This window comes from Rhinatrema bivittatum, chromosome 3 (genome assembly GCF_901001135.1).
Source record: "Rhinatrema bivittatum chromosome 3, aRhiBiv1.1, whole genome shotgun sequence".
Taxonomy (NCBI): Eukaryota; Metazoa; Chordata; class Amphibia; order Gymnophiona; family Rhinatrematidae; genus Rhinatrema; species Rhinatrema bivittatum.
This window is the reverse complement of record NC_042617.1, coordinates 99,794,978-100,340,400: the sequence shown is the minus strand read 5'-3', so window position 1 is coordinate 100,340,400 and position 545,423 is coordinate 99,794,978. Positions and strand designations below refer to the sequence as shown.

The window sequence follows — 545,423 nt, the reverse complement described above, 5'->3', positions numbered from 1 at the left end:
CTCACCATGGAGCAATACAGAGGCATGACATCCAACGTTTTATTTGCCATTCCCTTCTTAATTCCTAATGTTCTGTTTGCTTTTTTGGATCACCACAGCGCACACTGAGCCAATGAATTCAATGTATTCAGTGGGTTGAAGATATGAGGCAGCACGATTATACCAAAGAGAGATGTCTGTAGTGCTACTAATAGTATGTAGCACTGTGCAAATGTACAAGAGTCTGCTCTTTTGAACTGACAGTCCATTTAAGATAAATGTACAGGACATTAGGAAATTCATTCAAAAAAATGTTTAAAAGCAACAAGAAAACCGGGGGTTAAGATTTAAAAGCTGCCTCAAAAAGATGTTTTTAGACGGGATTTGAATAAAGCCAAAGGGATCATGACATGAGTTGGGAAGTCTATTCTAAGTGTTCAGTGTAGCAATGTAGAAAGGGTGAGTTGGCAGTGGAGGAGAAAGGGCATAGCTGAGTGACTTGCCCAGTGAGCAGAGTTAGACATGAAGAGGTAATGGGGCTACAGAATGAATGTACTTAGGGATGAGTTTTAACTGTATGTGGAAGCAGATGGGAAGCCAATGAAGTTAGTTGAGAAAAAGGGGTTATATAGGCATAATGACAATGATGAAAGATAAGCCATTCAGCTGAATTTTGAATAGATTGCAGTGGGGCACGGGACCATAGCACTCCCTCACTAAAAAAAAATTATTTTTTTTAACAATCATGATCAGCTGCTTTCCCCATCACTCCCCTGAGAACAATATTGTAAACACATAATTGTATATCACATTTTTAAATGTTAAACTTTTAAATGATCTATGACCTACATTGCAATGGAGCTGTCATCAGGTAATCAAACAGGGCAGTTTCTCCTATCTCTGGGGGTGGGGGAACTGCTCTATTGGTTTGGTCCTAACAGGTATTATATAACTTTCTCTGCACTTATCTCCCGGACATTCCTACTTATAAAGCAGGAGCCATCACTGCAAATGTTTTGCACCATTGTGACAAGATGCTGTGTGTACGTCAGTAGCTTCTCTAGACCAGTGGTTCTCAACCTTTTTCGCATCGTGACACCTGACAGACCACACTCACATGTGTGACACTGCTCATTACAATTCACGGTGGAAATAAAAAAAAAAAAAAAATAATAATAATAATGGTCCGGTATTATTTTTAAGAATGACACAAGGAAAAGATATGTATTCTCTCTGAACAGAAATCGCATAAATAATAAACATCCCACACCAAAACAGCACCAATTTCTAGTATTCAAACAGCAAACACCTTACCTAGGAAAAAGGCAACACTGAAAATATTACACCAGGCCTTAAGCCACCAGTACACCTCCTATTAGGAAAACGGAACAAGTCAGGCTACTAAAGAGCCCTACACAGAAACTGCACGCCAGCAGAAAACTTCACCTGAATCACATGTGCTGACCCTCACAAAGAATAGAGAGACCATAAAGCAGAACTAGAAGCCTGCAGACAAAAACTGAATTGGAAACGGCAACAAGCCAGAGTTTCTGTATGCAGTGAAGCAAAGGAAAAAAAGAAGCATCACCAGTCCTTATAAAACAAATCAAGAAATATAAAATCAGTAGCAGTAAAACCATATTAACAAAAAGAACAGATTATTCAAAATAGCTGATGAATGGAATATCCAATAATTAAAAACTAATATAAAAAATTTCTAGATACCAATAAAATATTTCAAAATAGCAGACCCAAAGGCCCAATAATGAAAAGTAATAAGGATACAAAAAATGTTTTGCTCTGCATACCTGGGAACGATTGATATCCAGGTGCCCTGAGATTGTTTTGAATTAGCAGGAGGGATTTGCTTGCAACTTTCTCCTCCCTCTCTCACACTGGCTCTCAATCGCTCACATATACACATGCTTTTTCTCTCTCATTTATATAGGCTCTTAATTACACATTTACACACATTCTGTCTCTTTTCACACTTACACACAGGCTTTCAATCACACACATACATGCTGTCTTTTTCTCACACACAGGCTCTCAATCACATATATAGGCTCTCAATGATTCACATACATTGTCTCACTTGCACGCACACACAATCTCAAACACATATGCATGCTTATTCACTCTCTCCCCCCTCCCCCGAACTAGTGGCAGTAGTAGCCTTCTCCACTTCCAACCCTAAAGGCAGCAACAACCTCCTTCATTTTCAGCCCTCACAGAGAAAGGAGTCCCATCGGCCGCGGGGGTTGATGTCATTCCTCGTTTTATTCTGAGCCGTGCTGCGCATTCTTCAGGCCGTGCCTCTCTTCTTTTCTTCGGGCCGATGCTGCCCATGGTCTCTTCTTCCTGTGCATGCACCTGCTGTTCACCACTTCCTCTTCTGGGGCGCAGGAAGAAGAGAGCATGCCTGTGCCGCTGACTCCATCTGTTCTCCCCGTTCCGCCCAGGCTTATCAGCATTTTAAGCTCAGGCGGAGGACCTACTTCGCTTGGGTAGGGGGGAGCAGCTGGGTCAGCGGGGGACCAGGAAATGTGGTGACACACCTGCGTGTTCTTGGCGACACACTGGTTGAGAACTGCTGCTCTAGATAGAAGGGTTTTCTATGCAAGAAATAAACCCCTGGCTAGTTACAACTACCCTTAAAGTTAATTGATAGTATCATTCAATCAGTTCTTTAATACGGGAGTGAAGTGTGGGATCTAAACAGAATGGATGGAACCTCTATCAACCAAGCATCTCAGGTTCTGTAAACATATCTTGCATCTACTGCAATTTCCCCAACAATGATTGCAAAGCAGAACTAGAATTCCTGGCAAAATTTTCAAGCTGCTTATGGTATTGGGAATCTCAGGAGATGGAGCGGCTGTGCTGCTTGTTCTTGCACCAAGGCTTCAGGGCCTTACTTGAGGTACTTTCCGAGGTAGTCCTGTCTTACATGCATGAGTCTGAAATATCTGCAGAGACATCCTGCTGTAATTAAGGTAATTTGGGGCATTGTATTCTAGACCCAGGCAGAGGGTGGGTGTCCATGGTGGACATCCAGTGTGCCCATAGCCTTGAACCCTCAACCTTTTGAGGGGTAGGAGAAGGGGTAGAACTTAAGTTCTTTTGAGGAGCTGTCAAGGCAGTGGTGAGAATTTGCAAACTCAAGCAACAAGTTTAAATATAGAAAATTTGAGCAAGGTAACCCATCAGTGTGGTAGCTTAGATGAAGAAAGACTGAGGGGCTTACAAGGCAGCAATTGTGCATGGAAACTCCTAGCATGCTCAGATTTCTGAGAGCTGGGTCCACATCAATAACATTGGATGACCTCACTCATTATGGTTGTTTTCTGCAAAGACCATCAGGAAGGCAGTCCTCAGGCATGGGTTACATTATCCAATGGAGTCCAGCATGGAAAACTTATGGCAAAGTTTCTAGAACGTTGACTGAGCCTCTCTCAGCATGCTCAAGATGCTGCCATACCACAAATTCATGTGGGGTCCCTTCAGTATCTTCCGCGGAGCGTCAGGTCTCGCATACAAGTCTTTGTGGTTAAAAAAAAAAAAAATTGCCTCTTTCAAAAGTTTTTTATTTTTTTGTGTTTTCCTAACTCCTGTTCATCAAGAGCCCCTTCAGTGTCTTCCTCTTATCTTCAATAGGCTTTTTCAGCAGTTTGGGTAAGTTTATCTTTGTTTTAGTATCGGGCAGCAGTGCAGTCTGTGCCCACCGGCCATTGACTGCTGCCACCATCTGTTTTGATTTTGCATCCCTTTTATTTCATGATGCCAGGTAAATGATGCCCCAAGTGTATGAGGACTCTGTCCATCATGGATCCCCATGTTAGATATGTCCCCTGTCTTGAGGCATTGCATAACATCTAGGGTTGCAGCAGATGCACCAAGGATGTCTGGCCTGATGTATGAAGATGGAGTGACTCTGAATCAGGGAAGTCTGCACTATCGACACTGAAGGATCTCAGAGCCGCACAGATAAACATTGAGCCCTTGACGTTGGCGGGGCTGTCATTTCTGTCAATGCTGAAAGTGGATAGAGGCACCAGAGAGAGGCATTCACCTGGCTCCTTTGGGTCAAGACTAAGTTCATTGTCATTGGCCTGGGCACCAGGGAGAGACTGATCCAAGCATCAACCAAAGAAGCATCAGTCCCCATGTCTGCATGGGGATGCACCAACATATACTGTGATGCCCCCAAAGCGACTCCATGGGGAGGACAGCTAATCCTCCATAATGCCCAGGGGTTCTCCATGGTCTCCATTTGGTCCAGATGTCAGCCATTGATGATACTCTTGATTCCAAAGAGGATTTGATCATACCTCCTTGCTCCCAGTCAGTCTTGGCATTGATGATGCTTGAGGAGTACGTGCAGGTGGCCATGGAGCGGGAGGTGCAGTGTCTCAGGGTCAGGCACTAATGGCATCAGGCTCAACACTGACTTACCTCAAGCCTCTGCTCGACTCTCTACATGCGCTCATCAGTGGCACCACCAGGCAATATGGTGGTCATCCCCAATTCAACGGAAGGAAAAGCTTCCCCAGAAATGGGGGGTGGTCTCTGGGCCAACATGGCTGGTTCCATCAGTTCCTATATCACCAACTGGGGGCTGAGCACCACAGAGCCCATTGCCTGTACAAGACAGTAATGACTATACCCCTTATGACCCCTGGGGGGATGACAGCAGATGCTTCTGACACTGAGGCATTAGATGGTCTCTCCTTGGACCCATCTCCTCCAGCTAATAGAAGGAAGTCTCTGCTGGAAGACATCTCCTTCACAGGGTTTGTTTGGTGATGGCTGAAACCATCCCCTTTCAGAGATGGAGGATACCTGATGCAAGATACTGGATATCTTCTAGTATGTGGAGCCTCCTAAGGAGATCCTGGGAGTCCACTAGATCCTTGAGGAGCTGCTGAGGAGATTGTGGGAACGCCCCTTCATGATGCCTCCTGTTAACAAGAAAGTGGAAGCAGCTTATCTCAAACAAAAAGCACTCAGATTTGAAAAGTGTCAGCTACCACACCAATCTGTAATCATTGAATCTGCTCTAGAAGGTCAAGTGCATTCATCCCCATTCCTTTGCTCCCCCAGGGAAGGATCAGAGGGCCATGGATCTCTTGGGGGAGAGGTCTTTCAAGGAGCTATGTTTATTGCCTGCATAGTGGTCTACAAACTCTGTATGGGCCAGGATATGTGGTACATCCTGAAGCAGGTTTAGGAGGTAGCCGAGTAGCTGCCTCGACAGCAGCAGGATACGCTCCAGCCCCTGGTGCATAAGGGCCTAGAATGCAGGAAACACAGAGTCCAGTCAACCTATGATGTTTTCAAAACAGCATTGAAAGTCTCTGCAGCAGGGATCAGCACTTATAGATTTGCCTGGCTGCAGGCCTCAGACCTTCAACTGGAGGTGCAGGAACGACTTACAGACGTGCCATGCACTGGAAAGAATCTCTTTGGAGATAAGGCAAAAGATACAGTGGCCCAAATTCGGGACCAACAACTCTCCACTAGCACCTAGGACCCACCCTCCTACAGGAGACCTTTGAGGTAAGGAGAATGGAAGTCTTTCATCCACCAGAGGAAATACTACTGTCCTCCACCTCGACCCCCGTCAGCAATCACAGATCCCTTGCAGCTGCCTCAGGCAGCCAAGGGCCCCAAATGGCATCACAGTCAACTCCTAGGATGGGACTTTTACTGGATCAGGAAGAGCATAGCCAAGTCTGGCATACCCATGGCAAAGAATCTTCTGGCTTGATGGACCCTTGGTCTGACCCAGTATGGCATGTTCTTATGTTAGGTAAGCAACTCTGCTATATCCTGCTATCTACAGAGAACCCTGGCTACAGGTAATCAACTTGCTTTCCTCCTTCACTGAGCAAAATACAAAGATATCAGAGATGCACATCCCTGAAACTGATGGATTTCAATCACTAATCTTAAATTTTATCAATCTGGACATTTTCATTTTCTAATAGTGGTGTTCCAGTCTCTTTTGCTGCTTGGTGTCTCTTCTCCTTTTACAATGTTTCCCATCCATTTGCATTTCTTCTTCCTTCCTGTCTTCAAGTCCTCTGTTGCATCTGTCTTTGATATTGATAATGCCATACTGGGTCAGACTAAGGGTCCATCAAGCCCAGTGGCCAATCAAGCAAAAGAACCTGGCAAGTTCCCAAAAACTAAGTCTATCCCATGTTACTGTTGCTAGTAATAGCAGTGGCTATTTTCTAAGTCAACTTAATTAATAGCAGGTAATGGACTTCTCCTCCAAGAACTTATCCAATCCTTTTTTAAACACAGCTACACTATGACATTTTCCGTTTTATTCACCATTTCTTTTCTAATAATTCCCAATATTGTTTGCTTTTTTGACTGCCGCAGCACACTGAGTCGACAATTTCAATGTGTTATCACTATGACGCCTAGATCTCTTAAAAGACAGGAAACAGAGAGAGTAGGATTAAATGGACAATTTTCTCAATGGAGGGGGGAGGGCAGTGGAGTGCCTCAGGGCTCTTTACTAGGATCGGTGCTTTTCAATATATTTATAAATGATCTGGATAGGAATATGAGGAGTGAGTTGCAGATGATACAAAATTATTCAGAGTAGTTAAATCACAAGCAGATTGTGATAAATTGCAGGAGGACCTTGTGAGGCTGGAAAATTGGACATCCAAATGGCAGATGAAATTTAATGTGGATAAGTGCAAGGTGATGCATACAGGGAAAAATAATCCATGCTATAGTTACATGATGTTAGCTCCTAATATGGAACCTATCACCCAGGAAAGAGATCTAAGCATCATAGTGGATAATACATTGAAATTGTCAGCTCAGTGTGCTGTGGCAGACAAAAAAAGCAAACAGAATGTTAGGAATTATTAGAAAGGGAATGGTGAATAAAACGGAAAATGTCATAATGCCTCTGTATCGCTCCATGGTGAGACTGCACCTTGAGTACTGTGTACGATTCTGATCGCCGTATCTCAAAAAAGATATAGTTAAGATGGAGAAGGTGCAGAGAAGGGCAACCAAAATGATAAAGGGGATGGAACAGCTCCCCTATGAGGAAAGACTAAAGAGGTTTAGGGCTGTTCAGCTTGGAGAAGAGATGACTGAGGGGGGATATGATAGAGGTGTTTAAAATCATGAGAGGTCTAGAACAGGTAAATATGAATCGGTTATTTACTCTTTCAGATAATAGAAGGACTACGGGGCACTCCATGAAGTTAGTATGTAGCACATTTAAAACTAATCGGAGAAAATTCTTTTTCACTCAACGCACAATTAAACTCTAGAATTTGTTGCTAGGGATGTGGTTAGTGCAGTTAGTGTAGCTGTGTTTTAAAAAAGGTTTGAATAAGTTCTTGGAGGAGAAGTCCATTACCTGCTATTAAGTTCACTTAGAGAATAGCCACTGCCATTAGCAATGGTAACATGGAATAGACTTAGTTTTTGGGTACTTGCCAAATTCTTATGGCCTGGATTGGCCACTGTTGGAAACAGGATGTTGGGCTTGATGTACTCTTGGTCTGACCCAGTATTGCAATTTCTTATGTTCTTATGATGCATACAGTGATCTCCTAGCAGAGGAAGTAAAGACAAAAGTGATAATGGAATTTAGGAAGGCAGGAGTAAACACAGAAGATCTCTAATTTTGAAGAAATGAGGAGAACATAAAAAATCAGCTGTGGTTTATGCATGGAATTGCCCCAGGAATGAAATTGGGCTGTTGCCAGGAACGGACGGAAGCATTTACTGGTGGAGAAGTTTAGATGCAACACTGGCTCTGGTTTTATCCCACATGATGGCCAAAGCACATAACTCTGAGCAGGCAGTAGAATAGGAAATGAAAAAGACGGCAGCTTTTGACTTAGTGGTTACCTTCAGCTCCTCAGTATCATGCCAATTGTCTGTCTTCAGTAAAGGCAGACTCTGCAACAGGAGAATCTAGTTCCTCTGTGCTAGCCCTGCCCATCACCTGATATATTTCATGAGACACAGGTTTCTCATTTTAGCCCAACAAAATAAAATGTAACTAAGTTTGAATGTTTTGTTTTATTTTATTTTTTTACTGATAAAGACTAAGGGGTAGATTTTAAAAAGCATTTACTCGAGCAAAACTGGTTTTTGCTCGAGTAAATACACTTTACTCAAGTAAGTGGGCTTTTCAAAATTGCTACAATATATGCCATTGAATTGTCCATAGGATTTACTCAAGTAAGTGCACTTTACTCGAGTAAATAGCATTTGAAAATTGCTACGATAGTATGTCACATTTACATGTGTAACTCCTTTGAAAATGACCCCCATAGTGCTTAATTTCTAATCTATGTTTGCTTCATGACTCATCTGAGGGCTAGCCAAAATCATTGGACCCATCACACCTCAAACTACAGTATTGGAAATTACAGTTTAACTTCCCCCGGGACCACTACTTTAGCTTTTAGAAATACAAATGCCCTGACTGTCTAAGAAAACCAGAACACATGTATGCTCAAAGTTTTTAAACAATTGCATCAATTGTATTGTAGCTTTCCTATGTTTTTAGTTTTCTTAAACTGGTGATCCCTTGTGACCATCAGAGCCATTGAGTTCTAATCCATGGGTTCATCAACTCTAAATGAAACTAGATATCTCAAAAGGGAAATACAATTAGGAGACAACTTACTCTAGGGGATATGGCAAGCCACACAATGAAATTGGCCATTTCAATTATGGCAAGCCACACAATATTTCTGTAAGGATATTATATACTTGGTTAAGATGTATGTGTGTAGCTTAGCTTAAAGCTTGTGAGAACATCATAAAAGCAGCTCTTATTTGAGAAACAAACTGAAAATTGTATTGTACTGGCATGCATTTTAACTTTTTAAAGTTTATATAGATATAATTGCTATAAGTTAAGTGTATTTTGTATTGTACAAAATGCACATGGTTAAAACGGCCTTTTTCTAAAGGGCATTCAATTTCTGTTTCATCACGAAGAGTTTAAGTGATTTGGTCAAGGTCACAAAGTAAGGGGTGGTTAGGAGAACTGAACCAGGCTTTCCATATTTATAGCTGTGTTCTAGCCACTGTGTTACACTAGCAGCTCATGCAGGAATACCACAGGGTGGAGATCTGGCAGCCCAAGCTGCTTCTGTCACAGGGTATGTTTGTGGTAGCATTTTAAATAGAGAGATTCTAATTTTTTTTTCAATTGGGAACATGAGAATTTTATGGTCATAAGTGCCTACAAGTCTGGGAAGATGCATAAGAAAATGTGGTATGGGAAGTCTTCCATTGCTAATGTATGTTTATTTTTCATTAACCATGATTCATTTGAGAACTGGAAAGGAAACCCACTAGAGGAAGATAATGTAGACAAAATTTACAAAAACAATGAATTTTATTTCTCATCCAGAAATAAAATCTCTGTAAGTGGTTGAAATTTTCCAATCCTATTCCATGCATGTTTTTGTCTTGAACTAAAAAGTGTAATGACAGTGCACTTAGCTTTGGTTGTACTGTCCTTTAGTCTCTAGCAGGGTAAGGGGCGGAGAAAAAGTATAACAAATTTGATAAACCTCCCAGCTACCCAGGTCAGCTGTCTTCTAAACTCTAACACAGGAGTTAGACTTTTAAATTGTGTTACTTTAGCACTTGCCATGTCTAGCTCATTTAAAAAAGTCATTTAAGGTACTTTGAAATGGTTTAAATGTATAGCCATACTCTGATCTATAAGAAGTTTGAAAAATTATTATTTTTTGAGTGCTCTCCTTCAGAAGTCTAAACTTGTAGGTGACTGTATTCCTCTCCTCTGAGGCTTGGAAACTTGGCCCTATACATGGAGCTGCTCTATTAAAAAATAATAAAAAGAAAGAAAAAAAGTCAGCTTTTTAAAGGACATGAACAAGCACACTAGAGGCGCATGTAATAAAATGTGTTATTTTTATGCTGTAGGGGGTAAAAACACACTACGTACAGAGACAAATACACCTTAAGTAGGGCATCTGCAACTTTAATGACTGTGTAGTCAAATTTGCAGCTAGACAGCCCACTACCTATGCATTATGTATTCCCATGAAGTAATTTCTATAGAAAAAAGCATCGCCTCCACTGAGGCCCCGGGTATAGGAGATTGCAACAGAAAGGTGCATTGAGAAGAGTTTGGGCCGTATATTACTGGAGGTCAAGAAGCAGCAGAAGTACACAAAAAAGTAGGCAATAAAGACAAAGTGGTGGAGACCTTTAGGAAGGTAAAAGAGTAATAGATGGAAGTGGGGGAGAAAATGGATGGGTGTGTTTCATGTTGTATAGTAGTACAGAGGGGCTAGGGTCTCTCAGAATCTATCCCTTGAGGCTTGGTCCATTTTGCACCTGGGTGGGTTAGTGTTGTCCCATCTAATATAGGAACAGGAATTATACAGCAAGCACTGTACATAGAGTTATATTTGTACATAGATATATTTCTAGACCACTTTTCCAATTTTAGCTTAAGGTGGCTTTCAATTTTTTTTTTTTCAGGTTCATTACATTTAAAAATTCCACTATGGACAAATTCACAATGTGGCTTGCTCTCATTCTGACTGAGTGATGAATTATTGTAATTTAAGTTCTACCGAATCATTCTCAAATGTATAAACTGCACTACAGGTAGTATACTTTGAATCCAGAGAAGCAAACCAAACACCAACACAGAAGGTTCATCTAAGGGAGACATCTAACAAAATCAATGTCCCAGATTGATTCTGATAGGGAAATGACATTTTGCAACCTTTTATGTAGGGACAGATTATAGCTATGAAGAAGATGGTGAATTAACTTAATGACGGTATAGAAGAGTTAATAAATAAATAAATAAATAAACAAACAAACACATAAATAAATAAATAAATGTAATGAAATATGAGACTGCCTTGGGTGATGTCTCTTTTGGCAATTTTGGCCCATATCTACCTGATAGAACTGAGGTTCTTTGTGGAGAGTTAGGCAATTATTGAAGGGACAGTCCCACTACATTCCCCTTTCTAAATTTCTAGTTCTCCTTTTAAACAACTATTTCATTTTCACCTACTTTTCTTTTGTATACAAATGAGATATAATTTGTATTTAGCTAAAACTGCTTAAGTACTTTGCAAGCAGGAATGACAACTCTACAGTGTAGGACAACTGTAAGTGATAGAGAGACAAGGGTCCTGGATAGAGGAGATTACAGTCTTTTACTGGCAACACCAGTTTGCATGCAAAACACACACCTAGACACTACTAAAGTGACCAAAAAGCAGGAAGAGTGTCAAACTATTTTGTTTAGTAGATAAAAGCAATTCTAGACAATTAAATATGTTCTTTCTACTGGAGATGGCTTTGCTCAAATAGTTGGCCATGGTCTTCCATCTTTAGGTGGAAAGACTTGTCTGGCAGCATAGATTTCATTTTATTTTTGTATTGTTTAAATTTAGCAGATCAGCTAGAGAAGCAAGGGTGTGCACAGAAACAGCCGACAGCATCTACAGAAAACCAAGCTCATTTACCCTGCCCATTTTCCCAAACTACTCCAGTACCACAGATTCTGTGGATCTATAGCTTTTCCACTGCTATGTGTCCTTTGTGCTTGTAGCATGCTGTATGGATTTCCAATCCCATTTTTGTTCCACTACAAGGCTTTTTCAGGCATCCATCACCCTTTCTGAGAACAAGCACTTCCTTTTGAGCCTTTTGCTTTTCAGGCTACCATTTCCTCAGCCTATCATGACTTTTTACGCTAGAATTTCCTTTTCACTGAAAAGCGTTTGCCTCTTGTGCATTATTTATACCAGTGCTTCTCAACCCAGTCCTCGGGGCACACCTAGCCAGTTAGGTTTTCAGGATATCCACAATGAATATGCATGAGATAGATTTGCACACAATGAAAGCAGTGCATGCAAAGCTATCTCATGCATATTCATTGTGAAAATCCTGAAAACCTGACTGTGTGTGTGCTTTGGCAGTCAAAAAAGCAAACAGAATGTTAGGAATTATTAGGAAAGGAATGGTGAATAAAACGGAAAATGTCATAATGCCTCTGTATTGCTCAATGGTGAGACGCGCACCTTGAATTACTGTGTACAATTCTGGTTGCCGCATCTCAAAAAAGATATAATTGCGATGGAGAAAGTACAGAGAAGGGCAACCAAAATAATAAAGGGGATGGAACAGCTCCCCTATGAAGAAAGACTGAAGAGGTAGGACTGCTCAGCTTAGAGAAGAGATGGCTGAGGGGGGATAAAACATAAGAAATTGCCATGATGGACAGACCAAGGGTCCATCAAGCCCAGCATCCTGTTTCCAACAGAGGCCAAAAACCAGGCCACAAGACCTGGCAATTACCCAAACACTTAAGAAGAACCCATGCCTACTGATTGCAATTAATAGCAGTGGCTATTCCCTAAGTATAATTGATTAATAGCCATTAATGGACTTCTCCTCCAAGAACTTATCCAAACCTTTTTTGAACCCAGCTACACTAACTGCTAACTAACTACCTTCTCTGGCAACAAATTCCAGAGCTTTATTGTGCGTTGAGTGAAAAAGAATTTTCTCCGATTAGTCTTAAATGTGTTACTTGCTACCTTCATGGATATGCCCCCTAGTCCTTCTATTATTCGAAAGTGTAAATAATCGAGTCACATCTACTCGTTCAAGACCTCTCATGATCTAAACACCTCTATCATATCCCCCCTCAGCCGTCTCTTCTCCAAGCTGAACAGCCCTAACCTCTTCAGGCCTTTCCTTCATAGGGGAGCTGTTCCATCCCCTTTATCATTTTGGTTGCCCCTTCTCTGTACCTTCTCCATCGCAACTATATCTTTTTTGAGATTGCGGCGACCAGAATTGTACACAGTATTCAGGTGCGGTCTCACCATGAGCGATACAGAGGCATTATGACATTTTCCGTTCTATTAACCATTCCCTTCCTAATAATTCCTAACATTCTATTTCCTTTTTTGACTGCTGCAGCACACTGAGCCGACGATTTTAAAGTATTATCCACTATGATGCCTAGATCTTTTTCCTGGGTGGTAGCTCCTAACATGGAACCTAACATCGTGTAACTACAGCAAGGGTTACTTTTCCCTATGTGCATCACCTTGCACTTGTCCACATTAAATTTTCATCTGCCATTTGGATGCCCAATCTTCCAGTCTTGCAAGGTCCTCCTGTAATGTATCACAGTCTGCCTGTGATTTAACTACTCTGAATAATTTGTATCATCCGCAAATTTGATAACCTCACTCGTCGTATTCCTTTCCAGATCATTTATATATATATATATATATATTGAAAAGCACCGGTCCCAATACAGATCCCTGAGGTACTCCACTGTTTACCCTTTTCCACTGAGAATATTGACCATTTAATCCTACTCTCTGTTTCCTGTCTTTTAACCAGTTTGTAATCCACGAAAGGACATCGCCTCCTATCCCATGACTTTTTAGTTTTCGTAGAAGCCTCTCATGAGGGACTTTGTCAAACACCTTCTGAAAATCCAAATACACTACATCTACCGGTTCACCTTTATCCACATGTTTATTAACCCCTTCAAAAAAATGAAGAAGATTTGTTAGGCAAGACTTCCCTTGGGTAAATCCATGTTGACTGTGTCCCATTAAATCATGTCTTTCTATATGCTCTACAATTTTGATCTTGAGAATAGTTTCCACTATTTTTCCCGGCACTGAAGTCAGGCTCACTGGTCTATAATTACCCGGATCGCCCCGGAGCCTTTTTTAAATATTGGGGTTACATTGGCCACCCTCCAGTCTTCAGGTACAATGGATGATTTTAATGATAGGTTACAAATTTTTAACTAATAGATCAGAAATTTCATTTTTTTAGTTCCTTCAGAACCCTAGGATGCATACCATCCGGTCCAGGTGATTTGCTACTCTTTAGTTTGTCAATCTGGCCTACTACATCTTCCAGGTTCACAGGTGATTTCGTTCAGTTCGTCTGAGTCCTCACCCCTGAAAACCATCTCCGGAACTGGTATCTCCCCCAACATCCTCATTAGTAAACACGGAGGCAAAGAATTCATTTAGTCTTTCTGCAATGGCCTTATCTTCCCTAAGAGCCCCTTTAAACCCCTCTGTCATCTAATGGTCCAACCGACTCCCTCACAGGTTTCTTGCTTTGGATATATTTAAAAAAGTTTTTATTATGAGTTTTTGCCTCTATGGCCAACTTCATTTCAAATTCTCTCTTCGCCTGTCTTATCAAAGTTTTACACTTACCTTGACAATGCTTATGTTTTATCCTATTTTCTTCAGATGGATCCTTCTTCCAATTTTTGAAGGATGTTTTTTTGGCTAAAATAGCCTCTTTCACCTCACCTTTTAACCACGACGGTAATCATTTTGCCTTCCTTCCACCTTTCTTAATGCGCGGAATACATATGGATTGCGCCTCTAGGATGGTATTTTTAAACAATGTCCAAACCTGTTGAACACTTTTAACCTTTGCAGCTGCACCCTTTCAGTTTTTTTCTAACTATTTTCCTCATTTTATCAAAGTTCCCTTTTTAAAATTTAGTTGTTAGAGCTGCAGATTTACTTATTGTCCCCGTTCCAGTTATTAGTTTAAATTTGATCATGTTATGATCACTGTTGCCAAGTGGCCCCACCACCGTTACTTCTTTCACCAAATCTTGCGTTCCACTAAGAGTTAAATCTAAAATAGCTCCCTCTCTTGTAGGTTCCTGAACCAATTGCTCCATGAAGCAGTCATTTATTACATCCAGGAACTTTATGTCTCTAGCAAGTCCTGATGTTACATTTACCCAGTCAATATTGGGGTAATTGAAATCTCCCATTATTATTGCACTGCCAAATTGGTTTGCTTCCCTGATTTCTCTTAGCATTTCATCATCTGTCTGACCATTTTGTCCAGGTGGACGGTAGTATACTCCTATCACTATACTCTTACCCAACACACATGGGATTTCTACCCATATAGATTCTACTGAGCATTTACTCTCTTGTATGATCTTTATCCTGTTGGACTCTATACCCTCCCGGACATAAAGTGCCACACCCCCACCAAGTTGATCCTCCCTATCATTGCGATATAATTTGTACCCTGATATAGCTCTGTTCCATTGGTTATCCTCCTTCCACCAAGTCTCTGTGATGCCAATTATGTCAATCTCATCATTTGCTGCTATACACTCTAACTCTCCCATCTTACTACTTAGTCATCAGAGGTCTAGAATGGGTAAATGTGAATCAGGTATTTACTCTTTTGGATAATAGAAGTACTAGGGGGCACTCCATGAAGTTAGAATGTAACACATTTAAAACTAATCAGAGAAAGTTGTTTTTCACTCAATGTACAATTAAATTCTGGAATTTGTTGCCAGGGGATGTGGTTAGTGCAGTTAGTGTAGCTGGGTTTAAAAAAGCTGTGGATAAGTTCTTGGAGGAGAAATCCATTACCTGCTATTAATCAAGTTGACTTAGAAAATAGCCACTGCTATTAGCATCAGTAGCATGGGATAGACTTAGTTTTTGAGTACTTGCCAGGTACTTATAGCCTGGATTGTCCACTGTTGGAAACAGGATGCTGGGCTTGATGAACCCTTGGTCTGACCCAGTATGGCATGTTCTTATGTTCTTCTTATGTTCTTAGAGATTGGTCAAATCTGGAAGTCAGGTTGCCTAAGAACAAATGTTATTTAGATGAGTACCCTGATCATGAGGTGATGCATCTATGGTTATCATACATGTTGACTTTTGGGGGGGGGGTCATGAAATAATTGACCACATAGAAGATTCAACAGCTTTGCCCACCATATTAGAGAACATATAAAATCTTCTGAGATTTGTTTCCTTCGGTATAACGGATGAAGGTGCTGTTTCCATTAAAATTTGAGGAGCCACTGTGCTTGTCTCATGAGTAACCTTGCAAATGGTGTAACATGGAGTGTGCCTGCCATGTGTCTTAGCATTTGCACAAAGAATCTCACTGTCACTGTTGGATGACTTGAAACAGTATGAACTATCTTGATCAAGTTGTTCATTCATTGGCAGGGTAGAAAAACTTTTCCTAGACTGGAGTTCAATCAGGCTCTTATAAACTCTGGGCAATGAATGGGATTAATGAAATATTTCTCCAGATGGACTATGAACCCTAGTAGCCTTAAAATTGAGAACAAAGAGCATATTGTTCTTGAATTGAGAGAAAGATCTGCTTGATACTAGCCAATCATCTAAATAAGGAAACACTAGCATGCTGTTCTACCTGAGATACACTGTCACCACTGCTAGGCACTTGGGGGTAGATTTCAGAGCCCTGCTCGCCTAAATCCGCCCAAAACCGGGCGGATTTAGGCGAGCAGGGCCCTGCGCGCCGGGAAGCCTATTTTACATAGGCCTCCCGGCGCGCGCAGAGCCCGGGACTCGCGTAAGTCCCGGGGTTCTCGGAGGGGGGGCGTGTCGGCAGCGTTTTGGGGGCGGGTACGGGGGCGTGGCTACGGCCCGGGGGCGTGGGCCGCGCCCTCCGTACCCGCCCCCAGGTCGCGGCCCGGCGCGCAGCAGGCCCGCTGGCGCGCGGGGATTTACGTCTCCCTCCGGGAGGCGTTAAATCCCCCGACAAAGGTAAGGGGGGGGTGTAGACAGGGCCGGGTGGGTGGGTTAGGTAGGGGAAGGGAGGGTAAGGTGAGGGGAGGGCAAAGGAAAGTTCCCTCCAAGGCCGCTCCGATTTCGGAGCGGCCTTGGAGGGAACGGGGGGAGGCAGCGCGGCTCGGCACGCGCAGGCTATACAAAATCGATAGCCTTGCGCGCGCCGATCCAGGATTTTAGTGGATACGCGCGGCTCCGCGCGTATCTACTAAAATCCAGCGTACTTTTGCTTGAGTCTGATGCGCAAGCAAAAGTAGGCTGATCGCGCTTCTTTTAAAATCTACCCTTTGGTGAATACTTTGGGAGCTACTGCTAGGAGGAAAGAACTCAATATTGAAAATGCTGATTGCCTAGAGCAAATTGAAGGAACATCCTGTGAGATAGGGATATAATAAGTATCTATGAGGGCCTCATGTTAGCCTTATTCTAGATGAGGGAGATAAGTACCCAAGGAATTAATTTTGAACCTTTCTCTATTGAGATTGGTGCTTAACTTTGTGATCCAGAATTGGATGAAGTCCGTTCCTCCCGGTCTGGCTATCAGATATCACTATCCCTTGATACCCCCTTAGTCCCTTCCACCTTGAGGGTCTGGATTGGATGCCTGAACACTATTTAGCCCAGCCATTTTAAGACAATTTTGGATCAGTTTGAGGAAGTAATTGAAGTGTAAAGATGTATATTTTCACACTCTAGTGAGGCCTCCCAGCTTCACTCAAATGGAGTTTCTGTTAGAAGATACAACTTATTGTGTACTCCTATCAGAGGGTCCTTTTTCCTGCTAATTTACAGAAAGATATATTTTTTAAGCCTGCTACCCTTTTGGGGCAAAATGGCTCTCTACAGGTGACCAAAGACCCTGTGAGCCCATTCTAAACCCTAGGTGGGCAAGCCCTGTGATGCGATGAGAGAGTGAGGGCAGAAGATGTATCCAATTTAACTTTTGAAGTATTTCCTAGACTTGAGAAGAGTGGGGAGGTTTTTTTGGGATTGCAATGCTGAGAAATAGCCTGATCTCACTGACTTATCCCCAAGAGAAGTTCCCCAGAAACATCAGTGAATAAAGGCTGAAAGAAAACCACTAAGGAAGAAAGAAAATGAGCAGGAGACCCCAATCAGATCCCCACATATGAAGGGACCAGGACAGGCTGCGGTGTCCAAGGAGAAGATGACCAAAGGTAGGATTTTTACAGTAAAGTTGGGGACCCCTCTACTAGGATCCCCCCTCACAGCTGCTGGGTATGCTGTGTGCAATAAAAACCCACCATGGGGTTACCTAGATGCTTGGAAAAAGGACACCTACCTACCTAGACCCACACCTATGCCAATATTCAGATGTAACTTCAATGGTATGGATGGATGGACTTTAATTTATCATTATAAAACAGTAAACTTTTATTTAATACACAGAGCCTTTCTGTCTATCATTATAGCCTCTCACCTCATGGGAAGCATCTACAGTATACAGACACTGGGACCCTTTTAACATCATCTGGGCCACAACCAATAGCTTATCCCATAAAAAGAATCCCCTCCCCCCAAGGATTGAGTGACCACGTGAGGGATGGAATATGCTAGCTGGAATAGCTCCTGAAAATACATATTAGTTGTGTGCCCTGAAGGGAGTTACTACTTCCAAAAAGGGGTTACAGCTGGAATAAAACCCTTTGTCTCTTTGCGATTGCAGGACATGTTCCATTACTCAAGTTTGTAGCAAGGACTTTTTATCTCTTTCACTAGAATGGATAGCAGATCGTTGGGTTGGAATAAAGGATGAGGCTTTGTGAATGAAGAATGACCTTGAAAACTGAGATGATAACCTCTCCTGATAAGAACATAAGAAGTTACCATACTGGGACAGAACGAGGGTCCATCAAGCCCAACATCCTGTTTCAATCAGTGGCCAGTCCAGGTTACAAGTACCTGGCAACTACCCAAACATTAAATAGATCCCATGCTACTAACACCAGTACTAGCAGTATCTATTCCCTAAGCCAACTTGATTAATAGAAGTTTATGGGCTTCTCCAGGAATTATCCAAACTTTTTTAAACCCAGCAACACTAACTTCCCTAACCACATCCTCCAGCAATGAATTCCAGAGTTTAATTGTGTGTTGAGTGAAAAATAATTTTCTCCAATTTGTTTTAAATGTGCTACCACCTAGAAGATGTGGTAGGCCTGATTGACAAACTGAAGAGTAGTAAATCACCTGGACCGGATGGTATACCACCCCAGAGTTCTGAAGGAACTAAAAATGAAATTTCAGACCTATTAGTAAAAATTTGTAACTTATTAATTAAAAATCATCCATTGTCCCTGAAGACTGGAGGATAGCAAATGTAACCCCAATATTTAAAAAGGGCTTCCAGGGGCGCTCCGGGAAACTACAGACCGGTTAGCCTGACCTTCAGTGCCAGGAAAAATAGTGGAAAGTATTCTAAACATCCAAAATACACAGAACATATAGAAAGATATGGTTTAATGGAACAAAGTCAGCAGCTGGCTTTACCCAAGGCAAGTCTGCCCTCACAAATCTGCTTCACTTTTTTTGAAGGAGTTAATAAACATGTGGATAAAGGTGAACCGGTTAGATTATCGTATACTGGATTTTCAGAAGAGGCGTTTGACCAAAGTTCCTCATGAGAGGCTTCTAGGAAAAGTAAAAAGTCATGGGATAGGTGGTGATGTCCTTTCGTGGATTGCAAACTGGCTAAAAGACAGGAAACAGAGAGTAGGATTTAAATGGGCAATTTTCTCAGTGGAAGGGTAAGTGGACAGTGGAGTGCCTCAGGGATCTGTATTGGGACCCTTATTGTTCAATATATTTATAAATTGATCTGGAAAGAAATACGACGAGTGAGATAAATATAAATTTCAGATGACCACAAAATTGTTCAGAGTAGTTAAATCACAAGCAGATTGTGATAAATTGCAGGAAGACCTTGTGAGACTGGAAAATTGGGCATCCAAATGGCAGATGAAATTTAATGTGGATAAGTGCAAGGTGATGCATATAGGGAAAAATAACCCATGCTATAATTACACGATGTTGGGTTCCATATTAGGTGCTACAACCCAAGAAAGAGATCTAGGTGTCATAGTGGATAACACATTGAAATTGTCAGTTCAGTGTGCTGCGGCAGTCAAAAAAGCAAAAGAATGTTGGGAATTATTAGAAAAGGAATGATGAATAAAACGGAAAATGTCATATATGCCTCCTGTACTCGCTCCATGGTGAGCACCGCACCTGCATACTGTGTACAATTCTGGTCGCCGCATCTCAAAAAAGATACTAATTGCGATGGAGAAGGTACAGAGAAGGGCTACTTCAAAATGATAAGGGGAATGGAACTAACTCCCCCTATGAGGAAAGACTAAAGAGGGTTAGGACTTTTTCAGCCTTGGAGAAGAGACGACTGAGGGGGGCATAGGTGATAGAGGTTTTTTAAATCATGAGAGGTCTAGAACGGGTAGATGTGAATCGGTTATTTTACTCTTTCAGATAGTAGAAAGACTAGGGGACACTCCATGAAGTTAGCATGGGGCACATTTTAAAACTAATCAGAGAAAGTTCTTTTTTTACTCAACGCACAATTAAACTCTGGAATTTGTTGCACAGAGAATGTGGTTTCGTGCAGTTAGTATAGCTGTGTTAAAAAGGATTGGATAAGTTTCTTGGAGGAGAAGTCCATTACCTGCTATTAAGTTCACTTAGAGAATAGCCACTGCCATTACGCAATGGTTACATGAAATAGACTTAGTTTTGGGTACTTGCCAGGTTCTTATGGCCTGGATGGCCACTGTTGGAAACAGGATGTGGGCTTGATGGACCCTTGGTCTGACCCAGTATGGCATTTTCTTATGTTCTTATGTTCTTACCTTGCTACACTTCATGGAGTCAAATGCCTTCTGAAAATACAAATATACCCCATCTACTGGTTCACTTTTATCCACGTTTCTTCAACCCTTTAGAAAAATATAGATTTGTGACCAAGACTTCCCTTTGGTACATCCATGCTGGCTGTGTCCCATTAAACCATGTCTATCTACCATATATGTTCTGTTATTTTATTCTTTATATAATTTCCACTGATGTTTCCTGGCAATTGAAGTCAGTCTTACTGATCTATAATTTCCCGGATCATTGCTGGAGTCCTTTTTAAATATTGGGCCACCTTCCAGTCTTTAGGTACAACAAATGATTTTAATGATAGGTTATAAATTACTTGTAATAGTCTGAAATTTTATTTTTTAGTTCTTTCAGAACCCTGGGAAGTATAGGCATATGGTCCAGGTGATTTGTCTACTCTTCAATTTTGTCAATCTGGCCTACTATATCTTCCAGGTTCATCGTGATTTGGTTCAGTTCATCCGAATTATCACCCTTGAAAACCATCTCCCCCAATATCCCTCATCAGTAAACACTGAACGCAAAGAATTCATTTATTCTTTCTGCAATGGCCCATATCTTCCATAAGTGCCTTTTTAGCCCCTCGTTCATATAACGGTCCAACCAACTCCCTCGCAGGCTTCGTACTTTGGATATATTTGAAACATTTTTATTATGAGTTTTTGCCTCTGTGGTCAACTTCTTTTCAAGTTCTTTGTCTTATCAATGTTTTACATTTAAACTTGCCAATGCTTATGCTTTTTCCTATCTTCTTCAGATGGATCCTTCTTCCAATTTTTGAAGGAAGATCTTTTGGCTAAAATACAAATAGCAGCTTTCACCTCACCTTTTAACCATACTGGCAATGTTTGGCCTTCCTTCCACCTTTCTCACTGAGTGTAATACATCTGGATTGCACTTCTAAGATGATATTTTTTTTAACAATGTCCATGCTTGTTGTGCACTCTTAACCTTTGTAACTGCAGCTTTCAGTTTTTTTCTATTTTTCTCATGCTATCAAAGTTTTTCCTTTTGAAGTTTAGTGCTAGAGCTGTAGATTTACTTATTATATCCCTTCCAGTACATTAATTCAATTCAATCATGTTATGATCACTATTGCCAAGCGGCTCCACCACCATTAGCTCTCTCACCAAATCCTGCACTCCATTAAGAATTAGATCTAAATTAGCTCCCTCTCTCTTTGGTTCCTGAACAATTGCTCCCATAAAGCTATCATTTATTCCATCCAGGAACTTTGTCTCTCTAGCATGTCCCTGATGTTAACATTTACCCAGTCAATAGTGGTGGTAATTGAAATCTCCTATTACTACACTACCAATTTGGTTAGCTTCCCTAATTTCTCTTAGCATTTCATGATCTGTCTTATTTGGCCAGGTGGACAGTAGTATACTCCTATCACTATACTTTTCTCATACACACATAGGATTTCTATCCATAAAGATTTCTATTGTGCAATTTAGTCTCTTGCAGGATCTTTATCCTGTTGGACTTTATGCTATCCTGGACATAAAGCTCATTCCCCACCCCCACCCCAAGTTGCTCCTTCTTATCATTGCAATATAATTTCTAACCCCTGGTGTAGCACTTCTCCCATTTGGTTATCTCCTTCCACCATGTCTCTGATATGCCAATTAAGTCTATCTCATTATTTAGTGCTATACACCCTAACTCTGCCATCTTAAACTTTTGGCATTGGAATATAGACATTTCAAAGTGTGATTTTTATTTGTATTAACAACCTGCTTTCCAGTTGACAGGGACTAATTTAGAATCTTTTAGCTCAGGTGATTCTTTACTTTTAGTAACATGGACTATTTTGCTTTTATTTGAACCTTCCTGTTGGTACGCCCTAACCCTCCTACTTCATTAGTATCCATTGAAGATACCTCCCTCTGAATCACGCACTGCTGAGCGAAAGCCGGCTTTCCCCTTTGTTCTAAGAACATTATAACATAAGATATGCCATACTGGGTGAGACCAAGGATCCTTCCATCCCAATATGCCGTTTCCAACAGTGGCCAATCCAAGTCACAATTATCTGGCAAGTACCCAAAGATTAGATAAATCACAAGCTACTATTGCTTATTAATTATTGTCATAGCATTTTATGGATTTTATCCTCTAGAACTTATTCAAACCTTTTTTAAACCCAGTTACACTAACTGCTGTAACCACATCCTCTGGCAATGAATTCCAGAATTCATTGCCAGAGGATGTGGCAATGAATTTTCTTTGATTTGTTTTAAATTAGCTACTTGCTAATTAATGGAGTGCCCCCTAATCCTTCTATTATCAGAGAGAGGAAATAACCAATTTACATTAACTTATTCAAGATCTTTCATGATTTTGTAGACTTCTATCATATCCCCCCTCAGTCATCTCTTCTCCAAACTGAACAGCCCTAGCTTCTTTAGCCTTTCCTCATAGGGCAGCCGTTCCATGTCCCTTATTTTGGTCACCCTTCTCTGTACTTTGTCCAGTGCAGCTATATCCTTTTTGAGATATGGTGACCAGAACTGCACACAGTATTCAAGGTGCAGTCTTACCATGGAGCGATTACAGAGGCATTATGGCATCCTCCGATTTATTTTCCATTCCTTTCCTAATAATGCCTAACATTCTGTTTGCTTTTTTGATTGCCACAGCACACTGGGCCAACGATTTCAGAGTATTATCCATTATGATGCCTAGATCAAGTTTAAAAGCTGCTGTCTTTTTTAAAGTTTAGTGCCAGCAGCCTGGTTCCACCTGTCCCTTCGGAAAAGACTGCCCTTTCTCCAAAAGTTCCCCAGTTCCTTACAAAACTGAATCCCTTTTCCTTGCACGATTGTCTCATCCATGCATTGAGACTCCAGAGCTCTGCCTGACTCTGGAGTGTGGAACAGGGAGCATTTTAAATAATGCTACCCTGGAGGTTGTGGATTTCAGCTTTCTACCTAAAATTCTAAATTTAGCTTCCAGTCTTTTAACCAGTTTGCAATCCACGAAAGGACATCACCTCCTATTCCATTACTTTTTAGTTTTCTTAGATGCCTCTCATGAGGGACTCTTTCAAATGCGTTCTGAAAATCCAAATACGCTACATCTACTGGTTCATCTTTATCCACATTTATTAACCCCTTCAAAAAAATGTAGCAGATTTGTGAGGCAAGACTGCCCTTGAGTAAATACATGTTGGCTGTGTCCCATTAAACCATGTCTTTCTATATGTTCTGTGATTTTGTTCTTTAGAATAGTTTTCACTATTTTTACGGCACTGAAGTCAGGCTCACTGATCTATAGTTTCCCAGATCACCCCTGGAGCCCTTTTTAAATATCAGGGTTACATTAGCCACCCTCCAGTCTTCAGGTATAATGGACAATTTTAATTGTAGATTACAAATTTTTACTAATGGGTCTGAAATTTAATTTTTGAGTTCTTTCAGAACCCTGGGGTTTATACCATCTGGTCGAGGTGATTTTCTACTCTTCAGTTTGTCAACCTGGCCTACTACATCTTCCAGGTTCACCATGATTTGGTTCAGTTCATCCGAATTATCACCTTTGAAAACTATCTCCGGAACCAGTATCTCTCCAACATTCTCACTAATAAACATAGAAGCAAAGAATTCATTCTTTCCATGATGCTTTATCTTCCCTTTGTGCCCCTTTAACCCCTTGATCATCTAATAGTCCAACCGTCTCCCTCGCAGGTTTCCTGCTTCTGATATATTTAACATAGCTTTTATTATGCTTTTTTGCCTCTATGGCCAACTTCATTTCAAATTCTCCCTTTGCTTAGAACCCATTGGTTTGATGTGATGAAAGACCATTGGGGAAATAAAAACTGAAGCCTTCCTTTTACTGGAAGGGAGTGAAAAAACTGGTAGCCAAAAACCTTAAGTGGGCTTTTAAGGTAACTGGTGAATTGGCTTTTGCTGAGATCTGTCCCTGTTTTGAAACAGAGACTGTTGAGATTGATGCTGAACTCAGTATTGTTGTGGATATGTTTTCCATTTATTGTATGGGTAAGGATAGTATTTTCTTTTCCTGTAAGAATTGTGAGGCCTCCTAAAGGAGTACTACTGGTAGCTCTTTTGAGATGGCTGTTTTGCAGTTCCTGATGTTAATACACTATATTGCTGTCTGTACCTCATATTTCTCTCTCTCTCTCTCTCTCTGCTTTTAGATATTGAGATTGCATATTAATTTGCTGTAGGTTAATTGTTTCAAGACAAAAAAACAACAAAACAAAATTCCTCTTGAGATACTCCTGTCTCTATAATCACTCTACACTTTAATCTCTATCTTTAACTACATATAGCTGTTATTAAAAATCACTGTTTGTCTAGATATAAACATTGGGGCCAAAGATTGATGTGGAGTGAATTTTAAAGCAAAACTGAAAGCATTACTGAAACAGCCTTGCTCTAACCAGCTTGGGCAGCAGACTCACAGAACCAGTAGGGGGCAATTAGATCATTTGAGGGCTGTGCTCAGCCAGAACACAGGAAATACTAAAGCTTCTTGTGTCCAGCTAAGTAAAAAAGTTTAACATAGTAAGCCAATCTGGGGGAGACTATTGTCAAATGCAATAGCAGATACAGGGTCCTGAGAGCAACCTTGACCAAGGGTAACTGTTTAACTCCCCCCTACCCTTCCCCACTACCCACCCACCCCTGGGGTATTGTTTCTGATATAATCTGCTTGTATACATAATTTGTCACCTTTATAGGCTGGTTATTTGGTGATTCCTTAAGTGTTATCCATCAAATTTACAAAAATGAGGACTATCCAATGCAATTGCTGTGGAGCCTTTATATTAAGGGTAATAATATGGAAACTTAAGGCTTGCCCCATTTGTTTAGAACTCTCTACCTTGGAAAAGGAACTGGCTGAAGTTAAAGCTGAATTAGCTTCAATAAAGAAAGTCCCAGACACTTTACATTATTCAGGAATTAATTTCCCATTACCATAGAATAACCAAAAGTCAAGGAAAAAGATTTACTGTGGGCTCAGGAAGGATAAGACCTGTGACCCACAGACACCTGTTATTGACAGCTGTGCAGCCCATAACTCTAACCCCCCCCCCCCCCCACACACACACACACACACTCACACAGGGCATTAAGGAACACAAAAAACAGTATTACAGTGGGCTCTGGAAGAATTAGACCTGTGATCCAGAGACACACACTGTATCAAGTGCAACAAGTACAAAATGCCTTCTCTGTATTAAATACTGAAGAAGTTCTTGAGAAAAAGATTGAAGTGTTATCTGAAAAGAGAGAAGAAACCCAATGCATACAGAAATTCCAGATCAGAAACCAAAGAAAAAAGCTCACTGTGATGGATGACTCTGTCATCAGAGGTACTAATCTTTCCCTTGCACAAATGCAAAGGGAAAAGTGGATAACAAACTCAACTAAAGAGGTCACAAAAGGAGTCCAGGAACAGCAGTAAACTGAACGAAGAAAGTTGGAAAGCTATGAGCAAAAATGCTCGTAGTTTGGGCAATAAAATCCCAGATCTGCAAGTCCTAATGGTGGAGGCAGACCTTGGACGATATTGCTGTCACAGAAACGTGGTTACGGAATCTCATTACTGGTATACGGCAATACCAGGCTATAGCTTGTTAAGGAAGGACAGAGAGGATAGGAAAGCGGGAGGAGTGGCTCAAAGATGGGGCATCCATTTTATTGGAGTGGTATACAGGCCTCCAAACCAAAAGGAAGAGCTGGACAGAGATCTGGTTGAAGACATCCAAAAGATAGGAAAGAAGGGAGAAGTGGTGATCATTGGAGACTTTAATATGCCAGATGTAGATTTGGAGAGTCCCATCTGCAGAATCTAATAATAGTAGAGAAATAGTAGATGCCCAGCAAGTATCTTTGTTCAAACAAATGGTAATGGAACCCATGAGAGAAGGAGCTATACTCGACTTAGTGCTCACTAATAGAGATAATGTCTCTGATGTCCAGGTGGGCGCCCACCTCAGCACCAGTGATCATCAAACGGTATGGTTTAATATCACAAAAATGATACGGAAAAGAAGCACAAAGACCCAAGTTTTTCAGTTCAAAAACACGGACTTTGATGAAATGGGGAAGTACCTGGAGGAACAACTAAAAGACTGGGAGAACGAGAGAGATGTGGATCAACAGTGGACCAATCTAAAAGGAGCAGTTACCAATAGGGATGTGAATTGGGCTTCGGACGATTGAAAATATCGTACGATATTTTCAAAATTGTCAGAAATAGGGGGCTCCCCCAAAACGATAGGAAAACCCCACAAAATTGTTCGTGGGGCTTCTCTTATCGTTTTGGGGAGGGTGGGAAAAATGGCACACAAAAATAACCCCTAAACCCACCCCGGCCCTTTAAAACTAATCCCCTAGCTTCCCCCACCCTCCCGACCCCCCCCCAAAACTTTTTACAGGTACCTGGTGGTCCAGCGGGGGTCCCGCTTTAAAAATGGCGCGGGCCAGCCAGTGCTCCTACCATGTGACAGGGGCCGGCCAATGGCACAGATACATGTCACATGGTAAGGGCAAAGGCTATCGGTGCCATTTTTATTAGTGGCAGCCGACGGCCCGAGAGTGGGAGATTGCTCCCGGGACCCCCACTGGACCACCAGGTACCTGTAAAAAGTTTTTTGGGGGGTTGGGAGGGTGGGGGAAGCTAAGGGATTAGTTTTAAAGGGTCAGGGTGGGTTTTTTGTTTATCGGCTCGGGCACAGCCGATAAACAAAACCGCGATCGGGCCGGACGAAAAAAAACCCACGATGTGAATCGGAACCGGAATCAGAACCGATTCCAGTTTCGATTCACATCTCTAGTTACCAAGGCAACTAATCTATATGTTAGAAAAGTAAAGAAAAGCAAAAGAAAAATGAAACCTATCTGGTTCTCAAAGGAGGTGGCTGACAAAATAAAGGCTAAAAGAACAGCACTCAAGAAATATAAAAGATCCCAAAGGGAGGAGCACAAAGAAGAATATCTGGTAGAACTGAGGGAGACGAAGAAATTAATCAAGACAGCAAAAAGTCAAGCAGAAGAGAGGATTGCCAAGGAGGTAAAGAGAGGTGACAAAACATTTTTCAGATATATCAGTGAAAAGAGAAAAGTTCAAAGTGGTATAGTGAAATTGAAAGGTGGAAAGGATCAATGTGTGGAGAGAGAGACGAAGAAATGGCAGAAATATTAAACGAATACTTTAGTTCTGTGTTCACTAAAGAGGACCCTGGAGAAGGACCATCGCTAGTTAACAAGAAACTGGAGGGGAGTGGAGTAGATGTAACTCCATTTACAGTAGAGAATGTATGGGAAGAGCTGGGGAAACTGAAAGTGGACAAAGCCATGGGGCCTGCTAAGGTTCATCCCAGGATACTGAGGGAGCTCAGAGATGTGCTGGCGGGTCCGCTGTGTGACCTGTTCAATAGATCCCTAGAAAAGGGAGTGGAGCCGAGTGATTGGAGAAGAGCGGTGGTAGTCCCGCTTCACAAGAGTGGGAACAGAGAAGAGGCTGGTAACTACAGACCAGTTAGCCTCATTTGGTGGTGGGAAAAGTTAATTTAAGTTATTATTATTTATTTTTTCCAAGTTCAATTTACCTTGTTCATTGTAAGACATTATTCTATGTACTGTCAATTCAATTGTTGTAATGTAAACCAAAATGATTAGTAACTCTGTTACCAGAACTTCGGTATATAAAACTGTTAAATAAAAATAAAATAAATAAAAGTAATGGAGTCACTGTTAAAAGAGAGAATAGTGAACTATCTACAGTCGGGAGAATTGCTGGACCAGAGGCAGCATGGATTCACCAGGGGAAGATCCTGTCAGACAAATCTGATTGACTTTTTTGACTAGGTAACCAAGGAATTGGATCAAGGAAGAGCACTCTATGTCATCTACTTGGATTTCAGCAAAGCTTTTGATACGGTCCCGCACAGGAGACTGGTGAATAAAATGAGAAGCTTAGGAGTGAGTGCCAAGGTGGTGGCCTGGATTGCAAACTGGTTGACGGACAGAAGACAATGTTTGATGGTAAATGGAACTCTCGCTGAAGAGAGAGCGGTTTTAAGTGGTGTACCGCAAGGATCAGTGTTGGGGCCGGTCCTGTTCAATATCTTTGTGAGCGACATTGCGAACGGGATAGAAGGTAAGGTTTGTCTTTTTGCGGATGACACTAAGATCTGCAACAGAGTGGATACGCCGGAAGGAGTGGAGAGAATGAGATGGGATTTAAGGAAGCTGGAAGAGTGGTCAAAGATATGGCAGCTGAGATTCAATGCCAAGAAGTGCAGTCATGCATATGGGGAGTGGAAATCTGAATGAATTGTATTCGATGGGGGGAGAAAGGCTGATGTGCACGGAGCAGGAGAGAGACATTGGGGTAATGGTGTCTAATGATCTGAAGTCGGCGAAACAATGTGACAAGGCGATAGCTAAAGCCAGAAGAATGCTGGGCTGCATAGAGAGAGGAATATCGAGTAAGAAAAGGGAAGTTATTATCCCTTTGTACAGATCCTTGGTGAGGCCTCACCTGGAATACTGTATTCAGTTCTGGAGACTGTATCTCCAAAGAGACAGAGACAAGATGGAGGCAGTCCAGAGAAGGGCAACCAAAAAGGTGGAGGGTCTTCATCAAATGACTTATGAGGAGAGACTGAAGAATCTAAATATGTACACCCTGGAGGAAAGGAGGAGCAGAGGTAATATGATACAGACTTTCAGTACTTAAAAGGTTTTAATGATCCAAAGACAACGACAAACCTTTTCCATCAGAAAAAATCAACAGAACCAGAGGTCATGATTTGAAGCTCCAGGGAGGAAGACTCAGAACCAATGTCAGGAAGTATTTCTTCACGGAGAGGGTGGTGGCTGCCTAGAATGCCCTTCCGGAGGAAGTGGTGAAGACCAGAACTGTGAAGGACTTCAAAGGGGTGTGGGATAAACACTATGGATCCATAAAATCTAGAGGACGTGAATGAAGAGGGGATGGGCTTGCGGGAATGACGGCTACTACCTGGAGATAATACCCTTATTCAATAAACATACACATGGTTAATGCGACTCCAACATTGCTCTAAGACTCCAACATTGCTTTAAGCTTCAACGGCAAGAGGAAATGTGGAAAAAAGGATTTGCATTCACAAAAAAGCGGGGAGTAGCTTGCTTGTTACGGCAGTTACTCCCCCAAACCAAATAAGCCTGATACTTCACTTTCAATGCATATCCAGCATAGTTCTCTGCTTCAACGGCAGGGGAGAAAGACTGATACTTCACGCATATCCAGCATAGTTCTCTGCTTCAACGGCAGGGGAGAAAGTCTGCTACTTCACTTTCAATGCATATCCAGCATAACCGTCTGCTTCAACGGCAGGGGGAATGAAGAAAAGTGGATCTATATACAGACAACAACCAACAAGGACTGAATTACATAGTCTGGGTAAACAAATAAGCATGGGTGTAGCTTGCTTACTGCGTCGGTTACTACCCCTAACTAATTAAGCTAGATATTTCACTTAGATGCAGTTCCAACACTGCTCTCTACATTAATGGTGGGGGTGGAAGGGAAATAGAACCAAAAGGTTACTAAGAACCAAGAGAAACAGATAAGTATGAGAAAAAAAAAAGTGCGAAACTTGCTGGGCAGACTAGATGGGCCGTTTGGTCTTCTTCTGCCGTCATTTCTATGTTTCTATGTTAATGTCTGCAAAGCTCCTTAATAATATTTAATGCATCTTATACTTTCTTACCAAAAAGATTGTATCCTGTACAAAGAATATCTGCTATTTTGTCATGAAAATCTTTAAACAGATCAGAAGTCTTTAGCCACACAAGTCTTCTAGTGACTGGCTATTCCTGAAGATCTGAAAAAGATATCATAAGTGTCATAAACAGGTTTAGCTATATGCTTTGCACATTCATCAGCTTCATTCAAAAAGAGTTGTGAACTTGTTTCAATCTTCTTGCTGTAAGGAGTTGTACTCTCAACTGGAGCGTGGCTCTCTGAAATTGCATCTTTCCAAACTCTTTTAGTGGTAGAGCTGAGGAAAAAGCTTTTGATTTTTTAGCTTTCTTCATTGCTGACTCGAACACAAAGGAATCATGAGGAAGTTGAACTTTTGACTGACCTGAACATTGTTGAACCCTATATTTAATATCAATATTTTTTTGCCATTGGAAGTATTGATAAGGGGGGTTTTCCAGATTCTGAAGGTCCTGTAATGCCTATGAACAGTAACTTTTTTATATGCTTTGGTGGTTGAATGAGTTTCAACACACCTTGTAAATCTTCCAAATGTTGAATACACTCTTCCAGCTGAAAAGGGATATTTTATTTGACATTTTTTGTAGAAAGGTGGGATAGGTAATTTCTTCAGGAGTATTGCTCAATTGAAGCTCTGCAGAAGGATCCACTAGTAATTCCCTTACTGAGTAAAGTAAGTCTGAAAAATCAGAGTAGTTTGAATTCTCAGTGGTAACACTTGAACTCCCCGTTCATGCTCAAAATGACCTTTTAGCCTTTATGAGCTGTTGGATGATGTCATCCAGTTGTTTGGCTGCTTTGTTCATGCTTGTCCATGGACTATCTCATCCTGTGAATGCTACTAGTATTTTTACACTGCAGTGATTTGAAGCTATGTTGTTAGACAAATCTACTTGCATCCCAAAAGCATTCACCACAGTGTAATAATTATAGCAGGTGTGCCATTCCACATAAATTACAAGGGGGTGGTAACTTTTAAACAGCCGCACAGGCGCACATGTACGTACATATGCCGGCTTGCACCAATAGATGTGGCCCTTTTATAGCATACACGTGTATATGTGTGTGTTATAAAAGCTGCAGTATATACATGTACATGTGTACGCAATTTTATATGGATGCACGCACGAGCATGCAAATGCTGCCTGTACTGTGTAATTCAGGGGATTTTGTTAGGCATGTGCGCCAACACAAACACCCGTTTTCCCAGTTCATTTTCAGTTCACTCCAGTAAAGGATAGGACTTCCTAACCCCCTTAGATAGCCTCCCTTTTATCCTATTAGCCCTGACATTTCAAATCCTGACTAGCCCTAATTTTTTTATTTTAAAATTTACACGCCATCCATAGCAGAAGTAAAGTTTTGCAGTAGGGGATCCAGGTGCACGTAAATACTTACACATACATTTCAAGTGACCTCCTCAGAATGCCCATGTCCCATCCATGCTCCGCCTAGACCACACCCCTGACCCTTTTAAACTTTTATATTTGTGCGCGTACCAGGAGATATACTTTTTAAAATCTGCGCAGCATATGCTGGCCCAAGACACGTGCATATCTCCTGGCTTTGGCGCACATAGGGCTTTTAAAATTCATCTGTAAGGGAGAAGAACTGAAACAATTCTTAGGAAATGACACTGCAGCAATTCTATGGTCCTGACTGTAAGCAGAGGAATTGTAACACACTAAATAAATTATAGTCACATTCTGCTAGTAGTGGAATTTAACTAATGATTGCAGATGTTTGATTTGATTAAGTTCCCTGCTGTCTCTGTGCTCATACATGTTTGTGCAGATGTGAAGCTCATCTCTGGTATGCACATCTATCCTTCTAGAGTTCAGAACAATAAATAACATATGCTCAGACCAAAGGTCCATCAAACCCAGTATCCAATTTAGATCACAATTACCCATTAGGATCCTGAAGAATAGGTCCAATCATCCTTGCTCATAACCAATCTACATGACTAAAAGTGGTTTATGGATCTTTTCTTCAGGAATTTGTCTAGACCGTTTTAAAACCCAGCTATGCTAACTGCTTTCATCAGAGGCAAGCTGCTTCTATCTCAGTTTCTGGAGTAACTGGCCTAAAGCAGGATAGGCAAAAGGGGTATCAACTAAGCAATATATAGGCACTAATTTACTAACACATAGAGGAAGATTGGGAGTCGAGCCATAATGAATTGGGTCTATAGTTGGCTATATGTGAATACAAAACAGGGCTGTTTGTGGAAAGTGCAGGGAGTCAGAATATAGATATCAATATCTCCCACTAGTTGTGTTTGCACCCAACAGAACAATGATATTTACAGTAATTGTTAGGATCAGGCCTGGTCCCAGTGCATAAGCTTGACACCGGGGCCCAGCCCTGAGGCCTTGTACCTTTGCAGAGGACTGGTCCCAGCACCAAGGCCCGGCTCTGAGGCTGGTCCAGAGGTCTAGACTCAGCACTGCAGTCTTCTTCCCTGTGCCCCAGTACTTGAAAAATGATGCCATCTACCTGGAGGATGGCACCGGCGTGATATCGCTTTGGTGCCCTCCACCAGTGCAACTGCTGCCTGTGAGGAAGTATACAGAAAACTCCTTCGGGCTACCTTAAAGGACCGGGTACAGCTGTCTCACCCAGTCTTTCTTAAAGCTGAGACCCGCAGGCAATATTGGGTAAAGGGAGGAGCCCTTCATCAGAGTATAAGACCTCAGGGCCTAGAAGGGTTAGATGGGCCCCAGGGAAGAAAGAGAGTCTCACAGTATGAGAAGACCTGCTACATATGTGGTTGAGACTAATATTTTTAAAACCTGCTAGCTTTAAGTTGGGAACTTGCTCAAGTTAAGGTGAGCTGCCTTCAAGTGATTATTTAGCTTTATAGTTTCCTTTATTGAGTTGTGAGCTGCCTAAGGTGTTTGTTTTGCTGAGCACTGCCCTTTAGTGTGTTTTTCATTATAAATAAATTGCACTTAAGGAACAGCCAGACTGCACTTCGTTCTTCCTCTTGCTAACGCCTTGAGTTACCACAGTACCATGTTGATGTGTGTCCCTTGCCCCGCTCTAGAGAAAGGTGCCAAAATGACATTACTCTGGTGCCATCCTCTGGTAGACAGCCTTATTTTTCAAGAGCCCGGATATGGGGAACATGGTTGAAGACCTGGGCCTAGGCAGTCAGCACTGGGACCAGGCAGGAACTGGCCTATTTTATTTATTATTCAATTTATATGCTGCCTACACCAAGGCTCTAGGCAGTTTACAATAAAATATATATAATATAATCAAAACATAAAACTTACAATGTCAAACAGCAAAAACTGACTCAGATATTCATCTATCTAAATACCTGCATCATTCAATAAAAGAACACCACACCTTCAGACAAAAGCCAGTACAACCAAACCGTTTTAACAAGTTTTTGAATGTCTTCGTAGAATCTGTCAGTCTTACTTCCTGCCTCAAGGGTTCCATAACTTTTCGGGTTTCACCAAAAAGTCATATTCGCGTGTAACAGCTAGTCTAGCATGGCAAACTGATGGTACATCTAAAAATGCTCTCTGTGATTAGCAAATAATTCTTGTAGAGTTATAAATATGCAACATTGTATTTGCGACCATGAGCCTGGGTCTCGGCCCAAAACTAGCCTCAAAGTCAGGTCTGGCCTAAACCTCAGCACCAAGGACCAGGCTTCAGTGTTGTGGCTCTACTCCTCAAGAAGGGAGGAGTTAGCAATCTGTTAAGCTCTACTCCTCAAGAGGAGAGGAGTTAGCGATCAGTTATGAATCGGCTCCTGTGGAAGGAGGAGTTTGCAAACTGATATGCTCAGCTCCTGTAGAGGGAGTAGTTAACAATCCATTAAGGTATAGACTGCGGAGTTGCAATCTGTTCTGAATCTGTTGCTGAAGACTCCTGATGGAGAAGGAGTAGCAATCTGTTACCAGCGGAGTGCTTGGAGAGGGCACTCAGCTGTAGAGGAATGTAGATAGGTGGATCCTTGGGCCGATGGCAGATGACTGCGCCCCCAGGAGGATATCCTGAGAGGGACCACCGGCTAGGCTTGAGTACGGAGACAGACACAGATAGTTCTTTTATTAGACAGATTAGTAGAACCACCAGATGTGGCAGTAGTGAGCTGATATGCCCAGCAGGGCTGAAGTCCCTCAGGTACTGGAACAGTGATCCCAGAGTTGCTGAGCTGTAGAGAAACTATAGTTAGTGAGTAGACAGTGTATGCTGTGTTCATAGCCAGAACTGGATGACAAAACTCACATAAGGTCTTAAAGAAGCTCAGTAGCTGGAAAGGGTTAGGCCCTCGAGGAGCGAGAACCTGTTTCCAGGGAAAGCTCTGAGAGAGCGATGGTAACTCACAAATGTCTGTATCTGCAATAGCTTCCAGGCAGTAAAGAATCTTCAGAGTGTTCAGGAACATAGGCCCTCGAGGAGCGAGTACCAGTTCCTATCTGCAATCTGAAATAAAGAAAAGAGAGCGAGGCCCCAAGGAGCGGGTACCCCTGGTAAGTCCGAGGAGGCAGAGTAGCTTGGGAGTAAAGCTGAAGCAATCCCCTTGCTAACTTGATTCATTAACGAATACTGAGACCTTTTATATTGGAAGCGGATGACGTCATCTCAGGGGAACGCCCCTGAGGTTCGCCCCTTGCTGATGTCAGGGCCCAGCCTCGGCCTAGGCACTAGAATCAGACCTCAGGGGTAGGCCAAGTATTTTTTGTAGAAGGATATTTTTGATTTGTTCTATTTGGAATGAACTGATTAAGGACCTCATTTGTTGCACATCCCTATTATTTGTCTAATCTCTGGATTAAATTGCAAGCTCTACGGAGAAATAACTGCTTCTTATGTATATCTATACAGTGCTCCGTAGGTCAAGTAGGAAAAAATGGTCATTGACAATGCCCTTTAAAAAAATTATTGAAAAGTAGATTATTGCATTGATCATAAATAATTTGATTTTATATTCATTTATGTGATCTCAAAACAATACAATTGCAATTTTTCAAATGTATGCAAACCTGTACTATGTTATAGATCAAGCAATAAAGGCCAACAAACAAAAAATGTAAATTGATTACTATGTTCTTAAACTATTAAAAGGGTGTTTATTTATCCAGTAATTAATTGTGATTTTAATTTGGGAATCTACATAAGAATTCATTACAGCTGGCACCAGAGGAATAGCATCTTCTATGTCAGTACATAAAGCACTAAATCCTCTCTTCCATGCGCCCATGGTGGGTAAGGGTGGTGGGTGGGGGGCCCCTAGTCATGCCACGTTGAGAGAGTTCATAAATAGATGATGTGTGACAGGTAGTTTTAGAAAGTACAGAGAAAAGACATTAAAATGAATTTAATTAGTTATCAGACTGAAGCCAGCACATACTTGATACTTGTGTAGAACTTATAACCTTTTCTATGTAAACACAAGAGTATTACAACCCTGGAATACATTACTAACCATATAAATGGAAGTCATTTAAGAGCAATCCAGTCAAACACAGACAATCAATGATTACTATAATCCCACCCACCCAGAATTGGCCTAAAATTTCCTTAAAGAGACTGGTTGCTTGGAAGCTGTGACAAATATTGGCAGAATGTGATGCGTGAAATGAAAAAACTAGCAACTTGAGAGTTAATGGGATAAATTTCCAAAGGCTTAGAGGGTGAATTTTTAAAGAGTTATGCATATAAAAATTAGCACATGTGAGCATAAGTAGCCTCTACTTACGTTCATGCTATTTTATCATCAAACATGTATGCATATTTTGGCTTTTGCATGGACATATGCACACATAAAAGGGTGCAGTCTAGGGGCGTTCCAGAGCATATTTACACATGCAAGTCACAATTTTAAAAGACACAAATATAGATTTGTCAACTTGTTTAATGTTTTGCTTTTACTGTTTTCATTGTATTTTCCATGGTAGTATTGCTTTTTTTTTTTTTTTTTTAAGAGAAAGGATGATGCTTTTGTTTTATGTTTTTACAGTTTTATGCAATGAGCTGTATTTTATAGTTTTATGATGTTAATAAGGAATTTTTAGGTTTTTCCTTTTATGAATGTTTTAGATTTGAATTAAGATTATTTTTAGGTTAAATGTGATGTATTTTACTTTGTTGTGAACCGTTACAATGGACCCCTTAGTGACGGTATATTAAAACCTAATAAATAAAATATTTGCATAATTTTACCCAACTAATTATCTTGCGTGATAATAAATGTGTTTCTTTTGTATCACTGGTCAGGTGGGAGGTCTGGGGAGTGCAGGTTGAAGAACCAGGAGTGTCTCAATGACCTGGAGGAAGATTGGGCAAACTGGTGGAATAATTGGTAAAACTGATACGTACATGTTTTAAAATAAATCAATTTACATAAGTCCTATTTTATTTTCACTTGCAAATATATCTGTGCATATTTAAAAATAGGTAGGAAAAGTATGTGCTTTCAATGCTTTGAATGCATTCATGTGTAAGTTTACATGTGTGCATATATTGCAGGATACAGATACGTGTATTTTATTAATAGGCGCGGGTTATAAAATACTATTGTAAATCTGTGTGTGGCCATATACAGTATGGGGTAGATTTTAAAAGATTTACGCGTCTAGGTGGCCTTACGTGCGCCGGGCCTTTTTTCATCTTTCCCTTTGGGAAAGAGGCGGGGTGTGGCTAGAGACACCTGGGCACAGCGCCTATTTGCCGCTGTGCCGGGGGGATCTCATTCCGGCAGGGTGCTGGTGCGCATAACCTGCGCCTTCCCTGAAGCAGGCACAAAAGGTAAAATAAAGATTTTGGGGGGAGCTAGGTTAGGGCAAGGGAGGTTAGTGTAGGGGGTTGGGAAATTCCCTCCCAGTCCGCTCTGAAATTTTGTGTGCAGTAGTTGCTATTTTGTAAGAGATATACATGTATATACAATATTGTCAAACTTATTCCTACACTTTTACACCTAGTTGACTAATGCAAGTGAAATAAGACTAGTCAGTCTGCAATTCTTGGATGGGAGGTCTGGATGAACTGGTGGGGGTTCGGGGAGAGCTGAATAAGGAGTGGGTGAATTGCTAGAGGTATCAGTGAACCGGTGATTCTAAATATTTGCCAAATATTTTCAAAATGGTAGACACACTTAGGGCCTTATTTTCTAAGGCTATCGCACGCTTGCGCTACCAGCGCAAGCGTGCGATAGCTAGAAAGCTTAGCACAGGCCTGCGCTAGCTACATCGGGGCGGAGTCAGCCCCGGAAGAGGAGGAGTTGGGGCGTCACCGGGGCCAACTTCGCGAAGATGGCGCCGACAGCAAAAAGGTAAGGAGCCTTTTCGCTGCCTATTTCACGCCGAATAACTACACATTTTATGGTGTAGTTATTCGGCGCATCGGTGGCAACCATCGCACTGCGGCAGTGCGATCGCTGCCGGCTAGTGCAGGACCGCCCCCCGCTTCTCCCCCCCGTTAGCACCGGGATTCACTAAGCCTTGCGGCATTAGTGAATCCAGGCCATAGTTTATAAAATACCTGCCTCCGCAGGTAATTCTGGGTGTTTATTCACACAGAGGCAGGCGTAAATAAGAAAATAAAGGTGTGTGGGGGGGGGGGGGGATTTAGGTAGGGCTGGGGGGCGGGGGCGGGGAAACGGAAGGAAAGTTCCCTCCGAGGCCGCTCCAATTTCGGAGCGGCCTCGGAGGGAATGGGGAAAGCCATCGGGGCTCCCCTAGGGCTCGGCGTGCACTAGGTAAACAAGTGTGCACCCCCTTGCGTGCGCCGACCCCGGATTTTATAACATGCGCGCGGCTGCACGTACATGTTATAAAATCGGGCGTAGATTTGTGCATGCCGGGTTGCACGCAGAAATCTACGCCCTTGCATATCTCTTAAAATCCGGCCCATAGTGTCATGATCATTTTGCACATAAGATGTGCCTGTTTATAAAACGAGTAGAGAAAGTAACATTTTTTTGCATTGGAAATATTCATATGTACTGAAACACGTGCGTGTACTTTCAGCACAAAAAATGTGCAATATTTTATAAGTTGTGCAATTCCCATTGCAGTTTATAAAATACTAGCATAATATCTACGTGTCTACTTTCCATGTACATATGTTCTGCAGACATGTCTGAAAGTTAGGCTTCCTGCCCTCAGCTTTATTGGAAAGTGCACCTCTGCTGCTCACCTCAAGTGGAGGAAGAACCACTTGTATCCGAGGATCCAGTGAGAAGAAAATAGGCCGTTCTGTAAGTTCCAGCTCTCCCGTGGCCCTTATGATGCAGCCAGCAATACCTGCTGGATTCAAAAACTGCTGGAGTGACAGTAGAATCTACAAGTTAGCCAGCAGACTCAGGGCCAGTGAAAGCACTAGGGGGCCACTTAGAGCGCCGCTATTTGGGAGGGTGGTGTCAGCCGGTGCTGTTGTACTGGTGCCTTGCAGTGAAGAGGGCCCATTCACAAGCATTGATTTTAATAAATTCCTAAGATGAGACAGAAACAAGAGCCAAAGCAGTCGGATCCAGTGTGGGACAACCGGCAAGCAGAAGCAGCAGCGCTCCACATTATTTTAGCCATAGAAGTGGAGGCCACGGGGACTCAGGTCATGCACAGCAGTACTGTTGATGCCCGTGGCTCCCTTCTTCTTTTATGCATGCATTTCCTGTTTAAAGAAAGAAGCGTGTGGATAGGAGGAGGAGGTGGGCAGGGTTGGCGAGATCTGCAGTACAGCGCATGTCCTGAGTCCCTACAGTCTCTTTTACTGCTTATACAAGAAAGAGGTGAGGGGAGGCTGAGAAATAAGGGAAGGAGAGTGATAGAAAACCAGAAAGGATATATGGTAAAGTGAAGAACAGACATAATAAGAGTGGGGTCGAGATAGAAGAGGAGAAGGAGCCACCTGGCAGGAGACTCAGGCCAGCAATCTGGCATTTTTAAACCATGTCTCCTACCACAAGTCCCTCTCCCTCTGTGCTGGTAAAATAACTGATATTACCCCCCTCCCCCCCCAGGGCAGCAAGGGCGAGTTAAAAGTGCCAAACTATGCAGTAGGGAGGGAGAGACCGAGATAGGTTCCCAGGAGCCAGGAAAAGCAACTTTTAAACTAGGGAAAGAGAGTAAGGATTTACGGATTAGGTCAGAAGGATTGAGTGAGGCTCGGGACAGCAGCCACTTGAGGAAGAGGGATGAATGGAAAATCAGGAGAGCAAGACTGCAGGGATTGGTAGGAGGGGAACAGCAGAAACCCAGGGACTAGATCAGTGGTATGAGTGGGACTGGGTTGTACAGGGTCTTGGGGATGGAGGAAAAGAGTAGGTTTTCATGAATTGATAGTAGGAGAAAAGTAAGGACTCAGGGACTAGGTTGGGGTATGAACAGGGACTGGACATTTGAGTGTGGATTTGGGAGATTGGGAGGTAGAGCAGAGTTGGAGATTGAGTGGAAAGTTGGGATTCTTGGGAGGGGAATGGAGAGAGTTCATCAGTTGGGTGGGGATATGAGCAGGGAATTAAAGCCAGGCTTGGGGATGTGAGGTGTGTGTGTGTGGTTGGGGGGGGGGGGGGGGGGGGGGGGGGGGAGAGATGTAGGACGGTAAGGGTAGGGATGGGCTAGTGAAGGAAGGAGATGGAGAGGCTGGGGAGGTGGTGAGAGTGGGGAACACTGAAGGAGGATGAGTGAGATGTGGGAGCACTGGGACAGGATGAATAAGTAGAGTAGCAGAAGGGGCATGCAGACAGGTAGCTAGGAGGTGCCAGGGCACCACCAGCCTGCTGCTGGAACTTCTTCCGCTGTAATGATAGTGGCAGAAGTAAACTTTGGTGTGATCTTTTCCATACCGTGTCATTAGAGGGATGCCCCAATCTGATTGCAACACCAGAAAAAAAACAACCTCTCTCTAGGGCACTGTTTAGCCCTAGGGGAGCATAATTATGGCTAGGGGGCAGCACTGGGGAAGAGAGATGAGAATGAAAGTGGACTGAAAGTAGACAAAGCCATGGGGCTTGATAAGGTTCATCCCAGGATACTGAGGAAGCTCAGAGATGTGCTGGAGGGTCCGCTGCACGACCAGTTCAATAGATCCCTAGAAACAGGAGTGGTGCCGAGTGATTGGAGAAGAGAGGTGGTGGTCCCGCTTCACAAGAGTGGGAGCAGAGAAGAGGCTGGAAACTACAGGCCGGTTAGCCTCACCTTGGTGGTGGGAAAAGTCATGGAGTCATTGCTGAAAGAAAGAATAGTGAACTATCTACAGTCAGAAGAATTGCTGGACCAGAGGCAGCATAAAATCACCAGGGGAAGGTCCTGTCAGACAAATCTGATTGACGTTTTTGATTGGGTGACTAGGGAATTGGATCGAGGAAGAGCGCTTGATGTCATCTACTTGGATTTCAGCAAAGCTTTTGATACGGTCCCACAGGAAGCTTGTGAATAAAATGATAAGCTTAGGAGTGAGTGCCAAGGTGGTGGCCTGGATTGCAAACTGGTTAACGGACAGAAGACAATGTGTGATGGTAAATGGAACTTACTCTGAAGAGAGAGCGGTGTTGGGACCGGTCCTGTTCAATATCTTTGTGAGTGACATTGCAGACGGGATAGAAGGTAAGGTTTGTCTTTTTGCGATGATACTTAAGATCTGCAGAGTGGACTTGCTGGAAGGAGTGGAGGGAATGAGATTGGATTTAAGGAAGCTGGAAGAGTGGTCAAAGATATGGCAGCTGAGATTCAATGCCAAGAAGTGCAGAGTCATGCATATGGGGTGTGGAAATGCGAAAGAACTGTATTTGATAGGGGGTGAAGGGCTGATGTGCACGGAGCAGGAGAGAGACCTTGGGGTGATAGTGTCTAATGATCTGAAGTCGGCGAAACAATGTTACAAGGCGATAGCTAAAGCCAGAAGAATGCTGGGCTGCATAGAGAGAGTAATATCTAGTAAGAGAAAGGAAGTGATGATCCCCTTGTACAGGGTCTTGGTGAGGCCTCACCTGGAGTACTATGTTCAGTTCTGGAGACCATATCTCCAAAGGGATGGAGGCGGTCCAGAGTAGGGCAACCAAAAAGGTGGAGGGTCTACATAAAATGACTTATGAGGAGAGATTGAAGAACCTAAATATGTATACCCTGGAGGAGAGGAGGAGCAGGGGTGATATGATACAGACTTTCAGATACTTGAAAGGTTTTAATGATCCATGGTCAACAACAAACCTTTTCCGTTGGAAAAAAATCAGTTGAACTAGGGGTCACAATTTGAAACTCCAGGGAGGAAGACTTAGAACCAACGACAGGAAGTATTTCTTCACGGAGAGGGTGGTGGATGTCTGGAATGCCCTTCCGGAGGAAGTGTGAAGACTAAAACTGTGAAGAAATTCAAAGGGGCATGGGATAAACACTGTGGATCCATATAGGCTAGAGAATGGGAATGAAGAGAAGAGCCAATGGTGATGGCTACTACCTGATGAATACTACCCTTACTCAATAAGCCTTCACAAAGGGGCGTGGGATAAACACTGTGGATCCATAAAGTCAAGAGGCCGCCAATGAAGAGTGGGTGACTCGCCAGAATGACAGCTACTGCCTGGAGACAATACCCTTATTCAATAAACATACACATGCTTACTGTGACTCCAACATCGCTCTAAGCTTCAACAGCAAGAGGAAATGTGGAAAAATGGATTTACACTCACAAAGAGGGGAGTAGCTGGCTTGTTACGGCGGTTACTACCTCAAACCAAATAAGCCTGATACTTCACCTTCAATGCATATACAGCATAGTTCTCTGCTTCAACGACAGGGGAGAAGAAAAAAGGGTTCGCACTCACAAAGCGGGGAGTAGCTGGCTTGTTACGGCGGTTACTACCCCAACCAAATGTGTCTGATACTTCACTTTCGATGCATATCCAGCATGGCTCTCTGCTTCAACGGCATGGGAGAAGACTGATACATCACGCATTTCCAGCATAGCTCCCTGCTTCAACAGCAGGGGAGAAGAAAAACAACCAATAAGGACTGTATAACATAGTCTAGGTAAAACAAATAAGCATGGGTGTAGCTTGCTTATTGCGGCGGTTACTACCCCTACTACCCCTAACTAATCAAGCTAGATATTTCAATGGTGGGGGAGGAAGGTAAATAGAACCAAGAGCTAAGAGAAACAGATAAGTATGAGAGAAAAAATGTGTGAAGCTTGCTGGGCAGACTGGATGGGCCGTTTGGTCTTCTTCTGCCGTCATTTCTATGTTTCTATGGTAAATGCAAACTCCAACATTGCTCTCTGTATCAACGGCATATTATTATACTGTATAACAACATATTATTATACTTCACTACAATTCATATTTGGTCAATCTTTCCTACCCATCTATATTTTATAATTTTATACATATTTATTAATTGATACAGTTGGCTAAAATGTTAATATTCTTTCTTTAATTTCCTCCCCTTTCAGATCCTAGTTATTTTTCCTTGTTTTTTGTAACTTCCTCACATCCTAAATATTGTTACAATGTTTTTATTTGTTAAGTTTCTTATTATATTTGATGTCGAATTGGGAAATGTTTCTACCATGTTACTCTCTGCAGTTATTCACATTGTTAATTGTAAACCGGGTTGATGTGATTCATATCATGAAACTCGGTATAATAAAAATAATAAATAAATAAATAAATAAACGGCAAGGGGAAATGTGGAAAAGAGGATTTGCATTCAGACAACAACTAACAAGGACTGAACTACACAGTCTGGGTAAACAAATAAGCATGGGTATAGCTTGCTTACTGCGGCGGTTACTACCCTAAAATAATTAAGCCTGATACTTCACTTTGAATGCATATAGCTCTCTGTATCAACGGCAAGGGGAAATGTGGAAAAGAGGATTTACATTTAGACAACATCCAACAAGACATTGATCTGTGCAGTCTGGGTAAACAAGCATCGAGGTAACTTGCTTGATGCAGCAGTTACTACCCTTAACCATTAAGCCTTATGATTTACCTTTGATGCAACTCCATTACTCTCTGCATCAAGACAGGGGGTGACATGAAATTCGAATCAGTTACCAACAGGGCCTGAACTTGGTGGTCGGTGAAACAGATAAGTATGGGAATATAAGTGTGGGAGCTTGCTGGGCAGACTGGATGGGCTGTTTGGTCTTTTTCTGCCGTCATTTCTATGTTTTTATGAGAAGGAAAAATAGGATGATTGGAAGGGGACTGTAAGGGAGGACTGTTTCATTAAGACAGTGGTTCTCAACCCTGTCCTGGGGACCCCCCCAGCCAGTCGGGTTTTCAGGATATCCACAATGAATATGCATGAGAGAAAATTTGCATACACTGCCTCCATAACATGCACATTTCTCTCATGCATATTCATTGTGGATATCCTGAAAACCCGACTGGCTGGGGGGGGGGGGGGTCCCCAGGACAGGGTTGAGAACCACTGCATTAAGAGGAGAAGACAGAAAGTAGAGGGTTTAGATGTAGTTGAGAACCAGAAAGACAAGCATGAGATTGACAGAGAGAAAATGAGAAGAGGGAAGAAAAATGTGATGGAGACAGGGAGATGGAGATTAGAAACTGAGGGGGCAGGTAGAAGAGTATGAGTTGAAGACAAAATATGAACAAGATGGGACAAAGTGAACATGGACAGCAGAAAAACAGAGGTGGTGAAGAGCAAAATGAATAATGAGATGAGAGCAAAAATGTTGGCAAGAGAGGTGGAAAGGGAAGGAGGGATGGAAAAATGAGAAAAATAAAATATCCAGGAAAAGGATTCAGAAGCCAGAAAGAGGAAAAGTTGATAAACCTTATGATGAAAAAAATCCCTTGGATAACAAAGGTAGAAAATGCATGAGACATCTCTGAATACAATGGAGGTAGTGTATGGAAATCTCTCATGCATAATCATTTTGGATATTCTGAAAACCAGCAGGGAGTCCTTGTGGACAAGTTAGGTAACTAGTTGGCTACTATTTGGCATGGTTTACATGCAAAAGGGGAAGAAAACTATGCTACTGGCTCAATGATGTTTAAGAACAATTAAGAGTATAGTGAAAGAAGGTAATAAACATTTCAGTAAAACATTAACAGGTTAATTTTCAACAGAGTTACTTATGGAAATATAACATACTATTGTAGCAATTTTCAAAAGCCATTTATCCTCGCACTTAACGTGGGTAAAACCAATTGATGTTTCACTGGCAAATACTGTAGCAATATTCAAAGTCTACTTACATGGGTAAGTGCATTTACACATGTAAAATCCAGTTTTAAGCATGCAAATGCTTTTGAAAACTAGGCCTTTATTTTGTATTTTATGAAAATTTACTGAAGCTATATATAGATGGTGATGAGCATAGATCCATTTCTTAGTTTTTCACCCTAATTTTGTTTGTACTTCAGCAACTAATCATGCTGCACTTTCTTCTTCCATCTGCAGATACCATCTCCCATTTGTCTAAATTATTTGAAAATAGGAGTGGTAGTTTCTTTTCTTTCTCCTGCTTACAGAAGCTTTGTATCTATTTTTCGGGCCAATATATTATACAATATATACATTAATGCAGTCAACACATGTTAACTGTGCTGTTAACAAGTATAATCTAGCTTACGTTAGTGTAAACACAATCTACGCTAATGAGATGATGAGAAGCAAAAGTATTGTAAACCCTCACCTTTGGGAGAGCCACATAAATAACTCCACTTCTCAACTGTGTGTAACATGGCCACACAACTAAAGGATCTCCTAGGGGTTGGGGAGGAAAGGCTAGAGCAGAAAATAATAAAAAACAAAACAAAACATGCAATGTATTACTATTGCAAGCAAAATGAGTGCATGCACATTTAACTAATGCATTTGGATTTTTATCCTCTGTAGAGTATGGAGGCAAAGAACACACTTGAGGCAGCTCTCATGGCATCCAGGTCAAAAGGACTTGAGCACAGTGTAGCACTCTCTTTTATTGTACATTCATACAAAGGCAGATGATGTGTCATTACATGATTGGCTACTTTCCCATAGCAACAGACGAGTCCCTACACTATTGGCTTTGGCTCAGGGGGTGTGCACAGATCATATCATTGGCTGCTGAAATCTACACCTCCTGACTTTGTCCTGCCTCTGATTAGGGAACACCCAGCCCCTCCCCCAGGAATTCAGGGCCAACAGGTATCCTTTCCCAGGCAGAGACTTAAGCACAAGTGATGCTTTTATTCAGGCAAATGTCAGGGAGAAGGGAAGTTAATGTTTAAACCCTGAAATGGCTTGCTGGCAAGCGCATATTTCCCACATCTCACCCTTTCTGTTTTTGTTTAGGAAGCTCAATAAAGCTTTAAACCCTTACTGAAAACTGTTATGTCTTGGTATGGGCTGGAAATAGGGGAAGAGGGATATGAAGAGAAGAAAGCTTATTCGACGTGGTGTGCCAGCTGCCGATGAGCTCCTGAATCTCCATATCACCCAGAGCAGGTGCAGGTGGTGTGCCAACTCTGCAGGGCTCAAGATTCCCTATTAAGCAGCATACAAGACATCTTTATATCTGGGCTGAGAGCAAGGTTTCAGTATGGATATGAGGTTGGGTATGCACTGAATACAGCAGCACAGGCAAATAATTAAGACAAATGCAGTAATTATAATAGAAATCACCCTTTTGAGACCAGAAATATCAGGGAGTCAGGACCATAGCCAGTCCCATGGAGAAGTTGGTATTCTGCCTGAAAGTGGTGCATCAGCAACCATGGTTTCTATCTGCTCTATGGTATGTGTGAGGTTTGCTTTATAGTCTGATATGTACACACAGCAATGAGATCCAATTAATGCACAAACACCACCCTTTAAGGCTAAAAATGGTTTCTAAGGTATAGCTGTTCTGTAATGCTACTTCTCTAATCTGAGAGACTTTTGTTGTAAGTAGTTTTAATGCATGGACTGTCTGATTAAATATGGCAGTCGTCCAGTTAGCTAGGATGTGTAAGTCCCTGTAATTCATAGCTGTTCCCATTGGGGGAAACAGGCTTCTAGCTATCTGAGTTTCTGTAAACTTTTCTATGGGATTATTTATTGCCTCCCTTTTGTTACGGAGCCTTGCTTTGGGTAAATTTTTGACTGCATAGTAAGAGGGGAGGATGTAGCCTAAAGTGCATCTGTCTTTCCATCTTGGGGAAATGTACATATATGCTCTACGCCCACATAACATCCATATGTTTCCTAACAGATTAGTGGACATGTCATTGGTTATCATTTGGGCTATATAACTACAAAAGGTAAATCCTTCATCCCCTCTATACTTTCTGTACCTGCTTGGGTCTCCCACTGCACATCCTAAAATCTGCCAATTGCATACATATGTGGTATAATAATGTAAGTGTTCAGTGATTAATACAAATGTTCGGTTACAATATGGATATTTCCCACCCGAAGCCCCTCCCCATCCCCGGTATTATAGTCCTAACAAAGAGCGGCAGTCTCTTGAATACGGCTGCTGATGGGTATTATGGTGTTACCAACTGGAGAGTTAAGGGGATAACCTCTCTGTAAAGGATAATTAGTCCATACTGTAAGGTTAAATGGTACAGCATGCATCAGTCGTTCTCCACAGGCTTGGGTTGGCATGTGTGTGCAGATCTAAGTCTGTTCGATTCAACAGGTGTGAAAAGTTCTGTCAGAGTCCTTGTTCTGAAATCGCCATAGCTGGAGAAATAAGGCAAAGGATGAGGATGCAGAACACAATTGTTAATGAGTTGGCATTCAGGCAAGAAAAAGCGGCTAATAAGTTCTCTGGAGTTTTCTCAAGGCCTTGCTGTTCTAAGAGTTGTGCAGATTGGTTGGATAGGGCCTTGATCTGTCCCCAGGTCATGTGGTGCTGCTTTTTGCAAGGAGTCCGATCTCTGTCCTTCTGAGGGCTGTGGAGACTCATGGAGAAGTTTGGGATCGGGTCCTGTAGACCTGGACACCTTTCCATCTTTCCACGGCTTGATATACCTGTGGAAGCAAGCAGAGAAACATATCCTCGTCCCTTTGATAAGGGGACGGGACCGTACCAGACATTAAATATTCTATACAAAACTGATGGCTGTGGGTGACTAACCCTAGTCCCATAATGATTACTCATGGCTGTGGTCTGATTTGAACCTGATATGTTTAGATGATTCAAAGTGAACAATACTTTGTTCAGCCAGTCCTGCTTAGTGGGAAGTCCAATGGCATTCCCCCCTTTTTGTTTGTGTTTGTCAAGAGCTGTCTTAAGGGTAAGATTGGCTCTCTCCACAATGGCTTGCCCTGTGGAATTGTAGGGAATGCCAAATATGTGTCTAATGTTCCATTGTTGGCAAAATTCAGCAAAGGAATGGCTGCTATAAGCAGGGCCATTATCCGTTTTCAGGACAGAGGGTAACCCCATTATAGAAAAAGTTTTTATACAGTGATTGATAACATGCTTGGTAGCTTCTCCTTTTTGGGGCGTGGCCCACAGAAAATGTGAGAAGGTATCAATGGTTACATGCAAAAACTTCCAGGGGGCAAAGGAGGGATATTGGGTAACATCCATCTGCCAGATTTCGTTGGCGTGTAAGCCTCGTGGGTTAACGCCCATGGAAGGGGCAGAGGTGACTTGTGAACACTGGGGGCATTGCTGTACAATAGCTCGGGCTTGCTCTAGTGGGATATCAAATTGTTTCGCGATAGACTTAGCATTTTGATGAAACATGGAGTGACTATTCCAGGGAGTGACGCTAAGCACTGCCTGTTTTGTGGCCGCATCTGCGACTGCATTGCCCTCAGAAATCCATCCAGGGAAAGGCTGGTGGCTTCTGATATGGGCAATGTAGAGTTGGTGTGTGCGGTGTTGGAGGACTGACTGCAGGGTAAGAAAAAGGGATAGCAGATTCTCATCTAATGAAGGGGTTACATACGCTCCTGGAAGAGAAGAAACAATGTTACAAACATACTGGCTATCAGAAATAATATTTAAATCAGCATTCATGAAACATTGCAAGGCGAGAATGACTGCAGCTAGTTCTGCTCTCTGCGCTGACCGCGGAGGTGGTGTAATTTTTGTCACCCATTTTCCTTGCACTTGCCAGGCGACCGCTCCCCATTTCGGACTACCATCGGTGAAAACCGTCTGTGCCTGGGGAAGAGGGGTAGGCGATAGTCCTGGATAGACTGAGAGTGGGACCTGATTAAATGCAAGGATACGAGGATCTGATGGTATGTGATAGGAAATCTTACCCACATATTCTGCCAGCGCAGCCTGCAGTACTGATGATTGACATAACATTCTTTCCCAGTCCCTAAGAGGTAAAGGCACTATGATATTTGCTACATCAAGTCCTAGCAAAACTCTGCTACGTTCTCGTCCTTTAAAAATTAGTTCTGCATGCATAAGCGGTAACATGCTAATTGTATGCGAAGGAGAGTGTGGCAAGTATAACCATTCAATGATTAACGTCTTGTTCCCTGTCTGCTTCTCGACTAGTTGTGTTAAGGTTGCTGTAGGCTGTTTCGCGGTCGGAATCAGGATTAAAGTGAAGGGAACATTGTCAGCGCATCTCCATGTAGACACCCACCCCAACACACCTTCTTGTGAAACCCTACTTCTCACCCTCAAAGCCCTGGGCTTTAGACAGCTAATCTCCGAGCCCACACACAAAGCTGGCCACACCCTCGACCTCCTCTTTGTAAACACATGCATTACAGTACCCCAAACACCCACCACCACCCCCGTCCCCTGGTCAGACCATTTTCTCATCAATGCACACCTCACCATCAACACTGATACTCCAATCGCAAGCTCACATAAAAAAACAATTTCCCTCCGTAAACAATGCTCCTTGGATGAACTCTCCATAGCATTCAGCAAAGTAAGTGAAAACCTCGACTTAACCAACCCAGACACTGCTCTTCTATCTTGGAATAAGTCCATATCCAACATAGCCAATGATCTTTGCCCCATCATCCATAAAACTATAACCCCCACACGTACTGTGAGAAAGCCATGGTACACCGCTGAACTAAGAAAACTAAAACAGGACCTCAGAACCAAAGAACGTACCTGGCGTAAACAGCCTACACCCACACACAAAATGGCCTACAAACACACACTGCATTCATACCGACAAGCAACCATCCACGCCAAACGCGACTTCTACGCAGCAAAAATCCACAGTTATAAATTCAACCCAAACGCCTTATTTTGTCTTGTCACGGAACTCACAAAGTCCCCCTTTCCCTCCTCACAAGAATTAAACAGCATAGAGAAATGCGAGAATCTAGCCGATTACTTCCAAAATAAAATCTCCAAAATTCTAACACGCCTACCCCCTAACCCCGCACCCACAGACCCACTACCGATGGACAACAACACTAACCTCACCTCCCTTGACACTACCTCTGTCATGGAAGTGGAATCCATACTAAAAAAGATGCGACCATCCACGCATAGCGCAGACACCATCCCATCAAAAATCCTACTCTCCATTCCCTCTGCCATTGCAAAACCTATAACAGATATCATAAACTGCTCCATCATTTCCGGGAAAGTCCCCGACCCACTTAAACTCGCCATCGTGAAGCCACTACTAAAGAAACCTACCCTTGACCACAATGACCCTGCAAATTACAGACCCATCTCTAATCTGCCCTTCATATCTAAAATCATGGAGAAAGTGGTTAACACGCAACTCTCCGATTTCCTAGAAGAAAACAATATCCTACACCCCACCCAACATGGTTTTCGTAAAGACCGCAGCACCGAAAAACTCCTACTCGCATTAACGGACACCATTCTCAAAGGCATGGACCACGGCCAATCATATCTACTCGCCCTTCTCGATATCTCAGCCGCATTCGATACCGTGAATCATCAAATCCTGTTATCACGATTAGCAGAGATAGGCATCGCAAACACAGCCTTATCCTGGTTCTCCTCATACCTAGACCACCGCAAATACTTAGTCAAGCTTGACAATTTTGAATCCACACACATTCCCCTCACACAAGGGGTACCCCAAGGCTCCTCTCTATCCTCCACCCTCTTCAATATATACTTACTCCTTCTCTGCCACCTCCTCTCTAAACTTGGACTAAAATTCTTCCTGTACGCTGACGTACAAATACTTATTCCAATTCAAAAATCCATCAGCGAAACCCTACAATACTGGGAAACATGCTTGACATCCATTAATTCTCTCCTCTCCAATCTCCATCTCGCACTTAACACCTCGAAAACCGAAATCCTCATCCTAGCTAACCAACCCCTCAACTCAATCCACCAAATGATCCTCAATGCCTCACAATCTCACACACTACCGCCTAGTGTCAGAGACTTAGGAGTAACCCTTGACAATCAACTCTGCTTCAAATCTCACATTAAATCCCTTCTAAAAGGGGGCTTCTACAAACTACAAATCCTCAAAAAACTGAAGCCCCTTCTCCACGCCCATGACTTCTGCACGGTTATGCAAACCACCATACTTACCAAACTCGACTATTGCAACTCCCTCCTCTTAGGACTCCCATCCTCTACCATGAAACCACTCCAAATCCTCCAAAATGCCATGGCAAGAATTTTAACAAACACTAGAAAAACTGACCACATCACTCCCATACTCCAAGACCTCCATTGGCTCCCCATCACCTTCCGTTCCCAATATAAAACACTTACCATTCTCCACAACACGCTACACAGCAACAATTCACCCTGGCTTGAAGACATGCCACAATTCCGTCAAGCTAACCGTCCCACTAGAAACTCCCTTGCGGGTACTCTCCAAACCCCCTCACTTAAAATTGGGCACCTCACCGCCACTAGGAATAGAGCCTTCTCCATTGCGGGCCCCACCCTCTGGAACTCCCTACCCGTCAATCTCCGCTTAGAACCGTCCCTGAGCCATTTCAAAAAAGGAATCAAGACATGGCTCTTTAAACAAGCATACCCTAATTCCACCCAATCCTAACAGATTTTTCCCTGATTCACCTCAATCCCACCCTACCCTATATCCTCTTACCTTATTCTCTTCAACCCTCCCCACCCCCCCTGCCCCCTCCCCCCCCAACCATCACTGTATATCAAGTACACATGCCATGTTGCACTGTAAATAAGTTCCATATGCTAAATGTATCAAATGCACATGCCATGTAACATTGTATATTAGTTCTTTTGCATATCTAATCCGAATCGAATGCAAATAGTTGTATCGCTGCCTTTTAACTTTACTCTCTTACACTTGTATATTCACCCAGTTACCCCCTACCCTGTTCTTTGTAATTTCCTTTCCTTCTCAGTTTTTTGTAAACCGACATGATGTGTCCTACGAATGCCGGTATAAAAAAGTTTTTAAATAAAATAAAATAAAAATAAAATCTGTCTACCCATATAAGTTTCAGTGCCTCATTGACCTGTTGGAAAATCTGTTTCTGCTGAGGAGTTAGCATGATCAATTCTGATGGATTTGTCTTATTCCTTAAAGCATCAAATAAAGGGCTGAGCATATGGGTAGGCAGACCCACATAGGGCCGCAGCCAATTGATGGATCCCAGTATTTGCTGTAATTGTACATATGTAAAAGCATCACTCATTTCTAGCTGTGGGATTTGAGGGCTTGAGTAAGTCTGCAGCATCTTATGACCTAAATATAAAAATGGTTCATGTTTTTGCACCTTTTCAGGGGCAATATTCAACCCGGATTTGGCTAGTTCCGAGGATAAATGGAGCAGCCAGTCATCTGGGATTTGAGGTGCAGCCACTAAGATATCATCCATATAATGATATATCAATGCATGTGGGAAACGCTTCCGAAACCCTTGCAGTGCTTTATCCACAAAGTGTTGGCATAATGTGGGGCTGTTCAACATTCCTTGTGGTAGAACAGTCCACTGATAACGTTTAGTAGGTCTCTGATTATTTAAAACAGGGACCGTAAAGGCAAAGAATTGTTTATCCCTTTCACACAGTGGGATTGTGAAAAAGCAGTCTTTCAGATCTACTATTAAAATTTGATAATCTCTAGGAATCATGTTTGGGTTTGGGGTGCCGCACTGAAGCGGACCCATAGGTTGCAGAATAGCATTAATGGCTCGAAGATCGTGGAGGAGTCTCCACTTTCCCGATTTCTTTTTTATAACAAAAACAGGTGTATTAAATGGACTAACAGTGGGTTCAATATGACCAGCAACTAATTGATCATTTACCAACTCATTGAGAGCCTGAAGTTTATCGTTAGGCAGGGGCCACTGCTCTACCCAGATGGGGGTGGTGGATTTCCAAGCTAAGGGGAGAGCAGTGGGCTTACTGTGAGACATGCTTAATCTTCTATTACTAGCCGGGCTTGAAACTGACTCATCAAATCTCGTCCCCAAAGGTTAATATGTATGGGGAGAATTACAGGTTTTAATTTTGCTGTGCTTGAGCCAGAGGGATTTGTCACAGTCAGCCAGCGAGCACTGCGGCGAGCCGGCTGCCGTCCCCCTACCCCCCACTCCGAGGGGGAGTCTACTGTTGGCCAGTCAGTGGGCCAGTTATCAGCGGTTATGACTGAGACATCGGCTCCTGAGTCTAAAATGCCTTCAAAGGGCTTACCGTCTAGCAAGTAGGTTCTCTTCGGTTTCTCTTTTTTGATTGCCTGAGTCACTGCTAGGATACTAGGGTGCAGTGCCGGGGCTCGGGTAAATCCGAAGCCGCTGGAGCCTCTGGCAGTCTGCTGTTCTCCTACGGGCAAGACACATGGAACCATGACTAGCTGTGCCCAGGAGTCCCCTTTGTGCAATGTGAGGGAGGATTTTGTTTCAAATTGAATCATAAGAGTACCCTCATAATCAGAATCCACTACTCCTGGGATAACAAAGATCCCTGCTTTACTTGCAGAGGATCGAGGTAGAATTAACCCGATGGTTTGTTCAGGCAAAGGGCCTGTAAGCTGAGAGGGCATCAGAGTGACCTGCCCCGGGAATGCTACAAATTTGGTGTCTTGATTAACAAGATCTATGCCAGCGCTGCCGACTGTTGCTGCTGCGGCTGGCTGTACTCGAATCATGGGGGTGGCAACAATTGGGCTGGGGCTTGTTGCTGGCCCGGAAACTAGTTTCCCTGACCAGTACTTCGACATTGATTAGCCCAATGGAACCCTTTTTTACATTTGGGGCATACCGTTTTTGGTCGTGATCTGGGGTCCCCTGCAGAGTCGGTTCTCTTATACGCTCCGCCACCTGGGGCTCGACACTGTTGCTTAAAGTGGCCAGGTTTCTTACAATTAAAGCATGTACCTTTGGGTTGGCCTTTCTGCAGGGCGAAAGCGAGGGCATCCATTTGAAAAGCATGGGTACCTACATCTGCACATGCTTTAAGCATGTCTGCTAGGGTGTAATCAGGCCTGTCAACTATGGGTTGTAAAACCTTACGGCAGTCGGCATTTGCATTTTCAAAAGCTAACTTTGTTATGAGTTCCACACTTGCTTCTGTATTGTCTACCTGTCGCCGAATGGCTTCCTGCAAGCGATCAATAAATTGTGTATAGGGCTCTGTGGCTGCCTGGCGGGTCATTGTGAATGACTTTGTAACCTTCCCTGAATCGGGGACCTTTTTAAAGGCTTTATTCACGCAGCGGACTAACGCTGGATAAGCGACCGCTGGTATGCCAATTGCTTGTTGTTCCATGGTAGCAAATTGACCTGACCCATATAGCTGTTCTGGGAGGTAGGCGCCACCCGAATTGGCTCCCGCTATTAATGCTTCCCTTTGGTATTCAGATTCCCATACTACATACTGGGCTGGGGTGAGGAGCATGCGGGATAAATCCTTCCAATCTTGGGGAACTAATTTGTAGCCATTAGACAAACCCTCTAACAAACCTCGGGTGTAAGAGGAATGGAAACCTGTCTCCTTAATGCTTGTACGGAGTTCTCTGAGGATACTATAGGGAAGGGGGGTCCAATTATATTCTGTCCCGCCTTGATCATTGATCCTTTCTGTAATGGGAAAGGCTTGAAGCCCTTCTAATAATTCTTCTCCTGTAAGATTCCCTTTCTCTTGTTCCTGCTGAAACCCCATGCGGACCACCCCTCCCATGCCAGGTTATAGCTTAATTGTGCCCAAGAGCTGGTTTTCTAAAGAGGGCGGAGATGTGTGAATGGCTTGTGCTTTGGGTGTAGGTATGGGGAGCTGAGGATACAAAGAATTTGCTGGCTCTGAGGGATTTTGAAGATAAGGTGGGGGAAGGGTAGGTGAATGGAGTGTATTGCCTGCCTTTTTACTGTCTGCTTCTAAAGGCACATGGGTTGAAGATTGTTGGAGACTTTTAATCCCCATGTGCTCAATGGCTTCTGTACATTTTTGCCATAACAATAACTGCCTGATTGGGGACCTTGGAGCAGTATGAAGGCAATTGCCTATGGACACCCAGTCCTGTATATTTAAAGTTCCTGTATCTGAATACCAAGGGCAGCGGCAAGCTATTTCACTTATTAATTTTTCTAAATCCCCTAATCTGACTTGTGCTATTTCCCCCCTGGTAACGAAATAATGATTCTTGATGATTTTCTGCAGCTCCTTGGCATGTAGCCTCTGCTGCATGGATAAATCACTTCCCATTGCTCACGAGTGTGGGGAACAAACTTGCTAAAAAATACTTAAATATACTAAAAAGTACTTTAATATACTTACGATTAGCAGATCTGTTGAACGATGCGCATCTAAGCTATGTCCAGCCGAATGAGCAGAGAGTATCACAGTCAGGGTCACCACATGTAGAGTATGGAGGCAAAGAACACACTTGAGGCAGCTCTCATGGCATCCAGGTCAAAAGGACTTGAGCTCAGTGTAGCACTCTCTTTTATTGTACATTCATACAAAGGCAGATGATGTGTCATTACATGATTGGCTACTTTCCCATAGCAACAGACGAGTCCCTACACTATTGGCTTTGGCTTAGGGGGTGTGCACGGATCATATCATTGGCTGCTGAAATCTACACCTCCTGACTTTGTCCTGCCTCTGATTAGGGAACACCCAGCCCCTCCCCCAGGAATTCAGGGCCAACAGGTATCCTTTCCCAGGCAGAGACTTAAGCACAAGTGATGCTTTTATTCAGGCAAATGTCAGGGAGAAGGGAAGTTAATGTTTAAACCCTGAAATGGCTTGCTGGCAAGCGCATATTTCCCACATCCTCAAAGCTAAATTTTAAAAGGAACGTGCACAAGGACGCGCCAATTTTATAACATGCGTACATCACCGTGTGCAGGTTATAAAATATGATTCTTGCGCACACATTCATGGCTGATTTTAATACTGGCACGCACATGTGTGGGCGGGTGTTGTGTCACGCAAGGCAATGAGGGGATTTGAAAAAAATGTGCGCCATGATCCAAGTAGGCCTTTGCCAGTTCCCTCCCAGTCCGCTCCAATTAAGGAGCGGACTGGGAGGGAACTTCCCTATCCCTCTAACTACCCTTCCTACCTTTTCCCCTCTCCTCCCCGATCCCTATCCCATACCTAGCTAGCCTAAATTTTTTTTGTTTTATAACTTACTGCTGCTTCTGAGCTGAAGTAACTTCCATGTGCTGGCCGGCTGCCAGCGAGCTTCCCCGGGACAGGGCCTAATGGCTGCTGTCCCAGTCGATCCCGCCCCTCCCCATCCAGACTCTGCCCCACTCTTTTTGGATGGCCCACCCCTTCTACGCGTACTGGGAGATACTCACATGGTTGGGCCATTTCTAAAATGCACTTGGCGCACGCATAGCCTGGCCATGCGCGTATCTCCTGAATTTTACCAGCATGGCTTTTTGAAAATTCAGCTATACAGGAAACAGAAGCGCATGGCATTATAGTAAAAGAAAATTTTATTAGCATTGGAAAATTAATAAAATTAGCTTTTTGTAAGTTATAAACAGAAAACCACTACCCTATTCTATATCTCAGTTCAATTCAAGAAAAATTTCAAAATTCCCATCTAAATTATGGTCAGAATATTAACAAATTCTCAGTTTAATCTCACATGATGGTTGAATGCTTTATGCAAATTTCTTTGCAATTCAGATGAGTGATGAAGGCAATGCAGATGCTTGGGGGTCCAGTGCTCCACATACATACCCGATCAACTTGCTTCATGGGATGAATGTCCAAAATCTCTCAAAAAAGAAATTATTTCTTCTCTATTCTAAATAAAAATGCAGCAAATATTCCAAAACTTCCTTCTCACTTAGGGTGTCATTCATCAAATCACTTTAGGGCATTATTGCAGGTGTTAGGACTCTTAACACCTGCGATAATGCCATAACACATGAGATAAATATTGCATCACGAAATGTGTATACAAATTTGAAAAATGTATTCAAGTGGGAGGAGTTTGGGTGGAGTAAATGGAAATGAAGGCTATTTAATGTTGCGATGTGAAAATATCATGGGTGTGATAAATTTAACGCGTGTTGTGGTAAAATAGCTATGTGAAGCGATATCAGGAAAATTACCCTAACCAGGCCCTTTTTTTTTTTTTTTTTAATCGCGAGCACTATTCTTATTGTATTTATAGCAAAATGATGAATCTAGGCCTTAGTTAGAATAATTCTAATATTGTGCACTGTTCATCTAGCTTGAAATAAAACCAAAATCAGTAAATATCTAAAAAAACAATTGACCTTCCTTTCCCTCACTAAAAAATTACAAACCTCTCTCTGTCTTAGTACTACTGGATAAGTACTTTTCTTCAGATAATGACCGCAAGAAAACTTCCATCTACCTGAAACTACTTTTTCTTCTTTTATAAGCAAAGCAGCCAGCTGGAAGCTGCAATTAAAGCCTAATTTTATGGCTATATCCCTCTTTCTTCCTTTCTCTCCTTTAAACAAAAGCATTGTTACTCTGGGCAGATATCACACACCCAAGCTCTGATTCAAAAGCCTACAATGTGTCAGTTCAAATATAAATTGTATTTTCATTGAAAATTAATTATAATAAATTCTAATAGCCCTCCTTTCCCATAATGTCCACTTGGTGTCAGTGTAGTTTAACAAACCTTATAGCACTGGTTTCCAGCCAAAGAGGCTCCCTTGCTGACATTGGAAGGTGTTAATGACCCTTCTTTTGAATATCACAGGAACATTTGCTGTTCTATCCTGGCATTTCTGTCTTCAAAAGGGAAGTGACTAGGTGCTATTTCCTTTTTAATTTAATTTACCCTAGCCAGACAGAGAAAAGAACAATTTAATAAGCCACTAACTTACATTATGCTAAATAGCTCATTATGTATCCCGTTAACTTTTAAAGTACTCTCCTGCAATGTAGAACATCAACTCCTTTGTTAGATAATGTAAGAAAGGAAAGACTTGCTTATTATAAGAAAGGGATCAAATCAAGATTGGTCCTCCCACACTCAAGTTAGCATCAGGGTGGATGTTCTTCAGGTATTATAGGCTTGGGGAGCACATATCTTCAAGTGAATACTGATGTGGCCAGAAGCAGCTGCTGATGCTGAGCCAGAAGAGGCAGCAGACAGTAATGTTGATAAGACCAGTAGGGATATCTGTGGACGTACAGATGTTTATACGTGAAGGAGTATCTCAAAGTAGGGAGGTTCTTAGGAGCTGTCAAGAGAAAGAGAGAGAGAGAGAGAGAGAGAGATTGTACTGCTACATTTTTATCTTTTATCTAAACAACTGTTTGTCTGAGCTTCTCCCTGAATAGATTCTCTCCTAAACAAGGAAGGTCTGCCAACGTCTCATGGACATCCTTATGTATGCTGCTCACTCTAAGCAAGCCCAGATTGAAGCTGATGAAGCATATGAAATGGAATCAAATGCCTCTTGTACAGATTGGAGATGGTGATGGATGCCCTATTCCACATCCAAAAGCGGCTGTCTTCTCTTGCCTCATAAAAAACATTAGGTAATAACTACCTCCAACCACAGGTTGTAGAAAAGGCTTTAGTTTCTGAATGCAGTCATGGAGTTATTCTACTATGTAGAATTGGTGTATGTTGATGTTGAGCAGTAAGCATGGCACTTTGAAAGACTTTCTTACCAAAATTGTCAAGTAGTCTATGGTCTTTTCCAGGAGGTGTGAGTGAATTCTTGTCTTTTTTGTTTTCTTTATACCAATTTCAACCACAATAGATTGGTATGGTAGTTGAACAAAACCAAATCCCAGAGACTTCCCATAATCCTTTTGTCTTTGTTATGGTTATTTCTATGTTCTATTTTTGTGCATGTTAAAAATTGTACATTGTCTAGTCCACTGTGTATAGGCAATTTATAAATCTTTATAAAACATAAACATAGAACATTTTCATTTGTAGTAAGTTGAAGATGTTGTGGACTGGAAGAGCTGCTGGCTCTGATGGGGTATCCAGAATTTGAAGAAGGCCAAGGAGCTCTGAGCAGGGTTCTTTGTCTTTATGGACATGTATGCCAAGTGTAGCTGCTATCTTTTCCACAAATTTTGAATGCTAGGTCTTCTGGGGGCAAGGTGTATTCGGAGGATCCGGAAGTGGGTCAGAAGGTAAACCTGTAAAGTCTTCTTCTGAGCCTAATGGTATGGGCTCACTTATCCAGAACTCCAATGATGAGGGCGGAAAAATGGGAAGTTTTTCTGGTTGCCCCTGAGGAGAAATGCCCTTGTCAACCACCACTGACTGACTAGACTCCGCTGCAAGAGATTGAGATGATGAACAACCCCAAATTATGGGTTCTGATGATGTGCTCAGACAGATAGGTGAGACTTGTACTCTGGTCTGAGAAATAGCCACAGTAATGATGGAGAAGAGAGGCTGGAAAGTTCCTTCCATCTTTTTGATCAAAGAGGTTAAGAAACCTCACCAACCCCACAATCTGGTCAAGTGACTGTCCTCTGGCCTGATGTGGGCAGTGGGACTTCCTTTTTGGAGACCAGGATAGATTCATGCATCTGCAAAGGAGGTTTGTTGGAAGCAAGTGGAACTATGGAATGTACCAGATCTAGCATTTCCAAGTGAAGATCCTTGTTATCAAAGGTGACAGCAGCAACATGACTCCTTCTGCCGCTGATCTATGATGGGCTGCATACAATTATGATGGTACAGCAGCCTTCGGAGCAACATACTAGGATTGATGTGTCAATAGCTTCGAAGGAGTGGAATGTCTGGATGCTTTAAAAGAACATGGCTTTGATTGCATCGATGGATCTTTAGTGAGTTGCATAGAGGATGCCAGTCCAAATCGAGTGCTGCACCAGTACCAGCATCGACTGAATCGAGCCTGCACAGAGTTCTTGCACTGTGCATCACAGAACTGGATGCACTGTATCTTCATTTTGTGTGGAGGCCTCAAGATGCATTGTCGAAGCATGGGCTTCAGTGCACCATGCATCGAATACATCAGTGCGATGTGTGTTGAGAGCATTGCTGCAGCTTGTGTTGAGCACTTCAATGAGATGTGAATTGGGTGTGTCAACGAGTGTTCCGATACTTTACATGTTGGGTGCACTGATGCACCTTGCGGAGATGAGGGTCACTTTTGGTGCCAATATGCCATGCTTCGAGTGTTTTTGCTTCTTTAACGCAGACGCTCATGGTTCGGAGTGATGCCATCTTTTCATTGATGCAGGGTGGTTTACATGGTTCAATGTATTTATTGACTTTTTTAAGTTAATGTTCTGATTCATTCTCTGTCACACTGTTATGAATTTAAATGTAACTGGTTTGTTATAATGTAAACCGGAGTGAAGGCTATGTCAGCTGTACCTCGGTATATAAACAAATGCTAAATAAATAAAATAAATACATTAGTTGACCCTGTGGCTTCGGCTTGAGCATCTGATTTCCTCTCATCCTATCAGAAAACACATCTTTCCTGTACTTAAGCAACTTCAGTGGCTTCCTGTAAATTACCGGATATAGTTCAAAGTCATCACTTTGGTTTTCAAAGCTCTTCACGCTAAGAGTCCAGGATAATAAACTAGCACAGTATCTTCCCCATCACCCATTAAGATCTACAGTAAAGAGACTGCTAGTAGACCCATTTTACATTTACATTTATTAATATTTGTTAATCACTTAACAATAAAAAGGATTAAGCAATATACAATAAAAACATAAAATCAAAAACTAAAATCATACAAAATTAAAACAGTAATATAATACATTACAAGCATTCTGGCACAAGAAAGTACTGTATGTAGATGTCTGGAAGAAATTTTGTCTATGAATGTATAAAATTAAGGAATGTGTCACATATATGCCAGCTTAAATAAAAAGGTTTTTAAAAGTCTTCTGAAGAATTTTAGATAATCACATATTCATAGTTCTAATGAAAAAGAGTTCCAGAGCACCAGGGCTGCAACGGAAAAGGCACACTCTCGGGTGATATGAAGATGTGCTGTTTTTTACGATGGAATGTCTAAAAGACCTCTTTGAAAGGAGCGCAAATGTCTGGATGGTTGGTACATTTTTAAGAGAGCGTTAGACCAATAGTTGTTAATCAGTTTGAATGTTATCATATCTATCCATTCATTGATTGAAAGCCAATGTAAATCAATCAGGATTGGAGTGATGTGGTCGTAATGCTTAATGCCTGCAATTAAGCGAGCAGAAGAGTTAATAAGCATTTGTAATGGTTGCAATGTGGAGCTGGGATGGACTGGGTAGAGGCTATTGCAGTAATCAATAATTGGAAAGATAGAAGCTTGTACTACAGTGCAAAAATCTGAAACATGTAACAACTTTTTAAGACCAGATAGGACACACAATTTGAGAAAACCCTGTCTGACTACCATTTTGATATGTGGATGGAAAGATAGGGTACTGCTAGTAAGCCTTCAAGAAGCCGATACAATATCGGGCATTAAGCTCAGCACGCTGCTAAACGCGCAGTTGGACATGCATTTTGGAAGCACTAGACATACACCCAATGCAATATTGGGATTACAGTGTCCAAAATGTGCGTCCAAACTGGCGCGTAGCTAATAGCGCTCATCACATGCAAATGCCATGTTAATGAGGCTATTAACTAGTATCCCCAATCTAAAAAAAAAAGCGTGTGCCTGACATGCACATTTTAATGCTCAAAATTAACGCCATCCCAGAGCTGGTGTTAAGTTTTGAGGCACCCCAAGCCATGCTCAGAAGAGCAAAAAATAGTTTTTTGTGGTTCCTCCTACTAAGCAGGAGGAACTACAGAAAGCTGTAACAAAAAACAACAAAAAAACCAAACAAAAAAAAAACTTGACAGCGGTCAGATTAGGAAAAGGGAAGCTAAATTTACAAGCATCCATTTTTCTAACCCGTGGCTGTACATGGGTTAAGAAAATGGATGCTCAGAAAATTGAGCATATGTTTTTCTTACCTGCGCCCAGTCACTTCTCCTGGGCGTTCGAATGTATGGATGTGCTAGGGATGCGCAAATTATCCATTGCGCATCCCTTTTAGTGTGCCAGTTCATTAGAATATTAGATCAATCGTTCAAGAGAGGGGATGTGCGCGGATTCAAAAACCATGTGTCCAGGTTGGACGCACATTTTTTGTGCACATGAGATTGCATCAGCCCTCAAGACTTAACTTGATTCTTAACTGAAAAGGACAAATTTTCTAGGTAAACAAGATTGCCTGGAAAGGTAATAAAAGGACTGTGAATAGAAAGGAACTCTGTTTTGGGCATGTTCAAAGAAAGGGGGTCATTTATCAAAGTGCTATATGGCGTTTTCACATGCGTTAAGGCGTTTTCGCATGCAAAAAACGCCTTTAACGCAGGCGAAAACACCTTTAAAACATGCAAAAACACCATAACGCATAGTGTGATGCATTCTGGCCAAGTGGGCTGGCTTCATAATTTGCGAAGCCATATTGCACGGCTTTAATGCGTATTTTAACTACACCTTTTTCATTTGCATAAAGCCATGCGATAGGGCTTTATTGCGCTTTGCGATGTTTTCGCAAATGCCATTTTTAGTAGTTTTAAGCTCCTGGGGAGCCAGCCTAGCTATCAGGGCCCTCCTATAACCATTGGGGGGAGGGAGAGAGAGAGAGAGAGAGAGAGCACCTAGCCATAATGCCCTCATACTAGGTAGGTATTTATACCTCTATATTACCCAGGTAGAGAGTCCATCAAGCTAGCTTGAGAGAACATTGCACAAATCTCATCTTTGTGTGAGGTCATAAAATCTTCCCAAGAGAGCACTGTTCTGTTCTGAATGACAAAGTGGCCCCTAACCCCTACACTAATACCTAAACCTCACCTCGAGTGACTAGGTAGGCCTCATATAGAGGTATAAATACCTACCTAGTATGAGGGCATTATGGCTAGGCTCTCTCTCTCTCTCTCTCGCCCCCCCCCCCCCAGTGATAGCTAGGCTGGCTCAGGAGCTTAAAATGGTCCCCCCAGTGGTTGTATGTTGGAAATACAAAAATTCTGGCACTTATCGCAAAGTGCAAAAAAGTTATTGCAGTTTGCACTAATACCTATGTGAAGATAGTGCACTTTGCGATAAACTGCTTATTACCATAAAACATGCCCCTTTTCCTATCACATGCGGTATTTAGTGCATTTTAATAAATCCAGGCCAAAGTTTGTTATGTTGCAGTAAATATTCAGGTGTTCAATTGTGTTTTGCCAAGAGGAACGTAAGCGAAGAATAAAATGGATATCATCGGCATAAATTTTGTAGCAATCAGTTAAACTAGCAAGGATTTTACAAACTGGAGCCAAGCAGATGTTGAATAAAACGGATGAGTGGGAAGAACCCTGTGGTACAACTGTTCTGATAGAAGAAACAGATGAGATTTCATTCTTAATTTTAATGTAATATGATTGGTTCTCTTTCTATCTCACAAATCATTTGATACCTCCAGCCAAACAGATTTCCTGAAGGCAAAAAAGGAGTATATCATGATCAACCATGTCAAATGCAGATGAGATGTCGAGGGAATCGAGTAAATATCGATGGCCACTTTCTATTCCTTGCTTCAATGTGTCAGAGAGAACAAAGAAGATTCGGTATTCATGGCACGCCTAAAGCCATATTGATGTGGATCAAGTGACTCATGATTTTCTAGATGATCAGTCAGTTTTAAAACTGCAGTCTCAAGGACTTTTGCTAAGAAAGGCAATGTATAGGCAAATAATTGTTTTGGTTGGAACTGTCTAAATTGCTCTTTTTAAAGAGAGGATGAAATGTGGCTCTTTTAAAACAGTCAGGAACCAAACCTTCTTCCAGAGATAGGTTGATGATATGAGTGAGGGTGGGAGATAGTAAATCTCTGGAAACCTTAAATAAGGCAATTGAGTAACTGCTGGAGGGGGCACATGGCATCATTCAAGTTGGCAGTAATTTGACTTTCACTAAAGGAGACATGGTAAAAGGAATCCCATAACTGTAGCGTGGAAGAGATGGAATTAGTGTACCAATGTTAGAGAATAATAGAGAAATTAAGACAATTTTTCAGCTTTTAAGTTGAAAGAATAAGAAATGACTCCACAGAAGGAAGATCAGCAGAGGATGATTTAATGGATGTGCAATTTTCTTAGCTAAAGAAAATAGAGCCTTAGGATTTTAGCCAATGTCGCGTATCTATTTAGAGTAAAAATCCTTTTTTGCTTCAGTGGTTTGGGATTAATAGGAGTTTAGTAAAGCTTTAAAGATGCCGATTCTAATGTGCGATACTTTTGCCATTTGCGTTCGCATTTTCTGAGATTGACAGACCAATTTAAGAGCAGGCTGGTGGTCTGATTTTTCTCATGCTGATGGACTCTAGTGGAGCTATTTTGTCTGAACTTAAGGTGGAATCCCACTCAGAAACAGATGCTGAGGTATTAAAGTCTTGCTATTTGCACACCATTTGTGCCAGGTCCTTTTCTAATGCAGACCCCACTGAGGAATGCTCTACCTGTGTCTTTCAAACATTGCTGATTACCATACATTCAGAAAGCAGCTGAAAGTCCATTACTTCCAACTGGCTTTCACTTAAACTTTTGCCTACTCCCTGTGACTAATTTCTTACTGCTGGTTTTGTATATTTTGCCGAATCCTCCTGTTTGTTTGTTTTTTTAAATAACACATCTTTATTAAGTTTTCTACAGTTTACAATCTCAAACCACAGTTCCATGTTGCAATAATAAACTAGGAACCTTTTCCCCAACCCTCATAAACCCCCCTATATGAACCTTTCACTGATGAAGCCTTATTAGACACATCAAGTTCTAAATTTCAATGGAAAGAACATAAGGACAAGGTATGTCTCGTCGAACCCTCCTGTTTTTACTCATTGCAAGATGTTTGTTGCTATATTTTATTGCCTATTAATATATTTTATCACTTTGTCTTGTTAAACTGTTGTTGTTTTTGTGTATTGCTTGCTTTTATTTTGACAATGTAAACTACCCAACACGGAACTCTGAAATCGGTGGTATATAAGAATTTTTAAAATAAATAAATGATAGGAGCGAAGGAACATTCATTCACAGGCATAGCAGTTCTTTTGGTCATGTTCTGGGCCAAGGCACTGATAGGACAGCTCATGGCTGTCCATGAGTGACATTACCTTATCACAGATGCAGTTTTTGAAACCACTCGTTTTCTATTTTTTCTTTTGGATTGACATATTTATTTATTTATTTATTTATTTATTTATTTAAAGTTTTTCTATACCGGCATTCGCGATGGGTATCGCATCATGTCGGTTTACAATTAACAAGTGAAGAGGTAACAAGAGGTCATAAATAACAATAAATAACAATAAATAACAATAAATAACATAAATTATAAAGGTAGTAGTAATAGTAAACAATATACAAGTGAAAGTTAAGAGTTGCAGTTACAATAAAACAAGGGAGTAATATAACTTGGAACAGAGAAAAGAAGCAGGGGTTTTAAACTAGATACATATGATACATATATGCCTATCTATGCATTTGGGGTGATAACGAATTGCCCTAATGCTGTGGAGTTAATTGTTATATTAAGGTAAAGTCAGAGTGACTAGTCAAAGACTGATTAAAGTTCAGTTTAGGTCAGGAAATGCTTTCATAAAAAGCCACGTTTTGAGTCTTTTCCTGAATGTGGGGAGGCAGGGTTCCTGTCGCAAATCTGGTGGGATGGAGTTCCACAGTGTTGGTCCTGCGGTGGAAAAAGCCCTGTCTCTGGTTGTTATGTGTCGCATGGTTTTGGAATGTGGTACTTGTAAGGATTCTTTGTAGGACTCTCTGATTGGTCTATTGGAAGTAAATTTTTTGAGAGGAATTTGAAGGTTGAGCTGAGAGTGTTGATGTATGGTTTTGTAAATAATGGTTATGGACTTATATATAATTCTGTAGTGAATTGGCAGCCAATGTAAGTCTTTGAGAATTGGTGATATGTGGTCTCTTCTCCGAGTGTTTGTTAATATTCTTGCAGCCGTGTTTTGAACCATCTGAAGGGGTTTAGTGTGAGAAGAGGGAAGACCTAATAGTAAAGAGTTGCAGTAATCTAGTTTAGCGAATATTATTGATTGGAGAATTGATCTGTAGTCTTGAAAGTGAAACAGTGGTCTTATTCTTTTTAAGACTTGAAGTTTATAGAAGCAGTCCTTAGTAGTTTGATTTATGAATGATTTAAGGTTTAGTTTATTATCGAAGATAGCTCCTAGGTTTCTTACTTGTGGGGTTTGTAAATTGGGTGGTAGATTTGTGTCTGTGTTACTGTTTTCGGTGGAAATTAGGAGGAGTTCGCTTTTTGAAGAGTTTAGTATTAGATTTAGGTTGGATAGGAGTCCGTCAATTTTTTGAAGACAAGATTCCCAGAATTCAAGAGTTTTAGTATAGGATTCTTTGATGGGGATGACTATCTGGACGTCATCTGCATATAGATAGTGTTTAAGGTTTAACTTGTTTAGAAGTTGGCAAAGAGGGAGCAGGTAGATATTAAAGAGTGTTGGGGAGAGTGAGGAGCCCTGTGGAACTCCTGAGGAGGAAGAGTAGTGCTGAGATTCTTTGTTGTGTAGTTTAACTTTGTATTTTCTGTTCCCTAAGAACGATTTGAACCACGATAGAGCTGTTCCTGTTATTCCAATATTTGCTAATTGAATTAGTAAGATGGAGTGGTTAACCGTATCAAAGGCAGCTGAGAGGTCCAGGAGGATTAGCAGGTAAGCTTGACCTTTATCCAGGCCCATGATAAGGTAGTCAGTCAGGGAAATTAGTAGTGATTCTGTACTTAAAGATTTCCTGAAACCATATTGGGTCGGGAACAGAATTTTATGTTCTTCGAGGTAGTCTGAAAGTCTGGAATTAACCAATTTTTCCATTACCTTGGCTTTGAACGGGAGATTTGATATAGGACGGAAATTGGTAGGATCATTGGGGTTTAAGTTTGGTTTTTTTAAGAGCGGTTTGATGGATGCAATTTTCAGGTTGTCAGGATAAATTCCTTGTGCTAGTGAACAGTTAATGATGTCTGTCAGAGCGTTAGAGATGGTGTCTGGTATTAGCAGGAGAAGTTTGGAAGGGATGTGGTCTGAAGGGTGTGATGAGGGTTTCATTTTCTTCAATGCAGAGAGTATCTCTGATATAGAGAATAGTTCGAAGGATTGTAGAGAAGTGTCTTTGTTGTGGTGGAAATATAGGTTTGATGGATCTGAAGTGTTGGGTCTCAGCTGTGTTATCAGGTTGGAGATTTTGTTGCTAAAGAAGAGGGCCAATTCCTCAGCTTTTTCTTGTGCCAGGTTTGCTGGGATGTCAGGAGTAATGGTTTGTGTTAAGTTAGATACATAGGAAAATAGGGCTTTGGAATCGAAGATAATGTGGTGGATCTTTTGTGCAAAGAAGTCCCTTTTAGTTTTTAATGTGGCGTTTTTGTATTGGTGTAGTGCGAGTTTGTAAGCGGAGAGGGAAGTCGGTGTTGGTGATTTCCGCCATTTGCTTTCCTTCTGTCGGAGGGAGTGTTTGCGTTTTTGAAGTTCTTCGTTAAACCAAGGTTGTTTTTTGGAAGTGTTCTGCTTGAGTTTTTTTGTTGCCAGTGGACAGAGTTTGTTTGCTGCTGTTTCTGTTATCTTGTTCCAAGAGTGAAGGGCTGAGTTGGCTGAGGTGATGTCTATGAGTGGGAGTTCTGGGACCAGATGATTGTGTAATTCCTCTGATGTGCAGGATTTCCTGTATATAAATTCTGGAAGTGGGACACATTTTTTGCTTGATTGTTCCACCGAAAAGGCAGAAGATATTAAAGTATGGTCTGACCAGGGGACTGGTTTGCATGTGGGTGGCGTTGAGTGTGATATGCTTGAGTTAACAAATATAAGGTCCAGGGTGTGGCCTGCTCTATGGGTCGGTTTGTTTATGATTTGTTTGAAGCCTAAAGCCGACATGGCGGTTAGGAAAGCTTCGCAATTAGTTGAGCGAATGGGGTCGTCGACGTGTAGGTTAAAATTGCCCAGTATTATGGTAGGGCGATCTAGATTTAAGTGAGTTGCTATTAATTCTAGTATGGGTGATGCATTGGATTCCAGCAGGCCTGGGGGGGCGTAGATTAGAATAATTTGCAGATGGTCTGATTTGAATAGGCCTGTTTCGATTTTTGAGGGTGAACTAATTGGGAATGGAGTAATTTTAACTCTTTTTTGGCTGCTAGGAGGATACCTCCTCCCCTTTTTTTCTTTCTGGGAATGGAGAAAATATCGTAACTTTGAATTGGAAGTTGGTTTATTAGTGCTGTGTCCGTTTGTTTAAGCCATGTTTCCGTGATAGCGCAGAGGTCAGGATTGTTGTCCAGGAGAATGTCATTAAGAATTAGTGTTTTCTTAGAGAGAGATTGAGCGTTGAATAGTATCAGAGAGAAAAGAGCTAAGCCTAAAGTTTGGGTAAATGGGGAAATCATGATGGGGATAAGGGATTTGTAAGTAGGTGGGCGTGAGATCAAGGAATGTTTTCCTGTGGGATAGGTCCTGTGATGGAGGATTGGAATTGGGAAGCCCATGGGTTTGAGAGCTGTTAGTATATTAGAATTGGTTTAATAGTAGAGAGGGATTTGATGAGTGGCTGCTGGATGAAGAATGGGATGAGTGGTTGCTGGATGCGTGGCTGCTGGATGAGTGGCTGCTGGATGAAGAATTGGATGAGAGTCTGCTGGATGAAGAATTGGATGAGTGGCTGCTGGATGAAGAATTGGATGGGAGTCTGCTGGATGAAGAACTGGATGAGTGGCTGCTGGAAGAAGAATTGGATGGGAGTCTGCTGGAAGAAGAATTGGATGAGTGGCTGCTGGATGAAGAATTGGATGGGAGTCTGCTGGAAGAAGAATTGGATGGGAGTCTGCTGGAAGAAGAATTGGATGAGAGTCTGCTGGATGAAGAATTGGATGAGAGTCTGCTGGATGAAGAATTGGATGAGTGGTTGCTGGATGCGTGGCTGCTGGATGAGTGGCTGCTGGATGAAGAATTGGATGAGAGTCTGCTGGATGAAGAATTGGATGAGAGTCTGCTGGATGAAGAATTGGATGAGTGGCTGCTGGATGAAGGATTGGATGGGAGTCTGCTGGATGAAGAATTGGATGAGAGTCTGCTGGATGAAGAATTGGATGAGAGTCTGCTGGATGAAGAATTGGATGGGAGTCTGCTGGGTGAAGAATTGGATGGGAGTCTGCTGGGTGAAGAATTGGATGGGAGTCTGCTGGAAGAAGAATTGGATGAGAGTCTGCTGGATGAAGAATTGGATGAGTGGCTGCTGGATGAAGGATTGGATGGGAGTCTGCTGGATGAAGAATTGGATGGGAGTCTGCTGGAAGAAGAATTGGATGAGTGGCTGCTGGATGAAGAATTGGATGAGTGGTTGCTAGATGCTGATAGGATGCGTGCTGGAGGCTGAAGTGCAGAATGCTAGATCAGGATACCAGAGATTGCTAGGGTTAAGAGTGCAATATGCTTGGTACTCTAATAAGTAGGCTGTGGTGTGTCCATTGCCTTTGGAGGTGTTTTCTTGACTGTATAGTATTCTAAAAGGATCCAGAGGTAGTGGTGGTAAATAGTCCCTGATTGGAAGGTAAACGAGTAAACGGTCCTGGCTCTGGGACGCTCCAAGGGGCGCGCTAAGGGGCAGGCCCCTTAGAACGCGCTCCTTCGGACGCGCAACGCCCGGCGTGCGACGCCGGAGGTAGTCGCCGCAATTTAAAGTCCTGTTTGCCGCCCTCTAATTGGCCTAGTGCCTCTCAGGGGGCGCGGCTGACTCACCGTGTGCGCGCTGCTCTAAGGTCGATGCGGGTTCCTTTCGGGTGTTTTGTTTAGGTTTTCTTTTTCTATTATCTTTGTTGCCTCCTCTGCACGGCTCGTGGAGTAAGCGAGCGGGCTCTAGCCCCGATTGGGCCTAGGGAGCCCCGACAGAGGAGGATGTGCGAGGGGGACGGTGCTGGAGTCCGGCGGAGGTAAGAGGGCCGCCGGAGGGAGTCGCCGCAATTTAAAGTCCTGTTTGCCGCCCTCTAATTGGCCTAGTGCCTCTCAGGAGGCGCGGCTGACTCACCGTGTGCGCGCTGCTCTAAGGTCGATGCGGGTTCCTTTCGGGTGTTTTGTTTAGGTTTTCTTTTTCTATTATCTTTGTTGCCTCCTCTGCACGGCTCGTGGAGTAAGCGAGCGGGCTCTAGCCCCGATTGGGCCTAGGGAGCCCCGACAGAGGAGGATGTGCGAGGGGGACGGTGCTGGAGTCCGGCGGAGGTATTGAGGAGGAAAGGCTTCTGAGGGAAGTTCTTCCTCTCTTTTTTTTTTTTTAGTAGCAGCACTGAAAACTGCTGTTGTGGGTGCTGCAGAATCAGCGCGGAAACTATAAAAGGTAAATACGGAGGTAGAAAATACAATTTTTTAGAGAAAAAATATACAGAGTGGGGCAGATTTTAAAAAAGTACGCCCATGCGTACTTTTGTTCGCGCGACCGGCGCAAACAAGAGTACGCCGGATTTTGATAGAAACGCGCGTATCTTTTAAAATCCGGGGTTGGCACACGCAAGGCTGTGCAAAATCGGCAGCCTGTGTGCGCCAAGCCGCGCAGCCTGCCTCCGTTCCCTCCGAGGCCGCTCCAAAATCGGAGCGGCCTCAGAGGGAACTTTCCTTCCACCCCCCACCCGTACCTTCCCCTCCCTAACCCACCCCCCCAGCCCTATCTAAACCCCTCTCTACCTTTGTTTGAAAAGTTACGCCTACCCAAGGCAGGCGTAACTCGCACGTGCTGGTGGGCTGCTGGTGCGCCATCACCCGACCCGAGGGCTGGTCCGGATGCCTCGGCCATGCCCCCGAAATGCCCCCGGGCCGGCGCCACGCCCCCGACACGCCCCTGAACATCGCACCGCCCCCCCCAACACGCCCCCCTAGCAAAGCCCCAGGACTTACACGCATTCCGAGGCTTGCGGGCGCCGCCGAGCCTATTCAACATAGACTCAGCGCACGCAGGGGGAGCTTGGGGCAGGTTTTCGGGGGGTTCGCGCGTACCCCTTTGAAAATCTGCCCCAGTGAGTATATATCCATGTTCTGCTTGGAGAAAAAATGACTGAGATGGCTCACAAGGTAATGCCTCGTAGCTCTACTAGCTAGGATAGAGTCCTTTCAGGGCCACCAGAGGATGTCACCTACACATGTGATGTCTAATTCAGCCTGCTTATTGACAGAAAAAAAGCAATTTCAGTATTCTCTTTTGTAATTTCAAACTTCCCTCCAAATATCTACATACATTCTGTCACAAAAATGGCTGCTACACAGCCCTCCTGCCAGCAGGGCCCATCACTGGGCTACTCTAAGATCCACTCTTGTCTTCATTTCTGGCTCTACCCACAGTGCTCAACTCTTTGTCCCAAGGTGAACCTGTAATCCTCAAAATGCTGCTCCCAATGGATTCCTCCTCTGATCCAGGTACCAGAGTACTACCTTGCTCCAATCCAGATGTACGAAACTCCCATGCCATGTGGGAACCGGGAGGAGGAGGAGTTCCTAAAAGGTGGATACTGTCACAAATCTGGCTGCTAGACAGTCCCCACCCACTGCCAGCAAAGGCCTTCACTGGGCTATACTCAGACCCACCTTAGCTACCACCTTGAAGGCTGCATGAGGCAGCAAGGCCAGCCCTATAAGAACCTCCCTCACATTATAATTCCTCCTGTTCCCTATGGGTCTCCCTGAAGCCTTCTTGTGTCCTGTCTAGGTCTCCTGGTGGCCTAGCTCACCTGTGTATTCCTTGGCATGCACTCTGTTTCTGTCTTGCCCTCTCTCTTTATTCTTTCCTTGTCTGCCCTGTCTTGCCAGTGCACTTCTTGTTCTTGACCAGGGGCACCGCCCTCCAGAAGATCTGCCAGCCACCAGCACCGGAGGGTTCAACCTGAACCCTCCGATGGCTGGGAAGGTGGCTGGTCAGGCAGAAGGATCTATGTTGGTCTTCCCTGCTCCAGCAGAAGACTGCACACCTTAACTGCCTGCTCTTGATTCTTGCTCTCCCCCTGCTTGGGGGCATCCCTAAATCAGCCAGCTTGGCCATGACACATTCAAACATACCTATATAGAGATACAAATATATATATATAAAAAATAAATAAATATATATATGTATGTATGTACACACACACACACCTTAAAGAATTACAGGCATCCTCATTCATCAACATTTCTGATATCATTAAGGTTGTAATTTTCAAAATGATTTACGTGCTTAAAACTGGGTTTTACATGCATAAGTGGGCTTTTGAAAATTGCTACTATATATTGTGTTGAATTGTCAATAGGTTTTACACAAGTAGGTGCACTTTAAGAACGTAAATGGACTTTTAAAAATTACTATAATATATGTTGTTATGCACAGAAATTCCTTTGAAAATTGCCCCCTAAGAGAATTTACTCTTTAAACCAGCCTCCATAAAGAATCATTTAGTACACATGCACATTAAACTAAGCCTATGGAATGGAATTACCGAAATTTAACTGCTGGAGCTCATGCCACCATTTCATTGCACTTAAAAGGGGCACTTTATTCATTCTTTTCTTTTGTAAAGCAAACATCTTCCATACACAATGTTAATTCGCATAGTTTCAATTTTTCATATGTACTTTTTGTAGTTGACCATGGATTTCTAATTGAAGCAGCAAGATCAAAAACTACCTGAATAGAATTTCATATGAATGTGGTAGACGGTTCATTTTTGCAGCTTTCAATAAAAGGTTCTGTTTAAGTGACAATATCAGCACTGAATAGGAGCCTATAAACCTAACACAGGAACATTATAAATTGAAAATAAACAAATGAATGCATCCAAGGATAACTCATTCACAACTAGCCACAAGACAGAAAACTTTTTTTTAAATTAGGGGTTAGTATCACCTTTATGTGACATTCAAAACAGACCAAACTACAGCTTTATCTTTCTTCTTTGCTACAGTCCCATTTACTTTGTTGTGTTTTATTTCTTTCACTGTCAAAAGAGCCTCAACAAAGAGAAAAAAAAAACATTACAAAGAGACCAATAATTTAAAGTATATAATTTATATTTTGGGATCTTTCAAGCAGAAGTCAACCCCAGTAAGGAATAATTTAAAAATAGAACAGAATCGTACACATAAGGAAGAGAACTAGGGCTTGAAAGCACTAGTCGAATGGAGTTTAGTATCTTAAAAACATTCTGGATGCAACCAACTTTATGAACTTTGCAGAGTTAGAGAAAAAAAAAACGCATAAGGCAAGGGAGGCAAAAAATATACCGGCAAAAGAAACTATGAAGGCTTTTTTATATATATATATATATATATATACACCAATGTGCAGAGCTTCCTGTAAAAATAAATGCCTTTTGACATTTTATATCAAAGAGATCCTTGTGAAAGACAAAACCTGCTCAAAAGCTTTTAAACTAGGTGGATTATGTTATGTTGTAGGACCAGTGATCAAGAGCTTCATGCTCTGACACATCTAGAGAGCATGCTATCAGATTTAGCAAAAGTTATGACATTTAAGTTGCTTTTTATTTTTATTTACATAAAGCATATGACCCATAAAAGATACTTTATTAAACAAAAATGAAAATGATACAAATTATGATTAATATGTATTTCTAAAATACAGCAAATAATTATTACAATATAATGGAAAATAAATCACATTTAGCTATAAATTTTAAATTAAATTGCAATCTAAATTCATTTAATCAGAAAATAAAATCTCTTGTAAATCAGTTTATAGGGGTGTAGACTAGTTTGTGTCAAAATGCAATAAATCCTGCTAAATCTGGAATTTTTAAGGGAAATGCCTACTCTCTTGCTGCAAACTTGATCTCTACACACACACACACACACACACACACACAGACTCTCATATATATATAAAACCAGAACAGTTTTGAATTACTTTTCATCATCACAAGATGGCAGCCATCAGACACTTGAGAAAGCTTCCCAAGACTCATCAACAGTGAGTGGGGTATTTATTAGACTGTTGGTTTGGCTTGCATACCTTCCAAAATATAATTTTTTCCAGATTGTTCCACTAAGTTATTGTTCACTGTGCAGCATCCTTAATTTTGTGTCACTGGTACATATCAAGTGCTGCCTGGCTGATATGGTAAGGAGTCAAATGAGTAAAATAAGCCTTAAAGAAATCTACTCACTGACCTCAGAAGTTGTGAAGGAAGTCCATTAAAGCCTTCCTGAGAGTATATTGTACAGGACCTACTTTCATAAACAGAACAAAAATTATAGTTTACATGACAGTTGATTGACTAAGGGATTGTTGTTAATCCTTGGCCATATATAATATATTGATATGCACATAAACTTATTCAACTGTTATTACTGAAATTATACACATATGATCAACTTACAAATTTTAATTCAGACACTGATCTGCTTTTTTGTCCTTCAAAAGCAAAACCCTCTTTCCTAAAAAATGCACCCAAACATTAAAATAGTTTATCACATACATGCATACTGTTTGATTTTCTCTCTAGGACTTCTTAAATCTCTGCAGTTTTAGTCTTCTTGGTTGATTTTCTATTCCTTTCTTGCTTTCTTGGAATAGTTCTTCCAAAGGACTATGGTTAATTTTTAAATGAGAGGATGTAGGAATTAAGGGTAATTCTTGAGTGTCTGTGGCTGGCTTGTTTTGGTTTGTGTGCTCCATGGTATTTTTCATAAGAACAGGTCTTAAGGGGATTGAATTCAAAGTAAGCAATTCTTCATTGGATGAGGCTTCAACCAAAACATTAGATGACATGGGATTCAGCAGTGACTTCTCAGTAGCTGGCATTAAAGAACTGGCATTTCTCTCTTTCATTACCATCTCCCAAGGGATAAATATATTCTTTCCAAAAGATGCTTTCTTGCAAAAGTCTTGCTTTTCCTCAGAGTAATGTCTGTTTTGTTTTTGTTGCATTATAGTTGATCCTTGACTTTGTTTTGGGTCTGGCGGTGCTGACTCACAGCTCCAAGAACTGTTCCTGTCTAAGAGTTCTGCCTCTAACCGCTCCACAAAATGAGGATTTTGCTGGCTGCTAGCATCATCTGGCTGTCTCTGATTAACATAATTTTCCATTTCTGAACCAGGAGGCTCCAAGTTGCTCTCAGCTGTATTTTTGTAATCATTTATTGGCTGTCCTGCATGCCTACATTTTGTTTCAGATTGTGAATTGGAAGAAGTTAGATGTTCACACTTCCTGTACTCAGTCTCGTAGTCCTCTGCTCCTAGAGTTTTTTTCATGGTTGTTGTGCTGATCTTTTTAATGCTGTCGATAAAAAAAATATATATAAAAAGTTAAAGCTGATTTTCATTTCAGTGTACTACTCTGCAACTTCAGAAAGACTGCTAGGATATTATCAAAGTCTATCCGTTTGAATTTCCACTGCACTAGGGGAATCCTTTATATTAATGACTCACTTGTGAGGGAGTTCAAGTTTTCTTCCAACTAGCTGAGCCAGATTCATTACAGATCTTAAGGGTCAACAGTGTATTACAGTATCAAATTCCAAGACCAGCTGAATAAAAACTCAGAACACTGTACATAACAAAGCAGATTCTATTTCTCTAGGTTCAACATGTTTTTTTTGTTGTTTTAATTTCTCCCAGGACATCTAATGATATTAAATTGTTATTTAGCTGATATTAAAACTGCTTATCAGGCATACTGGTAGAATTAAGGTAAGAATATATTCTCCAGAAAGAAATTGAAAAAAAAAAGTATTAAGAAGATGATGAAGTCATCGGCAGTCTACCACAGTGTCAGTTTCTAAATAGAATATATGATAAAAATGTAAAACAGAAAGGCGGTAAAGTTAACTACACATAGAGATAAAAAAGCTATATCAGTATAGCTTAAACCACAAAAATAAACCAGCTGAGGTGGGTCTTCCTTATGTTGGGTTAGGATACTGCGGAGGCAAAGTCATCAGTAAGGATGACACCTGGTGTCCAAATTTAGAGCCCATGATAGAGGGTTTCAAAGGAGCCCTAGTGTATGATTCCTGGTTTCAGGCTGCTAGGAACAGTAGGAGGGAAGGTCTGCTAAAATAAAGGGAAAATTCTTGCAGATCATAGTACCACAATCCAGGCACTGGTTCTGATTGAGCTGTAAGAAAAAGGAGAAAGAAGGAACTACTGGATCAGAAAAAACCTAACAATCTCCTCCCCCCATATTACTACAGGCTCACAAATGGGAAAAAAAACCTTCAGATATTTCTAATTACCCAGATTAGTTTGGTCTAGGACACAAAATACATTTTTACCTTTCTTCGCTGCCTAAAAATAAGAGCTTCTGGTAGACTGAACATTGACTGGCAAGGTAATAGCCTGTCTAGAGGAGTGGCTTGCCTCAGATTGGTAAAGCAATAAGTGACAAAAGGCCATGTCCAAAAAGGAGTTTGTCTAGTTTATGTGCTTATGGAAATAAGGTCCTAAAAGTCCTGCCAAGAGGGGATTATTACTATAAGGCCCTTTGTCTTATTTGAGACATATCTAGTCTATTACAGTCCTGGTCTCCCTCTGGATTTAAGCTTTTTGAATTCTGCCAGAGGCAGATGGAAGACCCCTAGAGGAAAATTAGGGGACTCTCTCCGTAGAGTGGAATGAATGAATTAAGAGAGCTTTCCACTAGACTTATGCCTATAAAGTTTAGAATCCCTGACTACTGAATTATGTATTGATCTCACAGAAGTCCTAGATCACCAAGATACATTGGAATAAGCATTCTTGATCTGCCAGTGATCATGCTTTCGTTGGGAGAGGAGTGAGAAACCACAAATACCTATTGAGCTAGAAATACATGAAAAGTATTCAATATAAGAAGGAACTCAAACTAATTCCGTACAGTTGTACTCAAATCAAAATATTCAACTGTGGATGGAGTGAGTTTATTGGTTAATTCACAGGTTTATAGACACATCACTTTCAATGGAGTCACTAACCCGCTATTTCTACATTCTCCTTTTTCCATCTCTGATGCAACGGTAAATTACACCCTTTTCTATTAGAAAAAGTCCGGTGTTCAACTATCTATGCCCTTGTAATATCTTGGGTAGACTACAAAAACACATTTTGGGGTGGTTTATCTTTTTAAAGTTAGACTCCAAAAGATTCAGAATACCGAAGCGTTCTTAATTGCTGGTGATGGTTTAAGAGATCATATTAGACCAACATTGGAAAAAAAAACCTCCCTTGGCTTCCAATTTGTTTCAGGACCCAATTAAAATTGCTTTATTGACAGTGAAAGCTATGAATAATCTGGTACCCTGTTATCTGAAGGAGAGGCTAATGAGGTCTATTCTGAATGGGGCAGTTAGGTCAGCTGATGAAGGCTCCCTTTCCTCCAGGTAAAATTAGAGAGTACATGGAACCGATCGCTCTCGTATGCTGCCACATTTTGTGGAACTTACTACCTAAAGAAGCACATTTTAAAGCAAATTAATATTTGACAGTAAAACAGTTTATTTATATTTATTGCTTTTTCTTAAAGCTCAGGGTGATTTACATAATAAATAAATTACAGCAAATTAAAAATTTTTAAAACAATCCTAACAGCCACAAGCTTTTTAATCTGCTGTTGCACAACTTTATGTACCATCCCCTTAACCCCAGTACATCTCATCATGCTTGGTTTAATCCTAGAAATCTACTAAGATATAGCATCAATCACATATCTATTGTATAAAATCCAGTATACCACCCTTCCAATAACTCCTTATTCTCCACTTGTCAACTAACCCATCATAATTCAAGAATAAAACTTCATAAACAGCCAGGCTTTAACACACTGCCTGAATGATAAATAATTCTGTGGTGATTATAGATCATCAGGAAGGGTGTTCCACAGTTTAGGAGCAATGGCAGAAAAAGCATTCTCCTAAATGTGTTAAAACTGTTTTTAATAATTAATATGGGCTATTCTCATGCTTTGCTGGGCTTGAGTTTGACGTTATCGCTGTTCTAAGATTTGCTCCTTATAGAATATTATTTGTTTAAACTATGCTAAAAGTAAGTTTTTATGTGACTATTTATTAGATTATAAGTTTTAGATTATTTATTGGGAAACTGGTAGTTATATTTTTATTATTTTCATTATTATTTTATTTCCATGTTTTATAGCTATTTTATGTATTTATTATGCTGTGAACCACTTTGAGCTAATATTGGAAAGGTGGTGCAGAAGTTTGAGGAATAAACAATAAATGAAACAGTTTTCCTTGCTTGTATGGACCCAGAGGTGTAACCAGTGGATGAGATTGTAATACGTTTTTGCCCTTCTTAATACAGAAGTATAGAAGGAAAGGACTGAACTGTGTTGATAAATTCCAACCAACTTCTTTTGGATGAATGTAAATTGGCTGCTTATTCTTTTGTAAATAATTGCAAATTATTTCTAAATAAAAGAAAATGTCTTTGGGAATATCAAGCACTTGAGTGGCATTTATTTATGGGAAACAAGGACAAATAAATTATTCACCCTACTGGATGGTGTTGAAGATTATTTTCCCGCCCTTTGTCATTCTAAGATTGAACATAAGATTTGCAATTCAGGGTCAGACCAAAGGTCTATCAAGCCCAATATCCCTCTTCCAACAGTAGCCAATTCAGATCACACGTACCTGGCAGGATCCCAAAAGGCCAATAGATTCCATGCTGCGTATCCCAGGATAAGCAGTGGCTTTCCCAAAGTCAACTTCAATAATGTTTTATGGATGTTTTCTCCAGGAAATTGTCCAAATCTTTTTTAAATTAGCTACATTAACAGCTATTATCACATCTCCTGGCAACAAATTCCAGAGCTTAACTATGTATTAAGTAAAAATTATTTTCTATTTGTTTTAATTGTACTACCTAGTAACTTCATTATGTGTTCCCTAGCCTTTGTACGTTTTGAAAGAGAAAATAACCAATTTGCGCTTACCTGCTCCATGCCACTCATTATTTTATAGACCTCTATCATGTCTCCCCCTCAGCAGTCTCTTCTCCAAGCTGGAGTCCTAAACTCTTTAGCTTTTCCTCATAAAGGGAAATATTCCATTCCCTTTATCATTTTGGTTGCTTTTCTTTGTACCTTTTCTAATTCTACTATATGTTTTTTGAGATGCGGTGACCAGAACTGTACACAATACTCAAAGTGCAGTTGCAATAGGGGCTTCCTCCCTAACTTCTCCTAGGTAGTTTGGTTCACAGATGGAATGATTAGAAGGCCACCACCTTCATAGGGAGGCTTTTCCATGCATCCACTCCTCTCTCTCTGTGTTGCGGCCCCGGTCGCGGCACTTGCGACCGGGACCTTACCTCGATCTTCCGGGTTTCGGACTCGCTGCAGGGGTCCGCCGGCTCCCGGGCCTGTTCTTTGGCGGCACTTCCGCGGGGGCGATGCTGCCGGGACGCCCCAGCCAGCTGCCCTCCTCCTAGGCGCGAGCGCAAAGAGCCTGAACTTGCAAGCCCTTTCCCGCCACTCAATACTCCGCCCACCTCAGTGACATCAGACGCCGGTGGGTATGTAAGGCCGGCGCCTGCCTCGGTTAGATGCCTTGCAACGAGGTTACCTTGGGGTTCCTAGTTGCTGTGTGCCTCGGAGTTTGCTAACGTCTGTTGGTATCTCGCTTCAGTTCCAGCCTTGTTCCTGCTTCTGTGCCTTGCTTCAGTTCCAGCCTGGTTCCTGCCTCAGTATCCTGCTTCCGTTCCAGCCTGGTGCTAGCCTTGGTACCTTGCTTCGGTACCAGCCAGGTACCTGTCTCAGTATTCTGCTTCAGTTCCAGCCTGGTGTCTGCCTTGATCCCGGATCATCATCTCTGCGTCCCCGCTCGCCTAAGGCCCAGCGGCCGGGCTCCTACGGGCTCCTCCCGGGGGAGTCTTGCCTTCCAGGATGAAGACATCTTCACTGATCTCCTAAGTCCCAGCGGCCGGACTCCTACGGGCTCCTCCCGGGGGAGTCTTGCCTTCCAGGATGAAGACATCTTCACTGATCTCCTAAGTCCCAGCAGCCCGACTCCCACGGGCCCCTCCTGGGGAGTACGGGTTTCCAGGGTGAAGGCCTACTCCTTCACCTGGTCCAGTGTCTGCCTCCTGGCCTGCACCTCTCTCCACGGAGACAGTGGTCCACCTTTTCCAGTCTCCGCCAGGCCGGCCCAAGAGTCCACTACACACTCACAACACTCTGTAAAGAAATATGTCCTTAGATTACTCCTTAGTCTATCCTCTTTCACCCCCATCCCATGACCCCAAGTTCTAGAGCCTCCTTTCCATTAAAAGAGGCTCACCTCTTGTGCATGGAAACCTTGAAGCTATTTAAATGTCTTCTTCATATCTCCCCTATCCTGCCTTTCCTCTAGGGTATACATATTTAGATCTTTAAGTCTAACCCCACATGCTTTAGACTAAAGACCACTGACCATTTTAGTAGCCACTCTCTGGGTCAACTCCAACCAGTTTATATTCTTTTGAAGGTATGGTTTCCAAAACTGTATAGCAGTATTACAAATAAGGTCTCACCAGCTCCTTATACAGGGGCATTATCATCTGCTTTTTTCTGCTGACCATTTCTCTCCCTGTGCACCCAAGCATCTTTCTGGCTTCTGCTGTCATCTTGTCTACCTGTTTGGCCATCTTAAGATCATTAGATATGATAAACTCCAGGTCTCACTGTTGTATGCTTAGAAGAATTTCACCCCTATAGGAGAATCACTATATTCTTAGGGATAATGAGCTCCAAGAACTCAATCACTTGTGACGTACTTCCTGCTTTCCAAATCAAAAGGGATGGCTTTCTCAATCTTTTGACAGATGAAGAGATGTATGCATCTCAGAAGGATAACATTTATCCTTTTCTTACAAGAAGGATCTGATAGAACACTTATCACAGAATTTCTACTGGAACACTGAAGACAATTCCCATCAGATGAAGAGTTCCTATGAAGCTATGAGTCTAAAATACAGATAGGCATACAGTTAAGACACAGTGGGCTAGGAGATGAACTAAACTAGCATGAAAGCATAGAAACAACCTCTTCAAACTCAAGGATATTTAAGGTCATTTTATCTTTGAATCTAGCGCAAATCAAGATAAGCTGGTACAGATTTACTCTTGTTTGAAAACATCAACAGAACAATTTTCAACATAGTTCCCTTCAAAGTAAGAATCATATAGGCAATATTTAGATGCAACTGCAAGTGGGTGCTCTCACTGATGTTGATGTAAACATACTCAATATATTCAAAGTGGGTATCTGGAATAGCACCTGAAGAAAGATGCCTGGTGCAGCTTGTGAGCACAAATCACACAGTTCAGCCTTCCATCCCCCTTAATTTTATAAGTTGTATTGAATATCCCTGCAATAACAGCTTGAAAAGCTTTACAGCAGGGGTCATGCAATTTTTAAAAGATGGGTCACTTCTCTAGCATTTCAAATCACCTAGAGGGCCCATGGTGAAGGGAAGGAGAGAGCTCTTCTGAGTTGTCTGCTGAGAAAGGTTTGAGGGGAGAACCATGTCTGGCCTTTTTGTTGATTTGAAATAGTGGAGAAATGAGGCAGAAAGGGGTAGAGCTCCCACAGGTGTGGCAAATAGAGTGTCAGTAATAATATTTCTAGATTTCTCTAAAGTTGGCAATCCTGCCACACTCCCAGTAATTGCCCCTTGCCTCCCCCAATATCTGCCTGCCTAGGGGAGTAGGAGGTAGGAAGGGTGGATGAATGGTGGAATGGGGTATTTGTGTGTGTTGTACTCTCTCACTCACACCTCCCTCTCTTATCCCTTTTCCCCACCTTTCCTCCCCCTCTCTTGCACATGCCAGATTCATGGGATCAGCAAAACAATACTTTCTGGAGACCCTAATCCAGGCAGAGACTCTTGGACTTGGTATCTGGCTTGTGATAATAAAGATTTTGGCATTCTATGCCTCCAAAGCCTGTATTCCTTAGTGGATGATATCCATGTGACCTCTCTCCCAGCTCACAAGAGATGGTGGCACAGAAACCACAATTCTTATCTGGCTTATCTGGGTAAAATTCTTATCTGGCTTTTCCTGGCAGCCCTGCAGAACCCAGTGCCTTCCTCCCCATGGCCTATTCACTCTCTACATTGCTGAAAGCTCCTTATGGCTGTGCTGCAGCCTTTCTGCCTGTCTTCGGCCAAAGTGGCTCCCCCTGTATTAGCAGCACTAATGCCAGCAATGCATAACACAGCCAATTAGTAGTGGTCTTGCACCATTATAGTCTGCTCATGTTGCTCTGATGTGCTGCCACTTTCACTTCTGTCTTCAAGTATCTGAGCTAGCGGTAACAGCGGAATATGCTCCCACTCCCACTGCCACAACTGCAGGACAGATTAAGCTTCTTCTGTCATCATTGCTTTGGGCCAGATTATGCTCCTGCTATCACTGCTGGGAGCCATATGAAATTAAGGCAAGGGCTGCATCTGGTCCTTAGGCCATAGTTTGGGGACCCTTGTTTTACAGTTTCGTCCTGTGGATCCATGGAGATTCTTACAGAGGGGATGTTTGAAACTGCTAGGAGTCCAAGGCAGTTTGAGATTAACTACAGAGAATGGGGATTCTCCCAGTGTGGAACATCCCAATCACACCTAAGCCTTCTGAACTATGCGTTGAACGTTCCAAGTACATATGCATCAGGGCCTCAGGTGGTATTTTAAATTCTTTAGCCTTAACTTATAAATCAAATCCTTTAAACCTTTTCAAACTGACAGCTTTTTAGAAGAGGCCAATTCCTTGCTCCTGTTTCCAAATTTTCATTAAAACAGCTGAGATTTGCTTTTATAGAGCTTGGTTGCCATTGGATTTCTTCATAGACCCTGGGGGTCTTTTCAGCATGTTTCCGAGCTAACGTAGAACAGGATTTAGACTTCTCAGCCAGATAGGCAAAGAATTTTTCTTGTTGGGACCTGACAGTTTAAGGTGACATCCTCCATTAAGTCTTCATTAGTATGTATCATGACCTGCTCCCAAACACTGACAACAGATTGTGTGACAATCAGCAAGACATTGTGTATCTATACCAGGAGAATGTGAATCCACTAACCTGATTCTATATCTGCAAAAACAACAGATGCAAGGGTTTTGCATTTAAAATACATTTTAAATAAGCAAGATGATGGAAACGAAACTAAAAGGCAAGTTTGCTTACAGGGTTCTCCGTAGACAGCAGGATGAATTAGCCATAATATGTGGGTGACATCATCCAATGGTGCCAAACATTCCCGGTGGGTATTAAGCATGGCTAATTCATCCTGCTGTCTACGGAGAACCACATTTATGTAAGCAAACTTGCTTTCTCTATCAACAAGCAGGGCTAAATTAGCCATGGTATATGGGGAGTCCCAAGCTGAGGGATGCGTGGAGGAACACTTACTGAAAAAGCAACCCAGACCCCTTGTGGAGAGAGGATTACTAGTTACTAGTTAAACAGGCTGTGCAAAACTGCTTGCCCAAAACTACTTCTTGTCAGATTATCTATACAGTAATGGATTGTGAATGTATGAACTGATGACCAAGTTGTAGCTTTGCAGATGTCTTCAATGGACACAATTCTTAGAAAAGCCACTGAGGTAGCCATGGTTCTTACTTGATGAGCCTTGACAGAGTCTGTGATCTGGATGCCAGCTACAGCATATCAATGTGTGATACAGTGTTATGGGGTAGACAGGAAGGGCTTGGATTTCCTCCAGCAGGAGTAGGGCCAGACTCAGGGGCAGGGACTATCTGGGCCTTCTGCCTCTACCAGCCACTTCTCCTGCAGGTTGAGCTGGAACAAAGTACAGGCTGGGAGCTGGATACAGGCAGGGCTGGAGACAAGGACTGGAAACAAGGGCAGGCTGAGCCAGAAAACAAGGGCAAGGCCAGGACTAGACAAGGAATGGAGAAGGTCAGAAAAAGACAAGGACTGGAAAAGGACAGGACTAGACAAGGCAACAATAAACAAGAAAGCCCAAACAGGGCACAAGGCTGGCTAAGTGAACCTAGTAGGGCCGCAAGGCAGATTAGGGAAGCCCAAGAGACAACCAAGCATGGCAGGAAGGCCTGAAAGGCTGCAGAGCAAGACCAGAAGGCCTGGAAGGGTACAGAGCAAGGCCGGCAGGCCAGAATGCCACAGAGCAAGGCAAGAGGCCAAGGTAGGCTGCAAGACAGGCCAGAAAGCAGAGGTAGGCCGTAAGGCAAGTCAGAATAGCAAGGCAATGATGGCCAGGTCAAGGAGCCAAGGTCAAAATGAAGAGGCACCGAGGGAATGGACAGGCTGGGTTAAGTAGACCTGGATTTGCCACTCCATGGGATCAGCAATAGGGTGGCTAGAGCAGCTGTGAGCAAGGCTTGCTGATAACCTCTGCTGGTGGGGGGAGGGGCTGTGTAGCAGACCAAATCACAGCCAGTTGGACAATGTGCACTTGGCAATGCTATTCCAAGTCTGTTAGGATTGTATGAGATGAACAGCTGAAAAGCCCAACGAAGCGGTTGTCCTCTTTAGATAATAGGCCAAAGCACTTTTATAATCCAGTGAATGGAGTGCCTTCTCCCTCTTATATACATGAGGCCTTGGAAAGAATGTGGGTAACACAATGGCTTCATTTAGATGACAGGCCAAAACTACTTTTGGTAGAAACTTGGGATGAAAACTGCAGGTACAGAGAGTAATGAACTAATGCTTGCAGTTCGCTGACTCTTCTAGTTGACATGATAGTTACTAGGGACACCACTTTCCACATAAGAAACTTTAAAGAAGCTGACTAATGGTTCATAAAGTGGCTTTATTAATTGTGTCAAAGAAATTGAGATCCCAGGGCACCAGTGACCGAAGATGACATATGCCAAAATACCTCTCATGAACTTTCAACACTAGAGGATGTATGGGGATCAGTTTGTCATGCACTTGAATATGGTAAACTGCATTGACATAGAAATGCATCTTGACTGATGATGCACTGAGACCTGTTTTTTTTTTTTTTTTTTTAACAGCTTTCAAATGATTCGTAAGTTGGCCCCTTTTTTGGCTAAGTCAGACTTGAAAATGTTGTGTAGTGTCTTCATTTTATCTTGAACTTATTATTGCAATTCTATGTATATAGAAAGTAACTTGAAACAAATTCAATTATTACAAAATACAGCGGCAGGAACTATATTTGGCACTTCAAATTTGATAATGTATTACCTTTACTTTGAGAACGACATTGGTTGCCACTTCATTGTCTGATAATTTTTAAGTAACTATGTCTAAAGTTTAAAGCCTTACCTAGGGAAAGCTGAACTATTTTGCAAACCTTTTAATGCCCTATAAGCCAAACAAAACTTTAAGATCATCATAAAAGGAAGTACTGAGCTTACTCTCACCAACAGAAATTATTTTGGAGAGGATAAAAGAAGGTATTTTCCAGTATCACTCCCTCCTCTAGTATAGAACTCTCTGCTGCTTTAATTTTGCACAGGGTAGTTTTTGAAATTTAAGAAGATGATCAAAACTTGGCTGTATAAACAGGTTTATGATTAAAGATTTGAATGTTTCTGTTTTTAGATTTACTTTGCAGGAATTTTATAATTTTGATGTTTTATTACTGTATGTCAGTGGTTCTCAACCGGTGTGTCGCCAAGAACACGCAGGTGTCGCCACACTTCCCGGTCCCCCGCTGACCCAGCTGCTCCCCGGTCCTCCTCCGCCCGGGCTTAAAATGCTGTCAGCCCGGATGGAACGCGGCAGGACAGCTGGAGTCGGCGGTATCGGCATGGTCTCTTCTTCCCGCCCCCCCCACCCCCCCACTGCCCGGAAGAGGAAGTGGTGAGCATCAGGTGCGTGCGCGGGAAGAAGAGATCATGCTAGTGTGGTCAGAATCGGCCCGAAGAACAGAACTGTCACCTGAAAAAACAAGGAGAGAGAGAGGCCCCCGAGGAGCGGGTACCTCTGGTAAGTCCGAGGAGGCAGAGTAGCTTAGGTAGTGAAACCCTTGCTAACTCGATGTGTTAGCAAATTCCAAGACCTTAAATATCCGTCGCCAGTGACGTCATCTTCGGGGGATGGCCCCGAGTTTCGTGCCAATGCCGGTACTTCAATCGGGGCCGCGCGTGCCCCTAGGTCTCCAGGAAACATGGTGGATGCAGCGTCGAGTCGGTCCGGGAACGCCCGAGGGCAAGTGGCAGGAGAACGCCGTGGCAGCCAATCTTTCCACAGATGGAGAGGGAGGCGCCAGAGGTAAGGAGGGCGGAGAGAGGGTGTTGGGCACTGACTGACACAACAGATACTCACAGGATGCAACAAGGGCTGAAGCAACTGATCTCACTTAATGCAGACACACCACTGGAGAATCATCACATTGAGGCATGCCATATGCCACAAGATAACCGGGTGTTCTCGGGCCAGGACTTGATCCCGCTTGTAGTATGTTCTGGATTAAAGGGTCAAAGGCAGAACAGCCACTCTGATGGGAGAAACATTTTCTCCTCCATGGAATCTATTCATGCCCTGATGAACTTGATTCTTTGGATAGGAACAAGGTTCAACTTGAAGAAATTGATTATGAATTCTAATGACTGAAGGAGCTGGATCATCTTTTTTAGGGAGTCCACCAGAAGGACCCATCACTAGCCAGTTGTTCAGGTAAGGAAAGAGACAAATTCTCTGGGAACAAAAATGTGTCGCCATTATTGCTAGGCATTTCATGAAGATCCTCAGGGCTGCTGAAAGCCCAAAAGGGATGACGTCGTATTGGTAGTGAGAGAAATCCATAAACAAAACAAATATTTTCAAGGAGAGTGATGGATGGGTGTATGTGTTTACTCATACTTCAGATCCAAGTTGCACATCCAGTCTCCCGCTTGAATGAAGGGCAGGATGTGTTTCAATCCCGGGCCGAGGGGTTTCCCGGCCGGGATCTCCTACCAGGCCAGACAGGTCCCTTGACGGGCGGCCGCGGAATTGCGCGGGCTGCGGCGCGTCTCTCCCCACATCCGAAAAGCAGTGTCGGGGAGAGCGCGGCAGGACCTGCCCCCTTAAAGGGGCCGAGGCGGGAAAGTCGGGTCGGCCCCGGAGGTGACGTCAGACGCCTGGGGAGATTTAAACCTCTCCCCGGGAAAGCTCTCTGCCTTTGCAACAAGGTTTTCCTGGTGCTGTTAGTGTTCTGTTTTGTCTTCGCCTACCTTGACCCTTCCTGGATTTGCCTTGCCTGCCGCCTGCCCTGACCTTTGCCTGGAACTGGACTTTGCTTTGCCTGCTGCCTGCTCGGACCTTTGCCTGGAACTGGACTTTGCCTTGCCTGCCCTGACCTTTGCCTGGAACTGGACTTTGCTTTGCCTGCCGCCTGCCCTGACCTTTGCCTGGAACTGGACTTTGCTTTGCCTGCCGCCTGCCCTGACCTTTGCCTGGAACTGGATTTTGCTTGCTTGCCGCCTGCCCTGACCTTTGCCTGGAACTGGACTTTGCTTTGCCTGCCCTGCCGCTTGCCTGGAATTGGACTTTGCCTTGTCTGCCGCCCGCCTCGACCTTGCCTGGAACTGGACTTTGTCTTGCCTGGCGCCTGTATTGAGTTACTGCTCCACCTCCCGGAAGGGAATTCATCTGGACATCTCCCCGGTGAGTACCCTCCGGACCAAGGATCCACAACTGATTGGGTTTGGAACAGAATGTGAAGGTAGCTCATTTTGGAGTTATTCCAAAACAGGCTGTTGTTCAGTCTTCTTAAATCCAGGCTAAAGCTCAAGTCCCATGATTTCTTAGGGATAAGGAAGTTATTGGAGTAGAACCCTTTGCTAAGTTCTTTGAGAGCAACTGTGAAGCAACTCTACCCCGATAAGGAACTAGGTCGATTGAGATGGATCCGGACTGAAGGCTAAATATTGGTGCGATGCTGAGGGATGGGAGAAGTGCAATTTTGAGGACTCATCAGTCCTTGGTAATCTTCTGTTTGTCTGAAATTAGGCGTCTCACATTTTTTTCCTGCAGGGCCTCCCTGAATATGGAATGCTCTCCCATATTCTTTGTGGGCGATTGAAGATATAGCAGTGCTTACCTGTAACAGGTGTTCTCCGAGGACAGCAGGATGTCAATCCTCATACATGGGTGATATCTGAGGAGCTCAGCATGGGAAACTTATGTCAAAGTTCCTAGAACTTTAACTGAGCTTCGTTGAGCATGCCAACAGTATGCATTATACCATGTGTTCTCTTGAGGTCCCTTCAGTCTAATAATTTAGCTAAAGAAAATCCATAAAGTTGAGATCCCACTCCATGGGAAGGTGTGCAGGTCTGATGAGGACTAAAATCCTATTGTCCTCGGAGAATACCTATTACAGGTAAGCAATTCTGCTTTCTCCAAGGACGAACAGGATGGCAGTCCTCTCACATGGGTGAAACCCAAGCTATAGGGGGCCCCCAACAAAAAAGAGGGACAACAAAAGCAGTGCCAACAGGCACAACACAGCAATATTCTTTGTTGTAACAGGCCTTTTTTTATTTGTACATACCCTAAGGGGGGCAGCCTGGCACAAACACAATGGACCCTAGGTGGGAACAAAGTTGGGATCCACACCTTAAACAAGTTCCAGAGTACAGACTGGCCAAACCTGCTGTTGTTTTGGCCATTCTTGTCCAAATAGTAGTGTGATGTGAATGAATGGAGAGAACTCATCGCAGCCTTGCAGATCTCCATGGGGACTGATCGCAGGTGAGCCATCAATGCTGCTATGGCTCGGACAAGGTGAGCCTTGACATGGCTCACAAGAGTCAAGCCCACCCAGGTGTAACAAAAGGAGATGCAATCAGCTAGCCAACTGGAGAGTGTCTAACAATGATGATCCCCAGCTTGTTCTAATCAAATGAAACAAAAAACTAGGCGGGCTTTCTATGGTTTTCTGTCTGATCCAGACAGTAGGACAAGGCTCTTTTACAGTCCAAACTGTGCAGTGCTTGTTCAACTTAGTGAGACTGAGGCCTGGGGAAAAATGTTGGAAGGCCAGTTGACTGGTTAAGATGAAATTCTGATACCACCTTAGGCAGAGCACCCTATCATGAAAAAACAGTGAAAGGTGAATAAGTCACCATAAGGCCTGAAGCTCACTGCCCCCCTGCGTTGAAATAGCCACCACCAAACATACAACCTTCCAGGTCAGGTACTTTAGGTCACAGGAGCACAGTGGCTCAAAGGGAGCTTTTATCAGCTAGGACAAAATCATGCTGAGGTCCCATGATACAACCAGAGGTCTGATGGAAGGCTTCAAATGAAGCAGATCCTGCATAACTAAAAACTGGACAGAAATGGGCTTAACTTCTACAAGGTGATGATATGCACCAATTACATTAAGATGCACTCTAACCAAGTTGGTCGTAAGACCAGCTTCAGAAAGATGTAGAAGGTAGTCAAGTAGTTTTTGTGCGGTGCAAGAGAAGGGATCTAGGGCCTTACACTCACACCACAGAGCAAACCTCCTCCACTTCAGTTCATAGGACTTTCTAGTGGAATGCTTTCTGGAAGCCAAAAGGACATGAAACACATCCTCGAAAAGGCCAAGCAGTTGCAGAATCATTCTTTCAATATCTAAGTGGTGACCGGAGGTTGGGATGGCACATCCTGCCATGAGCCTGAGTGACTAGATCTAGAAAGGCCCCAGTCTAACTGGCTCCTGAATGGACATCTCCTGTAGGAGTGGAAACCAAACTAATGGAGGGGCTATGAGGAACATTGGTAACAAAGTTTTCGTTACCAATGGAACTGGAGGATACACAATAAAGGGTGAAAGCATCCAAGGCTAGCTTGAACAGAGGATCTTGTTCCCTCAGGAGGGCTTCCTCTCCTGAGGAGGCTGGGATAACCATTAAGTCGGTAGCTGTTGCTGCTTCCAATGCCCTTCTGAGCGATTGCGAGCTAACAGGCACAGACACCGATGCCAGTAACAGCAAAGCACCAACGAGCACATGTAGGGAATCTAGCAGTTGCTTGAAAATAGACGGTGTTGCACTCAGTGTCTTCGATGGTCCAACATCGAGACAATGTAGTGCACGTCTCTCCAATTCTTCCTTGAAGATCACAGATGTCAACACTAACTGGGAGGCAAGAGAGGTGACCACATTTTCTTTGGAACAGAGGAGGATCAGTGACACTAGGACCGGTGGAGACCATAGCGAATCCACAGGAGTTTTTGAGGATGAGCTCTTCTCACTACAGAGTCACTTTGGGGTGGTTCTCTGCATCTGCTGTGCTTAACATCATGCATTAATGTGGACCAATTGCTTCTTTGGCTTCCCTTGATGCTTGGCATGGATCTTTCCCAGTGCCAAGGTCAAAGAGGATGAATCCTAGGCCTTCTTTGACTGGGAGGAGCTGGGCGATGGCCTCTCTCTCTGGATTCCCTGCTGGCCATCAACACTGAGGGAGCCAATGGCTTCCTCTCTGATGCTGATGACACCACTTCCATTGGAGTGGCTCCATGGTCCTTCAATATTGATACCTTCCAATGCCAATGGATCTGTCCTTCGGTGCCCTAATAGACATTCCATCAAATCCATGTGGGTTTGTTGTCCTTTGGGGGTCATTTCTGTGCATTTGCGGCAAACCTGGACATCATGTGATGTCCCCAAGTACAGGACACATCTATCACGGGGATCCATGATATAGTCCTTGTGCACTGGGGGAACCGCTGGTACCCTGAAAACATGGCTTTGCGAAACAAAAGGGAAGCCAAATCAAAATCAATGGTGACATACCACCACCCAGAAGAGAACTGACTATGAAAAGAAAGTTAAAGAAACACTTGAAAAGCCTACCTAGATACACTACCAGTGTATCTAGGTAGTGTATCGCAACTACTGGGCTCTCTGAGTAAAAAGAAAGACTGAAGGTACCTTGTGTGGACGCATAATGTAATGCATGCCATGGCCATGCTCAGTGAAGTTCAAAGTTCTAGAAACTTTGACGTTTTCCATGCTGGGCTCCATTGGATGATGTCACCCATGTGTGAGCTGATATCCTGCTCGTCCTCAGAGAATATTACATTTCTTAAGCAAAAGGCTATTCTTTTCTATGAGACTTCTGGATGACTTTACTGGATTTAGTGCTGGGGTGGTTACTGATCAAGATAAGGTAATGTGGTCTTTTGTTTATTTTACTGTTGAAATATGTGTATTGTATTTTATGATTTGAAATTCGCCTAGCACAATTTTATTGATATAAGTAGGCGCTAAATATTTTTAATAAATAAATAAATAGGAAAAGATAAAACCTTCTCTCTACTGGAGGAGTTGCTACCTGGGGATTGAGTTCTGTTAAAAACAGGTTTAGGTTGAGTCTGAGACATTTTAAGCTCACATCTCTCCCACTGACGTCTGTGTACCAGAAGTTGCTGTTGAGATAGTGCAGGTGGAGCACAATACTGCTGAAACTGGCAGAAAAGGCTTATCTAGAAGAAGGCACATTTAAAAGTGAAATAAGAAAGCCTAGAAGAAGATGTTTTTTCAGGTCGTGTCAAAGAAGATTGAGCTGCAGCATGCTACTCCTTAATTTGGGCAACTGTTTCCTTCACCTTGTTTCCAAAGAGATTGTGCCTCAAACAAGGTACATTGGTCAATTTATGAACATCTTCTTGCAAGCTGCTGATTGTCCACCAAGCCATTCGACATACTCCAGCGGCCACTGCAGAAGATCTTCTATAGTATCAAATGATTCATACACCACATGGAGGAGATGATGTTCATATGCCTCTGTGTCCAGATAGTTTTCCTGCTCTCCTTCAAGTGACTCTACCAGTATTTACAATTTATCAGTACAACAGTATAAATATTAAGGCTGTAGAATTGGTGGGCTGCGATGCGGGTGTTGATTATCTGAAAAACCTTTTTCCCAAAACTAACAATCTAAGGTCCTTTCCCAGCAGGGTGTTAGAGAACATTTGAGTCTTGTTGTCCCATTTTTTTATTTATCAAGATTTATAAATTTAATACAAGAAACCTTTGCACAGAAATCCAAGAGATTTACATTAATATTGTTTCATAGTTACATGATTTCTCTTTGATTTACAAGACACAAAAATTAGAAACCTAAACATATCAAGAATCTCTTCTTACGTAGGAAAAAGAGAGGAAAAGAAAATTAAGGAAAACATAAGAAAACAGTTATTTCTTTATCATACGGCTGCTTAACTTCAGGTATTACTAATTATGAAGTACAGGTTATTGCGCCCGAGCCTCAAGAAAGGCCTGTAGTTGTTCTGGGCTGAAGAATATATATATATTCCCAGAGAGTTTTATAATGCATTTACAGGGGTACCGCAAAACATAAGTACCCCCTAATGCTAAAACCTCTGAGCGCATAGCTATGAATCTCTTCCTGTGCTGTTGCGTGGATTTTGTTAAGTCGGGAAAAATCCTAACCTGACCTCCCAAGAATAATACATTCATATTCTTAAAATAATTCTTCATAATTAAACCAAGATCATTTTCTGAAAAAAAGTTACAAATAAAGCAGACCTCTCAATTATTTCAACCCCTGAAGATTCCAGGAAATTAGACAGATAAGACATATCTATCCCTATATTAGGCAATATGGGAGTGCTTCTTTGAGGTAGGAAGAATATTTTTTTAATGAAGGAACTTTATCTGGGGGCAATTTTAGGATCTCTACAACATAAGTTTTAAAAGTCTGAAAAGGTAACTCTCCCATCACCTTTGGGAAGTTGAGGAGTCTTAGGTTTAAGTGCCTTAAATAGTTTTCAACCGACTCAAGCCTTCTTAATGACGAAAGTCTCTCATTGACAGAAACAGCACTCAAATCTTGTAATTTTTTTTACCTCTTCAGTTACCTTCTTCATAGCGTTTGTTTGATCCATTTTCTCTTGGTAATGATCAAGTTCAAATTTATCCATTCTTTTTGTTACCGCCTCCTGTCTGTAGGCCTGTTCGTCGAGTTTCATCGCATTTCCTGCAACCAGGTCCCATAGGGCCTCAAGGGTTACAACCGCTGGTTTCACAATTCTCTGCGGGGTAAATGAGCCAAACCCTTGCTCTTCGGCATTTCTGCCTCTCGATGTTACATAAGTCTGAGTCCCTCTTCCTCCACAACGCTCTCCAGGGTCTCAGCAGGAGCTTGGGTTGCTCCTCCCTCTGTTCCATTGCCAGCGGCGCCTCCCATCTGAGCATACCCGATGTCTTCCCCAATTGGCGTCTCAGCCACCGTGACCTCGGACAGTGGAGAAGCCTGCAGCGGTGTTCTGGGGTCCGGAGGCGTCAGTGATAGTTACCCTGTTGAGTAAAGGGCTCCTTTCCCTTTCTCTCCTGTGGGGCTGGACGTCCTCAAGCCTGAAATCTGGGTCACATACTGAAATATTAAACGTTGCCCCTCAGGATTCTCCGGTATAGGAAGAAAGACTCGGATCTTTCCTTTTCTTTTGTGGGACACTTTAGAAATCCGGTAGAAAAAGCGATTAGAAGAGGCACAGAAAATGGAGCAAGTCAACATGCGACCTCTCCGGCAGCCATCTTCTTGTTATCCCATTTTAATACTAATTCTACTACTGATGTGGTAGCTGTACCCCTCCAAACCCTGGGGGGGGGGGGGGGTTGTTGCATTCTATATTTCAGATCCCGTTTCCCAGCTACTGGAGGTCAGGAAGCTGGACTCTCCTACATTCTTGTTTGTAAATGCTGTAGCACAGAATCAACTGGGATCTCTGCAGGCTCAGATGGAATTTCCAGAATTCAGAGACAGCTGAAGACCTTGGTGAAGGGATCCTTGTCCTTACAGATGTTGATTTCCATCATCTTGCCCAGCTTTTCCAAGAATCTGAAGTATGAGATGTATTCTGGTAGTGAAGAATGTTCTGGCAGATCAGGTAGGGGAGTTAGAGGGAATCCCCTATAGAACCTTCCTTGGAACCAAGAGATGACACTAACCCATGTCCCTAGAGACGATGAAGGCAACTGGGGTGCAGTCATCAGTCATCTCAGAAGGGAATATTACTGGGACATGGTCTAGATGGTGGTGTCCCATGCTGCTTCCTCAGACTAGCTAGATTCCTCCATACAGAAGGATGGTTAAGGGCTAAATCCCTCCATTGGGATCTCTGTTGGGAGCTCGCAAGGTGTGGAGATGAAAGGATCCCCTCCCTTTTAAAGGAACAAATCCACCACTCTGGATAGAAGAGGTAGCTGCCAGTAAGGCAAATAAAATCTTCAATTCCTCTACCTGGTCTATGGGCTGTGTCATCTTCTAACCAGGAATTGGTGGAAGAGTCATCCTCCTGAGAAGTCTCTAATGGACTCCAGGAGGGAGCCATTTTCTGGGTCAGCTGCTTTGGCAGACAAATGGAAACCAGAGGCACAATGGAGAATATCGGATCCGGCATCTTGAAACCAAGTCCTTGATCGGAGATAATGACATCAACAGGGAGGGAGGAAAGTGCAATTAATCAACCTCAGAGCCCCTCATTGCCTGTTCTTGTCTGGAGTCAGGGGCACAAGAAACATTGATGTTTCTGATGCTAGATGTGTTAATGGAGTGAATAGCTGCGTCAGCTGAACTGAGGCCCAATGCATCGAAGGGGCTGTAGGTGCGGAGGCCCAGTGCATTGATAACACCAATGGCAGATGCTTCAATGGTGCTGGAGTTCAATGCATCAACCCAAGCATGCCCAAAAGTCTGCCACAGTGATGCTCTCTACCACCTCTGCTATTAGGAATTTTCAGACATTGCCATTTTCAACTTTGCTTCTTACAAAATCAGTACTTAACAGAAGGCCTGGGTATTGGCTTATGTCTTATCACCAAGTTTTATAATCCCTATAGCTAACAAGGTTAGTGAGGTTGTTGTTTAAAAAAAAAACAAAACAAAAACCTCCCCATGCTCATTGAAATCTGGATTTTAACCATGATTCCTTCATGCAGATCACCCCAGACTTCTTAGAAACCTGATGCTGTTGAACTACTCTGTTTCAGGTCGATACAGTAAAGTGTGCTCCGTCGGAGCGCACTGTCAGCCTGCTCTGGACGCGTGTTTTCCCTTACCCCTTATTCAGTAAGGGGAGGAAAACACGCGGCCCACCCGCGGCACCTAATAGCGCCCTCAACATGCAAATGCATGTTGATGGCCCTAATAGGTATGCGCGCGGGATCCAGTAAGTAAAATGTGCAGCCAAGCCGCACATTTTACTCTAAGAAATTAGCGCCGACCCAAAGGTCGGCGCTAATTTCTTCCGGCGCCAGGAAAGTGCACAGAAAAGCAGTAAAAACTGCTTTTCTGTGCACCCTCCGACTTAATATCATAGCGATATTAAGTCGGAGGTCCCCAAAAGTAAAAAAAAGGAAAAAAAAAAATAATAAAAAATTTGAATTCGGCCCGCGGCTGTCGGGCCGAAAACCGGATGCTCAATTTTGCCGGCGTCCGGTTTCCGAGCCCGTGGCTGTCAGCGGGCTCGAGAACCGACGCCGGCAAAATTGAGCGTCGGCTGTCAAACCCGCTGACAGCCGCCGCTCCTGACAAAAAGGAGGCGCTAGGGACGCGCTAGTGTCCCTAGCGCCTCCTTTTCCCCGTTTTTCCCGCGTTACCTCATTTAAATACTGAATCGCCCGCACCGGCGAAGGGCTGGTGCGCTCGCCGGGAGAGCGGGCGTTCGTCCGCTCTCCCGCGGTCTTACAGTATCGACCTGTTTATGGGTACATCTGCACAATGTAGGTTAACCTGATATTTTCTTATTGCCAGATGCAATAATACAACGGCTATAGGCTAAGAAGGAAGCTGCCAATTCATGCAAGTAACCCCAGTGCCTTCTTGGAAGCACAAAACAGTCATAACACTACTGTTTTGGGCAGAACAGCTGTTCCATGCAGTTACCCCAGTGATTCTTTACTGTCCTCTTGTCTCCAGTCATCCTTTATGTTTATCCTATTAATTTTTTTAAATTCAGTTACTGTTTTATCTTCCCTATCATCTCTTGGAGAGTATTACAGGAATTCACTACTCTTTCCATGAAAAAATATTTCCTAACATTGTTCTGAGGTCTTCCTCATTTCTATAAATTTCCTTTCCATTTAAAAAGATTTGCTTCTTGTGCATTAATGCCTTTCAGGCATTTGAATTTCAATCATATCCCTCATCTCTCTTCTTCTTTAGAGTATACCTATTTAGGTCCTTCAGTCTCATCCCATACTACTTGGTGCAGTCCTCATACCAGTTGGGCTGTCTATCTCTACCCTTTCTGAGAAAGGGATACAGAACTGAACACATTACTATGTTTGACCTCACCAAAGACCCATATAGAGGCCTGTATACCTCCTTTTCTCTACTGGTTATGCCTCTCACGCCAGAATCTCTCTGGCTGTGGTCACCGACATGATCAAAAAGAAAAACTTAAATTACAAAAATGTTTATAATACAAAAAATTGATTTAAACTAGAATGGAGATAATGATGAATAAAGCTGGATATGTGGCAAGGCATTCCTTCCACAAGCATCAAAAATTAAATAAAGACTGCGGGCTCCAACTGTTTTAAAGCAACAAAGCGGCATGTGAAGCCTGGAAAAATTCTAGAATTTGGAAGATGGTTTCCTCCAATTGAGCATGTAACAGGTCAAAAGACTCATCAAGTGTGAAATTTAGAGATGCTTATCTTTGAAAAAATATATATTTTGGGAGAGACATCAAGTAAGGGAAAAACAAGATTCCACATAGATACACCATTAGAATCATACTTGTGCAATATAGCCTATATATTTAGATATATCTAATGTATATATACACACACACACATATATATATATATTTACACACATATACACACACACATATATAATGGCAATACTTTTAGTACTTCTCACAATGCTTTGAAAACAAAGTAACACACGAAGTATGGTACAGTCAAATTTATTTCACCAGGCATTATTATGATCTTAATGTGACCACTTTCAATAGGTAAGTTTGCGTAATAGAGATAATGACAATAACAACTTAGGTCTGGCACAAGTATGCAGCTTTTAACACCTTTGACAAGTGAAACTTTGTCAAAAAGCATTGGTCAGATTGTAATGTACATATGATTACTGGGTATCTTATCATCCCTATTTCTTGCAGTAATATGCAAGATTGTGCAATAGAGAACATTGACTCAGCAATTAAAAACCAGGATAAAAAATAAATAAAAACCCCAAAGGGTTGACATACAGTTCTTTTAAGATGACCTGCTTCCGTTGTGTATATTGCCCATTTTTTGCAGCTCCAGTAAAATATTCTGATGTCCCGCTGAAAGATTTTTCCTGCTACTCAAAATGAAAATATTGTATTGAAATGTGACCAATGAAACTGCATTTATCAAAATGAAAACTTCAGCTCCTAATATTATTGCTGTGTTTTACCCTTCACAGAGTGCAACAAATGGTTCAGTAGAAAATTAGTTTTGTTTTATATCTGGGTCTCTTCTTTCAGGCTTTAATGCATATAATTCATATGTTAACATATACCACAAACAAAGAAGAATGCAATGTAAAGAATATAAATTCCAAACCATTTGAGGGAACTATTGGCACATATCTGACATGTCTGTGGTTTAAACTATGACAAATGCCAGGAATCTCTGCAGCAGACAGCGGCATGTTTGTCAGTTTTTTTTTTCTAAAGAGACTTAGTGGCGCAGTGGTCTTCACCCTTATTCTCTGAAGAATTCCCATTTTCTGTACTTACATGAAAACACCAAATATTACTTTATAGAAGAAAGGGTTAAAACTTTTAACATTAACATTTTGATGATCAGGGTTTGTGGTGTTGGCAAAACGTCCTATATGGACCACAGGGGAGTTTTTTCTGGTCTAAACTAATAGCAAACAGTTCTATGGAGCTTTTGTATGATAATACAGAATTGTAGAAAACGGATAAAAAAAAAAAGGAAATGCTTTTCTCTTCAAGATGTTTCCATTATATTTTACAATCCTACATACACACACTCACTGGCTGGTTTCAATAGCAAGAGGCAGATCTAATGATGCTGTAAACTCATTTGTATAGACTGTGTCTCCTTAGCAGTACTTTAGTTTGTTGCTCTGTTAGCACTACAATATATCTACCTGTATCTTGCTATCTACCTGTATGCAGATCTAGCACATTTCACATAGATTAACAAGGTTGCAGAGGACAGTTGATCTATCAAATTACTCTCCAGGATGCATTATAAATGGCAATCTGACTGGTTGTACCAGATCACGTTTGGTCTCTCATACAAATAAACTGTACAAATGAGTTACAAGTCAAATCTTTCCTAAAATTATACAAATATAATTTTGTTAAAGTTTATCTCAGAAAATTAAAAGGAGAGAACCAAGTAGGGAGAAGAAACTGAACCAAAATTAGTCTTGGATGGGAGAATAAAAGGGAATACTTAAAGCAGTCAGTTTAAAATATTTAAGAAATAAAATTGGCATAAAAGTTCAATTTGTGACCTGCACTATGAAGAACAAAGGAGGAGTACGACAAAACATCTCACAACATTTTCAGAAAGGCCACTGGGAAAGCAGGGAGGGAGACAGAAGAGAAATTAAGTAAGATGCACCAGATTTTATTACTTTTTATTTATTTAATAAACTTGTATTCGCTGAACTGCAATTCTCAGCAGATTACACCATTACAAACATTATAAACAAAGGACTGACAACAAAACATCAACATAGTTACATACAAGGAAAATCAACAATACATCAATTAAATTCAGCAAAACACATCAGTAAAACAGAAATGGCAACAGCAGATAAACAGGTTATTTGATAAATGCTATGGAAGACAAATGCATTTTCAATAGTTTCCTAAAATGAAGTAGTTCAGTTTTGGCCCTAATTGCATCTGGCAAGTCATTCCACAGGCTAGGGGTAGCTACGGTGAACATTCTGTTATGAGATGTAGAAAGTTTAATTAATTTATGAGATGGTGTCTTTAGGAGATTTCGGGAAGCAGAGTGCAGCGCCAGCCCTGGGTGATACTTCTGGATAGAAGACACCATGCCTTATGGTGCAAGGTTATGCAGAGATTTAAAAATCAAGCACAACACCTTGAACTGGATAAGGCTGGCCACAGGGAGTCAGTATAAACTGGCCAAAACATGATCACAGATGGGGGTACCAGTTACCAGACTTGTGAATGAATTTTGAATTGTAAGGATTTAATAGAAGACAAGGGTAAGCCTAGGTACAGTGAGTTGCAGTAGTCTAATTGTGAAAGAATAAGAGCAACTTGAGCAACAGTTCGAAAATTACCAGAGTGGAGGAAAGGCTTCACACACACCAAAGTATGTGCATTTTGAAGGAGGAAGTTTTTTTTTCTTTTTTTATATTAAGGAAGTTTTAATTAAAGAATTAATATGTTGGCAGAGGTGAGAGAAGAATCAACAGATTCTGAGCATGTAAGTAGATAGGAATAATCTGACCTTCAAAACTAAAGACGAAGGAAAGGCTTCCATCTCAGTCCTGCCCATCAGAAGGATCTCATTCTTCTTGACATTCAGGGCTAACCTGTTCAAAGCATGTCAGTTATTAATCTTAGACATACAATCTGAAAGCTTAAAGGTTGCAGTAGGAGTAGATGTAATAGGGAAGTAGAATTATATGCCATCAGCATACACACAAAATACTTCAAGCTTCCTGAGAACAGCACAGAGCGGTGACAAATACATGTTGAAAAGTACAGCAGACAAAGATGAGCCTTAAGGTACATACATGGATAAATCATGTAAATCAGAGGTAGCACTGCAGGACATGAAAAGAGCAAGTAGGAAGATAATGATGAGAACACAGATGAAGTGATACTTAAGAATTCCAACTATCGTAAAAGAATAGCATAATCCACCATGTCGAATGCAATAGAAACATCCAAGAGCACCAGTAGAAATTTGGTACCAGAGTCGAAACCTCTAATACTATCACTAAAAGACAGAAGAAGATTCTTTGTATTATGGTAGGCCCTGAACCCAAATTGTCATGTGTCAAGAAACTTATGCTCCTCAATGTAATCCTGAAGTTGGTTCAGGACTATTTTTTCCATAATCTTAGCAAGATTTGGGAAAACTAGAGATAGGACGATAATTGGGTAGGTCTGCTGGGTTTAAAGATTAGTTCTTTAATACTGGGCAGACCATAGAAAATTTTAAAGCAGAAGGAACATAACCATCATTAAAGGAAATAAAATTGTCCTGTTCCAAACGTTTACATACCCTTAGTTCTTAATATTGTGTATTGCCCCCTTTTGCATCAATGAGACTTTAGTCTTTTGTGAGAGTTATGAATGAGGCCTTTTATTTTATGTGGTAAAGCTGTCCATTCCTCTTGGCAAAAAGCCTCCAGATCCTGTAAATTATTTGGCTATCATGAACTGCATGTTTGAGTTCACCCCAGAGTGGCTCGATGTTTAGGTCAAGAGACCGTGGTGGCACTGCAGAACCTTCACTTTCATCTGCTGCAGCCGCTGAAGGGTCGACTTGGCCTTATGTTTCAGATCATTGTCAAATTGGAAAGTCCAAGTGTGCCCCATGCACAGCTTCCTGGATGATTAATGCAAATTCTCCTCCAATATTTTCTGATATGATGCTGCATTCATCCTGCCATCAATTTTGACTAAATTCCCTGTCCTGCCATAGTTCACCCCCCCCAAAAAAAACAAAAAAAAAACCCAGCAGAGATCTACCTCCATGCTTCACAGTAGGGATGGTGTGCTTCTCTTCATAACGTTTATGGTTGTGATCATAAAATTCAATTTTGGTCTCATTACTTCAATTATTGTCCCAGAAGTTTAGAGGCTTCCCTAGGTACTGTTTGTCATATTATAAGCAGGCTGTTTTGTGGATTTGGTGCAGTAATGGCTTTTTTTCTGGCAACTCTACCATGTAGCCCATTTTTGTTCAAGTATCTCCTTATTGTGCGTGCTGAAATACCCACACCACTTTGTTTCAGTAGAAGTTGCTTGTAGGTTATCTTTGAATCTCGACAAATTTTCCTGGCAGTTGTATCTGAAATCTTTCTTGATTTACCTGATCGTGGCTTGTTATTAACAAAACCCATAATTTTCACTTCTTGATCATAATTTGAACAGTACTAATTGGCAATTTCAAATCTTTGGATATCTTTTTCCAGATTTATAAAGTTGAACTTCTGGTGCTTGCAGATCCTTTGACAGGTCTTTTGCTTTCCCCATGCTTTAGTAAACACCAAAGTCAGTGCAGCCCTGGATGAAATGCACAAGGGTTTTCTCATGAGCTAAGAAACTCATTGACTATTTATACACAGACACTAATTACAATCAAACAAGGCACAGGTGTGGATACCTACCCTTCAGTGCCATCTCAACCTGTGTGTGTCAACTTGAGTGTATATTATCAACCTAAACATTAAAGAGTATACAAACTTTTGAACAGGACCATTTATTTTCCTTTATTGCTATGGTTTGTTTAATTATTGTGTTGTTCTATGATGCATAATAGTTTTAATTTGAAACATTAAAAATAACAGATGTGTTTTGTCTGATCAGTCATGTTTTCTTAAAATGCTACACATCTCACAAATTCTGTCAGGGGTATGTAAAACTTATGAGCACAACTGTATATATTTAAAAATAAATTATATCTATCTATATCTATAGTCACAGTTCAGTCTGTCATAATGCCCATAGGTCTGTAAACTTCTTCAAAACACAGCAGTCCTTGAAAAGAAAAAAAAAAAGAAAAAAATACTTCCAACCTAGTGAGGCACAATCTTTTTCATACATAGGTGTCCTTGTCTAAAATAATTTGAGGCACAGTGCCCTGGACAGACAAAGATCAAGTCAAATGCTGCTGTTTCAATGCACAAAGCTTCAGGCCAGCTCACTAATTAAAAAAAAGTATACAACAGTGTCTCATGATCAATCCAACAGTCCCTCTCGCATGGCTGCTTAAGACAGCTCTAGAATCAGTTTATTCAAACGTATAGCATTGTTATTAAACATCATTTTCCACAAAATGCAGTTGACTTTTCCCTTTAAACCTTTGACTTTTAGGGAAAAACAACCAATTGTAGCCATAACAGAAATACAGTCTACTCCTCCCCACAGCTGCTTAATGCTGAAAGATGAAACAGGGAAAAACCCTCTTTAGACAAACTTTGAGAAAATAAGTCTTATCTGGAGCAGGGTCTTTTTTTTATTTTCTCCTCAGCTCAAAAAGCTTCTCTCCCTCTATTTGGCAACTCTCCTCTAGAGTATCTGCAACCTCTACAGCTTCATTCTCCATGGTCTCTATGCTTGGTTCTCCTCCTCCTTTGACCATTGCTCTCCTAATTGGTGTTGCTGAAAACCAGCAGCGATGAAAGTGAGGAAGCGGCAATGATGGCGATCGAGGAGGAGGGCTGAGTCTCGGATCCCAGCTCACTGGCGGATGATGAGATGCCGACCCGAGCCAAAATGAAGAATTGGTTCGTGGACATCAAGAAAGATATGCTGGTTTACAAAAGAGAAATTATGACCTCAATTGCGGAATTAAAGGATGAAATTGCGGATCATGGGCGGTGGATCTTTGAGGTTGAGGCCCGCGTCGACGCACATGGGGAGGACTTAAAATTGGTTCGTGATGAACACTCCCCTTTCCTTGCTGAAACTGAGCAGTTATCGGAAAAAGTAGAGGACCTGGAAAACTGCTCACGCCGGCAGAATCTTAGATTCCGTGGTATCCCAGGGTCTGCTGAACATCTGACCTGTTCGGAGGTGGTCATTCAGATAAGTAATATGTTACTGCAGGCTGATACGGCGTCGGGAGACCCCACAAATCCACTGACCATAAAAATTGATCGTGCACATCGTACCCTGGGTACTGGTCAGAGCAATAAACCAAGGGATATAACTGCATGCTTTCACGATTTTCATATTAAGGATCGAATTGCTTCAGTTGCTAAAAAGCAAGCAAAATGGAGTTGGAACGGCCTTGATATTATGATATTCACAGATCTCTCACCTATGACAATACGCAAATGCCAGGAGATGAGGAGTATCACTGAGATCCTTCACAAGGACAATATATGCTACAGGTGGCTTTTCCCGTTTGGGTTGAGCTTCACTGTGAAAGGAGTTACACATAGCGTAAAAACATTGCAGGATGCGTCAACAGCACTCAAGGAAGCCGGTCTCATGGGTCTAGAAATACCACCAGCTATCACTAAAACGCCATATCGGACGGAGGACACACGCAGATGGCAATGAGTGGCCAAAGGAGGCCATAGATTACAGCGCAATCCAGATCCCGAGGAATCATCCAGGGCCCAAACATGAGCCCCGGTGGACTGTTCTTGTTCTAGCTAGTTATTCAGGAAGTAAAGGATAAACTTTTTCTTACTTCATCCTATCTAAGTTTAGATATCTTATGGATAACTCTGAGGCGGTGCGATACCAAGTGCCTTGCTGGACTTTAGATCGCCATTGAGGGTGCCAAATGTTTATACATTTTACAGTAGTTTTGGAGATTTATTATTATTGAGAAAATGTTTGAGTTTATATTCTACGTATTAAAAACAGAGAAATAAAATAAAAAATAAGACTGCTTGATAAATAAGTTTTTAGACCTCTTTAAAAGCTTTCCTCCTGATGTAATTCCTGTGGCAACGAGTTCCAAAAGAGGGGCCTGCAATTGAGAAGGCACATTCCCGAGTATGTGTAAGAATGAAAGAGCATGTGTGAGGGTAAAAGTGTGTGTGAGGGTAAAAGAGTGTGTTTAGAGTGTGTACACTTAGAGAGAGAGAAGAAAGTATTTGCAAACATCCCACTCCCCTCAACTAATCCACAACAATATCAGGGTGATTGGAAAACAACATTTCCCAGGTATGGAAAACAGAGAACTTTTTAAAACATCATTAGTTTTAATTATTGGGTGGTAATTTGATGTGTCTATTATTTTGAAATTCTTTGGGGGAAATTTTTGAAACTTTTTATGAGTTTTTAATTATTGGATATCCTATTCCTCAGCAGTTTTGAAATATTTATTCTTTTTATTAGTATGGTTTTACTATTATTATTGTTTTATAAGAACATGCCATACTGGGTTAGACCAAGGGTCCATCAAGCCCAGCATCCTGTTTCCAACAGTGGCCAATCCAGGCCATAAGAACCTGGCAAGTATCCAAAAACTAAGTCTATTCCATTTTACCATTGCTAGTAATAGCAGTGGCTATTTTCTAAGTCAACTTAATTAATAGCAGGTAAAGGACTTCTCCTCCAAGAACTTATCCAATCCTTTTTAAACACAGCTACACTAACTGAACTAACCACATCTTCTGGCAACAAATTCCAGAATTTAATTGTGTGTTGAGTGACAAAAGAACTTTCTCCGATTAGTTTTTAAATGTGCCACATGCTACCTTCATGGAGTGCCCCCTAGTCTATTATCTGAAAGAGTAAATAACCGATTCACATCTACCCGTTCTAGATCTCTTATGATTTTAAACACCTCTATCATATCCCCCCTCAACCGTCTCTTCTCCAAGCTGAAATGTCCTAACCTCTTTAGTCTTTCCTCATAGGGGAGCTGTTCCATTCCCCTTATTATTTTAGTCGCTCTTACTGTACCTTCTCCATTGCAATTATATCTTTTTTGAGATGCGGCGACCAGAATTGTACACAGTATTCAAGGTGGGGTCTCACCATGGAGCGATACAGAGGCATTATGACATTTTCCGTTTTATTCACCATTCCCTTTCTAATAATTCCCAACATTCTGTTTGCTTTTTTGACTGCCGCAGCACACTGAACCGACGATTTCAATGTGTTATCCACTATGACGCTTAGATCTCTTTCTTGGGTTGTAGCACCTAATATGGAACCCAACATTGTGTAATTATAGCATGGGTTATTTTTCCCTATATGCATCACCTTGCACTTATCCACATTAAATTTCGTCTGCCATTTTGATGCCCAATTTTCCAGTCTCACAAGGTCTTCCTGCATTTTATCACAATCTGCTTGTGATTTAACTACTCTGAACAATTTTGTATCATCTGCAAATTTGATTACCTCACTCGTCGTATTTCTTTCCAGATCATTTATAAATATATTGAAAAGTAAGGGTCCTAAACAGATCTCTGAGGCACTCCACTGCCCACTCCCTTCCACTGAGAAAATTGTCCATTTAATCCTACTCTCTGTTTCCTGTCTTTTAGCCAGTTTGCAATCCACGAAAGGACATCGCCACCTATCCCATGACTTTTTACTTTTCCTAGAAGCCTCTCATGAGGAACTTTATCAAACGCCTTCTGAAAATCCAAGTACAATCTTGATTTTATTGTTTGATGCTTTATTGTTGAGGCTTGGTGATATTTCAGTTTTTCCATTTTGTTCTGCATACAGGGTCTGGCTTGTGGTGTCCAGTTCAGTTTGTGTCTGCACGTTTTGGGACTCAGACAAGAATCTTGTATCTGTATAAAGAACAAATTAAATGTAAAAGTCAGTGTTACCTGCCTTCACACATTTTTCCTTTGCTATAAAAGGCCTAATACCATATGGTTCCAAGGATCTTTTTTTGCAAGGTTTTCTGGTTGGCACTATAGCAGTGCATGTAAATAAAATATACATATTGCTGAAAGTGATATTTTTACCCAAGAAGAATGTACTTTGAATGTTCTTTTTCAAATAAAATCTATTGGTATAAGTGCACAATTTTTTAAAATTATGTGTGGGGAGGGCTGGGCTGGGGTGTTGGAGGAAGGCACAAGGCTGCAAGGTTTGTCTAAGGTGCTTAATACCCTTGCACTGGCCCAGCTCTAGGGTAAACATATTTAGCCCCTTAAGTCTTATTTCACAAGCCTTTTGTTGCAGAATTTGCACCATCTTGGTAATTCTTTGGACTGCTTGGTGTCAAATTGGGTCCCCAGGTACTTTAAGGACTGGGAGGGCTTGAGGCTGCTCTTTTCCATGTTCACGACCCAACCGAGTTCCTGTAGGAGGAACCTGATCCTGCTGGTCACCTGGAAGCTCTCTTCCACTGACCGCCAGGCTCAGTGGTCCAAGTCAGGATGCACCAGGATCCCTTCTTTCCTCAGTGCTGCCGCCACGACCACCATAATTTTGGAGAATGTTCTGGGGCGGTTGCCAGACCGAAGGGTAACGCCTGGAACTGGTAATGGCAGCCTAGTACCACAAAGCGTACAAAACCCTGGTGGTCTTGTTGGACTGGAATATGAAGGTAGGCTTCGGAGAGGTCCAGAGAGATTAAGAACTCTCCCGGTTGCACTGCCATTATGACGGAGTGGAGAGTTTCCATGCAGAAGTGTAATATCTGGAGATGACGGTTGACGCTCTTAAGATCCAGGATGGGCTGGAATGAGCCCTCTTTCTTAGGCAAGATAAAATAGATGGAATAACGCCCCATATTTACTTGGGGTGTGGGTACCAGAGTTATAGCCCTCAGACTGAGGAGCCTTATCAGTGTGGTTTCCACTGCCAGTTTCTTCAGCTGGGAGTGTGTTATGGTTATTGATGTTTGGGTGGATCCTTGGACCCTGTGGCAGCTGACCATGCCCATGGAAGGCAGTCCCGTGAGGGACCACGGTGTCAGGCTAGTCTCTGGACACACAAACACAGATTTGAATCTTTATTTAAACAGTTTTGGAAACCACCAGAGGTGGCAGTAGTGAGTAGTAGATGTTGAGCCCAGCTGGGCGAGTATCTCACAGGACGCTGGAAAAGCGAATCCTCTGCTTGGCTGTGCTGTAGTGGAAAGAGACAGAGTTATGAGTACACAGTGAGAAACATACAGAGTCCCAGGTAGAATAGGAGAAGCTCTGAGACAGGGAGAGCAGGCCCTCGAGGAGCGAGTACCTGATCCCTTAGAGAGACCTAGTGGTATTGTACTCACACAGCGATTCCACTAGACAAGAGGTCTGGCACTGGAACAGAGGGCAGGCCCTCGAGGAGCGAGTACCTGGTTCCAGGGAAGCAGTACTGAGGAATAGATGGTAGTTGTACTCACAGATGGAAACTGTTAGTGAAGTCTTCCAAGTATTTTATTTATTTATTTATTTGGGTGTTTTTGTATACCGGGATACGTTGGGAACATCATCTCGGTTCACAGATAACTTAAAAATAGCAACAAGCTTTACAAAGAACAAGGAATAGAGTGAAGGTTAATAATAAAAGTAACAAAGAAATTCCAACAGGTAATACAACAGGTATTGTAACAAGCTATTTACAAAGTGTACATTAAAGTGAGGTCATCGTGACTGAATGGAATAGTTATCGGAATGAGTATTGCAGTGAACATATTGTTGCGAGTGAGTTAAGGAAGTTAACATTTATTTATTTTTAATTTTTATATACCGATGTTCCTGTAAAGAATACATATCGCACCGGTTTACAAGGAACTGAACAGTCGCCTCCAGGGCGGAAATACATTAAAACAGTCGTCTCAAGGCAGAATACATTAACACAAGTATACAGGAAAACTATTAAAAGAGAACTTTCATAAACTCAATTAAATGTAACCGTGAACCATAAATCAGGAACATATGTACAGAGGTAGGTTTATCGTCTGTCGCTTCACCAGATTTTAGCTCTCAGGGAAAGCTTGAGTGAATAGCCAAGTCTTTAGCTTCTTTTTGAATGTCGGAAGGCATGGTTCTTGGCGGAGGTCCGGTGGGAGCAGGTTCCAAAGATGGGGACCTGCAGTGGACAGAGCTCGTTTCCTCAATGAGGTTTTTGTTGGCTGGGTGTGAAGCATGTTCTGGTATGCACTTCTGATCGGTCTATTGGAGACGTGTTGCTGTAGTTGGAAGGATAGGTTGAGGGGGGAGATGTTGTGAAGAGCCTTGTGAATCATCATGAGGGATTTAAATGAACATGAATGTAACAGGCGGCACATGAAAATCAGGGTATTAAAGGTGGTAAAAGGGAGATTGTGCGGGGGGATTAGGTGAATGCCTGTTTAAAGAGCCAGGTCTTTAGGTTTAAGTCTTTAGGTTTAAGTCTTCCAAGTAGAAAGGGTTGTAGATGCAGGCAGCGACTCAGGGAACATGGGCCCTCAAGGAGCGAGTACCGGTTTCCTGATAGCACCTGAAAGAAGCAGAAGAGGCCCCCGAGGAGTGGGTACCCCGTTAGCAATAAGAGTTCTAGATAACGCTGGAGTGGCAGAGTAGCTTCGGTACGGAGAGCGAATCCCATCTGTAGAATTCCGGGTTGCTAACTCGATTAGCTAGCAAAAGGTGCAGGCTTAAATATCCGGGCAGCGTGACGTCATCTCAGGGGGACGCCCCTGAGGTTCGCGCCAACGAGGAAATAATGATGAGGGCGGCGCGCGTGCCCTATGATATCTTGGAGGAACATGGCGGGATGCAGCACCAAAGCTGGTCCGGGGACACCGGAGAGGTCGGCAGACAGACGTCCGAGATGAGTGGGAGGAGCCGCAAGAAGAGTGAGGTAGGCGGGGCGAAGCCGTCACAGACCGACTGTCGCAACAGAGTGGCAAGGTGATATGGTGAATCTGCCCCAAGGGATGCTGCGAAATTCCAGAGCGTAGCCTTCTTGTATGACGTCCAGTACCCATTTGTCCGACGTGATCTTGACCCACTGCTGGTAGAAGAGGGAAAGTCGACCCCCATCTCCTCTTCCCATGGATGGGTTGGCCCAACTTCATTGGGAAGCTTGGCTCGAGCCTGAGTCCGAACTTGTCCCTCTTTTGGGTTGCCGGTTCCAAAAGGACTGAGACCTCTCCGAGGGTCGAGGTGACTGGAACAACGGGTTTCTGTAGGGCTGGAAGCTCCCAGTCTCAATCCTCATGGGAGAGGGGCACTGAGACCTCTTTTTCCTGTCTTTCGGTAGTCGGGGCACTGGAGATTCGCCCCACTTACTGGCTAGCTTCTCCAACTCGCTTCCGAATAGGAGGGATCCCTGAAAGGCCATCTTTGTGAGGTTCGCCTTAGAGGTTGCATCCGCTGACCAGTTCCGCAACCATAGCTGTCTTCTGGCTGCCACCACTAAGGCTACTCCTCTGGCCGAGGTACACACTAGGTCTGAGCTTGCATCTGTCAGGAAGGCTGCAGGGGATTCAATCGCCTCTCTGGTGTGCCCTCCAGAGCTATCTGCCTCTTTCACAAAGAGCAACAGGAGCAAGCCACCAGGGCACAACAGGAAGCGATCTGCAGTGTCATAGCTGTCGCGTTGAAGGCTTGCTTAAGGATGGATTCTAACCACCTATGATGAGCATCCTTCAAAGCCGCCCCTCCCTCTACAGGGATAAATGTTTGCTTCGAGACGGCGCAGACCATGACATCCACTTCGGGGAAACACAGGTGTTCCTTGACTGCTGGGGCCAGAAAATACAAGGCTTGCAAGGCCCGACCTCCTTTACAGCTCTCCTCCGGGGCATCCCATTCCAGGTCAATCAATTCCTGGTTAGCTTCCAGCATTGGGAAATAGCAAGAAGCTTTATGAAGAGACACCAGGATGGGGTTCTTTTTTGGCTCCACCAGAGGGTCCATGCCTTTCTTCAGGGTCTGGGAGATTAGTGCCAGTAATTCATCTCTGTGGAAGAAACGAAGCATGGTCCCCTATGGTTCTAGGCCTGGAGGGATTTCCCTGTCCTCCAGTGGATCACCATCATCATCCATGGTATCTGGGTACCTGTCAGGGATACTCTTGGTAAGGCGTGGCATGTCTCGCGGCCCACAGGCAGGACTGGGAGAGCGAGGCCCCCCCGTTAAGGCTCAACACGGGCAAAGATCGGGGCTGACTGCGCCTGAACAAAAGCTAGGAGGCCCTGAAAAAATTCCAACCAAGGCCATCAGATCCATATTTGTCCCAGGGAGAACCAGGACAGGGTCCCCTGAACTACCCTCTCCCAGGGAGGACACCATCCCGGAAATGCTCAGGTCCAGGGAGTGACCGGATAAGGTCGCGGCTGACCTGTTCTTCAACTGGGCTTGGAAAAATTTTGAGAATCCAGTCCTCCCTGGTCCTCCTCACAGTGCTGACACAGGCAGGATTACAGGTCAGACTGTGCAGCTCTAATATGGCAGGCCACGCAGAGAGAGTGTCGCCTGAGCTTCTTTGCTGCCGGGGCCATAGCCTGTGTGGTTTGTGCGTTTAGCCTGTTATTGTATATTGTGCGCGCACCGACTTGCCTCGGCACGCGTATGTGTAAGCGGTCGGTTGTGCATGAAGTTATGTGTGAAGCTATATGTGTATTTACACGCACATTAGGCGCACAGAAGGCCGGCCCGCAGCACGCATACCGATGACGAAGGGGAAAATGGCGTCGCACCAAACCGTGCACAAGATGGCGCTTCCGCGAATCGCCACATGGAGAGTCGACTGAGTCGAAAACGGGGCCTAGCCCATCAGTAGGGCCACTCAACCCACTCTGAATCCTCTTCCCTCACCCGAATGGAGATCGGGAACGACGTTGCTACGGCGTATTGAGCAAGGAGACCGGAGGAAAGACTTACCGAATCCCTTCCACGTCTCTGGATCGGAGGAGTTCTTCTCTACTTAACTGGTCTCAGTGCTTACTGGCTGAGAACAGAGACTGTCTCCAGCTGCGGGAGAGAGGGCTTTGGCCTCTCACTGCTGCACTCTTGGCTTCTTCACCCGCTGCCTTTCAGCTGCTTCAGCAGCTAAGTCCATGCCAGAACCGGCTACTGGTATCTTGAAAATCGCCTCAGGAAATCTCAACTGGGGGAAGGACCCTTAGATATCACCACAGGAGAGTGGGGTTTGATCTTCTTTTAAAGCGAAGGTAAAAACGTCTTTGTTTGTTCTGCAATCCCGCTAACACCATGCTAGTGTGGGGATAGCATCCGCATATGCTACGAGACGGAGAGATACTGAAGAGCTGAGGTCACTGCAGGGGTATATCTAGGGTGACATCAGCTTTGAAACCTGACTCCGTCTCCCATCTGCTAGCAGAGGAACACATAACCCACTGGTCCTGAGTCCATCTGGCTATACGCTAGGACAGGAATGTTACCTGCTAAGCACCTGGTCATACCTTGTGCTCTCTCTGTATTGCTCAAACTATTTAATTTGAAAATGGTAATTTTATGTAATTATTTTTAGCCTAGTTTTCTACAAGGGAGCTGGCCTTATACAATATTCATGTCTGTCTCACCTTAACTTTAGAACCAATTTCACTCAAATTTGTGACACAGATAGAACAACCAGGGATTCCTGGTTCATACTTTATACAGTTGTGTGCAAAAGTTTAGGAACTCCTGGTCACACGTATGTTTCGCTAAATCTCTAAGTGAACAGAAGCTGACACAGCTCTAGATGGTATAAAGTTATTAAACAAGCATATTCCTACAATGCTGATTTTAACAGACTGAAAAAAATTAAAAGTGAATAGAGCACTTGTCCAAAAGTTTGAACACCCTACCAGTTAATCCATTACTGTTTAAAAATAGGGAGGATAACTTTCAAAACTAATCGCATGCACCCATTCACACATGTATGTACACATGTACTCTCTACAGCAGGACCAGTCCTCTGGAACAAACTACCGACTGATCTAAGACTGGAACCCTGCCTCCACACCTTCCGAAGGAAACTTAAGACGTGGCTTTTCCTCCAAGCCTTCCCTTAACTCAAATTAACTCGTCATACCCAGATCAATGAACTGAATGTCTATTACTTTCATAACATATTGTATGATAATTACCTAGTTAATCTCTTTCGCTCTTACTCCTACTTCACTTATTCCTAGCTACACTAGCTCCCAAGTTCAATACCCCTGTTTATTGTAACTTTGATTTTTCGACCTTTCTTATTTATGTTTACTTTGGTTTTTATTTTTACTTTGGTTTTCCCCTGTTCCATGTAAACCGGCCTGATATGAATCCCATTCATGAAAGGCCGGTATAGAAATATTTTAAATAAATAAATAAATAAATGTATATTAGCACACACCAAAGCTGTTACTGTTACTATGTGGAAATGATGGGGTAAATTTTAAAAGAAGTGCGCGTGGCCTACATGTGTGCGAGCGCATGTTACAAAATCGGGGGTTGGCGCACGCAAAGGGGTGCACAATTATGTATCTTGCAAGCGCCAAGTCGTGCTGCCTTCCCCCGTTCCCTCCCAGGCCGCCTCCAAAATCGGAGTGGCCTGAAAGGGACTTCCCTTCTCCCTAACCTGACCTTCCTACCCCTTCCCCTAACCTTTCCCTCCCCCTAGCCCTACTCTAACCCCCTCCAAAATTTTTTATTTACCTTTTGCGTTGTGTCTGGAGCCTCTGACCCTGCCCCCGGTCCGCCCCGCCCAACCCACATCCCGCCCCTTTTCCGCCCCCTTTAGTAAAGCCTCGGGACTTACATGCGTCCCGGGGCTTTATGCACGTTGCCGGGCCTTTTGAAAATAGGCCCGGCGTGCGTAAGCCGATTTACGCACATAACCTTTTAAAAATCCGCCCCGATATGAGCAGGTTATAAAATATGAGTACATATGCATGCACAAATGCACACATAAGTGAAAACCACAAGTGGCGCAAGTTTGGCCTTGTCCAGATACATGAAGATTTATCTGGCTTTGTAGCAGCACTTAGCTGGATAATTCCAAAAAGTGCTACTTAGACAAAGTAGTATCGTGTTTCAGATTTATCCTGCTAAGTAGCACCTGCTCCTATTTAGCCAGATACATCAGAATATAGCTGGATAAGTTCCGGATAAGTAGCGGCAAAGGTGCTAATTAGCCAGATAAGTTGGATTTTAGCCGGACAAGTGTGCACAAATGATATACCCACGTATTTATATTTCAAATTTTGAAAGGATGCATGCACAAAGGTGAATTTTAAAAGTCCAGCGCGTGCCAAGGGAATTAAAAAAGGTGCCTGAGTGCTTGTGTATCTCCCACAATGTGCACAAATTATTTTTTTGAAAAAAGGGGTGGGGCTTGGGCATGGTCTGGGTGTTCCTGGATTTCTCAATGAAACCAGTGCGTAAATCGTGCACAAGCACACGCCATGGTCTCCTGTCGTGTAACTTTACTTCTGCTATGGATGCGGGATGGAGGTTAACGGGGAAAGAGAGGCTATTAAACCTGGGGGTTTGGAAGTCCTATTCCTTCACTGGGCGAGCTGGGAATGAACTGGAAAACTGGTAATTGTGTTGGTGCGTGTTTCTGCTAAAATCCCATTTATGTGGTAGAAGCGGCATTTGTGTGCACATGCATGCGCCCACTTAAAATTGCATGCATTCAGCCTATTTTATATCATGTGCACACATATGCATATATGTTATAAAATGGACGCGTCTCTGGATGTGAGTTGGCAAATGCGCGAACATGTGCGCCCGCATGGCTGTTTCAAAGTTACCATCCCTAATTTTGCTGACATTAATCAGATGCTTTTTACTCCCAATAAGTCAGCTGTTACAGGCATAAGTAAGTAACATGCATGCGGCAATGAAATAGACTAATTGGTAAAACAGGTTATCAGCTCCGCCCAATCCATCTGAAGCTTATGAAGGCCAGCCTGAAGTCTCCCCATTTCACCCAGACTCCCTCCTTCAATCATTTTTTCACTTTTAAGATGTTTGCGATCACTTACACCAGATATTGAAGAGTAAATATACACAAGTAAAAGATTTGAGCGCATCACTTTGGCAGATTGAAAATAGCAACCTACTCGCATAAATGTCGGACCCTCCCTGGAACTCCCATTCCGCCTCTTTTTTACATGTGCATATTTGTTTGTAGACCCTGATTTATGTGTGCATGTTGTAGTTTTCAAAATAGCATGCACTCACAAATATGCTATTTTGTGCGCGCAAGTGCTAATTTTAAAGCGTGAAACATTAGAAAATTCAATTTCACCTTAAATGTTGTTGCATGCATCCACTATCCTCATTAGACCTTCAGTTAGTCAGGTAAAGGCAATTCCATTAAGAATTGTAAGTTACATGAAATAGTTGAAGTTGGGGCAAGATCTGGAAGACCAAGAAAAATCTGATAGAGCTGCCTGAAAACAGGTCAGATCTGCAAAAACAGAACCCACAGACCACTGCAAATGATCTACTAAAATGTTTAGCTGCCACTGGAGTAGTTGTCCGCAGGTCCCCAGTAATATGTTGCTTACTCAACAGTGATCTGCATGACAGCATTATCAGAAGGAAACCTCTCGCTTTGTCCTCATCATAAAAGTCATCATATAAAGAAAACAAAAAAACTTTGAAAACCTTGAATCTTTTTGGAACAAAATGCTTTGGATTGATGAAACTAAAATTGAATTGTTTGGCCACAACCACACAAAATACATTTGGAGAAAAAAGGATGAAGTATCTGAAGAAAGGAATACTTTGCTAACTGTTAAGCATGGGGGTGGACCTATTATGTGTTGGGCTTGCGTAGCTGCCATTGCCACAGTAAATACTGAGAGGATAGCAAGAAAAATGGATTCAACTAAATATCAGCATCTCTTGGAAATTAATGTCCCACATTCAGTGAAAAAAATTAAAGCTGAAAAGAGGTTGGATGTTTCAGCAAGTCAATGATCCAACACATACCTCAAAATGAACCATAAAGTATTTATAGGAAAGAAAGGTGAAGGCTTTTGAATAGCCTTCAGAGTCCACAGCTTGAATATTATTGATCAATCTAGGGGGAGATCTCAAGCATGCAGTGCATACAAGGGGGCCTAAGAATATTTCTGAGCTAGAAGAGTTCTGAAAGGAAGAGAGGGAAAAAATTCCAAAAAGAATAAAAAGATTCTTCGCTGGCTACAGGAAACGTTTGGAAGGACGTGTTATGCCTACTGAAAGCATGCACAAACTTTTGCATATGCCATATTCACCATTTTTTTAATTTGAATCTGTAAAAATCTGCAAAAAGTAGTAATTATGCTTTGAAATTTGCAGGAAGAAGTTGTGTTTTATACTCTGTACCATGCAGAGGTTATGTCAGCTTAGAGATTTATTGAAACATACAATTTGACCAGGGGTGCCCAAACCTTTGCAAACAACTGTATATGCTTTCAGTGCCCCTGATATTTTGAATCCCTTCTTTTATTTCCTAGTCCTACTGGGAAAGAGGACAATTTAGTTGAAATCTCAGTGAACTCACAGCATATTGTGATGCCATTGATCATGTTTAAATCTGCCCTGACATTGATAATGAGCATGTAGTCATGGGATACAGTAATGACTCAAGCCCTAGACAGCCTGGTCTCTATGTGTACATGTACTGTACAACTTGTAAAAAAGTGGTTTAGTTTTAGGAAGAATTAATGGAAATGAGGCATTAGGGTAGCAGAGTAAAAAGAATGTGCACAAACATAAAAGATTGCAATATGGAGAATTATATAAGCAACACACAGAGTTGTATAATCAAAAGGTTAAAGAGACAAAAATGTTTTGTTTTTCCCCAAATAATCATGCCCAAGGAGGTAATAAACCTTGACAGCTTTTCCAGATAAATGCCCAGTCTTTGCAATTTGTTGACCCCCTTGTTTTGGGCAAGCTGGGTCTCTGTTTCTGCAGATGATTTTGCAAATAATTGTATAAAAAAAAGGTCACCAGTATTAGGCACTAGTGCTTCAGTAGTGCCTGATACAGATTCAGTGGACAGTTTGGATGCCATAAATGATCTAGACTCTGAAGTAAGGATCTAGGCTGTGTATAGTCAGGTTGGTCTGAGTTTGATCTACCTTCTCAAACACTATTTAAACATAGAAACATAGAATTTTCAGCAGAAACCCCCCCCCCCCCCAAATGGTCCATCCAGTATACCCAGCAAGTTTGTTATAGTAGTAACTGCCATTCCATGCAGGTTAACCCCATGCCTTATGTTAAGGATAGCAAAACTGACAATCAAAGCCAAGCAATTGTCAAACACACAACAAAATTACTGCCAGCAACATTTTTACATGGTGAGCAGCTTTTCGGATAATTCAGACAATGCTGCTCGAACGTGATTTGCTTTTGGACTTGGCCATAGAAGTAATCCTGTGTTTTATCCCTAATGTCAGCATAGCAGTATCCCAGACTGTAAAAGTTGGGGCCCAGTGTTGGCTGTCTTCAGAATCTAATACCCCTTCCCCCACCCCCTCACCATCAAAGCAGATGGCAATTTTGCAGTTGCGTCAAAAGTATCAGGCCGATTGGTTTAAGGGCAGTAATCTCCCATGTCTTCTAGTAAGGGTACTAACTGCTGCTCTGTGCAGGTTACCTCCATGCACTGATTGCTTCTCTCTGGATAAAGCTAAGGCTTGGAGCTCTCCATCTGATGTCATGCTAGCTGTATTAAAAAGCCAAATAATTCTATCTCCATTTCTTTCTATGGTCCAGGCCTTTCTGCAGGAAGGGGATTTCCTACATAAGTTACAGGCAACTGTTACTTGTCCCACCTTGAAAAAATCTATTTCTGGATGCTAGTGCTTTAGGTAACTATAGACCTATTCCTAATCTGCCAATTTGTTGAAAAGCAGATAGAGTGGTAGCTGCTCAGATGTCAGATTTCTTTTTTTCAGGATAATTACCTGTAAGCTCCTAGCCAAACTGGTTTATACACCAATTATAGTATGGAGACAGCTCTATTGGCAGTAGTAGACTATGGATGTTTTGATAGGGGTTCTGACTAGTAATTGTAGGATTTTTTAGATCTATCAGTTTCCTTTGACAAACTAGACCATAATACTAGGGTCTCTTGGTGTTGGGGGCAAAGTATCAAGTTGGTTTACTTCTTATTTATATGGAAGATTACAGTAGATATCTTGGAGAAATGATTACATCCTGGTACAACAGTCTGGAGTTCCCCAAGCTTCAATTTTATTTCAGATTCTGTTCAGCATATATATGCAACAACTTTGTTGAATGATTGAAGAGGCAGAACTTAATTACATGATGTATTTAGACAACATCCAAATTTATTGTGAACTATGTTCTAACCAGAAAGAGAATCTAAAGAAACAATGCTGGGTTACAAAAGATTGAGAATTGGATGGAGAGTACTAAACTGTATTTCAATCATGCAAAGACCAAAATGCTGTGGCTTTGAAGGCCATGTATGGTCTTATCTAGCTTGTGAGTATATTTATATGGCTTAGCCCTGCTGTCAAGAGAAGAGGTTAAAGTTTTAGGAGTTATCCTGGATTCTCACTTGCTGTTGCACTCTCATGTCAATATTATTGTTAGTGTTTGCTTTTTTCATTTATGGAATATACCATATATACTTGTGTATAAGTTGAAAAATGTGTAGCAGTGAAGAAAACGAGAATCGGATGATGAAAAGAAGCCCTTTATTAGAAAATGCCCGCTTTGCTTTTTGGGTCCATCCCTAAGTTGAAAAATGTTACTCCTAAAACCAGTCCTTAAAATCACAGTTGACTTATCCACAGGTCAATCCACACAATACTGGTACCATAATTCAAGATACATGAGTGAATCGTTCGCAAGCTCCACTTCCTGATCCCTTAACTCACCCGTTACTATGAGGACAATGACAGTACTTGCAGTTCCACAGGCACGCCCTCCCCCCTCCCAAGCTAGGATTTGTGTACTTAAAACCACGTGGTTCAAAGCGTGCACCACTGGGACCCCGCAGGGGAGGAGGGAGGACACGCCTGAATGACTGCAAGTTCGTCATCCTCGTAGCAGCAGCGAACATTTGAGTTAAGGGATCCGGAGGAGTTGTGGGGGAGAAGCTGTCCTATTGCTACACTAGGACACTGCTGGGGAGGAGGAAGGATGTTCCTGAGTAAGATAGCAGCGGATGAGTTAAGGAATCGGAAGGGGGAAGGATTCAAACAGGAGGGGCAGCCATGGGGGAGGGAGAGAAGGAATCAAACAGAGGGGCAGTCATGGGGGAGGGAGGGAAGGATTCTGACAGTAGGGCCAGCCATGGGAGAGGGAAGGAAGGATTCAAACAGGGAGGGGGAGCCATGGGGGAGGGAAGAAAGGATTCTGACAGAAGGGACAAACATGAGGGAGGGAGGGAGAGAGAGAAGGATTCTGACAACAGGGACAGCCATTAGAATAATGTCATCTTACCCTCAGGAAAATGAGCACTGAGAAGAAAAAGAGCAATTTACACTGCATCACTGAAACTGAAGGTTATAGAATGTGCAAAGGAGGCCAATAATTGTGTAGCTGCAAGAGAATTTGACATTAGTGAAAAACTCGTCAGAGATTGGAGAAAAAATGAAGAAAAGCTGCTAGAAATGCCAAAGTCAAAGAAAGCCTTATGTTTCAAAATTGTGCCTTTTGAAGGAATGGAAAAGGATTTGAATGACTGGGTAATGGAATGCAGATAGAATGGATACTTTATGACTCACTCAAACATTAAGATTCGTGCCCTTCAAATGGCAAAAGACGAAAAATATTTAGTGACCAAAGGTCTGAAAAATTTCACAGCATCATCTGGTTGGTGTTTGCGATTCATGAACAGATATGGATTGTGCCTTCGTCAGCACACAAAGATTTCACAGAAACTGCCTAAAGAGCTTGATGAAAAGATCTGTTTGATCCATAAATTCATTATTTGGCACAGAATAAAGAATAATTTCGATATAAATAACATAGGTAATTTGGATGAACGCCGATGACATTTGATAAGCCTGGCAATCGCACTGTAGCTGGCGTTGGTGAGAAGACCATACTTGTAAAAACAACTGGCCATGAAAAGACCCATTTCACGGTGGTCCTGTCTTGTCTGGCAGATGGCACAAAACTGCGTCCAATGGTAATATTCAAGAGGAAAATGTTGCCAAAGAACCTAAAAATTCCAGCAGGCATAACTGTTCGGATTCATCCTAAAGGCTGGATGGATGAGGAGGGAACAAAATGGTGGCTGTGCAATGTGGAGGGTAGATGACCAGGCGCGGGGCTAAGAAAATGTCCATCACTATTGGTGTGGGGTATGTTCCGCACACATATATCAGAGGATGTGAAGGATGATGTAAAGAAAATGACAATCACATTAGCAGTGATTCCAGGAGGTCTGACATCAATGCTCCAGCTGTTAGATGTCTGTCTCAATAAGCCTTTCAAGGACTAATTGCGGCATATGTGGCAACAATGGATGTGTTCTGGTCAAACAAAGTTAATGAAAAGAGGGAACCTGATGAAACCAGACACTGATTTGGTAGCAAAATGGGCAAAGGATACCTGTGAGTCAATTCCAGTAGAAATGGTCAAGAAGCCATTCCTGAAATGTGGCAATAGCAATGCTATAGATGAATCAGAAGATAACGCCATCTATGAAACCAAAGATGAAACAGCATCAGATGATGATTCAACAGATGGAGACAACGAAGACAACATTTATACTGATGGCATCACCAAAGAACAGTTCCATGATTTATTCAGACATTCTGACAATGAAGAATTGGACTTGGAAGGATTTGAATAAAAGAGAAGAATTCAAACAACAGGGACAGCCATGGGGAAGGGAGGCAAGGATTCATAAGGCAGGGACATTTTCTTAAGTTTTTAAATGATAATGTTTCTTATGCAACACTTTATTCTGCTTTTAAAAAATAAATAAAAACAATTTTCTTAAGTTATCGGTTTGTTTGTTAATATGATTTCACCATTTCATTAGCCCCCTAGGTTTTACCCTCAACTTATCCATGGGTGACAGATAATTCTTGATTTTGGGGCCCAAAAAATACCTTCAACTAATATATGAGATTGACATACACAAGTATATCAATCTCTGTTCCTACTTAGAAAAGAAAGATCTAAGTACTGTAATTCATGCATTCATCTCAACTTGTTTAGATTACTGCAATTCTCTGTTGTTAGGCATACTAAAGAACAGCTGAGATGGCTCCAGTTGATACAAAATACAGCTGCTCACTGACGCAGAGACGTGATGAGCACTATTTGATTCACTCCACGTTGGACGCGCGTTGAATATGCGCTAATTCCCTTATTGCATTAGGGGATTGATTAGCGCCTATTCTACTTGTGTCCGACTGTAGGTTAACAGTGCACTCAGCTGAGCGCACTGTATTGCGTCGGCCTCCTTGTTTGTTGTTATTTATTTTCTGAAAAACAAAACAAAACCCTGGCACTGTTAAAAGAACAATAAATGTCTTGAAGAAAAAAACAGTAAAATATTTAGAAAAAATGAGAAAAAAGTGGTGTTCTTTGATTTAATTATGAAAAATTATTTATGTAATTAACTATTTTTCTTTAGGTTGGATACCTTCTCACCTGGGATCCAACCACCTGCTGCTAACTATCAGGCCATAAAAACTGCTTTTCTGTGCACCCTCTGACTTAATATCATGGCGATATTAAGTCGGAGATCCCAAAAGTTAAAAAAAAAGTTAAAAATTTAAAAAAAAAATGTTTAAATGGGCCCGCGGCTTGAAAACTGGACGCTCAATTTTGCCGGCGTCCGGTTTCCGAACCCGTGGCTGTCAGCGGGTTTGAGAACCAACGCCGGCAAAATTGAGCGTCGGCTGTCAAACTCGCTGACAGCCGCCGTTCCTGTCAAAAAAGAGGTGCTAGGGACGCGCTAGCCCCTGTGACATAGTAAGGGCAAAGGCTATCGGCGCCATTTTGAATATTGGCAGCCAGCGGCCCGAGTGCAGGAGATCACTCCCGCACCCCCGCAGGACCACCAGGGACTTTTGGCAAGTCTTGGGGGGGGGTCAGGAGGGGGGGGTTGTAGTTAATTAACTTTAAAGGGTTGGGATGAGGTTTTTTTGTTTTGTTTTCCCAACAAAGAGAACGATAAACGTTTTCTGATCCGGGGAGTGGACAGAAATGGCCCTCCCCAGACCGGAAAATGAAATGGGGACCAAAAAAATGTTATGCCCTCCCCTAATTTGCTCCATAAGACACACAGACGCCCAGGAACAGAGCCGGTTTAGCACACCATTACTATTTTTATTTTTTTTTATTTTCCTGCTCTGAATCCTAGGTGCATCTTATGGGGCGAAAAATATGGTATTTATTTTAGATAATTCACAGTGTTGGGTGGACCTGGCTAGTATAGTGTTACTTAACTAGATCTTTGAAGATATATGGTTAAGTAGCTAGTTATGATATCAATCACAAAAATAGCCCAAAAAAACCAACAGTGTATTCCAGAAACCTTTCAGTACTAAGACAAAAATACAATTGGTTTCACTGGTTTCACTTTTAGTTAACCAGCTAGTTAACCAGCCATACAAGGCCAGATAACTTTAGACCTGCTCTGATGCAGGTCTACAGTTATTCAGCTAACTTACGGGGTTATTTTCCAACCCGTGAAAGGCCATTATCGTGTGCGTTAGGGCCATATCGCACACGATAAGACCCTAATGCACGCGATAAAGACTTTATCGTGGCAGTAGCATTCAAATTAGGTGGAAGGGAGGAGTCAGGGAGGCAATTAGGGAAATAGGCTGCCGGCACCGCTGCCGGCGATAATGTTTAGAACATTATTGCCAGCAGTAGAGCGGGAAATAGCACTGGCTGCAGGCTATTGCCCGACCACCCCCTTCTTTGCCCCGCCCCTTTACCGCTGCATTCATCATAACACTAACAATAACTCTTACAATGTTATTATATATATATTTAATTATCTGATTTTCATTTTCTTTCTTACTCCAAGTTATTTATTTCCTTGTTACATGTAACTGCTTTTCTGCACTATTGTTCAAATTGTAAAGTTTATTATAATTGCACCCCTGTTTCTTGTGAACCAGCATGATGGGACTATCGTCCTGAATGTTGGTATATAAAAAACTTAAATAAATAAATAAATAAATAAATCATTCCGTAAGGAATGATGAATCCTGGTCTTAGCCGGATATATCTGGAATTTGGCTAAGTTAGCTGGATAATTAAGCCTACCTGGGAACGCCTCTTTATTATCCAGTTAAATTATTGCCAGCTAATGACTTATCCAGTTATAATTTAGCTGGATAAGTGGCTGAATATGGCACAACTTGACATTTAGATGGATAACTTGTAAATGATCAGTGACAATGGCTTTTGATTATTGACCTCTTCATTTTTTTAAAAATTGCTAAGACCTTCCTTTTTTGAGAAGTTTTTCTTCTGAATAAGTTTCTATCTTCCCAGTGTTAATATATTACATTTAAAACTTCCTTGGCCCCTGATAATTTATTGATGTTTATCTCTTCCGTATTTTAATTTTATTTAGCATGATCAGCTTTAATTCTGTTTTAGATTTTTGTGTTTTAGCATTTTAAGTAAAAAATGTCTTATTGCACTTTGCCTCATTCTTTGTAGAGTGCAAGTAATAATTTAAATAAAAATAAAAAATTGTATTAACTGTATTATATCTAGTACCAATTATATTTATTGGATTATTTGCTGTTGTAAACTGCATAGGTCTGAAATTTGTTCAAGGAAAGCAGTTTATAAATGTAACATCAATTTATCTACTCACAAGCAGGCTGATGCAATATCACGCATGTAAAAAACGTGTGCCCAAAGTGGACGCACATTTTATGAATGGCAGCACATCCATCTTTCCTGGGCGATCGATGCAATACCAAATGAGCTGCCGCACTAAAAGGGACATGCAATGGATAATTTGCGCATCCCTAGCATTCTGCTTCGGGCGCCCAAGAGAAGTGGCTGTGTGTCCACAACAACCTGGCCAGAGCTCCCTCCCTACCCCCAGGCAGGGCTGTTCCTGATTGGACCTTTTCACTGACATGTGACAGTGAATGGACTAATCAGCAGTAAGTGAAGCAGTGAAGAAGTTAATTGCCGTGTATGTGCAGGTTACCAAAATGAATGCTCAATTTATGAGCGTCTATTTTAGCCTGCAGCAGCTAATTTACTGGCACAATACACACACTTAGGGGTAGATTTTAAACGGGTGCGCACGGGCGTACATGTGTGTGTGCTACCTGGCGCGCGCACATGTACACCCGATTTTATAACTTGTGCATGCAGGCGGGCACAAGGGGGTGCACAATTGTGCACCTTGCGCGCGCCAAGCCGCACTGCCTTCCCCCATTCCCTTTCCCACCCCTTTCCCTAACCTTTCTCCCCCCAGCCCTACTCTAACCCCCCCCCAAAAGTTTTATCATACCTTTTGCACCTGCCTCCAGGCAATGGCCGCTGTGTTGGAGGCCTCTGGCCCCGCCCCAGACCGCCCCTTTTTGCAAGCCCCAGGACTTACACGCGTCGCTGAGCCTTTTTAAAATAGGTCCGGCGTGTGTAGGGCTTTTAAAATCTGGCCCTTAATGTACACGGCCTTGAGTGTGTATATTGTGGGTGTATAATGTGCACCTCAACATTTTTTTATTTTATGTCAAGACTTTTTTTTTTTTTTGCATGGTGCTGCTTTCAGTAGTTCTTCCTACTACATATCGCTATGATACTAAGTAGGAGGAACCACAGAAAAGCAGATTTTTTTGTTTTTAAGTTGAGCCCTTGATTTGCAGGAAGAATTTTCGCCTGCTCTGGGCAGGCGTAAAATTTGATGGGTTATAAAGTGCACTTTGGGCGCACAGATTTTTTTGCATCACGGGGTAATAGCTAATAACCTCATCTACATGGAATTTACATGCGATGAGCACTATTAGCTACACGTGTTTGGACGCGCTGATCCCCTTATTGCATTGGAGGTTATGAATGCAAGTCCAAAACACACGTCCAAGCACTCAACCTGTGTGCTAGGCTCAGCACACAACATTGCATCGGCCTAAAAGAGTATGTCAAATCACTCTATTCTAGTTCCTGAGCAATGATTTAGGTTTTAAAAAGAAATCAATATATCTGTGGCTTCCTGGAAATATATACAATGGTTGCTCTTATGAGAAGGTTTATATGAAGGCTACTTAGGAATCATATGATGTTGAGCAAATTTTAATGCTTCCTGGACATTTAATGTTTCCAGGACATTTGCTAAATGGTTGTTTAAATCACAATGCTTAATTGTGCTGTTTTTAAAATACATGAAATGACAATAAAGAGTTAAAGATTAAAAAAGAGAAACTAAAATGATTTATATGTGAAACACTTCTGAACATGCCCTTTAAGTACAGTAGATTTTCCCCTGGGAGCCACACCCTCGAAAGCTCAGTATTTTGAGATCAGAACAATTAACATGAGTCAATCTTTGAATGACTCTGTGGGAACTAGAGAGCCTTATGCTATTAAGGGTGATGTAAACTCCCTTAGACTGGAAAAAGTCCACAATAGAAAGCAGAAATGGTCATAAATAAAAACAATGCATACTTCATTTGCAGTTTTAAGCGATTACATTAATATTGGTGATATTTCCTTTATGTTCTTAACTTGGTATGAGCATTTATTCAGTTGTTACTTTTCATGAAACTTTATATGGTTTGTGAATACTATTCATTTCCTAAAGGAATAGAAAGATATGTATAAAGCCAAAAAAGGGTTAATTTACTGTTGTTCCAGCTATTACTCTTAAATTATTTTAGCTAGCAAAGTATTAGAGACAAAATATTTTAGTTGTCCCCCATGGAGACAGGAGAAACACACATTGACACCCTAACAGCTTAAAAAATATTGAATGACCATCAATTATGTAATTTATTCTCTCAAAGATTGAATTTTCCATTGTCTAAGAAAATGAAAAACTTTTGGGCAAATTAGTCTTGCAGGGTATGGTGATTGGGTTATTCAAAAGATTAAGACGAATCTTTCACTCTTAACTGGATATTTCAATTATTTAAAAAAGAGGGCTAACTATTTTTAATCTATAACATTTGCTAAAGGATTTAGTTTTAAAAAAACAGATTCATCACTAACTGGGCATGATGCTAGTTGAACTATAAAGCATGATATAGAATAGGTATCAATTATCCTTTCATCAGATTACATTTCACTCTCCCCCCTCCAGTTCTAAACATATTTCTAATCACATGTCAAACCATAAGAACATAAGAAATTGCCATGCTGGGTCAGACCAAGGGTCCATCAAGTCCAGTATCTTGTTTCCAACAGAGGCCAAACCAGGCCACAAGAACCTGGCAATAACTCAAACACTAAGAAGATCCCATGCTACTGATGCAATTAATAGCAGTGGCTATTCCCTAAGTACACTTGATTAATAGTTGTTAATGGACTTCTCCTCCAAGAACTTATCCAAACCTTTTTTGAACCCAGCTACACTGACTGCACTAACCACATCCTCTGGCAACAAATTCCAGAGCTTTATTGTGCATTGAGTGAAAAAGAATTTTCTCCGATTAGTCTTAAATGTGCTACTTGCTAACTTCATGGAATGCCCCCTAGTCCTTCTATTATTCGAAAGTGTAAATAACTGATTCACATGTACTCTTTCAAGACCTCTCATGATCTGAAAGACCTCTATCATATCCCCCCTCAGCCGTCTCTTCTACAAGCTGAACAGCCCTAACCTCTTCAGCCTTTTCTCATAGAGGAGCTGTTCAATCCCCTTTATCATTTTGGTTGCCCTTCTCTGTACCTTCTCCATCGCAACTATATTTTTTTTGAGATGCGGCGACCAGAATTGTACACAGTATTCAAGGTGCGGTCTCACCATGGAGCGATATAGAGACATTATGACATTTTCCGTTTTATTAACCATTCCCTTCCTAATAATTCCTAACATTCTGTTTGCTTTTTTCACTGCTGCAGCACACTGAGCCGACGATTTTAAGGTATTATCCACTATGATGCCTAGATCTTTTTCCTGGGTGGTAGCTCCTAATATGGAACCTAACATTGTGTAACTACAGCAAGGATATTTTTCCCTATATGCAACACCATGCACTTGTCCACATTAAATTTCATCTGCCATTTGGATGCCCAATCTTCCAGTCTTGCAAGGTCCTCCTGTAATGTATCACAATCCGCTTGTGATTTAACTACTCTGTATAATTTTGTATCATCCGCAAATTTGATTACCTCACTCGACGTATTCCTTTCCAGATCATTTATATAAATATTGAAAAGCACCGGTCCAAGTACAGATCCCTGAGGCACTCCACTGTTTACCCTTTTCCACAGAGAAAATTGACCATCTAATCCTACTCTCTGTTTCCTGTCTTTTAACCAGTTTGTAATCCACGAAAGGAGATCGCCTCCTATCCCATGACTTTTTAGTTTTCTTAGAAGCCTCTCAAGAGGGACTTTGTCAAACGCCTTCTGAAAATCCAAATACACGACATCTACCGGTTCACCTTTATCCACATGTTTATTAACCCTTTCAAAAAAATGAAGCAGATTTGTTAGGCAAGACTTCCCTTGGGTAAATCCATGTTGACTGTGTTCCATTAAACCAAGATCAATGCTCTACGATTTTGATCTTGAGAATAGTTTCCACTATTTTTCCCGGCACTGAAGTCAGGCTCACTGGTCTATAGTTACCTGGTTCACCCCTGGAGCCTTTTTTAAATATTGGTGTTACATTGGCCACCCTCCAGTCTTCAGGTACAATGGATGATTTTAAAGATAGGTTGCAAATGTTAACTAATAGATCAGAAATTTCATTTTTTAGTTCCTTCGGTACCCTAGGGTGCATACTATCCGGTCCAGGTGATTTGCTACTCTTTAGTTTGTCAATCTGGCCTACTACATCTTCCAAGTTCACAGTGATTTCGTTCAGTTCATCTGACTCATCACCCCTGAAAACCATCTCCGGAAATGTTATGTCCCAAAATCCTCATTAATAACACGGAAGCAAAGAATTAATTTAGTCTTTCTGCAATGGCCTTATCTTCACTAAGAGCCCCTTTAACCCTTCGGTCATCTAATGGTCCAACTGACTCCCTCACAGGTTTCTTGCTTCAGATATATTTTAAAAAGTTTTTATTATGAGTTTTTGCCTCTATGGCCAACTTCATTTCAAATTCTCTCTTCGCCTGTCTTATCAATGTTTTACACTTAACTTGACAATGCTTATATTTTATCCTATTTTCTTCAGATGGATTCTTCTTCCAATTTTTGAAGGATTTTTTTTGGCTAAAATAGCCTCTTTCACCTCACCTTTTAACAATGACAGTAATCATTTTGCATTCCTTCCACCTTTCTTAATGTGTGGAATACGTATGGACTGCACATCTAGGATTGTATTTTTAAACAATGTCCATGCCTGTTGAAAACATTTAACCTTTGCAGCTGCACCTTTCAGTTTATTTCTAACTATTTTCCTTATTTTATCAAAGTTTCCCTTTTGAAAGTTTAGTGTTTGAGCTGCAGATTTACTTATTGTCCTCCTTCCAGTTATTAGTTTAAATTTGATCATGTTATGATCACTGTTGCCAAGAGGCCTCACCAACATTATCTCTCTCACCAAATCCTGCGTTCCACTAAGAATTAAATCTAAAATAGCTCCCTCTCTTGTTGGTTCCTGAACCAATTGCTCCATGAAGCAATCTGCAGGGACATTGCTGCAACATCAAATAAAATCATAAGAACATAAGAAATTGCCATGCTGGGTCAGACCAAGGGTCCATCAAGCCCAGCAACCTGTTTCCAACAGAGGCCAAACCAGGCCACAAGAACCTGGCAATTACCCAAACACTAAGAAAATCCCATGCTACTGATGCAATTAATAGCAGTGGCTATTCCCTAAGTAAACTTGATTAATAGCCATTAATGGACTTTTCCTCCAAGAACTTATCCAAACCTTTTTTTAACCCATCTACACCAACTGCACTAACCATATCCTCTGGCAACAAATTCCAGAGCTTTATTGTGCGTTGAATGAAAAAGAATAGCCTTAAATGTGCTACTTGCTAACTTCATGGAATGCCCCCTAGTCCTTCTATATTTACCCAGTCAATATTGGGGTAATTGAAATCTCCCATTATTATTGCACTGCCAAATTGGTTAGCTTCCCTGATTTCTCTTATCATTTCATCAGTCTGACCATTTTGTTCAGGTGGACATTAGTATACTCCTATCACTATACTCTTACCCAACACACATGGGATTTCTACCCATATAGATTCTACTGAGCATTTAGTCTCTTGTATGATCTTTATCCAGTTGAACTCTATACCCTACCGGACATAAAGTGCCACCCCCCCCACCAAGTTGATTCTCCCTATCATTGCGATATAATTTGTACCCTGATATAGCACTGTCCCATTGGTTATCCTCCTTCCACCAAGTCTCTGTGATGCCAATTATGTCAATCTCATCATATGCTGCTATACACTCTAACTCTCCCATCTTACTTCTTATACTTCTGTCATTGGCATACAGACATTTCAAAGTGTGTTTTTTGTTTGTATTATCAACCTGCTTTTCAGTTGCTAGGGATAATTCGGAAATCATTAGCTTTGGTGATTTTTTACATATAGGCATATGAACTATGTTTGCTTTTGATGGAACCTCTCTTTTGGGATGCCCTAACTCTCCTGTTTCATTAGTATCCTTCAAGGATACATTTCTCCGAACCATGCACTGCTGAGTGACTGTTGGCTTTCCCCCTTGTTCTAGTTTAAAAGCTGCTCTATCTCCTTTTTGAAAGTTAGTGCCATCAGCTTGGTTCCACTCTGGTTAAGGTGGAGCCCATCCTTCCGGAAAAGTCTCCCCTTTCCCCAAAAGTTTCCCCAGTTCCTTACAAAGCTGAATCCCTCTTCCCTGCACCATCGTCTCATCCACGCATCAAAACTCTGGAGCTCTGCTTGCCTCTGGGGATCTGCACATGGAACAGGAAACATTTCAGAGAATGCCACCCTGGAGGTTATGGATTTCAGCTTCCTACCTAAAATCCTAAATTTGGCTTCCAGAGCCTCTCTCCCACATTTTCCTATGTCGTTGGTGCCTACATGTACCACGACAGCCAGCTCCTCCCCAGCACTGTCTATAATCCTATTTATTTATTTATTTATTTAACACTTTTTTATACCGACCTTCATAGTAAATAAACCATATCGGATCGGTTTACATAAAACAAGGGTATAACAGAAGCAATAAATAAAAGTAATTAACAAGAGAAGAGAATAAGATAAAGTTACATTTAACAAGGAGTAAAAACTTGGGAAGCTTAAAAGCTGGAAGGAAGTTAAATGCCAAAAAATAATTAAAGAAGCATAGTCCAAAAGGAATTTGGATTAAAGCAAGATGCTTTAATCAGTAAGTGCCAGAGTTCTTCGTTTGAATGGTTGTCAGACTTTAATCTTCTACGTCCAAGTGTGGATAAAGAAGACTAAGGGTTGTCTGGAGGATCATTGAAGGCTTGGAGGAATAGCCACGTCTTAAGTTTTTTCCTGAATGTAATGAGACAGGGTTCTAGTCGGAGGCTTGAAGGAATGTTGTTCCAAATAGATGGACCTGCTATTGAAAAAGCTCGGTCTTTGGTCGAGGAAAGGCGTGAGGCTTTAGTTGGGGGGTAGTTCAAAGTACCTTTATGATTATCTCTAATTGGCCTATTGGAGGAATGAAGTTTGAAGGGTATTTCAAGGCTGAGATGGAGTTGGTGATGGATGGTTTTATGTATTAGGGTAATTGCTTTGTAAAGGATTCTGAAATTTACAGGTAGCCAATGTAGGTTTCTGAGGATGGGTGAGATGTGATTTCCGCGGCTGGTGTTGGTCAGTAATCTCGCTGCAGCATTTTGAATCATCTGAAGCGGTTTAATGGTCGATTTGGGTAGGCCAAGGAGGAGGGCACTGCAATAGTCAATCTTGGAGAATAACAACGCCTGGAGTACTGTTCTGAAATCTTTGAAAAAAAGAAGTGGCTTGAGTCGTTTCAGAACCTGGAGTCTGTAAAAACAGTCTTTGGATGTAGTATTAACCATTTTCTTAAGGTTAGTCTATTATCGAGAATTACTCCAAGATCTCTCACCTGCTTATGAGTGATGAATGTGTTGTGAGGGAATGGTATGGGAATATTTTTTTCATTTGCTGAGATGAGGAGGAGCTCCGTCTTTGAAGAGTTAAAGACCAGATTTAATCTATTGAGGAGGTTAGTGATAGATATAAGGCAGTTATTCCAGTGGGAAAGTGCTTTTGAAATAGATTCTGTAATAGGAATAAGAATCTGTACATCGTCTGCATACAGATAATGAATTAAATTAAGGTCAGATAGCAATTGGCAAAGGGGTAGGAGGTAAATATTAAAAAGGGTTGGGGAAAGGGAAGATCCTTGTGGAACTCCTAAATTGGATTTTGTTAATGGCGATTCTTTGTTGTTGATTTTAACTTTGAAGGATCTATTGTGGAGGAAAGATTTGAACCAACTATGGGCAGATCCTGAGATACCAATGTCTGTTAGGCGATCCAGAAGAATGGAGTGGTTGACGGTGTCAAACGCCGCAGAGATGTCTAACAGGATTAATAAGAAGGAGTAGCCTTTGTCAAGACCCATTATAATATGATCTGTATGTGCATTTGCATGTAAATGCAAATGCATTTATAAATGCAAATTTATATGTAAATGTAAATGTAAATGCAAATGTAAATGTAAATGCATTTGCATGTTGATGAGTGCTATTAGTTTTGCAGGGGGTTGGACCCAAGTTTTGAATAAGGGGTTGTGGATGCTCGTCCAAAACCTGCATTCACCCAAGGGTTAAACAGTGCGCTTGGCTGAACAAAATGTACTGCATCGGCCTGTTAGTTAGCCTTTAGAACAGGATGTCTCTAACTGGACTACTGGGAACTGAATGGGGTCTCATCCTGGGCTTAGTCAAAGGAAACACAAAAATATACAAGACACTTTTTCTGTTAAGATACACTGTGAACTGACCTTTCCTAGATTTGTAGTTTGGTAAAAAACAAAACTATAACAGAATACATTATGAATGGACAAACAAAACAAGGTGCTGGAGCTTTTCCCCAAACAAGAAGTTATCAGTATCCTTCCTATCAATTAAACATTATCTATAAATAATTACACTGTGTGACAGGTAAATAGAGGGCTTGATCATGCCTAAATATCTAATGAGATGTATGAATTAGGCACTCTTTGTAAGCTTTTAATTATCACTGGGAGTAGGCAACAAGAAATGGATCCACTCTTGTGATGTGCCAGGTATTTCTTAGAAATCCGGATTGGCAATGTTGAAGATAGTAATATTAATACTAATCTGGTTAAGTTAACCAGGTAAGTTAGACCTGCCATAGAGTAGGTCTAACTTAGCCGAATAAGATTTATATGCAATGCAGCGATTTATACACGGCTATTCAACAGCATAGCTGTGCTGCTGAATATCCATGTAAGTTAGCCAGAGAAGTATTATTTGGCTAACTTACATACCCGGATATCTGTTGAATGCTAAGCCCTCAATGTTTTGCGAGGTAGCTTTTTTTTCCTGCCTTTACGTTAACACACTTTGAAGCTGGAGGCACATGAGTTTCTTTTATTTTCTTATAAGAGAAAACTTGCAGCTGAAGGTAATATGAGAAAGGCTGGTCATAAAATCAAATCCGGTGGCTCTTTGTTGAGGTTCTTGGGCAAACCCCCCCCCCCAAAAAAAAAACCACTGAAAGTCATAACTGTGAAGATTTCACTGAAAAAATCAATTAAAAAAGTTAAATACTCTGCAAGGCAGAATTTTATAGGACAAATTATATACAGTAGCCTTATTATTCCACATCTATACCTGTAAATGAGTCCACCCTTCTTTAACAAAAATAAATCCTCAGCAAAGGCATATATAGAGATCTCCATGGATTTCTACCAGAAGGACTGATCCATTTACTAGATGAGAGGAAACAGAATAGTTAGTGTGGTGTATAACTGCCCATGAGAGAGCCTGAGATGGCAAGCTTTCAGAGTATATAAACCCTTGCCACCATTTTAGGGTGTGGACTTTTGAGTTATTCTTTATAGGGGCAGCATGCTGTCCCCTTCTTTTATTGATTTTTTTTTCCACAGGGAAGGACTCTTGAGTCTCTAAAGAGGAGACCTGGATTCAGTAAAGAGGAAAGGGTGCCTCTGCCTAGCCTTAAGATGCCTTCTAGGGAACTTTTTGTTTTTAAGAGAAGGAAAATTGTCCACCCTTCCTTCTCTATTTTTGTTTTTCCTTTTCTTAAGATTTTTATTTTTTGTAACCTGAGCCCCTAGGATCCAGGATCCAGGGACTCAGGATAGTAATATCTTAGAGGAGTGAGTTTCCTCAACCAGAGACCATGGATGGACTATTGGAAGTCCTGAGGAGGAATGGATCTGGGCTCATTCCTGAGGAGGAGAATGTGAAGAAATCCTGTGGCACCCATTTACTGTATTCACAACCATCTTATTGATATAACCAGGGAAGAGAGGAGCAGGGAGGTACCATCCAGTAACAAACTAGGGAGCAAGCAGATTGACTGAACAGGACTAAAGGTATGAAAAATGGGATTTTAATTAAATCTAAATTGGTAGATAACATCCCTATCCAACAAATTTTGGGAGGAAATTCCAAAACTACCCCATTAATGGGAAGGGATTAGGATTCAGAAAGAAATGGACATTAGTAGCAGAGTAAATCAATTGGAGGCTTAAAGTCACAAATGTATTCAAGAACTTGGGTAACAATATCTTTTGAAAATGAAAAACTGTAACAAAATTTCCATCAATTACATCATTTATTGTAAAACTTAAATTGGAAAACCATCCCATGCTTACAGCGTAGTTATTGCTATAGTTCATCAATGCTGTTTACATACACTTTATAGTGGCCTTGGCGTGAAAAAACCACATAGGATCTAGAAGACTTATTTTTCTTCCTCCCCTTTCCTTGCAATGAATCCTGGACAAGAAGTTTATTTATTTTATTTATTTATTTAAAAACTTTTCTATACCGTCGTTTAGTAGTGCACCATCACAACGGTTTACATTTAGGCACGAAATAGGTTTGATAGTTTTCTAAGTTATCCAAGCGGTTAAGTTAAAAGTAATAGCATAGGAAATTTGGATATCAGAGTATGTGTTTGAGGTGTGGTTTCTGGGACCTTATTGGGGACTATCAGCCAGGGTTTACATATAAGGTAAGGATTTGAGGACTAGTTAATTGATTATAATAGGCAGACATTTAATCAACAGATTGTTGCTTTAAGATTTTTCTGTTTACCATAATCAACTGGGTGAGCTAAATGGTGCATCTGTCAATCATGAATGAAACCATTTGTTTTGCTGTGGTACAGTAATATAAAATGGTCTAGGACACAGTAAGCCCTATTCAGATTTCTGTAGTACAGGATTGTACAATTTTGCTCTGCTGGAAAAAGTTTTGCAGACAAAATTCAAATACCCACCATCCTCATCTTAGATTGGTGATAACTCCATCTACCTGTGTTGACCTTATAGGTATCCTAATGAGGCCACCTACAGTCTAATGACTAAAAGACATGTAACATAACAGTTAAAACCACCAATGTTTACTACACAATAACATGGTAGATGTTGGCAGATAAGGGACAATCTGGTGCACTCAGTCTACCCAGTCCTATGCCATTCTATCTGAGGGTATCTCCCTCGTGTCAGCCACATAAGCTTGATTGCCTTCACTATTCTAGCTGTGGCCATCACCCTTCTTTAATCTTACTTTCCACTCCGCCACCTCACTCCCCCCTACTATGCTAAGGATTTCTCCCATTTGTTAGCTGTATTTACTGCAGGAAATTGCTCTATCTCCCAAGATGGGAGTCAATACTGATGCTTTGAAACTTTTCCCTGATGTTCTGAGACAAATCTTCTGGGATCTGAGCCAGAGCTGAAAAAACTCTTCACTAAAGTTGAGCAGCAGGAACATGAATGCTCTCTTCCTGGACCTATGCTTCAATCTTGGTGCTGAGGTTGAATGAGGCTCCCTTGGTTGAGATGTATCCCAAGCGATTGGTGTAGCTCCATGCTCTTTTAACATTGATGCCTTCTTTGCCTTAGGATTGCTCCAGTTTTTTGCATCGAAGTAAAGATTTTCTGAAGTCTCAATCTTTGGAGCCACAACTTGTGATATCATGCTTTAGCCCTATGCACACTGGGCCGGATTTTAAATGCCCTGCGCGTGTAAATCCGGCTGGATTTACACGCGCCTATTTTGCATAGGCCGCCGGCATGCGCGTAAGTCCTGGGGCTTCGTAAAAGGGGCGTGTCGGGGGCGTTCCATAAATGACGCGGCATTTCGGGGGCATGACGCTGCGTTTCGGGGGTGGGCCCATGGGCATGGCGCCGGCTCGGGGGCATGGTCGAGGCCTCTGGACCAGCCCCCGGGTCAGGTGATGGCGCGCCAGCAGCCCGCTGGCGCGCACAGATTTACGTCTGCTTTCAGCAGGCGTAAATCTGCCAACAAAGGTAAGGAGGGGGTTTAGATAGGGCCGGGGGGGTGGATTAGGTAGGGGAAGGGAGGGGAAGGTGGAGGGAGGGCGAAGGAAAGTTCCCTCTGAGGCCGCTCCGAAATCGGAGCGGCCTCGGAGGGAACAGGCAGCGCGCGCCTGGCTCGGTGCACCCCCTTGCGCGCACCGACCCCGGATTTTATAAGCTACGCGCGTATCTTATAAAATTATAAAATCCACCCCACTGTGTGATGATCGGTAAGGGATATCTTGAACTTCTTGGGCTACTTGATTGTCTAATGATTATTTGTATGGTTGTAACTCGTGACTTAGTTTGTCTATCTGGTTTTCTCTCCACAGAAAGCTTGCTGATTTACAAATTTTGAAGGCTTCTTGACAAAGACTGAAAGAGCTTGTCCCTCCCAGTTTATTGATATAGAATGTTGCTACTTGGTTGTTTGAATTAAGATTAATTTGTTCTTTAGCCAGGGACTACACTTAATTCTAGATGGTTGGTATAAAGTCATTTTTCTTGAAAGCACAGGTAATAGAAATGAGCTCATCAACCTTGTTTGGAAGCATCTGTGGTTATTGTTTCTGGATTCTGAGGTTGTTGAAAGAAGTGACATCTGAGTAAGCTGGGAGGGTTTAACCACCATTTCAAAGACTGTACAAGAGTGCTGGCTATTTGTACATTGTAAGACAGCAGTTGGAGACGCTGATTCTACTGGAATTTTAGATGCCATTGAGCTGGTCTTATAGCAAGGCTTGCACATGGCAGCAATAGTCCAGTGACATGGACTATTGCAGCCATGTGCCTTAACATCTGCATAAAATGACAGACCGTAACTCTTCTTTGTTGGGAGAGTGACAGGATTTTCTTCTGAAAGCTCTTGCTCTAAAGATAAAGAAAAGCTTTGCCCTGAGATGTAACAAGATAGGGTCCTAGGAAGGCCATAACATGAGAAGGTTTTACATTGGATTTTAGCAGACTGATGATGAATCTGAGATATTGACGGATTTGTATCATATGAAGCATGGAAGAATGAGCTTGTAGATGGGTTCAGCCTGATATAAGAGTCATCTACATAGGGAAAAACAAATACATTTTGTAGACTTAGATGAGCAACTACTTTAATGCATTTTGTGAATACTCTTGGAGCAGTTGAAAGATTTAAAGGGAGAACTCAAAATTGATAATGATTATTCTGATTGGTAAAATGGAGAAATTTCTTGCAACTTTTGTTAATTGGAATGTGCATGAACTCAACTTTAAGATCTAAGGTAGCAAACCAGTCGCTGACCTCCAATTGAGGAAGGATGATACAAGAAAGATAACTTTCAAACAGCTGTGCATGCCCCCATATATACATGTATATGGGCACACAAAAATCTACTGCTGAATTTTAGAACCTGCGTGTATATGATTTACGCAGGTTATAAAATATGCATAAATATACCTGGTAACATGCGTGCATGAAAAAAAAAAAAAAAGCACAAATACATAGTGTACTTATCCAGATAAGTTCTGACCTACCTGGCTAAGTATTGTCAAAGTTGCTACTTAGCTGGATAAGTCTAAAAAGCGCTATTTATCTGGCTAAGTCAGATAGCCAGATAAGAAGCACTTTTTAGACTTATTTGGCAATCTGAATTAACCAGCTAAGTAGTATTTTAAGACAATGTATAAGTAGTGAGTTTGCTGCTACTTAGCTGGATAAGTCAGAACTTGTGTGGGCAAGTGCCACTTTCTTTAGCTGGATAAATCAGAAGTTATGCGGATAAGAAGCGCACAACTGTTATACCCAGGTATTTTTATGTCTAACTTTTACAATATATAGATAGAGATTTTACTTTCATAATTACACACAATTACCAATTTTACTAATTCATTTTTCCAGTCCATCTGCAGGTTTTCGAGATTCTTCTGGCTCTTCAGCCTCCACTCCCGTCATTTCACCCAGATTCCAACCTAGTCAGTATTTCTCTTTTAAGATCTTTACTATCACTTACTCCAGATCAGGTGTAAATATACCCGAGTAAGCTGCCTAACCTATGTGTAAACTGCTTATAAATTAGCAACTTACTAATGTAAATGTTGGTTCTGCCCTGGCCCATTCCTTTTTCACACGTGCAAACTTACTCATATACCCTTACGTGTGTATTCTGAGGTTTATAAAATAGCATATACATGAGTCTGTGTTATTTGCTGATTTTTATGGGCATAACTCTTTGAAAATTCACTTTTAAAAAAGTACATCTTGAACTTTTTTTAGATACTTGTTATGGTTTCTGGGTTCAGGATCAGACAAAGACCTCCTGTCTCTTTTGAAATTAGAAAATATTTGAGTAGTAACCTATGTTCTTTTCTGTACTGGAACATACAGGTTGCATTGGTTAAGAGTAGGCTTGATAGTTCATGCTGCAGAATGTTAATTTATTCTGCAAATAGGTAGTGCCTCCTTGGAGAATTGTTTGGACTGTGGGATTTTTAATTTAACCAATAACTGTTTTATGAACCTAGTGATTTAAAGACCATTTCAAATGAAAGAGCTGAAGTCTTCCCTACACAGAAGACTGTCTAAGTCTAACTGGAAATTTTGTCTGATGTTTAATACATTTTAGTTTGATTTGGTTTTGAAAATTTGCAAAGATTTGATTTGTGCTCCCTTTGACACGCTCCTTAGCTGCTGCTGAAGGAATGCACATCAAAAAGGGCAAGGTTGGCATCTTCTCCTTCAAAAGAAGTACTGTCTTTTGTAGTACTGAGTTGGAGGCTTTTTAAATATAAAAATGTAACAGCAGAAAAAGACTATATGGCCTATCTAGTCTGTCCATCCACACCAACTACTCAGCCATTCAAAACCTGCCATTTCCGCAGAGATCCTCTGTGATTATTCCATGATTTCTTGAGTTCGGATACTGCCTAGTTTCCACTCTCCACAGGGAGGCCATTCCATACATCCACCACCTTCATACAGTGTTAATTTTTCATTTCTGCTGACAATGTCAGGAGAGTAGCACAATGATCTTTAATCAAATCTACTGTTTCTTTCATGTTTTCTTCAAAGAAATTCTCTCCTATATATGGAACATCAGCCACTTTTTCATGGACATCATCATAAAGCACAGAGGTTCTAAGTCAAGCTAATCTTCTGAGTCACTAGGCTACTGATGAAGTCCTGGAAGAAGTGTTATAAACCTTATAGATTGATTAGATGCTTACTACATTCTTTCACCATGTGGACAACTGAATCACAACATTGATTGAAATCTGTTGGAAGTTCTTGAGTCATATCCTGCAGTTTCTGTAAGCAGGAATACACATACTGCACTATGGATAATTGATGTGCAGCTATTCTAGAATTTAATATAGCTGATTGGAAAAAGTATTTTTGTTGTGTTATCCAGTAAAGCAGGGTCTTTCACTGAAAGTAAATTTTAGATCTTTTTTTCCTTTTTCTTCTTTCAGACTGGGCATGTTGACAAAGGCATCTGCCACATTTTTGTCTGAAGTTCTTGTTGTAGTCTCCGCATTGTTGAACCTCTGCAACATGTAGCAGCATACCAAAACATTTATAAATTGAAGATGTCCTTTCTAGGTTCTGCCTCTTGGCATAGAGACAAATCAATCTCTTTGGCCATTTTTTTGTACAAAAACAGGATATACACAACAAAAACGAAACAGACCTGTCGCCTTAGGATCAAGAATTTTTATTCACACAAAGTTGCAGTAGTTAAAAGAGCCTGACTCTGGCCGAGTCGCACATTGGCTTCCTCAGGGGCTAAAACATGAGAATAAAAAGAATAAATAAAAATAAATATGAATACATGGTAGGATGCCAACAAGTGTCTGCAGGTGAATCGAGCAGCAGCTCAAGGAAAGACAGTGCCATCATTGGTGCTCCAAGAACACTGCATCTTTTCCACGACCAGCTACACGCACCTCTCCAACCTCCTCAAATATCGCCAATGCCAAGACTTGCCTAAGAGGCAGGAGAATTGGCCACGTCCTCTTCAGAACATAGAAAAAGATTGGTGACTGACACCAGGACTGGAGACCAAAGTGAACCTCCATATAACTCGGAGGATAAGCTCTCCTCACCGCAGGGTCATTTCAAGGGATTCTCGGCAGCAGCCGGACTGACACCACACTTGGCATTGTGCATCAATGGGGAATGATGCCGATGCTTCTTTCGTGCTTCTCTTGGTGCTAAAGTCAAAAAAGAGGAACCAGACCACCTTTTTCGACCAAGGTGAGCTGGGCGTTGTCCTTTCTCAGTTGTCTCTACCAGCCTTCAACCTTGAGAGAGCCAGTGGCACCCAATGACTCAAAATCCATTGGTGTGGCTCTGCGGTCCTTCACTATTGATGCCTCCCGAGGCTGATGGATCAGTCTTTCGGTGTCTGAACGGACATTCCATCACATCTAAGCAGGATGGTGTCCTTTTGTGGTCATCTGTGCACACTTGCAGCAACCCCGGATGTCATGTAATGTTCCCAAACAGATGACACATCTATCATGGGAATCCATGATTTGTATGGTCCATGCCAATACAAAATAAAAGGGATGAAAAATTGAACTCGAAGGCGGTGGGCATTGAGGGTACTGCCACCTTGGAAGAGAACAGACCATGAAAGGAAACAAAACAAATGTCAAAATCCAACCTAGAGATAGTATGGAAAGACTGCAAGACCCCACGATGAACAACAAAGTGAAAACATTCCTAAGGAAACTCAAAAATAAGAAAAAATTCTGATACGGGAGACTCAAAAACCACAACCACTGGGCTCTAAGGAAAAAGAAAAACTGAAGGGATGCATGGTATAATGAATGCCAAAGGCATGCTCAGTGAGGCTCAGTCAAAGTTCTAGAAACTCTGACATAAGTTTTCCGTGCCAGGCTCCATTGTGAGGACTGCCATCCTGCTTATCCTCAGATAAAACAATGGTTTATGAAATTCATCCACAGCTTCCTAACTGTCAGGCCGATACAGTAAAGTTTGCGGGAGAGCGGCCAGTGTCCTGTGTGCTCGATACAGTAAGATAAAATATTTAAATTAGGACCTGCGGTAAAAAGAGGCACTAGGGACAGGAGCGGCGGCTGTCAGTGGGTTTGACAGCCGACGCTCAATTTTGCCGGCGTCAGTTCTCGAGTCCGTTGACAGCTATGGGTTTGGAAACCGGATGCCGGCAAAATTGAGCGTCCGGTTTTCAAACCCGCGAGCTGATTTTAAATTATTTTTTTTTTATTTTTAACCTTTTTAACTTTTGAGACCTCCGACTTAATATTGCCATGATATTAAGTCGGAGGGTACATAGAAAAGCAGTTTTTACTGCTTTTCTGTGCACTTCCCCGGCGCCGGCAGAAATTAATGCCTACCTTTGGGTAGGCGCTAATTTCTTAAAGTAAAATGTGCAGCTTGGCTGCACATTTTACTTACTGTATCGCGCGGGAATACCTAATAGGGCCATCAACATGTATTGCATGTTGCAGGCGCTATTAGTCTTGGGGGGGGGGGTTGGACGCGCATTTTTGACACTGAATAAGGGGTAAAGCTAGCGCGTCGAAAACGTGCGTCCCAAACGCGGGTTAACAGTGTGCTCTGTCGGAGCGCACTGTACTGTATCGGCCTGCTAGGAATGTTGAAGAATAAAGAATAAAGTATAATGTTAAAAATAAAATCATAAAATTAAAACAAAATTAAAGATGTAAGCACTCATGGGTTAATACTGTATGAAGCATTTCAAAGCTTGTACCTTTATTATAAGTTTCCAAGGAACAAAATTTCAATAAAAAAAGAAAAACATCCTAGATAAAATAACCTAAATTGATCAGACTACAAAAATAGCTCTATACTCTAAATTCAAATTAAAAGCAAAACAAATGAAAATAAAACCAAAGCTGTGTAGTAACAGCAGTGTTCCTCAAGGGATCTGAGATGTTTTTCATCTATATGCGTGATTTGTAATACAGATCCACTAAGGTAGCTAAAGTGTTGTTAGGTCTGCTAATGAAGCTGCATTAAAAATGTCATGGTACTTTTCTTTCTTTTTTTTTTTTTTTTTTTTAATGTGGCTGCAAATTTCAATATGCAGATACTATGATAATGAGCTCATTACTTTTAACGTGGTATTTGCAAAGATGTGTTCAATTTACTTTGGCTATTTACTTTGGATATTCAGATTTTTCTAAACCGCCGGGGAGCATTTTTGGATACACCGTCTCAATTCAGTTGAGCCTCTGGGACTCAATGAACGCAAGACTCTCTGCAAACTAACTTTATATGTTTCATGGGTACAAATGTACCTTCAAATATGACTCGTTCCTTCTAGTTGCTTTTTTCGATCTTTTAATAATAGGTCCGCATCTTCTTATGAGTATGATTCTGTCTACCCTCGACCAGATGAGAGACTAGCTGTTACTCCTCATTCGTCAAAATGACCATATTAAAAACTTCAATTTTCGTCCCGTTGTGTATAGTTATTATAGAGGACGACGCAATTGAAGCCTACCACCCAGCGTATCTTTTTCTACTAATAGTCCTTTAAACTATAGGACGACCTGTTAGAAAGACTGAGGTTGACAATCTTGTATGCCGGAATTGCGTATTTAAACCGGAAGAGCCGCCATGTTTTTTGGATGGAATGGCGGTCAGAGATGCCGACTGCAGATAGAACGGAAGAAAATGAAATTGAACCGTGAGAAAGACATCGTTGGAGACCCTTAATTTGTCTGGACTAATTGTTGCCCCTGAAGCAGGACCAGGACAGTCCGAAACACGGCCGTGTCGGGACGCTTGAAAGATGAGTATACCTTTGGGACTTTTGTAATAGTAAATCTTTTAGAGCGATTTGAAGAGTTGAAAAGTGGTTCTCTATTTTGGAAGTTTGACTTGGTTCTAAGGTCTGTGCGACGGTGATGCACAGAATGACTATTAGCAGCGTGGGTCTTGTAACGTTTAAAAAAAAAAAAGAAGCAATATTTAAAAAAATTTACAAAAATCTCAAAAGATAGACTTCGTGATTAATAAAGTAATTTGGACCTGTACACTACAATATGAGTCTGTATGCCTAACACACTCATGTAGATCAGAGGTCCTATAAATACACAGATAATTTATTCTATTGATTTGGTTCTACATTGTGACTGTTGATAATTGATATACTAGTGGCCTTTATATAGTTTGATGTGTGTTTCACAACTTTGGAAGCTCTAGAATAAAAGTGTTTTTGGGCACATTGTGTGCAATTTACTTTAGCAACATGGCTGAGAAAAATGTAACTACAGCTTTAGAGGTTTGGTCAACTGTTAGAGCAATGGCCTAACTCCTGAGTTAACTTCTGGGAGAAATCAGTGACCTGGCTCTCTTCCCCACACCCAATTCTAGAGAACTCCAGGCTCTTCCTGTTGTCAATACTTTGAAAATTCCTTCAACTCCACCCCCCTTAACACCCTGATACTCTGCACATGCTCTTCCTCTGGAAATCCTTGATCTTCCTCCCATAGGACTGGGGAAATGGCAGGAGTAGAGCAGCCTTCCTGGTTTCTGCTGCTTCATTGGTTCGTGGCTGCCTCATAGTTCAACTTCTATATAGATTTTTACTTGGTTGCTTTCCTAATTTTCATCTTTTTCATATATTCAGCTACTGCCATTTGTAGAGTTTGCCAGGCAGATTTTGTTTTTAATGCTGCACTGTCAGCATTAAAAACAAATGCTTCATTGGTTTGTGGCCACCTCATAATTCAACCTGTATACAGATTTTCACTTTGTCACTTTTCTAATTTTCATATATTCAGTTATTGCCATTTGTAGAGTTTGCCAAGCAGATTTTGTTTTAAATGCTGCATTGTCAGCATAGTTTAACGGTTTGTCATCCTTTCACCTATTATACTTTCACTGCTTCCCAGGATAATTCCTGTTCACTTTCCTCTCCAAGCTTCCAAAAATTATAGTCAAAAAGTACTCACTAGTTTGGCAAACATGACTAATCACATCACAGTTGTGGTACTTTGTTAGCTGGATCACCTCATTTGCACAGAACCACAGCTGCTCTTCTGACACAAATGAAAACCATTTGTCTAAATCGTATTTTAGTTGCTAATTTGTGGGAATACTGACTCCATGTTCACAACTAACAATAATAATCTGTTCTTCCACTACTCCATTTTTTCTAAGAAACTTCTACTTCTTAATTTTTATAAATGTAATTGACTATACAGTAGCAGATTATCATTGGGTGAGAGATGCAGTTTTTCTCTATGCATATTTATCTCTATAACATTTTTCATTTTTCATTTATCTTTTATATTAAATATAACACCCTCAACCCCCTACAAAAATAAAAATAGAATACTTTTTCATCAATGTAAAGCCTAAGATTTAATTTTTTAATTTAAGAAACAGGAGGTATGTAAAATTATATGCCCATTTATCATAAAACATGATTGTACCATAAAATAAGCCAAGAATATTCCTAATATATCAGAATGGATAGTAATTCTAATCCAGACATACAGGCACTAATTTCTGTTTAAAGATGAGCCATTACATGGAATGCTCGCCTAAAGCCTTGGATGTAATTTAATTTGAAAAAATATATACAGAGAAGTCCTAGAGAGGTGCAAAGAACATATTACATTTCATTGTTAATTTCTAGTTCCGCCAGACCAGCAAATATCTTGTGTTAACCTGAGTGAAAGATTAAAACATTCATGTGACTGTGACTCATTGAGACTTGTAATATGATTCACTGAGTGACAACTACAGAAAACATATCTAACCACTAATTAAGGCTCTTCATTTTATTTCAGTTTTTGTTGGAATGTGTAAGTGTTAAGTACAACAAAAAATAAGGAGGTTGATATTCAGCCTCTGGGCGGCTAGTTAAGTTAGCCAGATATAGCTATCCGGCTAACTTAATGGGGATATTCAGTAGGGTGGCTGCACCGCTGAATAATCCCGTCTATCTTAAAGCTAGCCAGATAGGTATATCCGGCCAACTTTAGGACAGCCCTACAGCACAATCAGAGTTAGCCACATGAGTTAGCCGCATAAATTATGCGTGTAACTCTGGCCCACCCGGAAATGCCTCCCACCTGCCCCTGGAATGTACCAGACTTATGTGGCTAAATTCTAAGACATTATGCAGCTAGAATTTTGCCGCATATGGCTTTAAATATAGCTGGCTAGCCATGTAGATTGATAACTTTTCAGATATCCATCTAAATGGCTTTTGAATATCCACCTCAAGGGAAACAATACAGAGGCAAGACTTTCTAACAGATTTGTAGAAGGGGGTATGCAGCTTAGAGCAGTCAGAGTAGCGAAGCGAAGTCTTTGCTAACTCAAGGTGGTAGCGGAGGCGGAGGCTAGATATGCCTGGAGGTACTGATGTCATGCGGTGGGGCTGCCCCCGAGGTTCCCGCCATGATGTGTATTTGAACGTAGGAGATGTGTGCGCTCGCGTCCTAGGAGGCCACGGGAGTGAGCATGGCGGATGGGGACGCCCATGCTGGTTTGGAAATGCCGAGGCCCTCGGCACCGGAGGCAACCATCTTGCCCAAATAGAGTGAAAGGGGAGAAAAAGAGGTAAGGCAGAGCGGTAGCAGCCGTCTGTGACCGACGGATGCAACAATAGTGAACCATGATAGAACAGTACCTAGTGCAGCATGATATCATTACACTTCCAGGAGTTGTCCTGCGGCAGCAGCCGTATCGGATTCCTGAGACCAGGTGCTGGAGCATCGAGGCTGAAGTAAAGGAGATAGGCTTGGAATTATAGAGGACTCTAACAGGGACTGTTTCCTTACTATTGTACTGATGCCAAAGCCAGATGGTAGAATCAGGTTTTGCATTGACTTTAAAAAGGACTTGGTCTCGATGCATACCTGATAACTTGAGTGGACAAGCTGATTGAATGCTAGGATTGGCCCAGTTAATTTCCATTTTAGACCTCATCTCTTCCAGTTCACTAAACTCCTTTTTGGACTCCATTGGGCCCCTGCAACTTTTCAGTACATGGTTGACCACCTGTTGTGCCTGCATCAAGGTTATGCAGCCGCCTACTTGGATGACACTGTAGTGTGCAGCCCAGACTGGAGGACACATTTAGGATAACTCCAGGCAGTACTAACAAGTCTGGGGAAAGCAGGACTGACAGCCAACCTCAAGAAATGCTTGCTGGGAGAGCAAGAATTCTAGTATCTTGGATATAAGGTTGGGAACACGCAGACCCGGAAGGTCGAAGCAATCATTTGGGTGCCAGTCCTGCAAACAAAAGCAAAAGTGACTGCTTTCCTAGGCCTCTCAGGGTATAATAGAAGATTAATACCCAATTACACAGAGAAGGTGGAGCCTCTTACACGGCTAATGAAGAGAGCCCCAGAAAGGTCCAATGGTCTGCCAAAGCAGAGAAGGTTCTGAAAGAGTCGTTATGCTTTGAACTAGTCCTGATAAATCTGGACTTCACCGAACCGTTCACAGTGCAAACTGATACCTCAGAGGTAGGCTTGGTGGCAGTCTTAGTCCAAGAGAAGGATGGGCAAGAACACCCCGTGGCATATATCAGCCGGAAACGAATGCCACGGGACAGGTGTTACTCAACAATCGAGGAGGCCTTGGCAGTTAACTGGACCTTAGAGACCTTTCTATATTACCTGTTAGGACGGCAGTTCATGCTCATGACAGATCAACTGCTCATATGGATAAATAGGAACAAAGAGTGCAATGCAAGGGTGATGAGGTGGTTCCTAGCCCTATAATCCTTCAGCTATAAGATACGACATAGGGCAGGAAAGGAAAACACCAATGCATATTTCCTGTTTAGAGAGGTGTCCCTAGTGCAGGAAGGCACTCAGCCTGGTAAGGCTGAGCTGAGGGGGAGGGTATGTAAGGGAGTGTATAGGAAACTCCCTCAGAATACCTTAAGGGACTGGTTACAACTATCTGTTCCGGTCCTCCTTAAGGACCTGCTGTGCAAGGGATCCTGGGTGAAGGGTGGTTTACCTCACCAAAGTATGAGATGTCAGGGCCCAGAAGGGTTAGGGAAGCCCCAGAAAACAGATAGAAAGCTAGAATACAGACAGACAACTTGTATGTAATACTTTTGAAACTGCATTTAAGGCTGCTGAGGTAAGCAGTCTGTGTACTTTTTTTTTTTTTTATTCTGTAAATAAACGTGTGCGCGCGCATGTGTGAAATAGCCAAAATCTGCTTCTTTCCATCCTCCTGGATATTTCACAAGCTGTATCTGCTCCCAGCTCCCACAAGAACTTATCACAAATTCTGTGGAAGTAAAACTATATTATGAACATAAGAAATGCCATAGTGGGTCTGACCAAAGGTTCATCAAATTCAACACTCTTTCGATAGTGGCCATCCAGGATCCTTAAGAATCAGTTCTTTTTGCTCATAACCATGATAAGTAGTGGCTTTCCCAGGTCTACATGGTTAATAATGGTTTATGGATATTTCCTCGAGGAATTTGTATAAAGCCTTTTTAAACCCAGCTATACTAATGGCTTTCACCACATCCTCTGGCAACAAATTCCACAGTTTAAATGTACATGGAGTGAAAAAAAATATTTTTTTTAATGTGTTTTAAATGTGCTATTAGCTTCATGGAGTGCCCCGTAGTTCTAGTACTATTTGAAAGTGTAACATAGAAACATAGAAATGATGGCAGAAGAAGACCAAACGGCCCATCTAGTCTGCCCAGCAAGCTTTCACACTTTTTTTTCTCATACTTATCTGTTACTCTTGGCCCCCCATCAGCAACCCCATGGTTCCAGTTTCCCTACACCCCTGCCATCGATGTAGAGAGCAGCGCTGGAGCTGCATCCAAGCGAAGCATCCAGCTCAATTGGTCAGGGGTAGCAACTGCTGCAATAAGTTACTCCCACGCTTATTTGTTTACCCAGCCTGTGCCATTCAGTCCTTGTTGTTGTCTGAATATAATTCCTCTTTTCTTTATTCCCCCTGCCGTTGAAGCAGTGCTGGATATGTATTCCCAGTGAAGTATCAGGCTTAATTGATTCAAGGTAATAACCACCGTAAAAAGCAAGCTATTCCCATAATTATTTGTTTGCCCAGACTATGTAATTTATTCCTTGTTGATTGTTGCCTGAATATAAATCATCTTTTCCTCTTTCCTCCCTGCCGTTGAAGCAGAGAGCTATGCTGGATATGCACTGAAGTGAAGTATCAGACTTATTTGGTTTGGGGTAGTAACCGCCATAACAAGCAAGCTACTCCCTGGTTTTTTTGTGAATGCAAATCCTTTTTTTCCACATTTCCTCTTGCCGTTGAAGCATAGAGCAATGCTGGAATTGCATTAACAGTGAGTATGTTTATTGAATAAGGGTATTAATCTCCAGGTAGTAGCCGTAATTCCCGCAAACTACCCCCATGCCTCTTCTCTTCATTCACATTCTTTAGACTTTATGGATCCAAAGTATTTATCCCACGCCCCTTTGAAGTCCTTCACAGTTTTGGTCTTCACCACTTCCTCCGGAAGGGCGTTCCAGGCATCCACCACCCTCTCCTTGAAGAAATACTTCCTGACATTGGTCCTGAGTCTTCCTCCCTGGAGTTTCAAATCATGACCTATGGTTCTGCTGATTTTTTTCCAGTGGAAAAGGTTTGTCATTGTCTTTAGATCATTAAAACCTTTCAAATATCTGAAAGTCTGTATCATATCACCTCTGTTCCTCCTTTCCTCCAGGGTGTACATATTTAGATTCTTCAATCTCTCCTCGAAAGTCATTCAATGAAGACCCTCCACCTTTTTGGTCGACCTTCTCTGGACAGTTTCCATCCTGGCTCTGTCCCTTCAGAGATATGGTCTCCAGAACTGAGCACAGTACTCTAGGTGAGGCCTCACCAAGGACCTGTACAAGGGAATAATCACTTCCCTTTTCTTGCTCGATATTCCTCTCTCTATGCAGCCCAGCATCCTTCTGGCTTTAGCTATCGCCTTGTCACATTGTTTCGCCGACTTCAGATCGTTAGACACTATCACCCCAAGATTTCTCTCCTGCTCCGTGCACATCAGCCCTTCCCCCACCATCGAATACTGTTCTTTCGGATTTCCACAACCCGTATGCATGACTCTGCACTTCTTGGCATTGAATCTCAGCTGCCATATCTTCAACCACTCTTCCAGCTTCCTTAAATCCCATCTCATTCTCTCCACTCCTTCCGGCGTGTCCACTCTGTTGCAGATCTTAGTGTCATCCGCAAAAAGACAAACCTTACCTTCTATCCCGTCCGCAATGTCGCTCACAAAGATATTGAACAGGACCGGTCCCAACACCGATCCTTGTGGCACTCTACTTAACACACCGCTCTCTCTTCAGAGTAAGTTCCATTTACCATCACACATTGTCTTCTGTCCGTCAACCAGTTTGCAATCCAGGCCACCACCTTGGCACTCACTCCTAAGCTTCTCATTTTATTCACCAGCCTCCTGTACGGGACCGTATCAAAAGCTTTGCTAAAATCCAAGTAGATAACATCAAGCGCCCTTCCTTGATCCAACTCCTTAGTCACCCAATCAAAAAAGTCGATCAGATTTGTCTGACAGGACCTTCCCTTGGTGAAACCATGCTGCCTCTGGTCCATCAATTCTGCTGCTTGTAGATAGTTCACAATTCTTTCCTTCAGCAGTGACTCCAATATCTTTCCCACCACCGAGGTGAGGCTAACCGGCCTGTAGTTTCCAGCCTCTTGTCTGCTCCCGCTCTTGTGACCATTTCTTGTTTACCTGTTCCATGTCACTCAAGATTTTATGGACATTTATCATATCTCTTTACAGCTGTTTCTTCTTCAGTCTGAAAAGCTCTAACATATTTAGCCTTTCCTAATAGGGGAGCTGTTCCATCCTAGCTATCATGCTGATCACCCGTCTCTGTATGTTTTCTAGTTCTGCCATATCTTTTATGAAATGGGACGGCAAGAACTGCACACAATACTCAAGGTGCAGTCGTATCATAGATCGATACAGTTGCATTATGATATCCTCTGTTTATTTTTATTCTTTTGCTAATAATATCTAACATTCTATTTGCTTTTTTGACTATTGCCGTGCACTGGGCCAAAGATTTCAAAGTATTCTCCACAATGACTAAGACCTTTTTCCTGGGTGATGATGTCTAACATGGACCCATCATTGTGCACCTATAGTTTGTATGAATCACTCTGCACTTGTCCACATTAAATTTCATCTGCCATTTAAATGCCCAATTCCCCAGTTTCACAAAGTCTTCTTGCAATTTCTCATAATCAGCTCATGATCTAATAGTTTTGGAATAATTTTGTGTCATCTGTGAATTTGATCACCTCACTCCCTTCACTCCCTTTTCCAGATGATTAAAAAATTATTGTAAAAAAATTGCAAAAAACTTAATACTTTTTGGAAAACCTGGGATTTTTTAAGTAAAAAATCATTGAAACTGAAAATGAAGGGCTTTTCTTCCAATATATTTTTAGGACATATTGGGTAAAACCAGTATATTATGGTTTTGTGGATCTTCCCATGTTAACCATTATAGAAGCACACAGTTTTTCTCCTCCTTTCTTGTTAGCCATTAATGAACTTTTTATTGCTGACTAGCAGACATAGTAACATAGTAAATGTCAGCAGGAAAAGACCCAAGCAGTCCATCCAGTCTGTCCAGCAAGTTTTTTTTTTTTTAAGGGTAATAACTGCCGCTGTGTGTAGGTTACCCCATGCTTTTTTTACCCCAGTTAACACAGGTTACCCTTTTTCTTCATTTCCATCACAAAGCATCTTCTGTGTTTATCCCATGTCCTACTGTTCTTGTCTTCACTACATCTTCTATGAGGGTATTCCATGCATCCACCATCCTTTCTGTAAAGTGATATTTCCTGATATTGTTCCTGAGTCTACCCCCTCAGAGTTTCATATCATGACGCTAGTTCTACAACTTTCTTTCCATTTGAAAAGATTTGATTCCAGTGCATCATTAATTCCTTTCAGATATTTAAAAGTCTATTATATCTCCTCTGTCTCTTCTCTCTTCCAGGGTATATATATTCAAGTCCTTTAGTCTCATCTCATTTGGCTTTCAATGCAGATTCCACATTATTTTGGTCACCTTTCTCTGGATGTCTTCCATCCTGCCTCCAACCTTTTGCGATATGGTCTCCAGAAGTGAACACAGTACTCTAGTCGATGCTTCACCAAAGACTTGTATGAGGGCATTATCATCTCATTTGTCCTCCTGGTTATGCCTCTTTCTATGTAACCAATCATTCCTCTGGCATTAGTCACTATATTACACACTGGGGTACATTTTAAAAAACAGCGTGCACGCATACTTTTGTTCGCGCACCAGGCACACAAGGGGGTGCACATTTGTGCAACTTACGCGCGCCGAGTCCTGCGTGCGCTGCCCGTTCCCTTCCATCCCCCGCACCTTCCCCTCCCTTCCCCTATCTAAACCCCCCCTACCTTTATCGCACAAGTTACGCCTGCTCGAAGCAGGCGTAACTCGCACGCGCTGATGGCCCGCTGCCGCGCCATCACCCAACCTGGGGGCTGGTCCGGAGGCCTCGGTCATGCCCCTGGGCAGGCACCACGCCCCCCGGAATGCCCTCAACGTCGTGCCGCCCCCCGACAGGCCCCCTAGCAAAGCCCCGGGACTTATGCTCGTCCCGGGGCTTTCGCGCGCTGCTGAGCCTATGCAAAATAGGCTCGGTGCGCACAGTGGGGTTTTTTTTAAGGGTTACGCGCTTAACTTAAGCGCGTAACCCTTTTAAAATCCAGCCCACTGCTTTGTTGCCTTCAGATTGTCATACACTATCATCCTGAGGTCTATTTTCCTGTCAGTGCACATCAGTCTTTTGATCCCCTCCCCATCACATACAGCTACTTTGGATTTCTGTAATCCCAAATGCATGACTCTGCATTTCTTGGTACTGAATCCCAGCTGCCAAACCTTCAATCACTCAAGTTTTCTTAGATAGCTTCTCATTTTCTCTACTTGTTCAGGGGTGTCTACTCTGCCGCAGATATTTGTGTCATTTGCAAAAAAGGCAAACCTTTCCTTCTAACTCTTCTGCAACATCGCTCACAAAGATATTGAACAGAACTGACCTCAGAATCGATCCTTGAGGCACGCCACTTATAACGCTTCTCAGAGTAGGTTCTATTTACCACTACTCATGGTTATCTGTCAGTCAACCAATTTGTAATCTATTCCACCAGCTTATGACCCACTCCCAGGCTTTTCATTTAGGTTCATGAGCCTCCCAGTTCTAATTGTATCAAAAGCTTTGCTGAAATCCAGGTAAATCACAAGTTCTCATCCTTGATCTAATTCTTTAGTCACCCAATCAAAAAAAAAAAAAAGCAACCAGATTTGTTTGACAGGACCTTCCCTTTGATAAAATCATGTGGCCTTATATCCAGCAACCCACCAGATAGTTGACTATCCTTTCATTCAGCAGTCCTCTTCATTAATTTTTCCATGAGCCCCTTCGCTGTTATCACTTTTGAGAAGCAGGACTACAACCACTCTTCCTCAATCTTGAGTCACAACTCCGTCTTCAAGATATATTGAACAGGTCCTTCATTGAATTTGCTAGGATCTCTCTGAGCTCCCTCAGTATCCTGGGATACAACTCACCCAACCCCATGGTCTTGTTCACTTTCAATTTTGCTAGTTTAACCCAAACTTTCTCCTCTGTAAAAAGGGTGGTATCTACTCCACCTCCCTTATTACTCTTGCCAACCAGCTGCGGTCTTTCTCCAAGGTCTTCTTTAGTAAACACTGAGTTGAAGTATTTGTTTACTACTATTGCTATTTTTTCAGCTTTCTCCACTCCTTGCTCAACATCACCTTTCAATTTTACAATAACACCCCTGGCCTTTCTCCCTTCTCTATCTGAAAAATATTTAGTCACCTTGCTTTATCTCATTGGCAATTCTCTCTTCCAGATGAGAATATGCTATCCTGATCTCTTTCATCTTCCCTGTGTTCCTCTTTTTCAGTTTCTTTCTACTTTTTGAATGCTGATCTTTTAGCCTTTAGTTTTTCAGCCACCTCCCTGAAGAACCACATTTGTTCCTATTACTTTCATCTCTTCCAGTTCATCAAACTCCTTTTTGGACTCCATTGGGCCCCTGCAATTTTTTATTTAGTTTTCTTAAATAAGGATTTGTTTCTGTTATTATAGCTCCTTTGAATGTGGTCAACAGTTGTTCCACTTCACCCATCTTCTCTCAGCCTTCTAGTTCCTTTTCAAGGTACATTCCCATTTTACCAAAGTTCATATTTTTGAAATCCAAGACCTTGATCTTTGTGTGACTTCTCCATGTCTTAGCTGTTATATCAAACCATAACATCTGATGCTCGCTGGTGCTCAGATGGGCACCTACCTGGATATTAGATATATTATCTCCATTTCTGAATATCAGTTCCAGAATCATTCTTCCCCTTGTGGATCCTATCACCATTTGCCTAAGCAGAGTCCCTTGAAAAGCATTCACAATTTCTTTACTTCTTTCAGATTCTGCAAAAGGGATACCCCAATTCACATCTGGCAGATTAAAATCACTAACAAGCAACATCTTGAATTTTCTTCTCATCTTTTGGATGTCTTTGGCCAGATCTTTGTCCAGTTACTCTGAGTCAGATCCCTGTAGACCATACCAGTCTAGACAAGTAAACACTTTTATTCGCATTATTAATTTATGTCTTTGAATATTTTCTTATATCGATTGTAGTTGTCCTTACTTCCATTTATCTTCGCTTTCTCTTTTTGTCTTAGCACATGTATTTGAATGCTTTTCTTTAACTTGTATCTGGCCCCCTTTTAACAGATTTCTTGTGTTATGCCATTTGCAATGCTCTCTCTTTCTCTTGGATGTTGGATGTTCTAATTTCTATTTTTAGAGAAAGCAGTAACAGAATTAGTTTTGTGAAAAGTGGTTGAAAGTTTGTGAAAAGTGGTTGAAAGTTTTGTGAAAAGTGGTTGAAAGTTTGAAAAAAAGTGTGCCTCCTGGACCAGAGAACACACAGGTGGCTACTCACTTATTTAAAGTACTTTCTATGGCAAGGTTTTTCTTCTTCCCACTCTTTTCTGGATTGATGTTTTATTGTACCCCACTTTGAACCTTCAAGAGCACAGGTAATACATCTTTTAAAAATAACTAGCTACCAAACAATGAAATAAACGTGTTTTCTTCAGTGTTTAGACATGCATACCTGTATACCACTTTTTGTTGCCCAAGGCTTGGAATTACAGTCAGACAGACTAGCACAAACCACACATTTATCTGGAAACACGTGCAACCCTACACAGAATGAGAAAAACAAACAGATAACATATAAGCAGGTCAATCACTTCTTAAAAAGCCAGAGGTTCAAGTCTACCTGAGCCCCCTAATCATGGGAATGCTATCCTTTTTAAATCAGATTCTTCTAAGGGATGATGCACAAAAAGCCAAGGAGAAAAATGTTTTATCCTCAAGCTACATCATGACCTAGCTTCACTTAAATGATAGAGTACTTCACATCCTGGAGTACAATACAAGGTGAAATATTTTAAGTGTAACTTTAAAAATAAATCCTTTAAAATACACATTTACAAAAATGTTTAAAAATAAAGCCTTGCAAAAAAAATATTTGCAGTTGCAAAGGTCGGTCTGAAGTAGTACAACTCTCAAAGCTTTCTATAACAGAAGAGTGTCCATGTTCAATTTAAGGAAAAGGTCAGTTTTTCATGCCATCAAGCAGTTAAGACTTCTGAGAAATTTTACTTTAAGCTGATCTATGAAAAGACAATAATGGACAATTATAGTTGTGGTGTTTTTTTGGTTTTGTTTTTTTTGCTGCTGTGGCTGCACAGGATTGATATCACTATTTTAGAGAACATGTTGGCTATGGAAACGCAAGGAAAAGAAAGAACCTGGCACAATAATATTCCCTTTGTAAGGGTTTTATAGCTCTGGGTTGTGCAAAAGTTTTTCTTGCATATACTTGAACCATACATTGAGTTTATATGATGATCAACAATAACAATGTGATTCACAGTTCAACCTCTGTTGATTCACATTCTAGTGACTCAGTAAAATGTTCAGACTTATCAGAAAAGTAAAATCTGGTGCAGCCCAGCTGACTACCCTGGGGAATCAATCATGCAACACAAGACTTTCAAGAAAACTTTGATATGCAAGAGTCATGTTCAGCTAAACAATTTGCATAAGGAATGGTAATAGATACAGTTTTGCCCCTTTATCATCCTTAAAACAACAAAAAAAATAACAAAAATCTGCTCAGCCTGGAAAAACAACTGTCTAATGACTATGTACTGTACCTTGAAACTGCTCCTTCACAATGCAACGAAGGTTTACCCATCTTTTCATGAAGTAGGCAGCAATGCGAAAGTTTATTTCCTGGAAAAAAGCACAAATGTATGCATGTTAATAGAAACAGTAAGGAAAATTTCAGCTCAGACTTTTCTAAAATGTATTTTACATTATAAAGTCACAAGCTACAGACAAATTAAGGGGGTAATTTTCTATTGCTTATCACGTGCGATATCTTTCCGGGGGCAGGGTCGGGGCAGCGAGGGGAGGAGTCGGGGCGGCGAGGAGGCGGACGCTGCGATGTCTTTGCTGGCGGCGATAAGGTAAGCACCATTATCATCGCCAGTAGTGCGCCCAATAGCACCACCTTTCACGGTGGCGCTATTGGATGCGAAAGCTGGTAGCGAAAACACCGCAGTGATGCGAAGGCTGCCGGCTTTCACAGGCCCGCCTCCCCTTCGCCCCCCGCTTTCGCTGGATTCACCATTCTGCGTTAGAATGGTGAATCCAGGCCTAAGACAAAGGCAAATTCATATATCCTTGCAAAAACCTTTTAAAATCAAATCTGAATGTAATTCACTGCCGTTAACTGCATTCTGAAAGAAATATATTAAGGAAAATGCATGAGTTACTACTGGTACAAGTTTGGCATACACAGACTTTTTAACACAATCAGGCTGATGCAATACTGTGTGCTGGCTGCAGCGCATAGTTCAATGTGTGTCCATAAGCCCCCAATGAAAAACGGGGATAAGCATATACAAAATGTGAATCCAATCATGGGCATAGGTAATAGTGCTCACCACATATAAATGCATGTTGATGAAGCTATTATCTAGTCCCTTGATGCCAAAAAAAACATGTGTTCCTGTCATGCACATTTTTACTCTCCAAAATTAACGCTTGCCCAGAGCAGGCGTTAATTTTGAAGGAGCCCAAAAAGTATACAGAAAAACAGAAAATACTGCTTTTCTGTACTTCCTCTAGCTTAATATAGTGGCGATATTAAGTTGGAGGAACTAAAAAATTAGAAATGTCCAAAAAAAAAAAAAAAAAAAGGGGATGCGGCAGTCAGGTAGGAAAAGGGACACTCAATGAGCATCCATTTAAATTGAGCGTCCGTTTTCCTAACCAGTTGGCAGCTACCTCACCCGGGTGCCCGCTGCTGAAGAGGTGCTAGGGGTGTGCAATTCCCTTAGTGCCTCCTTTATACCGTGGCACCAGATTTAAATATTAAATCGGGCGCCCGGGAGAGGTGGATCAGCGTACATTAAGGGAGTGGGTGCTCAATCATAAGCGACCCTGTAACGTGCACCGATATTGCATCAGCCTGAATATCTCTTATGTTAGTCAGTTCTAAAAATTAGACATTCACATAAACAAAAGTGATGTTATTACATCATAGTATTTCCACAGTAATCTTGGTAACTGATCTATGACTAAGCAACATTTTACAAACAAGAAGATTCAAAACAGAGAATAAGTAACACATGGAACCTTCCCCACTGAAAACCTTCTTTCCCTGTTGTCAAATATTCTCTCTAGAATTAAAGGTTCCAAGAACAAAATAAAGAGACTGCTTTCAGCACTCACTTCCCTTAAAAGTTCAAACAGTAAAGAACACTTGTATAGTAATAATACTGTTTTCTTTTTAGGAATGTAAAACTTCAGTTCAGACATGGGTTCCTGATGTAGATTTTCCACTCAGAAAAGTAGGTGAGTCAGCAGCAGCTTAAATCAAGCCAGGAATTTTTCACAGCTTTCAACTCCCCACCCACCTCCAACCATACCTAACATCAATACAATACTACAAAAAGACCTTGGGAATGAAAATTGCAAGGCTGTTTATGCGGGTAGCTCGGCTATCTGAAAATTGCTCTCCTTCAATGCTGCTAAAAGTATGTTTAGTTCCCACAGTGGAGTGAATGCTCAAAGGAGTTAAATGCTTTAGGTAGCATATACACACATTAATAGTTAGTACTCCCGCACGTTATTTTATAAACATCATAAATACGCGTGCATTTCTGATTTTCCAAGCATATTTATCTGTGTAAAAAAGGGCCAGTCTAGGAGTGTTCTGGGGTGGAGCAAGAAGAAGGTGCGAAAGTTGCTATTTCATAAGAGATTTACATGAATACATTAGGCAACTTATTTGTGCAATTTTACACCTGCTAATTATCTAGCACAATTAATATCAGACTCATCTGTTGTCTGTTATAGTTGGTGGGAGGTCTGAATGAATTGGGTGGCGTTCAGGGTGAAGTATTAGGAGGATCTTGATGAACTGGAGACAGACTGTGTGAACTGGTGGAAGTATCAGCAAACTGGAGATTTCAGTTACAGGCACATGTTTTAAAATATACCGACTTCTGTGTATAAATCAGGGTTTTACATGAGCAAGTTAATTTTTTTGGCTTGTAAAATATTTGCATGTATGTTTATAAAATAAGTAGGAAAAGAATATGCTTTCAATGCATTGCAGATATTCATGCATAACCAAATATACAAGCGTATGCAGGGTGCAGGCATAAGGGTATTTTATAATCTGCATGCACCTGCTACATGCAGGTTATAAAATACTGTAGAAGATCTCCACATGGTTATATATGTGCATATATGGGGCTGCGTGGAATTATTTGAAAGTTATTCTGTCTCTGCATACTATTAGCTGCATTCTCTGGGGTGTGGGTTGGAGAGGGAAATTAACATGCAAAGATAGCATTTTCAAATCTATGCATGTTTTTTATTGAAAAAATACTTGCACAAAAGCAGGTGCAAGTGTAGTACCTGTGGCAAGATTAATAGTGAATGCATGCTTATACTTTCTTTTTGAAAACTGGTGTAAAATGTGCAGGTAAATAGTACCCGCAGACTTAGTTCTAATGTAGTCAGTTTGAAAATTACCCCTAAATTGAAACATAAGGGCAGAAAAAAAACCATACAGCCTATCTAATCTGCCCATCCACATCAACTAATTACTCCTTACAATGCTTACCACTCCCTCAGAAATCATGTGTTTATCCCATGCTTTCTTGAATCAGATAAGAGCAGTATTTAATTTACTTGATTTCTTATATACCGCACAACAGGTACCAGATCTGGCCAGAGCTGTTCACAAATACAAGATACTATTAAAAAAAAATGACAATCAATGTAGCAATCATTCCTAACCATAAAGGTTACCCCCCACTCCCCATTAAAATAAACCCCTCATAACAAATTCAGCAACAAGACCATCATGTACGCACCCCAGACTTAATCCACCCCAAAAATGACAAACAATGAGACCCTTATGATAGAAAAAGCCAGGCCTTCACCTTTTTCCTGAAGCTAAGTTTATTTGTTTGAACCCTCACCTTTAAGGGCGTCGGGTTCCACAGTTTTGGTCCACCTGAAAAAAACCACATTCTTTCCCATTTACCACCTTACAAACTTCTGTGTAGTAGGAACCAGTGCCAAAGTCGCTGTTATTCAAGAATGCATGGAATAAACATGGGTCTCCACCACCTCTATGGGAAATGCTGTTCTTTGCATCTACTATCCACCCTGTAAGAAAATATTTCCTACGATTACTTCTCAGTCTACCCCTTTCCACCCTCATCTCATGACCCCTCATTCTAGAGCTTCCTTTCTGTTGAAAAAGTTTTACCTCCTATGCATGGAAACCTTGGAGGCATTTAAACCTTTCTAACATACCTCCTCATCTCAATTTCCTCTACGGCATACATGTTCAGATCTTTAAGCCTGTCCTCAAATACTTTAGAACAAAGACCACTGATCTCTATAGTAGTCACTCTCTGGACCAGCTCCATCTGGTTTATATCCTTTTCATGATGCGGTCGCCAGAATTGTACACAGTATTCCAAACAAAGTCTCACCAGGGACCTATATGGGGCAATATTACCTCTCTTTTTCTGCTGTTCATTTCTCTCCCTTTGCATCCAAATTTTGTTATGGCTTTTTGCCTTATCCACCTTTTCAGACTCCTTAAAAAAATCTATATGATCATCCCCAGACCCTGCTCTTTTGTGCTTAGAAGAATTTCATTCCCTATACCAGGGGTGGGCAAACATTTTTGTGCTAGGGCCACATTACAAGTTATCGAGCGCACTGAGGTCCAGGTGGAAAGGCGGACTTGGAGCTCCTCAATACGACAACCAAACCCCCAGCCCGTGCAGCAGATATTTCACAATACAGCAATCTGACACACAATCATTTTTAGCCCCTTAGGAGCCCCTTCAGTCACGGATCCCAACCTCTAACAAAATCAGCAAGACCTTCAACTCAAGACTACCTAACCTTGGTCACAAATGCAGAACACAAAAAGACTCTCACCAAATAAGAATGAAAAGTCCATAACAGAAAGGTGCAGACAAAAAAAGCTGAACTGGAAACCACTAAAAGCCAGACTCAAATGCAGTACAATAATGCAAAAAACAGAAATATCCACCATTCCTCATAAAACAAAATCAAGAAATATACATTAGTTATAACAGTGAATAAACCATACTAATAAAAAGAATATTTCAAAACAGATAAAGAACAGAACATATAACTAAAAAGAATAAGGTTAAAAAAAACCCTAAATCAAACATTTCCCAAAAATCAATTAAATATTTCAAAACAGCAGTCATATCAAACAACCAATAATTAAAATAAGGATAAACATTTCCCTCTCTCCACACCTATGGAGACTTCCAGACACCTTGAGATTGGGTTAGAGGAGAGGAGATAGGGGAACACACACTTTCTCTTCTTTCTTTCATATACACATATATACTTGCACTCACAAATCCTTCTACTTTCTCTTCTCATTCCTCTCTTCCACTTCCTCCCTCCTTTCTTCTCACCTTCCAGTTATTCACCCTTTCCCTCCCCCTCAGTCACTCACTCTCCCTTTTCCCTCTGTATTCAGCCCTTACTCCCTTCTTTCAGTCACTCTGCCTCCTTCCCATTCACTCTCTTCCCTCTGATGGTAAATGGAACCTGCTCTGAAGAGAGAGTGGTGTTAAGCGGAATGCCACAAGGATCGGTGTTGGGACCGGTTCTGTTCAATATCTTTGTGAGCGACATTGCGGAAGGGACAGAAGGTAAAGTTTGTCTATTTGCAGATGATACTAAAACCTGCAACAGAGTGGACACGCCAGAAGGAGTAGTGAGAATGAGATGTGATTTAAAGAAGCTTGAACAGTGGTTGAAGATTTGGCAGCTGGGATTCAATACCAAGAAGTGCAGAGTCATGCATCTCCAGTGCAGTAATTGAAAAGAGCTGTATGTGATGGGGGGTGAAGGACTGTTGTGCACGGAACAAGAGAGGGACCTTTGGGTGATAATGTCTAGCAATCTGAAAACGGCGAAGCAATGTGTTAAGGCGATAGCTAAAGCCAGAAGAATGCTAGGCTGCATAGAGAGAGGAATAACTAGTAAGAAAGAGGAGGTGATAATCCCCTTGTACAGGTCATTGGTGAAGCCTCACCTGGAGTACTGTTATCAGTTCTGGAGACCATATCTCAAAATGGACAGAGACAGGATGAAGGCGGTCCAGAGAAGGGTGACCAAAATGGTGGGTGGTCTTCATCAAATGACTTATGAAGGTCCTAAATATGTATACCCTGGAGGAAAGGAGGTGCAGGGGAGATATGATACAGCCTTTCAGATACTTGAAAGGTTTTAATGATGCACAATCAACAACAAACTTTTTCCGTTGGAAATAAATCAGTAGAACTAGAGGTCATGAAATGAAACTCCAGGGAGGATCAACATCAGGAAATATTTCTTCACAGAGAGAGTGATGGATGCCTGGAATGCCCTTCCAGAGGATGTGGTGAAGACAAAAAAAGTGAAAGATTTCTAAGGGGCATGGGATAAACACAGTGGATCCCTAAAGGCTAGAGGATGGGAATGAAGAAATGAGTGCAAAGAGGTAACTTGCTTGCTGATGTGGTGGTTACTACCCTTAACCAATAAGCCTTCATTCTTGATGCAACTCCATTATTGCTCTTTGCTTCAATAGCAGGGGGAAAAGAGTAAAAGGAGAACTAGATTCAGACAGCAACCAACAAGGACATTGAATTTTGCTGTTTGGGAAACAAATAAGCATGGGGGGAACTTATTGATGCGGCAGTTACTACCCTTAACCAATAAGGGGCAGATTTTAAAAAGCATTTACATGCGTAAATCTGGGTTTTACGCATGTAAATGCACTTTACTCGAGTAAGTGGGCTTTTGAAAATTGCTACAATATTTGCCATTGAATCGTCCATAGGATTTATTCGCATAAGTGCACTTTACGTGAGTAAATGGCTTTTGAAAATTGCTACAATAGTAGTTACATTTATGCGCGTAACTCCTTTGAAAATTACCCCCTAAGCTTGTAACTCTTGATGCAACTCCAATATTGCTCTCTGTTTCACGGTAACCAACAAGGGCCCTGACTTTGACTGTCTGTGAAACTGATAAGTTATAGGGGTGACTTGTATGGCACGGCAGAAATTACCATAAGCTTGCTGGGCAGACTGGATGGACTGTTGGTCCTTTTCTGCCATCATTTCTATGTTTCCCACTCTCTCAGTCACTCTCCTTCCCACTCACTTTCTTCCCTCTGTCGCTTTCCCTCTTCCTCACTCCCTTCCCACACAGGCTTTCTTCCTCCCACTCACTCCTTTCCTTCCACTCACTCCCTTCCCCTCTCAGTCACACAGACCTACTCACTCCCTTCCCTCTTAGACACACACTCTCGCCCTCCCCTCATTCACTCCCTACCCTTCTCTCCCCCTCTAGGGCACGCCCACACCCTCAACCCCCTTCCCTTCCTTTCCCATCCTATATGTGAATTAACCCTTCTGCCGAGGGGTTCTTGTCTTCTTCCTGCCGGCAGGTCAGATTTGGGCCCACCACCATACAGGGCCTCTTCTTGCTGGCAGGGAGTGAAAACCTAGCCAGCATGTCATATCACAGTGCCACAGGGCCTGTTCTTGCAAGGTTGGGAACCTTGCCAGTGAGTCATGCTGTGGTGTTGATCTTCTTGCTGGCAGAGGCTGGGAACCCAGCCAGCATATCACAATTTGCCGCGATGCAGGATGGGTCCTCTTCCTACTGGCGAGGGTGGGAACCCTGCCAGCACAACATTCAACGCCCAACATTGCACAGGCCACATAATGCAAATTTTAGCTGATGATAGACTGCATTTGGCCTGCAAGCCTTGGTATGCCCACCCATGCCCTATACTGTACCTCTCCCATGATTATTTGCATCTTATATGCATAACTCCGCATTTTTTTTAGCATTAAAACCTTAGCCGCCAAACCCTAGACCACTCCTCATGTTTTCTACACCTTCCTGGCAGTCTACCCTTTTGCAGATTTTGGTATCAATGACAAAAAGACAAACCTTTCTCGACAATCCTTCTGCACTATTGCTCATAAAAAGAACTGGTTCAAGAACCAGTTCCTGCAGCACACTGCTAGTAATTGCTCCCCTCCTCGGAGTGAACTCCATTTACCATTACCCTTTGTCACCTCCCACTCAGCCCAGTTAGTCACTTTAGGGCCCATACCAAGAATAATCAATTTATTTATATCTCGCTTATTCAGAACCATGTCAAAGTCCTTACTAAAATCCAAGTATACTGCATCTTGCAGTTTCCCTGATCCAGCTCTCTGGTCATCAAATCAACTAAATTAATTGTATTCGTCTTACATGACCTACCTCTGGTAAAAACCATGCTGCCTCAGATCTTGCAATCTATTGGATTCCAGAAAGTGCACTATCCTCTGTTTTAACAGTGATTCTATTAATTTTCTCAATACAGAGTTCCCAGCTTCCTCACTACTTCCACTTTTGTGAGTAAGAGCTAAATCTGTAAAATCTCCAGACCTTCGGAACTACTCCTAACTTTAAAAATGCATTGAAAAAGGGCAGCAAGGAGAACTGCCAGATCTTCTCTAAGGCCTCTTAATACTCACTGATATATCCAATCTGGACCCAGTGTCTTATCTAATTTGAAGTCTATATTCAAAAACATTTAGCCAGATAATTTCTAGTTGGCTAGAATTTAAATGGATAAGTTAGGGGCGTTCCGGGGACTTAACTGAGAGGAGTTGAATTAGCTGGATAACTTAGCCAGCTAAGCCTGGTCAGGTCAAAGAGCTGTCAAATTTAGCTGAAATAAAGTTAGCTGGCTATATTCAATAGTAAGGTTACACCACCAAAGTTAACTGTATAAATTTATCCAGCTAACTTTGTTATCCATACAGTGACTGAATATGGACCTCTTTAAGTTTAGTTAGCTCCTCATGAGCATGCTTTTCTGAAATTCGATCAAGGTTTATCCCACTTCTAATCTTATTTGTGTTCGTTTTATGTGGGCCTACTCCTGGTCCTTCCACAATGAACACTGAACAGAAATATTTAACAATTTTTCTTTTTTCTCATCAGCCTCACCTTCACCTGAGTTTCACAATGCCATTTTTGCACTTCCTCCTATAACTAGCATAACTGAAAAAAGTCATCGCCCTCTTTTTCTTATTTGCAATTTTTTTCTTCCACTTGAATCTTTGCATTCTTGACTACTTTCCCAGCTTTTCTTACCTTTTCCAGATATTGTTGCCTATCTTCTATTTCTGCCATCTTTTGTAGTTTATAAATGCTAATCTTTTTTATTTTATCTTTTTAGTTACTTGTTTAGAAAACCATAGTGGCCTCTTTTTTCTCTTTCCTTTATTTTCATTCCTAACAAAAGGTTAGTTGCTCTTATAATGCCCCCATTCTAACAAAGTTAGTTTTCCTGAAGTCTAGAACCATCGCCTATGAATGAGTCTTCATCTCCTACACTAGTTGATGGAACAGTTCTCCTTGCAAAGAATCCAGCATCTCGCTGTTTCTAAAAGACATTACAGCTGAGATATTCCAATAAACATCCAGCAGATTGAAATCCCCTAGTAATAGTAATCCCCTCTATGAAATCTCCATCTATATTTTCTGTCTGTGATGAAGGTCTGTATATTACCCCAATATAAATAGATGTTCTATTCACTCTTTCCAGATTAACCCACAGTGCCTTCTCCTTACCTTGTAAGCCTTGCAATTCTGTTACTTTAATATTTTTCCTATATCGTGCCACAACTCCTCCCTTTTTTCCTACCTGTTCCTTCCTGAATAGATTGTAGCCTGGTATAACTATATCCCAGTCATGGTTTTCTGTATACCACATCTCTATGACAGCCACTACATCCAAATCAGCTTCTTCCAAGACTTCTTCTTGATCCAGGACTATATTTCGCATATTATGACCATTAGTATACATAGTTTTCCAGATGTTTCCCTTTTTTCCCATTTCTATACAAATATTTAATGTTTTACTTACCTTAGGGCTTTTTCATCCATCTATGATTATCCTAGTTTAAAGCAATCCTCAGCAGGTTTGCCAGTCTGATTTGGAAGATGATGCACCCCTTCTTCCACAGGTGGACTCCATCTCTACGCAGCAGTCCTTGAAACATCATGCCATTATCTAGGAAGCTGAAACACTCATTGGCACCATATATGCAGTCATTTATTAATCTCCAAGAATGCAAGCTTCCTTTCCTGGACCTTTATCCTTGATTGGGAGAATGGAGGAGAATATCACGTGTGCAATTATCTGTTTTCCCCTCTCTTCCAGAGCCATGAAGTCACTTTTGATATGATATGTGGGGTATCTTGCAGTATTCATTCATGCCAGCATGGATAAGCAGCATCGGATATTCATCAGTAGGCCTGAGGAGTTTTGGCAATCTCTCTGTAATGTCTTGAATTTTGACATCCAGCACACTTCCTGCGACAATATGTCTGGTTGTCCCTAAGAAGTGAGTCACCAACATCCACTACCTCTGCCTTCTAGTGAAGTGGTTGTTGAGCCCAGAACTTTGGGGATGGAAAGTTTCAGTTCCTTCTTATCCTGGGATGGCTTCTCTGCCTTCGCTTCCAGGGCTGCTTTACCAGTTCTTTGACTTGAGGGAAATAGCAGTTGGGATGTAGAGTTTAGTGACTGTAGTAATCTGAGTCCAGCTGTCATCTTGTGGTCCAGTTTCACCTTCCCCTCTGTTTAAGTTTTCCATCTTTGATGATAAGCATTCCATCGGATCAGTCCTCATTCTCCTGGATGCTTCTCAGTCTTGCCACTTCCTCTCTGAGTTCCACCACCTGTTTCCTGAGGGAGATTATCTGCAGACATTCTTCAAACTGAACCGATCCCTCACTGTGGCTCAGGACATCCGTCTGGACAGCAGTAAAATTAATAACAGTAGCTACAGTTTTAGCAATACAATGTTTCCTGGCCAATCTTCAGCTCTTAGAAGCTTCTGGTATCTCTTGAAGAAATGAGAAAGACCTACCAAAGACTCTACCCTTTCCTCAACTGTTCTGCAGGTAAAATTAGATAACCTGTGGAATCTAATTTCCATCTCCACACTCAGAATCTCTGCTTATAGTCTTGTTTGCTTGTTTACTTGTTGTTTAGAAGTATGAAGTATTTTATCTTGTTCTTTCAGACTACAATATGTATTTATAAATCTATGAGGTGTGTAATTTTGCGTTGCTCCCTCTAAAGACTCTTGTTGCTTAGGGTATGAAAATAAACCCCAAACATTACCACAAAGAACAAATATGATGCTAACAATCAAGCTCCCAAGAAATTTACTTACACAAAATAACCTAAATCACTTACTATCCCTCCCATTCCTGGTACAACGCAGTACTTTTTCAAGCTGATGACTAATTTAGCCTAATCTATGATCTTAATCTGTTTACCTACTACTAATTTTAATTTTGGTTATGGCTCATTTTATTTATTTATTTATTTATTTATTTAAATTCTTTTGATATATCGATGCTCAAGGCCAGGTCTTATCGTACCAGTTTACAATGAACAAGGGGGGGAAACCAGTTAACACGGAAAGCGAAAGTTACATTAAAACATTTTGTTTTTGTTACATTTTGTACTTATTTGTTCAAGGCCACTAATATATATAGTTAAATACAATTATGCAAAATCTCATTTTAGTATATAAAGTGTGTTTTGTATCTATTAAGTGTGCATTCTCTAAAGAATCTTGTTGCTTTGGCTACTAAAGATCAGACCAATTAAATATAATTACCTGAAGGATTTACTATGATATTAAGCTCCCCCTGAACTTTACTTAAGTGTTCTGTTTTTAAAAAGAACTAAATTTATTTAAATTACTTCCTTATGTTTCTCTGCCAACCAATGTCAGGTTATTCTGTGTAGTCCAATCCCCTAGAGGGTTAGTCTATAAAATTAAAATTAAAGGTAGGGGTGGGTGCCCTTTCCCTTCTAATTCCTCTCTAAACCTAAGCAGTAATAGCACCCAGCAAAACAATAAAGCAATATAAATATCCCTTTTTAAAAAATAAACAAAAGCAATGAAAAAACAAATTATCCCCTCTTCAAAATAAGGTTTCAACAGTTGAAATTCAAGCCAAAAAAAATTACCTCTGTTTGTAATTGAACTTCTCTAAGAATAGCAGATCCTTCTTAACTTGGTCAACCTTTTTTTTTTTTTCAGAATACAGGCCCTCATATAATTAGCACTAACACAGGTAATGAGCTTTATTCAACTTCCAAAATTTCAAACAAATTTCCCCTTTGAACTACTAAATCTAAAGGCATAAGAGAAACAAACCCCCGAAGGCAGCCCCTTCCCTTCTAAAAATTACTCTCTAAATCATAGCAGTAATTATACCCAGGAAAACAAAGTAATGCAAATATCCAGTTTTCAAAAATAAACAAAACAAAAGCAATGACAAAAAAAGTATCCCCCCTTCAAAATAAGATCTCAGCAGTTAAATCAAGTCAGAAATATTACCTGTTTGTAACCTAGCTTCTCCATGAAAGGCAGATCTTTCTTAGCTTGGCTGACCTACGGTAAATACAAAACTTGGGCCCTAGTTCAATTAACACTAAAACAGGTAAACAAGCTCCTTTCAACTCCTAAATCTCTCTCTTTGAACTAATCTAGAAACAGAAGAGAAAAAATGAGTCATTCAACGCTAAAAATAATGATAGTTTAACCATGCACTCAGTTTATTTGTTAAAATAATTAAGCCCCCATAATTATTTGCTACAATTTGTGCTTTTCTTCTGACATCAGAATAGTTTCACCTATTTAATTTTTTATTACACTAAGTTAAACTAGAATGTCCAAGTAACCAAAGATGACTGGAAGCAGACATGTAAAAAGTATCTATATCAGTGTCGTACCTAAAGTATTTGGCACCAGGGGCAGATTCTTCCTTTGGCACCCCTCCCCCCCATATATACATTTTAAAATGTCCTAAACATTGATAAAATATTTCAAAACATCACACAAACAACACCCAATAATTAATACTAATAAGTATTTTAAAAATTTCCCATGCTCCATATCTATCATCCTAAGATTGTCATAGACTGGGGGCACGCGTGCACAGACAATATGCTCCCTCTCTCTCTCACACACACACACATGCTTGGTGAGAGTCCGAGGGAGCATAGTGTGAGACACACACACACACACGCTTCTTCTGTGTCTCTCTCTCTCTCAAACACCCTTCCTCTGTGTGTGTCTCTCCCACACACTAACACACACGCATACAAAAACTGAACTGCAACCTACAACAAGCCAGATTCTGTATGCAGTGAAGCAATGGAAAAGCAGAACATCATTATTCCTCAAACCAATACAATCAAGAGAAAAACCATTCTAAAAAATATACATATCAAAACATCTAATGAATAGAATTACCAAACACTAATAAAATATTTCAAAACTGTAGACATTTCACATTCAATAATTAAAACTAACAAGAATAAAAAAAAAATCTCCCACTCTCCATACCTGGGAACTTTAGATTTCTAGTCAACCTGAGATTCTCGAGGATTGGAGGAAAGCGCATGAACTTTAACTCCTTTCACAGACATATATACAGGCACACATTTGCAGGCACAAACAGGCACTCATATACATAGGCAGGCACTCATATACATACACAGGCACAGACATTCTCTCTCACAGACACTCTCTCTCATAGAAACACACATAGGCACTCACAGACACACACAAGTCCACTTATACACACTCACAGACACTCTCACTCATACACATAGGCACCCTCACATACACAGGCACACACACTCACTCTTATATAAACTCACCCTCTCATACACACACACACATACAGGCACCCACTCTCACAGGGCCAGTCTCTCGCCCTCTCACACACATGTTGGACCTCTTCTTTGGCCACTGACTGCACAGCAGGGCGTCATCATCTGCCGCTGGCTGTTGGGAAACACCAGCAGCACTGCAGGGTCTCTTCATCTGCTGGCGGCACCGCAAGACCTCTTTTTCCGCCCACAGGACCTCACTTTTGCTGGCGGGGAGTGAGTACCCCACCAGCACATCACTTCTCTGCTCCGCCGCAGAGCCTTCCTATATGCTAGTGGCAATGGCACCTCTCCCTCTGTTGTCACCTGGGGCAGACCGCCCCCTCATCCCCCCTTTAGTATGCTACTGATCTACATAGAAGTTTTAGTTTTGCAGAATACGATTATAAAAATGGAGTTTTTTTTTAAATCTAACCCAGGAGTCTTTCCAGCATTATAGGGCTTTCTAATAACATACAATGGGGATAACTACATCTGCAGTCTATCTGGGCCTCCTATTTTATTGTGAATTTTGCAGCTCCCATTATTACTGGCTATGGTCCACAAGATTGGATTATTACTAGATTAAAAAATCTTCACCATCTTACTATTGTCTGGAGAATCAAATTTAAAATTGTCATGTTAGTCTACAAGGCAGTAAAAGGTGAGGGCTTTACTTATTTGAAAGAGGTCCTTGAAAGTTATACTACCTCTTTTCCATTACTGTCCTTTGGGAAAGAGCTTTTGTTTGTTCCCTTGTTAAAGATACCCCATCTAACTGAGACATGTAACTGGGCTTTCCTGCTGGCTGGCCCTGTGCTCTGGAATATACCACCATTCCAGCTTCGAGAGGACACAGATTTACTTAACTTTTTGTAAGAGGGTATAGGCCTAATTTTTTTGCTCAAGCATTTGGTTCTGAGACTTGACATGATACATAATTGTTTACTTTCAATTTTTGATGGGGTCAAATTTAGACTGCTGTCTTGTAATTGTTTAGTCTAGTATGGATTAGTTAATTTTTATTATGTATATTAGACTCTCTCTGATGTTGCTTTGTCAGTTATGATATTTTTTAGACAAAGTTTTATTGTACTCTATCCACTAAGACCAAATTATTTGGATTAGTGGAATAAAAAAATCTTTGAAATAAATTAAAATAATACTTCCTCAATTCAATCCATATGCTCAGACATTTTATCATTTTTTTTTTATCAAGACCTACACTTTGCTTAAAAAAAAAACTTTCAGTGGATGACCGTGTGACTTATGCTGTTCGCTACCTGTGGGAAATCTCTCACTTTTCTTTTGGAAGCAGATAGGCAGGAAAAGCAAGGAGAAATGGATTTTCCTTGATCATAAGGCCCCATCGATATTTTTGTTTTCTGCATAATCATGCAAAGTTGACAGCGGCATCTCCGAAGCCGGGTTTTGACTTGAACCAAGAGGGAAATGAGGTGCCATTTTTATTGTTTTTTTATTTATTGAATTTATTAATCACTTAACACAAATAAGGCCTACGTGATATGCAAATTGTAATAAAACATTCTTAATAAAAACATATATAAAACATAAGGTCTCAAGCTGCCGCATGATGTAAAAGAGTCAAAACTGCAATTCTTAATAGAATGCTTGTTTTAATAAAAAGCTTTTTAAAAGAAGTCTAAACTTCTTGATGCAATCAGAGATTCGGAGATCCATAGGTAGAGAGTTCCAGAACATGGGTGCCGCAACCGAAAAGGCAGAGTCCCTTGTTGCAGTAAAATGAGCATGTCGAGCAGAAGGCACAACGAGCAGGCCTCGTTGAGAAAATTTTAGCTGATGGGATGGCTCATTTTTTTTAACAAGGATTTGGACCATGGATAAGATCTGGAGGTTAACAGTTTAAAAATCACCATACAATTTTATTTAAAAATTGCTGTTGAATTAGTAGCCAGTTCAATTTGTCATGTACCGGAGTAATATGTTCAAATCATTTTGTTCCAGTATTCAGTCGCGCAGCAGAGTTCAATAACAATTGTAAAAGGTGTAAAGAATTTAAAGGAAGACCTAGGTAGAGACTATTACAGTAGTCAATATGAGGAAAAAGTGTCGCAATAGTATGGAAGTCATGACTATGCAAAAGATTTATTTATTTATTTATTTAATTTCTTTTCCTATACCGATGCTCAAGACTAGGTCTTATCGTACCGGTTTACAATGTAACTGAGGGGAAACCAATTAACATCAAGGTAGAAAGTAAAGTTACATTAAACAGGGAGCATAAAACCTGGGCAATGGAAGACAGTACAGAGTTTAAACTAAGAAACAATTAGAGAGAGATAAATATATAAATCAACAAAAACTGTAAGATACAAAAACATAGGTTTATCCTAGGCAGTTATTAGCCTGGTATGTCCAGAGGGAGAGGAAAGGGTGTGGTTGGGTGGGGGGAAGGGATTGGGGAGGGGTGGGGGAGTGAGAGTCAGTGATGGTTGAGGAGATCCTTCAGCGGTAGGCTTCTGCGAAAAGCCAGGTTTTCAATTTCTTTCTGAAAGTTGAATGGCATTGTTCTTGGCGTAAGTCTTGTGGAAGTGAATTCCAATGTAGTGGACCTGCTGTTGAAAGAGCTCGCTTGTGAATAGTGTTGTGGACCGATGATTTGTTGGGGGGGGCCTTGAGCGAACCTTTGTAGGCAGTTCTGATCGGTCTTGCGGAAGTATGTAATTCAAGTGGGAAGGTGAGTTGGAGAGTGGATTGCTGGTAGACTGATTTGTGGATGATGGTGAGAACCTTGAAAAGTATTCTATATTGGATGGGCAGCCAGTGTAGAATTTTTAGTATTGGTGTGATATGGTCCTTGCGACGAGTGTTTGTAAGGATCCTAGCCGCTGCGTTTTGCAGCATCTGAAGAGGTTTGGTGGACGAAGCGGGCAGACCAAGTAATAGAGCATTACAATAGTCGATCTTTGAAAACAGTATGGCTTGAAGCACCGAACGGAAATCCTTGAAGTGTAAGAGCGGTCTAAGTTGCTTCAGGACCTGTAGCTTGAAGAAGCATTCTTTGGTTGTGGCGTTAATGAATTTTTTGAAATTCATTCTAGAGTCGAGGGTGGCCCCAAGATCTCTGACCTGGTTTGCTAATGGGATGCTAGCATTATTTGCGAGGGGGTTGTTGTCACAAGGGGAGATAACCAGTAGTTCCGTTTTGTCTCAGATGTCTCAGATGTCTCAGATGTGCTAGTATTCGCTTGAAGAATACTATTTTGATTTTGGACTTAATTTGTGGATGAAAAAAGAGATGAATCAATTAAAACATCTAAACTTTTTATAGGAGTTTTAATTGAAAAACTCAAGTTATCAATCAAAATAGAATCATGCTGACAAATGGAATATGGCCTCTGAATTAATATAAACTGTTTTTGACATATTAAGAGAAAGTTTATTATGATGCAACCTCTGTTTAACAGAGAAAATGCAAATATGAAGATGTTCCAGAGTTTTGTCCCAGGTTGGATGAAGCTGGATAAAAAATTGAATGGCATCAGCATACATTTTATAACCGTCAGTAAAACTGGCAAGAAGTTTAGCAACTGGAGCTAAATAGATGTTAAATAGAATGCTGGTAAAGCAGAACCTTGTGGAATGCCAAATTTCAATGTTGGTCAGCTAGAAAAATTGTTGCAGACTTTGACTTGATGTGATCAGTTACTAAGGAATGCTGAGAACCAATTTAAAACATTTCCTGATATCGCATTCTTGAAGCCAATATCTAAGAATGCCGTGATCGACAGTATCGAAGGCTGAAGAGATATCTAAAGAAACAAGCAAAATTTGATGCCCATTACCCAAGCATCTTCTGATGGTGTCTACTAGCAATACTAAAAGAAGTTCAGTACTCATAGAGGGGCAGATTTTAAAAGCCCTGCGTGCCGGTGCGCCTATGTTGCATAGGCTGCCGGCGCGCGCAAAGCCCTGGGATGCGCGTAAGTCCCGGGGCTTTGCTTGGGGGGCGTGTCAAGGCGGCACAGCATTTGGGGACGTTTTGTGTGCGGGGCCGTGGGCGTGGTGCCGGCCCGGGGGCATGGCCGAGGCCTCCAAACGAGCCCCCGGGCCTGGGAATGGTGTACTTGCAGCCCGCCGGCAGGCGTAACTTTCTTAACAAAGGTAGGAGGGGATTTAGTTAGGGCTGGAGGGTGGGTTAGGTAGGGGAAGGGAGCCAGATTAGAGCAATTTATTAACTATAGTTGTTAATTAGGTGGTAATAGTGTCTATGATTGCTTTAAAAAGAGCAATTGGAGAATTAGTGGGGGGGGGGGGGGGGGGGGGGCGAAAAAAAAGTTCCCTCCGAGGCCGCTCCGATTTCAGAGCGGCCTCGGAGGGAACGGAGGCAGGCTGCTCGGCTCGGCGCACGCAGGTTGCACAATTGTGCACCCCCCTGCACGCGCCGTCCCTGGATTTTATAACATGCGCGCGCATGTTATAAAATTGGGCGTAGATTTGTTCACGCCGGGTTGCGCAAACAAATCTACACCCGCGCATAACTTTAAATATCTACCCCAGAATATCTAAATCTGAACTGATGGTGATGAAGTATTTCTTTTTCTTCTATCAATCTGTCAATTGCTGTAAACAGCACTTTCAATAACTTTGGAGATGAATGGTAAAGATAAAATAGGTCTATAGTTTATTGGATCAGTGCAATCTAGACCAGATTTTTTTTGTATTTAGAAGCGGTTTGACAACTGCTTTTTTTTTTTTTAATGTCAGGAACGCAGCCAGATTAGAGCAATTTATTAACTATAGTTGTTAATTAGGGGGTAATAGTGTCTATGATTGCTTTAAAAAGAGCAATTGGAGAATTAATTTAGAGGGACAAAAAACATTATTCATTGAAGAAATAATTTTGGTTATTTCAAGTTGAGCTATATCATCAAAAGATGAGCAGGTTGAACTGGGTAGAGAAGGGAGATCATTATGCCATGGAGAAACATTAGCAAAAGTCAAACTAAGATTCTCAATTTTTAGAGAAAAAAAATTTAGAGAAAAAAAAATTCAAAAAGGCTTCTGCCTTTCATAGTGCAGGTGAGATTTTTAGCTAGCTGAAATGACGACTTAAAGTTATAGCCAATATGCCTGATTTTTTCCACATAAAAATTCTTTTTGGCTTCTAGTGTTTCTAACTGGTACTTGGATAATAAAAGTCTAAATTTAGTTGCACTTATAAATGGGGGGGATTTCTGTCAAGTGCGTTCGCTTTTCCTGAGATACTTTCTGAGAAGACTCAACATAATAGTAAACAGGTCTGAGAAGGGCAATAGAATCCAGAGTTGAAGTGACACTGTCCAACAAACAATTAAGTCATCTAAGTCATCCAGTAGAGCAGAATCTAAAAATGGTTGAAAGCTTTCAATAAATTTGGAACTATCGATACATCCACGATGGATCTGTGTGTTAGTAGGTTTTGAGGCACCAAAATCTTTAGGCCAGAAGATTGAAAAACTAATTAATGAATGGTCTGACCATGGGACTTCCTTAACAGACAATGTATCAGAGCTATATTAACTGCTGGAATCATTAACAAAAATAAGTTCTAATATGTGACCCTGTCCATGAGTAGGACTTTGAACTAGATGAGTCCAGCCTACAGAAGAATGAATGTCAAGGAACAATGTATGGTAACTTGGCTGGGAAGCAGAATTAACAGGGAAGTTAAAATCACCCAATATGATCATATTATTTAAATTTGTTTTGGCTAAAAGAAGCTTTTTAAAAAAAAGGTGAAAGATTAGCTTGTAACAACTTAGGAGGGCAATAAGTAAGACAAATGGAGAAATCGGAGGTGTAGAGGATCAAATTTTCATATGGTGAATCACAACCAATATTCTCAAACTTAGGATTCCAACTCTCTTTTATAAGTTACCAATAACCCTCCCCCTCCACCCTTTTTTCTTGGTTGGGAATAGTAAAGATAATCAGGAGGACATATTTGATTGAGGGTAATGGCATCTGAGGCAAGTAGCCAACTCTCAGCCAGACAAAAAAAAAAATCCAGTTTTTCCATTTGAATTAAATAAAAAACTGAAATTTTTTCGCTTGAATGTGATCAACATAACTTTAGCATCAATAAAAGTAGGAGTTAAAAAATTAACAGAAGGTAAAATGTTAATTAAACAGGGCGGCCGACATAACATGCAATTGTTTAATGGTAACAAGATCGCCATACCTACCCTGACCTGAAATTACCGGGATAGAGATTTGTGGAATGATGGACATCCAGAGATAATTGTACAAATTCCAACGTCTAAGGCCTCGTCCATACTCGTTGCGCACTACTACTTAGCATTTCTATAGTGCTACTTGATGTATGTAGTGATGTACAAACACATAAGTGACAGTCCCTGCTCAATAGAGCTTACAATCTAATCAAGAGAAACAAAAGTCAAGAGACTTGGGGAGTTTCATTTAGTAAGACAATGGTTAAAATTAGTTAGTTAATGAGGCTGAAGGCAATCAGGCTTAAAAGCAGCCTCAGAAAGGTTAGGTTTTAGATATGGTGCAGCAAGGTAGAAAGCACAGAGTCAGAAATTAGTAGTAGAAGAGAAGGGCATAGATAGAAGTGACTTTTTTATTTATTTAGTCATTTTATATACTGTCGTTCCATATATAGATCACAATGGTTTACAAGATGAAATTTATAGTTATAAATTCAACAGACAAACAAAAACATAGTGATTGTTACTATGTTGATATTCATATGTAGGTATTAATTTTCATATATCTAAAGACGGTTTCTGGGATATATGGAATTACAACTAGTATACAAGGCAAGGTGTGGGTAATCACAAATAAAACGGTAGTTTTCACATCTTAGTCTGTGGGTTATTTGAGAATCATGCATTCTCTCATTTGATTTATTCTTCATGATGCGATTATCATTTGTCCTTCTTGTCTTTGTGGCTCTGTGTTTTTAAGTTAAATTATATGCGTTAATGAATAGCCATGCTTTTAATTCACTTTTACATTTCTTTCTTTCTGGTAAGATAAGTAGTGCTTCCGGTAGGGAATTCCAGAGCTTTGGACCCGCTATGGAGAATACTCAATCTTTTATTTGTGTCAAATGTGTGTTGCATATTTTGGGAATATTTGGTAGTCCTTTATTTTGGGATCTTAGTGTTCGTTTAGTGTTGTAGGGCTGTAATGTCACTCCTAACAGTCCAGTGTTATTGGAATGAATGATGTTGAATATTATCATTATCACTTTATAGGAGATTCTGGATTGTACTGGTAATCAATTCAGTGCCATCAGTGAGGGTGTAATGTGATCATATTTCCTAGAGTCTGTTAATAGTCTTGCTGCGGCATTCTGTAATAGTTGTAGTGGTTATAAGTGACTTGCTGGAAAACCTAGAAGTAATGAGTTACAGTAGTCAAGGTTAAAGAATATTAGAGATTGTAGTACTGTATGAAAGTCCACCAAGATTAATAGTGTTTTCAAACTTTGTAGTATACACAGCTTAGTATATCCTGTCTTAATCAATTTCCTAATGTGCATTTTCATTGTGAGATTCTCTTCTAGCTGTACACCTAAATCCCGTACTTGATTTGAGGGATTAATTTGAAAGTTGCCCAAGTCTAAGGCAGGTGGTTTAACTAATGATGAGTTTCTACTCAGCTAAATGATTTCAGTCTTTTTAGGGTTTAGTGTCAATTTAAGTTGTGAGAATTCTTGTTATATTGCTTTCATATAAGTAGATATTATTGTTGTATTTTCGAATGATCTGGAGTGGTATGTAGAACTGTAGGTCATCTGCATACAAGAAGAAATTTATTTCTAGATTTGTTAGTAATTTACACATTGGGAGCATGTAAATATTGAATAGCATTGCTGAGAGGGCTGAGCCTTGAGGGACACATATATCACATGAGAAGATGTCAGATATCTGGTTGCCCAGTTTGATTTGAAATGTTCTGTTAAACAGAAATGAGGAGAACCATTTGCTAACTGTACCATCAATCCTAATGTTTCTCAACTCATGGCATATCAGATTATGACTGACAGTGTCAAAGGCTGCTAAGTCGATTAGCACTAGACAGTAGGATTCTCATCTGCGTCAAGTCCTCGTAAAATTGAGTCCATTAATGAGAAGAGTAATGTCTCTGAGTGATGTTTCCTAAATCTGAATTGATTTGGGTGTAGGATATTATGATCTTCCAGGTGATGTTCAAGTTGGGATAACACTGCTTTCTCAAGAACTTTTGCTAGAAATGGTAAGTTAGATATTAGACGATAATTGTCCCAAATGTCTGTTCTACCACATTTATTTTTAGAAAATTGGTTTTATCACTGCTTGTTTTATGCCTTGAGGTATGATTCCTTTTGATAGTGAGTGGTTAATCAGGGATGCAATTGCTGGAGTGATAACTTAGTGTACTTGTTTTAATGAACTGGCTGGTATTGGGTCACATGGGAGAGTAGCCATTTGACAGTGAACCATTTGACAGTATCATTTGATTCTTCAGGTGCTTTTGTTGGGTAACAGATAGTGAATTGTTTTTTTTAACTTATTGATTTTGTCTAACAGTGCAAGAAGCTTTTGTGAAGTTGTAGTTCCTTGATATGTAAGATATCGGATCTTTTATTAGATATTTAACTGTCTCAGAGAGAAGTTTAGAATTAAATATATCCCCATGGATATATTTAGCACAGTAATCTTTTTTTTTTTTTTTGCTTTATTGGTTAGTGTACGGTATTTTGTGAGGCCGAATTTGATTTTACTAGGGATTCAGTTGAATGGCATTTCTGCCCTTGTTCTCTAGTTTCCAAAGGTTTTGTTTCGTATTTTTTAGTTCTTCATTGGACCAGGGTTTCTTATGTTTGTTTAAATGTAAACCGATGTGATATGTAAAATCGAACACCGATATATAAAAGTAAATAAATAAATAAATAAATAAATAAAAATGTTTGAGTTGTTCTTTTCTTTGTTAATAGTTTTTGTCTGAATAGGGCTAAGGGTTTCAGCTATGTCATTGACTATATTGACCAAGGAGTCGAAAGCTGTTGTGCTGGTAAGATTTAGTTTATGTTTCTTAGTTTCTATTGCTTCTGCTAGTACTTCTATCTCAGCCTTTTTTCTGAAGGTAAATGTATGCTTATCTATCCTATTGTGGATTTGGTTGGTGAGGGCTATTTCTGCTTTTATTAAATTAGTGATCAGACCAGGGCACTCTGGGGTGCAAGGTATGGATTAAGTAGTTATTTGTGTTAGCAAATATTAGGTCTAGAGTGTGGTCTGCTTTGTACACTGCATTCGAGACAAACTGTGACCATCCCATTGCTTCTAGAAACATTTTGCATACTAAGGTTCTTGGTATTTTGTCTACCTGTAGATTAAAGTCTCCTACAATTATTGTAGATTCTGGTGAAGGAAATACTTTGGTGAATAATTCTGTTAGTGGTGAGCAATCTTATTGTAGTGAACCTGGAGGGCAATAGACCAGTCCTATGTTTAGCTGATGAGATTTTAGTATTGCTACTTCATAGTGTGGGATAATGCCTACTTTACAAGGTATTAGTTTCAGTTCTTTTTTTTTTTTTTTACTGATTATTAATAAATCCCCACCTTTATGTTTCGGTCTAGGAATGAGAAATACCTCATAGTTTGAGTAAGAAATTTGGTTTAGGATTACATTATCTTTGTCAGTTAGTCAGATTTATGATATGCACAATAAAGTGGGCTGCAAATCTTCTAACAGGTCATTAAATCAAAGGGATTTTTTTTTTTTAGATAGATTGAACATTTAATAGTAACAGAGTAAACATTATGCAGGAGTCGATAGTGGAAGTGTTAGTACTTATCGTTGGGAAGACCAAGTTTGTTGTCCTCCTTTGCTTCATGCTTGTGGCTCTCCTTAGATCTTCATATTTGCCTCATGCTTGAATGGGTTCAGTGTGGTACAACTGGGCTATGGTTGTAAAGCTCAGTTCTGGGATTAAAGGAGTGGTTGTCAAAGTAATGTAGTAATGCACCTTCGGCGTGCACAAAGGGGCAAGCTCCTTTGTTGCGCTCCTTTGTGCACACACCAAGGGTGTGTGCCACATGGCACAAGTGCCTTTGGCGTCATCGCCATAGTCTTCAGGTGTCAGAGGGTGGGTGGTGGGTGGGAAATATGTGGTCTCCACCTCCTCGGCACCAGCTTCCCTCTCCCTGGCTTCCTGCGTCTCGCTCAGAGGGAGGGGGGAGACCTTGCACCATTGCCGCCACCACTGCTGGCCCCGGTGCTTCTGGGGAGAAGTGGAGGGAGGTCGGGTAGGCTTCACCTCATTGGCGTTACTGCCACGGGTTTCAAGTGTCAGTGAGCGGGCGATGGGCGGTCTCTGCCTTCTCAACACTGGCTTCCCGCCTCTCACTCAGAGGGAGGGGGAAGCCTTGTGCCAATGCCGCCGCCACTGCTGCTGGCCCTGGTGTTACTGGAGAGTGGTGGAGTGAGGTTGGGTGGGCCTCACCTCATCGGCATCACTGCCGTGATCTTCAGCTGTGTACAAGAAGGGGTGTAGAGAGTAGTGTTTCTCCACTGGCAAAAATCTCTAGCTCCATGGTGGAGTTTTTTTCTCCTTTATAAAACTTCTACTTCTGATATAGGGGAAGATGAAGACTCTTTCCATGTTTGTGATATGCTGAAAAGCCTGATGGGGCTGGAGTTTTCTAGCTCTATATTATTGGGCCGAGTGATATTTGGAGGAAAGTGGAGAAGCAAGTGTCTGGCACCATAATAGAGGGGAAGATTTGTAGTGTGCCCTCTTCACTCCTGAATGCAAGTGTTTTAGAAGATCATCCTCCACCACAGGAGATCCGGTTGCAAACTTTGTGCTTTGCAATTTCAAGATTGGCAGGCTTATTACTGGATAATATGAAGGCTACACGATCAGAAACTTTGATTTTAAAACTAGATTGGAAGAAGAGGAGGTATATTCTCAAGATCTTGCAACCAGGCTTTCTAGGACTGAAAGTGGCTTAGAAGGAATGGGTAAATTGTGTGAATATCTAAAGAAAGTTAAGAAAGAGATAAATTTAAGATGTCATTTGGAAAATCTAGGAAAAAAAATGAGATGTAAGAATTTGAGACTCACCAACTTTCCTAAACTGCATGCATCCTCTGAATGAGATTGATTTTATCACTTAGCAGAAGCATTGAAATTTTCTGAGAGCTCATTATCGCTTGTGTCTAAAGCTTTATATGCACCTAACTTTTCTTCTCAAGATAAGGGGGTGAATTAACTGTAGATAAAATGATAGTGCCAATAAAAAGGGGTAAAGAAGAAAATAAAATGACTTATCTGTAGGAGAGTTTTCTCTTTTTATCTCCAGATAAGACTACTTTAGTTGTAGAATTTATTTCTTTAGATAGGGATTTGGATTTAAGGTCTTTAAGCAGAAAGATGAATTTTCTTTCTTTAAAAAACAATGGGGTAGATATTCAAAAGCCATTTAGAGAGATAACAGCAAAGTTATCCATCTAAATGGCTTAGTCACATATTTATAAGTTAGGGACATTCCTAGGGTGGGAGGTAGGCATTCCAGGGAGGAGTGGTTAGCTTAACCGGCTAACTGTAGATACACCATAGGGCAGGTCTAAAGTTAGCCAGATAGACATATATGTCTAAGTTTAACTTAGCTGGGCATATTTGGCAGTGCAGCCATGCCACTGAATATCCTGGTTAAGTTAGCTTGATATGTTTATCAGCTAACTTGACTAGCCACTCAATGGCTGGATATTGACCCCAGTATTTTTCCTAATGTATCTATTCTTATGCAACTCTGTAGGAAGAAATGTCTTATTTTATGCCTCCGATGTGTAAAAAATTGGTGATATTTTTGCTTTACAATTTCCAGCTAAATTCGAGATGATATATCCAGGAAGTCCGTGTTTTATGACCCTGAACGGATAACAGCTTGTTAGATGACAGCAGTGTGATGTGAAAAGACAGAATTTAGATGAAATGGATACTTTCTCCTTCTTGGAGGATTTTGATTAGGTGTTTTGTATGCTTGCAGTTCCTCTTGAATTTTTTGTGTGTTAATTTGAAATTTACATTGTCTTATTTTTTTCTTGATTTATTCTTGAGAATATTCTCTTATTTTTTACATCATTTATGGAACCAAACTGAAGACAAAGTATTTAATTCTGGGTTCATTGTTGTTGACAATTTTTTTCCTTCAAGTTTCTGTCCTCAAGAGTTTTGTAAATTATTTTGAAATTGAATAGAAAATAAAATTCCATTATTTCCTATCTTTGGTTTGTTTCTTGATCGAATCCTTCTCCTCTTTGTTTTTAGGGGCTTGATTAGGAATGTTGTCTTTTTTTTGACCCAGTAGTTTTCTTCTCCTCCTTTGTACTTCCAGCTTAATCAGAACCATGGTCAGGATATGCAACATGAACTTTCATTTATAACTACCTGGGGATTTTTTCCACTACACCTGGCCACTAGGTGTCACCCTTAGCCAAAGACCAGGACTCCATCCCCCGCAGAGGATATGAATACAACCTCTGCAGCATTCCCAGCCCCAGCTGACCTGAAGCTCGAACTGGATACCTTCTGCATGGTACTTACCAACTGAGCCACTGGGCCAGCTCATTCTTGTCTTTTTAACATTTTTTCCCTTGTGAATGTTTGGAGACAGGGTGCTGGGCTTGATGGACCTTTGGTCTGACCCTATGACATTTCTTATGTAAAATTGCTTTTCTTGGCTTAAAGTATAAAAAATTATGCATTTAAAAAAAAGTCATAATACACAGCTTTTTAAGTCTCAGTTCTTCATTAGTATATGTTTTCTCTTCAGTTACTACTATTACAGAACCTTCTACCCAGAAACACATGACATACTGTGACTTCATCTGAAACCAACTTAAGTGTTGTCCCATTTGGCATATACCTGGAATCCTGCAGACCTGAAAGCCAAATTGCTGTCAGATGACACTGGCCTGTCTTCCCAGGACTCCTGCATAGCTATGAAAAGAATTATTACAAATCTAAGCAGAAACCATGAACTTTGGTTCCTGTGACATAATATGACATTTGTAGATAATCCAGATAGAAGTGAATATTAAGAAAATTCTTAGTAGATTGTACTGCTTTATTTACAACTGTGTAAGTGGTGTACACAGTGACATCTCTTGGGAGCAGTGAAACCACATCAGATCATTGCCAATGTCAACTGTTAGTTCAGTCATGTTAAATTGCTACAATTTTCTCCTTCCCGTCTTTCCCTTCCCACAGAAAAATATCTTTAAGAAGTGGCTCTCCATTGGGCACATTAAGAATAGGAAAGAATGTATCTCCATAGAAGAATATCTTGCTTTATTCAAGTTTTCTGTACTATAGCGCCTCTGTCCTCATGGTTACAAATAACTAATGCTAGAAAGAGAAAGAATTATTCAAGTGTCACTTCAAAATTTCTATTGGTATAATATTTCTAATTTTGAAATTGTATATACTACAATCCACATTGTAAGGGTTCCCAAGTATCCATAAACTAAAATGCTGGAAACCAAAATGGGATTGGAAGAGATTCAATTTTTGCAAACTTGTATTTTAACCTTAAATTTGAATGTGCCTCAATGAGTAATGCATTTGAAGGGAGTGGTAACATCCCCTGGTTGTTATATTTTATTGTCCCATGACACTAAAAGGAAATATCAGACACAGAGTTTTTACTGTAAAACCATCCAGTAACACTTGCTTTTCAGAGGCGTCACCGCCAAGTTGAGTTGAGCTTCCATATGCCTGCCAAAAAAAGAGTCTGTGGTAGAGTGAATAACAGTGGAAAGCCCTCTCCCACGGCTATTAGTGACCATTCATCTGGGAGCCTGGGAAAATGCCTCTGAGCTGCTGAGTTATCTAGAGTAGCCTGGCAGGTGTTTACTTCCCAGTAAAATCTGGCACCTGCTTAACTCTTCTGCTGAATCCAGTAAAGGCTTCTCCAAAACCACAAGTCATGTCCAAGAAGGCAGCCTGTCCTAAAAAATATATCTATACTAGCGGTATGTAGCCACCCTATGCAGTGGCAGAGTCAGGTTCTTCACCCTCCCTCCCCCTTCCCCTTGCTCATTTACCTCAGTCACTCATCCTCCTCCTCCTTGGTCACTCACCCCCCCCCCCTTCCCTCCCCTGTCCCCACTCCAACTCTCTCCCCTCATTCTCCCTCCCCTGACACTCACCTCCCCCCTCATTCTCCCTCCCCTCACTGTCACCTCCCCCCTGCCTACTGCCTAGCCCTCAGATCAGAAAACCTTTGTCTTTCTATTTCTGTGGGAAACCCCCACCCCCCAAAAAAACCCCCCAATCCCAACCCTGTAAATCAAATAATAACCCCCCACCCAAGACCTGGGAAATTAAAATTGTTGGTGCTTCATGTGGTCTGTCCCTGGGCGTCTGTGCGCGTTATGTAGCCAAATAGGGGAGTGCCTAACCAAATTTGCACTTCCAAATTTGTTTTGTGGTCTGGGGAGGGCTATTTTAGTGCATTCCCGAGATCGTGCAAGTTTAGTGTATGTATTTGTGTGTGAACCTCCCCCTTCCCCCAAAAAACAACCCTATGAGAAAAGTTCTCTTAAACTAACTACCCCACACTCTCCTGCCCCCCTCCCCCAGCCCTGCGAAAAACAGTAGCCCACCCCCTGCCCCCTCCAGAGTTGCTGAATGAATGAAACCTGCCCCCCCCTCGTGACCCCTCCCCAAGATGTTCGCAATAAATTCATTACCACCCCCCACCCTCCAGACCCCCCGAGACCTGCTAAAAATGTCAGTCGGTGGAGCGGGCATTCAGGAGCGGTCCGGGAGCGATGTATTGGCATTGGTCCATCAGCTGCAATCACTGAAACGGGTTCTGACGGCCCTTTGCCCTTACTATGTCAGTGGGATGGAGCAATGGCAGTGGTAGGTCCTCTGACATAGTAAGGGCAAAGTTCCGCCGGCTGCCAGTCCTGAAAATGGTGCAGAGGGGCCCTCGCCCTTACTATGTCACATGGGCTACTGCTGCCATTGGTGTCCCCAAGTGGCATAGTAAGGGAAAGGGCCGTCGGTGCCATGTTGATTGCTGGCAGCCGACGGCCATAGTGCAGGAGATGGGTCCCGGACCAGACTTGGCCCCCTGCTGGAGCCTCCCGGACTTCTGTCAGGTTTTGTGTGTGTTGTGAGGGCCTGGGAAGTAAATCAATTTGGCATGTGTGTGGGGGGTATGAGGAGGGTGGTTTTGTGTGTGTTGGGAGGCTGTGGGAAGTAAATCAATTTGGCATGTGTGAGGGGGGTGTGAGGAGGGTAGTGGGTGTATTTTATCTGTAAAGGAAATAGTTATCTTCTGGCGAAAAAAGTGTGCGAATGTGTTAAAATGGAAGTGAAACGTGGACCTGGACTGGCGAAATGATTAGTGTAGCGTGTGTTAGTGTAAGGTGTAACAGATAGCGCTTTCGTCCAGCAGATGTCGCTGTTTTCTCAAAAAAAAATTTAAACCTATTTTACCTGTCACAGGTGCAACATATCTGTAATGTAAGTACAGAAGAACCTTCCTGTATGCGAAATGAATGTTGTGTCCAAATTTGAAAGCAATCGGTTCAGTGGTTTCTGAGATTAGCGATTTTGTCCAAACTATTTAACATTTTTATTTATATAGATAAAACACTGCTACAATCTAGAATATGCTGTCCTTTTCCATAACGTTTTCCTGTAAATCTCACGACACAAACATTTCAGACATATCTACAAAGTTTTCTTTAAATAATTATAACTGCATATTTTATTTCACAAATATATATATATATATATATATATATACACACAAACACATACACATACATATAGCAAGTGTTGCTTACCTGTAACAGGTGTTCTCATAGGACAGCAGGATGTTAGTCCTCACATATGGGCGACATCACAGGATGGAGCCCTGTATGGAAAACTTTTCTGTCAAAGTTTTTACATGTCAAACTGTGAAATGAGAGGAATGGAAAGGCTCGAACGGAGAATGTATGAGACTTATAAGCATGAGATATAGGTTCCATTCCGTGACTAGTGAAAATAGAGGCGGCTTGATCAGTGGATAATCCATGGTAAGCTGATTCAGAAGAAGAGTCACATTTAAGAGGCCCTTGATGGAAGAAAGGCGTCTATGGGAACGCATTGGAAACATGCGTACAGAGTAGAATCTGTGCACCGTATGGCCTCTTAAATGTGACTCTTCTGCTGCCTCTCATAACCAGCACTCTTCTAATGTTGACCGGGACGGGGTTCACTGTTCCTCAGACCCACGTCCTGGCCGAGACCAATATGCTTCCCATACTTCTCAATCTATCACACCAGTAACCAATTTGCTTTCTCACAAGTCAGTCTCAAATCGTAGACTCACTGATGTTCTCAGGTACTGGTAGCGTCACAAAACCTTCCACACATAAATCCTACCATTCAAAATGGCATGATTTACCACATGATGCATACAAAAGGGTATTTCCCTTTTTCTTTTTCTACACCACTCTTTCTCTTGCTCCCTCGGATTCTGCTCCCCAGACATCCTCCATATAGGTACACCTCTGTTCCAATTGGTGTATCATTTGGAAGTGGGAATACCCGATTAACGGTAAACCCCTTCTGAATCAGCTTACCAGCTTACCATGGATTATCCACTGATCAAGACTTGCCAAAAGTCCAGCGGGGGTCCGGGAACGACCTCCTGCACTCGAATCGTGTTGCCGTATTCAAAATGGCCATATGGCCGGCGCCATTTTGCAAAATGGCGCTGACCATACGGCAACACGATTCGAGTGCAGGAGGTCGTTCCCGGATCCCCGTTGGACTTTTGGCAAGTCTTGTGGGGGTCAGGAGGCCCCCCCAAGCTGGCCAAAAGTCCCTGGGGGTCCAGCGGGGGTCCGGGAACGACCTCCTGCACTCGAATCGTGTTGCCGGCCATATGGCCATATTGCAAAATGGCGCCGGCCATATGGCCATATGGCCGGCGCCATTTTGCAAAATGGCGCCGGCCGTACGGCAACACAATTCGAGTGCAGGAGGTCATTCCCGGACCCCCGCTGGACCCCCAGGGACTTTTGGCCAGCTTGGGGGGGCCTCCTGACCCCCACAAGACTTGCCAAAAGTCCAGCGCGGGTCCAGGAACGACCTCCTGCACTCGAATCGTGTTGCCGTACGGCCGGCGCTATTTTGCAATACGGCAATATGGCCGGCAACACGATTTGAGTGCAGGAGGTCGTTCCCGGACCCCCGCTGGACTTTTGGCAAGTCTTGTGGGGGTCAGGAGGCCCCCCCAAGCTGGACAAAAGTCCCTGGGGGTCCAGCGGGGGTCCGGGAGCTATCTCCTACGCTCGTGACGTCGGGGGACAGGAACCAAAATGGCACCGGCGCTACCTTTGCCCTGTCATATGACAGGGCAAAGGTAGCGCCGGCGCCATTTCTATCAACGCACCCGTGGCCCGAGAGTGGAAGATCACACCGGGAACCCCTCCCACTGGACCCCAGGTAATTTAAGACATTTTGGGGGGGTTCGGGAGGGTGGGGGATTTATTTTAAAGGGTAGGGTGGGTTTTAGGGTTGTTTTAGTGTGCCGGTTTTCCCGCCCTCCCCCTTCCCCTCCCCCCCGATTTACGATTTTTGACGATAAATCGGGGGAATTCCTATTATATATCGCCTCTAACGATTTTTGACGATTTAAAATATATCAGACGATATTTTAAATTGTCAAAAAACGATTCACATCCCTAACACTTATACACCTAGGTTTTCAGCAGGTGTATAAGGTCATAGCATCAGTTGACACCAGTCCTGGTGTCTCTGCCTCTGTTTGCATATTCACTGTAATGTGCTTTCACAGGCACAATTAAAAAAGCTGTGACACCATATAAGGACTTTATATAAACATCTCTTTTTCACATAAGATGAAATAGAGCCATCTGTATGCTCAGAAGGTTCCAAAAATCTTTAGAAAGCATTCAAAACTGTAGCTCAGCAAGCTAGCTCTGCTTCTCTTCACAATTTGTTTTCATTTCCTCACAGCTGCATTTTCCCGTCACAATTACATGACCATGCTCTGAGGGAACAGGCACAAAGTCTAGCTTTCACAGATAAAAAAACTTTCAATATGAAACTTCTCAGGGAACTCTTTAACTGATACAAAGTAAAAAAAAAAAAAAAAACCAAGAAAAAAAATTTCGAGTACACCTTTGGTAACCCAAATTAGTCACAGTCTTCAAAACAAATCCCCTGCACCACACATAGCAGGTTTGTTCCTCAGAAAATGGCATAAACAAAAAAATGACCAAGCTTTTGAAGTTTAGGCATTATGTCTATTTGTAACCAGCTTATTCAACTAAATATAAGGTATTGCATATTGTGATGCAGTGCAAAACTGCCAGGGGCAGGAACAGACAAGACAACATAGGACAGCAGGTAATACCAGAGCCAGACAGCAGAGGGCGCAAGGGAGGACAAGAAAAACTACAAATCCCAGGTTCTTAGAGCCACCACCTGACCCATGGGGAGAGCCTGGAGGCGAGCAGGTGGCAGACAAGAAAATTATTCCTTACCTGCTAATTTTCGTTCCTGTAGTACATAGGATCAGTCCAGACCGTGGGTTATGTCCCCCGTCCAGCAGATGGAGTCAGAGCAAACTTCCGAGGGTGCTGACATATAAGCAGGTGCACCCTCCAGGGATCCTCAGTATCGAGAATATCAAAGCCTAGCGAAAAACAACACTAGACAGAAAGTAGGATGGATCAAGCGCCAATCAAATTGTAACCACAGAACATATAACCAATGCAACTTGCAAGGAGAACTGTGAAGAACTAGGCAACCACAACAAAACATCAGAATGCAGGAGTTGGAGGGACAGGAGATAGAACGTACACGAGCAGGCGTCTGACCATTACTGAAGAAAAAACCCCGGGTGGGCGTCTGGACTGATCCTATGTACTACAGGAACGAAAATTAGCAGGTAAGGAATAATTTTCTTTTCCCTGTACGTACTAGGATCAGTCCAGACCGTGGGATGTACCAAAGCTTCCCTAAACCGGGTGGGTCCCTGAAGACCCTGCTCAGAGGACCCTGTCCCCAAAGGAACCCGCCTCATCTACCGGCACTTGCAACCGGTAATGCTTCGAGAAGGTGTGTAGCGACTTCCATGTAGCCGCGCGACAGATTTCCTGAATTGGAACATGTTGAGACTCCGCCCGGGACGTGGCCAGGGCACGCAACGAAGGAGCCCGGACCCCCTCCGGGGGAGCCTTCCCGGCGCCTATGTAGGCCGAGGACACCGCTTCCTTGAGCCACCTTGCGATGGTAGTCCTAGACGCTTGCTGTCCCCTCTTGTTACCGGACCAAAGCACAAAGAGATGGTCGGACGTCCGGAACTCATTGGTCACTTCCAGGTAGCGCAGCAGAGAGCGCTTCACGTCGAGGCGCCGGAGGGCCTGGGGCGCATCTGCCGGGAAGGCCGGCAGTTCCACCCACTGGTTCAAGTGGAAGGAGGACACCACCTTAGGTAGGAACGAAGGAACCGTTCGAATGGAAACTCCCGAGTCCGTGAAGCGTAGGAACGGTTCCCGGCACGAGAGCGCCTGAAGCTCGGAGATGCGCCTTGCCGAGGCTATGGCAACCAGGAACACCGTCTTAAGGGTGACGTCCTTAAGGGAGGCCTGTCGCAGCGGTTCGTAGGGAGCCTTACCAAGGATCCGGAGCACCAGGTTGAGATTCCAGGAGGGATAGGGATGTCGCACTGGCGGCCGCAGGTGCTTGACTCCTTTGAGGACGCGCGAGACGTCCGGGTGAGACGAAGGATTTGGATTTCCCGTGGTACGAGCCAGGGAGGCTAGAGCAGAGACTTGCACACGCAGGGAGTTGTAGGAGAGACCCTTCTCCAAGCCCTCCTGGAGGAAGGCCAGGACCTGACGGAGCGAAGGCGCCGTCGCGGAGGCTCCATGTCCAGCACACCAGACCTCAAACACCTTCCAGACCCGTACATAGGCGACTGAAGTGGAGGTCTTACGTGCCTTGAGAAGAGTGTCTACCACGGTTACTGCGTATCCCTTGCGCAGGAGACTCTGCCTTTCAAAAGCCAGGCCGCGAGACAAAAGTGTTCCGCCTGGTCCGAAAATACCGGACCCTGATGGAGTAGCCGCGGAAGGTGTGACAATCGCAGAGGTCCGTCCACTACCAGGTTGAGCAGGTCCGCGAACCACGGGCGCCGCGGCCATTCTGGCGCCACCAGAATGACCTGCCCTGGATGATCTTCTATCCTTCGCACCACCTTGCCCACCAGAGGCCACGGCGGGAAGACGTACAGCCGAACATGAGGGGGCCAGGGTAGCACCAGGGCGTCCACTCCTTCCGCCCCGTGGTCTCTTCTCCGACTGTAGAACCGCGGGGCCTTTGCGTTGCCCGACGTTGCCATGAGGTCCATGGAGGGAGCTCCTCAGCGCCGAGTGATGAGCGACATTGCCTCGTCGGAGAGGACCCATTCCCCCGGGTCCAACGTCTGCCGACTCAGGTAGTCCGCCTGAATATTGTCCACGCCTGCGATGTGGGAGGCCGCCAGGCGGTCGAGGAACCGCTCGGCCCAGGCCATGAGACGGGCCGCTTCGAGGGCCACCCCCGGGCTCTTGGTGCCTCCCTGTCGGTTGATGTAGGCTACCGTGGTCGCATTGTCCGAGAGAACCCGGACCGCACGTTGCCGGATGAGAGGCAGGAATTGGATGAGCGCCAAACGGACTGCTCTGGTCTCCAGGCGGTTGATCGACCAGGACGCCTGTTCCTGTGTCCACTGCCCCTGAGTTGAGCTTCTGAGACACACGGCCCCCCAGCCGGTCAAACTGGCATCGGTAGTGACTACAATCCATTCCGGCGACTCCAGGGGACAGCCCTGCGCCAGGTTCCTGGGGTCTAGCCACCAACGAAGGCTGAGTCTGGCCGCCGGCGGAAGAGGTAGTATCGCCTGATAGTCCTGCGAGACCGGTTTCCACCGCGAGAGTAGCGCCATCTGTAGGGGCCTCAGGTGTGCAAAGGCCCAAGGCACCAGGTTGATTGCGAAAGCCATCGAACCCAGGATCTGCAGGTAATCCCTCGCTATTGGGACCTGGAGAGCGGCAAAATGGAGAATTTGTTCCCTCAGCGACTGGGCCTTGTCCGGCCGCAAGAAGACCTTGCCTTGAGCTGTGTCGAAGCGTGCTCCGAGAAAGTCCAGCTGCCGAGACGGAAGGAGACTGCTCTTGCCGAAGTTGACTACCCAGCCGAGAGACTGCAGAAATTCGACCACCCGGTCGACCGCCTGCTGCCCCTGAGGGAGGGACTTCGCTCGGATGAGCCAATCGTCCAGGTAAGGATGTACTAGAATGCCCTCTCGCCGGAGCGCGGCCGCCACAACCACCATGATCTTGGTGAACGTCCTGGGTGCCGTTGCCAACCCGAAGGGGAGGGCCTGAAACTGGAAGTGCTGTCCCAGAATCTTGAAGCGGAGGAGGCTGTGATGGTCCGGACGTATCGGAATGTGTAAGTAGGCCTCCGTCAGATCCAGGGAAGCTAGGTACTCCCCCGGATGAACTGCCGCTATTACCGAGCGGAGGGTTTCCATGCGAAACTGTGGTATCCAGAGGACCTTGTTGACTTCCTTGAGATCTAAAATGGGACGAAAGGATCCATCCTTCTTGGGCACCACGAAGTAGATGGAATAATGACCCGAGCCCACCTCTCCGGAGGGGACGGGTGAGATGGCTCCCAGGGCTAGGAGCCGGTCCAGGGTGCTTTGTACTCCCAGGCGCTTGTGACTTGACCCGCAGGGCGAGAAGACGAATCTGTCTTTGGGGCGATGCCGCAAATCCAAAGCGTAACCGTGCCTTAGAATATCCAGGACCCATTGATCCGTGGTGATGTTGGCCCACTCCTCGTAAAACCAGGCTAGTCGTCCTCCGATCCTCGGGAGGGGGGAGTGGGCCGGCATGACTTCATTGGTTGGACTTGCCGGAAGCTCCCTGCGCCGAAGAATCCCTTAGTGGTCTACGGCCACGAAAGGACCGGGTCCAAGACTGAGACCTGTTCGAGGGGTTTCTCGGACCCTGGGGCTTGGAGCTCCGAAATCGCCGTTGAGAGCGGGACCGATTCCTGGAGAAGGAATTGGAAGGACGATACGACCTCTGGCGGTCCTCGGGCAACCTATGTACGGAGTTTTCCCCCAGGGATTTAATGATCTGGTCAAGATCCTCGCCGAAGAGGAACCTACCCTTAAAGGGTAGAGAGCCTAGGCTGGACTTGGACGAGGCGTCCGCCGCCCAATTTCGAAGCCACAGCAGTCGCCTAGCGGAAACAGCCGAAACCATGGTCCTCGCCAGGACCCGCAGCAAGTCGTGGAGAGCATCAGCCCCGTAGGCAATGACGGCCTCCAGCCTGTCCGCTTGCGCCGCTTCCTCCGGTGGCAATTGCTGTGAAGTAAGGAGCTGCTGCACCCATCGTAGCCCCGCACGCTGGGTGAGAGAGCCACAAATAGCTGCGCGGACCCCCAGCGCCGAGACCTCGAAGATCTTCTTGAGGCAGACTTCTAACTTCCTGTCCTGGACATCGCGGAGGGCCGTTCCCCCTGTAACGGGAATCGTGGTCCTCTTGGTGACGGCAGAGACTGCCGAGTCGACCTTGGGTACTTTAAGCAGGTCCAAGAAGTCTCCGGGGAGAGGGTAGAGCTTGTCCATGGCTCTGCCCACTCTGAGCGACGCCTCCGGCGTGTCCCACTCCCGTACCAAAAGGTGTAGGAAAGACTCATGAATCGGGAACGTTCGCGCCAGGGGACGTAGGCCCGCCAGGACGGGGTCCCCTTTGGAGCTTGCTGAGGCTACGGAGGGAGCCGGAGGCCCAGGCGGCTCGACGGGCGGGTCGAGATCCAATTCTTGAAGGACGTGTGGGATGAGGTCAGACAGTTCCTCCTTCCGGAAGATCCGGAGCACCCGTGGGTCGTCACACTCCAGGTGCGCTGCCAGGAGCGAATCCTCATCCGCCGAAGCCGGGTCACCCCCAGGGTCCTGCATTGGGGCCGCTCCGCTGGGTGGAAGAGCCAGGAGCGTCTTCTGGCCGCCCCCCGAGGGCGCTGGATTGGCCCCCCCCCACCCCCACCAGCCGGGGCATCTTCGCGGGCGTGGAGTTCGCTGGCCCACCGCCTGGCGACCCCCCCCGCCGGCTGCAGGCTCTGGCGGTATGCCTGATTCATTAGGAGAACAAAATCCGCCGTAAACCCCCCTGCTGGTGGGGGGACGGCGAGAGCGAGGTCCGTGGAGGGGCCCGAAGCGATGGGGGGGGGAGGATGGCGCTCGAATCAGCCCCAAGCGCGGCGAAAAACCCTGCTGTGACTCCTCAGCCTCCGAGTCAGCAGCGCTTTCCAGTTCTAAGATGGCCGCCGCTCCCGCCAAAGAAGGGGGCGGGGCCCTTCCCCTCGAGCCGCGGCGTTCCGAGCCTGACGGCGAAAAACGCGGGGAAGCCGGACCGGACTCCCCCCCGGGGAGAGCGACTCCGGAGGAGACATCCCGCGATCCGCCCTGCCCCGGGTCGGCGCCGGGAGCCCCCTGAAATCGCTGCATGGCGTCCGGTAGGTAGAGAGAACTCCCTCAGCGACCGCCCCTGGGGCCGGATCCGGGGAAACCGCGCCGCGGGAGGAGCGGGCTCGTCCGCCCAGGCTCAACTCCGCGAACCCTCCCCTCAGGAGCAGCAGGGGAATGAGACTTCCCTGTTGCTGCGGCCCCGGGGAATGGAAACGTCGCAGGGCCGAGGGGGAGGGGTTCGAATCGCGGCGCTCCGAACAGGGGAGAGGCTGGCCCCACCAGCGTGCCCCTGAGCCGTCCGACGGCGAAGCTGCGAAAGAAAATAACAGCAGAAAAGAAAAACTTACCGCCGGAGAGAGGAGGAAAAGAGAGAAGAACAAAGGGCAGACAACAGAGAGAATAGTCCCGCTGGCAAGCTAGCCAGGGCTGTGAGACCCGGGCAGGGGCTCAGAGAGACTCCCTGAGGAGAAAAAAGTTTGTTATTATTATTATTATTTTTTTTTTTTAAACTCAATTTAGTAATTTAGAACCCCGGCCAGCTTGATCCTGTCCTGAGAAGAAAAAGATAGCAAAAATGGGGCAGAAGCCACCAACTGGGGAAGCAAAGGTTCCCCCACTCGCATCTGCTGGAGTCAGAGAGATACTGAGGATCCCTGGAGGGTGCACCTGCTTATATGTCAGCACCCTCGGAAGTTTGCTCTGACTCCATCTGCTGGACGGGGGACATAACCCACGGTCTGGACTGATCCTAGTACGTACAGGGAATTAGAGAATAAGGAGTCAGACACAGGTGAACCGATGGAGTTAGAGGAAGAGGGTGTGCCTACATGGTGGCAATGGCCAGAAAAAGCCAGCTCTGGGGAGCAGGAGGGGGAGGAGATGGAGGTAGGTTCTGGGGGAGAAGAATCCTCCAGCTCTCATATGGATACAGAGTAGCCAGAAAGGGGAGAGGCATAACTTACACCTTAAAGGAAGTTGGGGAGATGGGCTCTGAAGAGCCTGGTGTGTCTGGTATTTAAATATAGACGTCGGGGATTTGAAAGGCAACTCTGCTCAAGCACAGGTTGTAAGGGAGCCGGAGTGCATTGGGCCAGGGTCATTTGTCCAGGTTTTGAGCCACCAAGAACTGCTGGAGGCGGGGAATGGGAAGGGGTAAATGTAATAGATCCTTCTATTGCCTTATAAAATGCTTTGAAGAAACTGTCTCTCTGTGTTATCTTTGGGGATTGGGGCTGTTTCACCCTCAACTCTGTACAAGGAGAACCTGTAATCCCAGCAAACCCAGGGCCTGCTGAGACCCGAACCCGGGGAGTTACAAGCGGCTGACAGACTCCAGGGATATCAGGGACTCACGAAAGGCCTGCGCAAAAGGCAGAGGACCGGCACCCAGGGCAGCGCTGGCGGTGAGCCGTTACAATATATAACTCATGGCTTTAAACATTTTTCCTTTGTTTTCTTGTTGCCTCTTCCTGCAGCTTTCCTCAGTTTGTTGGAACTTCAGAAATTACATTTCTGCTTATCTGCTTTGTGTTCTTCAAGGTTTCATTATTCTGAATCATTTCTGTAGCTGTTTCTAATAAAAGTAACTGTTTTACAATTATTTATCATAAAATTTCTAATGAAAAAGAACCCCGAGACATGAGGGCTCTGAGACTAAGCAGCCATATCATCCTTGGCTGCTCTGCCCCCTCCCGCTATATTTTTAAAATTATGTGGGTACTTACTGATATAGAGCATTGCAGTACTCTAACATCATAACAACATATAAACATGACAGCAGAAAGACTATAATCCTATCTTGTCTGCATTCACACAACTGCTTAGCTTTACAATCTCAACCACTCCTCTCAGAGACTCACTGTGCTTATCCCATGCATTCATGAATTCAGATACTGTCCTTGTCTCTACCACCTCCACTGGTATGCTGTTCCATGCATCCCATCATCCTTTCTGTAAAGAAATACTTCTTTGGACAACTCCTCAATCTACCCCCTTTCACTCTTATGCCATGACCCTTTGTTCCGGCATCTCCTTTTCATTGAAAGAGACCCGCTTCCTGTGAGATGATACCTTGGAGGTATTTAAACATCTCTATCATAAGAACATAAGAAATTGCCATGCTGGGTCAGACCAAGGGTCCATCAAGCCCAGCATCCTGTTTCCAACAGAGGCCAAACCAGGCCACAAGAACCTGGCAAATACCCAAAATCCCCCCATGCTACTGATGCAATTAATAGCAGTGGCTATTTCCTAAGTAAACTTGATTAATAGCAGTTAATGGACTTCTCCTCCAAGAACTTATCCAAACCTTTTTTGAACCCAGCTACACTAACTGCACTAACCACATCCTCTGGCAAGAAATTCCAGAGCTTAATTGAGTGTTGAGTGAAAAAGAATTTTCTCCGATTAGTCTTAAATGTGCTACTTGCTAACTTCATGGAATGCCCCCTAGTCCTTCTGTTATCCGAAAGTGTAAATAACCGATTCACATCTACTCATTCAATACCTCTCATGATATTAAAGAGCTCTATCATATCCCCCCTCAGCCGTCTCTTCTCCAAGCTGAACAGTCCTAACCTCTTCAGCCTTTCCTCATAGTGGAGCTGTTCCATCCCCTTTATCATTTTGGTTGCCTTCTCTGTACCTTCTCCATCGCAACTATATCGTTTTTGAGATGCGGCGACTAGAACTGTACACAGTATTCAAGGTGCGGTCTCACCAAGGAGCAATACAGAGGCATTATGACATTTTCCGTTTTATTAACCATTCCCTTCCTAATAATTCCTAACATTCTGTTTGCTTTTTTGACTGCTGCAGCACACTGAGCAGATGATTTTAAAGTCTTATCTACTAAGATGCCTAGATCCTTTTCCTGGGTAGTAGCTCCCCTATCCCATTTTTCCTCTAAGGTAAGGGTAAGCAATTCTGGTTTTTGAGGACCGTCAACTGGTTAGGGTTTCAGGATATCTCTAATGAACATGCATGAAATAGATCTGCATATAACTGAGGCACATTCATTAATGATATCCTGAAAACCTGACCAATTTGTGGCCCTTGAGGACCAGAGTTGCCCACTCTTGTTCTAGGGTATATATATGTTTAGATCTGTAAGTCTATCCCCATATGCTTTATAACAAAGATCACTGATAATTTTAGTAGGCATGCTTTGGACAGACTCCATCCTGTTTATATCCTTTTGAAGATGTGGTCTCCAGAACTGTACATAGTATTCTAATGAGGTCTAACCAAGGACTTATACAGGGGCACTATCTCTTTTTATCTGCAAACCATTCCTCTCCCTATGAACTGAAGCATCTTTCTGGCTTTTGTCGGTGCCTTATCCTCCTGTTTGTCCACTTTGAGATCATCAGATACGATCACCTCCAGATCCCACTCTTGTTTCATGCATAGAAGAATTTCACCCCTTAGACTGTACCATCTTCTTGGCTTTTCCAGGCCAAATGCATGACTGTATTTCTTAATAATCAAATCTTTAACCCCTAACACAGACAAATGTTGTGAAACACTGCTTAAATTAACTCTTATTCCATAAATATATAAAGATGGACAAGTGGTAGTTTCATATATTAGCCAATCAAGGCACCAACCTGGTTGCCTGATACTTCACATATTATAATCATTAACTAACCACCAACCACCATTATTTAGGTGCAGTTTTCACATAATTCTTTTTTGTAAACTTTTTTTGTTTATATGCTGTGCTCTCCTGTGACTATTAAAATCAAATAAATACTTATTTTACAACTCTCACCTTGCTTGTCTCTTCCATTTATATCAATATTCTTTCCCCCCTTACGTCAGCCAATTTTTTTTTTCACTGTTTACTTAGCTTTTGAACTCCTGACTTGGCCAGGTTTTGGAAATCCTCCTTCATCAGGGGAACAGTCCACACAAATAATCTGAAAAAATACTGCATACATCCGGCAGCTGAAACCTTTTTCTAAAATGGTGGGAGGAAGTTGTTTCCAAACCTTTAAACTATTTATATACTAACCTGTGACTTTAAAACTACCAATGGAAACTCGAACTGACACCATCAAACTAACGATAGCCAATCGAGTTCTTCATTTAAACCCCTGTTTGTAACATGTAAATCCAGTATTGTTCATGATAATTTAATCGTGATGGATAATTTCCGCCTCTAATCGTGTGTTCAATCTGATCTATAATAGTCCATCGCAATTGACTGAAGCTGTGTTGTTTATCTCTATAGAATGAGTTACAATAGGGGCTGTTGTTGTTGTCGTATTGATACGGGACCAATAACCGATATGATGTTCCAATAACCGGACTTTAATTTGCCAGCTTTTGCGTCCCACATAAATCTTTGGACAAGGACATGTTAATACATACATCCTTAGATTCACTAGGTCTGGATCCACGCTTAACCTGGTATCCTGTCACTGGGTCGATCCACATGTCCCCTTCTATAGTATTAGCACACATACAACAGTGATCACATCTCCGATGATTACCAGAAGCTTTTACCAGTTCTACTCTCAATTGGGAATGAACGATCCGGTCACAAATGTTTGGTCCACGTGATGTAGCTATGAACGGAGACTCTTTAATGTCATGCAAGGCCAAAACATGCCAATGTTTTCTAACTGAAGTTGCTACAAATGATAAGGACTAACTTTGTTGTAAGACACACACTAGATGATTATTCTCTTTATTTGGTTGATATTGAAATAATTTACTATGGTCTGAATATTTTGCTCGTTTGTAAGCCCATACAATATCTCGTTCAGGGTTTCTCCTTCTCACTAAATCTTTCAGCCAAGAATTTATCTTGTACCTCAAATAATTCCATAGTAGAACATATGCGGTGTATTCGAAAAAATTGGCATGATGACTATATCGCAACAGATTATTTTTATCCGTGGGTTTACGGTTCACAGTAGTCATAATGCTGTGATTCTGGATGCACACAGCCACATCCAAATATGCAATAAAAAACTGATCCCATGACATGTAAATTGCAGGGGTCGATCCAATATATTTAACCATATGATAAATCTTTGTAGATCATACTTGGATGCTGTTTACATGAATATGTCGGTACCAATATGAAATGTATTGCCACCAGTCTGAAGAATATATATATTTCTGTTCAAACTAAGCCACACACAAGTTTGCAATTGACAGTGCTAATGAAAACCCCATGGCAATACCATGGGATAAGTGATAAAATGTGTCTTTTAAAAATGAAAAAATTATTCAGTAATACCAATTCAGTTAACTGTACCAAAAATAGATGAGGATACCCATTGCGAAACCGAATCATTAGTTAAATAGCTTGCTACCACATTTATGGCTTCCTGCTGAGGAATTTTGTATACAGCGACTGGAAGTCCATAGTCACCAACAATATTGAATTATCATTCAATTGTATATTCTGTAAATTATTCAAAAAAATGTATAGTGTCCTTTAAATAGGATGGAATTTTGGTCACCAACGGTTGAAGAAATGTATCCACAAATTTGCTGGTGGTTCAAATACTGAACCTTTTAATGACACTATAGGTCTGATTGGCAGAGTGTAAAGATTCTTATGAATTTTAGGCACCGAATAAATGGTAGGTGTTATCGGATATTCTGTAACTAAACGTTTTTTCTTTTACCATCAAAAATTTAGCTGATACCATCAAATTTGATGGTGAAGAGCATATGTAGGATCCTGTGACACGACACTGTAAAAATAGCAATTGTTCAAATGTTCCATCATAGCACACTCATATTTAAAACGATCTTGTAACACTATAGCTCCCTCCTTATCTGCCATTTCAATTAACAAATTATCATTAATTAATCAAGCTAAAGCTGTTCTCAACAGTTTAGACAAATTATGGTAATGAGGTGGCTCTTTCAATTCCATATTCTCTATATCTTTTAAAACAAGCTGTTTAAATATAAGAATATGGGGGTCTATTGGACCTGGTGGATTCCAGGTGGATTGAGGGTGCACGATGGAAATGTCCTGAGCTAGTGTGTTATGCTGTTGAAAAAACAGTTTAAATGCAATTTTCTCACAAAACAATGAATAGCTATTCTAGTATCAAACGGTTTGTGAAAATTAGTTGGAACAAATGAGAGTCCGTTATCCAATAATCGTATTTGAGCTGCGGTAAGGTTAATAGAGGATAAATTCACTACTGCAATTGATTCCTGTGAAGTTGTTGCCGGGGAATTCTGCCTGGTAGCTGATGTTGGTCTTGGTACGTTCTCTACTGGGATCGCCTTTGAGAACTTTGAAAACCGTGTGGTCGAATCTTGCCTTCTAAAAAATTTGGTGGCATGGACTTAACCCTCGGACTCTCCATTTTTTTCTTCCGAATCATCAGATCCACTTAAACTATCACTTGATGAAAAATTAAAACGGACGTGTTTCTGAAAATTTTCTTGTCAATTATTCTCCCTCCAAATGAATGCACGATTAGCTGTGTAATATGATTGATCACGTCTGAACGTGTTAATTTTGACATTCTTAATAGTAGTGCGGAATTGTTCTAATGTTGATTTATACTCAACTAACAACATCAAAGTCCGATGTCAATTTAGCGGACTCTAAAGTTTGCTGTATTTATTCATTTAGCTCAAGTGTATTTCTTTACCTGGTTCACAACAACATTAGATCTAAAGAAAATTTGTTGAGAATAGCTATCCACGTGCCTACAAAATCACAATCGTCGGTGAATAACATTGGTTTATTTATTTATTTAAAATCTTTTAATATACCGATACTCAAGATAAATATCTTATTGTACCGGTTTACAGCAAAACAGGGGTAACCAGTTATATAGTATAAAGAAGAAAGTTACAAAAAATAGGGTGTTGCATTCGGGACAACTAAGAGAGAGAAAGAGTTAGCTTAACATAACGCTACTATAAAGTAAATTAGATTAGGTAACCAACAATGTATACTAGTAACTATTCGAAAGACCTAGTAGGGTCTCAGTCAGAGTAGTTCTCAGGCAAAACAGTTTTTCAGGTTAGGTGGCTTCTGTAGACAGTTTTTCAGGTTAGGTGGCATCAGTCTGGGGCGGTGAAATAAAGGAGAAAGGAGAAGGGATTGGGTGGGGGGGTCAGGGAGGAGGGGAGGAGAAAGACCGCAGAATAAGAGAGGAAAATTGTGTCCGGTCCATTACTGTGAAGTGACCAATCAAGGGAAGGCTTGCATGAAAAGCCAGGTTTTCAGTTTTTTTTCTGAAGATGAAAGGGCATTGTTCCTGGCGGAGCTCTGGTGGTAAAGAGTTCTATTGAGAGGGTTCTTTCTGTATCCATAAACCCCTTTGGATAATTTGTTTGATATATTCAACAAGAATAATGCCATGTAAATCAGCTCTTATTAATTTTTTTCTTAAGACGCATATAATCATCCCAATATAGTACATCATTGGTTGAAGGAGTTTCTGAAAATAAAGACATCTCTTTTTTAATACCAGCTATTTGAGCCTCAGTATAGTTGAATATATGTTGCCACATCATTTATAGCAACTTCAATTAGAAAACAGTGGCATGTTTTGGCCTTTCATGACATCTTTAAAGAGCCTCCATTAATAGCCACATCATGGAGCCAAACATTCGTGACCGGATCGTTCATTCCCATTTTAGGTTAGAACCGGTAAAAGCTTCTGGTAACCAACAGAGATGTGATCATTGTAGTATGTGTGCTAATACTATAGAAGGGGACATGTGGATCGACATAGTGACGGGATACCAGGTTAAGAGCAGATCCAGTACTAATTGTGAATTAAGGATATGGTTTATGTATTAATATGTCCTTGTCTGAAGATTTACGTGGGACGCACTCGCTGGCAAATTAAAGTCTGTTATTGGAACATCGGGCCCGTATCAACATGGCAACAGCAGCCCCTATTGTAATTCATTATATAGATAAATAACACAACTTCAGTCAGTTGTGATGGACTATTATAGATTAGATTGATCACAATCTAGGAATTATCAGTCATGATTAAATTATCGTGAACAATATTGGATTTATACGTTACAAACAGAGGCTCCTAGGGGTTTAAATGAAGAACTGGATTGGGTATCAATTAGTTTGATGATGTCAGTTCGAGTTTCCATTGGTAGTTTTAAAGTCACAGGTTAGTATATAGTTTAAATGTTTGGAAACAGCTTCCTCTCGCCTTTTTAGAAAAAGGTTTCGGCCGCTGGATGTATGTAGTATTTCAGAATATTCGTGTGGACTGTTCCCCTGATGAAGGAGGATTTCCGAAACCTGGCCACGTCGGGAGTTCAAAAGCTAAGTAAACAGTGAATAAAATACATAGAAGAGTTTTTTTTATAGCTTCATCAGCAGGCATAAAGGGGAAAGGATATATCAAATGGAAGAGACAAGCAAGGCGAGAGTTGTAAAATAAGCATTTATTTTATTTTAATAGTCACAGGAGAGCACATATAAACAAAAAAAATGTTTACAAAAAGTTATGTGAAAACTGCACATAATAACAGTGGTTGGTTCTTAGTTAATGATTATATGTGAAATATCAGGCAACTAGTTTGGTGCCTTGATTGGCTATTATAGGAAACTACCATTTGTCCATCTTTATATATTTAAGAAATAAGGAGAGTTAATTTAAGCAGTGTTTCACAAGATTAGTCTGTGTTAAGTGTTAAAGATTTGATTATTTGGATATATTCTAAGAGTTAACCCCATGAGTGGAGATAGTCTGGTTTAGTTGACTGTATTTCTTAACATTAAACCTCAGTTGCCAGACTAGACTATTCCTCAAGCTTCACTAGATGTTTCTTTGTTTTTCACACCTTCCAAGATGTCTAACCTGTTGCATATTTTATCATCTGCAAAAAGACAAATCTTTTTAGGTAGTCCTTCCAAATTATCACTTACAAACATGTTGAAAAAAATGATAGGAGGACTAGTCTGGACATTCCACTAGTAGCGCCCCTTTCACTCTGAACACCATTTATCACCACACTTTGTTGCCTCCGACTCAACCACTATGTAACTCAGTGATCCATTTTAGGGCCCATAAACCAAGGGTACTCAGTTTATAAGTCACCCATGTGGGTCTTTCTGAAATCCAAGTACTATATACTATGTATAATGCTTTCCTCGATACAACTCTCTTGTCACTCAAAGAAATTAATCAGAGTAGTCTGAGAAGACATAACCTCTTGTAAAACCATTCTGTCTTGGGTTTTGTAATCTTTTGGATTCCAGAAACTGAACTATACTGTTTTAGCAGCGTTTCCATTAATTAATTCACTACAGAGGTCAGACTAACCATTCAGTGTGACATGAATGAAGAAATCTTCATGCAAGCTGAGTACAAGTTGGCCATGCTCAGGGATGATGAGTACAGGCCTTGAACCTAGTCATTTTATTTATGCTATTGCACTGATTTTTATATTATATGCTTGTATTTATTGATATTGTTGTAAGCTGTCCTGGATCCTTGGGGAGGAGGCTGACAAATAAAAAATGTAATGTAATGTAATCTCACAAACACAGCATGAAAGTATTTTGGACACATGCCTTATAAATGCTTATAAAGCATCTTATAGACACCTCATTCTTAGAAGTTAATTAGATTCTTGGCAAGACATTTTTCAAATATTTTTCTGGCCTTCTCCTAGAACAGGAGAAGGAAGAAAGGAATAAGACACGCTTATCCTAATGTCAAACCAGCCTGACAAAAGTGTTAAATTGCTCATTCTGCAAAAAAGTCTGCATTAGATCAAATGCTATAATTTTTCCTTTTTTGCTAGTCCCCTAGACAATTCTTCAGTAAAACGGAGACACACTCTACAACTTAATTTTTAATTTGCTTCCCTGCAATAAACTTAAACGAACAAATGAAAGTATTCTCAGATCACACAAAGTTAAAAGCTGTATGAAATACATTTTCACAATTATGGGTTGGCAAATTAACATGTTTAGGGAACCAAACTGCTAAAGGGTCAATATATTACAATTCCAGGTCACATTTCTAGTAATAATTAAGTAAAATTCCAATAAGCATTGGTCGAGAATTTGTTACTTTTGTACATTTCTAGAGTATTCTCTTGATTACAATGAAATCTCAACACTTTATCCTTAACAGTATTTAAATACAAACATATATACAAATTGTTTTGGTTCTTGGTATAAATGCAGCATATTAAAAACATATTTCAAAATACAATGAAAAGCACATGAAAATTTTCCATTCATTCTTATGAGTTGCATATTTTTTTAAGCCTTACACAGCACAGTGGGTATCTAATAGAAATAGCAGCTCTGGAAATATAAATCAATTTAATTCAGAATTAAAAGACTAAACATGTTAATGGATTTTTTTTCTCAGAAAAGACATAGGTCTGTTTTCACTTGTTAACATTTACCAATTTGTTAGCATGATACATTTATATATGCATACACACACATACAAACAGGGTTTTGAAAATTCACTTACCCAGAGTACATGATGCATTAAATCCTAGAAGAGCTTTCACATCCCTTTTTATACACATATACATAGTTGACTATCAGGCTAATTTTCAGAAGCTCACACGCGAAAACGGGGGGGGGGGGGGGGGGTTATGTGCATGGCTGTGCCTTGCGCGTGCATTTTCGGAAGGGCCCGGTCATGAACATAAATCCCGTTATGTGCTGAAGTGCCGGGCCAGTGCCATTTGACGCTGTCCTGAGGAAGTGTGAGCCAATAGTTGGCTGGCGCGCAGAGTTACTTCTGCTCCCAAGGAAGTAATTGGAGCGGACTAGGAGGGAACTGGGGAAGCCCAACTCTCTTCGCTGTGCATGGCCTTTTAAAATCCCCCCCCCCTCGCACGCAGAGGAGGCCATCCGCCCACACATGCGCACATGTGTTATAAAATAGCCCCATCCATGTGCGCACATGTCTTAAAATCGACCCCCTATATTTGTAATTTTTTAATTCTATGCAGAATATATTGCACATACTATTGACAGTCAATGAGCTGTCTCAAGATATCATTTAAAGCAGGGGTGGGCAAATGTTTTTGCACTGGAGCCACATTACAAGTAATTGGCCCTAACAGGGGCCAGGGAAGAAGGGGGACCCCCTTGGAGCTCTTCAGCATGACAATCAAACTACTAGCACTTGCTGCAGGTATTTCAGTATCTAACAGGCTTAAGCATCACCATTTTTAGCACCCGAGAAGCCCCTGCAAATCATGGATCCCAATCTCTTCCAGGGATGGTAACTTTCAAACCGGTGGGAGGGTGCACTTTGGTGTGTCATCGGCCATTTCCTACCATCAGCTTACAAATGGGCATGTTATAAAATAGCTTGAGTGTATGAATGTGTGTGCCTAATTTTAAGTAGGTGCATGCCTAGGCACGTAAATTCCTTTTCTACTGCATACGTCAGGGTATTTTTTTTTATTTATGCAATTTCAATGTTACAGACTTCAAATACATGAGTCATTAATCAATTTATAGGGTATACATAACACATAATGATAATACTTAAAGGAAAAAAGAGAAAAAAAAGGAATTCCATCCTTATAATTCAAACTACCGAATTTTTTTTTAGAAAGAATGTGGGAGATCTATTTCAGTGAGCATTCTATCACTTACAATACATTATATACTTTAACGAAGTAAAAGGAGAGGTGTTGGGTAGTTAAACTTTAATTGCTAGCTACTGCGGGATTACTAATATCTACTCAGCTCTTTGCATCCGACGGGATTCCAAAAACTTTTCCAGTTGCTCAGGTTCAAAAAAAGTATAACTAACTCCATTAATCTTCATATTACATTTGCATGGAAATCTAATCACAATTTGCGCCCCAAACGTTCTAGCTTGGTTCGCAAGAGTTAGAAATCTTTTCCGTCTCTGTTGAGTGGTTTTGGAAACATCTGGATAAGTCCAAATTTTTTGACCCAGATATAGCGAGGACCTTTTACGCAAAAATAGTTTCAATATATTATCTCTATCAGAAGAGAACATAAATTTAACCATTAGGGTACCTCTTTTCTCTATCTGGGTCTCCATCGACGCTTCTGATACATTTAAAGATCCTTCATCAGCTACATAATTATTCACATTTTCAGCTCTTGTCCCAGGTAGAAAATAAACCTTTGCTAAAGGTGGAAGTCCTTCTGTAGGCAAAAGTAAAATCTCTTGAAAGTAATTTTTAAGTTGTTCCGCAGGAGAAATCAATCTGCATTTAGGAAAATTTACAAAGTGTAGATTATTATATCTCGTTAGATTTTCATACTTCTTATCTTGTATCGCTTCACCTTTTATTAAAGCTGCTTGAACTTCCTTCAATTGGTTTATTTCTACATCAATTTTTTGAAATTTTTCAGAATATAATTTCACCTCTGGAACCATTTTACAAAATTGTGTTTGTCTCAGTTATTGCAACCGTTAGTTTCGTGATGAAATTCTGCAATGTAGTTATCTCTTGCCACACAGAGTCTAATGTTACCGTCTCAGGTTTTTCTAATAATAATAAAGAAGGAGTATGCATTACCAATTGAGGAAACTGGAAAGTTTGGCCTTCCCCGATACTTGCAGACTGGGTAGATTCGCCCGCCGGTTCCTGGATCAATTGACCATGGACCTCTTGGATCTCATCGAGTTGCCCTTCCATTCGTGGGGTGGATGTTGTTAGACCACCTTCCAAATTCGGCGCCGCGATAGTCCCTGCAGCACCCTCCTCGAAGGATCTTCCTTCCAGCGATGACTTCAGTCGAAAAAGGAGTTCTGGGTCTGCAGTTGCAGCGCTCGATGGTGGAGAGGGCATAGCTGGTGTTCCGGGACTCAGCGTAACATCTCCCATAAGCGGGGGCATTTGCTCAGAAACCCCCGCTCTCGCGGGACTCTCCGGAGCTTGAAGTCCCGACGGTGAGTAGAAGCCCGCAATCGTCGTTTGAACCAGGGCTGGTCTCTGCAGGGTCAAGGCTCCCTCTCTGATTCGCCCCTTCTGTTTGGTATGAGGGCATGGCGTTTCATGGCACCACAGTAAACGTAATAATTCTCAATAACGAAGTATTGCAGGAGCTCCTAAAGCACGTCCTCTCCTTAAGGCGCCATCTTAGATCTCCCTCGTCAGGGTATTTTAAAACTGGTATGCTTCCACACCATGATCAGTTTACCAGTTCATTCAGTGTTCAGCTAGGTCCCCCTCCCTCTGGTTTAAAGCTTGCACTCACCTCAGTTATGCTAGACCCTTTAAACCCCTCCAAAACAGTTTTTTGGGTTGGTTTTTTTTACAATTTAAACCTCCTCCATAGCAGAAGTAAACCTGGGCGCATAAGTATTTACATAACATAGAAATGACGGCAGAAGAAGACCAAAAGGCCCATCCAGTCTGCCCAGCAAGCTTTCACACTTATTTTTCTCATACTTATCTGTTACTCTGACTGCTGAGTTCAGGGCCTTTATTGGTAACTTTTTGGTTCTAATTTCCTTCCATCCCTGCCACTGATGTAGAGAGCAGTGCTGGAGCTGCATCAAAGTGAAGTATCAAGCCTAATTGGTTAGAGGTAGTAACCGCCGCAACAAGCAAGCTACTCCCACACTTATTTGTGAATGCAAATCCTTTTTTCCACATTTCCTCTTGCCGTTGAAGCATAGAGCAATGTTGGAGTCACATTAACCGTGTGTATGTTTATTGAATAAGGGTATTAATCACCAGGTAGTAGCCGTCATTCCCACAAGCCACCCCCATACCTCTTCTCTTCACATCCTCTAGACTTTATGGATTCACAGTGTTTATCCCACGCCCCTTTGAAATCCTTCACAGTTTTGGTCTTCACAACTTCCTCCGGAAGGACGTTCCAGGCATCCACCACCCTTTCCGTGAAGAAATACTTCCTGACATTGGTTCTGAGTCTTCCTCGCTGGAGTTTTAAATCGTGACCCCTGGTTCTGCTGATTTTTTTCCAACGGAAAAGGTTTGTCGTTGACTTTGGATCATTAAAACCTTTCAAGTATCTGACCCCTGCTCCTCCTTTCCTCCACGGTATACGTATTTAGATTCTTCAATCTCTCTTCATAAGTCATTCGATGAAGACCATCCATCTTTTTGGACGTCCTTCTCTGGACCCTCTCCATCCTGTCTCTGTCCCTTTGGAGATACAGTCTCCAGAACTGAGCACAGTACTTCAGGTGAGGCCTCACCAAGGACCTGAACAAGGGGATAATCACTTCCCTTTTCTTACTCGATATTCCTCTCTCTGTGCAGCCCAGCATTCTTCGGGCTTTAGCTATCGCCTTGTCACATAGTATTTATTTATTATTTTATGTATTTATGGGCTTTTAATATACCAGCGTTCATGGAGCACAATAAACTCAAGAAGGAGGACATTACAATAAACAGGGATAGGGGGAGGGAGCAGGTGAGAAAGGGAGTGGTGGGGGGGGGGGTAGGATAGACAGAGAGAAGAAGAAGAGAGAGCAGCTGATAAAGTAGAGAGGAGTAACCATAAGAGCAAAGGGAACTTATTTACAACAATATCTAACGATCTGAAGTCGGTGAAACAATTACCCCAAGGTCTCTCTCCTGCTCCGTGCACATCAGCCCTTCACCTCCCATCGAATACATTTCTTTCGGATTTCCACACCCCATTTGCATGACTCTGCACTTCTTGGCATTGAATCTCATATGCCATATCTTCGACCAGTCTTCCAGCTTCCTTAAATCCCGTCCCATTCTCTCCACTCCTTCCGGCGTGTCCACTCTGTTGCAGATCTTAGTATCATCCGCAAATAGACAAACCTTACCTTCTATCCCGTCCGTGATGTCACTCACAAAGATATTGAACAGGACCGGTCCCAACACCAATCCTTGCAGCACTCCGCTCATCACTGCTCTCTTCTGAGTAAGTTCCATTTACCATCACACATTGTCTTCTGTCCTTCAACCAGTTTGCTATCCAGGCCACCAGCTTGGCACTCACTCCCAAACTTTTTGTTTTATTCACAAACCTCCCGTGTGGGACCGTATCAAAAGCTTTGCTAAAATCCAAGTAGATGACCTTGAGCGCTCTTCCTCGATCCAATTCCTTAGTTACCCAATCAAAAAAGTCTATCAGATTCGTCTGACAGGACCTTCCCTTGGTGAAACCATGCTGCCTCTGGTCCAGCAATTCTGCTGCTTGTAGATAGTTCACTATTCTTTCCTTCAGCAGGGACTCCAATACTTTTCCCACCACCGAGGTGAAGCTAACAGGCCTATGGCTTCTAGCCTCCTCTCTGCTCCCACTCTTGTGAAGAGGGACCACCACCACTCTTCTCCAATCACTTCTCCAATCACTCGGCAGGGATCTATTGAACAGGTCACGCAGTGGAGCCGCCAGCACATCTCTGAGCTCCCTCAGTATCCTGGGATGAACCTCATCTTATTTATGTGCAGATCTCTTGGCCACGCCTCTTTTTGAGTGAGATGTGTACGCAGCAGGAGATACACGTGCATCTGGGTGGATTTTAAAATTTGGTGGGTGTAAATGAGCGCGACTTGTGCGTGCATCTCCTAATTTTGGCGTGCGCCAGGACTTTAAAATCTACTTCAAAATTAGCAAAACCTTCAACCCAACAGAAATACATTTTAAGGACAAGAGGTACAAAGCGTTCTCATGGCTAGCAGACTACTTCACCCTGGTCATAAATGCAGAATACAGATAAACCCTCACCAAATAAGAATAAAAAAACACCCATAAAGTATAAATAGAAAAGTGAAGACAACAACAACTGAACTAGAAACCACTATAAGCCAGATTCATAATACAGTGAAACAGTGCAAAAACAGAAGCATCTCGATTCCTCATAAAATATCAAGAAATATAAATCATCAGTCATAGTAGTAAACCATATTAATACAAGAATATTTCAAAACAGATGACTAAAACATCTAATAATTAAGGATAAAAAAAACCCCTTAAATTTCCCCAAAATAAATTAATAGTTCAAAACAGCAGACATAAAAAAACACCACCCAATAATTAAAACTAATAAAGATAAAACATTTCCCCTCTCCATACTTGGAAATGTTTGATTGTCAGTCACCCTGAGATTGCAGTGGATTAATGGGGGGAAGAGGGGCAGGGGAGAAGGGAACAGAAGCTTCTTCCTCTCTCTCATATATATCTACACGTTCATTCACTCACACACACTCTTTTACCCTCGTCTTCTCACTTACCTATTCTATTTCCTTCCCCTCCCCCTTCCCTGTCACTCACCTTTCAGTCATTTACTCCCTCTCATTCACCTCCTCCCCTATCCTCTGTCACTCAATCCACGCACTCTCTTCCCTTCTCTCTGTCATTCACCTCTTACTCAGTCCCCTTACTTTACCTCAGTTGCTCACCCCTCCCTCCCATTTATTCACCTCCCTTCCCTCTGTCACTCACTCCCATTACCTCCCCTTCCATTCACTCAGTCCCATTCACTCCCTTTCCTCCCCATCACTCACCCTCTCACTCAATCCCCTTTCCTCTCTCACCCCTTGTTTCCTCATTCTCAACACTTTTCCCCTCAGTTCACTCACTCACTCTCTCCCTCCCACTCATTCTCTTCCCTTTCTTCTTAGTCACTGACCACCCTCACATCCTTCCCTTTCCTCCCTCTCTCCCCCTTCCCATGCCTCACTCTTCACTCTCACCCCCTGTCATTCCCTTACTCTTACACCCTTCCCTTTCAGCTACAACCCATATTACACACCTCACCTCCCGAGGATGTCATCACTTTCTTTCTTCTACTTGCCGGCTGGGTGCCAGATGCCTGCCAGAAGATCACCATCAGCCTCACCTTGCTGGCAGGTGAGAACCCTGCCAGCTCACAACCACACTGTGTGACACGCAGGGTCTCACTGGCAGGGTTTGGGAACCCTTCCAGCGCTCCTCCACATGGGGCCACCATGCGGGGACTCAAGAGGCAAGGAGCAGAGACTCTGCCAGCATGTCATTAAGTAGGGACGTCATATGGTGGGAACACGTCATCAAAAGGGTTTTGCGCCAATGCTCCAATCTGCCAGCCAATGTACCTGCTATTGCATGTTTCAGCCCTTTGATGATGATGACAGACACTCAGGCAGACAGGTCGGAGCGTCGGCAGGCTGCAAATAATGCATTTGCAAGAGAGGCAAGCCAGAAGAAAGGTATTGCTAGGCTGGATTTGTCCTGAAGGCCGTGGTTTGTACAACTCTGATCTAAATATGATAAATGGTTTTGCATATCTTATCATAGATCAAAAATAACTTAGATTCTGAAAAATTTGAAATAAGAAAAAATATACATAGTACTAAACAGATGTCTGTGGGACACAGCTGAATATGCCCAGTCTACCTAAACTACATTTTTTGCACAACAAGAAAAAATACTGTATGCCAAAGAGAATCATATATAAATATACATAGTGGGGTCGATTTTCAAAAGTCCGCGCGGTTCTCAGCTATTTTATAACATGCGCGCCTTGGGAAAAAAAGTGGGCAGAATGATGGACTGAGTAAGGTGAAAATCAGTCACCACCTTAGGTAGGATCTTAGGATGCATACGGAACACCACCCTATCATGAAATAATTTTGTGTAGGGCGGATACGTAACCAACGCCTGAAGCTCACTAACCCTGCGCGCTGAAGTGATTGCCACCAGGAATAAAACTTTTCAGGTGAGGAACTTCAGATCGCAGGAGTGCATAGCCTCAAACGGATGGTGAACAAGCCACGCCAATACAAGGTTGAGGTCCCAAAACACAACAGGAGCCCTGCATAAAATGACCTACTATGGGCTGAACAGAGATGGGTGTTATTTTGGACACCTAGCCTATCAAGCCAGATTTGGATAGCTAAACTTGTGTTGTTAGGGTGTCCTCCAAGGAGGTTTGTGAACTGATTAATTCACTGAACAATTCAACATGTCCTATTAATTTCTATCCTAAATTATGAAAGTTATTCAGACTGAAGTTACTGATTTCCTTGCTAGGCTTATTAATACATTTGTCTGCTGGAATAATGCCTACCCCACTTAAGCTAGCTGTTGTCTAACTATACTGAAGAAACCATCTTTAGACCCCAATATTCTTTCAAACTACAACCAATTTCATTTTTGCCTTTCATGTCAAAATTAATAGAGAAGGCTGTTCTCAAAATATTATAAGAATTTCTGGATACTAGTCATGTTCTAGATAATTTTCAATTCAGATTCCAACCTGGACGCAGTACTGAGACCCTGCCGGCTCTCAAGTCTGCATGTTTTCTGTTGTAGCTTTGATGTGGGTAATAATTATATACAAGTACTTCGATAATCTCTCCTGTTTTTGACCCCATTGATATTTTTCTGGCTAGATGGGAAAGCCTGGGTATCTCAGATGCAGTTTTAAATTGGTTCACCTTGACCTTAGAAGATCGATTTCAGTGCATCAGAACTGCTTATTCCCCCCTTTGCCTTTAAAAACTGGAGTACCACAAGATTTGGCTCTTTTGACCTGCTCTTTAACATTTACATAGAAACATAGAAATGACGGCAGAAGAAGACCAATCGGCCCATCCAGTCTGCCCAGCAAGCCTCACACTTCTTTTTTTCTCATACTTATCTGTTTCTCTTGGCTCCTAGTAACCTTTGGTTCTATTTCCCTTTCACACCCACCATTAATGCAAAGAGCAGTCTTGGAGCTGCATCCAAGTGAAATATCAAGCTTGATTAGTTAGGGGTAGTAACCGCCGCAATAAGCAAGCTACACCAATGCTTATTTGTTTTACCCAGACTATGTTATTCAGCCCTTATTGGTTGTTTTTCTTCTCCCCTGCCGTTGAAGCAGAGAGCTATGCTGGATATGCGTGAAGTATTAGTTTTACTTCTCCCCTGCCGTTGAAGCAGAGAGCAATGCTGGATATGCGTGAAGTATTAGTTTTTTTTCTCCCCTGCTGTTGAAGCAGAGAGCTATGCTGGATATGTATTGAAAGTGAAGTATGCATTGAAAGCCACATTATCTATCAACAAATATTGAATAAGCCTAATAATTGGTAGTACCTATAGCTTATGAACTCTTCGTTAATTTTACATACTCTTGCCCACCCCTGGTTTTTTTGTTTGTTTTTTTTTAAAATATGGAGATGGCAGGCCTCCATCCTTCCGCTTCGTGAAAGTGGAATACCAACCACTGGCCACTGGCATCTCGCTCCGTGAATGCCTCTGTGGCTACTGCCGCTCAGATATTGGCTAATCGATGTCAGGTGTTGGCTATATGCTAATGAGTTTTTTTGTCTCTCTGTTCCACCATCCATTTCTTTTTCTGATGCCTTTAACAAAACAGTTGCCGATTGTCTTGCGGCAATCATTAGCTAGTTAAAGGATAGCAGACTGATACTAAATGTTGGCAAAACTGAAATTTTGTTTTCGTGGCATTTTGCATCAAAGGGTATCCTGGAAAGTTTTTGCTTTAATGGACACAAGGTCTCCATATCTTCACATACACGTAATCTGGTGGTTATTTTTGAACATGTTACTCATTAAGCCCCTCAAATAAAGAACATAGTTAAATCCGCTTTCTTTACATTATGGCTTTTAAGGAAACAATTTTTGCACCATCTCACAATTTCAGGACCATATTTCAGGCTTTTGTGCTTAAAACCCTAGATTACTCCAATTCTGTCTACTTGAGCCTTCCATTTTCTACCATTAGACTTTATACATTCATACCATAGCTGCAAGAATTTTGTTTGGTGCTAGACTAAGAGCACATATAATTTCTGTCTTGACTTCTTTACAATGGATCCTTATCCAGTATCGGACCATTTTAAAAATCTTTTTAATTCATAGTGCTAAGCTCTGATTTCATGAGTAATTTTGCTCTCTTTTGAAAATATATAGACCTTTTGCATTCATTGAGGTCATTAGGCCAGACGTTTTTGGATGTGCCATCTTTGAAAGCAGCTTATTTAGTGGAAAGAATCTTTTCTATAGCTGGTCCATTATTGCGTAATTCGATCCCAAAGCATCTAAAGATGGAAGTCTGTCAACCTTCAAAAAAATATCTGAAGGCTTTTCTGTTCCACCAGGCTTTTGAACTGCAGGATCAAAGTCAATAGCAGCTCAGGTTTGAGAAGTAGCTCCAGATATGATCAATTATGGTTATGTTTGTTGCTGGTGTTGCATGCAGGTCTTAACATCTGGGTATTGACACTTAATACCACCACATAAAATTTGCTAGTTCAGCAACTATTTGCTTTTTCTTCTTTTGTACTCTATATTGTCTGATTTGTTTTGATTGTACAATATGATTTTTATGAGTGTTTTATTTGTACAGACAGAACTATGGATACAGTGATTTATAAATGTTTAAATAGTTTCCCCATTGAGACAATTCTTTTTCACAAGATATCATATAAAGCATGTTATGTTTCTTTTTTGAAGCTTGGAATGAAATTATTTGACCCCTCAGTACTGTTTTATATGCTTCCTGTACAGTATTTATTGAATCTCAAGAAAATTCATTTCAGGAAAATATAACAGACTATAATTGTGTTTGTGTAATCACTTTCCTATCATTAAAATACTAAGAATGAAATCTCCACAAAAGGTGTACATGCAATTCCTTTTACCAATAGCTTTTAAAGGACAGCAATCAGGTATATATCCCTGCTTAAGTAATAGGCTTATTGTACTACTGTCAAGTTAATGTGTTCTGTAAAGCACATATACAACCTTGAGAGAGAATCACGAAAATGCGTTTATCTCTGGGTTTAGAGCACACCATACCTCATAAAATCCCAGAGAATGCATGGCATTTGCCAAAAAGGATTTTAATTGTATTTGTATTTCTGAAAACCTGTGCCTATAAAGGGAATGGGTGACCTCATTAAATTACCTAATATTCACAGACTCTTTGAAAAATTATCTGCCACTAAATTAAAAAAATATTTAATGAAATCAAAAGATAAAGGAATTGCATGTACTGTATATATATACATACAGATATATCAAAATAGTAAGGCTCTAGCATTAAAGTTACCCTTCAATAGCCAAGTACCTTCTTTCTGCATCTGATTTCACTTTCAAATATTAAATATTTATTATTTTCTGCATTAAACAGGTATCCACCCACCATAGCATTAGTAGTACAACTACAGTGAAAAGAATGGCTTATCCACTGTTACGTCCATTGGTCGCAGACAGCTGCTGTTGTGATCCCCCCTGCTGCTGCGCTACAGGAGGTCTCTTACCTTCCTCCAGAGGCCGCTCTGAAGCCAGGGCTTCGCCTACGTTCCATCCGGGACTTGCTCCAGGGCCTGAGAGGCCTAGCGGTGCCTGTGGCTTGCATGCCTCTGCGTTTGGACTTCCTGGTTTCCAGCCACGCCCGTTTCCCTAGGGGCTGGCCCGCAGCTCTCTACCCCAGTTATAGGACCAGCGGTGGGCGGTCCTGGCAAGCTCCTCCCAGGGAGTTGCCTTCTACCTCCAGTATTTAAGGACTTTCTGTTTACTTGCAAAGGGCCTGCGGATCAGGTCCTACAGTCGTCTGTAACCTTGCTGATCCAGGTCTTCCGTGATCACATTTGTTTTGATGGATCCCTGTCCAGTGTCTCTGCCTTGATGTCTGTTCCTGTCCCTGCCAGCCGTAAGGGCTTCGGATGTCAGTATCCCAGCATCGGAGTTCCTGTTCGCCTGGGTCTTCCCCGCACCCTCCTTTCCTCAGCGTGGTCCGCGACCAGCCTTCCTGGGCTGTGTAGGGAGCGTCTGGGACGGGGTGGTCCGTGACCAGTCTAGCTGTGCTGGCTGAGTAGGGCGCCCTGATGGACAGTGCCATGTTTCCGTCCAGCCTTGTCTACAGTGTCTTGCTTCAGCCCTTGCCCGGATGTCTTCGTGTCTCTGCCTTGACCTACGTCCTCGTCTGGTTCCTGAGCCTTCTGTCCTGTTGGGCCCTGGAGTGGCCAACAGGAGGGATTTGTCCCACGGGCTCTTGAGCTTCTGCCAGCCGAAGGGGCTTCGGATGTCATTATCCCAGCATCGGAGTTCCCGCTCGCCTGGACCTTTCCTTCTTGCTTCAGCCCTTGCCCTGATGTCTTCAGTGTCTTGCTTCAGCCTGTCTTGGATGTCTGCTTCAGCCCCCGTCTGACGTCTTCTGTATAAGGACTCTGTCTGCCCTCGCCTCTGTCCGGCCTGCTGCCCATTGCCGTTCCCAGCGGCGGGTCCGAAAGGGCCGGGAACAGTCGGAGGACCGTTCATTAGTCAACTTCCCCGTGTTGGCTAACATGGGCATGCAGGTCCGGCTGAGGGTCGGACTCCCTGCTTCTGTTCCTGCCTGCCTGGCTCACCATGCCTGCTCAGCTCACCTCCCACGGTGTGGCTTGGGGTTCCTCCTTGAGTCCTGCCGTGGCCCAAGGGCTCACCACCCACTTACGACGACCGCGCCCGCGCGCGCTCGTAACAGCTGCGACCACTAACGCTCACCTCTTTCTTTGCTGCTTTGATATCATTGGGGAAAGTGGCGGCCTCTGCCAGCTACCGCCAACATTCCTGGCGTTCCTGGGACAGCATGGGCGCTGCCGACCGCCATCTTGCCTTCGGGATCACTTAGGCGCGCGCACAGGCCAGTCTTAAGCACATTATGGTAGGATCCTCAGGGGCAACCACCCTCTGGATGACGTCTTCACTCTGCTATACTTAAGCTGGCTGGCCCTGCCTATTGATGAGTTAGCAAGGAGTTCCCTCATTGCTGAATCCGCTTCATTCTTACGGACTTCCTGTTCCATTCCTGCACTTCGGCGTGAGATGCTCTGGGTACCCGCTCCTCAGGGGCCCTTCCTCGTCTCTGGCTATCCGCTTCTCGGAGGGCCTTTTGCCTTGGACTGCTGTCTGTTCCCATTCCTCGGGACCTCTCCTGGAACTACCACTCTGAGTACCTTGACTCCACGGACCACTACTATATCAGCGTTATTGTGGGATCCTCTCTGGTGTACCCCCGCTGTGAGCTTTTAAATTTATTTCTGTATTTTTTTTTTTTTTTAAGAGAGAATGGTGAATTTTTGTGTAGTCTTGCTGAAGCTATCAAAGTCACAAAAAATAAGGATCAGGGTGAAATCTGATTGTATTAATAAAGATAGGCCTATAAGAATTACACACAAAGACACCTTGACCATGATTTTACAAATCATCGTTGGAATGGGGAAAAGACAAAAATACAGCAGAATTAAAGAAATGGAGCAGGAGCAGTGGATCTTGAGTGGAGGGAAAGAGAAAGTAAATAGATCTAATTAGGGTCATCATGTCAGTAAATTTACTGATATTCAGTTAAAATAAAAAATGGCATGCGTGTAAAGTCTGTAAAAATAATTTAATATCAGTAAAAACATCACGTTGCTGCCTGTCTCTCAAGGGAGGGGTGGTGCTAGATTTGGGCCTTTATCTTCAATGCCAACAGTTCAGGCTATGCAAGCCTGTAACACTCAGGAGTCACATACTACATCTTGATTGTTATGTGTCCACTTGTCTGTGCTTCTCAGGCTTTCTGTGTCGGCTGCATCTGATTGCTAGCAGGTACAGAATCATAGAAAGCAAGAGTGGATCTTTCAGCTTTCACCAGTTGAACCATAGTATAAGAGTCCAAAAGCCTTCCAGAAATTATCTGCACTTCCATGGCCAAGCTTGCGATTGATAGTTGGGTGAGTTTCAGTCCAGCAGAGAGCAGAGCTAAGCTGATAAGGAGCAGCAGGCCTACCCAACCAGGAAACTATGGTTGGGTAGGCCAACTATGCTTCTAATTCATAGACCTCATTCCATACCTTTACATGATACTATTACTATAGATGGTTTTTCTTTTTCCCTTCTTAACCCCATTAAGAGTTTGGGCGTTCTGCTCGACTCTACTTTGTCACTCAAACCTCAGATAAGATCACTCATCAGATCAGGTTTTTTTAAACTCCGTCTTTTGTTAGGTTTACGACATCTGTTGTATGATTCCGATTTTTTGATGGTTGTACGGGCCATCATATTTCCACATATTGATTATTGTAATGGCCTATACATTGGCTTACCTAAGATTGTTCTTCATTCGATCCAACTGATCCTGAATTCAGCTGCTAGAGTTGTCTCTTCTTCTAAACGCTTTGACAGGATTTCTCCTGTATTATCTAAACTTAATTGGCTACCTGTTCATGAGCATATAATATTCAAGATAGGTATGATAGTGTTTAAACTGCGTGTCTCTGAGTCAACTGTTTGGTTTAATGCGCTCTTATGAATTCATAATCCTGTCAGATCTTTAAGATCCTCACAACTAAACTTATTAGAGATCCCCTCAGTTCGACAGGCAAGACTCTTTAATACTAGGGAAACCTCTTTTTCTATAGCAGCTCCAGTTCAATGGAACCTTATCCCTTTTGAAATCCGTGCGCTGGAAGATATGAAAAAATTTAAGATGGCGTTCAAGAGTTATTTGCTTACCCGTGTAATTAATATTGTATAAATACAATATGAATGTTTCCAACATGCTAAAGTGAGCTCACGGAGTGTTTTTTGTTGAATCTCTCTGTTAGTTCCACCATAAGGTATGTCATTCAGTGAATCTTCTTGCAGGGACAAGTCTATAATGTTAGATCTGTGCAATATGATATGGTTTCTATGAAACCTGATATAAATGAGTGTATTATTTATGTTTTTGTTTTTATTATTATTATGTATGTTTTTATGTATATCGCCTAGGCCTTGCAGTGTTAGGCGATTAATAAATTTATTAAATGAATGAAAAAATGAAATGAAAGGATCTGATGCATAGCTAGGAGAAACCTGTTGCAGTAGTCCTTTGACTGAAAGAGTTTCAAAGACTTCTAATGTAGGTAGAGGGATCTCCAAGAACATAAAGGAATTAATCTTGAGTAACCCTTTCTTTGTTTAGTAGACTAAATAAATGGGTCACCCAATTCCCAGTATGCTATCAATGTCCCGGTCCTCTGATGCAGGGATTTATTGGCAAAGAGGAGGCATAGATCTTTGGGGTCATCAGTGCAATGGTGGGAATTTACAACACAGTCATTCAGTCTCATCCATGTCTCAATCACTGACCAATAGATACTCACTGTAGAGGAGTTCAGTAAGATGTTGAGAATTGGCCAAAATGCAAAAAAGCCTACCAAAAACACCACCTCAATAATCCCTTTTCTCCAGTCTAAGGGGATCTCCCTGACTATGCTCAGCCAAGCATTATATAGAGGCTGAAGCCATCCCAAAAAGGGGAAGGTAAAAAATAGAGGAAGGATAAAAATATGCATAAATCAATCACCAAAAACAGTGTCAACAAAGGTGTGTACAAAATGACAACATAAGAACATAATATAGAACATGTACTGGGTCAGACCAGTTTATAAATTCCAAGCCCAATATCCTGTTTCCAACAGTGACCAATTCAAGTCAAAAGTACCTGGCAGGATCCCAAAGCGTAGATAGATTCTATGCTGCTTATCCCAGGGATAAGCAGTGGATTTTTTCAACTTCACCTTAATAATAGCTTAGGGATTTTCCTCCAGGAACTTGTCCAAACCTTTTTTAAATGCATCTACACTAATAGCTTTCACCACATCCTCTGGCAATTAATTCTAGAGCTTAATTATGCATTGAGTAAAAAATTCTAACTTTTTGGCCAGCCGCAGCATGTCTCATGACCGGCCATATTTACCCCCAAATGCTGTCAATGCCACTGAAACGCCATGCCCCTAGGTGTCCCCATGCCAAGAAATGGAACCAGTGGTACTCAGTGATGTCACACACCTCAGTATTTAAACCTCAGCTAAGTTTCAAAGTCTTCCCTCACCAATAGGTCCACTTACCTTGCAGTGCATGTTGCTGAGGTTACCTTGCTTTGGCTTGCCTTGTTACCAACTTGCCTCGCCTTGTTTGTGTCTTGGTCCCCAGTGTCTTGCCTTTGTCTTGTCTGTACATCTCTGCCTGACTCCTAGTTCTGACTCTTGCTATGGACTCTATTACTCTTCTAGAATGCTGCTTGCCCTGACCCCAACGTGGACCTCGACCCGCTTTGCCTGGACACAGACATTGGTTATATGCTGCCTTCTCTGACTTCTGCCCAAGACTTGACTTCTTCTGACTGCTCTTTACAGGTCTCTCGCCTAAGCCCTGCTGGCCCCTGGAACTCAAGGGTTCAAACTGCGGGGAATGGAGCTGGTACAGGTGAAGCCCTAGATCCAGTCTGGTAGAGTGAATCCACATGCTGTTGGCATGGGCATAGAAGGTTCATCTACTAGGCTGCATCAATCGTGCCACAGTCCAAGGGCTCATATCTGGGGCAGAAAATATTTTCTCTTATTAGTTTTAAATGTACAACTTACTAACTTCATTGTGTGTCACCTAGTCTTTGTACTTTTTGAAAGAGTATACAACCGATTCACATTTACTAGTTCTACTCCACTCATTTTATAGACCTTCATCATATCTCTCCTCAGCTGTCTCTTCTCCAAGCTGAAGAGTCTTAACCTCTTTAGTCTTTATTCATAGGCGAATCGTTCCATCCCATTTATTTATTATTATTATTTTATTTATTGGTTTTTATATACCGCCGCTTATCAAGATATCACGTCGGTGTACAGAGAAATTATTAACATACACCTAAGCGTATGATCAAACTGGCATGTGTGATAAAAACCTTTTCGGTCGGTAACGCGCCTATGGTGGATTAATTAGCATGCGATGTGAAAAATAGTGTGGATGTGATAAATGTATCGTGCATTGCGGAAATTACCTATGCAATGCGGGAACAGGGAAATTAGCCTAACCATGCCCCCCCCCCCCTTTTTTTTTTTTTTTTTTTTTTTAATTGTGGGCGCTATTTCCGCTATATTTATAGCATTTCGATGAATCTAGGTCTAAGTTTGTACCTGAGACAATGGAGGGTGAAATGACTTGTACAGAGCATTGGCAAACTGATGAAAAGGGTTTGCAAGATGTTTGAACTGTTTTCTCTCATTTCAACAGAAAAAGGCAATCAGCAAAAATAAAATGAGTGGAGTGCTATTTACTAAGCTTTATTCTGCATAAAAGAATGGGAGAAAAGCCTTAGTGAATCAAGCCCTATATGAATACTGTACTGGTTCAGGGATATAGATATACATTTTCAATTTTCTTACCGTTATTAAATTTACAGTCCAATTGTTATTTGCAGTCAGAAAGGCTTTTTTTTTTTTCATTTAATAGAATATGCGGATTTCTTTTTTAACTTCCTGTGGATTTACCGCAAAGTGCTTGTAATCTATGGGAAAAATGCTGAAAAGCAGATTGGGGGGGGTCGAACTCAGTGGACCTCTAGTCACCTCTAATCTACCCAAATTCCCTAACCTTTTTTTTTGTATATGTGTAATGTCAATGATTGTTCCCAAGGAGACTTTGCTGCTTTTGTTTCTTACCTTTTAAAATCAAGGGACTGCACTGTGTGACTTCTTTATGTTTTGACTGGCCATGCTGTTTCCGACTTTCCAAGTATTGCTTAACTCTTGAAACAATAGTGTCTTTTAGTAACATGCAGATTTCCTGAAACAGACACAATTTACAACCATTTACATGGTGTTCATAATGCAAGGCAACAAAATTATCAAGTCTCACAAGAAATTAGGAATCAAGATATTACTGTATTTCCATCTACTTCATGCCAGATGCAAAAGGACATATTACAACTATAAACTAATATTCTAGAAGATACCCTGCAGATAGCTTTTCAATTATAGTACATTAAGAGAATCAACATACTATTGTATTTTTCCCTCTAATTTCAGAAAAAGTATTTCTAAAATAGTTTCATTAAGTGGACAAGAATGAAGTATTTCTGTCATTTTATTGCCTTTTCTTTCTTCAAAGATTTCATTGAAGCTAGTTGATATATAAAGGTAATAAAATGTTAGAGAGTCAAATTAATATTCTAATTATCTTTGACAATATCTGTGAACAAAGTAAATGAATTTGATTATGCTGGTTGCTGTGAAATAGCTAATGAAATTCTACCTGCATTTTATTTAGAAATCTACCCACTGGGGTTCATCCAAAAGGCTCAGTGGCAAAAGATCTGGGCTTCCTAGCTCAGCTTTTTATTCCTGCAACTGCTGATGCTGGGGATGCTAGAGGCTGTAATCACAGCATTATCAGCTTTTTTTGATTCTGAGATATGAAGCTCCTGCTAGAGGAATAGCTGCCTCTTAGTAAATCTAGTTATCACTATTTCAAACCTAGAAGATTGCTACTATGCTAACTAAATTTCAGGGCTCACTCCTCTATCAAGACAATTCTATTCACTAATAATTTTTAGTTCATCATGTAAAGAAAGCAGACTCGCTTACCTGTAACAGGTGTTCTCACAGGACAGCAGGATGTTAGTCCTTACATATGGGGTGATATCATCAGGATGGAGCCCAATCACGGAACAATTTTGTCAAAGTTTCTAGAACTTTGACTGGCACCTACTGGGCATGCCCAGCTATGCACTGACCCTGCATCCAGCAGGGGTCCCACTTCAGTCTCGTCTTATAGTAAAAAGCACATGCGAAAAATAAAATAAGAAAACGTAAACGAACCCAACTCCGTGGGGTGGCAGGCGGGTTTCGTGAGGACTAACATCCTGCTGTCCTGTGAGAACACCTGTTACAGGTAAGCAATTCTGCTTTCTCACAGGACAAGCAGGATGATAGTCCTCACATATGGGTGAGTACCGAGCTGAGGATGCCTGAGCAATGCACCAAATGCACCCAAAGACGTGCAACAGGCACAACAACAGGAGTGGAAATTTGGTTAGAAGGGCATCCTGAACCCTGAATGGATCGGTGGAAGGATGTTGGGTAGTTACACTGAAAACAAGTTGTGTAGAACAGACTGGCCAAAGATGGAATCTTGCCTGCCAGCCTTATCTAAGCAATAATGTGCTGTGACGGTATGGAGAGAACTCCAGGTAGCAGCCTTACAAATATCAGCAAGCGACACCGAACGTAGGTGCACTACTGATGTTGCCATGGCCCTGACAGTGTGTGCTTTTACACGGTCTTGTAGCAGAATGCCTGCGTGCTGGTAGCAAAAAGAAATGCAGTCCGCTAACCAGGAAGAGAGGGTCTGCTTTCCCACAGGATTTCCCAATTTGATGGAATCGAAAGACACAAACAACTGAGTGGATTTCCTGTGGGCCCATGTGCGGTCTAAATAGAAGGCTAGAGCACATTTGCAGTTCAAAGAATGCAGAGCTTGTTCTCATGGGTTTGCATAGGGCCTGGGAAAAAAGGTAGGTAGGATAATAGATTGGTTAATATGAAATTCCGACACTATCTTCGGTAAAAATTTAGGGTGAGTGCGGAGCACTACCCTATCATGCAGAATTTTAGTATAAGGCGGGGAGGTAACTAGAGCCTGCAACTCATTAACTCTGCAAGCGGACGTGATAGCGAGAAGGAAAACTACTTTCCACATGAGATAACGGAGATTACAGGTGTGGAGAGGCTCAAACAGAGGTTTCATGAGCTGTCCCAAAATTACATTAAGGCCCCAAGAAGGGGCCGGAGGGCGCAGTGGAGGTTTTAAGTGGAGCAAGCCTCTCATAAAGCGCGTTACTAAGGGTTGTGTCGAAACAGGAACATCCCCTACGCCCTTATGAAATACAGCTACCGTGCTGATATGCACCCTGATGGAGGAAGTCTTCAGGCCTGCCTCCGACAGGTGCCAGAGATAGTCCAGAAACTTCACTGTGGAACAAGTGAAGGGGTCTAAGGACATAGAGGTGCACCGTACTGTAAACCTTTTCCATTTGGAGCGGTAAGACCTTCTCGTGGAAGGCTTTCATGAAGCTACTAGTTCTCGGGATACCGACTCGGAAAGGTTAAGAGGTTGGAGTATTAACCTTTCAACATCCAGGCAGTCAGAGATAAAGCCTGGAGGTTGGGGTGACACAGGCGTCCATTGTTCTGAGTTATCAGAAGCGGATCCTTCCCCAGAGGAATGTGGCGGCGTACTGATAAATCCTGGAGGATTGGGAACCACACCTGGCGGGGCTATCAGAATCATTACGCCTTTGTCCTTCCGTAACTTCACGAGAGTCTTCGAAATCAGTGGAAGTGGAGGGTATACATAGAGGAGACCATTGGCCCACGATAGGGCGAAAGCATCTCTCGGGTGCAAGTGGTGGCTGCGAGTGAGGGAGCAGAAGTTTTCTACTTTGCGGTTGTGGACTGACGCAAAGAGATCTATGTAAGGGTAACCCCAATGATGGGATATTGAGTCTGCTACTGTGGGGTTGAGAGACCACTCGTGCGGAAGAAATGTGCAGCTCAACCTGTCCACCAATATATTGTCCACGCCCGGCAAATAGGTGGCTGTGAGGTACATTGAGTGGGCAAGAGCCCATGCCCATACCTGTGCAGCTTCCTGGCACAGGAGGAAGGACCATTCCACCCTGCTTGTTGATGTACCACATCGCCACCTGGTTGTCGGTTTGAATCAGGATGGCCTTGTTGGAAAGGCAGTCCTGTAGTACTCTGAGAGCATATCTGATTGCTCGAAGCTCCAGGAAATTTATCTGGTGTTTGGCTTCCTCTGGAGACCAGGATCCCTGAGTCTGCAGGTTGCCTACATGAGCACCCCACCCTAGGCTGAAGGCATCTATTGTCAAGGTAATTTGAGGTTCTATAGCCTGAAATGGAAGGCCTTGAGTCAGATTGGAGTGTGGTATCCACCAGGCCAGCGATAGTCGGAGCTGTGTGGTAACGTGAACAATGCTGGACATTGGCTGACAAGCTTGAACCCACTGGGATTTTAGGGTCCACTGCATGACTCTCTTGGCTAAGCGGGCCATTGGAGTGACATGCACTGCTGAATCCATGTGACCCAACAGTATGAGGAAGTGACGAGCAGTTGAGGATACTCGAGTCTGTAAAAGATGTGCCAGAGAGGCCAGGGTGAAAGCTCGATCCTGAGGGAGGAAGGCTTTCGCCTGTATAGTGTCTAGGTCGGCTCCTATAAAAGATAGGGTTTGGGATGGAACTATCTTGGATTTGGAATAGTTGATTAGAAATCCTAAGGACATCAGGGTATGGAGAGTGAGACGCAAGGACTCCAATGCGGCTTGCTGAGTCGGGGCACTTATCAATCAATCGTCGAGATAAGGGTAGACATGGACACCCTGACTTCTGAGGAAGGCTGCGACTACTAAGAGGCACTTGGTGAATACCTGTGGAGCATACGCCAGGCCGAATGGCAGTACACGGTACTGGAAGTGACGAGGGCTGACTAGGAATCGCAGGAATTTGCAATGAGATGGAATAATTGAGATGTGTGTGTATGTATCCTGGAGATCTAGAGAGCATAGCCAATCTCCCTTTTGCAGAAGAGGAAGTAGAGACCCCAAGGTTACCATCTTGAACTTCTCTCTTTGTAGATACTTGTTTAGGGCGCAAAAATCCAAAATGGAATGAACGCCACCTGACATTTTTGGAATGAGGAAATAACGGGAATAGAACCCCTGCCTCTGTTGGGAGAGGGGCACTGGTTCTATTGCCTGTGATTGGAGGAGGGTTGAAACCTCCTGTTCCAGAAGAAGAGAGTGGTCGGATGATCCCCACGTCAGTTGAGGTGGAGAGTCCGCCGGTACAGTCAGAGCGTTTAGGTGGTAACCCTGAGTGACCACTGCAAGTATCCACTGATCGGTAGTGATTGTGTGCCAAGTGTCGGTGAAGTGGCACAACCGACTGCCAACCGATACTGATGGAAGAAGAGGTTGGTTTATGCTCTCCAGGAAGGAGTCAAAACCCTGACGCTGGTCCTAGCTGAGGAGCAGGTTGGGTCTTCTGAGGACGGGATTGTCTGGACTGACCTTTTTGATAAGGCTTGGAGGGGCGAATCGAGAAGCCGGAGGATAATACCTTCTTGGTTTGTAGGCTGGTCACTTAATGTCTCGCTTGAAAGTCCTCTTAGAGGTGGACGAGAACTCAGCAGGCACTGAAGAAAGTTGATGCAGTGTTTCATGGTGGTCCTTGAGCTGCGCCACAGTCTCCTGAATTTTATCTCCAAAGAGATTATCTCCAGCATATGGCAGGTCAGCCAACCTGTCCTGTACCTCTGGTCTGAGGTCGGAGGATTTCAACCAGGCCCATCTTCTTGCACTAATCCCCGCTGCGGACACCCTAGAAGCAGTGTCAAATATGTCATATGCAGCGCGGACCTCATGCTTATCAGCATCCATGCCTTTCTGGGCTAGAGCATTAAGCTCATCCTGGAATTGGTCAAGCAAAGATTCAGAGAAATCCTGGATCTTCTTAAAAAGGTTCCTGTTATACTGGTAAGAAGCAATGCGAGATATTAGCATTGATCCATGGAAGACCCGTCTGCCAAATGCGTCCAGGGATTTTTGATCCTTCCCTGGAGGAATGAGGTTTGGAACATCTTGCCTTTTTCTGGGCTGATTCTACAACCACAGAGTGATGATCAAGTTGTGATTTTTGAAATCCAGGAGCTGACTGCACAAGATAGGTGGCATCTGTCTTATGGTTGACAGATGAAACTGAACCTGGGTGCTCCCAATTCCTCTTCAGCAGGTCAATTAGGATTTTATGAATAGGAATTGACGATTTCCTTAGGGGCATCAAGAAACTGGAGTACTTCCAGCATCTTGTGCCTTGAATCTTCTTCTGTCTGAAGTTGAAATGGAATTGTTTCAGACATTTCTTTAATGAAATTGATAAAGGACAGATCCTCAAGAGGAGAATGCCTTCTCTCTTCAGGAGAGGGCTCTGAAGGCAGATCATCGGTATCCTGGGAAGAATCATCAGTCCAAGGATCATAAGGTTGATCACCAGCTCTCTGAGGATCTTCAGAAGGGAGGAATGGTGTTAATCCCGAAGGACCAGGCCTAGGCACCGACGACATCGGAGGGATCGATTGAATCGGTGACACCGATGGACGAGTCGGTGCCAGGATCCCAGATGGCAGTATGGGTATCGGTGTTTCCTAGTCTTCTGATGACACAGGTATCGGCATCGAGGGAAGAAGACATACCGGTGTTCTTGGTTCCAGCGGTAGAAGGGCACTGAGCAACGAATCCAGTCTACCCAGTAGTGGTGTGAGTGCCATGGGAATCAGATCTGTGACCGGCTCGGGCACCGGCATCAATGGAGGCTGGAAGCCCTGTAGTGCTTTACCGATGGCCTCTTGGACCATCCGATCCAATTCCTCATGGAAGCCTGGGGCGTGTAACCCCGGCATCAGAGTAGGAGGCAGCACTGGCGTAGATGGAGGGCCCACCGGTGAAAGTGGAATCGCGGCTCCCTGCACCGATTAAGGTGGGGAACGCCTCGGTGACCCGGTCGCAGAGGAGGATGGGGCCTTCTCTGGACAGGATTTCTTTGTTGGTGGCTCTGTCGACGCCGATGCTAGGGGCTTGCCTGGTTCAGCGGACTAAGCCTTCCTATGTCGGTGTCAACGCTTTTCACAATGTTCTCCTCGGTCCTTTTCCTGAGGCGAGGAGGAAGAAGTCGACACCTTAGGAGTAGTCGAAGCCGGACGAACAGCACTGGTGTCTCGTTGCTGGCGAGAGGTCGATGGCACCAGCTCAGACGAACTTGAAGCAGTCGATGGAGTTGGAAGTTTAGAATGAAAAATAAACTCCATCTTCTCCAAACGAGCCTTGCAGCCCTTCGACATCATTTGGCACATTTGGTGCAAGTTAGGGTATCGTGGTCGGCCCCCAGGCACAATACACAAACTCTATGCGGGTCTGTGATGGACATTGTCAGAGGACAATTGGGGCACCGATGAAAACCCAACATCATGGCCTCGACAAAAATTTAGCCGCGGTGCGGTCGATGGCCGGTAGGCCCCGACGAGGAAACTCAACGGGAATCGACCGCAACAAGGGTAAAACCTTACCTTTCGACCACGGAGTATAGATATCGATAGGGGGACCCCATGGGGTAGAATTTTTTGAAAATGTTTGAAGAAGTTCCGTGAGGAAAATTCCTGTCAGGAATCTCAAGAGAGCTCCTTAACCTGTGTGGCTACTGCTGCACAGAAAAAAAGAGATTGAAGGGGGACCCCTGCTGGATGCAGGGTCAGTGCATTGCTGGGCATGCCCAGTAGGTGCCAGTCAAAGTTCTAAAAACTTTGACAAAATTGTTCCGTGATTGGGCTCCATCCTGATGATGTCACCCCATATGTGAGGACTACCATCCTGCTTGTCCTGTGAGAAAATGTAATACATATTTTGCTGATATTGAATCCCCTAAATGAGCATGATTCTGTTCAGACTGTCCCAGAGACAAAGAAATTGCTATATCTTTAAGAAATGAATCTCTGTCCGCTGAACAAAAAGTCTAGCTTTCAGGTGTGAAAAATTAATACAGATTGACTCACTGAAGAAGCAAGTGGTGGAACAGAGGGAGAGGAGGTGGTAAGATTTGTAAGCATCCACAGCAATGATGACTACATCAATGAAATGCTTCTTGAGGAATCTAAGATGGAAATTTCCTGCAGAAATGAAGGAGAAATTATACTGCAAGATGGCAAGTGGATCCAGACCACTCAAGTCAACCTTGTCTTCACCTGAGCTGAAGAAATAGTATGCAGCCCAGAAAATTGAAATGGAGAAACCATCCCAGGATGAAGAAGAACATGACTTGTGAGTCCTGAGCTGCAGGATCAGCAACCACTGAGGTCAATATTTAAAGGAATTTAGCATGTTAACTTACAAATTATCCAGCTAAATATCAATTTCTGGATATTAAAGGCACTTAGGATAAATTTTAGCCAGATAAGTGTTGAATCTGAGTTAGCTGAGTAAATTATCTAGCTAATTCAGATATTTGGAGTTAGCCGAATAACATGCAGGCCGATACAGAAAAATGCGCAGGAGAGCTGGCGAGCGCCCGCTCTCCCGGCGCGCGCACAGGCCACTCTCCTGGGTGTGCGATTCAGGAGGGTGGCCTATGCAAATTAGGGCCCGCGGTAAAAGGAGCGGCGGCTGTCAGTGGGTTTGACAGCCGACGCTGGTTCTCAAACCCGTTGACAGCTATGGATTCAGGAAACAGACGCCGGCATAATTGAGCGTCTGTCTTCCGACCCACGGGCTGAATTTTAATTTTTTTTTAATTTCTACTTTTTTTTTTTTTTTTTACTTTTGGGGCCTCCTACTTAATATCGCTATGATATTAAGTCAGAGGGTGTACAGAAAAGCAGTTTTTTCTGCTTTTCTGTACACTTCCCTGGCGCCAGCAGAAATTAACGCCTACCTTTGGGTAGGCGCTAATTTCTGAAAGTAAAATGTGCGGCTTGGCTGCACATAATACTTTCTGTATCGCACGGGAATTACTAATAGGGCCATCAACATGCATTTGCATGTTGCGGGCGCTATTAGTTTCGGGGGGGTTGGACGTGCATTTTCGATGCTCTATTATCCCTTACTGTATAAGGGGTAAAGTTAGCATGTCCAAACCTGGGCTAACAGTGCGCTCCACCAGAGCACACTGTACTGTATCGGCCTGTTATTCAGTTAACTTTAGACATTGACAAGAGCAGGATCTAAAGTTCTCCAGGTATGTATACCTGAACAACCTTAACTGGCTATATTCAAAGGATACAGCCAGTTAAGTGCTGATGCTATGTTTAAAAAAAAAAAAAAAAAAAAAAAGGCTGTAGCCCGGGCCTGTCAGTCTGATCCTCCCTCCACCCCAGTTAAATCCATAATGCCCCTAGCGGTCGAGCCTACTTCCCCCCAAGCCCCCACAAAAAGAGCAAAAAGGTAGCAGGCCTATAGACCCTAATACAGGTAGTTTTCAGGCAAGCCCACCTTTCCCCTTCCTTACCATCCAGTCAACCTACCCTGAATGCTCCCACACTTGGAACCCCCCAGACACCTTTCACTGTCAGTGGGAGTTGGGCACTTCTTCACAGCTCCCGCCAGCAGTAAAAAGTATCGGGGGTTCCAGGTGGGGTGGGAGGAGGTTGATCGCGGGGTATATTATGGATTTCACTGGGGAAGGGGAATGGGAAATTGGACAGCAGCCTTTTTTTTTTTTTTTTTTTTTTTTTTTAAACATGGCATTGACACTTAACTGGCTATGTCCTTTGAATATAGCCTGTTAAGGGTAAAGTTATCCGAGTATACGAGAGCTCTTTGGTTTACATTTCCTGCTGGTGGCCAACTTCTTCCTGTCTGGTCGCTCTGGATAGTCATCTCAACTTTATGGCCAGCATCCTATTAGTGGCTATCTTGTTTCTGTCTGGAACATATTCTAAGCTTCCAGTGTTCAGTTTGGTCCTATTTTCTCTTAAATTGTTTCATGTATCCAGTGTTCCTGTGGTGGTCTTACACTGCTTTTGTGTGCACCTTAGTGTCTCTAGATTTAGGTTTTATATTGCCTTAGTCTGTGTCTTGTTTTTTCTTGTTTTCCTGTCCAAGTTCTGCCAGCCACCAGTCTCTAAGGGCTTAACTCATGCAGAAAGTGGCTGATGCAGAGGCGATCCTTTTCATCTGATCTCCGACTTCACTGTTTTGAGAATAGGTCCGGTCGGCCACCAGATGTTCAAGGACCCTCTCTTCGGGTGATTAGATTATTTTATGGAAAGGTATTCTGGAAGGGGTATCATTTATTTTATTTATTTATATCCTGCCTAAACCAAGGCCCTAGGAAGTGTACAAACCTACATACACAAAACAAAAACTTTCATGAAATGAACTCAGAAAAGTCAAACAAAAGAACGCCAAAAGAATGAAATGTGTCCGTATCCTCTCACTGCCAGAATCATCAGTTTACAAAAATTCCAGCCTAAAGAAAATGTGTCTTTGCCATGAGTTTGAATGTCTTATTACAGTCTATCAGCCACAAATCCTGAGGTAAAGTGATCCAGAGAGTGGGAGCGGTGACTGAGAAGGCAAGCTCCTTTGTATCCCCAAGACTAGCATGCCAAATTGAGGGAACATCTAACAAACCTTTTTTGTGATGAATACAGTGACCTGCCAAAAAATATTCCAAGTTTCCACAGCTGAGACAATAGGAGCAGAGCCATGGTTATGGCTGTGGAGTCTCGCCGCCTATGATTGTATCCCAGAAGGGAGCAGTATAGATTTACACCATCTCTGGTGCATCTTGTCTATTGGCTTCAATAGAGGAATTCTTCGGGGAGAGGTGTGACCAGCTCAAGATCCCTTGCCACTCTCCCAAGCAGGTGTCATCATATATACAGGTATTTATTAACTCCTGCAAGGTAGAAGAGAGCTCGAACTGGGCCAGTTCATCTTTAATTTCCTCCTTTAGTCCTAATTGGAATTGGTTTCACAATGGCACATCACCCCATTCCACGTCTGCTTGAAGCTGACGAATATGGGTGGCGAAGGAATAAACAGCACACATTCCCTGCTGTATGTTTTTGGTGATGGTCAGAAAACATTTTTTGAATTCTTGGAGGAAAGACCCCTAATGAGGTGTTTTGGTCCCATTCCATCAATGTAGTAGCCCATTTCAGGGTGTCTCCAGTCAGCGTAACTACCCAACACAACTTCCTTGCACTATATGTAAAGAAATCTTAATAAAGCTGGAAGTGTAAATTACTTTTGAGAAGGAACCCGTGAACACGTCCCCTGTTCTCTTCAAAGCGCTCGGGAGGTTGAAGTTGGGGGTTGACAGTTTTTTCCCCAGGGCAGCTTTCAACAAGATGGGGGCTGTTTGCAACTGCTGATACTTTAGCTCCCATGTTTTGTCAAGCTCTGAATACTGCTCCTTGAGTGCTTGTATTTGTTGGGTTAAAAATTGTATTTTTTGGTGCTGTTTTTTAATTTTATCCTCAAGGGTATCCATAATTAGGGCAATGAAAAAAAGAAAGGCTGACTTTTTCTATGCCACTTCTACAAAATCATTTGCTTGAACCACACGAGTTACAATTCCCAGAGCTGTAACTGAGGATGTGGGCCTGTGGGCTCACCTATCTCCATTTGCAGACTACACAAAAAAAAAAAAGCAAAACAAACCCTAGTTCTGTTGGTATCTAAAAATGACCCCTCTAAACCTGTAGGTCTCAAAAACAGGCTGGCACAATCTGTCAGGGAAAAAAGGACCACAAAGTAGCTGTACTTGCACTGATTCTTTAATGCAGGAAAAAACAAAACAGATATTTCCTTATGGCTGCAGGAAGGAATAACCAAATTAGACAAGGTATAGATTTCCCTTGCCCAGAATTAACGAGGGAGAGACCCTGAACAGCTAGCAGTCCTTCTGGTGCTACATTAACTGAAAGTCCAATGCAAATCCTCAGGAGATTTTGTGCCAGCAACAGAACTTCCTTGCAAGCTATTTAAGCTCAGCTATGTAATTGGGGTTGGTTTACTCCCTTCAATAGTAGTGTGGCTGGGCCTAGCCCTGCCCACAGTACCCATGATGCTACTAAACCCTTGCTTCCCCAAATCCTCATGAGCCAGTATAGCTCCTTCAACAGGGCTCCAGATCCACATCACACAAAACCAGGGGTTCAAAACCCTGCAGTTCCTGACAGAATGGTACTAAAGGAAGATACAGATATATTAAGCATCTTAGAGACCTGATGGAAGGAGGATAATCAATGGGACACTATTACAAAATTATATTGATATGACAGGAAGCATAAAATTGGTGGAGAGATGGCACTATATATTAAGGATGGCATAGAGCCAAGCATGATATAAGATTTACAGGAAACAAACTGTACTCTGAAATCATTAAGGCGAGATTTCAAGAGTAAAAGGAAACAATATAGTAGTGGGAAATATATATTATCCCCTGCCTGGCCAACATGAGGACAAACTTTAAAATGCTAAAAGGCATTAGACTGGCTAGTAAAATGGGTAACACAATAATAATGGAATATTTCAATTACGATATTTTTCGCTCCATAAGACGCACCTGACCATAAGACGCACCAAGGATTCAGAAGGGGAAAATTAACAAAAAAAAATGGTGTGCTAACCCGGCTTTGTTCCCGGTCGTTTGTGTGTCTTATGGAGCAAATTAGGGGAGTGCATAAAATTTTTTTTGTCCCCATTTCATTTTCGGATCTGGGGAGGGCCATTTCGGTCCACTCCCCAGATCAGAAAACTTTTATCGTTCTTTTTCTGTGGGAAAAAAAACAAAACAAAAACCCCCCATCCCAACCCTTTAAATTTAATTAACTACAAACCCCCCCCCCAGACCTGCCAAAAGTCCCTGGTGGTCCGGGAGCGATCTCCTGCACATGGGCCGTCGGCTGCCAGTAATCAAAATGGCGCCAACGGCCCTTTGCCCTTACTATGTCACAGGGGCTGACCAATGGCACCGGTAGCCCCTGTGACATAGTAAGGGCAAAGGGACGTTGGCGCCATTTTGATTACTGGCAGCCGACGGCCCACGTGCAGGAGATCGCTCCTGGACCCCCAATGGACCACCAGGAAGTTTTGGCAGGTCTTGGGGTGGGGGGGGGGGGGGGGGGTCAGGAGGGTGGGGGGTTGTATTTAGTTGTTTTTTTTTTTATATTTGCTCCATAAGACGCACAGACATTTTCCCCCCACTTTTGGGGAAAAAAAAGTGCGTCTTATGGAGCAAAAAATACGGTATACAAATATTGATTTGGTACGAGTCTCATCAGGACATACGAGGGAGGTAAAGTTCCTAGATGCCATCAATGACTGCTTCATGCAGCAGTTGGTCATGGAACCAAGGGGGGGACGGACTATATTAGATCTAGTTCTGAATGGAATGCAGGACCTGGTTCAAGAGATAAAGCTGATGGATCTGCTTGGCAACAGTGATCATAGGGTATTTATGATATAATCACTGGAGGGCAAATACTAAATAAAACTACTGCAGTAGCATTTAACTATAAAAAAGGGAGACTATGACAAAATGAGGAAATTTGTTAAAAAAAAACAAAAAACACTAACAGCAATTTACAAGGATAAAAACTTGCAGGAAGCATGACATGGTTTAAAAGTACCATATTTGAGGCCCAGACAAAATGTAATCCATGCATTTTAAATGATCAAAGGAAAACCAAACAACTGCCAGTATGGTTTAAAAGTGAGGTAAAAGAGGCTATTAAAGTCAAAAAGGCATCTTTAAAAAATTGGGAAACATACCCAAATGAAGGAAATAGGGAAGAGCATAAGCATTCACAAGTTAGATGTAAAAAAGTAATTAAAGAAAGCAAAAAGAGAATTTAAAAAGCAGCGTGTCAGAGGTAAACATGACCCCTCATACCAAAGGAGAGCTGTACTGTTTCTTATCCTCCAGCAACCGAGGCTCCAGAAATTCGCCCCACTTACTGGCCAGTTTCTCCAACTCACTCCCAAACAAGAGCGAGCCTTTAAAGGGTATCTTGGTAAGATTGGCTGTGGAAGCTGTGTCAGCTGACCAATTTTGCAACCACAGTTGATGCTTGGCCGCTATCACCGAAGCCATTCCTCTGGGTGAGGTCCGGCCCAAATCACAGTCTGCGTCTGCTAAAAAGATGGTAACAGGCAACAGAACCGCTCTGGAATTCCCTCCAGACTCAAACCTCCTGAGAGAGAAGCAGACATGATCTTGCCACTAGGGGAGACAATCTGTAAATTCATCGCCACTACCTCCAAGACTTGTTTAAGAATAGCCTCAGTCTTTTTATCATGTACATCCTTCAAGGCCACTCCTCCCTCTATGGGGATATTCATCCGCTTAGACATACCAGAGCATCCACTTTGGGAAAACACAAACATTCTCTCACAGCTGGATCCAGGGGGTACAGGCCTTCCAATGTCCGACCCCCTTTAAAATTTGAATCAGTGGCATCCCATTCCAGATCAATCAATAAATTCCTGGATCGCATCTATCTCTGGGAAAAAACAAGAGGCTTTACATAAGGAAACCAAAATGGGATTCTTCCTCGGCTCTGACATAGCATCTGAACCAGGGACACCCAACTGTTTCAAGGTCTGGGAAATCAGGGCCGGCAGTTCATCTCTATGAAATAAGACATGGTTCAATACGGTTCCAGCCCTGGAGGAATTTCCCCATCTTCCAGGGAATTAGGATCAACCTCATCATCAGTGCCAACCGGATTTCTATCGGGAACACTCACAGGGAGTGAGGCAAACCCCGGCACTTAAGCAAAGGACTTGAAGAGGGAGGAGCCACCGGCTGAGAGTCCAACTGGACAGAAATGGGGATAGAGGAGGACTGTGCCTGAAGAAAGGCTTGTAAGCCTTGAAAAAAATTCTACCCAAGAAAAAGCAGCCGGATCCAGACCAAGCCCAGAAGGAACTGGAGCTGGTCCCACAGAACTTCCCTCACCAGCGGAGGAGCCAGTCAAGGGAAAACCAAGATCTGGCATCCTCCCCCGTCCCCCCCCCCCCCCAGTCAAGGCCATGACCAACCCATCATCAGAATGGGAAGAGCCAGGCTTAGCAAAGTCCAAGGAAGACAACTCTCTCTGTGCATCTGAGCAGCGCTGACACAGGTTAGAAGCCAGGTCAGGCTGAGAAGCTCTAATATGACAGGCATCACAAATAGGAAGAAGCTTAGGCTTCTTGCTTACTGGCGCTATCACTGCAGTAAACATGTGTCAGAACAGCTCGCGCTCAAAAATGAAAGGCGTCCAAAAAATACGCACTTAGAAGAAAGTGCAGCAAGGTTCATGCACAACCTGTGCGCCAAGCGCATAAAAAAGTTTGTGCGTGTAAAAGCATGTCCAAAAACTGAGCGTACAACACGAGTGCAGAGCCGACACACTGCGCACACTGACGGCTTACAGAGGGCAGCAAAATACGCACAAGAGTGTGTGAAAACAGCCGCCGAGGCCTACTACGCGGCATGCAAGGAAATAACCTAAGTGCGTGGCCTAGCCCACTGGAGGCCACTCAACCCGCCAGGCTGCCCAGTTCCCCAACCCCAATGGGAGCGGGAACAAACGTTGGCATGGCGTGCTGAGAATGGAGACCGGAGGAAATCCTGAAACTCCTCTGTCTCTGATTCGGGTAAAATGTTCTCCTTTTTTATTTGTTAAACCTTACCTGAGCTCAGTGCTTACCGGCTGAGTACAGAGATGATCTCCGGCTGCCGGGGGAGAGGGCATCTGCCATCACCTCCGTACTCGGCCTCCTGCAACTGCTGCCTTTCAGCTGAACTAGCAGATAAGTCCATGCTGAGAAACCCAGCTACCGGATCAAGGCACAACTGAGGGACCACAGAAATCGCCTCAGGAATTCTCAACTGGGGGAAGAGCCTTTAGGTATCACTGCAGGAGAGCGGGGCTCTCTTTTCCTGAATTTAGAATTTCAAATTTCTCCTTTCAAAAAGCTCAAAGCAATCCCCATAGAGAGATGCATGACCACCATCTGCTGCACTCAGAGAACACTGGTAGGCTGGGGTCACTGCAGGGCTATATATACTGTGACATCAGCTTGCTCAGTCTCCATCTGCTGGCAGGGGAGCATAAACCCACTGGTCCTGAGTCCATCTGTCTACACGCTAGGAAATGCTCTTTACTTACCTGAAAACATCTTCTGAGGACCAAAAAAAGAAATCAAGATGGCATTCATACTGCTAGTACTATGAAAGCTGCCTGAAGAAAATGGTACCTATGAGGGTACCATTTTCTTCAGGCAGCCTGAAGAAAATGGTACTACTGAAATTGAACCCATCATCAAAAAAACCAACCCAGCTTCCCACCCCGTAGACTCCATCCCCATCAAAACCCTAAAACTCATCAAAGAGATTATTGTCAAACCAACACCACAAATCATCAACCTATCTCTTGAGCAAGGAATCTTCCCAGACAAACTCAAAAACGCCATCATCAAACCAATCATCAAAAAACCGCAACTCGACAAATCAGATCCTGCAAACTACAGACCAGTCTCCAACCTCCCATTCCTAGCAAAAATCATCGAGAAAACTGTCAACAATCAACTTACAGACCACCTTGACGCCCACAATTTTCTCCACCCAACACAGCACGGCTTCAGAAAATTCTACAGCACAGAGACTCTCCTCCTCGCTCTCACAGACACCATCCTAAGAAGTCGTGACAGTGGCAAAACATTCCTCCTGATACTCCTTGATATATCAGCCGCCTTTGACACCATCAACCACAGAACACTCCTCACCAGGCTTAAAGAAATCGGTCTTCAAGACACTACACTCAATTGGTTCAAATCCTACCTCACTAACAGATCCTTCATTGTCAAGACAAACTCATCTGAATCCTCCCAAGTGCCCCTCACCCATGGCGTCCCTCAAGGTTCTTCACTATCCTCAACCCTCTTCAACATCTACCTCCTCCCACTATGCAAATACCTCTCAGATGCCAACCTCACCTACTTTGTCTATGCAGACGACATACAAATTCTACTCCCCATAACCAAGTCCATTGAACTCACCATGGAAAAATGGAACAAACTCAGTTCAAAACTATCACATCTGCTATCCCAACTATCTCTCTGCCTCAACCAAGCCAAAACAGAAATCATTCACATCCATGACGACCGTCCCTCTTCTCCTCTCGAGAGCACCCCCTCAAACAACCCAGGGAGCTCAAACAATCCTGGGATGCCAAACTTATCAAGAACCTCACTCACACCATCCACAAAAAACCTAGGAGTAACAATCGACAGCCAACTCAACTTTAAACGACACATCTCCAATACAATCAAAGATGGATTTTTCAAGCTTCAAACACTTAAAAAACTCAAACCCCTCCTCCAACAGCACGATTTCCGAACAGTACTTCAATCAATTATTTTCTCAAAACTCGACTACTGCAACTCCCTCCTCATTGGACTACCAGAAATCCACATCAAACCCCTCCAAGTCCTACAAAACGCCGCCGCCAGAATTACCACCAACCACAGAAAATCCTCCCACATCACACCCACTCTCAAAGATCTCCACTGGCTGCCCATCACACAAAGAATCCAGTATAAAACCCTCACCCTTATACACAAAAAAATAAACAACAAAATGGTCTGGCTAAACAATACTATCCAACCATACACCACACAAAGAAATCTCAGATCCTCCAACACAGGTCTCCTCTCCATCCCAAATCTCAAAAATGCTCACCTCAATACAACACGCAAACGAGCCATTTCAATAGCTGGCCCTACCCTATGGAACTCCCTCCCCACACATCTCAGAAACGAACCCTCACCACAAGTCTTTAAAAAACAGCTAAAAACATGGCTGTTCTTGAAAGCCTTCCCTCCGGATTCCCAAACTCCTCAAATGCATGTTCTTGAAAACCTTCCCACATGACTCCTAACATGCACTACCGCATAACACCCCCCCTCACAACCACCCCCTCCTTTTCCCCCCCAAACCCCCATAGCCTCTGACACCAGATCTAATCCTAACCAAGTCATACTGTATATATTGTATATAGGATATATGCTACAAATTTATACTCACATTCTTTTGTATTCATATGTTACAATGTTTTTACTGCAATAGTTTAATTGTTATCTTGTTAAATGTAAAATAGGGCAGATCCCGCCCTATTCAACCTGTTATCTGGAAACCGATGTGATATCTCGATCGAATGTCGGTATACAAAAGAAATAAATAAATAAATAAAATAAATACAGCCTGCCAGCAACAATCACCAAAGAGGCATATCAGCTGTATAGTGAGGCTCAGAACATGTGCTGCATGTTCCTTATTCCATGTTTGTGTTTTTCTCTCTCCTCCTATTTGTTAATCTTGCCCTTGAAGCTTGACTGCTGCAGTTTTTTTCTGCTAAAATAGGTAGAAAACTGACAGAGAAATAAGACAATGGGCTAGTCCTGGCAACATGCAATTCTCAGTTTTCTATTGGTACTGACTCAAAGTACAATATAAAAATTGTTTAAACCTATCTTTAGTGGCAACTCAGAAAGAGAACTCCTAAGCCAGGGTTAGAAAGTAAAAATAGAAGCACAATTTTATTCTAATCTGACTATAAATGTTCTTTTCTTATTCATTTATGAAGTTTAGTCTATTGTCTTTTGCAAGGGAATTATGTGCTTTGACAAAAAATAATTTGAAAATGTACCCTAGCACATGTTTTACTGTCAAGAGTACTGACACAAAAACACTCATTAGGTAAATGGAAACAGAACACATCACAGACTTAATAGCCCTACAGGAATTATTAGGGGGTTAGGTATAACCTATATTATTCTCAACATAATAAAAATAGGCTCTGAACAGATCAGCACAGTCCAGCACCTTCCCTGCAGCTATGTGCTTTTGAAGTTGAAATGGTTTTGTTGTACCTCCTTCTCATGGTCTGAAAACCAGCTGGTGTCCTTATTGGAGCCTTGAGGCAAAATGTGAAGATCTACCAGGACAGCAAAGTTCCCACACTGCAAAACAAGAGACAAGCTATATGTTATTGTGAGGCATATGCCCCTCAGACAAAAAGAAAGGCATCATCAGCAAGAGTCATCCAAAGCTTTTGACTCATTGCAGCATTACATCATATCATTATGTGACTTGTTGCATTCACTGAAGCTCCACGGCTGAATATTAGAACTTTGTGAAGGTGAAATATGGTATATAGAGGAAAAAAAAAGTTAAACAAGATTTTCAGTTTGCATAAGTGTAATCAACCACTATTAGTGTTAAATTCAAGTCTATTTTATATCACATGCATAACATTTTATCTAAAAAGAACTTAAACTTGTAAAATCACTAAAATACAAAATATTAGATGTATGTTTCAGAAATATAACATCACAAATTGGTATACTGTCAGTACTACTGAGAAGAAATCATGCATGACCTAATTGAAGGAGACACTGAAGTTAAGCTTCAAGATATTAACTATAAGTCATGAAACAGAATATCTCTCAAAAGAGAAGCCAGCTCCAAAGGGGTGCTCTAAGTCTTTTGATCAGGCCAAAAATACCTACAATCATATTAGTTCAACACCTATGGGAAACGAACATGTTAGGGACTTGTGTATCACAGGCATACATGGGCTGGTCTTGTGCCTCTCAGAAAGTAGGACAACTAGGAGAGAGATGCTTTCTCCTAAGCAGCTGCTGTAATAACAACTTTTCCAGGCCATTCCATAATTCTGTTTCTGCTTCAGCTGATTCAATTTTAGACTCTGCTTTAGAATTAGAAAAAAAATCCCGATTCTGTGAAGGATTTGCTAGTTCAAGGAGAGAGAGGGGACTCTTCCTCATTGCCCCTAGGCTCTTTAGATTGTGCTGCCGTGAGGAACACCACATAATTTAGCTTGTTGCCACATCATTGGGAACCTGCCGCATAATCAACATTCCTAACTGAAGCTATCCCACCCCTTAATTCAATCACTTGAAGAAAATAAGATATCTGCCTTCAGTTTGGCTATCTTTCTGTTCTTGCTGCAGCCCCTCCCCTGGCAAACAGCCTGCAAGCAACAAGGAGTTGGGGGTGTGGCAGATGGTTAGAGGCTGAGACTGGAGCAGATGAAAAAGGCACTCCTCTATCTAATTCTGCCTCTCTCCTGTTCCCACCCACCTCTTTTTCTGAAGGGAGCAGGAAAGGAGGGGTGAGCTGGAGTGGGCAGAGAACGCAGTAAGAATGTTTGATCACTCAAAAATCTTTTAAATCAAACCAAAGATGATTCTGATATAACTACTGGATGGAGTGATGCCCCTTTAACAAGAATTTCATCTTTACATATGTGGTCAATCGTACACCATTTACAAAGACCTGGGTGTGTTTTGGAAGGTTGCAACTGCTGATGTCATAGCTGACAGAAAGGACATTCATTTCAATTGCACTAACCACATCCTCTGGCAACAAATTACAGAGCTTAATTGTGCTTTGAGTGAAAAATAATTTTCTTGGACTTCCAGCGATGATATCTTCCTGAGCGGAGGTCCGCGCTCTGGGCTGCTCAGGGATCCATGAAAGTATTGCTTTTTTCACTACTTATCTGCTCAATTTTTTTTTTCTCGTTCCTGCAGACCATTGAATATTTGGACTGTGGGGTTGCTCACTATTACTGGAGGTGGTGTGCAGGATGACGAACAGGCCATGCCCGAAGACAAAATGGCGGCAGAAATGCTGTTTGCAGCCTATTCCGAGAAACACAAAGGCAGTCTCAGCTGCTTTACATGATAAACTGCAGAAATTACAATCCTCGCTGAACGAGCTAAATGAAAAATGGCCCAGTGAAAATCACAACTGTCTGCCATGGATGTTAGGGTGAGTTGCCAGGAGAAACGTCAAAATCAGGGTGAGGCTGCAATCTCGGCATTGCATGCTAAAAATCAAGACCTAGAAAAAAAGCTCGACGAGCTTGAAAATCATTCCAGGAGGAACAATGTTTGGGTCATAAGATTGCTGGAGTCTCTGCAATATGAGGCGCTACAGTGGTGGTTTGAAGATTGGCTGCCTGTAGCCCTAGGCATTTTGGATACTGGCTGCCCTATTTTGGTGGAAAGGGCCAAGCGTCTGGGACCGCCTGCAGATTCCAACCGCAGGCCCCAGCAAGCCATTGACAGATACTATGGATAAGAATAAGATCTTACTGGCCTATCGAAAAAGAAAGAGCTGCTCTATGAAGGCCAGAAAATCCTGCTGTTTCCTGATTTCTCGGCTAAGGTGCTCGATGCCCGCAAGGAAATGACACCTTACTGCACTCAACTTTTCAACAAAGGAATTAGATTTGCCCTCCAGTATCCAGCCCAGCTAGGGGTTTTTCATCATGGAGAAGCACGCATCTTCTCTACCAAGGAAGAAACATGCAGCTTCATTGAAGGGCTTTGACTGTGAAACTATGGCGGCAACTCTTATTTTCTTGGCACTTGATCATCTTTTTTAGCCAGCCTAATCTGACTGGTGGGCTGGTTTGGCCCATTCATGCATCGAGGGGGGTGGATTGTTCCAGTGTCTTCTCACAAGCTGGCACAAGCAAGCTCCACTTGTTGAAGGTATGTGCTGAAGATTGATTTGGACTGGAACTTTGGGATATAGAGCATTGCAGAATGATGTTGGATGTTGCTCAGGGATTAAATGCTTGTGTGTGGGTAGTTTTGTGTGTGGCTGAATCTTATCACATTGTTTGTTTGGTAAGTACTTTTTTGTTCCTCCTTAACATGCTGGGGGTAGCAGGGATAGAAGGCCTCTACTGGGAGCCCTCTCTGCTACTGCAAGAGATCTTTGCTGCATGGTTACTTGTTTGGGTTTTCTTCAAATGTCTAGTCTTGTGGTAGGGTCTTTAAATGTAGCGGGATTAAATTCTCCTATTAAGAGGAAAAAAATGTTGCAGGAGTTTAAAAGGAAAAAAGTGAATGTGTTTTGTTTTGGTTTTTTTTACAGGAAATCCACCTATCTGACTTAGAACACCAAAAGCTGAATGGGTAGGCCATGTTTTCTGCTCCTCTTTTTCTTCAAACCAAAGAAGGGTTGCTCTGTTAATTAGCAAACATCTTGTTTTTCACGTGGAGGGAGTAATTTCTGATCCAGGGGGCGATATGTCACTGTTCGGGAGCGTTGCAAGGGTTACAAGTTTTGCTTGTAAATGTTTGTGTGTGAAATAAATATTCCCATGCTTTTTTTTCTCAGTTGGCTTCTAAACTTGTCTCTTAGGAGGAATATGCTGTGATCATGGGGAGGTGACTTCAACATCACCGATAATCCACAGATTGAATATAAACCCCCAAGACCCTGTGAAAAAATCAGGTGGATATTGGCACTGGCTTTCTCTGTAAAGATCTACAACTAATTGATTCCTGGCGTGTTCTGCATTTGGAGGCAGCGTGTTTTACCCACTTCTCCCATTTTCATCGCCTTTACACTAGGTTGGATTACCTTTTGCTCTCAAACTATTTTCTAAGCTTGAATATAGCACCATTGACTCAATTTTGTTTTCTGACCATGATATGGGGCTATCCTTGGATATTAAGCCTTCCAGAGGGTGGAGAATGTCCCCTTGATTGTACGAGGATCAGAAGTTTGTTACTTTTCTTAAAACTAAGTGGGAGGAATATGTGGAATTTAACCACACGTCGGATACAAATGATATCACCTTCTGGAATGCTGCCAAGTCAGTCTTAAGGGGCCATATTTTGGCTTATCAGGTTTGGCAAAGAAAATCATAACCTCCTTCTTCTTACGAAGAAACTGATATTGCTCAAACGATCCCATGCTCGGACCCTAGATGACATCACTAAGAGGGAGCTTTTGGAGACAAAATGAGAGTTAAATGAAATTCTTACGATAAGGGCTCAGTAGAACCTAATGTATTACAAATTTAAGTTATATCAGTGGGATAACAAGCCTGGAAACTACTCACCAAATTGGTAAGGAGCAATAGAGGACAGCGGGGGCTGATAACTCGCTTGAATTATGCTTTTCATCATTACATGCAGATATCTGACATTTTGTCTGCCTTTGTTCAATATTATAAGCAGAACTGATCAAAATTGAGATGAAGGCAGCAGTCCAGCAGCAAGAGGGGGGCTTCCCAGTCTTTTGCATCGAGTGTCACATGTATGATTTTTTACCCACCGGTGAGAAGTTGTACATGTGCACAATATGCAAAGAGCTCCTGGCTCTCAGAGAACGAGTCCGATCTCTGGAGGCTAGAGTGGCAGACCTGGAGGAGCTGAGGGAGACAGAGAGGTATATAGATGAGACCTTCAGGGACATAGTAGTCCAGTCCCAACTTCAGACTGGCAGCCCTGGTGCTGCCTTGGAGGAAGAAGGTCTCATAATGGGAGAGCACCAACCAGATGTAGCAGGAAAGGATCCTGTAGCAAGGACCTGCTCTCTAGGTGATGCATTGTCCTTTCGCACTGAGGATATCTCCCCAAGGCCTACTGCCCAGGAGGGAAGGGTTAGGTCGGCCGTCATAGTTGGTGATTCGATTATTAGGAATGTAGATAGCTGGGTGGCTGGTGGGCGTGAGGATCGCCTGGTAACATGCCTACCTGGTGCGAAGGTGGCGGACCTCACACGTCACCTAGATAGGATTTTAGACAGTGCTGGGGAGGAACCGGCTGTCGTGGTACACGTGGGCACCAACGACATAGGAAAATGTGGGAGGGAGGTTCTGGAAGCCAAATTTAGGCTCTTAGGTAGAAAGATTAAATCCAGAACCTCCAGGGTAGCATTCTCTGAAATGCTCCCTGTTCCACGCGCAGGTCACCAGAGGCAGGCAGAGCTCCGGAGTCTCAATGCGTGGATGAGACGATGGTGCAAGGAAGAGGGATTCAGTTTTGTTAGGAACTGGGGAACCTTTTGGGGAAGGGGGAGTCTCTTCCGAAGGGATGGGCTCCACCTTAACCAGGATGGAACCAGACTGCTGGCGCTAACCCTTAAAAAGGAGATAGAGCAGCTTTTAAACTAGAACAAAGGGGAAAGCAGACAGTCGCTCAGCAGCGCATGGTTCGGAGAGATGTATCTTTAAAGGATACTAATGATGCACTAGAATTAGGGCATCCCGACAGTGAGGTTCCAATAATTAGAAAAGTAGTCCAAATGCCTGTAACTAAAAACTCACCTGAGCTAAAAAATTCTAACTTATCCCTATCAATTAAAAAGCAGAATAAAAATACAATCAAAAAACAAACTTTGAAATGTTTGTATGCTAATGCCAGAAGTCTAAGAAGTAAGATGGGAGAATTAGAATGTATAGCAGTAAATGATGACATAGACTTAATTGGCATCTCAGAGACATGGTGGAAAGAGGATAACCAATGGGACAGTGCTATACCGGGGTACAAATTATATCGCAATGACAGAGAGGAGCAGTCGGGAGGAGGTGTGGCGCTTTATGTCCGGGATGGCATAGAGTCCAACAGGATAAACATCCTGCATGAGACTAAATACAAAATTGAATCTTTATGGGTAGAAATCCCTTGTGTATCAGGGAAGACTACAGTGATAGGGGTATACTACCGTCCACCTGGTCAAGATGGTGAGATGGACAGTGAAATGCTAAGAGAAATTAGGGAAGCCAACCAAATTGGTAGTGCAGTAATAATGGGAGACTTCAATTACCCCAATATAGACTGGGTAAATGTATCATCGGGTCACGCTAGAGAGATAACGTTCCTGGATGGAATAAATGATAGCTTTATGGAGCAAATGGTTCAGGAACCGACGAGAGAGGGAGCAATTTTAGATCTAATTCTCAGTGGAGCACAGGACTTGGTGAGAGAGGTAACGGTGGTGGGGCCGCTTGGCAATAGTGATCATAATATGATCAAATTTGATTTAATGACTGGAAAAGGAACAGTGTGCAAATCCAAGGCTCTCGTGCTAAACTTTCAAAAGGGAAACTTTGATAAAATGAGAAAAATTGTTAGAAAAAAACTGAAAGGAGCAGCTACAAAAGTAAAAAATGTCCAAGAGGCGTGGTCATTGTTAAAAAATACCATTCTAGAAGCACAGTCCAGATGTATTCCACACATTAAGAAAGGTGGAAAGAAGGCAAAACGATTACCGGCATGGTTAAAAGGGGAGGTGAAAGAAGTTATTTTAGCCAAAAGATCTTCATTCAAAAATTGGAAGAAGGATCCAACAGAAGAAAATAGGATAAAGCATAAACATTGGCAAGTTAAATGTAAGACATTGATAAGACAGGCTAAGAGAGAATTTGAAAAGAAGTTGGCTGTAGAGGCAAAAACTCACAGTAAAAACTTTTTTAAATATATCCGAAGCAGAAAGCCTGTGAGGGAGTCAGTTGGACCGTTAGATGATCGAGGGGTTAAAGGGGCACTTAGAGAAGATAAGGCCATCGCGGAAAGATTAAATGATTTCTTTGCTTCTGTGTTTACTGAAGAGGATGTTGGGGAGGTACCCGTAATGGAGAAGGTTTTCATGGGTAATGATTCAGATGGACTGAATCAAATCACGGTGAACCTAGAAGATGTGGTAGGCCTGATTGACAAACTGAATAGTAGTAAATCACCTGGACCGGATGGTATACACCCCAGAGTTCTGAAGGAACTAAAAAATGAAATTTCAGACCTATTAGTAAAAATTTGTAACTTATCATTAAAATCATCCATTGTACCTGAAGACTGGAGGATAGCAAATGTAACCCCAATATTTAAAAAGGGCTCCAGGGGCGATCCGGGAAACTACAGACCGGTTAGCCTGACTTCAGTGCCAGGAAAAATAGTGGAAAGTGTTCTAAACATCAAAATCACAGAACATATAGAAAGATATGGTTTAATGGAACAAAGTCAGCATGGCTTTACCCAGGGCAAGTCTTGCCTCACAAATCTGCTTCACTTTTTTGAAGGAGTTAATAAACATGTGGATAAAGGTGAACCGGTAGATATAGTATACTTGGATTTTCAGAAGGCGTTTGACAAAGTTCCTCATGAGAGGCTTCTAGGAAAAGTAAAAAGTCATGGGATAGGTGGCGATGTCCTTTCGTGGATTGCAAACTGGCTAAAAGACAGGAAACAGAGAGTAGGATTAAATGGGCAATTTTCTCAGTGGAAGGGAGTGGACAGTGGAGTGCCTCAGGGATCTGTATTGGGACCCTTACTGTTCAATATATTTATAAATGATCTGGAAAGAAATACGACGAGTGAGATAATCAAATTTGCAGATGACACAAAATTGTGCAGAGTAGTTAAATCACAAGCAGATTGTGATAAATTGCAGGAAGACCTTGTGAGACTGGAAAATTGGGCATCCAAATGGCAGATGAAATTTAATGTGGATAAGTGCAAGGTGATGCATATAGGGAAAAATAACCCTTGCTATAATTACACGATGTTGGGTTCCATATTAGGTGCTACATCCCAAGAAAGAGATCTAGGTGTCATAGTGGATAACACATTGAAATCGTCGGTTCAGTGTGCTGCGGCAGTCAAAAAAGCAAACAGAATGTTGGGAATTATTAGAAAAGGAATGATGAATAAAACGGAAAATGTCATAATGCCTCTGTATCGCTCCATGGTGAGACCGCACCTTGAATACTGTGTACAATTCTGGTCGCCGCATCTCAAAAAAGATATAATTGCGATGGAGAAGGTACAGAGAAGGGCTACCAAAATGATAAGGGGAATGGAACAACTCCCCTATGAGGAAAGACTAAAGAGATTAGGACTTTTCAGCTTGGAGAAGAGACGACTGAGGGGGGATATGATAGAGGTGTTTAAAATCATGAGAGGTCTAGAACGGGTAGATGTGAATCGGTTATTTACTCTTTCGGATAGTAGAAGGACTAGGGGACACTCCATGAAGTTAGCATGGGGCGCATTTAAAACTAATCGGAGAAAGTTCTTTTTTACTCAACGCACAATTAAACTCTGGAATTTGTTGCCAGAGAATGTGGTTCGTGCAGGTAGTATAGCTGTGTTTAAAAAGGGATTGGATAAGTTCTTGGAGGAGAAGTCCATTACCTGCTATTAGGTTCACTTAGAGAATAGCCACTGCCATTAGCAATGGTTACATGGAATAGACTTAGTGTTTGGGTACTTGCCAGGTTCTTATGGCCTGGATTGGCCACTGTTGGAAACAGGATGCTGGGCTTGATGGACCCTTGGTCTGACCCAGTATGGCATTTTCTTATGTTCTTATGTTCTTATATGGCCTCCAGCTCCTCTATACTAGCTAGGAGTGCCTTTTTTGATGTTCTGTCTATACCAAAGTTGTCAGAGACTGTTAGGATGCAGCTTGATACTCCTGTACAGAATGGGGAGGTGCTGGCAGCAATAAAGCAATTAACATTAGCAAAATCTCCGGATCCCGATGGCCTAGGGCCAGAATTTTATAAGATATTGGGCCCTTTGGTGACCCACCCATTAATCTGTATGCTCCAAGCTGCTAAAACTAGGGATTACTTGGATGGGGAACATAATATAATGATAGTAGTCTTGCTACCCATGCCAGGCAAGATGTGGAGTTTCCAGAAAATTTATAGACTTATATTGGTCCTAAACCAAGATGTTAAACTTTTGGCGGCAGTTCTGGCAGCCTGTTTGAACCAGGTAATTCAGGAGGTGGTGCATAGGGACCAAACGGGATTTATTAAAGGGCGATTATTCAATTCTAAATTACTAAAAGTGCTTCTGGCAGTACAGACGTCCAAGGTACGAAACCCAGATGGGATTCTGGTCAGCTTGAATGCCACCAAAGCCTTTGACTGTGTGGAATAGTCTTCTCTGTTGTGGGTGCTAGGGCAGTTTGGACTTGGGGATGAGTTTGTTGGATAGGTCCAGTTGCTTTACAATCAACCCTGGGCACAAATCTTAGTCAATGGTTTTCTATCTGAGCCTTTTGTCTTGGGCCGGAGCACCAGACAGGGTTGTTCCTTGCTCTGTATCCTTTCCCTGGAGCCCGTGGCCATCAAATTGTGCACCATGGCTACCTACCAAGGCATCCGGTTTCAGCTTCAATAGTTGAAACTGGGACTGTTTGCTGATAACATGATGCTTTTCGTTGGGAACCCTGGGGTAGCATTGGAGGATATTTTGCACGCTATTGACCTGATTGGTTCATTTGTAGGCCTGAGGCTCAATTATGATAAATCTGAAGCTTTGCCTCTGGATACCTCCCTCCCTGGAAGATGGCCTGGGTCTTTCCCATGGGCTATGTCCTCTTTGCATTATTTAGCGATTCAGTTGGCAGCACAAGATGTGGCATTGTATGATTCCAATCTCACCTCTATTCTTGACAGTGTAAAGCTTTGGCTTAGTCAATGGAAAGATCTCCCCCTATCCTTTCTGGGGTGCTGTGCCTTGATCAAGATGGAAATACTCCCTAAATTCCTATACTGTTTACAAATGTTGCCCATCTGGTTAAAAGACAAGGATATTCGGGTTTTAAGTCAGCTATAGGGACTTTCATCTGGGGTGGACAGCATACCCGAATCAAGTTTGACACACTGCGTTTAGATAAGGTGCAGGGAAGCATAGTGCTACCTGACTTGCGAGTGTACAATGTTGCGTGTCTTTTGTGCCATATCCAAGATTGGGTGGCAGATCACCATAAATTTGATGTGGAAGGTTTGTTGCAGGATTGGGACACTCCATATCATCCGTTCGATCTTTTGCATATGCCTGGGTCTAGGGTGGTATCTCTTTTACGAATGCCCTTTTGGCTCCGTGCACATCGCAAGGCTTGGCGGTGGTGGCATTCCTCCATTCAGAGCAGCAGTTATATGTCCCTCTTTTTGACTCTGGTGGGCAGTGGTGAATTTTACCGTGCCAGGACAGTGGTGTTTTCAGGGAGTGGGCTGCGAAAAGCTTCCGTCTTTTATTGCAGTGGGTTGATGCAGATCCTCTAAACTTATACTCTTTTCAACAACTGCAGGCGCATTGGGAGATCCCGCATAAGCAGTTTTTTGAGTATTTGCAAGGGCAACATTACTGTCTCCATGTGTGCAGAGATGACCTGAGTTTAATATCCTTGTCTGATGCGGAAGAACAATTTTCTAGATATCATCCCGAAATTCAATAAAATTGCAATTTGGGTTAACAATTTGAAGTGTAAACTATAAAAAACCAAACCTCTATGGTGAATCCCCCTATAGACAATATAAACAAACAAACAATAGGGATTCAATATTTTATGCTGAAATCTGATGTCCAGTTCTGCTTTAAGTGGATAACAACCACTTAAAGATCTCAAGGTTAGATCTCAAGGGAAAGACATGCACCACTTTGCTCTGTTTATAGCAACCAATTTTTCTTTTTATTTTCTTATGCAAATAATTTTATAATTTTCTCCAATTACTTTTAAATGTGCTACTTGCTAACTTCATAACTGCATAAGAAAATAAAAAGAAAATTGCTTGCTATAAAAGGAGCAAAGCGGTAAATGTCTTTCTCTTGAGTTCTAACCAAAAGCGGTCATTACCCACTTAAAGCAGTACTGGACATCAGATTTCGGCATAAAACATTGAATCCCTATTGTTTGTTTGTTTGTTTATATTAACCACTAGCTGTGCCCGGCCACGCGTTGCAGTGGCAGAGTCAGGTTCTTTCCCCCCCCCCCCTCCCCCTTGCTCATATACCTGTGTCACACATCGTCTTCCTCCTTGGTCACTCACCCCCCCTTTCCTCCCCTGTCCCCACTCCAGCTCTCTCCCCTCACACTCACCCCTCCCCCTTCGGTCACTAACCCCCCCTTCACTCCCCTGTCCCCACTCCAACTCTCACCCCTCACATTCACCTCTCCCCTCTGTGTCTCTCCACTGACATTCACTGCCCCCTTCATTCACCCTCCCCTCACTGTCACCTCTCCCCGCCTACTCCCTACCCTTTTGTCAGTGACATCGCACCCTCTCTCAATCTCCTTCCCTGATTCTGATCCCCTCCGGCTCGCAATGCCCTCCCAGCTGCCCCCCCCCCCCCCCATCACTCTCCCTCTTGTGCGGTTCTGCGTGGCCCGCTCCCGAAGGCGCGAGGTCAGCGAGGATCCCTCCCTGTCGTGCACGTGAGCCATACCTCATCGCCGCCGCAGCTCCTCCCAGGTGTCGAATTTCGGCCGGCTGACACCACCACGCCCGATATTGCCGCCCGTCCGCCGCTGCTGCTCCTCCCAGCGCCATGTTGGTCCCGCTGTGCACGACGTGCACCGCTGCTGCCCCTCCCAGCACCATGTTGGTCCCGCTGTGCCCGACGTGCGCTCCCACCCGAGCATGCGCAGTATAGCAGCTTCATTTCCCAAGGTAGATAGTGTGTGTTGCATGTCTGTCCAACAGATGTCGCTGTTTTCCCCACACACATGTAAAAACATGTTTTTTTCTGTAACCGTGTGACATCTATGTAATCTAGATAGAGAAGAACCTTGCTGAAAGTGAAAGCAAGGTTGTGTCCAAATTTGAAAGCAATTGGTGCAGTAGCTGAGCCTGGTTAAGTTGAAAAAACAGAACAGAGCAGTAAAGGTAACAGTTTGTGTTTTTGTTGTTTTTTTTTTTACCCTAAATGAACAGCACCAGCAAAAAATAGTTTAAATATGCAAGCATGCCTTCCTGCCCCCTCCCCACCCCGGCGAAATAGAGCAACCCACGCAACAGCCCCCCTCTTGGGAGATGTGGAGAATCAGTGGGCCCCCCCCCTGTGAAAAACGAGCGGCAGAAAATAAGAATGGTCCCCCACCGTGCTCCTCCCCGGCTACCTGTGTAAACTGCCAGCCGGTGGCGAGGGTGTGTGCTAGGGTTTGTTCCGCCAGCTGCCATGTCGCAAAACTTCACCGGTGAAAGTGGTGCGTCAGGATTCCTGGCCTAGTAAGGGCAAATGTCTGCTGAGGATATGGCGCCGACGGGCTCTTGCCCTTACTATGTCACATGGTGTACCGACGTCATTGTTGTCTCCGTATAGCATAGTAAGGGCAAGGTCCGCCGGCGCCATTTTGGTTGCTGGTATCCGACGGCCCTACTGAATGCGATGTGTCCCGGACCATTCCTGTGGTGCCAGCAGAGAAGCACGGACTTGTTTCAGGTGTAGTGTGTGATCGGAGTGCAGTGCGTGGGTGGGTGGAAGAGGGTACTTTAATTTAAAATCGGAGGGTGTGTGAAATGCGTGGCTTCCCAATGCAGCAGCCAGGAATTCGTGTTTTGGTGTGTTTTGGGAGGGTGGGTGAAGTAAGTGACATTGGCAGGCGTGTGGGTGGGGGTGTGTGGTGTGATGAGTGTGGATTTCTGTGTGTTATGAGGGAGTGTGAATGAAAGACAATAGCCCTGTGTGGGGGTGGGGGGTGAGTGTGTGTGAAAGGTGTAAGAGGTTGCGCTTGCGCTGACAGCCACCAGATGTCGCTGTTTTGTGTAAGCAACTTTTAAACTTGTATTACCTGTCACAGGTGTGACCTATATGTAATGTAAGTGTATAAGATCCTTCTCGTATGGGAAGTGAATGTTGTGTGCAAATTTGAACGCATTCGGTTAAGTGGTTGGCGAGATTAGCGACGACGTACAAACTATTTAACATTTTTATTTATATAGATTTGAAGGCCACTTTGCCAGACCCCTCTTAACACATTTAGCTGGGAAATGGGGAGGATGATTTGGGGGTACCTGTGGACTCAGCTACTATGAAAAAAGCATTTTCCTGGGTTTGGCACTATTTATCTTTAGCAGCATTGCGGGAAATTCAGTTTAAATTATTGCACAGGATTTACATATCCAGAACTTTGGGAGTATGTATGGCATATGGGACTCTGGATAGTGTCTTAAGTGTAATGCGCAAGTCAGCACATTATGCCACTTGTTCACGGGATGCCATAAACTGCACAGTTATTGGACAGAAGTTAGGGGATACTTGGAGAGAACTCCAGGATGTGAGATTTCATGGTCTGGTCCCCTCTTCTATTTGCATTTGATGAGTGGAGGTGCTCTTTTACCTCAGGGGGTAGGAAATTCCTATGTGTGGCCGTAGTGTTGACTAAGAAACAAATTTTACTCAACTAGAAATCTGAGACTTTACCATTAGTGGGTGCCTGAAAGGTATCTATGCAAACGATGGCCCAACTGGAGTTCTTGAGACAGTGGTCTGTTCACCATCTTAAACAGCTTCTTTTGTTGCAGGGTTATTTCCTCTTATGGAACAAAATCCTTACTTTGCTTTAGGAGGTTCTAGTGATTCACTTTGAGTGTGTATGTGGTTTGGTGGGTGTGTCTGTGGCATGAGTGTGAGGAAGGGAGGGGGTAGGGAGGGTGGTACGGGAAGTTGGGAAATACATAAAAGAATCTTAGGAGAGATATTCTTAATTTTTTGCCCTTTTCTTACCAAGCCAGGCAAAAAGCAACAAATAACACTTCCTATTCTTTTCTTTTTTCTAATTTTTTTTGTACCTTGTTTCAATGTCTTTTCGAAAACAGAAGGTTAGATTGTTAGCTTTCTTCTGTTGGACCTGTGTTTCTTAGCACTGTACTAAGGTTTCTCTAAGGTTTGAATAAAAGAAAGAATTTTCTCCAATTAATTTTAAATGTGCCACATGCTAACTTCATGGAGTGTTCCCTATTCCTTTTATTATCCGAAAGAGTAAATAACCGATTCACATTTACCCGTTCTAGACCTCTCATGATTTTAAATACCTCTATCATATCCCCCTTCAGCCATCTCGTCTCTAAGGTGAATAAACCTAACTTCTTTAGCCTTTCCTCATAGGGGAGCTGTTTCATCCCCTTTGTCATTTTGGTCGCCCTTCTCTGTACCTTCTCTATCGCAACTATATATTTTTTGAGATGCAGTGACCAGAACTGTACATAGTACTCAAGGTGAAGTCTCTCCATGGAGCAATACAGAGGCATTAAGACATTTTCCGTTTTATTCACCATTCCCTTCTTAATAATTCCTAACATTCTGTTTAGCTCAGCTTTGTCTACTAACAACTCACCTTGTTTGAATCAGAAATATAGCTTTCATTTTACATTTTTTATGTTCTATCTCTTTTCATCGGACTGAGCTTACATATAAATTTATATTCAACACTGCACTGAAAATCTATAAGTGTTGAGATGGTTCACTCTTAATATACATGTAATTATATCCCAAAATTACCCTCAACATCTGCTTTAACATGATTGGGACATCCCAGCTGCAGAATCCTCTAGAAACAGGGAAATCCTGAATTCTTTACAAGTAGAATGGTTACAGCATCTGGTAAGAAAATCCACAGATAAGGAGGAGTTTGATACTGTTCTGATATGGAGATTATTTCTGATGTCAAAGTGGGTGATCACTGGATGGTTTGGTTCAGTATTGAAGCACAGGCAAAGGTAAGGGTCCCAGAATTCAGGAAAACTAATTTTGTTAAGACTGGGGAATATTTCAAGGAGTCATTTACTGGTTGGGAAAAACTAGGGGAAGTAGATGAGCAGTGGCAAAACTAAAAGGACATATTGTAAGAGCAACAAACCTTTTTGTTAGGAAAGTAAAAAAAGATAAAATGAAAACAAACAAAACCAAAAAAACCAGAAGATGCCACTATGGTTTTGTAAAGAAGTGACTTAAAAGGTAAGGGGAAAATTGGTTAACATTCATAAATTACAAGATATTTTAGAAAGAGGAAGTCAGGTAATAATATCTGGAAACGCAGTCATAAAGGAAGAAAATATAGGTAATACAATACAATAGGGGGACAATTTTGTTTCAGATATGTTAGTAAAAGAAGAATGGGCAAAAGTGGGATTGTAAGACTCAGAGGTAAAGGAGAGGAAAATGTAGAAGCGGAAAAGGAGAAAGCAGAAATCCTTACCAAATATTTCGATTCATTATTCACTAAGGAAGGGCTTGGAGTAGGACCACAGAAAACTGCCACAAATAGGAATGGAAGAGAGGTAGACCTCAAACAAATTTCAGAAGACTGTGAAGCAAAACCAAAAACAGATAAAGCAATAGGGCTAGAGGCTCCACTTCTAACAGTACTAAGGGAACTTAGAGACGATTTGGCAGCTCCACTGTTTGACTTTTCAATATTTTAGAGTCAGGAGTGATTGCAAAGGATTGGAGACAGATAGATGTGGTTCCTCTTCACAAAAGTGCCTGAATGTAAAACGCTTTGAAGTGCCAGAAAAATGGAATATAAATCAAATACATAAAATAAGTAAGAAGAACACTGGGAACAACAGGCTGGTTAGTCTGACCCCAATAGCAAGCAGATTAAATGAATGGCTGCTAAAACAAAGGATAATGCAGTTTCTGAAATCCATTGCATTACCGGATCTGAGGTAGTATGGTTTTGCCAGTGGTAGATCTTGTCAGCCAAATCTAATAAATTTATTTGAGTCAGTGACCAAAGTGTAAGATCAGGGGAGAGTGATAGATGTAGTGTTCTTGGATTTCAGCAAGGCCTTTGACACAGTTCTGCAGAGGTAACTTAAAAACAACCTTAGCGCCCTAGGTATGGGCCCTAATGTGTCTGAGTGAGTTAGAAACTGATCGAATGTTAGGCAACGTAGGGTAGTGGTAAACTAAGATCACTCAGAGGAAAAAGGTGGTGGTGGGGGGGAATCTTCTCCCAGTATCTCTGCGTAGAGAGAGTAATATCAAGACCTTTAGAAAAACCTGAAAACACATCTCTTCTGTGAAGCATTTAATGGGTTCAGGTAATTAATTATCTGTCTCATATTGCATTTTATTTATTGTTGCTATTTTATTTGCATTAGAGATGTATTTGACTGTAAGCTGCCTTGACCCTTGGATAAGGCAGAATATACATTTCTAAAATAAATAAATAAATAAAGGGTTTGTCTGGTTAGCTTTTGGCAATAGCCAGATAAACCCCAAGGTTTACTTTTTTTCCCCCCTGCTACTGGCTAAATTTTGTCTAGGTAAATCAATACCAGGACAAAATTTACTCCCCCCAAAATCAGGCAGGACTAGAGGTATTTTCTGACTATGGTTTCTCTTAGTCTGAGCAGCACTACCCAGACAAAGTTACCCAAATAACTGTTTGCAGTAAATAGCAACCCTAAAGTTACCCAGATAACTTTGTCCAGGTTAGATCAGATATTCAAAGCCTCTGTGGCTTTAGGATAAATATCCAGATAAAGTTACCCAGACAACTTTGACTGGGTAAAATGATGCATTTGGCAGCAACTTGAATCCAGCAGCATATCCATGGGTTATCCTCTTTACTGATGCTCAACAAACTTGTGCTTGCATTTGCTTGGCAGCAAAGACGACATTAACTTCCAAAGATGATTAATAAATGATACAATAATATTGTCAGACTTCATACTTCCTTCCCATTCTTGGACTTTGTCAGTGTTCTGAAAGAGGTTTTCAAGTCTCAATTTGAGCCTGACGTTTCATTTGAAGGAATATTTTTCTAATAAGAAATGTTTTCTGTATTGATGTCAGCAAATTCCTTTGAAAAGGGCTTCAGGCTTTATTTGTTGACACACCTTTTCCAAGAATTACATAGGCAGTACATTTTTTCCAAAATCAATTTTCTCATTTTTTTTTTTATGTAAGGTAGTTCAACAATTCCATGTCTGTTCAGTATTATACTTGATATACTATCTACAAAACACCATTTATTAAAATTAAAGTGCATGTTTTTAGATAACACAAACTACTGTCTTAGCAGAAAAAGCATCTGGCAATCCAACAGATGTTTTATTTACTGCAAAAAAGATTAGGATTAGGTATTAACTACATAACTGGTAGGTGATTCATTGTTTTAAAAAGTTATATTTTTGCCAGAAGTTTGCAGACAAAAACAGGTATCTAAAACCTTTAGCAAATATACCATTACTTCCCTAAAATTAACAGTTATATAAGAATTCAGATGGAAAAAATGTGTTGGCAAATCAGTATTTTTTTTTTTAATTCAAACCCACGATAATGAATATACTGCTGCAGAGTACTTTTAAAAAATTAGAGAAATACTGTTTTTCATTTTATATCTATTATTTAACAACTTTGTTATTGAGGTCTAAAATTTTGATTACAGTGGGACATTTTTCTTTGGGTAGCAGGAGGCTATTTCAGAGCTCCTAAAATACCCTGAATTGAAGTGTCTTTTCTCAAGTATTATCCCTTTTGCAAATTGGGGCCTGGATTTATCAAAATGTACTAAATATCGCATGCGATAGAAAAAGGGGTGTGTTTTATGGTAATAGGCAGTTTATTGCAATTTGCGCTAATAAATTATAATTTTTTTGCACTTTGAGATAAGTGCCAGAATTGTGGTATTTCCTACATACAACCACTGGAGGGACCATGTTTACTATCAGGGCCACTGAGGGGGGGGGGGGGGGGGGAGAGAGAGAGAGAGAGAGTGAGTGTGTGTGTGTGAGAGACTAGCCATAATGCCCTCACGCTAGATAGGTATTTATCTCTCTATGGGAGGCCCACCTAGTAACTTGAGGTGAGGTTTAAGTATTAGTGTAGGGGTTAGGGGCCACTTTGACATTCAAAGTGAGACGTACAAACAGAACAGTGCTCTCTTCTGAAGATTTGATGACCTTCGGAGTGAGGAAACTCACCCAAAGATGAGATTTGTGCAATGTTCTCTCAAACTAGCTTAATGTTACTCAGGTAGAGAGTCTCTTGAAGTAAGTGCTATTTCCTGTTACTTGCTCCCTGGAATAGCAGTATCTTTCAATTTACCTAATGATGTTTTATTCACTTTTCCTCTACTTCTCCAAACCTCTTTTAAACCCAGATATTTATTTATTTTTATTTAACTGATTCATAGCCCACGCAATCCAAAGTACTTGGCGGGTTACAATATTTATTATATATTTGTTACATTTATAATCTGCAATATCCAACATTGTTGATCTATGCAGTTTACAGTGCAAAACATACATAAACTTTTATCATACCATACATAATAATCAAATTATATAAAAACACAAATAAAAACTATTACAATATAAAACTAAAACACTTTACATAAGTAAATAAAACAAAAAAGTAAACAAATCCAGAACATAAGACATGATAGCCATAATCAAAATAATAAGCATCTGAGCGACCATAGTCACTGTGAGCCCTACTGTATATTAAAAGCAAATGCCTGCTTAAAGTAAAAAGCTTTCATTTGTTTTATGAATGTAGAGTAACATTGGATCATACAAATTTCAACAGGCAGGCCATTTCTAATTATAGGTCCTACTACATAGAATGTCCATTCCCTGGTTTCATTTAAATGTACAAGTTGGACAGATGGAACATTCATCAGATTATGTCCTGTGAATCTTAGTGCCCATTGTGACTTACAGATTTTGAGAAGTATACTAATACATAGTGGTGTACCATTGCTAAGGGCGTGATGAATTATCGAAACAATCTTGAATTATATTCTCTATTGGATAGAGAGCTAGTGCAATGAGAACAAAATAGGAGTGATATAGTCTGATATTTTAATACCTGTAATAAGTCTAGCAGCTGCATTCAGAACAGCTTATAAGCATTTTAATATGTATACTGGAAGCCAAAATCATATGACAAATGATTGAATTATACTAAGGAACTCCTTAGTAGCTAAAAAGGTTTAAGGGCACATAGTGCATGAACTTTATGAATGCACTAGATGCAACACTTTTTATCTACATAGAAACATAGAAATGACGGCAGAAGAAGACCAAATGGCCCATCCAGTCTGCCCAGCAAGCTTTCACACTCTTTTTTTCTCATACTTATCTGTTACTCTTGGCCCTTATTAGTAACTTTTAGGTTCTAGTTACCTTCCACCCCCGCCACTGATGTAGAGAGCAGTGCTGGAGCTGCATCTAAGTGAAGTATCAGGCTTAATTGATTTGGGGTAGTAATAGCCGTAACAAGCAAGCTACACGCATAATTATTTGTTTACCCAGACTATGTAATGCAGTCCTTGTTGGTTGTTGCCTGAATATAAATCCTCTTTCCCCCCTGCCATTGAAGCAGAGAGCTATGCTAGAAATGCACTGAGGGGCGGATTTTCAGAGCCCTGCTCGCGTAAATCCGCCCAAAACCGGGCGGATTTACGCGAGCAGGGCCCTGCGCGCCGGTGAGCCTATTTTACATAGGCTCACTGGCGCGCGCAGAACCCCGGGACTCGCGTAAGTCCCGGGGTTTTCGGAGTGGGCGTGTCGGGAGGCGTGTCGGGGCGGGGCCGGAGCGCGCGGCGTTGTGGGGGCGTGTCGGCAGCGTTTTGGGGGCGTGGATACGGCCCGGGGCGGTTGCGGGGGCGTGGCCGCGCCCTCCGTACCCGCCCCCAGGTCGCGGCCCGGCGCGCAGGAGTCCCGCTCGCGCGCGGGGATTTACGCCTCCCTCTGGGAGGCGTAAATCCCCCGACAAAGGTAGGATGGGGGTTTAGACAGGGGACGGGAGGGGAAGGTGAGGGGAGGGCAAAGGAAAGTTCCTTTCTAGGCCGCTCCGATTTCGGAGCGGCCTAGGAGGGAACGGGGGTAGGCTGCGCGGCTCGGCACGCGCAGGCTATACGAAATCGATAGCCTTGCGCGCGCCGATCCAGGATTTTAGCCGATACGCGCGACTACGCGCGTATCTACTAAAATCCAGCGTACTTTTGTTTGCGCCTGGAGCGCAAACAAAAGTAGGCTATTCGCGCTCGTCTGAAAATCTACCCCTGAAAGTGAAGTATCAGTCTTTCCCCCCTGCTGTTGAAGCAGAGAGCTATGCTGGATATGCATTGAAAGTGAAGTACCAGACTTATTTGGTTTGGGGGAGTAACCGCCGCAACAAGTAAGCTACTCCCCGTTTTTTTTGTGAATGCAAATCCTTTTTACCACATTTCCTCTTGCCATTGAAGCATAGAGCAATGCTGGAGTCGCATTGACAGTGAGTATGTTTACTGAGTAAGGGTATTAATCTCCAGTTAGTAGCTGTCATTCCCACAAGCCACCCCCATGCCTCTTTTCTTCATTCACATCCTCTAGACTTTATGGATCCACAGTATTTATCCCACGCCCCTTTGAAGTCCTTCACAATTTTGGTCTTCACCACTTCCTCCGGAAGGGCGTTCCAGGCATCCATCACCCTCTCCGTGAAGAAATACTTCCTGACATTGGTTCTGAGTCTTCCTCCCTGGAGTTTCAAATCGTGACCCCCTGGTTCTGCTGATTTTTTTTCCAATGGAAAAGGTTTGTCATTGTCTTTAGATCATTAAAACCTTTCAAGTATCTGAACGTCTGTATCATATTACCTCTGCTCCTCCTTTCCTCCAGGGTGTACATATTTGGATTCTTCAATCTCTCCTCATAAGTCATTCGATGAAGACCCTCCACCTTTTTGGTCACCCTTCCCTGGACCGCTTCCATCCTGTCTCTGTCCCTTCGGAGATACGGTCTCCAAAACTGAGCACAGTACTCCAGATGAGGCCTCACCAAGGATCTGTACAAGGGGATAATCACTTCCCTTTTCTTACTCGATATTCCTCTCTATGCAGCCCAGCATTCTTCTGACGTTAGCTATCGCCTTGTCACATTGTTTCGCAGACTTAAGGTAGTTAGACACTATTACCCCAAGGTCTCTCTCCTGCTCCGTGCACACTAGCCCTTCACCCCCCATCGAATATAGTTCTTTTGGATTTCCACACACCATATGCATGACTCTGCACTTCTTGGCATTGAATCTCAGCTGCCATATCTTCGACCACTCTTCCAGCTTCCTTAAATCCGTCTCATTCTCTCCACTCCTTCCGGCGTGTCCACTCTGTTGCAGATCTTAAGTTATCTTAAGTTAGATTCGAATTGTATTTCTAAAGTCCTTACTGAAGGTAAAATATTTAATGACTAATCCTCAAATTAAAAAGATATTGGAAAGTTTTCAGACAGAAAACTAAGAATTATGAAATTGGTTTCACAGATGTTAAGAGCTATCCTGCTAGTATACATCCATTCACGAATGGATCTTAAGCAACGGTCTACAAAATTTAAAGCACTGGACTTAGAAAATGCAATAGGGACAAAAACATTGTATGTCATATCTGCATAAAGTCTGTAGCCCACTCCCCAAACTGGAAAGTAGGCTACAGACTGGGCAGATATAAATGTTAAATAAAAGGGTGGAAAGTGCTGACCCTTGAGGGACTCCCATGGTTACTCTGTACCATTCTGAACTTTGGATCCCAACCTTCAATTGGTAGAAGTAATTAGTGAGAAATGATTCAAACCACCTTAATACCTTAATAAAAATGCAGCTGCACGAATTCTGACAAATACCAGGAGAAGGGACCACATAACCCCCATTCTAAAGAGCCTCCATTGGCTACCTATACACTTTAGAATAATATACAGGCCATTCTTACCACATACAAAAACATCCACCAACTGGCTCCCATTGACCTACAGATCCCTCTCCGACTACACAATTCGTCAAGACCGACAGGGGATCGCTACAGGTACCACCGTCCAAATCCACCAGACACTGCACACTAAGAGACCGGGCTTTCTCTACAGCCAGTCCACCGTTATGGAACTCCATCCCCTCAAATCTCAGAACAGAACCATGCATCTCAACTTTCAAAAAAAAGACTAAAGACCTGGATATTCACACAAGCTTTCCCGGACGCCAATTGATCGAACACCTCCAAGCCACCCCTAATCTCCAACTATACCATGGTTAACTAATCTCCAACATGGTTAACTAATCTCCAACTACACCATGGTCATCCTTATCTTCTATCGTTTACCTGTGTGAATTTAATAACCGTTCCTTTTTCTCTCTTCTCAGCCAAGTTCTTATCACCCTGTTATATGTAACTGCCTTTTCAACACCATTGTTATAGTTATGTTTACTATGCACCCCTGTTTTATGTGAACCAGCACGATGTGACTGCTGTCTCGAATGCCGGTATATAAAAATCTGAAATAAATAAATAATACACAACCTGATATCCTAATATCCTTTAAACGAGAGTAGTAATTGATGGCTTAAAGTATCAAATGTGGTCGATATGTCCAGTAAGAAAAGAATGTACTTAGTGGACATCTCGAATTCATGCCTGAACTTATCAAACGTTGTTAATAACAAAGTTTCTGTACTTTGATTAGGATAACCATGTGCGCCCCTTCGTGCAGCCTCTGAGTCTCAAGAAGAAGTAGATAATAGGAAAAAAAAAAAAAAAAAAGGTAAAAGTAAGAAGGATATTCATCTCCTGACTTCAACCTCAGCCATCCCCTCCTTCGGCTGCTAATCTCTCGACTACAAAGCAAATGCACCCGCCCTCCTTTTGACCAGGGACCCTCTCTGCGTCACATTCCTCTTTCAGATACCCATAAACAAACAAACCTCCAGCATCCATCAATAGGACTACACTCAACCTCCAGCTTCTTCACTCGGACTACACTCAACCTCCAGCTTCCTTCACTCGAACCGCACTCAATCTCTATCATCCATCACTCGGACCGCACTCAACCTCCAGCTTCTTCACTCGGACTACACTCTATCTCTATCATCCATCACTCGGACTACACTCAACCTCCAGCTTCCTTCACTCGAACCGCACTCAATCTCTACCATCCATCATTCGGACTACACTCAAACTCCAGCTTACTTCACTCGGTCCTCTCTCAACCTCAACCTCCAGCATCCATCACTCGGACCACCCTTTGTGCAGCCCCTGAGAACAGAACCTGCTTCATTGGCCACGTCATTCTCCTTTCATATCTTGTAAAGATCTCAGCGTTTCACCCTCAAAACTTTAGGTTTACATAGGCAACAAGAGTCAAGACAGCTGAGTCAACATCAACAACCAACATGCTAACTGGTTTCCCAATCCCCTTACATCACCATTTTTGCCATGGTTCATACTCCATTCCTATCATCAGGAAACAACGCAATCATCAAACTAAACCTCTACCACAACATTACAACCGTCAACAAAGGCTAATTCCAATTATGATTTCACCTATCACTCAATTCCTGGGCCTTTCTCTTCTATCCCTAACACTTTTCAACGCACAATCGCTTTCGAAAAAAACTCACATCTTAAATGATTACCTTACAGAAGTAAACCCAGATATCTGTGCAATCACAGAAACATGGCTTAAACCCACAGATATAGCTCTTTTAAACCAACTACCTACTCAACTTTACAATTTTTTCTCCATCCCTAGACTCAAAAGAAAGGGAGGAGGTCTGTTCCTAGCATCCAAGAAAGAGCTAGGTTTCACTTTACAATATTCAAACATCACATCGAACATAGAGTTTGCAGTTTTTAAATCCGAGCATCTACAAATTGGCCTAATCTACGCTCCTCCTGGAACTATAGACTCTGACCCCTCTCCGGTCATTGAACTTACCGCCAAATATTTCAACCCAGATAAACCTGCCATTTTATTGGGAGATTTCAACATACATGTCGATGCTTCACCACAAACAGCAAACTGTGTTACCCTACTTTCATCACTCAGCTATATGGGTTTCACACAAATAATAAAAAGCCCAACCCATAAAGCAGGCCACACGTTGGACCTTATTTTCATTAATCAGTGTATCTTGCCCCCTGATTCACCCTCTTGTTCTCCTGTCCCTTGGACGGACCATCAAATTATCAACACGACACTCAAGCTCTCAGGACATCTTCCCACTTCATTCCCAAAAACCACTATCCAATTTAGGAAACCCTGTTCCACAGACCTTCTTAGCAACCATCTCTCTAATGAATTATCTCAACTTGATCTCTCCAACGCTTCTACAGCCATATCTTCATGGTGCAACATCACCAATAAAATTGCAGATCTAACCTGTCCTTCAATCACCAAAGTAGTACAACCTTCGCCTGACAACAGAAAACCCTGGTTCACCACTGAATTGAAGCTGCTTAAACAAAAACTAAGAAATAAAGAACACACATGGAGAAAAAAACCCATCCCCCACAACATTAGCTGTATACAAAACCACTCTCAATGCCTACAGGATCAACATTCTTAAAACTAAGAGAGACTTTTTCTCTAAAAAAATACATCATTTCATCTTTGATTCGAAAGCACTCTTCTCCTACGTTTCTGCCCTCACTAAACCAACCCCTCCTACCATCCCAGATGATCAAGCTCTCAACAAAGCCTCCGAACTAGCTGAATACTTCAAGGAAAAAATTGATAAATTGACTGTTTCTTTCTCTTCATCTAGTTCTTCTCCATCTCCACCTAATACTCCACCAAAACTAAATACGACTCTAGAAACTTTTGAAACCACATCAGCTCTTGAGATCGAAAATATTCTCAAGAAAATGAAACCATCCTCTCATCCCTTAGACACAATTCCAAACAACCTCCTCATTGCTATAAGGAATACCATTTCAAAGCCAATTGCCGATATCATTAATTGCTCTCTTTCCCAAGGTCTAGTTCCTGACCAACTTAAACTAGCAATTCTTAAACCTCTTCTTAAAAAACCAAATCTTCCGGCCACAGATCCAGCTAACTTCCGCCCAATAGCCAATTTGCCAATGATCGCCAAAATTATGGAAAAGATAGTCAATAGACAACTATCAGAGTACCTGGAAGAAAACTACATTCTTGCACCTTCCCAGTACGGTTTTCGTAAATCGTTAAGCACTGAATCCCTACTTATCTCTCTCACCGACAATATTCTAACTAATATGGATAAAAAACAACCTCACCTCCTTATTCTTTTAGATCTCTCTGCGGCTTTTGACACTGTCAACCATTCATCTTTATTACAAGGTCTGATAGACATAGGCATTAAGGGAACAGTACTCAGCTGGTTCAAGTCCTTCCTGGTTAATAGACAATTCAAGGTAAAGATAAACAACAAAGAATCACACCCGGTCCCAGCAAATCAAGGAGTCCCTCAAGGTTCCTCCCTCTCTCCAACCCTTTTCAACATTTACCTTCTCCCTCTCTGTCGTCTTCTTAATAATCTAAACCTAACACACTACATTTACGCGGATGACATCCAAATACTCATCCCAATCTCAGAATCCCTACACAAAACCTTGATTCACTGGAATAATTGCTTGCAACTAATCAATCATCTTCTATCCAGTCTCAGCCTTATTCTCAACAACAACAAAACCGAGATCTTAATTATCAATCATGACGTTAATAACAATCTAATATACCCAGCTGTCCCACTCATTTCTACCACTCCTATAATTAATCACTCACCATATGTACGTGATCTAGGCGTCATGATAGATAATCAGCTTAACTTCAAAAAATTTATAAGCACCACCACTAAAGACTGCTTCTATAAACTTCTTGTCCTGAGAAAATTGAAACCACTTCTCCACTTCAATGATTTTCGGATGGTTCTACAAGCCATTATTCTAACAAAAATCGATTATTGCAACTCGCTCCTTTTTGGTCTCCCTACCTCATCCATCAAACCCCTCCAGATGATTCAAAACTCTGCAGCTAGAATCCTTACCAATACAAATAAAAGAGACCATATAACCCCCATACTAAAACTCCTCCACTGGCTGCCTATTAAGCAAAGGATTCTCTATAAAGTATACACAGCAATTCATAAATCTATTTACAACATATCCCCACTCCACTTAAGTACCCAACTTCGTTTTCACTCTTCATCTAGACCTATCAGAGGAGCTTATAAAGGCACACTCTATGTTCCTTCAACAATATCCTTACATCAGAAACGTACCATCTCTTTAGCAGGACCCGTCCAATGGAACATGCTCCCGCCAGACATCCGCCTTGAGATCTGCTTCGCTTCCTTCAAAAAGAAAATTAAAACCTGGCTCTTTAGCCAAGCTTTTCCAGAACTTTGATTATTTTTTACCTCCAGCTATCAAGATTTTCTCACCATCGCAATCCCTTCTGCAGATCACATTTATCTTAGACAATTACGCCTTATTTTATGATTTGGTTTCTCAAAGAGACTATACAATTTTCTCAATGTTATTTTTCGAACCTGTTTTCCATGTTTTCCAAGTTCTATAACCTTGTTATATGTACCGCCTCTTGGCGTAATTTTTATGTTTCAATGTAAACCGATGTGATCTGTATTTTAATACAGGAACACCGGTATATAAAAATCTAAAAATAAATAAATAAATAAATAAATAACATCCAAATTGGTATGGATCAAGTATATCATTCATTAAGGAAATACTCTTAGCTGCTTTGACCATATCCTCTGGTAACAGATTTCACAGTTCAATTGTGTGCCAAGTAAAAAAAATTACTTTCCATGAATCTCAAGCAGCAGATTTTAAAAAAATCATATAATGTCCCCTTGTTTTCATATTATTTGTAAGTGTAAATAACTATCCTTTAAATTCCACTTCATAATTTTATAATCTTCTATCATGTTCCCTCTCAGCTGTCTCAATTACAAGTTGAAGAGAACTAAACTGCATAGCCTCTCTGTTGCGCTGGAGGTGGACCCTTGGCCTAGTGCAGGATTGGTAGGGCCCTCCAGTCGGACCCGGAGAACATGTGCCACCAGGAGGTGGAGCACAGGAGGAGACAGAGGCTAGCTGGAGCTTCGCCAATAGCAACCCAGGATTCCCTCAGGTTGAGCCCTTGGTTACTTGGGCCGCTTGGTCTTAGGTGGGCCTCGCAGGGTCTCCTAGAGAGAAAGTTCAAGTGAGTGCCCACCACGAACAAGGGTGCGCGGTCGGTGTGCAAACAGGGAAGTCCAAAGGTCACAGGAGGCCAGAAGAGAGTGTCCGAGTGTATAGCGAGGATCAAAGCCAGAGAATCAGTCCAGAATGGTCAGCCAAAGCAGGGTCGGTAACAGAGGTCAATCCGAGCGTAGTCAGGTCAGGCAAAGGTCAAGTTCCAGGTGGCGTTCAGGCTGAGGTCAGGTCAGGCAGCAATCAAGAGTAGTCAGAGAACAGGCAAAGGTCAGTACCCTGAGATCAGTCCGAAGGGTACTACCAGGAATGGAGAGAAGAAGGAACAGGAGACGCTGGAACAGGATGAACAGGTGACGCTGGAACAAGAGACGCTGGAACAAAGGAACTGGAACAGGAGACACAGGAACAAAAACACTGGAATGAAGAAAGGCAAACTAGAGACATTGGAGTGTACGACCCGATTGCAAGGTGCCATTCAGGGGACCGGGCCTTCCCTTTTATACAGAGGGAGTGTGATGTCATCGGGGAGCACTGGGTTTGGGTTTCCCACGCTTAGCCCTTTAAGTAGAGTGACGTCGGCCGTGGGCACGCCTAGGGGCAGGGCCAAGGAACAGGAAGACGCGGAACCCCTCCGGGAGCTCCGCTGCAAGGCTGGCGCTGGAGACTGTGAGCGGTGGAGCCGCGAACTCACGGTAGTGGCAGAGGGAGTGAGCCCGGAGCTGGTAGACGGACAGGAGAGGTGAGCAGGACCGACCGCGGATCGGATGTGGCCGGGAAGCGCAACACTCTCATAGGAAAGTCATTGCATCCCCTTTATCATTTTTGTTGCCCTTCTCTAGGTTCTGCTATGTCTTTTTTGAGATGGGGCGACCAGAGCTGCACACAATACTCAAGGTGCGGTCACACCATGGATTAAATTAGAGACAATATGATATTTTCAATGTTATTCTCCATTCCTTTTAAAATCATTCCTAACATTCTATTTGCTTTTCTGACTGCTGCCAAACTCTGAGCTAACGATTTCAATGTATTGTCCACAAGAACTCTTAAATCCTTTTCCTGGATGGTGATTCCTAATACAGAACCCTGGACTGTGTACCTATATTTGGGTGTTATTTTTCCCCCATGTACATCACTGCATTTTTCCACATTAAATTTCATCTGCCATTCAGATTCCCAGTTTTCTATTTTCACAAGGTTCTTATACAGTTCCTCACAATCCACTGCTGTTGAAACAACTTAAAATAATTATGTAATCTGCAAGTTTGATGATCTCATTCATTCCCTTTTCCAGATCATTTATGAATATGTTAAATAGCACAGGTCGCAGTACCAATCCCTGTGGTGTTCCACTAATGACCACTTGTCTTTATAGGGGTTTACTGCAATTACGACAGGACACCATCCATTTAGGATCTATAAATGGGTTATGAGCTCTGTGAAATTGATGATGGTTTCCTGAATTTTGGATATTCCACTGCATTATTCACTGAGAACAGCTGGTGTCAAAACAGCTTAATTTAGATGTTATGAACCTGTTTTCTAAATTGTCAACTATATTCGTACTCAAGCACTCAACCACAGACAATTAGAAAATTTGATTGAATTGCTTAAAGATGATCTCCCTGTGGACCTTGGCTTTCACTATGCAGCATGCCTGTTATTGAGGGGTTCATTCATTTCTCTCTTTTTTTTTTTAATTGCTAGTTAATATGAAACTAGGAAGAGATGCATAAAATAATATCCTGAACTGTCAGACACATGGGGGTTCTCGGTTTGGCTTTTCTGGTAGGTGAGCCTAAGATATGTCATGCTGGGTCAGATCAAGGTCCATCAAGCCTAGCATTCTGTCTTCGACTTTGGCTAGTCTTGAGTCACAAGTATCAGACAAATCCCCCAAAATAAATCTATTTCTCATTACTTACTCCCAGAGATAGCAATGGCTTTCTTTAATCTACTTGGCTAATAATGTTTTATGGACTTCCTTCAGGAACTTGCCCAAACCTCTTTCAAATTCTGATATACTAGTTGCCTTTACTATGTCCTCTGGCAACAAATTCTACAAATTGACTGTGCACTGAATTAAAAAGTATGTTTTACGATTTGTTTTATACAGTAAATGCTAGTTAGTTTCATAGTGTCCCCTTGTTATAGTATTTTAAATACTGTCCACTATTTACCCATTCCATCCCACTCATGATTTTATAAACTTCTATCATGTCCCCTCAGCCATCTCTTTTCCAAACTGAAGAATCATAACCTGTGTAGCCTCTATTCATAGAAGAGTTATTCAATCCACTTTATCATTTTTGTTACCCTCTGGACTTTTCTGGTTCCATCCACTATGTTTCTTGAGATGAGGCAACCATAAATGCACACAATACTCAATGTGTGGTTGCATGATGGATTGATACAGAGGCAATATGATATTTTCTGTTTTATTCTCCATTTCTTTTTTGGATCATTCTGAACATTCTATTTGCTTTGTTGATCACCACCACACTTCTGAACTGAGGATTTCAATATATTGTCCACCAGGCTTTCAAAGTCCTTTTTCTGGGTGGTGATTCTTAATATGGAACCCAGCTTTGTACACTTGTAGTTGGGATTATTTTTCCCTATGGATAAACTTGGCTAAACTTAATATGACTGTTACGGTTCTGGCCGCGAGCGCTGCGACCAGTCCCTTACCTCCGAGTTCCTGGACCTGTTCCCGCTTCGCGTGGCCTAGTTTGTGGCGCCCCTGCGAGGGCCGCGCCACCGGGAAGCCTCCCAAGGATGCCCTGCTCCTAGGCGCACGCACGCGCGCCACTTGGGCACTTTTCTAGGCCGTTTCCCGCCAGTGGTGACTCCGCCCAATTCCTGACGTCAGATGCCGTGGCCTTGGTAAGCTGGCCGCGGACCCTCAGTCTTTGCCTCAGTCTTTCGGGGCACGAAGCAACGGATTCCTGTTGCTTCGTGCCCCGGAGTGAGCTGCCTTGGAACTCGCTCCGTTCCTGCCTGCTACAGTACCTGTTTGGTTCCCACTTGCCTGCTTCAGTACCTGCCTGGTTCCCACTTGCCTGCTTCAGTACCTGCCTGGTTCCTGCTTGCCTGCTACAGTTCCTGCCTGGTTCCAGTACCCGAGTCCTGCTACAGCTCCTGTCAACTTTTCTAGCCTGGTTCCAGTACCCGAGTCCTGCCACAGTTCCTGTCAACTGTTCTAGTCTGGTTCCAGTACCCGAGTCCTGCCACAGTTCCTGTCAACTGTTCTAGTCTGGTTCCAGTACCCGAGTCTTGCCACAGTTCCTGTCAACTGTTCTAGTCTGGTTCCAATACCCGAGTCCTGCTACAGTTCCTGTCAACTGTTCTAGTCTGGTTCCAGTTCCCAGTTCTGGTCATCAACTCGCCTAAGTCCCAGCGGCCGGGCTCCTACGGGCTTCTCCCGCGGGAGCACCAGCTTCCAGGGTGAAGAGCTCCTCTACGTCCTGCCTGAACATCTGCCTCCCAGCCTGTGGTGTCTCAAGAGACTTTGTACATCTTTCCCAGTCTCCTGCAGGTCGGCCCAAGGGTCCACTAAACTGAGTTTCCCTAACAATGACACACTGCAAGGGAAATCCAAGCTGTTGGCTGATTATATACAAAGTGTTTGCATTTGTAAATAAACTCCAGTTTCATAGAAAAATGCAAAACTGAAACTGCACACTTTTTTGCATGATAAAAGATCATTGAAGTAAACATGTGGCAAACATACTTCAATTAAAACACTCAGATACTCAGATCTTCTTCATGATCTTCAAGAGATTTGCTAAAAGACCTTAAGAGCTTTAGCTGAAAAAAGACCTCAGATTCTGGTTGACCCACTCACTGCTGAAGTAGACTGAAATGTGTCACTAGTGAAACAGTTTCTCATTTAGAAATCACAGAATTTTAGGAAAACATGAGATTGAAGTCTGTCCTGAAAGAGACAACTCTTCAATTTTTTAAATATTGGGCCGAAGGACAAATATATCAGGCATGTTGCCTACCAAATGGTTTTAATCTTTGGCTCAACCTATATTTGTGAGTGGTTTTTTTCTGCTCAAATATATGAAATCCAAGCACAGATCTGTTCTGACTGATGCACAGGTATGCAAATTACTGTGTCTGTGCACAACTGAATACAAGCATAACAGGATGCTGGGCTTGATGGACCCTTGGTCTGACCCAGTATGGCATGTTCATAGGTTCTTCTTCTAAAGGAAATAGAAGAAAGTAAAGAATGTCTGAAGTCTCAAGCAGTTCAAATCCTGCCTGTGCTAATGTGGTAAAGCAATTCCAATATTATCATCATCTGTAACTTTTAAGTATTACATTTTTAAAAATGCACAGTCCTTTGGTGCCATGCATTCTGGTTTCTTAGCTATGAAAGGCTGGCTATGCCAATGTAAATAGTTTAAGTAAAGTTGAGTACTAGGAAATCATTACTAATGTGAGATAAATTCTATGTTGAATGTTTCTGAAAAATAAATCAGGTCAGTTAGAACTACCAGGGACTTAAGTGATTTTCAAAAGGATCTGCGTGCATAACAGTAGCATATATGATAGCAATTTTCAAAAGTCCATTTAAGAATGTAAAACCATTTGAAACTAATTGAAATTTCAAAGGCATTAAACGTGTAAAAGTAGCAATTTTCAAAACCCCAGTTTTATGTGCGTAAATATTTTTGAAAATTATCTCCAAAGAGTCTTGGATAGTCCTAAACTAGAGCACTACACAAGGGAGCACCAAAGTAATTTCTCAATTTTAATCAATCACTTGAGGTCCAAGTCTAGAGCTGTCCAACATGCAGCTGGATAATAGGTGAATACTGGAGAGCATGTTACTTTTCAAAAGACAATGTTTCTTAGAGGTTAATAAAATTCAAATATTTTACATTCTAAATGTTTAATGGTTTGCTAATTTTACAAGTATAAGATTGTAAAAAAGGTCTTGAATCAGGTAAATGAAATGAGAACAAGCAAAGGCTGTTATTTAATAATTCCTTAATTTAATGACTTCTGAAAACATTGGAGATAGCAGAGTTGCTTACCTGTAACAGGTGTTCTCCTAGGACAGCAGGATGTTAGTCCTCACAGGTGGATGACATCATCAGATGGAGCCCAGCACGGAAAACTTCTGTCAGTTTCTAGAACTTTGATCAAGCGTACTGAGCATGCCCAGCATGCCACTATCCACGCGGGGTCCCTCTTCAGTCTCATAATATAGAATTATGAAAAAACCAAAACAAGGAGAAACCCAACTCCGCGGGGGTGGTGGGCAGGTTTCGTGAGGACTAACATCCTGCTGTCCTAGGAGAACACCAGTTACAGGTAAGCAACTCTGCTTTCTCCTAGGACAAGCAGGATGGTAAGTCTTCACAGGTAGGCAAATACTTAGCTATAGTCTGTTCTTATACAAACATCACATAAGCAGCTCTTAACTAGGTGCCAACAGTCACAACTACTAGTGCTGCTGGAACAAGGGGAGTCACCCTGAACCTGAAAAATGTGCCTGAGGCAGGAAGAATTGGGTTTAGTTACTGAAAAGATTCTGCAAGACCGACTGACCGAAATGGCTGTCACGTCGGCTTTCCCTGTCTAAGCAGTAATGTGAGGCAAAGATGTGGAGAGAACTCCATGTTGCAGCTTTGCAAATCTCATCCAGGGAGACCGCTCACAAGTGGGCCACAGAGGCCACCATGGCCTGAATGGAATTGGCTTTGACATGATGAGCTGTAGGCCCGCCTGCATACAGCAGTCAGCCAGCCAGTTGGACAGAGTCTGCTTGATCACAGAAACCCCCAATCTGCTTTTATCGAAAGAGATGAAGAGTTGCGTGGATTGTCTGTGGCCTGCAGTTCATTCCAGGTAGAAGGCTAAGGCCCTTTTGCAATCAAGGCTGTGCATAACCCATTCACACCGATGTGAATGAGGCTTAGGGAAGAAAGGGAAGTCGGACACCACCTTCGAAAGGGTGAGTATGTAGAACCACCGAATCATGGAAGAACTTCATGTAGTGTAGATATGACACCAGAGCCTGAAGTTCGATGACCCTGTGTGCTGAAGTAATCGCCACCAAGAAGAAGACCTTCAAGGTGAGGTACTTCAGGTCACAAGAGTGTAAGGGTTCAAAAGGAGCCTTCATCAGAGTGGACAAAATGACATTAAGATCCCAGGAAACCATAGGGGGCCTCAGGGGAGGTGTCAGCTGGAGCAGACCCCACATGAAACGGCCCACTAAAGGCTGTACCAAAATGGGCGCACCATCCACCTCCTGGTGGGAGGCCCCGATGGCACTAAGGTGAACCCTGACAGAGGTGATCGTCAGGCCAGCCTCTGTGAGGTGCAGGAGGTGTTCCAATAGCTTGGGAGAGAGCATGAAATGGGTTTAACCCATTGCTCCAACACTAAGTGGAAAACCTCTTCCACTTCAGGCTATAAGAATTTCTAGTGGAAGGTTTTTGGGACTCCATCAAGATCTGAGACACACCCTCCAAGAGATCTAGGGGCTGTAGGGTTACCCTTTCAACATCCAGACCGTGAGGGACAAGGCCTGGAGGTTGGGATGGTGCAGCCTGTCCCGATCCTGCGTTATTAGGTTCAGGGATATTCCCAGATGGATCGGCTCCCTCAGGGAGAGATCTTGCACGAGAGGAAACCAGATTTGACGAGACCAATAGGGTACGATGAGGATCGTGATTCCCTTGTCCTGCTGAAGTTTTAGGAGGGTCTTCAATACCAATGGAAATGGAGGATAGGCATAGAAGAGGCCCTTGACCCAGTGACAGGTGAAGGCATCCAATGTTGGTCTGCCATTCACCCTAGTGAGGGAGCAGAATCGGCCACTTTCTTGTTGTCGGCAGAAGCAAAGAGTTCTACGTCCAGGGACCCCCCAAAGATGGAAGATCTGATCCGCTACCTCCTGCTTCAGAGACCACTCTTGCAGGCGGAAAGATTGGCTCAGGTTGTCCGTCAGCATGTTCTCTTGTCCTGGCAGGTACATGGCTCGAAGAGAGATGTCCTGAGATAAGGCCACGACTATATCTGGACCGCCTCCTCACAGAGGAGGAAGGATCCCATGCCCCCCTGCTTGTTAAGATACCACATTGCTACCTGTCAGTGTGGATGAGGACCACTTTGTTGATCAGATGATCCCGAAAAGCCCAAAGGGTGTACCTGATCGCCCATAGTTCCAGGAAGTTAATCTGACAGCGTGCTTCCTGTGGTAACCAAAGACCCTGGGTGCAAATATCCCTAACATGGGCTCCCCAGCCCTAGTGGGAAGCATCTGTGGTGAGTACAACTTGAGCGGGGGAAGACTGAAATGGAACCCCCACCTCCAAGTTGGACAGAGTCATCCACTACGAGAGGGAGTTCTGAAGCAGCGGAGTGACTCAAAAGCGTACCCAAAGTCTCTAAAGTAGCTTGGTGCCACAGACTGCAGGGTCCACTGTGCTCTGCGCATTTGAGCAAAGGGAGTGACATGGATCGTCGTGGCCATATGCCCAAAGAGGCGCAATATGCTGTGTGCCATGATTTGGGGGCTTCGAGAGAATGTATCTGCAAGCGAAGCTAAGGTGAGTGCTTGATACCAGGGCAAGAATGCCCGAGCCTGAAACGTGTCGAACTTGGCTCTGATGAAGTCCAGCTGTGGTGACGGGCCAAACTAGGACTTCGGGTAGTTGATCAGAAACTCCAAGATCTCCAAGACACAAATGGTAGCAGTGCCTGCTGCTTGAAGGAGCTCTTGATGAGCCATTCGTCCAGGTAGGGAAAGATCTGTACACGCAACTGCCTCAGGTAGGCTCCCACAACTGCCAGGCACTTGGTGAAGACTCGGGGAGCAGATGCCAACCTGAAGGGCAGCACCCGGTATTGAAAATGCTTACCGGCTACCACAAACCTGAGCTACTTTCTGTGAATGCGGGAAATTTCTATGTGGCTGTATGCATCTCTTAAATCGAGGGAGCAAAGCCAATATCCGCTTTGCAGGAGAGGAATAAGGGCACCAAGAGAGACAATTTATTTTATTTATTTGTTCTTGTATACCGACATTTGAACAAGATATCACATCGGTTCACATAAAACTGAATAGCAAATAAGACATGGGCCGCTTATTTTTACAGTATAACTTGGAACATTAGAACAATTAACAAGGGACTAATTATTAGACATGTCAGGAAACTTGTTGGTTTGCATATTGGAACATAGCTTAGGAACAGAGAGCATTCATAGCTTAGGAACAATTTACAAAGAACTGGGTTTTTTTACAATTTACAAAGAACTGGATTTTACGGGGTGCAAAGGCAACTCGGAGGATTGAGGATTTAGGTATGACAGCTTGTTTGAGGATAAACTTGTACCTTGAAACATAGGATTGGCTTGTGGTGGGTGGGGTGGGGGGAGAGGGGGAAGGGAGACGGGGGAGACCAGGGGACCATAGGGGGTTATAAATGTTGCATTAGACAAGAGTCGGGCGTGAGAGAATGATTAGATTTAAGGTCGGGGGGGGGGGGGGGGGCTTTGGGCTAAGACTCTGGCAGGAAGGCTTTCAGGAATAGCCATGTTTTGAGGTGCTTTTTGAAGATTTGAACTTTTCCCGCTTGAGGAATTTGTTCAAGACCCTCAAGTCCAGGATTGGATGAAGGCCCCGTGTTCTCTTTGGGATGAAGAAATATCAGGAGTAGAAGCCGCTTCCCTACTGACTGGATGGAACGGGCTCAACTGCCCTGGCCATTAAGAGGGCAGAAAGCAGTATTGTCATGGGCATGGCGGAAAGTCTTGAGGAAACTCCTGGAAATGCAACCGTTACCCCCGCCGGACAATGGAAAGGACCCATCAGTTGGTGGTGACGGTTATCCACCAGTCCGCGAAAGATTGCAGCCATCCCCAACTGGAGGGTCTGTCTTCGCGAGCACAGATGGGTGGTTTATGCTCCCTCACAGCCAGTCAAAACCCTGTGACAGGACTAGGCTGAGGTGTTGGTTGAGGCCTAGGGGTGTGCACCTGTCTAGGGAAAGACCTCAGCCCAGGCCATTTAGACAGTACCCTACTGGCAGGAGAGTAGTACTTCCTTGGCCGGTAAAAAGGGCACCGAGGCCCCTGCCTGGAAGACTTTTTGCCCGAGGAATGTGGGTCGGAAGTGCTAGCTGAAAGGTGTTGCTGGGTTTCATGATGATCTTTCAGCTGGGCTACCGCCTCCTTAACCTTATCACCAAACCAGAGAAAAGAAGCAATTGAAGAATCGTTCAAAAATCAGGAGGATCTAGAAGTGGTTTTAGATGGCTTAAGAGTTCAATTTGAAAAACAAAGTTTGTGTAAGGGCCTTGATGTAAGCATACAAAGAGAGAGACGGGTTGATGAAAATGTTGAAATTACAAACTATTTTGGAAATGGGTATATTTTGATTTTTGAAGACAATTTGCTTGGCAGAGTTAAAAAGTTCTCTTGGATTATTAAAAAGACATTGATAATTTGGAATAAATATATGCTTTTTTTTTTTTTTTTAGCAGTAGTAATAGCATCTTGATAATTGGAAAGATAAAATCATGGCTAAAAAGTGAGGTGAAATAGGAGATTTTAGCCAAAAGATCTTGATTCAAAATTGGAAGAAGGATCCATCAGAAGAAACTAAGATAAAATATATTGTGATGAGGCTCACCTAAATAAGAAAAATCCAGACTGGATTACCCCAGGGAGAGCCAGAGGCAAATCCAGGCAGCAAAGGCCTTGAAGAGACAGAAAGGAAACTACATTTCCCAGCCTCTGACAGACCAATGGGAAAAGAGAGAGAGGGCTGGCCATTTACCGGGGGGCAAGATCCTAGGGGATTGGACACATACAGGTGAGCCCCTGATTTGGGAGGAGGAAGTACAAGAGGATGCTGGAGAATTTAAATTGGGAGTCAGCCCCACTGAAGGGGAGGAGGACATGGAGGTGGATTACCCGGAGGCATAAACCAAGGTGGAGATGGAAGTAGACTGAGGTTAGGTTACTCTGACTATTTTGGCTTTTTTTTTGTTTTGGAGGACTGGGAAGGCTGTTGCCTATAGAACAACAGCGGGGAGAAGAGGTGAGTTGTGCTAGAGCTTAAGAGGCCTGCAAAAATGTCTTAGTACAGAGTTTTTCTTTTTATTTGCCTTTTCTCCTTATAACTTGGATGGGCTTATAATTGGGTTTGTTTGTGAAAGGGTTTTATTAAAAAAGGAAAATGTGACCAGGTGCAAAACTGTGGACAGAACTACCATCCAGTAATTTAAGAAGCATTTACTGCACTGTCCTGGCATCGGCAGAAAAGGGGAAAGGCTGCCCTCAGGGGATGATTATAAGGTGAAACATTGTTCCTCAGCAAATGATGGCAAGGGGGAATATATACTAAACCAGTCTTTTGTTACTGTTTGGGGTCTTTCATTTCCCAGAGCTGAGCCCCAGGGAGACTGCTACAGGTTGAGCCCTATCGAGGTAGACTATTTACAAAGCCATGCAGTTCGCTTCTCCGCCTGGACCACAAAGTCACTGTTGGTGAAGAATCCTGCAGAGTGGAACCACTTACAAAAGTGTGGGATGACTACAGCCAAGGCCCAGATCTACTCCAGGTGACTACCTCGGGACAATATGCATTGGCAAGTTAAATGTAAGAAACTGATAAGACAGGCTAAGAGAAAATTTGAAAAGTTGGCTGTAGAGGCAAAAACTCATAATAAAAGCTTTCTTAAATATATCCGAAGCAGAAAGTCTACGAGGGAATCGGATGGCTCATTAGATGACCAAGGGGTTAAAAAGGCACTTAAGGAAGATAAGGCCATTGCAGAACGTTTAAACAACTTCTTTGTTTCTGTGTTTACTGAAGGGGATTGTTGGGAAGATACTTCCAAAGGCAATTTTCAAAGGTGACGATTCAGATGAACTGAATCAAATCACGGTGAACCTGGAAGATGTGGTAGGACAAAATGACAAACTGAATAGTAGTAAATCACCTGGAACGGATGGTATACACCCCAGGTTCTGAAAGAACTAAAAAATGAAATTTCAGAACTATTTCGATTAATTTGTAAACTATCATTAAAATCATCCGTTGAACCTAAAGACTGGAAGGTGGCCAATGTAACCCCAATATTTAAAAAGGGCTCCAGGGGTAAGCCGGGAAACTATAGACTGGTGAGCCTGACTAGAGTGCCAGGAAAAATTGTGGAAAATGTTATCTATATAAATAAAAATGTTAAATAGTTTGGACAAAATCGCTAATCTCAGAAACCACTGAACTGATTGCTTTCAAATTTCGACACAACCTTCATTTCGCATACAGGAAGGTTCTTCTGTACTTACATTACATTACACACACCTGTGACAGGTAAAATAGGTTTAAAAATTTTTTCCAGAAAACAGCGACATCTGCTGGACGATAGCGCCATCTGTTACACACGCTACACTAACACACGCTACACTAATCATTTCGCCAGTCCACACTTCACTTCCATTTTAACAGATTCGCGCACTTTTTTCGCTGGAAGATAACTATTTCCTTTACAGATAAAATACACCCACTACCCTCCTCACACCCCCCATACATATGCCAAATTGATTTACTTCCCAGGCCCTCACAACACACACAAAACCTGACAGAAGTCCAGGAGGCTCCAGCGGGGGGCCAGGACCGGTCCGGGACACATCTCCTGCACTACGGCCATCGGCTGCCAGCAATCAACATGGCACCGACGGCCCTTTCCCTTACTATGCCACTCGGGGACACCAATGGCGGCAGTAGCCCATGTGACATAGTAAGGGCGAGGGCCCCTCTGCGCTATTTTCAGGACTGGCAGCCAGCGGACCTTTGCCCTTACTATGTCAGAGGACCTACCGCTGCCATTGCTCCACCCCACTGACATAGTAAGGGCAAAGGGCCGTCGGAACCCGTTTCAGTGCTTGCAGCCGACGGACCAATGCAATACATCGCTCCCGGACCGCTCCTGAACGCCCGCTCCACCGACTGACATTTTTATCAGGTCTCGGGGGGTCTGGAGGGTGGGGGGTGGTGATGAATTTATTGCGAACATCTTGGGGAGGGGTCACGGGGGGCAGGTTTCATTCATTCAGCAACTCTGGGGGGGGGGGCAGGGGGGGCTACTGTTTTTCGCATGGCTGGGGGAGGGGGTCAGGAGAGTGTGGGGTGGTTAGTTTAAGAGAACTTTTCTCATAGGGTTGTTTTTGGGGGAAGGGGGAGCTTCACACACAAATACATACACTAAACTTGCACGATCTCGGGAACGCACCAAAATAGCCCTTCCCAGACCACAAAACAAATTTGGAAGTGCAAATTTAGTTAGGCACTCCCCTATTTGGCTACATAACGTGCACAGATGCCCAGGGACAGACCACAGGTAGCACCAACAATTTTAATTTCCCAGGTCTTGGGAGGGGGCAGGAGGGTGGGGGGTTATTATTTGATTTAAAGGGTTGGGATTGGGGAGGGGGGTTTGGGGTGGGGGTTCCCACAGAAATAGAAAGACAAAGGTTTTCTGATCTGAAGGGTAGGTAGTAGGAGAGGGGAGGTGACAGTGAGGGGAGGGAGAATGAGGGGGTAGGTGAGTGTCAGGGGAGAGAGTTGGAGTGGGGACATGGGAGGGAAGGGGGGGTGAGTGACCAAGGGGGAGGAGGATGAGTGACTGAGGTAAATGAGCAAGGGAAGGGGGAGGGAGGGTAAAGAACCTGACTCTGCCACTGCAACGCGTGGCCGGGTACCGCTAGTAAAGAATAAAATCACAAGACATTTAGATAGACGTGGTTTAATGGGACACAGCCAGCATGGATTTACCCAAGGGAATTCTTGCCTCACAAATCTCTTATATATTTTTTTGAATTGGTGAATAAACGTGAACAAAGGTGAACCAGTAGATGTGGTGTATTTGGATTTTCAGAAGGCATTCGACAAGGTTCCTCATGAGAGACTTCTAAGAAAACTAAAAAGTCATGGGATAGGAGGCAATGTCCTTTTGTGGATTGCAAACTGGTTAAAAGACAGGAAACAGAATAGGATTAAATGGTCTGTTTTCACAGTGGAAAAAGGTAAACAGTGGAGTGCCTTAAGGATCTGTTCTTGGACCGGTGCTTTTTAATATATTTATAAATGATCTGGAAAGGGGTATGACAAGTGGAGGTGATCAAATCTGCGGATGACACAAAAGTATGCAGAGTAGTTAAATCTCAAGTGGATTGTGATGAATTGCAGGAGGACCTTGTGAGACTGGAAGATTGGGCTTCCAAATTGAAGATGAAATTTAATGTGGACAATTGCAAAGTGATGCATATAGGGAAAAATAACCCTTGCTGTAGTTACACAATGTTAGGTTCTAGCTTAGGAGTTACCACCCAGGAAAGAGATCTAGGCGTCATAGTGGATAATACATTGAAATCGTCGGCTCAGTGTGCTGTGGCGGTCAAAAAAGCAAACAAAATGTTAGGAATTATCGGTTATTTACTCTCTCAGATAATACGACAATTAGGGGGCATTCCATGAAATTAGCAAGTAGCTTATTTAAAATAAATTGAAGAAAATTCTTTTTCACTCAATGCATAGTTAAGCTCTACAATTCATTGCCGGAGGATATGGTTACGTCAGTTAATGTAACTGGGTTTAAAAAAGGTTTGGATAAGTTTCTAGAGGAAAAAATCCATAAACTGCTATTAATTAATAAGCAATAGTAGTTTGAGATCTATTTAATGTTTGAGTACTTAACAGGTACTTATGACTTGGATTGGCCACTGTTGGAAACAGGATGCTGGACTTGATGAACCCTTGGTCTGACCTAGTATGGCAAATCTTATTTTCTTAGTAAGTGGATAAGTTTAACAAGGTGGGATATCAACTTCATCTCCTTTCAGACCTTCTCACATCTCTTTTCTTCTGTTGTACCAAACTATTAAACCATGGGGCAATGATATACCTCCTCCTAATGAAGGCCTTCCTTAGTGCTAAATTATCAAAGACAGTGTTCAACGAGTTGTCGCATAGGGTCAACAACTCATCAGGTAAATCACTATTTGCGGATTCCAGCATTGATATGAATTCAGAACAAAGGTCATCTGGGTTTGTGAAGCCTTGCTTCAGGGAAGTAGATTGCGACAACGGATGCAAAGAATTTTGATAAGCAGAGGTTAATGAGAAAAAGATTAGGAGATGTCTCTACTAGAGAAGTTCCATGGAGCAACCGTCTGCATTACAACTAGAAATGCAGAATTATGTACAAATACCAAATAGAGCGAATGTCCAGCTCTCTGGGTGGGGACAGAGATGATCTGTTGCCACTCATATGCTGATAATTTATCTAGTAGAGTAATAGCAGCATGAGACAAATTAGGAGCATCAATATGAAGCAGAAATATCCTAAAATAACCATCTTAGATAGAGGTTCTATTGAATGCTAATTTTGATCTATCAGAGGAGAAGAATTATAAAATAGTAAACCTGGTGTGCTATAAGTGCGAGATATTCAATCCATTTGACTTCAAAAAGAGAATCTCGCATGGGGCGGGGTAGAGATATCAACTTTGGTGAAATTCAGATGGTTCTTGAAGATTGCCAAACCTCCACCCCCACCCCCCAAACCAAGACCCATCCGGGATATGCTTAGGAAACATTTGGTGGACAGCAATGATTCAGTATAGGAATATCAATATTTTAATCATGTTTCTGTGAGACAGAAACAATCAGGTAAAGCAGTAAGTCATGAATGACTGCAGATCTCTTAGAGATAGATTGAGCATTAACAAATATTGCAGGGGCTAGAAATGATGATTGTTGCAATGATACCTTAATAAGTGCAGATCTAGAAGAAGGTGGTCAGCTATACCTAGAGATGCCCCTGGGACCATAGCATCCCTGTCCCATGATAGTAGGTATATTAACTTGGTCGAGGGTCTCGTGAGAATCGTATTCACTGGCAACAGTAAGAGCCATGTTAGAGAAAAAAAGACTAATTTGAAAAAGTATAGCGCACACAATGCACACATGATGGGGTGAACAAAGGGGCAAGCTCCTTTGTTGTGCTCCTTCATATGCATGACACAGGTATGCACGGCACCTCAGGTGTCCGCATCCTGGAATTAAAGTCTGTCACTGCTAGTGATGTCAGTCTGGGGGCAGGGCTTATCGTCAGGGTGTGGGGATTCACTAAGGCAAGGCTGGAATGTGAACCGCAGCAGTAGATGGTGTCTTGCCGATACAGGGGGCAGGAAAAGCTCAGTGAAAGACAGCAGGGCAGATGAGAGTTCCTCCAGCATCCGCACCCCAGAATTAAAGCCCGTCGCAGCTAGTGATGTCAGTCCATGGGTGGGACTTATCATCAGGGCATGGGGATTCACTGAGGCAAGGCTGGACTGGAGAGCAGCAGCAGATATCTTGCACAATTGATATCAAATAACTATTGTTTACTATTCTTTGGGTGGAAAGTCTGGGGGAGTTCAGAATGAAGAACTAGGACAGTCTTAATGCCTTGGAGGGCTGGGTGAACCGGTGAAAGTTTTAGGAAACTGGTGACTTCAATTGCGTACGCATGTTTTAAAATATGCCAACTTATGCACGTAAACCATGCTTTACGCGAGCAAGTCAGACTTTTTTCACATGGATGTTTTTAATATAAGTAGAAAAAGTACATGCTTTCAATGCATTGAAATATGTGCTTTCAGTGCATTGCAGGTATTCACACTTTAACCATACGTACGCTTATTTTATAATCACGTGTACTTCATATGAGCAGTTTATTAAATTCTATCATAGATCTCCGTGCGGCCTTAAACTTACATTTATACGGCCACACAGAGTTGTTTGAAAGTTACCCTCCCTGAATATTGCAAAGTTGTATACTTTTGAAAATCATCTTGAAATAAAAAGAACAGTTGTTAAATAATCTTTTAAATAAAATGAATGGCTGTATTCACACAAATCACCACTATGAAACCTCCTCATAAAAAAGTTTTTAAAAATGCAAAAGTAGGCTTAGTTTAAATCACATGCCAGAAAAAGCAAAGTTGTCTCCTTGAAAACACCACTCCTTACTAATGACCAAAGCAAGGGTTGTGTAAGCCAGATTTTCTATTTCTAATCAGCAAGCAAATAACTTTTGGCACATTATTAGTAAGCCTCTTTTCTTATTCTTGCTCAGCTTTTGCTCTGGTCTACATCATTCTTAGTTCCCAAGAATCTTTTCACCTCCCTTTATCTCTCTCCTGGTTTCCCACTGTCAAGTTCTGTTTTTGTAGGAAAGAAAGCTTATGGTAAAGTTGTGGGGTATTGCTCAGCACCTCTTTGCCCTCTGGCACGGCTATCAGACATTGGGGTTTTTATCTGCTCACATTAGCAGAGATCTTACAGAAAACATATCTCTTTTGTTATAATGTATGCAGTGGTCGCTAAAACAATAATCAGTAACAGATGTTTCAATGAAAGAGTATGGATATTTTAAGCAGAACTTTATAAATTCTGATGATGCCTTCACAGATTTTAAACTTTGACACTTAATTTATAACTATTAGCATGGCTGTATACATTTTCATCTTCAGTTTATTTCCAACTCTAAGTTTTCTAAACACACACCATCCATCATATTTAAGTTTCATAGTGACCTAAAAGATAATCTTGCTTCTAAATTACATTTAATTTTGTTAAGATGGTGCAAACTGAAGAGTCATCAAGATGGAATACCTTATTTGGCTTTATGATTCCACTGGGGCTGCTAACATATACAATTACTGACCACATGCAATACAGAACACTACAAAGATCTGAAAAGCTTTACTTTAAACAAGGAGAAATCCTTAAAAAAAAAAAAAAAAGTTCAACATTTCTAAGATAATGTCAGCATGCTTAAATTATTTTCCTTTTACTTCATTTAGAGCCTTACAGAAACCTAGAACAGAACAAAACAAATTTTACTTTTCATCTTTAAAAGAAAAATTATTTACAAGCTAAAGATACAGGCGCACATCTTCAATTCCTTGTTGGCTTGGCGACTCTTATAGGCAGGGTCTTTGGGACTGATGGGCGAAGCAGGCAGGCGCCTTGGCACCAGGCTGAGGGAGGGGGATGGAAGCAGGCTTGTGTGCTTCCACTCCCGACCACATCGGCGGAGGGGGCGGGAGACGACTACCCCTTCCCTCAAACAGCTTACTGCATCATTGATTGCAGCCACAAATTCGGAGGAATACCTCCTCCAACCTTGGCCACAACATGCAACCCTGGAGAAAGAAAAAAAGCCTCTTCCTACCCCCACACCATGGAGCAGTTAGAGCCCAGCATCAATCCTGCTTACAGGCCAATTTGTGTGAAGTGAATTACAGAAAAAGTTCTTCTCTATAATTATGATTAACTAAAGGTTAGTGTTACAATTTGTGTCACATAGCCCTGCACATAAGACTGTACAGCAAACTACAAAAATTCTTGTAATATTTTGCAAGTTTTTGTAAATTAAATTCTCCATTGGCTGAAAAAAATGAAAGCAATCTAAATTAAATAAATCAAATGCCTGTGAGCACAATCCAAAAAATCTTTCAGGGATGCATATCTTCAAATGTAAGAGTTCAGTGCTCCTAAAAGGATTAGTCAGTGACCCAAGTAGTCAATTTAGTTCAGGCTCTTCTGGTATAGAAAGCCTCTCTGTGTGGTACGTGAAAGATATGTGAGGACATGAAGAGGTCTGAATCGGGCCCTATTAAGTGCAAAATTAAAACTTTAAAAAAAATGGAGTCAAAAAACCAAAATGCACACAAACGTTAAAACTAAATTCCAAAAAAGCAAAACTATAAAATCGTCAGTCATTTGCAGGAAAAATGCTACATAAATGATATTACACTACATATAACTTGGTCAAGTCCTATGTAGGACCCAAGCATTCCCGACATTTGGTCTTTCTCTCTGTAACAAGCTCTCAGAGCCACTCAGAAATCTTTTCTTCTGGTTTTTACAAACACCTTAAGACATTTCTTTTCCCTGTTAATGAAATTATTTCTCAGAGGCATCTTTGCTGAAGTTATCATTGGTTTATCACTGAATTCAGGTCCTAGCTTTTTAAAATGTTTTTAATGTGTTATTTTATTGTACGCAATTTGATATAGTATATTATTGATGGAGAGACCCTTTGAAGGCTAGGGAGGAGGTTTAGAAACAAATGCTGCCTGGAGCTCGCTCTCAAATGTTTTAATGCTGGAATTCAACCTATCCTGTTCAGTTCTTTACTTATAAATCTTTGTGCTGACTTCTAGCACAACAGTAGTACTTACATTTAAGCAAATTTCAGTCATTTTAAGCAGTGCTTACTATTGACTAGAAGTATACATAGGGAGGATAACTTTGAAACATCTTCACACGTTCCCATATATGCACATAAAGGGGTCCACTGAGAATCGTGATAGAACCTGCAGAGGCCCATCTGTACAGGTTTTAAAATAAATTCATCTCCACCCCCTAAAGTACACTTAACAATGGATATGTTCTTGAAAACTTTAGTACAAGAGTGGAGAGGAGCCGCGAGCCCGCACCTTAGGAGAAGGGTGTGGCCCACACCAGAGCATCCAGGCTACAGTGGAGTAAGCCTCGGGTAGGCCCTGCTGACACTGAAGGCCTCCCAGGCTGTAGAGCAAGATCTGGACGATTACTCAGGCGAGGCCCCGGCTTCGGAGCGGCCTCCAGAGAAGGTGAGAGGCCTCCTGTGGCACAGCCATGGGAGGAATCGTAACACCAACCCCCTCATAAATGGAATGCAATCCTACAATTTATATGATGCTGCACATCACACCCCTGCATACATCAGCTGATGGCTTGTGACACTTTTTCTCTGTTCATAGAAAACACCAGTTCCAAGGAACATAAGAAGTTGGGTCAGATCAATGGTCCATCAAGCCTAGCATTGTTCCAAAAGTGGGCCAATCCAGGATACAAGAACCAGGCAAATACCCAAACATTAAAGAGATCCCACGCTACTAATCCAAGTAATAAGCAGTGGCTATTCCCTAAGTCAACTTGACTAACAGCAATTTATGGCCTTCTTCTCTAAGAACTTATTCAAACCTTTTTTAAACACAGCTAAGTTAAATGCCTTAACCACATCCTCTGGCAGTGAATTCCAGAGCTTAATTGTGCGTCAAGTGAAAAAAAAAATTGAACTGATTTGTTTTAAATGTGCTACTTGCTAACTTCATGTAGTGCCTCCTAGTCCTTTTATCTGAAAGAGTAAATAACTGAATCGCATTTACCAGTTCTAGTCCTCTCATGATTTTGTAGACCTCTATCATATCCCGCTCATATCTCTTCTCCAAGCTGTACAGCGCTAACCTCTTTAGCCATTCTTTATAAGGAAGCTGTTCCATCTCTTTTATCATTTTGATAGCCCTTCTCTGTAACTTCTCCAATGCATCTATATCTTTTTTGAGATGCAGCAACCAGAACTAAACACAATGCTCAAGGTGCGATGTCACCATGGAGCAATGCAGAGGCATTATGACATTCTCCAGTTTATTCCTTATTCTCTTCCTAATAATTCCTAATATTCTGTTTCTTTTTTGACTGCCGCAGCACACTGAGCAGACAATTTCAATCTATTGCCATTATGATGTCTAGTTCTTTTTTCTGGGTGGTAACTCCTAAATGAAACTTAACATTGTGTAACTATAGCATGGGTTATTTTTACCTAGATGCATCACCCTGCATTTGTCCATGTTAAACTTCTACCATTTGGATGCCCAGTCTTCCAGTCTTGCAAAGTCCTCTTGCAATTTATCACTATCCACTTGTGAATTAACTTCTCTGAATAATTTTATGTCATCTGCAAATTTGATCGCCTCACTGGTTGTTCCCCTTTCCAGATCATTTATAAATATATTAAAAAGCAGCAGTCCAAATACATATCCCTGATGTACTTCACTGTTTACCTCTCTCTACTGAGAAAACTGACCATTTAATCCTATTCTCTGTTTCCTATCTTTTAACCAGTTTGCAATCCACAAAAGTACATTGCCTCCTATTACATGATTTTTAAATTTTCTTACAAACCTCTCATGGGGACTTTGTCAAATGACTTATGAAAATCCAAATACACTTCATCTACCAGCTCACCTTTATCTAGATATTTTATTAATCCCTTCAAAAAAATGTAGCAGATTTGTGAGGTAAGACTTCCCTTTGGTAAATCTATGCTTGCTGTGTCCCATTAAACCATGTCTATCTATGATTTTGTTCTTTAAAATAGTTTCCACCGGTCTGTAGTCACCCGGATCACCCTGGAGCCTTTTAAAATATTGACGTTACACTGGCCACTGAAAGAGAAAGAGCAGCAGGAGGAGGAAGCAGCTCTGCTCCTGACCAGAAGCCACCATCACACCCCCCAGCGGCACAGCAGCCAGACAACCACCCCCAGCTGGCAGCCCCAGGCCGCTGAATCAGTAGCCTCCAATTCCCATCCCCATCTCTGAAGGGCCTCCAACCCTTTTCCCTTAAGAACCTCAAGATGCAGGTTCTGATGGTGGCAAACCATTACTGATGGGCGGGGGAGGGGGGATGACTTTTTGCTGGGTAGCCCCCCCCCCCCCCTTCAATCTGGCCAGCACCCTACGACTGCAAAGGCTAGCTCTGCAGCTAGAACTGCAGCTCCAATCCTGGAGGCCCAGGTTCTTTCAGCTGTGGAGGTGACAGTTAACCAGAAGATAGGAGAAGATGTCCTTGAGAAGTGCGCTTACCTCAGAATGGTGGATGTGTTGGAGTGTCTTGTGCAGGCTCAAGAGGGCCTGATAGCCACTCGAACTGGTGGGTATGAGGCTACCACCATAGCCCCCAGCTCCCTAAGTCTATGATGCCCAATCTTCCTGAGGTTCCTAGGGCTTTTTTTAATATAATTATTTCCCTAGATTTTACCACGTCTACACTCTTTTTTAAAATTAAAGTCTGTTACAAGTTTTTAAAGTTTTTGTGAAAGTTTTAAATGAGTAACCTTTTGTCTTCTTATACCTGCTGCCATCTACCGTATATCATATCTGTGTCTAGCCCCTTTCAGGACAGCCTACTGCACTCATTCTCACATCCACACACTGGCCTGCATGTAACTGGGCATGCAGCTCTTTCCTTCTAATCTCTATCCTTCACTCATATACCTTAGAGTTGCCTCATTTTAACTCTAGTTTATTTACTTCAGACTTACACACAGAGAATGTCCATGCTGCAATGGGCAGAACACTATAGAGGTTTAAGTCATCACTTAGATCTTACCTCCTCAAAGTGCCAGAGATGCAAGCATGGCCAAGCCACATATAAGGCCTATAGAAGGATACATCTTGTCTACTTCATAACTACAAAACTCACTCAATGGGAAGACAATGAGTTGACATTTAGTGTCTCTTTCACCAACAGGAAACCTTCCAGTAAAGAAGAGGTGTCATATAGATGTGCAGGTAGGAGATCTTTTCAACAGAAGCTGTCTATATCAAGTTCTAATCGTCCACCTCTATCTTCCAATAGCTGGTTATGTCAATGAAAATAATAGGGCCCAAATTCAGGCTAACCCCACAGTGAGCCTGACTTCAGTTCCAGGAAAAATCGTGGAAACTATTATAAAGAATAAAATCATGCAACATATAGAGAGACATGATTTAATGGGACACAGCCAGCATGGATTTACCCAAGGGAGGTTTTGCCTCACAAATCTGCTTCATTTTTTTGAAGGGGTTAATAAACATGTGGATAAAGTTGAAGCGGTAGATGTGGTGTATTTAACTTTTCAGATGGCATTTGACAAAGTCTCTCATGAGAGGCTTCTAAGAAAACTAAAAAGTCATGGGATAGGAGGAGATGTCCTTTTGTGGATTGCAAACTGGTTAAAAAGGAAATAGAATAGGAATATATGGCCTGTTTTCACAGTGGAGAAAGGTAAACAGTGGAGTACTTCAGGAATCTGTACTTGGACCGGTGCTTTTTAATATATTTATAAATGATCTAGAAAGAGGTATGACAAGTGAAGTGATCACATTTGCAGATGACACAAAATTATTCAGAAGTTAAATCACAAGTGGACTGTGATAAACTGCAGGACCACCTTGCGAGACTGGAAGATTGGGAAGATGAAATATAATGTGGACAAGTGCAAGGTGATGCATACAGAGAAAAATAATCTATGCTGTAGTTACACGGTGTTAGGTTTCATTTTAGGAGTTACCACCCAGGAAAAAGATCTGGGCATATTAGTTGATATTACATTGAAATAGTCAGCTTAGTGTGCTGTAGCGGTAAAAAACAAAACAAACAATGTTAGAAATTATTAGGAAGGGAATGGCAAATAAAACGGAAAATGTCATAATGCCTCTGTATTGCTCAATGGTTAGACTGCACCTTGATTAGAGTGCAATTCTGGTTGCCCCATCTCAAAAAAATATAGTTGCACTGGAGAAAGTCAGAGAAGGGCAACCAAAATGATAAAGGGGATGGAACAGCTCCCCTATGAGGAAAGGCTAAAGAGGTTAGGGCTGTTCAACTTGGAGAAGAGATGGCTAAGGGGAATATGATAGAAGTATACAAAATCATGAAAGGACTTGAATGGGTAAATATGAAACAGTTATTTACTCTTTCGGATAAAAGAAGGACTAGGGGGCATTCAAGGAAGTTAGCAAGTAGCTCATTTAAAACAAATTGAAGAAAATTCTTTTTCACTCAATGCAGAATTCATTGAATTCATTACCAGAGGATGTGGTTATGGCAGTTAGTGTAGCTGTGTTTAAATAAATTTGGATACGTTCCTGGAGGAGAAGTCCATAAACTGTTATTAATCAATCATTAAAACTGCCAGCTGTGAGCTATCAGGGACTCCTAGTTACCATTACGTAGTCTTCTCACCTAACTGCATTCTTTATAACGAAGACGAACCCACACAAAACAACCTTTCAGAGTTTGAGTTAAATCAAATGAAGTAGGAGCAGAACTGTGAGTTCCCTCCACTACTTCCCATCTAGATGTAAATTACACTAAATGGAATATGTAAAGTAGCTACAGCAAAGGAGACCATCTAGAAACAAACATGTAGATGTTTTCTAAGAGACAGGGTCCATACAGTAATGAAGGGCTTACTTCCACTGATTAAATACCAGTTCTTGAGGTGAATAAAAAAGGCTAATAAAAGATAGGAAAAGGCTTCAAATAAGTAATCAATCATCCTCACGTGCCTTGAATTCCTTACACCCAACATGAAGCGACAGTTGCTACCATAGGAAACTTGCTGGACAAACTAGATGAACCTTTTGGTCTTTTTCTGCCATCAGTACTATGCTACTATGTATGTTACCATTTAGTATATTGACCAACTCTACACACATATAAGAAAATAATATACATATATACCAGTTCTAAAAAGGCACTATACATCCGTACATAATATAAATGTATATGAGGAACAGGTCCAAGCTAGATAATGCTATTTTATAAAAGTACACATGTAAATTTTATGTGCGTAAAACCTGCCCCCTTACACCACACATATATATGTCGTCTTTATACACTAATGCAGGTATATAAGGGCAGGTTTCCTCGCCTTTCTTCTTAATTGCACAAAGCCTGCAGGAAAGGGACTCCTGCTTAGGAAGCCTAACTTCCACCCATAGGAGGTGGACCTTGCTAGGAAGATCATGAAGGTCCAGAATGGGATTCTACAGAAAGGAACAAACCTGGGAGAAAATCAGTCAAACTAAATGCCATCTTCCACAATAACAGAAGTGTGCAAGAACTCAGTCACATGAGGCAAGACCTTAAGATGCAAAGTCAAGAAGTAACAGTTCAAAATGAGGACAGAGGGGTCCGCCAGCCAGATAACCTTCACCCAAGCAAAACATGGTCCTGAGGGGATCCAAGATGGCCGTGTAGGGCAAACGCTAGACGCTGAGGGTCCAGATTGCCTGTGAAGCTTTTTCCCTTGACATTGATAATGCCTCATACCGCCAGGAAAAGACGAGCGAAGGAGAGGGCTGTTCCTGGAGCCACTCCGGATCCCGTCCAGACCGGCACAATGGACTCACACGTTACTCGAGGAGGGCTGAGATCAGCGAAGGAACCGCAGCGGAGAGGAACTTTATTGACTGAGCTAAGTTTCTCACCGGGCTCGGACATTTCATTATTGCCGATCATGAGGGAGCCGCCGGCGAACCCTGCGTCGCATAGAGACCCGGATGAGGAAGAGGGAGTCGGGCTTGCCGGAATTGCAAGCAGAAAGGACGACCTGCCAGGAAACCTGTGCCCGGGAGAGACATGCGACGCCGCCGCTAGGGAAACAGGCGGTGAGGACACCGGCAATACAACCCGAAGAGAGTTTGAGATGGCCAGACATGAAGTATCTACTCCGAGTAAGACTGTGTCTGTTTTTCAAATGTCTAAACCTGCTCAAATCACCATGGAATTCTCTTTGGGAGGCCATAGAGGGCTTGGGAAAATTCATTTCTGGACAAATAAGTTCATATGCTGTGAAATCACAGGAACAGGAGATTCGTATTCATACGCTTGAAAATTCTATGGTTGGTTTGTCAAGTCAAACTGTGGAAGTTAAGAATATTATGGAAGCGAATAAGAACCTACAAGAAGTAATAGTAAAAGATAATATGAATTTGAACATGAAATTGGAAAATCTAGAGAATATTCTTAAGGGGAAAAACTTGAGATTTGTTAATTTCCCACAATTGCCATTTGTATCTCCCAAAGAAATGTATAAACACTATATGAAAGAGGTGTTGAAAATCTCAGATAAAATATCCCACCAATTACACGGGTGTTTTATATACCATATAAAGAGAAAAAAAAAAAAGCTAAGAAGTAGCAGTTTAAAGGAAGAAACAATAAAGGAGGAAGGGGAAAAAGAAAAAATAGCAACGGAGCTAGATGTTTCAGCATTGCTAGAAATTTCAGATTCTGTACAGGCCAAACCGGCCACTATGATAGTGATGTTTATGCTCGAACCCGATAGGGATTGGGTATTGAAGTTGTATTTTAAAAACAGAATGCAGAAATTCCTTAATATGCAAATTGAAATTTTTCCAGACATTGCGAAAGAAACACAAAAGAAAAGAAGGCAATTCTTGTTGCTCAGGCCATTGGCTTTACAATTAGGAGCTTCCTTTTTGTTAAAATTCCCCTGTCGCTGTTTACTTAGTTATAGGGGTACTAAGTATCTGTTTTTTATACCATCACAATTGAAACTTTTTCTTAGTAAAAAGGAGGAGGAGCAGGAGGAAGAAAAAGGAGAGATAGTGTCTGGAATACAAACTCTCCAGTGAAGGGTTATGTATACCCCTGACAATAGTATAGAGCAGGGGTCAGGAACCTTTTTGGCTGAGAGAGCCATGAACGCCACATATTTTAAAATGTAATTCCATGAGAGCCATACAATATGTTTAAAACTAAATACAAGTAAATGTGTGCATTTTATGTAAGATCACACTTTTAAAGTACAATAAGTCTCTGAAAATATTACACCAGGCCTTAAGACACCAATACATCTCCTATTAGGAAAACGGACCAAGTCAGGCTCCTATAGAGTCCTACACAGAAATTACACGCCAGCAGAGAACCTCACCTGAATCACGTGCTGACCCTCACCTAACATAGAATAAAGAGACCAAAACGCATAACTAGAAGCATGCAGAAAAAACTGAATTGGAAACTGCAACAAGCCAGAGTCTCTGTATGCAGTGTAACAAAGGAAAAAAGAAACATCACCCATCCTTATAAAACAAATCAAGAAATATAAAATCATCAGCAGTAAAACTGTACTAACAAAAAGAACATATTTCGAAACAGCTGATGAGTGGAATATCCAATAATTAAAAACTCATATAAAAAATTTCCAGATACCAACAAAATATTTCAAAATAGCAGACAAAGACCCAGTAATGAAAAATAAGGATACAAAAAAGTTTTTGCTCTGCATACCTGGGAACGTTTGATATCCAGGTGTCCTGAGATTGTTCTGAATTAGCAGGAGGAGGGGTGGTTTGCTTGGAACTTTCTCCTCTCTCAGTCACATACCAGTGCTCTCTCTCACACTGGCTCTCAATTACACACCTATACACACATGCTCTCAGTCACTCACATATACACATGCTTTTTCTCTCTCACTTATATAGGCTCTTAATTACACATTTACACACATGCTGTCTATCTTTTCACGCTTACACACACACACAGGCTTTCAATCACATAAATACATGCTATCTTTTTCTCTCACACACAGACTCTCATTCACATGCTTACAAACATGTCCTCTCTTTCTCTCATTTACACACAGGCTCTCAATCATATACTCACATGCTCTCAATCATACACACATACTTTTTCACACAAACAGGTTTTCAATCACAAACTTACACATACAGGTTCTCAATCATACACTTACATTCCTGCTCTCTCTCTCACAGGCAGGCTCTCAATCACAGACATACTCTCTTTCACATATACAGGCTCTCAATCATTCACATACATGCAATCTCTCACTCACACACACAGGATCTCAAACACACATGCTTGCTCGCTCATTCACTCTCTCCCCCACCCCGGGAACTCGCGGCAGCAGCAGCCTCCTCCCAATGCTAACCTCCTTCATTTTCAGCCCTTGCGGAGGAGGAGTCCCATCAGCCGCGGTTGAAGCTCTTCTTCATTTTTCTCCGAGCCGCGCTGCACAGTCTTCTTTTCGTCGGACTGACGCTGACCACACTAGCGTGGTCTCTTCTTCCCGCGCACGCACCCGATGCTCACCACTTCCTCTTCCGGGCCGCGGGGGGGGGGGGGGGCAGGAAGAAGAGACCATGCCGGTGCCGCCGACTCCAGCTATTCTGCCGCGTTCCGCCCGGGCTGACGAGGAGTCCCATCGGCCACAGGGGTTGACGTTCTTCTTCATTTTTCTGCGCACCTCTCTTCTGCTCTTCGGGCCGACGATGACCACACTAGCGTGTCTCTTCTTCCTGCGCACGCACCCGATGCTCACCACTTCCTCTTCCGGGCCACTGGGGGGGGGGGGGGGGGGGGCGGGAAGAAGAGACCATGCTGGTGCCGTTGACTCCAGCTGTTCTGCCGCGTTCCGCCCGGGCTGACAGCATTTTAAGCCCGGGCGGAGGAGGACCGGGGAGCAGCTGGGTCAGCGGGGGACTGGAAAGTGTGGCGACACACTGATTTAGATTTGTCTGCGAGCCAGATGCAGCCATCAATAGAGCCATATCTGGCTCGCAAGCCATGGGTTCCCGACCCCTGGTATAGAGCCTAACTGCTAGCAGATGCATACGGTTTTCTTGTAGCTATTGTGAAAATATTTTTTTCTATATTAAATTTTGAGAATTGGATCCCCTATATTGAGGACTTATACTTGAAGTTGTAATACATATTATTTCCTAGTATTTTGGTAAGAAATGTATTACCTGTATTGTTTATGACTTCAAACATTGTGTGTCAAGTAAAAAGTATTCTTGATGTGTAATTGAATAAAGGAATACATAAAAAATTTAAAAAAAACATGGTCCTGAGCACCATATCAGAGACTGTAGTGAGAGGGGTTGGTAAGCTGAACACCTCATGCTCTCATAGGCAACAAGGTAAGCAGTAGAAAGGCATTTAATATTATTGAAAATAGTACTTATAACATTTATTTAATTTATACTCTGCTTTTTGACATTTGAAAGCAGATTACATTCAGGTACTGTAGATATTTCCCTATCCCCAAAGGGCTTACAATGTAAACCCTAGATTCATCAAAATGCTATAATATCGCATGCATAACGCACACGGTAAAATTTAGGGTAATTTTTAGAATTACTGCATCGCACGGTAACATAGCGCTTCACACAGGTAGTATCGCGTGGTGCACTAAACTTTACGCATCCCGCAGCTCATGAACTGCCCACAAAGGCTATATATGAGGGAGAGAGAGACTATTTATAAGGCCCTCATAGTAGTCAACAATTTATATCTCTATAGGAGGGCCAGCTAATAGCTTGAGGTAAGGTGTTTGTGGAGGTTTACGGTTTAGAGGCCAGTTTTACGTGCAGAGTGAGACATACGAACTGCACAGTACACCTAGATGAAGATTTGACATCATGTGGAGTGAGAAGAGTCTCACAAAGATGAGATTTCTACAATGTTCTCTCGCCCTAGCTTGATGAACTCTATAACTGGGTTAACGCCATAACACATTTTGATGAATGACCCTGTAAGTTTGTATCTGAGTCAACAGAAGGTAAAGTGACTTGCCCAAGGTCATAAAGAGTGACAGTGGGATTTGAACTATGGTTTTTAGCCCGCTGCTCTAACCATTAGGCTACTTTGTAAACTATGCACATTTACATAGTTTACATAGATAGACCGGGCCTTCAGTATTGAGCAACATTATATGGGATCTGCCAGTTTCTTGCAACCTGCATTGGCCACTGCCAGAGACAAAATGCTGGTCTCGATAGACCTTAGTTAGACCCAGCATGGCAATTCTTCTGTTCTTATCTTCTTAACATCTTGCTACAAGCCCTCCTTCTGTTCAAACTTATAGGTTTATTTTAAAAAAGGCATAAAGGTAGCATTGACACCTTAGGGATTTCTGTACTAGAAGGTTGTGCAGTAGCTGGAGGCCATAGTTTGGGGCCATACAGCTATTCTCATTGCCTGTAAGGAACGTCCAGTAGGCAAGAAGAAAGAAAAGCCAAATAGAGTTAGTGGTGATAGTTTGTATACTTTGCCTTCTTGCAATATGACTCTGAAATACCAGGACCCAGTGAGCTGGAAAACACTAGGCAGCATCCGGTAGCACTACCACCCAGTCCAGAGGCACAGAGTGAGTCAGAAGAGGAGCGGTCTGCAGAGTCTGTAACAGACCAAGATGAGTATGAGAGGGATGTGGCAAAAAATGAGAACACCCAGGCTTTGTTGCAGGACAAGCCCTTGCCAACCTATAGAGAACCACCTAGTTTTGATGTCTTAGGATGTCGATGAAGGGGAAGGCAGAGAAAGGGAAGAGGCCAGTTTTTGTCAAAAAGGTGATAAAGAGGTGCCTTATATTTTAGACAAATCACAATCTGCTGCAAAATCTGGAGTGGAAGACCTGTTCGTAGGCATAAGGTAGGACATGGAAGGCCTCAAGGAAGTAGTGCAAGAAGAGTTGTAGGATATAATATAGGAGAATTATTTATTTATTTAAAAACATTTTTATACCGGTATTAGTTGTAAAATCATATCGGTTTACATGTAACTTGTAACAATAGAGAAAATTACATTGAACAGGGTGATTGCGAACTTGGAGAGGGATGCAGAGATTAGTTATCAAACATTGGTAGAAACAATCATTGCAGTTAATATTTACAAGTTGGGGAGGCAGCTATGATCACTAGCATGTAGGGGGGGGGGGAACATTTTGGTGAGATTGAGGTTGGCACAAGGGTTACTCAGGGAAGGCTTGTTTGAAAAGCCAAGTTTTTAACTTTTTTTTTGAATTTTTGGGTGCTGGTCTCCAGTCTCCAGATATAACAAAGATGCAGGATATTGGTCGGATGCTGCGGGAAGAACTGAAGAAATATCTGGAGGTAGATATTTCAGTGGATGACTCTTTGCCAGCCACAGCTAGCACAGTATGCTCCTTGGCAGTCACTGAGCCACTGGATGCAGCTTCCCCCTGCATTTGCATCACCACCACCATGGTTTTTTCCTCTGCCAGCAATAGTTCCACCAGTCCAGTGGAAGGCTCCACCTGTTTCTCCAACATCCCCTATGATACCACCTCCCACTCTTATAGCTCCACCACCTCCAAGAATGCCTCCTTCACCAATGCATCTGTTGGGATTCGTGGGTTTAGTGGACCCTTGGCCCAAGGTGAGTGTTGTTACAGCCTGAGGGGAGGAGTCCCACAGGTCCTCACCTTCGGGAGGCACGGTCAGCAGTAGTAGGAGACACAACTGTAGTATAGCATAGTAACAGAGTCTCTGGTATGACGACGTAGGAGGTGCTCCGAGGAGCGGGGAGCACAGAGTCAGTCTTTAGTAGCAGTGATGCAGGTGGCCCCGAGGAACGGGAAAGTGCAGAGTCAGAGTTGCAGTAGTAATGGAGACTGCCCCGAGGAGCAGGAAAGCAGGAGCAAGTCACTCAAGTAGAGATGTAGACACTGTCCCAATGAGCATGGAGGCGTGAAGCAGGTTGCAGATGTAGCGACATACCCCAAGCAGCGGGGAAGAGTGGAACAAGTCTCTGACGTGGAGACATAGGCACTACCCCGAGGAGTGGGAAGTGCAAAGCAAGTTGCTGGCGTAGAGGCATAGACACTGCCCCGAAGAGCGGGGAAGTGCAGAGCCAGTTGTTAGTGTAGAGATGTAGACACTGCCCTGAGGAGCAGGGAAGTGCGGAGTAAGTAACTGGTGTAGAGATGTAAGCACATGTGTAGACACAGCCCAGAGGAGCAGGGAAGTGTGGAGCAAGAGACTCTGTAAGGTAGTTCCAGGGTGACCCCGAGGAGTGGGGAGGCCAACAGGCAGGACCTCTGGAGAGGCGCAGGAACCACCCCGAGGAGCGGGGAGGTCTGAAGATAAGTCTCCTGTGAAGCGAACACAGGCCCCCGAGGAGCGGGTACCTGGGCCAGAGTCCAGGAACCGAGGTAGAGATCCAAGCAGGAACAGACATCCGGGCAGACAGGCACAAGCACCAGTAGTGAAGGAACTCGTTGCCAAGTCGATTAGTGCAGGGCCAGGGCGGTGCTTATGAGTCCCAGCTGGTGATGTCATCAATAGGAGATGCACCTGAGGTTCCCGCCATAGCGCCCTTAAAGGTAGACTCAGTGGCGCGTGCGTGCCTAGGACAGCCCAGAAGAGGCATGGAGGTCGGCGGCAACCCAGCTGCCATGAGAAGTCCTGGGAGATAGACTGTATGCGTCGGGAGCGGCTAGCCACAGCCGCGAGACTGCTCCGGAGAGGAGAGCAGGGCAGCACATGAAGTGAGTTGGGTCGGCCGCAGCCAACGGCATAACAGCATCCGCCTCCTCTGATGACACAGGTGGAGACATTCTCTTCTGCTAATAAAGGGATGGCCTCATCATGAACACCAGTTGAAGAAGAGAGGCACACCAGTGTTGCCTGACCTTCATCCTCTGGACCCCCAACCATCAGCTCTCAGGAGCCCCTTTCATGTCTAGCGCCCTCCTGCAGCTAATACCCCTTGCCACTGCCTTCAGTGTCCAAGGCCTCCGAAAGGACTGTCTGTAGTGACTGCACACCTCTGCACAGAAGCACCAGACTTAAGCAGTCCAAGGTACCTGAGCCACCCTCAAAAGTAGAGGACAGCCCAGGAAACAATAATTGACTTGTTATGACATATTTTCCTTTTGTACATAAATGCATCTTCACCTTTGAACATGTCTATCAGACTTCTCCTTTCCTCTACAGGCTGCTGGCAAGTCTAGCAATGTATCTTCTGCAGTTCCCCTTCACTCAGGTCACTGTGACTCTTCCTCCTCCTCCTCTATCATTGGGCACTGTAAGATGATCGTCTGGGATCATCTGGGCCTGGAGATTTGTTGCTTTTCAGTTTGTCGGTTTGCATCTTTCTGGTTCACTGTGATTTTTGTGTATGTTCCTCTGAATCATCACCCTCAAAGAATGTGTCTGGCATATATGTCTCCCCGGTATCCTTCTCAGTGAAGACCAATGCAAGAGATTCACTGAGCTTTTCTGCTTTATCTTCCCTGAGTGCCCCCCCTTTTGCCATTTGGTCATCTGGCGGTCAACTGACTCCATCACAGGCTTCTTGCTTCAAATGTACTTGAAAAAGTTTTTGTTTTGGGATTTTGCCTCTCTGGCAATCCTCTTTTCAGATTCCCTTTCAACCTGTCTTGTTAATGCTTTGTATCTAGTTTGCCAGTACTTGTGCTCTTTCCTATTTTCTTCATTTAGATTCATCTTCCAGTTTTTGAGGGATGTCCTTTAGACTTTGATATCCTCGCATTTCACCATTTGACCAGGATGGCAATCAATTGGTCTTCTTTCCTGCCTTTTCAAATGCATGGAATGCATCATATCAAAAGACAAGAATAGCTTGGATCAATAATACAATAATTGGGTGCTTCATGAATGCAAGAAAATGTTGGCCTGTAGAGGATTAACCAAGCAATGATTCTCACCAGGATAAAGCATCAGTGATTTGTTTAGCAATAACCTGCAATTTGCTATTAACATATAGTCTCGTTAAACTAGTCTCATTTCAGTTATAGTTCTATAGTTGCATTTTCTAAGAACTGTGTAATGTTGGAAATATAGGAGTGAAAAGGGGCTTCCAAGTATTCAATTATTGGCTGAAGGGTAATGTTCATGAATGAAAAATGGGTGATGAGGGATTTGTATTTCTGTTCCCACTGTAAATATACCTTAATTTGGAGAAGACAAAATTATGATATACACAACAGGGATGGGGGGGACGGAGGGGGGACAAGAAGACATAAGAACAATTGCCTATATAAGATAGCTGGGGTCATGCTTAAGTAACTGTCTGGTTGAAAGTAGAATCTAAGAAGAAAGGGGTTGACATGTCAATCATTTGAACAGGAGCATGAGATAAAGGAGAAAGGATACCAGAGTAGAATTATACAAATATACTGGATGGGGGAAAAATAGGGATCATCTTTATATCCTCAGAGAGCAATTTATGATTCACAATATGATAACATGCCAAAGAGGTTGTTTTCCATGGACAGTAATGAGTACTTTCAGGGTCATGTTCTTATACTCAAATTTATAAGCTTTCCATAATGAGGGAAATCAAACAGACAGAAAGGAGGTGGGGAGCTTCACAAAGGCAGGTACTCAGTAATGATAGGCCATCTTTCTGGAGGCAGCAAACATGGCAGAATAATAATCTGTGAATAGAGTTTGTACTACAAACAAAAATAGTGGAGAACTCACACGATGACACTCAAGGATAAATCAAAAGGTGTGCATCAATTCCCTTGGATCTATTCTCCTGTGGTATGGGCATGGAGCAGGAAATCTTCAAGGACTTTTCATGGTTGGGAGAACTTCCATAAAGCTGTGGCGATTGAGGAAGCGGTTGGTCCCCGTACCCTAACACGGTCTGTGTTTTACCTTGGAGCCAACAGTGCACTCGTGGGTGGCGTTCTTATCATGTGTGCGGCGATTGTGGAGTCCATTAACAGAGAAGATACTTACAGAATCTTTTAACATTAAACATTTCCTGTTGAGGGACTTTACAGCTGCTGTGTGCATGGTGGGAGTGATGTTGCTTGTGATTGTGTTGTTTCTCCTGGCACAACCTTGGGGCAAGGCACACTATGTCGTGGGACCTACTGTGTATTTTTTTACAGTTGCTGCAACTTTATGGAAGTTTTTTTTATTTTGCTATTGGAAAGGATTTTTGCTTAGGGGTAGATTTTCAAAGGGTTACGTGCATAACCCCGGAAAACCTACCCCAAACCCCCCTGTGCGCGCCGAGCCCATCTTGCATAGGCTGCCGGCGCGCGCAAAGCCCCGGGACGTGCATAAGTCCTAATTTAAGAATATTAAATTTCCCCCAAACCCATTTACTATCGCCTAGGGAGTTATTCAGGAGTTATCTTATTAATGTATTAAAATACACAGAAGCAACTATTCCTGTAATATCGAGGATATATTATATATCTCAACCTGTGCCCCTTGAAGGAGCACAGGACCAAAATCAGGGAGATCAAGGGGAAGACACTAACTTGTCAGAATTATTAGAAAAATCATCTGATATGGAGATTAAATCAAGAGCCACTTTAATAGTCCAATTTACAGATATGTCTCAGCGAGACATAGTTCTTAGGCTGTATTTTAAATATCAGAATGTAAACTTTCATGGGCATTCCATTAGAATCTTCCCTGATATATCTTATAATACTCAGATTAGGAGAAGAGAGTTTCTGTTAATGCGGGATAAAGTCACTCAACAAGGAGCCAAGTTTATTTTACGATTCCCATGTCGTTGTATTGTATTATTTCCAAATATGAGATATGTATTCAATTTGCCAGAACAACTGCGTTCATACCTGGACTCTTAGATCCAGAAAACCTTAGGTTAAGGAGGGGAATAAATGTATATGGTTCTCTTACATTAATGTTTGAGGAAGTATTTCTATAGCAATCTGCTCTTTTCATTTTACCAGAATCTCATTATTTCTGATAAATCTATTTGGGCTATCACAGTTATATGGGCAATGATTTGTCATATATAAATGTTTGTATAATCATATCTTGTTCAATACTGTGTAAAATCCTTTTGAAAAATTGAGATGCTTAATAAAAATAAAATTAAAAAAAAAAGAGGGAGCTGACAGCTGAAAAGCATGCAGGGGACAGAGAAAAAAAAACACACTGGGCGCAGAGGGTGGGGGAGAGACAGACACTGGAAACGAGAGAGAGTTTGAGATCGCTTACAATTGCTGGAACCTTCCATCTCTCTATACTCAAAAAAAGGACTCGTCTCCCCCACCCCCACCTGAAGATATGGTTCAATCTGTTTTCTTGATCTTGGTGCATTAAAGTTTGACAACCCCTGGATTATTGCCCTCTATATATACTGATTAATTTAAATTGTTTACAAGTGGCCACGTTACTCAATGCAAGAAACCATGATATTCAAGAACATTTGGACACTAATATAAATTAAGTTTGATAACCCTGTGGAGGTCTCAGTAAGCATGTTGGAATGACAATAAAATGAAAAAAAAAAAAAAGAGTTAAATATACTGCCATATGTTTATAATTCTATAAAGACTGCCTCTGATATTTATTTTTATTTAATTAAATTTAGCACACTCCCATTTATCTGAAGACACACCAGGCAAAATACAAAGTAACCAGCAAAAAGAAGAAATGAAGATACATCATACAACACTAAAATCCACAGGAACAAAAGAGGCAGAAAACAATAATCCAACCTTACAGAAAGGTCTCAGAAAAAGTATGCTTTAACCAGTTTCCTAAAGTATAAATAGTTTATGGTCAGACAAACCTCCAGGGGCAAGCTGCTCCTGAAACAAGCAATAATGCGAGAAAAAGAATACTTCCTGGAAATATTTGTATTCCTTGTCAAGGAAATGTGCTCCCACCACTGCTAGGTACTTTGTGAAGACCTGGGGTGCTGAGGCTAGCCCGAAGGGAAGAACCCTGTACTGGAAATGCCGCTTGCTCACGACGAAGCACAGATATTTCCGATGAGGCAGAAAGATGGCTGTGTGTGCGTAGGCGTCCTGTAGGTCGAGAGAGCAGAGCCAGTCCCCTTGATGCAGAATCGGGAGTTAAGATACCCAAGGATACCATTTTGAACTGCTCTTTCCGGAGGAACTTGTTTAAGGCCTGACGAGGATGGGACAGAGGCTGCCTGTTCTCTTTGGTATGAGAAAATACCTGGAGTAGAACCCCTGGCCGCGCTGGGCCCAAGGCACCGGTTCTACGGCTCCAGACCGTAGCAGGGCTAGGAGTTCTAACCCGAGGGTCGTCGCGTGTTCCATAAGTCTCCACGCTGGAAGAGGGCAGGGAGTCTGGGGGAACATTGAGAAGGTTCAGGCAGTAATCCCAAGTTACGATGGATAGTACACATCGGTTGGGGGTGATGTGGCACGAGCGTTTTGCAAATAGGCAGAGTCGGCCCCCCCACCAATGGGTTGGAACGTGTGGGCACTAGGGATAGGCTGCTGCTCTCTCTGTGCCAGTCAAAAACCAGTTGCAGGGCTAGGTTGAGGGGCTAGCTGAGCACAAAGTACCAGTTGTGGCGAGGGTGGCCCTTTTGGGTGGTCCAAGCCGGATGAGCACGTGAGGTCGGAGGGTAATATCGCCATTGCCTGTAAAATTGCTTTCTGGAATCTCTGCGTGGCACCCTGCGGGTTATCGAGGAGAAGTCTGAGGTGGCAGTAAACAGTTGATGCAGGGTTTCATGATGATCCTTAAGCTGGGCTACTGCATCCCTGATTTTGTCCCCAAACAGGTTCCTGGCTTCAAATCCTTTTTGGAGGATGGATTACAGGCCCTCCTGGAACTGTTCTGGTAGGCCCTTGGCAAACTCTTGGACCTGTTTCCAAAGGTTCCGGTTGTTCTGGTTCATGGACAACTGGTATGCCGCTATTCGAGCGATGAGCATGGCTCCTTGGAAAACTTTCCAGCCTGGAGTTTCTAAGACCCTATGGTCCTTTCCTGGAGGGACGGAGGAGTGAGGGCGGGTTCTCTTGGCCTTTTTCTGGGCTGATTCCACTACCACTGACTGGTGAGGAAACTGGCTCTTCTGGAAGCTCAGGGCCTGTTGCACTAAATAGGTGGATCTGTCTTTCTGTTGACTAAAGCCACGGAACCCGGATGTTCCCAGAGCCGGTAAAGGAGGTCCAGGAGAACCTCATGTACCAGGACTGCCATTACCTCCTTAGGGACGTCCACAAATTGAAGGACCTCCAACATCTTGTGGCGGGCATCCTCTTTGGTTGAAAAGTTGGAAGGGAATGGTCTCTGCCATTGCCCACACAAATCTCGCAAAGGATAAGTCCTCAGGAGGCGAGCACCGTCTCTCGTCTGGCGGAGAAGCTCTGACAGAAGGTCCTCTGAGGCCTCTGAGGAATGCTCACAGGAGGCATCTCCCCATGGGTCATAAGAAGCCTCCTCCTCACCACTGAGTGGCCTGGGTCAAGGAGGGAGGTAAAAACCCAGATTTCGGAGCGCGGGCACCGATGGTCGGTGAGAGGGAACTGACAGCAGAAGCACTGGCATCGAGGGTACCGGGACCTGCAATGGATGCCAGGGGCACCAGGAGGCCCGATGGCCCGGAGGCAGGATCGGCACAGCCTGTGGAGATGGGCGAGGAGCCGCATCTTCCTCCTCAGAGGAGCCCGGGATCGGATCGAGACAGGGGGAGGCAGAAGGGCACCAGGGAGTTTGCCAATACGGGTTGCATCAGTAAGGCTCTGAGGAACACATCCAGCCTTTTCAGCAGAGGCGTCAACATGGAGGGCGCCAATTCCGAGGCCAGTATGGGGGCTGGCGTCTGTGGCTGCTGGAGACCCCAAAGGGCATTTAGCACTACATGTTGTACCATGCGGTCCAACTCTTCCTTGAATGCAGGTGCGGACACAAATATAAATTAAGTTTGATAACCCTGTGGAGGTCTCAGTAAGCATTTTGGAATGACAATAAAATAAAAAAAAAAACAGTTAAATATACTGCTATATGTTTATAATTCTATAAAGTACACACAATGGGTGATATTTACCACCCTCTCAAGACTAATGTAATTCTATAAAGACTGCCTCTGATATTTATTTTTATTTAATTAAATATAGCACACTACCATTTGTCTGAAGACACACCAGGCAAAATACAAAGTAACATCAGCAAAAAGAAGAAATGAAGATACATCATACAACACTAAAATCCACAAGAACAAGAGAGGCAGAAAACAATAATCCAACCTTACAGAAAGGTCTCAGAAAAAGTATGCTTTAACCAGTTTCTTAAAGTATAAATAGTTTATGGCCAGACAAACCTCCAGGGGCAAGCTGCTCCAGACACAAGCGACAATACAAGAAAAAGAATACTTCCTGGAAATATTTGTATTCCTTGTCAAGCAAAATACAGTGGTATAGACAACAGCACTATAGAAAGATACTAATATGGTGGAGATGAAAGGGGCAGAAATATCGAAATGTAGAAACTCAGGGGTTACGCTGCTGTTTAAGAGAGGTTTACCATGACAAAGTATCTGAATGTATGCGCTAGAGGATAGCCCTACCCAAAAACAACAATGAGAAAAACAGACTTCCATTTTAACAAAATTCTCTTGGACACAGACTGACCTAGTATGGATATATTTTCTAAAGGGATTTGTTCTTGCCAGATAAAATGTGAGTTTCAGATCCAGGAAGACTTCACCAAGATTGGAATGAGGGCTGGGAGGAAAATGTTGGCAGGACTATTGATTGATAAAGGTGAAATGTTTACAGCACTCTAGCATTTAAAGTGTATAATACAGCAGCACTGGGGCGCCTTCAGCTGCATGACTAAATGAACCTTCCCTACTTGCACATGTTTCAGAAAATGGATGATGAAATGGAATGCTTCTGTTCTAATACATCCCATCCAGAGTAGTTGTGGGGTTTGAATTTTAAAAAGTTATTTTGTAAAATAAAGCCTAAATTCAAAGTTTTCTAGGATCAAATACACTAAAATATACTTCATATTGAAGTATACCTTTCAAAAACAAGGAGATTAAAAGATGTCACAGTAGAGCTGAACAATACTACTTACAAAATGTCTGTGAATTTGACTAATAGAGCTTAAGGGCCCACAGAATTCAGGTAGCTGTAAACAACAGTGAAGACAGATACAACTGAACACATCACATAACAGCATCCTCTCTATATAGCACACGTGTGCCAGCCAAGAAAACTAACCAAGCCAAATTTTCATACCACACAGACCTGAACTTTTATATAAGAGGGAGCCAGTCCATTGTGACAAGTTCATGTATGTTTCTGCCTCCGCTCTCCCTTTTTTTTTTTTTTTTAAGTTTGGAAGAGACAATGGTGGGGCATTCAATGCTTCTCTAACTCTTCTTTTGGCCATATGAATCCTCTTCAAGTCCGCATTGCCTGCTCCATGGAGGCTGATGTGCCACATAACATTTCTGCTAATTTGTAGGTGCCTTGGGCTTGAAAAGGTTGGGAAACATTCCTTTAGAACATTTCTTTAGATCCAGAGAGTACAGCCAATCCTCTTTTTCTAGGAAAAGGATCAAAGTGCCCAGGGAAACCATCTTGAAATTTTTCTTTACCAGGAATTTGTTCAAAGTCCTTGGGCCTAGGATGGGATGGAGTCCTCTTGTTCTTATTGCAATAAGCAAGTACTTGGAATAAAAATCTTATTCTCTTTCCCTGATGGAAGAGGTCTGACTGTATTGGCCTCTACAAGAGAGTTCGTTTGGTAGCAGTTCCTGATGCTCAGAAGCAGACCAAAAGCTTCTCTGTGGGCAATTTGGTAGGTGTCTCAATAGATATAATCTGTATCAACTCTAAACTATGCTGAGAACCCAAGCATCTCTGGCCCAACAATTTACATAATAACTCTGCCTTCCCCAAACAGGAAAAGTTTTCCAGATACTGGGATCTTAACTATGCCCTCCTCAATCCATTCAAAACCCTGTCCCAAATTTTGGCTGGGATTCTTACGGTGGCATTGGGGCCCTCTGTTTTCTAGGAGAAAAGCAAAGGTCCTGCTGTTGATGAGGACAAGGAGATAGAGGATAACATCTCCTCAGTCGATAGAAATGTCTCCTCAGTGCCCCACTAATACCTCATGGATGAGAAGGGTGGGTTTGGAGTGGCAGTGGAGACTATTTGAAGCATAGCATGATAAGTTTTCATTTGAGCCACTATTTCCCAGACCTTATCTCCTAAGAGATTCTCCCCATTGAAAGGTGAGCCTGTCCTGGACATCTTGTCTGAAACCTGCAGCCATGCAAATCTGCAGGTGCTGATACCCACTACAGTAACTCTTGATGCAGTCTCAAAATCATTGAAGGTTGACTGGATAATGCACTTTCCTCGCTCCATCCCCTTGTCCACTAGTGACTCCAGGGCATCAAGCTGCTCTTGAGGGAGCTGCTCTAACAAACCCTTCATGACTTTCAGGATTTTTTTTATGTATTGGTTCATAAAGTCCTGATAGGAAGCTATGTGAGCATTAAGCATAGCTGCCCAGCAAACTCCCAATAAGGTCAAAAGTATGGGTTATCCTTTCCCAGGAGCACAGAGGTTTTTGACCTTTTGGCCTTTTTCAAAGAAGATTCAACCACAACAGACTGATGAGGCTGTTGCTGCTTCTCAAATCTGGGAGCCTTCTGGATGCAATATATGGTGCCTTCCTTCTTATTCAGTGGAGACACAGAAAGAAAATTATCCCATAAGAACATAAGAAATTGCCATGCTGGGTCAGACCAAGGGTCCATCAAGCCCAGCATCCTGTTTCCAACAGAGGCCAAGCCAGGCCACAAGAACCTGGCAATTACCCAAACACTAAGAAGATCCCATGCTACTGATGCAATTAATAGCAGTGGCTATTCCCTAAGTAAAATTGATTAATAGCCATTAATGGACTTCTCCTCCAAGAACTTATCCAAACCTTTTTTGAACCCAGCTACACTAACTGCACTAACCACATCCTCTGGCAACAAATTCCAGAGCTTTATTGTGCGTTGAGTGAAAAAGAATTTTCTCCGATCAGTCTTAAATGTGCTACTTGCTAACTTCATGGAATGCCCCCTAGTCCTTCTATTATTCGAAAGTGAAAATAACCGAGTCACATCTACTTGTTCAAGACCTCTCAAGATCTTAAAGACCTCTATCATATCCCCCCCCCCCCTCAGCCGTCTCTTCTCCAAGCTGAACAGCCCTAACCTCTTCAGCCTTTCCTCATAGGGAAGCTGTTCCATCCCCTTTATCATTTTGGTTGCCCTTCTCTGTACCTTCTCCATCGCAACTATATCTTTTTTGAGATGCGGCGACCAGAATTGTACACAGTATTCAAGGTGTGGTCTCACCATGGAGCAATATAGAGGCATTATGACATTTTCTGTTCTATTAACCATTCCCTTCCTAATAATTCCTAACATTCTATTTGCTTTTTTGACTGCTGCAGCACACTGAGCTGACGATTTTAAAGTATTATCCACTATGATGCCTAGATCTTTTTCCTGGTGGTAGCTCCTAATATGGAACCTAACATCGTGTAACTACAGCAAAGGTTATTTTTCCCTATATGCAACACCTTGCACTTGTCCACATTAAATTTCATCTGCCATTTGGATGCCCAATCTTCAAGTCTTGCAAGGTCCTCCTGCAATGTATCACAGTCTGCTTGTGATTTAACTACTCTGAATAATTTTGTATCATCTGCAAATTTGATAACCTCACTCGTTTTATTCCTTTCCAGATCATTTATATTTATATTGAAAAGCACTGGTCCAAGTACAGATTTATTTGTAAAATTTTTCTATACGGTGTTCGGAAAATCATAGGGCCGGATTTTAAAAGGGTTACACGCATAAGGTACGCCTAGATAGGGCCTGGGGGTGGGTTAGGTAGGGGAAGGGAGGAGAAGGTGCGAGGGGTGGAAGGAAAGTTCCATCCGAGGCCGCTCGCGCAGGGCTCGGCGCGCGCAAGTTGCACAAATGTGCACCCCCTTGCGCGCGCCGACCCCGGATTTTATAAGATACTCACGGCTTTAAATCCTTGCTTTCTGCATCACCTTACTGTGGCTGGCGGCAGACAATCCTGTCCCGGACACCACGACTTCTATAAGTAGAAATCCAGCGATAGCATTTTTCATCGCCTCATCGTGGCTGTCAGCAAACGGACACTACTTCTTTTGTAAACTTTATATCCACTGACCACTTTACCTAACGTTGTGTTCTTGAAGAAGGGGTTATTCACCCTGAAACCTTGCGATGTCGGATGGCAACAATCATCACTGCAAGAGGATTTAAAGATAAGTACCAAGAGCACTATATCCAAGGATTAATTTTCCTGGACTGTAATAGCACAAGATCTAATCACCTAATGATTTACAAAGCCCTTGAACTATAAGAGCTTATCCGCACGATAACCATTTTCTTTTGGTATCGTATGAAGGTTGATTAGCTTATTAATAGAGAAATTCCATCTAGCAAGTCTTATATATCTTTGATAAATTACATTCAACATATGTTTGCATGAAGAAAACAATGTGGCAAAGAAAGTGATGAAGAAATAATTAAAATTAATTGTTTTTTGAATAAAAATTACATGATATTTAAATTCTAAATTTTTTTGAAAGGTGAAATATTGTTTTTAAAGTGGATGAATGAGGTGCATTTGTGAGAGTGAGAATTTTAATGTCTAGATAGGATATAAGGTTTGTTATAATAAAAATGTATAAAGAAAAGTGATGAATCTTTAGTTTCTCTTTGTGTATAGTATATGCTACTATATTAAAGCAAGCTATTGTTCGACCACTACAGAAAGACACTGTTCTGTTGCTTTATTATCTAATTATCTTCCAATTTCTTTTTTTTTTCTTTTTATTGAATTTTTGATAATTACAAACAAAGATCACTTTTAACAGAAACTCACAAAATTTGTAAAGATTCATCAGTGCAATATACAAAATGAAATAAAAATTCCACCAACCAATGTTGTCACCAAATTTTTAGGAAATAAGGGGGTGGGGGTGGGGGGGACAAAATTAACATGAGTGAAATTACATAGGAAATTGAAATCCGGTAAGGCAAATCCTGAACTTACACCCCTCAAAAAATGTAAGCTGATCCATCTATGAGGACATTAGGAATTAGAGTCCAGGAATACCCGTAGCTGAGAAGATTCAAAGAATAAATAACTGGAATTCTGATGTCTAATCAAACATTTTCATGCAAATCTCAAATCAAATTTTGCAGATTTACTTAAAACTTCTAGCTTCATGGAGAGAAATTTCCTCCTATGTTCTTGGGTTGTCCTGGTGATATCGGGAAAGATCCATACTCCTTATCCATAAAATAAATGACGATGATTATGAAAGAAGAATTTCAACACTGAATTTCTCTCAGAAAGAAATGCAAAAGTCACAAGTAAAGTAGCTCTATCCTGAATAATCATCTCTTGAGATAATTCCAGCAACTCAGAAATATTCATAGCAGAGATAGGTTCAGAGTCCTTAGGGATTTTTCCTTCTAGTTTAGGCAAAAAGTAAGCCCTAGTTATAGCAGGAACAGCCTTCTATTGGAAATTTAAGAATCTGCACCAGATAACTCTTGAGCAAATCCTTCGGTGAAAGTAACCTTATACAAGGGAAATTTAATATTCTTAAGTTGCACTGATTCTATTTTTGTAATTCTTGTATCCAATTCGGTGACTTTAGTCTCCAGAGGCCCAACTTGATTCTCTGTAGTCAGCACACATTGATTACTTTCCACTATTACAGCAGTTAAAGAAGCAATAGCCTTCTCTAAAGAAATTAAGGTTTTCCTGACAGATTCCGGTGTTATTTCTTTAGGTTTCTCAAGAGATAACCTTAGCGATGGGCATACCTGCACGCTCACTGCTCCTCCACCCATGGGGGTGCTTCCACCTTCGTTGGTCTCTGAAAGCTTAGGGACCAAAGAGAGGCCTATGGAATCCATACTAAGCGGATTCACCAAAGAGAAGTCCAAAATCATTTCCCTTCTTGGGGCCATGAAGGTAATATAATCTCTTTGTCTCAAATCCAAATCCAAAGGAAATGGGAGTAGAGGCACACTCGGCACGCCAGGGCTCAACGATGTCGCTTCAGCCAAAAGAGGCGACACTCGCTCAACAGTCAACTCTATAGAGGCTCTCCCCTCCGACATGGCAGTTAGGGGTGCCCTAAAGAAAGTCTCGATCTGTTGTTGCTGTTGTAAGTGCTCGGAAATGGGAGAGAAGCTTGAAATCTCCCTCAATCGAGCCTTTTTCTTAGTATGAGGCATCTTAACAAGCTAAGGAAATAGAGTTGTCCCCTATCTTCCAACTTCTAATTTGTGCTCTTTGAGTAAGCTGTTGGAAAAATGGATGCCGATCTAATTAGATGTTTTTAGAAGATTTTAATATTCTAGATAAGGGTCAGTTTGGGTTTCAACATGGTACAATCACTTTTCCATAATATTCATTGTAATTTGGATTCAAGTAAATCTGGGATACTTGTACAGCTAGATGTTTCATCAGTATTTGATACACTTTGCCATCATCTACTTGTGGCAAAGTTACAGGCCACTGTTATTGAGGGGTTCGTATTAAAATGGTTTTGATTATTCCTACAAGATAGGACTCAACAAATATGTTTAGGTGGCTCTCAATCACAATGTTTTCTGAATACCTTAGGTGTTCCACAGGGTCAGCATTATCTGCCGTATTTTTCAACATATATATACTGTATATGCAACCATTAGGAACTTTGATGACATCTTTGGGGCAAATTTATAGATTATATGCTAATGATGTGAAGTTTCTTATCACTTGTAGTTTAGACGGATAGTTTCAATAGCAGACATTTGATCATTGTTTTATAATTAAGAACTGGTTAGCTGATAATCATTTAATATTGAATCATGTAAAAACAATTATTTGATTAAGGTAGGTTTGCCCTTAGCCTCAGGTACCATCTGTTGTCAGTTCCTCTTCAATACGTCTGCTAGATGAGGCCCATAATTTATTATTGATTCTAAGCTGACCTTGAAAAATCATATTTAAAATGTTGCAGACAGCATTCTATAAACTGTATTTGGCATGCCCATTAAGAAACTTTCACCAATGGATTTTCAATCAGTGGTTCAAGTAATGTTACTCAGGAGTATGGATGACTGTAATGCTTTATATTTAGGATTGCCTGGGTATTTCTTTCAAGTAGTGCAGACCGTACAAAATGAAGAAATGCAGGTAGTCTATAGTGTCCAATAGAGTCAGAATGTGAAACCTCATATGAAAGATTTTCATTGGTTTCTTTTTCACAACTTAAGGATTATACCTTAAGGGGCGGATTTTAAAACCCCTGCATGCGTAAATCCTTCCGGATTTACGTGCGCAGGGCCCTCACGCACCGGCGCGCCTATTTTGCATAGGCCGCCGGCGCGCGCAGAGCCCCGGGACGCGCGTAGGTCCTGGGGCTTCCTGTCGGGGGCGATTCGTGGGCGTGCCGGGGGCGTGTCTGGATGACGCGGCGTTTCGGGGCGGCGACGTGGGCGTGGTTTCGGCCCGGGGGCGTGGCCGCGGCCTCCGGAACAGCCCCCGGGACCGGACCACGGAGCAGGGCAGCCGGCCGACGTAGGCGTAACTTTGCCGACAAAGGTAAGGGGAGGTTTAGATAGGGCCGGGGGGGTGGGTTAGGTAGGGGAAGGGAGGGGAAGGTGGGGGGAGGGCGAAGGAAAGTTCCCTCCGAGGCCGCTCCGAAATCGGAGAGGCCTCGGAGGGAACAGGCAGCGCGCGCTGGGCTCGGCGCGCGCAGGTTGCACAAATGTGCACCCCCTTGCATGCGCCGACACCGGATTTTATAAGATACGCGCGTATCTTATAAAATCCAGCGTACTTTTGTTCGGGCCTGCTGCACGAACAAAAGTACGCGCTCGCGCAAGTATTTAAAATCTGCCCCTAAGTACATAGGGCAATTTATCAAGATTTTTATTGTTTAGCAGTAGGGTTTCATGGTATGAGTCCTCACATCCACTTGGATCACCTTCACAATATTTATTGATGGTGCCATCTTTTGGTGAGTTTAGATCCCAATCTATTAGATCCCAGGCTGTCTCAGTGATGAATCTTATTCACTGGAATGAGTTACCAACTAAGTTGTGGCAAGAGAAAGATTGTATAAAATTTCATAAGAAAAAAGTGTTTTTACTTTTGCAAGCATATTCTGAACAGCGGTACATCTTATGATGCAGTAGCTGATTCTGATTTGGAAGGTGTATTTTGTTTTAAATGTTTTTTTTTATTGTATGATGTGTGTCTGTTTTTATTATTTATGTACATTGTGCTCTGCTTGAACAATTTTGAAACTGAAAAATATAAGGAATCAATAAATCAAGAAAAAAACTGAAAAATATAGGTACAGATGAAAAAATGCCCACACAGGAACTCCAACACATGCTCAGCAGAGCAAAGGCTCAGTGAACTCAGAGAAAAGGGCTGTTTGGTGCCATCAGAAGACATCACCCGCATGTCATGTTTAATTCAACCCTGCTTGTCAACGGAGAATATAAGCTACCTTGAATTCTGAGTATGTGTGTGTACTTTTTCAGGAGCAGCTCAAAAAGGCATTAGACTTCAATTGATGTTTTCGGTTAAACATCCTAAAATTAGGCTCACAATACTAGAAAGAGTAAAGTCATTTTGACCTAGATTTAATGAATGAAGGCTACTAAATATATGTAGCTTAAAAGGGTTCCCACAAAGCGTGTAAATCAGCAAATGAGCCCAAAATAAGCATTTTAATTGGAATTAGGAGAGAACTTCCCTGCCCTGATGAAATGGTAGGCTTAACATCCAGCAGGTTAAGGTGCTTATCTGGCTGGATGCTAGAAAAAACATTTGCTGGTTCAGTGATTTTAAAAGCATGCAGTTTAGCTGCTGAACACATCCTTTTTCTGGCCATCATTAGGAGCAGTGGTGTCAGCTGATCTAACTCATTTTAACTCATTCTGTAAAATGATTATACTTGCTCCTGTATTCAATCAATAAGAATGTAAAATCATCATCTTATATCTGCCAATGACTTCCAATAATCTGCCAGTATTATCTGTCAATAATATGACTCCATTAAACCCCTTATAGAACATTTAAGGATGCACACAATGGTGAAATAACTGCTGCCCCCAATAAGTTACCCAGATCTGGGGTCCCATGTTTCAAACAAAAAACAAAATCATACAACAAAACCTAGTATAGAAATTATTCTAAGTTATGTTAATTCTTTCAAATCTTATCCATTTAAAGTTACAAGGCCAATCACATAATAGAATCTCAATTAATCTCAGGAGTAAATTAACTAGTTTCACATTTATCATCGATAGATTTAGATTTAATAATTACAGCCAAAAATATGTTGACACAGTTTGCACACCAAATTCTAACATACTGATCATGTTAAAATAGTGCAACAAGAAGCATTTTCCACTTTGTAAAATGCCAGACTGTTTACATGCTTAAGTGGCTAGAGACTTCACGGTCTGTGTGTGGTCTAACATCTCAGTACAGTACTGTAACCATGAATATAAAGAGAAGAAACATGCAACAATATAACTACTACACTTAAAATCTGAGGTCAGGTTCAGTGAAAATTAATAGGAAGATTTAAATTCCTTAAATGGAAATTTAAAAAAGATGTGTACAATACAACATTATTAAAACTATTGCTTGTAGCCAGCATTATGTTGATGGTGAAGTCCTGTCAATTATGTCCAACTTACCAAAGGCAGAAGAAAAATACAGCAGGAATTTCTGAAACTAATGTTGCGAGTAAACATCAGATACAACAACACTGAACCTGAGAATCTGTGTTTCTAAGATCAATAATGCATAACAATGACAAAAAAACATTAATAGAGAAATATTTGTAAATCTTAAGGATCATACAAAATTCTGTTTGGGGTAGGAATCATTGTGACTTTGCATTTTAGTTGCCTTACATTCTAGAATCTTTTGTGTTTTAATGGCTCAAGTTTTACACAGCTTCCTAATTTCATTTTATTTTTTGAGAGGGTGGGGGAAAATGTAGAGAACTGATAGCTGGAGAATTAAAAAAAGAAATAGCAAGTTTACCTACCGTAAACATTGTTCTCCAAAGGCAACAATGAATTAGCCATAACATTTTTTTCATTTCATTTATAGAATTTATTAATTGCTACGCACAAAAGGCCGAAGCGATGTAGAATAAAACATACATAAAAATTTAAAAATTTAAAAAAAAATAATATAGATATAGATATATAAAAAACAAGTAACAGACATGTGGATGATGTCATCTGAGGACATCAAATGGACCTCTCTCATTCTTAGCTAGTACAGCTTTTGCTCTATTCTGCATGTGCGGGAGTTGCCGCACAAACGTTGCCTCATAAGTCCCCTTAATCAATTTTAGAGCTAAGTCTAGCTAAATAGTCTACTCTCCAGTGAGAGAGGCAGTTATTTAGCATGTCATCCTGCAGTCTACAGAGAGCACTGTTTATGGTAAACAAACTTGCTTTCTCCGTTGACAGGCAGGGCTGAGGATTGCAGCAGCAAGTTTAATGAAAAAAGGCAATCCGAAACCCATACTGAAGAGTAGAATACTGGGTGAAGAGGCTACACAAAATTGCTTGTCTGAATTTACTATCACTCCTTGTGGGTTATCTAGATCAGTGGTTCTCAACCTTTTTCCAATCATGACACACCTAACAGACCACTCTCATATGTGCGACACACTGCTCATTACAATTTACGGTGGAAATAAAAAATAAAGGTCCAGTATTATTTTTATTGTTAAGAATGACACAAGGAAAAGATACATATTCTGTCTAAACAGAAATTGCATAAATGGTAAACATCCCACACCAAAACAGCACCAATTTCCAGCACTTAACAGTAACCAACTTATCTAAGAAAAGGCAACACTGAAAATATTACACCAGGCCTTAAGACACCAATACATCTCCTATTAGGAAAACGGACCAATGTCAGGCTGCTATAGAGCCCTACACAGAAACTACACGCCAGCAGAGAACCTCACCTGAATCACATGTGCTGACCCTCACCTAACAAAGAATAAAGAGACCAAAACGCATAACTAGAAGCATGCAGAAAAAACTGAATTGGAAACCGCAACAAGCCAGAGTCTCTGTATACAGTGCAACAAAGGAAAAAAAGAAACATCACCCATCCTTATAAAACAAATCAAGAAATATAAAATCAGTAGCAGTAAAACCATACTAACAAAAAGAACAGATTATTTCAAAACAGCGAGTGAATGGAATATCCAATAATTAAAAACTCATATAAAAAATTTCTAGTATAAATTTCATATAAATATTTCAAATAATATTTCTAGTATAAATTTCATATAAATATTTCAAATAAAATATTTCAAGATAGCAGACACAAAGACCCAGTAATGAAAAATAAAGATACAAAAAATGTTTTGCTCTGCATACCTGGGAACGTTTGATAGCCAGGTGCCCTGGGATTGTTTTGAATTAGCAGGAGGAGGGGTGGTTTGCTTGAAACTTTCTCCTCTATCTCTCTCTCTCACACTGGCTCACAATCGCTCACATATTACTGTAAACCGTTATGATGGCGAAACCGAATGACGGTATACAAAACATGCTAAATGGGCTCTTAATTACACATTTACACACATGCTATCTTTTCAGGCTTACACACACAGGCATTGAATCACACACATACATGCTGTCCTTTTCTCTCACACACAGACTCTCATTCACATGCTTACAAACATGCTCTCTCTTTCTCTCATTTACACACAGGCTCTCAATCACATACTCACGTGCTCCCTCACCTAAACCAGCTCTCAATCACACACATACTCTCTTTCAGATGTACAAGCTCTCAATCATTCACATACACGCTATCTCACTCTCACACACACACACACACAGGATCTCAAACACACATGCTTGCTCATTCACTCACTCTCCCCCCCCCCCCCCCCGAACTAGCAGCAGCGGCAGCAGCAGCCTCCTCCACTTCTAACCCTAAAGGCAGCAGCAACCTACTTCATTTCAGCCCTCGCAGAGCAAGGAGTCCCATTGGCCGTGGGGGCTGACGACGTTCTTCGTTTCTCTCCAAGCCGCGCTGCTCATTCCTTAGGCTGCACCCCTCTTTTCTTCGGGCCGATGCTGCCTGCACTAGCATGGTCTCTTCTTCCCGTGCACGCACCCGCTGCTCACCACTTCCTCTTCCAGGCCGGGTGGAGGACCCTATCTTGCTCCGGTAGGGGGAGCAGCTGGGTCAGCAGGGGACCGGGAAGTGTGGCGACACACCTGCGTGTGCTTGGTGACACACTGGTGTGTCGCGACATACTGGTTGAGAACCACTGATCTAGATAATAATAGGACACAAAGGTGTGCACTGATGGCCATGTTGCAACTTTGCAGAAGTCTTTACGAGATTCAGCTCACTCTGACTTGACAAGATCCAAACAAAACAGTGGAGGCCACAAACAAACAAACAAAAAAAAGAGGCACATCTTGCAGATGACTAACGGTTCTAACATGATGAGCCTTGATAGTGTCTGTAATTTGTAGTCCTACCGAATATCAGTGTGCAATGCAGTCTGCTAGCCAGTTGAATAATGTACATTTGGCCACTGATATGCCCAATCTGTTAGGATCATAAGTCAGATAGTTGCTAAGTCTGACGATGGGATTACATTCTTCTTCTGTAGTAAGTCAAAGTTCTTTTACATTGTTAGAGATGGAGGGCTTTCTCACCTTTATATACATGTGATCTCAGGAAGAGTGTAGTGTAGGTAGCATGATGGCTTCATTGATATGGAAAGCTGATACTATTTTTGGTAGAAAGTTTGGGCGGGTGCGGAGTATCACCCATTATGGAAGAATTGCATGTAAAACAGATATTGAAATAATGCCTGAAGTTCGCTTATTCTTCTGGCTGCGAAAAGGAATACTACTTTCTATGATAGAAACACATTTACTTATAAAACATTTATAGGCAGCATTATACATAATTCTAAGCAGCTTCCAGAGAAACACTCCAATGGTTTAAATGGTGGCTTCACCAGTTACGCCAGGACCGTATTTAGGTCCCATGGAACAGGTGGTTTCACAACTGGAAGTTTCTTATGCCATAAGCCTTTCATGAACATGGAAACTAATGGATGAGTGGCAATAGGCTTACCCTCGATTTGAGCATGGTAAGCTACTATAGCACAGATGTATTCATACTAATGGAGGTGCTAAATCCTGAAGTAGAGAGTGCACACACAAACAGGTGAGTAATTCTTTGCGTATGCATGCAAATCGATCCAAGGTATTGCGTTCACAACATGTGGAGAATCTTTTCCATCTAAATCCTTAGGCTCTTCTAGTGGATGGTTTCCTGGCAGATATTAGTAGGTCTTTAACTTGCTTGGATAATAATGCGGCAATCACAAAATGTTCAACATCCAAGCCATTAAGTTGACGAAGGAAAGGTTCAGATGAAATAGGCTTCCCTCTTCTTGAGTTAATAAGAATGGATCTGACCTGAGAGGGATCGGAACACTGCTGGATAGCTGTACTAGATACATGAACCAAACTTGCCTGAGTCATGAAAGAGGTATAAGGATCACATGGGCCTGGTCTTTGCGCACTTTTTGCACTGTTCTGGCTATCAGTGGAATTAGTGGAAAAGCATTCATAAGATCTGCATTCCAATCAAGCAGAAAAGGATTCTGAACCGATCTGAGTTTGCTGCGAATAGAGCAAAACTTTTCCAGTTTTCTATTTTGCTTCATTGCTGGAAGTCCCCATAGACTGAATAGTTTGTTGGTTGTTGATTGCTGAACAGACCATTCATTTGGTTGGAAAACTCTGCTAAGGCAATCTGCTAAAATGTTGGAGATCCCTGGAAGGCAGATCACTTGCAAGAGAACTTGTTTGCATGCCCATTCCCATATTTTTTTTAATCACCTCATAGTTTGTCTGGAAATACAATTTTTTAAAAGCATATTAAGTGTACCTTGCAGAAGATCGCTGTTCCTGTCCCTGTCCCATAGGACACAGGTATTTCATTTATTAGAGCAACTGTTTTCCTGAGCTTTTCCCTGAAAAAGTGATCATCCAGGCAGGGGACATCCTTTAACGTATTGTGGACATTATCGCATACACTACTGGCTCTTAACCAACCCATTCAGTGTGCTCCTATGGATGCTGTCGAGCTGTGAACATGGTATCAAATAACATGGCATATACACTCTTCTACGTCCAAGAGTGGCAAAGGGTATGCAATTCTGCTGTCATTGGGAGGAACAAAATGGTAAGCTTTGAAACACATTTTGATGAAATTATCCAATAACTTTGGGTCCTTCCCTGGCAGAGTATTCAAGTATATTCTTGCTTTCTTTGCTCTTTTAAGAGCCGATTCTACTCAATGGATTGATGGGGGTAATTGCACCATTCCAAACCAGAGGATTTTTGTATTCTATACTTAAGTTCTAGTTTCCTTGCAATTGGGGCACAGGAAATACCTTTTTCTAATATTCTGGTTTGCAATTCTGGCAGGATATCATGGATCAGGACTGCTGCCAGCATTGTCAGTGTTTCCAGAATTTGAAGAAGGCCAGAGATATTTGTGCGAGGATATTTGTCCTTATGCATATTTACTGAGTGCTTTTCCAAAACTTGGAGTAGGAAAACTAGAGTTGAGTGTTACAGAGGGTCCGGAAGGGAGTCCCATCGATCCCTCTTTAGAGCTGAGAAATATGGGAACATTGATCCAGGACCCCAGTGATGAAGAAGGTAAGTGAGTAGGGGTATAGTTCTGGTAGATATCCTGACTGGTTGAACTCCACTGCAAGCAAATGCTGCAGACAAGAACCACCTCTCAAGGGTGCTGATGGGGATGCTGGGATTCCTTCTCATAGGAGTAAATCCGATATTTTGGAAGTCCATAAACTATTAATCAAACTGACTTACGGAATAGCCACTGCTTATTAGTGGCATTAGTAGTACAGGATTTATTTACTGTTTGGGTATTTGCTGGGTACTTGTATCCTGGATTAACCCCTGCTGGAAACAGGATGCAGAGCTTGATGGACCCTCAGTCTGACCCAATATGGCAACTTATGTTCTTATGTAGACAAGCACTGAGTCAGGATGTCGAAAGAAGCCTAGAGGATTTTTTCATAAAACTGATCCCCAGCTCTAGTCCTCATAAGTCATTAAAAGGATATCCACCAGATACATTTTGTAAAATCTGTGTAGATGGTACTTCACCTATAAATTCCAATATTTTATCAAACTATGAAAAAATATACAAACTAAAATGGAACAGTTTTGTGTCCTAAGACCTTCCAATTAAATAACTTTACTAGAAAATAACTACATTTTTAGCATCTACTACTTTATTCACCTAATTTATTCTGGTGGCATGCTGTTTGGTAGAGAACGTAGACACCTACAATTCACCTACAGTATCACTAATCAGTTATTACAAGTATTGCCATCTTGGGTATTTTTCCATATTGAAATATGTTTAGAATTTTCAAAATGACCTCTTTTGACAAGGCAATTTGTAATACGTTTCATTGTATCAAAAAGGCTCTCTCTTGCTTGCCTATGATAAGATATATTGAACACAAAATTCCATGAGCCAGAATGTAGAACTTGAATATCTGCAACAGAAAAGGGGAAGGTTGTAAATTTACTTAAGGAAACTTTTTTAATACTTTTAAAAATCAAATTCTAAGTTCAAACAGCTATTTTTTTCTGTAGCAACAATAAACCAATTTCATGCCATAAAACTTCTAAAGATGCCTCTACAGTAAACAGGGCACAAAATTTCAGGTGCAACTGTACTAGCCAAAAGAAGTATATACTTGCTAGACTTTCTCTCCCTAAGATCATCATATTAGCAACAGGGCTGAAGAGGTAGGGGAGAAAATTTAGTTGGCATTTCCTAGAACTTATGATAGTCATAGGAATGGCCTGGGACCTGGATTCAAATCCTACTTCTACCACTGACACTCGTCATCACCTTGGGCAAGTCTCTCTATCTCCATTGCCTCAGATACCCACATAGATTGAGAGCTATCAGAACATAAGAATATACCATACTGGGTCAGATCAAGGGTCCATCAAGCCCAGCATCCCGTTTCCAACAGTGGCCAATCCAGGCCATAAGAACCTGGCAGGTACCCAAAAACTAAGTCTATTCCATGTTACCGTTGCTAGTAATAGCAGTGGCTATTTTCTAAGTCAACTTAATTAATAGCAGGTAATGGACTTCTCCAAGAATTTATCCAATCCTTTTTTAAACACAGCTATACTAACTACATCTTCTGGCAACAAATTCCAGAGTTTAATTGTGCGTTGAGTAAAAAAGAACTTTCTCCGATTAGTTTTAAATGTGCCACATGCTAACTTCATGGAGTGCCCCCTAGTCTTTCTATTATCCGAAAGAGTAAATAACCAATTCACATCTACCCGTTCTAGACCTCTCATGATTTTAAACACCTCTATCATATCCCCCCTCAGGCGTCTCTTCTCCAAGCTAAAAAGTCCTAACCTCTTTAGTCTTTCCTCATAGAGGAGCTGTTCCATTCCCCTTATTATTTTGGTAGCCCTTCTCTGTACCTTCGCCATCGCAATTATATCTTTTTTGAAATGCGGCGACCAGAATAGTACACAGAGATAGTACTTGCACGTAATTTGTTGTAGAACACCCTAGATTAAGGCACTGTGGGGCCCATTTTCAGCTGCTGTCCAGCCAGCAAAGTTAGCTGAATAAGCATCATTGGAGGGATATTCAGTGGCGCAGCTGCATCAATGAATATACCCAACTATCTTAGAGTTAGCCAGATATGGTTATCCAGTTAACTTTAGGACTGCACAATGGCACTACTAGAGTTAGCCGAATAAGTTTCCAGCTAAATCTGAATATCAGAGTTAACCAGATAATTTATCTGACTAACTTAATTCTGCCCTGCAACGCCCCTACACTATCCAGATAAAATTAGCCAGATAAGTGGCTGAAGAATTCAAAATACCATTGAATATGGACTCCTATATAAATAACAGAAACATAAATTAGGCACTGATACACCTTTTGTGCAGCCAGATGCCAAAAGAAAGTAAAGCGAAGGAAATAGAAGAACCCATCTTCTTTAATTTTGTTCACTTTACCTTACTGGTGGCACCTGTTGGAAAGGTATAAATAGCACCTACATGATGACTGGTCACTAACATGTGTACCAGAAAATATTAAATAACTTCCTATTCGCAAACCCTTTTTCAGCTAGTCACATTTATTTATTTATTTCCAAGCATCCGACTGGACTCAAAGTGGATTACAATAAATTTGAATAGCTTAGCAAGTCAGCATGAGAGCAGAAGCTTGAACAAGATCAACAGTACAGAATTATTTAACTTACTTTAGCATAGCAAAGTTCGAACTTTGACAGAACAGTAGCAGAACTAATACAATTCAACATACAGTATAGGTCCAAACCAGAACCAGACCAAAGAACAATATAACTATTAACCTACAGCCAAGTGGAATGGTAGTACAACATAGTTAATTAACAAAGCAGGGTCTAGAGCAGCTTTAAGTGTCCTTCTCATGAGTGGCAAGATTAAGTCAATTTAATGAGCAAACAGCCTTTCCTTTGTTTGCATGGTAAGCAAAACCCAAAAGTACCTAGTTATACCCACATTGTCCCCTGCTTTACCTTTCTCTCTCTTTGCAATCTTATTTCTGTTTCATCCCTCTGCTTTTTCTTCATTTCCCCTTTTTAGTCTCTGGCTGTCTCCCTTCCCCACATCATGTTTTGTCTCTATTTCATTTTCTCTCTTCTACATTCCTGTTTGCTATTCTCTCCCATGTGGCTCTCTGTATATTTCTCAATTATTCCTTCCTTTCTTTGCTTCCTTTCTCCTCTTTCTCCATACCCCATTTCTACCCTCTTGCCTCTTGCCTCCTTGCACTCATATCCTCCCCTCTGGCATTATTTACCACATTATGAGTTGGGTACAAGCGGGAGGTAAGAAAGCACTTTTCTCAAATTCTGCCATTCCTACCTCTGCCCACCACCTATTGGTTATTAGCACTCATGATGATAACCAATGGGCCACAGGAAGAGGTGGAAATTGGAGTGCTTGAAAGTCATATTTCCCAATTCCTGACCTCTAAGAATATTAATATTAGAGAGGCGGCACTAAGGAGTCACATGCCAGGTTGAATTTCTGGTCCCCAATACTGAGCTGGTGTCCAGAAATTTCACACCCAGAGAGCTTCATTTTGAATGATAGGGTTTTATTACATATCCTGAAATGGTAGTTTGTGGGAAGGGGAATTTCATTTTAGCTTTCATGGATTGCTTAGAAAGCACTGAAAACATTTGAATTTTAAAGAGTGCAAGTGTTATGAAGAAAAAAAAAAAGGAGTATACAAAAAAAGGATGAAGACATTCTGAATCACAAGTCCAGTCAAGTATCATTCTAGGTTTCTGGCACTGAATACTATAACCTTTTAACCTGAAGTTCAGTTTCTGCCAAGTATATAATTCAACAATAACATGTAATATTCAGCCATTATGTTGTATCAGTCTATGTGTCCAGATGATAAAAAACAGACTAGTGAGCAAGCACATCCATTTTATTATCCCAATTCCAGAAGGGAGGGAGTGTGGGCCAAGGCCTCCAACTCTCCATAAAAGCAACATTGAGTAAAAGTGCTAAACTGAAATGCACAGCAACAGGTGTATAAGTGCTACACAATAATAATAGCATTATAAACCATGCAGAGGAGGATCCACTTTAAATATTCTTATTACCTCTGAGATTTCTCACCACCACGATTCTCAGACAGCGCCCTATAAGAGATCAGCTGGGAAAGTATAAGATCAAAGCAGATTCTAGAACAAGTCAGAAAACCAGCCAGATAGGTAATTCTTTCTAACCAGCACGGAGTGAGTTATTACCCTTAACAGAAGGTATGGGGGTAACCCTAAATAACTTGGCTGTGCAGACTGGATGGATCATTTGGGTTTTTATTTGCTGTCATTTCCTATGCTACTATGTTAAATGCTACCTAATGCTCAGAGGTAATAACTTGTTCTTTTTCTTCTCAAAGGATAAAGCATAACATATACTGAAAATTATATATTTCAGTAATGCTCAAGAATTTAGCTATCATACTGAAAAAAAATGCTTAATAAAAAAAGTAGTACAAGAAGAAAGAAAGTCATTCATTACTTGTGTGTCTGCATACCATCTTGTTCCATTCCGATTACCATCTGCTCAGTTCAGTTTTTCACACATTAGAGCAGAGGTCACCAAACTTCTTCAAGGGAAGGACCACACAAAACATTTCAAACCATTAAAAAGGCTGGAGTGGTGTGCCAGCAGAGACTGATCTGGGATGGGGGTGAAGGGATATGTCTGATTTGAAATGCTGGTAAAGGGCAAAAATAGGGCTGCCAGGAGCATGGCTGACCGCATTAGTAATATTTCTAGAAGATGGCAATTTTTCAACATCCCTGGGAACCCTGTTTTCTCCATCTTCCCCCTCAGGTATAGCAGAATGTAACTCTATGTGGACCACTCTTCTCCCCTCCCTTCTTATTCACGCACCACCCTTCACTCATCCCATTCCCCTTTCCTCTCATTTATTCTCTTTCCCTCCTTCCTTCCCCTCCCTTCACTCTCCCACCTGACCCTCTCCCTTTCTTGGGGTCTTTTTAATCTTCTGCTGGTGGGGTCTGGCTTCCCCCATCAGTGGCTCTCTTCACTGGCATGGATCAGCCAGTTCTTCTCCCACTGACAGAGCCTGGCCTCCCTACCAGCAAAACTTCTAATTTGATCAGGTTAGGCTGACTTCTCCCACTGCAAAGCATGGGAAATCTCGCCAGTCTTTCTTGCCCCATGGAGAGAGAGAAGAAAAGAAATTTTCCTCTGTGGGCAGATCCTTGCTCTCAGTAAAAACTTTGCTAATGGAATCCCCAATGAGGTATGCAAAATTGACACACTCAAAACCAGGCTTATTTGTGCATGTCACCAGGCCTGTGGAATAAATGAACATTTGATTTACAGTGAGCAGGTGATTTGATGTTTTTCAGATGCCAATGAAAATTGTGACTGTTTGTGCAATAGTTATATGGTTAGCTTCTCCAAGTCGAAATGTAAGTTTGCTTTCAGAAGAGTGGCCAAAGGCTGCTTATAATTCTTATTTTCATATAATTTTAGTATAATCCATGACTGAAGGGTGATTTTCCTTTTCTTAAGTAGTTTTGGTTCTATTTCAGTTCTGAGAGAATGTTATATAGTGAATTATGGGCAGTAATGGGTTTATGTAGAAGTCCCTTACGAGTTGGGGTGGGCTGATTATATGGAACAACAATATTAACTGTTAGTTTGGAGTGCATGTATTTTCTATTTTCTTGTATCTTTAGGGACCTTCATTTAAAATTTTTGCTCCATGCCGATGAGATGGCTAATGCCTTGGATGGGGCTGGAACCAAAATGTCCAGGTAAACAAATTGTTCAGTGCCATAGGGATCTTCCACATAAATAACGTGTCCTTGACTGTTTCACATCATGTTAAAAGCCTTGGTGTCTGGTTAGATTCTAGACTCTCTTTCCAATAACAAATTAAGGCTACAATTAGATCTAGCTTCCTTAAACTGCATCTACTTTGTAGCCTAAAGCCTTTGCTTAATGCTGATTTTCATTCTGTCGTCCAAGCTTTAATTTTACCATCTCTTGACTACTGTAATGTGGTCTATTTGGATCTCCCTGATGTGGCCTTAAAAGCACTTCAGTTGTTGCAAAATGTCACTGCAATGCTTATTTTGGGCATGCACATTAGGGAGCAAATTTCACCTGCACTTTATAAACTGCACTGGCTTCTAATTCAGTGATGTATAAAGTATAACATTTCTGTTATGCTTCAGATTAACCCTTTTCCACGAGCAAACCCTCTTCTTAAGATTCACACTCCTACTTGTAATCTGTGATCACAGAATAAAGGATTGTTGGAAGTACCCTCACAAACTGTCTTGGCTTCAAAAGACTAGAAAAAGAACTTTCTCTATTTCAGTGCCACAGTTCTGGAATTCATTACCCATCCAGTTGTGGCAAAAGACGAACACTAAAAAATTCAAAGCAGAACTAATGATCTACATGTTCAACTTGGCTTTCATATGATTACAATATGGCTGCTAATATCTTAGCTGTTATGAAGAGCGGTTATTATATGAATGTTATTTTTTTATTGTAGTTTATTGTATGTCTAAATGATTATGTATGGTTTTATTGTAAATCGCCTAGAGCCTTGCGAATCAGGTAATTCATAAATTTTAATAAACTGTAAACCAGAAGGATGAAGAAATCTGCACCAGGGAATTACTTCTCGTCAACGTCAAGGACAGGTCTTCTCCAATGGAATTCCACACCTACAGCACTGGCTTCTTAGCACAGAGGAAGAGAGCCCCAAAGGAGATCCTTCACCAGTTAGGTGGTCTTCCTGGCACCTCATCTGACGCCTTCAGCTTCCGCACCTCGCTCAATCCCTGACCTGTGACAGACCCAGTGCACGGGTGGGTGTGGGAAGCCTTCCCAGCCAACTTGCAGTGATATGATAACATAGTCCTAGGATGATGGTTATTTCTTATTGCACCAGGAGTCCAAAGAAGCCTTGCTCCAAAAGTGGCGTGGCTCCGCTGCCTACTCTCACACAAAGGCTTTGCGGGCTTACTTGATTTCACTTTCTGCAGAGCTTCCATCTTCCAGATGTAGTACAGTTTCACCAGGGAGGACTACAACTACAGCAATTGGGTACATCATTGTTCAGGTCAGACAGCAATAACAAACAGAATGTGTGCCCATGATGGACATGAAATGCCCACTTTCACAGACCAAAACCTGCTGCCTGTGGGCTTTTTAGCCTTGGTTTTCTCCATCTATTTTTAGTAGAACTATTGTGAAGTTGCCAAAGCAGCATCAAAAAGAAGGATTTGAAAACTTGCAAATCAGAGACAAAAGAAACACTAGACAAAATTAAGTACCAGACCAAAAACAGAGAGATTGGGAAATACAACTATGTGGTAGCTCAGATGAAGAAAGACTTGAGGGGCTCAGAAAGCAGTGAGTGCATAGAGAATTCCCATGCTTGCTCAAAGATTTTCTGAGCTCTGAGAGGCTGGGTCCATATTGACGCCTTCAGATGACATCATTCACTAGTTACATCTGAATTATGCCTGCTTGTCAATGGAGAAACATGACTATTTTCACTTGCTATCACACTTCTAATTTTGCTTTAGAAAAGAACATTCTTCTGAAATGGCAGTAACAAAACTGGGAGATGTCTCTGCTATTTCAAAAGATCAAAAAGTTCATAACAGGAGCCATGTTTTTAGTTCTAGCTGAATTAAGCTAAATTATGTGATACTCCAAAATTAAGAACAGGTTTCATATGTATATATATATTAAATGTTCTTTATGCAGATGACAGTACTTTATTTCTTTAAAAAAAACACTGATTTGCTGGCTACATTACAATCTGAATTTAATAAAATACAAAACATTAAATGGTGGTAGATTGCAACTTAATAAGAAAACAAAAATAATATTATTTGGGAGCAGAAGCACTCTGGATGTAAGGTTGGCATCACAGTTAAAGACAGATCCCAGCATGAACCAATTATAGCTTTTAAACATCTTGATGAAAAATAAACATAACCAAACTTACAGCACCATCTTCAGAGGGATAGCCGTGTTAGTCTGGTGAAGCAAAAATGACAGGACTCGAGTGGCACCTTATAGATTAACCATTTTACAGCAACATGTAATTCAAGAGCCTACTTAAATAGTCTCTGTACTGCCTTCTGGACAAACCAAAATTGAACAGTTGGACCAGGTGATATACAGTTTGCCTTAAAACATTCAGAGGAAACTCCAATTTGTGGTCTAATACTGATTGAAAAGTCAAGGCTTCTATCAATAAATGGAAATGACTAATATCTACATTTTTTTTTCAGATGGATGGTCTTCAAACTTCACCATGGTATTAGGCGGCTTGATGTATTAGAAGAAAGACAACATCTGCTGATCATGAGGCTGCTGTAGAGTATAATACATGTTTTAAAAAGTTTGTTTGGGAGCATAGTGTAACCCCAAAGCAGATCTATAAGGCTGATAAAACTGGCCTCTTTTGGCATTGTCTGTCAACTTCTACTCTGGCTGGTACAGGAGATTTTAAATAGAACAAGAACCACCTGACTGTGCTTACATATATACTGTAAATGCAGAGGTCATACACAATCAAGATGTTAGTAGTTGGAAAATTCAGGCGAACAAGAGCATTCAAGGGTGGTGTTCATTTATCTGTTGAAATCAAGGCACAACTTAATACATGGATGGACAAAGAAATATTTTTGTATTGGTTTCACCATGCCTTCATACCAGCAATGAAAGAACATCAGATGAAACTTAAAAACAGAAGAGACAAATTATTCTGATTTTATATAACTGTCAAGCTTACCCTCCTGAATCAGAGATAGTGTCTAGAAATATTTTTACCATCTTCCTTCCTGCAAATGTAACTTCAGTCATACATTCAATGGACCAGGGAATTATCAAAAACATGAACTCCATCTACAGAAGGGATTTTTTGCGAAAGCTGCTCAACTATGTACACTATCTCAGTGCACTATCTGGGATGCAATTTTTAACATGGCATGTGCCTGGTCTGCTTTAAAATAGACAAACTTTTGAGGAAGGCTTAGAGAAAATTCATATTACACAAAATTAGACCAGTGTTGAAATTAAAGAAAAGGTTGTGAATCCAAAGAGATCCACTGTATCTCAACAAGACTGAAAAGACCACAGTGAAGAAACTGAAGAGAAGGGATGAGTGGGGGTAAGTGGTGTGTGAGAGGGGGAGGAAGTGAGGGTAAAGTAGTGTCTGGGTGCTGGAACAGAGCATTTTACAGGTTTGACCATGGAGCTAGGTGTACCTATTTTTGTTTCAGCATATTATACCATTATTGGATTTCCATAAATACTATAAAAGGCTGGAAAAAATGTAGATATAAGTTTTTCTTTCATGAAAAGCAGCAGCATGAAAAACTCAGATAACCAGCATTAATCAGCATCTCCTATTTCCTATGCATGTCAGATAATGGAGCTTTTAAAGGTCAATAGTTTCTGGTCAGGCTGAACCAGTTCTGGTTTTGCCCCATTGCATCTAGGGCATTTTTTCTTATTTAAAAAAAAAAAGGCAGGACTAAGTTTCTAGATGCAATGTGGAAAAAAAATCAGCTTCTCCCTGATGACGAAGAGCCACAGCTCTACATGTGTTTTTATACAGGATAATGAAACACACAAACAGAAAGGGAGAATCGAATGCCAGTATTCATGTAGGAAGTTGGAACTTGCAAAACAAAGCAGTTTTCTTGCACAATCTGAGTTTTGCAACATGATTAAAAATAATTCTGTTCTTTTTTTTTTTTTTTAAGAAAACTTAAAATAAAACTGATGGAAGTCAGAAGAGAGACAGTATATAGCTAAAAGGAATAAAAACAGCATTTTTTATTGCACCATTACTTTAAAATAGTTTTTATCTAGTTGAGAAATTTGCCAAATTTTACAAGACTTATTACTAAACATCAGACATCTGTGTTACGTTTTATTAAAAAAGCTTACATCTTTCTGTAGTTTGCCTACAACATATTATAACATCACAGGGATAAATATATTTGGACAGTCTCTCTCAGAAACGGCATCCTCAACTGAGTGGCTACCAACTATGCCTTTTATCATTTATTGCCAAAGAATTTTAAATTCTACAAGTTGCATGAAGTAGTGTGGTTACATTGTTAGTCCACCTGAATGCATAGAAATAAAGTTTAACAAAAAAAAAAATTAAAAGTGATACATTTTTATTGGCCTATCAATACATTTCTTGATTACTCTCTTCTTTAGGTCACAATAGAATGAGCAAAAGATCATATTACCAGAAAATGAAAGGGAATCATAAAAGGCATTGCAATTAATGAGACCTAGGTCTTTGCAGAATCCTTTTTCGTCAGTTCTAAAGAGTTTGATCATTTTAAAAGTCTTATGGTTCCTGGATTGTTTTAAATGTTTCCTTTACTTATCCTGATCATAAGGTCATTGATGCAGGGGCCTGATTTTGAAAAGTACTCCCCCATGAAGGTGTCATTTGGTTATGCCTGTACTATCTGATTCTGTTCTGTGCAAGTTCATTCTTGCATTTAACTTCTGGCCTGTATCACCAGAAATAGCATGCTTTGTCACATTTTCTGCATTGAACAACATACACTACGTTAGAGGAGGAGCGTATTTATTTATTTATAAAATTCCTATCCCGCTGATCCACAAATCTCAGCACACAATATTAGTAAAACAAATCCAAAATGAAACAAAGTGGTTGTGTAACCAAATTTAGAAGGTCTTAGACTGCAGAAAACATAGGGAAGCAAGACAGCAGCTCACTCCTCCAATGCCCCCTCCCCTCCCCCTGCACAAAAACACATGAATATCAATATGGCTTTAAAACAAGGCCGCAGTTTATTATCAAACATAACCCGAGCCCGCAACTTGTTAATACAATATACCAAAACATAATCCCCCACCACCTCCTCCGTTGTGCCCCTCTTCGCTTACCACCGCGTCCCATCTCTTCGATTCCCCCCATCTCTTACCCCGCCTCAGAACCAGCGAGGGTAAACGTGAGGCCTGAGCATTGCCCCCCCCCCCCTTGCTCTTTAGGCCTTCCCGTGTTGCAGCCCCAAACTACACGAGCATTCCCCCCCCCCCCTTCAATGTCCTTCACAATCCAATACGATACATTATAACTTAGGGCTCGGCTTTTCCGCCACAAACCAAGGTAAACTGTTTGCTTTTGTTCCCCCACTGCGGCCCCCCCTCTAAAGCAGTTGTTGCTCAAATCCTTCCTCCAGGGCATTGTTGAAAAAATCCTTACCAATGTCCGAAAGATGCACCCCATCACCCAAAAATAGCCCACCCAACACCTCCCATGACCAAGCATGCCGTACCCAAAAACCTCCCTGTTGTACCATTTCCCAATTTGTCATTTCAATTTTTTGACACCGTTTCGCCAGAAAGGCTCTGCACAGTGCTTGATCCGAATTATAATATCGGACCACCCCACTTTCGTACCCGGCATGCATATCATAACGCATGCCAAATCTTTTCGCATAATTGCCACTAATTTGCAGCAGGACACTTTACCAATGTCATTTCCCCCCAAATGTATGATCAATAGACGTGGTGCACCCCATGTCCGAACCTTCCCCTGTAGGAAAGAAAGCAACTCCTCCCACTGCATGCCCCCTTTGCCGAACCATCGCACAATCCACCGATCGGCATTCAGGTTCAAATTTTCTCCATAAGGCCTCTTTGCGGCCCTCCGTCGAGCACGGTGAACAAAAGAATGGCCCACGACTCAAGCACATTCTTGAATAGGTGCCACCCCGTCATTGTCTGCAAGGCAAAGAACTGTATTAGCTAACGGAAATGGCCCGCTGCTCGCCCCGTATCACTTTTTACTTGCGCATGTAGGAACGGAAAACCATACACTTCCAACGGCCGAGCATTTGAATTCTGCACACCGTCCACCCCAACTCGGCTGCCGTAGTCGCTGCCCCTATCCTAAATTAATGCGTCGAGTACCTCCCCGCCTCCCACCCTAACCCTTCTGCCACCCATTGTAGCACACGAGCAAACTGGAAAATGGTTAACGGAAAACCGTCCCCGTGAACTAAAAAGAAACCCCTCATTGCTGGCCGGATCCATATGAAAGCTTGCGCGCTCCGCACCAGACACACCAGCTCGTCACGCGCCCATACCAATGAAATCCAAAACCCTCTGCCTTGTTGATCCGTCTTGGATTTCCTAATGCGCACTGTGACTCGATGCTCATAAACCCAAACATCTTGAGCCCTCAAACCGGCCCCTTGACCGCTCGCCTTGGACCTGGCAACCAATTCGCTGACCCTCATGGCTCAGAAAAAAAGCGAAGGAGAAAGCCACTCAAAACAACAAAACCTTGTACCTGGACCGGCACACCTCCTCCAATTGTTCCGCTATTATCACCAAGTCCAGATTCCGTATAGGCCTCCACTTATCTCCTTACTCTGCGTACCCTCTACTCCAACCCCACAAAACTAGTCTGACTAGAAAGCTACTAATCGGGTCACCCCAAACCCTTAGTTTCTGAAAAAATCCGAAACCCGCCAATTGGCATCGAGCTGACCCTAACGAGTAACCCGCCCCTTTAGCCCACAAAATAAACTGTACCGCCTCTCCCTTGTGCACTGCCCCGCCATCCCACCCCAAAGTCTGCAAAAAACGAGACACCGCTCCTCTGCCTTGCCAGATAAGATCTCCACGTAGCCGGTGCCAGTGATTGTCGTATCAAGTCCCAGGTGTCATCCTGCCGAGCTGCCAAAGAAACTAAACATTCCATCGCATGCAGAGAAAAACCATCTCCCTAAGAAGCCTGGATACCCTTACACACTTTGTGGATTGTTTGTTAACCACCTGGCCTACCCCTAGGTTATCGTACCACCATACCACTTTTTTATTCCACAGCCCCTTCCCCCAGATCATCAGTGCTACTATTATAGGAAAAAGCTCTAGGAATGTAATATTTCGTGTCAACTCATCCTCAGCCCACCCCTCCAGCCATCTTCCTGTGCACCACCGCCCCTGGAAATATAAACCAAAACCAAATGCGTCGGCTGCGTCAGAATGCCGTTCTAAGTCCTCGTTTGAGACTTCTGCCTCCTGCATCATACAGACTCCGTTAAATGAATCTAAAAATCTTTCCCAGATTTCCAGTTTATCTTTCACAGCCTGTGTAACTTGGATGAAATGATGCCCTGCCTTTACCCCAACAGTCCTGGCTGACAGTCGACGAATAAGAAGGTGGAAGCTAGAGCTGTGAAGGTATCTGCATCAAAGAAGATGTCTGTCCAAGATGTGCTAGTTACTGAAGTGAACGAACAAGAGGTAGAAACTATTTCACTGGATACCCAAGGAATACTCTGCATTGATGTATGTGCCATACAAAATATAATATGTATAATGACATATTTTGGATTTATATTTAATTAAATTTTATACTCCACTTTTTTTCGCATTTCAAAGCTGATTACATCCATATACAATCTAAAGGTGATTTTAAGTTTAACAGAACAATTTTCAAAGGTGTTATGCACCTCCTTGAAGTGCCTACAATGGAACATACTCACCTGGCTTCTATTTATTTATTTAGGCATTTATTTATTTATTTAGGCATTTTATATGCCATCGTTCCAAATGAAGATCACAACGGTTTACAAAAGTAACATTCATACTATAGATCAACACAATAGGTATTTATATAAATCTACTTTGACGCTCTGATACATATTAACTAAAGGTTAATATGTTCTACCAGAGAACTTATGCTGGTCCGTTCCTATGGAATGAACTACCTGAGGAGCTTAGAGCTGAAAACGACCTGTTTTGCTTTAGGAAACAACTTAAAACTCATCTGTTTGCCATGGCTTTTGCCGAAAGACATTAAACTGCAGTCTAGGTCCTTCTAAGCTTAGTTACACAGTCACTTTATGTTTCATTTTGGATTTGTTTTTACTGTATTGCATGCTGAGATTTGTGGATAGACAATATAATTTTATAAATAAATAAATCTGTCAGTGAGTTTTTTTGTATACAGATATTTGAAGATGGCCATTGCTGACAGTTAACTTTTTGGATTCCACAGTTTCTATCATCAATGACCATCTACAAACATCTGTATTAGTCTAAGGTCCCACCACCTCATACAACTTCTGAAGCAGACTCCCACCATTTTAGCAACTCCTTGCTGCACAGTCTTCAATCTGCCTACATCAAAAGCAGAAACTCGATAATCCTCCAAGAGTCCCCCTCCCTCTATGATAGAGGCCCAAGAAACAGTATTTGTGCTCTCTGATAGACTACTGAGAGTCAGGCCCACCAAGATCTATATTTTAATCACAAACTTGAGTGCTTTAATTTCTCTCCTTTTTAGGCTGCCCTTTTTATTTTTTTATTCTTCTCCCCAGGCACTTATTCCCAGCTCTTGAATGCTGAACCTTCTGCCATAGAAGGTAGCCAGGCTCCAGACAGCTGCATGTTAGTTTAACTTTCTGCACGTATTACCTACAAATCAATGACCATCAGTCACAAAATCCTAAACGATGATCTTCATGGACTACAAGGCTTAAACATAACCCCCCAAAACCCACAAAGAAACCTACGCTCTAACAACACAGGATACTTAAACATCCCCACCATAAGAGACGCTCATCTTTAAACTACACAAGAAAGAGCATTTTCCATTGCTTCCCCCAAAATTTGGAACACCCTACCCAAAGACCTGAGGACCCAGCACAACCTGAAAACACTTAAGAAAGACCTAAAAACATTTTTATTCTGCAAATTCTATTCTATCAGACACCTGATCATCCCAGTTCTCAACCAAACTCGCAGACATAATCCTCTTTCTTCCTGCTCTCCTGATGTACCCCTTACCCTTCCCTTTTCACCCCTCCCTGATCTCTGACTTGTTACGTTAAGTTTTATGAAAATGTTCTCCTCACTCTACTGTTTCTCTTCTACTAAGAAAAAATGTTTATTTTTCACAAAATCTCTACTGTTCCCAACTACTATGATTATTGCATTTTATTGAATAAGTGCATATTTTGTAAACCGTTATGATGGCTCTACCGAATAATGGTATATATAATAGTCTACAAACAAATAAATACACTTTTTTTTTTTTTTTGTATTATTTTTAAGGCACTTCCTTTTTGTCACAAAATGGTATTTGCACCCAAAACTCCCTGCCATCCCCAGGGAGTTGAACCAAAATGGCTGGTTCAACCTTCCTGAAACTTCCTCACAGGCACCAGCCCTTCAAACCATTCCAGGTCTATTAGGCTTTTGACAGCCTGCTTCATTTCATTGCTGCTCCAGTTACGGTCCCTGCAGTACACAGAGAGGCAGTTTAATGGCTTTCAAAGATGCCATGCAAATCTGCCAGTCAGGTCATGTACTTCTGCTGGAATTTAAAAAAAAACAAACCACCTGAGCTGGCACATTTAAAGCAGGGCAGACATCAGATCAAGACTGCTGCACAATTATTTGGTGCCCACTGGGAACTGCTGGGGAAGATGGTGAGCCAGGTCTATAACGTCCCTGTCGCATCAAGCTAAGAAATCAAGTAACAGATTCAAGGCTAACCAGCAATTCCAAAAAGATGTTCAAAGCAGGGGGCAGCAAAAATGTTCAGGCATAAAACCAGTTTCTGAGGAGCATAGAAAAAACAAATGTCTCAACCCTCTGAGAACCCACCAGTAACCAGAAAAAAGCTGGTGCTATGTTCCTAGCCCAATGGCAAGAACTACTGCTCTCATGAGAGACTTTATTGATTTCAGTCCCAAAAGAGGAAGCAATGTGCCTCAGGTCCTGGTATGGGGAATGTAATCTGTTTAATTTCTTATATTTCTCTCATGGATACATTCCTACATTTTACTTCCTAAAATCAGACTGGATTAAGAAGAAATTATCTACCCCAGTAAACAACTGATACACTATACTTTTACTATAAAGTAGCGTGTTGCCATTTTAGTCCACATGAATATGAAGAAATAAAAGAACAAACACTTCTACTAGAAACAGGCTTACAACAGATTTTATTACACACAGAAATGCTCTTTAGGTTGAAGAGACATGATAGAGGTTTATAAAATCATGACTAGCATGGAACAAGTTGATAGGAAAAGATAATTTACCCTTTCCAGTGGTACTAGATTAGGGGACACTTACTAACTAGTAGCAGCCTTAAAATGAACTCTAGAAAGTATTTTTTTCAGTCAGCTATGAAGAATCAGATAGTGTGCTCATAGTCTTTTTAAATCCCTGCCACCATCTCTCAGCATGGATTCTTAGTTCAGTTTTTCTTGAGTTACCCTGCTTGTGGGACAGCCCTGTTGGTGCAGCCATTACTTATAATTATCTTTTCTAGGAAAATGACTCAGATTCTTGTTGACAGAGGCCTGTGTACAGAATTGGAGGCAGTGCACCTTAGTCCTATTTTTGATCCAGAGTTTTGGAGACATAGTAACATAATAATGCCAGCAGAAAAGAACCAGATGGTCCATCCAGTCTGACCAGCATGTTTCTTATGGTAATATCTGCTATTCTGTGCAGTTACCCCCAAACCTTATGATAAGGGTAGTAATATTTATAATCAAAACCAAGCAACTGTCAAACACATAAATTACTGTTAGCAACATTTTTACTGGGTGAGGAGTCTTCTTGATAAGCCTGACAATACTGCTTGACATTCTTTGCTATGGGACTTGGCCGCAGAAGCTGTCCTGTGATTTTTCCCTATGTCTGCAGGTCAGTATCCCATGTTGGTTGTAGACTGTATCCAATTTCCCTTTTTATTCCCACCACCACCACCCGCTGAATCATGGTTATGTTGCAGTTACTTCAAAAGCATCAAGGCTATTGGTTGAAGGTAGTAATCCCTGTGTCTTGTGTTAAGGACAGTAACCGAAGCACCATGCAGGTTACCTCCAAGCACCCTCTTCTTCATTTCTGACCTCTAGTCTTTAGGGATCCACAGAGTTTCTCTCATCCTGCTTGGAATTCATTGACTGCTTTTTCTTCTTCACCACCTCTTCCAAAATGGCATTCCAAGCATCCTCCATCATCTCTGTGAAGAAATATTTCCTGACATTAGTTCTCAGTCATGTCCCCTGGAGTTTCATTTCATGACCCCTAGTTCTACTGTTTCCTTTCCGACAGAAAAGGTTTGAAGTTTGTGCATCATTAAAATCTTTGAGGTATCTGAAGATCTGTATCATATCTCCCCTGAACCTTCTCCCTTCCAGGGTATAAGTATTTAGATTCTTCACCCTTTCCTCATAGGTCTTCTGATACAGACTCCACACTATTCTGGTCACCCTTCTCTGGACCACCTCCATCCTGTCTCTAACCTTTTTGAGATACAGCCTCCAGAACTGAATACAGTACTCCAGGTGAGACTTCACCAAGGACCTTAACAGCTCCTTTTTCCTGCTGGTTATTCCTCTCTCTATGCAGACCAACATTATTCTGGCTTTAGCTATCACCTATCACATTGCTTCGCAGTCTTCAGATCGCTAGATACTATTACCCCAAGGTTTCATTCCCCATTATATACAACTCTTTCAGATTACCACACCCCAGGTGCTTGACTCTGCACTTATTGGCACTGAATCCCAGCTGCCAAATCTTCAACCACTCTTCAAGCTTTCTTAAATCACTTTTCATTCTTTCTACTTCTTCAGGCGTGTTCACTCCATTGCAGATCTTAGTATCAACCGCAAACAGAGAAACCTTATCTTCTATCCCTTCTGCAATGTCACTCACAAAGAGTTTTAACAGAACCAGTCCCAAAACCAATCCCTGCGGCATTTCGCATTGTCTCAGGTACAAACTCCGACCTTTTTATTACTGGCGAAGGAAGTTTTCCCACCCTTCCTTTCTCTCTGTTTCCCTTTTGAGTAAGATTTTTCTGTGTGTTTTGTTTGTCAGAATCCCTAAGACCTAGAGACTCAGATTTTTGATTGTTCAAAGGAAGAGGTGTCTTTCACCTAGAAAGGATCAGAGGATGAAGTTGTGCCAGCGAGGATAAATGGACTCATATCCATTACCAGTGAGGAGTTGGGAAGCACTGGTCGAAAGGTTTTGAATACTGATTCAAGTGAGGAACATCTGGGCTAAGGATGTAACAGTGGCCAATCTGGTACTTATAGAGGAGTGGAGAATGGAGAAGACTGTAGGAAAGGTATGAGAACTGGGACTTTGTCATTCTGAAAATCAATTAGGATACAATGTTTTCTAACCATTACTTATGGGAATAAACGGAGGGTTAAAATGCAAATTAAGGATATGTAAGCAGTCAAATTGTTAAGAAATTGGCTTTTATATATTGGCTGGAAGAGGTCACAAATTTATTAACTTTCAACTTGCAAATAAATCAAATTTAACATCAAGAGATGTAAAGAACAATCACTGCATTTTACAACTTATCATAAAATTAAATTGGAAATCCAGCATAATTGTTGCTAGAGATGCTTGAAGATTATCGGTGCTGTTTACAAAGGGACTTGAAGAGCAGGGTAATAGCTAAACAACACAAAGGGCTTTGAAGTTAAGCTTCCCCCCCCCCCCGCCCCCACCCCACAGACAGCCCTGAATACTCAAGATTTCATTTGACCACCGAGTGAGAACTGTGCAAGTAGGGTCCAAATTGAGATATGAGCCCTTGAATCCATTATCTGGGTTTTTCCACCCAGCGTTTACACCTGCTTCTGAGAGTGAACAAGACGGAATAGACTTTCCTGTTTGGGATCTGACAGGCATTTCCAAGAGACCCAGACTGGATAGTGTCAGAGACAGGATGCTGAACTTCATGGACTATTACTCTGACCCAGCTTGGGACTTTTTATTTATTTTTTTTTTAATTTAGCCTGCTTAATCCATTGCTCTCGGTGGGGTACAACATCACACCCCCCTCCGCATGTATCTCTCCCTCCTTTCCTCCCTCCCCTGACACTCCCACCCTCCCTTCTCCCCCCCCCCCACCCTTCTCTTACCTCCCTCCAATCAACCCTGATACCTAAATTATTTTATCAACAAGTCATAATGTATATATGTTATATGCTATAATTTTATTTTTCCATGTATTTCTGTTACAATTGTTACCATGTTATAATTGTTTTCATGTTATAATGTAAAATAGGGCAGAACTCACCCTATTCTCTCAGTTACCTGGAAACCGATGTGATATCTCGATTGAATGTCGGTATATAAAAGAAATAAATAAATAAAATAAATAAATAAAATATTGATCTACAGAATGATAACCATGGGTCTAAAACAAAATTATTTACAAAAAAAAAGTAAAAAATACTAGACATTATCTCTTGAAAAAAGAAAAGAAAAATCAAGCAGTCTTCTAATTAGGTACCTTTAAATATTATAGAAATAACTATATTAAACACACCCAAAGTGATACTGATGCAAATAACACCACCAACTAAGGACATGTTTTGAATGATCTGGAAAAAAAAGTCTCGAGGGTATTTCAGCGTACATCTGAACAAATGAATATATTTTATAATAAAGCTTTGGTATATCTTAAACTGAAAACTCCTGATAAGTATAGCAAAGATGTTTCATTTTAAGATCTAAGAAAATTTGCTGAGGAACAACTAAAAGTTTTTAAAAGCTTTAAAAAATATCTTCTTTTTTTTTTAAATTAAAAGAGCTACTATTTCTTGTTTGTACTTGACAAACAAGTACACAGAAGTAGAAGCCTTCTTTTACCTGAGTTACCCTGTAACAACTGTAATAAAATAAGCACTTTATTTAACTTAGTCAAATTATGAATTCATTTGTTTTGCAATGCTTCAGAATAATTAGAAAGTACATGAGAAGCAAATGATGCCTACAAATAGATATTAACAGGATAACTCATTGAAATCCAAGGGGCGAATTAATGTTTTATTAAAATTCACAACAAAGAATCCTCCAGATACCTATCATCACAAGGAGTTCCTCAGGGTTCCTCTCTCTCACCAACACTTTTCAACTTATACCTTCTCCCGCTTTGCCAACTGCTAAACAAATTGAACCTAAAACACTTCATATTTGCCGACGACGTCCAGATTGTGATCCCCATCAAAGAATCCATCACTAAAGCGCTAGAACTTTGGGAAAATTGCTTTCAAGAAATTAACGAGCTCTTATCCAGCTTAAATCTAATCCTAAACCAATCAAAAAGTGAATTCATTCTAATCTCTCCAGATAATTGCAAAATCACTACAAACCCGCCAGCCAACTTGCAAACCTCAAAAGTAAGAGATTTAGGAGTCTCCATAGACAACAGGCTAAATTTGAAATCGTTTATCAACCAAACAACCAAAGACTGCTTCCACAAACTGCACGTATTAAAAAGAATAAAACCCCTATTTCACTTCCATGATTATAGAACAGTGCTCCAAGCAATAATATTTGCGAAAATTGATTACTGCAACTCGATCCTACTAGGCATCCCATCATCACATACTAAACCGCTCCAAATGATACAGAACACCGCAGCAAGAATTCTAACAAACAAAAGAAGAAGAGATCACATTACACCAGTCCTTAAAGACCTACACTGGTTACCAATCCACTACAGAATAATTCATAAATCCCTCACCACAATCTACAAGAATATCCATGGACTGGCTCCACTCCATCTACAAATAGCTCTTAAAAAACACTCCTCCAACAGACCCATCAGAGAAGCATATAGAGAATATCTACAGGTACCACACAACAATACCACCCAACATATAACATTGAGAGATCGGGCCTTCTCCACAGCAGGTCCCCCACTGTGGAACTCCATCCCCCTAGAACTAAGACAGGAACCATGTCTTCCAACCTTCAGGAAAAGACTGAAAACATGGCTGTTCATGAAAGCATTTCCGGACCCTTAAAGATTCACTACCATCAAATGCAGCATTACTGAACATTTCCTATTAAACTGAAACAGTCTCTATCTACCAATCATTACAATGTTTTACTTCTCGTTAAACTTTTTATCTTTCCTCTAACTCTAATCCCAGTTAGAATGACCCCCGTTTTATTGTAACTTTTTTCTTCCATGCACTTGTTTTACTTTTTAATGTATACTCTTATGTTATTAGTTATTTACGTTATAATGTATTTCTCACCCCTTGTTTTATGTAAACCGACATGATACGAACTCCGTGAATGCCGGTATAGAAAAATACAAATAAATAAAAATAAATAAAAAATTAAGCAATGGACGAAATTAACTCTTATTGCGTGAACTGGTGTCTCTCTCAAAATACAGTGTAGCGTCCTCTCTCAGTGGCCTCAAAACTATTATGATTAAAACAATTTCTTAATAACCTGGGAGAAGTCTTATTTAACAATTTTTACTATTAGAAATTTTCAGGTGAATTTTAAAAGCTTGGCACATGCCAAAACCATGAGATACACACAGAAGTTGGGCTGGTGCACACAGAGTGGATTTTAAAAAGCGCCCGCATACATGTGTATCTCCCGCTATGCACACAAAAAAAACTGTTCTCAGCTCGTTAAGGGTGGGGCATGGGCATTCCTGGATTTCACACTGAAACCAGCGTGCAAATACTTACGCTCACAAGCGCGTACAGGGGTCCCCCACCACGTAACTTTATTCTGACTGGATGGCTTGTAAGTTATAAAACAGAAACAAACAGATCAGCAGACTTTTAAAGGTCGGGACTAAAAGGGAAAAATGGAGGCTATTAAACTGGGGGGGGGGGGGGTCTGAAAGTCCTACCCCTTGCTTGTGTGAAACGGTAATGAACTGGGAAAACTGGTAATTGCGTCAGCACGCGTCTATTAAAATCCCCCCACTTACGCAGTAGAAGTGGCATTTGTGCGCGCAGGCGTGCATCCACTTAAAATTGTGCGCACAAGTGCACGTATTCAACCGATTTTATAACTCGCATCTATATACGTGCATTTATAAAATGGCCACATAAGTGCACCTGCGCACTTATTTAAAAAGTTATCGTCAATGAGAATTAAGAATGAGCTGAAATCAGAGGAATTTTAAGAGGCGTGCTGACATCTGAAATGAAACAGCAAATGTAAAGTTTTTCATTTTTGTTTTCAAAACAAAAGAAAAATGAATGAAATCTAGCTCCTTTTTAATTTTGTTTGTGCCGAGGCATTTAAAAAACACCCCAGCTGCTGTTTTTAAAAGCTCTCCCAAGCTTTCTCCCACCCCTGATCCCCATGGCCTTCCCTTATTCTCCATGAATGTAACTGGGTAACCCCCCTTCTCCTCCTGGGGGCAGGAGCAATCCCCAGTCACTCCTGCCCTGCTGGTCCCATGTCTCATAATAGTATTGGGTTTTTGAAATTTCGCTATATTAACAAATGGCACTCGTGCACTGCAAATGAAAAAAACATATATAATATATTAAGAGGCATGGGACTTTTTTTTTTTTTTATTATTTGACAGCTGAGATGCTCCATATATTTAAATATTTTAGATTAGGTTTATAGGAACTGTACAAAACTATATGTAATCTCAAAAAAGTTGGGACACTACAAGTAGAAGTTATCTATCTTCTGGTTGGTATTACTGCCATAATCTGAGCTTGGTTATTTACGTTTCTTCATTATCTAACATTTTTATTTATAAGAATATACATTCATTAATACATCAAGAAAAATGAGTAGAAATGGCATAAATCCAACAAAAAAGATCTACAACAAAGTGGACACAACTGAACAGGTAGAGAGAAAGAAGGATGATTAAAAAAAACTTGGAAAAATGATGAAAGGTTTGGCAGCTAGGTTTCAATGCCAAGAAGTGCAGAGCAATGCAATTGGGGTGCAGTTATCTTATGTGCACAAACTGCAAGAGAGACCTTGGGGTGATAGTATCTGGTGTAACATGGTGATAGCTAAAGCCAGAGGGATGCTAGGCTGCATAGAGAGAGAGGAATAACTAGCAGGAAAAAGGGGTGATAAATAATGCCCTTGTACAGGTCTTTGGAGAGGCCTCATCAGGAGTACTATGTTGAGTTCTGGCAGTTCAGAGAAGGGCAACCAAAATGGTGTGGGGGTTTGTATTGGAAGACCTATGAGGAGAGGCTGAAGGATCTAAATATGTACACCCTGGAGGAAAGGAGGTGCAGGGAAGATATAATACAGACCTTCAGATACCTGAAAAGCTTTAATGATACACAGACATCAAATCCTTTCCATTGGTAAGGAAACTGTAGAATTAGGGCATCACTATATGAAACTCCAAGGGGGACAACTAAGAACAAACATCAGAAAATGTCTTCACAGAGTGGGTGGTGGATGCCGGGAATCCTTCCCAGAAGAGGTGGTGAATTCAAGAACAAAAATGGAATTCAAAAGGGCATGGGATAAGGACTGTGGATCCCTGAAAGCTGGAAATGAAGAAATACAGTAAGCTATATTAACTTTAGGTGCAACATTCGGATGGGGGGATAACCTGCACAGAGTGGCAGATACCACACTTAACATAAGGCTTAGGGAGATCACCATAGAGGTGGAGTGTCCAAGCCCGCACATCTGAGGCCACAAATTCATGGCTAGGTTGTGGCACAGAGCAATTTATGAGACACTCTCGCATTTGCAGCCCAATTAGCCTTGATGTTTTTGAGGCAACTACAACATTGCTCTCTACTTTGACGGCAGGGGAAATTAGATTCAGATGACAGCCAATGGCTGGACCCTGACTTTTACGTTTCAGGGTACTGATGTGCAGACATTTGGGAAAAAATTATGCTGCAAATGACTGCAAAAGCAAAGCACGTTCAAGCAACATTGCTTGAATTATCAAGAAGGCTGGTCACCCTGTAAAAATGTTGCTAGCAGTAATTTTATTATGCGTTTAGACAGTTGCTTAGTTGTTACTGTAAATATTACTACCCTTAACATAACTTAACGCTTGGTGGTAACCAGCATGCAGTGGCAGTTACTACCCTTAATATAAGGCTTGGGGAAACCTGCAGTTGCTCCCCTAACAGAAAGGGGGTATCCTGCACGGAGCATCAGTTGCTGTCCTTGACGGAGGCCTTTGGGGTGGTCTGCACAGAGTGCCAGCCACCACCACGAGCAGCTTGCTGGGTAGACTGGATGGACTGTTGGTCTTCTGCCAATGGTTACTATATTACTATGATCACAAACATGTGATTAATGCCCCATCAATTCCTCAAAGTATAAGATTGAAGCCAACAAAACAGAAGGAAATAAAAACAAAAATAAACAAACAAAAGTTAGAGAATACAGTGGAGTGGAGTGGAGGAGCGGCCTAGTGGGTAGAACAGAGGGTTGAGAACCAAGGCTCAAATCCCACTTCTGCTGATGCTCCTTGTGACCTTTGGTAAGCCGCTTCACTTGCCATTAAATCAGGTGCAAACTATTTACTAAGGCTTTTCTCCCATTCTGTTGTCTATGGGAAAACACTAAATGATGCTCTTAAAATTGTAAGCCCTCTGGAGCAGGGGGGGAAAAAAAAACCTACTGCACCCGAATGCCTTGAGCTACCGGTGAAAGGAACATAAGAACATAAAAAATGTCATACTTGGTCAGACCAAGGTCCATCAAAGCCCAGCATTCTGTCTTCAACAGACAATCTGGGTCTCAAGTACCCAAATTTCCAATAGTTTATCTATTTCTTATATCACAGTCCTAGGAATAAGCGCTGGCCATCCCAAGACTATCTGCTAACAACCTTTTATGGATTTTTACTTCAGGAACTTCTCCAATCCTCTTTTGAACCCCACTATGTTAGTTGCCTTGCCCATATCCTCACAGATTCAATAGCTTGAAACATAGAAACATAGAAATGACGGCAGAAGACGACCAAACGGCCCATCCAGTCTGCCCAGCAAGCTACGCACTTTATCCTTTTTTTTTGGAGATGGCAGCCCTCCATCATTCCGCTCCGTGAAGGTGGAACACCAACCACTGGCCTCTGGCATCCCGCTCCGTGAATGCCTCTGTGGCTAGTGCCGCTCCGTGCAGTGTTTTGCTGTCTCCTCTTTATTCACGTCCTCTAGACTTGATGGATCCACAGTGTTTATCCCACGCCCCTTTGAAGTCCTTCACAGTTTTAGACTTCACCACTTCCTCCGGAAGGGCATTCCAGGCATCCACCACCCTTTCCGTGAAGAAATATTTGACCGTGCACTGAGTGAAAAAATACTTCCTACGATGTGTTTAAATCTGCCAGTTGTTAGTTTTATGGAGGGTCCCCCATCCTAGTGTTGTCTGAAAGGGTAAATAACCCCTCTCTATTTATCTGTTCCACCCCACTGATGATTTTATACATTTCAATCATATCCCTTTCTCAGTCTCTTTTTCAAGCTAAAGAGCCCTAATCTGCTTAGCCTTTCTCCATAAGGGAGCTTTTCCATCTCCTTTAGCATTTTTGTCACCCTTCTATGTACCTTTTCTAGTATGAGCTAAATGTAAGTATCAATTAAACCAGTACAAAGGCTGGGGCTGACGAGGGAGCAGAAAGCTCAGAAACAGATAGCTGCAAAGGATAAAAAAAAAGAGAGAGAGATCCTGCTAATATGAAACATCACATTCACAGGGAAATTTGAGAAAAAAAAAAGTGTGCATTAATTTGGCCCAGTTTGGGCATCTTGATTTTAAATTTAAGACCCTAACACAAAAGATATGAAAATAAATGGAACATTATATTAAAAAGTGGGGAATTATCATTGCATCAAGTGCTTCTTTAAAGTACCTTTACTAGATATTTCACTCGTGTCCAGACTTTTAGTTCCCATCCTAAGGTATAATGCACATAAATTAGTTTTTGACAATTACTATTTTTACACATGTAACTCCAGTGAAATTTCAGAGAATTTTCAAAAGGTTTTACCTATGCGGATGGGCTTTTGAACATTGCTAGGTATATGCTGCTTTTAATGTTCATACCTGCATAGAAGGTAATTTTCAAAAGGATTTACATGTGTAAAAGTAGCAAATATCCTAGCAATGTCCAAAAGTCCATTTACGTATATAAAACCTTTTGAAAATTCAGTGAAATTTCAAAAGTTACATGCGTAAAAGTAGCAGTTTTCAAAAGCAGTTTTATATTCGCAAATCCTTTTGAAAATTACCCCCCCCCCCAAGTCTCACAATGGCAGTAATGCTGGTTGTACACAAAGTATTGTAATTCCTAACATTCCTAACTACGCCTTTAAATTTCATATTCTTAAATAAATTGAAAAAAAAAATCTCTGCCTCTTCCAGAGATAAGTTTGGGGACACAGAGCTCAGTGATATTCTAGAATTGCTCAAAACGAGTAGTTTCAAACAAATACAGATAATGCACATTTGAAGACCTGTTGTCATGCCACATTACTTTAGCAGCTTTCTTAATCTTAGCTGTAATATGCCATATTTATCTTCAAGGAAGAATTCAGATTCCAGCTGAGCAGGTCATGATAGAGGTGAGACTACAGTAAGAAAGTATTTCAGAAGAAAGTCTCAAAAGAGAGAGTTATAGATAATTGCTGGTGATGACCGCCTACTAAGAAGAGAGAGAGTTTGTGGACATTTTAGATGTTTAAACAAAAACATTTTTACCCAAGTTATTGTATGACAATTTTTTTTTATCTACAAAGAGATTAGGCAAGGTTAATCATATAGTACAATATCAAAACAGAAGAGTAGCTAACAGGAGCTTAGCATGCAATTTCAGGATGTGACAACAGGTTATGACATGGAGAGTCTAAATCCAGCTGTGCACATAGACTGGGCCCAATCCACTAAGGTACCTAATGTGCCTGTAAGGTATGCTGCAGAGCTCCACAATTACTGCTACACAGGGCTCTCTGACTTTAAAAATCCCTCAGGGAAAATTAAAGGATGTTGAACCTTTTTTTTTTTTTTTTTAATTTTCCAGACTGGTACTCATTATATAAACCAGGCATATTGTTCAGCAGCAAGAAAAAAAAAAAAAAAAAAGATTTCAGTGAATATTTGATTGTCTTCGGTACACAAGAAGTGCATTGGACATCAGAGACACATATATCCAAATACATGCATCCACTAGAAGAGGGAACAGTTCAGTTATGAACAGATAAGATTATGATTTTTAGTTATCATGCATTTGGATTACCCTGCATGTTACTGTGTCTTAACATTGGCTTCTTGTAAAAGGAGGCTCCTAAGTTCCACTATTACTCCTCTTCCAAAAAATAAATAAATAAATAAAAATATTGCCCAATCGAACATCCACATGACAATTTACTTCTCAAGAGTATAACATTTCTTCAAAACAGTTCCCCAGACTGCATCAGTATGGACAGCAAACGTAAGCTCCAGTCATTCATTTTTAGAACTCACTGCTGCGGAACCAAAGGACTGCTTGAATGACAGCGCTGTCCAGACTGACAGGAAATGAGCAATTGTGGGAAGTGAAACACATTCTGTTCACACAAGACCAAGAGACCTGTGAAATTATAGTCCCTGCTTCTGTTTTCATCAGGTGACCATAAATCACATTAGTCCATAATGGCTACTCATCAGATTGCTTGTATAAAAGGAAGCAGTATCCGTATCAGAAAACAAAAATGCAATGTTTTATTTAGTGACATTTGTTCATTGAGGAAACGAGCTCATTTAAATAGTAACAGGACAGACATAAAAGTGCTGTGTCACTGTGAATGCAAAAGTGCAGTGTCATGGTGAATGCAAGATGTGCAGTGGGCATTCTGCATTTTAGCTATATAAATAGCTATTAGAATGCAGAGGGCAGAGTACATGTTAGCTATTACCCATATAAGCAAAAAGCATAAGAAAACAATGGCATATTTGAAATATACTTTTTGTGCAAATACTTAAAATTACATATTTATTTTTACATCTATCACAGATTGTCACAGCTATTAGAATGCAGAGGGCAGAGTACATGTTAGCTATCACCCATATAAGCAAAAAGCATAAGAAAACAATTGCATATTTGAAATATACATTTTGTGCAAATACTTAAAATTACATATTTATTTTTACATCTATCACAGATTGTCACAGTCCGGCTAGTTGGATAAGGGGATTTCCCCAATAGGAGCAGTACAGGACTCTGTTAGAGTCTTCTGCAGGAGTCAAGAGCAGGCAGGACAGGCTTGGATCCTCTGCCTGTCTAGCCACCTCCCAATTGGGTTGAGCCCTCATGTTCCGGTGGCCAGCAGAACTTCTCAGGCAGGTCTTCTGGAGGCAATGCACCATCGGATCAGGAACAGGGTGCTCACTGCAACAGGGAGTGCACCAGCATGACAGGGAAGCAGAGTACACACAAGACAAGGCAAGACCAGAACAGGGTGCAGGGTAAGGAGCACAAAGGAGAGCTAGGCCACTGGGAGGCCTGGACAAGATGTGAGGCAAGGGGAGGACAGAAGCAAGGCAGGAACAGGGTAGAAACATACAGGCAGGAACAGGTAAATAGGCACACTGCAAGGCAAGGCAAAATAGGAACTGGGGTGCAGACAGACAAGGACCGAAGAGTAGGAATACACAGAACGGATAGGCTAGAGCAAGGCCTAACTGGGGCAAGGCAGGGAATAGAAAAGAAGCGAGGCTATCAGGATACCTAGACACTCTAGCAAGAAGGATCACCACCGGGAACAGAAGGATCACTAGAGACCCACAGAGAACAGGACAGGAGCATAGCAAGGAACCCCTGGATAAGGGCAGTCAGTGGAGTGCCAAGAAAGGGCAAGACAACACAAGATACATGCAGGCAAGATAGGCCCAAGCAAGACATGGACAGGACTACAAGAAAAGGGCAAGGTATAGACAGGCAAACAAAAATCAATTTTTCCAACTAAGATCCTCACCAAATGTATACAATATATTTCACACACACAATTACACCCGGTGCTTATTTTTATATGGATGATTTTCTATATACCCGCTCAATAATTTCTCCTAATTTTCTTTTCCTTTCTTACTTCAAATAATTATTTAGGAGAGCAGGGGATGGTTTCATATATTATAGGCTACCATCCAGGTGCCAATGTTTTTCTTGTAATCATTAACACAACCTCCCGCCTCCAATTTTTATTCAAACTTCTATATTAAAAAGTTATTGAGCTGGGTTACAGAAAATTAACCCCTTTTTTTAGTTTTTCACTTGTGTTGTTTAATAAAATCTTCTTTTTGTGACTAGCACTTTTCTGTTATTTCCTTTTTCAGCCGTCAAAGGAAAGATTACTTTTACTTAGCTTTAAAGAATGTCTCTTATGATCCCGACATGCGCAAGTTTCGACAATTGCTGTCTGGTTCATCAATATAGATGTACTAGATGGGTGAATTTTACCACTCCCTCAATACTATAGTGAACAATACATATGTTTACAAGAGGGAGCAAATTTTTGTCACAAGAAATCTTTGATAACCAAACAAGTGTGTCGTAAAATACACTCATACACACACACACACATTTACCCATTAAAATACAAATTAAAGCATAGTTACAGAACAAACCAGAAAACCTCATATATATCACTACCAAGATGTCAAGAGGATATTTCAAATACAACGGAAAACATGTATATGTACTTCCTGTGGTTATTTGAAACCATTTACAACTCTAAATGTTCTTATACCTTCTATAAATGTTCAACCTGTTAATCTTAATTACAGCATCATATATATAAATCACTACGCCAAATACATGTAACTTCAGTGTATGCTAATACTTAAACCCTTAACGTTCTCTTCATCTGGTGTTCTTCACTAAATGCTTTGTCATCAATATATGAAGGCAATGCTGCATTAATCACACGGTATGAACCCCAACAAGAGGCCCTTGTTTCTCTGATTTCAGCTTCATCAGGGGGAAGCTGACCATCTAGGAAAACAAACCCATACATCTTTGCTTTTAACAAACGCAATACCGCGCTGAAAGACACACTGTCTAAACCGTTTAAGAAACCTTTACCTATTTAGCTTGTAAAAGACTTTTAAACGGACCTTCCGCATTATTCACAAATGACTAATTCCATGATGTTTTCCACCATCTTGACAAAGTTCTCACAGGCTGAGTCCCAACACACGTATGTCTAATTCCCAAATTGTTTCTCACGCATGAGAATAATTATGTGAATAATACGGAAGGCCCGTTGAAAAGAGTCTCTGTCTAGTTCTCGTGTGTGCAAAATGGAGAAGTAAAGAAGAGGTTAATACTGATGGAAGGTTAGCTTTGAACGTTCAGTAACCAGGGGTTTGGTTTTATCTTAAGTCTAAGGATTTTAAAATGTTTTGAAAGCTATTATTTTAGCAGGCTTTGCATACTAGGATGTGCATGTAAGAGCGATACTATTTACCTTTGCTGTATATGCATCTTGACACACAGAAATCTTAGTCTATTTCACAAAAACAAAGCATTAAAAAAAAAAAATTATGGAGAATTTTACCTATCCAAGTTTTTTCACCATTGTTAATTCAGTCATACTGAATAGCTTAGATAAAAGCTGCAACCTGATTAACTAATTGGTAACTTAGAAAATGGAGGCGAGGGCTATCATGCATCAGTAATTCCAAAAGCTTGCATCTTAAACATTCCTTATCCTACCCTACTGCTCCAACTATTTTCTTGGTTTTCTTTAACACAAGTAAAGTTAGAAATCAGGCGCAGAAATATTTCTTCCCCTGATTCTTGCCTTATGATTAATCTCTCCCAGTCATATATTCCATAAGTTTCCTTCAAAATAAGACAAATTCTAAATTTCACAAAGCAGAGTATGTCAAAGGGTTATATCACACTTGATCTAGTAAATTTTATGCTTTAGAACTGTGTTAGCCAATGATTTGCATCACTTTTTATGGAACGATTCCAGCAAGTACGGGTGGGTCAGCAATCTTCATCCTGGGTGCTTTTACAATGGGGCTCCTGTTTGTCACCAGTTATATTTAATATTTTCTTGCGCCCTCTTCGTGATCGATGACAGAGTTTTTCAGAGTTTATGTGGATAACATCCAGGTGTTATTCCCTGTTAGTACTATTGTGGATAATGTTTTGCCCGCATCTCAAACATATTGCAGGAGGGGAATATCTGGATGAGAGAATAATTTATTATTGAATGGTTCAAAGACCAAGAGTCTTTGAAACATCTGGCATTTGTTCCTGCTCCACAATTAGTATATGATGGTACAAAAATCTCTGTTACCAATTCGGTTAAGAATTTAGGGTTTCAATTTGACTTTTTTTTTTTTTTTTTATCTGAGAGCAAAAGGAAAAAACAAAGTGGTTGAGAGGGTTTCTTAAGTTGAGAAAGTTACAGAAATTAAAATATACTTAAGATAAATTCCATTTTAGATCTCTTATTCAATCTATTGTGTTAATGTTAGATTATTGTAACAGTCTATATATGTCTGCCAGACTGTCAATTAACAGCTTTACAATTGTTTTCTGTTCACTTTTATTTTTTTTAATTGAGCTTTAAATACAAAATTACTTAAGAACATAAGAACATAAGAAAATGCCATACTGGGTCAGACCAAGTGTCCATCAAGCCCAGCATCCTGTTTCCAACAGTGGCCAATCCAGGCCATAAGAACCTGGCAAGTACCCAAAAACTAAGTCTATTCCATGTAACCATTGCTAATGGCAGTGGCTATTCTCTAAGTGAACTTAATAGCAGGTAATGGACTTCTCCTCCAAGAACTTATCCAATCCTTTTTTAAACACAGCTATACTACCTGCACGAACCACATTCTCTGGCAACAAATTCCAGAGTTTAATTGTGCGTTGAGTAAAAAAGAACTTTCTCCGATTAGTTTTAAATGTGCCCCATGCTAACTTCATGGAGTGTCCCCTAGTCCTTCTACTATCCGAAAGAGTAAATAACCGATTCACATCTACCCGTTCTAGACCTCTCATGATTTTAAACACCTCTATCATATCCCCCCTCAGTCGTCTCTTCTCCAAGCTGAAAAGTCCTAATCTCTTTAGTCTTTCCTCATAGGGGAGTTGTTCCATTCCCCTTATCATTTTGGTAGCCCTTCTCTGTACCTTCTCCATCGCAATTATATCTTTTTTGAGATGCGGCGACCAGAATTGTACACAGTATTCAAGGTGCGGTCTCACCATGGAGCGATACAGAGGCATTATGACATTTTCCGTTTTATTCATCATTCCTTTTCTAATAATTCCCAACATTCTATTTGCTTTTTTGACTGCCGCAGCACACTGAACCGACGATTTCAATGTGTTATCCACTATGACACCTAGATCTCTTTCTTGGGTTGTAGCACCTAATATGGAACCCAACATCGTGTAATTATAGCATGGGTTATTTTTCCCTATATGCATCACCTTGCACTTATCCACATTAAATTTCATCTGCCATCTGGATGCCCAATTTTCCAGTCTCACAAGGTCTTCCTGCAATTTATCACAATCTGCTTGTGATTTAACTACTCTGCACAATTTTGTGTCATCTGCAAATTTGATTATCTCACTCGTCGTATTTCTTTCCAGATCATTTATAAATATATTGAACAGTAAGGGTCCCAATACAGATCCCTGAGGCACTCCACTGTCCACTCCCTTCCACTGAGAAAATTGCCCATTTAATCCTACTCTCTGTTTCCTGTCTTTTAGCCAGTTTGCAATCCACGAAAGGACATCGCCACCTATCCCATGACTTTTTACTTTTCCTAGAAGCCTCTCATGAGGAACTTTTTCAAACGCCTTCTGAAAATCCAAGTATACTATATCTACCGGTTCACCTTTATCCACATGTTTATTAACTCCTTCAAAAAAGTGAAGCAGATTTGTGAGGCAAGACTTGCCCTGGGTAAAGCCATGCTGACTTTGTTCCATTAAACCATGTCTTTCTATATGTTCTGTGATTTTGATGTTTAGAACACTTTCCACTATTTTTCCTGGCACTGAAGTCAGGCTAACCGGTCTGTAGTTTCCCGGATCGCCCCTGGAGCCCTTTTTAAATATTGGGGTTACATTTGCTATCCTCCAGTCTTCAGGTACAATGGATGATTTTAATGATAAGTTACAAATTTTTACTAATAGGTCTGAAATTTCATTTTTTAGTTCCTTCAGAACTCTGGGGTGTATACCATCCGGTCCAGGTGATTTACTACTCTTCAGTTTGTCAATCAGGCCTACCACATCTTCTAGGTTCACCGTGATTTGATTCAGTCCATCTGAATCATTACCCATGAAAACCTTCTCCATTACGGGTACCTCCCCAACATCCTCTTCAGTAAACACCGAAGCAAAGAAATCATTTAATCTTTCCGCGATGGCCTTATCTTCTCTAAGTGCCCCTTTAAACCCCTCGATCATCTAACGGTCCAACTGACTCCCTCACAGGCTTTCTGCTTCGGATATATTTAAAAAAGTTTTTACTGTGAGTTTTTGCCTCTACAGCCAACTTCTTTTCAAATTCTCTCTTAGCCTGTCTTATCAATGTCTTACATTTAACTTGCCAATGTTTATGCTTTATCCTATTTTCTTCTGTTGGATCCTTCTTCCAATTTTTGAATGAAGATCTTTTGGCTAAAATAGCTTCTTTCACCTCCCCTTTTAACCATGCCGGTAATCGTTTTGCCTTCTTTCCACCTTTCTTAATGTGTGGAATACATCTGGACTGTGCTTCTAGAATGGTATTTTTTAACAATGACCACACCTCTTGGACATTTTTTTACTTTTGTAGCTGCTCCTTTCAGTTTTTTTCTAACAATTTTTCTCATTTTATCAAAGTTTCCCTTTTGAAAGTTTAGCACGAGAGCCTTGGATTTGCACACTGTTCCTTTTCCAGTCATTAAATCAAATTTGATCATATTATGATCACTATTGCCAAGCGGCCCCACCACCGTTACCTCTCTCACCAAGTCCTGTGCTCCACTGAGAATTAGATCTAAAATTGCTCCCTCTCTCGTCGGTTCCTGAACCAATTGCTCCATAAAGCTATCATTTATTCCATCCAGGAACGTTATCTCTCTAGCGTGACCCGATGATACATTTACCCAGTCTATATTGGGGTAATTGAAGTCTCCCATTATTACTGCACTACCAATTTGGTTGGCTTCCCTAATTTCTCTTAGCATTTCACTGTCCATCTCACCATCTTGACCAGGTGGACGGTAGTATACCCCTATCACTGTAGTCTTCCCTGATACACAAGGGATTTCTACCCATAAAGATTCAATTTTGTATTTAGTCTCATGCAGGATGTTTATCCTGTTGGACTCTATGCCATCCCGGACATAAAGCGCCACACCTCCTCCCGACTGCTCCTCTCTGTCATTGCGATATAATTTGTACCCCGGTATAGCACTGTCCCATTGGTTATCCTCTTTCCACCATGTCTCTGAGATGCCAATTAAGTCTATGTCATCATTTACTGCTATACATTCTAATTCTCCCATCTTACTTCTTAGACTTCTGGCATTAGCATACAAACATTTCAAAGTTTGTTTTTTGATTGTATTTTTATTCTGCTTTTTAATTGATAGGGATAAGTTAGAATTTTTTAGCTCAGGTGAGTTTTTAGTTACAGGCATTTGGACTACTTTTCTAATTATTGGAACCTCACTGTCGGGATGCCCTAATTCTAATGCATCATTAGTATCCTTTAAAGATACATCTCTCCGAACCATGCGCTGCTGAGCGACTGTCGGCTTTCCCCTTTGTTCTAGTTTAAAAGCTGCTCTATCTCCTTTTTAAGGGTTAGCGCCAGCAGTCTGGTTCCACCCTGGTTAAGGTGGAGCCCATCCCTTCGGAAGAGACTCCCCCTTCCCCAAAAGGTTCCCCAGTTCCTAACAAAACTGAATCCCTCTTCCTTGCACCATCGTCTCATCCACGCATTGAGACTCCGGAGCTCTGCCTGCCTCTGGTGACCTGCGCGTGGAACAGGGAGCATTTCAGAGAATGGTGAAAGCAGATTCTTATCCATCACCGAGCACAATACATTTTATGCATTTATATCCAACACATGTAAAGAACATAGAACTATATCAACTCTGCATCCCTTTAATTCCATGATGCATGTAAGTCCCATCCATACAGAAGGAAGCAAGTTACAATCCAACTTAGGATCAAATATTAGGTAGATCGATTAATGCAAACTATGTGCTCTATGCAACAAAGATCGTAAATATTTGTCCCAGATTTTTAAGAATGTTCTATTTTGTTTCTTATTCAACTCCATTTTTTCAACATATTTTTCCATGATATACATGTGACAAGCAGCATTTTTAAGTTGCGTCAAAGTAGGAATTTCTTCTGTTAACCATCTTTGTAAAATTATTTTTTTTGCCAATGGAAATATCTTCCTTCCCCATAACCTAGTATACTTATCCCAAAAAGGTATAGCACTCATTATCAAAAAGTATTACTTTAGCATCTGATAATATATTTACCCCTGCTACTTTACTCACATAACTCACAACCTTGTCCCAAAAAACTCTGATCCGTGGGCATGACCAAAATTGATGACTCAAAGTGCTTAATACCACTTGACACTTTTGCAATTGTTATTAAATACAGCAGTAAACTGGTTTCAACTTTCCCTATGAGGGAACATATTTCACTAGTGCTACAGGTCCTACACTGATTGTCTGTAGAGCAAAAGATAAAATTTAACATTGCTGTATGACGAGGGGCCTACTTATTTAAAGGCTACGATTAAATGGTACTGTCCACCTCATACTTTGTGGTCAGCTACCTCTCAACTGTTAATTGTTCCCAGTGTCAGATATGTAAACTGAAAACAACTTGTACCTGGGCTTTCTTTAGAATACCGCCATCATTATGGAATCAACTCCCTTCACCTCTTAAACTGACTCAGCACTATAAATTGTTTCAGAGAAAGCAACTCTTGTTTTGTGAAGCCTTCTCAGTTTGATGAGTTTGTGAAATTGTTGGGAGTGGAGGAGTAGCCTAGTGGTTAGAGCAGGAACTTTGATCTCAAAGATTCTAGAACAGGGGTCAGGAACCTTTTTGGCTGAGAGAGCCATGAACGCCACATATTTTAAAATGTAATTCCATGAGAGCCATACAATATGTTTAAAACTAAATACAAGTAAATGTGTGCATTTTATGTAAGATCACACTTTTAAAGTACAATAAGTCTCTGAAAATATTACACCAGGCCTTAAGACACCAATAGATCTCCTATTAGGAAAACGGACCAAGTCAGGCTGCTATAGAGTCCTACACAGAAACTACACGCCAGCAGAAAACCTCACCTGAATCACGTGCTGACCCTCACCTAACATAGAATAAAGAGACCAAAACGCATAACTAGAAGCATGCAGAAAAAACTGAATTGGAAACTGCAACAAGCCAAAGTCTCTGTATGCAGTGTAACAAAGGAAAAAAGAAACATCACCCATCCTTATAAAACAAATCAAGAAATATAAAATCATCAGCAGTAAAACTGTACTAACAAAAAGAACATTTCGAAACAGCTGATGAGTGGAATATCCAATAATTAAAAACTCATAAAAAATTTCCAGATACCAACAAAATATTTCAAAATAGCAGACACAAAGACCCAGTAATGAAAAACAATAAGGATACAAAAATATTTTTGCTCTGCATATCTAGGAACATTTGATATCCAGGTGTCCTGAGATTGTTCTGAATTAGCAGGAGGGGTGGTTTGCTTGGAACTTTCTCCTCTCTCAGTCACATACCAGCGCTCTCTCTCACACTGGCTCTCAAATACACACCTATACACACATGCTCTCAGTCACTCACATATACACACTTATATAAGCTCTTAATTACACATTTACACACATGCTGTCTATCTTTTCACGCTTACACACACACACACAGGCTTTCAATCACATAAATACATGCTGTCTTTTTCTCTCACACACAGACTCTCATTCACATGCTTACAAACATGCACTCTCTCTTTCTCTCATTTACACACAGGCTCTCAATCACATACTCACATGCTCCATCACCTAAACCAGCTCTCAATCAATCACACACAGACACACATGCTCTCTCTTACTTATACACACAGGCTCTTAATCATACATATACATGATTTCACACACACACAAAGGATCTCAATCATACACACATACTCTTTCACACAAACAGGTTTTCAATCACAAACTTACACATACAGGTTCCCAATCGGAAACTTACATTCATGCTCTCTCTCTCACAGGCAGGCTCTCAATCACAGACATACTCTCTTTCACATATACAGGCTCTCAAACATTCACATACATGCAATCTCTCACTCACACACACAGGATCTCAAACACACATGCTTGCTCGCTCATTCACTCTCTCTCTCTCCCCCACCCCGGGAACTCGCAGCAGCAGCAGCCACCTCCCAATGCTAACCTCCTTCATTTTCAGCCCTCGCGGAGGAGGAGTCCCATCGGCCGCGGTTGAAACTCTTCTTTATTTTCCTCCGAGCCGCGCTGCACAGTCTTCTTTTCATCGGACCGATGCTGACCACACTAGCGTGGTCTCTTCTTCCCGCGCACGCACCAGATGCTCACCACTTCCTCTTCCGGGCCGCGGGGGGGGGGGGGGGGGGGGGCAGGAAGAAGAGAGCATGCCGGTGCCGCCGACTCCAGCTATTCTGCCGCGTTCCACCCGGGCTGACAGCATTTTAAGCCCGGGCGGAGGAGGATCAGGGAGCAGCTGGGTCAGTGGGGGACTGGAATTTGTGGCGACACACTGATTTAGTAGATTTGTCTGCGAGCCAGATGCAGCCATCAAAAGAGCCATATCTGGCTCGCGAGCCATGGGTTCCCGACCCCTATTCTAGAGCTTTCAGTATGCTCTTCTGAGCATATGCAGCTGTAGCAACCGCTCAGGCAGAGTCCCTCAGTCCATGATATAGCAGATACATGGAAAAACGAGGAAACTTCCAGGGGAGGCTGGCAGGTATTTTGAGGACTGACATTCTGCTGTCTTCGGAGAACATATGTTACAGTTAAGCAACTCTGCTCTCTGAGGATAAGCAGGATGGCAGTCCTCACACATGGATAAATCCCAAGCTAGAGGCTCCTGAAAACAAGAAAAATGGGGAAACCCTTTAGTGCAGAAGACCACTATTGCCCCTCCCCTCCCCCCCCCCCATATTTTTCTGTGAGGCAGTTGACCTATAAGGGCTCTAGGAGGGAAGAGAGTTGGGTTTTTCACCTCAAAGAGACTGGTAAGACAGACAGACACACACAGAAACTCCATTACGCAATAAGCATGTAAAGGAAGGGGCATAATGTGAGCACAGGGTGAGAAGCCCACTGAGCTACACAAAAAACAATATAGTCAGAGCTTCCAAACCGTGATCTTGGACTAGCACCAGTAGCCCTAGGACCCCTTGGGTACAGGCAAAGGTGCAAATTTCCAAGTAAAAGAGAAAAAAACCCTTGGATCAAGACCACAAAGAAGTTATGGGGTTTTTTTTTGTGTCACAAGACAATAAAAAACCAGCTGAGGCTAGAGAGCCCAGAAGAAAGAAAAAACTGTGGTTCACTATCAACTGAATAACAAGATAGACTGCACACGCAGAGTGATGCCCAATCTATGTCCAAACGGAACAGTGGGTATGGAATCCAAATGTCTGCCTAGAGAAGCAGCAGCAAGAAGCACTGGGGTCTGCAGCACTGAACTACTACAAGTACAAGATCTGATTTCCAAGGTCAGTTGGGACAAAAACCAGAGTGCCTAGGCATAAAAGGGCTCCACTAAAAGCCCCATGCCAAGACGCTGAGCAGGGCAGTGAGCTGCAAGGGAAGCCAGGTGAAAGGGAAGCACCTCAACCAGGGATCTGACCAAAGCAAGGAAAGGATTACATACCCTTCTGTGAAAGTATATGCGACAATCACTCCCTTATGCCCCTAGCTTCCTCCTGCATTATGACTGAAAAAGATGCAGACCCCGGGCTGCCAGGCTGTAGAAAAATACAGTAGGGAGACTTCCCAACTATATGAATCCCCTGCCAATCCCAGCAGGGAGTTGTCTCTGAGGCAGGCACAGTCCACAGGGTCCATATTCCCTTAGTAAACATAAGTAATGTATATTGAGAAAGTCCTAGACTCCAGGAGGGTAAGAACAACCTGAGGAAGAAGTTCATAAACCTCTCTGCTGACAGTGAAAACAGGAATAGTGCAAGAGGCAGCACCTGTGGAAGAGGATTTCCTCACCGATATGGGAACCCTGAGGGTACCAAAGGAGGAGCAGTCTGATCAACAGAGCAGAGTGCCCACCAATCGAGCATAAGCAGCAAACTTATGGCTCAAGAAAACCCATTGTTCCACCTGATAATGGTGGCACACAAGCGGAAATGTCCACATGGACAGGGACTACCTTGGTCAGCCAACAAACGCATCTACTGACAGGATCAACTCTGAAAGAGGAAATAACCTGCTTTTGTAAGATCCTCCACCCCTGACCCAAGCCATCCTACATATGGAAAGCTGTTGGAAAGCAGATATATAAGTAAAGAAATAGAAGGAGGAGAACCCTCCCTTCAGAGGCTGTGCCACCCAAACTCGACACCAATGAGTAGGAGCAGCATGAAGTGAAACTAAGCGCATTGCTCTGAACTGGTATCTGAAGACCACGTGAGAGGAATCCTCATCTGCTACTGGGGCGCAGATTTCCAGGAGAAGGAATCCCTGACTCTGCGTAGAGTGCCGATCCAGATAACTTATTCACCCGCCACAAGGCATCTCCGCTGCACAGTAGCGCAATGGTGGAGCAAGAGCTACCGAAAGACAGCCTACAGATCCCATGCGAAAACAGAGGGCAGCTGCCATTAAGAGGCTAAGCCCATCCGGAGGAAGCGGTGTGAAAAACAACCTCTTCACTAAATAGAAAACAAGGCATTGAGAAGGAACCTACTGAGAGCACCTCTCAAAAGCCAGTAGTCAGACCTCTCATTTCTGGGGCAGTAGAACAGCACTGTCCAACTGGATTGGTTTGATTCCGGAGACCCTCACACTCCCTGGACAAGAAAGGGGCACAACTGCCAATCTATAAGGTTCTGCAGGAAGTTTACCTTTCTTCTCTTTTTGATGGGCGGGAAGCATTTTCGAATTATGGACATTGTTGGAAGAAGAGAGTTATGAAGTAACTTATCTTGTATCCATGAAGACATCTGCCGAAGGAGTAGTTTTGAAATTGTTCCCCAGAAGAAGCCCACCTGGTTGAAACGAGACTCCTCGTCGGGAGTATGGGAGTATAGTTAAAACGGATTCCATTTGGTATTTGAGAATATATGGGAGTATAGAAAAACAGTTTATTGTAGTGTTTGAGAGCATATTTAAGTTGGAAAGTTTTTCCTTAAATTGGTTTTAGAGTAATATTCCCTGTTTATTCAATATGGAAGTTTTATATGGGATGGTGGTGTTGCATTGGAGGTGGACCCTTGGACTAAGGTGGAGTTGATGCTACCCAAAGGGCAAATCCTATGGGTCCCCATTGTCGGGAGGCGGAGCTGGTTGGGAGACTGAGGAGCTTCGCCAATACCAGCCCTCATTCCCCGCAGGTTGAGCCCTTGGGTGCCGGGGCCGGCTGGTCTTAGGTGGGCCTCTGTCAGATGATTCCCAGTTGGAGAAGTGGTGGGTAGCCAGGGACCCGAAGAGGTACCAGGGAGGTTGCAGCAGGTCTGGACGAGGCAGGGATCCAGAGGCTCGAGCACCAAAGAGGGCCAGGAACAAAAACAGGTGACGCCTGGGTAGTAGTAGGCTGGAGCCTGAGGAGGCCAAGTCCAGGAAGATACCAGAAGACAAATGGAGGACAGGCTGGCATCAGAGCAGGCAGTGAGTAAGAGGAACGGAGGTCAAAATAGAGCGAGGGTCGAAGCCAGAGATCAGTCCAAAGTGTAGCAAGGGTCAATGCCAAAGGTTCAGTCCAAACAAGGCTAGGAAGGAACCAGGAACAAAGTCAGGAACAAGCAACGATAACACGACAAGCGTGGAGACCTGTTGCCAAGGCAAGGAACTAGTGGCGGGCCCTGCCTTAAATAGTAAGGCCTGGTGATATCATCTGGGGCCGCGGGTTGGATTCCCGCCGCGGCCCCTTTAAAATATGGCAAGGTGCATGCGCCTAGAATGCAGAACACTGTACGGCGGCATCTCCCCGCGGCACACGTGGCGAGACCCTTCAGGAGCTGGGGAGGTCTGCAGTGGAGCCAGAGATGGCAGATGAGGCAACGGAGGCTCGGGAGTGTAGGCGGCTACCCACAGCCGCGAGGGAAGCCGGGCCAGGACCAGGAACTAGGTGCCAGAGGTGAGTAGGGCCGGTCGCGGGCCTGCCGTGGACAGGGCACGCAACAGCATTCCCCTCCCCCCCCTTAAGCCCCATCTTGGAGGCCTGGGTTTGCCGGGATGGGCACGATGGAATCGGAGGAGACCCTTATACAGAATGTTACTAGCATGCTCCCACAAGTTCTCCTCGGGACCGTAGCTGTTAGGTTTGGCATATTGTGGACTCTTGGTCGAAGTGGCGATGACTCCTCCCATGAGGAGCCCCGTGGGGAACCACAGCGATAGGCTAGACTCTAGTAAGTAGACACTGAGGAAAGAAAACTTTATTGTATTGCTGATGTAAGTTGAATCTTGCTTCAAGGAAGGAATAGTACTGTAGGCCAGCAATATCACAGTAAGCTCAGACAGACTCTATAGATGATGGTCTCACCCGGATGTAGCAAAGTTGGGTCGTGTTCCGCAGCATGGGATAAGCCGAACCTGAAGGGTGGAATAAGGAGAGCTGGAGCGTAGCAATACTCACAGAGTGGCAGTGCTGGTAACTTTTGGGTACTTGCCAGGTTCTTATGGCCTGGATTGGCCACTGTTGGAAACAGGATGCTGGGCTTGATGGACCCTTGGTCTGACCCAGTATGGCATTTTCTTATGTTCTTATTGGTAGAAGAATGGAGAGAGGGACCAGAGGTCCGAGGTGCAGGATACCCTGAGCAGGCTAGGCCTCGAGGAGTGAGTACCTAGGAGCGCCAAAGGATCCTGGAAGAAAGTAGATAGGACCCCCAAGGAGCGGGTGTCCTAGGTTAGGTAGTTGAACCCCAAAGGGCAGATAGAAGCGAGAGGTCCCCGAGGAGTGGGTACCCAGAGCTTCCGTAGGAGCAAGTTACCCTGGAGGGTAGAGGAATCCAAGCGAGCAGCTTAGAAGCGGTCAGAGTAGCAAAACCAAAGTCCTTGCTAACTTGTTGGGCTATAGCGGAGGGGAGGTTTAAATACCTGGAGGTACTGACGTCATGCGGTGGGGACGCCCCTGAGGTTCCCGCCATGACGTATTCAAAAGTGTAGGTGGCGCGCGCGCCTAGGAGGCCTCAGGAAGAAGCATGGCGGACAGGGACGCCCATGCTGTGTCGGGGACACTGAGGTTTTCGGCAATCAGCACCGGAGGCAGCCATCCTTCCCAGGGAGGAGGAAAAGGGTAGAAGAGAGGCGAGGCAGAGCGGTCGCAGCCGTCTGCGACCGACGGACGCAATAGTAGCTTTGCCAAGAGAGAAGATACTCCCAACGGCGGCCTCTTCTACGGACATCGAGAACTTCTCGCACTTGATACATGGTATCAGTCTCGGCGGCAATCTGGGAAGGCACAGGAGTTTTGCGTGAAGGCCAGAAGAGTACCACCAGTTTAAGCAGTGACACATGAAAAGAGTTGTGAATTCCTAGTCTGAGTTAGTACGTGACTGGCCCAATATGCCGGGTAACAGAAAATGGGTCAATGAATCTTGGCGCAAATCTCTGTGAAGGAAACTTGAGTCGAATATAGTGTGTGCTTAGCCAAACCTTTTCGCCTGGCTGGAATTCTAGAGCTGGATGACAATGAGCATCTGTGGATTTCTTGGCCCGAGCCACAGCCTGGCGCAGACAAAGACTGGTCTGGACCCAAAGCGCCTGGAGGGTGTCTGCCGTGGCCTGAGCTGCCGATGAAAGTACAGAGAGTAGAATCGGTAGCGGGAGCCGGAGTTGTCTGCCATATACGATGAAGAATGGTGAAATTCCAGTGGCTGCTGCAATGTGGGAGTTATGGGAAAACTCCACCCATGGAAGTAACTCCGCCCAGTTGTCCTGCTGATCATTAGAATAGGCGCGAAGGAAACTCTTGAATGAGCGGTTCATCCGCTTAGCTTGTGGGTAGTATGCTGTAGTCAGGCTGATGGTGATGCCAAATTTCTTACATAAGCGCGCGACAAACTGGGGACCTCTATCCAAGGCAATATCCGTGGGTAGGCCATGCAGACGGAAAACATGCAAGAAGAAAAGACGTGCTATCTCCGGGGACTATGGTAAGGCAGACAAGGGGATGAAATGAGCCATTTTAGAGAACTGGTCCACAATGACCCAGATGACCGTATTCCCTTTGGAAGGTGGGAGGTCCATCACAAAGTCTGTGGATAAGTGAGTCCACGGCCCTTCTGGCGCAGGTAACGGCTGAAGGAGGCCCCAGGGTCGACCTACTGGTGGCTTCTGCTGGGCACAAGTTGGACAAGAATCCACGTAGGCACAGACAGACATCAGTAGACATGGTGGGCCACCAGTAGTAGCGTTGGAGGAGAGAAAGCTCGGGCACGTCCTGGATGACCGGCTAATTTAGAGTCATGCACCCAATGCAAGACCTTCTCTTGGAGCTGGCGAGGTACTACAGTCTTCCCAGCTGGAACTGTGACAGTGGCAGGCAGACATACAGGCGGGATCGATGACATGACATGGCTCATCAGAGGTGTCATCTGGTTCAAAAGAGTAGGATAAAGTGTCCGCTCGGAGGTTCTTCTCCACCGGACGATAGTGGAGCTCGAAGTTAAACCGGGAGAAAAACAGCACCCAGCAGGCCTAGCGAGCATTGAGATGCTGGGCATGTCTAAGGTGCTTGACGTTTTTATGGTCAGTGAAGATCGAAACTTTAACTAGGCACCCTCCAACCAGGAGCACCACTCTTCGAGGGCGAGTTTAATGGCAAGCAACTCTCTATCTCCAATGCTGTAATTTTGCTCAGCAGGCGAAAACTTGCAGGAGTAGAACGAGCACGGTTGGAGGGCTCCTTGGGTTGAGTGCTGGCTCAGAACCACCCCAGCCCCTATGGCAGGGGCATCCACTTCCACAATGAAGGGGCGGCTCGGGTGCGGATGGCGTAAACAAGGGCCCAAAAGGAAGGCAGCAAGGTCTTCAGGGACCAATTCTTGGTGTCGCTGTCCATACGGGTCAAAGCCGTGAGGGGCGCTGCCAGCAGGGAGTAGTTTGCTATGAAATGACGATAATAATTAGTGAATCCTAAGAACCTTTGGAGCACCCGAAGGCCCACAGGACGGGGCCAATTTTGGAAGCCTTTTAATTTGCTAGGATCCATGGTGAAAACTCGCTGAGAGATAATGTAGCCTAGGAATGGTAAATTTGATCTTTCAAAGAGGCACTTGTCGCTTGGCGAACAAATGGTTCTCTCGTAGACATTGGAGCATCATGTGAACGTCGGCATGGTGAGTGATCAAGTCTTTAGAGAAGATGAGGATGTCATCTAAATACGCGACAACCTTCGTTTATAGGAGGTCGCGGAGAATTTAGTTTATCATGCATTGAAATACCGCAGGGGCATTACAAAGTCCGATAGGCATGACAAGGTATTCGTATTGTCCATCCCTGGTATTAAATGCCGTTTTCAAGACAACTTCAGGGCGTATGCGGACCAGATTATATGCGCCTCGCAGATCCAACTTGGTAAAAATGGTGGTGCCCTGGAGGTGATCAAACAGTTCCATGATTAACGGCAGAGGGTACTTGCCCTTGCGGGTTATAGCATTTAAGCCGCGGTAATCAATACATGGTCTTGAAGACCCATCCTTCTTCATGACGAAAATGCCCACGCCTGAGGTAGAAGGGCAGATGAAGCCCTTAGCCAGGTTCTCTTGGATATATTCAGTCATTGCTCGGGTTTCAGGCACAGATAGCGGGTAGGTTGTACCCCTAGGAGGAGTAGTGCACAGCAGCAGCTCAATGGGACAATCAAACTTGCACTTGCAAAGTGGCGGAAGGATATCTGCTTTCTGCTTAGAGAATACATCTTCAAAATCCACATATGGAGGCAGAAGGCCAGAAGCAGTCACCGCAAGGGGAATTGCAGGAGGAGGTGCCACCTTCTTGAGGCACGTCTGATGACAGGCTGGACTCCATTCGGTGAGCTATAAAGTTCCCCAGTCAAACTGGGGGGAGTGACGCTGAAGCCACGGCAATCCCAAGACCACTGGATGGATGGATTTCTCCAGAATGAAGGAGTTCAACCTCCTCCTCGTTTAAGGCTCTAATGAGGATATGGATGGGTGCAGTCACTTGGGAGATCCTTCCGGGTAGCGGTTCACCGTGAATGGAGGTGATGCGTAGTGGTATCTTGATAGTACGAGTGGAGATGCCCAGGAGGTGCACCAGGTCCTTGAGAATGAAATTCCCACCTGCTCCTGAATCGATTAGAGCCAAAACTGAGAAGGAGCAAGAGTCCCAAGTCAAGGTGACTGGCAATGACAATTGAGGGGCTGGAGAAGTAGCGCCCAAGTTCAGGACCCCAACTGAACTTAGGCCCGAGAGTTTCCCAGACGAACAAGATGGGACTGGAGGCGGTGGCCTGAAGCCCCGCAATACAGGCACAGACCCAAATGCCTCCGTCTGAGGCGTTCCTCCAGACAGGCACTCTCTGCCCAGCTACATGGGTTCTTCCGTTTTAGTAGATGGCAGAGTTCCGCCAGTAGCGGACCCTGCTGCTGGTGGAGAACGGGAACGCTCTGCAGCGGATCATCAGGGCGTCCACACTTCACGATGACGTTCCTGGAGGCAATGGTCTATGCGGCCTGCCAGATCAATAAGTTCCTCTAGGGAGGAGGGTAGCTCGCGGGCTGTGAGCTCGCTTTAAGCTGAGTTGAAAAACCATCCAAATAAATGGCTCGGAGGCAATCCTCTTGCCAAGCCAATTCTGTGGCAAGGGGCTGGAATTCGATTGTATAATCGTTGAGAGCTTGTTGACCTTGCCCTAAATGTAGGAAGCTGGAGCTAGCCACTGCCTGCCTTCCAGGATTGTCTCCAGTTGAACATTGGACTGTCACAAAACGTGATAGTTCCTGAAGGAGAGAGTCCAAACGCTCCGACAAGGGAGAAGCCCATGCCAACGCCTTGCCTTCCAGACAAGAAAGGATAAAGGTAACCTTCACTAGTTCATCCTGGAAGATAGAAGACTGCAGAGTGAACTGCATATAAAACTGGTTGATAAACCCTCTGCAGTCTGGGATCCCCATTGAAATGGGGTGGAGCGGGTAGGGCCAACAGAGCCGTAGAGGGAGAGGGCGATGGCTGAGGGCTGGCTGGTGCGGACGTCTGTGCTGTAGAGCCAGCGTGGGTATCTAGCCAGACGTGGAGGCACTCTGAGGCGGCCAGCGCCTCCAGGAATCGCTGTTCCTGGATTTTCAGGGCCAAGCCCGGAATGGCTTAGAGGGCAGAGTACTACGCCGAGTCCATGGCCTTGGCAATCTGTTGCTTTGGAGGTGGACCCTTGGCCTGAGGTGGGGTTGACTCTACCCGCAGAGCAAGCCATATGGGTCCCCACTGTCAGGAGGCGGAGCTGGTTGGGAGACGGAGGCCGACTAGAGCTTTGCCAATACCAGCCCTAGTTTCCCGCAGGTTGAGCCCTTGGGTGCCAGGGCCAGCTGGTCTTAGGTGGGTCTCGTCAGATGACTCCCAGTTGGAGAAGTGGTGGGTAGCCAGGGACCCGAAGAGGTACCAGGGAGACTGTAGCAGGTCTGGACGAGGCAGGGATCCAGAGACCCGAGCGCCAAAGAGGGCCAGGAACAAGAACATATGATGCCCGGGTAGTAGTAGGCCGGAGCCTGAGGAGGCCAAGTCCAGGAAGATACCAGGAGACAAATGGAGGAAAGGCTGGCGTCAGAGCAGGCAGTGAATAAGGTGAGGAACGGAGGTCAAATAGAGCGAGGGGCCAGAGATCAGTCCATAGCGTAGTCCAAAACATAGCATGGGTCAAAGCCAGACGTCAGTCCTGAGCGTGGTCCAAAGAACTGCAAGGGTCAAAGCCAAAGGTCAATCCAAACAAGGCTAGGAAGGGATCAGGAACGAAGTATGGAACAGGGACCAGGAATGAAGTCAGGAACAAGCAACCAGAACACGACAAGCGTGGAGACCTGTTGCCAAGGCAAGGAACTAGTGGCGGGCCCTACCTTAAATAGCAGGCCCGGTGACATCATCTTCCAGGGCCGCGGGTTGGATTCCCACCACGGCCCCTCTAAAAGACAGGAAGGCACGTGAGCGCCTAGAGGGCAGCAGGACGCTGGACGGCGGTGTCTCCCCGCGGCACACGTGGGGAGACCCGCCAGGAGCTGGGGAGGTCCACAGTGTAGCCAGAGACGGCCAAGGAGGCAACAGAGGCTCGGGAGCGTAGGCGGCTGCCCACAGCCACGAGGGAAGAAGGGCCAGGACCGGGAGCTAGGCACCGGAGGTGAGTAGGCCCAGTTGCGGGCCTGCTGCTGACAGGGCATGCAACAGGTGGTGTATGAATGAGTGTATTGGCATGTATGAATAGGGATTGAGTGGTATATAATTTATATGTGTCAATGACATGATGTGGGGAATGTGATGGGTTTTATAAATGTGTGTGTTGTAGTGCACTATAATTGATTCAAAATATTTTATGAACATTTTGTGTTTTAAAAGAAGCATAATAAAAGGATGTGAAAAAAAAAGATATTGGGGAAAAACATCATATTATATAGATTGTATGATTCCCCTGATTAATTTGGTATTACTGCATTAATTATAGTAACATAGTAAATGACAGCAGATAAAAAACCAAAATGGCCAATCCAGTCTGCCCAGCAAGGTGTTTAGGGGTATAACTGCAGCTCCATGCAGGTTACCCCAAACCTTCTTGTGCAAATATTTTCTTATGTTACTGCTGAGTAGGCCACCTTTACCTTTATTTATTTATTTATTTTTATTTATTTGTGCAATTTTTATATACCGTTGCCCAGAACAAAGAGTTCTATCTTAACGGTTTACATAATAAATTAACTTAAGACAGTTAAGAAAACAGAAATAAATACAATAAAACATCCTTTTCACGGATATGTTTGTTGTTTCTGTTCAGCCTCAGGTTTTACCCTTACTTCTTCATATCTAAGGCTCCTCTGTACTTATCCCAAGCAATCTTGAATTCTGTTATTGTTTTAGCTCCAGCCTCTCCACTAGGAAGGCTGGCATACTAGATCTATTTTATGAAGCAATATGAGCAAATGTTAACACTTTCAGATATATCTCAGTCACGCTAAAATTCAAAAATGTATTTTTAAGGCAATTTGCTTTAGCAGGGATCAGATTATGAAATCCAAGGGAATAGTCAACCAGCAGAGAGGAAATAGAGTTTAGCCTGTAAGTTGTAATCAAAGTTTTATTTGAATTTACTGCAAAATAATTAAACAAAAATAGGGACAAGAGCCTATGAAATGTTGCTACTGTAACAAAAGATGTATTGGTCTTTTAATTCCAAATAAAACAATCTGTAAAGGAGAAAAGAACAAATTCTCCAATTAAAAAGAGTACAATAGACAAACAAGATAACACTACAACTTTCTTCAGGACTTTTTTTTTTTTTAATGTTGAAAGTATTTTCATAAAATTAAAAAATTTGATACCTTGATTATTGGCTTCTTTGAAATCAATTCTTTTTCTACTTTTCATATTTTTTATTTGCTAAAGGCTGGTCAGCAAAAGTTCTTCAAGAGTCTTCTCTCTTTTTTTCCCCTAATTGTTCCCATTTTAGTTTCTTTATGATCCAGAGGTTGTTGGGTAAAAGTGATGTCACAATACTTAAAGAAGTTTGTGTACATGTGCATTCTGCAGGAAACAGGTCTAGAGATTGCAGGAAGAAGGCAGCAAATACTGCATTAGGCCACTGTCAGTGAGGAGAGCATATGAGATGGCAGAAAGAGGCCGGCTCAGATCAGTTCTGGGAACTGGAAGGATGCAAGAAATAGGGGCCGATTCAGAGGAAAATGTCAGCAGCACTTACGGAAGGCTTAAGTACTAGATCTGTTTTATGGAGCAGTAAAAGTGACATATATGGGGAAAGGACACAAGGAATGTGGCAGCCCTGTCTGCAGGCAGGTAGAGGGGACTCAAGCAGCAGTGGCTACCATATGAAACAGAAAATAATGGCACGCAAGGCATGCAAAGCTCATCTAGTCTATCCATTCCTGATGCAATCCTCCGAGTTCCTACGCCAAGAGTGGCCAACTCCAGTCCTCAAGAGCCACAAACAGGCCTAGTTTTCAGGATATCCATAATAAATATGCATGAAATAGATTTGCGTATGATGGAGGCAGTGCATACAATCTATCTCACGCATATTCACTGTGGATATCCTAAAGACCTGGCCTGTTTGTGGCTGTTGAGGACCAGAGGTGGCCACACCTCTGACCTATGCAATCTCAGTTTTTAGCCTCACTAGTTATATCCAAGGATCCGCTGTGCTTATCCCATTCTATCTTGAAGTCTGTTACTGTTTTAGCCTCCACCACCTCCACTAGGAAGTTATTCCATATATTAACCCCTCTTTCTGTAAACAAATATTTTGTTTGCTACTGCAGTATATATCCGCTTTAATTTAATATTATGACTTCTTGTTACTAGAGTATCCTTTCTACTGAAACATGCTTGTTTCTTGTGCACATGTATGCCTTTCAGATGTTTTAACATATCTGGAGTGGAGGAAGTGAAGTATGGTGTCAGCAGAATAAGGTAGAGCAAGGGAACTTAAGTGATGGGTGGCTCGAGAATGAGAAATTGCTGAAGTGGTAGCAGGAAAAAATGACAGAGGGGATGGGGTAGGAAAGGGCTCAGAGAATGAACTGGACATGCAAGGTGGGGATGGAAGAGCAGTGGCTGGAAACAGCATCAGTTCCAGCAATGTTTAATATAATTTGAAACACTTATGATTTGCCTAGCTATAAAATCTAAGCACGTTACAATAAAACACCCATAAAATAACATATTGGGTTATTGCATGGGTATTGCAATTCTGAGACTGCAAAGGAAACAGCACGCTGATGTCACTGTCAGGAAAAGAGGTGGTAAAGCAAGATGGCTGCAAGTGTGCAGATACTGAAGCTCAGAAAAAAGTAGCTTAAAAGAATTGAAAAATCTACCAGCAGAAATAAGATCCCAGTTTGCACATTCCACAAAAGGTAATGGGTATGAGTAAAATGTATGCACTCAAAGAATGAAAGCGTTAATAGTGCTGTCTTAATCGGGTTCTGCCATGCAGTATACCTTTTTTTTTTTGTATGCTGTAATCATCATCTTCAGGTGCTGCCTTTAATACAAAGCCAAGCCTGAGTGCTGCTTTCCTTTTCGTTTCAACCACTTTTCCACAGCTTGCCACCCTACTTTTTATTTTTATTTTTTTTTATTATTTTTATATTAAACCTTAGCAGTTTTCTCCTTCTGTTAGACTTGCTGCTCACTTGTAACCAGAGCTGCAAACTGGCACCATAAGTCTTCATTTGCTACTACCCCAGAATTTTCCCCTGTGGTTTGTTTATTAATCCCCTCCCAAAGTACTTCTAAGTCCAGTTATTCAGCAGTAGTCCTTAGCTGTGGACCATGTACTGGAACTCCTTCCAGAAACCTGCCATCATGGGCCCTTAATCCAGCCATTAGGTACTGCCATTGCATGAAGACTGCGGCTTCCTTCCTTCCGGGCTCTGTGAACTCTGCCTCTGCAGCAAACCCAGACCCCCTTCTGCATGGCAGTGCACAGCCACTGAGGCACCAGGCCAGTCCTTGAACATTTATCAGCCCAGAAAGCAGTACAACCCAAGTCCTTGTGCCATTAGTGAAGGATTTTATGCATATTAAAATTTCCTATGAGAATAATATAGTAAGAAGCACTCAAACAAGAGTACTATAATTTGACTAAGTATCTGTCTAGTTCTTGTGAAAAAAAAAAAAAAGACAAGTTTCTATACCAACCTATTTTATTCCCATCTGCTTTCAAGAATACTACACAGCAAAGGTTTAAAGAAAATATTCAAATGTAGATCAACCGCTCCCTCTACTGAAAATATTAGATCATGACAGTCTGATACGGAAATGTTCCACGTTAAAATTCTCTAAAATAAATTGAATACATACTTTATTTCTAATGGAGTAAACAGAGCTTAGCACGTAAATTATTTTTACAAACTAATTTTGAAGGTGCAAAGATAATTAAGTATACTTTTTTTTTTTAAATTTCTCAATGTGACTAGTTATTTCTGGTAGAGAAATATTTGTCAATACAATTCATTTAAAAGACTGTGGGGGCAGGAAGGACAGAGCATTACCATAATGTATCTAATTTCCATATTGAGCACAGTCTGCACTGCTGTTTTGTTTGTAACGTACAAACAAATATTTCTATGCCTGCATACTAAGCAAGCTTCCAGCTGTGCTTCTCTATCCATTCTAGGCACTGCCTTCGTGTTTTACAATAAAAGTAGATTTTTTTTTTTTTTTTTACTATGATGCCATCCATTTTACAGCACTGCAGGAACATTTCAATAAGGTGCACATCCCCCTTTCAAGGGCTTTACAAATTAAACTGGATCTAAGCAGTCCCATGTAGTAGACTTAACGCATTTGGTTTTCTCCTATTGCATGCGTGGTAGACATCTGGAACAAACGTCTAGCGGAGGAGGCAGGAGACCAAACCAGTGGCTAAATTCAAGCAGTCTTAGGACAGACACAAAGAGGCAAATGGGCAGGGCAAGATAGGGGTAAAAAAAAGCTGATGGAAGTATGGTTTGTAGTAGCACAACAGGAAGTTACAAATGTCAGAGCGAGTAGAGCAAAATGGTCCCTATCTGCTCACATCTTCTATGTTTCTAAACCTAGATGGATTTTTTTTTATTTCATTGCAGAAATCTATTAGAAGAGTTCTGCCCCCTTACTCCAAAGTCATGAGCAGTGATCCCAAAATACTAATGCAGAAAATGATGGAAATGCCACCATTTTCTGAATTTTCACTTTTCTTGCTTTTAAAAATACTTTGTTGCTACAATTTTGACCCTTGAGGCTACCTGACCCCTGAATTTGAATAGGCGATTTGGGAAATTTTGTATATGAGGTTCCTGGAGTCGGGGCAAAAAAAATAAAAAAAAAGTACACCTATGATGGGAAATGGGGATGCTGGGTGTAGCACAGAAGTTGAAGGAGGCAAGACTAGAGAAACAATGAAAAAGGAAACGGAATAGGAATGGCAAAACAAAACTGACGTTTCTCTGCAAGTTTCCCCACTTATTTTAACATTACAACCTTTTCTTTTTTACATATAAAAGACATTTTAAACCAGACTACCTAGAGCCATCCAAAACTACTCCATACTAAACTGAATTGTTACAAGTGTTTAGTGAATCTGGCCAAAACTATATCAAATTTTGGTGCATTTTTCTGTTCTTCATTGGGGCAGCAGATGTTAATACCATTAATTCTTGTAAGTTTAGGTTCAGATCGCTACATTGAACAAAAACTGTTCTTGCTCATCTGTTCAATCCTCTTCATTCATCTGCTGCTTCTTATTTAGTACTACAGTAAATGGCAGCAAATCGACTGGTTCATCCAGTCTGCCCAGATGTCTTCAGTTTTCCACTACATGGATTGAGAAGCATATAGTTGCCATACTTAAAACCAACCCTCACGTCCTTACTCGACTTCTCAGCTCTGTTTGAACCACTGCCCTCTATAATCTGTACCAGGAATGCTAACTGATGTCAGGATTATAACCATGTGCTCTCAGTGCAGATTACCCCAGCCTTCTTTTTGAAATATTTGTTTATTGATTTTCAAAAGGGAAGTTACATACATAACGCGTAACACAAGTAATAACAGGTTGCTTATAGCAAGTGTAACAATACCCATAAGGAACTGCAGACAATTTAAACATCAAACAGTAAACAGCAGACATGCTTACTTTCGTATATCCCCTCCCTCCCACGCCTCCCTATCCCTCCCTTCCTTTGTCCTGTTACAAACTGAAAAATTTACATAGCCAATATACATATCCAATATGCATTGTGTGCATCCTGTTATGACCATGGAATCAAAAAAGAAGAAAAAGAAAAAAAGAAAAACAAGAAAGAGATCATCAACGTGTCATTAAGTACTTGAAATCCAATACAGAGAGGTGCCCTCCTTGTACAAAAATATGACATAGCAGTATCATTTCTCCGGGTCCCATGCAATAATGCAGCAGCATAACTCAATACAAACTGTAAAACAATTCAATCTAAGAGAGAAACTAAAAACTAAAAAACTCGTCACCAATGAAAGAGGGCATATCTGCAAATGTCTCTAGATTTTTGCATTCATTTAGCGTGATTCCTGGAATAGGAAGTATTGTTTCTTGGTGTTGAGTGGTAGGTGCTAAGTATGTCGTTAAAGGAGACCAGATTGCGGACACCGTAGCAAAAGTTTTTGCTGACGTAGTCCGCGCTGTTGCAAACAAGTGCGCAAAGATGTATCATCTTTTTAAACCAAAGCTCATAATTCGGCGCTAGATTAGATGTCCAAGTAAGTAGGATGACTTTTTTCCCAATCAAGGCCGCCTTCTGCAGTAGTAGACCTTTTGTCTTCCGCAATGCCTGTAATGAGGATGGGATCACTCCAAAAAGCCAGAGTGTAGGATCAAGTGGTAGGTCTATATATAGTAGTTGGCTACAAAACTCACAAATTTGCTCCCAAAAGGATTGTACTACGATACATTCCCAGAAATAGTGAAAGTAGTTCCCAATATCAGTCATACATTTGAGGCATTTATCAGAAGGTATAAGACGCATACGGGCTACCCTCGTTTGTGGGAAGTACGCCTGCCACAGGAACCTATAGTTGGTTTCCCTAAGTAATACATTTCCAGAGATTAGGTAGATCTCTGAAATTCCTCTAGTGTAATTGTACATTTCGACCATGTCTTCCATTTAAGAAAAAGGGTGTCCAGCAACCATGGTTTAATAACAGCATGTACTGATTTCAGCAACTGAGATATAGAGTTTTTCCTGGGTGTGCCCGTCTGTAAGATGCTCCTGATTTTTAGAGAGACTTGAAGTGATTCTGGTGTGAGGCGGAGACTGCTAATGAAATGGCTCACTTGCTGAAAAGCATAGTAGTCATTGGAGGATAGTGAATGGGTAGTTTGCAACTCTGAGAATGTAAGTCGTCTGCCAGTGGTTGCCTCAAAAAATTGATAAACAAAGATCAGGCCCCGAGTGTGCCACATAGAAAAAGGTCCTTTATGAAGTCCCGGAGGAAATAGCGGATTCCGGCAAAGTTGTATTAGGGATGTTATGTTCCCGGGATGATGCATGGTTTTGCAGAAAGAACTCCAGGCTAGCCAGCAGGTTCGAATAAGATGAAGTTTGATACGCGCCGGTACCATTGTAGAGGTGACCTGCACGAGATGATTTAGAGAGGATACCCCATACCACTCCAGCAGGTGTTGATAGGGGATGTATGTAGAGGTAGACAGTAGGCAATCCCTGATATAGCGAAGAGCACAGGCTAAGTTATAGGAAGGTAAATTCGGGCATCCCATGCCCCCTGCGTGCACCGGAGCCGTAAGTACCTCCATAGACAATCGTGCACGTTTACCTCGCCAGAGGAAAAGGTGGAGATTGATTTGAAATTTTTTGTTATCAGATTTGGTGAGCCACAATGGGGTCATTTTCAGAACGTAGAGCCATTTGGGTAAGAGTATCATCTTAACCAGTTGTATCCTTCCTGTGAGGGAGAGCGGTAATGCTTGCCATTGTTGAAACTTGGTTATAGATTGGTCTAGAAGTGGTTGAATATTTGCTTTATAAAGAAGTTGTATCTGGGTAGGTATTCTAATTCCCAGGTATTTAAGTTCTTTTGTGACCCAACGCAAAGGAAAGTCTCCGGGCCATGTCGCACGGACCGTGCCTGTAACATCTATAGCTTCAGATTTTTCTTGGTTTATCTTAAGACCTGCGAATTTCCCATACTGGTTCTGGATGCGAAGGACGTCCGGCAGGGAGTGGTGCGGTTGTGTAAGAAAAACTAAAACATCGTCCGCAAAGGCTGCTATTTTAAAAACGTGGTTAGGCCCACCAAAACCTTTAATAATCAAATTCTGGTCCAGTTTGCGTAACAGAGGATCTATAGTGAGAATGTATAGTAGCGGTGATAACGGGCAGCCCTGGCATACTCCCCGTGTGATATGTATATCTTTGGAGAGGTAACCATTTGCTAAGATGCGTGAAACTGGAGATTGATACAATAGCTGAATGAATTGTAGGAACTCCCCTGAAATTCCAAATCTCTGCAGAGTCGAAAAGAGATATGGCCATGCCACTGTCGAAGGCTTTTTCAGAATCAAAACCGATAGCTAGTGCTGGAATTTGCTGTGTTTGGCAGATTTCCATTGCTGTTATGAGCTTTAAGATGTTAGCGTGAGGAGATCGTCCTTTGACAAAACCCACTTGCTGGGATGAGATCAATGTGGGCAACAAAACATTCAGTCTGTCAGCAAGCACCTTTGCCAGAATTTTTAAATCACAGTTCAATAATGAGATGGGACGGTAAGAAGAAGGATGTAGAGGGTCTTTACCTGGTTTAGATAGTACTGTGATATGTGCGAGATTAAAGAAAGAAGGGAATTGTTCCTTGGTAAGTGTGGCGGAATAAAATTGGGTTAAAGGATCAACTATTTGTTGCTGGAGTATTTTGTAGAAATCATAGGATAGTCCATCCGGGCCGGGTGATTTCCCTGTTTGAGTGACGGAGATAGCTTGTGAAATTTCAAAAGGCTGGAGTGGTCTGTTCAAAAAGGTTCTCTGGTTGGCATTAAGCTGTGGTATGGTCAAGTCCTGGAAGAACTCCCGTTCTTCTTCTTCACTTCTCACATGGTCCGGAGCATAGCGATGTTCATAATATTGACGGAAACATTCACAGATTTCCTTAGGATCGTTTGTCGTGGTCCCATTGGCTTGGGCCATGCTGTTGATGAAGGGTTTTTTTTCTGGCGGTGCGGACTAAGTTTGCCATTAACTTGCCCGATTTGTTTCCGAATTGGAAAAGCTGTTGTTCACCTTTCAGAATGAAAGATTGTGCCCTTGTTTGTAGGAGAGTGTTAAGACTTCCTAATACCTTATAATATTCTTTTCGATGATGTAGTGAAGGGGTTTGAATCAGGCGTTGTTTGCTCTGCGCTAGTCTTTGTTCAAGCTCTATGATATTTTGATGCAGGCGTTTGTTACGTGCATGAACATAAGATATGATATCTCCTCTTAAGACCGCCTTGCCAGCTTCCCAAAAGAGATGGGGTCTGATAAGTGTTGTTGGTTGTTTGCTGCGTATACCCCAGCCTTCTTAAGCATAGAAATATTGAAATGACGACAGAAAAGGACCAATAGTCCATCCGGTCTGCCCAGTGCTTCCCATGGTAGTATCTGCCACGCCGTGCAGGTTACCCCATGTATCAGGTATCATTCAGTGCTGCTTGACTTGGCCGTAGAAGCAGTCCTGAGTTTTTTTTGTTTTTTTTACAGTCTATACATCAGTACCCCAGAATGAAAAAAAGCCATGCCTCGTGTTGGTTGTCTCCGAATCGAAATTCCTCTTTCCCTCCACCCCTCCACCCTCCTTCCTTTGAAACAGAAAGCAATGTTGCAGTTGCATCAAAAGCATCAAGGCTTATTGTTTAAGGGTAGCAATCCCATCCCTTCTGTTAAGGATAGTAACTACTGCTCTGTGCAGGCTACCCCCCATGCTTATCAGTTCCCCAGACCATAAAAGAGTCGTGCCCTGTCGGTTGCTGCCTGGGGTAATCTGTACTGAGAGACAATGGTTATAATCCTGACATCAATAAGCATTCCTGGGACAGATTATATATAGAAGGCAGTGATGCAAACAGGGTTGAGAGTTTGGGTAAAGGAGTCTAATACTAGTAGGGTTAGAACCATGGCTGCTCTATACAGGTTTCACCAGCCTTTTGAAAGCCTGATGAAGTTGTCCACCACTCTGTGTACAGTGCTTTTATTTCCCCCTCATTGGCCCTCAAAGGTTTCATACAAGTGAGCAAAACACTCAAGTCCCCCCTCCTTCATTTCTTCTACCTGTTATCCTCCACCTGCACTTACGACCAGACTCTGTCCCTGGCCCAGCCATATTCCAATTCTGTTATTGTTGGGGTTGGTACACTTCCTCCGGTCAAATTCATGTCATGATCCTGGGGCTCTGAATTTCATTTTCTATGGAAAAATTAATCTTCCAGTACTTTATTGAAGCCTGTCAAATATATGAATGTTTCTATTGTGGTTTCTGTCATCAATTCCTTCTTTCTTCCATTTTGAGTGTCTTTCATTGTGTTGCCGGCCTTGTATTATTTTAATAGCCATTTTCTGAACCACTCTCTGAATACCCTAGCAGGGCAGCAGGGCCATAGTGCCTGGCTGCCCCAGGATAAAGGGCAGCCAGGCGAGCTTCAGCGGCTCGAGGTCGAAGGGAGGGGAGGGAGGTATGGTCATGGGCATGTTGTTTCAGCAACTATTTCAAATTTTAAATAACTCTGCCTGCGTGGCCTCACCCCATTGGGCAGAGGCCAGAGAATAAATCGGAAAAAGAGGGGAGTATGAGAGGGGGAGCAATGTGGAGATTACTTACCTGATAATCTCCTTTTCCTTAGTGTATGCAGATGGACTCAAAACAAGTGGGTATAGTGTGCTCGTGCTAGCAGTTGAGACGGATCTGACGTCAGCACGGGTACATATACCCCCACAGGAAGTGCAGCAATTCAGTAATCTTCCTTGCAAAAGCTTTATGGATATATGTGTGTGTGACTGACCGATCGATTAAATGAACAGGATTACCCTGACCGATTGATAGTAGCTGGATACCGCCAGTGTTCTCAGCCGGAAGGCGTCGACACCCGGCAGGGTGGATGCCCTATATAAGAAAACATGGCTTACCGTGAGTCGGCAAATCCCCATGTATACCAGCAGCCGGGCGGGATGCTGAGTCCATCTGCATACACTAAGGAAAAGGAGATTATCAGGTAAGTAATCTCCACATTTCCTAGCGTGTAGCAGATGGACTCAAAACAAGTGGGATGTACAAAAGCTACTCCCGGACTGGGCGGGAGGCTGCCAGAGGTCCATTTAGGATTGCCCTCGCAAATGCTGTGTCCTCCCTGGCCTGAACGTCCAGACGGTAGAATCTGGAGAAGGTATGGAGGGAGGACCACGTCGCCGCTTTACATATCTCTGCCAGCGACAGCATCCTAGTTTCTGCCCAAGAGGCCGCTTGCGCTCTGGTAGAATGAGCCTTGACCTGTAGAGGCGGTGGTTTTCCTGCCTCTACGTAGGCCGCCATGATAACTTCTTTGATCCAGCGGGCGATGGTTGGCCGTGAGGTCGCTTCCCCTTGCTTCTTCCCGCTGTGAAGGATGAACAGGTGGTCCGTCTTTCGTACTGCTTCTGACATTCCCAAGTATCTGGACAGCATTCTGCCGATGTCGAGATAACGCAGTATTCGACCTTCTTCCGACTTCTTCAAACCTTCCGTAGTTGGCAAGGGTATGTTTTGGTTGAGTTGAAAGTGTGAGACTACTTTGGGTAAGAAGGAAGGAACCGTGCGAAGATGGATAGCCTCTGGAGTGATTCTGAGAAACGGATCACGGCAGGACAGTGCTTGCAGCTCCGAGATGCGGCATGCTGAACACACAGCCAGCAAGAACACCATCTTCAAGGTTAACAAACGGAGAGACAGGCCTCGAAGGGGCCTGAAGGCGGGTCCCGCTAGAAATTCCAACACTAGATTGAGGTTCCACAGGGGCACTGGCCACTTCAGTGGCGGGCGAATGTGTTTGACTCCTTTCAGGAAACGTGAGACGTCTGGGTGTTTGGCAGTGGTGTTGCCATCACTCCTGGGACCGTAGCAAGACAGCGCTGCCACCTGAACCTTGATGGAGCTGAGGGACAGACCCTTCTGAAGTCCATCTTGTAGGAAAATCCAAAATGATAGGAATCTTAGCGGCATGTGAATTGGTGCTGTGAGAGTCGCACCAGGCTTCAAAAACTCTCCAGATCCTGATATATGTCAGTGATGTGGAGAACTTGCGTGCTCGGAGGAGTGTATCTATTACCGGCTCAGAGTATCCTCTTTTCTTCAGTCTAGCCCTCTTAATGGCCAGACCATAAGAGAATTGAGCTGGATCCTCGTGGAGGATGGAACCTTGCCGCAGCAGGTCCCTGTATGGAGACAGAGGTAGAGGATTCCCTGCCAGTAGTCTTCTCATGTCTGCATACCAGGGTCTTCTTGGCCAATTCGGGGCCACTAGAAGAACTAGGCCTCTGTGCCACTGAATCCTGTGCACCATGGCGCCCAGCAGGGGCCATGGAGGAAAGGCATATAGTAGGACCCCCTGCGGCCATGGCTGTACCAGGGCATCGATTCCCTGGGATAGAGGATCCCGCCTGCGGCTGAAATATCTTGGTACTTGAGCGTTGGACCTGTCCGCTAGTAGGTCCATGCCCGGCGTCCCCCACTGATCCACAATCATCTGGAAGGCTGTGGGCGACAGCTGCCATTCCCCCGGATTTAGGCTTTCTCTGCTGAGGAAGTCTGCCGTGGTGTTGTCCTTCCCGGCGATGCGGACGGCGGAGATGTCCTGGAGATGTGCTTCCGCCCAAGTCATTAGGGGGGCTATTTCTAGAGATACCTGTCGGCTTCTGGTTCCGCCTTGGCGGTTGATGTATGCCACTGTGGTGGCGTTGTCCGCCATCACTCTGACCGCTCTCTGTGGGCAAATCGCAGGCAAGCTAGCCTGACTGCCCGTGCCTCTAGTCGGTTGATGTTCCACCTCGACTCTTCTCTGCTCCACCGCCCTTGGGCAGTGAGTTCTTCGCAGTGTGCTCCCCATCCGTTCAGGCTGGCATCTGTAGTGAGCAGGGTCCAGGTTGGGGAGGACATTCTTGACCCCCGGCTCATGTGGTCAGGATGTAACCACCACCGTAGCCGATTCTGCACTCTGGCTGGTAGAGGTAAGTGTACGGTGTAGTTCTGTAATCGTGGGCTCCACCGAGATAGGAGGGCGCGTTGCAATGGTTTCATATGGGCCCGTGCCCATGGTACCACCTCCAGCGTGGATGCCATGAGGCCGAGGACCTGTAGGTAATCCCAAGCTGTGGGCCGGGTGGCGCTCAGCAGGACCTGCAGATGATTCCAGAGCTTTGCTCTCCTCTTGGACGTCAAACTGACCTTGTCTTCCTGGGTGTCGAATCGGACTCCTAGGTATTCCAGTGACTGAGAAGGCTGCAGGGAACTCTGTTCAACTTTACTACCCATCCTAGGCTTTCCAGAAGAGCTATAACTCTGTTGGTTGCCTGGTGGCTCTCCTCCGGTGACCTTGCCCTGATCAGCCAATCGTCCAGGTAGGGATGGACGAGAACTCCTTCCTTCCTGAGTGCCGCCGCTACTACTACTGTGACCTTGGTAAAGATCCACAGTGCAGTAGCTAACCCGAAGGGTAAAGCTCGGAACTGGAAGTGTTGGCTCAGGACTTTGAAGCGTAAATAGCGCTGGTGATCCCGATGGATTGGGATATGCAAGTAGGCTTCCGACAGATCTAGGGAGGTGAGAAACTCCCCTGGCTGTACTGCATTGTTGACGGACCGCAGAGTTTCCATGCGAAAGCTGGGGACCCGTAAGTGTCGGTTGACTGACTTGAGGTCCAGGACGGGCCTGAAAGTGCCCTCCTTCTTGAGTACTATGAAATAAATGGAATAATGCCCAGAATTTATCTCCCCTGCAGGCACTGGGGTTATGGCTTTTAGGGACAGGAGCCTCCACAAGGTAACTTCTACTGCCACCTTCTTGAGGGGTGAACAAGGAGATTCCACAAACTTGTCCGGTGGGAGCCGAAGAAAATCCAGGTAATACCCTTCTCGGATGATGGCGAGGACCCACTGGTCCGAGGTAATCTCGACCCACCTGCGGTAGAAGAGGGTTAGCCTGCCCCCTATGGCTGCTACCCCCGCATGGGTCGGCTGATTGTCATTGTGGATTGTGGCCGGGACCACAACCTGAGCCGGTTCTCCTCTTGTTGTGCTTAGCCCGAAAGGGCTGGTTCCTGGCCTGAGAACGAGGTGCTTGATAGCGAGCCCTGTAAGGGTTGAAGCGCTGAGAGTTTTTACCTCTGGATGGCCTAGAAAAAGAACACTGGCTCCTCCTCGACCTGTCTTCTGGTAGACGGGGTAATGGAGAGGCACCCCATTTATTAGCCAATTTCTCGAGATCGCTGCCAAACAGTAGGGAACCCTTAAAAGGCATTCTTGTGAGGCATGTTTTGGAGGAAGAGTCGGCCGCCCAATTACGCAGTCAGAGCTGTCTCCTGGCTGCCACTGAGGATGACACTCCCTTGGCTGCCGTACGGACGAGGTCGGAGGCTGCGTCAGTGAGGAATGCGAGAGCTGATTCCATGTCTTCTCCTGGGGTGTTGTTTCTAGCTTGTGATAAACAGGAACGCGTCACCACGGTGCAGCAGGTCGCGATTCGTAGAGACATGGCTGCTACCTCAAAGGCTTGTTTCAGAATGGTGTCCATGCGCCGGTCATGTGTATCCTTGAGGGCCGCTCCCCCCTCAACCGGAATGATGGTGCGCTTCGCAATTGCGTTAACTATGGCGTCTACCTTGGGGCACGCCAGCAGCTCCTTGGACGCCGGGTCCAGAGGGTACATGCCTGACAGGGCCCGACCCCATTTGAATGAGGCCTCCGGCACATTCCATTCCAGATCGATTATCTGCTGTGCTGCTTGTAGGAGGGGAAAATGGTGAGCCGTTTGGCGCAGGCCCTCTAACAGGGGGTTCATTTTAGGGTCCCCTGGGGTGTCCTGGCCCGGAATGGCCAGTTCCGATAGGCATTGTGAGACCAGGCCTGGAAGATCCTCTTTCCGAAAGAAGCGTCTCATGGTCCGATATGGTTCTATCTCAGAGGGAAGTTCTCCCTCCTCGGGGGGCTCATCTTTCTCGGAGCAATCCAAATCCCCATAAGTGGGGCTTCCGGGTGGCGAGTGGCCGTGCCTAGGTCTCGAGGGTCCAGGGGCCGGATCATCCGGAACGGAAAGACCCATTCAAGGAGCAGACTGCATCTGTACAAAGGCGTGGATCCCCTTGAATAATTCCACCCAGGAGAGGGAAGCCGGATCTGGCCTTAGGGGCACCAGGTCTCTTGGGTTCCCTGGCTGCTCCCCGCGGCCTGCTAAGTCCGGAGTGTTCCCTGAGGAACCGCTGGGCTGGGACCGGTCCTGGCCTGGAACTCCCATGGCCTCCTCACATTGGGCACATAGTGAGTCTGCTTCCTCGTTCTGTGTGGCTCTGAGGTTGCATGCTGAGCAGAGGCTTAGAGCTCTTATGCCTGATTCTGGAGGTGCCGGCTCTGCAGACGTATGGGCTCTCTTATGCTCCATATCGTCTTATTTCCTCCCAACCGGAGTATGCACTTTGCAATATGTGTCGCCTACTAATATGCGCTTAGCTGTATGCGCCTATGAACGGGCGCCTACCAACAGGAGTCTTATGAACGTGCGCCTACGAATGGGCATCTTATGGACGTGCGCCTACGAACGGGCGTCTTATGGACGTGCGCCTACAAATGGGTGCCTTATGGACGTGCGCCAATGAACGTGCGCCTAACCTCGCGGCGTGCGCTTAGCCAGCCTGCGCCTATCCGCGTGCGCTTAGCCAGCCTGCGCCTATCTCAGCGTGCGTACAGCAATGTGCGTCTAGGTGGCAAAGGCGAGTAGGCAGGCAAAATGGCGACCTCCTCGGCGGGCTGCCACATAGGCAGGCCCCACCAATCCTCACTTCCTCGGAGACCACAGTAAAGATGTACGCCTTACCTTGTCTTCGGCGCTTCCTGGCTGCGACCCGGGCGGTCTCCAGCTGTGGGGGGAGAGGGTGAGTACCTTCACTGCCGCGCTTGATGAAGTGCACCCGCTGCCTCTAGGCCGCGCCCAAACTCGTCTCGCTCGGGGGCCAAGTCCTCGCCGGGACAGAGGCTGCCTCTATGCCATGCCCGAGCCCTTCTCACTCGGGTGCTAGGTCTCTGCCACGAGTCGGCCACCGGACCGAGGCTCCTACCTCCGAGGGACCACGGAAGTCAGCTCGGGAAACTCAACTGGGGGAGGGACCAAATGGTATCACCGCAGGAGTGCGGGGCTCGAACTTCAGTAGGTTTCTTCTATGAATTTAGTCGTTTAGAATTTGGAAACACGCTCAGCGAGCGTGAGGTAGCTCCAAACTGCTTTGGAGACGGAAATTACTGAATTGCTGCACTTCCTGTGGGGGTATATATACCCGTGCTGATGTCAGATCCATCTCCAACTGCTAGCATGAGCACACTATACCCTCTTGTTTTGAGTCCATCTGCTACACGCTAGGAAAGGCTGGGTTTGCCTGCTTCAGGGTGTTGGCGATGAGAGCAGCATCCCTCCCACCCACCCTTACATATTATTGTTTGGTAGTTGGGTTGTTAGTGGTTGCTGTCGCAGCTTCAGGTTGGGCGGGTTGCCTGAGCCTCATCAGTGTGCTGTGGTGGTCAGACCGGATAGCCAGTTTGGGCATTGAACTGGTAAGGCCAGTACCTGTCTGGTGAGCGTTGTCCTGGGCATGGCTCCTTACTGGTTGGTGGTGGGGGCTTTAGGTAGTGCGATGCTGCCTGAAAGAGATAGGCTAGGTGGCCTGCAGATGAGTTGTCTTGCTGGATTGTGGCAGATGACCATCTTTTGATTGAGTGTTTTGAGGGGCTCGGGCTGGTTGTTGATTATTTGGTTAAATAAAACTGCAGCCTGTTGATGCCCATTTCAAAGGTGCTTTGACTTTATTGTGAGGAAGTGAAGTGACATCCTGGTTACACCTGTTATTGCAAAGAAACCGGTTCCAGAAGTATTCACAATAGTCAAGATGAGGGGGGGGGGGGGGGGTTCTCACTAGTAACCTATACAAAGGTAATATTACTTCTTTTTCTGTAACCAAGCATACCATTAGCTTTATTATACTGACTGGCTACCCTGAATTTACCTGAGATGACTCCTAGATCTTAATCCTTTATTGTTTGTTTGTTTTTTGGGAAGGGTTTGTTTTGTTTTGTTAATTTACAGCTCTTGTCCTTCTCATGGATATCTGAATAATGAAATTGGTGTCCCACATATACGATTTCACACTTTTTCATACGAAAGTTCATTTTCCAAAACCATAAACATTTTTTCTTTGTTTTCAAGTTCTCTATTTTTTCCATCCCAGCTGGCAAGTCTACTCTGTTACAGATGTTAGTATCATCTGCAAACAAGTATATTTTTCCCTCAAGTTCCTCTGCAATGTCACTAATAAAAATGCCATAAAGAACTAAATCCAGCACTGTATCCTGGGGCACCCCATAGACAAATTTGTCTTCAGCAGAGTTTGCCACCACTCCATGCCCTGCCACTCAGTCAGTTTCTCATCCAAAGTGCAGCTTTCTGGACTATTTCTATGCTGTCCAGCTTGCTTACCAGTCATCTATGAGGAGCCGCATAAAGCAGGAGTTGCTTACCTGTAACAGGTGTTTTCCAAGAACTGCAGGATGTCAGACCTCACGCATGGGAGACATTGTCCAATGGAGTAGAGTATGAAAAAGCTATGTCAAAGTTTCCAGAACTTTGACTCAGCCTCACTGGGCATGCCATTATACCGAACATCCATGCAGGGTCCCTTCAGTCTCGTAATTTAGAAAAAAAAATGTTTGGAGAAACCAATTCCACGGGGAAGTTGTTGGATTTTGTGAGTACACACATCCTGCTGTCCTTAGAAGACACCTGATATTAGTAAGCAACGGTGCTTTCTCTGAAGACAAGCAGAATGGCAGTCCTCACACATGGATAATCTAAAGCTACCTGCTGACTCCCAACAAAAAAGGAGCAACAACAAAACCAGTGCCAGACATGTTTGTATTGGCAACACGCTTTTTTTTTTTTATTCTTAACCTATAGGGTGGCAGGGGGAGGGGGAGGGCAACCTGGAACAAAAACAGTGGACCTTAGATGTTAAAGAGTTGGGGTCTATACCTCAAACAAGTTCCAAAATGACAGACTGGTAAAACTTGCTGTCATGTCAGCCATCCTCATCCAAACAATGAGATATAAATGAGTAGAGAGAACTCCATGTCGCAGCCTTTCAGATCTCCTCCAAAGGGACTGATTACAGGTTAGCTACCAATGCTGCCATAGCTTGGATAGAAGGAGCCTTGACACAGCACACCAGATTCAACCCCCCACCTGGGCACAATAGGAGATGCAATCTGCTAGATAATTAGATATAGTCTGTTTGGCAACAGCGATCCGCAAACTTGTTGGTGTCAAAGGAAACAAAAAGTTGAGTGGACTTTCTATGGGCTTACGTCTGCTCCAGGTGAAAGGCTAAGGCTCTCTTGCAGTCCAAACCGTGCAGTGTTTGCACACCTTGGTGGACATGTGGCCTGGAGAAAAATGTTGGAAGCATGATTGCTTAAGATGGAATTCTGAAACCACCTTAGGCAAGAACGTAGGGTGGTTCTGTGCACACCCATTCTATCATGGTAAAATTTGATGTAAGGTGGATAAGTTACTAGAGCCTGAAGCTCACTAACTCTGCGCATCTAAATGGCCACCACCAAAAAACATGACCTTCCACATCAGGTACTTCAGGAAACAGGATACAGCGACTCAAAGAGAGCTTTCATCAGCTGGGACAAAATAACACTGAGGTCCCAGAATACAGCAAGAAGTTGTTTGGGATATTCCAATAAAGCACATCCCGCATGAAACTTACAACTAGAGGCTACAGAGAGATGGGTTTACTTTCTACATGGTGATAAGCGCCAGTCGCATGAACATGGATTTTTATGAGTTGGTCTTGAGACCAGTCTCAGACAAATACAGAACATAATCAAGCAGTTTTTGTAAGGAATAGGAGAAAAGATCTAGGGGCTTCTACCACACGGCAAACCTCCTCCACTTAAATCCATAGGATTTTCTTTAAGCTAAAAGAACTCAAGACATATCCTTAGATAATTCAAGAGGTTGCAGATTCAACCTCTCAACATCCAAGCGGTGAGCGATAGGGACCCGAGATAAGATAAGGGTGGGTTGCACAATCCCAAAGTGATGAGATCTGGGGAACCATCAGCCTGATCAGTTCTCTAATGGACAACTCCAGCAGAAGAACTAAACCTATCTCAGCCAAAAAGAAGTTAAGAGAATCATGGTTCCCTTGTCCTTTCTGAGCTCAACGTTTTCACTACTAGCGGTATCGGAGAGTATGCATATAGAAGACAAAGACCTCTTGTCTACTCTTGGGGGAATTCTGCGCTACTGCAGAATGCAGAATTTGCGCAGAATTCCCCCCTGTGCAGAATTGCCAAATTGTGCGCAGAAAATAGCAGAGGAGACACCAGCAGGCCGCGACCGGAGCATGTCCCGCGGCACACGCTACGTTTGCGAAGATGAAGGCCCGGCGTGCCGTTCGCGGCAAAAAGGGAAGGCCCCCGTGTGCCGCGGGACGCGCTCCATTCGTGGCGAAGATGAAGGCCCAGTGCGCCATTCATGGCACACGGGGGCCTTCCCTTTTCGCTGTGAACAGCGCACCGGGCCTTCATCTTCGCCGCGAACGGAGCGCGTCCCGCGGCATGTGTAAGAGAGGAGAGGGGAGGATGAGAGAGAGCAGGAGGGTGTGAGAGAGCATGGGGGAGATGCCGGTGAGAGAGAATGTGTGTGTGTGAGAGAGGGGAGAGTGACAGAGCACGGTTGGTAAGGGGGGAGTAGGGAGGGATGCTTGAGTGTGGGTTTCAGAGACAGGGAGCCTATATGAGGGGAGGGGGATGCTGGTGAGAGAGAATATGTGTGTGTGAGAGAGAGGAGAGGGGGTGTGGGTTTCAGAGAGGGAGCCTATATGAGGGGAGGGTGACAGAGCAGGAAGGTGTGAGAGAGCATGGGAGGTAAGAGAGGGGGGCTGGGGAGAGTGACAGAGCATGGTTGGTAAGGGGGGGGAGTAGGGAGGGATGCTTGAGTGTGGGTTTCAGAGACAGGGAGCCTATATGAGGGGAGGGGGGTGCTGGTGAGAGAGAATGTGTGTGTGAGAGAGAGGAGAGGGGGTGTGGGTTTCAGAGAGAGGGAGCCTATATGAGGAGATTGTGAAGGAGTTTGTATGTGTTGTGAGAGATTGGGAGCTCATGTGTATGGAAAAGGAATTGTGTGTATGTGAGGGTGCTGGCCTGTGTGAAGGGATTGTGTATGTGTGAGACAGAGCCTGTGTGAAGGGCTGCATGAGAGAGAGAGAGAGAGATTTAGGTAGCCTGTGTGGGTGTGTATGCAAGAGAGAGGGCCCTGTTTGAGGGAATGTGTATGTGCGAGAGAGAGTGAGGAAGCCTGTATGAGGGTGGGTGTATGTGAAAGAGACACTTACAGTGAATTTCTAGGAAAATTCTGCTCAAAATATTTAAAAATTCTGCAACTTTAAGTAATTTTTTTTCTGTAATAATTTAAAATGTAATTACTTAAAGACTGTCATGTAAATTGTGTTATTTTGACCAATATAAAGTTTGCAGAATTTTCAGTTTTTGTGCGCAGAATTCCCCCAGGAGTACTCTTGCCCCAATGTAGTCAAAAGTATCTGAGCTTAATTTGCCGCATGCCCTCTGCCTGAAACAGAAGAGCGGGACTTTCCTGTTCCTGCGTAATATGACCAGATCCACCATTGAGCTTCCCCAGCAACAGAAGATCTGGTCCACTACCTCAAGCTGTGGTTGCAATAACCAAACTAATCTGAATGCTAGCACATTCTCTACTTTGGCCAAGTAAGTGGCTCTGAGAACTATCCTCTAAGAGATGGCCAGCCCCACAGCTAGACACCCTTCTGACACAGAAAGTATGAGCACATACTTCACTGCTTGTTGATGTAATATATCACCACCTTGTTGTCCGTCTGGAAAAGGAAAACTATCTGCAAACTCCAAAAGTTGCAGTCCACCTTTCCTGGGCAGAGCACAAGCCCTGGAAAGGTGGACTGCATCCACTCTGGGGAATTCATCTACATGAGTTCCCCAATCCAAAGTGGATGCATATGTTGCAAGGACAACTTGGATTGGAGAAATTTGGAAAGTGATTCCCCTGACTGGATTGGAATTGCTCCACCCCCAAGGCAGAGAGGCACTGAGCAGCTGAGTGATCCAAATGTTGTCCCACAGATCTTGAGTGGCATACACAGTCACCAAGACCTTAAGGTGCATTGGGCTCTTCTCATGAAAAGATGTGCCATGGGAGTTACATGGACTGTTGATACCATGAGGCCCAACAACCTCAACATGCACCATGCTGATGTCTGCTGAGACATTTGAATCTCTGTTGCTGTCACATTCTAAGTGGTGTCCCTTTGTTGCGGCAGTAGGCTTTTGCCTGAGTCATGTTAGCAGTTTTCAAATAAAACCTAACTGAGGTGAGACTTAGGGTGTTTGATAACAAACCCTAGTAACTCCAACACCCAGATGGTCATGCGTATTGACTGCTCGGCTCTTGACCAAGACATGCTCTTGACCAGCCAGTCATCCAGACAAAGAAATACTGTTTATGTAAGTGCATCACCCTCACAGCCTTTCATGAAGACAACTGAGGCAGACTCTAGTCCAAATGGAAGAATGTGATGCTGGGAAGTGGCTGTTTCCTACTATAAATCAGAGATATTTCCTGTGACCTGGAAAAATCTTTTATGTGCGTGTAAGTATCCTTGAAGTCAAGAGAGTATAGCCAGTCATCCTTTCAAAGAAAGGGAATTAATTGCCCAGGGTAACCATCTTGAACTTTTCTCTCAATTAATTTGTTCAAGGCCTTTAAGTCACAGAGCCCCCTGTTTTCTTTGGAATCACCACTCTCTTTGCCTTGGTTGAACACACTTAATTGCTTTGGCCATTAAGAGAGAAGAAAGCTCCTATAGAAGCACTTCCCGATGTAGTGACAGACCCCAAGAAAGGTCTGAGAGTTAATTTGGCAGGAGATTCAATAGGTTTAATTTGTACCCTCTTTATACTGCTGAAGACCCATACGTCTAAGGTTATACTGGGTCAGCAAATTATATAAAACCACAGCCTTCCCCTGACCGGCAGGTCTTCTGGCATGAGTTTTGGGATCCTGGTTATGTTCTCTGTGATCTAGTCAAAACCCTTTCCAAGGTGCTGACTTGCTAGTTTTCTGGGGCTTAGGCGCCCTTTGCTGCCTTGGATGGGCATAAGGGGCCTGTTGTCAATGGGATCAAGAGAGCAGAAAATAGCACTTCTTCAGGTAGAAGTACCTCCTCTGACTTGATCTTTGGTCCTTTTAAAGGAGGCCTCCAGGTCTGGCATGGCAGAGGAGAGTTGATGCATCACTGCACAATCACAAATCTGTGGTACCGTATACTTGACTTTTGTCTCCGAAGAGATACTCTCCCATACACGTAACAGCTACAAGTCTTTCTTAACTTCCAGCAGCCAGGCAAGTCTGTATGCCCCTATTCCCACAGCAGACTCTTATTGTGACCTCAAGCACATCATAGGTCAAACGGATCCCATGTTTCCACACTCCAACTCTTTGTCCAGCAGTAACTGGAGGGCATATTGCTGCTTTAGAGAAAGCTGCTTGGTCACCCTCCTGCACTTGCTTCAGGATATCCTACATATATAAGCTCATGAAGAGCTGATAGGATATTATGCGGGAAATGAGCATAGAATCCTGAAAAATTTCCCAGTGCCATCTATAAGTCTATAATCCCTCCCCTGGGCAATCTCTTGGCCTTTTTGAGAGCAGATTCAACCACCACAGATTGGTGTGGCAACTGCCATTTGGCGAAGCCACAAGCCTTTTCGACAAAATAGACCACATCCGCCTTCCTATTCATGAGAGCCAGAGAGGGTTGTCTCCCACGTCCTCATCTGCACCTCCTGAAGGATTTCTTGCAATAGGACTATCAAATCTCCTTAGGAGGCTCCATGAACTGGAAGATGTCCATCATATCGGTTTTGGACTCTTCCTCTGTTTGCAATGTAAATGAAATAGCTTTCACTATTTTCGTCACAAAACTGGCAAAGGAGAAATCTTCAAACGGGGATTGTTTTCTGTCTTGTGAAGGAGAGGGGTCGGAGGGAAGATCAGTAGGCATCTCTTCTTCAGAGATGTCCACAAAGTCATAAAGCCACGAATCACTATGGTCTATAGTCAAGGGATCTCTCAGTGCTCTGCCCTTGGTCAATGGATTTCAGACTGGCGCAACTGGCTGCTTAGGACTGGATCCTGAGGAACTTTGATGTCTCGGGGAAGCTTCCTCTCCCAAGTAGCTAGAAATCAGCAGCTAAGAGGTAGACATTGACCCTGATGCACCTCTGGGCATTAGTGACAGAACAGGTATTGATGCTGGCATTGTAGTCAATACATCGCCAGGGAGTATCCGAAGGGAGTCAAGCAGTTGCTCAGGAATAGTTTGTGCCTGCCTCAGTGAAGTCTATGCTCCAGCACAGAGACCTTGCAGCGCATTCGCCAGTTCTTCTTCGAAAAGTGCCAATGTTAAGGAGGCAAGAGTGGCCATATCTCCTTCAGAACTGAGAGGTGGATCAGTGGTGGATACCAGAACAGATGGAGACTGTCACACATTGCTGGCATGTCTAGAGGATGAGCTCTCCTTGCCGCAGGACCACTTGGGGGGGGGGGGGGGTTTCTCGGCCTGAACCTAATCATCCCCATTCCTGGCATCAATTGAGACTGATGTTGATGCTCCTTTGGTTTCACTCGAAGCTCAGCATGGGACTTCCTTGATGCTGAGGTCACAGAGGCAAAACCAGATGCCTTCTTTTAGCAAAAAAAGTTGCACGACGGTCTGTCACCAGATTCATTACCGGCCAGCAACATCAAGAGAACTGATGATCTTCCTGATGCTGAAGCCTGAACAGACATTCCCCGATATCTAATTTGGATTGTAACCATCTCACAATTATCAATGCTATTTCCCACCTTATATCCATTACCACCCTATTATGGTACATATCAAGCAAAATAACTTATTTAAGATTTGTACCTTTAGCAGGTCCACTTCCTCACAAATTTCCAATTTCTCCCTTTATTCTGCTGATCTTGTACTTTTGGATTTATCAAGCTTGCTTTCATTCATTTTTTTCAATATTCTATTATAGTTCTGGCTAGAAATGTTTAGTGTCTGTGGGTGTTTCCCAAATTTCAGTCCTTGGGAAACTGCTTTTCCTCAGTTCATACTCTGGATGTTCTTATTCTTTTCCTAATGATACTTTAATCTTTTCCTTTTCTCAAGCTTCCCTTACTATATCTCATCAGCTGACATCATGTCTCCGCAGCCTTTCTTGGATATACTTCTAGTTCTTAATGTTGAATATAACATACTGAAGTTTTGTATTTTCTAGCTTATGGAAATGTTCTCTCCCTTCCTTCCAAACCCTTTACGATTAATATCAAATCCCTCTCATTTTAAAAAAGCACTTAAAACTTATCTTTTCCAACTTGCATTTAACATTCCCACCCAACCAGATCAAACTTAACATTTAACTTACACCAACCGAACTAGCTATAGCATCCATTTGTCACACTCGCCTCATCATATTCCCCTCTTCTTTTCCTTCCCACTCCTTTTTTCCCTCCCCCCCTTACCCATGCCATTGACCTCTCATCGCCCCCCCCTTCCCCATTTTCCTCCTTTCCTCAGGAATAGTAAGTCCCACGGCAGCAATATTTTTTATTTTGAGTAATTGATTTATTTTTATGCTAGAATCTTACCTAGCTATTATCTATTTTTATGTATATTTTAAATTTGATTTGATTTTGATTGTTTCTTTTAATTTTTATTTTACTGTGTAAACCATTTTGACAAAATGTATTTTTATAAAACGGTATATAAATGCTTTTAAATAAATAGTTTTCTCTTCCTATAACTAATTCTGCTAAAATTGTTGGAGTTACTCTTAGCTCTTTTTCCTTCCCATTCTCATATTTCTGGTCTTTGTTCTTAATATTTTGGAGTTTGTTTGTTTTTTAACTTATTATTCCTTAAATATATATCAAGAAATATAACACAGGACACAAAAAAACATTTACAAGAGAGTACATTCCAGTGTACAAGTTTATCTGATCCAGTTAAGAACAAAGAAAACTCTATTGGAGCAAGAATTCATAATATAATAAACTTAATACATAATTTAAAAAAATGAAAACAACTTTATATTTCAAATTTTGTTTTAGGGTGCTTTTTTTTGACAAGCTAGATAATTACCAAAACTAGATCAGGCAGCCCAGAAAAATCAGAAAGCTAGTATAGAGTCTTAATTGCACAAGATAAGCAAAATCTCAGATTTGATACCTTCCATTTTATTTTCTCAGCTCGACAAGTTTACTTATTTTCCTGAATCTACTTCAAGTAATACAAAATTCTCATTCTACCATATATGTTTTTCACAGCCTTTGTCAACCAATCACACATAACTGCACTACTTTGCAGCTTGCAGTGACTTTATATTAAGTTTCTTGCTATATGGTATTCATAGTCCTGATTTCCCACCTTTTCACTAAATTATTGCACTGCATTTTATTCTCTGTCTTGTACTCTGCATTGTATGCTTTGGAAAAGCAACTTCTTTTCATACTTTTTTCCCCTTCAAGTGCCAATTTTATGAAGTTATCTCCTCTTGTTTAAATGCCACTTATCAATGTTTTTAGGTCAAAATAACTAAAAAACAAACAAACAAACCATTTTAAACCTCCTTTGTCCTAATGTTTAAACTTCTTCAGTTTAACATTCCTTGGTCCACTCTGTGAATGATTTTGTAAATTGCCCTGTATAGAATTCAATATAAGAAACATAATGACACTAAACATAAACTGGGCATCATATTTTATATTACACTGAAATCAGCTCAGTGTGCTGTGGCAGTCAAAAAAGCAAACAATGGGGGTCATTTTCTATCCCTTTTCGCGTGCGATAGCTAGGTGGGGCGGAGTCGGCACCAGAAGAGGACGACGCGGCAGAAACTTTGCTGGCAGTGATAAGGTAAGACCCGTTATCGCCGCCAGTATCGCGCCCAATAGCACCACCTTTCATGGTGGTGCTAATGGGTGTGAAAGCCAGCAGCGATAACACCGCGGTGATGCGATCACTGCCGGCTTTCACAGGCCCGCCCCCTGCTTTGCCCCCCCCACCCCCATTACTGCGGGATTCACAGACCTGTGCGCCTTTAGAAAATCCAGGCCAATGTTAGGAATTATTAGGAAGGGAATGGAAAATAAAACGGAGGATGTCATAATGCCTCTGTATCTCTCCATGGTGAGACTGCACCTTGAATACTGTGTGCAATTCTGGTGACTACATTTCAAAAAAAAAGTTATAGTTGCACTGGAGAAAGTATAGAAAGGGTGACTAAAATTATAAAGGGGATGGAACAGCTCCCCAATGAGGAAAGGCTAAAGAGGTTAGTGCTGTTCAGTTTGGAGAAGAGACCGCTGAGGGGTGATATGGTAGGAGAGAATAGCCACTGCTTGTTGCCAGCATTAGTAGCATGGGATCTATTTAATGTTTGGGTACTTTCCAGAGATTTATGACCAGGATTGGCCACTGTTGGAAACAGGATAGTGGGCTTGATGGACCCTTGGTCTGACCCAGTATGGCATATCTTATGTTCTTAATACCTAAAGACTGGAGGGTAATCAATGTAACGCTCATTTTTAAAAGGACTCCAGGAGTTATCAAGGAAACTATAGACGCTGAGCCAGGTAAAACAGTAGAAGTTATTCTAAGGAAAAAAAAATTGTTTTTTAAGATATATAGGAGCCAAAAAAATGTGTGCTAAATTAAAACATCACTTCCTACAACAATAATACATCAAAGTCAATAGGAGCAAGTTTCACAAACAATACATCTAATATATACTATAAAGAATCTTCTAATATTTCAAAAACATTCTTTAATCATCATAGAAAAATATAAAAATGTAAACAAATATCACAGGCATATCATTTAATATATATTTTATAAATACATTTACACTGGTGGAAAAAGATTTGAGTCATCCTTATGTAAAGTCATAAATTAACACACACACAGACAAATATACCATCCATCTAAGATGTCATGCCTGTATATTTAAAATTTAAAGCACAAGGGGACAGTGGAATAAAGGGCACACGCATTTAGATAAACAACAGAAGAGTGATGTGCGGCAATTAGTTGTACTGGACAACAACACTTTAAAGAACCATAAGTTCTCTGAGATTGAACTCTGTGATTGAACTCTTGTGCACAACTGTTGTGTACACAAACAGAATAAAAAACTTATGGTTCTTTAAAAGTGTTGTTGTCCAGTACAACTAATTGCCGCACATCACTCTGCTGTTATTTAAAATTTAAGACAGAGACAGACATGCCTTATAGGGGCAGAATAAACATGTTTTAACAGAGGAAAAATTCACCTTACAAACCTGTTCGAATTGTTTTTTTTTAAGTGTAAAGAAATATAAGCCAATATGTTAGTGTATTTGTATTTTAAAGACAAGTCTTTGACAAAATCCCCCAGTAAGAGATTCCTCAGTAAATTAAAAAAAAAAAAAAAAAATCAAGGAATGGGAGACAGTGTCCAATTTGAGATATTTAAATGTCGCTATCATACTTCCCCATCTTGAGTTTCTTCTAAGGTATACATATTTAGATCTTTAAGCCTATCCCATATGCTTTAGAATGAAGACCACTCATCATTTTAGCCACAACTTCTGGACCAACTCCAACTAGTTTATATACTTTTGAAGGTACGGTCTCTAGATTTGTGCACAGTATTCCAAACGAGGTCTCACCAGGAATCTATAGGAGGGCAATATCACCTTGCTTTTTCTGCTATCATTCCTCTCCCTATTCAGCCAAGCATCTTTCTGGCTCTTGCCATCATCTATCCACCTATCTGGCCACCTTAAGAGTGGGTGCCAAGATGGTGGCCTGGATTGCAAAATGGTTGACAGACAGAAGACAATGTGTGATGGTAAATGGAAGTTACTCTGAAGAGAGAGCGGTGATAAGCGGAGTGCCGCAAGGATCGGTATTGGGACCAGTCCTGTTCAATATCTTTGTGAGCAACACTGCGGACGGGATAGAAGGTAAGGTTTGTCCTTTTGCGGATGATACTAAGATTTGCAACGGAGTGGACACGCCGGAAGGAGTGGAAAGACGTGACTTAAGGAAGCTGGAAGAGTGGTCGAAGATATGGCAGCTGAGGTTCAATGCCAAGAAGTGCAGAGTCATGCATATGGGGAGTGGAAATCCGAAAGAATTGTATTTGATGGAAGGTGAAGGACTGATGTACACGGAGCACAAGAGAGACCTTGGGGTGATAGTGTCTAACGATCTGAAGTCGGCGAAACAATGTGACAAGGCGATAGCTAAAGCCAGAAGAATGCTGGGCTGCATAGAGAGAGGAATATCTAGTAAGAGAAAGGAAGTGATGATCCCCTTGTACAGGGCCTTGGTGAGGCCCCACCTGGAGTACTGTGTTCAGTTCAGTCAACAACAAACCTTTTACAATGGAAAAAAAAAAAATCAGTAGAACTAGGGGGGGGGGGGGGGGGGGCATCACAATTTGAAGCTCCAGGGAGGAAGACTCAGGAAGTATTTCTTCACGGAGAGGGTGGAGGATGCCTGGAATGCCCTTCCGGAGGAAATGGTGAAGACTAAAACTGTGAAAGATTTCAAAGCGGCATGGCATAAACACTGTGGATCCATAAAGGCTAGAGGATGGGAATGAAGAGTAGAGCCATGGGGGTGGCTTGCTGGAATGTTAACTACTACCTGGTGATTACTACCCTTACTCAAAAAAATCCCTTGCATGGTTAATGCAACCCCAACATTGGTCTCTGCTTCAACGGCAAAGGGAAATGTGAAAAAGAAGATTTACATTCAGATAACAACAAAAAAGGACTTAACTTCACAATCTGGGTGAACAAATAAATGTGGGGGTAGCTTGCTTATTGACAGGTCGATACAGTAAGGTTGAGTTAAAGATTCCCCGTCTGTAACGTGCTGGGAACGCACAATAGCGGCATGGGATAAACACTGTGGATCCAAAAAGCTGAAGAACTTGCTCTTCATTTTCACAACAAAGTCAACAGCCTTCTAACTCATCTGCCTTCTAATCCCACCGACCCTGCTCTTTACCAGTCTCTTCAACAATCATCCCCCAACAACAATGGTCTGGAAACACTTGAACCCATCTCTATCTTAGAGATACAAACTCTTATAAGAAGAATGAAACCTTCCTCCCACCCTTTGGATACTATCCCCACCAAACTGCTCCTGGCCATCCCTGACTCCATCGCTAAAACATGTCGGACATCATAAACTGCTCACTCTCCCAAGGACTATATCCTGACGACCTCAAATTGGCCTCCATCAAACCTCTACTCAAGAAACCCAACTTGGATCCTAAAGACCCCAACAACTTCCGTCCTATCGCCAATCTCCATTCATAGCCAAGATTCTAGAAAAAGTTGTCAATACTCAACTCTCCGAATACATAGAAGAAAACAAAATCCTATTCCAATCACAATACGGATTTCGCAAATCACTGAACACAGAATCCCTCCTCATCTCCATGTCTGACTTCATATTAATGGGCCTTGACAAAGGCCAATCCTTCCTCTTAATTCTACTGGACCTATCAGCCCGCCTTTGATACGGTCAATCATTCCATTCTCACTTCCATTCTGGCTTCTATAGGTATCTCAGGCACCGCTCTCTCATGGTTTAAATCTTTTCTCTCCAACAGAGGCTTCAAGGTTAAGATACAGAACAAAGAATCTTCACGAATGGACGCATCCATAGGAGTCCCTCAGGGCTCCTCACTGTCACCTACACTCTTTAACATTATCTTTTACCTATCTGCCAACTCCTCTCCAACCTTAACCTCAAACATTTTCTCTACGCCGACGACATCCAGATCGTGATACCCATTAAAGAATCTTACACAAAAACATTGGTTCACTGGGAAAACTGTCTCTTCGAAATTAAACATCTCCTGGCTAACCTAAACCTAGTTTTAAACTCCTCTAAAACAGAACTGCTTCTCATCTCCCCAGATAACAATGTCATCTCTAATCCTCCAACTATCCCAACTACTACACAGGTGAGAGATCTAGGAGTATTAATTGATAACCGGATGAACCTTAAAGCTTACATCAACAGAACCACCAAGGACTGTTTCCACAAACTCCAAGTTCTGAAAAGAATTAGACCACTCTTCCACACTCAGGACTTCAGAACCATTCTACAAGCTATCATTTTTCTAAGATCGATTACTGTAACTCTATCCTACTGGGCCTACCTTCCTCCTATACTAGACCCCTCCAGATGTTACAAAACGCTGCGGCAAGATTACTGACAAACTCCAGGAGGAGGGACCATATATCTCCAATCCTAAAAGATCTCCACTGGTTGCCTGTTCACTTTAGAATCCTCTACAAATCTCTTTCCATAATATACAAAACCATCCATCAACACACCCCACTCGACTTACAATTCCCATTCCAAATTTATAACTCCGCCAGACCAACAAGAGACACACTCAGAGGATCTCTTCAAGTGCCCCCAGCCAGATCTACCAAACACATTACCTTGAGAGATCGGGCCTTTTCAAACAGCCGGCCCCCCTTCTATGGAACTCCATCCCACCGGACCTTAGACAGGAGCCCAGCCTCCCCAACCTTCAGGAAGAGACTTAAGACCTGGCTGTTTAAAAAAGCTTTCCCGGACACCGATTATTCTATTCAGCCAGATCTATACCACTTCCACATTAAAAATGTTATTACTAATGTAAATACCTATACCTAATGTTATTCTCTCCCTTTTCTTCTCTCCTCCCAGTTCTTTTACCTTGTTATTTGTAACTGCTTCCTTCTACACAAATAGGTTATTGAATTGTTCACTGTACACCCCTGTTATATGTAAACCGGCATGATGTGTTTGCAACATGAATGCCGGTATATAAAAATTTTAAATAAATAAATTTTAAATAAATAAAATAAATACAGACGAGTAAGGCCATCCAGCGATACAGTCTCCAGTTTCGCGCGTCCGTAGCGCTTCCTAAACCCTTTCCTAAACCCTTTCCGCACCCAGCATGTAAATGAACGAAAAAGCTGTATAATGAAGGAATTAGCTATTCCCCTGCGATACTGTAACGGGCGCTGATATTATCTCCTCCGTAACCCGCTGTTCTGCCGCGGCCTTAACCTGCTAGTTTACCGCCTCCCCCTAGTAGGTGTTAGTGTAGTGTAGTGTAGGGTAAAACCATTGCTTACCCGCCCTGGTCCCGTCCGGTCCCCTGCAGCCCCGTCCGGTCCCCTCCTCCCGAAGCAAAAAAAAAAACAAAACGAAAAAGTAGCAAGGCTCGGGCCTGCTACGTAAGTGTAAAAGTGTAAAAAACAAAAAACCTGTGTGTTAAATAAAAAAATAAAAATTTTAAATACCTGTCGGAGGGCCGTGGGTCCAGGCGGCCGGTGGGCGGCAGGCAGCCATCAGCGGCATCTGGTAGTCCCTTCTCCCTTCCTCCCGATTTCGCACGGGCGTTCATCCAGGCAGAGGGAGCCGACGGCGAACGACCTCCGGCTCCCCCTGCCTGGATGAGCGCCAAAATCGCACGGGCGGGACGGCAGCGGGGGGGGACGGCAGCAGGATCCGGGAGCGGCGGGTAGGCAGCAGCGGGGTCCGGGGGGGTCCGGGGGGCAGCGGCAGCAGGATCCAGGGGCGGCAGTGGCAGCGAGATCCGGGGGCGAGTAGCGACAACGTGTTCGATCGGGCAGGCAGGTAGGTGGAAAAAACAAAGATGGCCGCCTGCACGGGAAAAGCGTGCAATTGGCCGCTGAAGACCCCGTGATGCCAAACGTCGTGACGTCACGTCTTCAGCGGCCAATTGCACGCTTTTCCCGTGCAGGCGGCCATCTTTGTTTTTTCCACCTACCTACCTGCTTGCCCGATCGAACACGTTGTCGCTACTCGCCCCCGGATCTCGCTGCCACTGCCGCCCCTCGATCCTGCTGCCGCTGCCCCCCGGACCCCCCGGACCCCGCTGCTGCCTACCCGCCGCCCCCGGATCCTGCTGCCGCCCCCCCCCGCTGCCGACCCGCCCTTGCGATTTTGGCGCTCATCCAGGCAGGGGGAGCCGGAGGTCGTTCGCCGTCGGCTCCCTCTGCCTGGATGAACGCCCGTGCGAAATCGGGAGGAAGGGAGAAGGGACTACCGGATGCCGCTGATGGCTGCCCGCCGCCCACCGGCCGCCTGGACCCACGGCCCTCCGACAGGTATTTAAAATTTTTATTTTTTTATATAACACACAGGTTTTTTACACTTTTTACACTTTTCACACTTTTTTACACTTCCTGGTACCTGTCATTTCAAATGTCAGGTACCAGCGCACCCAGGTTACTGTATAGGCGCTGGTACAGCGCCTATACAGTAAAATGGGTTGCGCGGGCATAACCCTTCCCTAACGCTTCACAGCCGCGGCATGCATTTGCATTAGATTAGAAGAGAGAATCAGGCGCTAGGTCAGGAGAACTGTGCGTGCGGGGAGGAAGGGTGCGCCTGACACTGCCGCACTGTTTTTACCGTGGCCTTACTGTATCGAGCCGTAAGGCAGTTACTACCCTAAACCAATTAAGCCTGATACATCACTTTGAATATATACACAATGTTGCTCTCTGCTTCTACAGCAGGGGGAAGTGAGGAGGACGGGATTTGCGTTCAGACATCATCCAACAGGGCATCGATCTGTGCAATCTGGGTGGGCAAGCGTCGGGGTAGCTTGCTTGATGCGGCAGTTGCAACCCTAACTATGAGCCTTGTGCTCACCTTTGATGCAGCTCCAGCATTGCTCCCTGCATCAATGACGGGGGATGGCAGGAGGTTCGAGCCAAACAGTTGCCAACAGGAGCCCTGAGGTTCGTGGTTGGTGAAGCGGATGAGTATGGGAGGGTGGGTGTGGAGGCTTGCTGGGCAGACTGGATGGGCCGGTCGGTCTTTTTCTGCCGTCATTTCTATGTTTCTATCAGATACAATTACCCCCAGATTCCACTCTTCTATTGTGCTTAGAAAAATTTCACTTCCAATGCTGTACCCTCTCCCTAGGATTTTTGCATCCTAAATGCATAACTCTGCAGTTTTAGCATTAAATCTTGGCTGCCAGTCTCTAGAGTATTCCTTGAGCTTAGCTAGATCCCTCTTCATGTTTTCCATACCTTCTTGGCAGTCTATACTGTTGTAAATTTTGGTATCATCATCAAAGAGACAAAACAACCCTTCTCCATTTGGAAAACTGATCACTCAATCCTACCCTCTAAACCTGGCCTTTTAGCAAGTTACCAGTTCACAACAGAACATTGCCTCCTATCCCATGACTTTGTAATTGTTTTTTGAGTCGCTATTGCTTAGCGACCCAACCAGAGTAACCTCTATCAGGTTGTGCATTCCACCAAGGAATAGATCTGAAGTAGCTATCCCTCTCATTAGTTCTAGGACCAGCTGCTCCATGAAGCAGACATTTATGGCATCTAGAAACCTCTAGTATGTCCTGATGAGACACTGACCCAGTCAATACCAGGGTTATTGAAATCTCCCATTATTGTGTTGCCAAATGTATTTACTTTTAAATTTCAGTTAGCATTTCACAGTCTGCTTCTTCATTTTGGCCAGGCAGCCAGTAATATACACCCACTGCTATACTCTAAGGAGTGAATTTTCAAAGGAGTTGTGTGTGTAAAGAAGTAATTTTCAAAAGCCCAGTGTTGCGCACATAAATACTTTTTAAATTACCTCCTTACCCTTACAACATGGAATTTCTAACCATAAGGATTCCACAATGTATTTTGTTTCCTGCTGGACTTTTATCCTGCTTGATTCTATGCCATCCTTTACATAAAGTGCCACCCCTCCACCAATTTGATCTGATCTATCACATCAATATAATTTATTACCTGGTATCACAGTGTCCCATTAGTTATCCTCCTTCCACTATGTCTCTGAAATGCCAATAATGCCATAGTCTCATATAATGCCATACATTCTAATTAATCAATCTTATTTGTTCAGACTTCTGGAATTTGTATACACATTTTAAACTATATATATAATTTCATTTCTCTTTGTATTCACAACCTGCTTGTTAGAAAATGGTACAGGTAGCCCAATGCAATCAGCAGCAGTCTTTGCCAAGGTGAAGATAAAGGAACAATTTTTTTAGTCTTGATAAAATAAATTGTATTTTTCACATAATTTTGAACTATATTTATTCTTTACTGTATGCTATTACTACCTGTGGTGGGACTATATTCATGCTGTTACTCTCAATCCACCACCCATTGGGGATTGAGAGACAGAGAGAAAGAGAGAGTGCTGTTTCTCTCTCAGTCCCCCTCATCCTAACCACTCTCTCTCTCTCTTCAATTCCCCTACCCAGTCACTCTCTTTCTCTTTGAATCCCCAATGAAGAGAGAGAGAGAGAGAGAGAGTGTGACTGACTGCTGGGGAAGAGGTGGGGTGATGGTGAGATTATGTGAACATAGCATAAGAATTGCTATACTGGGTCAGACCAAGGGCCATCAAGCCCATTATCCTGTTTCCAATAGTAGCCAATCCAGGCTACCAAGTACCTGACAAGATCCCAAACAGTAAATAAATCCTATGCTGCTAATGTGCAATGATCAGTGGCAGCTATTCCCTAGGTAGTTATTTTAGCACATAAAATGTATGCAAATAGAGCCCTCTGTTACATCAGTCTACAGTAAGATTGAATGTGCACATATAACAGAGTTCTGCACATTTGAAAGTGTTTTTTCTTGTAAAAGAAATGCTGAAAGTTGATGATCAGTTCAATACTATATTCACTGTGATTCTAAAAATGCCAGGATAATACATATAAAATGTTTATTACTAAATTGCATAAGAGATACCTTGGTAGCAGCATATACAATTATAACAAACCAATGCACACCTTTAAAAGAGGCAAAAAGCTCAGCTTACCTTTATAACTAGCTTGTTAGACGTCATGATATGCCAATACAAAATATAAGCCTACAAATATGAAAAAAATAATTAATATACATTTTCATAAAGATCTGATTTTGTTTTAAGCAGCAGTTTTTCAAAATAGGCAACCAAGTCTCAACTATACTGAAATATCAAGGTGTGTGAGATAAGTATTTAAAAACACGTGGAAACCAATAGAAAAAGAAAAATCAGTAGCCATTTTATGCTTACAATTAGAGCAAAATTGGAAGGGCCATCTATCGGACATGACCAGAGCAGAGAAAAAATTAGAGAGAGAAATTATCTTTCTTTTTCAGGAGACTCAAAAGGGAACAAAAACAAATACCGTATTTTCCGGCGTATAAGACGACTTTTTAACCCCTGAAAATCTTCTCAGAAGTCGGGGGTCGTCTTATACGCCGGGTATCGTCTTATAGGGCAGCGCTTCTCACCGGTGTGTCGCCAAGCACCGGCAGGTGTGTCGCGTGCTCCCGGTCTCTCCCGCTGCTGTTCCTTCCCTGCTGCCGTTGCCGCTGGGCTATCAGCACGTTCAAGCCCTGCGGGAACGGCTGCGGTGCGAAAAAAAAAAAGCTGTGGCATCCGCGGCTGGCCTTTTCTTCTTCCCGCCCCCCCTCTGACCCGGAACAGGAAGTGATACGCGGTGCGCGGGAAGGAGAAAGAGCCGTGCCGCATGAAAAAATAGCAACTGCGACAGCAGCATCGGCCCCCGAGCAATCGAAGCAGCTGATAATAGGGAAAGGAGACAGCAGCGTGAGCCTCCCGCGGCCGATGGGATTCTTCTTTCTTGGCCTGCGGGGGCTGGAGGAGGAGGCTGCAGCAGCTACCATTTGTGCTCGGGGGCGGGGGAGGGGAGAGGAAGTGAGTGAGAGAGAGAGAGAAGCAGCCAGCCAGCCTGTGTGTAAGTGAGAGAATGCATTTGATTGAGAGCATGTGTGTGATTGAGAGAAACTGGTCAGAGAGCTCATGTGTGTGTATATGTGAGAGACAATGAAAGTGACTGCTCAGAGAGATGACTGATGTGTATGTGAGTGTGAGAGAGAGAAAAAGCATGGAAGTGAGAAATCTGGGTATGTGAGAAAGCATGGGAGTAAGAAGCCTGATTATGTGAGAGAGAGCATGGGAGTGGGAGGGCTGTGTGTGTGTGCGTGCATGAGAGAGAGACTGGTTGATAAGGTGATGGTGTGTGTGAGAGAAAGACTGGTGTGTGTGTAAATGTGAGAGAAAGAATGTGATTCAGGGAATGAGAAGCCTGTGCACGTGGAGAGCGAGCATGGAAATGAGAGAGAGACTGGTGTGTGTGTGTGTGTGTGACAGAGAAAGTGATTATGAGAGTGAGAAGTCCGTATATGTACAGTAAGCAGAACACGGGAGTGGGAAGCCTGTGTGTGTGTGTATGGCATGAGAGAAACTGTTCAGGAAGGTGTCTGGTGTGTGTGTGTCAAAGACTGTTTGGGAAATGATTGGTGTGTGAGAGACAGAAACTGGTCATGGGGGCATGACTGGTATGGTGTGTGTGTGAGAGACATGGGCCCTAAGGAAGAGGAAGAGGAATAGGAGAGCTGCTGGAGGGGGTAAGGAAAGGTGGCTTTTTAAGTTTATTTTTCTTGACTGCCATTTTAATTGTGTGATGTCTGCTTATTTGAAATATTTTATTGGTGTTTGGAGAATGTTTAATAGTTTTTATGAGTTTTTAATTGTTGGATGTTCATAGCTGTTTTGAAACATTTATTTTGCTTATTAGTATAGTTTGACGATTATTTCTGTGTGGGGATCTCTAGCTGCTTGCTAGTTCTGTTTTCCTAATAAGAGGTGTATTGGTTTTTAGGGCCTGATATACGGTATTTGTAGTGTTGCCCTTTCATAGATAGGGTTGCTCCTGTTTGAGTGTAAAATTATTTTTTTTCTTAAAAATGTGTATAAAAAGGGGGGGGGTCGTCTTATACGCCGGAAAATACGATACTAAAGAAAAATATATGACATTTGAAAGTAAACACAACAATAAACCATGAAAGTCACAAGTGGCGGAGAGAGAGAGAGAAAACAATGGAAAATTACTTACCTGATAATTTTGTTTTCCTTAATGTAGACAGATGGACTCAGTACCAATGGGTATAGTGTACTCCTGATAGCAGTTGGGAGACGGAGTCATTTCAATCTGACGCCAGCCTACATATACCCGTGCAGGAAGCTTAGCTCTTCAGTATTTCTCCATCTCCTAAGCAGTTAGGGACACTACACATGCTTGCACAGTGTTAGAAAATCTTACCTCTACGAGACGAGCCCCGCTCTCCTGTGGTGATACCTAAGGATCCCTCCCTCAGTCAAGAATTCCTGAGGTGATTTCTGAGATCCCTCAGAGGTAAGCCTCAATCCTGTAGCCGGTTCCCGGCGTGGACTTAGCCCCCAGAGTGGCTCAGAGGCAGTGAGTGAAATACTAATCGTGGCCGTGTGGTATTTTCCCTCTTCCCCCCGCAGCCAGAGACCGCCCAGTACGAGACCGGGAAACGCCAAGACAAGGTAGAAAACTTTCTTAAAGTCTCCAGTCTCCGAGGCTTGGTTAGCCACACAGATCGTCCTCCCGGCATCTGTTAAATCGGGTTGAGCAGCCCCGTCCGGGCTAGACCCCGATCCGGTGCCAGGGTCCTCTCTCGTGGAGACCCTCCAGAGGGTCGCCATCTTGCGCGCTTGGTCATCTGCGCCATTTCCCCCCCGATCGCTGTATTGTCTACACAACTGAGCCATGCACACAGCGGTGAGCCGGGCGCCCAAAAGACTTGTGCGCACAGCGGCGTGCGCATCTCTGCTAAGTGCACAAATAGTGGCCTGCACGTACATCTTCCTGATCCTGCACGTACATCGTCAGCGCACCCGGAGCGCACAACTAAGTCTCCTGGCGTGGGCACCTACACACACAGACTAGTTCTGAGCCACTCCACGCGCATGAATCATGGCAAGTCCGGCCAAGAAAGCCAAGGGACAAGCCCTCTGTCCTGCCTGCCACCTGAGCGCTGCACAATCCGAAGTGGCCTCTGCCCTATGCCTGCAGTGCAAAGAGGCTCAAGAGGAACCAAAGCAAGGCCCTCCTCAGACAGCAGAGGAATCCAGCTCCACCAAAAATAGTACCCTGGACCTCTGTATCCCGGGCACCTCGGGGAACTCCTCTGGATTCAATATGGACCCAGGGACCTTTTCCTGGGTGGAATTCTTCAAAGGCCTGCAACCCTTTGTCCAGGCGCAATCGGTACCACCTGTGACACAGCCACAGCCTCCACCAGAAGAGCAAAACCTTCCAAGCCCCTCTCTGATCCTCCGAGACACGCCCCTACCGGGCAAATGCCTCCCCTTAGGGGGACACAGATACCTCGGGGGAAGAGCCTGACTCCCTGGAGGAAGGGGAAATCCCTCCAGGGATGGAACCATACCGAACCATGATGCGATTTTTCTCCAAAGACGAGTTATCAGATGTCGTGTCTCTGAGCCTGAAAACGCTGGCCATTCCTGGCGCAAGTACCACAGCAGAACCAAAGACGAACCCAGTTTTGGTCGGTCTCCGTCAGGCCTCGTGTTATTTCCCAATGCTACAGGCCGTACTACAACTGATTGACCTGGAATGGAATGCCCCGGAGGCTAGCTTCAAAGAAGGACGGGCACTATAAGCCCTATATCCCCTGGAACCCATGGACAAAACTCCTAGAGTTCCCGAAAGTGGACGCCATGGTCTGCGCTGTGTCAAAGCGCACTACCATCCCCATCTAAGGAGGAGCTGCACTCAAGGATGCACAGGACAGACGTCAGGAATCCATCCTTAAACAATCATTTGATGTCGCATCAATGTCCCTGCAGATCGCTTCCTGCTGCGACGTGCCAGCCCTTATTGAAAGTTTAATCATCCCCTTGTTGGACACTAGTTGATTAATTAGTAAATTCACCTGTAAATTTAAAGTACTCTCATTCCAACTCCCTTAGTATCCTAAACCTAACTAAGAACTCAATAAAACTAAGATGAAGGCAGCAGTCTAGCAGCAAGAGGGGGGCTTTCCAGTCTTTTGCATTGAGTGTCACATGTATGATTTTTTACCCACCGGTGAGAGATTGTATGTGTGCACTTGGTGCAAAGAGCTCTTGGCTCTCAGGGAACGAGTCCGATCTCTGGAGGCTAGAGTAGCAGACTTGGAGGGGCTGAGGCAGACAGAGAGGTACATTGATGAGACCTTCAGGGACATAGTAGCCAAGTCCCAAATCCATTCTGGCATCCCCAGTGCTGCCTTGGATCAGAAAGGTCTCCCAGTAGGAGAACATCACCCTGGTGTAGCAGGAAGTGATCCTGTAGCAAGGACCTGCTCTCCAGGTGATGTATTGTCCTCTCGCACTTAGGACAAGTTTCCCAGGGGTACTGCCCAAGAGGGAAGGGTTAGGCCAGCCATCATAGTTGGTGATTCGATCATTAGAAATGTAGATAGGGTGGCTGGTGGACTTGAGACCGCTTGGTAACTTGCCTGCCTGGTGCGAAGGTGGCAGACCTCACGCGTCACCTAGATAGGATTATAGACTGTGCTGGGGAGGAGCTGGCTGTCGAGGTACATGTGGGCACCAACGACATAGGAAAATGTGGGGGAGAGGTTCTGGAAGCCAAATTTAGGATTTTAGGTAGGGTTTTCAGAACCCTAGAGGTTCTGAAATCCAGAACCTCTAGGGAGGCATTCTCTGAAATGCTTCCTGTTCCCCGTGCATGTCACCAGAGGCAGGCAGAGCTCCGGAGTTTCAATGCGTGGATGAGATGATGGTGCAGGGAAGAGGGATTCAGCTTTGTAAGGAACTGGGGAAACGTTTGGGGAAAGGGGAGACTTTTCCGAAAGGATGGGCTCCACCTTAACCAGACTGGAACCAAGCTGCTGGCAATAACTTTCAAAAAGGAGAGAGAGCAGCTTTTAAACTAGAACAAGGGGGAAAGCCGACAGTCACTCAGCAGTGCATGGTTCGGAGAAATGTATCCTTGAAGGATACTAATGAAAAAGGGGGAGTTAGGGCATCCCAACAGAGAGGTTTGGAAGTGAACTGGAGAAGTTAGCCAACAAATGGGGCGAATCCCCAGTACCTTGATTACTGGAGGACAGGAATAAGAGAAACAAACGCTCCTCTTCCCGAAGAACCAAGGGCAGAGGAGCCCAGCGTTTTAGACCGTACAAAAACACATACCAAGCATCTCGCCCCGCTGGCAGGGGCTAATCCTTTTGTAACAAACACAACAAGAGGGGATCCGGCTCAATTATAGGCCCCGGCCACACCCCACAATGAAAATCAGCAGACCCATCCACAGGAAGAGGCCTTAGGGGGCAGACTTACCTTCTACCAAAGATGGGTCGAGATAATGTCGGACAAGTGGGTCCTAACCATCATTCAAGAGGGATGCTATCTGGACTTCCACAGCATCCCTCCAGACAAATTTGTGAGATCACCATGCCACTCCCTCTCCAAGAGGATGGCAGTAGAAGCCACACTGACATAACTACTTGGCCTAAAGGCGATAACCTCGGTGCCCAAGCACCAATAAAATACTGGGCACTATTCCATCTACTTTATCATCCCCAAGAAGGAGGGAATGTTCCGGCCCATTCTGGACTTCAAGACTGTCAATCGCTACCTGAGGGTACCGCACTTCCGCATGGAAACCTTACATTCATTCATAAGGGCAGTACAACCGGGAGAATTCCTGACTTCTCTGGATATATCAGAAGCCTATCTCCACATCCTGGTCCATTACGCCCATCAGCGCTTCCTACGCTTTGCGATACTGGACCACCATTACCAGTTCCGGGCGCTACCCTTCGGACTAGCTACGGCCCCCTCGGGCGTTCACCAAGATCATGGTGGTAGTGGCGGTGACACTGAGGAAAGAAGGAATCCTCGTATACCCATATCTGGACGATTGGCTGATCAGAGCAAAATCTCCAGAGGAAAGTTACCAGGCAACCACCAGAGTCAAGAATCTACTAGAGAATCTCGGGTGGGTCATCAGCACAGCCAAGAGCTGCCTGCAGCCCTCCCAATCATTAGAGTACCTGGAGTCCGGTTTGACACCAAACAGGACAAGGTTGTTCTTCCCTCTACAAGGAGAAGGAAATGACGGACCAGTTGCAAAAACTGTTGAGCTATGCTCGCCCCAAGTTATGGGACTACCTCAAAGTCCTCTGTCTCATGACATCGACCCTAGAAGTCGTCCCATGGGCTAGGGCCCACATGCTCCCCCTACAACGTTCCTTACTGTCATGAGGGAACCCGATGTTCCAGAACTACTCCGTTCGCCTCCAGCTTCCAGCAGAGGTCTGGACCCAGCTCCAATGGTGGCTACCGGAAGACCATCTGAGCAAGGGAGTAAGACTATCGCCTCCTATCTGGATCTTGCTCACCACGGATGCGAGCCTGTGAGGGTGGGGAGCCCACTGCCAGGAACAGACTGCCCAGGGGCAATGGGACAAGGAAGAATCAGGATGGAACCTAAACCGACTGGAAGCCCGAGCGGTCAGACTAGCCTGCCTATGGTTCAGTCATAGACTCCAAGGCGAATCTGTCAGTCATGTCTGACAACGCCACAACATTTGCCTACACCAACTGCCAGGGATGAACCAGAAGCCAACAGGTCTCTCTGGAAATAGACCCCCTAATGGCGTGGGCAGAAACAAACCTGCAAGGGATCTCAGCCACACACATCGCAGGAAAAGACGTCACTGCGAACTACCTCAGCAGAGAGAGTCTAGACCCAGGGGAATGGATGCTGTCGACCACAGCCTTCCAGTTGATAGTTAACCGCTGGGGAACCCCAGCCATGGATCTCCTGGCAACCCGGTCCAACGCCCAAGTTACCAAGTTCTTCAGCCGCAGATGAGAACCGCAATCCCAGGGAATCGATGCAGTCATCCAGACCTGGCCACAGGAAGGCCTGCTGTACGCTTTTCCCCCATAGCCACTACTGGGCAGGATCATCCACAAGATAGAACATCACAGGGGGCCTTCTAGTGGCCCCGGACTGGCCAAGAAGGCCATGGTATGCAGACATGCGAAGACTTCTTGCGGGAAACCCTCTGTGCCGAACCCCACAAAGGGACCTTCTCCGGCAAGGACCAATCTTCCACGAAGACCCAACTCTATTCTCTCTTACGGTCTGGCCATTGAGAGGACTCACCTGACGAAGAGCGGATATTCTAAGGCAGTGATTGACACCTTGCTCCTAGCACGCATGTTTTCCAAGTCTCTGACTTACATACGAATATGGAGAATATTCGAAGCCTGGTGTGACGACCGTGACGTCCTTCCTCGGACAGTCAAAATTCCCATAATCCTGGAATTTCTTCAGGACAGCTTGAAGAAGGGGTTGTCTCTCAACTCCCTCAAGGTTCAGGTGGCCGCACTGGTCTGCTTCAGAGTCAAAGTGGACGGCATCAGTCTATCATCTCATCCAGACGTCTCCCGCTTCCTGAGAGGGGTCAAGCAACTCCGACCACAGCTAAAGTGGCCGGTGCCCCTGTGGAATCTCAATCTAGTACTAGACTTCCTAGCGGGAGCTTCCTTCAGACCTACACGTGGTCTGTCACTACGGCTCCTGACCTTGAAGACTGCATTCCTAGTGGCAATATGTTCAGCCCGTCACATCTCCAACCTTCAAGCACTATCCTGTCGGGAACCGTTCCTCAGGTTCACACCGGGATCCATACTGTTTCGCACTGTCCCCTCTTTCCTTCTGAAGGTGGTCTCTCATTTCCAAACCATCTCACTGCCATTTCCAGACGAACATAAGGACTCGGGAAAAATCACGCCTTCTTCGCCATCTTAACGTCTGCAGTCTCACAGTCTACGAAAGACGGACCACTTGTTCGTCCTTCACAGCGGGAAGAAACAGAGGGAATCGGCCTTGCGGGCAACCATAGCCCACTGGATCAAAGAAGTTATCAAGGCAGCCTACATAGAGGCAGGGAAGCCTCCACCTCTACAGGTAAAGGCCCATTCTACAAGGGCCCAGGTAGTGTCCTGGGCAGAAACCAAGATGCTGTCACCCACCGAGATCTGTCGGGCGGTGACGATGTCCTCCATACATACCTTCTCGAGGTTCTACCGCCTGGATGTCCAGGCCCGAGAGGACACATCATTTGCAAGGGCAGTACTAAGTGGGCCATGGGCAGCCTCCCACCCGGTTCTGGAGTAGCTTTTGTACATCCCATTGGTCCTGAGTCCATTTGCTACATGCTAGGAAATGGAGAAATTACTTATCTGATAATTTTGTTTTCCTTAATGTAGGCAGATGGACTCGGCATCCCGCCCATGGCTGTCCCAAAATCCGGAAACCTTGGGTGAAAATCCCCGAGAGCAAGATAAGCACTGGTAAGCCAGGTATTACCCCTAGTTCAAGACACCCTAGTTACCAGGTGTCAGCGTTTTTCAATTGAGTGCACTGGCAGTCTCCAATTGGAAATCAGTTTAACCAGTCCTAGTTAATCAAGTTAGCCAAGTTAATCAAGTTATTAAAACACACACATATCCACAATTGCTTTTCGAAGAGAATACTGAAGAGCTAAGCTTCCTGCACGGGTATATGTAGGCTGAAGTCAGATTGAAATCTGAGCCGTCTCCCAACTGCTATCAGGAGTACACTATACCCATTGGTCCTGAGTCCATCTGTTACATACTAGGAAAATGTCTTTTTGCTTTGGCAGAAGAAAAACCAGAGACTCACATGGTGCAGCTGTGTGGGAACCCCTACACATGCTCAGAAAACATCTTTCTGAGCTCTGACAAGAGTACATTCTACATCAATGCCGTCCGATGAGGTCACCCCACTTTTGTGGCTGAAGTTTTTTCTTGCTTATCCATGGAGAAAATGAGCAGACATTTCTGCAGATTAGCTAAAGCTTATATGACCATGGCAGAAACGCAGATAAATAAACTACCAATCCAGCAGCTTTACAAGATGGGCCCACACACTGGATATGCTGGAATAGCCTCAGGCTGAAAAAGTGCATGAGTTTGTGATATGCTGAATTCCTCTTAATGGGTATTTTTGAAACCTCACAGTGCTATTCGGCTACTGGGTAGGCCATTTCCCTTCTCCTTTTTGCTTCCAAATTACTTGAATGAGCACTTCAGCATTACTGTCTTGAATATCTTGCATCTCAAGCCATTCTTGATGCATTCCAGTCTAGTCTTCGACCTCTACATTCAATTGAAACAGCCCTTGCCAAAGTCTCCAATGACCTGTTTATGACTAACGCTAAATGCCTTTCTTCAGACCTTATCCTTCTTTAACTATCTGCTGCTTTTGACACTGTTGTTCATCACATACTCCTTGATATTCTGTCCTCACTTGAATTCCAGGACTGTCCTGTCCTGGTTGTCTTTTACCTCTCCCATTGCATTTTTAGTGTTTCCTCTGGCAGATCCTCTTCTGCCATTCCGCTATCAACTGATGTGCCTCAGGTTTCTGTCCTTGGCCCACTCCTTTTCTCTCTATATACCAGTTCCCTTGCTGCTCTGATTTCTTCTTGTGATTTTCAATACCATTTTTGTGTGTATGACTCTGGATGGGAAAGAGGAAAAAGGGCAAGATTTCTTGTCTTTGGGGGTGAGTAGGACTATGGGTCTAATGGATCGCTGTATACAACGGCTAGCTGAGTTCTCCCATAGTGACTCAGGAGGGGATTCAGTTTCTGAGGCCTCTCTAAGTCCTGAAGTTGGTTCACCATCCATGCAACCGAATGTGTCTCTCACGAAGTTCTTCTAGTTGTTGAAGATTACTCCATTTCTAAGGCGGGGGTAACTGATGCTAAGCAGCGGTCTCAGGGTGGAATAATTGGGGTATGAATAGGTTCATCTAGAACAAATTAGAACTCCTTTGATGAATGATATATCTGGAGCAATAGTCAATATTCCTCCTCTTAAAGGACCTCACACTCTAAAAGTACCTAGTCCACTGGCCATCTCCCTTTCACCTGCTGCAAATGGGGATATAGAAGAGACTGAGAACATCACTCTCTGATGTGAGGAGCATGGTCTTGAGATTAGAGTGGACCTTATCTAATACTATTACACAATATGCAAATTTACTGACAGTGGCAAGTGACAATTAGGAGACCATAAAGGGGAGAATAGGGGATCTTGAGAAATCCAAGACCTTAATGGCCAACAAATCTGCAACTTTGCAAGACACAAAGGATAATTTGGTGATTTATAGACAACTAGAATCTCTTGCAAACAGTCAAAGAGTTAGTAATCTGCAACTGTTAAATTTTCCTATGGGACAAGGCTTCTATTGGCACAGGTGCTGTTCATAAAATACTTATGTGAGCATTTTTCAGAAGATAATATTCCTACTTTATCTAAGATATGTTTTAAAAGTTAAGGTTGTTGAAAAAGAAGCAGAGGGTGGCATGGATGTTAAATAGCCCAAATTTGTCACTTTTCAGAACAAGTATATTTTTACTGATCCGTCTCTTTGGAAACTTTTTTATTAGATAAAACTGTGCAGTCTTAGGTTAGTTTCTTATTTTTGAACTTCTATTGGGCATGATGAATCTTAGAAATAATCTCAGCTATTTGCAGGGTTTTCCCCCCTTTGGATGTTTTTCTTGAATTTCTTTTTCATGTTCTTTTTTTCACCCCATTATTTTCCTGATGATGAGGGCTATTATTTGATTTACTTTATTATTTATCTCATTATTTACTTCTTATTGTTCAAATAATTCTTGAAGTTGGAATTTATATTGTAATAAATGATTTAAACTTTAATAAACCATTTTAAAAAAAGAAAAAACTCAAGATGGCTCAGACAGGTGGAGGAGTTGGGGCTTGAGAGGGCAAAGTGATCAGGGGAGTAGGGAGAGCAAGTGGAAGGGACACTCACAGTGAATTTCTAGGGAAACTCTGCTCAAAATATTTAAAATTCTGCATCTTTAAGTAATAACTTTTTTCTATATGAATTTAAAATGTAATTACTTAAAGACTTATGAAATTGTGTTAGTTTGACCAATATAAAGTTTTCAGAATTTTAAGTTTTTGTACACAGAATTCCTCCAGGAGTACTCATTTTAGTTTAGACTATTACAATCTGCTCCTCACATCTCCCAGTGAGCCATCTCTCACCATTACAGTCTATCCTAAATTCAACTGTGTGACTTATCTTTCGCCAAAGTCACTATGCCCATATTACCTCTCTTTTTGAATGTACTGCATTGGCTCCCTATCCGTTCCTGCAGACAATTCAAGCTACTCTTGCTCATCTACTAGCGCCTTTATTCTGTAGCTTCTCACCACCTCTCCTCTCGTAACTCTCTCTACACCTGCACTCTGTTCATTAGACAAGTCACTCCTATCTATGCCTTTCGCCTCTACTGCCAATTCCAAACTTAGTTCCTTCCAACTGGCCGCACCATGTGCGTGGAACAGACTTCCTGAGCTGGTGTGTCATGCTCTCTCTCTCTCACTTTGTTTAAATCCTATATAAATAAATACACAAGTTTTGCCATACCGGATCAGCCCAAAGTCCATCAAGTCCAGTATTCTGTTTCCAACAGTGGCCAATCCAGGTCACAAATACCTGACAAAATCCCAAGGCAATCTGTCCTTTGAGGAACCTACTAGATTCTGTCCTATTTCAAACTTATCTACTTTAGGGAAATTAATAGAGAAAGTAGTGTATGAACAGTTGGCAGATATTTTTTTAAGAGATAATCAAATCCTCCACCCTTTTCAAGGAGGGTTCCGAAAATCGCATAGTACAGAAACATTGCTTTGTTCAGTAACACATTTTTTTGCTACATGAACTTGACTCAGGCTCAGCTGTACTTGCTATTTTTCTTGATGTAACTTCTGCATTTGACACTTATTTCTCAAAATTTTCTTAGATGGACTACAGCAGTTAGGTATTCAAGGTAATGTGCTTGCCTGGTTTTCTTCTTACTTAGATTCTTACTTAGAATCCCATTTTCAACAAGTTTGTTTTAAAGGCCTCTCTTCTAACTGGTATGAAATGCCCTCTGGAGTACCCTAAAGGTCGGGTTTTATCCACCATGTTTTTCAATATTTATACTTGCTTGTTATGCTTCTGTTAGACTCACTTGCTGTTGAACTCAGGATGTATGCTTATGATGTTGTTATTTTTTTCTTATTAAAAAGGGAATCTGTCAGCCACTTGTGTCCAAGCCCAAGAGGTTTTGAAAATGGTTAATCTTTGGATGTTTAAAAATCAATTGATGCTAAATTCCAGTAAAACCACGAGCCGCTGCACTTACCTCCAACACCACCACAACCTCAAAGGCCCCAGCCTCCAATTCGGCCCGAAAGCTGCCAGTACGCTGTCAACTCCCTCCTCACCAAGGCTCCATAGGCAGGTGTGCTTACACTTAAAGGGGCCTCAGCACCCTTTGATGACATCACAAGCTCCTGGTATAAAAGGCTCCCCAGAATGCTGCCTCGATGCCTCAGTAAGAGGTCCCCTAATGTGCCTTGTCAGTGCGGATTGCTTCCACTTACAGTGTTTTTGCCTTCTTCGACCAGCCTCATCTCATATCCTGCCTTCTCATCCAGTCTATTCTGTGTATCTTCATCTCTCCTTGGCCTAACTCTCTGGTTCTTGACCTCTTGCCTGGACCTAACCATATTTATCTACCACCCAGACCTGACCTCATACTTGGACCTGTCCACGACTGCCTGCAACCTGGACCTGACAATGGTAGCCTACTGCCTGGACCAGACCACCCTGGTCTGCCACTTGCCCCAACTTTGGCCTATCTCTGACTCCATTAGTCTGCTGCCTGCCCTGATCCCAATATGCCACTGGACTCTTACTATTGCCACTGCCCTAGGGACCTGCCAGCACCAGAACCCAAGGGCTCAACTTGCAGGGGAGGCGGCTGATATAGGTGAAGCTCCAGTCTGTCCTGCTACCGGGCGCATTCACCAGCTACCGGCGTAGGTCTCATAGATTCGCCTATGAGGCTGTGTCAACCACACTTCAGCATGAAGGACTCACACCCATGCCACCCTTCGCACAAAGGGAGGTGACAGTACTTTCTTGAAGTATGTCAGTGAAAGAAGGAAGGCCCAAGGTGGTATTGTAAGTCAGAGATAACGAGCAATGTGTCCAGAGAGATGAGGAAAATGCAAAAATGCTAAATACTTCTGTTTGCTTTTCACTGAAGAAAGGGTTGAAGGACCATAGAGTGTTTGCATGCAACTAGCAAAACTAAAAGTGGACAAAGCCATGGGGCTGGATGGTATGTACCCTAGGATACTAAGGGAGCCCAAAGAGCTTCTGGCAGGTCCTTTGAAGGCAAGAGGTCTTTGAAGACAAGAGTAGACTCTCAGGACCTGAGAAGGGCAGATGTAGTCCCACTTCATAAAAGAGGTAAGAGGGAAGAGACTGGAAACTATAGACCAGTTAGCCTTACCTCGGTGATAGGAAAATTGATGGATACTCTACTAAAAGAAAGGATAATGGTCTATCTAGTAGATTGCATGATCCGAGACAGTATGGCAGATCATATCAAACAAAACTGGAGAAATTACTTACCTGATAATTTTGTTTTCCTTAGTATAGACAGATGGACTCAGGACCAATGGGTATAGTATGCTCCTGATAGCAGTTGGAGATGGATCAGATTTCAATCTGAAGTCAGCCCTAGTACATATACCCCTGCAAGAAGCTCTGCTCTTCAGTATTCCCTTCGAAAAGCAATTGTGGATATATGTGTGACTTAATAACTTGATTAACTTGAACTGGTTGATGTGGTTATAGCTGGAGACTGCCAGTGCACTCAACCTAGAAATGCCGACACCCGATAGGGTATGGGTGTCCTAATCAGAAGGAAGCTTGGCTTATCCGTATTTGTCTTGCTCTCGGGGATTGTCACCAGAGGTTTCCGTGTTTGTCAGCAGCCGTGGGCGGGATGCTGAGTCCATCTGTCTACACTAAGGAAAACGAAATTATCAGGTAAGTAAATTCTCCATTTCCTAGCGTGTAGCAGATGGACTCAGGACCAATGGGATGCACAAAAGCTACTCACGAACCGGGTGGGAGGCTGCCCGTGGCCCACTTAGTACTGCCCTTGCGAATGCTGTGTCCTACCGAGCCTGAACATCCAGGCCTGCGGGGCCAGTCCTTTCGGAACAAACACAACAAAAGGGGAGCTGGCTCTGGTCCAGGCCCCAGCCGCACCCTGCAATGAAAATCAGCCGACCCATCCACAGGAAGAGGCCATAGGGGGCAGGCTTGCCCTATTCTACCAAAGATGGGTCGAGATAACGTCGGACAAGTGGGTCCTAACCATCATTCGAGAGGGATATTACCTGGACTTCCACAATATTCCTCCGGGCAAATTTGTGAAATCTCCCTTCCAAAAAGACGGCAGTGGAAACCACACTGACCAAATTGCTTGCCTTAAAGGCCATAACGCCGGTGCCCACGCAACAATAAAATACTGGGCACTATTCCATCTATTTTATCGTTCCCAAGAAAGAGGGCACATTCCAGCCCATCCTGGACCTCAAGTCTGTCAACTGCCACCTGAGGGTACCCCACTTCCGCATGGAAACCCTACGCTTGGTCATAAGGGCAACACAACTGAGAGGATTTCTGACATCCCTGGATCTGTCAGAAGCCTACCTGCACATCCCAGTCCATCACAAGCATCAGCGCTTTCTACGCTTCATGATCCTGGACCACCACTACCAGTTCCGGGCGCTACCCTTCAGGCTAGCCACAGCACCTCGAATGCTCACCAAAATCATGGTTCTAGCGGCGGTGACACTGAGGAAGGAAGGAATCCTCGTACACCCATATGTGGACGATTGGCTGATCAGGGCAAAATCCCCAGAGGAAAGTTATCAGGCGACCACCCGAGTCAAAACTTTACTGGAGTACCTTGGATGGGTGGTCAACACAAACAAGAGCTCTCTGCAGCCCTCCCAATCTCTAGAGTACCTGGGAGTCCAGTTCGACACCAGACAAGGCAAAGTCATTCTGACTCCTACAAGGAGAACAAAACTGACGAACCAATTGCGAAACCTGTCAAGCAGTCTTCGACCCTCCAAGTCCTCGGTCTCATGGCATCCACCCTGGAAGTGGTTCCATGGGCAAGAGCTCACATGTGACCCCTACAACGTTCCCTACTGTCACGGTGGAATCCAATGCCCCAGAACTATTCCGTTTGCCTCCAGCTCCTGGAGGAAGTTTGGACCCAGCTACAAAGGTGGCTACAAGAAGACCATCTGAGCAAGGGAGTAAGGCTATCCCCACCGACCTGGATCCTACTCACCACGGATGTGAGCCTATGAGGGTGGGGAGCCCACTGCCAGGAGCTGACCGCCCAGGGGCAATGGGTCAAGAAACAGTCTGGTTGGAACATCAACCGACTGGAAGCCTGGGCAGTCAGACTAGCCTGCCTACGGTTCAATCACAGACTCTGGGGTGAATCGGTCAGAGTCATGTCGGACAACGCCACAACAGTAGCCTACATCAACCGCCAGGGAGGAAATAGAGCCCCTAATGTAGTGGGTGGAAGCGAACCTACAAGAGATCTCAGCCGCCCACATTGTGGGAAAAGACAACGTCACTGCGGATTACCTCAGCAGAGAAAGTCTAGACCCAGGGGAATGGAAGCTGTCGGCCACAGCCTTCCAGTTGATAGTAAACCGCTGGGGAACACCAGCCATGGACCTCCTAGCAACCTGGTCCAACGCCCAAGTTCCCAACTTCTTCAGTCACAGACGGGAACCACATCCCAAGGGATTGATGCCCTCGTCCAAGCCTGGCCACAGAAATCTTGCTATACGCCTTCCCACCATGGCCACTATTGGGCGGGATCATCCGCAAGATAGACCACCACAGGGGACCAGTACTTCTAGTGGCCCCGGACTGGCCAAGAAGGCCGTGGTATGCAGACATGCGAAGACTACTGACAGGGAGCCCTCTCTCTCTACCTCCACACAGGGATCTGCTCCAACAAGGCCCGATGCTCCACGAAGACCCAACTCAATTCTCTCTTATGGTCTGGCCATTGAGAGGACACGCCTAAAGAAGAGCAGATACTCGGGGGGCAGTGATTGACACTCAGCTCCGAGCACGCAAGTTTTCCACATCCCTAACCTACATACGAATATGGAGAATATTTGAAGCCTGGTGTGAAGACCGCAACATCCTCCCGCGGAGTCAAAATTCCCACGATCCTGGAATTCCTACAGAACGGCTTACAGAAGGGGTTGTCTCTCAACTCCATCAAGGTGCAGGTGGCCGCGTTGGCCTGCTGCAGAGCCAAGGTGGAGGGCAGCAGCCTAGCCTCTCACCCGGACTTCTCCAGTTTCCTGAAAGGGGTCAAACAGATCCAACCACCCCTAAAGTGACCGGTACCTTTATGGAATCTCAATCTAGTCCTAGACTTCCTAGCGGGAACCTCCTTCAGACCCACCCGCAGTCTGGCCCTCCAACTAATAACATTGAAGACTGCATTTCTAGTGGCAGTCTGTTCAGCCCGTCGCATCTCCGAGCTTCAAGAACTGTCCTGTCGAGAACTATTCCTCGGGTTCAAACCAGGATCCATACAGCTACGCACAGTCCCCTCCTTCCTCCCAGAAGTGGTTAAACAAGTTATTAAGTCACACATACATCCACAATTGCTTTTCGAAGGGAATACTGAAGAGCAGAGCTTCCTGCAGGGGTATATGTTCTGGCCACTGTTGGAGACAGGATACCGGGCTTGATGGACCCTTGGTCTAATCCAGTATGGCATATTTTATGTTCTTATGTCTCAGGGATCAGTCCCGAGGCCAATTTTTCCCTATTTGCAAATGACACTAAGATCTGCAACAAAGTAGACACCTTTGAGGAAGTTCACAGAAAGAAGTGGGCAAATATTTGGCAGTTAAGATTCAATATTCCAAAAAACGTGGTAACCAGAATTTAAGTTGTTATCTAATATTCAGAAAAATGGACATTGAATATTTTCTATTTTATGAGTTGGATCTTCATACCTACCCGTGGATACACAGTATGACTTTTATTGATTTAAAAGGCTCACTTTGACAACAGTATAATTCTTCGTGAAGTCAGCGAAACAATGTGACAAGGCGATAGCTAAAGCCAGAAGAATGCTGGGCTGCATAGAGAGAGGAATATCGAGTAAGAAAAGGGAAGTGATTATCCCCCCTTGTACAGGTCCTTGGTGAGGCCTCACCTGGAGTACTGTGTTCAGACAGAGACAAGATGGAGGCGGTCCAGAGAAGGGAGACCAAAAAGATGGAAGGTCTTCATCAAATGACTTATGAGGAGAGATTGAAGAATCTAAATACGTACACCCTGGAGGAAAGGAGGAGCAGAGGTGATATGATACAGACTTTCAGATACTTGAAAGGTTTTAATGATCCAAAGACGACAAACCTTTTCCGTCGGAAAAAAAAATCAACAGAACCAGAGGTCAAGATTTGAAGCTCCAGGGAGGAAGACTCAGAACCAATGTCAGGAAGTATTTCTTCACGGAGAGGATGGTGGATGCCTGGAATGCCCTTCTGGAGGAAGTGGTGAAGACCAGAACTGTGAAGGACTTCAAAGGGGTGTGGGATAAACACTGTGGATCCATAAAGTCTAGAGGATGAGAATGAAGAGTGGGTGGCTCGCGGGAATGACGGCTACTACCTGGAAATAATACCCTTATTCAATAAACATACACACGGTTAATGCAACTACAGCATTGCTCTAAGACTCCAACATTGCTCTAAGCTTCAACGGCAAGAGGAAATGTGGAAAAAAGGATTTGCATTCACAAAAAAGCGGGGAGTAGCTTGCTTGTTACGGCGGTTACTACCCCAAACCAAATAAGCCAGATACTTCACTTTCAATGCATATCCAGCATAGCTCTCTGCTTCAACGGCAGGGGAGAAAGACCGATACGTCACGCATATCCAGCATAGTTCTCTGCTTCAATGGCAGGGGAGGAAGACCGATACTTCACGCAATATCCAGCATAGCTCTCTGCTTCAACGGCAGGGGGAATGAAGAAAAGTGGATCTATATACAGACAACAACCAACAAGGACTGAATTACATAGTCTGGGTAAACAAATAAGCATGGGTGTAGCTTGCTTATTGCGGCGGTTACTACCCCTAAATAATTAAGCTAGATATTTCACTTAGATGCAGTTCCAACACTGCTCTCTACATTAATGGTGGGGGTGGAAGGGAAATAGAACCAAAAGGTTACTAAGAGCCAAGAGAAACATAAGTATAAGAAAAAAAAAAGTGTGAAGCTTGCTGGGCAGACTGGATGGGCCGTTTGGTCTTCTTCTGCTGTCATTTCTATGTTTCTATAATTCATTTGGAGGGTCCCTGAAGCAGCAGGACGCGAAACATGATATCATGTCGGACTCTGGACTCTAATTAAGGGGGGGGGGGGGAAGTACCTCTACTTAATTTTTATTAAAACATTAAAAAGATTTTTTCATAAAAATTCAGAAATCCTTAAAAATTTGATGAATACGGATCGATGATTATAGGTGATCCCGAGTGGTGAAAATACTGAGTAAAATTCATACTCCGTATCCACGGGTAGGTATGAAGGTCCAACTCATAAAATACAAAATATTCAATGTGCATTTCTCTGAATATTAGATAACTTAAATTCTGGTTACAACGTTTTTCGGAATATATAATTGTTTTCATTGATAAAGGGATGATTCTGTGAATAGTTAAGATTTAATGCCATAAAGTTCATAGTCATGCACTGGTATGCGATAGGTGACTAAGAGCTGATGTGCACCGAGCAGGAGACACAAAATAAATAATAAAATGAAATTAAACTGTCAAATGCCTGGTGAATTACAAAAGATAGACAGACCAATTTCTCATCAAGAGGCTCTCAGTGGGGCCAATGTATTAAGCTGTGAATTAAAACAGTGCCCTAACTTTCAACACAGTAAAAATAATTTAACTCCTGATGTTAGGGTGCTTTGAAAAGGTTTTCCTATGAAGTTGTCATTACTGCACTGTGAAAATTGCACTGATTAGACTTGTAGAATTATTGAAGGTTGCTGACATGACAAAATATGCTGAAATGCTAAAATGTAGGTCAAAAGTCAAAAAGTATGTTGAGTTTAATTTTAAAGTTCGTTCCTGCCTTCTGGGCTCAATTTATAAGAAATCACATTACTTACAAGAATTCATTCCAGCTCAATATATATGAGATACAACTCTAATACCATCCTATTAAGAGGATGTTGAGTTAATGCCAAACAATTAGGAAAATGTTATGAAAACTAATAGCTAATTGGTGAGAAAATTAGATTTAATCTATTGTCAATGTTCTCTTAAACTACTTCTGAATTGCCTCTTCTGGAATACTCCAATAAAAAAATCTCTTTCTTAACCTGCCAGTATGAAGTGTTTATTTTGGTTAAACCACAACACTGATACATTGGGAATTTGAAAATACATACATTAAAAAATGTGTGGAGACATGATTAGCGCATGTACAATTTGATTTATGTGCATAAATATTTTCTTCACAGAAAACAAGTTTTATGCACACACATCATGTTCTGCATAGAGCAATGCACAACAACCCTGTTTTCTATGCATAAGTACAGAATACAGGACCCCTGCACATGAACTCCATTTTCAAACCCATAGACTAACATTAGTACCAGAAACTTTACTCCACCTCTGACCAGGAGTTAAATTTCCTGCCTTAAGAAAGCATGAGTGAAGCCTAGCATCTCTCTGCATTGGGGAGTAATAGCATAGGCCTTGATAAACATGGGATTTGAATGGGGGAGAACTAATCTATGCACACAGTTTTACTCAGTTAGGGCTAGTTCTAGGAAAAATAGCACTCTAAGTGAAAATTGTTAATGGCGCTCCATCATCTGTACCCACCCATAAAGTATTATTCTACAGGAGGACCTGGAGAATACTTCTTGCATTCTCTCCAAGTACTCTCCCCCCTTTCCTCATCTACCTTCCCTCTAGGCATTCTCTCCCTCCCACCAGGTATTATCTTCCCCTTTCCCAAACGCTCTTCCCTCCTGGCATGCTCTTCCCCATTTCTTCCCTCATTCCAGGTGCTCTCTCCAACTATCCTACAGGAATTCTCTCCCCCTTCTCATCCCTCCCAGCACTCTCTCTGGGGGAAGAAGACTTGGCAGCAGTTTTACAGGCTTCCTGTAATCCCTAGACCTCTCCTTCCTACCTCTTCCCGCTGGCGCAGGCAGATGGGACCCGTGGTTCTTCTCCTGCTCACCGAAGCCCAGCTAAGCTGCTTCTTCTCATTTGTGGTGCACGATCAATTTGTCCGAAAGTCGGCCATCTTACCGCTGTTCGCTGTGTTCCGCGCGCCTGCGCGCAAGCTGTGCTTCTGGCCACGGAAGCCGTCTCTCGGAGACTCTGCTTGTTTCGCCGCCTGGCTCCAGCTGCTGCAGTAATGGCGGGCTCGGGCCTGTGCCCGGAGCTGCAATCTTAGCCGTAGTAGAGGAAGGTCTTGGGACACATAGCGGTGACTGCAGCGTGGGGCCGATCTCTTTGGAAGGAGCGCGCAGGTCTTTGCTGGGACTGAACCTGTCCCCGCGCGATCCGGTGAGTGAAGCGCCTGGGCCGCGGGAGGGAAGAGCGGGAAAATGTTCCATGGGAGAGGGACTCTGTGGGGAAGGGCAAGCTGCAATTCCTCCGCACCGGGGGCGGGACGTCGGCTGATAGTTGTTTTCCCTCTCAATTAGCTCGGGTTTGGGGGGGGGGGTAGAATTTATTTATTTATTGATTCGCATGTGATCTGCTCATAGCTTTGGTCTATCGTTGTACATCACTGATTATGTGAAAATAACCCATTGGCAGCCCTTAGCGGGCACAGAGAGGATTAAAGGGTACTGTGGATGGCTGCGGCCAGTGTTGCCAACCTCGCTTATTTACCGCGAGATTGGGCTTCTTTTTGAAGTCATTCGCGTTTTTTTTTTCCCGACTCGCGGGTTGCTTTTAATTGGGCTTATTTTTTCTTTCGGTCGCGTTTTTTTTGGGCTTGTTGGGCGGGACCTGTGCGCTGAAGTCTGAATCATGTTACACTGATTGGCGGCTGCTACGATGAAGCCTGTGTCCTTAGCAGGCGCATCCTATCCCTATATTGCAGCAGTAAGAGCCAATCAGAGTGAGCAGACAGAGCTTTTAATGCACGCCACACCCGGTCCCGATGTGAGGAGAGCACGTTTTGTGGGCAGCGCAGCGCAGCAGACCCAGCCAGCTGAGCACAGCGTCCTCCATCCAGCACTGCATCGCACGTGGACGGGAAGGCCAGCAGCACGGCATTAGAGCTCAGAGCAGCAACATCAAAGGAATCAGACTGCAGCTACAGCCAGGTATCAGGAGGGGGGAATGATGATGTGGGGGCCAGAACTGTGCTCGATGGGGAGAGGGGAATGATGATGATGATGTGGGGGCCAGAAATGTGCTCGATGGGGAGAGGGGAATGATGATGTGGGGGCCAGAAATGTGCTCGATGGGGAGAGGGGAATGATGATGATGTGGGGGCCAGAACTGTGCTCGATGGGGAGAGGGGAATGATGATGATGATGTGGGGGCCAGAAATGTGCTCGATGGGGAGAGGGGAATGATGATGATGTGGGGGCCAGAAATGTGCTCGATGGGGAGAGGGGAATGATGATTATGTGGGGGCCAGAACTGTGCTCGATGGGGAGAGGGGAATGATGATTATGTGGGGGCCAGAAATGTGCTTGATGGGGAGAGGGGAATGATGATGATGTGGGGGCCAGAACTGTGCTCGATGGGGAGAGGGGAATGATGATGATGTGGGGGCCAGAACTGTGCTCGATGGGGAGAGGGGAATGATGATGATTATGTGGGGGCCAGAAATGTGCTTGATGGGGAGAGGGGAATGATGATGATGTGGGGGCCAGAAATGTGCTTGATGGGGAGAGGGGAATGATGATGATGTGGGGGCCAGAAATGTGCTCTATGGGGAGAGGGGAATGATGATGATGATGTGGGGGCCAGAAATGTGCTCAGAGGAGGGAAGGTGTGAGAGAGGCAGGTATTTTTTAATTTGTTCTACTCCACTTGATTTCATCTATTTTTTCCCTCATTTCTTCTCCCTGCAGCAGATCACCTTTACAAAAAAGATCCTTATTTTGGCAAAAAAAAGCTTGTCTATACCAGCTGACTACAGGTAAGAAATGTGACATGGAAACTTTCACTTTTAGCACTGCCTCTGAGTAACGCAGATGTTGAAAGAGTATTCTCTCAAGTAAATTTAATAAAGTCCAAGACAAGAAACCGTATGGCAAATGCAACTCTTTCGGCAATATTGCAAGTACGTTATGGCATGAGACGCCAGGGTATTTGCTGTACCAGCTTCGTGCCAGGTAGTAATATGCTGAAGCGATTCAATGAAAATATGTATCGTGACAATGCTGACCTTACAGACAATGAAGAACTGGCTGATATCAATTGTCACACTTGTTTTAGTTAACTGTGAGAGCTACAATTTATTACAATAAAGTCAGCCATTATGTGTGCATTACAAAAGTATTTCAAGTGTTCAATGTTATAAGAAATAAAAAAAAAGTTTCAACTTCACGTGTTTTGGGCTTGTTTTTTTTGGGAAAAGTGCTTGTTCTTTCATGAAAACCTGGCAACACTGGCTGCGGCAGACCCCCTGCCCAGCGGGGTAACAGTGGGGGCTGAGCGGAGGCTTGGTGTCCTTTCTCCGGGAGGGGGCCGAGCTGGTGGGTGTATCTGTCAGTAAAACCTTTCTGTCTAGCGCTTAGCTACCAAGGAACTGAGCTGTCTGAGGTTCTGCCTACCAGCTCTGAAAGCCCGGCCTCATTTTGGAGGTTTCTGAAGTAGATCCAGAATTGTAAACTTACATTTGTATGTTTTTGTTCAAGTGGTACTCGTGCATCTGTGATCTTTCATTCCCTCTGGGTTCAGTAGGGGTGTGATCGTGAGAGATACACTCTGTTCTTGACACTGGAGCCTTCAGTTGAACTTAAAAAAAATATAGAAAAATCCGGTTTCTGTCTCTAGTCATACTTCTGGGGAGCTTCCCGCTTTCTACTTTTTTTACCCCCCCCCTTTTTTTTTTTTTGTTGCTTTATGGATATACAACGCAAGCAGCAGCATAGTAATTAATCTCAGTAACTGTTGACACATTATTTAAGAGCAAACAAGTGCCTAAGATAGTCAGCTGAAGGTGGAAATTGGGCCAATAGTTTTATACAATCTAAAAGATATTCTGCATTTAGTCTTGTAGACTGAGTGGTTACAATATGTATGTCTGTATTGTGTGGTAAAGTGACATTTTTAAAGCAAAAACAGGAGAGAATGTAAATTAGTTGCAGTTAAAACAAGCAAAACATGAAATCATCTTACTGTTCCCAAATGTCTTTAAGATCATGAGAGGTCTTGAATGAGTAGATGTGACTCGGTTATTTACACTTTCGAATAATAGAAGGACTAGGGGGCATTCCATGAATTTAGCAAATAGCACATTTAAGACTAATGGGAGAAAATTATTTTTCACTCAATGCACAATAAAGCTCTGTAATTTGTTGCCAGAGGACGTGGTTAGTGTAGTTAGTGTAGATGGGTTCAAAAAAGGTTTGGATAAGTTCTTGGAGGAGAAGTCCATTAACGGCTATTAATCAAGTTACTTAGGGTATAGCCACTGCTATTAATTGCATCAGTAGCATGGGATCTTCTTAGTGTTTGGGTAATTGCCAGGTTCTTGTGGCCTGGTTTGGCCTCTGTTGGAAACAGGATGCTGGGCTTGATGGACCCTTGGTCTGACCCAGCATGGCAATTTCTTATGTTCTTATGTTCTTATGTCCTGGCTCAGGATTACTATGGACATTACTTTTCTTGCTCCAGTGCTTTTACTCCTCATTTACGGCCAATGCCCTGTTCTCTCCAAGTCAGCCTCCTTAAAGGCACCAGGACACATAGGCCAATGGCGTTAAACTACTTGTATTGGGAGTGAAGTTTTATGTATTCACTTTGGGGCTTATGCACTAAACATTTTCATCCATTTTGCATCCATGAGGAAATAAGCACACAGCATTTTGATTTTATACAATAGTTTACAAGCAGCTGGTGAGACCTCCTTCAGCCAGGTAGAGCTGTCAGTGCCCACTGCAAGATAGTCCCATCTCAGGACAGTCAAGAAACACAATGCAGGGTCCCCATGCAGCCAGCAAAACTCCCTGTACGGCTGAAAGACTGCAGCAGCATCTACACTCCTCATTTTGCTGCACTGCCACAGCCTTGATACCAGTGGCCCATCCACTTTGGGTTCAGGCTCACCCAATCAGGGCTACCCATCACCAGAAAGAGACCTGCTGCAGCAAGGCTATCGAGGGATCCCATCCCCATGGTTTTGTGTGTGTGTATGAGTGTGAGTGTAAGTGAGTGTGAATCTGAGTCATGAAGGGAGGTGAGAATGGAGCCTGTGTTGTGAAACAGAGAGAATGGGAGCCTGGGAGGGGCGAGTGAGAGAGAGGAAGGGAAGAAGACAGGAGGAGAGAGAGAAGAGATCCTGAAAAAGGAATTAGGAAGAGACAGACAAGGGGAAAGTGGGGAAAAAAAGAGACCAGAACCAAACAATTAGAAAAATACAAAGATCGGACAAAGGTAAAATAAAAATAATTATTTTGAGTTTTTAGCAATTGGAATATGCCATCTTTAGGAATGTGCATTTCCTATATTTTTGTATTTTGCTTTCTTTAGAGTTCCACTGTTCAGAGTTTATTTTCTCAGGCTTCTATTTCAGTTTTGTCTACATGTTGGTGTTTCTAATTTGTAGTTCTTTATTTCTGTATTAAGTAAGGGTCAATGTTCCGCATGTATGTGACTGAAGTTCAGTATTTCTGCTAGCGTGAAGTTTCTCTTTAAGGATAATGCAGCAATCCAGTTTGTTCTGTCACCCTAGTAGTTGGATTATTAATGTTCTAGAGAACATGGTATATTAACATGTCTGCTGTTTCATAAGGTTGCTATGATTTGAGTCTTGAGAGTTAGTGCTGTGTTTTTAAAGCATGGCAAGATTCTAATTTTTTTATTTTTTTTTTTTTTGCAGGGGGGTTTGTATTACGTCACAAAATATTTAGCAGTGCAGAGATTTTTTGCTGAGGTGATACCAAAATTTGAATAATTTTTTTTTTGTTGAGTTGCAATGTGAACTGTAAGGGAGATACCAAATGTTCTACCACTGTATGCACCAAAATATAAATTTTACCTTCTATAAATTCCGACCTCAGATGGATTCAGACTTTAAAAGATGGAGAACATGTAAGTCTCAGCAGAGAAAAGCAAGATAAGGAACTTTGACCAGCACAATAATGCTACCCGGCTTATCTGATCTGCTTGTTTGATTTAGGAGCTATAAGCTTCTTCCCTCAAATAATGAAGTAAGTTGAGACAAACAAGTCTGCCGAAAACAACTAATCCAAGAACTCCAAAAAACAACTTAATCTTTCCAGAAGAGAAAACAGCCTATCCAAGGACAGTTCATCAGACAAGGGCTTACACACACACACACACACCCCACCCCATGAGGGGGTCAGCAATCTGAATGAAGAGAATCACTGACATGGCAAAGCAACATTGGTCAAGAAGTGACCGGTCCTGGTCCAGAGTCACATGGAGAAAAGGAGACCAGCACTCTAACGTGAAGAAATGACCCCATCTGCCCACCACACGACTATGCATAAACTGTTTATATATGCATGTCTGGGGTGTTAAAAGAACAAAGGAGAGAAACAGAGAGGTCAAACAAGAAAAGACAGCAAACACATGATGCAGAGGCATCAACCCTGCTCCTCCCTTTGTTGAAGAGGTAGAGGATCAGAGGTGTCTAGTGAGAGCAGAGAAAGTCCTGCCTGATATCTGGCCACCTGTCATGAAGCCAGAGATGGTCCCAGAGCTGAAAGATGCCTGAGTCAGCCAGTACCAGGAGCAAGGAAACAACCTCTTTCCTTCAAGACAGTCCCAGAAATCTCAGCCAGAGACTGCTTTAGAGATAAACAGAAGAGAATCTCTAAAAATCGGGTGGGGCTAGCCAGCTAGTTACCTTTATTAATACTCTAAGCAAGCTATGGTTTCCAGCATGTTTCAAACCACTAATGATACAGATCTTTATTTAATATAAACCAATGCTAAATAGCAAGGTCTTCAGAGACATGTATATCGTCTTCTGAATGCTAAGCACACAAAGTCTGCCAAAATCTGATTCTGTAGATAAAACACATGGCCTTTTCTGTGCTGCTCAAACTGTACAGATATAGGAAGGAGGTAATTTTCTGAAGCACTGCCTACCCAATAGGTGTGGGGGAATAGGGAAATGAGGTGCACAGTATCAAACAAATTACAGAACCTCTCACACCACTTAAAGGGCTATGTTAATCCTGCTCAACACCCATTATTATTATGATTAGTGCTATTTTATTGTTGTTATGATATCTGCCCTTCTAAAAAGAGGATTCATGAAATATGTTGATATTTGTTTTATTACATGATTGACTGGATGTGATGTTTGTTATGCATTCTTTGCTTTTTACATGATATTCTTGTGTATTTATAAACTACAATATATATATTATATATATAATAAGTTAATATACCGTATTTTCCGGCGTATAAGACGACTGGGCGTATAAGACGACCCCCCCCTTTTTATACACATTTTTAAGAAAAAAAATAAATTTTACACTCAAACAGGAGCAACCCTATCTATGAAAGGGCAACACTACAAATACCGTATATCAGGCCCTAAAAACCAATATACCTCTTATTAGGAAAACAGAACTAGCAAGCAGCTAGAGATCCCCACACAGAAATAATTGTAAAACTATACTAATAAGCAAAATAAATGTTTCAAAACAGCTATGAACAGAATAACATCCAACAATTAAAAACTCATAAAAACTATTAAACATTCTCCAAACACCAATAAAATATTTCAAAAAAGCAGACACATCACATAATATTAAATAATTAAAATGGCAGTCAATCAAGAAAAATAAACTTAAAAAGCCACCTTTACTTACCCCCTCCAGCAGCTCTCCTATTCCTCTTCCTTAGGGCCCATGTCTCTCACACACACCCCATACCAGTCATGTCCCCATGACCAGTTTCTGTCTCTCACACACCATTCATTTCCCAAACAGTCTTTGACACACACACCAGACACCTTCCTGAACAGTTTCTCTCATGCCATACACAAACACAGGCTTCCCACTCCCGTGTTCTGCTTACCGTACATATACGGGCTTCTCACTCTCATAATCACTTTCTCTGTCTCTCACACACACACCAGTCTCTCTCTCATTTCCATGCTCGCTCTCCACGTGCACAGGCTTCTCACTCCCTGAATCACATTCTTTCTCTCACATTCACACACACCAGTCTCTCTCTCACACACAGTCACCTTATCAACCAGTCTCTCTCTCTCATGCACGCACACACACACAGCCCTCCCATGCTCTCTCTCACATAATCAGGCTTCTTACTCCCATGCTTTCTCACATACCCAGATTTCTCACTTCCATGCTTTTTCTCTCTCTCACACTCACATACACATCAGTCATCTCTCTGAGCAATCACTTTCATTGTCTCTCACACATACACACACATGAGCTCTCTGACCAGTTTCTCTCAATCACACACATGCTCTCAATCAAATGCATTCTCTCACTTACACACAGGCTGGCTGCTTCTCTCTCTCTCACTTCCTCTCCCCCCCAGCACAAATGGTAGCTGCTGCAGCCTCCTCCTGCAGCCCCCGTGTAACCGTCTCTAAAAGTCAGTAAGAAGGTCCGGACAACTGATCCGCAAAGATAGACTTTTATTGCCAGCAAGATGCAGCTAAGACAAAGGCTCAGTACAACTGCATGCCACGCCCCCTTAGGAGCAACCCTTTATACACTTTACAGTTCTTATCTTTCACACATGTGTTCAATTGTTATGCTGAACAAGCATTTTCTAGCGTGGTTCCAGGTAGGCGTAGCTGATAATCAGGCTATTGATTCGTCATTTAATTGACGTGTTAGACATTTTACAGCGGCGATCGTATTAATACAATACAAATTATTATTACAAAATGGAGTCACGCTCCATTAAACGTCAGTACGTTATTGCGTCATTGCGTAATGCGTGCCGTTGCGTTCCACACATTAGTATATTAAAGATGGCTGTGCGTTTCACTGCTGGCGGTGTTAATCAGAAACGGTCAGGTGTTGCTTGTAATCGATAGGTCAGGAAATTGAACTCCTTCATTCCCCCCTTTGATACTTCGAAGAAGTATCACCTTCATCTGCAAAGAAGTTAAAAAAAAATGAAAAGAATTAATACAAGGGTTATGCAATGGGGCCCTAACATGTGACTGGGTCGGTGGTATCTTCACGGGTTTGAGACGAGTGGTCCCTATGGGTTCCACCCCCCTTTGTAGCCCGACTTACCCCAGCACATAATGGCCCATTCAAGTTAGTATCATGGATGAGATCAAAAATTAGTATCAAAATAGTCGTTGTCTGAATCAGAGGAAGGGGAATTGGAAACTGAGGAGTACTTGTTCATCATCATGATTTGAGCGGCAGCTCGACGATCAGCAATAGACTCAATCATGGAACGTAAATTCTTGCAAATAAGAGGGAGACATAAAGGAAAGCATAGGCAAGTTAATAGGAAGAACATTAAAAAGAGGAAAAGTTCTTTCAACCCAGGAATGGAGGTCAGCCAGGTGGGCAAAGAGGCTGTCCAGTCAAAAATTCCAGTCCAAGTTTGTACAGGAACATGGGCAAGTCGTACCATTCGATCAGTAATTTCTTCAATGACTTTGCTTTTATCATCGATCTGTAAACAACAATTAGAGAGGTTAAACTTTCCACACACACCACCTTCCTGGGCTAGGAGGTAGTCCAAGGCTAATCGATTTTGGTAAACAGCAGTTATAAGTTTAGTATTCTGTTTGGCAAGGATAGTGAGAGCTAATGCCGAATCATTGGTTAGAAGCTCTAGCACCGCTTGAAGACGAATAATGCGGTTGAGCATATAAATAGGGGTGCGATATCCATAAGACCCGTCCTCAGCCCACGTTGCAGGACCATAATATTGTACGATATGCTCAGGTGGCCATTCTTGATCCGTCCAATCCCCAATAGAAACTGGGTTTCGCCGACGACGTTGGTGTGGTCTCATGGGGCTGTATATTGGAACTCCCAGTGTTTCACCTGCAGTTACAGGTAAGAGGAAGAAGCTGGGTCGTATTGTTGCAAGGAAACAGGTGCCATACCAGCCTTTGGGTAATTGTTCATAAGCTCGTCTTCCGCAAACAAAATAATAACCATCAGGTGCGATGAATGAAGTAGAAAGTTTTCCTGCGTTCGTCCATGTTTGGTTTAGGGTGGGTTCTTTCCAAAAGATAGCAGGGATGGAAATATTTTCTGTTTGCCACCATGTGTTTGAGGTAGAATTGACTGTAAGGACTCCAGTACATGGGGAGTTCCCAATGGATACAGTGTACATCTTGGAATGTTGTCGGGAAATACATTGTCTACCAATGACATCCGTTTGAAGAGCCCATTCATATGGAGTAGTCTTTCGTTTATATGTGATAGAGGTATTTAATACATTAAGATCTGATTGGAAGATCTCCTTTGCTTCCCAGGGCCATTGTTCTCCGGTATTTGTACCTCCGCAAACGAAACAATTTTTGACTTCGAGGGATAGAGCGATATTTTCAGCCAGATTGATGAACATATTTTTAGCTTGAAGTGAAATGATATGTTTCCGCAATTCTTCAGTCAAATGGGATACTTCATCAAAGAAAGATTGGTAACCAACCACAGTGGAGTGGTGAACGATTGGACGAGGCTTGTCCTGTCTCTGGGTGATCGTGATGTATGTCATTGGATCTGTTCCGGTTCCATCGATACCGAATCCCCAAGTGTCCTGCCATGGGGATCCTTCACTTCGAAGAGGCCATTGTAGAGACACCACATTTCCATGTAGTTTTAATAATCTGCCGATGCCGTGGTAGCCTCCTCCAGTATAGTCGCATACTAGAGCCTAGCCGGAGAAGGTGAGGTCTCCAGCACAGGGGAACCAGCTGGAAGGATTAGCCACTCGGTTGTAAGGACAGAGGTATTTATGATTGTAAGTATAAGATTGTATCCAAGACTGTGATCCGCAGTGGATGGCAAGTGGGTGTTTACCAATGGCATCGCAAGCGTCGAAGGTGAGGGTGACAGTAGAGAATACCTTTTCCATCAGGTATAATACTGGAGGTGTAGCTCTTTGGTAAGCCTGCAGTAAGGGTGATATTGTAGTATTTGGGAGTTGTTGGTGAGTGGCAGATGACTTGATTATTATTGAGACATCGATGGAAAGATTGATATCCTTGAGTAGTATTTAATGCACAAGCAGGTTGTGCGGCACAGGAAGACGGTGGTTGAGACTGATGTATGATAGTAGACACGAGTTGGAATCCTTCTGCTGTCGTTGTGCGTATTTGTTTAATGCATTCAGTACAGTTTTTGCTTAGAGGAAGCTTGATAGTGAAAGTTGATATACAAGGGATTAACAGTAAGAAGAGTCTAGCCCTCTGTCCGATGAGCAATTTAGATAGATCCATGTATTGTTAGCCTGTAAAGAAGGAAAGAAATGGATGCATTAGTATTTTCAATAAGTATCATGTGTCGGTTGTTCAGTGGCAATTTATTGCTTATTTCGAGTGAATCTAAGCTTGTTGTCCCCAATCGTAGAGACCTGCCAATTGGATGAAGCAGGTTTGAGGCGGGTCCAATGGATCCATGTCGGACAGCCTGAAACTTTTACAGCTGTGGGGGTAGTCAATAGTACTGTGTATGGTCCTTTCCATCGTGGTTTAAGGAAGTCGGATTCATCCCAGTCTTTTATCCATACAGAGTTTCCAATTTGAAATGGATGAGTTGGAGTGAGCAGGACTAGTGGTTCAATTTCACAGGAGTAATTCTGGAGGGCGGTAACAGTCTCGTGTAGTCTTTTGAGCTGATTACTAAGTGAGAGTTCTCCTTGTACTTGCAATGATTCAGGAAAAGATGGAAGCGGTGGAGGTCTTGCATACATCATTTCATACGGTGTTAGACCAGACTGTTTTGGACTGCATCGAACATGTAATAAAGCCAATGGTAGGATGTCTGGCCATTTGGATTTTGTTTCTTGGCATAGCTTAGCCATTTGATTTTTCAATGTCCTGTTAGCACGTTCAACGGCTCCACTGCTTTGTGGTCTCCAAGCACAGTGCAGATGCCATTTGATTCCCAGAATTTTGCTCAATTGTTGAATTACTTCACTGGCAAAGGCGGGTCCGTTGTCCGAATTTATTTGTCTGGGTAACCCATATCTTGGCAAGATTTGATGAAGGAGCAAGGACACTACTTCTTTAGCTGTTTCAGTTCGCGTAGGTACGGCTTCAACCCATCCAGTGTAAGTACAGATTGCTACTAGCATTGCTTTGTATCCTTTGGAGGGAGTCATGTGGGTAAAGTCAATTTGGCAAACTTGAAATGGGGTAGTTCCCCGTAGGATGTGTCCAGGGGCTGGACCAGGTCCGTTACGAGGATTATTTCTTGCACATGTGACACATTGATTAATTGCGTGTTTAGCTAGCTGAGTGATTTTGTTAATGTAATAAGTCTTTCCCAATAGTTTAGCCAATGAATCTCGACCAAGATGGGTACTATTGTGACCTTCTTTGACAATAGTCCAGGCTAAGGATTCGGGTATCCATATTCTTCCATCCTGGATAACCCACCAACCATTCTGCTTTTGAAATTGCTCATTTTGTGCCCAGTCGTTTTCTTCTGCCGAGTAAACAGGGATATCATTTGGGAATTGTAAGAGTGGGCAAGCTGTAACAGTCATTTGTGCTGAGCATTCGCGGGCCGCTTCTTTCGCTATTTTGTCTGCCCATCGATTTCCTTTTGCGATGGGATCTGATTTTCCAGTGTGTGCTTTGCAGTGCATAACAGCTACTTTCCACGGTGCCCAAACTGCGTTTAGCAAGTCATGTATTTCAGGTGCATTGGTCAGCTGTTTCCCTTCAGCTGTCAGAAACCCTCGTTCCTTGTACAAGGCTCCATGCACTTGGATAGTGAGGAAAGCATATTTAGAGTCAGTGTAGATATTTACGATAGTACCTTCTGCCAACAGTAAGGCTCGAGTAAGAGCAATTAATTCAGCTTTCTGTGCCGACGTTCCTGGAGGAAGAGGTTCAGCTTCGATGATGTCGTCTTCAGATACCACAGCATAACCAGCGACCCGAATTCCATCTATGACCTGGCTACTTCCGTCAGTGAACAAAGTCCAAGCTCCCTGCCAGGTTTGGTCTCGTAGATCGGGTCGACTAGAATGTACTGTAGCCATAACTTCCTCACAATTATGAGTAACTGGATTAGGAGCAGGCAGTAAGGTTGCAGGATTCAGATTTTTACTGTCTTGTATTTGGATTTCAGGAGTCTCACATAACAAGGCTTGATACTTAACAAGATGAGAATTAGTCATCCATTTTGGTCCATGAGTCTCCAGGAGCCCCTGGAGAGTATGAGGGGTTGTTACTTGCAAGGTTTGTCCAAAGGTTAGTTTAACTGCTTCCGGTATTAATATACATGCGGCTGCGATGCTTCGGAGGCATCCTGGCCATCCTTTTGCGACATTGTCCATTCCTTTTGACAGATATGCAACAGGTCGTTCCCAGGATCCTAACGTTTGAGTCAATACCCCAATGGCCATTCCTTTTTTCTCATCGACAAACAGATGAAATGGTTTCATTACATCAGGCAATCCTAGAGCAGGAGACTCTATCAAAGCGTCTTTTAGCTGGTGCAGTCTTGCTAATTCCTGTTTTTCCCATTGGAAAGGTTGAGACTCTGTTTCTGCACCCCGCAACTTGTCGTACAGGGGTTGGGCAATAACTGCATAGTTGGCAATCCACAATCTACAATATCCTGCAGCTCCAAGGAACGCTCGGAGTTCCTTCTTACAAGTGGGTACAGGTTGATCTCTTATAGAACTTGTACGAGAGATTCCAAGACGACGAGTGCCTTCACGGATCTGGAAGCCCAAATACTCTACTTCCAATTCACAGATTTGCGCTTTCTTTCTACTTGCACGGTATCCTTTGGAATATAAAGTCTTCAACAAAGAAAGAGTGGATGCTGCACATTCGAGATACGTTTCCCGAAACACGAGAAGGTCATCCACATACTGTATAACTGGCCCATACATGACTTGGTACGTCTTCAAGTCTTTTGCCAGTTGTTCACCAAACAGAGTAGGTGAGTGCTTGAACCCTTGAGGCAAGCAAGTCCATGTATACTGCTGCTTTATTCCGGTGTGTGCATCTTCCCATGTAAAGGCAAAAATCTTCTGACATTCCTCCGCTATCGGAAGGGAGAAGAAGGCATCTTTGAGATCAATGACGCTGTACCACTTAGATTTGGGAGAAACTTGAGCCAGGATTGAGTATGGATTTGGCACGAGAGCTACTAAATCGACTACTTGATTGTTTACCTTCCTGAGGTCTTGTACTGGTCGATAGTCGGTAGTTCCGGGCTTTTTAACAGGCAACAGGGGAGTGTTCCATGCTGATCGTATCCGCCGCAAGATACCTAAATCATACAGTCTTTGTAAATGTACTTGGATTCCTATTTTGACCATATACGGAATGGGGTATTGAGGTTGATTGATTACCTGTGCATTTTGTTTCAATTCTATCCATATAGGGGTTGCGTCAATAGCTATTCCTCCTGGATTTTGTTCAGACCACACTTGTGGAATACTGTCCATCAACTGCCGTCGTTTCGCATTGGGGAGGGTATTCTCTTCATATCGGTGTTCAATAGTTCGTTCAATTAAGGGGAGATGCAATCGCCATTCCTCTTGAAGAGGGCAGATAAGAGTAACTGGATTTTTATCAAAGGATGCTTTAATTTCACCATTAGCTTCAAATTGTAAAGTTGCTCTCAACTTACAAAGGAGATCTCTCCCTACGAGTGGTACTGGGCATCCGGGAACATAAAGGAATTGATGGGACACCGATTGCCCTCCTACTTGGACTTGCCGTCTCTGGAGGATGGGAGCCGCCAGAGGCTTGCCTGAGGCTCCAACTATAGAGATACTTCTTGCAGTGGGCGTGGTTATGGCGGTTGTCATAACAGATCTCTGTGCTCCAGTATCCAGCAATCCTTTGAATGTCGTAGTTCCCACCTTGATTTCTACTAAAGGATCAAGAGGAAGGTTTTCCTTCTCTAGTCATGCTTCACTTTCTTCGCCGGAGATTTCCCCCACGGTCATTTGCCACTCAGCCTCCTTAGGTTTAGACAGAGTGTTTTCTTCCTGCTTTGTTTGTAGGAGCTCCGGACAATCAGACTTCCAATGTCCTTCTTTTTTACAATATGCACAATGATTAATTCCCAGCATCGGCTTTCCACCTCCAGCCGGTCCTCCTCTGCTTGGTCTACCTCTAGATGGCCCTCTAAAGGGCGGTCTTCCCCTTCCACCTTGTCCAGGATATCTCTGATATTGCCTGGACCTCCCAAAATTAGTCTCTTCCAGAGCTGTAGCTAGCAAGCTGACACTTTCTCTGAGCTTTCGACTACTTTCTTTTTTTTCTTTCTTTTCTTCGTCCGGTTCTCGGTTTACATAAACCTTATCTGCCATCGCTTTTAGTTGACTGATAGTCATGCCTTCGAATCCTTCTGCTTTCTGTAATTTTCGGCGAATGTCTGAATAGGATTGTCCAACGAAGCTCATTACTACGATAGGCTGATTTTTAGAATCTTCCGGATCAAATGGACTAAATCATCGGTATGCGTCATCAACCGTTCCAGAAAATCTCCGGGGGACTCGTCCTTCTTCTGTATCACGTCCTGGATCTTTCCCATATTCACGACCTTCTTCTTTCCCTTCCTCAACGCTTCAAGAAATGCTTTTTGATAAGCCGCGATACGATCGCGCCCTGCGGGAGTCTGGTAATCCCAGCGTGGATCTACTCGGGGGGCAAGGGCTCTTGCTAATTCATCGGGATCGCCGTCTGCCCCAGCTCCCTGTTGAGCCGCATCCTCTAAATTCTGTTGTATTTGTCGTCGTTCTTCAGTTGTAAAAAGAATGGAAGCTAGATGTCGGATATCAGCCCAATTAGGATTATGGGACATAAAAATTCCATTTAAAAAATCTATCATTTGGTCCGGTTTGCCAGCATAAGAGGGACCAAGCTGTTTCCAGTTAAAAAGATCACTGGAGGTAAAAGGTATGTACGTAAATAATTGTACAGTTTGAGTAGTGCGATATGCATTCTCTTCAGTTGGGACCACTGGCACTACTGTCGAAGTTTCCCTTATTGGTAATTGCAAACTCGTGGATTGGGTTTTGCTCCGTGTGCTATCTGCAATGGATGTCTCGCCGCTGGCTACACTTTCCGTCGCGGCACTTCTAGGTGATTCTTCATAAATTAATTCTAATCTAGGATCGGCTTCTGCATAGGCAGGGGCGGAGGGGGCAGAAGCGGGTGGTAGATTATTAAAGGGGGGGCATCTGGGAGCATATGGTGGCGGCAAAAGATGTTCCGGCTCAGGCGGTGCTGCGAGCGGCAGGGGTTTAACTTTTTTTTCTGTAGTCTCTGTATCTCCTTTCACTACAAATATGGCCGCCGCAGATGACGTATCATCCTTGATACTCAATATGGCCGCCGTATCCTTTCTCTTCCGTTTTGGGGATTTCCGGTTTCCCATTTTGTGAGCTTGAGCCACCATTATGAGGGCGGCTCCCTCCACTAGCTTCTTTGCCCATGACGGAGGATCTAGAATAACTGCAATCCACGCAGTTATGTACGGTATATCTTCAGGACAACCCGGATTCCCTTCTTCACTAACTATTTTCTGGACCCTCGTGGCCGTTTGGAAATCAAAAGTTCCTATCGGAGGCCAGTTTACACACAAACTGGGCCATTTATGGGTACATCGTTGAATCATTCCGGGTCTAGTACATTTATGCCTGTCGAACACTTCGATATAGTGCTCCGTCATGACTTTTAATGGAGTTGAACCGCCCCCTCCCATTAGCATAGATTTTACAGACAAAGAAGGGAAGGGAAGACAGATAGGTAAGGGGTCCGTATCCGTCAGACACAAAGGGTCACACTCGCCTCGACTAGAACGCGGTCGCCCGGTCTAGAACTGCGAGGCCATTCGCTCACTTTCACACAACAAGAAACCTTTTTCCCGCTATTCTTCCACTAGTTAGCGCTTATTATTAATTTGCGCGTGGCGTTCGGAGCGGGATTCCTACTGCCACTGCGCGGGGCATGATCAAGACCCCCTCGGTCTGTTCGGTGACTGACCGGATTCCAATTAGCTATCATTCGCCATTAGCTATTCTGCGCTTATTCCAAGTTTTCCCAAAATATTCGCCTGCACGGTTCTTCCGATCGTCACGAAAGCCTTCTTCCCGGATCACCGGCCCAGAGGTCTCAGAGGAATTTCTGTGGAACGGTCCCCTCAGAAACCTGATCGCTGAACTCAGCGGTGGCCACTCACCAGGTAAGTCTGGGGGATCGCTCCGCCACCATACCACTGGACCTAGGGGGGCTAAAATAGCGTCCCCGGTACCTCCTGGCTGGCTCGCCAAATGTAACCGTCTCTAAAAGTCAGTAAGAAGGTCCGGACAACTGATCCGCAAAGATAGACTTTTATTGCCAGCAAGATGCAGCTAAGACAAAGGCTCAGTACAACTGCATGCCACGCCCCCTTAGGAGCAACCCTTTATACACTTTACAGTTCTTATCTTTCACACATGCGTTCTATTGTTATGCTGAACAAGCATTTTCTAGCGTGGTTCCAGGTAGGCGTAGCTGATAATCAGGCTATTGATTCGTCAATTAATTGACGTGTTAGACATTTACAGCGGCGATCGTATTAATACAATACAAATTATTACAAAATGGAGTCACGCTCCATTAAACGTCAGTACGTTATTGCGTCATTGCGTAATGCGTGCTGTTGCGTTCCACACATTAGTATATTAAAGATGGCTGTGCGTTTCACTGCTGGCGGTGTTAATCAGAAACGGTCAGGTGTTGCTTGTAATCGATAGGTCAGGAAATTGAACTCCTTCACCCGCAGGCCAAGAAAGAAGAATCTCATTGGCCGCGGGAGGCTCACGCTGCTGTCTCCTTTCCCTATTATCAGCTGCTTCGATTGCTCGGAGGCCGATGCTGCTGTCGCCGCTGCTATTTTTTCATGTGGCACGGCTCTTTCTCCTTCCCGCGCACCACGTATCGCTTCCTGTTCCGGGTCAGAAGGGGGGGGCGGGAAGAAGAAAAGGCCAGCCGCGGATGCCACAGCTTTTTTTTTTTTTTTTTGCACCGCAGCCGTTCCCGCAGGGCTTGAACGTGTTGATAGCCCAGTGGCAATGGCAGCAGGGAAGGAAGAGCAGCGGGAGAGACCGGGAGCACGCAACACACCTGCCGGTGCTTGGCGACACACCGGTGAGAAGCGCTGCCCTATAAGACGATACCCGGCGTATAAGACGACCCCCAACTTCTGAGAAGATTTTCAGGGGTTAAAAAGTCGTCTTATTCGCCGGAAAATACGGGTAGATTGATAAAGAATTTTTAATGTCATTAAAATGCTTGAAATAACGGAGGTACAATATTTTAAAGTTTCACTCATAATGATTAACGACTGCTGTATGCTACTTAAAACTCCATTGTAAGGTGCACGCTAAGGCATTATTTACCAATAAGAGAATAACTAGTAAGGCTCAAATTTATATGCCTACGGTCACCCATAAACACAATTCTGGTTACACACTGCTTGGTACCTGTAACTCTGCTCTCATAGCTTAACGCCACCTGCCCGCTATAACCACAGCAGCTAAATTTCCATTTGTTTCTGGCGCCTTTTGACGTCAGCTTACCATAGTCACACTCTCGCGCGACTCCACATTTTTCCTCCCGGTTCCCAGCTTCCGCTTCCTGTCTGCTGGGGTGAAAGGGAAAGTCAGCGGAAGGGCGAGCAGTGAGCTTCGATAGCCAGTAAGTGACAAGGGTGAGTGTTAACCTGGAGAGGATCACAGCAGCTGTAGAGCTGACGGACAAGTGGCTCTCTTATAGAAACTCTAAGCGCTCTGGTTGATGGTTCGCCAAGTTAGGCTCTTTCAACTACGCTGCTTCACCCCAAAAGAAACTACAGTTCCCATCAGACATTTTCTGGCTAAGGTTAACTCCCTCCCTCCCTCACGTGTCTTTACGCTCGCGTGTTCATTGGTTGGAAAGAGGTGGTGCGCCGTGAAGCATTGTACTGTCTTCTGGATACTGGCGTAGAACCGAATCTAATACTAATAAGTGTTCTATGAGGGGTAAGGTCGTCATTTAATATAGGGGTTGTCTCGGAAGTAGGAGGGTTTCTATTTGGGGGATGGCGTACTTATCTCATCGAGGCTGTCCGCCAATCGTAGCTTGGCGTCTGGAAGGCGCGAGTGTCATGAGGCAGATGCGCCGGCAGTATACTAAGTAAAGCGAAAATATTGTCGAAGCCACTAGTTGTCCGCAGTTGTTGCGCCTGCGTTTGTGCCTACTGTCGAATTGGTCGGCTCCGCCTGGGATATTACAATCAAACTGACCTTTTTTTAATATTGTAGCTATTTCTCATCCTATTTTCTCAAGGGGTTACATTTATCAATGTGAGCAGAGTTGTGGTTGCTATGTTGGATTAGTCTACTTTAGATAGTAGAATTAAGGGTCAGTAAACAAGTTGTAAGTAATTTACTTTTTTATTGGATTAACTTAATACATTTAGCAACGTATAAAATGGCTAGAAACTTTCCCGGAGCCAGCTCACCTAGGTGTCTAAAACTTCGCGCCTAGTGCTAAAATAAAAAAGGGAAAAAAAGTCAGAAAACAAGAAAAACAAACGTAAATAATAAAGAAAAACGTCTTCTGGTTCCTAAAAATTTTTTGACTAGTGTCTGTTCTTTAAATATATTTCAGTTCCTTATGTCAGTTCAGTGCAGTAACAAAATCCCATGCAACAGAACTAAACTTAACTAAGTTTAAGCACTTAACTAAGTTTAAGCATTAGAAGTAAAGACACAAACGTTGCTGTTGGAACCTGCACTCTTTGGGGTTGATGTAAAAAACTGAGGGTTAAAACTGTGTACTGAAATTGAGTGCACAGTTTGCTAACACATGAGCTAATTGATTTTCACTCCCTATGCAGTAAGCTAAAGATGCTAATGCAGTGGGAGTTTTAAAAATACCCACAAGCCAGAACATGTGTACACAGAAAAGGCTTAGCACATAGCAAAACATGATTTATGTGCATAAATTATATTTTGTACACACAACCTTTCTGTGCATAAAACGCTGCCTGTAGCTTCCAACAATGGGCAGAAACTGGAGTTCCATAGTCTGTCTAGCCGTGGAAACATTTACTCCACCTCTGGCTAAGAGTTGTTTCCAGCACTAAGAAAACACGAGCTAAGTCAGTGCACTTCTATACATTGGATAATAATGTTTAGGCGAGCCTAAACGCCGATCACACAGCCAGCTGTCCACGCCGCCATACGCGCAGCCCTACGACCCACCCACCAGCGAACAACCAATCACTGACCAGAGAGGGAATTTTAAATTTCTGCATCCTCTGGTGCCGCGTGCCGAAGGAGCGCGACAAAGGGGCCTGCCCCTTCGTGCAGGGGCCCCTTTGTGCAGGGGCCTGCCCCTTTGTGCGCCCCTTCGTGCAGCCACTAAGGACAGAACAGATCTAGTGGGTGGTCTCAGCACATCGACTTCTGGGCTGCTTCTTCTTACAGGAGACTGCAATTCAGGACGGGAGGGGACCAGAATCTAAACAATTGCAACAGCATAACAGAATTTGTACCTTCACTACACTTAAGAACCTCAATCAACCTTACTCATTCTACACATCCACATCCATCCTAACCTAACCTTACTACCACAAATCTGCTACTTACTATCCTCCAGATGGGAACCACCACTATCCCAGTAATTAAGTACTTCCCAAGAACTTCCCACATCAACTCCTCCATTCCTCACGTCATCCGTCACCAAAGATTTATTCCTATAATGATCTCGCCAATCACTCAGCTGTTGGGGCTATCGCTCTTCACTCTCTCCCTTTTCAACGCCCAATCTCTCTCCAAAAAAACAGATATTTTCAACGACTACCTCTCAGAAGCTGGTCCTGACATCTGCGCAGTTATGGAGACATGGCTGAAACCCACAGACACTAATCGCCAATCAACTTCCCACCCATCTTTATGACATTTTCTCCATACCTAGACTTAAAAAAAGAGGTGGAGGCCTACTTCTAGCTGCAAAAAAAGGCCTAGGGCTGTCGCTTCAAACTACGAACACCTACTACAACATAGAAGCTGCATTCTTCCAATCTATTCACCTTCAAATTTGTCTAATATACGCCCCACCCAGAACCATAGAATCCAGTCCCTCCCCTATCATTGAACTTATAACTAAACACATCAACGCAGCTAAACCAGCGATAATTTTAGGTGATTTTAACCTACATGTAGACACCCCCCCCCCCCCCCCCCCCACCGTTCTCACAACTGTGAAACTTTACTCTCTTCACTTAACTACCTAGGTTTCACACAAATCGTGAACAGTCCTACTCACAAAGCCGGCCATACCTTAGACCTTACCTTCATCAACAATGGTATCTCTCTCACCTCCAACCCAACAACTACTCTGACCTCATCAAATTTCACCTTGAAAAAGAAACACCCTACCTTAACCTATCTGATGTAGACACTGCAATTACATCATGGATCAATATCTCCACAAAGGTCGCAGAACAAACTTGTCCAAGTTCCACTAAAGTACTATGCAACCCTCCTCCTAACAGGAAACCTTGGTTCACACCTGAACTAAAGGTACTAAAACAAAATCTTAGAAAGAAAGAAAAAATCTGGAGAAAAACACCATCCTCAGCTACTCAAACGGCTTACAAAACTCTCCTTTCTACATACAGAACTGCCATCCTTAAAACGAAAAGGGATTTCTTCTCTTAAAAAAATCATCACTTTTTCTTCGATTCAAAAGCCCTATTGTCGTACGTCTCTACTCTTACCAAGCCACCCCCCCCCCTCATCCCAGATGATACAGCACTCGACAAAGCAACAGAACTTTCAATCTTCTTTAAGAAAAAAAATCTTAGACCTAACCGCCACTCTCTCTGATCTTCCTACGGCTCATCCTCCCCTCTCCATCACACCTCCTCCCCATCTAAACTTATCACTAGAAACATTCGAACCTACATCAACGATGGAAATTGAAAACATCATTAAAAAGCTAAAACCAGCAATGCACCCTTTTGACCTAATTCCGACCAATCTACTCTTCAACATCCCAAACTCCATCTCTAAACCTGTCTCAGATATCATTAACCTCTCTTTAGCCTAAGGTCTAGTGCCAGACCAACTAAAGTTTGCTATTCTCAAACCCATATTAAAAAAACTGAATCTGTCCCCTTCGGATCCAGCTAATTTCCATCCAATAGCCAACCTTCCCATGATCGCAAAAATCATGGAAAAAGTGATAAACAGCTGAGTATCTCGAGGATCATCATATCCTTTTCCCATCACAACACGGATTTAGAAAGTCGTTCAGCACAGAAACTCTACTACTATCACTCGCTGACAACATCCTTATCAACATGGAAAAAGGTCAAAAGCACTTACTAGTACTACTTGATCTATCCTCAGCATTTGATACGGTCAACCATTCTATGCTTCTGGAACGACTAGCAGAAATAGGCATCAAGGGATTAGCGTTCAGCAGGTTCAAGTCATTCCTGTCCAATAGATTCTATAAAGACAAGATTAACAACAAAGTATCTCCAGCCGTCAGCTCCAACATGGGTGTTCCCCAGGGATCCTCCCTCTCACCCACACTATTTAACATTTATTTACTCCCACTTTGCCACCTGCTTACTAAGCTAAATCTCTCACATTACTTTTATGCCGATGTTCAAATAATCATTCCAATCACCGATTCCATACAAAATACTATAAATCACTTTAACAACTGTCTGCAAACAATCAATAACCTACTCGCCTCTCTCAACCTTGTGTTGAATTCCAACAAGACAGAAATCCTCATTATCTCTCATGATGACCTGAACTCATCCCAACCAACCTTCACCACGATTAAACCTTCTCCATTTGTCAGAGACCTCGGGGTCATCCTTGACAACCAGTTCAACCTTAAGAAATTCGTGAACACCACCACTAAAGATTGCTTTTTCAAACTTCAAGTACTCAGAAACCTCAAGCCACTTCTTCATTTCAAAGATTTCAGACTGGTACTTCAAGCAATCATCTTGACAAAACTGGACTACTGCAACTCTCTGCTTCTAGGTCTTCCAGCCATCGTTTTAAAACCACTTCAGATGGTGCAGAACTCTGCAGCTAGGCTCCTCACCAATACTAAAAAGAGGGAACACATCTCCCCCACTCTTCAGAACCTACACTGGATTCCAGTCAAATCCAGGATCTTATTCAAGGTACTCTCGATTATCCATAAAGTTATCCACAACCTCACTGTCCTCAATACCTCAACTCCTCTAAAACTGCATACCTCCTCTAGACCTATTAGGAGTGCCTAGCAAGACACCCTATTCGCTCCCCAAGCTAAAACCTCAATCAGAAAATGCGCCATCTCGACAGCTGGCCCACACCACTGGAACGCGCTACCCCACGACCTTAGACGAGAATCCTGCCCGACTGTCTTCAAAAAGAGACTAAAAACATGGCTATTTAGCCAAGCCTTTCAGGATATTTAACTTATCCTCCATACAACTTATCTCTCTGCTAGCTTTCTCTTTAGCTTAACCCTCTCACCCACCCCTCTAATTCCTAATTGCCCCTTCCACTTTCCTCATCCATCACTTAATTTATTTAACCTTACTCTCATCCCTTTAGGATGAATATTTCAATTCCTCTTATTTTTGGATGAATTTAGTATCTGAAATGTTTAAATAATTTCCCTTGATCTTATAAGGCTATGATTAGTCCAGAGTGTTACATTTTTCCCTGTTAAAATTTTTGAATATTTTTTAATTTCTAACTTGTTTACTGTACCGCTACATGGCGAAATTTAAGTTAAATGTAAACCGGTATGATTTGTATCTCTACAAGAATGTCGGTATAGAAAAAATAAAAATAATAATAACTAATCAACAAAAAATGTGGAAGGATCAAATCATTAATGTCCATATAATTCAAAAAGTATTCATAACTGCTTTAGTCAAGGAGACTGAAAAGATGTTGGCATAAAGTCCCAAAAGTTTGATACAAAGGTGAAAGATCCTCCGACATGGGCAGTGTTTCGTAGGAACTGCGTCATGAGAGATCCCAGACTTTAGAAATTTTATTTATTTATTTACGTTTTTTTATATACCAACATTCAAGACAATAGTCCCATCATGCAGGTTCACATGAAACAGGTGTGCAAAATAAACTTAAACTTAAACAATAGTGCGGAAAAAGCAGTTACATGTAACAAGGAAAAATAGAACTTGGAATAAGAAGGAAAAAAAGAAGAACCAGCTAATTACATATAATTACATTTTAAGAAGTGGCTAATAGTGATGTTCTGGACATGCAAAAGTTAAGCAAGAACTGTGTCAGTTCATAATAACCGGGTAAACACTGCTGAGCTGACACAGGCAAAGAAGTAATAAATACATATTATGTGCAAAACTCCTTGCTGCATTGGCAGTAAAGTTTGCACAAAAAATATGCACACACAAGCAGGTAAAACGGTGCGCTCTATCAGGTGCAACTCATTACACCAGCCTCTCAGTTTCTACACTGGCTGCATTATTAGGATGTTGGAAAGAATATATATTGTTTTGTTTTTAAACGCCTACAAACAATATTCAAATTTTGTTGTGATCACTACTTTTACATACATACAGTATGTATGTATGTAAACCAAAATGGTCTATCTAGTCTGCCCAGTAAGTTTTTCTTATGGTAGTAACTGCCACTTCTGCCGGTTACCCACAAGCCTTATGTTGAATAGCAATGTTTACAATCTAAACCAAGTACCTATCAAACCCATAACAAATTTACTGCTAGTAATGTTTTTACAGGGTGAGCAGCCTTCGTGATAATACAGATAATGCTGCTTGAACGTGCTTTGTTTTTGGACTTGGCCATAGAAGCAGACCTGTGCTTTATCCTTAATGTCTGCATATCAGTATTCCGAACCATAAAAGTCAGGGTGCATTATTAGCTGTCTTCTGAATCCAATTCCCTCTTTTTCCCTACCTTCTAAGCAGAGGGTGATGTTACAGTTGCATCAAAGCTAATTGGTTAAGGGTAGTAATCCCTGTGCTTTCTGTACAGAGTAGTAATCCCTGCTCCGTGCAGATTACTCCCATGCACTTCTTCATTTTCAACCTCTATCTTTAGGGATCCATGGTGTTTATCCATGCCCTTTTGAATTTGTTTACTGTGTTTGCTCTGTCCACCTCTTCCAGAAGGGCATTCCAGCATCTACCATCCTCTCCATGAATAAATATTTCCTTACGTTGATTCTGAATTGTTCACCTGGAGTTTGGTATCATGACCCCTAATTCTATAGTTTCCTTTACAATGGAAAAGGTTCAAAGTGCATCATTAAAATCATTCAGGTATCTGAAAGTCTGTATCGTATCTCCCCTGCACCTCCTCTCTTCAAGGGTATACATATTTAGATCCTTCAGCCTCTCCTCATAAGTCTTCCAGTATAGATTCCACACTATTTTGGTCACCCTTCTCTGGACAGTCTCTGTCCTATCCTTGTCCATTTTGAGATACTGGCTCCAGAGCTAAATATAGTACTCCAGGTGAGGCCTCGCCAAGGACCTCATCACCTCCATTTTCTTACTGATTATCTCTCTCTATGCAGCCCAACATTCTTCTGGCTTTAACTATCACCTTGTTGCATTGCTTCACCGCCTTCAGATCGCCACACTATTACCCCAAGGTCCCTTTCCCAGTCTGTTCACGTTAATCCTTCATCCCACATCACATATATCTCCTTTGGATTACTGCACCCCAGATGCATGCCTCTGCACTTCTTGGCGTTAAATCTCACCTGGCAAATCTTCAACCACTCTTCAAGCTTCCTTTAAATCACGTTTCACTTTCTCTACTCCTTCAGGCTGTTAGCATTTTGCCTGCTACACAGCCTCATCCTACCCTGACTCAGACGATTATGATGCCTCCCCACATGACGAGACCTCCGTTGAGCTTTGCTCCTAGCCACCGAAGCAGTCTCCTCTCCTGTCACCCTACCCAGCCTATGGTGCAGCCTCCTAGCCACCAGCAGTCCTTGGTGATCCATGACTCCAGCATTGCTTTTGGATGAAGTCGCTCTTGGCTCCTTGCCCTAGCCACTGCCATCTTCTTTGCCTTGTGGCCACCAAGCCTTCTTGCTCCTTGCTTTGCCTTGCAGACTCCGGGCCTTCTTACTCCTTGCCTTGTGGCCTCCGGGCCTTGCCGCACCTTGCCTCGCCTCGCTGCCTATCTAGGTCTTTCCTACTTCGGGAACCTTCGGGCCTCTGTGTTCATTGTTTCTTGTCTGTGTTCTGACCCTGTCCGGTCCTGCCTTGCCCTATCTGAGTCTGTGTCCAGCCTCAGTCCTTGTCCTTTCTTATCTGAATCTAGCCTGTGCCTGCACTTAAGGACTGGAGTTGAGGCTTGCCTGCACTCAAGCCTCTTTTCCAGTACAATTCCAGTCCTTACCTGCATTCTGTTTCAGTACAAGCTCCAGTCCTTGGCAGTACTCACCAAGATATTCAACTGCTGCAACCAAGCCTACTATCCCCAGATCCCAAGGGCTCAACCTGCAAGAGAGGGGACTGGCAAGGTGGAAGACCAGTCCCTGTCCTATCCCACCATCTCGTGCTACTCCCCAGCTGGTGTACCTTGAGTCCAGTCCAGCCAAGCTTGACACAGGCATATGTATACTCTGTTGCAGATCTTAGTATCATCCGCAAATAGACCACTTTACCTCCTATCTGTCCTTCAATTTCACTCACAAACAGGCCTATCCTGTAAAGTGCGGCCGGGTTTACCCTGCTCCTAAGCCGCTTTTAACTCACGTTCCGGCCGCGTTAGCCCTTCCTGCGATCCCGAATCCCCTTTAACCTACTCCTACCGCGTCCTAAATTCCCCGGGTAACCCCTTCCGCCCGCGGCATGTATATTGCATGCAAACGAGCGAATTAGCTCGATATTGCATGCAAACGAGCCAATTAGCTATTCCCCTAGCATCCCGTAACCCGCGCCCCGACTAACGATACCTTTCCCTGCCGTTTTGTCGCGCGTTTAACCTGCAAACTTACCGCCTACCCTGACCCAGGCGGTAGAGGCATGGGTAAGGGTAGGTGGCAAGCTTTCCCCCAGCCCCCACTCACCTGCCCCGGCCGCGATCATGGGTGCCGGTCTCCGTGGCAGCCCCAGTCCTCTCCCCTGCTCCCGAAGCCAAAAAAAAAAAAAAAACCCCGAAAAAAACGTTGCAGCCCCCCTCCGATGTCCGGACTGGGGCTGCCACGGAGACTGCAACGGCAAAGCGACTTTTCAGTGTCCCCCCTCCTCTCGGAGCAGGGCGCGAAAAGCCGCCTTGCTCCGGGAGGAGGGGGGGGACACCGACAGCGGCGAAGCTTTCCCCCAGCCCGGACACCGGCGAAGCCAGAAGACAGCGGCGGCGAAACGGCGAAAGGACTGTCAGTGTCCCCCCTCCTCTCGGAGCAGGGCGGAAAAGCCGCCTTGCTCCGGGAGGAGGGGGGGGACACTGACAGCGGCGATGCTTTCCCCCAGCAAAACTTACTGTTTTGCAGCCATGAGCCACGAGCAGGAACGCGAAGGTCTGGCTCCGATAGGTCCTCCCACAAGATGGCCGCCTGCACGGGGAAAGAGTACAATTGGCCGCTGAAGACGTGACGTCACGACCGCGGCCAATTGTACTCTTTCCCCGTGCAGGCGGCCATTTTGTGGGAGGAGCTTTCGGAGCCAGACCTTCGCGTTCCTGCTCATGGCTGCATAACAGTAAGTTTTGCCGGTGTCCGGGCAGGGGGAAAGCATCGTCGCTGCCAGGTTCCCCTTCCCTCCTCCCGGAGCAAGGCGGCTTTTCCGCCCTGCTCCAAGAGGAGGGGGGACACTGACAGTCCTTTCGCCGTTTTGCCGCCGCTGTCTTCTGGCTTCGCCGCTGTCCGGGCTGGGGGAAAGCTTCGCCGCTGTCAGTGTCCCCCCTCCTCCCGGAGCAAGGCGGCTTTTCGCGCCCTGCTCCGGGAGGAGGGAAGAGTGAAGCGGCGAAGCGACTTACTTTTTGCTTTTGTTTTTTTCGCTTCCTGGTATCTGTCATTTCAAATGACATTTGAAATGACAGATACCAGCGTGGCGTGAAGCCTTAGGCCCGCGCACCCAGGATCCTGTATAGGCGCTCTATCCAGTATCCTGGGTTGCGCGGACCTAAGGCTTTTCGGACGCGGCCTACATTTACATGTAATTAGGCTTCAGGATCGAGCGGTAGGTGAGCTGCACTGTGCGGGCGGTAACCGCGGGTGCCATAGGCACTAACGCAGCTCTTCCTACCGCTCGGTACTGGATAGGCCTGATAGATATTGAGCATAACGGGTCCCAAAACTGATCCCTGTGGCATTCCACTTAACACTATACTCTCTTCAGAATAGGTTCCATTTACTATTACACGCTGCCTCCTGACAGTCAACCAGTTTGTAATCTGCTCTACTGCTTCTCATTTTCAGGTCGATCCAGTAAAGTGTGCTCCGTCGGAGCGCACTGTCACCCTGCTCTGGACGCGTGTTTTCCCTTACCCCTTATTCAGTAAGGGGAGGAAAACACGCGGCCCACCCGCGGCACCTAATAGCGCCCTCAACATGCAAATGCATGTTGATGGCCCTATTAGGTATTCCCGAGCGATCCAGTAAGTAAAATGTGCAGCCAAGCCGCACATTTTACTCTAAGAAATTAGCGCCGCCCAAAGGTCGGCGCTAATTTCTTCCGGCGCCAGGAAAGTGCACAGAAAAGCAGTAAAAACTGCTTTTCTGTGCACCCTCCGACTTAATATCATAGCGATATTAAGTCGGAGGTCCCCAAAAGTAAAAAAAAATTAAAAAAAATTTTGAATTCGGCCCGCGGCTGTCGGGCCGAAAACCGGACGCTCAATTTTGCCGGCGTCCGGTTTCCGAGCCCGTGGCTGTCAGCGGGCTCGAGAACCGACGCCGGCAAAATTGAGCGTCGGCTGTCAAACCCGCTGACAGCCGCCGCTCCAGGCCAAAAGGAGGCGCTAGGGACGCGCTAGTGTCCCTAGCGCCTCCTTTTCCCCGTTTGCACCGCGTCGCCTCATTTAAATACTGGATCGCTCACACCGGCGAGGGGCCGGTGCGCGCGCCGGGAGAGCGGGCGTTCGTCCGCTCTCCCACGGACTTTACTGGATCGGGCTGTTTACTTGCAAGCCTCTTATGCTCTTCCTTGATACAATTCTCTAGTCACCCACAAACCTCAACATTCATAAAATAAGACCTTCAGTAAGTTAAACAATATCTCAAACTTTTCAAATGGCCTAAGGTATGTGATGCATTTATTAGGTAAAACTATACAAAACATCTGTGTGACACTGAGAGAAACTGACTTAATTGAACTTGTGGTTTGCCTGGCCATTATAAATGTGTTCAAGCTAAGAAACGATATGACTCAAAAATATAGTAATCCAATAAAAGTATCTATATAAAATCAAATATAAGCATTTTGAAGCTGGATTGTTAAGCAAAACTTCCTGCTTTTAGTATGTGTGTGTCTGATGTATTCTTTTGTTATGACACACTGTGCCCAATGCTGTTAAGTAAGTGGAAATATACCGTAGTTACTGGGGAATTTTTTTTTCTTTTGCGTATTTTAGTGCTTAATTTGTTCTTAACTGATTTGGGTTCTATATATTATCTTCTAAATTTTTACTTATATTATATTTGCTCTTTCATCCCCTTTCCCTTCCTTCCAGGTTGTAGCTCCTCATATAGTTTTTCCACTCTGTCCCCTTTTTTTCTCTTTCCTTTCTCCTGGCACATTAGCACAGGGCCTAGTGACAGGAGGAAGCTCCAGGCTTCAGTTTCTCAGCCAATGTCCTGCTTGAAACTGCAGCAGCAGATTCTCCTTGCAAGTCCCCCTGACATCAACTGCAGCTTCTTAAGCTAGGCTCAGCCCTCAATATCAGCCTTTTGTCTGATTCCCAGTATCAGCAATGGTAGCAGCTTGCTGGACTGGGTCCAAACATCAGTGGTGTCCATGTCCATCCAGGCACTAAATCTTTGGTGACCTGATATGAGTTTTTTCTATCCGTAGTAAAAAATAATTTTTTTTGAACAATGACTCTCTTTCATACAGATGTCAAAATATGGGCCTTAGAACCATTTGGAAGAACTACAAAGTTTTGATTGTTATGGGCACAGTCCTTGGACTAACACACTGGGGTTGGTATAACATAAAGACGAATCCAATTTTCCATCCCAAGAGAGAGAGCTTTGAGTCAAAGGGAAAGTAGCAGGCAAATACATGAGGTAAGTTTCATTCCTCATGCAGGTATCTTCTATGTGGGAATGAGAAAAAGATGTGATATGGCATTTTTAGTGATGATATGCATTTTCTTATTATACAGGTGAAAAAAATTCTAAAAATGTGTGCATGTGTAAGTCTTACTATCTATAATTTGCTATGCTTGTGTGTTGGTCACTCTGTCACTACAAAAACCTTATTTACACTCATTTTTCTGGCCATATAATTATTATTTACCTAAGGTATATACTTAGTATCCCAGCAAAAATTGTCTCTAAACAGCCTTCATCGAACAAAAAAAACAGTAACATTGATTTTTCTTTTGAGCACTACAGATGGCAATTTTTCTATATGTTTCACTTGTGTGTTTATTATATATTAGTATAATTATTTTATCTTAGTTCCAGTAATGGAAGACATGCTTACTTTTTTCTAGTTCTGCTGAAAAATAAACATGATTATAGCACATGCTAAAACACTTGATAGGATAAAGTTGTGTTCCTAGCATCGTTAACTATGGTGGCCATGATTTATGCTTTTATTCATGATTCCCTAGCTAGGATCTCCTCTTGTATAGACTTCATGAAGGACTGGCTGTCAACAAATAAATTTGGCATTAAATCTGAAAGGCTGAATTTATTTTTTTTTTTTAAACCTTGTTTTAATTCAGTTGAGATTCCTTCAAATTATATAATAGGGTCAACATTCCAGTTGTGACTGTGTCCTCATGTGGAAAAATGTCATAAAGAATACATTTTGAAAGTTATGTTTGCAAAATCTGAAGCCATTTTTAGAACTGATTTGAGGACTTGTTCAAATGTTAATAATGGGGCCTTTAGATTACTGTAATGCTCTGTGGGCTTGCTGCAGTTAACTTTAAAGCTTATGCAGCTGCACACTTAAAAATGGAAGCTCCTCTTCGGGAGCATATAACACCAGTATTAGAAAATCTATACGTGTTATAGATCTGTTGAGCAAAGAATTGTTTGTAAAATTTTAACCTTAATTTATAAGGCAACTCATGGATTGGCACCTCACTGTTTTAGTATAGTGTTAAAAATTTATTGACCTGATAGTCCTTCATTTGGCCTTTTGAAATGTATTAGATATTTTGTCAGTTGAAATTACTTTGGCTTATGGAAGTTTGGGCATGCTGGTTTCTAGTAGCTGGGCTTATCTTTTGGTATGACTTACCGAAAGAGATGATAAACTATTCTTCTTCCCTGACTAGCTTCAAGAAAAGACTGAAGGCCTATCTTTATTTACAGGTCTTTGGCGATTAGTTAAGTAATAAGGGAAGTATGTAGAAGCAATGTGATTCTGTGTAAGAATGGTATACAGAGAGCGGATGCAGAAGTTTTGTAGCCTACCAGTTGGAATGGATGAGATTTGTTTTATTGCATTTTTTAATTAATATTTTATGTATTATGTTTTATTTTTTCTCATGATTTTATTATGAATTATTTTTTGTGATCCACCAAGAATTGTGGATTGAGCAAGTGCAACTTCTGTAAATAAATGTACTTATTTTAATTTTATGGAAATAGCCCCTGTGGCCCATCACTGAAAACTATGGGCTTTGCCTGTCTTGTGTTTAAGGCTTGCTAGAAATGTAATATACTGTAGATAGATACTGTTTCTTCTTGAACTCTGGACTCTTCACAAAAATAAATCATGTGTTGTGAGGAGGAGCAAGATGGTGGATGCATAAGCTGTGCCATTGTGTCCCCCACATGAAGATCTGGTTGAGCTGCTCTTGATCTCTCTATCAACATGGTGAAGTGCAAAAGAAAGTTATAGATCTACCTAGTGGATTCTGATATTTCTGGAGGCTAGACTGATGTTTTTGTATTGCACATGGCGCAGCCTGACTCAGCTGAGAGTGGTAGAGGGGTCTATTAAAGCACGAAGTCCCTCTGGCTTATGTATCTCTGATCCCAAAGGGGAAAAGGCCTGCACTGTCACCTTGCCAAACAGCATGAGGTTGCTTGTTACTCTGTTTGCCTCAATGCTGGATGATGACCTCTGATGCTGAGGGTCAATGGTGCAGGAGCCACAAGCTTGAGATGCAGTGCTTGGATCTTTGGAGTAGGCAGTGACTGGACTTGAGCTCCTCAATTAGAGGAACAGTTAGTGTCAGGGGGTAAGACTGGACATAAGAAATTCCTTGGAGGAAGTGGCAAGGTCATAGGAGTTCAAAATGCTGGAGCCTGTTAAGTTTATGGATGCCTCAAGCCTAGTGGTCCCTAGTTTTATTTTCTCTCTAGGAGATTTGGTCTGTAGTGGCTGGGATGGAAGGTTCTCTGAATGGTTGTGTCAAACACAAAGGTTAAAGTAGGAAAAAGCTTTGAGTTTTTTTCTTTCCCTCCCTCCTACCCACCCCTAGCTCAGATGTTGAATTATAGGCAGGAAACATTTTCACATTAAAAATCAGCCTTTTATCTAAAACACAAGATTGCCCCAGGCCTTATCAAGAGTATAATTATCTAGTTTTGGATCATTACCAAATTAGTGAATATACCAATCAATGTAAAGGACTCTTATTTACACATTCCTTCTCCCTTAGCAACCTAAACTTAACTAAGAACTCAACAAAATGTAATATGAAGGCAGCAATCCAGCAGTAAGGGGGGGGGGGCTTCCAGCCTCCTGCATCAAATGTCGCATGTATGACTTTTTACCCACCGGTGATAAGTTGTATGTGTGCACCTGGTGCAAAGAGCTCCTAGTTCTCGGAGAATGAATCCTATCTCTGGAGACTAGAGTGGCAGACCAGGAGGAGATAAGACAGACAGGTATATAGATGAGACCTTCAGGGACATAGTAGGCAAGTTCCAACTCTAGTCTGGAAGCCCTGGTGCTGCCTTAGAGGAGGATGATCTCCTGATCGGAGATCATCAACCTGGTGCAGAAGGAAATGATCCTGTTGCAAGGACTTGCTCTCTAGGTGATGCAGTGGCCTCTCAAACTGAGGATGTATCTCCCAGGGCTACTGCCCAGGAGGGAAGGGTTAGGACAACAGTTATAGTTGGTGATTCGATTATTAGGAATGTAGATAGCTGGGTGGCTGGAGGGCGTGAGGATCACTTGGTGCAATGGTGGCAGACCTCATGCACCACCTAGATAGGATTTTACACAGTGCTAGGGAGGAGCTGACTGGGGTACAGGGGGACACAAATGTGGAAGGGAGGTTCAAGAAGCCAAATTTAGGCTCTTAGGTAGAAAGCTGAAATCCAGAACCTCCAGAGTTTCATTCTCTGAAATGCTCCCTGTTCCAAACGCAGGACCCCAGAGGCAGGCAGAGCTCCAGAGTCTCAATGCATGGATGAGATGATGATGGTGCAGGGAAGAGGGATTCAGTTTTGTAAGGAACTGGGGAACCTTTTGGGGAAGGGGGAGTCTTTTCCGAAGGGACATGCTCCACCTTAACCGGAGTGGAACAGGCTGCTGGTGATAACCTTTAAAAAGGAGAGCAGCTTTTAAACTAGAATAAAGAAGAAAGCCGACAGTCTCTCAGCAGCTCATGGTTCGGAGGGAAGTATCCTTGAAGTATACTAATGAAGTAGGAGGGAGAGGGCATCCCAACAGATGTTCCAATAAAAGGAAAAGTAGTCTATGTGCCTATAAGTAAAGAATCTAAGCTAAAAGATACCAAGTAAAGAATCTAAGCTAAAAGATACCAAGTTAACCCTGTCAGCTGAAAAGCAGAATGTTAATACAAACAAAAAACACACTTTGAAATGTTTGCATGCCAGAAGTCTGAGAAGTAAGATGATAGCTAGAATGTATAGTAGTGAATGATGACATAGACTTAATTGACATCTCAGAAGCATAGTGGAAGGAAGATAATGGGATAGTGCTATGCCAGGGTACAAATTTATATCTCAGTGATAGAACAAATTTGGTTGGGAGGGTGGCACTTTTATGTCCGGGATGGCATAGAGTCCAGTAGGATAAAGATCCTGCAAGAGCCTAAATGCACAATCGAATCTTTGAGTAGAAATTTCTTGTGTATTGGGGAAGAGTGTAGCAATAGGATTATACTACTATCCACCTGGCCAAAATGATGAGACAGATGATGAAATGTTAAGAGAAATTAGGGAAGCTAACCAAATTGGTAGTGCAGTAATAATGGGACATTCCAGTTACCCCAATATTGACTGGGTAAATGTAATATCAGGACATGCTAGAGAGATAAAGTTCCTGGATGGAATAAATGATAGTTTTATGGAGCACATGGTTCAGGAAGTCAAGAGAGGGAGCTATTTTAGATCTAATTCTTAGTGAAGTGCACGATTTGGTGAGAGATGTACTGGTTATGGGGCTGCTTGGCAATAGTGATCATAACATGATCAGATTTGAATTAATGACTGGAAAGGGGACAGTAAATAAATCCAACAGCTCTAGCATTAAACTTTCAAAAGGGAAACTTTGATAAAATGAGAAAAATAGTTAAAATAAAAAAACTGAAACATGCAGCAACAAAGGTTGAGTGTACAAAAGGCATGAACATTGTTTAAAAAAAAAAAAAAAAAAAATTTAGAAGCTCAGTCCAGATGTATTCCATGCACTATAATCTCATCCACACATTGAGACTCTGGAGCTGTGCCTACCTCTGAAGTTTTGCATGCAGAATGGGGAGCATTTCTGAGAATGCTACCCCGGAGGTTCTGGATTTCAACTTTCCACCTATAATCCTAAACTTGGCTTCCAGAATTCCCTCCTGCACTTTCCTATGTCATTGGTATCCACATGTACCAAGACAGCAGACTCCTCCCCAGCACTCTCTAAAATTCTATCTTGACGCATGAGGTCTGCCACCATTGCACCAGGCAGGCAAGTTACCAAGTGAGCCTCATGTTCACTAGCCACCCAGCTATCTAGATTCCTAATAATCAAATCATCAACTACAACAGCTGTCCTAACTCTTCCCTCCTGGGCAAATGTTCCTGGAAACATATTCTCGGTGCAAGAGGATACATACATCACCTTGAGTAGGTCCTAGCTACACTCACTAAGGTGAGGCTCCCCTTCCAGGTGATCTTTCTTCTTCAAGGTAGCACAGGGGCTGCCAGATTGGAGGTGGGACTGCTCTACTATATTCCGCATATATTCTGCTTTCTATATACCTCTCTGTCTCCCTTAGTTTCTCTAGGTCTTCTATACTAATCTTCCTGTTCCAGCTTACAAATTGTATGTCTATCTACATCTTTATCTAATTGCTAGTATTTTCTACTACTCTATGATGATTTTTTCCCTTATTTGATTTATCTGCAGATGCAGTTGATAACTGATGAAAATTATGGGATTTGAGTGAGAAACGTCTGAGTAACATAACATAGTAATGCAGCAGAAAAAGACCAGTGTGCCCTAAGAGCTGTCAAGTAAATTGTGTATACACTTCTGTCGCCTTGCTCCATTAGAATGTCAAGAAAAGGAGGAGGAGAAGTAATTGGTCTGTACTTTGCAAGCTTTTGACTATACTTCTCATATTAAGAGAATTTATTTACAAGCATTGGCATGATTTATAATGATACTTTTTCTGTTCTCCTGTTCTGGAGGGGGGAAGTTTGTAGAGACATTATCAGAGGACAAGCAGGATGGTAGTCCTCACACATGGCTGTCATCAGATGGAGCCCCGATGCGGAAAGCTTGTGACATTTTTTAGAACTTTCACTAGGCACACTGAGTATGCCCAGAATGCTCTATAGCACGTGTCCATGCATAGTCCCTCTCCGATCTTTTTCCATGGAGCTGTAAGCCTTGTGGTGTGAGTGAGCTCACTTAGCTGTTCTTGGGCTTGTGGAAAACTTGTTTTTTTTTTTCTCGCATTTTTTGCGGGTTTTTCTTGTTCCATTGCCTGGTCCCTCTTAGTACCCTCTCATAGTGTCTCCTAGTCGGGTTTTTTGGCGATTCAGGTGAGGGTCTGTCTTTTTACAGTCTATTACCCCATGGCAGCGGTACATTGGGGCTTGCCAGCCATCACCGCCCTGTTGCCATTTTTCATTTGTGCCCCTTGTCCAGGTTTCAACGATGCCCCCAGTGCCCGGGTACCATGTCCATTATGGATCCGCATGAGACGTGTCCTCCGTCTAGGGGTATCACATGATGTCCAGGATTGCCGCTTATGCGCCCAGATGACCCCGAAGGGATGACAACTTCGACTCGACAAGATGGAGCAGCTCTTCAGGTCGAAGAAGTCTGAGACATTGGCATTTGCATAGAAGGACCAAGGAGCCACATCAGTGGACTGAGCCATCGATAACGGCGGAAACGTCTGTTCCATTGATGCTGCCGGCAGACAGGGGCATCAGAGACCGACCAGCATCGATCTCCTCCAGGCCGAGGACGTTGGGTTCCTCGTCGATGCACAGGGATAAACTGGCTTTTGCCACAATGCTCCCGAAACAACCCCTCAGCGAAGAATGCCAATCCTTCCTCGGTGCTGGGGGTCCAAGTCAGTCTCCTCAGGTCATGAACCAGTCATTGATCCACCTTGAGCGTCTGAAGATCTGGCTACCCCTCCTTCCTCCCAGTTGGTCTTGGTATCGGCAACATTTGAGGAGAAGCTGGTGCTGCAGGCACCAATGGCATTGGACCCGGTGCCGCCCATCTTCATACCACTTCTGGAGAAGCTCAACGTGCTCATCGGTGCGTTACCAACCCAGCTGGCATTGGTTCCCGAGACAGCATCAGTGCCCAGCAGGACACCGAGGCCTCCCCCTAACAATACTGTGGTCGTAGCAGTTTCTGAGGAGGAAGCGCCGCCAAGGCGCTTCCTCCTGTCCAGTTCTACCGGTGTCTGCACCTCTAGACATAGACCAGACCCATCCCCTGTCGCCTACCGTAAGGATAAGGAACCCTTTGACCCCCTGGGGGTATGATGTTTTGGAGTCCTCCGAGAGCTTTGAGGGCCTCCCTTCAGACCCTTCTCCTCCAGAGGAGCGAAGGAAGTGTTCGCCTGAGGACTTGACCTTTGCAGGGTTTGTGAGGATGAAGGCAGAAGCCACCCCTTTTCAGTTATTGACTGAGGAGGACGCCAGGCACATAATGCTTGAAATCCTCCAATTCGTGGAGCCTCCTAAGAAGGTCATGACAGTCCTGGTACATGAGATCCTTAAGGAGTTGCTGCTAGGTTATGGGAACACCCCCCTCACAGTGCCTGCTGTCAGTAAGAAGGCAGATGGGGGGTTTACCTCGTCCAGAAGGCTGCCAGATTCGAAAAGCCTCAGAAGCCCCACCAGTCAGTAGTGGTCGAATCCGCCCTCAAGAGGGCCAAGTGCTCTCGGACTCATTTATCTCTGCCCCCGGGGAAGGACCATAGAGCGTTGGACCCTCTGGAGAGGAAAATATTTCATGATGCTATGCTTAATGCCCACACTGCTGCCTACCAGCTCTACATGAGCCACTACTCACAGGACATCTGGAAGCAGGAGCAGGACACCCTCATGTCACTAGTGCACAAGGGCCTGGAGTGCGAAAAACACGAGGTCCATGCGACCTATGAAGTTTTTGAGACCACATCGAGAGTCTCTACAGAATGGCATGGCTGCTGGCCTCTGATCTCTAACCAGAGGTATAGGAATGACTCGCTGACATGCCATGTACTGCAGAAAATCTCTTTGGAGATAGTAGCCCTCACCATATGGCCTAACATCGGGACCACAATGAAATTGTCCAGCAACTCTCCGCCAGTACTCCGGACATATCCTCCTCATCCAGGAGGCCAGAGAGGCCAAGGAAATCTCTTTGCCAGAGGAAGTACTGTCGTCTGCCTCTTCATTCCAGTCAACACCATCAGGGTCCTGTGGTGGTCCCAGGCAGCAGAGCCCCCAGCACCCTCCTCAGTCAACTCCAGGGATGGGGTTTTGACTGGGCCAAAGGGAGTATAAGATAGTTGCCTGTACCCAGGGTGATGGACCCTCCAGTTGGGGGCAGTGGGTTCTGTCCATCGTCCACCAAGGGTGCCAATTGAATCTTTTGGGTGTCCTGCCAGATTGCCCTCCATTCCCATATTGGGGGCCATTAGCGCATCAGGAAGTACTACTAGTGGAGCTTTCCTCCCTCTTAATGGCCAGAGCAGTCAAGCTCGTACTACCAGAGCAAAGAGGGTGGGGTTTCTACTCCAGGTGTTTCCTGATTCCAAAGAGAACAGGAGAACTCCGTCCCATCCTAGACCTAAGGGCCTTCAACAAGTTTCTAAGAAAAGTTCAAGATGGTTTCCCTGGGCACCTTGATCCCCCCCTTTTTACAAAAAAGGACACATACACTCATATAGAGATCTTCCCCAGTCGCAGGAAATATCTCTGATTTTGTGGTGGGAAATCAGAACTTCCAGTACCAGGTATTGCCATTCGGGGTCACATCTGACTTATGGATCATCATCACAAAATGCCTGGCCATAGTGATAGTGCACCTCCGCAGGTTGGGAGTGTATTTTTTCCCATATCTGGATGATTGGCTGGTCAAAAGCACATCTCAGGCTGTAGCCTTTAGGTCCATGTGCTTGACCATTCGGGTATTGGAGATGCTAGAGTAATTCTCAACTACCTAAAGTCCCATCTCAGCCCATCACCTCAATTGGACTTCATAGGAGTCCTGCTAGACAAAGCGTACGCCAAGGCTTTTCTACCTTTCCAGAGGGCCATCACCTTGGCGGCCATTACATCAGAGATTCAACAGAGCAAGCAGGTGTCAGCGTGGAACATGTTGAGCCATATGGCCGCAATCTTCCATGTTACTCCTTTTGGCACATTCACACAAGCGCAGAGCCCAATGGACCCTGAGGTCGCAGTGGTAGCAGGCCACTCAGAGCCTCCAGGATTGCATCAGTCACCCTCTCTCTCCAAGATTCATTAGTGGTGGGTACTTTCAAATCTGGAACAGAAGATCTCTTTTTGGATCTCGCTACTCAATTTGTACTAACCACAGATGCATCCACCCTGGGGTGGGAAGCTCCATGTAGATGGGCTCAGTATCTAGGGTCTCTGGTTCGCTCAGGAACACTCTTGTCAAATCAACTGCGATCAAGTGATCAGGTATGCCCTATGGGCTTTCAGAGATTTGCTGTCCAACAGAGTTGTCCTGATCCACACTGACAACCAGGTAGCCATGTCGTCAAGCAGGCAGGCACGGGATCGTACCTCCTTTGTCAGGAAGTGGTCCAGATATGGTCGAGGGTGTACATAATTTCTGTACTTAGGGCCAGGGCAACAAGAACACTTCGACTCAGCAAGAGGTATAAAATAAAGTTTATTTGGCTTTTTTAAAGAAAAGTGTTCCTGTGAGATGCGATATGCTATGTGCCCTTTATCTTTCAAAATAACCAGCATCTCCCAGAATAACAGAAGTGGCTCTCCTTTATAGTCAAACATACAGCACTGCCGAAGTTTCCAGAATGGCATAACTGCCCAAAGACACATTATGTTGTTGTCATGACAATCTATCATGTATAGAAAATGCTTGTGAGGATCATTCCCCCACCCTGAGAATTTCTTCACCAGCTAAACCTGTCCATCCTCCCATAATAAAAAGTTCCTTTATCAACATGGCTTTGATGCCCTTTGTTTCTTCTGGTATCCTGTTGATCTTCTGTGTTGTGTAAACAGATAGCAAGTCTGTGTCCTGAATAGGAGATAGGCCTGAATTCCGTTTGCTGGCGCCAGGACTTAATTAAAGCTGTAACCTTAAAGAATCTTCTTTTCACCTGGCTCCTGTCCGTTGAGATATGCATTTGTAAGACAAAAGCTTACATCTTGGCTTCATGCGAACCAAGCTTCCTTATATTATGAAGTAAATATTACCATTGAATAGGCCTCCCTTGTTGGTGCCAGTAGATCTACCTGCTCAGAGACATTTTGCAAGTCATGCTCAAGTCACTCAGAGTTCATTCAACTCTGACAGGCCACAGTACAGCAGAGGCGTCTGGGTATTTTTCCTTCCCAATATTGATTGTCTGATCAGGCATATTCTTCAAGGGTCCTGTCCCACAGGATGGTGCTCAGAGCCAAGTACCTGGCTAGGATGGAAAACATGGTAGTGGACAGGCTGAGTCAAGCTTTCAGTACCCATGAGTGGTCCTTGGACCAGGGGGTAGTGAATTCAATATTCCACATCTGGGGGACCCTGGACACAGATCTGTTCTCATTCTCCTGCAACAGGAAGGTATCTCGACTCTGCTCCCTGTACAAGTCAGACGGCAAACCAGCCTCCGACGCCCTTGCCCTTCATTGGGGGCAAGGGTCTTATGTACACGTATCCTCCAGTTCCCTTAGTGGTGAAGACTCTCTTCAAGCTTCACAAGGACAGAGGGACTATGATTCTCATAGCCCTCCATTGGCTGAGACAGGTCTGGTTTCCACTCCTATGGGACTTGTCCATATCTCATCACACAAGACCAAGGCAGGCTGCAGCATCCCAATTTCCAGACTCTCATTCACAGCCTGAATTTTGAGAGGAGGATCTTTCAGAAGATGTTTCTCAGGTCCTGGTGGCTTCTAGAAAGCCTTCCACTAGAAAGTCCTACAGACTGAAGTGGAGAAGGATTTCCGTATGGTGTGAGCAGAAGACCCTAGATCCGTTCTCCTGCCCCACACAAAAACTGCTTGACTATCTTCTACATGTATCGGAAACTGGCTTGAAAACCAACTCCGTTAGAGTTTATCTTAGTGCAGTTGGTGCATACCACCAAGGTGTGGATGGTACGCCCATCTCTGTACAGTCTATAGTTGTACATTTCATGCAGGGCTTGCTTCAATTGAAGCCTCCACTAAGGCCTTCTGCTGTGTCTTGGGACTTCAACATGGTGTTAGCTCAGCTGATAAAAGCTCCTTTTGAGCTGCTGTGCTATGTGACATGAAGTACCTGAACTGGAAGGTCATATTTTTAGTGGTGGTCACTTCAGCACACAGGGTCAGCGAGCTCCAGGCCTTAGTGACTTATTTATTTATTTAAGGTTTTTATATACCGGCAATCATGTAAAACATATCTTGCTGGTTTACATAAAACAGGAGTGCAGTAGATACATCAAACTGGAACTGTGGTGGCAGAAGGTACAGTTACAATTAACAAGGGTAGCAGAACTGGGAGAAGGAGGAAAAGAGAGGAAAGATTAGTAACATTTAAACAATATACAAATTATATACAAAAACATGGTTGTGGACTGCTTGTTTAGAGAAGGAGACGGTGAAGACATTAGATTGTATCCGGGAAAGCTTGCTTGAACAGCCAAGTCTTAAGTCTTTTTCTAAAGGTTAGGAGGCAGGGCTCCTGTCTGAGATCTGTAGGAATGGAGTTCCATAGGAGAGGACCAGCTGTGGAAGTGGCATGATCTCTTAGGGTAACAAGTCTGGTAGTTTTCACGGGGGGTACTTGGAGGGAACCTCTATAAGCATCTCTGGTGGGTCTTGACGAGTTGTAAATTTGGAGAGGGATTTGCAGATCAAGAGTGGTGAGTTGATGGATGGTTTTGTATATGACAGATATGGCTTTGTACATGATTATACTTATATACTTATTATACCTTATACTAAGCTTATCATAACATAGTGGTCTTGTGTATGCACCCGAAGTTCCTGCCTAAGGTGGTGACTGATTTCAAGCTTAACCAAACAATCATCCTGCTAATATTCTTTCCCAGGCCCCATTCGAGCCAAGGCAAACAAGCACTGCAGAATTTGGACTGCAAGCAAGCCTTAACCTTGAATCTGGAGAAGACAGAAGCCCATAGACAGTCCACCCAACTTTTTTAAATTTCTTTTCACAAGAATAGGTTGGGCATAGCCATTGCCAAACAGACACTATCAAGTGGCTAGCAGATTGCATCTCCTTCTGTTATGGCAAGGTGGAGCTGCATCTTGGATGTCATTCTGTGGGAGCCTTGGCAGCATCGGTGACCCACTTGCAAGCAGTTTCTGTGGAGGAGATCTGCAGTGCTACGACTTGGAGTTCTCTACACACATTCACATTTCATTACTATCTGGATAGGGATGGCCGATGTTACAGTAGGTTCGGCCAGTCTGTCAGATCCTGTTTGAGTTGTAGACCCCAACTCTCCTGCCTAGGGCCCATTGTTTAGGTTCAGGCTGTCTCTCCCTCTGTAGCCAACAGCACCAGTGTTATTGTGCCCGTTGGCACCTGGTTGGTTGTCTGTTGGTCCCCTTTTGTGTTGGGGAGCAGCCTGTAGCTAAGGATTAACCCATATGTGAGGATTATCATCCTGCTTGTCCTTGAAGAAAGCAGAGTTGCTTACCTGTAGCAAATGTTCTCTGAGGACAGCAGGATGTTAGTCCTCACAAAACCCACCTAACCACCCTGCGGAGTTGGGTTTCTCTTATTTTTTTATTTAATTTTTTTTATTTCAATCATAATTCTATGTTACAAGACTGGAGAGGGACCCCATGTGGACACGTGGTATAGGGCATGCTGGGCATGCTCAGTGTACCTAGTCAAAGTTCTAGAAACTTTGACATTAGTTATCCACATTGGGGCTCCATCTTTTGTCACCCATGGGTGAGGACTAACATCCTGCTGTCCTCGGAGAACACTTGTTACAGGTAAGTAACTCTGCTTTATCTTTAGCTGCCTTCATTTTCTTTGTTCTGGTGATGCAAAATATGGTGATTTATACTTTAGGGACCTTCTTGTTTTCAGTTTTATTTTTGCAGGAAATTTCATTGTTTATTACAACAAAAACAAATCTTTACCTTGAAAAATGACTAGTCATTTTTTTTCTACTGATTTCTCTTGTTTTTGTTGTAATATAAATACTGATTTATATTCCCAGGAAAAGTGACAAAATCTGAAAATGAAGGTCCCTGTTTATACTATAGCATCACCCTTGATCAATTTTCAAATTTGCTTGAAGTGTTCTATTGTGGTCATGAACAGGAGTGTTAATAGCATGCTGAGGGAGGTTTTTCGCATTTCGTATCAGTGAAGAAAATGCTTAGTAATACATCAGGTCCTCCATGCATTATTGATTGTGCATAGTAACTTCTTTTAACTCTATTCCATGCCTGAACAGAATCTCACTGATTGGCTATTGATCTGTGACATTTATGGTAGCTACACTTTAATTGTCTTGTGGCATTTTCATCAGTTTGAGAGGAATTGGTGGGCTGTGTGCCCCTGATAATTTGATCAAGACAAGTGCTTTATGAAGAGGAGGAGTTGCACATGTGTTGATGGGTATTGTGTGTATATGTGTGTGTGTGTGTGTGATATTATTGTACTGTATGATAGTTTCCTTTTTAAATTTATATTTATTAAATTATTTCACAAAGAGGCATCTTTGTACAGCAACATGATGAATCAAAATTTAAAAAAAAGATACTCACACTTGAAGAAACACAAGTCATCTCTTTAGCCCACCATCATTAAAGGAGAGGGGGAGGAACAAAACAGAAGAAATAAAGGAAGCATTTCCATGAAACTACTATAACATGAGAACTCTGCTGACAATTCCTAAGGATGATTAAGAATCAAAGATTTTTAGCTGGTCAGGTCCAAAAAAAACAAACAAACTATGGGGGTCATTTTTCAAAATGCGGTAAGGCATTTTCGCATGCGTTAAGGGCTTATCGCATGCGAAAAAGCCCCGTTTTCACATGCGATAGGCCTTTAACGCATGCGAAAACGTGTTTACCGCATGCGATCGCACCATATCGTATGGTGCGATGCAAATTCCAAAAATGGGAGGAGTTAGGGGCGGAGAGTGGGCTGGGTTAGCCTCCCTGCGAAGAGCTATCGCACAGCCATAACGCAGATTTTAACTGCACCTCTTTGAAATGCGTTGGGCTGTGCGATAGCAGCCATGACCATGCGGTAAGGTTTTATCATCATTTGCGATGTGTCCCGTAAGGCTTATTTCAGATGATTTGAAGGCTCCAGAACCCCGAGAGAGAGAGAGAGAGACTGGCCATAATAGCATGTCCCATAGGCAGGTATTTGTATCCCTATGATAGGCCCACCTATTAACTCGAGGTGGGGATTAGGTAAGAGTGTAGGGGGTTAGGGGCCACTTTGACATTCTACGTGACACCTACGAACAGAACAGTGGTCTCTTGTGAAGATTTGCTGGCCTTTGGAGTGAGGAAACTCACTCCAAGATGAGATTTGGGCAAGGTTCTCTCAACCTAGCTTGATGGACTCTCTACCTGGGTAACATCAAGCTAGGTTGAGAGAACATTGCCCAAATCTCATCTTGGAGTGAGTTTCCTCACTCCAAAGGCCAGCAAATCTTCACAAGAGACCACTGTTCTGTTCGTAGGTGTCATGCAGGAAATACAACAGGTCTGGCACTTATCGTAGAATCTGAAATGGTGCACATTGCGATAAATGCTACATTAGCATAAAAAATGTGGCCCCCAAAGCCTGAACATCTTCTTTCAAAGTCAACAAACCTCCTCTTCTCTCCTGAGTGGCTCTAGACAAATCCTGAAATATTCTAATCTTTAAACCCATAAACTGAGCTCTGTAATTCCTGAAATAACTTTTTAATAATGAAACTTTAATCATATTCTGAAAAGAAAGATACTAACAATGAAGCTCTTTCTGAAGTTTCAAAAGAAGAGGTTTCCAAAAATGAAAAAAATCTAAAGACTCTGTAACAGGATTCTTGTTGCCAGAAGGCAAAAAGTAGACCTTATTAAAAGCAAGAACATTATCAGGTGGCATTGACAAAGTTTCAAGGAGATGTCTTCGTAAAATAACATGCAGAGGTTCACACACCATCCTAGGAAAGTTGAGAAATTGAAGGTTTACATGTCTTTAAATTATTCTCAAACTCCACCCTCCTATTAAGGATATATCGCTCTTGAATAAGGGTAGCTTGAACACTTTTTAAAGAAACATCTTGTTCCAGAGCTAAAATCTTGCTAATAGTTTTACGATATTTGATTTCTTAATATAAGACAAGGAATCCATTTTACTAAACAAAGTATTCAGTTTAGCCATACTGGCAAACCCAAGATTAGCCATCAGGTCCCACAAAGAGTCCAGGGGTACCACCTCCGGTTTCTGGGGAATAAAACTTGCCAGGAAGAGGAAAGCAGAGGGCTGCAACTCACCAACACTCCTCTGTCTACTCCTAAAAATTCACAGAATTCACTCTAGCAAGTCCAGAAATGTTAAATTACATCAACAACTCTGTCCTTTGGAGGCTCCTTCCACTATGGTGCTGTCCATGACCTCATTGGTTGGAGTCACTGTCCTTTGGAGGCTCCTTCCACTATGGTGCTGTCCATGACCTCATTGGTTGGAGTCACACTGTGCTAGAGAGAGCTGAGACCCACCACCTCCTCAATAGAGGGGCTCATGCCCCCTCCATCGCACAGAAACTGCAAACTCCATGATGGAACACTGCCCAGTGGTAAGAAAAGGCTCCGAGGGATAAAGCCTTATTTTCCCCTTCCTTTTAGGATACATAATCGTTTGGCAAAGAAAAATAGATGAGAACAAAGAGCAGTAAGAGCATGGATCAGCTCATGCTGCCATTTTGCCTCTCCTGGACCTACTCAGGCATCGTTAAAGTTTTTACTGTGGTTATGGCGCTGGGCTGAGTGGAGGTCAGGTGTAGATGCTCCGGGACATCTCCTCCATAATCGCCTTACTTTCTGGCTCTTCCCGTCCCTACCTTTTTTTCGACCGCAGCAAAAAGTCTTTGTGCACAATGGCGGAGACAAATTTTTGCCTGTAGGCTGTTTCGACCGGGGATATGAGCAGTAAAGTGGTCCACGCTGCGCGAGACAAAAAGACCGGTGAACCTAAAATGGCAGTAACAGAGGGCAACAAAATTTTGGCTGCGATCTTTGAAGAAGCTTTACTACAAATCTCTTCCAGCGTTTACAACTGCTTTGGATGAGCGTTTAATCAAAATACAGACTGCCATGGATATTAAAGGCAGCTTAGCTGGACAATCAAAACACTTGGATTCAGCGGAGCAGCATATCTCCACATAGGATAGGCTGCTTGAAGCAGAATGCCATATTATTGTTTTCGCTAGTAAAAACGCAACACTCCTTGAACGTTTGGAGGATCAGGAGAATTGTAACTGCCGGAACAATATAAAAATATTTGGCCTTCCTGAATCACTTCCCGAGGATGAATTGTATGTGTTATGGAGAAATAGCTGCCAGAGCACTCGGCCTGGAGCTTTCCGACAACCATCTTCACTGTGAATGTGCATCAGGTTGGGCCACAGCGTGCCAGGGTTGGTAGGCCCAGGCCTGTTATGGTGAGAATACTAAATTGGTCCCATTAAACAGTGCTTCTACTAGCCTTCCAACAGTGATCTTCCGTGGAATATCAAGGGCACAGGATTTTGCTGTTCAACGACTTCCGCTCAAGTGTCTGTACAATGATGGAAAATGTAATCTGCCTGTTCTGAATTACATCGCAGAGGGATCCGCTTTGCATTGTTATCTCTGGTAAAGCTGCGAATTCATCATGATAAAACGTTTTTCTTTACTGCTAAGGAGGAAGCTGCAATTTTCCTGGCCACTTTGAACTAACTTTAATGAGCTGATCATTTTCTGAACAATATCATCAACTGCTGTTTTTTGATGATTGCCCCGGAGCCTCACTGAGTGTTCCCTTGGAGGGCCTGCTCATTTATCTACTCTGTAGCACCCTGGTGGTACTTGACCTGCGGGCATTCTTGTCTCAGCACACAGGCCGTAGACTTTGTATGCTTGTTTCTTTCTGGCTCCAAGTTTGTATTTTTCAACCCCCTGTATTTTTGCTGAGGTTTTTTTTTTCTTTTTAGTCTGCTTATGTAATCTTTATACAGTTTCTGCTGGCACCAGTAGACTTGTGCTCTTTATATTTTTTATTTTTGTGTACTCAGGCTGCCTTTTTGACTAGTTCGTGGGGGTCTTTGATTTCACTGTTATTGTTCCTGCAAGGCTTCAGACGTGTAGTGGTATCTGCATACTCTAATTTGAGAGGAAGTACTTCTATAAGTAGCACTGGGAAGAGTGATGTATTTTCCCTCTAGGAGCGGGAGGATTTTTTTTTTCTTTTTTATCAATTCTGTATTTTGGGGTATAGTGGTGTGGGTGAATGGGGGGTTAGATTGCTGAGGATGAAACAGGATGATTTTACTATGGAAGTTCATATCTTGGTGAGTTGAAGCGCCTGTAGGATTTTGGGGGCCTAAGCTGGGGGGGGATTCTTGAACTTTTATTCTTTCTTTGTTTGCCCCGCAAGGGTTTTTGTTTTTTACTCGTATTCAGCCCTGATATGAGTTAAAATGTCTTCTTTTAATGCCGATGGGATCCACTCTCCTGTGAAAAGAAAGAAGCTATTGAATATGTTTAAGAATCTACATTCCCAGATTGTATTCTTACAGGAAACGCATCTGTCTGGATGAGCATAGAAAGTTAAAGCATGAATGGGTGGGGTTAGTGCATATACTCTTCTTTTTCTAGCCAGAAACAAGGGGTTACCATACTACCATTTCAAATGGAAAACCAATTCCATGATCAGGAGGGTAGGTATGTTATTGTAGTAGGTACCCCCGCACCAGCATAAAGTTGTGCTCAGCAACATATATGCGCCCAATGTGTACTCCCATGATTTCTTTTCTAATTTGGTGGGTATTCTGCTTTCCTGCTCAGATTATAAAATTGTGGTTGGTGGGGATTTCAATACTGTGGCTGATAAGAGGTTTGACTGTAAACCTGCTACAAGCGCTGATCATCAGAATGTCAATTTGGGGGTCAATTATCTGTGTAAGGAACTTATTTTGCTAAATATTTGGAGGGTCCTACATCCTGGGGAGCAGGACTACACTTTCTATTCAAACCCACACAAATCCTATTCTAGGATAGATTATCTCCTGGAGTCAAAGGGGTTATTTCCCTTGGTAAAGGACGCTATCATTGGTTCTATCTCTATTTTGGACCATGCTCAGATTTCTATGGGCATGGGATTGGGGAACTCTCAACATTCTCCTTTTTCCTGGCAAATGAGCCTTGAACTCTATCTGGATGACTCGTTCCACAAATTTTTAAGAGGCAAATGGGATGGCTATGTGGAGACCAATTTGTCTCCAACTATTTCTCTGTCCCTGCTGTGGGAGGCTAGTAAGGCAGTGCTTCGCGGCCATATTATTGCTTATGTTGCTAAAGTTAATATGATCCGCAATGCAGATGTTTTGAAACTTACTTCAGCTCTGAAATCAGCTCTGAAATCAGCTCAATCTCAACACATGGTTGATCTTTCTGGTCACTCTAAGTCCAAGGTTGATCAGGTGCGTGCTGCCTTAAACCACCTTCTACATCAGAGGGCAGTGAAGTTTCTGAGATTCTTTCAATACAAATTATATCACTTTGGGAGCAGGTACAGCAAGCTCTTAGCTAATTTACCCCATCATTCATCAAAATGCATTATGACGTTAACATGCACGATAACGTGTTAACGCATGCAAAAAGTATGGTAATGCATGGCGCAAATGCAAATTTTGGGGGGGTGGGATCGGGGGAGAAGTTTGGGTGGGATTTAATTAAATTAGGAGCAATATTACACCATGTGATAGTATAGTGCATGCTATCACATGGTGTTAACGCCGGAAATAACTCACCTTTTTTCCTGGCGTTAGGCTGTGTGATATGCCTGAAATGGCCATAACGCAATTCGCGATAATTTTTTGAATTGCATTTTGGCCATTTCTGGACTTGGGGAGAGTGGAGTAGAGAGAGAGCCTCTGGGGTGTGGGCCTCACTGTGTGCACCTATTTATATCTATAAGAGGGCCACCTAATAGGTCAAGGTGAGGTGTGGTTTAGGGGCCAGTTTCGCATGTAGACTGAGATGTATGAACAGCACAGTACACCTTGATGAAGATTTGACGACATTTCGAGTGAGGAATGTCTTACAAAGATGAAAATTTGTACTGTTATTTCACCCTAGTTTGATGGTACCCTATTATAAGAATCCATCAAGCTAGGGTGAGAGAACATAGAAACCAGTATCTATGAAAAACACTGTTTACAATTAGCAAACTTGCTATACTGAATTATACCCCTGTGCTTGGAATTATATAAGATTTTACACAATGTCTTTCATACAAAAGTATTGCAAAACATTTTACAATCACACCAATACATCGCTGCAATTTTAATATATTAAGGTAGGAGTTAGATTTGTATTGAAGGAAAAGGAAGTGTGTCTTGAAGTAGGATATTGTATTCTTAGAGTCCATTCTTTGAAAAAAATCTATCCATTTCCATAGAATAAGTTGCTTCCTTATAGAAGATGGTTAATTACGGTCTAAAGTGCAGAAAATAATTTCTATAGTTTAAAGTTAGTGTTCTGTCTTGCAGAAATTTTTGCATATTTTCTGTGCTTATGCCAAACTCAAAAGTATAACTTATTGTCCACTCTCTTGTGATCCATTTCTTTTCTGTTTTGGTTTGTAGATATCAATTCTGAGAGCTGGAAGCCCCCCTTCTGGTACTAAAAGAAGACATGAAAAACAAAAATTGGCTTCGAAAGAATTGGCTCCTAGTAGCAGGAGTATCTTTTTTAGGCATCCATTTTGGTACATACCTTATACAGAAGGTGGCAAAAAGCTCTGCCAAGCCTGGCTCAACCTTAAAGCAAGCAAAGGATAATCATGACTGAAGACATTTTCTTCTACTGATCTTTATAAGCCTCCCATTATATAATTACTTTCCATTAATATATGAAGTCTACTACTGAAACTCAGTCTATGTGAAACTAAAGAAAACAGCTGTGGAAAATGTATACTATTTTGGTTTTATGTATTACTTAAACATGCACTTTTTGCTTTGGGGAACTGTAAACTACAGGGATGGAAGTCCCTGTAGTTTTATTTTTTGTGAACATGAAAGAAATCTGTTTGCCCTGAGCAAAATGAGAGCTTTCTCTTTAAAGCAAGCAAATTAGATGGCTATGTCTCGTGTTGAACCTAAAAAGGCATCCTTGTGCACCAGTGGGCCTTTGAACCAAGAAATAATAAGCAAGTCTTTGTCAACTTTAAGTGAGATTGTAAAGTCTTGCTATGGTCCTTCTGGCAGGCTGAAACAACTCCATAATGGTATGGGAGGGAAAGTTTGCACAACTTCACAGTCTTCTGCCTTGCTTGACGGCTTTTCTGTCTCCCATCCAGTGCTAAAAATTCTGGTAGCCTCTGTTCGCACTCATGTATCACGCTTCAGTGACTGTGGCTTGTTTTCAGCCATTCTTTGCTGTAACTTGATTGAAAAATTTCAAAGGACAGCCCTTGAATCCAGCACTGTCATTAAAATAAGTAGGCATATTTTAAGCCTGTGCTCTAGCTATCTGAAATCGGAGGAGTGTAACTGCAGAGTGGCAGTAGACTTTGACAGTTGTAAGGCTCTGCTTTCTTTGGTACGTACTATATTAACCAGTAAGCCTGCCTGCATGCTTACTGTAAAGGAAGCAGATTATGTCAGCATGTTGCTTTTGAAAACCTTTTTGCTCACAGTGCCAAATGAGACAGGAAAGAATGTTATTTTAGGACAGAGTGTAATTGTACCCATTGAGGGTCAAAAAGTGACAGATTCTACAGTATTTCCTGGGCTACTAATAGAAATACCAGAGTTTCAGTTAAGAAGGATTTTTCCTGTGACAAGATTGTCTCCAAGTACTATTCAGATGGCTCTTTTTTCTATCTCCCTTTCTGGAGAGCTTTCCGATACTGGTCAAGGAATGGTGATAATCCAATCTGGTGTGTCTCCAGAGCAAGCCGTACTGGAACAGTTAATTCTTTTAGGAGAGCAGATGGTTAAAGATCAAGTAGGCATTGTTGTATGCCAAAAAGTCATACACCCATCTTTGAAGCACTATCTGAAGGAACACCATGTAATGGTAGTAGACAGAGTCGGAGCACCTGCGATGGAGCCCCTGAGGAAAATGACAGGTATTGATTTTGGTTCATAATTATTTGAATCATGATTCTCTTCGAGTTCTCAAAATTGCAGAAGCAAACTGTGTGTGAAAGCAGACTTGAAAATCGAGTAAGTCTTGAATGGGTTTTGCTGTATGTGAAATGCAGTTGTGTTAATCAGTGTTGTAAACCTAGGGGGGTGTAGTCAGAATAATAGAATAGATGGTGTAGGTTTTGATTTGAGGAGTTAGACATTAGTAGTCAGGGATTGTCAGCTGCCCTTACTTTGTTTAGTATAAGTTGCTAAGAAGTAAGAAAGAGGCTAACACAGGTAACTTCTTTATGGTTTTCAATAGTTTCAGTGACTTTTGGGTCTGACATTTCTTGCTCATTTAATGTCTTTGCATCATTTGCTTTGACATTAACATCTGGCAAATACCTATCCTGTCAGTCATTCTTGATTATTTAGAGCATGGCTTCTTTTATGTAGGCTTTTCTTAACCCAAATCAAGATTTATTTACTTCAGTACCTCTGTGTCTACTTTAAAGCTCTTCTTTCATATCACTACAATTTGAAAACCTTTGTGCTTTGGGATATTGGTTTGAACTGTAGCCAAAATGAGTGTTGTGACTCTGTCCTCATAATTGCACCAAAATGTGGCTTGTTCAGAGTTAACCCTTGCTATAATTTCAGAAATTATCCTTCATGTTTTAAACACTATCTGCGCTTCTATTTTAGGATTTTCAGCATGTTGGAGACATTTCTATTTTATAAATTTAGGCTAAGTACTTTGGAAACATACTTTGCAGTATGTTTAGTTCTGTTTCCAAATCCATTTGAAACAGTATTATGTCCTGTCCCAAAATAAAGACTTCATTTTTCACAGGTTTTGTGTTCCCTTTTAAACCATTTATTACTGTGACATCTTACCACCAATCAGGAGGGAAAATGGTCCTTGTGTTTGGCAAGCCACAGATGTGTTGCATTCTTGTAAGAAAATGATTTAACAGATAAGATTATGATGGTATAATTACAAGAACATTAGCAGAACATAACATTTTAACTTGTGGCACACCTTTCCATCATAGTGCCCAAGACGAAGTACAACAGTCCTTTTAAAAAAAAAAAAAAAAGATAAAAACAATATACAGTAACAATTTAAACTATAAAAGAAATACATTTTAAAACAGCATAATAAAAAGGAAGAATTTAACATCTTAATTGTAAACAGTACAAGCCATTTTTACCTGGCATCAAAAAGAATGTAATCTTTTGTTCAGCGGACATCTCCAAGGAGCACATTCCATAGGTACAGATAGGGGCCGATGTAGTAAGTCGTGCAATAAGATCATGTGTTGAAATTCAACACACAGTTTCTTAACACAATTGCTAAAATAAATTTCACGGCCCATGGAGTAATCAAATGGTAGGCTAATACATCAGGAGTTAAAAAATGTGCACAAACACAAAATGTGTGCGCTCAGAGCAGGCTGATCATATTTTAACTGGGGTGGGCAGGTAGACACTCTTGTGGATGATTTATATGCACAAAAATCATTTTGTGTGCACAAAACATGATTTATGCTTTTTTTTTTTGTGCACATAATGAGGTCTATAATCAAAAGCCATTTTGGCGAATAACTCATAAGTTGTCCATCTAAATGGCAAATATGGCATATCTAGTTACTTATCCAGCTATAATTTAGCTATAATTTAGCTAAAATTTAGCTATAATTTAGCCAGATAAAAAAAAAAGAGGCATTCCAGGAAGGGGTTGAGTTACCTAGCTGACTTAACCGAATGTTGAGTATATCCAACCAGGGCCTGAATTTATCAAAATGCACTAAATACCGCATGTGATAGAAAAAGGGGCATGTTTTATGGTAATAGGCAGTTTATCACAATAATACCTATGCGAAGAGCTAAGTTACCACAAATTGCGTTACCGTTTTCACACTTTGAGATAAGTGCCAGAACGTGGTATTTCCTACATACAACCACTGGAGGGACCATGTTTACTACCAGGGCCACTGGGGGGGGGGGGGGGGAGAGAGAGACTGACTAGCCATAATGCCCTCACACTAGATAGGTATTTATATCCCTATGGGAGGCCCACCTAGTAACTCGAGGTGAGGTTTAGGGATTAGTGTAGGGGTCAGGGGCCACTTTGACATTCAAAGTGAGACGTACGAACAGAACAGTGCTCTCTAGTGAAGATTTGATGACCCTCTGAGTGAGGAAATTCATCCAAAGCTGAGATTTGTGCAATGTTCTCTCAACCTAGCAAATGGAAGGGATCTGCTGGCGATTCTCACCCTTCCCTCCAGCAAATTTCATAGCTGGCCTTGCTTCCCCCCCCCCCCCCCCCCCCAAGCCATGCTGGGATGGGTAAGCTCTTCCTTGCTTCCGGGAGAGTTGTGGGTTTGGGGGGGTTTGTTTTGTTTTTGGGTTTTTTTAATTGGGGTGGATGGGTGGGATCTACAGGGTGGGGACATGTCACCTGGCATATTGAAAATATACATATGTGGTTGGGAGAATCACAGTGCTGCCCATTTTTAAAAAAGGATAATAAACTGGAAAGGGTAGGGGGACTGGGCCCGACCTGTGACCAGCCATAGTTTTATCTTATTTTGGACGGTTTTCCAAGTAGGTGGTACAAGGACAGATAGGGCAGATTTGAAATTTGCTGGAGGGAAGAATAAGAATCGCCACAGGCTCCTTTCACTTTCTTTTATTTTGGGGGGAGTTAGCATTTCTTAACTGGATAATTAGGTTTTTAGTTATTTGGCTCTTTCATCACCCTTCAAACAAATTGATCAGATTCATCTGACAAGACCTACCTCTGGTAAAACTGCACTAGCCTTTTTTTTTTTTTTTTTAAGCATATATGTGCCTCCGTATTTAGTCTAGAATATACTGCAACACCCAAACTCCAAACCTGGTCTCTTTTATGTCATTCAATTCCTTCAAAAATAAGTAGTAGATCCAGATATTGAGGGGAAACCTTAACCACATACAGCACCTGTTGATAGAGGGATTTAATAATTTGTTACCCACCTGAAAGTAGGAAAGGCAAGAAACAAATGTTTTAAAATTAATAAAAAGGGTTGTGGTTTGTTTTGTGTGTGTGTGTGTGTTTTTTGGGTTGTTTTTTTTTGTTTTGTTTTTGTAATCATCTGTTTCCATGTCTCCTCTTGTCATTGGTTTAGTAGAATTATAGATGCAGTGGTGTCACAGTTCAGTGAAATATAGAACTGGATGATAGCTACATACAAACAAAAGTGAATGCCAAAAATATTTAATAACTTCAGCTAAATGTTTTAAATAACTATTAAACAATAACAGGGGCAGAGCTAAACCCTTGAGAGCCCCACAACTCTGAAAACATAAGGAAGAACACAGAACACCCAGTACCAATTCCTACAATTGTCCAGCAGTATATTATGCAAAACAACTTGTACCAGAAGTCTACAAAATGTTCTTGTTATTGCTTTTAACATTTATTTTGTGTTATATTCTTATGTGACCATTGTGATTTACATTGTCTAAAGAGAGATTCGTAGTTGAATGATTCTCTTGCAATTATATTGCATGGCAATTTATTTAAAAAATGTTAGCATTGTGTGTATATTGATGGTCATAAAATAGAGATATTCATGTTCCATTTTTAATACATTCCAATCACGCATATTGTGTCCCACAAAAATTATATAATTAGGTTTAGACTTTCCCCTGAAGAAGCCATTTCTGTGGCAAAACAAGAGGGCCTTGTTGGGATTTTTTTGAAGGGTTGTAATAAAAGTAATTTTGTTTTCTACTTATTGGACACAGTTATTACCAGTTTTATGTTGGTTGTTGATGAGTTAGATCTTTTATTTTAGTGTGTATAGATGTGTGTGCGTGTGGACAAGGCAGTAGCTAAAGCCAGAAGAATGCTGGGCTGCATAGAGAGGAATAACCAGTAATAAACGAAGGTGATAATTCCCTTGTACAAGCCCTTGGTGAGGCTTCACCTGTAGTATTGTGTTAAGTTCTGGAGATCATATCTCAAAAGGGACAGACAGGATGGAGGCTGTCCAGAGAAGGGTGACAAAAATGGTGGGTATTCTCCATCAAATGACTTACAAGGAGAGGTTGAAGGGCCTGGAGGAGAGGAGGTGCAGGGAAGATATGATACAGACCTTCAGATACCTGAAAGGTTTTAATGATATACAATCAACAAACCTCCATTGGAAAGAAATTAGTAGAACTAATTAGTAAAACTTTGCTACAATCTTCCTTCACCCTGCGTCCCCTGTAAATAATTGCCCCACCTTCCTTCCACCCCACTCTTTGTAAATAGCTTCCCAATTATACCCCTCCACCCCAGTCTGTGTAAATAGCTCCCCTATTACGCGCCCCCCCCCCCCCCTCATTTTTTAACTATTGCCTCGGGCTCCCAGTTAGAGCCCTTTCTAACTCTTGTTTTTGCTGGTTATCCACTCCCACCTCCCCGTTCTATGTATTTTCTACCTGCTGTTATAATATAAACCGATATGATGTGTATTTTAATGTCGGTATAGAAAAACTGTTAAATAAATAAACAAACTAGGGGTCACGAAATGAAACTCCAAGAAGGAAGACTCAGAACCATCGTCAGGTAATATTTCTTCATGGATAGGGTGATGGATGCCTGGAATGCTCTTCCGGAAGAGGTGAGATTTCAAAGGGGCATGGGATAAACACTGTGGATCCCTAAGGGCTAAAGGATGGAAATGAAGAAGGAAGTGCATGGGGGTAACTTGCTGTATGGCGGTTACTACCCTTAACCTATAAGCCTTAATGCTGTGATACAACTCCAATATTGCTCTCAGCTCCAATATTACTCTTTGCTTTAATGGTGGGGAGGGGAAGGAAGGGAATCAGACTCAGACAGCAACCAACAAGGACACTAGATTTTAAGGTCTGGGAAAACAAATAAGGAGGGGGTAACTTGTTGATGCAGCTGTTACTACCCTTAACCAATAAGCCTGATACTTTTGATGCTACCACAAGCTTGCTGGACAGACTGGATGGACCATTTGGTCCTTTTCTACTGTCATTTCTGTGTTTCAATGAAATAAGTTATTGTTTATGGTATTTTATATGAAAAAGTATATTCAAATTATAGATGTTTTGATTATATTGTATAGGTCAATATGTTAGAATTTGGATATTTATTGTAATATATAAAAGTGGGTCCCTATATGATTACAGTATGTTCCTGCATGAAACATAGCTAATGTGCAGTTATTAAGGGCATAACTGCATTTCTAACCATTTTATGTCATACCGGTAGGTGCAGAACCCATCGCTTCCCTACATCCTGTGTCTTCTGCATGCTACGGTGATCTGAAGGATGTACTTGGTGTGAATTATGCTTCCAAACAGTTCTTGCACTTGGTCCCCAATAACACAGCAGTTTGCAGTTTGGTTCTTTGTAATAGAAATGAAACAACACTGGATGAATTGAAGGTAAACAAAGGTTGTAGGATATCATATGTAATTAGATTCAAGTTTTATTGTCCTGTATTGTTTTTGCTCTATATATGTTTGGTTGTCCGCACTAGTAATACAGTTGGGCTAATTAACTTCCAAATAACGAGCTTACATGTCAGATGCTGTTTTTGTTGAATTGAACCCAAGACTAGTGGGCGGTGACAACAGTACGGCAAAGTTGAGGTAGCAGGAGGGCTTCTTTCTTGCTGTACTTTGTTGCTACCTGACAAATTGAAACCTGTTTGAAGTTTAATGAGAAATGAGGACGCCGAAGCGGGAGAGAAGGTGTATCTAACAGCCTAAGTTATATTGTTCATTTTAGGGAGATGGTGGGGATGAATATTACAAGGGGGATATTTCTCTAGCCATCTTACTTCTTTCCACAAAGAGCACAAATAGTTTATAGTGCATTTAGGTAGGAGTATGGATCACCAAAAGCAACAAGGTTGTCTCTTCCTTCAGTGTCCTACAATCAGGCTTCCCGCCCTTGTGCAGAAGTAGTAGACTGGCTGTGTACTCCCAGGGATACACACATTTCTGGTTGAGAACTGCTGATATAGATTATATTGCTGTTTAAAATCTATAAAATGTAGAAGAAGAATACTTTTTGGAGGCAACATTTGCAAAACTTTAATTCCTGCATATATTTTCCCTCCCCTGTCCTTACTCCATCCACTTTTTATATCAGTAAAAGTATGCATGTTGTGAAACATAAGAACCTAACATTCACTATACTGGTTCAGACCAAAGGTCCATCAAGCCCAGTATCCTGTTTACAATAGAGGCCAATCCAGATCAAAAGTACCTGACAGGATACCAAGGGGTAGAGAGATACCATGTTGCTTATCCCAGGGATAAGAAGTGGGTTTCTCCAACGCCACCTTAAATAATGGTTTATGGACTTTTCCTCCAGGAACTTATCCAAACCTTTTTTTAAACTCGGCTGCACTAATAGCTTTCTTCGCATCCTCCAACAGTGAATTCCAAAGTTTAATGATGTGGTGAGTAAAAAAGATATTTTCTGCTGTTTATCATAAATGTATCACGTAACTTCATTGAATGTCCCCTAGTCTTTGTACTTTTGAAGAGTAAACAACCAATTTGCATTCCAAGCTAAAAAGACCTAACCTCTTTAGTCTTTCCTCATAGGGGAATTGATCCATCCCTTTTTCCATTTTGGTTGCCCTTCTCTGTGCCTTTTCTAATTCTGCTTTATCTTTTTTGAGATGCAGTGACCAGAACTACACACAATATTCAGGATGCGGTTGCAGCATGCCACAATACAGAGGCATTATGATATTCTGGTTTTTGTTTCTCAATTCCTTTCCTAATAATTCCTAGCATTCTATTTGCTTTCTTGGTCACTGCCGCACAATAAGCACACATGTGCTTTTACCTGCAGTAAGGAAGTGTGATATTCAAACCATACTTTTTCATGGGTAGCACATTTACTCCATAAAAGCTTTTGAATATTATCCTGCAAACGTTTGCATACGAAACATCCAGAAATCATGAAAACACCTGAGTGGCCTAAAGTGAAGGCAAAATATTTTCTACGTTTTTTGCTTCGTAGTTTGATCCTTTTTAAATACCACGTGTACCAAAAGATGGATTATGGAAATAGATGAAGGTTCAGAAGTAGACAAGTCGTCAAAAGCAGGAGAGAAAACTAGAATTCAGAATGGGGGAGGAATTGATGAGAAAGCAGGAGGTGATGGTGGGGTATTTCTCTTAAAAGGGATAGATGAAGGATTTCTATAAGTTATTCCATGGTTGAGGGCTAAAGTTTATAAGGAGACAGGAGGAGGAGGAGTAGTGAGGGGTTCAGGAGCATGTGAAAGATCTTAACGTATTTCCCACAAAGTAACTCATTGTGTGTCACTTTGGAAGCATTATACAGATTTACTATACAGTTGTTCCTCTTTATAAACAGATTGCGAGCTAACAAATCTATTTAAGCCAGAATGGTTTGTGGTAAATAATATACAAGCATTTTGGGGAATTTAATTTGATGTTAACTGAGAATACGATGTCCTTTCATGGATTACAAATTAGTTAAGACAGGAAACTGAGTAGGATTAAATGGACAATTTTCTCAGTGAAAAATGGGTATACAGTGGAGTGCCTCAGGGATCTATACTAAGACTTGTGCTTTTAAATATATTTATAAATGATCTGGAAAGGAATACGAGTGAGGTAATCCAATTTGCAGATGATACAAAATTATTCATAGTAGTTAAACCACAAGCGGATTATGATAAATTGCAAGAGGACTTTGAGAGACTGGAAAATTGGGCATCCAAAAGGCAGAAGAAATATTATGTGGATAAATGCAAGGTGATGCATATAGGGAAAAATAACCCATGCTGTAGTTACACGGTTAGGATCCATATTAGGAGCTATCACCCAGGAAAGAGAACTAGGCGTCATAGTGGATAATACTTTGAAATCATCGGCTCAATGTGCCTTGGCAGTCAAAAAAGCAATGTTAGGAATTATTAGGAAGGGAATGGTGAATAAAACGGAGGATGTCATAATGCCTCAGTATCACTCCATGGTGAGACCACACCTTGAGTACTGTGTACAATTCTGGTCACTGCATCTCAAGAAAGATATAGTTGCGATGGAGAAGGTACAGAGAAGAGCAACCAAAATAATAAAGGGGATGGAACAGCTCCCCTATGAGGAAAGACTAAAGAGGTCAGGGCTGTTCAGCTTGGGGAAGAGATGGCTGAAGAGGGATATGATAGAGGTTTTTAAAATCATGAGAGGTCTAGAACTGGTAAATATGACTGTCATTTACTCTTTCAGATAATAGAAGGACTAGGGGGCACTCCAGGAAGTTAGCAAGTAGCACATTTAAAACTAATCTGAGAAAATTCTTTTTCACTAGTCACACAATTAAACTCTGGAATTTGTTGCCAGAGGATGTGGTTAGTACAGTTAGTGTAGCTGTGTTTAAAAAAAGGTTTGGACAAGTTCTTGGAGGAGAAGTCCATTACCTGCTATTAATCAAGCTGACTTAGAAAATAGCCACTGCTATTACTAGCATCAGTAGTCTGGAACAGTGGTTCTCTACCGGTGTGTCGCCACCACACTTCCCGGTCCCCCGCTGACCCAGCTGCTCCCCAGTCCTCCTCCGCCCGGGCTTAAAATGCTGTCAGCCCGGGCGGAACATGGCAGAACAGCTGGAGTCAACGGCACCAGCATGGTCTCTTCTTCCTGCCCCCCCCCTCCCCCCGCGGCCCGGAAGTGGTGAGCAGTGGGTGCGTGCGTGGGAAGAAGAGACCATGCTAGTGTGGGCAGCATTGGCCCGAAGAACAGAAGAGAGGCGCGGCCTGAGGGATGAGCAGCGAGGCTCGGAGAAAAATGAAGAACGTCAACCCCCGCGGCCGATGGGAGGTTAGGGTTGGGAGGAGGATGCTGCTGCCACTAGTTCCGGGGAGGGAGAGAGAGTGAATGAGCAAGCATGTGTGTTTGAGATCCTGTGTGTGTATGTGTGTTTGAGATCCTGTGTGTGTATGTGTGTTAGCATGTATGTGAATGATTGAGAGCCTGCCTGTGAGAGAGAGAGCATGAATATAAGTTTACGATTGAAAACCTGTTTGTGTGAAAGAGTATGTGTGTATGATTAAGATCCTGTGTGTATAAGTAAGAGAGAGAGCATGTGTGTCTGTGTGTGATTGAGAGCTAGCTGAGGTGAGAGCATGTTTGTAAACATGTGATTGAGAGTCTGTGTGTGAGGGAAAAAGACAGCATGTTTGTGTGTGATTGAAAGCCTGTGTGTGTAAGCATGAAAAGATAGACAGCATGTGTGTAATTAAGAGCCTGTATTAGTGAGAGAAAAAGCATGTGTATATGTGAGTGACTGAGAGCATATGTGTATAGGTGTGCAATTGAGCGCCAGTGTGAGAGAGAGCGCTGGTATGTGACTGAGAGAGAGGAGAAAGTTCCAAGCAAACCACCCCTCCTCCTGCTAATTCAAAACAATCTCAGGAGACCTGGATATCAAACATTCCCAGGTATGCAATGGAAAAAAAAATTTGTATCCTTATTTTTCATTACTGGGTCTTTGTGTCTGCTATTTTGAAATATTTTATTGGTATCTAGAAATTTTTTATGAGTTTTTAATTATTGGATATTCCACTAATCAGCTGTTTCGAAATAATCTGTTCTTTTTGTTAGTATGGTTTTACTGCTACTGATTTTATATTTATTGATTTGTTTTATAAGGATGGGTGATGCCCGTGCTGAGGGCCAGCCCGCACACACCACCCCTAAGCCTGCCACTCAATTTATTATACTGCATACAGAGACTCTGGCTTGTTGCAGTTTCCAATTCAGTTTTTTCTGCAGGCTTCTAGTTGTGCGTTTTGGTCTCTTTATTCCTTGTTAGGTGACGGTCAGCACATGTGATTTAGGTGAGGTTTTCTGCTGGCGTGTAGTTTCTGTGTAGGGCTCTATAGAAGCCTGACTTGGTCTGTTTTCCTAATAGGAGATGTATTGGTGTCTTAAGGCCTGGTGTATTATTTTCAGTGTTGCCTTTTCTTAGGTAAGGTGGTTACTGTTAAGTGCTGGAAATTGGTGCTGTTCCCTGTACGTACCCGGATCAGTCCAGACTGTGGGTTGAGCCTCCTTTCCAGCAGTTGGAGACAGACTAAAACTGAAAAGGTGTCCTATATGAGGACAGAGCCCATCCTGTAACCCTTCAGTATTTGTCTGTCTCCCAGCAGGTGGATCCGCTAACCCTTCGGTCTCCTGATTCGGCTTCTTAGCCAGCTATCCTTCTCTTTTTTTGATCAAGCAAGTACTTAATCTTAGCTGTTCTTTCTTCTCATAGAAATAATAAACTGGATCCGTTAGGATTCTTTTTCTTGTACAGGAGACTGTGTCGTCTCCTAGCTCTTGCCGGACTCAGGGGGGCTTAGCCCCTTGTGCGCTGCATAGCCTGAGTCTGTCTGTGCTTCCCGGTGTGGGGACCGAGACTGGTGGTCCAGTTCTTGTCTCCCCCTCCTCTGGCTGCCGAGGGGGCTTAGAGCCCTAGTGCTGTGCTCAGTAAAAAAAAAAAAAAAAAAAAAGTTTTAAAAGTTAAATAGTTAACTTTTCCAGCACTTGTAAATTATTTTTTATAATTTTAATTTTTTGTGTTCAGGGGGCTCGAACCGGCAGCCAGACAGGCAGGAGTCAGCAGGTTCCTCCCCTGCTTCACTCCTGCCGGCGGGCTGCCAATCATTTTTATTTTTAGACGTTTTTTCTTCTCAGTGCTGCTCCTTCAATGCCGGCAGCCTGCCTTGCTTGTGGGCTGCCCTCTTCGCGTTTTTCGTGGGAGGGACTTGGCTCTGCCTGCGGGTGGGGAAGGCCCCTCCTCAGCTGGGCAGGCAAATTTAGCCTGGGGATCAAATCCCCAACGCATGGCCAGGCCGTTCCCGGGTCAGCAAAGCCCGGGAACGGCGGCCATCTTGGATTTTTCGGCAGCTCCCGTTTCGGAACTGCCTGGGTCTGGGGAGCCGAATTTTTTGGAGCTACCCCCCCCCCCCCCCCGGGAGTTCCAGGACCCGTTTTTCTCCGGAATTTGTTTTGCTTATGCATAAGTCCTACCTAGCTAGCCTGCAGGAGGAGGGGGAAGCCCCCACTGACTCCCTCTCCCCGGCAAAAATTCCTCGCTCCGTGCCATTGACTTGTGGCCCGGCTGCGGAACCCCAAGGGTCCCTTCGGGTGCAGGTGGTCCCGGGTGTGCCCCCACCCCCTCTTTATCCCCCGGTGGACCCAGTCCTCCCGGACCCCGGCCTCCTTTCTGATTCCACAGCTATCCTCCCTCCCCTGGAAGGGGACGACCCTAGGGCCCTCCACATGTTCCAAAGGGAGGAGTTGGAGCCCCTCATCCCTTTTGTCCTCCAGGAATTGGGGTTGGAGGGGGCCTCTGTGGATACCCTCACGGACTCCTTGCCTAAAAATATGGACCCGGTCTTGGCGGGACTCAGGGCTCCAGCAAGCTCTCTTCCATTTCATCCCATGCACAAGCTATTGCTCCTGTGGGAATGGGAGGCTCCTGAAGTGGGACTCCGGGTGGGGCGCGCTATGGACAAGCTATACCCCCTCCCGGAAGACGGTTTGGAAATCTTGAGAAATCCCTCTGTGGATTCCTACATCTCTGCAGTCACCAAACACACTACCATTACGGTAGAGGGATCGACTGCCCTGAAGGATGGGCAGGACCGCAAGCTTGAAGCGCGCATGAAACGCATTTTCGAGGTCCTGGCCCTGGGGGTCCACGCGACTGCCTGCAGCAGTCTCATGTTGCGGGCAGGTCTTGGATAGACCCAACAGCTACTCGGGGCCCAGGATCTTCCGCCGGCAGAGGCGGAGCAAGTGGAGCGTTTAGAAGCCGTCATCGCCTATGGGGCTGATGCGCTCTACGACCTCCTCCGCGTCCAGGCAAAAACAATAGCCTTGGCAGTGTCTGCGAGGCAACTCCTTTGGCTTCGCAATTGGTCGGCTGACCCGTCCTCCGAAGCACAGTTGGGCTCGCTGCCCTTCAAAGATAAGTTGCTGTTTGGGGAGGACCTGGAAAAGCTTATGGATTCCTTGGGGGACAGTAAGGTCCATAAGTTCCCGGAGGATCGTCCGAGACCAGCACACTCCTCACCCTCCCGTCTTCGATTCCGGGGACAGAGACGGTATACCTCACGCGGACGGGGTGGTGCCACAAGGGGTTATTCTTCTCGGTCTCAGTCTTGGTCGCAGCCCTTTCGTGGACGTTGGCCCTTTTGCGAGGGCCAGCCCGCACACACCACCCCTAAGCCTGCCACTCAATGAAGGTCAGCCTGCCCATTCCTCGATCCCATTTCTGGGCGGTAACCTCTCCCTTTTTTTCGAGGAATGGGTCAAGATCACGTCGGACCAGTGGGTCCTAGACATTGTACGAGACGGGTACGCCTTCAAGCTTGTCCGTGATCTACCGGATCTCTTCCTATTCTCCCCTTGTGGGCGCTCCAAACAAGAAGCGGTGGAGCAAACCATCGCCAGACTACTGAGCCTGGGCGCCTTTGTCCCGGTCCCGGAAAGAGAGCTTGGCGCAGGCCAGTATTCCATCTACTTTGTCGTTCCCAAGAAGGATGGGGCTTTTCGGCCAATCCTGGACATCAAACAGGTCAACAAAGCCCTCAAAATCCCGTGTTTTCGCATGGAAACCCTATGAGCGGTCATCGCGGCGGTTCGCTCCGGAGAGTTCCTCGCCTTGCTCGATCTGCCTGTCCCGGTCCACTCAGGGGATATGGTCCCCCATTCAGTCTCGCTGGCACATCAATCGGCTGGAGGCCAGGGCGGTGCACCTGGCTCTGCAGGAGTTCTTGCCCCTCATACGCGGCAAAGCGGTGAGAGTGCTATCCGACAACACCACCGTGTCGCACATCAATCGTTAGGGGGGCACCCGCAGTCACCTGGTAGCCCTGGAAGCCAGCGGTCTCTTTGACTGGGCGGAACGACACTTGGATTGCCTGGTGGCCTCTCACATTGCGGGCAAGGAAAATGTTCAAGTGGATTTTCTCAGTCGCCAATCGTTCGATCCGGGAGAGTGGGAACTCTAGTAAGCAGCCATGGATCTGATCGTCAGAAGGTGGGGTCAGCCCCACCTGGACTTAATGGCGACCATGCACAATGCCAAGGCCGATCAGTTCTTCAGCCATTGGAGGGACCACAGCTCGGAGGGAGTGGATACTCTGGCTCTTCCCTGGCCTGCAGACGTCCTTCTGTACGTGTTTTCTCCGTGGCCCCTAGTGGGAAAGATTCTCAGGAGAATAGAACTCCACAGGGGACCAGTGGTCCTGGTAGCACCCGAGTGGCCTCGCAGGCCATGGTTCACAGATCTTGTCAACCTGGCGACAGACGGACCTCTGCGGCTGGGCCATCTTCCTCGTCTACTGCGACAGGGGCCCGTATATTTTGACCAGGCCGATCGCTTTTGTCTAGCGGCCTGGCTTTTGAACAGCAGTGTCTGAGGCTTGAGGGCTACAAGAAAGAGGTCATCTCCACCTTGCTTCGAGCCTGAAAGCAGTCTACTTCTCTAGCCTACGTGCACATGTGGAAGGTCTTCGAGACTGTCTGTGAGGAGTCGGGTGTCTCAGCTCGCTCCGCCCCGGTCTCAGTAGTTCTTTTTCTGCAGAAGGGTCTCTCCAAGGGCCTCTCCTTCAGTTCTCTCCGCATACAAGTTTCTGCTCTTGGCTCTCTCTTCTCGGATGGGTCGATGGTCATCCTTTACCGGCTCACCCAGACGTAGTTCGGTTCTTGAGGGGAGTCAAACACCTGTGTCTGCCCGCTTGCAATACTTGTCCTTCGTGGAGTCTCAATCTGGTCCTCCGGGCCCTGTGTTCTGCTCCGTTCAAACCTCTCCGTCGAGCTACTGTTTTCCTTGTTTCGATCGCCTCCGCTCAGCGGGTCTCTGAGATTCAAGCATTGTCCTGTCGGGAACCCTTTTTGCCAATCTCCGACTCCGGTGTCTCTCTCAAAATGGTGCCCTCTTTTCTTCCGAAGGTGGTGTCCGCCTTCCATGTCAACCAATCGGTAGAGCTTCCTGCGTTTTCACCAGACAAGATTGCGGGTACCGTTGGAGGCAACCTTCGTAAACTGGATGTCAAACGCGTTCTACTCGGGTATCTTCAGGTTACTAATGACTTTCGGGTCTCGGACCATCTTTTTGTCCTCCTGGAGTGGTCCCAATCGGGGCAAGCCGGCTTCTAAGACCACTATCGCACGATGGTTGAAGGAAGCCATTTCCTCGGCTTATCTCTGCCAAGGACGGTCAAGTCCGGAGAGCTTAAAGGCTCACTCACCCACTACGTTCTCAAGCTACTTCCTGGGCAGAGAGCCAATCGGTCTTTCCACAAGAGATTTGCAGGGCCGCCACCTGGACGTCCCTGCATACTTTTGCTCGACACTACTGTCTGGTGGATGTGCAAGCGCCAGTTTTTGGTTCCTTTGGACGGCAAGTGCTTCGAGCGGGACTGTCTCGCTCCCACCCGGTATAGGGAAGCTTTGGTACATCCCATGGTCTGGACTGATCCGGGTACGTACAGGGAAAGGAAAATTAGTTCTTACCTGTTAATTTTCATTCCTGTAGTATCACAGATGAGTCCAGACGCCCTTCCCTGTCTGTATTTTCTTTTCCTGTCCTGTCGAAGCTTGTTCTGCAGATTCACAGATTTTGATACCTAATTCTGTGCTATAATCCTGAGCAATTACACCGGAAGCCTTGTTTCAAGTACCAAGTATATGCAAGAGCGTATAGTCATACCACATTTCTTACTCTGTTCTACAGTTGCTCAATTGAGCTTTATGGTTACTTGCTTGATCCTGTTCTGGGTTTGTTGTTTTCTGCTTTGACAATAGTTATACTGAAGGGTTACAGGTTGGGCTCTGTCCTCATATAGGACACCTTTTCAGTTTTAGTCTGTCTCCACCTGCTGGAAAGGAGGCTCAACCCATGGTCTGGACTGATCCGAGGTACTACAGGAACGAAAATTAACAGGTAAGAACTAATTTTCCTTTTTGATGTGGGATGTTTACTATTTATGCAATTTCTGTTCAGACAGAATACGTATCTTTTCCTTGTCATTTTAAACAGTAAAAATAATTACCGGAGCTTTACTTTTTATTTCTGCCGTGAATTGAAATGAGCAGTGTGTCATACATGTGAGCATGGCCTGTCAGGTTTGTCACGATGGGAAAAAGGTTGAGAACCACTGGTCTGGAATATACTTAATTGTTGGGTACTTGCCAGGTACTTGTAGCCTGGATTGACCACTGTTGGAAACGGGATGCTGGGCTTGATGGAACCTTGGTCTGACCCAGTATGACAATTTCTTATGTCCTAATAAGTGTTCTAAAACAAGCAGGATCGTAACCCTCACACATGGGTGACAGCATCGGATGGAGCCCGGCATGGAAAACTTATGTCAAAGTTTCTAGAAACTTTGGCACACTGAGCATGCCAGCGTCCACGCGGGGTCCCTCTTCAGTCTCTCTTTTCTGCAGAGCTGTCATCTCACAGTAGTGGAGCTCATGCTCTTTTTTTTTTTTTTTTGTTTTTTGTGAAAAGCTTTTCCCAGTCACATCAGCGACGGATTTCCTGCCGGGCCTCTCTTGCCTTCCCCCAGCTTAGTGAGGCAGCGCGGTTAGTTTCTTTGTTCTTTGTGGTCGATTCCCGGCTGCTTTTCCTTCGGGGCCTGCTGGTCATCGACCGCTTGCAGGGTTGTTTTTCTGTGGTGTCGGATTTTCCTCTGTGCCCCCAGTCCCCTCAGACTATGTCCCTCATGGATCCTCGTGTGTATCCTCTGCCTGGGGGCATTGACAATGTTTAGGGGGTAGTTTTTGTGACCAGATGACCCCAAGGGTTGGCGTGCCCGCCTAGATAAAATGGACAAACTGTTTGGGTCAACGAAATCCAAACCCTTGATGCAGTGTTGGCATCAACTCCAAGAGGTCGCGGTGAACCTATGGACACTGAGCCTTCATTGTCCATTCCTCTGCCAGGTCCTTTAGAGTGCAGGGTACAACTGACAGTTGTCCGAGCCCTGCAGGGCATTGAGCCGACAGCCTCACTGGTGCTTCCACTAGTGCTGGAGCCAGAGACCTCAGTGTTAGCACCTCAATGTCGTCCTCAGCGTTCTTCCCATGCAGCCACTGCTGGTGCCTGGGATGCCGTTGATGCCCCTGCGGCCACCATTGCCGCCACCTCCTCCTGGTGCTATCCTTGTGCTTAGTTCTGAGGAGGAAGAAGGGCCTTCGCAGCCCGCAGCACCATTGAGGCCCTTGGTTCCCCTGGCTGGCATTGCCTGGTCCAGTGACGGTTCCTTTGTGTGCCCTCGATACCCTTGGTGCTCAAGCCAAGGGACCGGGGGAAGGAGCCCTCCACTGGTGTCTCCGAGTAACCTTAGTGAGGAAGACTCCCCATAGGACCCATGGGGGGATGATACCTCAGAGTATTCATCCAGAGGAGTGGCACCGGTCCCCACCTGAGGACCTGGCCTTTTCGAGATTTGTCTGGGCCATGGTAGAAACCATTCCGTTTCAGCTTCTGACAGAAGAGGATGCCAGGTATGAGAAGCTGGAGGTTCTCCAGTTTGTCGATACCCCGAAGGATGTGGTGGTTGTTCCCATCCATGAGATCTTCAAGAAGTTACTCCTTAGTATTTGGGAACATCCCATCTCTGTAACTCCGGTGAATCGGAAGGCTGATGCTGTTTATTTGGTACAGCATGCCTTGGGATTTGAGAGGTGTCAGCTCCCACATCAGTCGGTCATGATAGTCTGCACTCAAAAAGGCCAAGCATTCCTGAACCCATGCATCCGCCCCACCCCACCCCCTGGGTTGGGAGCACAGGGCGCTAGATGTGCTGGGTAGGAAGGTGTTTCAGGGCACCATGTTGATTGCCTATTTTGCTTTCTACCAGCTGTACATGACGCAGTACTCTCAGAACCTCTGGAAGCAGGTCCAGGAATTGTCTGAGCGCCTGCCCCAACAGCAGGACACTTTTTTGGCGGTCGTTCAGCAGGGCCTGGAATGTGGCAAACACGAGGTGCGCTCCACCAACGATGTGTTTGTAATTGCAGCTAAGATGGTGGCAGTGGGCATTGGTGCCTGCAGGATGGCCTGGCTCCAAGCTTCTGATCTCTGGCTGGAAGTCCAGGAGAAGCACACGGACCTCCTTGTACTGGCAAGAAATTATTTGGTGACAGGATGAGGGATGCTGTGGCTCAGTTGAAGGATCACCATGAAAACCTTCAGCATCTCTCTGACAGTACTTTGGACCAGCTGTCCTCTGCCAGTAAATCTTCGTGACAGGGCCCAAGGAGGTCCTTTTATCACCAGAGGAAGTATTATCCTCCTGCCTCTCATGCCTGTTCTCAGCGCATGGGCTCCAAACAGCAGCAGATACCAGCACCCCAGCCAAGCCCCACTACGGGGTTTTGACTTGTGAAGGAGCATAAGTCAATTGGCCATACCCTTGATGCCAAACCCTCTGGTCGGAGGCTGGCTGCGGTTCTTTGTGGACTGCTGGCCCAGTGTCACATCAGACTGGTGAGTTCTGTCCATCGTTTGTCGAGGATATTGGTTAAACTTCCTGAGTGTCCCCTCGGACTCTCCCTCTTGCTCCTCTTGGGGTCCAGCCTCGCATCAGGAAATACTCTTTGCGGAGCTCTCTGCCCTCGTAATGGCCAGAGCAGTCAAACCCATTCCACTGCAGCAACAAGGGCAGGGGTTCTACTCTCGCTATTTCCTGATTCCAAAGAGAACAGGTGGACTCCACCCTACTTTGGACCTGAGAGCTTTGAACGAGTTTCTAACAAAAGATCAAAGTGGTCTCTCTCTGGGCACCCTCATTCCCCTCCTGCAACGAAGGGACTGGCTTTGCTCCCTTGATCTGAAAGATGCATACTCCCATATCGAGATCTCCTCGATCACAGGAAGTATCTTCGGTTCGTCGTGGGTAAGAGGCATTTCCAGTATAGGGTATTGCCATGTCTGGCAGTAGTAGGTGTACAAATCCGCCGACTGGGGGTGCAGGTGTTTCCCTACTTGGATGATTAGTTGGTCAAGAGCGCCACCCAGGAGGGAATGCTTCTGTCCCTGCACTTGACCATTTGGGTGTTGGAGTCCCTGGGGTTTGCCATCAATTACCCAAGGTAATTGATGACAATACAAAGCCCACCACCGATCCTTTACCCTCAGGACCTTAATCTGGACAGTCCACACACCAGCTTTGAAAGTTCCTCTTTTGAATCTTCATACGACCTTTGACCCTCAGGACCCTCTGGACCTTAATCTTAGACAGTCTTGCTATGCTATGAAAGATCCTGTCTTGTAGCATCAGCCCCCAGCTCATGATTTTCCCATAGTTTTCAATGTTGAAAGACATAACTATCACCTGTATACCCCACCGATACATTATCATTCATTCATGTTATTTGACAAATTTTATTGTCTATTTTTATATATCTTTTAAATCTTAATACTTATTGTTTTATGTTCTCTTGTTCAATGATAAGTTCAATTTTAAGTTGATTGTTCAATGTAACGCCGCACGTTATCTGTTCAATACTCTGTCTATTGTTTAATGTAACGCCTTACCGGCGACAGTTTTGTTCTATGGAAACCGACTTGATTTGATATGTATATCGAGAATGTCGGTATATAAAAACCCTAAATAAATAAATAAGGTCCCATCTTACCCAGTCACCTCAGTTGAGCTTTATCAGCGCCCACCTGGAAACGGCTCAGGCCAGAGCCTATCTTCCTCGTGATCAGGTACTTGCACTGGTATCCCTTGCGGGAGTGGTTCACTGGAGCCGGCGGGTCTCAGCCCATCACATGCTTGCACTTCTGGGTCACTTGCTGCAATCGTCCATGTTACTCTCTTGGCTGGCTAACAGACACTTCTCAGTCAAACTAGGCAACTCAGAATCCACACGAGTCTCCCCCAAGGCTCCTCCCTCTCCTCCACCCTATTTAACATTTACCTCCTGCCACTCTGTCAGTTACTATCTGAACTCGGTCTCAAACTCTACCTCTAAGCAGATGATGTTCAAATCATCATACCAATACAAGAATCCTTATCCACCACGCTAAAATATTGGGAGGAATGCCTCACATCCATCAATTCCCTACTCACCAATTTACACCTTGCCCTTAATTCCTCAAAAACTGAACTCCTCCTCATCCACAACCACCAAACTCACAAACTCCCATCTCCCAACGACTCTGCTGCCAGTACCTTCGCCTCACAGCTTCCAGTACGAAACCTAGGTGTTCTAATTGATCCACACCTAAACCTAAAAAAACACATCAACTCCGTCCTAAAAGAAGGCTTCTATAAGCTCAACGTCTTAAAGCTCAAACCCCTACTCCATACTCACGACCTCAAAACAGTCATCCAAGCCACCCTAGTTTCCAAACTGGACTACTGCAACTCACTGTACCTAGGCCTCCCCTACTTCTGTCAAACCCATTCAAATGTTACAAAACGCCACCGCCAGAATAATCATGAATGCACGCAAATCAGACCACATAACCCCCCTCATAAAAGACCTCCACTGGCTCCCCATCCCAACACACATCCTATTCAAGACCCTCACCATCATACACAAATCCATCCACAAAAGCAACTCCTCCTGGCTCAGCGAACCCTTCAGATTCACACACTCCTCCCGCCCAACCAGAACAAACCGTAAAGGTACACTACACATCCCACCCCTCAAAAAAGCCTGCCTCACATCAACAAGGGATCGTGCCCTATCAATTGCTGGCCCCACTCACTGGAATTCTCTACCGACAAACCTCCGCCTCGAGCCCTGCCCATACAAATTCAGGAAAATGCTGAAAACTTGGCTTTTCCACCAGGCATATCCTGACTAGTTCCCTTTACCACTGCCACCTTCACCTCCTCACCTTGCAATTAACCCTCAGCGCCCTAAGCACTATCAGGCCTATCCAGTAACGAGCGGTAGGAAGAGCTGCGTTAGTGCCCGGCGCACCCGCGGTTGCCGCACGCACAGTGCAGCTCACCTACCGCTCGATCCTGTATGTAAATAGCTTGCAAATGCAAGCTGCGTCTAAGAAGCGTCCGTGAGGCGTTAGGCCCGCGCAACCCATTTTACTGTATAGAGCGCCTATACAGTATCCTGGGTGCGCGGGCCTAACGCTTCATGGCCACGCTGGTATCTGTCATTTCAAATGTCATTTGAAATGACAGATACTAGGAAGTCGGAATTGCCAGTCCCCTCTCCCCTCCTCCCGAAGCAGGGCGCGAAAAGCAGCCTTGCTCCGGGAGGAGGGAAGAAGGGACTGGCAGTGTAAAGCGGCGAAGCGACTTACTTTTTGCAGCCCCCTCCGGACATCGGACGACCTCTCCTGCCTCCAGCTGCTCGCGAAGATGGACGCCTGCACGGCCGCTGAAGACGTGACATCACGACGTTTGGCGTCACGGCATGTGATGTCACGTCTTCAGCGGCAGTGCAGGCGTCCATCTTCGCGAGCAGTTGGAGGCAGGAGAGGTCGTCCGATGTCCGGAGGGGGCTGCAAAAAGTAAGTCGCTTCGCCGCTTTACACTGCCATTCCCTTCTTCCCTCCTCCCGGAGCAAGGCTGCTTTTCGCGCCCTGCTTAGGGAGGAGGGGAGAGGGGACTGGCACGGGGGAAGCCACGATGTCCGGAGAGGGGAGAGGACGGGCAATCCTATGCTCGGCGACTTACTTTTGCAGCCCCCCTCCGGACATCGTGGCTTCCCCCGTGCCAGTCTCCTCTCCCCTCCTCCCTAAGCAGGGCGCGAAAAGCAGCCTTGCTCCGGGAGGAGGGAAGAAGGGAATGGCAGTGTAAAGCGGCGAAGCGACTTTACACTGCCACTTTTTTGCAACTTTTTTTTTTCGCTTTTTTTTTGCTTCGGGAGGAGGGAAGAGGACTGGGGCTGCCCCGGAGACCAGCATCCATGGACGCGGCCAGAGCAGGTGAGCGGGGGCTGGGGGAAAGCTTGCCGCCTACCCTTACCCCTGCCTCTAACGCAGGGGTAAGGGTAGGCAGTAAGCTAGCAGGTTAAACGGGCGGCAAAACGGCAGGGTAAAATAGCAATAGTCGGGGCGCGGGTTACTGGATGCTAGGGAATAGCTAATTCGCTCGTTTACATGCAATATACATGCCGCATGCGGAAGGGGTTGCCCGGGGATTTTAGGACGCGGTAAGGGTAGGATAAAGGGGGTTGTGGATCGCAGGAAGGGCTAACGCGGCCGGAAAGTGAGTAGAACGCGGGTTAGGAGCGGGGTAAACGCAGCCGCACTTTACTGGATAGACCTGTATGTTAATATGTAAATATATTTAACCCTTTAGTTTCAACTTTTCAGGCTCACATATAGAGCCTCCTTCTAGCTGCAGCACCTTTGTTGCAAATTGTTACTCTTGTTGCTCCCCTTTCCCCCCTCCCTGTTTTTTGTATTTTCCACCTTTTGTTCAGATGTAAACCGATATGATGTGCCCTCTAATGTCTGTATAAAAAAGCTGTTAAATAAATAAATAAATATCCGCAGAGCTCAATGAACCTTGTGGTCTCAATGGCAGTAGACCACCCAGGACCTCCAAGTATACAACTTCATTATTCCGCCTCTCCAGACCTCTTTGTCTTGGTGGGAGAGCCTGGCCAATTTGGAGCAGGGGGTTCCTTTTTCAGTCTCCCCCTCCCCAAGTTGTGCTTACCACGGATGCGTCAACCCTGGGCTGGGGCACCCATGTAGAGGGGCTCTGCAGTCTACTCAGTAAGGTCAGTGCCAGATGAGCTTCGAGCGATCCGTTACACACTTTGGGTGTTCAGGAATCGCCTATCCAACAACACGGTCCTGATCCAGACTGGCAACCAAGTGGCAATGTGGTACATCAAGCAGGGAGTATGAGGTCATTCCTCCTGTGCCAGGAGGCAGTTCAGATTAGATAGTGGGCTCGGTCCCAGGGCATGCTGCTACAACAATGTGGTGGTGGACTGGCTGAGTTGGGTCTTCCGCCCCCCCCCCCCCCCCCCCCCCCCCCCCCCCCATGAGTGGTCCCTGGATCAGGAAGTGGCAGAACGGATCTTCATGTCTGGGGAACCTGTGACATGGATCTCTTCACCTCGCCCTGTATAGGTGGGATGACAAACCAGCCTCGGATGCCTTTGCCTGCCATTCAGGCAAGGGCCTTCTGTACACGAATCAGTCTCCTGAAGCTCTGGTAAGACAGGGGGACCATGATCCTCATAGCCTCACATTGGCCAAGGCTGATCTGGTTCCTGTTCCTATGGGATCTTTCTGTCCAGGATCCGATCGCTCTGGGGACTTCCCCCAACCTCATCACGCAGAATCAGGGTAGGCTTTGCCATCCCAACCTCAGAGCATTGTCTGACGGCCTGGATGTTGGGAGGCTAATTCTGTAGCCCCTTGACCTGTCTGATGATGTGTCTTGGGTCCTGGTGCCTTCCAGGAAGCCTTCCACTAGGAAGTCTTACAACCTGAAGTGGAGGAGGTTCTCTGTGTGATGTGAGCGTCGCAGCTTAGATCCGTTCTGCTGCTCTACACCGAAACTGCTTGATTACATACATTTCAAGCCAGCATCTGAAAGGTGCAGTAACTCAGTCAAGGTACACATGAGTGTCATCAGTGCCTACCACCAGATTGTGGGTGGTTTACCCATCTCTGCAACCCATAGTGGGGCATTTTATGCGAGGTCTGCTACAGTTGAAGCCTCCCCTACTGCCTCCTGCTGTATTCTAGGACCTCAGTGTAGTGTTGGCTCGGCTCATGAAGGATCCTTTCGAGCCACTGCGCTCCTGTGACTTGAAGTACCTGACCAGAAAGGTGGTGTTTTTGGTCGCGGTCACTTGCAGGGTCAGTGAGCTTAAGGCTTTAGTGACATACCCACCATACATTAAGTTCTTTCATGATAGGGTGGTTCAGCGTACGTACCCTAAATTCTTGCCTAAAGTGGTGACTGATTCCATCTTAACCAGTTGATCATCTTACCCACCTTTTTCCCAAGCCTCATTTGCACCAGAGCAAACAGGCTCTGCACAGCTTTAATTGGAAGAGAGCCTTGGCCACCTACCTGGAGTGGACAGCAGGCCACAGGCAATCCACGCAACTCTCCATCCTTTTGACAATAGATTAGGAGTTGAGGTTGCCAAGCAAACCCTGTCTAACTGGCTGGCGGATTGCATTTCCTTCTGCTATGCGCAAGCGGGACTGCAGCTGGAGGGCCTGTCAGAACCATGGCGGCTTTGGTAGCCTACTTGAGAGCAGTCCCCCATGTCCAGGATCTGCAAAGCTGCGACATGGAGTTCTCTTTAATCGCCCGCTACTATTTGGACAGGGATGGCCGACACGATAGCAGCTTCGACCAGTCTGTCCTCCGGAATCTCTTTCAGCTGTAGAACCCAACTCTTCCTATGGCCCATTATTCAGCTTCAGGCTGTTTCCCTCTGTTACTAAGTGTTGCGCCAGTGTTGTGCCCATTGGCACTTGGTTCGTTGCTGGTTGGTCTTGCTATTATTTGGGAACAACCTGTGGTTAGGAATTCACCCATGTGTGAGAACTACCATCCTGCTTGCCCTAGGAGAAAGAGTTGCTTACCCTGTAGCAGGTGTTCTCCTAGGACTGCAGGATGTTAGTCCTCACAAAACCCACCCAACCCCTGCAGAGTTGGGTTTTATGTTTTTATTTTATTTTTTCGTAATTCCATGTTATGACACTGAAGAGAGACACCATGTGGACGCGTGGATAGTGACATGCTGAGTGTGCCGGTCAAAGTTTCTAGTGCCGGGCTCCATCCAATGTCACCCATGTGTGAGGACTAACATCCTGCTGTCCTAAGAGAACACCTGCAACAGGTAAGCAACTCTTTACTGCATTTCATTATATGAAAAGTCTATATGTCTTTAACACTTCTAATTGTATATTATATTGAGAATAGCAGTAGGTATAGTCTAAGTGTAACCATGCTGTGGTGTTTGTTTCAGCGTGCCTGCCATACCGCAGAGCATGTCCTGCAGATGACACTCAAGCAACCTTTGGCACTGCTGGGAGGAGGCTGTACTGAAACTCACTTGGCTTTGTACATAAGATACCAGGTAACTAACCCTCAGGTGGGGATGCTGATGCTTAATTTATTCATAGGAAAAAGCAATTTATGTAAGATTATGAATGGTGCTTTAGCACCTTGTTTATCCCGTGTGGGTTAATATGCTATATTTTATTTCTGCAAAGATGCTTAGGAGTATAAAATCAGTCTTAAGTGGGAAGTATTTCTTCACACACATTATAAAAGTGCATATCTGTAATATTTTTTACCTTGCAAATGACAAACTGGAATCTCTACCATCAAATAATTTAAGAGAACATACATGCTCTATTCAGCAGTGTGGGATGTTTCCAGCTGTACATATGTTTTTTTTTCTTTTTCTTTTTAATTTGCCTTAGGTTTAATTCGCACCTTTCCATTGGTAGCTCAAGGCAAGTTACATTTATTTATTTATTTACTGAGTTTCATATACCATCATTTAGTAATGCCATCACAATGGTTTACATATTTCAACAGGGGATATTAGAAATACATATTTCAATAAGGGGATATTAGGATGGGTATTACAAAGATTGTCAACAAGGTAAGGTTAAAAGTACATGGATAATAAGGTATTTCCTAGCGTGTAGCAGATGGACTCAGAACAAGTGGGTATAGTGTGCTCGTGCTAGCAGTTGGAGACGGATCTGACGTCAGCACGGGTACATATACCCCCACAGGAAGTGAAGCAACTCAGTAATTTCCGTCTCCAAAGCAGTTTGGAGCGCCTGCACGCTCGCTGAGCGTGTTTTCCAATTCTACTTTCTACTTTCCAAATTTCACAGAAGACGAGCCCCGCACTCCTGCGGTGATACCCTCGGGTCCCTCCCCCAGTTGAGTTTCCCGAGGTGATTTCCGCGATCCCTCGGAGGTCTACGCCTCTGTCCGGTGGCCGAACCGCGGCAGGATCTAGCCCCCGAGCGGGAAGGGCTCGGGCCTGGCTGAGAGGCGCCTCGGTCCCGGCGTGGACTTAGCCCCCGTGCGAGACGAGTTCGGCGGCTTAGAGGCAGCGGGTGCACTTCCTCAAGCGCGGCGGTGAAAGTATTTCCCCTCTCCCCCCGCAGCCGGAGACCACCCGGGTTACAGCCGGGAAGCGCCGAGGATCAGGTAAGGCGTACATCTCTTACTTTTTGGTCTCCGAGGTACGAGGATCGGCGGCGTTGCCTGCATGCGGCACGCCGTGGAGGTCGCCATTTTGTCTGCCTTGTTCAGGTATTGAGCGCCCATGGATAGGCGCCTGTTGATAGGCGCACAACGCATATAGATTGCTAAGCATATATTATTGAGCGCATATTGCTGAACGCATATTATTGAGCGCATATTGTATATTATTGAGCGTATATTGCTGAACGCATATTATTGAGCACATATTGTTTATTATTGAGCGCATATTGCTGAACGCATATTGCTGAACGCATATTGCTGAACCCATATTGCTGAGCGCTGCTGATCGCATATTATTGGGCGCATATTATTATAGAGCGCATATTGCTGACAGCATAAGCGCCGGCACCCTGCATTCGCAAGACGCGATGGAACACCTAAACGCCCCGGCGTCTCCACAGGCGGCACCTCCTGATTCCGGCGTGAAAGCTCTTGGCCTGTGCTCAGCGTGCCAGCTTAGAGCCACGCAGAGCGAGGAGCCAGACTCCCTTTGTGCCCAATGTGAGGAGGCCGTGGGAGCCTCGGGTCAGGACTAGTCTCAACCGAGGTTTACCGACAGTTCCCCAGGGGCCACCCCGGATCTAGCGGGCCGTCTCGAACAGCCAGGAATCCCAGGGGACCTGGTACCCCGACGGCTGGAGACTGCTTCCATTTCCTGGGTGGACTTATTTAAGGGGATCCACGCCTTCGTACAGATGCAGTCGGCGTCCAGGCCCTGCTGCTGCTGCTCCGGCTGACCCTGCCCCCGGACCTTCTTGCCCTTAGCGCGGGCACCCGCCTCCGGGCAGTCCGGCTCATGCGGACCCTGATGTCTCGGAGGACGAGTCCAGACCCCTGGAAGAGAGGGACCTTCCCCCGGGGATAGAGCCATATCGAACTATGAGGCGGTTCTTTCCCAAGGAAGATCTCTCCGACCTGGTTTCTCAGTGCCTGACGGAGTTGGCTATTCCAGGCCCCAGCACCATGGAGGCATCTACGCAGAACCCCCTGCTTGGAGGGTCTTCGTCCCACAGCCCGCCATTCCACTTCCTGCAAGCGGCGCAACAGCTGATCGATTTGGAGTGGAATGCGCCGGAGGCCTCATTCAAGAGGGGTCGGGCCCTATCTGGCATGTACCCCCTGGACCCGGCAATTAAGGATATGCTGGCGTGCCCTAAGGTGGACGCCTTGGTTAGCGCTGTGGTCAAGCGCACTACCATTCCAGTGGAGGGGGGGGTGGCCCTCAAGGAGGCTCATGACCGACGCCTGGACGCCATCCTGAAACAAACCTTTGAGGTGGCAGCTCTGTCTTTGCGAATCGCAACCTGCTGCACAGTGGTGACGCGTTCCTGTTTGTCGTAGGTCAGGAACAATGCTCCGGCAGCGGACATGGAGTCAGCTCTCTCGTTCCTTACGGATGCCGCCTCCGACCTAGTCCGTATGACAGCCAAGGGGGAGACATCCTCCGTAGCAGCCAGAAGGCAGCTCTGGATACGGAATTGGTCAGCCGATGCTCCTTCTAAGACACATCTCACTAGAATGCCGTTCAAGGGTTCTCTCCTGTTCGGCAGCGACCTAGATAAACTGGCCAGCACATGGGGCGCCTCTCCAGTACCTCGACTGCCGGAAGACAGGTCCAAGAAGAACCAGCGCATCTTTCCGAGGCCCTCCAGAGGTAGAAGCTCCCAACGCTTCACTCCCTATAGGAGTCGCTACCAGGCACCTCGTCCTCAGGCCAGGAACCAGTCCTTTCGGACCAAGCAGCACAAGAGGGGAGCCGGCTCTGGTCCGGGTCCCGGCCGCACCCCACAATGAGAATCAGCCGATCCATCCGGGGGACGAAGCCATAGGGGGCAGGTTAACCCTTTTCTACCCCAGATGGGTCGAGATTACGTCGGACCAGTGGGTCCTCGCCATCATCCGAGAGGGGTATTATCTGGACTTCCATCACATCCCTCCGGACAGGTTTGTGGAATCTCCGTGTCCAATCCACAAGAAGGCAGCATTGGAAGCTACCCTGGCGAGGCTCCTGTCCTTGAAAGCCATAATCCCAGTACCTGCATGGGAAATGGATTCTGGGCACTATTCCATTTATTTCATGGTACCCAAGAAAGAGGGCACTTTCCGGCCCGTATTGGACCTCAAGTCAGTCAATCGATACTTAAGGGTCCCGAGGTTTCGCATGGAAACTCTGCGCTCAGTCAAGACCGCAGTACAGCCAGGGGAATTCCTCACGGCCTTAGACTTGTCAGAAGCCTACCTGCATATCCCGATTCATCGGAATCATTTATTTATTTATTTAAAAACTTTTCTATACCGTCGCTAAGTTATATACCATCGCAACGGTTTACAAATAGGCACATAGACTAAGGTAAGTAAATGTAGGATATCTTACATTCTAACAGGTGCCAATAAAGTTCAGTTACAATTTCATAAATAAAATCATTATTTGAGTAATGTTGGTCAAGTCCAGGTATATTATTGAGTTACTATCGCTTTGAAATATTACTTCTTACCTGCTATTAAGTTCACTTAGAGAATAGCCACTGCCATTAGCAATGGTTACATGGAATAGACTTAGTTTTTGGGTACTTGCCAGGTTCTTATGGCCTGGATTGGCCACTGTTGGAAACAGGATGCTGGGCTTGATGGACCCTTGGTCTGACCCAGTATGGGTCAGACCAAGGGTCCATCAAGCCTTATGTTCTTAAAAGTAGGATTGATTAAATTCATTCTCATCTGCATTACCTTGTACTTTCATTCTCTACCCTCCACCCTCTTTAGTGAAGGCTTTTTTAAAGAGCCATGTTTTTAGCTTTTTCTTAAGTTTTGAGATTATTCTGTAATCTGAGTTCGGGTGGCATCGTGTTCCATAGTATGGGCCCAGCCAATGATAAAGCCCTTTCTCTCACTTGGGTTAATTTTGCTGACTTTACTGAAGGGATTGTTAGTAGTGCTTTGTTTGCTGAGCGGAGGTTTCTTTGTGGAACGTGTACTCGTAAGGCTGTGTTTAGCCAGTCTGCTTCTTTATCATATATTAGTTTGTGTATGGTGCATAAGGCTTTGTATTTTATCCTGTATTCGATGGGTAACCAATGTAAGTCTGCTAGAGTTTCGGTTATATGGTCCCTCCTCTTTTTTCCCGTTAGTATTCTGGCTGCAGTATTTTGAAGTATCTGGAGTGGTCTTATCGATGTGCTTGGGAGTCCTAGTAAGAGTGCGTTGCAGTAGTCAGTGCTAGAAAAGATAAGTGTTTGCAATACTGTTCTGAAGTGGGCAGGTGTGAGTAATGGTTTCAATCTTCTGAGGACCATAAGTTTTGCGTAGCCTTCTCTTACTTTTATAGATATGTGTTGCTTCAGGTTGATTTCTGGGTCCATTATTACTCCCAGATTCCTTACTTTTTCGGCTACCTACGCATCAAGGTTCTGGGACGACACTTCCAATTCCGGGCTTTGCCCTTCGGGTTAGCCACAGCGCCGCGGACCTTCACCAAGGTGATCGTAGTGGTAGCAGCGGCGCTCGGACGGGAAGGAATCCTTGTCCATCCCTACCTAGACGATTGGCTGATCAGGGTGAAATCATGAGAGGAGAGCCATCGGGCAACCGACAGAGTGATCTCCCTTCTGGAAAGCCTGGGATGGGACTGCCGAGCCAGCAACCCCAGGAAGGCTTAGGCAGCAAAACTGCCGCAAATGTTTAGCGGCTCAGGGAGATTTGTGGAGCTGTGATTCCTTCTCCTAGGGGGTCCGGGGCCAGGATCAAGGATGATCTACAGGTCTCCAGAGGGTCACAAATTTAGTAGCCATTTTGCAGCCACAGGTCTGTGAAAGGGACCATAGGCCTCAGCCTGGAACAGTGGATTGGGTTGGCATTAGGAATTCTTCAGCCAGCTCCTCCTCTGGTATTTGAGGTCTCCTCTCTGCCTTGGGCGGAGATATCTAAAGAAGTTTTCAGAGTTCTGTAAGTCTTCTGTATGGGGAAGGGCACTTTATCAAATATGTCCCCATCCCTTCTGAAGTACTCTGGTTCTTCTATATTGCAGGACAGGAAGAGAGCCAGAATTAGGGAGGACCAGTGGTTATGAGAGGTGGAGAATTCTTCAGATTCCTTGGATGGGTTCAAAGACCCACAGGGGGATCATAATAAGGACCTTGACGAGGGCGAGGCTGCACCTTTTTCAAAAAGAGGAGCTGCCTTCTTGATCATGTAGTCCCTGCATAATTGAAACTTTGGGGAGAATAAGGAGGAGGAATCCCTCATGTTTAAGGAGCACCCGATAATGATTAGCATCCACTGCAGGTTATTGTGCTGGTTAAGGAAAGGAGATGACTATATGGAAAAATGTTACTATGCAGATTCTTTTGGATTCGGAGGAAATCGAATACAGTTTCAAGGCCATCTGTTCTAGTACTGGGGTATTGCTTTGACAAGAGAATTGGATTGAGGAAGAGCACTCTGTTATCCACTTGGATTTCAGCAAAGCTTTTGATACTGTCCCTCATAGGAGGCTTGTGAATAAAATGAGAAGCTTGGGAGTGAGTGCCAAAGTGGTCATGTGGATTATAAATTGGTTGACTGAAAGGAGACAGAGTGTCATGGTAAAAGGAACCTACTCCGAAGAGAAAACTGTTAAGTGGAGTACCTTGGGGTTCAGTATTGAGACCAGTTCTGTTCAGTATCTTTGTGAGCAACATTGTGGAAAGAATAGAAGGTAAAATTTGTCTGTTGCAGATCTTAGTATCATCTGCAAATAGAATGGACATTCCTGAAGAAGTAGAGAGAATTAAAAATGATATAAGAAAGCTTGAAGATTGGTTTAAGACTTGGAAGCTGGGATTCAATGCCAAGAAGATCAGTCATGCATCTATATGTGATGGGAGATGGAAGACTGATGTCTGTGGACTAAGAGAGGGATCTTGTAGATCTAAAAATGGCAAAGCAGTGTGACATGGTAAGAGCTAAAGCCAGAACAATGCTGGGCTTGCATAGAGAGAGAGGGATAACCAGTAAGAAAAAGGAGGTGATGATGCACTTGTACAGGTCCTTGGTGAGGCCTCACTTGGAGTACTGTGTTCAGTTCTGGAGTCCGTATCGCAAAAGGGACAGAGACAGGATAGAGGCGGTCCAGAGGAGTGCCAAAATGGTGTGGGGGGTCTATGAGATGACCTATGAGGAGAGCCTGAAGGATCTGAATATGTATACACTTGAAGAGAGGAGGTGCAGGGGAAATATGATACAGACCTCTAAAAACTTTCAGTTATCTGATGATGCACAATCGACAAACCTTTTCTGTTGGAAAAAAATCAATAGAAATAGGAGTCACGAAATGAAACTCCAGGGAGAATGACTCAGAACTAATGTCAGGAAATATTTCTTCATGGAAAGGGTGGTGAATGCCTGGCCTGCTCTTCCAGAGGAAGTAGTGAAGATGAAAACAGTGAAAGAAATCAAAAGGACATGGGATAAATACTGTGGATCCTAAAGACTACAGGATGGAAATGAAGAAATGAGTGTATGGGGGTAACTTGCTGATGTGGCGATGACTACCCTTAACCAATAAACTTTCATACTGTTGATGCAACTCCATCCTCGTTCTGTGCTTCAACAGCAGGTGAAAATGAGGCTTGGATTCAGACAGCAAACAACAAGGGCCCTGACGTCTACGGTCTAGGGAAACAAATAAGGATGGGGGTAACTTGCTGATGCGGCAGTTAGTACCCTTGACGCCTGATACTTTTGATGCATCTCAATATTGCTCTCTGCTTCAATGGTAAGGGGTAAAGGGGAATTGGATTCAAACACTAACCAACAAGGGTTCGACTTTTAGGGACTGGAAATCTGTTAAACATGTGGATAACTTGCATGGCAGCTGCTGCTGTGGGCTTGCTGGGCAGACTTGATGGACCATTTTCATTTTGGTTCTTGTCTGCCGTCATTTCTATGTTTGTTTCACCTTTCACCCCTAATTAGGAACATTTGACTGCACAGACCCAGGATATTCTATGGATGTGCTTTGAAACATCCTCTCCTCCCACAGATGAGAAGCAAATAAATTCTCAACACAACTTTACTAAATTAATTTTATGAACTTTGCAATAGCAGAAATACATTTTACATATATTCATCTAATGGATATTGAACTAATGAAGCTATGGATTCTATTTTAAAAGATTTACAAGTTCTTAACTTAAGGTAACTAAAATGTTTCAAAGTCCCAAAAATTGAACATCTACAGATCAGATGAAACCAAAACAAGATATCTATAGTTGTTGCACTTTTTTTCTTTTCCTTTCTTTAGATACTCCGAGTTCAAGCTTGCGTTATCTTGATGTTAAGGTTGCTATTTTTGTTCCTTAGGACAACTAACACACACGTTTCTGTGAGGAAATCCACAGCTCATAATTTTCTGTTTGGAAGAAATGGACTCTGAAAACGTGTTTCAAAGGTCTGTTCAAGTCCAGGCATGCTCATTTCTGGATTTCCTCCAGGGGAACATGTTCTCCAATCCACTGTTGCACTCTCTGGTTTCCATTTCATGCAGGCTTCTTTCTTTTAGAAACTTGAAATCCACAGATGTTGTAATTTCATAAGGTTCACTGCAGTCTCTCTGTCCTCTTTCCCACTCCCAACTGCTTGGACAACAGCTGTACAAATACCTGTCCTCTGTAGAGCTTTCTGTCCCTTCCTTCTGGGACTTGAACACAATCATACTCCTCAAATACAACTCACTCCTGATTGTATAAGGATCCTTGCAGGATTGTGGTGTTTCTTCTAGAATTAGGTAAAGATCCTCACAGTTTGCAGTATTCTTAGTGGGGATCCAGTCAGCATCAATCCAGCTGGGAATTACTTCTGTATATGCTGGACTAATATATATATAGTCCACCTTTTTCCAACGTTTTAGTTCAGTTGAGGCTTAAGAGTCACAGCACAGTATCTTCACACATCAATTTCTCAGATTTTATTGCTTTTCTTGTGTGACCAGAAAAAGAATGCCGTCCTCTGGATATAACGTATGCTGTCTCAGCAAACCTAATTATTAATGTAGTGCACATATTGAGATACAGTGCCTCATGGTGGGTTTGATATACAGCATATGCTGATAGCTGTTGGCATGTTGATTTGTCATGCAGTTGGCAGGGCCTCGTGCCATTTTGCCTTTCTTACATTAATATATATGGTACTGAGCAAGGGAAAATGGATGCAGCAATAAATGATTGTCTTTTAATTATTCAAAGGATCAATCCAAAGCAAAACTTAGCTGCTTCCAGAAGTCTCTCTCCAGGCAGTCATTTTTCACTGTTAGTAGACTTGGCAGTGTGAATTTAGCAGTAACATTTAGTTCTGTGTTTGTGCTCAAGTTGTCCTGGCAGCCCAGAAATCAAGGTAGCATTATATATGGGTAATGGGGACAATGTATACAAAATTAGCTACAATGTGGTCTCCATCTCCTGCACATCTCAAGATGTATAATTGTGCATTTATCTTGTCTACTGGTAACAGAAAATGCACAACAATGCCAAAACATGTCCTGAAAAAAGTCCAGCAAATCAGGTTTGTAGGATATCTGCAATGAATAGGCATGAAATAAATTTGCTTGCATTGTCTCTGTTGCATACAGACTGATCTCGTGCATATACCTTTCAGCTACCTTGAAAGGCTGACTGGCTCCAGGTTCCCCAGGACAGGTTTGGGAATCACTGGATAGAGTATTTTTGTAAATTGAGCCCGTGAATTTCTGTAAGTTGAATATACACACACAGCCTGTAGATGCTAAGATTACTTTTCTTTTCTAGGCTGGCGGCATTGGCAGTAGTATTCTTGAAGACCTCAACTGCACTCGAACAGAATACCAAATAGTTGCTAATAGCTTTTGCCAGTCCCTGGAGTCTGTAGCCCGCTGTCTGGAACATGATGATGGAGAGATCCTGACTGATACGCACAAAGGACACTTTTGGTCTGTTCCCTCAGGTGCTGCCTCTGGTTCTAGTTTGTCAGATTGTGTTTTGCAGTGTGGCTGTGGAATGTACACAAAACAGCAGCATCTAACTTGGTGTATTCTAGGAAGTCAGAGTGAACCTTTTGCTCCACAGGCCTGCTCTGGAATTAATTCCAGAAATTCATCAGACCCGCTTGTTCTGGACTGTTTTGCAGCAAAATGTAATAGTTTGCAGGTGGCGGTTGAGACGAGTCATCTAATTTTGGATCTATCGTATATCATTGAAGATCAAAATTAAGATTCCAAACATGTTGCTGAGAATAACATACAACAGCGGAGAAAGAAGGTCCACAACACTTTAGCACATGATGTGGTCAGACTTGCCATCGCTCTGATGCTGTTGTAGGAATCAGGAAACAAATTTTCTCCAAAGAATAATGCAAATGATCTTATGCTTGCTTTTGGAAAAATTATTGAATGTACCCTCAATTTTATTTTGAAATAAATATTACAAACTTAAAAACAGTAGTTAAAATATTTGAGTAGTGTACCTTGTGTACCTTTCATTATAGTAGGAAGATAGAATATTTCTGTTACGGCATAACATAAGCGTACATAACAGCAGGTAAAGGCCAACTGGACCATACAATCTGCCCAGTTATTCCCAACCACACTACTAGAGAGATAGCTGCAAGCCATAGAGTACAACTGCTTGTAAAATGTCGGGTTTGTTTGTTTTTTAATCTAAAGCAGGTTTTATCATCTTCCTCCTTTGTACTCTTCCCTCTTAAGTAGATGAGCATGCAAGATCTCCTGTTTAGTTCACACAGAGTACCTCTCCCTACCCAAAGTTTTGTAATGTTACCATTGCTGTTGGCTGAACATAGAGCTTCCTATGGCCTTTCCAGATAGTACCCAAATAACACCAATCTCTGACCTGGTCAACATGAGGCGTGCATAGTCTGCCAGACAGGCCCTGCTATATGAATACCTGCATTTTTATTAGATTTCTAGTTATTATTGTACTTGCAGCCTGCCAGACAGACCCAGCTATTAATTGATTCTATCATCATGGGCCCTTTTTTTCAAGTTGGCAGCAATCTTTCAAATCCTATTTCTCAATTTCCCCTCTTTTCCCTCCTCCATTTTCTTTCTTCCTTTCCCATCTCTTTGCAGTGATATAGCAAATGATGACAGATAAAGACCAAAAAGGCCCAGGTAGTCTAGCCAGTTCCAATTTTATGCATATTTATCCAAATTCCCATGTAGAACTGAACTCCCAATTCCTCTGGGTCCCCTTTAGTGTTGCAACTGCTACACTGTACAGATTATCCCATGCCAGCCAGGAAGCACAGTCGAGCCATATCACTGCTGCCTGAGCTGCAACCGTTGCTCAGTGAAGGCTGCCCAGTGCCCTCATTACTATTCTCTTGCCACAAAGAATCCTCTGTGTTTTCCATGCTTTTTTGAAGTCTGCCTCTGTCCTGGTCATCAACACCACCTCTGGCAGAGCATTCCAGGCATCCACCATTCTGAAAAAAAAACACCTCCTGACATTATTCCTGAATCTTCTCCCTTGTTGCTTCATAATGTGTGACCCCTAGTTCTACAGCTTCCTTTCCATTGAAAAAGCTTCCCTCCTCTCCTTTCTACCACTCAGGCTATCGTTGCCCTTCCTTCTGACCTATTGCTGCCCTGGTCCTGGCCTCTACCTCCTACCAATTTGGCCTGTGTGGGCCAATGCCCCGCCACAGATCACTGCTCAGGCTAAGATCATAAGACTAGCCATACTGGGTCAGACCAAAGGTCCATCAAGCCCAGTATCCTGTTCCCAACAGTGGCCAAGCCAGGTCACTGGCAGGATCCCAAAGGGTAGATAGATTCCAAGCTGCTTATCCCAAGAGTAAGCAGTGAATTTCTGCAGCTCTACCTTAATAATGGAACTTGTGCAAACCTTTTTTAAATGCAGCGACGCTAATAGCGTTCACCGCATCCTCTGGCAATGAATTCCAGAAATTAATTATGCATTGAGTAAAAAAAAATATATTGTATTAGTTTTAAATGTATTACCAAGTAACTTCATTGTGTTTCCCCTGGTCTTTGTAGTTTTCGAAAGAGTAACCAACTGATTAAATGTTTACTCGCTCCATTCCACTCATTTTATAGACCTCTATCATATCTCCCCTCAGCCATCTCTTCTCACAGCTGAAGAGTCCTAACCTCTTCAGCCTTTCTTAATAGGGGAATTGTTCCATCCCCTTTTATCATTTTGGTTGCCCTTCTCTGTACCTTTTCTAATTCTGCTATATCTTTTTTGAGTTGTGATAACCAGAACTGCGCACATGATGAGGTCACACCATGGAGCTATACAGAGGCATAATGATATTCTCATTTTCATTCTCCATTCCTTTCCTAATAATCCCTAGCATTCTATTTCCTTTCTTAGTGGCTGCTGCACACTGAGCAGAAGATTTCAACGTATTTTCAGCGATGACACCTAAAACCTTTTCCTGATGGTGACTCAGTTTAGAAACTTCACAATGTGTATTAAATTGTGTTGCCATACACCTGCATTTTGCTAGAATAAAAAATTCCTGAAAGCTCCTGCTTGTTTTATTTGTTGATTGGATTGTAAGCTCCATTAAGTGGGTATTGTCTCTTATGTGTATCTTTACAGTTCTGTATACATTCACTGATACTTTAGAAATGTTGCAAAAAACTAAATTCACCAGACACCCCTGCAGTTATACTCGGAGATTTCAATCTCCATGTTGATGGTCCACCCTGTCACACCTGCATGCGAAATCCTCCTTGACACCCTCAAGGCCTTGGGCTTCAGACAGTTTATCTCTGTACCTACTCATAACGCAGGTCACACCCTCGACCTCCTCTGTTAACTCACTCATTACAGCACCCAACACCCCTGTAGTTACCCCCATCCCCTGGTCCGACTACTTCCTCATTAACGCCCACCTTACCACAAATACCCCCTTGCCAGATTCACTAACACATAGTAAGACAATCTCCTTCCGCAAATCTTGTCCTTCAGAGGACCTTGCTCTAGTGTTTTAATAAAGTAGCCAAGAACCTTGACCTTACCAATCCAGATGCTGCCCTACACTCATGGAATACCATCACCACTACTGTAGCTGACAAAATATGCCCTATAGTCCATAAAGAAGTACCCCTGCCGCGAACAGAAAACCCTGGTACACCAGTGAACTAAAAAAAAGATAAAACAGGACCTCAGAGCTAAAGAACGCATTTGGCGTAGACAACCCTCCCCCTAACACAAAACAGCTTACAAACATACACTGCACACTTACCGTCAAGCCACTCTCCAAGCCAAACGAGATTTCTACTCAGCTAAAATTCATGATTATCAATTCAACTCAAATGCCCTTTTCTCATATGTTGCGGATCTCACAAAGACCACCCCTCCCACCTCCCACAAAGAAAATGCCAAAGATAAATGTGAAGTACTAGCCAAGTACTTCCAGAACAAAATCACCAATATTCTCCTTCGCTTCCCTACCAATCCTTCCCCCACCTCTCCGCACCCAAATAACGGAGGCAATTTTGGGTCTCTCGACCTTACATCATCCTTGGAGATTGAATCCATCATGAAAAAGATGAAACCTGCTACACATGTTTTCAGACACAATCCACTCAAAAACCCTCCTCTCCATCCCTACTGCCATTGCAAAACCCTTAGCTTGACATAGTTAATTGCTCCCTTGCTTTTGGTAAAGTCCCAGACTCTCTTAAACTTGCTGTTGTCAAGCCCCTCCTCAAAAAACCCCTCCCTCGACCCCACTGACCCAGCAAACTACCGGCCTATATCCAACCTTCCTTTCATCTCCAAAATCCTTGAAAAGGTTGTCAACAAGCAACTCACTGACTTCCTTGAAGACTACAATATCCTACACCCATCACAATTTGGTTTCCGCAAAGGTCGCAATACTGAAAATCTCTTACTAGCAATAACAGACACTATCCTCATAGGCATGGACCAAGGCAAATCATATTTACTTGTCCTCCTAGATATCTCGGCAGCCTTTGATACTGTCAACCACCAAATCCTCATTTCCCACCTGGCAGAAATAGGCATCGCCGACTCAGCACTATCATGGTTTTTATCCTATCTTTCCCACAGAGAATACTTAGTAAAAATTGATAAGTCTGAATCATCGCACGTTCCACTTAAACAAGGTGTTCCCCAAGGTTCCTCACTATCCACCCTATTCAATATTTACCTTTTACCACTCTGCCACCTACTCTCTGACCTAGGCCTGAAGTTTTTCCTATATGCTGATGATGTGCAAATCCTTATCCCTTTTCAAAAAACCCTCATGGAATCCCTGCAATTCTGGGAATCTTGCCTTGTTTCTATCAATTCCCTACTATCTAACCTCCACCTTGCACTAAACGCATCTAAAACCGAAATCCTCATCTCTAAGCAACCGAAATCCTCATCTCTAAGCAACTGGAACACACATCTATATATTGGAGGGAGGAGGAATAGCCTAGTGGTTAGAGCAGTGTACTATGAACCAGGAGACCAGGGTTCAAGTCCTGCTGTCGCTCCTTTACCCTCCATTGCCTCAGGTACAAAACTTAGATTGTAAGCCCTCTGGGGACAGGGAAATACCTACAGTACCTGAATGTAAACCGGTGTGATATCTCAATTGAGATCAAATGTCAGTATAAATAAATAAATAAAATAAATATCCACCCCTCATAACTTTGCCTCAGCCCTTACCCCACTGCACTCCGTACGAGACCTAGGTGTCTCACTAGATCAATGCCTAAACTTCAAACCCCACATTAAGTCACTAATAAAGGGGGGCTTCTACAAACTCCACATCCTTAAAAAGCTTAAGCCCCTCCTCCACACCCAGGACTTCTGCCTTGCTCTGCAAATGACCATTCTACCTAAACTGGACTACTGCAATTCCCTTCCTTTAGGCCAACCCTTACAAATACTGCAGAACTCAATGGCGAGAATCATAACCAACACCCATAAAAGGGACCACATCACCCCCATTCTAAAGGATCTGCACTGGCTTCCCATCCCTTTCCGCTTTCAATACAAAACTCTCACCATCCTACACAACACGCTTTATAAAGACAACCCTCCCTGGCTCAAAGAACTGCCATGTTTCTGATCCTCTAACCGCCCCACCAGAACCTCCCTTGCAGGCACCCTTAACACCCCATTCCTCAAAACTGCACACCTTACCCTCACTAGAGAAAGAGCCTTCTCCATTGCTGGCCCTTCCCTCTGGAACTCCCTTCCCACTGATCTCCGTCTAGAACCATCCTTACGCAATTTTAAAAAAGGCATCAAGACATGGCTTTTCAAACGGGCCTACCCAGTTACTAACCAAACCTAGACAAGGCCCACCCTGCCTCGCAGAACTCGCCTTACAATATATTTATGTATATAGCTAGCCCAGTTACTTTATGTACTCTCCCAATGATGTAAATATAGTAAGTTTCTATAGCTTTTTTGGTTCCTCTCCACTCTCTCCTCTTTATTTCGTTTCAGTTCTCTACTCCTTAGTCTCTCTCATTCCCAGCCCTTCTCTTCTCCCCGTTTCTTGCCTGCTCCCCTCGCCCCACCCCCCGTTAAATGTAATTTCCCTTTCTTTGAGTTAATTGTAAACTGGCATGATGTGTTCTACGAATGTCAGTATATTAAAAGTTCATAAATAAATCAATCTTATAACAAAACAGATGGTCTCTACAATGCTCTGTCAATGCAGGGTCTCACCTAAAATTCTTTATAAAATGGAAGCTTTCTGCTGGACAGTGAGCACTTTCTGGCCCTGTATATAAAGCTTTATGCTTGCACCCTTTAGATTTAGTTTGGCCTAGCACCATACATGACAGCAATATGTGCAGGAATAAACATCTTTTAATATATGTACTGGTATTTGTTCATTTTAAGAAAATAAAATGTGCTATACTGCATCAGACTCTAGTGGTCCATTGAGCCCAGCATCCTGTTTCTGATTTGCCAATCCATGGTGCTTAGAAAAAGTACCCAATATATCCTACAAGGGAGATTTGTTTATAGTTATTCAGCACCCTGTTGGCTTTCTCCTCATGATTCTGACATTGGCAGCTGCTCTTCTGGTCAAGTCTAACCTTGGTGATGGTGACTGTTCCTACTCAATCTCTTGTCAAATTTTGATTGACTCAGCACCCAGGTTTTTGCCAACCTAGAGGTACCTCGGTTATTCATTTTTTCCCTAATCTATTTGCTGCAGCCTTGCAGATTTCATGTCAGTTTGGGGTTTTTTGTTACAAATGTTGAATAGATCTGCCCCAATTTTCATCTTAATAGTACAGCTATACATATTATGCTTGAGGATTGCTCTCCTCCCAAGCTCTTTTTGGCTCCAAGTCCAATCTTTTTATTCTGTCACCAGCTCTATAGTTTGCATGTACAAAACCACCCTAAGTATGATATTGGACTAACGCACAAGCAGTAAAGTCTGTTATCAGAGGATGTGGTAAAGGTTAATAGTATAACTAGATTTTAAAAAGGTTTGGAAAATTTTCTGGAGGATGGGTCCATTAATAATTAGTAAATTACCATGGATCATGATGTTTTGTATCATTTGATAGACCTCATACGTGGGCATAAATGTTAATGCTGAATAGCATGAACTTATTAGCACAAATGGTATAATCATCGGTCTTTAAATGAATTTTTTTATGCTCCGTGAAATCAAAGTCCAGTTATGACAATACATTCATAGTATTTTGTATGTCATTGTGAATTATCATAACTGGACTTTGATTTCACGGAGCATAAAAATTAATTTAAAGACCGATGATTATACCATTTGTGCTAATAAGGTCATGCTATTCAGCATTAACATTTCTGCCCACGTATGAGGTCTATCAAATGATACAAAAAATTGTGATCCACGGTGATTTACTTTGGTTGTAAAATTTCTGGTACTTTAGCCTCTCTGCCAGTGTCATTACTGTATATGGCTATTACCTACTTCTAACTACTTTTGAGAGATTTTTGTGGTTCCATTAATAATTAATATATAACAAAGGAAGGACTCAAAAAATTTTTTGTAAGGAAGTATTGGTAATCACATACTCCAAAAACTATACCAACACTTATCGATAACTTATACTGTACTTTAGACGCTGTTCCCAGTGAACTGATATATTTCTATATAGATCAGTTCACTGGGAACAGCATCTGTAACGTACAGTATAAGTTATCGATAAGTGTTGGTATAGTTTTTGGAGTCCATTAATAATTAGCCATTCATAGAGATTGCTGTCTTATTTCTGGGAATGAACAGGGATGATCTTCTCTTGTTTATGGTACGTAATTACTCGGTAGTCCTGTATCTCACTCTAAGTAAACTGGTAGGAGAGTGAGTAACAGGTAAATTTGTATCTGTTAGGGTCTTTCAAACGAGCTGGATTGGCCACTGTCTGAGACACAATGATGAGCTCAAAGGAGCATTTGTCTAATCTAGCATGGCATTTTTTATGAGTTTATCCTAGAAGTGTTTGGTACTTTGAGTAAAATTTTCAGCATCAAGATAGTTCAGTGTCAGTGCAAATATCTGCATGTACAAGTTAGCATTCAAAAATTCAAAGCAATGAAGACTTATGTGCAGAGTCTTGCACATGCCCCAACTGCTAAAAGCAATATCAGAGTCTCATAATTTGGGAATTCATTTTTATAATTAAGTAGTGCAGAAATCCAGGAGTAACGTAGGAAAGGTTGGACAGTCCATATGAGAAGCTCTGCTAGGCTGCTCCTTGTCATGCTGCAGACTGGAATGATCAGGGTTTGCAAACCCTTGAATGTTTGGGCTAATATACACTCAAGTTGACACACATAGGTTGAGATGAGAATGAAGGGTAGGAATCAACATATGTGCCTTATTTGATTGTAATTAGTGTCTGTATAATAGTTAATGAGTTTCTTCGCTCTTAAGAAACCCTTGTCCATTTCATCCAGCACTGCACTGATTTTGGTAGTTATTGAAGCTTGGGGAAAGCAAAAGAACTGTCAAAGGATCTGCGAGCAAAAGTAGTTCAATGTTATAAATCAGGAAAAGGATATGAAAATATATCCAAAGATTTGAAAATGCCAATCAGTACTGTTAAAACTCTGATCAAGAAGTGGAAAATGTATGGGTGCTGTTAATACCAGAGTATACCAAGAAAGATTACAACTGCCAGGAAAATTTGAAACAAAGTAGTGTGGATGTTTAAGCATGCACAATAAGGAGATACTTGAATAAAAATGGGTTGGATGGTAGAGCTGTCAGAGAAAAGCCATTGCTGCACCAAGGCCTCAAAACAACCTGCTTAATATGTAGCAGCAGCTAGAGAAGCCTCAAAATTTCTGGAACAAAATAATTTATGGTGATGAGACCAAAATTGAACTTTATTTACCTTTTCACACTTTTTTCAGCACTTCAAAGCTATGTTTAGAGAGGAGTCAACAAGGCCTATGAAGAGAAGCACACAATCCCTACCGTGAAGCATGAAGGTGGATCTTTGCTGTTTTTTGTTTATTTGTTTTGGGGATGAGCTACGGTAGCACAGAGAATTTAGTCTTGATGGCAGGATGAATGCAGCATCTTATTAGAAAATATTGGAGGAGAGTTTGCATTCATCAGCCAGGAAGCGGCGCTTGGGGCACACTTGGACTTTTCAACATGACAATGATCTGAAACATAAGGCCTAGTAGACACTTCAGTGGCTGAAGCAGAAGAAAGTAAAGGTTCTGGAGTCCATCATTGTCTCCTGACCTCAACATCATTGAGCCACTTTGGGGAAAACTCAAACATGCAGTTCATGCTAGCAACCAAAGAATTTGCAGGATCTGGAGGCTTTTTGCCAAGAGGAAAGGGCAACTTTAACACATGAGAAAATAAAGGGTCTCGTTCACAACTATTACAAAAGTCTGCAAGCTGTCTTTGATGCAAAAGGCGACAATACACTAAGAACTAAGCGTATGCAAACTTTTGAACAGGACCATTTTATTATTTCCTTTATTGCTATGGTTTGTTTAATGATTGGTGCTATTCTTTTGTGCTGTGACAGTGACCCTGTTTTCCCCCTTTTGTGTGTGCATGATCAGGCTTGAGACCTTGTCCACTTTAAGTCCCACAGAGGGAGAGAGCTTTATGGGTGGGACACTGCGGGCAGAAGAGTTGGGAGGGCTGGACCAGCTGAGGCAGGATAAGAGTGTAAGCCCAGCTGAGTTCTGGGGGCCCTCCTGTCTCCAGGAGAAGCAGCTCCTGTAAATCTATTCTGACCAAATCTGAAGGAATGGGAAATGTACTGCAAAGGTAGGCCATCATTCTTATTGTCTAAGTGCTGTTATTGTGAATAAAGTGAAAGTGCATTTGAAAAGCCTGGAGTCAATGTGGTTTTCTGGTACAGCCTTGGTCACCCTCACATAATGGTGTCGGTGATTTTTTTTTCTAAAGCTTGGCACAGGAAAAAAAAAAAAGTCTCTAAGGGAGAACTGTGATTTGAAGGCTGTTGGGTAGTCTGCCAGAAGGTTGGAGGCAAAGCCTTGCTCAAGAAGTAGGCAGCCAAACTTTGTGTAACTCAGGGAGCACACAAATAAAGAGAAAAAGTTTGTCTAGTTTTGCCTAAGAAAAAGGACTGGGACAGAAGAACAGTGCTGCTAAGGTTTCAGAGCACTGAAAGTAAAAGCCTGCTGGCTCATAGAAGAGCACAGAAGAAAAAAAAACCTGAAAACTGCCTTTAAACCAGAGAGTGGTTGGTGGGCCTGGAGGCAGGGTTAGGCCTTTTTCTTTAGAAACTAAGGAGAAAAGAGCCATCTGAAGTTAGGACTGCTACACAGCGAAGTTAGTGCCAGTGAGGCATGGATTTGTTTTTACTTTTTTCCTTTAAAGAAAAATAAAGAGAGAAACAGTTGTACACTGTGGCTGGAACAGGGTGTGGCCCTGGAGAAAGCTGTCAGAGTTGGTCATGAGTGCTATGTGTGGGCACAGGTTGTGTCCCTCCAGAAGTAAGCAAGTTACTCTACAGCAAGGACTGCAAATGCCAGAAGCCTGGGTAGTATTAGCAAAAACCTGGTCTGGATCCAGTGCGGGTGTACTGCAGTGCAAGGGAAAGAAGAAAGAGAAGCCAGAGGACTTAAAAGGAGTGCATAGCTTTATATATCTGCACAGTGGGAGTTCCCTGGTCTCAAGAGCCGGATGAAAAGGAGAACATGAGAATGGAGGTTTGGCAGATGGAAAGGCCAGCCAGGCTAATGAGGCCAGCGATGCCATTCCCAGATGCCCAGAGAGAGGAATGGTTACAGACTGTAGCAAAAATACAGCATTGGACAAAGAGATGGACCAAGCACTAAACGAGATGTGATAATGCGCTCTTGGGGAACCTGTAGATGGTATTATAGTTGGACGACATGGCTGGGAGCCTGTAGATGGTATTGTAGTTGGACGACATGGCTGGGAGCCTGTAGATGGTATTGTAGTTGGAAGACATGGCTGGGAACCTGTAGATGGTATTATAGTTGGACGACATGGCTGGGAACCTGTAGATGGTATTATAGTTGGACGACATGGCTGGGAACCTGTAGATGGTATTATAGTTGGAAGACATGGCTGGGAACCTGTAGATGGTATTATAGTTGGAAGACATGGCTGGGAACCTGTAGATGGTATTATAGTTGGAGACATGGCTGGGTGCTGTTGAAAGCCCAGAGGGGGAGGGGCTGTGGAGACCCCTTACAGGTGCCACAGAGAGCCTGGAGGGAGTACAGCAACTGAGTCACCTGCCTGTGGCTCAACACCAGAAAGAATAAACTCTAGACAGGACTGAAGGCTGTGAAGGGGCTGAAGCTAAAAGTAGTACAAGTGTTTATAATTAAAAACTCACCTGAGCTAAAAGATTCCAATTTATCCCTGTCAACTGAAAAGCAGAAAGTAAGTATAAACAAAAAATTCACTTTGAAATGTTTGTATGCTAATCCCAGAAATCTAAGAAGTAAGATGGTGCAATTAGAGTATATAGCAGTAAATGACACAGTCTTAATTGGCATTTCAGAGACATGGTGGAAAGAGGATAACCAATGGGATAGTGCTATCGCAATGATAGAAAAGAGCATCTTGGTGGTGGGGTTGGCGCGTTATGTCTGGGATGGCATAGAGGCTAATAGGATAAAGATCCTGCATGGGACTAAATGTACAATCAAATCTTTATGGGTAGAAATCCCTTGTGTGTTGGGGAAGAGAATAGTGCTGTGAGTATACTACTGTCCAGCTGACCAAAATGGTCCCAATCCAATGGGAGCACTGAGAGGAGGGGTCACCTTGCTGGTGGCTGAAAGGAATCAGTAAGTTTATGCTTGGGAAATTTTTCTTTTTTAAAAGTATTGGGAAGAAGTTTGGCAATTACCCAAACACTAAGAAGAACCCATGCTACTGATGCAATTAATAGCAGTTGGCTGTTCATTAAGTAAACTTAATGCCCCCTAGTCCTTCTATTACACTTTCGAATAATAGAAGGACTAGGGGGCATTCCATGAAGTTAGCAAGTAGTACATTTAAGACTAATCGGAGAAAATTCTTTTTCACTCAACGCACAATAAAGCTCTGGAATTTGTTGCCAGAGGATGTGGTTAGTGCACTTAGTGTAGCTGGGTTCAAAAAAAGTTTGGATAGGTTCTTGGAGGAGAAGTCCATTAATGGCTATTAATCAAGTTTACTTAATGAATAGCCAACTGCTATTAATTGCATCAGTAGCATGGGTTCTTCTTAGTGTTTGGGTAATTGCCAGGTTCTTGTGGCCTGGTTTTGGCCTCTGTTGGAAACAGGATGCTGGGCTTGATGGACCCTTGGTCTGACCCAGCATGGCAATTTCTTATGTTCTTATGTTCTTATTTGGGAATATTAATTAGGGTGTTTGTGTGTGTTTGTGCTTTTAATAGTCAGTAAGGCAGGGAATAAACTGAAGTTAGACTGTATTTTTAAATAGTCTGTAAGGCAGCTAATAAGCAGAAATTAGTGTTTGTATATTAAAAAAAAAATAGCCAGAAGCTAGAAATAAGCAAGGAGCAGTGTATACCTAAGAAAAAAGGTTGAAAAGTTCAGCACTCACCTTGGAACGGTGTTAAGGTAGTGTGATTTGGTTTGATTAGGTACCAACATTTGTTAATCAAGAGAGCAGTGAGTCACTCTGGCTAACTGAAGTGTTAAGGTTATGTGCTTGATTTGATTAGGTTCCCATCATTTGTTAATCAGAACAGCAGTGAGTCACTCCGGACCACTACCTGTAGTGTAAATCTCCAAAGGGACTAAGGGACCATGAAATAGAACTAGCAACCTGAAAAATTCAGAATCTGCATGCAGTGCAACACTGGAAAAAGATAAAAATGTATTTTCTTCTATACCAAATACAAAGATATAAGAGATGCACATTTCCAAAGTTGACACATTCCAATCATTAAAAACTGAAAGTGTTATTTTTATTTTTATCTTGAAATTTTATTTTTCTAACCAGATTCATCCTGGGTTTTCTGCTTTCCTCTTCTCAGTCATCTAAGGCCTTTTCCAGAATTTCTTTTGCATTTTTCCATTCCTTTTGTCTCTCTTACTTCTTCCTTTACATCTGTCTCTGACCTTACTTGTTCCCTTTCACATTTCTTTTTCCTATTTCTTTTTTCTTGGCCTCAATGTCCTCTGTACTCACTCATTTCCCAGTCCTCATCTACTTTTCTAAGCCCAAAATGGAAAGGATGCAGACTGTGCTGTTCTTCCCCCCACCATGTGGAGAAGATATACACTTTTCAGCTACATTCCAAGTTGGCCAATAGACCCCAGTGCTCACCTTCACCTGCTCTTTGGCAAATGCTCACACTTCCTGCATGAGTAATCTAGTCAGCATCTACACTCGTGCCTTCCTCAGCCCCTGCTGTACATGAACTGTGCCATTCAGCCAGACATTCGTGGAGCAGTCTGGAGGGGAGGGACAGAAGAAGGAAGAGACCTTGTTCAATGGGAAAATAACCAAGCTTCATATCCCTCTTATGTGATCCAGAATGGGGGGGGGCAGGTATGGCTGCCCATCACAATTCAACCAGGAAGTCATCAACTAGGAAAGCCTGTGGCTTTAAAATTGAAAGATTTTCCATATGTTGTCAACAAAATGCCTTGGACCCATTTTCCTGTGAATCCAAACTTTTGCTAACCTATTTGGTCTTCCTTTCTGAATCAGGCCTCACTACATCTTCAATAAGGGTACATCTCAGTACCGTAGTGGCTTACCATATTACAGATGACAATAAACCAATCTTTACTCATCCATTGGTTTCAATATTTAGAAAAGGCTTAAGGCAAGTTAAATCTCTGTCACAGAAATCTCTGGTGCCATGGGACTTGAATGTTGTCCTCTCTCAATTGATGAAGCTGCCCTTTGAACCATTAGAATCAACTTCTCTAAATTATTGACATCGAAACTAGTTTTTCTTTTGGCAGAAAATCAGCCAGAAGAGTCAGCAAACTCCAAGCACTGGTTCACAATCCACCATATATGGTATTCTTCTACATCAGGTATTCTTCACACTCACCTGAAGTTTCTACCAAAAGTTACGTCTGCTTTCCATATCAATCAATCCATTATATTGCCTACCTTCTTTCTGAGGCCACATGTGCATGAAGGAGAGAAAACCCTTCTTTCTTTGATTTGCAAAAGAGGCTTAGCCTACTACAAAAAGAACTTGGCTGCATTGCCAACCTTCACAGCTTTTCATATTTTATGATCCTAATAGGATTGATATAGCAGGCACATTGTCTAACTAGATAGCAGACTGCATTCAGCACTGCTACACAGTCACAGGCCTTCAAATTAAAGAATCTGTCAAAGTTCTTCAAGTTAAAACTATGATCTCTTCCATTGCTCAGCTCCAAGAGGGATCTCTTGAAGACATCTTCAAAATTGCAACATTTTTCAGTACACACTTTTATGTCCCACAATTGTCTAGATCTGAGGACTGACAGCAAATTCAGACAAGGCGTTCTGTGTACTCTTTTCACTCAGTGGTCGCTCCATGGTGGGGTCTAGGTTGCTTACTCAATGAGCTGCCGCAACCCTCATTTTGGGTCTTCCCACGTTTCATTACTAATTCAGCCTATTTATCAGCAGAAAAATAATGTTTGCTCACCTGTGGTTTTCATAGATAGCAAAACTAGGGATGTGAATCGTTTTTTGACGATTTAAAATATCATCCGATATATTTTAAATCGTCAAAAATCGTTAGAGCCATGATACAATAACAATTCCCCCGATTTATCATCAAAAAATCATAAATCGGGGGAAGGGGGAGGGCGGCGGGAAAACCGGCACACTAAAACACCCTAAAACCCACCCCGACCCTTTAAAATAAATCCCCCACCCTCCCGAACCCCCCCAAAATGCCTTAAATTACCTGGGGGTCCAGCGGGGGTCCGGAACGACCTCCTGCAATCGAATCGTGTTGTCTTCAGCCGGCGCCATTTTGCAAAATGGCGGCGCAAAATGGCGCCGGCCGTAGACAACACGATTCGACTGCAGGAGGTCATTCCGGACCCCCGCTGGACTTTTGGCAAGTCTTGTGGGGGTCAGGAGGCTCCCCCAAGCTGGCCAAAAGTCCCTGGGGGTCCAGCGGGGGTCCGGGAGCGATCTACTGCTGCAAATCGTTTTTCCGTACGGAAAATGGCGCCGGCAGGAGATCGACTGCAGGAGGTCGTTCCGGACCCCCGCTGGACTTTTGGCAAGTCTTGTGGGGGTCAGGAGGCCCCCCCCCCCAAGCTGGCCAAAAGTCCCTGGAGTCCGGGAGCGATCTGCTGCCGTGAATCGCGGAAAAACGATTCGCGGCAGCAGATCGCTCCCGGACCCCAGGGACTTTTGGCCAGCTTGGGGGGGGCCTCCTGACCCACACAAGACTTGCCAAAAGTCCAGCGGGGGTCCGGAACGACCTCCTGCAATCGATCTCCTGCCGGCGCCATTTTCCGTACGGAAAAACGATTCGCGGCAGGAGATCGCTCCCGGACCCCCAGGGACTTTTGGCCAGCTTGGGGGGCCTCCTGACCCCCACAAGACTTGCCAAAAGTCCAGCGGTGGTCCAGAACGACCTCCTGCAGTCAAATCGTGTTGTCTACGGCCGGCGCCATTTTGCGCCGCCAATTTGCAAAATGGCGCCGGCTGAAGACAACACGATTCGATTGCAGGAGGTCGTTCCGGACCCCCGCTGGACCCCCAGGTAATTTAAGGCATTTTGGGGGGGTTTGGGAGGGTGGGGGATTTATTTTAAAGGGTTGGGGTGGGTTTTAGGGTGTTTTAGTGTGCCGGTTCACGATTTTAACGATATTTTAAAAAACCCAAACGGTGACGATACGATTCCCTCCCCCTCCCAGCCGAAATCGATCGTAAAGACGATCGAGGACACGATTCACATCTCTAAGCAAAACTAATTAGCCATGCTCAATACCCATCTGCTTCCATGGAGAGTTGAATACCTAGCTAGGATTAGCTCTGAGGAGGCTCATAAGGCAATGCTGCACAAGAATTCCTGAATGTTCTCAGTAGAGTTAAAAGCTGTACGGGCTAGGATAGACAAGTCCATTTGGTGTTGCTAGATAATGTCACCACATGTCATGATGAATTTATCCTGCTATCTATGAAAAAAGCCATTTAAGGTAAGAAAATTTCTAAATAGTCAGCAATACTAGTGTGGCCATTGCTCAGGCACTGATTTATAAATAAACAAAGGCTGTCTACTTCAGAAGTATTTCAGTGTATTTAACGTTTACTGGTCTGGGAGTCATCCTGCAACTGTTAGCACTCGCCCAACAGTCTCCGGTGTGGGAGGAATGCAGCCAGTGTCTCCGATCCCAGGTCCTCCTAGGCACATGCATGTGCGGAGCCTTATGAAGACCACAAGGCAGGAAACCAGACTGCCAGCACACATTGATAATGTCACACGGCTGGGTATAAAAGGCCCAACCGTACCTCCTGCTTCATTGCAGTGCATGTTGCTCCTGCATTCCTGATCCTGCTTTGGTTCCACCCTGCCTTGATTCATGCAGCCTGCCTTGCCTCGCCCAACCTGTCTTGCCTTGTCCAGCCAGCCCTGCTTCGTACAGTCTGTCCTCTGTCTAGTCTTCCTTCTTAGTCCCTCTCCTATTTGCCTGGTATTGACCTCCGCTATGGACCCGGACTACTCTCTTGCCTGCCACCTGAACTGACCTTTGCTATGGACCTCATCTACGCCTTGCTTGCTGCCTGCCCTAACTTTTGTCTTCTCCTGGTATTTGACAGACTGCTGCCTGTCGTGACCTTGGCCCAGCCCTGAACTCTTTTACTCTGAGTGCCCTGTGGGACTCTTGCCTAAGTCCTGCTGGCCCCTGGACCCTAAAGACTCAACCTGGATATAGGTGAAGCTCTAGTCCCTGTTCAGGGCGTGTTTGCCAGCTGTCGGCATGGGCCTAGTGGGTTCACCTACTAGGCTGCATCAACTACACCATAGTATGAGTCCACTGTTCTTTTTTATCATTTATAATTTTATTGAGTATCACATTGCATAACGTAAAGATGCCATCCTCTCGGGGAAGCGTCATATCTTAATTCACTATTATTTACCGTGATGTTTATAGTTTTAACACAAAACCTTATTCCCCCTTCCCTTCCCCACATAATCGTTATATAAGTTCAATCTTAGCCAACATAATTTGCACTAATACATGCATGTTGAATTTGTAATGAAAATATAAATTATACACCAATAGCACAATAGAAAATACCTAATCTAAAATAAATGTAAGGTGTGGTGACTCTCCAATGGCAACCCCCTCTTTCAACTTAAACTCAGCAGTGGATTGCAACATTAAAGTAAAAGTTAAAATTATTGTGTTGTCTTTCTAGGTGTCTTTCTCCTTCCATCTCACGTAAGACGCCCAAATTCTCTTAAATTTATCAACAAAATTATGGTTATGTGCATGGATTCCTCCCATATGATGTAGGAAATCCATTTTTACTAGAAAAATAGAGAAGGACAGTACTTGTGCAGATATCCAGAGCTTAGCTAGGACAGTTCTAGATGCTACTATTGCTTGTTGTACTCATTTTTGTTGGAGGCGATCACACACCAGGATTTGCCCATTGCGTAATGCATTTACAGGTTGCAGAGTAAACATAAGGGCAAGTATATCGTTCATCAGCCAGTTTGAAATGTTCCGCCAAAAAGCCTGGATTTGAGGGCAGTCCCACCACATATGATAGTATGTACCTATCCCTGAACATCTTTTCCAACATTTGTTTTTATTAGTAGGATAAAAGCGATGAATGCTCTCCGGGGTGTGGTACCATCTTGGTAGACGTTTGTAGCCTGTTTCTATCAGGGAGGCTGAGATAAGACCCTACTCACATCTACAAATATGCCCCTCCATTCCTCATCTGTCAAAGTGCAACCTAGGTCCTTTTCCCAATTCAGGAGGTGATTAGGTTTAGAGGGGGGATCCTTATTTAGCAGGCTATAAATTTTAGATAAAATTTTCCCCATTTTGCCAGCACTCCGGCACATGGATTCGAACATATGTACTCCCTGTTGCAAATTGACAATAATAATGGAATCATGTAAGTTGTGTGTAGGCATAGATCGCCTCGTTAGGAAGGTCATAAGATCGTTGAAATTCCTTAAAGTCTAGAAAACCTTGCAGCCCTCATAAATATTCAAACTTAGTTATCCCCCTTCACTTCCACAAATGAAACAAAGTGGAGTCTACACCGGGAGCAAAGGAGGTATTATTATATAATGAGGAACTATCTGTCTGTCTCCTATCAAAGTGGTTTTCCATGTTTTCCAAAGCTGTAATCTGGATGTCACAGAAGGGGGAACCATTTCCAAGGTTCTCCACATTTTCCTGGGTTGCCAGAGCATGGCGTTTAATGGCATTGGTCCAATCAATGACTATTCAAATGGACCCAAGACGCTGGGGAGGCGGTTTTGTGCCAGTTTATTATGGCTCATAATTTTATTTTATTTATTTAAAAGATTTTGTATACTGTCGTTCATAGTTATATCACAACGGTTCACAATATAATATCTAAAACATAATAATTTCAAACATCATAAAGTAAAATACAATCATAAGCAAGCAGCTGCATAGTACCATATACGGTTGGGGACTCCCAGCCCTCCCTGCCCTCTAGAATGTGGCAGGGAATGTGGCTGGCGATCATTGGTGTTCTCCCCTTCCAAATAAAACTCGTTATACATTTTTGCCATGGGTAGGGATAGAGATGGGAAGGGTTTGAAAGAGATGTAAGATTCTGGGCAACACATTCATTTTGATTGACTCTATTCTTCCTAGCCAAGAAATGCTGTATCGATTCCATTCCTCTAGTTCTTTGTATATTTTGGCTAGTAAGGGAGGATAGTTTAATTGAAAAGATCTTGGGTGTTACCTATATATATCCCCAGGTGTTTGATCTTGTGTTTGGCCCATTTGAATGGATATAGGGATCGTAGCAAAGATGCTTGGGACCCACCAACTGTGAAATTAAGAATTTCCGACTTGTCCCAGTTTATAGTAAAACCAGAGATAGCACTGTAATTAGTCATTTCCGCCACTGTTGCTTGGACTGAGATGACTAGGTTGGTCAGGGTAAATAAAACGTTGTCAGCAAATAATGACTTTTTAGATGAGAAGGTCCCTACGGTTAAACCAGTGATATCTTTATTGGCTCTCACCCTCCTAGAAAATGGTTCTAGAAATATAACAAAAAGAAAGGGTGAAAGGGGACACCCCTGCCTGCTACCAAATTCCACTCGGAATAAATCTGAGTAACCTCCATTTACTTTTATACAAGCCTGGGGGATTCATAGAGTTGGCTAATCCAGTGGATAAAAGTATGGCCAAACTGCATTTTTTCTAATGTTTTGAATAAGAATGGCCAGTATACAAGATCAAATGCCTTCTCAGCATCAACTGAGAGCAATAGGAAGGGGTCCCCCTCCTTCCCAATCCACCATATCAGATCCGCAATCTTTTGCACGTTGTCCGCAGCTATTTGACCAGAGACAAAGTCAGTTTAATCAGGATGAATAATGGAGGGCATGATTGTATTTAATATGTTTGCTAGAATTTTAGCAAGAATCTTGAGGTCTATATTTATTAAGGATATGGGACGGTATGATCCACAGACCGTGGGGTCTCGGCTAGGTTTGGCTAAAATAGTAATGCCAGCAATATTAGAATTAGGTGAGAACAAATGGTGGCCATGTAATGAATTAAACATCTTTGTGAAGGTAGGGATTAATTGCATAGAAAAGTTTTGATAAAATCTAGCTGGGTAGCCATCAAGCACCGCAGATATTCTGGTCTTAAGATTTTGAAGTGCATATTGGACTTCCATAGGGGAAATTTCTTTCTCGAGAAGAGAGCATTGTTGCTCTGTGAGAGTTGGAAGGGTCACATTTTTTAAATAGTCATCTATTTCTCCTGCGAGAATAGTTGAGATTTTAATGTACAATTGGGCATAGAATTCTAAAAATCGATGCCTAATATCTTGACTAGTTGTTAGCATGTTACTCGAACCATCTTTTATCTTGGTTACATTATTTTGGGAAATTTTTTGTTTTAACCTATAGTTTGCCTGCTTTATTATTGCCCTCAAAAAAGCGTTAGTCAAGTCCAGACTGCGAGCTATTGCAGCTTTGTCTAGATCTGCTATTTGAGCCCTGCATTTTTGCAATTTTTATAAATTGCTAGCAGTTTGATGTAATTTATGGGCTTGCTCATAATTGCACAATTGGTCAGAAAGTTTTTGGTGCTCTGCAGCCTGCATCTTCTTCTTGTAAGAGGCATGAGAGATAAAATGGCCCCTTAACACCACCTTCAAGCAGTCCCATATAGTTACTGGTGACATTTCAGGTGTTTTGTTGGACTTCAGTTTTCAATAATTTCTTTCATTTTGTTAACAAAATTAGTGTCCTCTAACAAATTATCATTTACTTTCCAATAAGTATAGACTTTGTGAAGAGCAGTTAATTGCAAGGTACACCAGATTGGTGAATGATCCGACCAATTCATAGCCTCAACATGAGTATGTGAGACCCTGTTAGAAAGAAATCTGTCTATTAATAATAGATCAATGCGTGAGTACTTTTGGTGGGAGTGGGAATAGAAAGTATAATTTCTGGATCTCGGAAAGCGTGACCTCCATATATCAAAAAGTGAGTTTTGTTCAATTACTTGCTTTAATTCATTGCGGCCTCCTCTGAGATCCCTGGAACCTCTAGCTGAGATATCCAAATCTGGATTTAATATTGTGTTGAAGTCTCCTCCTATTATTTTTGATCCTTCAGAGGATTCTTGCAAGAGAGTATCAAGCCTCTGAAAAAAAGACTCCGTGCTGGGAGTTAGGGGCATAAATCAAGACTAAGGTAAAAGTCTCCTTTTCAACCGCTATAATAAGGATAATGTATCGGCCCTTGGGGTCCCTAATGCACTTTTTTAAAATTGAAGGTGAAATCTTTATGGAAAATAATGCCAACCCCCATATATTTAGCTTCCTTGGAGCAGGGTGCCCAGTATTGCTTAGGATAGAGGGGGTTACACATTAGCCGCTCATACCTAGCTTTTAGGTGTGTTTCCTGAAGCATTGCAATTGTGATCTGTTGGCTCTGGAGGTCATTATAAAGGAGTTTCCGCTCTTCACTGGAGTTCAGGCCTTTAAGAGGCATAATCTTAATCGAGGCCATTATTTTCAAAGATATAGTGCACCACTATATTTAGGGAGTACCTCCAAAGAACACCCATACCATTCAACTGAAAACAAAGTAGCAAAAATTCAGCATATCGTGCAGCATTGTTATGATTTTAGTCAGCCCATTTATCATCATTATCATGTAACAGTATGCTGGGTTTTCCGCTGTCTCATTGAGCCCCACCTCCTGGATGTCCCTACGCATGCGCGCACCATTACAGGAGGTTTAAAGGGACCTGGGCGGGAAGTCCTGAGCCCGCCCTGCAGATGATGTCATTTGAAGAGGGCTATTTAAAGCCTCTTCCGTCTTCCACTCCTTGACAGGCCGATACAGTAAGGAGCGGTAGGAACAGCTGCGTTAGTGCTGGGCGCACCCGCGGTTGCCGCACGCACAGTCCGGCTCACCTACCGCTCGATACTGTATGTAAATAGCTTGCAAATGCAAGCTGCGTCCAAGAAGCGTCCGTGAAGCGTTAGGCCCGCGCAACCCATTTTACTGTATAGAGAGCTATACAGTATCCTGGGTGCGCTGGCCTAACGCTTCATGGACACGCTGGTATCTGTCATTTCAAATGTCATTTCAAATGACATTTGGAATGACAGGTACCAGGAAGTGGACGGTTCTCCTACGCTCGGGATTGCCAGTCCTCTCTCCCCTCCTCCCGAAGCAAGGAGCGTAAAGCAGCCTTGCTTCGGGAGGAGGGGAGAGAGGACTGGCAATCCCGAGCATAGGAGAACCGTGACATCACGCCTTGAGCGGCCCAATTGCACGCACAGGGGCCGCTTTCGCCCGTGCAGGCATCCATCTTCGCCGGCAGCTGGAGGCAGGGGAGCCGCGGTCCGTCTCTGCCGATGTCCGTCTCCGGAGGGGGGCTGCAAGAAGAGTAAGTCGCTTCGTTGCTTTACACTGCCAGTCCTCTCTCCCCCCTTCCCGAAGCAAGGCTGCTTTACGCGCCTTGCTTCGGGAGGAGGGGAGAGAGGACTGGCAATCCCGAGCGTAGGAGAACTGTCCATTTTGTTGCTACTTTTGTTTTTCGCTTTTTCGCTTTTTTCTGCTTTCGTTGCTTTGGGGAGGAGGGGAGAGGACTGGGGCTGCCCCGGAGACCAGCACCCATGGACGCGGCCAGGGCAGGTGAGCGGGGGCTGGGGGAAAGTTTTCCACCTACCCTTACCCCTGCCTCTAACGCAGGGGTAAGGGTAGGCGGTAAGTTAGCAGGTTAAATGCGCGGCAAAACGGCAGGTTAAAAAAGCGCTAGTCAGGGCGCGCGTTACTGTATGGGAGGGAATAGCTAATTCGATCGTTTACATCTAATATACATGCCGCGGGCGGAAGGGGTTACCTGGTGATTTAAAGAGGCGGTAAGAATGGGTTAAAGGGGATAGTGTATCGCGGGTTGGACTAACGCGGCCGAAAAGTGAGTAGAAAGCGGGTTAGGAGCAGGGTAACCATGGCCACACTTTACTGTATTGACCTGTGAGTTAGCAAAGGAGTTCGTCTCAGCATTCCTAGCTTCTCCTAGATTCTTCGTGTAGGAGTTTCTTCTATTTTTTGGACTTTCTTTTCCCAGTTTTTCTCCACTGCAGGACATCGGCTGCTACACTCTTCTTTCCATTGGCCTACCTGGATTTCTCTCCATCATCAGGGTCCTCTTATTTCTACTTGCCTTCGGGGTATTCTACTAACTTGGGTATCTGTTCCTCGGGGGCCTATGCTTCTTTCCAGGTGACTATCCAGGTACTCGCTCCTCGAGGGCCTGTTTGTCTACCTTGGTGCCTGTTACCTTTACTTCTACCTGCTGGCAACTCTACAATTACAGCTACAAGAGTTGTGAGTAATCTAACATCTACCAGTCTGCCTCACCTTCAGCCCCTCATTGGAAACCTGCATCGGAGTTCCCTACACCACTGTTGTGGGACAGGTCTCCTCAGCCGAGGACTCGACTGCTACTGCAGGAATCTACTCACTACTGCCACCTCAGGTGACCTCTACAAGCTGTATAATAAACTCTCTCTGTGTTTGTACATTTGAGTCTAGTCTGGTACTGCAGTTCCCCACGGGGTCCCTCTCCATGGGAGTGGCCATTACTGCAGCACCTAAGAATCCACCAAACATCTCAAAACCACAACAGGTTGATCTCCGAGACTAGGCCCTCTTCCTCTGCCATCTTGTCTGGAATCGTTTCTTTTTCTATCTCCATTTTCTTAAGAGAGAAATGATGAAAGTCCACAGATTTTCACCTCATGGACATCTGTCAGTACTGCTTTGGTTGTGCTGTAAGTTTTAGCGTGAAAATGATGTTGATGCTTGAGATATTTATGGAATTCTTACTCTAGCCGGAGGAGCTCTGAGATTAGGCTGCTGCCCTGTCCGATGACATCATCTCCTCGAGTCCACTGTTCTTACAGGGTGCATATGGGTTATAGATTTCCTTCCTAGAAATAATGTATAAAGCAGGTTTCCCTGCCCAGCATGCACTGTATTGAATTTTAATGGAAATAAAAATCTACAAACCCCTTCCACTGAAAGAGAAATACTGCAGTGTGTGTTATGTCTTTGCACATAATTGGTGATGTGACTTGTCTGGTATTAGAACACTGTGCAAAACAACTTTCCAAGCTGCTGACAGGTACACTTCTTCGTCTTAGGAGTATATTCAGCAAAGGAAGGAGCAATAATGAGATGCCTGTAACGGAGGCTCTGTGCTGTCAAGGCCTGTTCTGCAAAGGACATTCTAAGGTATTGTAATCGATAAGCAGAGGAAGAAACTTTTTCTACCCGAGTTTTATAATGGTTGTTCCATATTAGTGTGTGAAATTAGCTGAAGTCGTTCACTATCAAAATTGCTGACAGATTGTTTGTTCAGATTAAGAGCACCTTGTGCAAAACTTGTTTTACAGAAACACTCAGGGAAGGCAATTTTCAAAGGTATTTATATGGGTAAAGCAGTGTGTTACCTATATAACTGGTGCCTTTGAAAACTGCCCAACCTGTACGTGGATACATTTGCATCATAGAGTGAGTATGCACATAAATTTACACACAAACAGAGAGAGGAGGGAGGCCTATTTTTTGTTTTGGTGTTTTATTTTTTTCAATGTTTATTTCAGCTTGGGAAACAAACCAATCTGACATAAATGTTAAACTGAAAAATAAAAAATAAAAATCCCCTGAAGCAAAAAAAATGAACCAAAACAAAATTCTTGGGCCTGTGCATCCCTAGAGTAGGGCAATGAATAATTTTAGAGTTTGGACTTGGGGGTAAGTTAGGCTTAGGTTTAGTGGTATTGTTTGGCATGTGCAAGAACTTTTATGAATACATTTCCTAGTTTGCTGCCTTTGTCCCCAGATTCTTCAGAAAATCTTAACCTTCATTCTGCTGACTCCTGTTGTAAATAGTTTGTGTCAGCTTTTACTAGTTAAAATATAGTATCATAATAAATGATGGCAGATAAAGACCAAGATGCCCATCTAGTCTACCCAGCAATGATTTTATGCACATTTTACTCCTAGTAAACTAAATTCCCACATTGAACCCTTAGTCCCATTATGTCTCTTTTAGAGTTGCAGCTGCTGCTCCGTGCAGGTTTCCCCATGCCAACCAGGAAGCACATTGCAGCTATATAACTGCTGTCCAATGCCCTTATTACCATTCTTTGAACACTTTTCCCCATGCTTTCTTAAAGTCTGCCACTGACCTTCTTAACACTACCTCCTCCGGGAGGGCATTCTAGGCATACTCCACCTCTCCATGAAAAAATATCTACAGCCATTGTTCCTGAATCTAACCCCTTGCAGCTTCATACTGTGACCTTTAGTTTTAGAGCTTAATTTCTTTGAAAAAGCTTGGCTTCCTGTGCATTAATAGCTTTTTGTGTATTTAGTAAATATCTGTATCATATCACCCCTGTTTTGCCTCTCTTCTAGGGTATACGTAATGAGATCCTTCAGTCTCCTCTCCTGTTGAAAAACATGTCTTTTGTTTGTAGGGTCTAATATATCATGGTGACATAAAGTCCTCATTTTAGTTAAATAACAAACTTTAGAGGATATTTCAGATCACATCTCAGGCCATCTTAAACTGTGGAGGTTTTCAGGGTTTAGGTGGCCCTCTGTTCCCCGTTCACTCTGCTATATTCCTGGCCTACAGAATACCTGAACAGGGCCTGCAAACCACATTATCAAGATATAGAAAACATAAAAGACTGTGGGCTTTTAACAGCAGGAAGAACCGGGCTGACCCTAGGGGGTTACAAAGCCTGCAGCCAATGTATGGAGTCCAATGTTCCCTCAAATTTTTGAAAGACTGCATGGGCAAAACATTTCTTTTTGTGCAACATTTTATAAGCCAAGTTTAAATCTGTGCATAATGAGCCAGTATAAGGCAAATAATATTTGGGTTTCTTGTGTGCGCTATGTTTTACTGGTTGCGCAGGGTTCACAACATGTGTACGTGTGCACAGCTTAGAAGGAATAGGGATGGGCTCCTTCTCCAAACATTCATTCGTTTCTCTCCTCCCTCCCATTCCCTCTCCCTTCAGGGTGGTTCTCTCCTTCCAGCAAGAAGAGACTAGCACCTCCTCTTTTGCTGGCTTCAATCTGAAATCTGAATGTGCGGTGCCAGCACATCACACAAGACGATGAGACCCTGCACATTCAGACTTCAGATTTGAGTCTGTGGAGGAGGAAGCAGATGCAGGTAAGAAATCTTACTCTCTTCCTGCCTGTGGGAAAAGAAGGTACAGAAAGGTGGTGGTGATGGAGTAGGATCATACCCAGAATAGGGGGTGGAGGGGGGGATCATCTGGAGAGCACTGAAGCACTGGTCTCCCCAAACTCACTCCACCCTAGGGATAACCCTGGGGAAAACGTGGGCTGCAGATGTGTGCTGCAGTTAATGGTCAGTTTGAGAAAATATCCCTATTTAGAACGTTGCAGAGCTGGTGAGTATGTTGTTTTACAACCAGAACTATCACATTGTTCCTGCCTCACTGAAATTTTAATGACTTCTTTTCTACATTGTTAAGACTAGCATTTACATTTCAGTGGGGCTCAGTGACAGCATAATCCTTTGCACATTGAAACTAGCATTTAATTTTCAATGTCTGGAAAATGTTAAGCCACTCTCATTCAGTAAGTCGGCAGGCTGGCAGGGCTGTGACTGTAATATTTTTAGTAATATATAGCTCTTACTTGCACAGTATGAAATGAATTTTCACAGTGGTGACATTCTTTCAACTATACCTGACCCCAGAAGGCTGTAAGGTATGTACTTCATGGGTAGTCATCATGACTTGGTCATGTTTAAGTGGCCGCCATCAGGGTTGCTAAAATAAGCCTAGCTAAAATTATAACAGTTATGCAGCAGCAAAGATGCATATGGAACCCACATCAACCTAGCTGGAGTTCACCTGGAATAGGCTCAGCAATGTGGACAAATCATATTTCTTCAATTTATATATCTTTGTTGGTGTTTTTGAGCAGGACATTGTGCTGTCTTTCTCACACCTACTATGTAAGATGTACAGTACAGCAGCAGTATTTATTCTACTGAGAAGACTCTAACTGTCCATGGTAGTGTTTTCCAAGCCTCTCCTGGAGACACACCTATCTAGTTGGGTTTTCAGGATCGCCACAAAGAATATGCATGAGATAGATTTGCATAACCTCGGTCTCCAATGTATGCAAATCTATCTCATGCATATTCATTATGGATAGCTTAAAAACCCAACTGGTTAGATGTGCCTCCAGGAGAGGTTGGGAAACACTGGTCCAAGGAGTCAATACCTGTATAAATGTACCATTATCTCTATTCCTGTTACCTGCTGGTTTTTTGACCCGTCTGTATGGTGGTCTAATTATAAAGAAGCTCATGCTTTCTAAGCCTCTTGCTCATGGGGGCCCAGCAAACTTCTGAGATCATTCAGGAGCAAGGAAACCTGAATGCTGTGAAAAAAATGTAGAAGGAAAATATTTTCTTTACAAAATGCAATACACTTGATGTTCAATAAGTCAACTGCGTTAACTTTTGCTGTGCTAATTTGAGATGCTGTTTCAGTGCACCCTTCTGTCTGTATGAGGCCCATTGCAAGTCTGATTTACTTCTTTTAAAGAAATCATTCAGAATAGGTTTATGAAATCCTATTAAATCTCAGGTCTCCAACTGCTGTCATCTCCAGGTCCTCTTTCTGGATGTAATTTTGACTAGTAGTTGAGTACATTTTCTCAATGTTGAATTAAAATAGATGGAATTCACTTGCTTTTTATGGTTCGTTTTACTTCACAGTGCTGAGAAAGGTCAAGCTTTTTTAGAATTCATATTTTCTCTTCTGCAGTATTAGTGACTAACAAAATCAGTGCCTAAGTTTGAATTTAAATATTAGGTGTTACAAAACAGCTAACATTAAGGTGCTGCCAAGTAATGGACATTGGAACTCACCAATCATTACCTAGAGATTTCTTATGTAAGCAAAATACAAAAGACTAACCTATCTCTAGAAGGCCATATTTTAGATCATTCTGTAGCTCCTGCCCCAATTTCTACTTGGGCACAGGAGGTCATGGGTCAGAACAGATCCCATGCCTCAAGTTATCTTACCATCCAGGATGTGAAAGGGTCAGTCTTTCAAGGCCTTTAGGGGTTTTTCCCTACCACTGAAGCTCTTCTGCAGATAGCCCAGTCAAGGACAGAAATACTACATGACACACAGTAGTTGTCATCCAAAAATAAAGACAACATTTGAAAACAAGCTTGCTGTGGAAGCAAAACCTCATATTTTTTCAGGTACATTCAAAGCAAAAAGCCTGTGAGGGAGTCAGTTGGACCATCAGATGATCGAGGTGTAAAAAGGGTGCTAAGGGAGGAGAAGGCCATAGCCGAATGAATGAATTCTTTGCTTCAGTGTTTACTGAGGAAGATCTAAGGCAGATACCTATGCCAAATGTGATATTTAAAAGTGCTAATTGAAAGGAACTGATACCAATTTCAGTGAACCTGGAAGATAGACTAGGACAAACTGACAAAAAAATAGTAGCAAACCACCTGGATCAGATGGTATAAATCCCAGTGTGCTGAAAAAACTGAAAAATGAAATTTTACACCTACTGTGGTAGTCTGTAAAATATTATTAAAATCAGCTACAGTACCTGAATATTGTAGGGTGGCCAATGTAACACCATTTTTAAAAAGAGTTCCAGGGATGATCTGTGAAATTACAGACCAGTAAGCTTGATGTCAGTGCTGGGAAAAATGGCTTAAAGTATTCTAAAGAACAAAATTACTGAGAATATAGAAAGACATAATTTAAAGGGACAGTCAACATGGATTTAGCCAAGGGAAGTATTGCCTCACCAATCTGATACATTTTTTGACAGCATGAATAAACATGTTGATAAAGGTAAGCCAGCTGATATAGTGTATCTGGATTATCAGAAAACATTTGACAAAGTACCTGATGAGAGAGACTCTTGAGGAAATTAAAAAGTCATGGGATAGGAGGCAATGTTCTTTTGTGGATTTGGAACTGATTAAAATATAGAAAACAAAGAATATAGCTAAATGGTCAATTTTCTCAATGGAAGATAAATAGTGGAGTGCCCAAGGGATCTGTACTAGAACTGTTGCTTTTTAACATATTCATAAATGACCTAGAGATGGGAACAAGAAGTGAGGTAATGAAATTTGCTGATTTTACAAAATTTTTCAGAGTTGTTAAATCACATGAGGATTGTGAGAAATTGCAAGATTGGGAGACTGGACATCCAAATGGCAGATGACATCTAATGTGCACAAGTACAAAGTGATGCATGTAAGGAAGAGCAACCCAAATTATAGCAACACAATGCGGGAGTCACCATGGATAATATGTGGAAATCCTCTGCTCAGTGTGAGGTGGCAACCAAGAAAGCAAATAGAATGCTAAGAATTATTAGGAAAGGAATGGAGAATAAAACAGAGAATATCATAATATTTCTGTATCACTCCATTGTGTGACCACACCTTCAGTATTGTATGCATTTGTGGTCACTACATCTCAAAAAAGTCATAGCAGAATTAGAAAAGGTACAGAGAAGAGTGACCTAAATAATAAAGGGGATTGGATGATTCCCCTATGAGGAAAGACTAAAGAGGTTCGGGATCTTCAGCTTGGAGAAGAGATGACTGAGGGGAGACATGAAAGAGGTCTATAAAAGAATGAGTGGAATGGAACGGGTAAATGTGAATCGTTTGTTTACTCTTTCAAAAAGTAAGAAGACTAGAGGACATTCAATGAAGTTACTAGGTGATACATTTGATAAATAGGAGAAAACATTTTTTTACTTGTCATAAAATTAAACTCTGGAATTCTTTACCAGAGGATATGGTGAAAGCTGTTAGTGTAGCTTATTTTAAAAAAGGTTTAGACAAGTTCCTGGAAGAAAAGTCCATAAACCATTATTAAGGTGGACTTGGAAAAATCCATGCTGCTTATCCCTGGGATAAGCAGCATGGAATCTATTTACCCTCTTGGGATTCTGCCAGGTAGTTGTGACCTGGATTGACCACTGTTGAAACAGGATACTGGGCTTGATGAGCCTTTTGGTCTGACCCAGTGTGGAAAATCTTATGTTCTTTTACTAATCACTGTTGCAGGAAAACAAAATCCAAAAACATGTACACCAAGGCTTAGTGCACACTTCATACAGAAGACAAAGCCCAGCAGCATAAAAAATATAAAGTCTCTCACAGCTGCAGTTTCTAAATACATGGGCAGGTGAACTCGCTGGGGCAGGCAGCCTCTCGTTCCGGGCACTTTTTCTGTCACCTGCTTCTCTGAATGTAGCTCCTTCTTTATTCCCATGGCAAGCAGTAGTTTCCTCTGAATAAGTCAGGGGCCCCTGCCCTGCTCTTTATGTAGCAGCTCAGAAACAGACCTTCAGGTCTGCTATTGTTCCCTGGACTACAGCTTGACACTGCACTCTTTTCCCAGCTTAGAAGCACTCTCCCTGGACAGATGAGGAGCAGGGATTCACACCTCCTTTCCTTGAGACTACTTCTGTATTGCCACAGATAACTCAGGAATTCATTCCTTTCCATCTGAAGAAATTCCTTTGAAATGGATCTTCAGGAAACCTCCTCTGAGCTCCTTAAGCAGAAACTCCCTAGTTCTAGATGGCTGGGCACCCCGAACTTGGATCGCAGCCTCTCTCCTAGGACAGGAAACGGGCAGTCCTCTCCCACTTGCAGGCAGAGACCCCCCCCCCCCTCCCCAATTCCAGCAGCTCTCTGTTGAGAAAGACACCGCGGAAAACAGCCTTTCTCTTGCAAGAGGTGACCCTTAAGAACTCTGTACCACGAGGGGAAAAGAGTTCTGTTAAATTGCTGATACCTCCCACGGAGGAGTGCCAACCACATACCCCTTCTACTCTGACATCACACCTCATACAGTATCTGTTGAGACCACTGATGCAATAGTAGGGTAAGGGATGCTCCGATCCTTTACCAATAAATTTACCCTTTCTGACCAGCACTTAGGGACTTGGGAGTATTTTTTATACCATCCCTAAGAGTTCCATCTCCCAAGGCTTGGATTGGTTAGCTCTGCCCTATATATTGGACTTGAGCATGTGCAGGAGAGGCAAGTCCAGTGTCAGGAACCAGGAGTTGAGAGGGTGGAAGATGGAGAAGCCCCTTTTGTAGGCCTCTCTGGCTTAGTCAATACAGGAATAGGAGAGCGTTTTTGGGGTTTTTTTCAGTTTTTGAAGAGAAGCTTTGTTTTTGGACCAGTGCCCTTTTCAGGAGGGAAGCCTCCCTGCCTGAGGGGATCTGGGGTAGGGTGCTGCTCTGCCACACTACCAGCTGAAGTAGGATTTGCAGTTGCCCTCGAGCAGAGAAGGTTTTTTGTTTTGTTTTGTTTTTTAAGAGGAGTTTTGTATTTTGGAAGTTTTGGACTTTGCCATTCAAGATCCAGGGAACTTTTGGTTACCATCCGAGATATTGAGACTTGGCTTTTTTTTTTTTTTTGCCAAGAGCCTACTTTCAGTCATCCAGGAGTCTGGGTATTGCAAATATCCCTACCCCATCGTAATACTGGCTCAGAGAACAGCAAAGTGAGAACAGGCGCTGTGGACTTTTGTGTTCATTTTTGGAAGATTCATGGGCATTGATTTTATTTTTTAAATGGACTTTCAAATGTATTCTTGTTGCAGTAAAAGCCCTCCCCCCTCTTCCTCCTTTATCTTTTTCTGTAGATAACATGGTCATCCTCCCAGTCCCTGCAGCCTAGGAGTCACCTTCGACTCTCCTCTTTCCGTCTCTACACATATCCGAAGCTCTGCTAAAATATATTCATTTTTTTCTATATAACCTTGCCCAATTCTGTCACTTCTTTTCTGAGAACACCATCTGAATCCTTATTCACTCCTCCTATTTAGACTATTGCAACCTACTCCTCTCAGGTCTTCCGGCAAGCCATCTCTCATCACTATATCCTATTCTAAATTCAGCTGTGCAACTTATCTTTTGCCAAAGTCACTACACCCATATTACCCCTCTTCTAAAGTCACTGCATTTGCTCCCTATCCATTCCCACATATAGTTCAAGCTCCTCTTACTCACCCAAAGTGCCTTCACTCTGCAGTAGAGATGAGCTTCATTTTTTCGTATAGGGATGTATTTCGGTTCGGGCGCTTCGTCGAAAATTTTGTTTTTCGGCGGGTCGTTTTTTGTCGGCGCGGATCGGGAAAACGAGTTGGAAAATGAAACGAAAAAAAAAAAAGAATCGGGGAAAAAAAACCACCCCAACCCTTCAATTTTACTTTCTTACAACCCCCCCCCCCCCACACACACACACACACCATCTCGATCCCTCCCCAAGACTTACTAAAATCCCTGGTGGTCCAGCGGGGTCCCGCGAGCGAACTCTCCCTCCGGGCCGTCGGGCCTGCTATGAATCAAAATGGCGCTGATGGCCCTTTGCCCTTACGATGGCACGGGGCTACCGGTGCCATTGGTCGGCCCCTGTCACATGGTAGGAGCACAAGATGGCGCTGGTCGTCCATTGCTCCTACCATGTGACAGGGGCCGACCAATGGCAACGGTAGTCCCTGTGCCATAGTAAGGGCAAAGGACCATCGGCGCCATTTTGATTCTTAGCAGGCCCGACGGTCCGGAGGGAGAGATTGCTTGTGGGAACCCGCTGGACCACCAGGGCTTTTAGTAAGTCTTGGGGAGGAATCAGGATGGTGGGGGGATTGTAATACAGTACATTTGAAGGGTTGGGGTGTTTTGTTTTTTTTTAAAATAAATGTGCCCCTCCCCCCCCCCCCCCCCCCGCACTAACTCGAAAAACGAATTTTCCCCGAAGTTCGGGGAAAATCCATTTCATTGTTCAGGTCCCCCGAACCACTATGAATTAGGCAATTTCGTTGAAATTTCCTAATTTTTCATGATAAACGAATGCACATCTCTACTCTGCATTTCCTCACTACCTCTCCTCTCTTATTTCTCTCTCTACATCCCTCCTCGTGTACTCCATTCATTAGACAAGTCGCTTCTAACTATACCCTTCTCCTCTACCACCAATTCCTGACTCTGTGCTTTCCACCTAGCTGCACCATGTGCTTGGAATAGACTTCTTGAGCTCATGATTCATGCTCCCTCTCTCGCCTTGTTTAAATTCCATCTTAAAAAAACCCACCTTTTTGAGGCTGCTTTTAAATCTTAAGCCTGATTGCCAGCTTTCAGCCTCATTAACTAATTAATTTTAATCATTGTCTTACTATATGAAACCCCAAGTCTCTTTTGCCCTGTATGTTTGTCTTAATTAGATTATAAGCTCTATTGAGAAGGGACTGTTTCTTATGTGTTGTTTGTACAGTTGTACATACAACAAAAAGCGCTATAGAAATGTTAAGTAATAGTATTTTGAATATCATTCAATTCTCCTGCCTGTCTTTCTAACAGGAGCATCCTTTACTCAGAAACAATGGACAGTAAGTACCAGTTGTGAGTGAACAAACTGAGAGCGGGTCCCCATCCCCATGAGCTTAGATCCCTACAGATGTATTCTCCTCCCCACTGGAATGGAACCCGGCACCCCAGTGATCTGTGAAGAACTGTGTGGAGATAGAAAGTGGAGAAATACAGAGGTCCGGGTAGATAGGTTGCTCCAGGGAAATTGTGTGACCGTGCATTCTGGGAGTCCCCAAAGAGGGGGTTACACTAGTAAGAGGAAAATTTGAGACCCCCTTACAATGCTTTATTACGAAGTGCTAAGTAATAAGAAAGGCAAATACCCACGTGGCAATTTGGGGATCTGCAGTCTCAGACTCTGCCTAATGGCTCGTCTTTTTGTGCTTCCTCAGCACTCCATTGTAGGGTGTACTGGCATATGTTACAGAGTTCTATGGCCTGATGTGCATTCACTATGACAATCTGCAACATGTCAGCCATAATAAAATATTCACAGCAGCCAAATAATGCAGGACCCTACTATATATAATTGTACAGGTTTTAGTTTCAGTCTTAGAGCTCCTTGAATTTTAATTTAATAAAGTACATAAAGAATAAACAATAAACCATCTTCTATCTTGTAATAGCACCCAAGGGAATGGGCATCTACTGCCCTGAGATAATGATCTCAGCAACGTTCACTCTATAACAATTATTTTTGCTTAGTACACTTTTGCATCATAATTTATTTGTTGTTTGTTGTTAGTGTTCTTTTGGTAGCAGTCCCTTGTCATAATATATGCTAATTTTAAGTCATTGGGATGAAGACAATGGGATAAAATAATATTATGTATTGTAACCATTCAGAAACTTTGCTGCTTGCTAGTTTCCAAATAGAACCTGAAAAATATCCTGTTTGTTTCAACTCATTTGGGTGCCAGAGAAGACTTTTTCTTCCTTATGAAAATATGAATCTTCTCTCTGAAACTAAATGATTCACACAGGCAAAAAATTAGCCCCTTGAGCTTTCTGTGCACCAGTTTTCCAGTAATATTCCATAATAAGTAGAACGATAATGTCTTCCTACACATGAAGCAGGCAGAAAGATGATTAGATTTTACACCACTCTCTGAAACATACTATTAATTTCTGCTGTCTTGCAAGTGCAAAAATTATTTTGCATTAAGACTGTGTGCAGCGCGCTTCCTTTTCCCCCTCCCCCGCAGGTGATCTTCCAGTTTTTGCTCTGTTCCTCTCTCACAGTGAGCCTTCAATTTTTACTGCCTGCTATTCCCACGCTCTCCAATTTTTACTGCTCCCTCTTCCCTTTCCCCCTAAATCTTCACATTTTTACTTCCCCTTCTGTACTCCGACCCTTCAATTTTTACTGCCCATTCCAGTGCCCCTCCAAGTCTTACTGTTCCTTCTCCCCCTGAAGGCAACCCTCCAGTTTTAATAGTCACTTTTCCCCCTCCCCTGATCTAATTTTTACTCTTCCCTCCTGGTGACATTCCAATTTTTACTGCCCCACCCACTGATCTTAGGCAAGCTGTTTAGTAGATACATTTTTCGGATCAAGTTAGCCAGTTAACTTGTCCTGTATCTTCAGTGGGATAAACATCCCACTGAATATACTGTACTGGCCTAAAGTTATCTGGGCATGTCTGAAAAATGTAATAAAACAAGCTTCGTGACTACAATAATAAACACACTGCGAGATCTTACTCTAAATTAAGACCTCCTGGTATAAGAGCATTCAAACGATGAATCCACCACTGTTCTTTTTGTAACAACTTTTTAGTGGCATTCCCCCACATCAATCTAAAAGCAGTCGATTAACAACACAAAATTTGAATTCAGTGAAGGAATGCTTGTATTCCAAGAAATGTTAAACTAAAGGTGCTGTGGCCTGTGATGTTCCACTATTCTTGTGCTGACTGTACATGTAGTTTTATTAACATAAAATTTGTCATTTGGACACCGGATAACATATATGGCACACGAGGTCTGACACGCAGTACTGTAATGTAATTTAACCAAGGTACAAAACAGCACGTCTGTATGCATGGAAACCAGTCAAAATGAACATGTCCCACAGGTTTTGTGGCCACATATATCTGTCAAAGAAGCCATTGCTTGTCTAAAGAAATCAAATTGTACCAATACGCATCTCAAATTTGAACCTCGAGTATAGGCAACATGGGGAAAATCTTGCAAAAACTTCTTGTAACTGTAAGCAATACCAAGAATGAAAATGTAGAAACCTGTTAAACACAAGAAGAAAAGGGTAACACACAGGTGCTCTTAGGCTCATCTTTTAAAAATTGTACATGAAAAAATCCATTCTTGATGGCTAAATCTAGCCGTTATATAAGCTTTACATATAAAGACCCGTGGATATCCAGATGTTAAAAGTGCTGAGTCATCACGTTAGCTTGGGCTTGGAAGTTGGGCAAAATAGAACAAATCTGTGAAGCCTATAAAATTGGCTGATTGGCAAGCTCTCTTTTAAGAATCGAGGTGAGCACTATCAAAACATAACAAGTCTGTAGGTTTATGAAAGAGTTGTCTCAAAAATTTCTGGTGTTTTGATGATAAGTCCAAAAAAGAAATACAGGTGAATTTCAAGTTAGGATATAAATGATTTAACCAATCAATACGAATTTCAAGTTAAGATTAAGATCCTTTTCATAGAAAAAAAAGGATTATCTATAAAACATTTCTGCATCACCAGTTGATGCATAAACAGATGATTAGAGTGCCATATTCTTCAAAGACACTCATGAATTGGCTTGATAAATCTAGTATCATAGTGGCACCATCACTGTCCCTCATATTTGTTGATAAATTATGTTTTTCAAGGGCAATGTTTGTGTGGACTTCCTGTTGTGAACTCTGTGAGACTGCTATGTGTTTGAATCTATGCACTTTGCACAGCTAAATTTTTCTGATTAAATTGTTTCTCCTTGATGCAGGATTTCCAAAATATTAGCTAATGTTGGGGTATTTATATGCATAAGAAAATGTTTTGTATAAAGGGGAATGGTTTTGATGAACATGAAATTAGTACCTTGAGAAGAGGTGAATGACTGAGTTGATTGGGAAGTCTTTTTAGACATTTATATGCTGGCTTGCTTATACCCTATTATTGACTTAATTCTTTTATTTTACTGTTTAAGAGTTATTTGCTTTTTTTTTTTGTAGAATTTGTGCTATTATGCATTTTCTTTTGTACACTGTCTCTTTTTTAAGATACCATGAATTTGTAACCAGCCACCATGCCTGAGTAGAAGTTTAGGTCCAAATAACCCAAGAAACCCTTGGAGTGGTGCTGCACCTACCTTCCCCTATGTTAGTAGGAAGGGAATTCCCAGACATTGAGGCCTTAATACAGGAAAGAGGGGAATGACAAGTATATGAGCAATTCCCATGACCCCAGTTTTATTTTTCCAGAGAAGATTTCCATCCTGGCTATTTCCTGTCCCTGATATGGACCCATTTAGTGGATCAGAGAAATGGCATAAACCCAAAAGTAAACATAGACAAATAAATTGCTGGGAACAAAGATATTAAACAGACCCACACAAGAGGCCCTAATAGGCAGAAAGTCCCATCAGCTTACTGATCTCCTCAAGAAATAGCTGAATTATCAGAAGCCAGTAAGTCGGATTAACTTGTAAGCCTTGTAGTTCTGTTACTTTAATATTATTTTTTCTATATAGTGCCACTCCTCCTCCTTTTCTTTCTACACTGGCCTTCCTGAATAAGTTGTAGCTTGGAATAGCTATATCTCAGTCATGGTTTCTCTATGTACAACATCTCAATGAGAGCTACTGCATCCAAGTCATGCCCTTCATGACTGAGTCTAGATCTGTGACTTTATTTCCCATACTATGAGCATTAGTATATATAACTTTCCATATTTCATCCCCTTTCCCCCATTTCTATACAAGTGTCACTGTTTAATGCTTTATTTACTTGAGGGCTTATACTTATCTGAGGCCTTTTTTTTTGCCCATCCCCAAGAATCCAAGTTTAAAGCCCTCCTTAGTAGGTTTGCCATTCTGTTCTGGAAGTCACTTCTCCCTTTCTTCTACAGGTGGATACCATCTCTGCTCAGCGGTCTTTGGAACATCATCCCATTGTCCAGGAAGCTGAAATGCTCTCCACCTTTCATTCACCTCCAGAATGTGAGCTTCTCTGCTTCAGCCTGTATCCTTGACTGGGAGAAATGATGAGAATAGCACCTGTGCATCTATCTGCTTCACCCTCTCTCAGAGCCATGAAATCACTTTAGATACGGCAAGATATCTCTTGGAACATATCATGTGTGCCAACATGAATAAGGAGTACTGGATAATAGTCAGTAGGCTTGATGATTCTCGGCAATCTCTCTGTGATGTCTCAGATTTTGGCAACTGGCAGACTGCACACCTCCTGGGACAACTTGTAGCAGAATACTGCATTTCTGCTTGGTTCATATCATCCACTTGATTGCAGTCTTCCAGTGTAAATTTTCTGGTCTGGGCTCATCTGGCTTTAAATGAAACATTAACCCTGATGCTCAGGACAGCCGTCTTAAGGCTTATGTGCTTCCCTTCTCTAGTTATATAATTTAAAAAAACTGTAGTCCTGGCAGGATTACTGTGTGCTTCTGACTGGGGGTACATGGAGTCAGATTTGCTAGATGCTATATTAATTAAACTGCAGTATTTATTTCATATAATACAGACTTCATAATAATGAACATCCTTCCAGGATTTTCAGTCTTTAAAATTGCCACCTGGCCTGTTCTTTATACTGCACTGTGATTGGCTGAGGGCTTTGGCGGTGAGATCGGATTCTTTACAATTCTGAGAGCTTTTTCACCTTGAGGGCTTATACTTACCTGAGGCCTGAATACTGAACTCATTGATTTCTCCTTCCAGATCCATTGTAATTATGGATGCACTCAGACCTGGTTAAACTGAATACTTCTGTATCCATGCATCAATGCGTCCCAGCCATTTTATTTAAGCATCTTTTGTATTATATTGCATGTTGCAGCACAGTCACTCACTGATAATGGAAAGCAGAAATTACCAAATCATATGGTGATAGTAAGAAATTATTTAGGTTCTACAATGTCTCCTTCTATTCTTTTTCTTCTATTCTCATGTTTAGAGTTACCCTGGGCCTCCAGCTCATCGGGAAAAGGTTGAGTTAGCCCTGGTTTTGGCCCGTGGGCGTGTAGAGCTGGTATTTTAAGAAATGTTGGAACTGCAAATCAACAGGTGCAATGGGATGGACTGCTTCAGCAATTAGGTATCCTTAGTACTGATATATACAATTAATTTCTCAACAGATTCCAGCCACCCAAACCCAGAAGGTAAATAGAGGATGACTGGAAGCCTTAGAATGACACATTTGGAAAACTTGATTTGGTTCCTTCCTTGTCTATAAATCCGAGCTTCTTTCTTCACAGATGAGAAAGTACATAGTACCTTGGTACTGCTGATGACTTCAGATTATCAATCCCTTCTAGCTTCTGGCGAAAGCGCTGCAGCTTATTCTCACACTGAGCTCTCATTCACTTTCTGCCTGACTGGGCTTTTCAAGTCAGAAGTCCCCCTTTCCTGCTATCTCTGTCTGACTCACCAATCGCCACAGCTGTGCCTGTTTTCATAGAGACAGAAGGCTTCTGATTTTCCCTCACCAGTTCTAGCACAGACACAGCGCAGTTTACTACTGTTGGAGATGGGACACGTCTCCGCAAGACACTAATCCATATGATCTATAAATCTTTTTTTTTTCCATCCTATTTTTGGAAACCAAGAAAGGATAAATAGTGCAAAGTTCACTGAATTTTTATCAACATTGCCAAGCTTTAAAAAAAAAAAATTGTTTTGTTGAAGGATTTTTTAAATTAATTTTTAACCGCAGACTTTGTGGCATGAAGGTCGGTGTCCATAAACTGGAAATCATACTGCCTGTTTCAACAAGTGACTGCCTTTTATCCGCTATCTCCTCAACAAAGAGAAATGTAATCCTAAGTAGTGCTTTAAAGCAGCAGTACCTGCTACGGTACTTAAAATATCAGCCAACTATTTCTGAGATTTTGGTCTTATTCCTATGCCCTTTTTTTTTTATTCCTAATATAGTTTACTTTTTATGTTTTAAAGTGGTGTACCTTTTGCTAATTTTGCAAATCTCTTTCTTTGAGTCCATGCTTCACCTATTTTTGTCATCTTTGTACTTTACATGTGTTAGTATGATGACTGCTTGGCATCTGATAACATAGCAAATGACTGCAGATAAAGACCAAAAAGACTCATCTATTGTGCCCGGCAGTGATTTTATGCACATTTACCCAAAATAGAAATAATTCCCACATGGAACCCAAACCCCAATCCCATTTTGTCCTCTTTAGGGTTGCAAACGTTGCTCCAAGCAAGTTTCCCCATGCTATCAAGGAAGCATAATGAAGCCATATCACTGCTGTCCTGGATTGCAACCATCGCTCAGTGAAGGCTGCCCAGTGCTCTCATTACCATTCTCTTCCCACCAGGGATTCTCAATGTTCATCCCGTGCTTTTTTTTTTTTTTAAAGAGTTTGCCACTGACCTTATCATCACCACCTCCTCTGGAAGGGCTTTCCAGGCATCCAACACCCTCTTTGTGAAAAAAATATTTCCTAACATTGGGGCCAATGTAATAAGCTGTGGTAGACTTGCTGCGGGCTTGTGCATGTGGTATTACTCGCGTTTTCCCACACTAATCTTTCGCATGCATATAATAATGCGGTTAGTGTGCAAAAAACACGCACACAAAATCTGCTCAAAAAGTCATGGCTGGTTTAGTGTGAGTCCATGCTAATACCATGCAAAGGAGGCAATTAACTATTCATGGGCAACGCAGAGAGCCTGCTGTTCTTAGTGTGGCTTTTTTTAAGCAGGTTTCTTAGCACCTGGGTCAGGCCAGAAGTTAAGTGGAAACACCTGTCTGGAGGCAAAAAAAATTAAGCGGCAGAAGCCAGAAGAGAAGTTGGAGAGAGAACAAGCACATGTCAGAAATGATGAATGCTTTTGTAGCCCCTTCCAAATCTCTGCTGCATTTCCCCGCTTACCGCTATCTGTCATTATAGCTCCCATGCGGTTGGTGGAGGATTAGGAAGGGGTTAGACATTGCTCTACCCACCTTCGGTCCCATTCCTGGACCCCTAATTCACTACTGTTTTAAAGGCTAGGAATTTGCTTTTGTTTTAAATGAATTTCAAAAATGAGACAAATACGGACAATTTGTTTTATTCAGGGGCCCCAAAAAGAGTTGAGGACTCCACCGAATGAAATGAACCTTATTCGTTGTATTCATTTAAAATGAATGCATCGTGCCTAGGCTTAGGCCAGACGCTGGGTCCCCGCCTAGGACATAGACAAAGGCCCAAAGCAGGGGCCCTGGCCTAGGCCTGAGCGTGACGCTCTCAGCCTAGACCTGGGTGATCAGTCACTTACCTGATCTGTCAGTTATCCAAGGGCCAGACTGGTTCCCTACACCTGAGCCTTGGCCCAGGCCTGATGCCGAGGCCTGGTCCAGAAGGTATGTCCCGATGCTGTGGTCTCATCCTGAACCCAGGCTCAATGCCGGGGCCTGGCCCAGAGGCCGGGTCTAGACACCTGGGCCTTGACCTAGGCCAGTGCCTGGGCCCAAGTCTGATTCTGCAGGATGGCCAGGAAGCCAGGTCCTGATGCTGGGGCCTTGGTCAGACCTAAATCCAACGCCGAGGCTCAGCCCAGAGGCCAGAACATGACACCTGGGCCTCAGTTTGGACACAGGCCCAATGCTGGGGCCTGGCTTGAAGGCTTGAACCCGATACTTGGGCCTTGGCATAAGCCAGATCCTGGGCCCAGGTCCAATGCTGCAGCCCGGCCTGGACCCAGAGCTGACACTGGGGCCTAGCCTGGAGGCCGGGTCCGAATGCCTGTCCCTTGGCTTTGGATCAGTCCTGGGCCTTGATCCTAGGCCTCGTAACTCTGTTGATGCTGTCTTTTTCTCTTCTTTTTTATTTAAACTGACACTTTGCGCTGAGGTCACGCCGGAGTTAATTCCAGCACATTCAGCCCAGCAGACGGTGCCAATGTGATTTACCAGAGCTATAATTGCAGATGCTGGGGAGCAGCATGGCATTTCCATACATCAAAATGGCGCTATACACTGGGATGAATGCACGGGAGTTAATTAAATCTGGCGCGACCCCAATCCACGGCATCAGTTTAAAAAAGAATAAAGAAGAGCTTGGTGTCGATGGAGCTGCAAGGCCTGGGCCTCACCTAGGCCAAGGCCCAGGCATCGGGATCCAGCCTCCAGGCCAGGCTCTCGCATCAGGCCTAGGTCCAAGCTGATGGTCTGGCGTCGAGACCCAGCCTCCAGGCCAGGCCATTGCTTTGGGCCTGGGTCTGGGTCAAGGCCCTGGCATAGGGATCTGGCCTCTGGGCTGGGCTGCAGCATCGGGCTCCATTCTAGGCTGAGACCTAGGCATTGGGACTGGGCCTCGGTATCAGGCCTGGGGCCTGGGGCTGTGGCTTCTGGACTCCAGCCTAGGCCGAGGCACAGGCATTGGGACCCAGTTTATGGGTCTGGTCCTGGTGTCGGGCCTGGGTCAGGGCTAAGGCCCTGGAGTCAGGACCCTGCCTCTGGACCAGGCTGCAACGTCGGGCCTGGACCCAGGTTCCGGCTAGGCCAAGGCCCAGGCATCGGCCTTGAGTAGGCTGAGGCAATCTACTGTGGGCTGTGCCTAGGCAAGGCTGAGACTTTGGCCTGTGCCGAAGCTTTGTTGGCAGATCCCCACTGGACCGGGTAAGTGCAGGCCTGGAGGTAGCTTGGTCCCGGTATTTTCCAGATGGGTGGTGGGGACGGGAGGCCTTGGGATGTCCCATTTTCTTGTTTTGAGGTTTTTTTAAAATATTTTATTTGGTTTTTTTACAGAAATGAAAGGAATTGTGAGGAAAAAAAACAACCAAAAACAAAGCGAAAACAAAAACAAATGTTTTATCTCTGCACATTCCTATTAAAGGCTTTCAACCAAGAATCAATCAAGAGTCACCACATTAATGCTGGTTTATGCATGGTTTATTGCATAGGGTTTTCAGCGCGCGTTTTATCATGCATATCTGTGTGGATATTTGTTTTTGTGTGGATTTTCTGCACGTACCTTATTTGCATGCTGTCCCCTTATTACATCCCTTGGAGGCGCCTGCTTATGCTGCATCCATTAAAAAAAAATACGCACAGACAACTAGCGCCGATTTCACCGTGGGTCTTATTACATTGGTCCCGTTGTTTCTGAATCTCCCCCTCCCCGCCCCCCCGAAGCTTCGTACTGTGACCCCTATTTCTGCAGCTTTCTTTCCACTGGAAAAACTTGGCTTCCTGTGATTTAATACCTTTCGGGTCCTAAAATGTTTAAATCATATCCCTCATCTTGCCTCTCTTCCAGGGTATGAACATTAAGTTATTTCAGTCTTATAGGGTTTTTGGTACAAACCCTTCACCATTTTGGTTCCCTTCTCTGGACCATCTCCAGCCTCTCTCTATCCTGTCTGAGATAAAACCTCTATACAGATGAGGCCTCACCAATGACCTATAACGAGGCCTAGTTACCTCTTTTATTCTACTGATTTTGCCTCTCCCTATGCATCCAAACATCCTTCTAGCTATGGGTTATTACTCGTTCATTTGCTATTATGGGTTTTATGTTGATCAGTAGAGATGTGAATCGTGTCCTCGATCGTCTTAACGATCGATTTCGGCTGGGAGGGGGAGGGAGTTGTATTGTTGCCGTTTGGGTGTTTAAAGTATCGTGAAAATCGTGAGCCGGCACACTAAAACCTCCTAAAACCCACCCCCGACCCTTTAAATTAAATCCCCCACCCTCCCGAACCCCCCCAAATGCCTTAAATTACCTGGGGGTCCAGCGGCGGTCCGGAACGGCAGCGGTCCGGAACGGCCTCCTGCAATTGAATCGTGTTGTCTTCAGCCGGCGCCATTTTTCAAAATGGCGGCGGCCATAGACCAACACGATTCGACTGCAGTAGGTCGTTCCGGACCCCCGCTGGACTTTTGGCAAGTCTTGTGGGGGTCAGGAGGCCCCCCCAAGCTGGCCAAAAGTCCCTGGGGGTCCAGTGGGGGTCCGGAAAACGATCTCCTGCCGCGAATCGTTTTCCGTACGGAAAATGGCGCCGGCAGGAGATCGACTGCAGGAGGTCGTTCAGCGGCGGGAACCCCCATCTCAGACGCACATTTATTGCTCAGATATTAACGCCTGCCTGGAGCAGGCGGTTAATAGCTGAGCATATTGAAAAGAAGTACAGAAAAGCAGAAAAAACTGCTTTGCTTTTCTTCTTTTTTAAAGTAAAAATAAAAAAATAAAATAACTCGGCAGACTGCCGAGTTATGAAGACCGACGCCGGTAAACTCGGCGGCCGTTTACATTACTGGCAGACAGGCAGGTTATGAAAACCGAGGCCGACTTTATCGGCATTGGTCTTCATAACCGGCAGCCGCGGCGGGTTGCGTTAGAAAGGAGGTGCTAAGGTCGCCCAAGCGACCCTAGCGCCTCCTTCCTAGCATGACCCCCTAATTTCCATATTGCATGGCACCCCCCCTTGCAGGCGCCATACATGCGTTAAAAAAGCAGGCGCTGAAAAGTCAGCGCCCGCTTTCAGCGCACATAATTGCATCAGCCCCTTAGGGCTCAATTTGAGTAAAAAATAAGCACTGAAGTTCAGTTCACATTTTCTTCATACACATTAAAAAAAGAGTTAAATCCTGATGCAGTAAGCTAATAGTATGCTAATGCATCAGGAGTTTAAAAATGCACATTAACCTGTTAAAATATGTACACACAAAAATTTGCTTTAGCACGCACAAAACAAGGTTAATGTGCATAAAACATGGTTTGTGTGCTTTGTTACAGAAAATATGATTTGAGCGCACAAAAGATGCGATTTGCACACAAAACATGAGCTTGAAGCATAAAAGTTGTGCCTACAATTTGTGTGCTGAAAACATTTGTTAGTAGAATACATTGTGTACCTAAAACAGGGGTGGGCAAACTTTTTCTAAACAGGGGCTTAACTAGAACTGAATTTTTTAGGGGCTCCAAGGTTAGCATGGGTCAGTACTGTGCCCAGCCCCCACTCAACCCCCATCATTTATCTCATACTATGTGGGTCTGGACACCCAAGTATCGCAAAGTCTTCCAGTAATTTATCATAATCCGCATGTGATTTAACTACTCTGAATAATTTTATGTCATCTGCAGATTTGATCAGTCACTCATCATACATCTTTCCAGATCATTTATAAATATATTAAAAAGCGCTGGTCCAAATACAAATTCCTGAGACACTCCACTGTTTACCTTTCTACACTGTGAAAACTGACCATTTAATCCTATTCTCTGTTTCTTGTCTTTTAGCCAGTTTGCCATCCACAAAAGGACATCTCCTCTTATCCTATGACATTTTAGTTTTCTTTGACGCCTCTCATGGGGAACTTGGTTAAATGCTTTCTGAAAAGTCAAATACACTACATCTACCAGTTCACCTTTGTCCACATGTTTATTCACCCCTTCAAAAAAATGTAAGAGATTTTGAGGCCGGACTTCCCTTGGGTAATTCCATGCTAGCTGTGTTTCATTAAACCATGTCTTTCCTTATGTTCTGTGATTTTGTTCTTTAGAATAGCTTCTGTGACATTGTTCTTTAGAATAGCTTCATTTACTAATGTCTGTGTTCAAAATCCCTGCAGTAGGTTAAATTGCATTATTTATGAAGCCCACTGCCATACCAAAGTTTACTTATGGACACTCAAGAACAGCATGATTTTTGTAGGCATGTAATCAAGCTGGAAAAGTGCTGGCATGGGGTGTGATTTTTGCAGGTGAAAGTGGATGTAAAGATAAGCTAATCGAATCAGCAAAACTAAAGACATGTATAAAGGGCCATCTGTGGCTGATTTATCTTATTCTTTCATTGAAATTGATTTGTAGATCACTTTTCCTAAATGTACTATTTTGTTCCCCTTTGCAATCCTTTCAAGAAAGATATCAAAGCCTGCTGCGCTACTCTGTCAGCAGGACGCACCAGAATGCAAAATCTTTGTTGGCTCTGTTTTAAGAGGAGAATAGCGTAAAAGCTGCCTTTCACACTGAACGCCTGACCTTTGCTTTCATATTGAGTTGCTATTGAATATTTCTATGTGAGTAGTCAGCCAAATCAATAACTTTTGTTTACTGTGAGGAAAATAAGATTTGCCTGCGTTTGCTCCTTAATTTTTATTTTATTGTTTTCATGATCAAATTTGCCAGGGTTTTTATTTTTCAGTGAAAGCAAACCGATGAATTTCTCACCTCAGTGGAGAGATAAAAAGATCTCGGGCAGCTAACCGAGCCCGGGACAAAATAAATATCAGGCAGCATCAATGATTTCTGGTGCTCGCCTTTTGTATACTTCACTGAACATGTCAGGGCTATTTGTGTAGGGATGGAAAGTTCAGTCATGCGCATCTAGCTATAATTTGATTTGCAGTATGGAGAACCTTCAAAGCCACACAGATATTTATATAGCGGTGGATAATTTTGAGTAAACGTGTGGCTGCGTGACTGACTAGCCCTCTGTTAAAAAAATATATATTATCAGAGTTCACAAGCACCATTTAAACAAAAATATTCCCCCCAAAAAACCCACAAAGCCAAAGAGACATCTAGTTCCATTTCTCTTCTTAGAGAACTGAAGGAAGAGAAATGTTAGTAGCAACCACACAACTTGCTCTTGTCTCCAAACAGGTCGTTTGGCACAATAAGCAAATTATACGTTTGAGGTCTGTGAGCCTCTTTGTTCCGCAGTGTCACCTGTCACTTTAATTAGTTTCCAAAAGGGACATCTTTTATTTGCAGGCAGGTTGCACACATCACATGCTGCGGATTTGCAAAGAGCGCCTGCACTGAATTCCCTGGCTCCCTTCTCCCATGTGGGTGGAAAATAATAAGGTATCACTGACATACAGGCCAGCATGAAGAAGAGAGAGAAAGAAAAGGAGTCTGAGAGCTATAATTTTTAATCATTTTAAACTAGCTACAAAATGTCAATCACTTCACAAACTGACAGGAGACAGAAGGAATTTCATATTACATGCTGTAATGATATTTATCTCACAGTTT

At 43.1% G+C, this 545,423-nt stretch overlaps 2 protein-coding genes across 16 annotated transcripts; one reads left to right on the top strand and one right to left on the bottom strand.

Moving 5' to 3' along the window:
• Positions 1 to 72,940: 72,940 nt before the first annotated feature.
• Positions 72,941 to 416,217, bottom strand: SLX4IP (SLX4 interacting protein). Of its 8 annotated transcripts, none has more exons than XM_029593540.1 (7): positions 416,091 to 416,117; positions 395,724 to 395,774; positions 330,592 to 330,704; positions 235,020 to 235,109; positions 217,180 to 217,303; positions 153,071 to 153,149; positions 72,941 to 74,918 (listed from the first exon to the last, which is right to left on the bottom strand). In XM_029593540.1, the coding sequence occupies exons 5-7, from the start codon at positions 217,292 to 217,294 to the stop codon at positions 74,141 to 74,143; spliced, it is 972 nt and encodes a 323-aa protein (XP_029449400.1). In that variant the 5' UTR covers positions 217,295 to 217,303; positions 235,020 to 235,109; positions 330,592 to 330,704; positions 395,724 to 395,774; positions 416,091 to 416,117; the 3' UTR covers positions 72,941 to 74,140. The 8 variants fall into 8 exon arrangements, with proteins under 8 accessions (XP_029449400.1, XP_029449399.1, XP_029449398.1 ...); XM_029593539.1 differs by lacking the exon at positions 416,091 to 416,117 and adding an exon at positions 415,969 to 415,995 and having other exon boundaries at positions 330,563 to 330,704; XM_029593538.1 differs by lacking the exon at positions 416,091 to 416,117 and adding an exon at positions 415,969 to 415,995.
• Positions 416,214 to 501,395, top strand: MKKS (McKusick-Kaufman syndrome). 8 transcript variants are annotated; one of them, XM_029593526.1, is made up of 9 exons: positions 416,214 to 416,351; positions 416,984 to 417,121; positions 417,881 to 417,948; positions 445,244 to 445,416; positions 450,689 to 450,866; positions 464,832 to 466,318; positions 471,604 to 471,779; positions 490,326 to 490,436; positions 499,369 to 501,395. In XM_029593526.1, the coding sequence occupies exons 6-9, from the start codon at positions 465,322 to 465,324 to the stop codon at positions 499,807 to 499,809; spliced, it is 1,725 nt and encodes a 574-aa protein (XP_029449386.1). In that variant the 5' UTR covers positions 416,214 to 416,351; positions 416,984 to 417,121; positions 417,881 to 417,948; positions 445,244 to 445,416; positions 450,689 to 450,866; positions 464,832 to 465,321; the 3' UTR covers positions 499,810 to 501,395. The 8 variants fall into 8 exon arrangements, with proteins under 8 accessions (XP_029449386.1, XP_029449385.1, XP_029449389.1 ...); XM_029593525.1 differs by having other exon boundaries at positions 416,896 to 417,121; XM_029593529.1 differs by having other exon boundaries at positions 416,217 to 416,351; positions 416,856 to 417,121; positions 450,689 to 450,795.
• Positions 501,396 to 545,423: the final 44,028 nt, after the last annotated feature.

Excerpts from the sequence above, each read along its gene's own strand:
- SLX4IP (XM_029593534.1), bottom strand. The coding sequence starts at position 395,750 with ATGACGTCTAACAAGCTAGTTATAAAG. Across the intron at positions 235,110-395,723 it reads CTAACAAGCTAGTTATAAAG|TGTGGGAACTTTGCTGTCCT; the intron begins GTAAGCTGAGCT and ends CTTGTTTTGCAG. Across the intron at positions 74,919-153,070 it reads TGTGAAGGAGCAGTTTCAAG|CATTAAAAAGATCAGCACAA; the intron begins GTACAGTACATA and ends TTTTATCGACAG.
- MKKS (XM_029593526.1), top strand. The coding sequence starts at position 465,322 with ATGGCTATGTCTCGTGTTGAACCTAAAAAGGCATCCTTGTGCACCAGT. Across the intron at positions 471,780-490,325 it reads CAACACTGGATGAATTGAAG|CGTGCCTGCCATACCGCAGA; the intron begins GTAAACAAAGGT and ends TGTTTGTTTCAG. Across the intron at positions 490,437-499,368 it reads CTTTGTACATAAGATACCAG|GCTGGCGGCATTGGCAGTAG; the intron begins GTAACTAACCCT and ends TTTCTTTTCTAG.